This window comes from Caretta caretta, chromosome 16 (assembly GCF_965140235.1).
Source record: "Caretta caretta isolate rCarCar2 chromosome 16, rCarCar1.hap1, whole genome shotgun sequence".
Taxonomy (NCBI): domain Eukaryota; kingdom Metazoa; phylum Chordata; order Testudines; family Cheloniidae; genus Caretta; species Caretta caretta.
In genome coordinates this window covers 23525383-24033729 of record NC_134221.1, presented here as the reverse complement: position 1 = coordinate 24033729, position 508347 = coordinate 23525383, and the positions used below count along the sequence as shown (strand labels likewise).

At 47.1% G+C, this 508347-nt stretch overlaps 6 protein-coding genes and 1 long non-coding RNA gene across 19 annotated transcripts; 4 read left to right on the top strand and 3 right to left on the bottom strand.

The window, feature by feature from the left end:
• Window positions 1–5955: 5955 nt before the first annotated feature.
• Window positions 5956–8678, top strand: RPL35 (ribosomal protein L35). The gene is made up of 4 exons (XM_048823053.2): window positions 5956–6110; window positions 6767–6903; window positions 7533–7614; window positions 8457–8678. Exons 1-4 carry the CDS (start codon window positions 6108–6110, stop codon window positions 8604–8606), a joined length of 372 nt encoding a protein of 123 aa, XP_048679010.1. The 5' UTR covers window positions 5956–6107; the 3' UTR covers window positions 8607–8678.
• Window positions 8679–33482: 24804 nt separating this feature from the next.
• On the top strand, window positions 33483–57375 carry LOC142069443 (uncharacterized). Its single transcript, XR_012665265.1, has 3 exons — window positions 33483–33846; window positions 44975–46705; window positions 55664–57375. It is a non-coding gene; the product is annotated as an uncharacterized LOC142069443 (long non-coding RNA).
• Window positions 57376–68698: 11323 nt separating this feature from the next.
• OLFML2A (olfactomedin like 2A) lies at window positions 68699–102871 on the bottom strand. Of its 2 annotated transcripts, none has more exons than XM_048823114.2 (8): window positions 102742–102871; window positions 82073–82336; window positions 80330–80437; window positions 79266–79451; window positions 78453–78717; window positions 76851–77090; window positions 76144–76332; window positions 68699–73138 (listed from the first exon to the last, which is right to left on the bottom strand). In XM_048823114.2, exons 1-8 carry the CDS (start codon window positions 102808–102810, stop codon window positions 72537–72539), a joined length of 1923 nt encoding a protein of 640 aa, XP_048679071.1. In that variant the 5' UTR covers window positions 102811–102871; the 3' UTR covers window positions 68699–72536. The 2 variants fall into 2 exon arrangements, with proteins under 2 accessions (XP_048679071.1, XP_048679072.1); XM_048823115.2 differs by having other exon boundaries at window positions 76144–76329; window positions 102742–102845.
• An 18157-nt stretch (window positions 102872–121028) lies between these two features.
• Window positions 121029–314837, top strand: NR6A1 (nuclear receptor subfamily 6 group A member 1). 4 transcript variants are annotated; one of them, XM_048822984.2, is made up of 11 exons: window positions 121029–121205; window positions 157817–157858; window positions 165893–165952; window positions 274871–275101; window positions 284583–284638; window positions 290621–290778; window positions 291753–291977; window positions 292691–292945; window positions 299867–299988; window positions 302835–302987; window positions 304066–314837. In XM_048822984.2, the coding sequence occupies exons 1-11, from the start codon at window positions 121133–121135 to the stop codon at window positions 304152–304154; spliced, it is 1464 nt and encodes a 487-aa protein (XP_048678941.1). In that variant the 5' UTR covers window positions 121029–121132; the 3' UTR covers window positions 304155–314837. The 4 variants fall into 4 exon arrangements, with proteins under 4 accessions (XP_048678941.1, XP_048678939.1, XP_048678942.1 ...); XM_048822982.2 differs by having other exon boundaries at window positions 291750–291977; XM_048822985.2 differs by lacking the exon at window positions 165893–165952 and having other exon boundaries at window positions 291750–291977.
• Window positions 314838–336602: 21765 nt separating this feature from the next.
• Window positions 336603–402195, top strand: NR5A1 (nuclear receptor subfamily 5 group A member 1). Its single transcript, XM_075120403.1, has 7 exons — window positions 336603–336785; window positions 344916–345034; window positions 348589–348730; window positions 356752–357396; window positions 381506–381621; window positions 384053–384200; window positions 398217–402195. The coding sequence occupies exons 2-7, from the start codon at window positions 344933–344935 to the stop codon at window positions 398462–398464; spliced, it is 1401 nt and encodes a 466-aa protein (XP_074976504.1). The 5' UTR covers window positions 336603–336785; window positions 344916–344932; the 3' UTR covers window positions 398465–402195.
• A 2090-nt stretch (window positions 402196–404285) lies between these two features.
• ADGRD2 (adhesion G protein-coupled receptor D2) lies at window positions 404286–472732 on the bottom strand. 9 transcript variants are annotated; one of them, XR_012665230.1, is made up of 28 exons: window positions 472644–472732; window positions 471527–471652; window positions 462928–463005; window positions 462257–462320; window positions 461107–461343; window positions 459462–460115; window positions 458225–458323; window positions 457494–457579; window positions 456623–456901; window positions 454612–454723; window positions 452587–452721; window positions 451172–451286; window positions 449768–449873; window positions 449381–449436; window positions 447214–447340; window positions 446823–446926; window positions 445956–446058; window positions 444842–444995; window positions 443896–444029; window positions 442995–443110; window positions 439837–439957; window positions 424901–424942; window positions 424625–424678; window positions 423517–423661; window positions 421241–421299; window positions 417560–417590; window positions 406421–406698; window positions 404286–404473 (listed from the first exon to the last, which is right to left on the bottom strand). XR_012665230.1 is itself a non-coding variant. In XM_048823171.2 (27 exons), the coding sequence occupies exons 2-27, from the start codon at window positions 471593–471595 to the stop codon at window positions 406691–406693; spliced, it is 3288 nt and encodes a 1095-aa protein (XP_048679128.1). In that variant the 5' UTR covers window positions 471596–471652; window positions 472644–472732; the 3' UTR covers window positions 404286–406690. The 9 variants fall into 9 exon arrangements, 8 of the variants coding, with proteins under 8 accessions (XP_048679128.1, XP_048679127.1, XP_074976483.1 ...); XM_048823171.2 differs by having other exon boundaries at window positions 404286–406698; XM_048823170.2 differs by lacking the exons at window positions 404286–404473; window positions 406421–406698 and adding an exon at window positions 413339–416712.
• Window positions 472650–508082, bottom strand: LOC125623653 (kinesin-like protein KIF14). The gene is given in 24 exon segments (XM_075120596.1): window positions 472650–472778; window positions 473859–474034; window positions 476160–476202; window positions 481304–481441; window positions 482417–482500; window positions 483091–483238; window positions 486415–486575; window positions 488103–488205; window positions 489129–489160; window positions 489218–489370; window positions 490087–490168; window positions 492021–492118; window positions 492970–493140; window positions 493313–493322; window positions 493888–494006; window positions 496294–496409; window positions 496701–496788; window positions 501066–501096; window positions 503917–503969; window positions 505978–506115; window positions 506687–506774; window positions 507284–507346; window positions 507348–507525; window positions 508031–508082. Coding segments are annotated over 24 exon segments (2454 nt in total).
• Between the last annotated feature and the right edge of the window lie 265 nt (window positions 508083–508347).

Below are 508347 nucleotides of genomic sequence, written 5' to 3'. Positions count from 1 at the left end.
GGCAGAACTGCACCTGGAGTCCGCCTGCACCAGGGGACTGCCTGATCCCCACTGCACCTGGAGTCTGCCTGCACCAGGGGACTGCCTGATCCCCACTGCACCTGGAGTCTGCCTGCACTAGGGGACTGCCTGATCCCCCTGCACCAGGGGACTGCCTGATCCCCACTGCACCAGGGGACTGCCTGATCCCCACTGCACCTGGAATCTGCCTGCACCAGGGGACTGCCTGATCCCCACTGCACCAAGGGGCTGCGGACACCAGGGGACTGCCTGATCCCCACTGCACCTGGAGTCTGCCTGCACCAGGGGACTGCCTGATCCCCACTGCACCTGGAGTCTGCCTGCACTAGGGGACTGCCTGATCCCCCTGCACCAGGGGACTGCCTGATCCCCACTGCACCAGGGGACTGCCTGATCCCCACTGCACCTGGAATCTGCCTGCACCAGGGGACTGCCTGATCCCCACTGCACCAAGGGGCTGCGGACACCAGGGGACTGCCTGATCCCCACTGCACCTGGAGTCTGCCTGCACCAGGGGACTGCCTGATCCCCACTGCACCAGGGGACAGCCTGATCCCCACTGCACCTGGAGTCTGCCTGCACCAGGGGACTGCCTGATCCCCACTGCACCAATGGGCTGCGGACACCAGGGGACTGCCTGATCCCCACTGCACCTGGAGTCTGCCTGCACTAGGGGACTGCCTGATCCCCACTGCACCAGGGGACTGCCTGATCCCCACTGCACCTGGAGTCTGCCTGCACCAGGGGACTGCCTGATCCCCACTGCACCAGGGGACAGCCTGATCCCCACTGCACCTGGAATCTGCCTGCACCAGGGGACTGCCTGATCCCCACTGCACCAAGGGGCTGCGGACACCAGGGGACTGCCTGATCCCCACTGCACCTGGAGTCTGCCTGCACCAGGGGACTGCCTGATCCCCACTGCACCAGGGGACAGCCTGATCCCCACTGCACCTGGAATCTGCCTGCACCAGGGGACTGCCTGATCCCCACTGCACCAAGGGGCTGCGGACACCAGGGGACTGCCTGATCCCCACTGCACCTGGAGTCTGCCTGCACCAGGGGACTGCCTGATCCCCACTGCACCAGGGGACAGCCTGATCCCCACTGCACCTGGAGTCTGCCTGCACCAGGGGACTGCCTGATCCCCACTGCACCAAGGGGCTGCGGACACCAGGGGACTGCCTGATCCCCACTGCACCTGGAGTCTGCCTGCACCAGGGGACTGCCTGATCCCCACTGCACCAGGGGACAGCCTGATCCCCACTGCACCTGGAGTCTGCCTGCACCAGGGGACTGCCTGATCCCCACTGCACCAAGGGGCTGCGGACACCAGGGGACTGCCTGATCCCCACTGTATCTGGAGTCTGCCTGCACCAGGGGACTGCCTGATCCCCACTGCACCAGGGGACTGCCTGATCCCCACTGCACCTGGAGTCTGCCTGCACCAGGGGACTGCCTGATCCCCACTGCACCAGGGGACAGCCTGATCCCCACTGCACCTGGAGTCTGCCTGCACCAGGGGACTGCCTGATCCCCACTGCACCTGGAGTCTGCCTGCACCAGGGGACTGCCTGATCCCCACTGCACCAGGGGACAGCCTGATCCCCACTGCACCTGGAGTCTGCCTGCACCAGGGGACTGCCTGATCCCCACTGCACCAGGGGACTGCCTGATCCCCACTGCACCTGGAGTCTGCCTGCACCAGGGGACTGCCTGATCCCCACTGCACCAGGGGACTGCCTGCACCAGGGGACTGCCTGATCCCTGCTGCACAAGAAAGACTCACACAAACAGCTGGAGAATTTTATTTAGCATGTGCATAGTCGTCTAGCTAAGTGATGGCATCTTCAGTGGCGTGATGCAGTTCTTCTGGGCCAGGGGTGGCCAACCTGTGGCTCTGGAGCAACATGCGGCTCCTTGTATAGGCACTGACTCTGGGGCTGGAGCTACAGGCACCAACTTTCCCAAATGCCAGGGGGTGCTCACTGCTCAACTCCTGGCTCTGCCATGCGCCCTGCCCCCCACTCCACCCCTTCCCCTGAGCCTGCCATGCCCTTGCTCCTCCCCCATCCCCCCCAGCCTCCTGCACATCATTAAACAGCTGATCAGGAGGTGTGGGGAGGGAGGGGGAGGCGCTGATCAGCAGGGCTGCCGGTGGGCGGGCGGGAGGCACAGGACGGGGGAGGGGAGCTGATGGGGAGCTCATGATGTATTACTGTGGCTCTTTGGCAATGTACATTGGTAAATTCTGGCTCCTTCTCAGGCTCAGGTTGGCCACCCCTGTTCTAGGCCAATGCTGAACCTAGTCTGCAGGCATTCATCGACAATGTGTGTCATCATCTGTGTTGCACCGCAGCTGCACAAGGGCTGTCATGAAGGCCCCAGCAATACTGGCTGGCTGCACAAAGACCTTGTCCAATCCAGAACCTGTTCAACAGAGACCATTGGCAACGGGGCATGTCAAAACCAGGCGGGCAGATAGGGACTGGTTGGGGTCTGAGGGGTGGTAAGCTCGGGAGAGGGGTGGGCCGGACTGGGCCTGGGAAAGGCTTGGTGGGGACAAGGCCTGGGTTTGAGGGGGCAGCCAGCTTGGGTCTAAGGGCTGGGCTCAGGGGAGGCTCTGGGAGGTGCTTAATTATAACAGATGTTCATTCCTCTTGCCAGAGTGTTTCCACCCTAACATGCTGGCGTTGTGGATGAGACCATAATGGGCGACGTGACAGCAAACATGCAGCTGGTGGTTTTAAAAGGTCATTGAGCAGGGGCAGGCTTGGGTTGGTGCATATTTTCTCTAGTAACTTGCCAGAGACAACCTCTCGTCTAATATGAGGAGGAGCAATATTGCTCAGAACTGGAAGTCATGGGAGTGGAGTCGGATGCAGGGTGCCAGAGATGATATGTATGGCAGCATGTAACTGCGTATCCACCAGTTTGGTGTGTGATTATCTACTCCAAACTGGTGCGCAGTACTCCACCACTGAATACGAGGTTCCAAGAGCTGACGTCCACAAAGTTGGAGCACGAGCACCCCATGACTAACCTGCCAATTTGCTAAGAAGATTGTTTTGCGTCTTAACTTTAGCTGCTGTTTTCTTCAGGTGGGCATGGTAAGTCAGTGTGTGGTCTAAGGTCACACCTAGATAGACCGGTTCTACTTCATGCTTCATCTTCTGACCATTCAGATAATTTTAAACATTCAGTTCTCGGGTTGCTCTGGCGTGATGAAGATGGAACAAACTGGAGACTGTTTTTATGATGCTTGGCTGGAGACGCCAAGTCTTACAGTAGTCAGCTAACTTTATCATGTCCTGGTTTAAGATGGCATCAAGCTTGTGGAATGACTGGGCCTGGGTACCGCAGCAGATGTCTTCTGCATAAATGAACTTTCGTGACTCTGTTGTTGGCAAGTCACTGATGTAAAGGTTGAACACAGTTGGAGAAAGCACAGAGCCCTGGAGTAACCCACTGCTCTGTCATCTCCTCCAAGCACTCGTCTGCTCCCCCATATGGATGCTGAACTGCGTATCGTGGAGCTGGAGAAAGGACCAATTAAGGCCCCAAGCCTACATTGGGATCTGTGTTCACTGACCCTGCATTCCTACAAAGGCCTGTTAAAATCAAAGGGGTTAAAGTCAGAGTGGTCCCTGCTTGTGTGGTTTGGAGCCCTATTTAGGGAAAACAGTGACATTGTCAAATGCACAAATACAACCTGAGAAAATAGATTTTTCTCTGATCTCTGTTACATCAACCTAAAGTTCCAAACTTGCAATTGGATCCTTGCAGGTAGATCCTGTACCCATGAGGAGACCCTTGGTCTACCCATCTGGAAACAACTGCAGGTTCAGGGCCTCAGGTGTCCCATTAATATTAGCAGGAACACCATTTTCAGACAGAAGCATGATTTTCAAGTTGACACTACCCAGTTAAGATGGAGCAGCATTACCACAGCAATGACATTCATGGATTTTAGCACTTTAATTGTCTTTGCAGCGGGTCAAGTCAGTGCCTTGCACAGTATCCTCAGACAGCATTAACCTCTTACTTTCTAAGGCCGCAGTGATCAGGTCTGATTATCAGCCAGCCGTTATAAGATGGAATGTTACAGAGCAGTAGTTATGGTACATGTTATCATTCTGTATCTTGACAGCTACTGTTACCTGTTACATTAGATTCTCACAGATAAATCCGAGTATAAGGGCTGGTCTACACTACGGGGGGAGATCGATCTAAGTTACGCAACTTCAGCCATGTGAATAATGTAGCTTAAGTCGACGTACTTAGATCTACTTACCATCTGGTCTTCACTGCGCTGTGTCGACGGGAGACGCTCTCCCATCGATTCCCCTTGCGCTTCCCATTGAAGTGGAGTCCACGCTAGAGTGATCACTGGTCCATTTATCGTGTCTAGACTAGACACGATAAATTGACCCTCGCTGGATTGACCACTGCCCATTGCTCCGGCAGCTAGTGTAGACATGCCCTAAGAGACACAGGACCTGATCATGCAAGGGATCAATACAGAGCCTCATGAAAGCCCTGGGCATGCCCATATGCAGAGGCATGGCAGAATTCCGGCCTCATGCAATATAATTACTTGCAGTGGTGAACTGGAGCCAGTTTGCATCAGGTCGCTAGAACCGGTTGTTAAATTTAGAAGCCCTTTTAGAACCGGTTGTTCCGCGAGGGACAACCGGTTCTAAAAGGACTTCTAAATTTAACTGGCCAAAAGTGGTGCCTTAGGTGCCGACTCCATGGGTGCTCCAGCCCTGGAGCACCCAAGGAGAAAATTTGGTGGGTGCAGAGCACCCACCGGCAGCTCCCCACCCACCTGCAGCCCCAGCTCACCTCCACTCTGCCTCCACCTCCTCCCCTGAACGCGTCGCCCCGCTCTGCTTCTCCGCCCCCCCCCAGGCTTCCCGCGAATCAGCTGTTCACGCGGGAAGCCTGGACGGGCTGAGAAGCAGGCGGTGGCTTTGCACTCAGGCCCAGGGAGGTGGAGGTGAGCTGGGGCGGGGGGGGCGCGAGCAGGGCCACCCGCACCGCACCAGGTAACCCGTGGGGGGCTCGCAGGGGAACCGCTCCCTGCCCCAGCTCACCTCCGCCACCCTGGGCCTGAGCGGGAAGCCACCACCTGCTTCTCAGCCCTCCCAGGCTTCCCGCCAAACAGCTGATTCGTGGTAAGCCGGGAGGGGGGGGGTGGAGAAGCAGAGCAGGGCAGTGCGTTCAGGGGTGGAGACGGAGGTGAGATGAGCTGGGGTCAGGCGCGGGGAGCTGCCGGTGGGTGCTCTGCACCCACCAAATATTCCCCATGGGTGCTCCAGCCCCAGAGCACCCATGGAGTCGGCGCCTAAGGGGCCACTTTTGATGTGATCAGTGGAGGGAGCGCCTGCTCCCCCCCAGCTATGCTCCCCCGCCCCTAGGAGCCAGAGGGACCTGCTTGATGTTTTCTGGGAGCTGCCCCAGGTAAGCACCGCAGGGACTCCCCACCTTGCCCCCCGGTAGGTCCCTCTGGCTCTTAGGGGTGGGATGGGCACCTACTATGGTGGCCCACGAGACCCTCCTGCCCAGTTCTGGGGGCAGTCAGGGGACAGGGGAGGATGGGGCAGGGGTCCTGGGGGGGCGTCAAGGAACGCGGGGGGTTGGATGGGGCAGGAGTCCCGGGGGGTGGGCAGCGACCCCCTCGTGGGGTGAGGAGGGAACCCGTTAAGATTTTGGCAGCTTATCACTGATTACTTGCAATAGTTACTGTCGTTATTGTAGGGGTTGATTTTATCAGAAGGGCAGCAATTGCTATACATTAGCACCAGTGCACAGAGCAGCAAGTTCAACCGACTCTGGACCCCCAGAGCCAGCAGCCCCAGGACACCTGGCCCCGCCCCTCTCAGTCGGGGAGGCGGGGCTCTCTGTGGGCGGGCTGTACCATTGCGCTGCGAGTCTGCGGGGGGCGAGTTGCGGTGAGCCGGCTCCTCCCATCACCCCTGCACTGTGAGACCGGATTGGTTGATCCCGCCCAGCCAGGCTCTTTCGCGTTCTAACATCTGGCCTCGTTCGGCTTCCGTCCTTTCGCTCGAGCCGCTGGCGACATGGTGAGTGGATTCTGTGGCCGGGGCCCCTCGCAGCTCTAATCCGGAGCCATCCGCGGGGAGAGGCGGCCCCGGCGGCCCGGCCGCTCCCCCCGAAGCACCGCTGTTCCCTCGCGCGGGCCGGGAACGGGGGCGCCGAGACTCCGCGGGGCCGACGCCGGGGCTAGGCCGCGCCGGGTCCTCGGGTCCCCGCTGGGTCCGGGCTCTGAGGGGCGGTAAGCGCGGGAGAGGGGCGGGCTGGACTGGGCCTCGGGGGAGGCGGGACCGGCTTTGAGGGGGCAGCCGGCTGGGCCCGGGGAAAGGTGCGGGGGACGGGCCCGGGCCTGGCTTTGAGGGGGCAGCCGGCTGGGCCCGGGGAAAGGTGCCGGGGACGGGCCCGGGCCTGGCTTTGAGGGGGCAGCCGGCTGGGCCCGGGGAAAGGTGCCGGGGACGGGCCCGGGCCTGGCTTTGAGGGGGCAGCCGGCTGGGCCCGGGGAAAGGTGCCGGGGACGGGCCCGGGCCCGGGCCTGGCTTTGAGGGGGCAGCCGGCTGGGCCCGGGGAAAGGTGCGGGGGACGGGCCCGGGCCTGGCTTTGAGGGGGCAGCCGGCTGGGCCCGGGGGGAGCTCTGGGAGGCGGTCCGGCCGGGGTCTGAGCGGGGCGCTCTCGCTCTCCTTGGCAGGCTAAGATCAAGGCCCGTGACCTGCGAGGGAAGAAGAAGGAGGAGCTGCTGAAGCAACTGGATGACCTAAAGGTGGAGCTGTCCCAGCTGCGGGTGGCCAAGGTGACGGGCGGAGCCGCCTCCAAGCTGTCCAAGATGTAAGTCCGAGCTCTGCCTCCCGCTTAGGGGCCTGGCCGTGAGCCTCTGGGGGGCAGTGGGGGCTGTGAAGCTGCAGTCCTGTAACTGCATTGCGCCTATCGGATCTCACAGTGCTGTGCTTCAAGGTGGGGAATCTCCAGGGCCCCTGGCCCAGGGTTACATTAGGCTACAGGTGCTTCAGCCCTCATCCAACCCTAGCCATAGGCTATGCTGTGTGGGCACACGCTAGCCTGTTGCAGGGCGAAGGGAGCATTACTTCTTTCAACTGATATTGCTGTAGCAGTTTCTTCACCTAACAGGCTGCTTCTCGGTGATGTGGCACATTTGAGATATATGATGTAGCAATACCATCCTTGTCCTGAGAGTAGGTAGCATTGAAGAGGAGGAAACAAATGTGGACTAGACAGGAGAAGGGGAGTTAAGTGTTTGGGTAGAGGGGAAGCTCCAGGGTAGTAAGATTCTAATTGTTAAAAAAGAGTAAAATAATTACTGTGCCTTGAATATAGTAAGAAATAATTCTCAAGTAGTGCCTCCATTATCCAGATTCTATAGTTCCTCTTACATATTTTGCAAAGTACTTGCTAGTTTTAAGCCTGTGTTTTGAGACCCGTTTCTTTACTCTCTGCAGCCGGGTTGTCCGCAAATCCATTGCCAGAGTGCTGACTGTCATCAACCAGACCCAGAAAGAGAACCTGAGGAAATTTTACAAAGTAAGTCTGAACTTTGTACTTCGTTAGGCCCTACCCTACATTCCTTTCTGGCCATTTTCAGATACGTGGATAGAGTTGTGAGGCAAGAGACCCAACTAGCTGCAAGAATAATTCTTCAAATGAGATCTTGGGAAAAGTGTAACATTAATCTCTTGTTATAATGGTCCCTTCTCAAAATACTGTTTATTGCAAGACTAACACCCAGCACTGCTCTAAATTGAGTAGATGCAGTGTGAATCTGTTCTTGCTAAAGGATTCTTCTACTGGACAGCATGTAACTCAGTTATCTGGCTTTGTGTGCTTTCCAGTAGGCACAGGTGTAAGTGCTTTGTTGGAAAATACATTCGTAAAGATTGGCAGTCTTGAGGGATCAAGTCAGTGAGAACATTGGAATGCTTTTTCCCCTCAGGCAGGGTGTTATTTCTCATGGGCCACATTCTTTGCTGTACAGCAGGATTATCTAGAGCAGGTGACCAAGTGAATACTTCCAGAGGTCCTGGCAGACTCCTGGGATTAATAAAATCAGGAATCACCCAACTTTAGGCTGCAGTCCTGTCTGGTAAAATGGCTGGTAGTGACTGATGGTTGGTACCCTCACAGGTGTTGAGTAGCGTAAAGCCATTTCCTAGTGGACAAAGTATATGTCCTACACATGAACAGCATAGGGAAATTTTAGGTACTGCTCGGAAAGCAGGAGCAACAGGCAGGACAGCTTTATGTACTTGTACACACCCAGATCCTTTGCAGATTACCCTTGCCACTGCATCCACACTGCTCAGTAAAGTCTGCTTAAAAAAAACACAACTGCTTTTGAAGTTCATTTATTATTTTTCTGCAAATAGGGCAAAAAGTACAAGCCTCTTGACCTACGGCCGAAGAAGACTCGTGCCATGCGCCGCAGATTAAATAAGTACGAAGAAAGTTTGAAGACCAAAAAACAGCAGCGAAAAGAGCGCCTGTACCCTGTCCGGAAGTTTGCTGTTAAGGCATAACCCTTTGCATACTATGGATCTGTCAATTTATATTGGCTAGTTTTTCTCATTAAACATCAAGTTGTTTGGAAACTGACAGGCCTAGATACTTGTTTCATAGTATGGATTTGGTTCAGAACTCACGATAACACTTTATGGAGAGAAATGATTCTGTTAGAGATCATGGGAGCCTTATGCTAGTGTAGCTTGGAAGATGCTAAAGTTAATTTCTGTCACCATTTGCATTATAAAACTGTTTAGTTTTCTGTAGTGTCCTCTTTAAAGAACATGCTAATGTTTTAGGCAAACATGAGTCTTTGCAAATATCTGAATCCACTAAGCTTTTAAGTTTTGGGGCAGAAGTATTTAACTTCTGACTTCTCAAAGTGAATTAGTGTGTGTCTACTTGTTCGAGAAGCTTTTTCTATTTTAAGCTTTTCTCGAGTGTCAGTCACTGCAGGATCTGATCACTGTACAGGTAAATTAGCATAGTGAGGTTCCTTCTCTCTGCCTCTTTTTGAGCAGTGACTCTACAGCTGGAACTCCTGACTGTTGTTGCTCAGATGAACCCCAGTATATCCAGTAAAAATGTCTATACAGCCATTGATGGTGTTATGTCATTCTAAACCATCTGGTATACAATTCATGCTTAAAAATTACTAGCATTGATAGTAATGCTTAGGCTATTATGTGGAGATTCACCTCACTTTCAACAGGTGTTCAAGTGTGGCTTGAAAGCTCATTGCAATCTTAATCTTGATTTCAGAGGATTGGCCTCCTTCTGAATAGTAGTCATGACTGAACTACAGGTATTGAAGGGTATGTGCCGTTTAGGAAAGACAACTGTAAAGGTTGGGGAGTAGCATTGTATATCAATGAGGTGGTAGAACGTAAAGAAATAAGAAGCGATGGAATGGATAAGACCGAGTCCATCTGGGCAGAAATCACGTTGGGGAAGAAAACTACTAGAGCCTTTCCTGTGATAGTGCTTGGGGTTGCTATAGACCTCCGGGATCTAATTTGGATATGGATAGAGGCCTCTTTAATGTTTTTAATGAAGTAAATACTAATGGAAACTGCATGATCATGAGAGACTTTAACTTCCCGGATATAGGCTGGAGGACAAGTGCTAGTAATAACAATAGGGCTCAGATTTTCCTAGATGCAATAGCTGAATCAAGTAGTTGCTGAACCGACAAGAGGGAATGCCATTTTAGATTTGGTTTTGGTGAGTAGTGAGGACCTCATAGAAGAAATGGTTGTAGGGGACAACCTTGATTCAAGTGATCATGAGCTAATTCAGTTCAAACTGAACGGAAGGATAAACAAAAAGAAATCTGCGACTAGGGTTTTTGATTTCAAAAGGGCTGACTTTCAAAAATTAAGGAAATTAGTTAGGGAAGTGGATTGGACTGAAGAATTTATGGATCTAAAGGCAGAGGAGGCCTGGGATTACTTTAAATCAAAGCTGCAGAAGCTGTCGGAAGCCTGCATCCCAAGAAAGGGGAAAAAATTCATAGGCAGGAGTCGTAGACCAAGCTGGATGAGCAAGCATCTCGGAGAGGTGATTAAGAAAAAGCAGACAGCATACAGGGAGTGGAAGAAGGGAGGGATCAGCAAGGAAAGCTACCTTATTGAGGTCAGAACATGTAGGGATAAAGTGAGACAGGCTAAAAGTCAAGTAGAGTTGGACCTTGCAAAGGGAATTCAAACCAATAGTAAAAGGTTCTATAGCCATATAAATAAGAAGAAAACAAAGAAAGAAGAGGGACCACTAAACACTGAGGATGGAGTGGAGGTTAAGGATAATCTAGGCATGGCCCAATATCTAAACAAATACTTTGCCTCAGTCTTTAATGAGGATCTTAGGGATAATGGTAGCATGATGGATGGGAATGAGGCTATGGAGGTAGATATTACCATATCCGAAGTAGAAGCAAAACTCAAACAGCTTAATGAAACTAAATCAGGGGGCCCGGATAATCTTCATCCAACAATTGGCACACACAATTGCAAGCCCATTAGCAAGAATTTTTAATGAATCTGTAAACTCAGGGGTTGTACCATATAACTGGAGAATTGTTAACATAGTTCCTATTTTTAAGAAAGGAAAAAAGGTGATCCGGGTCAAACTAACAGGGCTGTAGTTACATCTGTAGTATGCAAGGTCTTGGAAAAGAATTTGAAGGAGAAAGTAGTTAAGGACATTGAGGTCAGTGGTAAATGGGACAAAATACAACATGGTTTTAAAAAAGGTAGATCGTGCCAAACTCCTTCTTTGAGACAGTAACAGATTTTTTAGACAAAGGAAACGCAGTGGATCTAAATTACCTAGATTTCAGTAAGGCATTTGATACAGTGCCACATGGGGAATTATTAGTTAAATTGGAAAAGATGGGGGAATCAATATGAAAATTGAAAGGTGGATAAGGAATTGGTTAACAGGGAGACTACAGCGGATCCCACTGAAAGGTGACCTGTCAGGCTGGAGGGAGGTTACCAGTGGAGTTCCTCAGGGATCAGTTTTGGGACCAGTCTTATTTAAACTTTTTATTTCTGAGCTCGGTACAAAAAGCGGGAGTGTGCTAATAAAGTTTGAGGATGACACGAAGCTGGGAGGTATTGCCAATTCAGAGAAGGCCCGGGATATCATAGAGGAGGATCTAGATGACCTTGTAAACTGGAGTAATCAGATGAAATTTAATAGTGAGAAGTGTAAGGTCATGCATGTAGGGATTAATAACAGGAATTTTAGTTATAAGCTGGGGAAGCATCAATTAGAAGTAACGGAGGAGGAGAAAGACCTTGGAGTATTGGTTGACCACAGGATGACTATGAGCCGCCAATGTGATATGGCCGTGAAAAAAGCTAATGCGGCCTTGGGATGCATCAGGTGAGGTATTTCCAGTAGAGATAAGGAGGAGTTAGTACCGTTCTACAAGGCACCGGTGAGATCTCATCTGGAATACTGTCTGCAGTTCTCGTCTCCCATGTTTAAGAAGGATGAATTCTAACTGGAACAGGTACAGAGAAGGGCTACTAGGATGATCCGAGGAATGGAAAACATGTCTTATGAAAGGGGACTTAAGGAGTTTGGCTTGTTTAGCCTAACCAAAAGAAGGTTGAGGGGAGACATGATTGCTCTCTCTAAATATATCAGAGGGATAAATACCAGAGAGGGAGAGGAATTACGTAAGCTCAGTACCAATGTGGATACAAGAACAAATGGATATAAACTGGCCATCAGGAAGTTTAGACTTGAAATTAGACGAAGGTTTCTAACCATCAGAGGAGTGAAGTTCTGGAACAGTGGGGGCAAAAGACCTATCTGGCTTCAGGATTAAACTAGATAAGTTTATGGAGGAGATGGTATGATGGGATAACATGATTTTGGCAATTAATTGATCTTTTAACTATTCATGGTAAATAGGACCAATGTTAGATGGGGGGGATCTGAGTTACTACAGAGAATTCTTTCCTGGGTATCTGGCTGGTGAGTCTTGCCCACATGCTCAGGGTTCAGCTGATCTTCTCCTGGGGTCGGGAAGGAATTTTCCCCCAGGGCAGATTGGAAGAGGCCCTGGGGTTTTTTTTGTCTTCCTCTGCAGCATGGGGCATGGGTCACTTGCTGGAGGAATCTCTGCACCTTGAAGTCTTTAAACCATGATTCGAGGACTTCAATAGCTCAGAGAGAAGTGAGAGGTTCATTGCAGGAGTGGTGGGTGAGATTCTGTGGCCTGCATTGTGCAGGAGGTCAGACTAGATGATCATAATGGTCCCTTCTGACCTTAATGTTTATGAGATCTCACCTCTGAGATCTTGGGCTTCTTTAGCCATCCTTTTCCTCTCCCTTTCCGTATGCTGCTTAACCCTCTCCAGATGATAAAAGCTGAATTCCCTTGTTAACTGGCTAAGCACCCAGTCCTTAATCAACTAAGTCCCAGTTTAGCCCATGGGGGAAGTTTACAGAGCGGTGGGTCAGCCTTATGCTACTCCCACTCTGTCATAAGGGCTGATCCACCTCCTACTGAATTCAGGGAGAAGATTCTCCTTAATGCATGCTGCTCTCACTAGTTCTGAAGGATTCATAGGCCGAAATAAATTTTAACGAGGGTAAAGGCTTGTCTAGGGTGTGCTAAAATCCATGCCAAAGTTACTACACTGTCCCCCAGCACTGCATTATGGTATCACCCTGTTAGGTGGATCCAGCTGCTCTATTGTTTAATATGGGAAGGAGACCTGCCATAATAGCTGCTAATCTCATATCTGAGCAGGGAGATGGGGGGGTGGGGTTCATTTTGCCTTATTGTACTGTGCCTGGGCCAGGGTACTTGTTTTATAAAGCATCCTGCATGTGCACAATAAAATGTTAATGATAAACCATAACAGCAAAGTAATCTAGAGAGGAGTCTAGTAGCTCTTACCAGCATTACCTGTGTTTGCTTTGCTGTACCAGGAATGTTGCCCTGATGCCCTACTAGGGGTTTGTCTTGATGTGTGTAGGCAAATTCCAGACTAATTGTATAATCCCTGGAACCAATTGCCTATCAATAAAAGAAAATATCACAAGTTCATGCTGGTATTGCAAATGAAAATCTAAACATTTCTGAATGCAGTGCAAGCCTCAGAATGGTGCACTTTTGGCAAAATGGCTTGGACATGAAGGTTGTCAGATCCTCTAGCAATGAGCACAGCATAAAGGCCTACCTGGATAGAATCTTCTATTTGAAGAGTCTCATCATGTTATAAATCACTAGCATATCATTCACATATCAGTAGCTAGAAGATGATGACAGGAAATTGAGGTCTAGTTACCAGATACTGAGCATTCAGCGAAAAGTCACAACTTTGGATATCATGCCCCGCGAAGAGCCTCGGGCCTAACTGGAGGGAAAAAAAGTGAACAGCAGTAGGCTAGCTTCCCCTCCCCTGGGGGTTTTCTGGTCCTCGCAAATTCCTGCAGCTTTACAAGGAGTTAAATAGCACCTCATGCTACACTTTCAAAGATGTTCCTTATGCCTCTGGGAAACTGACATCAGAACAGATCAGAGGATGTTCAGCAGGGCCTCTAGTGGGTCTTCTAGTCCAACCTTATACTGTGAGGGGATTTTGTTGCTGTGCAGGGGACTTACATTAGCTTTCAGTGCATTAAGCAGCCATTTAAATTAGCAGAAGAAACAATATTAATGCTCTGAATTGAAGGGGCAGGAAGATGCTGTTTCCTTCCTTGGGCACAGGAAAAAGTACTCACCACTACTTTAACACCATCTGCAAAAAATGAAACATCTTCCCTGGCTTTTGGGTGTTTTAAACATGCAAGAGTCAGCAGGAGTGCCTGCTTCACCTGAGTGTCCCACAGGATAGCCATGTGGTCCCAGGCCCTGACAGAACCTGCTTGGAATCAAGGCTGAAGCATACAGTCTCCACCCTTGCAGTGACCCGGAAAATACCAAGTGGGTAACAGAGTGTGAAATGTTTCAGAGTAACAGCCGTGTTAGTCTGTATTCGCAAAAAGAAAAGGAGTACTTGTGGCACCTTAGAGACTAACCAATTTATTTGAGCATGAGCTTTCGTGAGCTACAGCTCACTTCATCGGATGCATACTGTGGAAACTGCAGCAGACATTATATACACACAGAGATCATGAAACAATACCTCCTCCCGCCCCACTGTCCTGCTGGTAATAGCTTATCTAAAGTGATCATCAAGTTGGGCCATTTCCAGCACAAATCCAGGTTTTCTCACCCTCCACCCCCCCACACACAAACTCACTCTCCTGCTGGTAATAGCCCATCCAAAGTGACAACTCTCTTCACAATGTGCATGATAATCAAGGTGGGCCATTTCCTGCACAAATCCAGGTTCCCTCACCCCCCTCCAAAAACCACACACACAAACTCGCTCTCCTGCTGGTAATAGCTCATCCAAAGTGACCACTCTCTTCACAATGTGCATGATAATCAAGGTGGGCCATTTCCAGCACAAATCCAGGCTTTCTCACCCCCCCACCCCCATACATACCAGCAGGAGAGTGAGTTTGTGTAATAGCTCATCCAAAGTGACCACTCTCCCTACAATGTGCATGGTAATCAAGGTGGGCCATGTCCAGCACAAATCCAGGCTCTCACTCCCCCCCCCCCCTTTTTCCCCGGGGACACACACACATACACAAACTCACTCTCCTGCTGGCAATAGCTCATCCAAACTGACCAATCTCCAAGTTTAAATCCACTCTCTAAGTTTAAATCCAAGTTTAACCAGAACGTCGGGGGGTAGGAAAAAACAAGGGGAAATAGGCTACCTTGCATAATAACTTAGCCACTCCCAGTCTCTATTTAAGCCTAAATTAATAGTATCCAATTTGCAAATGAATTCCAATTCAGCAGTTTCTCGCTGGAGTCTGGATTTGAAGTTTTTTTGCTTTAAGATAGCGACCTTCATCTCTGTGATTGCGTGACCAGAGAGATTGAAGTGTTCTCCGACTGGTTTATGAATGTTATAATTCTTGACATCAGATTTGTGTCCATTTATTCTTTTACGTAGAGACTGTCCAGTTTGACCAATGTAAATGGCAGAGGGGCATTGCTGGCACATGATGGCATATATCACATTGGTGGATGTGCAGGTGAACGAGCCTCTGATAGTGTGGCTGATGTTATTAGGCCCTGTGATGGTGTCCCCTGAATAGATATGTGGGCACAGTTGGCAACGGGCTTTGTTGCAAGGATAAGTTTCTGGGTTAGTGGTTCTGTTGTGTGGTATGTGGTTGTTGGTGAGTATTTGCTTCAGGTTGCGGGGCTGTCTGTAGGCAAGGACTGGCCTGTCTCCCAAAATTTGTGAGAGTGTTGGGTCATCCTTTAGGATAGGTTGTAGATCCTTAATAATGCGTTGGAGGGGTTTTAGTTGGGGGCTGAAGGTGACAGCTAGTGGTGTTCTGTTATTTTCTTTGTTAGGCCTGTCCTGTAGTAGGTGACTTCTGGGAACTCTTCTGGCTCTATCAATCTGTTTCTTCACTTCCGCAGGTGGGTATTGTAGTTGTAAGAAAGCTTGACAGAGATCTTGTAGGTGTTTGTCTCTGTCTGAGGGGTTGGAGCAAATGCGGTTGTATTGCAGAGCTTGGCTGTCGACGATGGATCGTGTGGTGTGGTCAGGGTGAAAGCTGGAGGCATGTAGGTAGGAATAGCGGTCAGTAGGTTTCCGGTATAGGGTGGTGTTTATGTGACCATTGTTTATTAGCACTGTAGTGTCCAGGAAGTGGATCTCTTGTGTGGACTGGACCAGGCTGAGGTTGATGGTGGGATGGAAGTTGTTGAAATCATGGTGGAATTCCTCAAGGGCTTCTTTTCCATGGGTCCAGATGATGACGATGTCATCAATATAGCACAAGTAGAGTAGGGGCATTAGGGGACGAGAGCTGAGGAAGTGTTGTTCTAAATCAGCCATAAAAATGTTGGCATACTGTGGGGCCATGCAGGGTACCCATAGCAGTGCCGCTGATCTGAAGGTATACATTGTCCCCAAATGTAAAATAGTTATGGGTAAGCACAAAGTCCAGCCACCAGGTTAGCCGTGACATTATCGGGGATAGTGTTCTTGACGGCTTGTAGTCCATCTTTGTGTGGAATGTTGGTGTAGAGGGCTTCTACATCCATAGTGGCCAGGATGGTGTTATCAGGAAGACCACTCCAGCTGCCCTAGGGCTTTGCTTTCCAGATCTCTGTCCTGACAAACGTGTATGTTCACATGGATGGAAGGATTCCCCTGCCTGTCTGCTGCAACACTCCCCCCTTTCTTGGCTCTGCTAAGCCATCCCTAGCAGGGCTGGCATTCGTTCCTGGCTCAGAGGGAACGCTAAAGAACATCCTCACATTTTGTCTTTGCCTTTGAAAGTGTTTTCAAAACAGGTTTGAAGGGAGAAGCCCTCTTCCCATCTCCCTAGAAGAACTTTCCCCCTTCTTTGAATGCTTTGCTTCCCACACTCCCCAACCTACATCCATCACTGCAAAACATTCTGAGAGATTCCCCCACATCTTAGCCTGGGCTGGCAGGGCTGGCTGGTTTGGTGGGAGAGCCAATTTTGCTCAGCTGTCAGTCTTTGCTGTCCCCACAGCCTGCTCCCTGTGTTGGGGTGGGGCTCGCTGCTGTTTCTCAGCATACGCAGTAGCCTCTTTCAGGAGGCCCAGAGCTGATCTGGGGCAGCTCATGTTTGGAAATGGTTCTTGTTGCTGTGTACAGAGGCAGCCTGGCTGTCTCCGTAGTTACAGGGGAGCGAGTTTGCATTCCTCTACAAACTGGCTGGTAGATTAGCAACTCCAGGTTGCCTTCCCCTTTCATTTTAGAAAAACACCTTCAGGGTTTTGATTCCCAGGGAAAGCTACCAGTTAGAGAATGTCATACAGACAACTCCTGGTTGCACATTAGTCTGCACAAAACATAAATAGGTCTTCATTCTTGGAGCAGTTCTAACAGCTGTTTCCAGGATCGGGTGAACGTACATATTCAGAACCTCCATACGTCTGAGAGTGAATCAGTTCGATCACATTAATCCTTTGCAGTAGCGAATGGATGAAAGTCTGGCCCTGCTGAAGTTGATGGCAGAATTCCCATTACACCTACTGCTTGTAAAGCACTCAGATCCCTGGTTTGAAGGTGCATGGTTTGGTGGATTAAGTACAGCACCAGGAGACTGGCTTCACCAGGGACTTAGTGTGTAGCTGTGGGCAGGTAATTTTGCCTCACTGCTCCTCAACTTCCCTATGTGTAGGATGAGGCTAATGCTGGCTGCAGCAGGGAGCCATCTCTGGGCACCCCCTCATCGCCCTGCAGGCACCCTGCCCCCAGTTTTCTCAGGGCCTGGGAAAAAATTCACCTCCGGGCCAGAGCACTTTAAACCAAGCTTCCCCCTTCCCTGTACTTTTATGGGGTATAATTTATTCATGTTACAGCAAATCAATTTTCTCCTTTGCCTCTCAAGTCCAGCTCCCTGTTCACAGGGGTTCAGGGATCCTATAGCCCTCTTTCTAGAGTCTATGGAAAAGAATTCCCAGGGGCTTCTACCCCTTAGGCCAGGAGCCCCACAGCCCTCCTTGGGGGGTCTCTGCTTAAAATTCAGGTCAGCTGCAACCCTCACTCAGCTTCTCCAGGTTGTCCCCTTTCAACCCAAAGAACTGCTCAGTGTAAGCTCAAAAGTGCCTCTCACCCACCAAAGCTGGTCAAATAAAAGATGTGACCACCTCCTCCTCCTCGACTCTCTGTACAGCTAGGACCAATATGATAGCACTGCACCCATCCCTTTCCACTCTGTTCTCTTCCCCCTTTTGGGGGGGCCTCCTTCTCTTTTATCTCCATGTTTGGATTGGTTTAACAACATGACCCCTCTGTCATGTGGCTATGCCAATTTTCCTCACCTGGGAGGAGGCCTGAACGAGTCACAGGTGGGGCTGGAGCCATTATCTCTTAAAAGGCCAGTCAGTAGGCAGCTGGGTTTGTTAGTATGTAGTGCTTTGGTAAGATCATACTGCATGGGAATGCAGGGCTGTTATTCTGTTGCTTTTCAGACAAATAAGTATGCAGCAAAGCTGTCCGCTAGGGAGGGCCATAGGAAGATAGTGTCTGGTTAGGTAGTGATCTTGGAAGTTAAAGGGATTTGAAATGGTACAGCTGACAGAGAGACACGGGCAGTTCATTCTAGGTATTTTGGGTTTTCTTCCCCTGATATCCTCCTGGGATCTCCATCCATCCTCAGATCCTTCCTTCTGTGATGGGCTGTGAGTGACCATGTAGTAAATCTCCTGGTCCTCCAAATAGCTCTGTAGAGAATTGCATCAGGAGCCTAATTAACTGCAGTTTAAGGAGAAGACACTAGAGAGCATTACAGCCTCAAATATTCTGTAACCTGCAACTGAAGCTAACTTGAGTTTTCCCCTTCTGGCTAGATCCAGCTCTGAATCTGGAGGTGTTAAGGGATGGATCTCTACCTGGCTTCAGGTGAGATGTACAACACATCATTCCAAAAGCCTGTTTTTTCTTCCAAAAGCACTGCCTGGGAAAGGAATTTAGATTCTAGGAAGTGGATTTTCTTTTCTCAGAATTTCAGTTACTAACCACAGGAACTTTGCTGAGAACCAAGGTCAAAACTCACGCACACAGTGTTTGAGCTGGTATTTTAGCAATATACTAACCATGTCAAGCTGTGCCGAGCATGTTACCTCTTCAACAGGAGGATCTCAAAATGCTTTACAAGTAGCACTGAATTCCCAATCCCACAGTACTTGTCCTACTACACTGATAGGGAGTGTGACTTGTCAGGCAAAGCAGCAGGTCTCCAGGAAAGCAGGGGACAGAACCCAGGAGTCCTGACTCTGAGTTACAGGAGCGGCTCTAGGCACCAGCAAAGCAAGCATGTGCTTGGGACGGCGCAATTCCAGGGGCGGCATTCTGGCCTTTTTTTTTCTTGGCTTGGGCAGTTGCACTCTCAGAGGTTGGGGCGGCAAAAAGTCTAGAGCCGGCCCTGCCTAGTTAGGTGCTGAGAGCATCTTTCTCCCTCCTAACAATGTTCACACTAGTCTGTAAGCTCTGAAGCCATGGAGTGATTGAGGACACACTGAGTATCTTTGTAGCCTGGGGTATTCTCACAAAAGTGATCAAGGATTGAGCCCTTGACCTGGGCAACCCAGAGTGTTTTACCAGCACCGCTCTAAGCATGAAACAGAGTTGTGCCATATCCTGGCTCCCACTTCCCCAGGGAGTCACCTAGCAGATTTCACTGCTGGGAAACTGCCAGAAACTCATCCTATGTTTGTCCTTTCCTCATTTTCTTCCCATTGCTCCTAGTGACCTTTTACTAGAGCACCCTGAATGTCCCCCCTTCCCCTTGGTGCCTACATGCTTCAGACACTTACAGATGACTGACGTACCCAAATAACCATCTTACTAAAGATAAATAAATGGGGAGCTAACAGAAGCCTTTTCCCGCACAGGGTGAGTCTCTCTGTTCCAGATGGGCAGATATTCAGAGATCTTCCTGATGTTGTTCACATGAGCAAATTGCTGATGGGACCCAGGATTTGCACGAAGGTTTTCCAAGCATGAAGCTGGTTATTTTATCGCTGTAACTGAAGACATTCCATAGCATTAAAGCAGATTTCCTGGGGAATCACAACTTCAATAAATAAGCTATTTCCAGGGTGATCCGATTAGGAATCCAAAGAGAGGCGGGCTGACTGCCCCAGCTAGAGGCTGTCTGTGACTGTCACCACAATAGGGCTAAAAGAAAAGGAGTACTTGTGGCACCTTAGAGACTAACCAATTTATTTGAGCATGAGCTTTCGTGAGCCACAGCTCACTTGTGATCGTAAGCCTTGCAATTGACTCTCTGCAAATGCAGGTTCTCCTCTGCACCCGCACACACCCAGGAATGAACCTGTGCAGGAATGAACCTGTCTTCATTACAGCTTCTGCTTTACTTCTGCTCCACGCAGGGGAGTTTGCACTTGTTAAACCAATGAACAGCAGCTCTTTGAACGTTTCCCACACTGTTATCCTTCGGGATTCCCTTGTTCTGGGCGTTTGCCTCAGAGCAGGCTGGGTGTCTTCTCAGAATTTGATTTCTTCAGATCAAGAATAGCTCAGCTGAAGTCCCACCATATGAAATTGCCCTTCCTGACCCTGTGCAGGACCCAGTGGGTCCACACTTTCTAGGAGCGGGTGTGGTGTAGATTTGTCCCCATAAGCTTCACCCAGGGCCCCTCGGTGTCTCAGCATTAGCACTGAAGCTGGGGAAGGAAGTTAGAGAACAATGGGCCTCCACTCTCTCCTAGGAGAGAGGCCCTTTAATCTGGTATGGACTCTCCTGGCCTGTCCCCATCCTCAGTTCGTCAGTTGAGCTCTTTTCCAGACAGTCCCAGGGGCTAGGCCTGCTCTGACCCACACCCTGCAGCTAGTCTGGGTGTAGAAGGGTGTCAGGCCCAGTGCACTGGCCATCGCGAGGGAGAAGTGCAATGCGTGTGGGGAAGCTGGGTGCCAACCAGCACTGGGGGTGTGAGGATTAACTCCTTCCTGTGTGCACAGGACTGTTAGCAGGTGCAGTAGAAATAGCAAAAGCATTATTCCTAGTAACAAGTGGACATAAGCTGGAGCAGCAAGCTGTAAGCTGTGTTCTCCATGGTGAGTTCCGACCACACTGTGTCTGCAGACAGTCGTGTTCAGAACATTGCAACATGATGTTTGCTAATATTATCCCATTTTCTGTCAAAAAACAAAAAGTCTAAGGGTGCTTCCCTGCATGGGAGAGGCTGGAGACACCCAGCCTGGCCGCCTGACCCCCAGCTGCATCTCTAAAGAGTAGTCAAATCCTCTGCGAGAGGCCAGATGGAAGCTCTTTCCTCCCACATATTTACAGGTCACCCTGAGAGGCTCCCACTGCTCTGCTGACGGCCTCGCTCTCCCCTCCACCCTGTGGGTTTCCCCATGGCCAGGCTGCCTGAGCCTGCCTTGCAGTGCTGATTGATGACATATCTAGCAGCTTGGTGAAGGAAGAGCTTGAGTCCCACTGCTGCCTCCCTGTGCTCTCTGATGTCTGCTGGCACTTGGGCTGAATGCCCCAACAAGTAACAATGGAGTCTGGGGAAACACAACCTAAAACCACCTACCACCCCATTTTCACTCCACACGGGGGCAGGAAGTTCTGGAGCAATGGTCCTCCAGCGTCTCCCAGGAGAGAGGCCCTTTAATCTGGTCTGTTACCCTCCTACCCATCTTGCACATAATGTAGGATTCACTGTACTCAGTTCCCCACCTCAGTGGTCTTCTAGCTGGCCTGATAATGCAGGAACCCAAGTGAGAAATCAGATCACTGCTATGTGTGAGTTACTCTCAGCCCTTATTGTTGACTGCACAAAATGTGGGCAAGGGAGAAAGCGTCAGCATCTGAACGCATATAACTAGCATCTAATTTGCCTCCCAGAGCAGCGTAGCTGACAACCAATCACTGTGTTGTTAATGTACACAGTGCTGCGAAGGGTAAATGTCACGTCTTGCTTGCCATGCAGCCATTGAGTCACAGGTCTGCCAAGGGCAGCAGTCCGGTCACTTTCCTGAATGGCTCATTTTGTTCAAAGGGCTTGTCAAGCAGATTGTTGGGGGAGGATTTGTCCCATGCACCATTTGAGTCCTGCTGGTGCCATGAATACAATCCGTGTTCTGCCACTACCTTACTGCTCAGCCTGTGCTGTGGCTCCCGCCATCTATGCAGAGCACAGGCCTTCGGCTCCCCTTACACAAAGGCTGCTGAGTGATTTAGTTAATTCCCTGTCAGACTAGGAAGTGCTTAATGAAAAGCTGCACATCCAAGATGCTATGAAAAATCCTCTTTTTTAGGGCCCGGGGGTGAGTGTGGGGTCTAATGGTTAGAATGGGGGTGGGGAAGGAAGGGGCTGGAAGCATTCCCTCCCTGCCTTTGGCTTGTTATGAAACCCTCGGCAAGTCACTTAACTTTCCTCTGGCTCAGCTGCAGTAGGGATAACGCTATAGGTGTTCCGTGGGGCTGGATGAATGTCTGCAAGACACTTTGAGATCCTTGGGTAAAGGCAAGGGTGAAGTTATCTGAGGCCCTGATTTTTGCCTTTACTCTTCCAGTCTACAGAGCCCTCTGTGGGAACCACCCCACGGATGTTGGAAAGCAGTGCGCGTGTGCACACACACCTTCTCTCTACCTATCCAGTTATATGAACAGCTGCCCCAGAGCTTCATATAGACCCACCATCTCCTGCTGCTAGCAAGTGAATCTCACTGGTGAAACCAGCTTCTCCAGTCTGCGGCTCCCCTGCGCGGCTGCATTGTTAAGCGCGAGCGGCATGTGTGCTCTGTCTGGACTCAGGCTCTGACCCAGAGAGGCAAACCAGACACTAAACGCTCTGGAGATAGAAGATGGAGTTAGCCGAGGGCCGTGCAGGCTTATTTCTTTCTAAATCCGGGTACAGAGTCACTGCTTAGGCTGGTGGCTTGATGTTACTGGCTCCATGGAGGCAGCAGTGTCTGGTACGGAAGGATTCAGGGCTCCGGCGGGGCGCAGGGCAGGAGTGAGAGGGCCAAGGAGTGACAGAACAGGACCACGTGTGTGGGCTGCCACCCTGCATCGCTCTGCCCAGCCTTCGAAAAAGTACCAGTGCTGTAGGCAGTGACCTGGCTCAAGGAAGGACTAGTCAGGGCCTGTAGTGCCCCAAAATGGCGGCAAGTCCTGCTGTGTCCATCCCGTGCCAGGCAATGCAACAGGCACTCTGTAGGAAGGAAGTTTGTGAGCAGCCCCCAGCAGCTTACCTAGTGCAGCTGCCCCTGGTTGGCTTGTGCCTGCTCCCTGCCACATTGATTTGAATGAGCAGTTTCTAGTCAGCTCAGGGCTTGGTGCTCAGCCCTCAGAATGCTTCTTGGCTGCAGACACTGTCAGCGCTCCAGCTGCCAGGGAGTCATGGGGAAGCCAGCCCAAGGAATCACATGGATAATAGTAAAATCACAGCCTTCCTGCATGGATCCAGGGTCTCAATAGCACAGGGTGCCTGTTTGATGAATTAGGAGGAAAACAAGCCTGGAGTTCCTGGAAGCCAATGTAGCAGCTCCTGGCAGCGGTGATGATCTTGGGCTGTGGAACCCTTCCTACAGGCCCATGGAATGGATTCAGTGACGCGAGGGCAGCATCCGTCAACACTATGTGTTGCTAGCTGGGGCCGAGCCCAGAGGTCCCTCAGAGCGGGAAGGTTCCAAATTTGGGTGGGTTTATTATTTACCAGTGTCACGGAGTCCCTGGGCGATGCTCTGGAACTGCTCCCCATGAAGCCAGTCAGGACTCTGGGGCAGTCGCCTTTCTGTGAGCAGCCTGTCTTCAGGACACACAGCTCACACAGCTTCCACCTTCCTGGGTCTGACCTCGGAGCATTCAGCATCCTCTGCCCCTCCGTGCGCTTCCCACAGCGAGTCCGCTCAGGCGGGGCTCCTGGGGAAGCCAGAGGGTCCTGCACCCCAACTTCGCAGTCAGACGTGACTCTCAGCCAGCCAGTAAAACAGAAGGTTTATTAGACGACAGGAACATGGTCTAACACAGAGCTTGCAGGTGCAGAGAACGGGACCCCTCAGCTGGGTCCATTTTGGGGGGTAGTGAGCCAGACAACCACGTCTGCACTTCACTCCATGTCCCAGCCAGCCCCAAACTGAAACTCCCTCCAGCCCCTCCTCCTCTGGGCTTTGTTCCTTTCCCGGGCCAGGTGGTCACCTGATTCCTTTGTTCTCCAACCCTTCAGCTCTCACCTTGCAGGGGGGGAAGGGCCCAGGCCATCAGTTGCCAGGAAACAGGGTGTCGGCCATTCTCTGTGTCCAGACTCCTGCACACACATGCCCTCTAGGGCTCTGCAATGATCATACACCCTTACTCCACCCCCTAGATACTTAAGAACTGCCTGGGGGAAACTGAGGCACCCCCACACTATTCAGAGGAAACATTAAGAACAGTCCCACTTCGTCACATCTCTCCCCCCTTCGAGATCGAACTGAGCGGGGTCACTTTAGCCGGTGACCTGGGGAAGTTCGAAGCCACCAACATTCCCATGGATGCCCCAGCATCTCTCCCATTCCTTGGTAGGAGTTACACCAGGCCCTTCCAGTTTCACGCCCTCCCTTAGGTCAGGGGTGGTCGATAGCACTTGCAGGCCGCATGTGGGAAGGTTTATGCAGCCCATGCCCTTTGGCCACCCCAAGAATGTCTCCCCATTGACCATCACCTTCTGCTCCCACTGGAGGTCCGGGGGGCCTGGCCCCAGGAAACTCCACACAGACATATAGGTTGGGGTCAGGAGTGGGAGCCTGTCCACATCCCCAACCATCTGGCTGACGGAGTCTAAGGCCTTGGGACCCAGCAAGGGAGCTAGACACCGGGGCTTTTCCGCAGGGTCCCCTTGGTTCAAATCGCCAGCCTGCTCAAAGGCAGTGAGGTGGGCATCCAAACCCCCCCCCTTAACCAGGGGCAGCAATTTAGTCTCGAGGTTCCCTGCGGAACTGGCCCCCCGGGGTCTATCCCCACTCACCCCTGAGGGGTCCCCTAGGCCTCTCCGCTCCCCCACCGCCAGTTCATGCTGCTGCTGCTTCTGCAGCTCTTTCTCGGGCTCTCGCTGTCTCTCACAGTCCTCTTGCTCTCTCAGACTCAGCTCCAATCCCGTCCGTCTCGATCCCCCGATGGGGAACCCGATCGTGAAGACCCTCGTCTGGTCGGGGACAGGAGTCTTGGCGATGCCTGGCTCCCGCTTCAGCTGCTCCCAGATCCTGCTATAGCCCCAGTTGGGGTCAGGAATCTGTTCCTTAGAGCGGTCATCCTCCTCCAGCTGCACGATTAACTCTGCTTTGGTGCACTTTCCAACGCTCAACCCTCTCTTTTTGCACAGGGTTACAATGTCCTTCTTAAGGAGACGGTGACAGGCCATCACTCCGCTCCTCCCAAGTTGTTGTGGACTCACAGGCCCGTGTGTTCTCAGCTCCCCACGGTTTCCAGGGAGAACCCCTAGTGTGCCAGCCCTTCTCGAGGTCACCACCTCTTTGCCAGGGTCGAGCTGCAGACTCCTCCGCCCCTTGGACTGCTTGCTGCAATCCCCAGGGGAACCCTGCTACTGCACAGTCCTTCTCGCTGGTCACACACTCCCAGGGGTTAACCGCCCCCCGAAACCGCTCCTCTCTGAGCCTTCAGCAGGCCTAGTCCTCGGCAATCCCCCTTCGTGTTACTGCTCCCCAGTCACTTACTGCAGGAAGCGCCATCCACGGGGTGCAGTACATCCCACCGCTGCCACCAGTTGTCACGGAGTCCCTGGGCGATGCTCTGGAACTGCTCCCCATGAAGCCAGTCAGGACTCTGGGGCAGTCGCCTTTCTGTGAGCAGCCTGTCTTCAGGACACACAGCTCACACAGCTTCCACCTTCCTGGGTCTGACCTCGGAGCATTCAGCATCCTCTGCCCCTCCGTGCGCTTCCCACAGCGAGTCCGCTCAGGCGGGGCTCCTGGGGAAGCCAGAGGGTCCTGCACCCCAACTTCGCAGTCAGACGTGACTCTCAGCCAGCCAGTAAAACAGAAGGTTTATTAGACGACAGGAACATGGTCTAACACAGAGCTTGCAGGTGCAGAGAACGGGACCCCTCAGCTGGGTCCATTTTGGGGGGTAGTGAGCCAGACAACCACGTCTGCACTTCACTCCATGTCCCAGCCAGCCCCAAACTGAAACTCCCTCCAGCCCCTCCTCCTCTGGGCTTTGTTCCTTTCCCGGGCCAGGTGGTCACCTGATTCCTTTGTTCTCCAACCCTTCAGCTCTCACCTTGCAGGGGGGGAAGGGCCCAGGCCATCAGTTGCCAGGAAACAGGGTGTCGGCCATTCTCTGTGTCCAGACTCCTGCACACACATGCCCTCTAGGGCTCTGCAATGATCATACACCCTTACTCCACCCCCTAGATACTTAAGAACTGCCTGGGGGAAACTGAGGCACCCCCACACTATTCAGAGGAAACATTAAGAACAGTCCCACTTCGTCACAACCAGCTAACCTCAAAACCCCAGGCCCCTCTTAGCCCTTCTCTTCCAAGGAGTTTCCTTGCTAATGGATTTCTGGAAAACACCAGGCTTGGAAAAGGCAACCAAGTCCCAGGGGGAGAGAACCAAACTGCAGAGTGACTGCAGCCCTGCAAGCTGCAGGCAGCCTAGGCAGATCCTGTACCAGCAAACATACCACATCCAGGGAGAGGAAACTGGAAGCACAGAGACAACCTGAGGAACCTACCTGAGCAGCCACGCCCATCCCCTCCTTAGTACTTTTCATAATGCAAAACTTTCGTGCCACGAAACTGTGGTGTTGCTCCAGGGAATGGATTGACCTTGACAAGCATGAATGAGAGCTGCAAGCTACTCACCTTAGAAGGAAAGACTTGCTGAAGCAGGGCATTTGTCTGCACCAAGAGCACTGCACAATGGCTCTGCTTAGGAGGGGAACGGACAGCTGCGTTCTCCAGCGGCAATGACATGGGTACTTTGGCTGGCCAGGAAGCGGTGGGTTAGACTAGAATTTGGCCTGGACACCACGGACAGTACCCCATTAAATGGCCATAGTCTCTGTTTTATGAGTCATCTGAAAGACAGCTCCTCCATCAGCATTCCACCGGGGCATCCCCGATCCCACTGCTAACCAGGCCTAAGTTTGTTCAGCTGAGAAGAGCTAATGAGCTCACAGCCAGAAGGGGCTTTAGATCCAAGGGGCCCGAGTGAATAAGCTTGCAGCTCCTCCACTTACTAAGGAACCCACGTGTACTACCAAACCCTGCCCAGTCTTTTCCGGGCCAGAGGATGACGCTTTCCCCTGTCGCCCCCTCCTCGGTGTGCCGTGATCCAGTCCGCTCCAGCGTAGCCAGGCTCTGAGTCATGTCCTTTCACAATGTAGAAACCAAACATTTTCAGTTTCTGTTTGGTGTCATGAATTGAAAAGTCCCCATGGCTTCTTTGCTGGCCCCTACCCCTGCCTGTGGCAATCCCAGCCCATCACAATTAGTACGGTCACGTTTCAATGAGCAGAGCAGACAAAGCTCCCCCAGCCCTGCAGATGCACCCGACATTCCAAGTGACGTGAGTTTGCTGGTCTCCCCCAGTCATTTGTGGTGACTGGTTTTGCTTTGGCTTTGACGCCCCCTGCCTGGATTCCATCAGTGGGTCACTTTCCCAAGTATTCCGTTCACAGAACAGGAAACAACGTGGCCTGCTGGGTGCGGCGCTCTGTCCCCATGCTAGCGTCGGGTAGGGCACATACAGAGGTTGCTGAGTCGTCTGAAGCCCTGGCTAACAGCTCAAGCCGGAGGAAGTTGTTTCTGAAATCAGCTGTCCCAGGTCCAATCCCTGCTGCCACCAACCTGTGCAGTGTAGCACGAACAAGCCTCGGGTACTTGTCTCCACCTCATTATCCTCCCTGGCAGTGGGTGAGGCTGGATTCAGGGTGTCTGGTGCACCATGCTCCCTCAGGAGCAAGTCCCAACAGCTGGAAAAGTTTTGCGTCCCGTGGTGTTTTTTTAATTCTGGCCGATTTGTGTTTGAATTCCCTTGGCTGCGTAATGCAGGACAGAAGCTGCCCTGTTGGGGGAAAGAGACACTTGTTGAGTTGTCACCATCGCTGCGAGGATCCTGCTGCCTGGGCAGCACCCTGGCAAGGGAGTGAATGAGTGCCTCTCTCGGGCCAGGGTTTGAAAGAGGAGAGGGTCACCTGGCCTTTGAAAGTGCAGAGTATGGCCACCGTGTGGCATTCGCAGCCCCAGCTGCCTAACGCACTGACCAGGAACCCACCGCACAGCTCTTCTTGCTGAGGCTGCTAATCAAATCTCAGCTCGTGTTTCAAGGCGAGCCCCTGCCAGGACCAGGAGGGCTCCTCCCAATGCTCATTGCTATGCACAGTGGCAGGCAGTTGGCCAGGTGGATTCACCTTCCTCTGAAACCTCAGATAATGGCTTCTACCCTCCCTGTGCCTCTGAGCCAGGGACAGGCTTGGCCTAGACCAGGGAGCATTACCTGGTCTGTTAATGGGTGAAGGGGTCTGGACAGCACAGACCAGGACAAACAGTCCTCAGCATTGTCTTAGCGAAGGCAATCGCTAATGGTTGTGCTCAGGCACCGCAGAACTGCAGAGTAAAGCAGGCCTAGCTGAAAGGATCCTGCAAAGGAGCAGTACCAGGCTGCGGACAGAGAGATCCTGGGCGAGCAGCATCCTTCAGGAGTCCCTCTGTTTACATCGCTCCAGGAAAATAATGCATCCTCATTCGCTCTCTGGAGACTCTCCTCAGACACCGTTAACCAGCGATGCGCTTTGTCATAGGTGTGGAGGAGGCAGAAGCTGAGCCAGTCCCCTGAGAAAGATCCTTCCTTTCCATGGGGCGTGGATGGGCTTAGGACACACTCCAGATCCCTTGGCATGGCCTCTTCCTCAGCTGGGCACTGTCTGGCTGGGCCCAGCCCTCCCCAGCGAGCCCGGAGAGAGAGGGCGCCTCTGTGTTCAGAGCAGAAAAGGGATGTTTCCCACAGGTGGGGTCACAGCAGCCCTGCACGGAGTGGGGGCTTGGCTGGCCATTGCCCGGCACGTACCTGGCTGTTCCCACCGGCGTGTGGGGAAATGGTAGTAGCAGCTGTTAACAGTTGGAGGCAGGAGAGATGCTGAGCACTTCATGTTTCTGACTGGCCTGGGTTAATGCCATTTGTTAGCTCAGCTGCAACCTCCATGGTTAATCCGAGGGCAACTTTCTTCCCTTCCTGGAGCCCTGCTATTCCCTCCCCTTTGCCCACCCCATGCCAGGCCAGCTGCCGCTCCCTCCAGCCTGGAACCCACCAGGGCTGCCCTGAAGCTGGGCAGCGTGGTCATTGCAGGCCACCACCAGGTACCTCTCTCTTTAATGTTTTGCAATGCTCCTGCCAATCTTAGACAGGGGCTCCTTGGGGCAGTGGCCACATCTAGCTTTGTGTGCAAAGCACCCGGCCCCCTGTGTAGTGCAGACTGCATCAGGGGCTACTGTGGGGAATGCCTGAGTGCTAGCTGCCACTCCGCCAGGTCAGCGGCATGCTCTGTGACCATGGGCAAGCCCCTCTGTGCCTCCCTTCCGCCACCTGTATATGGATGATAAAACCCTCAGCTAGCTCCCAGGAGCTGAGAGGCTTGGGGAGACAGGGCTCCTTCAAGTGCTTTAAGCAGGAGCCCCATGACTGCTGTGCTGTGCATGAGAACATAGGCAGATCAAGAGCTGGAAAGGAGCCTCCCACTCCAAGGCAGCTGCTATATTCACAGCTCAGAGTGCCCGGGCTGCTTTGCTGATGGCAAAGGGGGGCAGAGCTGGCTGGGAAGATGCTCCTGCCAACAAGGAAAATGGTGGGCTCAGCTGTTTTATCCATAACATGGTCCTACTTGGTGCACGGCTCCCACTGCCCTTCCCAATAGAGGCAGGTGCCAAGGGACAGGCTGGACAGTACTTGGTACCTTGATTCCCAGAGAGACAAGCCTGGGGGCAGCAGGGGAGTTAGCACTGGCAAAGCTACATCCCCTTTCCTTCTCTGCTGCACTATGTAGATCTGGACTCTCCCCTGTTCGCGGTGGGAGGGGTGTCGGAGGGGAGGTTACGGCTTATACGCTCTTCCTGGCAATAGTCCACTGTACAAGAGAGCTGGCCGTGCTGAGGAGCTGGTGCTGGGGCCCAGGAACAGGACAGAGCTGATCACTGGCTCAGCTGTGTGAGCTGGGTTGGCAGAGACCATTTGTTGCCATCTGGTGCTACTTCTAGCCAGCATGAAATGGCTTTGCTGGGGCTCCATCCAGGAATCACTGGCTGCCCCTTCACTGGCAGGCTCAGCTGCAGCCCAGGCTTGCATGGCCGTTGGTGCCCCCATGGGGTGGGGTCCCTGGCCAGGCAGTGTGGGAGGTGGGTGCTGTTTGAGCACAGAGGGTTTGCGACTCCATGGCCGGCAAGCTGGCCGCTTTCCCCAGCACTACACTGGGTGCTGGGGCACATGTCTGACAAGGAGCAGAGATGTCCTTGGGGGAGGCTCTTAATAACAATTGCAGCTGTACCCCTGGGGAGCACTTTGCTGCTCTCTCAGACAGCCTACTCCCCTCCGTTTTGCATTACATGTCTCACACAGGCTGAGGTTTGCAGAAACCCTCATTAGCTCTCCCCCCCCCCCCCCCCCGTTAAACTGGTAACAAGAACAGAATATGGAGGGTCCGATATTTTCCAGATCCGCTTTCAGCCATACTCAGAAGCAAAAAGTCAGGCAAGAGTTTGCATTCCTTGCTGTGCTCTGAGCACTAAGTTAATCTTCCTGGGAAGATGGTTGCATGCGGGAGTCTCAGCAGCAGCCTCTTCATTTGCAGCCTGGTCTCTTCCTGCACAGTCAGAGAATGCAGGATCCCTGCTGTACCCTTCCTAGCACTCAAGTCCTATGGCTGGAGCCAGAGCAGATCTACCTTTGCTCTGAGTCTTGTCATAAGCAGCTCAGGGCAGAGACCAACATGGGGGGGGAGCACCTTTTGTCGCTATCCCATCCCTTCCTGTATGTTGTTGAGATGGCCAATGTGATCTAAAATATTGTCTGGGGAAGTGGGGAACAGCTGGCTGTCTCCAGCAGACATGGGGACTCAGCCCACAGCACCCCCCACTCCTAGCACTGACTGGCTTTGCTTTTCCAAGGGAGGATCTGTTTCAAAGTGTGGGAAAGCGGCCGTGAAGCGCCGGCTCTCCAGTCGGCAGTGCGGATGGCCTCTCAGCATGGCAGGCCCCTCCAAAAGGAAAACATTTAAGCAGGTGCTTTCCTGGGCTCCCTGCCCAACCTGGCACAGCAGGCTCCAGAGTCAGAGCCAAGCTGTCACTCACACAGGGAACAAATGCTAATAACAGCTTCAGCTTGATCCTGGTTGTCATCTGAGTTGGGCTTCCAGAAACGAGGTTTGGGGACTGGCCCACTGGTGGCTTTCTGGGCCATGGGCCTGGATTGCAACAGCTATAAAACAGGGTACAACAAGCCCTGAGGGACTCATCCAGTCGAACCCCTCCTGCTTTTCTCAGGGACCTCAGCTCACATGACATGACAGCACCAAGGCGTTTGGATTAACCCTTGGGGCACAGGCTGCAGTCACTGGGGGCTTGTGTGCATGGTTTGGCTGCAGCTTCCCAAAGGGTGAGGCCAGCACTGTCCTTGACTCACCGGATGGTGGGAGCCCTGGCCCTGCAGCTACATCCCTCAGACTGAGAGCAGTGCATGGGGATAGAGCTCACCGAAGTGGGTTCCTCTTGCTGTCTGGAAACAAGAGGGGCCTCTCTGCCGGCTAGTGGAGTGGGGTTGGAGCAGCCAGTGCAGGGCTCTTGCAGGGCTAAATCCTCCACACGCAGGGCATTGGCCCAGCAGTACTGCCGCTTCATGGCCATCAGTGGCAGTGACGGACTCTGCCCTGGCATACACCTCAGCTAATCAGGAAACAGGTTAATGGGGCTGCTGGAAGCCACTGAGCTCCATTTGTCTTTCAAAACGGGCTTAAAACTGAGCTCCTGACCCCTGTGCTCATTGCAGATCCTGAGGCATTTTCACAGGAAAGAGGCCACAAGCCCTACTGCAGGTAGCTCCATTCTGCCTCCTGAGAGGTCCCTGCCTTGGGGCGTGGCTCCGAGTGGAATTCCTGGAACAGAACCAGATTAATACACCACTCAGGCATTAAGTATGAGCCCAATCCTGCCTTTTACTGGGCCCCTCCTGGGTCCTGTCAAGCATCTCAGGTCCTGTTGATGCCGGTGGAAGATGTGGGCACTTGGCGCTGTGCAGGTTGGGACCCGATAGCACCAAGCCAGGAAGAGATTTCTGACCCCGCTTCTGAATGGAATCATCTGAGGCACAGCCAGGGCCTGGCTGCTTCCAGACATTTGCCTTCAGCCACTCACAATCCCACGTCCAGCTCCTCACACACCCATTTCCTTTGCATAGTCCGCCTCTCTGGGACTGACTGTCTCTGGGAAGTTAGGGCCCAGCCTTCACCTCAGTGGAGAGCAGGAATGACCGATAGTAACAAATCCCCGTGCAATATTCCCAGAGTGACATGTGCGTGGATCGGGATGAGTTCTCAGTCCTCTGTAACACAGCATCCTGCCAGCCACGTCCAGTAAGGGTGTTGGCTCCACACTCCAGGGAGAGAGGATGGCGATTCTCTGTGGAAATCTGCAGTTGTGCGTCTTATGTCTGCCTCCCTTAGTTCTCTGGGGATGGCGACAGGCACCATCCCCTCCCGGCTCCCCCCAGAAAAATCCCAGCAAACAAGGCTGACAAAGTCACCAGGACCTGAGACAGATTCGGAGGAAGGCCAAGTGCCCTGTTCTCTGGGACTCGGGACCTCGAGGCTTTGTCTGAGGGCTGGGGATGCCCCAGCTTCAGGCCACCGCTGGCAGCTCACTTTTGCTCGGCTGCCTTGAAGCACGTCACCTGGGCAGGGCCAGGTGCAGACACGTGAGTAGTTCCAGCAATTAGCAAGCTGGACAATGACTTGGTGCCCTCCCAGTCTCTCAGCTGGAACCCCCCCAAATCCTCCTCCGCAGCCTAGCCAGCAGAGACCCAGGTGCGTTGCACAGAAGCTACTGACGAGCAGTGAGCAGGCTTCCAAAGGGTGTCCCTGGGTCAACCCCGGAGAGGCCCCCAGGGGAACGGTACGTCCAGCTCACAGGTCTTGGTCCCTGCTGACCCCCTGTGCCGGGCCCAGGGTGGCCTATGTAACACGAGCACAGTGATGGCTGCACTGATCAAACGTTTGCAACGTTTCCAAGGTCCTCAGGAGAAACTCAGACCAGCTGGCAGCAGCCCACCGACCCCAGTGCTACCAGTCAGCCGTCCTGAGACCGGGCCTGGGCCCGCCAGGCAGAGGCGCATGTGGTTTGCCAAGTTGTATTTTTCTGGAGTCAGCCAGCATTCATTTCCCGAAAGATGCCTCAGCCGCTGATCCCAAGCGAAGGTCGCCCAGTTCCTGCCGGACCCCACGGGGGTGGGGATTAACTCTCGTTTAAGTATAATGTTTGGGCAGAGAACAATGGTGCCCTGTGTGTGACAGAGACAACAAGAAACCCCATCAGAGGGAGGTGTGGTGGCTGTGGCAGGCAAGAGAAACCCCAGGGAGGGAGCAGGGCTTCCAGCACATGGCAGAGTACAGCAATGTCCTGGGGCTCCCAGGCAAGGCTCGGCAGGGAGGGGAGGAGGAACAGCCTTTGTCCTGCAATACTGAGATCAGGCACGTCCTTCGGCCCTTCGTTGCCCTGTGTGTGCTGCATGCCTCGTGGAGGTGGTGCTGGCTCTCTGGCTAACACAGAGGGCAATGAAAGCCTTCACACAGCAGCTTCCTTCACTTGGATTTGCAGGAGCCCCTTTCCTTGCCTGCCTTGCTTCTGCCGGGCTGGGGGGAGATGGCACTGGCCGGGAGGAGGGGCTTGGGCCCCTCCCGCATGGGGAAAAGGCAGATGGTGCCGGAGAACTGGCCACAGGCTGGGCTTAGAGGAGACAGGACTGGAAGCCTGGATGGCAGCCCCAGGGCAGCAGCAGCAAGAGGCGTATCCTGAGCCTGGTGAGGGATGCAGGCCCGGGGGGACTTTCGAAAACTCCAGCCTAAAACAATTGTCTGAGGTATTTTGGGTTGAAGAACAGAGAGCCATGAGGGGCGTTGGCTTCATTCGGTGCCACGGCAGCCACATGTCAGGTAAGCTGTGGCAGAGATACGGTGAGGCCTGACGGGGTGACTGGCTGGGATGGCAGGCCAGGGAGGGGGCAGGGCTGTCACAGACTGGGCAGAGGCACTGTGGGGACGGCCAGCTGTGCTGTGCACAGGAGGAGCGTGGGGAGAGATATTCCGGCCAGGACTCCTGCTGGAGAGAGCCGGGAAAGTGCTGCTCTGGGGCATGAGGACACTTGCCCTTGTTTATTCACAGCCACGGACGAGCCCAGCACGTTATAGCCACACACGCCATGGTCCTTGCCCTGAGGGACTTGCAGGCTGAGGGACGGTTTCTGTAGGACATTGAGCTGAGCCCATGAATAGTGCAGACATTGGGCAACATCTGTTCCCTGCCTCTCCCTGCAGCTTGCCAGGCTCCCCCGGCCTGTGACCCCATGGCTTGGGATACGGGAGGACGATTACCCTGTGCTCTGCTTGGCTGAGGTTGCTTTAGCTCCACTCAGGCATTTGTGGTTCGCCTCTAATCATGGGAGTAAATATAATTCTTCCTCCCTTACTTTTCACGGTGGGTCCCGGAATAAGAGGCTCCTAAGAAGGGTTATGCTGGTGCAGCAGATGGGGAGGAACAGCAGCAATAAGTAGGAAGGGCTGCTACTGAAACTATCCATGACAACAGCCAGCCTGGGAGGCACCCTAGGGTTTGAGGTGCCACCGTCCGAGATGACTCAGAGAGTGCCCGGCTCGTAAATGGCCTTGTGAACAGCCAAACCTCTCAAGGCAGATGGCCCAGTGATGGCAGCGGATGACGCTGAGCCTGGCTGTAAGGCAAGTTCTTCCCTTGAAAGCGCAAGGCACCGTCCACGCCGCAGCCCGAGGCTGCCAACCTCCCCGCGCCTTGTCACTAGCTGGTTGTTTCGCAGCAGGCCCCTGAACCGAAGGAAACTCTGCGAATGGAGGGCTGGGAATGAGCGAGTCGCTCTCGCTGCCCTGCTGGCTGCACAACCGTAAGCCATTCCAGACGCTGGGACCCTTTGTGCACCGCAGTTGGATTCCATTGCAATGATCCTTTCCGTCCCTTTATCACTGGGACTTGCCAAGCCATCCTGGGTGGGGGGCGGGGGGAGCGCCCAACCCTGGGGATATCACCTCTTCCCTGTACCTGTGCTCTGGGGAAGCCACCCCTGCCTGCTGGGTATGTGGTGCTAGCAAATGCCGAGGTTCAGGGCTGCAGCGGGAGGTGTCCTAGCAGCCCCAGTCACCACCTGCACTCGGTCAGCCAATGACCCAAGAACAGCACCAGTGGTTTCCTCCCTCTGGGCCCTGTGGCAAGGGGACCTATGTGGAGACAGCATCAGAGCTGGGGAACAAAAGAGCAAGGAGTCTGGTGGCTTCGCCCACACCTCAGAGCAGGTCACTCTCACACTGCGGAAGATGCACATAGAAGATAACAGCCTACTACTGAGGCAGCTGCTGTTACTGGCCACACCTTTCTAAGTAAGGGTACATTCATAAATAGTTTAACAGGGTTAATAAATGATTATTCGATGTTCAGTCAATTGTTATAGAATCCAACAGATGAAGAAATTGCTCCTAACCCATCAATAACCCCTTCCACTGAGGGACTTACAGCCATCTAGCATGCACACCCTTTGTATCTGTAGCATGGTAATCATCTAGTAACCTTTATCAACTATGAATACATGTCCCCTTAATACAAAGCGTGGCCATGTTACCCCTTTAGCTCTGTGCCTTCGTGCTGACGGTCCCAGATCCACCCTTGCTGATAGCTCCACAGTGACACATCCTCAGTGCAATAGAGCCACCCACCTGCAGAGGTGTTCACTCTAGGACTGTGCCTAAGGCCCCCAAACCTCAGAGGGCCCTTGGAAAGCAGACTCTCCCATGGCCACCCGATGGGCGATTGACCGACGGTTTGGCACCCCGGGGAAGTGGGTGCTGATGTCTTCAGAGTCCCAAAGCTGAGGAGCTAAAGAAATGCTTTTGTAGGTAGGAGGAAGAGCCTGGCCTTAGGCCGTGGCCAGCGCTTCCCCCTGCCCAGAACTTACCAGTCTCTTGTGTTCAGCACCCTGAATCCTAACTCAGAACCTCTGGGAAGAGGAGCAGAGCTTAGCAATGCAGAGAGGCTGAACGCGCTTGAAGTTCATGTCCCAGACTCTAATGAAGCCACTGCCTTCTTGGCAGGACATTTCTAATTAGTGAGGATTTGGTATGCGGTGCAGGGAAAGAGAGTGCCCGGCCCCTGGGGCTGGGGCTTTCCTCCTTGAACTTGCTCTTTGGGCTCTATCTGCCTTGAATATTTGATACCATTCCAGAGGCAGAGTGTGCTTGCTTTGGAATTTACCCCTTGCAGGCTGATACCACAAGTCAAGGCTAATCTCAACCTCCCGCTGAAACCCTCGCCTCTCTGTAAGCCATTAAAACACAGAGCAGCGCCACTCCCACTGAGTCCGACAGATGGTGAGCAGCAAACCCTGGACAGGATAGGATTGTCCCGTTTGCTCTTTTCGTCACTCTCTCCCTAACCTTCTCCAAATCTTTTTCATATTTGTCCAAATTCAGAACACCCAGCCTGTCCAGTTAAGAGAGGATTCTCCCAACAGAGGAGAGGGCAAAGATATGTGTCTGTCAACCCCTTTGCATAGCCGGAGTTAGTGCTAAGCTGCTTGGGACCTCAGTAAATACTTCTCCTCATTGGGACACTGCCCCCCAGCCCCATGATCTGCTGCTATCAAATGCGCCAATATTAATTATTATTATTATTTATTCTTTGTATTGTGATAGCATCTCAGAACTCCAGTTATGGGCCAGGACCCCACTGTGCTAGGGGCTGTGTGCTGCTTGTCATAGATCTCCTGCGGGCTGTGGATAATCTGCTTGTCAGATCACTCAGTGATGCCACCAAGAAAGAAAACACTGCCAGTGTTTGTTACGGTGGGGAGGGCTGGACTTATGGTTTGTGCAGCATCTTCAGAAGCTTCCTCACCCTCCAGGAACGATACTTACTCTAGGTGCATGTTGTATCCTTTGAGATGAACACAGAGCTGGTGAAAGACATCGCACTACCAACCCTGGAGACTAAAACCTTCTGCTTAGCCCCAGAAGGGGTGCAGCATGGGAAGAAGCAAGGCCAGCACCCTCCACACCAGGGGTCTCACCCTTTTTCTTTCTGAGCCTCCCTCGCAACATGCTATAAAAACTCCACAGACCAGCTGGGCCACAGCAACTGGTTTTCTGCATATAAAAGCCAGGGCCGGCATTAGGGGGAAGCAAGCCGGGCAATTGCTCGGGGCCCCACACCACCGAGGGCACCGCAAAGCTATGTTGCTCGAGCTTTGGCTTCAGCCCCAGGCGGCCGGGCTCAAGGCAGCATGGGCTTTCTGCCCTGAGCCCAATGAGTCTAATTCCAGCCCTGCTTGGTGGACCCCCTGAAACCTGCTTACGGCCCCCCAGGGGGTCTTGGACCCCTAGTTGAAAACTACTGCTCCACACCACACCCTTCCTGTGTGCCCCTGTCCTGTCCCGGAAGGAAGACCTCTGGCAGGGGAGGCGGGGGATGGACAGTCCCGTCTCCATGGCCCATTCAGTCTTTGGCCTCTCTGCTTAGACTTCCAACAGGGTAGGACTTGGTCCTTATCTCCAAGGTACTCGCCAGCCCGCGCCCAGGTTACCTACAAGATCAACTAAAGCTCCCAGATGAAGATGGTTCAGCTCAGCTCCTCAGGCCCAGTGGAGCTCTCTACACTAAGGGTAAAGCTTGTCTGTGCAGGAGGCAGGGCTATCTCTGGGGCCGGGCCCAGGCTGTGGGGTGGACTCCCCTGGGACTAAGTGATAAGGTCAGAGGAAGGCTGGGTCAGAGCAGGGGGGCTGAACCCAGGTTTCCAGTTCTCAGGGTCCAGACCACTGGTCCTCTCTCCTCTCGCATGTGCCTTTGCTATCTTCATAGATAGCTTTGGGGATGAGGCTTGTGACACTGGCAGGCCAGGTGCCAGCTCATACCAAGGTCCCCAAGTGCCAACTGGACACTGATAGATACATACCTGGAATCTCTCTGCCTTTGGCCCCCCCACTGGCTGCCTTGGGCCCTCCAGCCACCTGTGCTGAGGGGACCCCGGCCCCACTCTTGGGAGGCCAGTGGCTGTTGGCATCTGGAGCTGTGGTGGGCACAGAGGAGGGAGCAGCCAGGCACTTCCTGCACATTCCCCTCGCTGCCGCGTTTCATGGGCTGCCAGGGCTGAGCCTGTTAGTCAGTTTCAATCCGCTCGGGGGGAGTTGGCTGCCTCATGCAAATCTGGGGCCTGACCACAGGAACCTGTTCAAGGTCAGCAGATGAAAGAGGCCCCGAGACGGCCTGCAGCACTGGGCCCCCTTGGAAACAGGCTCACGTACATAAGCAGATGACGAGGGGCTGCCGCTTCCCCGACGCCTTTCCTCCCCAGGTAGAGGGACACCTCCCACCATCGCCTGGTGGGAAAACCTCCCCTAATCCCGGGAGAGCTTGGCCTGGGCGAGGGCTGCACAGCAGCACCCAATCCCCCTCTGTGGGGCAATGGTTGCTCTCCTATGCCAGCATTTCGATCACTCCAGACAGGGAGCTCAGAGCAGCTGCAGGGCCCTGGGGGCCATGGAACCACGTCCCACATTTGGCCTCCCCCGCCTCTGGCCATTAGCCGCGGCCTTGCGTGATCCTGCCTGCAGAGACAAGGCACCGGCTGCTCGTCTCTGTCGCCATGGCTCCGGGAGCGCGAAGGGTCCCTTGGCTGCCTCGCTGGCTGCCCGGACAGCGGGACACACACTGAGCAGGAAGTGCCGGCTGCTCTCCTCTACCAGCAAGTGGTTTTGTTGGTCAGTTTTCGCATCCTGAGCCTCGCCCTGGGTTTTCAGTTGCTGCTTAATCAGCATTACAAAGAAATGTCTGCACTGCCAAAGAAAAACCTTGGCCCAGGTTTGCTGTCTCAGCACCTGAGAGCACCAGCGGGTGGGCGCAAGGAGCTGGGGGCAGGAATCGGCAGGCAGGCCTTTGTCATCTCTTTGAACCCAGCTCAGAGAGGCAGTGTCTGGGAGTCATTTCCTGTCCCCCCCACCCATGCGAGAGCGCCCAGGGCCCCCGGCTGTGCAGTGAGTCCAGGGAGGCGCAGGCCAGGTCTTAGTGAGCACGAGCTCACATTGAAAAAGCCATTGGCAGTTGCTGCAGAGAGGCCAGGGGTGGAATGAGTCCTGGACATGGGCCTCTCCCTGGGGAAGATACATCCAGGTCAGAGCACAGGGATTCTTCCCGGGGCTGCGTGTATGTAGCTGGCATTCACACGGCCTGGGATGTACTGAACCCACCCCGTGAACAAAAGGGTCAGCCCCAGAGAGCCCATCTCCGATCAGTGCTGCTGCCATTGGCGGCATGGCTAGTGGGAGGGGCACAGCTAGGTGGCAGCTGTACCAGGAACAAGCAAAAGCAACACAATAACCCAGAACAGTCCTGCCAAGGGACCCAGTTGCTTCTCAGGGTTATAATTCCAAGGGTAACTCACAACTGCAGTAAACGTTTCCTGAGCAGCGCTGCTCAAAGGCCGTGCTGCCGAGGACTCTTCGTTTGCTGATACTTACTTGCTTTTCAAAGAGCTTCGCCATGTTTGTCAAACCCACCAGCTGGCAGGAGCTTAATTAAAGTTAGTAGAGATTGGGAGAGTGCAAAGTAATGGAGCACAAAACTCAGAGATCCATGGAGCTTGTGGAAAGCTGCCCAGGTGTAAATCCAGCCCTGGGGCATAGGTGGGCTCTGCTATGGGGAAAGCTGTGCCACACGGCAATTGCAGTGTAGGCACAAGACCAGCAGTGTCTGCATCAGGCCTGAGCTAAGATGCTCCCTTGGCATGTTAGAGTTGGGCAGGCTTGTGGGGGTTGGAGCATTTTCTCTCACCAACAATAGAAAGAGAGAAGCTGTCACAAAATCTCCTGGCTGGAGAAGTTTCCCCAGCCAGCTGTGTGAACATCCCTAAGAGCTGCAGGTAAATCTCACCTTGCCCCAGCCAGTATCTTGCACTGTTGACTTTAGACAGTCCAGACTCCAGCTACTGGCAATTGCACAAAGACAAGGGAGTGGCTGGTTATACTCCCTGGAGCTGCCCCCAAGGGACAGGCTGAGGCTGATCCAGCATTTCTCTGCTTAGAAGAAGGGACCAATTGTCTTGCTGGGAACAGGGAACATCGGATGGACTTTGCTTCTAGCAGCTTGTGCGCTGCATAGGGATTTACCAAACCTACTCCCAGTGGCAGCTGTTACATATTGGGACGGGGGGAAGGAGTCCCAGCAAGTCTACTGCTGACCTCCAGACTTGGCACAGAGGGCGTGGGGCATAGATTCAAGTGGTGCCAACAAATGAAGGTCCAGGCAACCCATGTTCCGAATAGCTTGTGAATCACATGGATCAGGGCAGACCTGCACATGCTCCATGATGACTAGCCTATACCCCTTCTAAGAGCCCTCTGTTAAGGCTTTGCATGGCTCTGATAGACTATTGTCCTCAGGACACCAACTGACACGCTAGCCATTCTCAAAATGTTGGCCTCAATTCTGGGAAGCGAGATAGGCCAGCCAGGAACTTGAGTAGTAACAACTGCTGTCAACGTGAGCGGCTGGCAGGCCGAGTTTAGCCAGAAGGGAGCTGGCAGAGTAGATGGTGTGAGTCCTGCATATTTCAGGAGGCATCAGTACAGGCCCCCAAGAGAGGAGTAAATAAGGGACAAGAGAGAGAGAAAAATAGATCAACGTGACGGCTGATGCTGCAGGCTCTGACTTGGAAACATGTTCCCAGCACGGGTGAAATACCTGGTGCCCTGCCTGTTCCAGCAGGACACACAGACTGAGGGAACTTTTCCCATTCCCCCCTTCTCCAGGTGGGGAGACCAAATCCACAGCTTTGGCTACAAGCTAAGAGAGTGTCTGAGGCCCCAGTTAGTGACACAGTAACAAAGCAGAGCTTCCCCCTGGCTCCCAAATGACCCACTGTCTCACCCAGTTTCTTGTAGGCATGTTTGTTCTCCAAACTTAGCTCCAAACAGTGAAAACACAGGTCCACAACTCACCCAGGGACAGCTCCCAGGGTTCCCCCCCTTTAGTTCTCAGTTGCCTTTTGCCTCCCATCCCAGCAGGGGACCCAGATAGTCCTAGCTCTCCAGGGGGGCTCCCTATGCCCAGGGAGCAGGCTCTGAACGCCCCATAGCCATGTTCTCGGCCCTTTCCCATACCGGCTGTCAGCCTGACTCACCCAAACAGCTCCTCGCTGGGTCTCTCTTTGTCCCATTAATGCCCCAGGTGCAGCCCCACCCCTTTCGTTAGCCCCACTGGGAGTGCCTGTTGTGGCACAGGGGAGCTGGACCTACCCCAGTCACAGGGGCAGGCAGAGGGGCTCCCCCACCACCCTGGGGAGGCTGTTCCATCCCTGGCGGCCAAAGGTTCTCCCCTGATATTTAGTCCCCATTTCCCTTTTCTCTTTCCGGCCCGGGATCCCTCGTTAGACCGCCTTGTATAAGCCAAAGCAATTGCTGGCTCTCTCCTTGCTGCTGACCCTGTCAGGTCTCTGTCAGCTGGGAGCCTGCCCGTCACGGCAAGGCTACAGGTGCCCAGATGGTTGTGTGCTGGTTTCAGAGGACTGACTCGCTCTCCCCACACCCACATTTCCCATGAAAAGCTGGGACATCGGCTCCAGCTGTGCACAGAGACATGCTGGCAGTGAGCAGGCCCAGTGCTGGATGCCTGGTTCCCTGCCGTGTCAAAGGGGCTTCATCTGGCCCCCTCCCACCTCTCCCTGAATCCGGCTGGGGATCTTGCCTTTGATCTGAGCCCCGGCTGCGCTGCCAGACTTGTGCAAATGAGCCCTGGCTGCACAGTCAGCGCAGCCGGTGTCCTGCTGGCACGAGACCCTCCCTGCCGCTCTCCTGGGAGATCTTCTCTATCTGGAGGAGGGAGGGCAGGAAAAGCCTGTCGCTGTCACGGCCTAGTCTGGCTTCATCCCGTAACCTGGGAGGTGCTCACTAGCACTGCACGCCCTGCCCTCAGCACAGATCCTGCCTCTCACCAGCTCTCCTCAGGCCAGGCCCACTCGGATCAGAACTGAGCCTGGCATGCTGGGACGGTAGCCTGGGTCTGCCATGCTGAAGGTGAGGGCAGACGCAGGCATTGAGCCCAAACTCTGGCCTCACTCCGATCTGGATCCAAACACCCCCTTTACGAGAGATTCGACCCCTCACTGCAAGGCCAGGCTTGGCAAGTGCCTTTCGGCTGCACCCTCGCTACCAAGAGGATGTGAGAGTTTGTCTTGGCAGCTGCACCCCCTCTGTTGAGGAAAGCCAGGGCTGTGTTCATCAGGCAGGATGCGGCTAATCTCCTGTACAGCCTTTGCAGCTCTAGACACTTCTCAGTGTCCCAGAGCTGACAAGCCCTTCCCCCGAGAGCCAGCGCTCCCAGACCTGGCCACGCTGGCTGAGCTGTGTTGGGCCTGGAGAGAGGCTTTTGCAAAACGTTCACAAGCAGCCGCTCATCTTGGGTGCTTCCATTTTCAGGGGGGCCATATTTAAACCCTGGGGATGAGATCCTCAGCCCTTCACTGGCCCTTTCATGCTGGGTAAAAGAGCTGCAGTGGCATAAAGGGGCCCTAAAATACCAGCTCTGTTGAGGGAGCATTTCCCTGGATCAGGGGCTGCAGAAGAAGGCAGCTGTAGGATGGCATTACAAGGACGCCCTTGCAAGCCCTGGTGTAGGGGCTGTGCTAGGAGTAGGAGGGCTGTGCTGGGGTGGGGGCACAGACCAGCCCTATGGAGATTCCTGGCAATGATGAAGTCCACAGGCATCTGTGTTACTCCAGGGGCCTAAGTTGGAGCAACTCAGGGTCAGCTGGGCACAATGATGGCTTAAAGCCATGGTAGCCTCCTGCAGCACCTCTAATGCATTCGCATCAGCAAAGATATCCTGTTGCTCTGGGACCAGTACTGAGATTCTTAGCACTGGGAGAGTAGCCAGTAGCTTCCACGCCCTCTGCTTACCAGGTGGTCTGTTTCTGTTTCCATGTCTCTAAGTGCTTTGTGAGGTATGTGAGGCTCAGGAACTCTTTTCGTGATCTTTTCCCTTTGGAGCCCAAGAGTGGGAGTAGCAAAAAGAGAAGGGAGGCGTTCTAACAAAGCCATTGCAGAGCAGCCATTGCAGAGCAGCAACCAGGAATTCTCAGCAGGCACAGTTCTTCCCTTGCAAACTCAGTAACAAACCGCAGAACTCAGACTCCGCACCCTTCATCCGCAGAAGGGCTCTGGCTCCAATTTCACCCTCCTCCTGGCACAGGATCAGATGGCTTTGCTCTGTAGCTCATGACATGGAGGTCCTTCCTCCAGAGTCTGTACTGGTGATAAGCACAGAGCAGGTTGCAGCAAATGGGATTCTGTGTCATGAGAGACAATAGAGTCATTATAGCGCTGAGCCCATGTAAAGAGCTTTTTCATCTTCAAAGCGCACAGTGTTCACTAATTAATCCTCATAAGATAGGCAGAAGTTATTACTAACTCCATGTTATAGATGGGGAAACTGAGGCAAAAGTCACCTGCTTAAGTTTATACTGCAAGTCAGTGCTGGGGCTAAAAGCCAGGGGTTCCTGACTCCCAGCCCTCTGCTCAGACCACACCTCTCTGAACTGCAGCTCCCTGCAAACATAGGGGGAGATCAAAGGCCTCTGATGAGCAACTCTGCACTAGCCAAGCCTCATCCTGATACCCCTTCAGCTAGTAACAGAGCTGATGCTGGGAATTGGGATAGCATCCGTGGCAGAGCAGTGTTTGACACTAATGGCCCATCAATGGTTAAAGCAACCAGACTTTAGATCCAAATAAGTTGTGGAGCAAGAAACCAGATTGTGATGATTGGGAGAATGGGCTGACAGCAATGGAGTGTGCCTTGCACCTGGTAAAGAATGTGAACCAATCACTCCTTGATCTGCACAAGTTGGCAACTGACAAGAACGACCCTCATTTGTGTGACTTCATTGAGCCCCACTCCCTGCAGGGTCCGCACAGAGCTGCTGTTTCAATCCGTCAGCTCAGCGACCTGCAAACATTCTGCCCTCGTTAGCACGGAGCTGCACACGGGCTGGGGGCAGTACAGAGGATTTCAGAGTCACACCGCTCCGTCGCGGCAGCCAAACCACAGCAGGCCTCTGCCATCCCTGGAGCATCCTGCTGAGCTGGGCGGAGGGGCTGGGAGCTGTGTGCGTACCACCAGTATCCAGTGGCTGCTCTGCTGCTCAGCACGGCAGGCCCAGGAGCCCGGCTTTTGTTCACATAATGGGACTGGACAAGACGCTTGAGCCCACCCCAGATCTCAGTGTAGCCCTTCGTTTTGGCAGGTTTAAGCAGTAACTCAGCAGCTGCAGAAGTCTCACCCCGGACGCTGCCAGTGAGTGCACGAGGGGGCTCCATCCCAGTCCCAGCCCATGTAACATGCCCATCCCCTGCACACGCCCTGTCACCCAGCACACTGACTAGATCCACATTCTCTGCCTGATGGGTTCAAAGACCCCGTACGTCCCGCTCGCTGTGTTCGGGCTGCCCAGCACTTACCCATCCAGCTCTGCCTCACAATGTCTGCTGTCTCTCCCCAGGTACCTCCACACACTGCACTGCACGCTGGGGCGGGGCTGCACCTGACCCCGCTGCCTCAGTGGGGCCCTGTGAAAAACTCCCTTAGGATTTAATAGAGAACAAGATCTCCACTATCACACCCTTATGTTTCTACAGGGCACAGCTCAATTCCTGTCTGTCAGAGTGAAAGCAGCCCCCTGTGGCTGGTTGTGCAGTGGGGAGACTCGGGGAGCCACTAACCCATGGATTAGCTGCCCTGGGATGCTGGGAAGCATGGCTCGCTGCGACCCTTGGACGGGTTATTTGGGAGCGGGAAGAGGCTATGTAATTAGAGACCACAGAGTTGCACAGGACTGGGAGCTGGTGGCTGGGCATCCTGCTCCTTGTTTGTTTGCTGTCAGGCTTGGCCCAAGTCCTGGGTTCTCCTCTTGCTGCTAATTAGAATTAAGAGTCAAATATGATTCCTCAGTAATGAGAAAAAGAAAAGGAAACAATTAACCTTCTGCTTCTCCCCAAGGCCGGTCTTCCCAAGGAGGCTTTTCCAGAGCATGGACTAAAACCGCTGCAAACAGATGTAAGGCCAAGGACCGGCTTCCTGGGAGCTGTGTGTCTGGCAATTCCACCACACGGATCACTGTCAGAAAGGACCTCAGCTAAGGATTGACGTTTCACCTCCAGCTTGAATTGCCCAGGCTCTCAGCAGCAGCTTTTGGGCTTCACCACCATGTTCTGACACTATCTATAGCTCTCTCTGCATCCCAGTATCACTCGACTTGGGAGGCCATTCTTGTCTGTGTGCAATGAGTTCTCTGGGTCACCGTCCAGTTCCCAGCGGCAGGCAGCCCACATCAGAAAACCCACCACACAGCTGCTCCTCATCTAGGAGGCAACAGATTGAACGGGCCACGGAGCTCAACACAGGGGTGGGGCTCGGCTTAGGTTGCAGCTTGCCCTGCGGCTGCCAGAGCTGTCCCCACCTATGGATGAACAGAGGATACGCACACTCCAGGCCTGTCACTCCGGCACCTTTCACAGATGCTGAACTTCCAGTGACAAAAGCCTATTCCCCGGCTCTGGACTTGGGGATTCCTGGTGGAGTAGCCAGGGTGCTGGGGGCACATCGCGTCTCTGCTGACATCACAGCAAGCACAGGCAGGTGGAGTACTCCAGTTCTGTCTCCATGCCCGTGACTTGCTCTTTATGTCTGAGACATTTGATGGGGAGAAGCAGGCTCGCTGATTGGGCCTGCCAGCTGAGAGCGGGGCAGGGGTCTGCTAGGCTAATTGCTGGTCTGGGATTCCATGGCAGGGCTCCTGGCTCCTGCAGAAAGCCTGTGTTATCGCCCCATTACTCTCCCCGGGGCGGACGTCTCTTGTCTGGCCACGGAGGGCTGCATTGTTTGTACCAGGCAATTGGGGTCACGAGAGAGGTGCCCCTCCTCCTTAGGGGCTGCTGCAGAGCAGTGGGAGGTGCTTCCCCGCGGCGGAGAACCCATCTCTCTAAGGCCCCCAAATGCTCCAGCAGACTTCGCTGCCCGGAGCTGGAGAGGCTGCAGCTGGGGAATGCCTGGCTTTTCTGAAGGAGCAGCTGCTCCTAAAATGACCTTTTAATTCTAACGCTTGATCCAGACCAGAGCATCGTCTGTGGTGCAGGGACAGGGCCCAGGCAGGGATCATGCTGCCAATGATGGCACCTCCCACAGCATCCAGCCACCACCACACAGCCAGGGGAGACAAGGGCACACTGTCCGAACCTGCCGGACCAGCCTCGCAGCTCCCAGCCCAGCGAGATAACCACAGACAAATGCCACGGCCACAGGCAGTTGAGAGAAGCATATGGGGGAGGAGGAGACTGAAGTCTGGCAGCCCTGCCAGCTTTACTGCCTCACTGACAGACTAGCCTGGCCTGAAGCCAATGGGCCTGGGATCGGTCTCGTTTCTCCCCTTTGTCAAAATGAGCGGAGGTTCCTTGCTGTGTGTGCTCTTCTCCCATGGCTCTCGGGGAAGAGCGCGCCAGGGAGGCCCAGCCCCACTGGCCGGCGGAACCTGCCTGGGCAGAAGGGAGGGTAGGACAATCCCCGAAGGGAGCCGGCAGGGGCAGGGACCCTGTCAGGGAGGCCTGGCCCACAGGGGAGAGCCTGCCGCAGCGGGACTCCTGGAGTGGGACAGCCGGGAGTGAGAGGAGCCTGCAGGGGTGGAGTGGCCCTTCTGGGCCCCTGTGATGGCCTGGTTCCAGTTTGGCTTTTCCTGTGAGTGCAGGGAGTGCTCAGCTCCCACGTGGAAGTGGCCATTTGTGTCAGGCGGGAGGTGCTGGGCTGACAGCCCAGGAAAGGGCAACTTTCCTCTGACTGGCCACAGGAGAGGCTCTGCAGCCCTCCTGCAACCCTCAGCTGGAGGGAGTGGGCTCGATCCCCAGCCTCTCTGCTGGGGGGCAGCGGTGCTAGCTGGGGGGTGCTTTTGTGACAGGGACCCTTCTCCCATTGGACTGAGACCAAACACTCCCCACTGGCCACTGGATGCTCGCCAGGCAGTCTGTGTGAAGCAGCTGTCTCAGCGGGGTGTTGCGTTCCCCTCCCCACCCCACCTGCCTCCTCACAGTTGGGGAACTAGAGAGGTTTCCATTGTGACCAGAAGCCAGCAAACCTGGCCCGCAGGGGGAGCGAATTTGAGCCACGGGCCCCTTGCTGAGATGCCCTGCCCCACTCCCCATCTGCTCCCATCTAGAGACAGCTCAAGTGTCCCAACTGCCGGCAGCTGGCAGCTCAGAGCAGGAGGGGAGAGGCGTCTGTCCGAGCCAGGAGGGGTCTCTCCTCCTCCCCAGTGAGGGCGAGGGATACCTGGCTTCTCTTCCTTCTGGGGCAAGAGGCAGGGCATGCTCCGGTGGGGGTAGCGGGGGCTGCAGAGTGAGCAGAGCTTGGTGAACACCCAGCAGCCTGGGCTCGGGGCTGGCTCCGTTTGTTGCAGATTCACAGACCTTAGTGCTCTTTGCCTGTCAGAGCCAGCGTGGGGGGAGGTGGGGTCATACTAGCCCTCAGAGGGCCCAGGGCACTGGAGAGTGGTGGTGGGAGCTGGGACAGCTTCACAGCCCTGGAGCTGTCCCCCAAACCCACCCGCCACGGCCGAGGGCAGCTCCCTGAAAGCCTCCCACATCCCCACCATGGCCCCTTGTGCATCTGGCCACAGGAACAGCTCATGCACCCCGCTTCTCTGCTCCCATGGAGCTCCACTCAGCCAGCAAGAGCCCAGGTGTCCCAGCCTCAGCCAGCCACGACATCATCCCTGCCCCAGGCATCATGCAGCCTCCTGGTGATGGGGGACCTGGGCTGAGGGGAGCAAAGCAACCATGGGAAACACAAAGAGAAAGGGAAAAATAAAAGGAAAAGAAGAACAGGAGGGAAGGGAGGTGTGACGAAGTGGGACTGTTCTTAATGTTTCCTCTGAATAGTGTGGGGGTACCTCAGTTTCCCCCAGGCAGTTCTTAAGTATCTAGGGGGTGGAGTAAGGGTGTATGATCATTGCAGAGCCCTAGAGGGCAGGTGTGTGCAGGAGTCTGGACACCGAGAATGGCCGACACCCTGTTTCCTGGCAACTGATGGCCTGGGCCCTTCCCCCCTGCAAGGTGAGAGCTAAAGGGTTGGAGAACAAAGGAATCAGGTGACCTCCTGGCCCGGGAAAGGAACAAAGCCCAGAGGAGGAGGGGCTGGAGGGGGTTTTCAGTTTGGGGCTGGCTGGGACATGGAGTGAAGTGCAGACGTGGTTGTCTGGCTCACTGCCCCCCAAAATGGACCCAGCTGAGGGGTCCCGTTCTCTGCACCTGCAAGCTCTGTTTTAGACCATGTTCCTGTCGTCTAATAAACCTCCTGTTTTACTGGCTGGCTGAGAGTCACGTCTGACTGCGAAGTTGGGGTGCAGGACCCTCTGGCTTCCCCAGGAGCCCCGCCTGAGCGGACTCGCTGGGGGAAGCGCACGGAGGGGCAGAGGATGCTGAATGCTCCGAGGTCAGACCCAGGAAGGTGGAAGCTGTGTGAGCTGTGTGTCCTGAAGACAGGCTGCTCACAGAAAGGCGACTGCCCCAGAGTCCTGACTGGCTTCATGGGGAGCAGTTCCAGAGCATCGCCCAGGGACTCCGTGACAGGAGGTAACAGAGGGAGAAAGGGGAGATGGTAGCAACTGACGTGGCCAGGAATGAGTGTGGGGGGCAGGCAGTCACCCTTCTCAAGGCACTGCAGGGTGTCTGTGGGACACACGAGCAGGGCAGGGGCAGGGGCAGGGCTGCTCTGACACAGCCTGTGGCCCCTGGCCGGCTGTGCTAGGACATGCCTGAGAACATGCCACAGAAGGAGGCATGAAAAGAGCGTTTGGGCGCCACAGCCCCCGGTGGGAGGAGAGGGTGCAGACTCCAAAGGAGCCTCGCGTAATTGTCAGAGCTGCTACCTCAGTCCTCAGGCAGCGTCCCGTCCTACATAGCTGTTTAACGCCTGGCGAGTCAGGCCAGGCCGCCCAGCACGGCCTACCACAGGAGCAGGGTCCACAGGGCAAGCTCAGAGTTAACTGCAGGGGAGCTCACACCCTGTCCAGCTGCTGTTCTGCTTCCCTCCAGGTTTTATGTTCCCGCTGCCCAGATTCGTCAGGACTGTGGCATCTGGTGTCTGTCAGTCCTGCAGACAACAGACCCGTGTCTCTGAATGCGGCGAATGACCACACGGAGAGTAACACTGCAGCAGGAGTTCCCACCCCACAGCTCTGGAGAAACCGAAACAAAAGGGAATGAGGGGGCAGAGGCAGCTCAGAGTCGGACCCCAGGGACTGCAAGTCGGATCCAGGTCCGTGGGTGGGGCGCATCAGAGCAGCCTTTTAAAGGCACTTCCCTGGATCCAATCGGTGGGGTGTAATTCCCTGACATATAATAGTGAAGAAAGGGGATCAGGATGACTTTAGGTTGGGAAAAAGCCCTGAAGTGGTGGGGGGTCTTGGAAGCTCAGAGGGCCCTACACAATAACCCAACTGGGAAACAAAAGCCCCTTTGTTTTTGGTTGCTGGTGGTGTTTTGTCAATCAGGAGCCAAAATAACTGCTGCTGCTGGGCATTCAGTGGTGTCTTAGTAGGCAAAAGAGAGGCAGCTAGTGAATAGGGCTGGTTTTACAATTCCCCACACCCTAAAGAAACCCTCTGCTGCTGCTGCTTTTTATTGTGGTCTCAGCAACCCGGCCCTGTCCCTGCAGAGACACCTCCGATAAAATGCAAGCTGCAGACAGCCTTGCACCCTAACCCCTGTGCAAAGTCAGCTCCATCCCACCCCCGGGCACACAGCACCCAGTTACTGGGACAGCCTCCTACACACAACACAGAGAGGAGGCAACAAGATCCCCACGTGGGCAGGCTCCCAAAAGGACAGCGCTGTGCCTCCCTGAGCTGAGTTAAGGGGGCAGCTCAGGTATGGGAGGGAAAAATCCGACATTAGCAGGCCCATCCCCATCACTGGCCCATGGCCACAGACAGGGCAGGTCCTTTCACGGGGCAGTGACTTTCCTCGGTACACCAGTGGGCCACTGGTCCCTAGCATATGAGATCACTGGAGTAGTAGCAGGGGTGAATTTATCCCAGTTTATGTGTCCTCCCTGTGTTAAATTCTTAAGAGTAGGACCTCCCTTCTTGTTCAAACACGAGGCTCCTGCCTCCCGTGATCGGAGCTATGCACTGTTTGTAGTATGCAATGTCCATCAGGGCAGGCACAGGGCCTTGTTTAGTGTGTTGTTGTCAAATGACATCTTGGAGGATCACTGTGTTTAAGTGAAAAGCATTTTGATGTGTGCAAGAGCATCCGAATGTGGGACTCAGGACGGGAGAGTGTAATGCTGAATGTCAGAGCTTCAGGTTTCATAGGCTCAGTAACATTTACACCTGGAAGGGATGCTGTCTCCTCTTCACCTCGCCAGCGCAGGAATGTTCCCTATGGGACATTCTCCCGGGTCTGTCGCCAGACTCCAGGATGAGTTTCTACCACTTAGAAATGTTCAAACATAAACAAGCTCTTGAATTTATCCTTGTAGACCAGCTTTGCTTGCCCAGGTTCCCAGGACGCAGTTCACTGGTACTCTGATTCCTTATGGAGCAAACCATCCCTGAACTGCTGGTGGGGGTACTGATGAAAACGCTATAGAAGAGCTGGTATTGTTACTGTCACTACTATTGTGTAATTGATCGCACTGTCAGGAAGTGTCTCCTGCTTCCCTTTCTTGATCTCAGCTCGCTGCTCCCCTGTGAGAAAGTCTGGGGTGGATCTGAGTTCAGGGAAGTGCAGTAGGGAGTGGAGGAGCAGGTGATGGGAGAGAGGAAATGTAAAGTCAGAGAGGAAAGGTGTCTCTGTTTGAAAGCCAGGCAGAATGAGGAATGAGACGAGATGGCTAGCAAATGCATTCTCTGTACCACAAGAGAGCCATCAGCAGCTGTCACTGGTTGTAGTTTCCCAGTAATGCCGTGAGGAATGCTGAGTTTGATCTGAAAGAACCCCAAGAGGCAGGCACACAAAGCAATTGTTTAGGCTATTTGTGGTTTTAATTGCACGTAGATTAACATGGAAAAAGCAGAAGATGGAAATAGATGTGGGAAGGGTCAGAGTTTGTTTGTTATGAGATGTCTGGGACTGGAGTTTGGATCCAGCAGGTCTGCAGCTACTGTGCAGTGTTTTGCCTGCGGTTTGTGTTACACACAGTTTACGTATGAGGCTTGGTGGACATGATGCTGGATTAGCTCCCTCTAAATGGACCCGCAGCGCTGGGGAAATCCCAAACAGTTCTCAGCTCAAATCTGCTAAAATAGTTCATGTGACTAATTTCAGAGTAACAGCCATGTTAGTCTGTATTCGCAAAAACAAAAGGAGGACTTGTGGCACCTGAGAGACTAACCAATTTATTTGAGCATAAGCTTTTGATGAAGTGAGCTGTAGCTCACGAAAGCTTATGCTCAAATAAATTGGTTAGTCTCTAAGGTGCCACAAGTCCTCCTTTTCTTCATGTGACTAAGTAGCTCCTCATGAAGGGTTCGCGTCCCCTCTGGCTCTGTCCACGGAGCCCTGGCTGTGTTAATGGTAGCCATGCTGTCCCACAGGAGGCTGTTCCACAGTCATAGTTAGGAGTTATTGCGTTATAGCCCTGTGCAACTTTTCTTTAATTCGTGTAATCCCATGACTCCCAGCTATGCTCCTTTCCTCCCCCGAAGTGGTTCCTTTCCCTCATTGGACTTCATGCTCTTCCAGAGGCTAGATATTCTAGAGGAAGCACAGGCAGGAATGTCTGTGAGGGGAGGGCTCCTGCCTCATACTGAGAATGAGGGGCGATCAGCAGGTTATCTCAAGTGCTTATATACGAATGCACAAAGCCTTGGAAACAAGCAGGGAGAACTGGAGGTCCTGGTGATGTCAAGGAATTATGACGTGATTGGAATAACAGAGACTTGGTGGGATAACTCACATGACTGGAGTACTGTCATGGATGGTTATAAACTGTTCAGGAAGGACAGGCAGGGCAGAAAATGTGGGGAAGTAGCACTGTATGTAAGGGAGCAGTATGACTGCTCAGAGCTCTGGTACGATACTGCAGAAAAACCTGAGTGTCTCTGGATTAAGTTTAGAAGTGTGAGCAACAGGAGTGATGTAGTGGTGGGAGTCTGCTATAGACCACCGGACCAGGGGGATGAGGTGGATGAGGCTTTCTTCCGGCAGCTCGCGGAAGCTACTAGATCGCATGCCCTGGTTCTCATGGGTGACTTTAATTTTCCTGATATCTGCTGGGAGAGCAGTACAGCGGTGCAAAGACAATCCAGGAAGTTTTTGGAAAGCGTAGGGGACAATTTCCTGGTGCAAGTGCTAGAGGAGCCAACTAGGGGGGGAGCTTTTCTTGACCTGCTGCTCACAAACCGGGAAGAATTAGTAGGGGAAGCAAAAGTGGATGGGAATCTGGGAGGCAGTGACCATGAGTTGGTTGAGTTCAGGATCCTGACACAGGGAAGAAAGGTAAGCAGCAGGATACAGACCCTGGACTTCAGGAAAGCAGACTTCAACTCCCTCAGGGAACAGATGGGTAGGATCCCCTGGGGGACTAACATGAAGGGGAAAGGAGTCCAGGAGAGCTGGCTGTATTTCAAGGAATCCCTGTTGAGGTTACAGGGACAAACCATCCCGATGTGTCTAAAGAATAGTAAGTATGGCAGGCGACCAGCTTGGCTTAATGGTGAAATCCTAGCAGATCTTAAGCATAAAAAAGAAGCTTACAAGAAGTGGAAGGTTGGACATATGACCAGGGAAGAGTATAAAAATATTGCTCGGGCATGTAGGAATGAAATTAGGAGGGCCAAATCGCACCTGGAGCTGCAGCTAGCGAGAGATGTTAAGAGTAACAAGAAGGGTTTCTTCAGGTATGTTGGCAACAAGAAGAAAGCCAAGGAAAGTGTGGGCCCCTTAATGAATGAGGGAGGCAACCTAGTGACAGAGGATGTAGAAAAAGCTAATGTACTCAATGCTTTTTTTGCCTCTGTCTTCACGAACAAAGTCAGCTCCCAGACTGCTGCACTGGGCATCACAACATGGGGAATAGATGGCCAGCCCTCTGTGGAGAAAGAGGTGGTTAGGGACTATTTAGAAAAACTGGACGTGCACAAGTCCATGGGGCCGGATGAGTTGCATCCGAGAGTGCTAAAGGAACTGGCGGCTGTGATTGCAGAGCCATTGGCCATTATCTTTGAAAACGCGTGGCGAACGGGGGAAATCCCGGATGACTGGAAAAAGGCTAATGTAGTGCCAATCTTTAAAAAAGGGAAGAAGGAGGATCCTGGGAACTACAGGCCAGTAAGCCTCACTTCAGTCCCCGGAAAAATCATGGAGCAGGTCCTCAAAGAATCAATCCTGAAGCACTTACATGAGAGGAAAGTGATCAGGAACAGTCAGCATGGATTCACCAAGGGAAGGTCATGCCTGACTAATCTAATCGCCTTCTATGATGAGATTACTGGTTCTGTGGATGAAGGGAAAGCAGTGGATGTATTGTATCTTGACTTTAGCAAAGCTTTTGACACGGTCTCCCACAGTATTCTTGTCAGCAAGTTAAAGAAGTACGGGCTGGATGAATGCACTATAAGGTGGGTAGAAAGCTGGCTAGATTATCGGGCTCAACGGGTAGTGATCGATGGCTCCATGTCTAGTTGGCAGCCGGTGTCAAGTGGAGTGCCCCAGGGGTCAGTCCTGGGGCCGGTTTTGTTCAATATCTTCATAAATGATCTGGAGGATGGTGTGGATTGCACCCTCAGCAAATTTGCGGATGATACTAAACTGGGAGGAGTGGTAGATACGCTGGAGGGCAGGGATAGGATACAGAGGGACCTAGACAAATTGGAGGATTGGGCCAAAAGAAATCTGATGAGGTTCAATAAGGATAAGTGCAGGGTCCTGCACTTAGGACGGAAGAACCCAATGCACAGCTACAGACTAGGGACCGAATGGCTAGGCAGCAGTTCTGTGGAAAAGGACCTAGGGGTGACAGTGGACGAGAAGCTGGATATGAGCCAGCAGTGTGCCCTTGTTGCCAAGAAGACCAATGGCATTTTGGGATGTATAAGTAGGGGCATAGCGAGCAGATCGAGGGACGTGATCGTCCCCCTCTATTCAACATTGGTGAGGCGTCATCTGGAGTACTGTGTCCAGTTTTGGGCCCCACACTACAAGAAGGATGTGGATAAATTGGAGAGAGTCCAGCGAAGGGCAACAAAAATGATTAGGGGTCTGGAACACATGAGTTATGAGGAGAGACTGAGGGAACTGGGATTGTTTAGTCTGCAGAAGAGAAGAATGAGGGGGGATTTGATAGCTGCTTTCAACTACCTGAGAGGTAGTTCCAGAGAGGATGGTTCTAGACTATTCTCAGTGGTGGAAGAGGACAGGACAAGGAGTAATGGTCTCAAGTTGCAGTGGGGGAGGTTTAGGTTGGATATTAGGAAAAACTTTTTCACTAGGAGGGTGGTGAAACACTGGAATGCGTTGCCTAGGGAGGTGGTGGAATCTCCTTCCTTAGAAGTTTTTAAGGTCAGGCTTGACAAAGCCCTGGCTGGGATGATTTAATTGGGTATGGGTCCTGCTTTTGAGCAGGGGGTTGGACTAGATGACCTCCTGAGGTCCCTTCCAACCCTGATATTCTATGATTCTATGATTTAGAGATGAAGAAACATCTTTTGTGAAAGTTTTAAAAAGAAAAACGTGCCAGGTGCTTGGATCCATCCTCCAAAGCCCGGATGAGACTTGAGAGCGGAGAGAATCTTCTCCCTTTCCTTCTCAGTCCGTTGCGTACTTGGGGAGGATGTGATTGTTCAGTTCCCAGTATATGCCCAAGTTCCCAGCTGCCCGGCTATGTCCCCAGGGATGCTGAATTGGAAGTTTGCTCTTAGCTTTGCTAATAACAGTCTGTCTCAGAGATGGAAAATGATTTCATTTCAATTACACTCGCCTTTTATTTATTTTCTTTTCCTTTTCTCTCCCTCCTGGCCTGGAGCACTGGTTTTCATTTCCTCCATTTATTCTGAAATGGGATGTAATACCCAGACTTGCTGCTGGGCCGGGAACAAGGCTTGAGCTTTCCAGAGGGTGCTAAGATTTCCCATGGAGAATGTTGTGTGAGCGGCTCCTCCCGTGGCCTCCCTCCCGCACCAGCGTGAAGGAGATGTGCACGCTGACATCTTACACTGTAGTAAGCCCCACCAGACAAGTAAAGTGGCACTTAACTGGGGAGCTGCATAAAGAAGGTTGAGATCCACAGGTGATGTTGGCACTCAGTTCCCAAATGCAGGACACAAAGACTCTCCTGGTATCGCGGATCTGGCTATATCATGAGGCCACTAGCAAAGAGGAGGAAAATCGCTGGTTGTGCGATTCATAGGCACTTCAAGAAGATTTTATGTCTGATAACTAGAGATGGGTCAGTTGTCCCAGTTCCCTACTCTGAACACCCCTGGACCTCTGGCTCTCTGTGCCCTTTCTAGGAGCAATGATAAGGGTCAGGTTGGTGGAGACAATGCAAAGCTCCAGCCAAGGAATTTTCTCATGGCCTTTTGTGAATTCCCTACACAGTTTGCCCAGACCCTGCCCACGCAAGCACAAAGATTTTCCTTTTCATTTATACCCAGAGTTTACAGTTTTCAATTTTTTTTCCCACTCTGCTCCCCAGATCCCGTGACTGAGTCGTGAATCAACAGATCTGAGAGTAGAAGAATGGAATAATTATAAGCATGTCATGACTCTAACCTGCTGAAGGGAAATAAAATTCAACTGAAAACAAACTAGATGCTTCATTGGTTCTGCTTTCATCTCTAATTCCCCCAGTGCTTGATGGTAATGTGGTACCGTGCATTCAGGGCCTGCTGAAGTGGTTATGGCATTAATCCTGGCTGAGCGGTTCCCTGAGTTAAGGCTCAGGAAGGCTTTGAGTCCCTGGGTGGCTGGAATTCGTCACAGATCCTGCGTTGCTTAGAACGGAAGCATTCTCTGTGGGTAATGACTGGAGCCATCTCCCTTTTTCCAGCATGTTCCACAATTTACATGTGATTGTTTGAAGGGAAAGGAAGTGACTTTCCAGTTGTTTAGTCATTAAAAATGTTCTCAAATTATCAAGCAAGAGAAACAAAATCATCAGAGAAAAATGCTAGCTCCTGAGAAGCGCTGTGTGTGAAGCTTCTGTAGCAGAACCAGATGCCGGGCATAATTCACCAGGTTCTGGTGCAAATCACAAGCTTGTGACCAGGTCATAGAGCTCAGCAGAGTTCCCGGAGAAAGGCCAAGGACCAAGCCGCCCTGGGAGACTGAACTCCTCTCTTCCCCAGTTGCAAGACTGAGACACCTAGGTGGGGCAGCTGGTGGGAGAGTGGGATGAGACGCGCCACCAGTGTCTTGTCCGGTCAGCCTGACACCACCCAGCGGCACTGAATTTACACAGCAACCACAAGACAGGAAAGGACCAAACAACTGTGACAGTCATTTCCTGTGCTGCTGCCGAGGGCCACATGTACAGGGAGCTAGTATAATTCCAAATCACCGGAGACCTGATGTGATGAGCAGCTCTCAGGTTATGTCTTACCTCCCCTCTAGGGCTCCTGGCTTTCACACGTTGTTCATCTTTGGACTGTCTGGCAATTAGCTTCAAAGCTTTCCTGGCCCAGCATTTTCTATGAGGTAAAGACAAATCAGAGAAATGGCCCAAGTAGAGGCCTGGTCAATCTGCGCTCGTGGGCAAGCTGCACAGACTCAGCTCAGATGACCGCTGCCTGGGCACATTTATTTGTTCACAGCTCAATGGCCCAAGTGTGTTTGGGGTTTAAATCCTGGTTCTTGGCCTCGCTCAGTAGTGGGAGTCTCCCTGGAGGTGACAAATATCCTGTCTAAAGCATGGAAAAGCCAAACAACGCCAGACCCGAAAGCCCACATGGGTACCCCTTTCCCAGGCATACGATCGTTTGCAACGGGAAAGCTGAAAAGCATTTCCAGGGAGGCTGTTGCCCTTAACATCATGGTAGTGGAGCTGCTCTATGGATGGGGAAGTCATGAAAAGAAAGCACATCATCATTGCTGCGGAATCAGCCTGCCACCCTATCCAAGAGCTTCTGGGGAAGAGACAACACTTGACCCAGCTGTTGCTCTGTGCCATGCCCTGGAGACAGCCACACTTGCTTGTGAAAAACCTGGAATCACCACAGCAAACTCCAGCCATGTCTGATATTAAGGGGAAGGCACATGCCTGTTACTGGCTCCTTGGGGCAGGGACTGTCTTTGATCTGTGTCTGTACAGCACCTCTGGCCGTGGGTCCTGGGCCCTGACTGGGACTCCTGGGCGTTACTGAAATACAGATAATAAATAATAATGTTCCTGCTTTGTCTCTTGCTCCACCCCAGCCTTGTTTCCCTCTTTCCATCCCTCCCTCCATTGTCACTGGGAGCTGAGTCATTCTGGGCTCCCCTGAGTCCTTGAAACAGGTCGTGCAGCTGGAAGCCCCAGCGTCACTGGGACAGAAGAGTGACAGGGAAGCCAGGAGAGAGCAGCAGGGCACAGCTGGGCTCCCGGAGACAGCTTTAATGTGGTCACGGTGCAGCGGCAGCAGCAGAATGCAGGTGGTTTTTTTCTCTCTGTGTGAAATGACCAAGTGCAGGGGCCCGGGAGCTGAGCAGGGCTGGGGCATGCTGGAGATTTCAGTCTGAGACAGACACCGAACATGTCTCTGGCTCAGGCTAGAGAAGGCTGAAGGTGAGCAGTGCTCATGACAACTGAGGGCAGGGGGCCCTAGAGAGGGCAGGTCCTGAGTCCAGACCCAGTTCCGGATTGTTCCCTGGAGTATGTTTTACCCAGTGTAATTGTAAATGTCTTCTCTTCACGAGGCCTCTCTTTATGGGGTGTGGGGCTTTTAAACACTGGTTCTGTGTTCGGACAGCGCCGAGCGCAATGGGGTCCTGGCCCTGACTGGGGATCCCAAATGCTATTGCAATGCAAACACATAAATAAGAATCAATAAGTGGCCCAGCATCAGTGTGCATGTTGGGGTAACCCCAGGCTGAGCTGGGGGCATGTTTCACTAAGAGAGTCCTTTTCTCCCACCCTTTCGGGATGTCACCCTTCTCTGTTAATCAGCAGGCAGCGTTTGATAGTCCGTGACCGGATTACCCACGAACACCTGTCTGAAGCAATCAGCACAGAGCAGAAGGAAGGGTGGGAGTTGTATGAGATCAGTGCTGATTCTGAGCACATTAAATGGAAGCTCAGCCGAACCAGTGATGGGCCTGTTTGGGAGGCCAACTAATTTACACAGCTACAGAACATTTACAGAAACTTGTACCAAGCCAGCCCCTGCACGGTTCCTCACCAATCACTGAGAGAGTGCATTTCTGGGGGAGTAGGTCTCCTGCCTCGGGAAAGCAAAGGGAATGGCCCATGAATACACACCATTCACTAGGAAAGGCCCAGTCCCCTGTCACATCTTTTCCATTGCATGGCCCGTACTCCCAGACAGTAACTGCTTTTATATAGATTGCTCTGTAGCTCTGGGGCTTTCTACAGACAAGTGGCTTGTTGCTTTTGATTCACTCCCAGTGAAATCAGGGACCCATTAGCCCCTGGCACTAGAAACCCCCTGTTTTCAGGGGCATATAATTGAGCCATTGAATAATAATCTGCAGGAACCCATTCTCTGAGCTGTCAACATGTCATTGTGGAGCTCAACTCCTCATGCTATCTGAAGTCCACTCATTGCTTCCGGGGTGTGAAGTCATTTGTTGAAGGGATCCTGTCACACAGCTCAGGGTCCAAAATGATTTTTCAGCAGCTAACACTGAAACTGTGTCTTGATCATTTTAAAAGCATTTCCATAAAAATGTTTCATTTAATCTTTCACCGTGCAGTGTGGGAAGCCCAGGCCAAGGAGCCTGTGCTGGGGCGTGAGAACCAGAGCAGGAAAGGGACTGCAAACTGACCAGTCCCCTTTCACTGCTCTAGTGAGCAAATGGTGCAAAGCGCAGCCCTCCCGGTGAGACCTTCTGTCGTGTCCGGGGATTACTAGGCACTCTAGGAAGGAAGGTGCTTTATAAATATCTGCATTTGGAACGGTGGCAGCACCTCTTGAAGCATTAATTGTTCTATTAACAGACTTTGGAATGAACCCCAGCCCCGTGTGGGTTTATGGGAAAGTTGCTGCACCCCTCCTTTCCTCTCTGATTTGATTCCCACTCCTCCCAGTGGTCAGGGAAGGGCATGGAGCTAAGAGCCTGGGAACTGCTGACATAGCAGCAGCTCAGGGCCGGTAGGCGAAGAAATGGATTCGGTGGGATTACCTGGACAGGTGCTATTCACAGAGGTTATATGTGAACCGGTGGCTGTGCTGGAAAGCAGGCTAATTACTGATGCTGAAGGAGACTGCCTCAGCTACAGCCCAGTCTGTCGGAAGTTTACAATGTGAGAGCTGAGGAGGTTGGCCTGATAGACCAGTCGGAACCGCGCGGGGGCTGTGTGACGAAGTGGGACTGTTCTTAATGTTTCCTCTGAATAGTGTGGGGGTGCCTCAGTTTCCCCTAGGCAGTTCTTAAGTATCTAGGGGGTGGAGTAAGGGTGTATGATCATTGCAGAGCCCTAGAGGGCAGGTGTATGCAGGAGTCTGGACACAGAGAATGGCCGACACCCTGTTTCCTGGCAACTGATGGCCTGGGCCCTTCCCCCCCTGCAAGGTGAGAGCTGAAGGGTTGGAGAACAAAGGAATCAGGTGACCACCTGGCCCGGGAAAGGAACAAAGCCCAGAGGAGGAGGGGCTGGAGGAGGTTTTCAGTTTGGGGCTGGCTGGGACATGGAGTGAAGTGCAGACGTGGTTGTCTGGCTCACTGCCCCCCAAAATGGACCCAGCTGAGGGGTCCCGTTCTCTGCACCTGCAAGCTCTGTTTTAGACCATGTTCCTGTCGTCTAATAAACCTTCTGTTTTACTGGCTGGCTGAGAGTCACGTCTGACTGCGAAGTTGGGGTGCAGGACCCTCTGGCTTCCCCAGGAGCCCCGCCTGAGCGGACTCGCTGTGGGAAGCGCACGGAGGGGCAGAGGATGCTGAATGCTCCGAGGTCAGACCCAGGAAGGTGGAAGCTGTGTGAGCTGTGTGTCCTGAAGACAGGCTGCTCACAGAAAGGCGACTGCCCCAGAGTCCTGACTGGCTTCATGGGGAGCAGTTCCAGAGCATCGCCCAGGGACTCCGTGACAGGCTGTAACTTTGGAAATCACGTCCATTTAGAAATCACAATTTCTGGAGTCACCTAGAGAGCACACCAAAAATACTGCCCTTCTCCATCCCCTTCCAGCTCTGTTCCAAAGTGCTGGCACCTTTCATTCATTAATCTTACCACCACCCCTGCGATGTAAATCAGGGTTTTATTCCTAGATGAGGAAACTGAGGCACGGAGAGAACAAGCAATTTAACCAACATCATCTTGAATGAGCAACAGAGCAGTGCATAGAAGCCTGAGCCTGTCTTCTAGACCACGGTCTTGAGGTTTTTTGGAGATAAGCCCTTGCTTGTCCCAGTCCCCTCTGTTCTGCAAATGTCAGCAGAGCGGAGGCTCTTGTAAAATGTGTCATATTCCCCAGTTGTGACCTCAGGAACTCGGTACACATGGGCTTTTTGGATGTTTCTGGCTTTGAACGTTGACTCTGCTGTTCCGACTCCGAAGGGTGTCATCCCTTCGGGGCTTGCCCTGTGCTCAGGCTGCATACGCTGGGAATGCATTAGTAATTTAATATGTCCGTGAGATTTATTTGGCAGGGCTGCTTCCAAACGAATATACTGTGAGCAAACAAATGCTGGCTAGAGAGCTGGAGCCTGCAGAGCGGTGCGTGGGGGAAGTTTGGAGAGCATTACGCACCACGCTCCCGGAGAGCCAGTGAGCTGGAAAAGCGCTCTGAGCGACGGTTCTTTGGTGTGGGCGAGGTGAAGCCGTCTGCCTTCAGCCCGGGGGTCTCCAGTTGCCGGGGGATTTGCAGATCCCCTAGATGGTACCCGGATTCAGTCTTTACAAGCCATGTGTCTGCCTGCCTCCCGAGGAATGGGGAGCAGCCCCTGGGAGTTCTGCTGCACACTTTCCTCAGCCCCAGGCAATCGAACCTCTGACTGAGGGCCTCTGTGACCCTGTGCGTGCAATGCTGCATTGCGCACATGCAGACTCTGCAGCGGGCACCTGGCGAGACTCGCGGAGGTGGCAGGAGAATAGTGCCTCCAAGAAGCGAGAACATTGGGGCTGCTTGTTTCACCTTTCACTGCGGGTGCGAGTGGAGGGGCGGGGGCAGAGGCCTCTCAGGATCTGGGCACACTGGCTAAGCCAGCTGGAGCAAAGGCCCTGCCGGCACGGTGCTGCAGTTGGCTGCCCTCCCCCTGTCTGAGTGGCGCCGCACCCCGCAGTGGGAAGGCAGCGCTGTCCCAGCTGTGCTGCTCGCTCCTGGAGCTCAGGCATGGTAGAATCTCCTTCCTTAGAGGTTTTTAAGGTCAGGCTTGACAAAGCCCTGGCTGGGATGATTTAACTGGGAATTGGTCCTGCTTCGAGCAGGGGGTTGGACTAGATGACCTTCTGGGGTCCCTTCCAACCCTTATATTCTATGATTCTATGATTCTATGGGCTGTGTGCTCAGCAGGGCACAGGGCAATGAGGAGAGATGGGGCCTGGCCTCACAGATCTCCCAGTCCGAGGTGAGAAACCCAGCCATGCACACAGGGCCCAATTCCCAGTTCACAGTGGAGTCCGGTTCACTGGGACATCTCCACTGAGCCTAACCTACCCGAGTGTGAAGGGGAAGTGAGTCAGGCCCCTGGTGAGGGCTGACACGTCTCTCCCAAGAGGCCAGGTGTACAGGCATCAGGGACAGAGAGCGTGTCAAGGGATGATCTTCATTCACAGCTGTTTCTGTGGGATCACAGGAGAGAGATGCCCCATCCTCTCCCAGGAGCCAGTGGCAGCCTCCGGGCTGGTGAGAAGGGATTCCCGGACAGGGCTCTCTAAGGGATTATTGTGTCCATGAGGCGCGGCAGGGTATGTTGCTGCAAATGGTTTTCTTTTGAATGGTGCCATTCCCCCCGAGAGTGCTGTGTGCCATGCCACTGCACGACACTCAGGCAGTGGGCTGGACCAGCTCATTTGCACCGCTCAGCATTTCCTCCCCTCGCCAGGCTGGTCCGGCTAGTCCCTCTGGAGGCTAATGGTGGCTCCTTCAGCCAGAGCTGGCCGTCTGGCTATGTGTTTTGCTGGGCGGGCTGCACAGGACCCCACCATGGCAGGGCCTGGGGAATGCAAATAGAGACAGCAGGAGCTCAGCCGGGGCCTTACTTCATTTCCGATGTTTTTCTTTCCGAGAGAGGACTGAAGAATGTTCCTAACCCTAATTCTATGCCTGGATTCATCCCAGCAAGGCAGCGCAAAGCAAAACGCCAGCCCCTGCTGAAGAACAACAAAGCCCTGGAATTAGAGATGTGCTGGGAGTTTGTTTTAGTGCAAAAAAAAAAGTCAGAAATATGTATTGTTTAAACAGGGATTTGTTGGGGATATTTAGATAAAATCCTGGCACAGTCCCAGCCTGGGGAGAAACAAAGCAGCCCCCTTTCTTCTCCTGAAGGACCTGTGATAGGAGTCAAAGCTACAATTTTGCCTTAAAAAACAGGGAGAGGAAAGCGGATGGAGACAGTGGCAACGGTCTGTTTCTTGTGCCCATCACAAGTGTCGAAGCATCAGTGACCAGGACGCTGAGTATTCTTCCCTGCATGGGGCCTCGTTGGGCAAGTCCCTGCAGTGCTTTGTCCCTCACTGTCCTCATCCGACCTGCCTCCCAGGGCTGCCCTGAGGGGTACCTAGCGAATGCTTGTGAAGGGTCTGAACTGCTGAGACGGAGGGTGCCATAGGGCACTGTGATGGTGCAACGCATGGCGGTTTAGCACCTGTCACACGCTGCTTGCTAGGGAGTCACTTCCAGGGTCAAGGGAAGAGAGGCTTTCATGGAAGGTTTAGAAAGGGAAAACGTCTCCGCATTTTTCAGTCGTGTCAGCAGCTGCCATCTCCCCAGTGAGCTGACAGCATTTCTGCGTTAAGTCTGGTGCAGATGTGGAACAGCTCCAACAGGAAGTGATATTTCAAACCACACGTAAAGTCGGCTCTGCCTACCTGGCTTTGGCGAGGCGATTCTCCGTCGTGGGGATATAGGCTTAATTAAGCCTTCAGCCGTCTGGTGCTGATGAGCATCGACTAATAGAATGAATGTGGATATCAAACATATTTGCAAAACCGTATCGTTGGCGGTGCAGGGCTGATCGGCCGAGCAGTCTGCAGAGCAGCAGCCGCCAGCCTGAGCGGTATTGTTTAGCCTGGGTGTGCAGCTCTGGCCAGGGACCTCGGCAGCTTACCCACAAAGCAGCACAACGCACACGAAACGGCAATTTCTATTTTACGCTGGCTGCCAGTCCTCCAGTACGCCGGGTCTGGTATGTACATGGACACCAGCCTAGCGGTCAAGGCCTTTTCTGCAGAGACCCAGGCTCTCACGCTGGAGCTACAAGAGAACGTGCCTTGAAGATGTCATTTGTACCCGGGCTGAGCGTCGCCTCCCACCCACCCAATGGTGAAGACGCCTGGCATGCTGTCCGGCAGGAGCGGGGCGAGCACAGGGCCACCCAGGCACCAGGCTGATACATGAATCCAGAGCGGGGGGGATAAGGGCGTCTGTCTTTCTGTGAGCGCTGCTTATTGTGCTGAAAACCAAATTGCTGGAGAAAGACTTTAAGCGCCCTCTGGATGTCCTGTCCTGCTGGAGAATACAGGCCACTTCCTCCCCCAAGGACCAGTGCTTGGCGCCTGCCCACATGGCAGTGTTGGTGCCATTTTAGTCACGTTTCTAGCACTCAGGGTCACCTGCTGTGAGGAGAGCTTGGTAACGGGCTGGAACTAGGGGTGCAGGGGGAGGTGCCGCGGGCCGCACTCCCTGGCTTGACGTGGTTTCCATCATACACAGGGTTTACAGTTTGGTTCAATGGCTCTCAGCCCCCACACTGTACAAATTGTTCCAGCCCCCCTGCTTGGTCATAACCCAGCTCTCCTGACCTGGCCATTCCTGCCCAGAAGTTTGTGCTGATTGGGCAGCTCCTTCCCTTTGCTTATTATTGTTCCCCTTGTTTCACACACTTGTAATTCTGCTTCCACTGCCTCCCGAGCTGAAGCAGGTTGCTAAAGCACGCACGCACACACACAGAGAGACATACGTGCATGCGTGCACATACATACATGTAGGAGGGGGTCAGCCAGGACTCTGGTTTCTTCTCTTTTTCCAGATTAAAGGGAGATTAGATTTCCCCAGAAACGACGTTTCGGATCCCAGCTGTTACTCGTCATGTTGCAAATCAGATCTGGAAACGGCAAAACCCTTTTTTTCAGGAACTCTGACAGAGGCGGCATGAATCCTGACTCCACAGAACCTCTGGCACCAGAGAAGTCATCTGCCTTATGGATTTTCCTGTACTATGGAGCATTTAGGAGATGTCAGGCCAGGACTGCAAACCACTTTTCAGCCTTTCCAAATCGCCAGCTGCTGGCTGCTGAGCCTTGCGTGAATGTATCAGGCAGGCTGAGGAGAAGGAGGCTGCTTACAATCTGAGTGGGCATTCCAGTTGAAACTGTTGAATTCAGTTGAATTCCAGTTGGCAACTGGCGACTAGAGACCCAAGGAACAGGTTTGTTTGGCTTGGTGGATTCCCCAAATGAGGCCAGCAGAGTCCAGTTGATGGATTTAATGGAATCTGCTGTAGACAGGGACAAAGCTGCTGCCTACACACCAGTCCCTGGCAATCAGCACCAAGGCCACACACGTTCAGTGTTCACCTATCTGGGTCCCACCTTTGTGCATGCTGAGCATTGTCCGGCTCACCGCGTTGGCTCAGTGTTTACTGTGCGAAGGCTAGGCCAGTCCCTCATTCGCACACCTACACTAACCCCCCCGGAGGAACAGGGCTCTTTACACACGCTGCCAGAGCTGGCATCCCTCCCATGCTGCAGCGAGCTGCTGCCTCGTCTCCCAGCAGGCAGTTACATTCCCCAGAGTACAGACCCTCTCCGATGGGGCGACAGCCGCATCTGTTGGGTCTTGTCTCATTTAGAAGGTTTGATTGTGCAGTGCACAAAGGAGACTCCCCCAGGCACCACGTGCTCTCCAGCAAAACCTTGCCTGTCTTCAGGCAAAACAACAATGGCTTTGCTGTGCACAACCACCCCAGAGTGTTACCACCATGGAACGGTTACACAACCCCTCTCTGTCTCTGAGTCTCGCCCTCTCTTTTCACTTCTCCCGCTAGTCGCACTGAGGCGCTGAGGTTTCTTTCATAAGATGATCTGGTGAAGCAATGAGGTCATGCGTGTCCGTGTTTCCTCTCAGTTTATGAGACCACGGCTTGAAAAGAAGTCCTCTGCACTGAGCTGCAGGCGGGCCCTGCTCTCAGTAGGTTGTAACTAGAACGGGGCTCAGGCACCAGGTTTGGATCTGGAGCCAAAGCTCCCCAGAGTTCAGGGTTGGGGCCAGGCAATGGACAAACGCTGCACATCCCACCAGGAGTGTGCTGGCCACAGTGTCCAAAATGCTCCGAGGGCAAACTAGCTCCGGGGCCCCAGAGAGAATCTGTTGGTGTAACTTTCCCTTTCCCTGGGCAGGACAGAGTTTGACCCTCAGGGTGCCATGAGCAGGGAATGGCTTGTCCTGCCTCAAGGAGAGGTCAGCCGTGTCATTTCCGCATGCGCAGCCTGACCAAAGCATTTGAGCGTCTGAGCTGTCCGAACCTGGCCTGAATGGAAAGTGGATGTGACAGGACCTTTGCACTCACCAGGCCAAATACATGTGGCTACAAAGACCCGATCCTGCAAGGTGCTGAGTGCCTCCTCAGCCACACTGATGCCAGGGAGAGAGGAGGGTGTTCCACACCTCAGCACCTGACAGGATGAGGTCCGAAGGGAGGAAATGAGGGTGCTGCTGTCTCCTGGCCCAGTAGCCTCCTGGCCTTAGCTTGGGTGCTGAAATGGCTCCCGGCTGGCCCTGTGGTGGGGTCACTAGCCTGGAAACCCTGCTACAGACTGGGCACAGGAAGGAAATGCCAGGGGGAGAGGAGCTGGACTAGCTAAGCTGTCTCACAGAGGTGTCAGGGAAGGGAGGCCTCTGCTCCTCGCAGGGCCAGCAGAGAGGGCCGGGAGCATGGGGGTGATTGTAAAGAGCCAGGGACTGTGAGGGTGCTGGTGGCGGGAACTCAAACAAATGGCACAATGGACACATGACCAGCAGAGTCTGAGCCATTCTGGGGGGCAAAGAGGCAGGCATGGTGCACGCACAGTTAACTTCCACTTCCAGCCATTGTTTGACCTTTTGCTGCTAAACTGAGGGCCCCAGTATTAAATATCTGTAGCCCGTGTAGGTCCTTCTAAACTGTGATCGTGTCACCCCTTCACCTTCTCTTTGTTACGCTAAATAGACTGAGCTCCTCGACTCTACCCCTGTAAGGCAGGTTTTCTAATCCGTCAGTCGCTCTCCTGGCTCCTGTCGGAACCCACCGTCCTGCCAGCACTGGACACAGGATTCCAGCAGAGGTTGCACCAGTGCCAAATACAGAGTAAAAGAATCTCTCGACGCCTCCTCGAGATTCCCCTGTTGAGGCATCTGCGGATCACGTTAGCCCTTCTGGCCATGGTGCTGCACTGGGAAGGCATGGTCAGCTGTTCACCCACCACGGCCTCCAGGTCTTTCTCCGAGTCACTGCATCCCAGGACAGTGGGACCCGTCCTGTAAGTATGGCCGGCATTCTTTTCTCCTGGACATGTACATTTACATTTAACTGTATTAAAAAACATGTAGTTTGCTTGCCCCAAGCTTACCAAGGGTCTAGATCGCTCTGCACCAGTGACCTCTCTTCCTCGGTATTTATCACTCCCCCAAGTATTGTGTCATTTGCAAACTTTGTCAGCAACAATATTGTTTCCTTCCAGGTCATTGATAAGTATGTTAAATAGTGTAGGGACAAGGTTGGATCCCCACTGGAAACAGACCCACTCAGTGACAATTCCCCATTTACTGTTACCTTTTGAGCCCTATCAGTCAGCCAGCTTTTAACCCACCGAATGTGTGCCAGGTTCATTTTATATCATTCTCATTTTTTAATCAAAATGTCGTGTGGTACCAAGTCAGGCGCCTTACAGCAATCCAAGCGTATTATGTCATCACTATTACCATTAAAAGAAAAGGAGGACTTGTGGCACCTTAGAGACTAACCAATTTATTTGAGCATAAGCTTTCGTGAGCTACAGCTCACTTCATCGGATGCATACTGTGGAAAGTATCCATGTATGCATCCGATGTATGCATCCGATGAAGTGAGCTGTAGCTCACGAAAGCTCATGCTCAAATAAATTGGTTAGTCTCTAAGGTGCCACAAGTACTCCTTTTCTTTTTGCGAATACAGACTAACACGGCTGCTCCTCTGAAACTATTACCATTATCACCCAAACGTGCAGCCGCAGCAAAAACAGGTGTCAAGGGCTCTAGCTTCCTGTAGGACTCTGGGGAGGGCGTCTTAGAGACACGCTCCCCCCTGGTGAAGTGCAGGGGTAGCCGGCCCCTCCCATTGCAAGGTGAGAACGGGCACGTGCTGGGGAAGGCGGGGCTGGGGCCAGTGCAGAGATTTGTGTTCCATGCTTGCGGCCGAGGGAATATATTTGTTTAGAATGATTTTACAATTCAATCAGCAGAGGGGGGATGCCCTGGGCATGGAGGGATTGTTTAAGATCCATGTGTTCTTTGGGAGGAGGTCCCAGTGGCAGGTGGGAATATGTCCTTGGGATCCAGTTCTCATGCGTTCACACCACAAGTCTTTACTGTGTGTCTCCACGAGATGCTCAGCCAAACCATTACCCTCGCCCTGGGCTCAAGCATTGTGCTGCTCATAATAGACAGCCTGCAGCACATGGATGGCTCTGTAGTCCCTCTCTTCTTCCATTGAGAGAACAGCCTGCATTCACGGCCGCCTACTATGGACAGGCCCCCGGGAGCAGGCAGCGCGAGCCCCTCTCCGTCGGAAAACAATATGGCAAAGCGCTTGCTGCTCGCCTGCAGCTGGAGCGTTCCCTGATTTATTAGGGTCAAGTTTCCCGGTAACCACAGTGACTGGGCTGTGGCTGCACAGTGACCCCCTCCGCACCAAATGGGGAATGAATCAGGAAGATTGGGTGGGTCACACAGGAATGCCCTGTAAAGACCGTGTGTCCTAGTGGCAGCAGGATCTGGAGATTCACCCCAAGGGCTGATGGCCCAGTCTAGGAATGAGCACAAGGCGTATGAGCTAATTAGAAACCCAAAGACAGGTGAATGTGTCTCTTTGGCTGCTGTGTTAAGCTGTGGGCGCTGCCTGGCGGGGAGGGCCATGTCTGTAGACATAGGACTGCACAACTCTCCAGGGGCAGAATGTAGCTGGGCCCCAGGAGCACAGGGCTCCCCAGTGGATCAGAGTCTGTGCTCCAAGAACCCATGCCGCTGCAGGGAGCTCTTATCAACAGAATTTGACTCCCGTTCTTCAGCTGCAGAGCTTGTCTTTGGCAAGGCCAGGCCAGGCCAGCACTGACCAGGACATGCCAGTAGTGTGGTGGGTCCCCAGACCAGTGCTCCTGGTGAAATGACAGACAAAAATTGGGTTTTTCATCCTGTTATTTTTTTATTATGGTTCACTTCTAAGAATGACTGGAAATCAAGCCAAGCACTCCCTGCTTCTAGCCACAGACCCCTCCCTCAACGGCTGGGAGCCTGTGAACGCAGCAAACGCCATCTGAACAACATACACGGCTTGCCATTTGCAGCCTTATTCCTTTTCCAGGCATCATTAATCTAAGTGGAGTTCACACCCAGCACAGCCAGCAATGGAGAGCCTTCATTTGCCAGGTGAGAGGGTTCTGGGTTGCTGCCCTGAGTGCATGTCAGTGGTAAGCTAAGGAGCTGCAGAAAGCAGAGATGGCTTCATCACATTTTCTAAACTAGCAGTTGATGGTTGCTGCTTATGCCGGGACTAAGTAACCCAAATAAACCCCTCTTGCCAGAGCGCTCTCAAACCCCTGCCCTTGGGGCATTAGGGTAAGGCCGATTTGCGGCACCTGTAAGTGGCACACTAAGGCATTTGTACGCCTGGGCAGCTACAACATTCAAGGAAATGCATTTTGACGGTGGTCCCAATGGGGTTGCCATGGGACTCCAGGAGCAGCCTGGCTGGAAGAGCTGCTGGAAAAACTCTTCCCATTGAGAGGTGCAAGGGGGTATTGGAAGGGGTGCTGCACTCCCCAGAATTGTGGAGGTCACCTGCCTCTAGTGCTCAGCACAGGAGAGCTTAGGTGTGATTGCAGCCCTGAGCAGCCTCCCTATTCAACCAGCACCCCTGACACCCCTCTTCCTCCTCACGGCCTTCCCCAGCACTGCGGTGTGTGAGGCAAGAGCTGCTCTCCCCAGCCTCCACCTTCCTGGGGACAGAGCTGCTCAGGGACATCGGGGCGGGAAAGCTTGTGGCTGACAAGAGCTGCCCGAGGCTCTGCTGTTGACTGACTCCAGCAGTGGGACCAGGAGACCTGGCAGCATCTGCCCCACCCAGATGTCCTGGGGACGCCCAGAATGGGGGAGAGTTTAGCAGGGCTCGGGCAAAACTCTCAGAGATTGTCCGAGTGCCTGGTGATGCTCCCACTCCGCTCAGCTGGAGTATCAGGCATAGGCTGTGAACTCAGGCTGTGCCAGGGAGAGCAGAGAGATTACAAACCACACTCCGCTCTTTGCAATGGCGAGCAAAGGAAAACAGCCCGTGCTCCATGCTGGGAAGCGCAGTGAACCTTCCCCTCGGGAAAGGCGTTGCTGTGCAAACCTCTGTGTTAGTAATGGGCCAGCCCCAGGCAAGATCAAAGCCATCTGTGTCACAGGCTAATAGTGCTTTAGGAGCTGGGAGTCAGTGCCAATGTCTGCCCTTCTTGCCTCAGCCAGCTTTGGCTTGATAACCTTCCTCTGAGCTAGAAAAAAAAATGTAGCACCCGACTCAGAATTCGAACGTCTGTCTGGACCCTGCTGGTGAGCCTGGGCCTGGGTGTGGGAAATACCTGATGGTCCTGGAGCCCGGGCTGTGCTGGCCCCCTGGGCTTAGGGCACAGAGTGGACCAGCCTCTCGTGCTTGCAAATTGCTATCGAACACAGTAGCAGTGTCTGCTTACTGCACTTTGTTGTGGGGAAGGCCACACTGGCACCAAGCTTATCCCATGGACACCCAGCCATCGGGGATCACACAGATGGCCCAAAGCACACAGCGCTTGCTGGGGCCGTGGGGGACTGGCTGGGTATATGGTGCTGCTCCCTCCTTCTTGCTGAGTTATGTTACAAGGCAGATACACAGACCTAAAAATATTCTCTCGACCACTGTCCCTGGGGAGTGCATGGTGGTGCTGGTTAGGGGCACTCGGCGTGGGCTCCGGCAGAGGGGCAGGGAGCAGTGCTGTATGCACTACCCACGAAAGGCCAGTTTGGCAAAGCCAGCTCTTACACACCCTTAGCAAAGTGTTCTGCCCTGGGCCAGTGACAGTGAGTTCTGAGGAGGGAATGCTGCCAGGAAGCTAAATTGGTTGTGGGCGCTGCCAGTCTGCTTGCTGGGTGAAGTGCTGGGACAGCTGGTTTGAGCTAGTCTCTCGCTTTGAGAGATTCTTCTGCTCCTGTAGCTGAATTCATCTAGTTGGCTGCTGTGTCTTTCATTCCCCTTTGGATCTCTACTGCAGGCAGCCATGTCACCAGGGGCTGACCACCAGCTGTTGGTGGGCTCTGGAGTAGACCATGTATCTAGCCATTCTCAGACAGGATTGAGGGAAGGCAACCAAGACTTAGAACCTGTAAGGGGAAGGGAAACAGTGGGACCGCAGGGGATGTTCTGCTACGAAGAATGCTGATGTTGCAAATTTTATGCACATGAAATACCTTGAAGGTAGCAGACAGGCTCTGGGCAGAGTGGGCACTGTGTGGGCTCCATGGCAAGTTCTCTGGGCCTGGGGCATGATGCCCGTGTCACCAAGTCACTCTGAGACCCGGTGCCTGCATTTCTGCTTGGTGGGCTGTAGCAGGTGCTGGTCACCCTGTGAACGTAACAAAGTGACTGGCAGCAGAAAGGGGAATAAAGGAAAAGGATCCTAATTCCTGCTAGCAACCTAAGATGGTCAAACCCCTGGGGTGACAATTGCAGTGCAGAGCCAGAGGAAACCCCTCCCTCCCGCAGGGCGCTCAGAAATAGCTCAGTCCCTTCCACATTTACATGCAGTGAGAGCTCTGCTCACCCCACACTGGCTTGGGCAGTGGACAGATGTGGAGAAGGGAGCAACAACACTCAAAAACCTGGCACTTGGCACCATAAGCTACAGCTTTGTACAGGAATACATAGGGGGGTCGCTATTTACAGGAGACAATGCAGAGTACAGATCAGCGGCCGGATGGCTGATACTTTAAATAAGACCTTGCCTTATGTGGACCAGCCTGGAAATTCATGGGCACCCAGTTCCCAGCAAAGTTCCTAGTCCCTGATGTCAGCACCAGGGCTTACAGAAAGAGGTCTCCTAGCCATTTAGGTTTGGTTGCATGAGACAAGCCATTTCAGCAAATGCCAAGATGGCTTTCAGGAATGAATCTAGGAGGCTGAAACACGCTGACCACTGAATGAAAAGGGCTTAAAGCCATGGATTGGTGATGGAGGAGAATGGGTCCAATGCTTTGTGGGGACTGAGTGAATTAATACCACCAATGACTGTGCTTCTGGTGGATGGTGTACGGGAAATTCTTCCCCCTGCCTCCAAGCTAGGGCTGGAACGTAGAGAAATGACGTCCCTGTTACCTCTACCCACCATGTAAAATCTGCATGCACAATACTTTAGCACTGGACTTAGACAAGAAGGGTGGAAAGCTGAGCCCAAGATGCTGAGCAAATGGCTGGTGTTAGAAACCTAGGGAGAGATCCCATTTGCACCTTCCCCCAGCTACCACTTGGCTCTGGAGGATCCAGGGAGAGGGGCTAAGGCTGATCTTAGGAGGGGAATGGGATTTGGCTGGTTGGAGATAGGGTGACCAGACAGCAAGTATGAAAAATCAGGACAGAGTGTTGGGGGTAATAGGTACCCATATAAGAAAAAGGCCCGAAAATCGGGACTGTCCCTATAAAATCAGGACATCTGGTCACCCTAGTTAGAGAGCTCTTTGGATTGGGTGCTGGGGCAGCACAGAGGTCTTCTCCTGCAAGGCACTGATCCTGGCCAAGGCCTGGCTGCACCAGGCCAGTTTGCCTGTTTTCCGGCAACGACTGACTCACAAAAGCAGTTAGAGGTCCGTGGCAGGGGGTGCGCAAGTGTGTGGATTTGTTTGCAGCCCAAGTGCAGAAGTGGTGTAAGGCACATGGAGGCGCCTTGCCCCTGGACACACAGCTAAAAGTGCTTGATGTTGTAGGACCAACCTACGCCGAGACACAGGGCCCGCTGCTCAGACCACAAAGTGCAGTCTGTAGGTCACCTGGTGGCCGTTGTCCCAGGCATAGAGGACCTTCTCCTTGGGGTTGTAGTCAATCTGCGTGGTGAAGGAGTACTTGTTGAGGAAGGGCAGCTTGAGGTTGGCCTCAGTGCCCGTGTGGGTGTCGTAGGCATAGGAGATCTGCCCATCCTTCTGGCTGTACACATCCACGGCATACAGGATGCCACAGACGATGAAGCAGTTCCCATAGGAGTTGCGCTTGAGGCCTGTCTTCCAGGTGGTCTCCCTCTTCACGGAGAGGTCACTGGGGTCCAGCTTGCTCAGGACGATCACCTCCAGCTGGGAGTAGTCATAGTCCACTGCAGGGTAAATGACCCACAGCCCGCTCTCGTCGACTGCAAAGTCGATGTCTGAGTGGCCCCTCCACTTCCAGGGCGTGGTGTCCTCGTACATCACGTTGGGCAGCAGGGCCCAGGCAGCCACGAAGCGCTGCTTCAGGTCGTACTTGATGATGTTCTTGGTGAAGGCGCGGTTGTAGTAAAACGCTCCCTGGTAGACCACATGGCCGGTCCCGATCCAGTTGTAAGGGAGCTTGTACAGGTTGCTCCAACGACCTGTGGTGAAAGTGAAAGTTCTTTAAGGAACAAAGACTAGGCACCTGAGCCAGGAATGGATCCTTACCTCCCACTGGCCATGTTTCCTCCCCCACATCCCCCTTCTGCACACTCATCTTCTGCACTGCCAGCTGACTGCTCCTACCAGAGGGGCCTGAGGTGCCAAGCTGCACTCACGTGTCTACATGCTTCTGTGAGCACCAGTCCTGCCTGGGTAGAGCCGGGAGGCAGAAATGGAAGCTGGGGCTGAGGACATGACTAGCTACTGTTGCTGAGCAGAAGGTGACTAGAAGAGGATTCTAGGAAGAGCAAACTACTCTCACCGAGGCAGTTCCCGACCCAGAGTATTCTATAAACCAAAGCCCATAAACCCGCCGGCCAAGTTCCAGCATGCCTATGTGACGAAGTGGGACTGTTCTTAATGTTTCCTCTGAATAGTGGGGGGGTGCCTCAGTTTCCCCATGGCAGTTCTTAAGTCTCTAGGGGGTGGAGTAAGGGTGTATGATCATTGCAGAGCCCTAGAGGGCAGGTGTGTGCAGGAGTCTGGACACAGAGAATGGCCGACACCCTGTTTCCTGGCAACTGATGGCCTGGGCCCTTCCCCCCTGCAAGGTGAGAGCTGAAGGGTTGGAGAACAAAGGAATCAGGTGACCACCTGGCCCGGGAAAGGAACAAAGCCCAGAGGAGGAGGGGCTGGAGGGGGTTTTCAGTTTGGGGCTGGCTGGGACATGGAGTGAAGGGCAGACGTGGTTGTCTGGCTCACTGCCCCCAGAATGGACCCAGCTGAGGGGTCCCGTTCTCTGCACCTGCAAGCTCTGTTTTAGACCATGTTCCTGTCGTCTAATAAACCTTCTGTTTTACTGGCTGGCTGAGAGTCACGTCTGACTGCGAAGTTGGGGGGCAGGACCCTCTGGCTTCCCCAGGAGCCCCACCTGTGCGGACTCGCTGGGGGAAAGCGCACGGAGGGGCAGAGGATGCTGAATGCTCCGAGGTCAGACCCAGGAAGGTGGAAGCTGTGTGAGCTGTGTGTCCTGAAGACAGGCTGCTCACAGAAAGGCGACTGCCCCAGAGTCCTGACTGACTTCATGGGGAGCAGTTCCAGAGCATCGCCCAGGGACTCCGTGACAGCCTAATAGGCACTAACCTTGGGAAGGGAATAAACCAGCTTCTGTTCAAGCCGGAAGAACCTCATGTTCAGGGTTGTGAGCCGTGCAGCATTGATACGGGCGGTAAGTCCTGCTACAGGCAGACTCATCACTCGCTGCCTGGCGCGAAGGAGATACCTCCTGGGCAGATGGCCCAGGTGGCCCCTGCTCTGACCCAGGATGGCGATTCCCATGGTCCTAATGGGAGAGATTCCCTCTGGCTACTGACTCCGGCCCTGGGCAGGGTCGGAAAAGAGTCTGGGTCTGTTGGTGTTTCTCATCCTGGGCCACATCTGTGCTGGATGAACATGGACAGGTCTGGAGGCTGGGCTCAGAGAAGCCCCAGGATAGGTGGGGGATGGATAACAGGGACGGAAGGTGGGGTTTCCTTAGGGGTCACAAGGTGAGCTAAAGAGCCACAACCGTGAGTCTCTCCCTGAGTTGACCTGGGCTGATGAAAGCTCCAGGTTCAGTTTGGGGCAGATGTGGGGCTCAGACTGAGTCCCATTTGTACGGCTCCTACTGCAGCCCTGCAATGGGATGGGAGCTGCTTCTCACTTTCCAGCCCTGGGAAATCAGCCCCATTTCTCTGCATGCCTGCAGCATCCAGGCCTCATTCCTGGGACGTTCTCCCCAGCCAAGTGAACTTGTGTAACCCAACGTGCAGGTGCCAGGGCCTGCCTGATCACCCAGGCGCTGCTCCAGTCTCACAGGCGCTGTCCAAGCCCCGAACTTTTGAAAGCACCAGTCTCTCTTTTATCTTGTTTCAACATGTAGACCGTGTGTACGGCTCCCGGCCGCTCTGACCTTCCTATGCCGCTAACAGCGCGGTTGTGCTGAACAGTCACCCTGCTCAGCTTCTCTAAGCTGGTTTCATCTGCTGTATGGGAAAAACATTTCGGTGTCTGCCTTGACATGCAAATGCAGCTCTGGGGACGCGGGGTCTGTCGAGTGGCAGCAATCCAGACGCCATCAGTGGGAAGAGGAATCCGATACGCTGGGCACAATTAATGTTTCCAGATGCGCTCTCTGCTGCGTGAGTCTTATTGCTGAGCCCGACCACAGACCATTTGCAGTTTGGGAACAGCCAGGGTAAGTGAGGATAGCTCCCCTCTGCCCAGCAATGCCTGGCTCCCAGCTCACCCCCGACTTTCCCAGCCAACTCCTGCCCCTCCCGAGCAGGGGGTGAGGGAAGAGTGTCAGCCATTCTCCGATGGTCATTAGAGGTGCTCCATGAATTCACTGCAACCCAGCCTTGCCCCATTGTGTGTGCTCCCTGCAGCTGCCCTCACATGGGAGCTTTCAGGGGACTCCACATGCAAAGTCACCAGCCACCAGTCTCATGCCATTAGTAGTTATACTCATCCAGTCAGGAGACAGAAACAGCACCATGTGACCTGTTGAGCAGCTGTGTCGAGTGGCTGGGGCATGGGTCTGGGAGCCAGGAGCTCTAGCCCCAGCCCTGTCCCTGGCTTGCTGGATGACCTCGTGCAAGTCCTTTCTCCTCTCTGTAGCTCTGCCCACCCTCACTCCCTTGTCTGTGAGGCTGTGAGCTCTTTGGGGCGGGGTCAGCCTCTCACTCTGGTTTGTGCAGCACCTAACGCAGCGGGGCCCTGAACTCAGCTGGGGCCTCTGGGCGCTACCAGAATAAAACTGGAGTGACCGCCGGGCTCTAAGAACCAAGTGGGAATCCCGTAATCACAGCCTACCTCCAGAGGATATCCCCCACCCCCACAAAACAAACCCATCCCCAACTTGCTGAATAACTGGGGCAGCCAGGCTACCTGGGCACGTCATTCCCTGTGACTCTGGGGCGGAGTGTGGGGGAGCCCACGGCCGGCGCCCCCCAGAGCATCTCACCTTGCTTAAAGTTGTCGAGGCTCCTGAACTCCACCAGGTTGTTGCCATAGTAATAATTGGTGACGTAGATCCTGTCGTCTCTGGCCGCGGGGTCCTTCATCCACGCCCCCTCGTTACGCCCGTAGCTGTGGTGTTCCACGGGGGGCTCCACAGACTTGATGGTGCCCTCACACTGCACCTCTTTCACTGCTGAGCCAACAAGAGGCGCTAACTGCCAGTCTCCGCGGGAGCAGGTCGTGCCCTGCTCCCCCAGCCCGCGCCCAGAGCAGCCAATCAGGCCCACCCCGCAAAAAGGCCTTTCCCTACCCTGGGAGGGGCTCCCCCACTTTTATCCTGCCTGCCGCCTTGTTTCAAAGGCCCAAACAGAGTTTCAAAACATCTGCTTCTAGGAGCGCCCCCGCCCCCGCAAGTCCAGAGATGCTGCCTTCTCCTCACCTTGTGCCTGGATTTCGTGCCGTCCGGCTGCCCCAGGGACCGAGCCCCTCTAGCCACAGGGCAGGTACAGCACGGGTGGCTTCCCTGCCCACCCCCTGCCTTCCCAGGGCCCCTCAGCCCCACCTCAGAGGGACCACAGCTCCAGCAGGCTCACCAGGGCCCACTCAGCTGCTCGCCAGTTGTGACATGTCCACAGAGCAAGTCCCCCAGCTGCAGTTTGGGCCTGGCCCTACGTACCCACCTGAGGGACTTGTGCGGTGCCCCCAACCCACCTTGGTTAGGCGCTTCCAGCCTCTCGGTGCCTTCAGCATTGTCCCCCATGGAGAGGACGGTGACTGGTGGGCTCTGGGTAGTGGTGCTGGGGGCCCGGGTGGTGCTGGGGGCCCGGGTGGAGTGGGCAGAGGTGGTCTCCACCTGCTCGCCGACTCTCCCCTGGGCCTCTGCAGCAGCGTAAGACTCGGGGTTTCTCTCCTCCGGCCGGTCCATCCAAGGGCTCCCCTTCCCGGGGCTTTCTGAGGAAAGAAGCAGAGCCCTTCCTGCCGTTCCTTTCCTGCCATTCCCTTCCCTTGGCTTGGCACTGTCTGGCAAGGAGTGCCAGGAGGGTGAGCCGGGAGCTGTGCTGAGGAACAGGCCAGGACTGCGGGGAGTCTGTCTCCCCCCTCCTCCACCCCACCCCCAGTCCCTACTCTTCTTCCTGTGCTGAGCATCTGACTCCCTCCCTTGCCCACCCCATCCCGCCCCCTCCGAGGGAGCCCATGTCCCACCCCGCTGGGGAGCTGAGCGGAGGGAGTCCTGCCTCTCCCCTACATCTGCAGGATGGCTGTTCCCGCCTGAGGCCCCCGCTGCCTTGCTTCCACAGCACACTGGGGAGTGGGGGTGCCGAGGCAAGGCAGGAGGGCAGGGGAACCCAGATGCAGGGCCTGGGCTCCCCAGGTTGGATTTCTGCAGCATTTAACCAAATGCTCCCTCTTTTCTACCTTCTTTGTGAAACTAAACCAACTGCCCCAGCTCCAGGAAAACACTGTGGGGCTCAGACAAGAGCTGGGCCCGCCCCGGGAGCTGTGTAAAAATGGGGGCAGCTGCCCTCTGAAATTCCTCACTCGCGCCACTGAGTGTGCAAACACGGTGTTTGAGAGAGGAGCAGGGAATGTAGCGCAGTCGGGGACAGGATCAGTGCCCAGGGAACAGATTTACCCAGAGGCTGGAGGCCAGGAAACTTCCCAGCAGCTGAATGTGGGATTCGCTTTTCAACCTTTTATGCCACTAAATGTAGGGTCGCTCCCCACAGCTTTTCAGATGCATTTTGGTCTTGTTCTGCTGCCCCTGTTATGCCAACCCTGGGCTCCTCACACACGCACACACTGAGCTCTGCTGTTGCCCCTCAGTACAGACCTGCAGCCCCTGTTATCCCATCCCTGGGCCCCCCTTGAGAAGACCCTGTGCCAGTCTTGGTCACTGAGGTGGTTTTGTGATGTGCCCAAATGCTGCAGCTCACGTTCTCCTGTGCCCTAAGACCAGGCCTTTAAGCCAAGTCCCAAGAGATAAACGCTGAGCGCCTGGCCCCCTGCACTTCCCTGCCCCACAGGAGAGAGCTGGGAGCAGTATGCAGCCCAGGCCCAGCAGGGATGTGCGGGTGGGGGGCAGACGGGGCCGGGTGCTCACGGGAGTGGGGGACCATGCAGGTGGCTCTGAAGGGGGGGTAACCTGGCGGAATGTTGGGGAAGGGTCTGAGGCTCCTCAAGGATGGGCTGCCAGGGTGTCCCAGGAACACCCTCTGGCTTCCCCGGCCAGCGGACAGTCCTGTCCTCTCAACCACATGCCATGCTGGGCCTGTCGTGGTGCTTGTGCCCACTCCAAGGGGCCTGGGCACTTACCTCGGTTGCTGACCAGGCCCTCGGCCTCCTCCTGCTTGGCAGCCTTGTAGTAGGTGATGCCCCGGATCACCGTTTGCTGGTGACCGGAGGGCCTGGGCTTGGGGGTGGGCTGCGATGCGCCCGGTCTGACCCTCAGGCTCTCCTTCTTGGGCTTCTCCGTTTTTGGCAGCTTTGCCTTGGGGACTCTCACAGCTGCCTTGTCCCCCAGGCTCTTGCGGGCGCTGGGGTACTTGCTCGCCTCCTTGCCTTTGCCCCCGGCCGTGTCCTAGGAGACAGAGCCAGGTTCAGAGGCACCTCTGTGGGCAGCAGTGATGCTGTGTCTGGCCAGCTCTTGCACCGAGTGGAGAGTGGAGGATCCCGATGGCTTGGGATCACAAAGCTCCTGCTGCAGAGAGAGGGGCTCCAGGCAGCGCAGCCAGCAGGAGCCCCGCTCTGGACACTCTGTGCACCATGCTCAGAAACCATGGTGATGGGCACGGAATGAACTCTGAACAGAACAGAGGACACCTGCAAGATGGCAGCGCCAGGGCAGCTAAGACCGGATGGAAAGGAGACCAGAGTATGTAACAGGCCTACTGCACGCTGGGCTTGGCCCATATCCAGGCTTGGCGGGCCCTGACTGACTCTATCAATGGGCCAAAGGGAGTTAATCATTTAGCACAGGTTCCCGCTGTGGGCAGCCAGGCTGTCACTGCACGGCAACGCAGCACCTCCTCCCGGCCTGCACTCCGCCCAGCCTGCAGCCCCCTCAGCGCCGAGGGGACCAGGCTGGTGCCTGAGAGTGTGTGTGTGGTGAGGGGGGCAGGAAGGTACCTGGGCCTTGCTCTCAGGGACAGCGGCAGCGTCCTTCTGCAGCAGCTGGTAGCCCAGGTTGGAGATCTCTTTCTTGATGCTGATCATGATGTCAGAATAGTTCTCATAGCGCTTCATCTGGTTGGTCAGGTGAACGACGCTCTCCTTCATGAAGTCATTCTCCCTGCTCAGGTTGGTCTTGATGGTCTGAGCAAGAGGCGGGAAGGAAACAGGGCATGAGTAGCTGAGACCTGATAGGGCCTCCATCGTCCTTCGGTTCAGGCAAAAGGCTTCATGTTTCTCTACAAAGCAAGGGCATGAAGGAAGGAGGAAACCTATCCCGCTTCCAGGGGATGACAACATTGTCTACTGGCTGGGGCAGGTGGGGCTGGGAGCTACGACTCCTGGGTTGTATTCCCAGCTCTGGAAGGGGGCTGGGAACGGGCTGGACAGGGAAGTACTGTCCTGCTCAAGTCCCAGCGCCCAGAGCCCAACGCAAACAGCCTCTCAGCTGGGAGAGGGATCCAGCGCAGCTAACTCTCTCAGCGATGCGTGGCAGTGACTTGGGAAGCATCACTTCTGCAGGCAGCTGAAGGATCTCTACCTAGGAGATTCCTTTCTCCTACTCCCTGCTCATAGTCACTCCTGCCCGACACCCATAATAGCCCCCAGCCTGTGCAATTGACCAGGCAGAGCACAACCTCCACCTGGATCCTTACCCTAGTGCCTATCCCTTCCCCCGCCCTTGGCTATGTTTGTGTCAGTTTCACTGTGAGCTCTGGGGCAGGACCCACATTTCCCCCTCTGTTTGTGCAGTGCCCCCCCATGGGCCATGGTAGTGGGGGGGAGGTAAGGAACTGGCCCGAGGAGTAGTTCTCATGGCCTCAGTGAATGTTTCCATCCCCAGCCAGAAGACAGGAGGAAGGCAGTTATCAGAGCTCATTTCCTGCTAGCTTGCAGTCTCTGTATTCCATGGTAGAGTGGCGGCTGGGCAGCAGAAGCAGGTGCTGGCTTTTGTGTTTGCTCATCTGGCTGCTTTGCTCTGGGATGGCTCAGAAACTGCAGTGCAAGGGGGCCACTCTTACCTCCTCCAGAGTATTCATTTGGGAGACCACCTTGTTGATGTATGAATGGACCTTCATCAAATCCATGCTGTACAGTGTTCCCTCCAGCAGGTCAACCATGGACTGGAGCTGTGAAGGAAAAACCTTGAAGCTGAATTCCGAGAGCAGCAGGGGACAATGGGGGCTGCAGTAAACAGGGACCCCAGAATGAAGGAAAATTCAGTGTGGCTTCCTGCAGACCAAAATCACACGAGTGGGCAGAGCAACCCGAACGACATAATGCAACAGGACTCAGTGTTGGGAGCACCATGGGACTGCTACGGTCTCAGCACACAATGCCACAGATGCAAAATAGATAGGCAGCAGCTTTGTGGGGCTGAGATGCAGTGTAGAATGTGAACCTGGTGCAGGAACCCATGCAGAGAGAATGATGCCCAGCTACAATATCCTCTGGGATTTCTCACTACCAATAATCCCAACCTGATTTTAATTTCATGCCACTTTTCTGTCTCTCCCTGTGCCCCCACCCTGCCCACATACACACACTTCCAGGGAAAGGGCCCCAGATTGTTACAGAACCGAGGCTTAAGGACTTAAGGGGAAACGTGGGCTGAGGAATGATAGAGGGAGGGGACACCACGGGCACTGCTCCTAAGAGGTCTTTGCTGTCTCTAACTCCGATGAGTCTATAGTACCTCGGCCTGCTGGGAGCTGAGATCAGTCGTGTGCCCTGCAGTGCAGTTGAATAGGAGCTGGAAGCGTTAAAGGTGAAATGTATCCTTGGGTGGCGGTGAGCCCAGGCCTGGAAACTGCCCAGGGTGACTCATACCCTCATTGAGTGATCCTCTTGTCACTGCTGGCAACAGATGCCTATGGCCTGGACCCACTTTGGCCTTGGTCTGTCAGACCTTGCCCATGGGGTGCAGAGCAGCCCATGCTCCTCCCCGGCCGCCCCTTCCCCAGCTCTGAGGGCCGACCCCTTCGACGTGGAGCCCGGCGCGCCGAGCCGGCAGCCTGCACAGCTGCGTGGAGGGAGTGAGCAGGGCACACACTGCCTATTGTTAGCTGGTGACATTTAGCCACCAGAAGCTCTCGACCCTGCTCCGTCTCTCACGCACAAGGGTCACTAGAGCAGCGGCCTCCCGGGGAAGCCTGCAGGCCCCAGCACAGATCTGCTCTTGTCAGGGAGTCAGCGCTGCTGGGAGAACCTGCTGTCTCGTCTCTGGGGAGCAGAGATTCCTGTGCCGTGGAGTCACTGCCAGCTGCCGGCGCTCCCTCCCTCACCCCAGACCTCACGGATGCCACAATGCCCAGCCCTTCCTGTCTGACATTTGCCCCAGTGGGGCTGGGCTGTGAAGGGCCCTTTGTGCCGTGCTGCGGATGCGATCAGCCCATGATGGGTCTGTCTGGGATCGGGAGTCGGTCTCTTTTCTTTCCAGCCCCCAGGATTTGGCCCTCTTAAGAAATGTCCGTTTCCCACCAGGGCACTGCATGAGCCTCAAGAGCAGGAGCCCTGGAACCAGACTCTGGTGCTGGGGTCCCGAGGGTGAAACGCCTGGTGCAAGGGAGGGGGTGCAGCTCATGTGTCGCTGGGGGTTCCATGCACCCAGGGCCGACCATAGCGTTCAGGGACCCAGGCCAGCGCGTGGGAGCGACCCGTGCTCCTCCTGCTGCCAGGGAGGTGGCAGGGGCGGAGGCCAGCCTGGCCGCTGGCAGCGGCTCCAGGCAGAGGCTGATGTGCAAGACCTGCCTACGCCCACGTACCTTGAAGAGATCTGGAGCCTGCTTCTTCAGCTTCTCCATCCTCCACTCGTTCTCGCAGGGGCTGAGCGAGGAGGGTGGGGCCGTGCAGGAGCACTTGCAGTCTGTCCCCGAGCTCACCGTCTCCACCGTGTAGAAATCCTCCGCCCGCAGGCTGCCATCCTTGATGCGGCTGCAGGCATCCTTGCTGAGAGGCCGCAGGATGCACTTGCAGCGGCAGTCAGAGCCCTCGGACGTCATCCGCACTTGGTCCATGTCACCAAACACCTGGGGAAGGGCAAGAAGCAGGCGCGTAAGGACAGGTGGGACTTGGCCTGTCCTGAGTCACATCTTAGGCTCTGGGGTGCATGTGGGACACTGGGGGAGGGGTCAGGAAGGAATTCCTGCCGGCATCCCAAGCTCTTTGGGGTTCACCTTCCACCAAAGAGCCACTTGCCAGCCAGGTGCCCTGCACATCCCTTGTGACCCCTGCTGGGACTCCCCCAGGAAAGTCTCTGCTCACTGGTGCACCAACGTGGAGTCCTAAAGACCCCAACCACAAGCACAAACAAAGGGCCAAAGCCCCTGCTGGAATAGTTGCCATAACCACCCTCTCGGCCACCGCCGGGGATGGACCCTGGCTCATCTAGAGCTCAGGTATGATCTCTACAGCCTGAGCTAACGGACTGGCCACCCCATGGGTCCATTCCAGGGCCCAGGTTAGCCCTGGGGTAGCCAGCCTCCTTTCCCAGGTGGCTTCTCTGGGAGGCGGGTTTCATGGGAATGCTTACTCTGTTGCAGCATGTTCCCGGGGGTCAGGGAGCCTGTTCATTACTCTCGCCGGCTCAGCTCAACCCCTTTCCTTGTATTTGTTAAACGCCGATAGGTTGGGGGGCAGGGGAGCACAAAGGAGCTTGCACCTCTCCTTCCCCTGCTGACACCGTCCTGGGCCTTCCTCCTCTGACTGATACCAGGGCACCTGGCTGGGCATGAGGAACAGGGATTTTCAAAGTGGCCTAACTCCCAGTCTGGGCACAGCAGTCCCTTAGGCTCCAACAGAACCCCAGCCTTAGCCCTGAATGTTCCCTAGCCCTGGGCCTAGGGAGGTGGCCGATGCCCGGTCAGTCAGCAACAGCCGCCTTGGGCAGGGCGGAGAGGACTCGTTCCTAGGCAGCTGCTCAGAGCTAAGGAGCGAGCTGGCATTATTCACTATTGCTGCTGAGCTCTGTGCAAGACACAAAGACCGAGTCCCTGCCTGGAGGCTCCAGCCTAGGAGACTGGCAAATAAGCCGCTGAGAGGCTCTGAGCAAGGAGTCAATGGTTACTTCCCCTCCCCCATCTCCTCTGCTGGGGGTGTTTCGAATGCCCCAAGCAGTGCCCGGACAACTGCTGGGCGAGCTCAGAAAGCTGGAAGAGGAGAGGAAGGCGCGTAAGGACAGAAGGGTCCCCAGCGGATCGTCTCATCTGCCCTCCTGCCCAGCACAGGTCACCCTCCGCTCACGGCCGCCATTGGCAGCTGCTTGGTTTAATTTACGAGGGACTAATAGCAGCAGCAATTAATGTGTTTACAAAGCATCCCCTGCAAAAGCACGTGGGCTGCTGCCCAGCACCCCTAACCCAACCCCCAGGGAGGAACCCACACGCAGCGGAAGCAGCTCATTTATACTGCTCAGAAAAGCCACCGAGAGGGTCACCGGGCCAGGACACTTGAGAAGCACTGCTCTAGGGCACGAAGGTCTTGTCATCTCCCAGGAAGGAGCCCCTTGTGCACCAGGCCAGCAGGAATGGGGGGCTCAGACTGGCACCCCGAGGGCTTCCCAGCAGTTCAAGTGCTGTACCTATTGGCATATAAATGTACGTCTCCTTCTGAATCAGAGGCCAACGCCCTCTCCCCAGAGCCTGCCTGTGTCTCTCAGCCATGGCTGAGCTGCGCTGCACAGCGGTGAACTCCTGCCTTTGGCAGCTTGTCCTTACCCTACAACCACAGCCGGTGGGTGGCCCTTGGCTGCACGTAGGGCTCTGAAGGCCTTGCTTTGGCCAACTCTGCTTCGCTAGCTGGGGGATGGGGCAAGGCTGCGGCCATGTTCCCCTCTCGTTTGTACGCCAGTGGACGTCATGTCTCACAGCGTAATCCCGGGCACGTGTGCAGCTGTGGTAGAGACGATTCCCACACACCGTGATCTAAAGCAAGGACCTTTAATCTCCTTTGATGCCCTGGATCTCACAAGATGTGGCCCTCTGTCTGCCTAGCCTGGCTGACAACATGGCACATCATCTCTGACCCGGAGAGGGAAATCCACCTGCCCCCGTGTCCCAGTTCCATGGGTCACAGGCGTTAAAACCACACAGCACCACCCCTTGTGGCTATGTGTGCGGTTTATGGTTAGCGTTTATTTGACCTACTTCTGTGAAGCTTTTGCTAGCCTACTCTAGGATTTAGCTAACTGGGCAGCATGTGCAGAAAGAGTCTGAATTCCCATACATAAGGATACTGATTTTCCGCTTCTATCGCACCTTTCATATCGAATGATTCCAAAGCCCTTGACAAACTTAAACCAATATAAACTATACACAGGAAACGGTTTATTTGCCACTAAAATGCAACCACCACTGGGATGGAAATCAGCTCCTGTTTGAGAGCAAACAGCTTCATGCTACCGTTTAAGGCAGGAAGTCAAAGATCATACTGCTTCCAGCCAAGGTCCTGACTGATTCTGTTCAGTGAAGATCTCAGAGTACTTTTTGGCCAGATTTCCAATTTGAGTAACACACTGTCTCTCTGATTTCCCCCTGCTATTTCAATTGGAAACAATATTCCTCATCACTTCCTCTCCTAAACTATAGTGTCGTACTGTGCGCTGCTGAACAGCTGCTATGCTTCACCCCAGAAGTGGCTGCATTTCAGTGGTGGGTGAAGTGATTCCAGTTTGCAGTCTGCCATTCTATATGATTTGTAAAGCACTCGGGAGGTTTGGGAGTTAGCAGGTGCTTTAGAGACATTAGGGGATATTACTGCCCTTGGAGAGATCCGGTCAGACTCTCATTACTCCCAGGTTTCAGAGGAACAGCCGTGTTAGTCTGTATTCGCAAAAAGAAAAGGAGTACTTGTGGCACCTTAGAGACTAACCAATTTATTTGAGCATGAGCTTTCGTGAGCTACAGCTCACTTCATCAGATGTACATCTGATGAAGTGAGCTGTAGCTCACGAAAGCTCATGCTCAAATAAATTGGTTAGTCTCTAAGGTGCCACAAGTACTCCTTTTCTCATTACTCCCAGTTCCCTGTCTGTAATTTGCTTTAGGAAATGGACGTTCAGTATTTGTCACCTGTTAATTATTAGCACTAAGCTGTGTGTCCTCCACATTCCTCACCCCCTTGCCACTTACATGGGAATGCAGACTCCAAAGGTTTCCAATGTGGCACCTCTCTGAGGAGCATGCGGGGCCAACAGACCCTGTCAGATCCCTCTGCCCTTCCTCGGTCCCAGCCTTGCCTCCCTGGCTGAAAACCTGAGCTGGCTGCCAGTAATTGAGAGCAATGTGGGAAGGAGGAGGATCCTGGGAACTACAGGCCAGTCAGCCTCACCTCAGTCCCTGGAAAAATCATGGAGCAGGTCCTCAAAGAATCAATCCTGAAGCACTTGCATGAGAGGAAAGTGATCAGGAACAGCCAGCATGGATTCACCAAGGGAAGGTCATGCCTGACTAATCTAATCGCCTTTTATGATGAGATTACTGGTTCTGTGGATGAAGGGAAAGCAGTGGATGTATTGTATCTTGACTTTAGCAAAGCTTTTGACACGGTCTCCCACAGTATTCTTGTCAGCAAGTTAAGGAAGTATGGGCTAGATGAATGCACTATAAGGTGGGTAGAAAGCTGGCTAGATTGTCGGGCTCAACGGGTAGTGATCAATGGCTCCATGTCTAGTTGGCAGCCGGTGTCAAGTGGAGTGCCCCAGGGGTCGGTCCTGGGGCCGGTTTTGTTCAATATCTTCATAAATGATCTGGAGGATGGTGTGGATTGCACTCTCAGCAAATTTGCGGATGATACTAAACTGGGAGGAGTGGTAGATATGCTGGAGGGGAGGGATAGGATACAGAAGGACCTAGACAAATTGGAGGATTGGGCCAAAAGAAATCTGATGAGGTTCAATAAGGATAAGTGCAGGGTCCTGCACTTAGGACGGAAGAATCCAATGCACCGCTACAGACTAGGGGCCGAATGGCTAGGCAGCAGTTCTGCGGAAAAGGACCTAGGGGTGACAGTGGATGAGAAGCTGGATATGAGTCAGCAGTGTGCCCTTGTTGCCAAGAAGGCCAATGGCATTTTGGGATGTATAAGTAGGGGCATAGCGAGCAGATCGAGGGACGTGATCGTCCCCCTCTATTCGACATTGGTGAGGCCTCATCTGGAGTACTGTGTCCAGTTTTGGGCCCCACACTACAAGAAGGATGTGGAGAAATTGGAGAGAGTCCAGCGAAGGGCAACAAAAATGATTAGGGGTCTAGAACACATGAGTTATGAGGAGAGGCTGAGGGAGCTGGGATTGTTTAGCCTGCAGAAGAGAAGAATGAGGGGGGATTTGATAGCTGCTTTCAACTACCTGAAAGGGGGTTCCAAAGAGGATGGCTCTAGACTGTTCTCAATGGTAGCAGATGACAGAACGAGGAGTAATGGTCTCAAGTTGCAGTGGGGGAGGTTTAGATTGGATATTAGGAAAAACTTTTTCACTAAGAGGGTGGTGAAACACTGGAATGCGTTACCTAGGGAGGTGGTAGAATCTCCTTCCTTAGAGGTTTTTAAGGTCAGGCTTGACAAAGCCCTGGCTGGGATGATTTAACTGGGAATTGGTTCTGCTTCGAGCAGGGGGTTGGACTAGATGACCTTCTGGGGTCCCTTCCAACCCTGATATTCTATGATTCTATGTGTGCGCACACACGAAGCACACAGGGCTTGGGGTTTGCGACCTAATCAGCCACATTCAAGCTTCTTCCAATTACTGGCCTGGAAAAGCTCCTCACATGATCTGTAGGAGGCGGAACAAACTGCTGCCCTCGCTGGCTAGCTGTGACACTGGAAGAGGATGTAGAGCGGGCGGTTTAGCTTGAAAGCATTCAGTGCAACAGGACCATGTTTAAAGTCTGGTTCTGCTCAAGCCAGTGATCCAGAAAACATGGCATGTCAGTGCCCCAGGTTTATCCCCCATCAGCGGCCCCTCAGCTTCTGACAGGTATTCCCAGCTGCTGGCTCAGCCCAAGTGGTGGAGCCTCGACTGACCTAACCCCTCTGCTGCACACCCTGGGCCCAGCCGTACGGGTTCAGGAGGCAGGAGGGAGCCGGCACACCCGAGGCAGGCAGAATCCAAGTGTCTCTTCCATGGCGAGGCCTGCAGGGCCGGCAGGAACAAAAACTATTGGCCATATTTTCAAAAGAGCTCAGCACCCAGCAGATCCCACTGGGGACCCTGGAGAACGCCTCCACCTCCAAACTGAGAACAATGGGAGTTGCTGGGGGCTGAGCGCTTGTGCACTGGAGAAAAGTCAGACCTGGCGCATTGGAATCAATGGAGCTGCACTTGCCCCTACCCATTCATGCAGGGGCTCATTTTTCAGTGGTAACCCCATTGCAGGCCCATGGCATTTCCGGCTCCAGCACTGTAGGGAGCAGGTATGATTGATAAAGGCCCGTTTTCAGACTGCTGCGTAACTCTCAAAGCCAGCTAGGCAGCCAGCCATGCCCAGCAAAGGGCACTGCACCTTTGAAAGGTTTTGCTAGTCTCAGGAGATGCCAGGGTCCCAGGAGCAGAAGCGGGTGTGGAGGCTGCTGACGCATATTGCATTCATTCCCGCGGCACAAGGCTGCCCTGCAGACGGCTGTTTATAGAGAATACTGTTCAGCGGCAAGAGATACTAGAGCGAAGGCTGCTAGAGAAACCTCACGGACCAGCGCAGGGGCAGGAGGGAGTCGGAATCTTTCTGCATTCCTCAACAGCATCTCAATTCACACACAGCTCTGGGTTGGCACCCAGGTAATTTTCACAACGGTGAATGAATAAATCCCAGCCAAGGACAGAGACCAGCCTCTTCACGTTGTGTTCTCGTGGCCTGGAGGGTCTCCCCAGCCATAAGCAGGTTCTCAGCTGGGGTGGGTGCAGCTCCAAGGAAGTCAATGGAGCTGGGCCCACTGTGCAGCAGAGAATCTGGCCATATAGAATATCAGAGTTGGAAGGGACCTCAGAAGGTCATCTAGCCCAACCCCCTGCTCAAAGCAGGGCCAATCTCCAATTTTTGCCCCAGATCTCCCTAAATGGCCCCCTCAGGGATTGAACTCACAACCCTGGGTTTAGCAAGCCAATGCTCAAACCACTGAGCTAATATGTTTGAGGGGAGAGGAGTTAATGGGGTGTAAAAGTTTCCATGCCCTCAACCTTCATTACTTTTCTTATCGCAATTATGGCCTAGTTACAAAAGGGTGCGTGACAGACTATTTCCCCGAGGGGAGCAGGGGTGTGTGCGTATATGCACATGCGTGTGCGTGCGTGTGTGCACGTGTGTGTTTTGTGGGGGTGAGGATTGGAATTCCTTTCCCTGTCAGTTTTGAAACTGCTGTGGGAACGCGGCACAAGAGCCGCTCCTCTGAATAAGGGATCTGGGTCCATTACAGCTGCTCTTCCTGCAAACAGTCCATGCACAGTCAGAGAGTGTTTTCCCCAAATCCTTGTTAGGTTTCCCCAAGCCACACCTCGTGCTACATAAAACTTGACATTTTTCATGAGTTATGTATGTAACAAGCCGCTTGACTCGTGCTGTAATCAACAGCAAAATCGTGCAGCAGCCAGAATGAGATCCATCCCTTTAAAATAATAAAGAAGCGAGGCTCAGTAATTGGTAGGGTTGCTTACTGACCTTTGAAGAGCTCACTGGAACTTCCACCTCTTAATCCCCAAGTGACCTGCATTTCCCAAGACTCAGGCCTCACAGGGCCTTTAAACAATGCTGCGTTTCCTGACACTTCCCCACCCCACTGAAGCTAACTGGCCAGACCTAAAAGGTGCAAGTCTCCAGGAGTGCTGAGCTACAATGCTGAAATTATTCCACACAGCGGGCTTCACTGCTGATGTGCTTCAGCAGAGTAGCACTCCCAGGGGGTTGGAAACAGATGTGCACATCTTCTCTCCACAGTCATGGGAAAACCCAGGCCTGTCCAGAGACTGGAATTGCCTGGTGGACAGCAGGAACAGCAGTGACTGAGCTGCCCGAAGGGAATATCCCGAAAAGTGCCAAGAGACCACATGGAAAACAGGACTAGCCATGTGGGACAGGCGAGTCTCCAAAGAGCGTCACTCAGAGTGACCCAGTGTAAGCCACTCCAGAGGAGAAAACGCAGACTTAGTAACCTGTAGCTCTATCCAGCACTTCCGGTGAAGGATCATGTGGAATGGGGGGACAGTGGGAAAAAGCCACAGGCAAATAATTCTTAAGCATTCAACGCCCAGCTCCGACTGGATGGCATTCGTGACCCTTTTGTATCTGCTTCCCACAAAGGAAGACTAAGGAGCTTGGCTTGTTTAGCCTAACTAAAAGAAGGCTGAAGGGAGATATGATTGCTCTCTATGAATATATCAGACGGATAAATACCGGAGAGGGAGAGGAATTATTTAAGCTCAGTACCAATGTGGACACAAGAACAAATGGATATAAACTGGTCATTGGGAAGTTTAGACTTGAAATTAGATGAAGGTTTCTAACCATCAGAGGAGTGAAGTTTTGGAATAGCCTTCCAAGGGAAGCAGTGGGGGGCAAAAGATCTATCTGACTTTAAGATTAAACTTGATAAGTTTATGGAGGAGATGGTATGATGGGATAACATGATTTTGGTAATTAATTGATCTTTAAATATTCATGGTAAATAGGCCTAATGGCCTGTGATGGGATGTTAGATGGGGTGGGATCTGAGTTACCCAGGAAAGAATTTTCTGTAGTATCTGGCTGGTGAATCTTGCCCACATGCTCAGGGTTCAGCTGATCACCATATCTGGGGTCGGGAAGGAATTTTCCTCCAGGGCAGATTAGAAGAGGCCCTGGGGGGTTTTCGCCTTCCTCTGTAGCATGGGGCACGGGTCACTTGCTGGAGGATTCTCTGCTCCTTGAAGTCTTTAAACCACGATTTGAGGACTTCAATAGCTCAGACATAGGTGAGGTTTTTCGCAGGAGTGGGTGGGTGAGATTCTGTGGCCTGCGTCATGCAGGAGGTCAGACTAGATGATCATAATGGTCCCTTCTGACCTTAGTATCTATGAATTTATGAAACAGAGGGGCTGTCAGGCACTGGAGCACAAAGGCTAAGGCTTAGATCAACTGCTCGGATATTCATGAAGGCTGCCTTGAGCCAGCACAAGATCTAGGGACTACCTATGTCCCACTACATCCCAAAGTGCCTAGGCCTGGTGGGATTTTAGCAGCGTTCCGGCTGTGATCTGTCCCCCGACCCAGCGGTGAATTCCACTCAAATTCTGAACTGCAGATTTGACTGTGACATTAGACCACTGACATTCGAGCTGCCCAGGTTAGCTGCACCACGTCCAACATCCAAGTTCAAACTCCAAACACTGCCTCCAGCCCATTGGGGAGGGGGAGCGAGTCCCCAAACCATGAAGAGAATTTTCCTATCAGGTCATGGACGAAGGAAAAAGGAGGCGAATATTTTGCTCATCTCTGTCCTCCCAACTCCTGAGCAAGGCTAGTGCCAGAGCTGGGCTTGGGCTCAGCATTCCCTGGCTCCCTCAACAAACACAGGACAGAATTTAAAGGCTGCTGCCAGCTGCAGCTTCCTCTGCGACAGATGTCTTTATACCTGCGGCTCCTTGCATGTCCTTTGCCTGAGAGGTCACTCTCACTGGGCCAGGTTCAGCCACAGATCTCAGCGGTATTATGGCAGCTTGCAGCGGGGCTGGATAGAGCCCTCTGCCTTCATATCATACATCAAGCAGCCTGTGAAGTGCAAGATGAAATTCAATGAAGAAAAGTACAAAGCACTTCGCTTTGGAAGGAAAATCAAATGTACAAGTACAAGATGGGGACTAACTGGCTAGGTGACAGTACTGTGGAAAGAGTCTGGGGGTTAGAGTGGATCCCAAACGGAATAGGAGTCAGCAATGTCATGTGGTTGTGAAAAAGGCTAACTTCATTCTAGGGTGCAGTAACAGGAATGTCGTATGCACGACTCGGGCGGTAACTGTTCTGTTCTGCTCAGTGCTGGTGAGGTCTCAGCTGGAGCACTGTGTCCAAGCCTGGGCGCTGCACTTTAAGAAAGATGTGGACAAACTGGAGAGAGTCTAGAGGAGAGCAACAAAAATGATCAAAAGTTGAGAAAACCTGACCCATGAGGAAAGGTTAAAAAACTGGACATGCTTAGTCTTGAGGAAAAAAAACCTGAAAGGGGACCTGAAAACAGTCTTCAACTATGTTAAGGGCTGCAATAAAGAGGACCGTGGTCAGTTGTTCTCCATGTCCACTGAAGTTAGGACAAGAAGCAATGGGCTTAACCTGCAGCAAGGGAGAGAGAGGTTCGATATTAGGAAAAACTCTCTAACTCTAGAGGTAGTTCAGCTCTGGAACCGGCTTCCAAAGGTGGTTGTGGAATCCCCGTCATTGGAGGTTTTTAAGACCAGGCTGGACAAACTCCTGTCAGGGATCGTCTAGGTTTCCTTGGTCCTGCCACAGCACAGGGGGCTGGACTAGATGACTTCTCAAGGCTCCTTCCAGTTGGACATTTCCATGACTGTGAGGACTCTGTCCTGGCTCACTCTGGCTCATCCCAGAGCAACATCTCTGGTTTGGTTAACCTTAGGGGAGAATCTCTCTCAGCTGACAGCAGGAACAGAGCTTAGAGCCTCCCACCAGGGGTGAGCAAGACTTGTATAAATGTCCCCTCCTTGGCCAAAGCATCCGAGTGCCCAGGCCTGGAGCGCTAGCTGTCCCCAGCACAGCCCAGGTGGCAGCATCAGGCGCGTGCTGAGCTGTGGTAGATGGGAGAGGGAGGTCCCAGCTTCTAAATGGGCGCCAGGGTGAGGCCTGGCTCTGGATCTGAGGAGCTGTGGCTGCCCCGAGCAGCAGATCTACAATGAGCATCAGCATGATCAGTGCTGAGTAGAGATGGACCCGAACTTCCGGGGAATTTTGGTTCAGATTCAAATGTCACAGCTGGCCCAAGCCCACGGCCCTTTCTAGCAGAGATTAAGCACAGCAGAGTATTAAATGAGGAGCCACTTCCTGCCAAGTCTCGCAAACTAACTTTAAGTCTTGTCCTCAGAAGAGAGATAAAACCCCCAGTAAACAGCTGGAATCTGCATGTAGCCCACTTGTCATCCAGGCTGATCATCATCCGCTGGACAAAGCTTGCTGACGTGGTGCCGTAGCAACAGCCCTTATGAACGGCGCTGCTCAGCATAAAGGAAACGCCCTGACCTTTCATCTCAGGCTGCGGCACGTCGATCCCAAACCCGCCTTGGCCAGGAACAGACCAGTCTCCTAGCAGCTGTTGGGATTTTCATGCCCTTGCCATTCCACTGAATGTTACGGCGGAGGATCTTTAAGAACGATGTCAGAGTGTTTCAGGGAGGAGGATAAACATTCCTCAGCTTTTAAAATGTATTTAATTTTTACAAAAGAGAATGTGGAGAATTGATGGCATGTGTGGTGTGTGTGCATATGTGTGTGTGTATTTCAGCGTGGGGAGGTTAATGTTGGTGTCTGAGTGAGGCCCTGTGTCTGTGGAGGCCTCAATCAGCAAGTACTTGTGTGTGTAGCTGAGAGTGTGTGCAGAACTGTGTACGTAGCTGGGAGTGTCTGTAGGGCAGTGTGTTGGAGGGGGGATGTGTGTGCTCTGGAGGGAGGTTGATGCAGATGTGCATGTGCAAACATGTTTTAAAGGCAGGATTCACGGAAAGGGGCTGAGCTGAGCTTGGCTGCGCAGACCCAACAGCCGGGGCCTTTCAAATCGACAGCATCTGTGCACTGGGCTGCAGTGCAGGGCACTCACCAGTGAGATGGGAGCCAACTTTGGAAAGGCAGAAATGCATCTGCTTGAAAATCTTACAAAGAGACTGGAGCCAAAGCAGTGCTCAGAAGAGCAAACAAGGGGCGTCTCATGCAGAAGAGTCTGAGACCTGGGAAGGCAGGGATGGTGCCCAGGCTGGGGAAGTAATACTCTTTAAAACGTGGACATGAGAAGTGGACTGGCCTCCCAAATGCTGTAAGCGGGTAACATCACCTGGGATGAGGAGGGAAGGGGACTTTGGGCTGGGAGACTGAGATAACGCAGCTAGGGAGACTGGGACTGGGATGAGGATCTGAGGCTGCTTGACTTTGAAACCTTTTAATGTAGTTTTTTGCACGCAATATATAATAACTTTACAAATAACCACATGGTAACCAATAAAGCTATCCCTATTGGGGCCAATCCATCCCCAGAGTAACTGCACAGAAGCCAGTGGAGTTAATCCAATGGCAAATCTAGCCGTACTCCACCTTCTTTGGTACCTGGCCATGGCTTTTTGGCCCCTTCTCCTCTGCTACATGCCATTGACAGCCATCCCGCTACCTGTTCTACTGAATTAAAAGAGCCAACCCACCCTTGTTTGGCTAGTGCACGGAGCGCCCAGTCCTGCATCCACGCCTGGCTGAGCACCCCAGGGCAGTGCTCTGGCAGTGGGATGATGGCTGGTGCAGGCTCCTGAGGGCAGCAGAGCAAAGCCGCAGTGTTCCACTGCTACCCTTGAAATGAATGTACATTGTGCCCAGTGTCCGGCTCGTTCTGCTCCTCTTGCCACTGGGCACCGGGTGTCAGGTGACTGAAGTGATGTCTCCCTCGCTGGGCAGCACCCAAAGGCAAACAACGGCAGGATCATGGAGTGCCTGGGTGCTGAGCAAAGACACCTACCTGCACCTTCTCACCACGTGCGTGTGGCAGGAGCCAACCGCCACCGGGATCGGTGCTGGAGCAGATTGCCTGCCTCTGCCATTGTTTCTTTACCAGGGGACAGCCCAGCGAGGGTTTGCCACTGTTTCACACACCAGTCCCGGAGGCATCACATCCGCCAGACAGCGCCAACGGGCTGCTTCCCTGTAATCTCACGTTATGTGAAACTGCTCTAGGGTGTGACTCCAAGCACGCTGTCTGCTTAAATGATTTAAGCTGCTGAGGCAGTAAAGCCAGGACATAGTGCTGGAAACAACACTGCGACAACAGGGTCACCATCTAATGCGGCTCCATTGTCCCTCATTACATGTGACTAAAACCTACCGACATTGTGTATCCAGCTTCCACCAGTGCCACGAGCCCTGACTATGGGAGAGAACATTTACAGGAACACTCGCATTAGGTCAGTGAGTGCATCGGGGACCAAACGACCCCAAACGGCGTGAGCTTTGTTAGGGGCTTTGCTCAGAAAGCCGCCTGACCTGAATCCTATGTAGCACAGACGGCAGTGCTGGCTGTTTAACCAGGGCCTGGCTCCTTAGGGGAGCAAAATCACAATGCACCTATCTGGAGTTCTCTAATGCCTGGCTGAGAAAACAGTGAAAGCCTGTACATCCGGCTGCTCTCACAGGGGCCGAGCAAAGTGAGGGTAGCTCACACTGGTAATAAGAACTGAACTCACCTGGGGGACAGGAGTTCTAAGGGGTGTGTGACTATAAGGTAATAAGAGCCCTTTCCAAGACACTGATTATCACTGGGGGAGTAGCCCCTAGAGGCCTCAGCCAAGCTCAGGGCCCCATTGTGTAAGGTATTGTACAGACACACAGGCCCTGCTCTGAAGAGCTGACAGTCTGCAGAGACTAGTGAGACAACGGGTGGGGGGGAAAGGTGCATTATTATCCCCATGCTACTGATGGGAAACTGAGGCACAGAGCGATTAAATGACTTGCCCAGGGTCTCACAGGGAGTCTGCAGCAAAGCTGGGAACAGACCTGGGGTCTTAAGTCCCAGTACAAGCCCTTCACCCCAAGATCCCCTTCCATCAGACCCCTCCCTCCCTTGTGAACGTCTGCAGACCAGGCGGGCAGGAGGTAGGTGTTTGGAAGTTCTCCAGATTTCTGGGCCCACCCGTAGCAGGTGATGTGACGTTGACAAAGGCAGATCCATGAACAACACACAAACCTCAGACTCACTGGAACTCTTTCAGCCTATCTCCAGGCAGGACTCGTTAAAACAGCCAGAGCAGGGCTCAGATCCTAAGTAGCAGTGACCTTATTGCTATGACTCATATGTAAAGCCCTTCCCTATTTCCATGCCAATCTCACCATGTTTACGCTATCACTGAGATCATCATGGCCAAGAAATTGTAACCCAGGGATTACTTTACCCTGCGTGGTTGGGTCTTCCAGTCCAGCACAGAAAACGTCTGCAAGATTCCCACAATCTCTAGTAAACAAACTGCAGTGCCAGGAGCTTTCATTCATTAAACAGAGACAAAATGTTTCCTGTATTTTGCATTTCAAACAAGCCTCCCCCTTTTCATCTGGAAACCCCAGAAAAGAGGAGGACAGTGGGGGACATGTCACTGGATAAAATGAAACCATCGGGTTGACGGGACAACTGTAAATTTTAACAAGATCTAATAAGCCCCTTGCCAGGAGTGTAGCAGGAGGAGGACAATGGCAGGGGGGGAGAGATGGGATAACGCAGCTGGTCAATGGGATTTTTTTACACAAACACAACTTCTCAAGGTTCCAATATTTTCCTTGTGCGTGGACCTCTGCCCTCCCCATGGCAATGGGGACTGTTTATACAAACAGCCATGACGATTCATAATCCCGCAGAGGGCTGTTTCATTCTTCCTGGCACAAACGGCCAGTGCTCCTTCCACTCTCTCAGAGGTTATTTATTTTTGCTTTAATCAGCGTTGTCCATCATCTCACATGGGGGCTTGACTGATGTGGATCAGTTTGCATGTGCGATCCCACCGGAGGCCAGCTTCCCTTCCAGCGCTGCACACTCAGTGCCAATGCGGTACGCTGGGAACTCCCGTTTTTCCTGCTTAGAGCCCATTTCCAACACCAAACAGAGCTGAAACTAAGGAATACCCCTGGAACATCTGGATCGGATCCCGCCCCTCGTCAGGATGGATGTGGTGCCTCAATTAACACCTCCAGAGAGGAACGACTCCAGCTTCCTGTACTAAACCCACCCACTCTCAGTGGAGGAATGGAGCAGCAGCTCTTGGCTCTCACTGCTGGGCTGGGCTGCCCTTGTTTGCTACTAGATCTCCTTGGCAGCTTTGTCTTTCTAGGGTGAAATTCATCCCCGAACGGAGAGCCAAACCAGCCAACACTCTTCAGTGGGCCCTAAGTGAGGCACAGGCCTCCTGCTGGCCCCCCAGCCCAGGAGCAAGGTTAGTGAGTTATTACTTGCATTACAAGAGCACCAGAGGACCCAGCTGAGATCAGGGCCCCACCGTGCTAGAGACACTATGTAAGGGACGGCCCTGCCCAACAGAGCATTGCCAGCAGATGTCTGTAGTGTACAGCTGGCCACAGCCATCACCCCTAATGCTTTTTAACCTGTATTTTAGCAAATTGCTCCCTGGATTGGGGCCCCCAAGCTCTCTCCAGCTGAGAGACACAAGGGCCACTTGCCAGGTGCCCAAGGGCTGCACCAAATTTGCAGCAGCCCTTCCTACCATACCTCAGCACAGACAATGGACAACACTGTTCAGCTCACGTCAAGATGGAGTTCGGCAGACTGGGCCCTGTAGCTTCCGCTGGCCGCACCTCTGGCAAAGAGGAGGGGGACTGCAAGCGATGCCAAGGACCCTCATAGGCTGCCTCTGGCTGTGCTTTGGCCCCCTCTACTTTTGCTGTGTAAACTGCTTCTGGGTAGGGAACTGGGCATTCTGCTTTCCTTTACATAGGAACCAAGGCTTTGCCTTTTAAACAGCTTCCTTCAACAGGAACCATGTGTTCTATTTATACAACAAGGCCTCCCTATAAACAAGGAAGCCTTAAAAAAACCCAACTCTCTGAAGTTTATTCCGCAAAGGTCACTCAGCTGCAGTGCATTGCACCCACCCGGGAATCCATCTCTGAGCACAGCCCCCTCCTGGTCACATCGCCCGCTCAGAGGTGTCTGGAAGGCTGCAGTGGGCACTTGCAGAGGGGCTGAGCTCAGCTGATATCACTATAAACCCGAACCCTGTGTTCAGATGGTTGTTTTAAAGGCCCCCCTCTCCCCGATAACATGCAGATAGGTCGTTAAACCATAAGGGCCCTAACATAAACAGATGCCATTTCTGCTGAAGCTAGTGGGAGCCAAACCCAATTGCACAAATGAAAAATTTGACCTAACTTTTTTCAACAACGAATGTTTGGGGAGTAAGCAGTGTCGCTGTTGGGCCCAAACCATTCCTTCTGAGAGCCAGCCGCAGACCGCTTATTTCCTATACAACCAGCACATATGACTGAAAAGAACTGAGCCAGACAGCAAGTCTGGGAAGCCACAGATATGTGGAGTAGGATACTCTCCCATGCCACTTACTCCGAACGACTTGGGTGGTTAATGGGAAAAACTAAGGTGTCCTGCACGGGTGCAGGTGTTTTTAGCCAGCTGTCATCCCTGGTGGCAAGGGAATCCCAGGCTGGATTTATGTGCCCAGGAACAGAAAAAAAATGATACTCAGATTCACATTGAAACAGAAGGAGGGAGAGAGTGTGCCCTGGGCAGGGTTCCCTTGATGGGAAGGTTGAGCACTTGCAAAGTCAAGCTGTTCAAACTGACAGTGAAGAAAGAGAAGCAACTCAGGCTCTGTCCCTTACATGTTGCTCGCGTGGCTACTTGTATTATTTGCTGAGGAAAAGCCAGCAGACAATGTAGCTGTGTTGAAAGAAACCCTTCTGCAACGCCTCTCACGGCAAAGCCACAGAGAATGGGCAGTCGGAAAGGCCTCCTGGGTGTACAAGGGATCTATACACAGGACAGCGTCCAACTAATTTTAGTAAGAAGAAGTTCTCATCCTTTTTGATCCCTGCAATTCACTATCGCACCATTCCCCTCCCCGCCCCATCTTTGTGGCTTGCTTATTCCTGAATAGAGATGCTCCAGCAGTAACCGTGGTATCACATGAGACTTGGGTAAGAGCAATGCTTTGCCCTGTGTCCTCTAGACATGAGAATTTGGGGGCTTTCTGGTGGGTTTTTGTTACGTGGGATGTAAATTCTCCATCCTGTGTAAATGTCAGAGCAACGCAGCTGGAAGTGGATCCAACTAATTGGTGCCCCCTCTTTACTGTGTGCCACTCATTGCTGCAGATACCTACAATGTTGCCTTCTTCAGCAGAAGACCAGACGCCCCTCACTCTGGAGAAGTTACAGGTGGGGAGCTCCACTGTATTTAGGGTTCTCCCCTTTCTACTGCAGGGCTGATTCACTGGAGTCCTCCAGCCAGCTGAGTGGTGTTTAGGTTCTGCAGCCTTTTAGCATCAGTCCTCAGTACGGACATTTAAGAGACGCCATTACTTTGAGAGGCACCCTTAGCAATGAAATCTCCCCCAGCTTCTTTTATTCCACAGGCAGGGACTGCCTGAAAGGAACAAACACTGTGTTGACACTTCTGTAGCATAAAGACAAGCAGTTATACTCCCATCCTGTGCATCTGTGGGCTGCTGGAAGGATGTTCTCATGTGGCGGGAACCATGTCATTCTCCTCTTTCACTTCCACCTCCAACCCAGCATTCACACACAGGCTTGGCACAAACCTTCAACGCCATGTCGTCATGGCCACCAGGGACTCGGGGAGAGACTAAGTGCGACAGAGGCATGCTCAATGACACCAGAAGAGGCAGCAGCACCGCCCTAGTTTGCATGGCGTCCTCTGGCCGTTCCCCAGGGCTGCAGAGCGCAGGGAAAGCTCAGGCCTTTTCTCACCAGTCCATGTGGGGCAAGACCCTCCAGACTCACTCCATCTGCCTACCTTGCAGAAGAATCCTTCTTTTGTGCTGGGCATAAGGAAGCCGAGTGTTACAGAGAAAGAGAATCTGCTAAGTGCAGCCAACTTCGAGTGCCTGGATTCCTTAAAGAGGAATCTGGAAAACTTCCCTGTTTATACACCTGCCATCTTTTGACTTATGCTTCAGAGGATGAGGTACCCAGGAAGGCAGCTTGGACAACTACGTTTATTCCTGAAGCCTGGACTAAATCCTGGCTATCTGTGACACGTCTGTAAGTGACACATCTGGTTACCAGCTGGATAGCCGGAAAAATAGGGCACAAGCTGAAACACCTGAGTGCAAGACAGGCTACCCATCCGTGTGCAAAGCCTGCCACAGGCTAACACGCTCCTTGCATGAGGGGGGCATGCTGTTTCTTCTGAGATGCTGCAGGCCCTTGAGGAAGGACAATATTTAAATCCGAACCCATCTCCCATGTGGATGGCCAATGACTGACTCCTATTAAAATCACATGAGAAGAATATTCTTATGGCTGCAGTTTTCAGCTTAATTAACTTCATATGAAAAGCAACTGAAGTCCTTAATAAACAGCAGGATGGGATCTTCAAAGGCACCTCTGGCAGCTAGGTGCACACTTCACCAGCGTGTGGGCGGACTCTTGAAAAGCTCTTCCAAAGTCCCTGTTCCCTCTGAAACAAGCCCCGCAAGCCCATGTTAGCAATGTTCCAGTCACTTCAGCAAGAACAGACACCAGCACTAGCCGTGTTTTAGCTTGATGACGATCATTGTCCTGGGAAGGTCTTTGGCTATTGTGATTCTCCTCAGCAGTGCTGGGATTTCTGTAAGGACTCTGCCGCGTCGCACAGCTTCTTGTGGCGTAGTTGTTATGTCCTGGGCCGTGGATTGGAGCAGTGTCTGTGTATAACAGCAGCTCCTTAAGAGTGACAGGCAGTGGGAAAGCCAGAGAACAGCGTGCCTGGTATTCACGTCTGGCTCCTCTCCACACAGACCTTTCCCATCTCCAGTACTCTCCCCGTCCCCCAAGAGGAAGTGTCTCAGGATGCAGGCCATTCTGTTTTGACATTAAAAGGGTCTAATAACAGAGCTTACAACTGCAGACCCCAACTATAAGGCAGTGGTTCTCATTGCACCATGACCCCCTTCTGACAACAAAAATTACTACATGACCCCAGGGACCAAAGCCTGAGCCCACCCAAGGTGGGTGGCCTGGGTGGAGGGGCCAAAGCCTTACCCCACCACCGGGGGGCTCAAAGCTGAAGCCAAAGGGCTTCAGCCCCAGGCAGGGGGCCTGTAACCTGAACCCCGCCACCCAGGGCTGAAGCCCTAAGCTTGGGCTTTAGCCCGGGGGTGGAGCTCAGTCTTTGGCCCCAGCAAGTCTAAGCCAGGCCTGGCGACCCCATTAAGACAGGGGTCCCGACCCACAGTTTGAGAACCGCTGTACTAAGGGATCCGGGTACTTTCCAACCCAACCAACGTCCCCATCTTAACATCTAACGACCAGCTTCTCACTCTTTTTTTACATCTGTGGACATGCAAACTGGGTAGCCGCCATCTCCAGATAGACAAATACACACTTGGCAGACAAGCAGCCACTATGCTGATTCTAACTTTGTTTGGAATTTGGTCTCACACCAAACATTCAACTCCACACTCTGTCCTCTGTGGATGTCGGGATGTGCACACACTCCTTTCATTCAAGCTTGTGCTGGTGGCAGTAAGATTAAATGTTTGCTAGGGCCAAATCACTGCAACAAAGAGTTCACCTCACAATTCTGCACAACCAGCAGCAGGCATGTTTTGATAGTGGGATTATTTTCTTGGAGTTCAATTCCAGGCACAGTTTGTTTAAGCAGCTTCCAACATTTCTCTTCCCCCCCACCCCCCATAAGAAAACCTTGTGTGAGCAGGGGGTTTGTTTCACAATCAAAGAAAGCTCATTCCACACTGCCTGGGCTTGCTGTGTAGGGGACTTGTGAGCTCGTCATACAGCCCCGGGATTTCATTTAAACTGAAGAAGGTGGTCTAGCCTCCACAATGTTATTTTTTCAGAGGAAGATGGGGGTTCTAGAGGCCAAGGTCAGGGATCAGGGATGCACTGTATTTCTTCGTGAATGACCTTGTGTGGGGCTTACGCTTCCAAGGACAGCTAGACAGCTTCAGAACTTCTATTGGTCACTCATGAGCCACAAAGAGGTCCCAAGATGTGATACAAGGTTTTCCTTCCCCACAAGGGGCTGAGCCTACCAGTTTTCCTTCAGAGCACAAATAAGGTCATCAAGCTAAAGCACAGCCAAGATTTGCTTCTGTTCTTTTTGAAGTGACTGGAACATCCTTACTCAGGGTTTCCCACATGTATTTAGGAGCCAACAGACCATGTGTGTGCAAATAGCTGCCTGCCCTGGGCTTAATCTGGACTCTCTTACTCTGGGCAGCCAGAAACCTGTACCCTGCACTCCCTGAGTGACTCCATACCACCCCTTACGTGTCTGATCATCATCCCTCCAGCACCACAGCTGCTCTCTGAGCCGGGGCAGCAGGAGCTGCTGTGCAGATATAAAGGAAGAAGGTCTGCTGGGCTGGTGTGGGTCTCAGCACAACCCAGGACAGAACGAATACAGAATAGCTCACAGCGCAGCTTTGGCCAGTCACCCGAGCCCGATGCAATGCCATTCAGACAAGACAGCGTCGAATGAATCCAGCCAAAGGCAGAATCCGATTCCCAGTGATAGGGCATGGGGCAAGTCATGCTTCACGTGAACATGCTCTCGTGTTGGTGCCCAAGGTGGGATGAAAAGCAGTGGAATTGCCCTGATTCAGCTGCTTGGGAGAAGGCCGCATAGGGGCATTTTATGCCAGGGCTCAGGCTTTCCTGCAGCTCTTTCTGGGACAGCACAGGGAGTGCTGAGAGTGGGAACGCTGGGGCTACAAACTATGTGGCGCCATTAACCCAAACCACAGCCTCTTTCTCAAGCTTTGTGGGTGGGTGAGAAGCGTTTGGCTCACAGCTGTCTTTGGCAAGGCACCTACTAAATCCCACTGGAATTCACTGGCCCCAAATCTGCACTTCGGTGATTCAGTCTGAACAGACTGAGAACTGAAAAGTGAAAATGGCCTGGCATGAACACCGGGGCAGGCGGGGGCTCTCACGCAGCCAATGAAGGGGCTCTGGGGGTGAAGCTGGCCCTGGGTATATAAAGGACGTGATAACGTCACAGATTGTTCATTAGGGTCTCAGCTCATCTGGTTTAACCTGGGAAGCAGAAAATACCCAGCCCCGAGGGATGAGAGAAGTAAGGTCAGAGCTGCCATGGGACAGCAAGAAGAGCCTTTCTGGCACCTTCCTGTGAATTATAAACACATTTGTCTGTAAAGCACAGACACCCCGTGTGGACTGAGGGATTCCTGGGTGGTTTCCCCCTCTCTGTCGGGGCGTTTGCACCGGCCTGTCCCTTGACCCGTCCTCCACCCACCCCGCCGGGCTCGTCCCGCCCTGCGTCCATCCCCCAGGCCGCTCGCTCCCAAGAGCAGCCCGGGACCCAGTTCTCAGGCACCGCGGCTGCCCGCGGGCCCGTCCCGGCCCTGGGAGAACCCGCCCCGCGCCCGAGGCTGGAAGGCTGCAGCCGGGACACGCCCGGGTCCCTCCCTCGCCCGGGCCGAGCCCCCTGCGGACCCGCGCCCGCCCCGGCCCGCCCCGCGCGGAGGGGAAGGAGCCCGCGGCCCCGGTACCTGGCTGGCGGCCCGCGCCGCGGCGGCGAGCAGCGAGAGGCGCAGCGCGGCCAGCCCGAGCGCCCCCATGGCCCGGCGGGGCCCCAGCGCGGCGGCCGCGGGAGCTGCGGGGCCGGCCCGGCGGCGCAGCCCGTCGCTCTCGGCCGCCTCGTGGGCTCTGCCCGGCCGCTTCCCGGCGCCTCCGTCGGGGCAGCGGGAGGCGGAGCCGCGAGTGACAGCCCAGGGCCCGGCCCCGCCCGCCGCCCCGCCGCGCTCCGAGCCCGGCCTCTGCCCGGCCCCCCCGTGTCCCCCCTTGTGCCCCCTCCGTCCCCCCCCCTGTCCCCCCCGTGCCCCTCCGTCCCCCCTGTGCCCCCCTGTCTCCCCCGTGCCCCCCGTGCCCCTCCGTCCCCCCCGTGCCCCCTCCGTCCCCCCCGTGTCCCCCCTGTCCCCTCCCTACCCCCGTGTCCCCCCCGTGCCCCCTCCGTCCCCCCGTGCCCCCTCCGTCCCCCCCGTGTCCCCCCCGTGCCCCCCTGTCCCCCCCGTGCCCCTCCGTCCCCCCCCGTGCCCCCCTGTCCCCCTGTCCCCTCCCTACCCCCGTGTCCCCCCCGTGCCCCCCTGTCCCCTGTCCTCCGTCCCCCCCGTGTCCCCCCCGTGTCCCCCCGTACCCCCTTCCCCCCTGTGCCCCCGTGTCCCCCCCGTGTGCCCCCCGTGCCCCTCCCTACCCCCCGCCCCCTGTGCCCCTCCCTACCCCCTGTACCCCGTGTCCCCCCGTGCCTCCTGTGCCCCCGTGTCCCCCCGTGCCCCCTCCGTCCCCCCCGCCCCCTCCCTACCCCCTGTCCCCCCGTGTCCTCTGTGCCCCCGTGTCCCCCCGTGCCTCCTGTGCCCCCCTGTCCCCCCGTGCCCCCTCCGTCCCTCCATACCCCCTGTCCCCTCCCTACCCCCTGTCCCCCCGTGCCCCCTCCGTCCCCCCGTGCCCCCTGTGCCCCTCCGTACCCCTGTCCCCTCCCTACCCCCTGTCCCCCCGTACCCCCTCCGTCCCCCTGTGTCCCCTCCGTGTCCCCCCCGTGCCCCCTGTGCCCCCGTGTCCCCTGTGCCCCCTCCGTCCCCCCTGCCCCCCTTCCCCTCCCTACCCCCTGTCCCCCTGTCCCCCTGTGCTCCCTCCATGTCCCCTCCATCCCCCCGTGCCCCCTCCGTCCCCTGTCCCCCCGTGCCCCCTCCGTCCCCTCCCTACCCCCTGTCCCCTCCGTGCCCCCTGTTCCCCCTGTGCCCCTCGTCCCTCTGTGTCCCCTCCGTCCCCCCATGCCCCCTGTGCCCCCCGGTGCCCCCTCCGTCCCCTCCTGCCCCCTGTCCCCTCCCTACCCCCTGTCCCCCCGTGCCCGCTCTCCCAATGTGCCCCCCGTCCCCTGTCCTCCGTCCCCCCCGTGTCCCCTCCGTCCCCCCGTGTCCCTTGTGCCCCCCGTGCCCCCCTGTCCCCCATGTCCTCTGTGCCCCCCGTGTTCCCTGTGCCCCCGTGCCCTCTGTCCTCCGTCCCCCCGTCCCCCCTCTGTGTCCCCTCCGTCCCCCCATGCCCCCTGTGCCCCCCGTGCCCCCTGTGCCCCTCGTCCCTCCGTGTCCCCTCCGTCCCCCCGTGTCCCCTGTGCCCCCTCCGTCCCCCCCTGTCCCCTCCCTACCCCCTGTCCCCCTGTGCCCCCTCCGTCCCCTCGTGTCCCCTCCGTGTCCCCTCTGTCCCCCCGTGCCCCCCCTGTCCTCCGTCCCCTGTCCCCCCGTGCCCCCTCCGTCCCCTCCCTACCCCCTGTCCCCTCCGTCCCCCCGTGCCCCCTGTGCCCCTCGTCCCTCCGTGTCCCCTCCGTCCCCCTGTGCCCCCGTGCCCCCTGTCCCCCTCGTCCCTCCGTGTCCCCTCTGTCCCCCCGTACCCCACCTGTCCTCTGTCCCCTGTCCCCCCGTGCCCCCTCCGTCCCCCCGTGCCTCTCTGTCCCCTCCCTACCCCCTGTCCCCCCATGTCCCCTCCGTCCCCCCGTGTCCCCTCCATGTCCCCTCCGTGCCCCCTGTCCCCTCCCTACCCCCTGTCCCCCGTGCCACCCTGTCCCCCGTGTTCCCTGTGCCCCCCCGTGCCCCCTTGTCTTCCGTCCCCCTGTTCCCTCCGTACCCCCGTCCCCCGTGTCCTCTGTGCCCCCGTCTTCCCTGTGCCCCCTGTCCCCTCCATACCCCCGTTCCCTCCGTACCCCCTGTGACCTCCGTGTCCCCTGTCCTCCGTCCCCCTGTGTCCCCTGTCCCCTCCCTACCCCCTGTCCCCCCATGTCCTCCGTGTCCTCTGTGCCCCCCTCGTGGCCCCCCATGGCCCCCTGTCCTCTGTCCCCTCCCTACCCCCGTCCCCCGTGTCCTCTGTGCCCCCCGTGTCCCCTGTGCCCTCCGTCCCCCCCGTCCTCCGTCCCCCCGTGTCCCCTGTGCCCCCCGTGCCCCCTCCGTCCCCCCTGCCCCCTGTCCCCTCCCTACACCCTGTCCCCCCATGCCCCTCGTCCCCTGTCCCCCCGTGCCCCCCTGTCCCCTCCCTACCACCTGTCCCCCCGTGCCCCCTCCGTCCCCCCGTACCCCCCTGTCCCCTCCCTACCCCCTGTCCTCCGTCCCCCCCATGCTCCCCTGTCCCCCCCGTGTTCCCTATGCCCCCCATGCCCCCCTGTCCTCCGTCCCCCCGTGCCCCCTGTCCCCCCACCCCCTGTCCCCCCATGTCCCCTGTGCCCCCGTGTCCCCTCCGTAACCCCTGTCCCCCTGTCCCCTCCATACCCCCTGTCCCCCGTGTCCTCTGTGCCCCCCGTGTTCCCCGTGCCCCCATCCTCTGTCCCCCCGTGTCCCCTCCGTACCCCCTGTCCCCCATGTCCTCTGTGCCCCCCTGTTCCCTGTGCCCCCCGTGCCCCCTGTCCTCCATCCCCCCGTGTCCCCTGTGCCCTCCGTGTCCTCTGTACCCCCTCTCCCCTGTGCCCCCCACACCCTCTGTGCCCCCCGTGTCCCCCTGTCCTCTGTCCCCCTGTCCCCTCCGTACTCCCTGTCCCCGGTGTCCTCTGTGCCCCCAGTGTTCCCTGTGCCCCCCCGTGTCCCCTGTCCCCTCCCTACCCCCTGTTCCCCCGTCCCCTGTGCCCCCGTGTCCTCCGTACCCCCTGTCCCCTGTGCCCCTGTGTCCTCCGTACCCCCTGTCCCCTGTGCCCCTGTGTCCTCCATACCCTCTGTTCCCTGTGCCCCCCCGTCCTCCATGTCCCCTTTGCCCCCCGTGCCCCCCTGTCCTCCATACCCCTGTCCCCCGTGTCCTCTGTGCCCCCCGTGTTCCCTGTGCCCCCATCCCCTCCGTACCACCTGTCCCCTCCATACCCCCTGTGCCCCCCCTGTCCCCTGTCCTCCATCCCCCCGTGTCCCCTGCCCCTCCCTACCCCCTGTCCCCCGTGCCCCCCATGTCCTCTGTACCCCCTCTCCCTTGTGCCCCCCGTATCCTGCATCCCTCCATACCCCCGTCCCCTCCGTACCCCCTGTCCTCCCATGTCCCCTGTGCCCCCAGCGCCTTGTGCCCCCGTGTCCTCCATCCCCCCATCCCCTCCATACCCCTTGTCCCCTGTGCCCCCGTCCCTCCGTCCCCCTGTGTCCTCCATACCCCGTCTCCTGTGCCCCCTGTGCCCCCGTGTCCTCCGTACCCCCTGTCCCCTGTGCCCCCGTCCCTCCGTCCCCCCGTGTCCTCCATACCCCCTGTCTCCTGTGCCCCCTGTCCCCCCATGTCCCCCGTACCCCCGTGTCCTCCGTACCCCCTGTTCCCTGTGCCCCCAGCGCCTTGTGCCCCCGTGTCCTCCATCCCCCCATCCCCTCCATACCCCTTGTCCCCTGTGCCCCCGTCCCTCCGTCCCCCTGTGTCCTCCATACCCCGTCTCCTGTGCCCCCCGTACCCCCGTGTCCCCCGTACCCCCGTGTCCTCCGTACCCCCTGTTCCCTGTGCCCCCTGCGCCTTGTGCCCCCGTGTCCTCTGTACCCCCTGTCTCCTGTGCCCCCAGTACCCCCTGCACCCTGTGTCCTCTGTCCCGTGTCCTCTGTGCCTTGTGCCCCCTGTGTCCTCTGTACCCTTGTCCCCAGTACTCCCTGCACCTTGTGCCCCCTGCACCCTGTGTCCTCTGTGCCCCCTGTGTCCTCTGTGCCCCCTGGTGCCCTGTGTCCTCTGTACCCATGTCCCCAGTGCTCTCTGCAACTAGTGCCTCCTGTGTCCCCTGCACCCAGTGTGCCCCAAACCCAGGCCCCCTATGCCCCACGTCCCCTGCGCCCAGTGTCCAGCCAAGCGCTCTGGGAACGGGCAGCTCTGGGCTTTGGACCACACGCACACACAGGGAGGCAGGCCCTACAGCTGATTGAGTGGGGGTGTCACCTCACCAACAGGACAGTACAGGATCGCCCCCAGGTCCAGCAGCTGTACCCAGGCTGGACTCCTTTCTGCTGCTTCTCTCAACCAGAGAAGCCCCCACCTCCATGGGGCCAATGCTGATATCACTTTTGATTCCAGGAATAAGAGCTGAGACTCTCACTCCAGTCCCCACGGCAGTGGGTGGTTCTATACCTGCTACATTGGCTGCCTGTGTGTCTGTTGGACTAAGGGACCAGGCTTTTGACCACCCAAGCCAGAGGGATAATTTGTGAGGGCGCAGGCTCATAATAGGATGGCTTCCCAACACTGGCTGCAATTTGCCTGCCCCAAACTCTGATGTCATTAAAATGCTCTTTGCTCTCTATGGAGCGTACTAGCTAGGGGGGAGGGATAGCTCAGTGGTTTGAGCATTGGCCTTCTAAACCCACGGTTGTGAGTTCAATCCTTGAGGGAGCCATTTAGGGATCAGGGCAAAAATTGGGGATTGGTCCTGCTTTGAGCAGGGGGTTGGACTAGATGACCTCCTGAGGTCCCTTCCAACCCTGATATTCTATGATTCTGCGGGAAGGAGCCTCTCTCCTGGGGAGCTTGTAAACTCTGCAGGAGCAAGAACCTCTGGGTGGAAAAGTTCTTGCTAGGAAAGTTTTCTGCATTGAACCTTTCCTGTATAGCTCCAATAGAAATGTAGTGCCCCAGGGACAGTCCTAGTGGGAAGGGCTTTGGGTTTGGTACCCCAGGTAAACCAAATACATGAGCTTCACCCCATTATTGGCTTGATTGTTAGTGTATATATTAGGGTTAGAGGCTAACCAAGTCTTTTGCCAACAGGGGATGTGGCTGGAGATGCAGAGGATAAGTCTCAATTTTTCATCAGTTGGGGAAAGCTGTTCTGTTGACTCTCCCTTGGTCCCCCACATGTCCCTGTCCCCATCCCTGGTGCCAAGCAGGGAGAGGGATGCATTGCTGTGGTGTTCCCATCGTCCCCTAATAGATGTTGCATTTCAAGCCAGATGTTATTACTCACATGCAGTGGAGAAAATGACGTTTGTAGCAACTGTATCCGGAAAGCCACAGAACATCAGCTAGGAGGTGGGAGACCAACCCGAGCATGGGGGAGAGGCAGCAGGGCACCAGTCTTATAAAAAGAATCTCTGGCAACGGTCACTGATGTAAATATAACTTCACTTCTATGGAGCAAGGGTTAAGAGGAGCCATCTGTAACTAGCTAGATGCTGATGGAGCCAGAGGCGGTTGGGACAAACTCATCAGGCCAGAGCAACTTGATTACAGAATTATGAAATCAGCGGTTCATGGGAATGTGGTGGATAGTGTCTCTCAGGTGTAAAAAGGCAGTGATACAATCTTGTCTGAGAACTGCATGCAGTGGTTCGGCAGTGACCCAGCTGAGCACTGTCACATGGAAGGAAAACTGACTCAAGGACCAGAAACAAAGGGTGACTGAAGCCCAACCTTGAATCTGGACCCATGGTTTCAGTGCAACTTTCGCAGATTCTTGCACGACCAGAGCCATAGGCTGTATGTCACAGCCATGTAGCAATAGGCTTTTTCACACCAGCTGGGCTATTTCTGAACAAGGCTCTGCCAGGAATGGTCACAAATGTGGTTTTTTGCAAGTCCAGGTATTTTAAAAAATAGTTTATGTCCCTGATTCAGTCGGGTACTTAACGCAGGTGCCTAACTTCAAACCTGACTACACATACGCTCTAAGTTAGACACCTGTTTAAGTACCATGCTGAACTGGGGCCTGAAACTATCAATTGACTGGTACTGGATGATTTTAGGCAATTTTATTTTGTTTCATGACAAACAACTTACTATTTATTGCACTATATTGTGCCATGCTTCTTTGTTTAGCTGACTTTGGGACTTTTGCATTTTTGCCATGATGCCTCAAACATTTCCCTTTTTTCTCACTGCAGACAACCAGCCTTGATAGTGCTAAACAGCAATGTATAGAAGAAGAATAGACTAATAATACTTTGCATGTATCTACCGCTTCATCCACACGGGTGCTGTAATGATTGGCAGTAGGTCTAGTTTTATTAACATGCTCATTAATGACATGGTAGAGGGGGCAAATGGCACTTTAATTAATTTATAGTCAATGTTGCTCATGACAAGTAACTTGTGGTTTTAGGTGAAATCAGGAAATGAATATTCTAAAAGATTTAGACTGCCATCTAGTGACTCCTTCACTTATTTGTACTTTGTCATTGTAATTTTTTGCTCTGGCCAACAATTTTTGATATTTTTTGGAGAGTAGGGGTCAGAAAACTGACCATTTTTCAAAACTGGAATTTTTGGGGGAGGGGAATTAAAAATGTTCTGGTTTTCAATGAAACCCCAAAATGAAAAATATTTTAATTTTTAATTTTTTCCTCTATCCTCCCATTATCCTATCTCCCTTCTTCAGGGGCAAAATAGAAAATGAAAAGAAGGGAAGAAGGGGAAAATGGAAAAACAAAAAGCCATTTTTGAAACTGCAAATTTTCAATACGCATTTTGAATGAATGACAAAGCGCTCCTTTTTGAAACCTGCAAGATTTAAAAAAAAACCCTATTTATTTTGCAAAAACTCCCGTTTTTTGACCAGCTCCAGAAATGTTGCACATACATTTCTCCTTTTCCAGAATGTTTTGTGGGTCTCACTAAGAACCCACTGGTTCTGCCTTTTGGAATGTGCGGAGTTCAGGAATTGGGGGGTTAGAGATATGATGGTGAAACTCAGGCTTAAATTAAAATGAGGCTTCCGTATGCATTTTGCTGCGCCTTCCTCTAGTCTGACCTCCAGAGATGACATTGATGTTGCATTATGAACCAAACATTTTAACTGAGTGCAGCCAACCCATCTGCTTCCCAGAATAGGAAGGGGCGCATTTGCCACACATGCTTCACTTGGCAATTAGAAGTATGCATTTTACTATTAAAAATGTGTGCGGCTAAAATGTAAAAGAGAGAAGTCATTGATTTTTTAACTCTAAAAATGCCATTTGAGGCCTTCACATGCAATGCTAATGCAAAGTCATTTGATTTTATTGTATGTTAAGTGGCTTGCTTTGGGAAGTAGCTATTTAGGAAGTATCTCACTAAAATCACCAGTTGGCCCTGTTCTAATTTAACTATTTATTGTCTGGGTTCTTGGAGGCTGGCTGCAGCTGGCCCTGTTCATTTCAGCCTGCTTTACATTTTAGCCAAGAAAATACCATCAGAGAATGAGTTCTCCATGTATTTGTTGTAAAAGCAAAAGCAGAATTTCCACCAGATTTTATAGCACAATAGAATATGAAGTGCTGAGTGCAAGAAACAACCCCCTCCTGCTTTTTACAATCAAGTGCATTTGGGGAGGATTTTTTTTTCACATTATTCTGTAGAAAAATAAAAGTCATGTCAGACATCAGGGCTTCCCAGGGATCCTTCCCCTTCTTCCCTGCAGAGGGGTTTATCGCCTCGTAACGTTGCTTTGCAACTTTTGAAAACAGATGTAGTGTTCCACACCAGAGATGGATGCATTTCAATAGTGGGTGAAGTGATTCCTGCCTTATGTAGCATGTGAAATCCTTTGGGATGAAAAGTGCTTTACAAATGTAAGATTTGTTTATGTATTTATTTAGGAGACCTCCTTAAGGAATGGGATGAGCAATCCCCTTCTCAGAAAAGTAAAGGACACCTGATCAGCAATGGGGGCACCTGGTAATCTAATACCCAGAGGAGGTAACATCCAAGCGACATTGTGAACGCCACAAGTATAACTGGGCTCAAAAAGGAATTAGATAAATTCCTGGAAACTAGGTCCATCAATGGCTATTAGCCAAGCTGGTCAGGGACGTAAGACCATGCTCTGGGTGTCCCTAAACCTTTGACTGGCAGGAGCTGGGACTGGCTGACAGGGAATGGATCACTAGAAATTGCCCTGTTCTGCTCATTCCCTCTGAAATGTCTGGCGCTGGCCACTTTCAGAAGACAAGAGCTGTCATACTGGATCAGTATCCTGTGTTCTTTAGTGGAAGAACTGCAAGTGACAGTGGACTATGGAGGATCTTGTGCCTAAGGAAGGGAGTGCTTCATCCAGTTACAGCTCTTTATTTGCTTCTCTAGTCCTACCAGAGTTTACAGTGTTTTGGGACTTGACAATACCAGATCGGTTCTGTTCCAACTGGGAGTGTGCCATCTAGTGGCTTTTGTGCAGAACAGTCAAAGAACAGAAAAATCAAATGACAGAACCACAGAAATAAGGAATAAAAGGACACTAAGGTCATCTAGCTAATCCCCTTCAACCACTGCAGGATTGTTCCCTACTGTATGTTATTCAGTCCAGTATTTAATCACTGAGCAGTGGGGCATCCACTACTCCCTTTGGAAAACCACTCCACAGCCTAATAAATCTTGCTGTTAAGAAATGGGTCCTGGTATTTAGCGGACGGTGTTCTGTAGTTATTTGCCACTCCAGCCCCACCTTATTCACTGTTTGCAAAGTTATACATATTTGTTCCTTTTAATTTTTCCTTATCAGTCACTCCCTCGCTCCTTGAATCATTTGTTCTCCTTTTTCTGAATTCTGTCCAATTTCTGGTATTAAAGTGCCCAGCAGTGAATGACTTATTTACCTTCAGCCTCACTCAGGGCCGGCCCTAGACCACATGGCGCCCCATGTGAGGAGCGTCTTTGGCGCCCTCCCATTTGTGAAATGTCTGACTACCTTACTTTTTATTACATTTGTAGCCCATTCCACAACTTTGATGCACAATTTCCATGTATGATTTATCCCTGCCATCAGGGATTCCCCCTCCCCAGTTTTGTGAACTAGTTACATGCAGTGTTGCCTGTTCAGTGACTGTTTGGAAATTTGAATTGAAATTGAAACATTAATACACACTTTAAAAGCATATACAGAGTATGATAAAATGTGTATCTGAAAAAGTATCATAGATTTGAAAAGTATAAACATAGATAGCTTCCTTATACAGCTGTTGTTTTTTATGACCATGTCAGTGCATTCATTTTGGTGATGTTGGCCAACCTAATAATTTCAAATGATGATTTGTAAGCAAAGTCAAAATGAGCTCTCCTGGACAGCTAGTGATGAGCTGGGGGCTGAGGGTAAAGGCTTCAGGACCAGATTGTATTTACATTCACACCTAATCTACCTAGGTATCCAGCAAACAGAGCTGCCTTGCCCAAGTGATAGATTTTGGCTGGGGTTGGGTTACAAATCACTTGAATGTGCACGGGGAGGGTGGTGGTGGGGGTGGTGGTTAATGAAATGTTGTTGTTCTTATTGTAGGACTAAAGGGCAGTAGAACTGTACTTAGCCTCTGCTGATTGAGGGATTCAAGAGAGAGGGTGGGGACAGGTGTTTTGCTTGTTGGTCTGCCTGACTCACAAGTACTATTTGACCTGCCCCTCTCCACTGTTTAAAGACAGAGCTGATTAGGCATCATAGAGAGTCTTTTGTTTTGTTAAGTGACCACTACTGCTGAAATCAGGTCTAAGTGCTTAGACCTGCTGTGGGACAGTGTTTCTGTGGAAGAGACGGCCCAGTCTGCACCAGCAGTGAGGTTCCCCCACTGAGAGCTCAGCTGAAATCACTGAGAGCTGGTGGGAACCTCAAGAGACCAATTCGCAGAGGTCACAGTGGCAGGTGGCAGCAGAAGGTGACAGTGTGGGGCCATTGGCAACAGAGCGATGGAGTGAATGGTGGCACAACGAACAACAGTGGCCAGAGCGAACAGTGAGCAGCTGGAGGAACGAGCAAGGTGCCTTCTTGCCCCCCACCTGGGAGGTGAACTCATGTGAAAGCACCTCTGAACTCTGAGTCTCCACTGACCAAGGACAACACCGGTGAGTGTTAATGAGGCTGTTAAGAATGCTGGAGACACAACACAGTTCATGCGAATAAACATGGCCGTGGCATCCTACTTTCTATTTAAGCAAGAGATACCACACACTGCAGACTGGAGGCCAATGTTAAGTGCATTGACACTTTTTCATCCTGAAGTTGGACACTGGTTCCGAACAAGACCAGCAAATGCTCACTGTCTTTCTGCAAGAAACCAACTGACTGGCTAGAAGCATGCGGTGCAACAGTGAAAGACTCAACAGTTGAAAAAGTGAAGAACTCTCTCACCACAAAAAAAATTTGCATACATGGCTGATGAATGCACCAGTGCAAATGGGCATCAAGTATTAAGTCATTGTGTATGTTATCTTGATGTCAGGGGTAGGCCAGTAGATGCATTTCTAGATGTTCAAGTTATAGAAGACACATCAGTTGCATCTGTGACAACCCACATCTTAGAAGAGTTAAATGCTTGTCAATTGGACCCCAAACAGATGTCTGCTTGTGCATTTGATGGAGCTGCAAACTTCTCAAGAAGACATGGTGGAGTACAAGCTTTGCTCAGAGAAACGTGTAACCCTAATCTCTCCTATACACACTGCAGAGGCCATCTATTCCAACTAGCTCTAGGACGAACTGCAGGCTCTTCAAAAGACATTTTAAAAGCTATCATTTAATGTCTTAATTATATTCTTTTTTCAGCAAAGTCCAAAAAGACTGAATATCTTGGAAAATATAGAAGATACACTGCGACTGAAGTTCAAATTCGTCCAGCCTGGGAAAACCCTCTGGCTTTCTCATGAGCGATCCTTGGCTGTTGTCTTAAAATTACTCCAGCCATTATTACTGGCTTTGGAAAGTATCTACCAAGATGGGATGGATCTAGGTAGTGAGGCTGGTGGATTACTTTTGCTACTACATTCAGAGAAGACTATTGCTATTCTCTCCCTTGTAAGTCTACTGTTGAAACCCATTAAACAATGCCATCCAGGCATCTGCTACCACAGTAGTAGATCTTTGTCCAGCAATAGAAGCTACATTTGGATCAATCAGAGAGCTAACCATTGAAAAAGTACTGAAAGAAGCAAAGACTTCAGCCCAGAAGTTGAGTAATGAAGGCATTTATATTGAATCCTTAAGTGAAGAGGACAAGAAGTGTTTGTTAAGACAACTAAAAAAGTACACAGACTTGATTCTTAAAAATCTACAACAGCAACTTATAGATTCTACTCAACTTCTACGTAGCTTTTACAGATCCCTGTCCTATAAAACACTGACAGTTGAGTGGAGGGAGGCACGACCAGCAACGGGGCTGCCATGTGCTCAGGACAGAATAGACAATTTGAACACAGAGTGGAATATCATACAATGAATGAATGAAGATTTGACTTCAACTTCTTTTTTATCATCACTAGTGGCTTGACCCAATCTTTGTGCTCTGTTTCCTGGGATGAAAGAAGTCGGAATTCATCTCTTGCTACTCCCAGTCACAACAGCTGCAGTTGAGCGTTCTTTTGCCTCATTGAATAGAATTTTGTGTTCTGAAAGAAGTCGCCTTCTGCCTGATCATGTGAATGATCTAATGACCATGTCAATTGAAGGAATGGAAGTACTGGACACACGAGAAGCCACCGAAGATGAACACATTGCATTCAAGAAGTTCATTAACAGAGTTGTGCAAAATTATAAGAAGAAACCAAGAAGGATGAAGATGTAGTGCTTCATAGAAGGCTTGAGTTGCCAACTTTAATTTTTGTGATGATTTTAAAACATGAGTTAAATCTAATTAAATGGTCATGAAACATTTTTCAGTTTTTACTATGATGCCATAGAGCCACCTTCACCCTCATCGGACCTGCTGGCCCCCTCCCCCTCCCCGTAAATTCGAACACCCCCCCCTAATTTCAATTCCTGGGGAAAACACTGCCTGTCATATAAGACTATAAATTTGCCTGCTAGGAACTGTAAATCTGTATTTATTCATGTCATATATAAGCAAATAAAAATTGTTTCCTCTAAGCTTATAGAAGCTTTTTAATTTTAAGAGTAACTGAAATGTATTAACATTGTGAAATTGGCCAGTATTAATAGTGCTTCCTATACTGAGCCCTTGAAGGCTTCTTTGGGGGCATCTTTTATTTTCTATGGGGGAAAACAGACAGTATTAGGGAGAGCAAAATCTATGTTCCGCAGTCTTAGAAAGTCATCAAACATTATGTGTTAATCATGGCAAAAGAAGTAACAGAATTTCTTTTATATTGTTTGGGGTTTGATAGATATCTATGGCATCTCATTAAATATGTCCTTTATTAGTCGCTAGTTACACTCTTCATGTCTTAAAACACAAGTACACTTTCACAATTACACAATAAAACAAGGTACACAATATCGCAGCTGGGCTCTCACTTCACTTCAGTTTGTCTTTATATCTCACTGACTGGCTGGTGACGCCCCGAGCCTTGTATACCCATAAGACATGGTATATAACATGGCATGGCTGACAACATTCTAGAAGGTTTGAGGAAAAGGTAGTTCTCAGAAAGTCTGGAAGGTTCCACGAGATTCTACAAAGATCCAGAACAAAACCTAATACCATGGTGATAGGTGTTATGTAAAAATCTAAAATAGATTGTGAGATGTACTCGGTTTCAGCTAATTTTGAGTCCATGTGACAGTCTTCTGTCTCCTTTACCACCCCCCCCCCGCAAAAAAAACTGCCATGAATTCTTCGTCTGACTGTGATTTCTCATGTTTAGACATGTAGCAAGACAGCAATCTATACCCATCAGCACACACGCCCTAATGGATCGCTTTACACATACAGTTAGTTACCAGCGGAAGTTACCAATAGGAATAGTAGAGGGGTTCTGCTTCCTCAATGAAAGCTTCAGCAAAGAGGTAACAGAGCAGATTAATCTGAGTTTATCCTTGAGCTGCCGTGCTGAGAATATGTGAACTGCAATGTAAAAGGCTCTGCCTCTTTCTATTTTCAGATCCCATTGCAGAATGCTGTAGTTTGGTATAGCAGCTTTAATACAAGAATGTCCTAGACATCTCGCAGCCTATTACAGTCTAACTAAAATGAAAAGGCAACTAAGGTATAATGGAGAATGACTCTATTTGCAGAGTATCAGAGGGGTAGCCGTGTTAGTCTGGATCTGTAAAAGTGGCAAAGAGTCCTGTGGCACCTTATAGACTAACAGACGTATTGGAGCATAAGCTTTTGTGGGTGAACACCCACTTCATCAGATGCATGTAGTGGAAATTTCCAGAGGCAGGTATAAATATGTCCATTTGGTATGATGTCCATCCGTTTGCATTTGGAAAGGAAGATGATATCTGTCTGACAATCTGTGTAGATTAGGGTGAAGGTGAAATGGGTTATGATGGCCAAGTTTCAAGATGAATGATTAATCACAGGAACAAGGCTTGATCATTTTATTAGAGAAGGTGGAACCAAGCACAAGGAGAAATAAGAAGATCTGTCAAGAGTCAGTGAGATAAGGATGCTAGACCAGGTAATGGGTGCAGGATGGAAGAAGGATCATGGACTGTATGGGTGGCACAAAATGAAAGAAAGAGGTCCCACAGTTGGACTGCAGCATGCATCATTCTGCCCTATAACTGCACTAGCTTCATAGTCCCATAATCCATGGAATCCCAGCCCTTTGACCAGGCCAATGTGCTGGGACAGGGAGGCAACTGGGAGCAGCTAAAGCTGAGGGATAGATAGATTATACTGATGTATATGTTTGGTTGTTATTGGCATTACTACTAAATCCCAGATCCCAGGGATGTGTAAATGTAGATTGTACAAAGAGGCCCTGATTCTGGCCTGTCCCGTGGAGCCTGTACACTGGTTCTGTGGGTGCAAAGGTATCATTTCTTGTGACAGGGTCCGTTTTTCTTTATTATGGGTACAATGACTAGCACGGTGGGGCCATTAGCTATGACTGCTATAACAATAATAAAAACCAATATTCAATAAATAATAATACGTGAGCTAAAAGATTAAGGTCTGTTCTACACTAGAAAATTAAATTGGATTAACTACATCACTCAGGGGTATGAAAAATCCCCTGGTGCAGACAGTGCTAGAAAGAATTCTTCCATTGACCTAACTGCCCTCTCTCAAGGAGATGGATTACCTATACTGATTGGAGAACCCCTTCCGCCAGCATAGGCAGCATCTACGCTGAAGCACTGTAGTAATGCAGATGCAGCGGTGAGGCTGTAGCATTTCAAGTGTAGACGAGCTCTTATTCTCTTCACTGGCAGAGACAAGGACTTTGATTCTCCGATGTGGATCAGCCACTAGAGGGAGGACAATGCTCCGTATTCTAGCGTGGGTTAAAGAAAATGTCTTGCACGCATATTATCTCTATGGGAGTGAGATCTGTTATTTTCAAAGCTAGCTCCCAATGATCCTTTTGACCCGAATCAGGCCCTTCTCATGTAAAAACATGAATGACACGGGGACTGAGTCTGCAACAATCACGCACCAGAACTCCAGGACCATCTTGCTATGTGCCATTTCTGTGAGATGGGCCTGTGTTCATACCTCCTGGCTGTTCATACCTCTGTGGCCTAGACCCCACCGGAGCGGGGCAGTGTCCTGGGTTGTGGGTTGGGAAGGCTGACCAAATTGTGCTATAGTATTGTTCAAGGTTAGTTATTGACGTTAAAACCATCAATCCCCACACTCTTTGCTTGTGCAAAGTTCCACTGAAATCAATGGAAGCCTTGCCTCGATAAAGTATGCAGGATTGGGCCCATTAATTGAAAGGTCAGTTTTAAAATCCTATAGTGTGAATAATGAAACTTCTTTCACTCATGTTACTTAGTAATAACACCTTCGATCTTCAGAGGTAATAACTTCAAAACAGCCACTTCCCTTGTAGTTGTTATGCTGTTTGTTTACCTTTGTCACTACTCAAGTTATGAAAATGTAACATCAACTAAGTACGTTTCAGTTTTGTTTTATAATCCATTTCACTTTCAAGGTCTCTGCTGCACTATCTGTGTTTAAACAATGCAGAAGCATGTTCATTTGTTTACAAGCAACTGTTTTCAGAATCTTAAACAAGTATGGAAACACTTCTATTGCCCTACATCTTATAAAACAAAAAATTTGCTATCCCACATTAACCTATGGGCCAAGCTGTAGTTAATTTAACTATTCAAATTTGCCTGTTTGTGGGGAAGGTCCCTTCTCTTTGGGATGTGCCATGATGATGATGCAGTTAATTGTCTAATATACATGTTTATATTATTATTTAAAACTGACTGCAAGGCAAGCATGCAAAGAAAAAGTGCAATAAGGGTCAGCAATACTGCCTTTGTGGTAAATAAACACGTTCATCCATATTAGATTAATGAATTAATTTAGCTAATTAATATGGCTTCATGCCAGGAAGGTTGATAATAGATGCACTGAGGCAGCTAGTGGACAAATTTAGAGAAAAAAGGAAAAAATATTCACATGGTGTTCATTGATCTGTAAAAGGCCCTGACTGAGTTCCAACAGAAGTCACCTGGTGGTGTATGGGGGAGAAAATGGTACCAGAGGTTTGTGTGTGGCTCGTTCAAGCCATGTACATAGGTGCAATGTCAATAGTCAGAACTTCTAGTGGTGAAACAGAAACTGTCAGTAGAGGTAGGAGTGTATCAGAGATCAGTACTGAGCCCTTTCTTGTATATCTTCATCCTGGATACCCTCACAAAGAAGATACAGAAGGAGGCACCTTGGACATGCTGTTTGCAGACGATACCATTCCATGCACTGGGGAGAAAGATAGTCTAGAAGATCTTGATAAGGGGAGAGATATGCTGCAGGGACATGGGTTCAAAATGAGCAGAGGAAGAACAATGTTTATGGTATGCAACTTCAATAATGCAAAATTCAATAATGAATCTAGATGGGCTGACAATACCAACAATACAAAGTTTAAAGGTTCTGAGTTCCAGAATCCAGGAAAATGGGGAAATGGAGAACAAAATTAGAGTAGGATAAATACTTGGCTCAAATGGTGAGAGATAAGTGGTGTAGTATGTGACAGGAAGATTACCAGGAAAAGGCTATAAAATAGTGGTCTATCCAGTTTTAATGTGTGGCACTGTACGTTAGTGGCAACAAAGAAGAAACATGAACAAATGATCTATTTCACAGAAATGAGAATGTCGAGATGGATTAGTGGTATAAGCAAGAAAGAACACAGAAGGGATAAGCACATGAGAGATATGCTCAAAGTAATACCTATAACAAGAAAATGAGGGAGTGCAGGCTCAGATGGTTTGGTCACATAAAATGCAGTCCTGACAACTGTGTGGGTCAGAGAGTTCAACAAATTAAGAGTGAAGGAAAAAGACAGAGAGCGAGCCAAGAAGAAGTGGTGGGATGTCATAAAGGAAGACATTAGCATGTGGTGTAAAGAGGGATACGGCATTGAACAGAGGAGTCCTTTGGAGGGAGAGGTCTCATAGAGGGGATCCCATTCCATGGGATTAACACAAAGACGAAGAATTTATTTAGGTAATTCACAAAATTCCGTCTGGCAACTCTCAGGAGGATGATGGGAGATAGTTCCTGGCCTCTGACTTCTCGCGCCCACCTCCCACCAAAACTGACACAGTGTCATAGAATCATAGAACTGTAGGACTGGAAGGTATCTCAGTAGGTTTTCTAGTCTAGTCTCCTGCACTCTTGGCAAGACTAAGTATTATGGAGACCATCCCTGACAGGTATTTGTCTAACCTGCTCTTAAAAATTTCCAATGATGGAATTCCACAACCTCCCAAGGCAATTTATTCCAGTTCTTAACCAGCCTGACAGTTAGGAAGTATTTCCTAATGTCCAACCTAAACTGCCCTTGCTGTAATTTAAGCCCTCCTGTCCCATTCTCAGAGGTTAGAGAGAACAACTTTTCTCCTTCCTCCTTGTAACTTCCTCTTATGTATGGTCCGATACTGGATCAATGCAGCAATAAAATACGCTGTAGACATGCTAAATGCCCAGTGAAGATGACTCTGGGCATCAGCCCCATTGCACAGTTACCAGCTGGCTGTGCATATTCATAAACTCTGTTGCATATTTATGAGCCACTAGCTGTGTCTATAAAAAGAAAAGGAGGACTTGTGGCACCTTAGAGACTAACCAATTTATTTGAGCATGAGCTTTCGTGAGCTACAGCTCACTTCATTGGATGCATACCGTGGAAACTGCAGCAGACTTTATATACACACAGAGAATATGAAACAATACCTCCTCCCCCCCCACTGTCCTGCTGGTAATAGCTTATCTAAAGTGATCATCAGGTTGGGCCATTTCCAGCACAAATCCAGGTTTTCTCACCCTCCACCCCCCCCAAATTCACTCTCCTGCTGGTGATAGCCCATCCAAAGTGACAACTCTTTACACAATGTGCATGATAATCAAGTTGGGCCATTTCCTGCACAAATCCAGGTTCTCTCACCCCCTCACCCCCCTCCCAAAAACCACACACACAAACTCACTCTCCTGCTGCTAATAGCTCATCCAAAGTGATCACTCTCCCTACAATGTGCATGATAATCAAGGTAGGCCATTTCCAGCACAAATCCAGGTTTTCTCACACGCCCCCCACCCCCATACACACACAAACTCACTCTCCTGCTGGTTATAGCTCATCCAAACTGACCACTCTGTGTCTATAGGCACCTGGGTCCCCAGGTTCTGCCCTTGAGGCAGGGCATCCTGGAACAGTCCATTGCGCTCCAAGCGTGGGGGGTGTCCCTGAGGCTCAGAATCACAAAAGAGGCTTTTTGGTGTCTCTCATGGGGTGACCCTGCGGCCCTTTGGGATAAAGGGTGCCTCTTGAGTCCCATCATGGCCCATGCTTGGCTGGCGCATAAGCAGGGTTTGGGGGCGGGGGTGGCTGGTCTTTCTCTTCCCCCTGTCCCCAGATCCCAGGTGGTGCCTCCCGGCAGGCCTGGGGACTACATGTCCCGGCATGCCGCGGGGCAGTGGGGCTGTGCGTGCTGGGGGCGGGGCTCCGCCGCCGGGCTCCCCAGTCAGCGCTGCCTGCGGCTGCCGGGCTGGCTGACAGGAGCGCCCCGGAGGGAGCGATGGGGGAGCGCGGCCGCCGGGGCCCCTGAGACCCCGCCGCGCCCCAGCCCCGGCCTCCGCCATGGAGCTGGAGCAGCCCGGGGAGCACCCGGAGCCGCGCGCCGCCGCCGGGGGCAAGCGGTCGCCCCGCAACGGTGGGTGTCGCCGAGCCCCCCTGCCGGGGTCCCGGGGCTGCCGCTCCGCGGGCCCGGCCAGGGGCGGGTGGGCCGGGCAGGCTGCGAGCGGGGCCCCCAGCCCGGGGGGGCGGGCAAGGGCGGGGCCCGCGGGGCGAGCTCGGGCCGGGGCGCGCGGGGGGGGAGGTTCTGGCTCCGGCTCCGCGGCCTTTGTTGGGGGGGGCGGGGGTTGAACTTTTGAACTTGACGGGGGGGGGGCGCTGGGGCGGGACAGAGCCCCCCCGCCCCCCCAGCCTCTGCCTGGGAGCAGTAGCGGGGGCGAGGCGCGCGCGGGGGGGGGGGGGGGTTGCCTGGCCGGGGGGGTCCCCGGCCGGGGGGGTCCCCGGTGACTTTCCCAGGTGTTCAGGGGAGCGGGGCTCCGGCGCCGCCCCGCAGAGCCGGGCTTGTTATGTCAGTTACACTCGCTTTCCTCTGCCTTTGTAGCCGTCATTCAGCGCTGGGTTTTAAAGAGCACTAATCATGGTGATTTTGACTCCGGACCACATTCCCAGTTCTCTTTTGAATGCTTCCTTCTGCTACTTCCTCCCCTGGCCAGAACCAGCTTGAGATGTCAGTGATCAATCTCATGTGTAAATAGTATTTGAATATTTTATAACTGTAGAGTTCAGTGGTGTTCCCTCTTGCTCAACCGTGAATCAATAAACTCTATACAAATGCAACCTTATATTGTTATGTGAAACCTGACAAAGGAACCTGTAGTAACAAATGCGAAAATCATGGGCTCTTTCTGCACGTGTACTCAATTCTTGCATGGCAAAATTCCTTGTGGCTTATTTTGCAACAAATTTCCTTTTATAGGAGGTCTGTTATCGCTGTCAAGTTGTAATACAACTCAAACTGCAGTTTAACAAGAGATACTAATCTTGGTGACCTTTTTTAAAGATAATTCGGTGAGGTAACTCAAATCAGTAAAGTTCATGGAATATAGTAAGTGCTTGAGGTAAAGAGAGTGTGACTCTTAGAAATGTGGGTGAAGTTTACTGACTTTCTTCTCTGATGAAGAAGAATGTCTAAATATTAATTCCCTCCAAAAATAAATCAGTTGGTTTTATGTAGCTGTTTCTAAACCATACTGAAGGGGTAGGAGTGTAATGTATATTAACTAAAAATGCAAAAGAGGAAATAATTTTATAAATGCTGGAATGTTTCACAATTTCACTTTGGGCAAAGCTCTCTGATTGTTTTTATCCCTCTTGAAGTATTTTTTTTTGTTTTTGTTAACCTTATCTTCCACTGTACCTCTGTATATCCTGTAGCTGGCCTGGTACAAAATTTTCTCTGATGACATTTCTGAATTTCTAGGCTGCACCGAATTGTTCTTTTTATCATGTTGGATGCCTTTTCTTCCTGGCTGTGCTGTTCACCTTTTGACTTTCAAAGGCACAGTTTTGGACATTGTTCAATTTCCAACATTCATTTTTTGAGGAAAGACTTGTTAAAAATATTCTTTCTACATCAACTTTAAATCTGTTCAGTTTAAAAAACAGTTAAAAGTAGCAGTTACCAAACCTGCATCTGAATTCCCCTACCAATTTTTGTGGTTTGCAATCAAATACTTTTTTTTTCTTTTTTTTAAAGTATATCTTCCCTGTGTCTGTGAAGGATCCACACAAATAAGAGAAGCTGACTATACAGAGGAAACAGTTGATACTAACCAGACACAGAATGCAGTAAAACGCATAAAGAAAATAATTTAAAAGAAGAGTTTTCTCTTATTTTTGTAATAGTAATGTAGGTGTTATTCATAACAGTAAGTTTTTAAAACAGTGCAGTGGGATTTTAAATAGAGTACCCCTTCTTAAAGCTGCTAAAAACAAATCTTCCTCTTAAGGAAATACTGGATTGTGTCAAATATACATTACACCTTTAATATTTTCCCTTTTCTCCAAATTAGCGTTAACTTTGTGATTCTGTTTTGGGAAATGTCTATTGCTGTATGTGTGCATCCTCAGTAGCACAACAGTGTTCAAAATGTTTTTCCCATGAACAAATTTTTGCCATTAAGCAATGCACATTTTGAATAACTTGGTTTATTACAGACCACTAAAATAGTTTAATTGTTTTATTTAAGGATCAGAATTGCTTATTTAAGTGTAGTAGTCTTCTTAATTGCAGCTACAGCTAGTGAGCTTACCATATTAGAAGTGTTTTGAATGGATGATATAACAATCTATTACATTTTTTTCTTGCAATAAAATGTGAAATGCTGGCATAGTATTGAGACATTGCTTGACCTTCAGTCTTTCTAAATCCCACAGCAGGAGTGGGAGGAGGAGGAGATTGACTTGTCACTTTGTAAACTGAAAAATATCAGTAAACAATATTGAAAATGTTGAGAATCTGAATATTTTATTTCCTAATAAAGATTGATATCACTTAGCTTGATTAATTCCTTGAGGTACAATATTTTTATTGTTTTCATTGCATTTTCTACAAAAACAGAATAAGGAAAGTGACAATTGTTTTTGAATATTTCATATTGGGTGAAATACTAAGAATATTTAAATAGGATTGCATTATTGGTGGCTTTGGCATGTTTAGAGAAATAAGCTCTTTATGTAGTTTGTTACTGTGGTAACCTATAAAAACGTGCATCATTTAATTAACATTTTTCATGAGTAAAGCCTTGTTAGCATATGGATGTGCAATTGTATAACTTGAGTTAAGCAATTAAAGTTACAACTCTTTTAAAGAGTATTTTGCATATTTCAAAACTTAAGACAGATGGTGAGTTTTTTTTCTTACCATTTAGAGAACATGTTCTTGGCATTGTCAAACTGAGTGGAGAAACATAGGTAAAATTCACTTATCTTCGCAACTTGTTTAAGTGCCAGAACATGAACTGTATAAAAGAACTTAACAGCCATACAGGGCTTTGACCAGTACCTTTATGGTTACAATTGATTATTTTAGAAAATTGGTTTAAGACGTCATATTGTGGCATGCATTCCTTCTGAATTAATTAAAAAAAGGCTGTTGAAAAACCATTTCTAAAAAACATTTTTAAAAGATTACTTCAGCTTAGCATTGTTTGCCCCTCAGTGAAGACCGTGTATAATATAGTTAAACCAGTTTGTGACAACCATTATGTCCTGCCTGTACTAATGACAAAATGTGCTAGCTGAAATTGATTTTAAAACTGTTTGTTTTTTAACTGGGTTCTGAACGTTATTAGTTGTAGTGTGGATAAGATCTTGAAAGACCTTTACTTCTTGTTTATAGTTCTAAAACAGATGTATTTATATATTAGAAAACTGTCACATTTTGAATAAAACAAATTCAAGGAATTTGTTGACAAACAGATAAATAAACTTCTTATTTGAATGAAGCTTAGAGTGGGGAGAAAGGAGACGAGTGAATATGTTTGCAGGATTGTCAATGACAATTTATTTTTTAGTTCCATAGCTTTCCTGGAAACTTCATTACATATACACCAAGACATTCTTTCTGCAAATTCTCAGCTATTGACTATTCTGCATCTGAGAGAAAGCACTCTATAAACAAAGACAAATTTGTTGAGATGTAAAGATCTTAATTTACTTGCTCTACAACTTTTCTTTGAAGTTTTAAAAAAAATGAAGCTGGTGAGTTGTACAGTGGCAATGCTATCTTCAATGTCTGAATAAACAAAAGTTACTATGTTTTAAACAGATCAGATTTTCTTTTTGAATGTGGGTGGCTCTCTTTTGAGAAAGCATACCCAATAACAAAACACTGGAGTGAAAGCTGGGAATGGTATGAGAAACATATAAGTTATTACTAGTCATTAGAAAATATTTAACGCTCATATAATTTGATTTGAGGTTATAAAAATGGACAGTATTTCTCTGAGCAATTAAGTTGAACTTCCTGATTTTTTTTTGTTTAATACAGTATTCAAGAAAATGATTATTAGGTGTCTTCTATGAATGAATATACCAATAAATGAAGGCAGCAGTGTACATTCAGCCGAGGTACAATGTCAGCAATAGCTGAAATTGAAACTGTATAGTTTGAAAAACCTTGTATTGCTGATATCCTATGAAGTGCTCCAGAGTTGCAAGGTGATGAAAAAATGAGGGAAAACTTTCAGTTATAATGCTTCCTTAATGATAGGGAAGTAACTTAATCTTCAAAATGCATTTATGGATTGTCTTACAATATTTTGTGTGGATGCACAATGTAAATTTCTGAATTGTTGTTAAATGCCTTAACCACATGAGTGTGTTTGTCATCATGATGTAAACCAGAAACTCCTTTATAACAGCATTCCCCAAGAATGTGAACAGAGTTTATTCTGTTGATAAACTGATTATTTAAATAAAGCCTTTAGCAGTGTAATCTGGTAATTCTAATTAACGGGCATTTACATAAAAGCCTGGCTCAGGGTTTCATCAGATGGTTGCTGGTGAGCCAAAATGCATTCTTTTCCTCCAGCTGTATTAAACTAGCCTTTTGATCCTTCTTTTGAGCCCTTAAGCTATAGTGGTTATCACTTTGGAAAGTTAATTGAGGAGAGAAATTAGTTGGGCCGGGGGGCGGGGGCTGGGGTCGACCCTGTCAGGTTGGTCTTCAGTCTTAATATTTTCAGTTATCCAAATGGAAGAGTTTCAGAGGGTTCTGATGAAGAAATGACTGCCAGCGATGCCTTTACAAGAAACGTGTGCTGCTGACTGGTTAGGTAGAATCAAGAGCTTTGATTCCCCCACTCTGTAAATAACTACCATGCCTTGCTTGATATGAGAACAATATTTGGTTGACATTAGAACTGTCTTGGAAATAAGCCTAAATTTCAGAATCTCCAAAAAGTTAGTCTGGGATTTGAAGAAGTGGAATGCCAGAGTTCTGTTGCAATTCAATGGAAGCTAAACACCTAAGTCCCTTAGACACCTTTGAAAATCAACTATTTATTTCTATAGAAATGGTGAACTGATAGTTGCTTAAGTGATACGTTTCTAGTTAATGCTTTGTATCAATATTCATTTTGTAGAGCGATGGGCACCTTAGGTTGACTATTTAGACCCTTTTCCTCATTAAGCATGCTGAAAAACAGGTCAATTTTCTTATGTCAGATTGAGGATGAGTTGCTGTGGTGCCCTCTTCTTGGTAAGCTTATCTTGTAGAGTGTACATGGAGTAGTTTAAAATATCTTGTAACTATATTCTGGAATTGCCCAGCCCTTGGGACCTAATCACAACCAACTCTCCTGTTATGTTGAATCACCGAAGCTGTTCAAGCAGAAACCGCAGATGGCAGTAGTAGTATATATTTCTGTCTTAGAGACTGAGATTGTATTCAGTTTAGTGTGAGGCATTCCTTATGCACTGTTGATCAGCTGGCAGGTGCAATATCTCCAAAATTGAAAAAATGCTCAGCATCGTGGTTTTATTTTTTTAATTGTGGACGTTTTTGCTAAGTCCCATTGAGTTTACATTTAGTGTTTCAAGTGACAGTGGTTCCTGAGTTCACAACTTTATTGTAATTCTTCTGATAATTGTGGTTATTATTTTTTTTTAAAGCTGCCACTCCTGGAGCTAAGTGATTATATGAGGCTCTAAACTTTAAAAAGAAATCATGATTTTTAAAAATATTTTGCGTTGGCAGTGCTGAGTAACAGTCTTACTAATTTTGTTGTCCAAAATTGCATCTTCACATTTGAATTAGTTGGTTGACTTGAATAATATTGCAGAAAGTTAAAAGTAGTTAAAAGCATTAAATGCATAGACTAATTCTCTGAAATGCACGAGTTAGAGCTTCCAAGTAGGGACTCATTTTGTCCATGGGTAGCTTTATTTGATGTTGTATCGAATGACTTCTACAAAAAGTAATGCAGTATCCTTGATTTAATTTTATCTGTAAGAAGTGTAGTGATCTAACTCCAGTTTTTGTGCATTACTGATTTGCAACAGAACATTTTGTGTGCTGAAAATTATAAGGATATTTTTTCATTTACAGGGCTAAGGAATTAGGTGCAAACGTAGACTGAGAATAACCCTCCTTTGGTTCCTGAATCCTTAATTTCCTGCTAGGGCTTGATCTTGCAAACTCACTTCTTATTATACCTTATTCAGCTGGTATTGCTGCAGACTGAATTGGGGCTACTTGTATAGCTAAGTTTGCAGGCTCTGTACATGGATGATTACATAAATTAAAACTAGGGCTGTCGATTAATCGCAGTTAACTCTCACAATTAACTCAAAAAAATTGTGATTAATCACACTGTTAAACAATAGAATACCAGTTTAAGTTTATTAAATATTTTGGATGTTTTTTTACATTTTCATATACATTGTATTCTGTGTTTGTAGTTGAAATCAAAGTATATATTTTTTATTACAAATATTTGCACTGTAAAAATGATAAGAAATAGTATTTTTCAATTCACCTCACACAAGTACTGTAGTTCAATCTCTGTTGTGAAAGTGCAATTTACAAATGTGGATTTATTTTTGTTACATAACTGCACTCAAAAACAAAACAATGTAAAACTTCAGAGCCTACAAATCCACTTAGTCCTACTTCTTGTTCAGCCAATCGCTCAGACAAATAAGCTTGCTTACATTTACAGGAGATAATGTTGCCCTTTTCTTATTTATAGTGTCACCAGAAAGTGAGACCAGGCATTTGCATGGCACTTTTGTAGCCAGCATTGCAAGGTATTTACATGCCAGTTATGCTAAGCATTCCTATGCCCCTTCATGCTTTGGCCACCATTCCAGAGGACATGCTTCCATGCGGATGACGCTTGTTCAAAAAATAATGCGTTGATTAAATTTGTGACTGAACTCCTTGGGAGAGAGTTGTATGTCTCCTGCTCTGTTTTACCCACATTCTGCCATATATTTCATGTTATAGCATTCTTGGATGATGACCCAACACATGTTGTTCATTTTAAGAATACTTTCACTGCATATTTCACAAACACAAAGAAGGTACCAATGTGAGATTTCTAAAGATAGCTACTGCATTTGACCGAAGGTTTAAGAATCTGAAATGCCTTCCAAAATCTGAGTGGGATGAGGTATGGAGGAGCATTCTTTCAGAAGTCTTAGAAGAGCAACACTCTGATGCACAAACTACAGAACCCGAACCACCAAAAAAGAAAATCAACCTTCAGCTGGTGGCATCTGATTCAGATAATGAAAATGAGTCAGTCCGCACTGCTTTGGATTGTTATCGAGCAGAACCCATAATCAGCATGGGTGCCTGTCCCTTGGAATGGTGGTTGAAGCATGGAGGGACATATGAATCTTTAGCGCATCTGGCATGTAAATATCTTGCAACTCTGGCTACAACAGTGCCATGAGAATACCTCTTCTCAGTTCCAGGTGATCTTGTGAACAAGAAGTGGGCAGCATTATCTCCTGTAAATGTAAACAAACTTGTTTATCTGAGCAATTGGCTGGACAAGAAGTAGGACTGACTAGACTTGCATTTATAAGGTCAACTTTCATGATAAGAGATTGCACTACAGTACTTGTATTAGGTGAACTGAAAAATACTGTTTTGTTTTTTTACAGTGCAAGTACTTGTAATCAAAAATAAATATAAAGTGAGCATTGTGCACTTTGTATTCTGTTGTAATTGAAATCAATAAATTTGGAAATGTAGAAAACATCCTGTTTAACAGTGTGATTAATCTCTCAATTGAGACTAATTTTTTAATCACTTGAGAGCCCTAATTGAAACACATGAATTTTTATTTTAAAACAAGCCTTCTATTATCAAAATATATTTTATCTAATTCAGTCATTATATGAACCCTTATTTCCCCCTTGAAATATTAAACCAAGCCCCCAATCATTTGCAGCTCTTAGAAATACAGTGGTGACTTCCAGGAATGTGGAAGTGCTAACTCCAGGGTCGAGGTTGATTTCAATTTGAGTAATAGGATTCTGTCTCCCTGAATTGTTGAATCGGTTGGATAATACACTCTTCAGTAGTTATCTTAAGAAATTATGTAGTATTGCTTTCAGATGTTCCAAGGGCTTTTGTGTTGCACTCCAGAAGCCATTGTATTATTGAGATTTTGTAAATCTGTAAAAATGCTAAAATATTAAGTTTTAGAATGTTTCCCCTCTTACAACTTACCCATATTTATCGATAGTTTTAGCTTTTAATTATATTTGCTAAAAAATCAGGCAGGTTGTACTAAAGGTAATTATTTCCTTTACTAGATTAATCTTGATTTACTGGCTGACCCCTTGGCCATCCTGCTTCCCTTTCATAAGTTAAAATTGGAAGGGACTCTCAAGTGGTGTGAATGGCAATTCTCAGGCCTAAGATTGTTAGCAAAGATAAAAAGAGATGCGTTAGCTAGCAGAAGCTATACTCCAAGTTACCTTCTGTACTCTTTTTGTCATGTCATTTAAATACCAGAAGCAGTTTTGTCTTTGCAGTAGAAAGGGTGGTTGCACAGGTTTGGGCTGGAGAAATTTGACTTTTGAGTAATGAAATAACTGCAAGAAAGATGCTTATGACCTGTTCCTCATTTTTAACTGCATATTTGGGTGAGAACAGTTGAATCTGTGTTTTTGTTGTTGCAGAGGTTTTCTGAGAACAAATTTAAATGTGCAACACTTCTTAATTACATATTCCTCTGCCCCAGTGTTGAACAGTGTTAAACATCATAGATGCCCTTTAACCCAGAATTAACCCAGGGCATCTATGATGGTTAACACTGTTCAATTCCCTGTCACAGAAAACCTCATTATGTACTTCAAATGTGATAATTCTCAGTTGTAACAACACCTGTTCACATAAAGGATAGAGTTACAATTGGGGAAGAATCAGTCTTTGAAAATCAAGCAAACTTTCTGTATTAAATATAAATTTTTTTCATTCTAACTTTAGGAGAAAATGTTAGCTTTTGTTACATTAGGTAGTGAATATATTTCCATCCTGTCTTTCTTTCTCTCGTAGCGGATGTACCTTAATTTTCAGAGATATATCATAGATTAGTATTTTTAATAACTCAGTTATTTTAAAATGTAACTCCTCATTATGACTTTAGTTATAAAATATTCATATTTTCCAGTGAAAGTAATATAAAGCTTGCAGACTGCACTGAAAATACATTAGTTTACCATTTCTGAGAAAAAATTTTTGTAGTGAGAATAAGGTGTTAAGTACAAGTCAATTACTCTGCTGTTAAGGAGTTAGTTTGTTCTGTACAATAGTTGCTAGGTAGAAGTCCATTCCACAGTAAAGTAGCTAACTGATCTAATATCACCTAATCTAAATAACAATGAACAGTTACAAGATCAGTCTAAGACTCTGGTATGTGGTGAAAAGGCAACAGTTCCTTAACAAAGTTTGCTTATAGAGTCCCTGGCATCAGTATTAACGTTTGAGTTCCTTTTATAGATCATCAAAATAGTACCTTTTTGTGTATATACTTTCTGAGAATAGGCTAATTACCAAAAACCACCTGGATCTTTGGTGTTCAGATTCTCTTTCAGGTATAAAAAGAGAAGAACCAAGTTTATTTTTGCTTGTTACCATTTTTTCTTTTCCTTTTTTCTGGGGTAAGAGGAGGGCCCTTTTTTTCTTCTGTACATCATCACTAGGTCATAAAGCTTGAATTTTCCCTTAACACACCTGTCTCTGACAGGACAGGTAGCACTGATGGAAAACCTTAGTATCCTAATGCTGGGGTTCTTAACCTTTTTCTTTCTGAGGCATGTCCCCCACATGCTATAAAAACTCCATGGTCCACCTGTGCCACAATAACTGATTTTTTGCATATAAAAAACAGGGCCATTGTTAGGGGGTGGGACACAGGACAGTTACCTGACGACCCCCCCCCATACCATAGGGGCCCACTCGAGGCTACATTGCTCAGGCTTTGGCTTCAGCCCCCGGTGGCAGGGCTCAGGGCCATGGGCTTCAGTCCCATGCAGTGGGGCCTCATCTTTCTACACTGGGCCCCAGTGAGTCTCTGGTGGGTCCATCAAGCAGGACCAGCATTAAACATGCTCGCAGCCCCCCAAGGGGTCCTGGACTCTTAGTTGAGAACCACTGACCTAAGGTGTAAATATAATATATTTAATAAATAATAAGGTGTAAATATAATAATGCTTTAGGCTTCTTTACACAGACAGCAACTAAGACCTAGAAACAGTGATGAACAATTCTTCCCTGTCTTGAGGATGAACTAGTTAACCTAGGTATCAGATGGTAGAGACCTATGATTGTTTCTATAAATAATGCACCCATTTATTGAAAGACCTAATTTTGCCTATTTTCCTAAAGTCAGTTTTTCTGCCTTTGGACAAAAAGTGGTTGAAACTTTTCTGGGATCCCTTGAAAGTTAATATTATGTGATAAAAAGGAGTACTTGTGGCACCTTAGAGACTAGCAACTTTATTTGAGCGTAAGCTTTTGTGAGAAGCTTATGCTCAGATAAATTTGTTAGTCTCTAAGGTACCACAAGTACTCCTTTTTCTTTTTGCGGATACAGACTAACACGGCTGCTACTCTGAAACCTGTTATGTGATAGCAGCATAATACTTAAAGGCTCTGAGATTCATTTAAACAGGGACCTTTCCATGAAAGAGTTTGGGGAGTGAGTGAGCTGATGTCTGTAGCAAATTCACAAAACTCTTTGACAGGCCTATGCTGATGACACTGATTCTGTATATAAACAAGGAAGTCATCTCACAGAGGCACAGTATAGTAACTCCTTTGCCCTTAGGAACGCAGAACTAATTCAGTGCTTATCAAATGGAAAATAACCTCAGCAACAAAGGGAATGTTACTCTGGAGTCTACTTCACAATAAATGTTCAATGTGTGTGTAATTTAAATAGTCCTATAAAACGCCAGTGGCCAACATCATGATAGTGTTTCATAGAGTTGGGGGAAAAAATCCAGGGCGGTAAATTAGGAGACTTCTATTTGGCAAAACTGGAATATTGTAAAACTTAGGTGAACTATTGGGAAGCTAGTAAACAGAATCAGCATAAAGTCTCTTGTGTTGTCTTTTTTCTTTTTTTATAAAGAACATGCATTTTTCATAAAATGAGATGTTTTGAAATTAAGTACAAATGTTAAATTGCAATCTGGGGTTGAAATTATTGGACTTTGCCTTGCAGTTATAGTTTGAGCACTGAATGTAATCTCAGCCCTGTATCTGTACACATGGAGATGTGACTGCTGCCTTAAGGATCTTTGTAATCACACTTTGTACCTCACTGTTGCTTGATGACTTATGAAGTTTTAAGTCCATTTTCATCTTCTTGCTTATCTGGTATCTACCGTATTAGTTTGTCACCATCTTTGGCTTGGTTTTAGGATTCTCTGCTCATTTTGATTTGTGCAGAGGCTTTATACGTTTAGCTTTCCATATCCTAAGGAGATGATAACCTTTAAGATTTCAAATGCACAGCTTGTAAAGTCAAAACTCTGCATGTATTAAAGAAAACTGCTTAACAGAAAAAACCTTCAGGTCTGTTTGCTGGCAAGTAAAGGGGAAAACCCAGCAGGAAGAGGGGGCCCACATCTTGAAATATTCATCAATCATTTTCCTGGCACCAGGAAACGAATCAGCCTTTTAGTGGGTAGAACATGATCAATCACATAATGTGGGAAATTACAGTAATTTGCCCTACCCAAAATGATGTCGTCATGCTGATAGTGAGTCAGAAAGGTAGCTGTCTTGGTGCTTATTGAGAACTAAAGACTTGCATATAGCTCTTGGTGTAAAGGATTTTTAATGAATACAATTATTTAGCATTCCATATATAAAACTTGCGTTAAGTTAAGAACTTTGACCTCTTTAGAACAGGTTTTAGTCTGATCCAGAATTTATTCTCCCTGTAGCTTTCTGTTGCGGATATGTGATATATTTGCATTTTCCTGCAATATAAAATGTTTGGATTTTTTTGGTTTTGTTTTTCTCCCTTGTTGTGTGTGTGGTCTTCCCCTTCCCCCCCCAAACTTTCAATATACATGTGCCTTTTTGGCATAAGAAAATGGAGGATTCTACTCCTGTTCCAACACCATGCAGTGGGGGTTCTTACGATTTATGAATAATTATTTATAGCTCATATATTGGTAACAATAGGGCTGAATTGTACCCCCTGACACTTGTTTATAGCTAGAATATAGTCTATAAAATCTTTTTTTTTTTTTTTTTAAGTTTTGTATCTAGAATGCACAATTAGAACTAGTCAGTCACTGTCCGTATGTGCAGTATGTTATATTGTGGAAGATAGTGCTATGAGCAAATAAGAGGTTATTGGAAAAGAGTTCAGATAAGATGCTGCAAGTTTTAATGAGTGGGTGGGTTATGATTTTGTCCTCCTACACAAATGTCTACAATAAAAACTGACAGGAATGTGACACTGGTATTTACTACTAGAAATAACTGCCTAGTCAATTACTGGAATTCATTGGTTGGAAAAATGAGTTCCTGGGGTCTCTGCATGGAGTGGTGTTCAGTGAGGTTTGTTTGCAAAGAAACTTTGAGGCTACTGGGCCTAATTCAGACATGTTTATGGAGTTACAGCTGTTCATGCTGGGTCTAAATTTGGCCTAGTGCGTTTAAACGATGACAGAGAGAAGGGCTTCAGTTGATCGTTTGCTTGTAGAGAAGAGGGTTTTCTTGGTGTTTAGCCTATAGTAAGGATTCAGTGGTGGTCTCTGCTTGCAGGTGTATTTAGTTTGAATATTGGTACTACACTAAGTGAACAGTTTGGCTACTCAGTTAGAATGATGGTACCCTTTATTAAAACTCGTTTTCCTCCCACTACGTCACTCTCGAGTACTTTCTTTAAAAAAAAATAAAAAATAAAAATAGTAGCTACTTTGAAAGAACCTCTGCCCAGGACTGGGCACTAAATGGTCAGGAAAATGACAGATTTTTCATCTGCTGGTGGGCAGCCTGGTGAGGAGAACAAAATAGTCTAAGACTACATATGTAGGTGCCTTTTGTTCCTCTTCCCCCCCTCCTCCTCCCCACCACTCCCACACTTGCGATAGTGGCCAGAAGAGCCTTACTTCCAGCTGGGAACACATGGGCTGCTCGGAGGTTGCTCTTTCTCTCTCTGTGTAGTGTCAAATGGATGGTAAGGACAAGAGTGTGTTTTGTTTTGTTTTTTGTCTGGCAGCCTGGAGAACAGAAGACCTCAAGCTTCTTTATTGGCAGATAGCAGCTGCTGCTGCTGCTGAGCTTGCAAAAAACCACTGTGCAGTTTTCGTATAAAAGATGAGCATAGTTTTCCTTTTTTGGCAACTGAAGTTGGACATTAAATGCATTAAATACAATATGCTGGGTTCACTTCTGTTCACTACTTTAAAACACCCAAGGGCATAATCATAGTAGAAAATACTCCATATTAGTTGGGGAGGAATGTATTTTTGTAATAAAGACATATTAGAAGCTCTCACAGGGTATTTTCTAAACAGAACTTTATTAAAAAGTTAGCAATGCACAATTGTAAGAGGAAAGCTTAATTAAAAAAAAAAAACACAGGATGTTAATAGACTACATTCCAGAACTCTGGCAGATCTTCAGACCGCAGTCTAAGACAAAGTTTTACACATGTAGATGTGTCTAATCAATAATCCTAAACTACAGTGTGTCTCACATGTAATTGACAATATTTTAGTCAAATATGTAAAAAGGAACAAGTTAAAAGCTGTAACTTTTGTTTCCTATTAAAAATGACTGTCCTTGGATGTTGCCAGTGCAGATGTTAAACATATTTAAGTGAGCAAGCCAGCTGTTTTTTCTTTCAAAATACTGAGAGCAAGATCCCAAATCCTAGTTAGTAATTAGAAGCCTTGAAATGACCTTGAATCCAACCAAACTACAAAAGCTGTCTTGAAGTAAATTTTTGGTTTTTGTTCATTGCAGAAGAAGTTAGGTAAAATGATGTACAACATTGTTTGCTAAAATATTAAGTGATAGCCTTGGGTCAACACTGAAGATGAGAAATAATTAATAAGAAATGCCATTAAAGCACAAAAGAGCAGCACAGAATGATTGCAAGCCATTTCTTCTAAAATGACTGGAAAAGTGGAATAGTTTGTGTGGAATTCAGAACCCAAGGTTGTAAAATTGCTTGTTCCAGTCTTACCTGACGGGAAGTAAATTCCCTTTTAAAAACTTACTATTTCTCATTTTTAAATGTAAGTTTGCATTCATGGAGGGACCAATCAGTTTTAATAGCTCTCTATTTTAAAAAGTCTAACTCCATTTTTTTTTCTAGGCAACAAAAGTACTGTGATAGTTATGAATATTTCAATAGCATTTGTATGTATAAAAACTGCAAGGGCTTGTCTAAGCTTGAAATGCTATAGTGTCACAGTTGCATTGCTTCAGTGTAAATGCTACCTGTGCTGAAGGGAGGGGTTCTCCTGTCACCTCCTTGAGAGGCAGTAGCTAGGTCTTCCATCAACCTAGTGCTGTCTTTGCTGTGGGTTAGGTCGGCTTAACTACACCACTCAAGGGTCTGAATTTTTCACACCCTTGAGTGACGTAGATAAGACGACTTAATTTTCTAGCATAGACAGTGTTCCTAGACCTGATCTGTTACTCTGAAAATAAACTCTCCCAGTTCCGTGGCTTTCTTCTATACTTTGGAATGTTCATTTGCCGAAACTGTTCTGTCCCCCCCACCCCCGGTTTAAAATCACTTTTGTTTCATCCTAAAGGAAGCAAATAGGTAAAGAGCATTACTCCTGTTAATGTTCATATTGGATTGCACACTTCATTGTTCAGGTTGAGCCTTGAACTATTATCTTATTGATGATTAGGAATCTTGAAATTGTCTCTGTAAGAACTAGGCTTGTCTGTCAATAGAGGAGATAACCCTTGTCCCACAGCATCATAAAGATGATGAATTGCTGAAGGATGAGCTAGAAAGCACATAGTGTAATACGTGTATATGTTAAATACATATATGGCTAGATTAGCTGTTAAAATGGATTTTAAGATACAGAATACGAATATTCTTGGCATATGTGCACATACAGGAACACTAGTTCTAACTGCATTCTCATGACACATTACTCAATTATGAAAGGATGGACAGGACCTAGACAATTGAACTTGTATTTCAAGATTGATTAACTGTGGAAATGAATCTTCTTGAAAACAAAAATAATTGGCAGGGCATTACCTAGTGTCCTGGCTAGCATTTCCCTTCAATAAAACTAGGGAAGATTTTCAAAACTGCCTAAGGGATTTTGGAGCACAAGTCCCTTAATTAAGTGGGATTTGTGCTTGGAAATCCCTTAGGTATGTATTGCAAATCTTTCCTCTAATATATATATGTTAGTGGTTGAGTGTGCATTTTTTTCTTGCTTTTTACCTGCATTCCATATGTAGTTAGCAAACTCTTGCTTTATTAAGTATTGGGGACAATTTGAGACAGTAGGGAGCAATATGTCAAACTCCTTTCTCTTCCATCAACCTAATGCCATGTTAATACTCAGTCTAAAAAAAAAAGTACTATTTTTTTCTCCTGATCTTTATTTTTGCAATTTGAGCATATAATTGGTCATAGCAAAGGCCACCAAGTAAGCAGCAGTCTGGCTAACTTTTTTGCTGTTTCCTATATTGCAGAATGATATATTTAGGTTAAGTAACTTGAGTGTTCTATGTTTCAAAGGTTCCAATTTTTAGAGTTACTAGCTTTAAAATAGGGGAGACTCCATTTTTGATGGTGCTGTGAAGAGTCAAGCGTCTTAGGCCTTGTCTATGCTACGAATTTACTTTGGTATAGCTACACCACTGGCAACCATAGCTATACTGACCTACCCCCGCTGTAAATTCTTCTGTCCACCGAGCTGCCACCTCTTGAGGAGGTGCGTTGCCGACGCCGATGGGAGAAGCCCACCCATGGGCAGAGATGGTGTCTACCCTGAAGCGCTACAGTGGCACCGCTTTTAAGTGCAGACCTATCCTAACTCCTGTAATCATGAGCTGTCCATTTTGTCCAAAGACTGAGTTATTTTCTCTGCTTGGTAAGCTATGCTTCGTGTCCTATGTGACTTTTGCCACAAGATGTGGTTTCCGGTCAGGGCTGTCCCCACCCATACGCAAAGTATGCAGCTGTGTAGGGCACCAGGAAATTAAGGGGAACCGACTTTCCTGGTGCCTAACGCATCTGTGTGCTGCCCCAGTCCCTGCTCTGCCCCAGCCCTGCCTCTTCCAGCCCCTGTCCCACCCCACCCCTGCCCCCACTCCATCCCCGTCCCCACAACCGTGAGGACCGCAGCAGGGGTCGGGCCTGCACTCACTGATGGCGGGAAGTGCAGTGACCTGGCCCCAGCCACACCACTGGTGAGTGCTGGGGTGTGGTTCCTCCTGCTCCCCAAGCCAGCTCCCCCCGCAGGGGCCTGGGGCCTCACACACTCCCTCCCGCAGGGGCCCTGCTTAGGGCCCCAGAATGGCTAGCGACGGCCCTGTTTCCAGTGAAGAGAAATTCAGTTCATTTCCAACTGTCGTGTTTCAGCTAGTAGACCTGATGCCTACAACTGAGTTCTAGTTGCAGAGAACAGCCTAACTGGTTAAGTCCATGCTAGCAAAGGACTACAGGTTGTTAAATACACCACAACATGCCATGCAAAGGTGAGTTTGAAGGGATTGTTTCTTTTTATGCTGGCTTTCTTGGTTTTGTTTCAGAGTGTATTGGACTTAATTCCTCGTGGTCAGTTTGTGAAGTAGCAGCAGGTCTGAAGGATGCTACTTGCCTGGTTCTTCTGTCCACAAAGCAAGTAATCAAGCTGGCTGAATAAATTGGCTCAGAAGAGAAAGCAGGAAGGTAGAGGAACTGTCCTTACTGTTGAGGCATTCTCTGTGTGTGAAATGTAGAACTGGCCCTGGATGATTAGAGGGTGGAAAAATTAATTAAATCTAAAATATATGAATAAAGAGCTGAGGAAAATAATGGGGTTTTAACTGCATGAAATTGATGGGCTTACTTTGCTACATGGTACTTTGCATTGGTGAAGTGCTTCATAAACATTAAGGTTAAATTTTTCAATCTTGGCCGCTAGGTTTGGGAGCCCAACTTGGGACACCATTGGCCTGATGAGTGGAAGTAGAGAGCACCCACAATTCTAGTTGAATAGGCACTGAGAGTGGGTGACAGTGCTGAAACTCAAGCCTAAAATGTCTCAGATGGCGCCTCTTATAAATGAAGGCATCCATGATAAAACAGTCACTTCTGAAAACTTGACTGAAATACACAGATGGAGATCTTGGTTTTAAAAAAAGGAAAGTGAAGTTCTGAGACTAATTTATCTAGGGTATAAATCTGTGGGTCAGCTGGGAATAAAATGGGGAGTCTTGACTCCCAGTTTGTAGCTCTACCACTATGCAAATATTTTAAAGCATTATGTTACAGATATGGTCTCAGCCAGGTAAAACATGCAGCAGAAAGATTAGTCTTGCCATTGAACACTAGGAAGTCATTGGGCCTGTAAATACTTTGCAGAAGTTATTACTTGAGCAGATTATTAAATCTTGGCTCTTTCTGCTTCGTTACTTAATAAAACACACCTAGTATGAGGGTTAGAGCAATGGAAGCTGATATTTGATTTTTGTTTCTGGCTTTATCGTACTCTGTGATCTTGACTAAACCACTTAATCTCTGTGGCTCAATTTACCCAACTGTAGAATGGTAGTGATCTTCCCCTCTGAAACTGTTGAAACTCAATTCGTTTTTTATAAACTGACTTCCCTCTATTAAGGATAAAGTTCAAGCCCTGCACCCCTATTTTCAGTGCCCTGAAGAGCTCTGCTGTCACTTCACCTTCTTGTTTTGCTTCTTCCTATGTATCTTCTCTAACTGCTACTTTGGTTTTCTCCCACTTTACACCACCTTTCATGCACTACCTATACTGAGAAGTTTCCCATTTCCAGGAATCAAGTTCCTTCTTTTGTTTCCTGCAAATTACTTCCCCACTTCCTTTATGAAGTTCTAAATGCATCTGAATATTTTCTGTATTCTGTTGGTCTGTTAGTGTAAACTCCTCTGGACCAAAGACGTAATCTTTTCTACATGTTTAGTAAGGTGCTGTGTACACTAAAAAAATCTATATCAAGTGATTTCAGTAATTGGATGGAAGGTTCTTTTTATGCAATCCAGTGCGTGGTGGACTTGTTACATGTACATCCTGTTTGTAAATTTTTGTTGTTAAACAGTGTAAAAGGCACTTTTAAATTTAAGTGAGTTGGAATAGTATAGTATTGTATGCCTCTAAATAATAATAATAATATAATAATAATAGTATAGTATGCCTCTAAATCCCTCATCTCCATATTACCTGGAGATAATATTTGTGCAGTTGAATCTTGATGAGGATTAGCAGATGTTAGCAGTGTGGTGGCTACGTGGGGCAGCCCATCGTTAATGAATACTAGTGACTTGCTCCTTGTACCGAACATTCTCTGGTGTTATCCTTTTACTCTTTAATAGTAATTGCCTCTAACTCCCTATGATATTGTGGCATTTGTTTTGTATTCTCCCATCCCACCCCCAAGAGGTAGGGGTGTGTGTATTGATTTAATGCATCAGTTGTTTTGTCTATGGCTTTTTCAGTGTTTTGACTTCTGTAGTCAGTTTGTAGAATTTCAGGACAACTAATTTAGTTTTTTTTTTCTAGTCTTGCAGAAGTTCCTCAATCTAAGCTTTGAATTAATGTGTATTAGAGCTGAATATTAACTTGCCAATTAACATAGCTTCTGTTTGCAACACATAATAGCTGTGTATATGTAGGAAGAATATGTTGTCATATGACCGAGATTGACTTTAAGGTGCAGAGCTACACTTTGCTGGGAGTCTTGAGTTAGGCTCATTGACTGATAGATTATAAATTTTGATCTAATCCCTGGAATCATTTTCAATTTAATAAATTGGTTAGTCTCTAAGGTGCCACAAGTACTCCTTTTCTTTTTGTGAATACAGACTAACACGGCTGTTACTCTGAAACCTTTCTAGCAATAGTTTCACTTGCTGATCATCTCCTGTAATTTGAAACTATCTCATCCCAATCTGCTCAACTTTTTTTCTTTTAAGATGCTGTTTAAGATGCGTGGACTTCGATGTATCTAATTTTTCTTCATTTTTGTGAGAAAAGGAGATTCAAGGAAAAAACAGGAATAAAAATTCTTCAGAGATCAGGATTGTCTAAAATAGATAAACAAACCCCATTTTTAATCTAAAGCTAGTTAGTTCTAAATATCTTGTCTACTCTGCCACTGAGTCAGAATGTAGCCTGGGGTGTCAAAACGGCAAGATAGTACCCTTTGTCTATTATTGACATGTATCCATCAAGGTTATCTCACAGTAATACTGCTCCTTACTGTATAGAAAGGAAAGGTATGAGGTAGTATTTGATTCATACTGCCTTAATCTTTCTAGTCTCCCCTTCTGTCCAAAAACTGAACCATGCCATCCTGCTTCCTTTCTCTTTAACTGGGACAATTTTTAACCTAATGTAATAGCCACTTTGAGTCCTTATGAGTCTTTTCACACGGAAGACTACCATAATGTTGAAATTATACAGTTAATTTTTCTTGCAATGGGCCAATTTCAAAAATAATATATTATATTGTTAGGTTTCAGAGTAACAGCCGTGTTAGTCTGTATTTGCAAAAAGAAAAGGAGTACTTGTGGCACCTTAGACTAACCAATTTATTTGAGCATAAGCTTTCGTGAGCTACAGCTCACTTCATCGGATGCATACTGTGGAAAGTGTAGAAGATCTTTTTATACACACAAAGCATGAAAAAATGGGTGTTTACCACTACAAAAGGTTTTCTCTCCTCCCACTCCACTCTCCTGCTGGTAATAGCTTATCTAAAGTGATCACTCTCCTTACAATGTGTATGATAATCAAGGTGGGCAATTTCCAGCACAAATCCAGGGTTTAACAAGAACATCGGGGGGGGGGGGAGAGGGGGAGGGAAAAACAAGGGGAAATAGGTTACCTTGCATAATGACTTAGCCATTCCCAGTCTCTATTCAAGCCTAAGTTAATTGTATCCAATTTGCAAATGAATTCCAATTCAACAGTCTCTCCTGGAAATCCTGGGCGCCCCATCATCTCAGTCATTGGCACCCTGACAGCAGGATTGTCTGGCTATGTAGACTCGCTCCTCAGGCCCTACGCTACCAGCACTCCTAGCTACCTTCGAGACACCACTGACTTCCTGAGGAAACTACAATCCATCGGTGATCTTCCTGATAACACCATCCTGGCCTCTATGGATGTAGACGCCCTCTACACCAACTTTCCACACAAAGATGGACTACAAGCCGTCAAGAACACTATCCCCGATAATGTCACGGCTAACCTGGTGGCTGAACTTTATGACTTTGTCCTTACCCATAACTATTTTACATTTGGGGACAATGTATACCTTCAAATCAGCAGCACTGCTATGGGTACCCGCATGGTCCCACAGTATGCCAACATTTTTATGGCTGACTTAGAACAACGCTTCCTCAGCTCTCGTCCCCTAACGCCCCTAACTCTACTTGCGCTATATTGACTTTTTATTTATTTATTTAAAAGTACTCCTTTTCTTTTTATATTATATTGTAACTATCTTAATTGTTCTTGTTTTTATCAGTAAATTTACTAGAAAAAGGCTACCAGGTAGGCTAACGCACAAATGGTAGATTAACTTTTGTATGTACTTTACAAGAACCACAACGCTTCAAAGTTAAATGATACAAATCAGTGGTCAGTACAGAGTGTAAATTAAACAGTGATGTAAAGACACATACGTTGTGCCTGAATCTTCTAATATAGAAGATGAGAAATGAGGATAGATACTTATAAAAGAGATCCCCTTAAGATTTAAAATTATTTCATGTACTGCAAGGAAAGCCCCTTTTAAAGAGTTGAATTGAGACTGCCTTCTGTGCTAATGTCCTTTGCGAGAGGCCTTTTTGTTTTAGAAATGTAGGTGAGAAGAAAAAAGCCTTGAAAAATACCTTTTGGCAAAAGTCTGTTTTTTCTTTCCTTCTCTGGCTTAGAACCTGTGCAAGCCACATGGAGTTGTAAATTGCAAGGAAATAACTTGTTAGCCCTGCATTGCTGAGCCTTGGCAATAGAAATGTCAGTCTCTTTCAAGGAAGAGCACTGTGAAGCTCGCAAGTTTCTACCTTCTACCTGCAGAAGTTGGCCCAATCCAATATATTACTTGTATTCCCCTCCCCATAGTCTCTTTTAATGACTTTCTCTGAAGCGTTCTTGTGTACCAGTTTACGTTTTATGTTGATTGCTAAAAAGGGGTTTTGGCCTGTCTCATTGATTTGAGATTAGTTGGATGGTGAATTTTGAATGAACTAACATTCGGTCAAAAAACTGCATCAGAGATTCTTCTGCAAAGACAGTTCATGGTAATATGATAACATATCAAACCTACAAGTAAAGCAAAACTGTTAGATATCCTGAAGCTTGCTTTGTAACAAATTCATTGCGGCTACGTAGTAGTAATGCCATCATGCAGGAGCTCATTCCTAAAATACTTACCTTGATGCAGCAAACTTCACATGTTGGTCTCTACTGTATTACACTGTAGAGAGGAAACTTGTATGCAGTCCTCAGTCTGAGTAGGTAAATGATCAGCTTTCTGACTGCTCTGCTCTAGCCTAAGGAAGGAGCAGTCAATCTATCGCAGTGGGGTGTTCCTTCTAGAGTGCAAGAGCTATGTAACCATGCTAAGGTGAGCAACATATGAGTCTGTATGGTGGGACAAGATGCATACTGTAGCACTGTGAAAAGGGTAAAGTAGTGAATTGGAGTTGTGGGGTCTTCAGAGTGGGTCAGACTTTGTCTAACTTGCACATATTTTTATTAAAGATTGGTTTTATAAAATTCTTATGTCTGTGTGCTGATTCTGTAGGGTTATCTACAAAAGTTTAGCAAACAAAATTCATCTGCCAAAATTAGCACTCATTGAGAGAGAGGCAGAAGATGTGTGTGGTGGTGGGGTTAAGTCTCACACACAAATTGATTAAAACTGTGTGCCAGCTACACTTCACCTCCTGTTTTTGTTAGCTCTTGTGTGATGATTGTGAAATTGCAGACTCCCACAGGATACATGATTGACAACTAACTTGGTTTCCAAAATAAACATAACTTAAATGCTACAGCTGCTAAAAGATGAGTGGTATGTGAAAACAGGAGATGTTGTTTGGGGGGACACTGGAAGAGGTATTAGTGAAAAAACAAAGTGAAAAGAAAATTACATTAATACTGATAGTAGATGAGTGAAAGTATAAACTCCTCGTTTCGTCTTTTAGGCAATTTTGATCTGAGTTGGAAAACTAAGGGCAAAGCCACCATCTTGGCAGAGGGATAAGTTTTTGATTTAATATTTGAATCAGTTTTTGAAGACATTGAGTTGTAAAATGAGTGGCTTTTTAAAAAGAGGCATGATTACTTGACTGTAAAGAGCATTGTGTTTTGAGAGAACATTACAGGAAGCTTTGTCACAACTGAAGGCTAAGTCAATCTAATGATGACAATGTCAATATCAACCATTTCACTACTGATCATTTTAGCAGAAGCCTCAGGCTAATATGCTTATCCACTGTTGGATATAGATGTAAATAGATATCAACCAACATTGCTTCCATCTTGCTCAAATTGAGCCAACTGCTTTCCATCCCTATCCAACTTGTACATGCTTCTGCATTAGATCAGAAGTCACAGTGCTGGGTGTCAGTGGTATGCTGATAGGTTCTTATCTTCTTTAATGGACTCATGTTTAACAAAAGGTGACCAGAAATTGGAATGAAACCATCGATTCACTTCATGTAGACGGCTGAACAGCCATCAGTTGCTGCTGACCTGTGGCTGGGATGGAGGCAACCTATTTTGAGAGAGAGGACTCCCATTTCCAATTCCTTAAAGCATTCAGTCCCTTGGCTAAAAGCATGTTAAACTTGAATCGACTCTTGTTGAGAAGGAACTTCTTGCTGTTCCTGGTTTTACAAAAAGGGGTAGATGCAGTGTTTGTTTAATGTTACCAGAAGGATTTGAGTACAGAATAACAGATGGAGGACCAGCAGTAATGGAAAGAGCAAGACCACACCCAGTAAAAGCGTTCTAGGCCATGGAATAGAAAAACCCTTTCATTCTGTTTATGTAGGTTACTTAGGCCTAGCCACACAAACAATTGTACCAGTCTGACCAATGTTGTAAAATGGAACAACTGTGTGTGGACTGTGATACTGGATTAGCTTGCACTGGTAAACTTAGAGACACAAGGCAAATCCAATAAGACTCATGTTAATGAGAGTTCACGCATGTGCGTGCACACACATTATACCTGTTTAGTTATTCACTTTTGTTAACTGGTGCAAAGTCTGTGTGTAAACAAGCTCTTGGATCAGAACCATCTTTTTGTCACATGTATGTACAGTGCCTAGCACAATGAGGCCCTGGTCCATGCTTGAAGTCCCTATGTGCAATTACAGTGCACATAATGAAGTATTTTGAATGAACCTATCACTATAGTTAGTATCTAATGGAAGAATAGTAGTGGAGGGAATATAAATTCCATAAAATATTGTAATGGAGCCAGCCTCCTACCAAAAGCACTGAGCCAAGTGACAGCAGGAGGCTTGAACAGACAGTGGGGCAGAATGTGCCCTTTGTGTTGCATTCAGCACTACTTGTGGAGACGAGTATGAGGCGGGCACAACAGGATAATTGCTATTGTCATTATGTGAGTTCACATTTTGAAGGTTCTTTGCTGCCAGAAGCATTCTATGTTTAAATTTTGTATTCTGCAAAATCTGAATGTCATGGGGTGCCAGGTTTAGCCCATGGGCCGTGAGTTGGATAGCACCTTTACTTTAAATTTTAAAAGACATAAATATCACTTCCTGTCAACAATAAGGAGATTTGTTTGTCTCAAAAGCAGTCATATTTTTCAGGATTCTGTGTTGAGGATCCAGATCAAAACAGTATCTTGGATATGAAGGCAAACAAATATATGTTCTTTTTCAAAGTTTTTTTTTCTCAACCAGCAGGCAGTTAAGTTTAAAACACTGTCTAGACTTAATGGTACTGTAACATACTAGATGGGGACATACGTTAAATGTACATCTCTAATGTTACTATTGAGCACCTTACTACACTGTAGACATCGTATAATTGACTCAAACTAAGAACAGCCTGTCATATTATCCATATAATAGGTACAGAAACATTAAATATCCAGCAAGCACATCCTCACTTTACAGCTGTCCTTCAAAGTAGATGGTCCTAATGTATATTTTTTTCCATGTTGCTTTCTAAAAATTGTCAAATTACCCCTCATAAATCTATAACTATTCCCAGATAAAAACGACATTAAATAGTAGTTTAAAGTTGAGTATGGATCAGTAACTTAAGGATAAAAACATTTACATGGATGTTTTATGTCTTAACAAGCCTTACAAACACAGGAAATTCAGATTTAAGATTAAAGACATAGTCAAAGTATGGAAATACAGTTAAGAGACCTCAACATTAAACTTCACTCTGTAGTGATGTCATGCAATAACTTGTACAACGCTGATTCGTGCATAAGTGTTTAACCCCATCTTAGATTAAAATAACTTTTGAGGAGTCCGGTGGCACCTTAAAGACTAACAGATTTATTTGGGCATAAGCTTTCGTGGGTAAAAAACCCACTTCAGATGCATAGAGTGAAAATTACAGATACAGGTATCTGAAGTGGGTTTTTTACCCAGGTATCTGTAATTTTCACTCCATGTATCTGAAGAAGTGGGTTTTTACCAACAAAAGCTTATGCCCAAATCTTTTAGTCTTTAAGGTGCCACCGGACTCCTCATTGTTTTTGTTGATACAGACTAACATTGCTACCCCTCTGATACTAAAATAATTTTGAGACACATGAGATTTTTCATTTCTCCACCCCCACCCCACAGTGGTATCGCATGACTGCATCTTCCCTAAGTGGGTTTTGGCTTCACCCTTATTGCGAGTAATGAAAAGTGGTGGCTTGTTTGAAAGAGGGAATCCTGCATTTGTAACATCAATTCTATTGAGAATGAGAGAAAATGGCAGCCATTTTGAAAGAAGGCAGTTGCTTATGAAGAAAATTTATGAAGACTAGCAACCAAAAGATGACCATTGATCCTTAAACAAAAAAGTCTCAACTTCAGATATAGCCAATGCATGATATTTCGGTGAGTTTTATATATAATGAGTTTTACTTGTAAATTCCCAGAAAAGTCATTTTGTATTCTTAGAGCTGTAATTTTGGGGAGGGTACTCTGTAGTCTTCATACATAGAATCATAGAAATCTGGGCCAAAAGAAATCTGATGAGGTTCAATAAGGATAAGTGCAGGGTCCTGCACTTAGGACGGAAGAACCCAATGCACAGCTACAGACTAGGGACCGAATGGCTAGGCAGCAGTTCTGCGGAAAAGGACCTAGGGGTGACAATGGACGAGAAGCTGGATATGAGTCAGCAGTGTGCCCTTGTTGCCAAGAAGGCCAATGGCATTTTGGGATGTATAAGTAGGGGCATAGCGAGCAGATCGAGGGACGTGATCGTCCCCCTCTATTCGACATTGGTGAGGCCTCATCTGGAGTACTGTGTCCAGTTTTGGGCCCCACACTACAAGAAGGATGTGGATAAATTGGAGAGTGTCCAGCGAAGGGCAACAAAAACGATTAGGGGTCTGGAACACATGAGTTATGAGGAGAGGCTGAGGGAACTAGGATTGTTTAGTCTGCAGAAGAGAAGAATGGGGGGGGATTTGATAGCTGCTTTCAACTACCTGAGAGGTGGTTCCAGAGAGGATGGTTCTAGACTATTCTCAGTGGTGGAAGAGGACAGGACAAGGAGTAATGGTCTCAAGTTGCAGTGGGGGAGGTTTAGGTTGGATATTAGGAAAAACTTTTTCACTAGGAGGGTGGTGAAACACTGGAATGCGTTGCCTAGGGAGGTGGTGGAATCTCCTTCCTTAGAGGTTTTTAAGGTCAGGCTTGACAAAGCCCTGGCTGGGATGATTTAATTGGGGATGGGTCCTGCTTTTGAGCAGGGGGTTGGACTAGATGACCTCCTGAGGTCCCTTCCAACCCTGATATTCTATGATAGCTCCTAGGTTGCCCTGCTGAAACAAAGATCTAACGAGTTCAGGTTTTGTACTTAAATTTTAACATTCTCCTGCCTTAATGTAGCAGTTTTCAGATGAGCTTTGTTTTAAGAAATCCCAGCAAGGTTGTTTCTTCTTTGGTTCCCAGCACTTATTAAAATGCTTTAAATCATGTGTCCAATGTGCTGAATAGGGTTGCTGCATATACCTACCCATACAGCCTTTCTGTTAGAATAATTATAAGTGCATCATAAACCTTCCTGTGGCTCTTGATTAGATTATATTGTAAATGTTAGATTGTCTTCCTGCTTGAGTAACTTCTGAAACCGATGTTACCTTGAGTGTAAAGTCAATTTGATTTTTTTTATTATCCTTGATTCATTTTTTAGTCACTAAGAGATTAAATTAGTATTCTATGCTATTGTATTGTATTCACTACTGTTAAGGGACAATGGAAATGTATATTGATACAACACAAAATGTGGATGGTTATTTAAAGAGGAATATTTCCACCGACATTTTCCATGTGAAAGGCTTACCAGCCTAAGTTTAGATTTCAGTTTATATTGCATTTACTGTTTTTGATGGATCTTAAAACGCTTTCTCAGCTCTCGTCCCCTAAAGCCCCTACTCTACTTGTGCTATATTGATGACATCTTCATCATCTGGACCCATGGAAAAGAAGCCCTTGAGGAATTCCACCATGATTTCAACAATTTCCATCCCACCACCAACCTCAGCCTGGTCCAGTCCACACAAGAGATCCACTTCCTGGACACTACAGTGCTAATAAACAATGGCCACATAAACACCACCCTATGCCGGAAACCTACTGACCGCTATTCCTACCTGCATGCCTCCAGCTTTCACCCTGACCACACCACACGATCCATCGTCTACAGCCAAGCTCTGCGATACAACCGCATTTGCTCCAACCCCTCAGACAGAGACAAACACCTACAAGATCTCTGTCAAGCTTTCTTACAACTACAATACCCACCTGCAGAAGTAAAGAAACAGATTGATAGAGCCAGAAGAGTTCCCAGAAGTTACCTACTACAGGACAGGCCTAACAAAGAAAATAACAGAACGCCACTAGCGGTCACCTTCAGCCCCCAACTAAAACCCCTCCAACGCATTATTAAGGATCTACAACCTATCCTAAAGGATGACCCAACACTCTCACAAGTCTTGGGAGACAGGCCAGTCCTTGCCTACAGACAGCCCCGCAACCTGAAGCAAATACTCACCAACAACCACATACCACACAACAGAACCACTAACCCAGGAACTTATCCTTGCAACAAAGCCCGTTGCCAATTGTGCCCACATATCTATTCAGGGGACACCATCACAGGGCCTAATAACATCAGCCACACTATCAGAGGCTCGTTCACCTGCACATCCACCAATGTGATATATGCCATCATGTGCCAGCAATGCCCCTCTGCCATGTACATTGGTCAAACTGGACAGTCTCTACGTAAAAGAATAAATGGACACAAATCAGATGTCAAGAATTAGAACATTCATAAACCAGTCGGAGAACACTTCAATCTCTCTGGTCACGCAATCACAGACATGAAGGTCGCTATCTTAAAACAAAAAAACTTCAAATCCAGACTCCAGCGAGAAACTGCTGAATTGGAATTCATTTGCAAATTGGATACTATTAATTTAGGCTTAAATAGAGACTGGGAGTGGCTAAGTCATTATGCAAGGTAGCCTGTTTCCTCTTGTTTTTTCCTACCCCCCCCCCCCCCCAGATGTTCTGGTTTAACTTGGATTTAAACTTGGAGAGTGGTCAGTTTAGATGAGCTATTACCAGCAGGAGAGTGAGTTTGTGTGTGTATGGGGGTGGAGGGGATGTGAGAAAACCTTGATCTATGCAGGAAATAGCCCGACTTGATTATGTAAAGAGTTGTCACTTTGGATGGGCTAGCACCAGCAGGAGAGTGAATTTGTGTGGGGGGGTGGAGGGTGAGAAAACCTGGATTTGTGCTGGAAATGGCCCACCTGTTGATCATTTTAGATAAGCTATTACCAGCAGGACAGTGGGGTGGGAGGAGGTATTGTTTCATATTCTCTGTGTGTATATAAAGTCTGCTGCAGTTTCCACGGTAAACATCTGATGAAGTGAGCTGTAGCTCACGAAAGCTCATGCTCAAATAAATTGGTTAGTCTCTAAGGTGCCACAAGTACTCCTTTTCTTTTTTCTTAAAAGTAAAGTACCTCCAACAATTCATTAGAATCAACAGCAAGGAAAAAAATCTGGCAAGCTTTTGAATAACACAAATGGTTAGATTTAAAACTGATTGTGTAGTCAGTTATGAGATGTTACCATCCAGCATCGATAGCCTTCTAACAGAAAATGTTTTTGTCTTCTGGGATAGAGCCCAAGTGTGTGCATACATTCCGAAAGATGGCAAATTTTAAAACTCTCACTTGGGAGTTGGAGCTTTTTTTCCTGTAGCTTCTTTCTGGGATATACTGAATAGTAAAGAGCAACAGTTGCTCCTTGGAGTTTGGAGTTTAGCTCTTCATAATAAATATTTAAAGTGAATAAGAATGTGAGTGTTTCGCTACAAAGTTACTATTCTGACTTTTACTAGCTAGAACGTCTGGCTAGCAATGTTTTTACGTAGGTCATATCTTTCTACATAAAGGCATATATATAGATGGTATTTTGGACTATAAATGTTAAGAACTTTTCCATACTCAGTACTATGGAATAAGGCGTGAGAGGAATATATTAAACCTGTTGGTTTTGCAAAAGAACTGATTTATCTGTTCTTACAGGGCCACCCTTCTCTTCAAAAGGGTTGTAGTTGTCTTCTCCTTTATATAGAACGGTGGCCTTTGCAACATTACATATTAACCTGCTTTCCTACTCCCCATCATGGGATTGGTCAGAAGATGGTCTAGAACTTGATGGGCTGTTTCTTCACACACTGTACTTTGTTCTCTGTCTTGAGTAACTCCAATTCTAGATCCTGCCCTTAGATGATTCGAGGAGTAAAATTACAGTGAATGAAACCAGTTGTGCAATGTGAGTCTAGGGCTTGAATTGATGGACTTGAGGACCAGATATGGCTGACTTGCTCTGTTAGAGGAGAATTATGTTGGATACATATTTTGACTAGGTGGGGGAATAGACTGACCAAATGGAAGGCGTGTTCCTTTGTGAAATGTTTACAAAGTAAAGTTCATAAAAACTATAAGCTAAACATAAGTAAAATATAACCCAGGCTAATCCACCTGCATTTCATTTTGAATCAGTTATGACTGAAGTTGTCTCATAGCCAAGCGTCATTTAAATAATGGCATGTATGTTTCAAAAGACTGTCTTTGTTCTTTTGTCTCTTAATACTTTCTCATTTTTCTGTTAAGGCTCATTCTTTGACATTGCCCACCTCTTTCATAGCACAAAGTTAGTTTTTCCTTACTCAGGCCAATAAATGAGAAATCACAGCAGGATTAACTGTATGTGGTGGGTTTTTTTTTTTGTAAGTGAAGAAAGATGTTAAGTTTGGACACGATTTGTGGTCAGAGCAGTCCCTCAGAGGAGGGGCAGTTGGGCCCATGGTCAGATGACAAGCCTTGGAACTACATTGTTGGCCAAGCGGAACGCAGGCCATCTGTGAAATGTGACAGTGATGAAGAATGAAGGAGTGAGTGGTTCAGTGGGAAGAAAGTCTTCTCATTTTGTTCTTATAGAGTGATTAATCTGACTCCTCTTAAGGAACAAATTAGGACAGGAAATTGCATGTGAGCGTGTGATTCCATCCTTGAATTGTAAGGTAAAAGGCTCCGAAGCATTTGAGTAGATTATCAGGGGAAAAAATCAGAACAAATGTGGACTGTGGAATAACCCTCTCCCTCTCCTCCTACAATGCTGAGTGCAGAGAATAAACACAAAGACAAGATTACCCATTGTTGTTCCATAGCATTTTACAAGATAAAGTAAACAAAACGATTGAAAAAACCACTGCTTGAAACTGACTAAGATCTCTTGACATTATCCATCGCTTTTGGGTTATGAAGCCAGTTTTGGCCTTTCAGATATGACAAATGTACGGACTTGATCCAAAGTCATTGACTTCAGTGGGAGTGTTTCCACTGACTGTAATTGGCTAAGCTAAGAGTGCTTCATTCCTAAGCAGAAGTGTAATATTTGAATGTGTATTCTGGGTATAAGTAGCAGTTAATGAACATGCCTATGTCCATTTACTTCGATTGCTGGCTGGTTTGAAGACTGAAAGATTGACCTTTAGGTCAGTTTTCAAATGAATGCTACAGCTTCATAAAGAGGAAATATCTTAATGGTAGTACTGAGTGATGACTAGATAAGGGTTTCTGCACCGTGTGTGTGCAGGAAGTGTAAAGGGAACAATCAAAGCAGCAGCAATAGCAGCTCAAGATATTTCCATTAGTAAGAATTAAAATATATATAAAACTTACAAGGAAGGATTTATTGAGTTAGAAATGACAGCATTAGTAGTTACTTTAAATTCTTGCCACATGCACAAATAATATATATATATATATATATAGTGTGTGTGTGTTTTTAAAAATAGAACCTTAAGTATTTGAGACTCAGTACACACTGGGATCCCAATATTTGAAAGAGTCCTTAAAATTAAAATCATGTCTGTGTTCCATGATGGAGTATAAAATTATATGAAATTTGAGTGAGATTTCTTTTCCAGTTGTCAAGACCATCATTGCTCTGGGCTTAGTTATTAATGTAAGGGTTTGTTCTGTGTACCTAGGGAAAGGATTTTGCATTTGCTTTTGGAGTCTAGTTCCTCTTTTTTTTTTTTTTTTTCTTCCCAAATGGGAGGGAAGATTGTCTTGTGAGTATAGCACATGAGTGGTAATCAGAAGATGTGGGCTCTGTTTCAAGTTCTGTTAGACTGGCTGTGTGACCATAGATGAATCTCCATGCCTCAGTTTCTCTTTAAAATGGGGATAATTTACCCTACTGTGGTGTTTGGGCCTTAATTCATTCATGTGATAAAGTGCTTTGAGATCACGTAGTGGAAGTTTCTATATTCAGTAAATACAAAATATTTCATAGATGACTCTATATTTCGCATTTAGATCCGCACTCCTTTTTCAGGTGAAGAGCAATGCTGTCTGAGAAGTCTATAATGTACCCTCAGGATGTTGACCTACAAACAGACTGGCTTCTATTTACCAGCAGAGGCAAATTTGCTGCTGCTATTTACTTCTGATATGAACATATATAGTTTGTGATTTTCAGGATAAATAAAAGCTGAAATATAACAGATCATTTTTTTTAAATTAACTTTAAGTGTGTTTGGTTGCTGCCCTAGTACTACTTGCCAGATTTTTATAATCTTTAAAACAAAACAACAAAAATCTCCCCTGGGATTATTTCATATGTATGATTAAGTTATTCAGTTTCTGACTTGAAAGCCTTTGGGGTGAAAGGTTAAAGATGTGGTATGTCTTTGTTGTCATACAATGCACTTCCTTAGCCTGAAACAAGGAGATGGGTACAGTGCTGTAGGCATTAATGACTAACCAGGAAATTGGAAGGATTAGTGTGCATACATTTATTTCTAATAACCCAATTAATCCAGCGAGCATCTTGCGTTCAAAATGGTTGCAGCTGAAGTATAAATTTATTTGATTTAAAAAAACAAAATTACAGGGTTTTCAGTTCATACTTCAACATCTGTTTGTTCTATGTTTAGGCACTGCATGTAAAAACTAAGTAAGTAGCTGTTCAGGGTGGCTATGTGAGGGTTAACCCATTGATACTTAGAGGGGAGCCCATTGATAAGGTATGAGAACAGCAGGAGGAGAGAAACTGATCCCATTGTCTTGTTTCTCTGCTAATGAGTTTCCAAAGCGCTGGGGCTCCTCTTCTACAGCAATCTGTTTGAGGTAATAGTGAGTAGTGGCTCTTGATCAATTACGGGTGGAGAAGTTCTTTCTTTGTCTTTGAATGAAAATTTGTCACTAGATCTGTAAGCATCTCTCTAACTTCTCCTAGCTACAGAGTAGCTTGTGATATTACACAGGGTGATAGTACTGTACCTGGTGCTGAGGGGTGTAACAGGCAGTTGTTGAAGGTAGTCTCTCTGGTGCTCAGTGCCCTCTATCAAAAGGGGCTTTTACGTTCATAAATTTTTTTTTTTTTTTTAAATCTGGGAAGGTCATGTGATCGGAGCAGTTATGTTCTGCTGCATTCTTCAGATGGGAGCAAGGGAATCTGTAATGCCCACAAAGTGCAAGCTGTGCCACTTGCAGTGTGTCAGGAGTATGATTCAGGGGTGGTTCAGTCCTATAACTGAATCCCTTTATAACTTATTAGGCCTGGTTACTTGCGAGTTGCTCCAGTTTTGCTTAGTAGTTAGGTGCTTGGCTCAGTCAGGATGTTCCTGCATTGCAGGTGGGAGCAAGCGTCGCAGCACAGGTAGACAGACTTGCAGTAGCAGGGCTTGAGCTAGTGTGCTAAAAAGAGCGTAGCTGTGGCTCAGGTGGCAGCTTGGGCTCTCAAGCTTGCTGACCAACTGTGTGTGCCTGAGCGTCGATGGCTAAACCCGGCTCGCAGCCAGAGTCTCAACATCCACGCTACTATTTTTAGCGCACTAGCTTGAGCCCTGCTAGAGTCTCACGGGGCAGGGGGTTGCTCCCATCTGAAGTGTAGACATACCCTCAGTTCTCTCTGGTATCTCCAGGTCCAGTAAGGGCTGAACGGGGTCAAGACTCCTTCCATACAGAGACCTGGAGGTGCACCAGAGTTCTTTGTTTAGTGCATGCTGGAGGTCATTTTTATTTTAGCTAGATTACTTCTGACCACTTTATCTAGGGGGAGGAGGGAGGATTTTTTTCTTTAGTTTACATCTTATTCTTTTTTTTTTTTTATTCTTGGTACCAGTGAGAGTGTGACCATTTGTTGATGGGTGGCTCTGCTGGATTAGTTTGAAATTGTCTGTGTATTTAGACTGGTTGGCTCTTTATTTTTAATCAGATGTTGTATAGTTTTGTGCAGCATTTAGATGCTTTGCAAACAAGCATCTTACAGACTTAATTGCTGGAAGCTTTGAATATATCCCTGAATGATAAGATACTTTTTTTTTCCTCTTACCATATGCCCAGGTATTATGCCAGTCTCAATTGCCCACCATGAATAATACAAATAAATATTCCCTGCCTCTTGTTAAACTGCCTCCTTTTCTTTTTGAGTACATTGCCATTCTGTAATACCTCTTGTTTCAAGCTATCAGTAGGACTTAGCTTCTCAGGATACTTGGGCCATCTCCCATCACAAACAGTAAATAAAAAAAAGTCTAGGCTTAATGACCATCCATTTTTATGTGGGCCTTTGTCCAAGAGTGTCCTCGGATTCTGGCTATTCACAGACTTCCCTTTATAAGCATATGTTCTTGTTCACTGGTGTGTAATGGTTGAATGGTAGCTGTTGTTTGGCGTGTGCTGGGTCAGAAGTGCTCCAGATGTCAGGGTGGAGTTCGGGGAGATGGTTGGGGCATCAGTGCTCAACTCCATGAATAACGGTTAAATTGAATTTGCCAGAATATAAAGGTGTAGGAGCTCCCAAGGCAGACTTAGAGAATTATAGTATGGTCAGTGCAGAACTAATAGGGCCCCTTTTAACCTTTGGAGTTCACTGGATTCTATGGATGTCTTTCACAAGAAATAAGTGACAGAATGTTATGTAAGCATCTTTTCTGTCAGTGTTGATGGAAAAATGTATTGTAAACGTGGGGTTCATATTGTGATTTTTCTTTAGTCATATGTTTCAGTTCATTACTCAAAGTAAATGTCTCTTGAAATGGACTGTACCCATGTCATACTATAGCAGTGTACAAAAGGGGGTCTATTTTCATTGGTGCACTTAATCCTCTTTTACACTTGTGGGAGCTAGGCAAGTATACAGACATAAGCCTCTTGGACTGCCTTTCATCTGTTGTGATGCATCCGTCAAGCTACAATATGCAAGAATTGAATTTTTAGTCTGTTTCTCTAAAAACATGTTTAAAAGTCAGCTTTTCTATATGTATTCAAACATCTTCATGTCTTCCTTATAGGTAATTCAGCTACAGTGAGATGAATTATGGAAAGATTTATTTTAGCAACACTTGATGTAACAATCACTTCAGTATTATAAAATTTAATTTTTTTTTTAAAAAACAAACCCAAGCTTGAAAACTAAGTTAGAAAAAATCTTTTTAAACTTGCTGTCTGAATTTGATAAAGAAATCACTGAGGAAAAGCATAGATCACTATACTATTTTTTAAATAAAGTCATGGTTCTGAATAGAACTGCAGTTACAATAACAGATTTTTCTCTATTTGGAGCAGCAGAGTGTATTAAATTTACCATGAAGTTCTTTTCCCAAGATTTTTAAAGTGGAGGTTTAAAAAAAAAAAGTATTTGGAAATTTAGATTCAATTAGTGTGGGGGGAAAAATGATTAACAGGTACAACTGGAAAAGTTACTTTAAAACATGATGCTTTTACTTCTGCTTTGAATGATTTCAAGTGTTTTGTCATCAAAAGATGGTTTTTAGAATGGTGTCACCATATCTAAAATGAAAGCTAATGACAGAGATGGCATCCTACAAACATGAGATAATAGCAGAAGGCAGATGTGGCTGGAATGAGCCACAAAGATAAAGTGCTTGTGGAATTGCACACGGCAGGAGCTAATACCATTTGTAAACATGGTGGGAAGTAGGCAGGGAGGTAGGTGGTCACAACAATTGGATTTCCCTTGACACTTCTCCTTGTCTATCACACAATCCCCATACCAGGGTAGCTGAACTCCTTAATGTAAGCTTCTCCCTTTAACAATAGAAGCCTGAAAGACTTGTGTTGGGAAGACCAACAATAAAGTAGGAAGGGTTCCAGTGATACTGGAAAGCTGTAGAAGACTCTGTATATAAGGCTTGCCTCAGGGAGTCCATTTAACAGATAATTGTGTCACTGATTTGCAATAAACTAGTTAGGTAGCTGTGTTGATGCTGGGAATGTTTTAGCACCATTGAGATATTTTGGTTGCAGAATATTGAATTTTTATCCCAGTTTTAGTGTTTTTCAGTGGAGCATGGCTTTTAGCACTTTCTGACGGGCTTGTTTGAAACTTTGTAAAGTACTAGAATTTTTGAAAAAGCAAACAATATTAACATCTAAATGCCACTATGAAAGAACTAGGTCTAGCTACATGTTAGAACACAATTTAGTCTTCACTCTATCTTATTGTAAGCTTTTCATTGTGGAGTATGTGCCTTGTTATATTTAAAAAATAAAGTAGTGGTTTTGGATAGGAGATTAAAAAATGGATTATGGAAATTGCATGAGATCCTTACGACTTCCCACATGATTTAAACAAGACTTAGCAGCACTGCTCTTTTTCTTTTTGACATGTTGTTGTTGCTTGAGGACACTAGTGTTTAAGTTTTAGGGCATGAGTTAGGAGGTGGTTAAGATGAGATCTACAAAAAATAGCCTGCATTACATTATTTAATAATGTATGGAGAAAATTCACAGAAGAAAAAACATGTTTGTAATCATGTAGAGTTCTACTCTTCAAAACTTCCTCCTCCCCCTTCCCCCCAATTATTATATTTATTGACTGACTGGGAGTGGAGATAAATAGTAACTTTGAATTTATAAATTATTCCCCATCTGCCTTTCAAGATGTGGCAATTTAATCAAAGAAGAAATTTCATGGGGAGATGTATCTTAGTAGGTGGAAATGTTTTGGATTCCATATTTGGCAATATATATATGGTGTGAAATACAATATTTCAATGCAGTAGCATCCATCTCACTCCTTATCTTTCTGAAAAATAATTGAGAAGAGTTGCGTAATCCCTGATGTGTACTCTTGTGGGACTACAGACATGCAGGCTTTAACAGGCCTGTGTTTGGATATATAACAGCAGTTCTTACAAGATGTGTAGTTCTCTATGTGCCAGACACACAATCTGAGCTTCCCAGTGCCCGGCACTGGACTATGACTATGGGAAACAGATTAAATTGTCACGTACTCACTTGTATCAGCAGAGGAAACCTTGTGGCCCCCTCAGTTATGATGCATCAGTGCAAGTTTACAAGATATATATATATTCCCAATAAATAGTATTTCACTGTGTTTAATATGAAGAATGGCTGTGTCTAAATGGATAACTGATATGTAGCCTAAATATGGTGTAATAAGTTCTCTAAGCATCACTATTTGATACTTGATGTTATTTCAGCAGCTGGATCTTAATGTATAAAGTTGAGTTACAGCAGCATTGTCTATCTGGATTCTAGAAGATGTAATGCTTCTGCAACTATTACTTAAATCTGGTTTAATGTTGTATATGCAAAATTGTTCAAACTGTTAAAAACTGAGGTGAATTGCTCAGCCTTTTCATGGTGGCAGTAAGTAAGATGTAACAATTTAAAAAGACAAAAACAAAACATTCGGTGCTGATACTTATTTTTTCCCTTTGTAGGATTTTGTCGAGAGTCTTCCACAGAACATGATCCACCTCCTAGTAAGTACGAGATGTAAATGTTCTTGTTCCTTTCCAGAAAAGGATTAGTGCAGGAGCAGTACTCTAGTGGGTGTCAATGGGATATAGATTATATTAGAAGCCTTAAACTTTGTGAAATGTCTGCTCTCTCTCCTTTGACAGTAGATGCCTTTTGCTTGATTATTTTGGGATCAGGAGAGGAAGGTCTTCCAGAGCTCCTTGCATGGCTAATTGCTTCCTTTCCCCTGCTTGATGATGTCTCCTACCATAGCTTGTCACTGCCATTTCATACAGTGGCTTTAGGGTGCTGTTGAATCAGAGGGGCACTTGATACCCACAGAGGTGGAGTGTGCTAGCTCCATTAATGCTCCTAAGGGCTGGATATGCTCTTTATTGTGCTTGCTGGATCTTGCTTTATTATGCTTAGTCTTGCTGTCCTGTCATAGAATCATAGAATTGTAGGACTAGAAGAGACCTCGAGGTCTTCTAGTCCAGTCCCCTGCCTTCAAGGCAGGTGGGAATGCTGGGCTTACTTGTGATCTGAACTACTTGTATGTTCTGCATGGCATCATGTTGTACTATTGCTAGATTACCAAAGTGGCCTTAGCTTGGATTTGCACACATTTCTTGAATAGCTAACTGTGACTGATACCCTAATGTTGGCTTATGCTCTTTGTGAAAAGCCTGTTTAGTGTGGTGATAGAAGTAGGTGTTCTACAAACGAGTATTTTTGTAATGGTTGCAAAGCTAATTGCTTTCCAAGATTTTATGGTATTTTCCCAAATCTTTTAAAGCCAGTGTTCCCAATGTGGGGTGTTTGAAACTACCCTCCCTTTCACTATAGTTAGAAGGGAGTGGCTGGAAGTTAAAGCCACACAAAATCAGATTAGAAACAAGGCACAATTTAACAGTGAGGTTGATTAACCATTGGAACAAACTACAAAGAGAAGCAGTGGTTTCTCCATTGTGCCAAACACAAATTATTGAGATCACTAGAAGGGTAACTGGGTGAAATTGAATAGCCTGTGACGTATAGGAGGTAAGACCAGATCTAATGGTACTTTTTTGCCTTAAATTCTATGAATGTATGAAGAGACTGAAGCCTACATCTATATTTCTTGGCATGTGACACTTCACTATATTTAAGTCCACATGTGCATGATCAATGGATACAAAAATCAAACTGTTGAAGCATTTCCTTGCCATGACATATTTAAGTAACTGACTTCTACAGGAAGTCATCTGGTAAGACTTGCTATTAAGATAACATAATAGTAGTAATCACTTAGTGGGCCATGAATACAAATATTTCTGAGAAATCTGGGGAAGTGCTTTACATTTCTGAATATTACCTGCCATAAGCAACATCATTTAGTGATTTCTGAGGAAGATGAGTGGTATTGCCTCCCATTTATAGAGGAAGAAAATTAGTGGGTGTTTTTGCTAAAATGATCAGCAGTGAAATATTTAACTATTTAGATTTGAATTATCCTCATTGGGTTTCAGAGATCTCATTTCATATAGCTGAATGCCCAGGGCACATCTCAGAGTGACTATTTCACATTGTCTGTGGTGATAAATGACTGAATTTGCATTGATTTACACTGAGGTTACAGTTGAAAGTTCTTGTGGCAACCAGGGGCTAGTGGCTTAATTTTTTAAATGAAAGCTTTTGATTCTAGAAAACAAATGTAGCACGTTCTGTAGAATTGTGGACTACAAAAGTCCCTAAATAGAGGGCACTTGGATATAGTATTACTAATTTAACTCAAACCCATAGCAGCTCTGTTTTTGCTTTGCTATATCAAGTGATGACTGACTCATAACACAGAGTATTTGCACGTGTGGGCCAGACTTTCAAAAGAACTCACTTCCCAGCTACTCCCACTTAAGTAGCAAAGCGGTCACAACATCAAAAGTGCTGAGGGCCCAAAATGTTCTCAGTGACATACTGCACGCTTCAGAAAGTCTGATCCACAGCTTCTGTACTCGGCTCCGGGAAAGCCAGCAGCACTGCAGCTTTTATCTCCTTTGCATTCCAGTGCAACACATCATTTCAAGAACCAAGTGTAGATATGTACTTCTGCACCCATTGTGGGTGTGTCAAACTGTTATGGATCTTTCTTCAAAGTAGCCGCCGTGTTGGTCTGTATCCGCAAAAAGAAAAGGAGGACTTGTGGCGCCTTAGAGACTAACCAGTTTATTTGAGCATGAGCTTTCGTGAGCTACAGCTCACTTCATTGGAATCCATTGTGTTCATAAATGGAAAGTAAGCCTGGCTCTGAGAGATCCTGTACTGGTGAAAGGTAATGCAAAAAGCTTATGTAGTGAAAAATAACTCGAATGATCACTTGTCTTTATATTCATCAGGTGAGACTAGATGTCCCACCATGGTGTAGGGGGTGTGTGTGTGCGCGTGTACCCCTCAACTTCAGCTCTTGAGATATCCTTGGGCTGCTACACTGTTGCATATTTCCACTTCAGCAGTGTATAAGGTTGGAATGTTTCTATTTAAACGTTTGTTTACGTTCTATATTCCAGAAGGGTTGGCATCTTAACTGCCTTCCTGCTGCTATCAATACTTAAGATTCCTGTGTTGCTTCCTGGTGTGTGGGAGTCTCTTTGCCAAGCCACAGATGCTTAATACAGATGTAGGTGTGAGATCCTTGTAAATTTTCAATGTTCTTGGCAACTGTTTGTGAGAGAGGTACAGTGTAACTTGCATGCTGTTCTGCCTGCTGATGTAGAAATAACCAACATCTGCTCAGAGTGCCATGTCCTAACTACTATAGCCTCTCTACACTTAGAAAGATGACGACCTTATGTAGCATTACTCAGACACTCAGAGCTGAGATCTTCAAAGTCCAATGCTATGTCACAGGTTCAGGCTAAGTTCATTTCTATGAGTAGCCTCCATATATCCCTTCGATTAGCATAAGTGGGGACAAGGGCAATCAAAGGTCAAGAGAAGTTCAAAACAGCATAACTTTTTCTTGTTGGCCCTAATCCTGCAATGCTCACCAAGCTTTTCTTCATCATCGTGTTTACTATACAGCTGTAAAACTTGAAGAACAAGGCCTGGCCTAATACAAGGGAAGCTGGAAATCTAACAGTTTAAGAATAGATGGTATTGCTGCTTAAAACAGGAGAAATAATTGATTTATGTTATGGTACCCAATTAGGCTGTAAAATGAGAAACACTTAAAGCAACCCTGTGGCTTAAAGGCAGCTCTTCGCTCTGATTTCTGCTCAGTAAATAGGAGGCACCGTAATAAAGGTCATCAGCTCCATGAGCTAAATTATTAATTCCTTTCATGCCACTTGGGCTTGTAAACAGTATAGAATACAACAAAACAATCGGCACTGTTCGCTTATTGGCTAGAGAAAAGGTCATGGGGTAAGTAGTTGGACTGGCAACAGCTGTTCTTCTTAATCAAGCACATATTTTGTCCTTTTCATCATCTTTTAGAACAAACCGGTTTCCAAAATTTTAACTGTCTATAAATCCATATTTTCTCCACTTCACCCCCTCTTAGCTAAGCCGTTCTTAAAAGTTAAACATGTTGTATGTAATGAATTACAGGAGTACAAAGGTGGGGAGGAAGAACCAGCAATCTTGTATATTTAGGAGCTTTCTGTTGAAAATGGAGTTTTGTGGGTTTTTTGTTAGCTTAGTATAAATGATACATGCTTAAAATCCAACACTCCTTGAGAAAGTGGAGTAAAATTTGTGCTTGTAAGCAGCAGAGGAGAGTAAAACATTATTGAAATTAAAACTTTAAAGTGCATAGTTTATTATGATTTAAAAGCAATATCAGGAATTTGTTTTGCTCTGAACATCACTATGCTAATGGTACAAGAATAGAAATTTTGCTCTAAATGTTAAACATTTTAACTTTTGATATGTTGTACAGAAAATCTGCAGATTTTCTGTGTATATAAGTTTGGCATGTAGTCCACTGGCTGAGCAGGACTAATTTTTTCACTGTTTATTGTACTACTATTTGTAAAATATCTGCAGCAATAATGTGATTGCTGCACATCTTTAAACTTGTTAAATGGAACAAAAGTGCACAACAGTACCTTAGTGTTCAAGGAAATCTACCACAAACCATAATTATCGTAACAAACTATTTAATGTTCTATTTGAAGGTTATGAGAGCAATGTCATTGTGGCATTAAGCTGAATAACCTGTAAAACTTGTTGACTTGAAAATCTAAAACCAAGATCCTTAAAGAAATGCATACCTCACTGCATTTGTCTTGTAAGAGGGGTAGTTTTAATCAAGTAAGCTTTCATATTGTAGAATGAAACTCTGTAAATTATTACAGATGTTTGCAGGTGTAGCTTACTGCTTTAAGTGAGGCAGTTATTCAGATGTCATTTCCCTTATGTTGCTGACCACTTCTAGCTGAGCCTGTTCTCTGCCATCTGACTGACTCAGAAGGCAGCTGACCCCTCCTCCTGCAAACAGCAGCAGGTAACTTACAGATGGCCATCTGTTGACCCATTACTTTAGCCTTTTTGAAAGCTAAAGGAGTTGTCCCCATGCCAATTTAAATATTAGTGTGCACTTACCCCTCCAACATCTTCAGCCAATTGTCACTTTTATACTTGTGCTTAGGTTTTCATGTTACAATTCAGCAGTATATGAAGATGGTCTTAGATGAAACTCTTCCCAGTCATCTAACATAAACTAATTTAATACATATTGATTTATAGCTAACAAGAAGGTAAAGGTATGGTTAGTGCACTTTCAAAGGGCCAACACTTCAGTCACTGAGAGGAGATGGGGACACACAAGGTAGAAAAAACCATAAGAGTAATATAAACTATCTAGAAAACTTGGAAAACTGTTGCATAACATGAGCATGTGATCATTGAAACTGAAAGTGCAGTATCACCAAGCAGTGTTCCAAAAGATTGGTGTCAGAAATGCCAGGAAGAATAAACTCAGATATAAATGAATACTCAGCAGATCTGGGCAGTAAAATGTCTCTCCTGTCCCCCACTGGAGTGTAGCAGGACGCCTTTGAGAACCCTAAGCTCCCACTAATAGTCTTCATCTTAACATTCTTTTGTCCATGACTGCTGCTTCATATAGTATGTTATCACTATTCTCATTCCATGTACTAAGACAAAGTAGGGGTAGAAGCCAAACATTCTTGAGAAGTGAAGCTAGAGTTAAGTAGGGAATGATGGGCAGTGTAACTACAGTGCTCTGCCCACAGTGCACATCTGCTGTTTCCTACAAGAATGGTCTGTTGTAAACGCTTAAACATTTGTAGCTGTAGTGTACCTCATTACTGTAGCATTTGGACACATTTCACATTACAAACAGATGTATAAACACCCACCAGGAGCAGCAATACTGTCTGTCTTCAATCGTTTATTAGTCCACCAGCGAATAAATTGGAAAAATAGGAAGATAAAATGCAGGAAAGACTTGGCCAAATACAGACCCTTGTATTGTGTTATGAAGGTATGCTGCCAGGAGTGAGTTCTAATGGTTTAGGAATGGAGTGTTGTATATTGCTGCATTGCGTTTGGTTTTACGGATAGATATGGGACATAATCTACCAGCAAGAAAACTGATAATCTTGAGATTCTCCTGCTTGCTGGCCTTAGGAGATCATGGGGATGTGAAGAAGAGACAAATTCAAATAACTCTATAAAAGCAGAGTCACAAACCTGTATATCCAGACCATAATGAAAAGGTAAAATATAGGAAGTATTACTGGGGGGCAGGAAGAAATATGATACAATGCCTGGGAATCCTGGACTTGCTTTTCAAAAACAAATCCCTGTTGACAGTGATTTCTAAAGTGAGACTAGAAGGCTTTATCTGATCTATGATCACAACTGAACCTATTTCTGGTAGATGGGTCCTTCCCAGATGTAAACTTCTCCAAAGTTAGGGCTCCTGTCTGGAGTCAAACCCATCTCTAACCTTGGCGCCTCTTTCCTAGCATAGGGTAAGAAATGAGTCTAGCTTCCTCTCCCAGCTGTATGATATTCTTCTATATCTGATACAAGCTCAGGGCTTCCTTGTACTGGAGGGAAACTACTTTTGGTTAAGCTGCTGATCAAATGTTGGGAGAGGGCCCCTGCATTATGCAGTGTTTTGAAGGGGATCTCCTTTCTGATAAGAATCCTTTTGAAGGGGCTCCAGATCTTGTTTGGATCTCATTTTCTTGACCCTTTCTGCCATTTCTAGTACTGACCCATTTCAGAGGTTAATATGTAGAATTTAAAGCTGATGGAGCCTAGAGTTTAGGAATTCTTTGAAAACTGATGAAAACATAGTTGTTTTTCAGAGACAGTTACAAATGCCTGTTATCTGATTAGAGAAATGAATGCTTTAACAAGCAGGTCTGGAAACAATAGCACATGTGGGTATGGAAGATAGAAATCTCTTAAAGGGGATGGAAGGTAAAATAATATTGCTTAAATAAAAAATCCTAACTGGAGTGCTAGTTTCTTTTGGTACATTGGTGAGATATTAATAAAATGACATGAAGAAATACAGTAAAGGTAACTTTCTGCTGTAGAATAAACATTTAAAAATACATGACATTGACAAACTAAATATAAGGTGTATTTGTGCTTGTATGTTTATTATCGGGAGAGTGGCATTGGCTGCTACAGCACTTTCAGTTGCGTAACTGTTTTCACCCAACCTGTTTCCAGAGGCTTATGACTTGCTGAAATTTTCCAGTCTTGGTCTCGGCTCAAAGGCAGGGTTGGTGGTGTGGTGTGTAATTTTTGTTTTTGGTCTTTTTGTGTGTGCAAACTTGGAGTAAAACTGGTTCAGTTGTTTAAGTTATTAGTAAAGAGAGTGAAATACTTTCTCCATGTGAAAGAATTGTTGAGCTTCCTTTGACTACTTTTAGCCCAGCACTTTCTACTGCAGAAAGTTAAACTTGCATTGAAATAGCCACAATTGATTTTTCTGGAAACATTTGGTTTGCATAAGATAAAGCTATGACCCTCTCACAGGATGTGTAGTAAGTCCATTTTGATACTTTTAGTAAGGTCAAAGAGTATAGTTAAGACTGTGCATGCATGTGTGGCATACTGATGGGGTGAAATGGTTAGGGTGGGCTGCTACATTTTGTAAGGTTTAAGATGGCTTTGTACAACTCAAGTTTTCAGAAGGACAAACTTAACTCCTAAGGCGTTCCACAGTTTTGACATTTCTCAGATTTTTGTGCAAGTCTTGTAATACTTACTGTTTTTTATTCAAACCCCAGTGCCTGAAGTCATGTGATGCTCCCTTTTCAAATGAAAATGACTAAATTTCTAGTATTTAAATAGAGAAGCTTGAAAACATGAATCAGGCACAACTGAGCATTGCAGTGATGTCTGCTTGAATCTGTATTCTGGGGTTAGGGTAAGTGCAGTCTTCCTTCCAGCTACTTTAGTGGCTTCCCTCCAAAGTCTCTCAAAACCAGGCATATAAAAATCCCACAAATACATTATTTTTAATATAATTTTTAGGCCAATGTCATGACTTTTGGGGTGTGCGCTTTCACTGGTGGTAAACTATATATAGTTGAGATTATGGAATTTAGCTGCTTGTTGTAAATTGGCAACATTGCAGAGTAAAGGTACTTTTCATATCTTTATTTATTTTTTTTAAAAAACTGACAATCTAGAAAATTCCATCCAAAAAGCTACATTTACAAGAATGTTCAGGTTGCATAAATAAGCATTCAAGTGTCGAAATACCAAAGTTAATGTTAAAATAATTTAAATATTTTATGCCCAGGCAAACATATACAACATGGCAGCGTACATGTGTGTAATGTCTCAGTTTGGAGATCTGTCAATTTTAGGGGGATTTAGGGAGGAAAAAATTAATACTCAAATTTGTTTTCTCAGATATAACAATTTAAATTAGCCTTTATATGCAACTGTCTAATACGATGAAAATGGGGGATGGAGAGATGGACATATGAGTGTAAACATACATTTATTTAACTTTCAAAATTAAATATGGCAATTTCTATTTTAAAGAGATGCAAGTGCCTAAACAATTTTTTTCTTATTAGCTACAGATGTCGAACAGATGAGTTTCTCCTCACCTGTGCTTCCCATGAACTCTGTGGGCAGTAAGTACCTTTCTTTCTCACATGACCAGGTTGCATTTCTTTTTCATTGACTGACAGCTTTGTTTGTTTTGAGGTTGCCAGTGAATTGAAATAGTACTTCAGTGTAGAAGTTTTGAAGAGCAATGCAGTAAAAAAAAATGTTCACTTAAGGAGCATGGCATTCCACTTTCAGGAAGAATTCTCCCCCTACCCCGACAACAGTGCCCTCGACCTGGTCTGTACTGTGTGTTGCCATCATAGCTATGTCAGCTATGTGCATGGATTTTTTTTTTACACCTGATATAGCTATGCTGGAAAAACCCTTAGTGTAGATTCACTTGATCTGGTACGACACTTCTATACCAATATAACTGCGTCCACCCTATAGAGTTTGCTGGCTTAACTAGCAGTACTCTTCCCATGGAGATGTGGTCTTATCTGCAGACGTTCTCCTAGTCATGCAGACCAGGATTTTCAAAGGAGATGAAGGGAGCTGGTGCCTGGCTTAAGTGATAGTGGATTTGGGGCATTTTTAAGAATCTTAGCTTCAGGACTTTCAGAATCCAGTTACTTCACTAGTAATGGCTTATTTTTCATCTCCATCTAGTGGTAATTAGTGTATCTGAGGACTAAATGTAAGTAATCCACTAGGTGGCAATAAGTCCTTATCAGAGACCAGAGTTTATAGGTGTAAATTCTAAATATCTAATTCTAAACAGAGGCAGCAATTCAGTGCAGATTTCTCCTCCTTAAAGACAATGTATTTAATTTGTTGGAAACTCCCCGGGGCATTCTCAAAATAGGTAAACAATTAACTGGCAGTTCATTTAGATGATAATGTTCAAATAAGTTTCAGGGGCAACCACCTAAACCCAGGGGTTCAAAGTCCAGAGATGCTTTGTCTCCTTGACCTCATTGTGCTGGGGGATTGTACCTGCTTGCACCCTAGAAACCATTTAAATCTTTGAAGAAGCTTTCACATAGTGATGTAGTTTTTGGAGAGTATTTTAGCTATAATTATTTTTGGTGGTTTGAGCATTTAACATATGCTCCTACGCCCTGAATTTCAAAAGCATATGTGCAATTTCTTGCTTACTTGGTCTATATAATTAGTGATTGCCTGGACAAATCAGATTTTTTTGTGCAAGTGGTAAGGTCTGCATCTTGATTATTGTTTGCAAATACAAATTGACAGTTCTACACATGTAGTTGTAGTAACTGCATGTGCAAATTAGGTGCACAAACTGAATGTGCATATTTTTGAAAATCAGCTATGATTATTTTAACAAAATAGTTTAACATTAAATCTTTGTTGCCCAGCATTACTTAGATTTATAGGTGTCACATCTCCTTAAGGCACAAAGTGTATTAAGGTAAATGTTATTTTGTATAATGTCCTAGCATCTGGATATATTTGCTGAATGCTCAAGGTAAGGCTGCCTAATAGCAAGAATTGAACTATGGCTTTCACATTTTTTTGCATCGTGGTATTATGGTGATGTGCTTGTCAACACTGGATAGTCATCTGTTTTTCTTAGTTGATGAAATGGAGAAGGCTTCCTACTTTGCTGCTTCTTTATGAAATCCTTTCAGGACTTTCAGAATTACATGAATGCAGAGGAAAACTCCAAGTTCCCAGATACTTGTTTATGTATCAAAAACTTTTATTTAAGGTCTGCAGAGCACGCACCTTATCCTTGGCTTTTTGCAGCTTATTGTGCCAGTGGACCATCATTTTGCTGTGCCTCTCCTGGCTTATTAGGCATTTGCTTCAGATTTTTGTTTTACTCAGTATCACTGACTAAATTATTTTTACTAATGCATCTTTGCAGCTGAGATGAACATGCTTTGTGTTGTGTTGGGATTGCATCTCTTCTGCTCTACCTCAACGGGCATACAGAACTGTCACTGTACACTGACCATAATTTCCTTATGGAAAGCACTAGTGTGTGTGCTGCCTTCATTTCATTGTAGGTCAACATTGTTCACAACATCACTGACAATGTCTAAAGGGAACAGCTGTATTTTGAATGAAGATCCTCCAAATTTTCTACAGAAAGCTGTTCAAAATTGCACAAGGGCAAAAACTGTATCGAAAACCAGGAATCTTCTGTTTGTTTTGACCTTCTTGAATTTTTAAATATGTGAAAACATGCCTACTCTCCAGCTGAGACCTTGCAGGCTGCTTTTTGTAAAATCATGCTGAAGTATTTATACCACTATAAATCCTTGAAAATAGGGTGTTTCACGGGAGCTGTACTGAGGTGGTTGTGCCAAAATGGAGGTGGTTACATTAAGTGAGCAAGGCCTTTCAGTGTCTGAGGCTTGGGGAAAGAAGATCCTTTAAAATCCCAATTCTGCAGAATTCCATCTGTGCTTATCTTTACACCTGAGCAGTCCCGTTGGGCTCAATGAGGATATTCATGTGTGTAAAATTAATTACGTGCATTAGCTCTGACCCTGCAAAGAATTAAGATTCCAAATACTGTTAAAAGCATTTGAAAACAATTTGTGAAAACAATCCAGCAGTACTTTCTAGTTTCCTGTACCCTTGGGACGTATTTTGCTTCAGAGAAATTCCAGCCAAAGGGAAATACAGTCTGTGCCTTTAAAAAGAGCAGTGCCTTCCATTCTGCTGCCGGAGAAACAGGCCCTTTCAAGGATCTTAAAGCTTTAAAAGAAAACAGTGTGTGGTTTTTTGCGGGTGTGGTAGAGGAGTGTGTTTTGACTCATCTTTGAGATATGAAAAGACAAAATGGTCAGAATTCTTTTGTGGGGTGCGGAGGGGATTGTGAAAGTCTGCTCATCTGTGTTTAGATAAATGATTCTATAAGATTGCAGGACCTTCAGGTTCAGGCAATTTAACAGATCACAGATAAGACAAGTGCTGTGTCCTTTACTAATGTGTTACCAGGTGACTAGATTTCACCTAGTTCTAAGTAAACTAGCTATCCTTGATATAAAATTCTAGAAAAGTAAGCACAACAGGAACTCCAGTCTGTTTCAGGATGGTCATTCATGTTCTAGGAAATGAAATGGTAATATGAACAACTACAAAGTATTATGCTCTGTTTTCACTGGCTAGTTGGTAAAGCCTTTGGCCATGTGTTACTTCCCCAGAAAAGCCAGGCTGGGAGTGGCCACACCTGTGAACACCTCGCCATATCAGTCTGTCACCAGCAGCTGCAAGAAGGTTTGAGACCTGCTGCTCAGATCAACAAGAAAACAATACAAATAATCCCCTTTTGGTTTTAATATTTGGCTGATTGGATTCTAAGAGTTACTGGGCTGTTACTTAGCCTTAGGAGCTCTGTGGCAAGCTTCTTGTAGACATCCCTTCTAATAAGGTAGCTGGCTCCAGCTTTCTGGGCAGGTTTCTCTGCTTGGAGCACCTCAGAAACAACCAGAGGAGTAGAGAAGCAGGCAGAAGGGTGCAAAAATGCCTAGGCTATCTGGGGGTCAGCTGTGTCCCTCCGTTTTATTGCTTTCTTCTGAACAGCCAGCTCTGGAGGGACAAAAGGGAGAGCCTTTCAGACAGTTAGTAGGTGGTAAGGGTCTTTTGGTCTATTATTTCTGAATGCTTTCCCACTCTTCCTTAAGGTTTGAATCAGCCCTTATGTGACTGTCTTGTTGACTGTGGTCATGTGGTTGCATATGTAACATTGCTTTGCTCATTATGGTATTCAGTGGAACAACAGGTATGCTCCACGTGAAGGCTTCCCTTATCTTTCCCTTGAGCAGGGGCTTAGGAAACCTCTATAAAGTTCAAGGAGCTCACTTAAAGATCATCTCAAGAGTGAACCTTTCAAATATTACTTATTTCTATAGCATAGCAGCTTGTGTGTGTTTCCCTTCAGATTTCTCTTCAGTGATATCTCAGGACACAGAAGCCATTCTCCTTCTGTCTTATGCAGAAGGGGGAGGGAACCCTGTAAGGGCAGGGTACACACAGTGTTGAAGGCCTGAGATTTAACAACCTTTATTAGCACAGAACCACTACCCCTTGAAATTCCAGCCCATGCAGGGAACCATTTCATTCAGGTGTACTGGAAGAACAGACCTCCAACACAGGATCAACTGATCATGGTCAGAGTGCTATCAGTTATGTCCTAAGAGCTAACTTCATCCCTGATAAGCCAAGATGTACCTGTGAAAGTGTTGCAAGATATCAGTGGCCTTGATCAACAAGAAAAGGTACCAGATCCTCAAGTACGCAGCTATCATCAAGTACGCAGAGTCTACTGAGGACAGTTGCATCAGGCAGAATTACCATGCTTGGTGGTGTCACTCCAGGCATTGTGTAATGAAGTGCCCAGATCTGGTTCAATCTTGTGAATTCACAAATCTCTGGGGCAGCCCCGTGGGTGGTGCCAGGTGGGGTCAGGGCATCCACCCCTTTGCTCCTTGATGGAGAGCTTGAGAGCACAGTGTGCTCAGATATTTTTGTCCATTCTGGAGACAGGGCTGAAGCACACAATGCTGTTTCTAAATGTCATGAGCAACTGAAAGAAGACCAGATCTCTGTGAGATTGACTTTTCTCATAGTCAAGCCACTTCATCCTCAGGATCTGGTGCTGACCGCACATATGGAATGCCTCTAGCCACTCCAAGTCTGACTGACTGTAAGAGGTTTTAGGTTTCTGACCCATATAGCAATACAAGTACTGTAGTATGCAGGGTTGATAGACCCTGAACTTTGTCTCAGCACAAACATGTTTTTGCATCCATTGGCAAGCCTTGGACTTCATGTAGAAGGTGGCAAACCCTATTTGTTGAATATCCAGTTTGCTGCAACTGTTGAACTCTGCTTCATCAACACTCTCCATGGTACATGACCCCCCGTCAATTCTGGTGGCCCAGCTCCAAAGGTTCTGGAGCTTGGTCTTCTGCCATGAGATGTTCAACCCCATGGTATAGGCAATGTCTTGGGGGTGGGCCTTAAATTCTGTGAAACCATACTCTGGGTGTCTAATATTCTCTTTTCCTGGACGAAGGATAGAAGGGAAGGGAGAATTTTCTGTATTGTCAAGCATAAAAAATAAGTAGGTAATAAGCTTTGTAGCAGGTGGCTAAGCAGGCAAAGGATAGTGGAGTGTATATCCCAAGTTCTTCAAGTGGAGGTTCAGGCTCTGTCTTGTTCATCTGTCATCACTCCCTCCCAGAGGAGGACCTGTTTTCAGCAAGTCTTTTCCCAAATGGAGATTAATAGGCGGTAGCTACAACCTGTTCTCCCATGGCCAAAAGAATGACTGTTTTTTTTCTGTTCATAATGTTCTCCAGGACAATTTAAATAAAAAGTAAATGGCAGAAATGAGCTGGAGTGTCCCTGCATTGTCCAGAGATCCTGGTTCTCTTGTATCCAATTCAGGAGGCAACCACCACTAAGTTCTACCTAGCCCACAAGAAGGCTCTGTTCTCTGGGTTTGCATGGGGAATTTGACCCCTGAGTAATTAATCTAGCTACAGGATATTTGAGAGGTATCAATTTAAATAGGATATTCAGCTGTTTTTATCATCTTCATTCCTGAGAAAGTATTCTATAAACAGAGCATCTTCAAGGGCCAGGTCTGTAAATGAGGAATAGTGCTAAGTCATTAGTATGGATGAATCTAATCAAGACAGGGAACATGTCTTGTTTGGAGTTCTTATAATAAAGTCTTAGTATGGGCCAAAACCTCAGATGTTCTAAAATCAAAGTGGTAGACATTTCTAGCTCGCTAGAGATGGCAGGAGTGTCTTCTTAACCAGACACACTATTTCCTAGAGCTCCCTTGCTTTTCAATGCTACACCAATGAGATCTTCCTCTTGGGACCTAAATCTTGTATTAAATGCCCTGTCTAAAGCATCCTTTGCATTTCTTGTCAAAAATGCACTTAGATTTTTTTTATCTTTAAATGTTGTCGTCCTAGTTTCAATATCTTTGGCAGAGTGTTTTTGGAGGGTAAGATCTTATTGTGAAACAGCAGTCCCACAACTCTCATGATAGCAAAGTTGTGCTAGGATTTGACAGTCTTGATTCCCCAAACAAACCTAATTAAAAGAAATTTTGTCTTCCATACTTTTCTGCCCACATGCGAAAGACCATTAAAATAAATTAAATCCTAATCAGTGGAACAAAAATAAAAAACTGCCCCACCTATGGCATACTCTTGCTGTCAAGAGAGCTCCAAAAATCAACATTTTCTGAATTGGGTACTTAGCATTAAAAATCTCTAGCTCTGTTGGCCTGCAATATCTATCATAAATAAATGGGGGGGGAGAGAAGCTGCCAAGTGGCACACTTCAGAAGCATTCAAAGGTAGAAACTGCATTCCCCTTGAACATTTGGGCTCATTCATTCAGAGCCATGGAAGCCTCCTGGCCTGAATGATCATTTAAAACATAGAGATGTGTGGGGTGGCCAAATGGTCATGTTTACATACCTTCAGGAAGTTTTAAAAATTAAGGGTATAGTCCCTGCTGTTGGAGGGAGGGCTCTGCATCCTATGCTTACTCAGTACATCGATACATGTTTTTAAAAAGTCTAGCCCATTCATCCTTTGTTTCTCGCCCTGGTGACATGCTGCTGTTCGACATCCCATTGTGATGGATCTGTAAAATAGGGAAATTTAACTGAAAATTTCCTTTCTTCTGAAAGGAAGTCTGCTGATCCAACATACCTGGCACAAAGATTATAGTTCTGAGGAAGGCTTAAACTGTCAGTCTCCTCAATCTACTGTACAGGCTCTAATCTATGTATATAAATACAATCTCTTTCACTGGGATGAAATTTGAACTTCCTCTGCAGTTGGAAGTGATTGAGTTTTTGTTCGTTACCAGGCCGACAGCTCTGTTAGGTGACAATTGGGGGAGTATCTTGCTGTGAAGAGCCCTTAGCTGCTGGAGTTCACAGTACATTCACTAGCAATTCCATGGAGTCTCGTTGGGATGGAGAAAGTGTTACTGCAACTCAGTTTATGGGAGGGAAAATACATTTTTGGGGGGTGGTGCTACAAAACATTTGTGTGACTACAAGCAGCCACCTGTATTCTTGTCTGGAACCCTAATATCGTTTTTGTAGGGCTTTTATAAATGGTTTTAATTATTAAAAATCAAAACTGTTGGATTTTCTCATTACTGCATCTCCTAAAAAAACCCAAAAACCTGTTGCTGTTCACTTGCCGTGAAGTGGAGTCTTGTCTTGAGTCTGTCTGGCATTCTTTCTTGGTGCAGTAGATGAAAACCTCTCAACACTTCTTTAGATGTGAGATTCATAGGTAACATTTCAAAACTAGTTGTGATGTTTGGAAAAATATTCTAGTGTGGCATTTAACACTAAAAAGTTAATCAATTTATCATTCTTACACTTCACTTTTCTGTCAATATGCTTTACACAGGTCTCATTTCTCTTCAAAAACACCTTTCTTAATGCACAGGAGCATACATATAGTGCAAGATGTACAGTACTTTAATGCTGTGTGTCAGTGAGAAATCCAGACCTATACAGACCTGTATGAGCAACAGTTTATTTTGGTCATATCCCATACTTTGTGTTTCATATGTATGGTGTGGGGTATTCCCCTCATACTTCTCTTGAAGCAGCATGTTGCTTGAAGATAGCTGATTGGGAGAACTGCTTCAGTTCAGTCTACTTGTGAAAAGGATCCTGAGAGAAGTGTCTGCCTTTGTGTGCAGGCTGAAGTCTGGAATCTGGCATGTTGAGGGCTGAAGGATTCTATTTACACTGCATCAAAAAGTATGAAAGGAGCCTCTTGCTTTCAGTGTTACATGAGAATTTGTGTCTGAAGGGTTTTAAACAAAATAGTTCATACTTTCAAATAAACATACCTACGTTCAGTTATGGGGTCTGCTCTCTGCAAGGGTTACAATGGCTCCTTTCATCGAAAAATTGCCGTTGTTTATAAACATTAAACCTTACAACCTCCTTGGCAGCTAGTTGGTAAATTTCATGCAGAGAGACAGATGGAGCTTAAGTGACTTACCTTGATGTTCCTCAGTGAGCCAGTGGCAGAACTGGGAGTCCTGATCCATCCTGTGCTGTTACCACTAGACACAGCTCTACAGTAATCCAAACTGTAGCCCTTATTGAACAGAAAATATGAGCCATCTTTTCTTTTTTTTGAACACTTGCATGCATTTGCAGTCTCTTTGATATCTGGTCCGCAGTTTGCATTCATTGATCAGTGAGTTGATACAAACTAAAACCCACCGACAGCAATGAATGTTGATTGCAGCCATTAGATGCTTAAGCTGTGCAGTAGTATTTCTTCAGATACAGTCCAGTCCCCCCTCCATTTTTGCATGGAGTAATTCATAAAACATCAACACTGTCCCAACTTGTATTTAGCTCAGACACTGGTTACCATCCCAAGACCTGAAGAGGAGCTCTGTGAAGCTTGAAAGCTTGTCCCTTCCACCAAAAGATATTGGTCCAATAAAAGATATAACTTCACTTACCTTGTCTCTTAAGTCTTCCAGGACACACCAATATTATTTCAATAAAGGTCTTATTACCTTGGTACAGTGTGTAAAGTACACATAGATGGAGAAAATAGAAGGACAATTAACTAGTTCTAAAGTTTATGCAAAATGGAGTAATTTACCCTTGTGTGGATAATTAAAAAAAAAAATTTTGCACAACCGTTTTATTTTTGTGCCACAGATCGTTCAGGCATCTACTTACCTGCATTGTCTGAATTCTCTTAAGGCTTGAAAATTAGATAAATTCTCTTAATGTTTGCTCTGTTGCATTTAAGAACATAGGGTGGCACTTTCAAATACACCTGAATAATTCAGGTGCCTAAATCCCGTTGACTTTAAATGAGATGTGTGCTCATAAGGAATTTAAAGGGTTTTTTGTTTAAATCCCACCCATTGTGTCTCCACTTTTTGGCTACTAAAAAATCTTGGATGATCGCAGCTGCATTTATATATGCCAACTACTCTCTCTATGTTCAGTTTATCCGTTCAGACTAGCCATTTCAGAAGGCCAGAGTCTGGCCTGGTAAAGATTCTTATAGGACTGACCTGTACTAGAAATGCTTGCTAGTATAGCTATTCTGCAAACTGTCCTGATGCAGATACACCTTATCCTGGCAAAAGTGTTTCTGTTGGTTATTCCAGTTCCCCAGAGCTATAATAGCAAAAGCACTTCTTTTGCTGATATAACTGTCTACACTAGGGCTTTTGCAAATGTAGAAATATAAAAAAAATCACACCCCATCTGACACTAATACACTGGCAAAAGCTTTGTGTGTAGATCTGGCCTTAATTGACAGCTGTAGGTCAGTTGACCCCTTTTTTTAAAACAAAATAAAGGGGAATGGCTAATATGCTTTTGGAAAAGGGTCTGACAATGATGCTTAACTTAATCATGGAAGTATTGTGATGCATACTTGGGAAAGGCACACACTGCTTTTGATGAAAAATTTGCTCTTCTGTTGTCTTTACTAGAAGTTTGGAGTAAAACACATTTTTCTGAGACTTCATACCTTAAAGGTATAAAGAATATGGAAGTCTTATCACCATGATAGCCTAAAACTCCTTTGGTGCCAAGAATAAGTGTTCGGTTTTTTGTAAGGATGCTGCATAGCCGCAAAGACAAACAGCCTCCAGAATTTGCTCCATAATTCCTAGCCTGTTTCAGTTTTAAAACAGTTTTTCTTTAAAAAGGGGGGAAGGGCAGTAAAAGATTTAGTTTAATTTTTGTTGGATCTTCAGTTGCAAAGTTCTGTAAGGCACAGCCTGCAATGCTAGACAGAGTGCATTAATGTTAAGATTGTTAGGTTAAAAACTAGATTTATACCAAAGTAATCTCTTTATTGGCTTCCATAATTCTTGCAAAAATAACCCTTTCCCAGCCACCCACTCTCTCTGTCTCTCTTATTTTAAAGCATTTTGTGGGTACAGTGCTATATATGACATTCCAAGCCGGGTGGACAGGGTTCCCTGTGTCTGGTTATGTTTGCTGAGATGATTTTACGTTTAACTATCCCATGAAAGGAGCTGAACTTTCTTCCCTAGACAGTTGTCCTGCCACAGGACAAGATGGAGGGACAGCTGGGTTTAGTAATATGGAATTCAGTATTCTTGGTTAATACTTCCGGTGAGCAGTTGGTGAGGATTAGGGGAAGCAGGTTCACAAGAGCAAATTAAATGACATTCCAAAGCTTTTCCAGCGAAGCTCAAATTGCCAGCCCAAATGGGAAGTAGGTTTCTATTCTGAACTAGCTTGCATCACATTTCTTTTAGCACAACATTCTCAAATTTCGTTTCCAAATTTTACTGTTCAGTTGTAGACGTGTTATTGCTTCTGTATAGCTGTGTGCAAAGCTTCCCATTACTTTTACTCAGACTTTCTTTTGTTGAAATCCTGCTTAATGTGTTTAAAAAAACAAAACAAAACAAAAATGTAACAGTTGAATGTTTAAAACCGAAGACATCTTTTTAAAAAATACATAAATACTTGTAAGGGTGGCAGAGGGTTAAGGGATCTCAACTAGTCTTTGTTCACAATGTAAAATGTATAAATCATGGCCTGTTAATAGCAACCAAATGTGATATATGAACATTCAAGTTTTCCATTTAGCAATGTGTCTGTGATAAACCTCAAGGTACAGTCAACGGTCGATGGTTTTTTCTAATTCTCAAACTCACCGACAGCGTTGAATGTTCACTGAAGCTATCTGAAGGCTGCTACGTGCGTACATACACTCTACATAGTTTCCATGCATCTGTTTTCCCTGGACCAGCAATGGAAACACTGCTGAGGGCTCTGCATTCTTTATTGCAAGGTCTTAAAATACTTATAGCAGTATTTTAATTATGAAAGGGAACTGTGTAGCTGAGGGCTAATGAATTGCAGGCATGTAAGACTGTAGTTCTTTATACAAAGATGACTTGGGCTACTGCTTAGAATGGCTCTGGATGTTCCAATTTGTCACTGTACAGTAAACAAATGTCCTTTCTTATGCAATTAAGAAGTCTAAATATTTAAATAGGAAAGTACTTAATGCATTTTGGGCTTCTTTTTAAAGTTCATTTATATTTTTAAAAAAATAATCTATAAACTAAACTCAGGATGGGGAAAAAACCCAGCTCTTTTCTTTCCTTTCATTGAAAGATACATACACATCTGCCTCAGTTATTTGGCGAACTTTTTCTTCTGTTCCTTTTAAAACACATTCGATCTTTAGTGGCTGTGGAGGACTGAATTGAGAGCTCTTCAGCACACATCAATATCAATTTGTCTACGTGCTCTACTACAAATAACATGAAATGGGGGAGGGAAGGGAGAAGCTGATCACTGCCTCAACAGTTGCTTAATGGTGAGAAGCAGAATTTTACCCTGAAATAGTTCCTATTGGCTCCAGTTAAAGGAACACTGTCAACTAGAATTTCTTACATTGTTTAAAAATGTGTACTACTGCTCCCCTGTTGATGTTTGGAAATGTCTTTTGGGCACATGTGAGATCAACACCACAAAACATTGCTAGCCCATCCCTCCCTTCTTCTCTGTGTTTGCTTGATATCTCTTGGGTTTCAGTTTTGTTGGTTCTGTTACTGATTAAATACCTTCTTGTAGGACCTGAGGAAGTGGGCAGGTGAACTTCTAGACTCCACATGAGTGTTGTAGCCATGCTAGCATGAGAGAGGAAAAGCAACTAGCCATTAATGAAACAGTGAGATTGACTTACACAGGGTGGGATTTCCAAAAATGCACCATATTGGACTTTGACTTCAATGAAAGCAAGAATTAATGGATGTCTTACCATTGACTCCAGTGGGAGCAGAGTTAGGCCAATACTGAAAGCTTTTGGAAACCCCAACCAAAGTGAACAACCTGAAAAGAAGAAAAATTTAAGGTCTTGGGTATTGCTGGTTAAAAAACAAAAAAACCCAACAAAACTTTCAGAGGGAAGTGTGATTTTTTTTCCCCCCCTCTCTGCTCCCTCTCCAACTTGTTGGTATCCCTTGAAGTTTTAGGTTTAACATGTGAAAACTTCTGCCTAGAAAGTTCATGATTTAGATTAATTTAATTACATACTTTTTTTATTCAGCTTTTAGCTGCAAAAGGATTTGTTTAAATTCTCCCTAAATTGCCACATTCCTCCATCTGTCTAATTATCCGAACTCTTTCAAACTATGCAACCCAGCTGGAAGTGATCTCTGCCACTTGCTTAAATTGTTGTATGCAGTGTTGTAGCTGTGCTGGTCCCAGGATTTTAGAGAGACGGGGGGTTTGGGTTCGAAAGAAATCAGTTGCTTTACCTGCACGCACTGTGGTGCAACTAGAAAGTGTGTGCGTGCACTCACGCACGCACACACCATAATAGTTAAATAAGGATATTAAATTTAAAACTTTTTGTGCTTTTATTTTTAGTGGAGCACATTTACTGTAGCCCCGATGACTTTGTTTTTAAAAAATTTTTTATCTGAATAACCAGTGAACGTAGGCATAATCTGGAAAGTTAGATTTACTTAATGAGTATTTTGGCTAACAAGATATTTTAAGCCTTTTCATTTTCCTGTGTACATGGTGATTGAATAAGGTCTGCCTTTCGAAACTGTAATGAGGGCATTATTTCCAGAGTGCTGTTTGGAGTATTCTGGAATTACACACTGTAAGTTTCAGCATTTTGCAGGCAACATTTACACCAGATTTCAGCTGAGATACAGAAATGGTCTGAAAATGTGACACTAAACAATTCTCATTGTTCAGGGCACATTTGTAGCTGTCGTCTGGAATGAGGACTCTGGTGGAAAGAGCAAACAATTTGGGTTAATAGCAACCAACACAAGAAATTTGAAGTGTTAATGAAGCTGGTGCTACAGAACCAGTTATGTGGAGCCCTTAACCATTTGCTGTATATGATAGGTGCTATGGGCAGCATGAACTAGGGGAGCAAAGCTCAAATAAGAAACTCAACATGCAATTTCAACCGTAATGTGCAATTTTTGATTGGTTAAACTATATTTTTAAGTTAACTCTTCTCCTTTGTCCCATCTCCTGTATGGCAGCTCTTCTAGGTGATGCCATCTGCTTCTGGTCACTGTCACAACTGCCCACCTCTCTTCCTGTAAGTTTGATGGTCTGAATTCCAGTGGTACTTACTGTACACTTTAACAACCTACATTTCGTTCCTTTGCTCTGGACACTGCGCTGGCTCCATGTCTCTCATAGGATAAAATTCAGAGTCCTCTCTGAGCTGGACTTAAGTTTTGACAAATATAGTTGCAGATCAAAATCCATCACAAAAACTTCACTCATTGGAAACAATGGGACTGTCAGTGACAAAGATAAGGTTCATAGTAATCGTCAACTGTCCTATGGTTGTGGATCTTTATTCAGAACAAAATGTAAAATCTTTCTTTTTCCCAGACCCCCACATTTAGAAAAAGCCAGAAACAACCAAAATCCTGTTAAATTTTTGGGGGTGGAGTGGGATGGGGAGGAGAACATGAAGCTGCTGTGCTGCTTTATCTAATCTCTAGGGGGTACTTGGATGCTACTGAGATGAGCATGTTATAAATCTCTAGATAGAATTCCTTTATCCTGTGTTGTCTTTGACACCCTTTTCCTCTTCCTGTTCTGACAGTGGCTCCCAAACTCTTTAGTACTCTTAACTTCATATTGTTTCACACCAATGCCTTAGCAGATATGTCCTCTTTTCCATCTGTTTTCTTTTTTTATCTCTTCTTTCTTGTCTCCCTTTTGTTCTGTTCCCCCTCCCCCTTTCTGCTTTGTATTCCATTCATGGCTTGCCTTCCCTATATTCCTTGGACAGGACAACTGCTGCCTGAGCCTTCTATGTGAGCATCTTTGGCCATCAGCATTAGTAGCCAGCACAGGAGAATGGAGGAAAGTGAAGGTTAGATGGTAACAGTGGGTGGTAGTGGAGGACTGGATCCAGGGTTGTATAACTTCATAGATTAGGGACACCCTCTATGGTTGGGAGATATTGTCTGCATTGAACTCTGAGGGTGCATAGTTCACTTGCTTCCCTTGTATCCTGTTACAGAATCTCTCCTATTTAAAGCATTAAAACCAGCCTATGCTGGCAATCTGCTGGCTCAGTTGATGCATAACTGGATACATTTTTGTGTGGCCTTTACTGCTTGCATTTAGTAAACATTTATTTCCATTTTTTCCCCTAACTTTTTTGAAAGGTAATACAATATAATAGGAAGGAAGATGAAAGGTAATTATTAAGGGAATACTGTTGAAGCAGAACCCTTATCTAACTTAAGGCACAGTGGGAATTTTGGCAGGGTGGTGTCTCAATGCAATAGCATCTACAGAGAGGTGGGGTTAATTAAAAATATACTCCCTTCCCAAAATACATACACATGCCTGGGAAACATTGGTTGGTCATTCAAGACAGAGAATGTGGAACTCTGGGTAAAAGGAGAAGAAAAGGGAAATGTAAGACCTTTTTATCCATTTTATGCGCATTTCTAATAGTATATAATGGAGCCATTCATGTTTGTTTTTTGCTCTGATTCAGTTATCCTGGTACCTTTTCTCACAACAAGCACCCCCTTATTTATACTAGAAGAACAATCCTGATGAGGGTGCATTAATGTGTCAATTCAGAATAATCAAGTGATAGTCGGGCAGTTCTGTTCCTACTTTAAGAAAGTCAGAAACTACTTGTGTGACTAAAATGTATTCTATATAGACTCTGAGAAAATATTGCTTGTCTACAAGTGGAGTATTCTCTTACTGGTACCATTCTGGATAAACTGCTCTCTAGCTCAGAACAGATTTGTGTGGTTCAACCAATCAGCAAGTTACTTTCCTTCTTTTACAGCTGCATCCATCAGCAAAATGACTTAAACATACTCTATACTCTATATCAGACATTGTCTAATAAAAATAGCCATCACAATAAAACAGAGTTATCGCTAGCTTTGAAAATTGTTTTCCTCTGGCAGCAGGTTATCCTGTGACCTTACCTGCATACAGTGTAAGATGCTAAGCTATTCCTGATTGCAGAAGCTTACATTGCAAGGTGTTACATCTATTTATAGACACTAGCTATCAGGCAGCGACTCTGTGCTATTAGTTATTGATTCTGAATGGTCATTGCAGGTGAAGATATTTTATGAAATTCTAATTTTACTGTATTTGGCAGTCAGATTTCTTGCATGTCTGCCAAGGCAACTTGCTTTTTTTGGCTATGTGCCTAGCACAAAGGCAACCGATGCCTGATACTTTTATTTCTATTTGGTAACTAAATGCCTCCCTAAAACAGAATTTTATATAAATAAAAATTAAGCTTACCAAAAAGTAAGCTTACTGTAGGAAAAAGCATGCATCAAGGAAATAGCTTAGTTTCATGTTGGATTTTAAATGCATCTTCCATGCATCTTGAGTGAATTTTTTTATATAAAGTTGAGAGCACTAGAAGTTGCAGATCACATTTATATATAAAAATTTAGTTAGTGACTATCTTCAAACTTAACCATTTGCTATCTGGGAACTGTTTTTAAGAAATGAAACTTTTTTGGGGGGGGGCGGGGGAGGAATACACTAATTTCAATGTGAAGAGCATCTTTAAAAATGTTTTCCAAGCTGTACTAAAGATAACATATTTGAAATCATATTTGTAGCTTCTAGGAACGTTGAGCAGCTCACTTCCCTCATCACTTGCACAATGGTTTTCAGGAGTCTAAGCATTGTCTTTTTGGAGTTCATTTGTGAGTCCAAGTGAAACACAGTATATATTACATTCTGTATCTCCTTGAAGCAAATGGACCTAAGCCACCCAGGCAGGTGGTGGTTTTTTATTAATCTGAGCTCTTCAACAGCTAAGGTTTTTGGACTAATCTGTTTATACTTTTAAATTACTATTTAATGTGTTCTCATCTATGTGTATATGATCTTTACAGTAAGCAACTATAGAGGAACACAGCTTTTAAGATTCCATTGTATTAATAAGCTTCCATTTTTAAATAAAAATTGATTCCTGGAAAATCATGTAATCTCTGGGACTGTAGACTTTTCTAAAGTGTGTAAGCTTAGATTGTGTTAAACTTAATTACATTGTTTTAAGATTAATAAATTTCATCTTTGCTTTTGTAGGATTAGAATTGGCCAGTGTGTATTGTAGCACTGTGACACAGTTATGGTTCAGAAGACGTGCATTGTAAGTCATTCTTTTCAGGCAATGAGTAGAAAAAATGCCCCGTTAGACAAGTTTATTTTGCTCATTCTCAACCTGAAGATGAATATTTTTTGTGGTGTTTGATTCAAAAATAGCCAAAGGGAATTGTGTCATCAGCAGTAAAAAAACAAACATTTTTTGTTTGGTTTTCCAATCGGTTAATTTTTTTTTTAAGCTGTAAAATTCTTTGGGATTTTTTTAAAGGTTGAATAACAAGTTTGCTTTTCTATGCCTCTGACAAGTCTGAAGAAATTAAGTGTAAAAAATTAACATTGCAAAAAAGTACATGCTATACTTCTTTGTTTCCCACTAATCTTTTGTAATGCACAGAAGTTCCATATACAATTTGTATGGGCATTAGTAAACTTTGGCATATACTTACTTACTTTGAAAGAAGTGTCTCAGCTATAAGGCAAATAGGTAAAAATATATATATACACTAGGTGCTACAAGTATGCTAAAAGTAACATCAACATGTTTAAAGACATTTATTGGCACTAAATGAATTTGTCTTGTAAAGCTAGATCCAATTACAGGATCACACCTATTGTGTGAGGCACATTCACTTGCTACCTGGGATTGTTTTGCTCTATAACTGTTAAAATGACTGAAATTTTTTATGCAGATTAAGCAATACACATCAGATATACACCCTTTCTTAGAGATCAAGAGGAAGATACCAGTAGCTGTTGGATTTGTGAATGCTTCTTACAGTGCAATAAGAATTCAGGAGACTTCTCTGCAGGTGAGATGTACAGCATAACAGAGAATTTTCAAAACCTGAAAGCCCAGCTTACACTTGAAACAATTATTGTCAAAACTGTGCTTTCCTAGTGATTTTCTGCCGATGTGCCAAATCTTAGAGAAGTTGCCACTTTTTAAATATTCTGTTCCTTCACCATCTGAAGCTGGCCCAGTGATTGTAACAGACCTTACCCTCCACACATGCCTTGCCATTTCTGGCTGCTTCAAAAAGTAGTGTCTTGAATCATTTTTCCCCCCTCATTCTCGTCCCGCTCCTTCCCATTGAAGTTACTCTGATAAAAACTAGGCCATTTATTTACTAAGCATGAAGCTACCTATGCAAACTTGCTGGATAGCCAAAGCGCATTGCTATTCAGCAGGATGCTTATTAAAAGACTGACTGTGCCAGAGCCTAGTGGTTACGCTTCTGCTTTAGTGATACCGGCATAATTCCATGAAAGTGTAAGATATGTTTGAGAAAATGTTCTGCTTACTTAGGTACCAAAAAGTGTTTGTCAAAACACTTAACTTCTGAACAGCTTTCTTTAAAGTACATTGGACTAAAACTTCATGCTAAGCAGATGGTTTGCTGGAAGAATGTTATAGGATGGCAGTTGACTTGGGACCTACTAATCTTCCTAGTTAAGATGTATGGTCAGGAGAAGTATGAGGATTTCTCTGGAAAGTGTGTGCGCGCGTAGGGGGGAGGGGCAGGTTGTTGTTGTTTTTTTGTTTTTTTTGGACATGCATGAATAACCTGGCCTTAGCCTTTTTCTGTGGAGTAATATAACTAGGCCCATTTATCACCATCCCAGAATGTAGCCAAAGCATTAACAGACTTACTACTACCCTGCTATTCAGATGAGCATAAACTTTTTTTGTTTGGTTTCCAGTCTGTCTATATATTTAAAAAAAAAAAATTCCAAAAAACACAGTAGGCACAAAGTTTGTGATTTGCCACAATGTCACCCAGTGAATCAATGTTAAAAGAAAACATGAATTTCCTGATTCCCAGTTCTGAGCTTTAAACACAGTCATTATGTTTATCCTTTCGGTGAGGTGGGGAGTGTAAGGGGAGGCTATCCTTTTAGCCATACAAGAGAGACTAATTTGTCTGAAATTCCAGGTCTCTTCTCAACTGCTGATCTCATAAAACAAAGGAAATGGTGGGTCCACTTTCTGGGTACTTTCCTTCATTATGAAAATGAGACACCAATGCACAGGTCCTCAAACATATTTAAGCACCTATCTCCCAATAATTTCAATATTAGGCACCTAAATACCATTGAGCATCTGGGCCTCTCTGATTGCTCTGTGGAGTCTCTTATGAAAAGTGGCTATTTTAAGACTATATGGTACATTGATGGGTTTTATGCATAGAAGACGGCCTGGCAGGAAGGCTGAAAAGTGTGGGTTAGACAAGTACTTGTGAAAATTGTCAGTCTATGTATTTTGCTTGTGGTCTGTGGAGCAAAAACACAACTTGCACCTGTCTGCAGAAAAAGGCTCACTGAGTGTGTCTTTAATGGGTGTGAGCAAGCAGCAAGTAATGTGACAGGAGTGGAGATTACATGAAGGGAGTTTGAAGTTATTCAGAAACTGACAGGTGGTAGAAATGAACATACTAACAAGGGCATAAGTAATCAGTTGTATTTTTCTTAAATGAGTATAGGCGAGTTAGAAATATATTCAAATTGACAAGCTTCATGCCTAATTCAAGGAACAGTTGTGTATTTTCCCTTTAATTTAAGACTAAAATGAATTCCCATTTCCTTTCCTCTTCCTTTTGTAAAGGCAGCCTGTATCTTCTGCTTCTTTGCATTTGAGAGATGTATAATCCAAACGTATGGAAATCAGCTCGGAGACTAGTGTGTGCATCTCGTAGGATCCAAGTTTATCTGTTATGGAAATACCATATGAAAGTGAATGTTTATCCTGTTTGAGACTTTGACCTACAAATAACTTTAATTGTGCTAGTCTATAAAGATGTCTTTTCTGTGCCAACTATAATGAACAAAGTGTTTATCCTAGGCATTGCACATGCATGTACATGTAGTGCATCAATAAATACTTCTGGTTTTATTTTTGGCAAAACAAGATGTCATATTATATGATCCACTCCAAAAGTAACTCAGGAGGATATTAAACAGCAGCTACTAATGTTAAGATATGTCTGTACTGCAGTCTTGGTGTGCTTGCAGTTTGCATAGATACACCTGAGCTAGCTTTAATCTAGCTCGGGTACTGGAGTAGTAGATCTATGGCAGCGTGCACTTTGGCATGGGCTGTACAAACCCATCCCGAACTCAGCGTAATTACTCACGGGGCTAGCCTACACTGAAGCACACACTGCTGAGACCCAAGCTCGCTTATACAGATAAATTGCATCCGAGAGTTTTAAAAGAGCTGGTTGAGGAGTTCTCTGGACTATTAATTCTGATCGATTCTGATCAGTCTTGGAACACTGGGAAAGTTTCAAAGGGATCTAAGAAAGCTAATGTGCCAATATTTTAAAAAGGTAAATTAGATGACCTAGGGTAATCATAAGCCTGTTGGTCTGACATCAATACAGGGCAAAATAATGCAGTGACTAATATGGGACTTTATTAGTAAAGAATTAAGAGGGTAATTAATGCTAATCAACATGGGTTCATGGAAAATAAATTACAAATTTGTTTGATAAAAATAATAGTGTTGATGTAATGTGCTTAGATTTCTGTAATGCATTTGACTTGGAAATTCAAAACGTCTTAAGAAAATAGAACAATACAAAAACAATGTGGTACACATTCAATGGATTTAAAAACTGGCTAACTGATAATTCTCAATGTAACTGTAAATGGAGAATCATTGAGTGTGTGTTTCTACTGGGGTTGTTTCCTGACCCTTTTGCAATTTAACACTTTTATCAATTACCTGGAAGATAATTTAAAATTATTACTGATGAAGTTGGCTGACCCAAAGACTTGGAGAGCAGTAAATAAAGAGGAGGACTGGGCACAGATTCAGAACAATCTGTATCACTTGGTAAACTGGATGCAAGTAGACAATGTTTCAAAGTGGCCAAACTGTTCTAAATCTAAGAACAAAGAATGAAGATGATGCTTACAGGCTGGGAAACTCCATCCTGGGAAGCAGTGTCTCTGAAGACTTGGGGAGCAATGGTAGATAAATTAACTGAACATAAGCTCCCAGAGGAATTTTGGGACCAAAAGGGCTAATCAGATCCTTGTGTATATATAAATGAGAATATGGAGTGGGAGTAAAGATATTTGCACTCGTGCAACCACTATTAAAATATTGTATTCAATTCTAATGTCTACAAGTCCAGAAGGATGTTGAAAAATTGGGGAGGGTTCAGAGAAGAGCCACCAGAATGACTGTGGTTTGGAAAACATGCCTTATGTTGAAAGATTCAATGAGTCCAATGTATTTAGCTTAACAAAGAGAAGATTAAAGGGTGGCTTGATCCATCTGTAAGTACCAATAAGGGGAAAGATTATCAGGTAGATTAGTCCTCTAACAAAAAAGACATAAGACAATCCAATGACTGGACGATGAAGCTAAACAAATGGAAATTATTCACAGTGAGTGTAATTAACCACTGGAACAAGTTACTAAGGATTGTAGTGGATTTTCCAACACTAGAAATTTTAGGATCAAGACTGGATTTTTTCCTAAAAGATAAGTTCTGATTCAAACAAATTACTGGTAATTCAGGGATGTCCTCATAGAATCATACAATATAAGGGTTGGAAGGGACCCCAGAAGGTCATCTAGTCCAACCCCCTGCTCGAAGCAGGACCAAATCCCAGTTAAATCATCCCAGCCAGGGCTTTGTCAAGCCTGACCTTAAAAACCTCTAAAGAAGGAGATTCTACCACCTCCCTGGGTAACGCATTCCAGTGTTTCACCACCCTCTTAGTGAAAAAGTTTTTCCTAATATCCAATCTAAACCTCCCCCACTGCAACTTGAGACCATTACTCCTCGTTCTGTCATCTGCTACCATTGAGAACAGTCTAGAGCCATCCTCTTTGGAACCCCCTTTCAGGTAGTTGAAAGCAGCTATCAAATCCCCCCTCATTCTTCTCTTCTGCAGGCTAAACAATCCCAGCTCCCTCAGCCTCTCCTCATAAGTCATGTGTTCCAGACCCCTAATCATTTTTGTTGCCCTTCGCTGGACTCTCTCCAATTTATCCACATCCTTCTTGAAGTGTGGGGCCCAAAACTGGACACAGTACTCCAGATGAGGCCTCACCAATGTCGAATAGAGGGGAACGATCACGTCCCTCGATCTGCTCGCTGTGCCCCTGCTTATACATCCCAAAATGCCATTGGCCTTCTTGGCAACAAGGGCACACTGCTGACTCATATCCAGCTTCTCGTCCACTGTCACCCCTAGGTCCTTTTCCGCAGAACTGCTGCCTAGCCATTCGGTCCCTAGTCTGTAGCTGTGCATTGGGTTCTTCCGTCCTAAGTGCAGGACCCTGCACTTATCCTTATTGAACCTCATCAGATTTCTTTTGGCCCAATCCTCCAATTTGTCTAGGTCCTTCTATATCCTATCCCTCCCCTCCAGCGTATCTACCACTCCTCCCAGTTTAGTATCATCTGCAAATTTGCTGAGAGTGCAATCCACACCATCCTCCAGATCATTTATGAAGATATTGAACAAAACCGGCCTCAGGACCGACCCTTGGGGCACTCCACTTGATACCGGCTGCCAACTAGACATGGAGCCATTGATCACTACCCGTTGAGCCTGACAATCTAGCCAGCTTTCTACCCACCTTATAGTGCATTCATCCAGCCCATACTTCCTTAACTTGCTGACAAGAATACTGTGGGAGACCGTGTCAAAAGCTTTGCTAAAGTCAAGAAACAATACATCCACTGCTTTCCCTTCATCCACAGAACCAGTAATCTCATCATAAAAGGCGATTAGATTAGTCAGGCATGACCTTCCCTTGGTGAATCCATGCTGGCTGTTCCTGATCACTTTCCTCTCATGGAAGTGCTTCAGGATTGATTCTTTGAGGACCTGCTCCATGATTTTTCCAGGGACTGAGGTGAGGCTGACTGGCCTGTAGTTTCCAGGATCCTCCTTCTTCCCTTTTTTAAAGATTGGCACTACATTAGCCTTTTTCCAGTCATCCGGGACTTCCCCGGTTCGCCACGAGTTTTCAAAGATAATGGCCTGTTAAGGTCCTATGGCCTGTTAAGCAGGAAGTCAGACTAGATGATCACACTGGTCCCTTCTGGCCTTATAACCTATGAATCTGGATTCCATGCATCTCCTAAGAGGAGAAATACATTCACAAGAATGTGGCAAAAAATACACGCATTTGAAACTGGTACTGTACTTTTGTTATTTGACAAGAGAAAGGTAAATAGTCCTTCAACTGCTTTGCAATTGACTTTTTTATATTTTTTAAAAAACCAAAACCAATTCCCAAGCCCTAAAATCACAAATGGATAACAGAGTGCATATGTGAAGTCTTCAGGATTACAAGCAAATATATTTTGAAATCAAATAGCTAAGATCAGTTCTTCTATTCACTTAAAACTTTTGACTCTTAGCAGCTTTTCCCGCTCTTAATTGGTGACCTTGCTAAAGTGCTGTAAAGAATACAGCACTTCTGTCTTGCCGTTAATGTCATTCACTCCTGCTGCAGAAACAAACCTTGAACTTGGGTCTTGGCAGGTAAAATGTTTTGATTCACCACCAACTAACTTTAATATGTAAAGGTTTGTTCCAGCAGCATGAGGAAAATGTGAAGTTTATCTGAATACAGGCAGATGACAACCTAATCAGACGCTAAAACTATTCATATAGTTTGTATATAGCAGCATTGCTTAGTTTTGGTAGCAACTGTACACTTGAATTATACTGATGTATATCCTATCAAGTGTCAAATTATTAATGTTCCTTCGTGGGAATGAGGCTAAGTGGATTTTCAGCCTTCAGTTTTCAAAGTTATCCATTAAGCAAACCGTATACATATTGTGCCATAAATATTGCTTTTTTTCTCTAAAGGACAATATTTTTCAAAAAAGCATACTTAATCTTTCAAGGAATTCTTAGACTTTGCAGAATAGGCCTTTTAAACTTTTCATAGTGTTAATTTAAGGTTAATAAATGGGAGTCTGATATACTTTTTGTGCAAAATGGGAAGTGGAATGAGCAGCAGTCCTTATTTCCCCACTCCATGGAGTGAGACTGCTTTCTAAGGTGACCAGAAAACAAGAAAATCCCTAACCACGCCATACAGGCCACATGCCAACTCTGTACAGGGTTCCCACCAGAGTAATGATGTGAGAACTTGTAAGAGTGCATAGTGCAGCTGCCAAGGTTCCACAGTGTTTAATTTCAGCACCATCTGTCTGCCAGAGCCTACGGTTTAACATTTTCCCTCCTTTAAGTACCATATTACAATTGCATATTTTTATGCAGTTGGGTTGGGGCCTGGGAGAAATAAAAAGATTATTGTAAGAATAATTTATTTTAATTAAATCTGAAATGGAATGACTTGCTTGTGCACACTTATAAGCTCGGTAATGGTTTATTTTCCCTAGTGATGTGTATTAGACAACTGGTCATCAGCTGAAGGACACATTTGATAGTCATAAAGGACAGTACTGCTGAGGCTGAACATGGGCATGGGCAGCTCCGGTCACATACACAGGGCTTGTTCCTTGAGCTACCTCACATCTTTTGAGACGAGTTATTCACAGGAAAGATGCATTGAATCCTAGATTTATTTTATAGTTCTGAGAAGACCTGTAGACCCTTGACCTCTTGGTAACAATACAGTCGTATGATTAATAGTGCCTTAGCATGCTATGACATCCCAAGGAACTATTAATGGCAAAACCCGCATCTAGAGAAGTGGTTTCAGGAGACATAGGGAGCCTTATTAGCCTGCAAGATTTTCCCATCAATAGGTCTCCAGTTCTAATCCCTCAATCTCTACGCTCCAAAAACTGATTTTCTACAAGCTGGAGAAGACATAACTAGTGTTCCTATTCTAAATCTCTGCATTGTTCCTGTTCTAAGTCTCTGCTGCAAGAGGAATCAATGTAATTAGTGGCATTGGTTGTACCTTTTCTTACAAAAAAACCCCAAAACACACTTTGGCAACTGTATCATAACAATTGAGGGAAGAAGATATACGAAGTTTACTTTTCAATTCAGCCTCTTTCCAGTTGCCCACCAATAAGTTTTAAGGCCTTCTAAAAGATTTAATGGGTGCTCTTTTCTACATCAATGTAAGTAAAACTAAACCTATGCTTTAGGAGGAGGAGCACACTGCAGTCTGGTATTTTTACTACTCATGAAATTTTAAATTTTTATGCTGGGAGCTGTGTATTCTTCTATAGTGTGTCAAGCATGCTGGTAGCATGTGGTCAATTAAAGCAACGATCCATCCTTTTTTATTTTTATTTATTTATTTTGAGTAAGTGAACACAATACAAATCAGAAATTAACAATGGTATACCTGAGATAAATGCTTCCTAGGAGTGCAGTTCTTATGCCTATATGGCCACGCTGGAGTTCTTGTCTTGACTTCAGTACAGACATCACCTGTGGCCTTACGTGAATCACTTTTATCTTTTGTGCCTCAGTTTCTCTATTTATGGAAGTGGGGAGATGATCATGTCTACCTGCCTCTGATTGTTGTGAAGACTAAATTATTTTCCTCCACCTTAGTGTTTTGAAGTTTGATATATGCCAAGCAACCTGGTTAATCTAGGAGGCCTCTACTTGGAAATGGTAGTTCTCACATTGTGCAAACCTGGCAGAAAAGAATGATCAGTTTTAGACTACAGTGTCCCCCTGAGAAGGAAGGAATCTTCCCTCTATTCTCATGCTCCAATCCAATAGCTGGATCGACTGGAATCACTTTCCATCAGTCCCAAGGTTTGAACTCAGGGCTTTTATAGGGGAGGAGGGGAAGAGACCTGAGCAGGTAGCCCCCAATCTCTGGAATTCACTTCTCTATTGTTGACCTCTAGGGTATGTTTCAAACCCTTTTTATTTAGGCTTTTCCTGAATAAGATGCCTGCCTTAGGCTGCACTTTTTATGGAGTGGAGTTTGATTTGTGTTTTTTTAGTTACTGTAAATATATACCTAGAAACTCCATAAATTTAGAAAACAGAAAGGAGGACTTGTGGCACCTTTAGAGACTAACAAATTTGAGCATACGCTTTCGTGAGCTACAGCTCATATCATCGGATGCATTCAGTGGTATTTTCCACTGAATGCATCCGATGAAGTGAGCTGTAGCTCATGAAAGCTTATGCTCAAATAAATTTGTTAGTCTCTAAGGTGCCAGAAGTCCTTTTCTTTTTGTGGATACAGACTAACACGGCTGCTACTCTGAAACCTGTCATAAATGTAGAGAAATTATTTGCAAAGCAATCAAATATTTAGCATTTCTCATGTGTTTTGGTTCTGAAATACAATTCCAAACAAGTTATACCAGCTAGAGAAGGAAGCTTAGCTGTCTTATAAAAGAACTATTTTTCTTGTTACAGGGTATCTCAGCAGGGTTGGGCTTACGGGTGTGTGTTTAGTTTACTCACTGTTGCAGTACATTTGTATCCTTGTCTGAATACTCTAGGGTAACACTATTGGACTGGCAGATTATCACACCCTAGCTGGGATTTTCAAAAGTGCCTGTCTCTTTTGAAAATCCCAATCACTAGCACCAGAGAAGTAAACCTAAGAGCGTTCATCATACATTCCCTGTGAAGCCTCATCTGACCAGCTCTCATTAACTTGAGATATCCGTGGTCCCAGCTGATATGACTCAGATTAAATTTTGCTTCCTTGGTGACATAAGAATGTTCACTGAGAGACTACTTTAAGGATTCGCTCCTGATAGTCTTGATAGTGACTCCTGTGATTTTGTCATAAGGTTTATTCTCTGAAGATAATGGAACTTCAGTATTCTTGAACCACAGTCTTGTAACCATAATTTCATAGATTTCCAAATTTTAAAACCTCAGTTCTCCTGACTAGGAATACATCTAAACTTGGACTTGTAGATCACAGAGGGAGGATTCAAGTACACCAGGAGAATAACACATCAGGTGTATTACCATCGAATAGGATTCTATTTCAGGATGTAGTTAAATACAATAAAGACCTGCCCTCCAATAGATCATTCAGGCAAAAAATCAAACTACAGTTTAACCCCAACAAGCTGAAAGAAGAAAGGGAAAACCCCCTTTTCAGGCAGCTATGAAGATTTTTGCAATTTGGCAGTGTCCAGCTGGAATTCCCAGGCTCAGCTGAATTATCTTGCTAGGACAGACTTCTCCTTCATTGACCCTGACACTCTTGGCTGTATTCTGTGAAGTTTTCCCCTCTGGAAATGGGGAGGGGGGAAGCTAATACTCCTTGAGTGGAGGAAGTGGGGTATCCACAATGGATACCTTTGTTAAAGTTTGTGGTAAAGATAAATGGCTTTTCTGAATAGAAGAGGGGAAAGCACATTGGGAAACCACCCTGTCTTATATGACTGTTCTCTTTTTGGTAGCTTTAGGTTAGTGCCAACAGATCTGTAGTTGCAGTGTGCAGTTTTCCATATGCTTGCAAATATAATTACTTGCCCCATGACTGGGTCTCCCAGTGTGACAACCCTCCCCTCTGCATTTCACTGTGTTCCTTCCTTGTTTCCACATAAGATTTATCTAGGCCAGTTCTTGTATTCGCTGAAGCAACTCATTTGGGGGACATCACTTCTTAATTTCCCATATTAACTTTATTTCTAATAATTTGCTTAACCTTTTTATCGTTAGGCATTTTCTTTGCACTAGACACACTTTAACACTAGAGGTGATTAAAAGCTTGTATTATGAGTGGTGGTTCACCTGAGAGACCAGCTCATCCTCTCTTCATGCAGTTGGTGTAGGATGTGTCTGATTCTGGAACATAGCTGTGCTTACACCAGTCAGTTAATGTTTCATAGGTCTGGTATATCTATTTTTAATAGTGCTTTAAAGAAATCTTTCTAAAGTATGGCTAAAATAAATGTATGTAGTCTATGCTGTCCCTTCTGTGGTAAGATTTTTCTTAAAGAATAAATACAAAATTCAACAATCAGAATGGTTTTGCACGAATATGAGAGAAATATGGAGGGAACCTTCTAGTTTAATAGTCTCCTCTAGTCAGGGGTCATAGAGGAATACATTATTTTAAAAAAATCAGAATTACACAAGGTCTTTGGGGAGAGTATTTCTGGATACACACTGATCTTCTCCCACACAGCTGATTTACTCTAATGCTTCACTTAGCACCTAGGTTGAAAATAAACTTGATGGTCAGTTAATGGGTGTACTGTAGTATTCATATCCTCAAGGCATGTACAGTACCTGGTTAATGGTTTTTAATCAAGAAACAGAATCTTAGTTAAGAGTTTTGTATAGTTCCCCTGATGCCATGTGCTAGAAGCCTTGCAACCAGAAGTGCTTGCATGGATAACATGACCTTTAGAGAACTTTTTCTAGTATACGTGATGGCCTATTCTATAGGCAGATTCCTCTACTGTTAAAATGGTGTTTGACTATTGTAAAATGTCTCTGATATCAGTGCATTTTTCATGTAAAAATGTCAGTAGAGCATGAAGTAGTCTTGGGAAGATAAGAAAAACCAAGATGACACTCAGTATTCATGCACTGCTCCCAATTACCTAATGGGGCATTAATGTGTATATTGTAGTAAAAGTCTACATTCTCTGCACTGAAACTGCAATATCATGTTTAATTTTAGAGCACTCTTTCATTACAAGATCTATCTGCATAGATCAGAACATGCATGGATGCTGAAATAAAAAGTAGGGGAAGGAAATTAAGTGCAAAATGCTCAAAAGAAAAAATTTAATTTGTCCTATTACCAATGGATAGAAAAACAAGAGTAAAGGATCAAGATACAAAATCAATTGCATGTTCTTATCAAATTTAAAGATAAGCTTTAAAATTTTTGTAACACTTCTCTGAGGCAGAGAACATTATTTTCTGGGAGGTGTGTATGTGTAAAATAATGGTTACTTATTATAGCAGGTGAGAGCTGCTAAATTCTTCTATCCTATTTATGAAACCAAAGTGTTTAAACAAAGTGGGTATGGGAGGCTGGGGGAGAAATTCTGGCTAAGTTAGAAGCAACCTTTGTAGTATTTAAAATGCTAGGGAAAACTTTAATTCTCTAGGAGCAGCTATTGGATGTGCTATACTGATTGGATGGATTATTTGTAGATTCATGTCTTCATTTAGGGAAAACAGTTTGCTTGAGCCATATTTTAATTGAATGTGTTGTATTTACAATAAAATGCGACAAAGGAAGAAAAGTAAAATCTCTATTGTATCTTCATATGAAGCCTCCGAATATTGTTTCAATGAACAATGCTAGATGATGCAGATTCTGGTATCCTGATTCTTGGTCACTAACAAATCATTGGTCATATAAACTACAGTATTTCTTCTCAATTAATATAGTACAGTCTCTCATGAAGTTACTAAGAGGTAAATGCATAACTGGTTGAAAGACTGTTCTCAGAGTAGTTATGAATGGCTTGCTGTTAAACTGGGCAGGCATATCAAGTGGGGTTTCACAGGGGTCAGTCCTGTGTCTGGTACTAGTCAATATTTTCATTAATGACTTGGATAATGGAGTGGAGAGTGCTTATAAAATTTGGAGCTAAAATCAAGCTGGGAAGTATTGCAAGTATTTTAGGAGACAAGATTAGAATTCAAAATGACCTTGACAAGTTGAAGAATTGGTCTGAATTCAACAAGATGAAATTCAATGAAGATAAGCGCAAAGTACTACACTTAGAATGGAAAAGTCAAATGTACAACTATAAAATGAGGAATAACTGGGCAGGAGGTAGTAATGCTGAAAAGGATCTAGGGTCACAGTAGCAACAATATGATGCAGCTGCAAAAAAAGGCTAATATAATTCTGGGGCATAGTAATAGGAATGTCGTATATAAGACACAGGAGGTAACTGTCCCACAGTACTCAGCACTGGTGAGGTCTCAGCTGGACTACTGTGGCCAGTTTTAGGCACCACATTTTAGGAAAGATGGGGACAAACAGGAGAAATTCCAGAGGAGAGCAACAAAAATGATCGGTTTAGACCAGGGGTTCTCAAACTGTGGGTCGGGACCCCTCGGGGGTTGCGAGGTTATTACGTGGGGGATTGCAAGCTGTCAGCCTCCACCCCAAACCCTGCTTTTCCTCCAGCATTTATAATAGTGTTAAATATATAAAAAAGTGTTTAATTTATAAGGGGGGTCGCACTCAGAGGTTTGCTATGTGAAAGCGGCAAAGAGTCCTGCCGCTTTACAGATCCAGACTAACACGGCTACCCCTCTGATATGTGAAAGGGGTCACCAGTACAAAAGTTTGAGAACCAGTGATTTAGACAGCCTGACCTATTAGGAAAGGTTAAAACCTGGATGTGTTTAGTTTTGTGAAAAGAAAACTAAGGAAGGATGAGACAAGAGTCTTCAAATATGTTAAGGGCTGTCACAAAGAGGATGTGGATCCCTTGTTCTCCATGTCCACTGAAGATATTACAGGAAATAATGGGGCTTAATCTGCAGCAAGGGAGGTTTAGGTTAGATATTAGGAAAAACTTAACTGTTAAGATAGTTAAGCTCTGGATAGGATTCCAAGGGAGGTTGTGGCATCTCCATCATTGGAGGTTTTTAAGAACAGGTTGGACTTGTCAGGGATGGTCTAGGTTTGCTTGGTCCCACCTTAGCTCAGGGGGCTGGACTTGATGTCGTCTTGAGATCCTGTACGTTTCTATGATTTTCAGCTATCAAGCTGTGGTAATATCCCTTTTGGGGAAAAGAGTTTAGTAGAAGGCCTTTGTGAGAGATGTATTCCTTATTATAAACTTCTTGTATGCGAAGATTTTAGACCAGATGAAATCTGCTGAACAAAAGAATGGGAAGGAAGCTGGGGAAAGAATTAACTTTAAACCACTTTTGCACTTTAATGTTCTCAGCCCTGCTGAGGCTTGTCCAGCCCCAACACAATTTAATCATCAGAACTAGTCTTAAGCACCATTAACTGCAACAGCCTCCAAGAGGCAGTTTTTACAGTCAAGAATATCCAGAATGCAGTAGCACTTTGACCACGTCCCCAGGGATGTCCACTACAATGAGAGTTGTAAAGGGGGCTGATGTAGATGCTTTGTCAGCTCTTTGCTGTCTGCCACCTTGTGCTGGATGCATTCCCTGGTGACTGATTCTGTCTCTGGAGTAGCATAAAGGGGTGGCAGTGTTACAAAACTGGGGTCTCTTTCTTTAAAGAGTCTGTAAATACAAGGCTGTAACAGGTGTTACATGGTTTTCAATCATTGCTAATACTTATGGTACCAAGTGTACAGCATTTCAGAGTATTCAAAATTATTTGGATTCCCAGATATCTGGCTTCCCTATTAACAATAAAGATATATTATGCAAAATTATAGAAGAAAAATTAAGATAAAAAAAAAGTGTAATTGTGAAGTGAATCATTTATGCTGTCTAAATATTTAGATTGCCAGAAAATACCTTTGGTGAATTTTGTCTAGCAGATAGTCTTGCAGTCTAAAATACATTTGGTTTTTTTTTGTCTTCAGGTTTTTCATGATTCTTGCATCATTTATGCAGAATATATATTCTGAGTCAGGAGATCCTTTTTTATCATACATAAGTGAACATGTTTTTTATTTATGCACTCCAAGGTATCTGCAGTTCCAAACATACAGGGGGAAAAGAGGAGGAAAGAAAGTGTATATATGACAGCATTACCAGAGCTGCAGTAGCAAATACATCACTTAGGCCTTACATATGCTGTTATGTGGTGTTTTATGTATAGACATCGGCAGGCAGATGTTACTGTGGCATTTCTGACTAAATACATTGAAAATGTGGTATTTCTGTGGTAATTTTTTTCCACATGACTCAAACACCACTTAGCTACTAAACATCTGTACTTCTGTGATTATTTCTGTGCTGTTAAAATTTTTGTGAAGGAAAAACTTCTTCAAAACATCTTGTTGCCATTAAACAAGATTTTGAGAAAATAAAGCAGTACAAATTACATCTGGTGGCAATGGGATTATCAGCAGTTATTCTGTGAGAAGTAAGAGGTGTTCGCTTGTAAATATTTGATTTCCACTTGTAAGTGTGTGCTTATGTAAATATTGGCTGCATATTGGTATGAAGCCCATGTAAGCAGAATGCTTTTCTCTGCTGAACTATACATTAAGGTAGGTAAGCATGGTATAGGTTAGCATGGCAAGAAAAGATACACACATGGTGAGTGTGTGTGTGTGTGTGTGTATATATATATATGTATATAATATATATAAAGGTCTTGAGTCCAGCTATTTTATCCAAATACTTCTGGTTTTCTGTTTTGCTTTCCTTGCAGTTATGAAATAATGTTGATGGACTAACAACTGCACAGAAAGGTTTGCAAATGAAAGTAGCATAAAATTCACATAATTTGAATGAATAAATTTTAGAATTTTATAAGAATTGGGAATGGTTCATTAAACTTCAGATTACTGATCAGTCTTTGTTTTTTTAAACAGTAACATACAGGGGATATTAACAAGGGAATCCTCTTTTGGCATTATTTTATTTCACAGCTCAGTGGTTCGTTCTGCAATAGTATGACTCTCTTGCTTTTACGTACCTTCATGTTCTGCTGTATGGTCAGCATGGTCAAAGCAGAACTATTTTAGATGCATTTTGAGCCCTGGTTATCCCACCACAATGTACTTTCTCTACAGCAATTGCAGATAGTAATTTTTATACTGGGTTCTAAAATATGTTTTAAATAGTAAGTGAGCATGTTGCTGCTGCTAATTCTGAAGTGATTCAACACCTTTTCCTCCTCCATGCAGAGTTACTCAGTTGATTTAGTATTTTATTGAAAAAGATTGGCTTTGTTAGAAAACCTTTCTACATATTTAGTCACTTTTTTTTCTGAAATACTTGTGGCACGGACTTTTGAGTATATAGGGTCTATATGGAATTGCCTGCTGTGAACTGCCTGCAAATTCAGTAATTTTCCAGTTAAAAAAGGGGAATCTTACTTCTCATTAAACTCTTCCAAATTCTTATGTGGCTCCAAAATGGCAGCCCACTAAACACAGGTGAATATGCTGCTTTATCTGCATCAAGATGCATAGAGCAAAAAATTTCGCAAGTCAGACAAGGCCATCTGTCTTAATTTGTAATAAAATTGAAACATAACGGAACAGGACTGATGGCCAGTGTTCTTTTCAGCAGATCTGTACTGTTCTCTGGTCAAGCTCTCCCCTCAGCATGTCTGCTGGGATGTTTGATGGTTCCCGCAAAATGATGCACATGTAAGACTGGAAGCTAGACTTTTTTTCTTAAATTTCTTCCAACCATTTTGTTTGCTAAGTACAGTTGCAAATATAATGTGTCCATTCATTGGATTCACCAGAAATGTATTAAACTGGGAAAATAAAGCATCTGTAAAGCTATTATGTATTTCAGGGTGTATTGCTCTTGGCATACGGAGCAAATTTTTTTACATTATAATGCATAAATCTTTGGAACCTAAAGTTATTTTAAAATTAAATGAATGACAAGCACAAGACTGTGTACCTGAACCTGGTTTATATGTTTTTAAGAAGTAAGTGTGGTCTTTAAATAACCAAACAAAGCCATGTTTTCTTAATAGAATGGGAGAAGTTTGCTAAGGGAAACTGAACTGAGTACAGTATTTTCAATAATACAAATTGAACAGATTCTACAGAAATCTAGGTCACAGTAACAGATGACTTATACATGTTCCTAATTTTTGATGCAACTGTCTAATCTGCTCTGAGAGTACTTGACAGACATCATTCCTAATTGACCTTGATATCCAGTGAACAGAAAAAGCTAAAGCCACATGGTAGATTCTTTTTTCTGGTAAAAAGTCAACTATGGAAAACTCTGATGTATCAGATTCTGTAACTAGAATCTAGATTTCTCTGGGATGAATCTTGCCTACAAATCTATTAATCTAGCTGCCATATTAAAGATCTGTATTTCAGACTCCTTTCAAAGAGCCATAAATCTGAAACTTTGGGTTAAACAGAAAATAGCTTGTCAAAAACTCACCTGCTGTAACTACCCATTATTATACATACATACACGTGCACACTGTAATTGCGTCATGAGGTATTGATATGTCAGACTCTAAACAGAAATGCCTTGCATGGAAAAAGTAGAATTTTTCTGTCAAGTTAGGCAAGATTTCAGTTCAGCCTGGCTGACCAGAGACTGAATGCTTCTGCAGAGCCAGAGGCGTAGGGTAGGTCTACCCTGTACACAAGCCCGGGCACTGACTCATGTTTGAGCACAAGCTCTTCCTTCCACCCAGACACACACATCAGTCTGACTTGGGTCAGCAAGCTATTTGGGACCCTGGTGGGGGCTGGGTCAGAGCCTGAACCCTGCTGTGACTCAGGTCAAGACACAGATGTGAGTCGGAAGGTCTACACAGTGCAGTATGGACACGTTAGCATGGATGTTTGACCCAGGTCCAGCAATTGTAAACACAGGTTTACAAAGTAGTGTGGATGCTCAAGCATGGGCTTGGAAACACCAGGTATGTCTATGCTGCATTTTAAAACACACAGCAGCAAGTAAATGTGTGGCTTGTCTTCACTGAAGCTAGAAGAAATTAAATAATGTGGGAAAATGTGGCAAGATACCTGTTCTGAGGAATCTTAGATTTGTTGGTTCCAACTTTACAGTATCAAGAATTGGTGGGCGGTGAAAAGGAAAACTTCAGATTGTAATCCATTGGGGTTTTTAGCTGACATACGGTACCTCACTCACTCTGCCTTAATGTCTTTACAAAATGAACAAGCTAGTCATTTTTGATGTTCATCATGGTTGAGAGTTGTAATCAAAGGACATAGCTGATGTCTTGCAGTTTATAACAACTAGTCATTGAGCCATGATGTGGAGGAGCCTGTCATATGTAGGCTCTGTAATAGCAAATAAGGGGGCATGTTAGTGCAGTGTGTGCAGCTCCATGCCCATTCTTCTAATCACACCACCTACTGAACACTGTTATCCTTAATCATGTTTTGGCATCTTATCTCAAAGATGGTGTGGAGTTTGTGTGTAAAATTGTGGTTAACCATAGATCTGAACAATGTGGTGTTGCAAAACCAAATTGTACACAATTTTAACACACCCAGTTTTCTTAATGGCAGGTCACCTTAACTGCCAACTCATTAAGATTTTGTAACTAATTATATTTCTATTCTCAGAACAAGTTTAGCATAATACTAAGCATGTAACTTATATTTTTGGGTGTGAAGATGGTACAGTTAACTGTTTCCCAGAGGAAAGGTATAGGGCATCTTTCTCTTAACACTAAGACACAACAGTTCCAGTTCACTCAAAGCTTGCACTTTTTACAGTTATTCATGATTATTGAACAGAAACGTATTACATTTATCTGTTGTATTTGTTTAAGGTCCAGGACAGCTGCTGATAGTAAGCCAGCACATTAGACAGGAAGACCAGCCAAAATTTGCTTCAAAACTTTCTATCAAATCCATACGTCAGTACTGCATCATAGGGCAGAACATGCCATTATGTTCTTTTTAGTAGACCAATAGCTGATTGCTATTTTGGAAACTGTTCTTACTGTTTGAAACACTTGAATTATATAATAGCCAATATTCTTAATGTGTGTTTGGAAGGTTTATACATCAGTTGATTGCTGCTGAGATAAATAAGTCTTAAGTAAAAGTCACACTTATATTTTGATCATTTAAAAAAATGACTGTATCAAATACAAAACCATCAAACAGCATTCTGTATTTCAAAGAAACAGATCTTGCCCTTTTGATATTATGCAGCTGCTTCATTTTCAAAGTCTAATAACTACTGATAGTTTTCTTGTTATGTTCTTTTGTGGCTCTGGATGCCTTTATATACTTTATCCTAGAACAGACATTATTTGACTTAGTTTTTTTTTGTTCAGCTCTGACTTTTTTTTAAATTATCTAGAAGAAATTTCTATATGTATTACATTTTTTTTAAAAAGCTGCCTTACGCATGCTTTCCCCATGTGCATCGTACATAGGGTTGTTTTCAGCTCCAGGATGAGTACACCAATATCTTCACAGAAGGGAAAATCTTGCCGGGACAGTCCTTTTATGGCTTTTTAGTCTATAAGGAAGGAGAACTGCCTTTTGCTAGCCTGCAGGAGTCTGTCTTCTAGTCAGTTGCTTGCTTAACTTGTATTCCAGTTTATTGAAATATGAATTAGTGGCACAGGCAAAGAAAGTAAAGATTTACTTCCCAGAATACACTTTTTTAAAAAAAAGTAGTGATTGACATTAAAGCCAGTCTCTTAGGAGTACTAAAAATTGGTACCAACCACAGATGATGGTAGAGGCTGTTGCTGTCTAAGAATCTCGTTGCATCTAGTATTCTGACGATCTTCAGGGATAGGGTAGCAGGGAGAAACCATCAAATTTTTTTTGTTTTGTTTAAAAATTAAGTCTAATCGTGCCACATATGGCTGAGTTTTTATATCCTTTTGGTTTTGTGCTTAAAAAACCAACTTTCTATATGAACCTCAGCAAAATATAAATAAAAAATCAGTCGGCTGTAATCCAATTTATATAGCCTTAAATTTACTGATAAGTAATGCACACAATCCATTGTGCCATATTATTAATACAACTTTTTAAAATCTCTCCTTTTTGTAGGATTCAACATACGTGTGTGTGTGTGTGTGTAAAAAGTATTTGTTCATATATCTGATGCATTAAAATAGCAGCTGTAATGGACATGATCTATACCTCACCTTTAGGAATGTTTTGCTCTAAAACCTAGCAATACCACTTTAAAAATTAGTGATTTACTTTCTGTATTAAAGATAATTTTGTGTGGCGCTTTTTTTGTCATCCATTCGCAGTGGAGCTCTGGAAATAAGTACAGTGTTCACTTGGCATGTAGGTGCCATGCATGCCCACACAAATATCCAGGAGATGATTTTGATGATGAGGAGGAGGATGTTGAGGATGATGATTCTAATTTTTTGGGAGAGCAGTCAAATGGGCCTAGTGTGCCCAATTTTAAATTTGCTCCCTGATATTGGTGGTCACTACAGTATGTAGATTGATAAATGTGAGAGACTCTCTAGTGTTGTATGTTAAAAATAGTAATACTCCATGTCTTCAATACAATTCATGACTACAGTGTAAGTTTCACTTCCACAGCATACTATAGTTCATGAGTGCTTTAAATAGTTGTTCTCTTGATCTGGATATGTTAACTGCTTTCCATGCTGTATTTGAAGGGATAGGCTTTTCTACACATGTTCATGTGTGTAAACAACCTTATCTGTGCTGTACCAGCATGCCAGTTAATATACTCTTTTTGACTTTTTTATATTCAAGTTGAGGATTAATTCCATCTAATGTCAAGTGGCTGAAACAGTTAAAGTGACTTTTTCAGAGGGGTTGGATTAGAAAGTCATAAACATTTTCTGTTCCACTTCAGACCCTCCAACCTTCCTTTGTCATAGAGGTAAAGATTGGAATTGCTTCTGGTGCTCAGCTGATGTGACAGTAGCTGGGGGCAGGCTTTTAATATAATAAGGCCTGCTCGTCTTTATACTCCGTTCATTGGTTCAGACTTCAGAGTTGTTCACCCTTCCTTTGGGGAGCTGCTTCTAAAGGGTTTGGGGGTAGGGGACAGTAGGACCTGATGAACCCTTTCCCAAGTCTAAGGTTTGGCTTTTGGCTTGTTTATTTTGGTAATCACCAAGCTGAAATAACTCATAAATGTTCCTTTAAATGTAATAAATTCTTCTGTGTCAATTTTTTATTGTCTCTAACTTTGTGAAAGCTTAACTGCCTAGTCACTTCAGATACTGATGAAATCAGATCTGTTGTAACAAGAGCCTTCTAAGAAAACTGTTCCTAGTAGACACCAGTGGAGAATTCATGATGGTATAAATGCTTTTTAGTTTGTGTGTCTTTTAAAATCTCTCTAACCTCTTTTGGGGTTAATTAAAATCCCCAGCTGTATCTTGCTTTTCCAGTTGTTCTCCACTTGTCCACTGGGAAGTTTTCATAGTTGGAAAGTGACCATATGGACTTCATGATTTTACGTACTGTGACTATAAAGCTTTTATGATATTCTAGTGGTTAAAAATGGCAGCAGTAGCTCTTAAACATGGCATAGTTATTTTGCTTTTTTGTAACAGCAGACCTGCCTATAGTGCATCAAAAGCAGTAATTTCCTGTTCACTGAAGCCCCCTATCTCTCTGCTGCTTTAAGCTTTGTGTCCTATAGCTTGTGCCTGTGTGCTAACAAATCTCTATTGTCCAGTGGGTCGAATAGTGGCTGGAACTAAAGAATTGCTGTCTGGTTTCTATTCAAATCCAGGTAGTCAGATATATGAATGGACTTTCTCGAACAGCCATGTGAATAACCTCTGCTCGGCATGAAGGCTACAAACCAGGCTATGAAAGCTTAACTAACTCGCAGGTTCACAGCTGCAGTCTTTAGATGCAGAAGGTGGAAATGTTTTTAAGTACGCTTTTAGTACTCCTCTTGACCTTTTAAGCATGTTGATCATTTTTAATATGTAGTTTTAGATTTCTGGCCAGAAGAAGGGGATGAAATCCTATTTCTTAAATTGGTTAAAATAATACTAGTTAAATAAACAAACAAATAAACCCTGATTTCAGTCTTTAAGAGACTGATATGAAAATGTTGAGAAAACAGTGAGTTCACAGAACAAATTAAATGTACAGATACCTTAATTGAGAATTTTCTAATACAAGTAATCAATTAAAAAGTCATAATTAAAAATTGCAGTTACTTGCACAAGTATACTAAAAATAAGCTAAAGACCATTTCAGCAAACATTTCATGATCTAGTGAAAACTGCAAGCAGAGCTCCACTTGATGTGTTCACCTTACAGTAATAGTAATGTGTATAGTGGTTTCTACGAGTATTACAAAAAACAATAGAAGTAACTCAATTAATCTGAGCAGTTTAACCAAAACAAAACCCCCCTACAAATAAATGAATGGTTATATGAGCATAGTCAAACAGTGACCGAAATCTTGTAAGGTGCCTCTTGCATTTTTGCCGCTTGTTCAGAAAAATATTTCCGAAATAAAATTCAGAACAACTGTTGCTAAGAGATTATTGAACACTTATCTTTTCTGCAAGCAAAAGGGAAAGTCTGGAGGTTAGTACCCATTAGAGTGACTGCGCTGTGTATGACCCTGCTGTATCACAGGTAGTATGAAAGAGGGCTCTTTTTTATGTTTCTTTTTGTCTTAAACTCAGACAGCTTTGTAAGCAGTAGTGTGGGGATTACGAGAGTTAGACAAAAGCAGGCGCGACTGGAAAGGGGGGGAAGGCTTGGGGCATTTCCTGTCACTCAACACATTCCATCTCACTAAAATTCTCCACACCCTTTCCCCCCTGTTTTTCTAATTGCTGTTGTTTAAAATTCATTTTGCTCTGGCGGAGGGTTGGTTTTTAGTGTTGCATTCCTTCAGATTGCACAAAGCACAGCTGGGGAAAATGGCTGGCATTTTGAGAAGCAAGTCACGATTGCACGCATGAGCACCTCACACATCCATTTTTTTCTGCACAGCAGCTGGCTGACCTGTCTCGTCCACTGCTGGCCTATTGAGCGACCTGGACTGTCTGGTTTTGGCTCATGCCTTTGTCCATGTCTGGCTCAGTTCCTCTCTGTCTATATTTGCCTCCACTAACCCTCCAGGCTACAGAAGTCTTTGGTTACATAAAACTAAAGATTTAAGCAGAATAAAAACTTTCAACTTTACAGAATTCTTTAAGTTTCTTCTTTTTTGAATTTCCCCCTTGCAGTTTTTTTTAAAGCAGAGCGTGTCAGGAAAACCTTTGTGTGTTCATCGTGCACTCACTGGTTTCATAACTATCTCGAGCTGTGTTATATTATGAGATGAATATAAAAAGCTTCTGTTCCGAGAACAAAGGAACACGTGCAGAAACGAGACTGGAAAAAATTCACTTGACTATTTCAATACACAAGCTATTCACGAGTTCTCCGCAATATCTCTAACAGGTATAGTCTAAAAGAATATTTAAACAATTTAAAAATCTTACCTAGTGAAAGAAACTGAGTAGTCCCAAACTGTTAGGTTAAAGACTTTTTGTAGTTGGATCTTTGTCCAAAAAAAAGTTGTATCTGGTGCAGGCAGGAGAGCAAGTTCTCTCTAGCTCAAATACATTTTTAGTGTAGAAATAGCGCTCCCAGCCAGCATCGCATTCTGTTCTGAGAAAGAAATGTAGCCATGAGTTTGTCACTAAATATGAGAGGCACAAAAGCAGGCTAGACGAGGTATTGAACTGCTCCAGATTTCCTTGCAGCCCTGTCTGTTCTACTTGAATTGAACTATATATGACCCAGATGATGGACAGAAGCAAATTTAGTCATGTGCAGGGCTGGGACACAGCCTATTTGCTGATCCCTGGCAGTGCAGTGGTTTGTCTCCTGATTGGGCCGTACCCTGATCATTGAAATGTGAAGCCCCTACCATTCAAAGGCTGCAATTCAGGAATGGCTGTTTGGGTGTCTAGTTGCCTTCACTTATAGTGAAGTGCTTTAAAGTTGTCTGTTCTATTTGGTATTGCCTCTCGTATCTGAGACCAAACACCTGTCTTCCTCCCACACTGTATGTAGAGTTCTGTTGCAATGACATTAACTAGTAGCCTTATAAGAATACTAAACTGTTTGTCGTCTATGCGTTTGTCCAAGATGCTCCTTTGAAACCAAATGAATTAAAGTAACAGTTACCACAGGGATATATTCTTGTATTTTCATCATGGTGTAAAAGTGTGAGTAAAATCCTGAATTTCCTCTTGGCATGAGAAAACACATTGTAGCATTTTAACATGTTGATTCAGTGAAAATGAATTTGATGATTATCTGACAGCATCTTCATTTATGCTCAGCATTTTTTTAAAGTCTTGAAACCCCTGTTTTGTTTTTTTTTCCTTTTGTGGGGTTGTCCCCCTTATTTTGGTATGAAGTCACATAGAGCAATGCCACAAGGGTGCCTTGGAAAGCTCAGTCCCCAGTGAGCTGTGACAGCCTTTAATCATGCAAGACAGTCGGGGTTTGCTCTCATCATCTTGTCTAAACTAGTGGACCCAGGATTTATTTCAAGTGTTTCTGGGCCACTGGGAAACTAGGTCATGATACGGCAGTGTCGGTTGTGACATTTTTGTTTAACGCATTAAAGTAGCCTCATTTATTTAACGAGTTGATTTCATATTTATATTTAACGTCATAAGAGTTCCAACACATAAATAAATCTTTCTCCAGACTGCTGAAAAATCAGGGATTGTGTCCATTTTTTGTTGGAGTAATCCCACTCTATTGTTTCAATAAAATGTTTCTTGGAAGGATATTCAGTTTCCAGGCAACTTTTCCATTTCCTTCCTTAAGAGTCCCTGTTAGAAATGCCACCTGTATCAGAATACAAGAAGGGGAGATGAATGCCTTTCTTACAAATCAGAGATAAAGTGCTTCTAAGCATGGTTTCAAATGAGCCCACCCAATGGATGGGTAAATTCCAGTAATAAATTATTCCCAATCCATGTCCCTTCAGATTAATAAAACTGAAAGCTGCTGCCACCTCAATTTTCTCCAAACTCTATCTTGTCTGTCATCTGAATGTTTGTTTGTTTCTTGGGATAGGAGAACTGAAGATCCTATTCTATGCTGTGTGCAGTGTATCACTGCAGAATGAGGACTTCCCAAACCAGATCTGAATTTTTCCAGTGTGAATGCAAGACTCGAGGGCTAGCAGGGAGGGAAGACTGTGACTTGGTGAATTGTTCCCCTTTTTCCATTCTTTCCTTTGGTAAAGAGGTGAGGAACGTGAACATGCAAATATTGCAGCCTGACCACTTATTCCCTTCTCTCTCTCGTGCGCCCCCCCCCCCCAAAAAAAAGGCAATAAAACAACCCCACACAATTAGGTCAGTCTCCCTTGGGCACAAATGCTATGCCTTCAAGACCTTTAAGTCAGAGAAGTCATTCCTTCTCTGAAAAGGAATTGAGTGGTACTCAATCTGTTGATTTTGAAGGAAACAAGCAGATGTTTACATGGCTCCAGGTGGAGGATCGTGGGGAAACCAGTCTCGTTTAACCTCTTTCTGGTCTACTAGCCATTTTTCATTTTGATAGTATTTTACTGAAGTGGTTTTAAAACGTCACCTACAATAGCAACAATGACACTAACAGGAGCACTGATTTTCAAGATGGCTGTAAAAGGTTTTATCCTGGTTCCTCCAGGTCTCGTCTTCAATCTCACCTTTCCATGAATTTTCTGGTAAAAGGTGACCCTCTGAGCATCTCATGTTACTTGTATTCCATATTTCAAGCCAGAGAGTGAATCACGTTTCAAAATGGTTGGTTGGATGGTACTGGCTCCCCATTTTCCAGTTTGGGTATTGAATAGAAATTTAGGCACTGCACTCGCATACCAGCTCCCGACATATAAAGCCAATATGAGCCTCATGAAAAATGTGCACCAGCTTTTTATGAACCTATACTATGTTTAAAATTCAACCCCTTAAAGTTCCTGTTCTTGCTGCTTAGAACTAGTGCTTTCTTTACTATCCTGTGCAGTGATATTTTTGGCAAGCTGTATGAATTGACATTAGTGCCAAGTATCCTACAATAATAATTTGTTTATATACCTGTTCATCTGTGGATCTCAAAGCACATTATGAACATTACTTTACCTCCAGGTGACTCAGTTTACTTATCTATAAACTAGGATAAATCTGGTCTTTCTGATAGAGGCTGAGAGTTTTAAGTGACTTTTATCTGTGCCATTAACTTTGTGTGAACTTAGAAATCCTTGGTCCCAGTCTTGTGCTTTAACCAATAAATGAAGAACAAGTCTGTGCTCTTCCTGTTTTTAATATCTAGGTCAGCTGCCTTCAGTGATGATGACATGTCGGGATCTAGCAGTGAAAAACTGAGTGTTGGGAGGCTGTATTGTCTTCAAACTGTGGTTGAAACCTATTTCTCTCTCTGAGCCATTTGCACAGTTCTCTGTATAGATGGCAACAGGATGAGGACAAGCTTGTTGTGACTTGATCTAAGAGAGACTGAAAGGTTGCTTATCTGGAGGAAGCAGCTGAAATAGCAGTGTTTTTTATCTGCCCTCTTGACGAAGTGGGAATGCCCAGTATTTGCTACTGTGGGTCACAACTTGGGAGCTGTTGGATTCCCTGTTGCATCTGCTAATCCTTTTATATTACAATGTCTGTAATGTCTCTTAATGGTGTACCTGCTGGGGTATTGAAGTCTTTCCTGTTTCAAGCTTGGGTTATTCCAGTGCACTGTACCTGGTGCTACACCTAACGAAAATTTGGAAATTGAAGCTGTTGCAGTGTTGCTGTTTGCTTTAAGCAGTTTCATTTCTGCTCTGGAATCTGCATTACCTGCTGCTTGATGTCAACATGGAGGCTCATGGGTTTTGTTAACCTATAAAGCCATATGTGATTTGGGTCCATCTCTCCTGTTACGTGGTTCTGCTGTCGTCAGCTGAGACAACAGACTTAGAGCCCTCTGGTTTAAATGATGGGGATGGTGGCAGTGAGGAGGCCTTTGATTCTGGATCCCATTCTTTCTTTTCTGCAGACCACTCTTTATTTTTAGTTTAGGAGAATTTGGATTTGTTGGTCTTCAGGACATATGGCAAAACTTGTTTTCCTAGGCTTTTCTGGGGAATGGAGTTCATTTTAGTGACTGGGGAAATCCTTTATCATTTCGATTTGATGAATGTAAGTAGAATTATTCTGCCCTTACTGCACAGGATATTCATTTTTATATATACAAATGAATAACCACTAAACTTTCACCAGAAGCAGAGAGATCTGAACTACTCATTTAACCTTTGTTCATATAGTGATCCATACCTGTATCAAATAGTCACACAGCTGTTGTTGATGTGGATGAAAGATGGTCCCTTTCATTTTCACAGGAGTAAAGGTGGCACTCACTTTTGCATAGCCCCTAATCACCCAGTGTCCTAAGATGTTCAGATTTTGCTCACAATAAGTACACTGCTTATACCTTCTCCCCACTCTAAGTCTTGCTCCATCTCCTATTTTGCATATAATCTCAGGGATTCAGTTGCCTGACAATCACGTTCTAAACACAGCTAGCCAATATGTAGATCTAGAAAGCGACTCTGCTGCATCTTGCGATGGATTCATTCTGGTCCCGGAACTTGCTGGTACGCGGTACACGCGAGATGTGCTGACTAGGTAATGTGTTTGGCTGCTGTCCATCACACTCCTTGGTCAGAGTCGTCATATCTGTATTCAAAGAGCTATTCTGGCTTTGTAACGGAAAAATTAGTTGTCTGCGGGCTGTCTAGCTCTGTCGGAACAATTCCTCAATGACTTGCGGGTCTTAATTTCTGCAAAATTCTATAGTAGGCCTTATAGATCCACTGTACTTTTCCACACGTTGTATATACTTTCCACGCAATGAAGTCTCTTAATGAAAAGTACCCCTTGCCAATTTCATTCGTGCTTTCTTCTTGTGACTTGTATTGAAAATAGGGAAATAGGGTCAATTTAATTGAAAACCCTAGTGTTGAGGAAAAGTTCCTGCTACTTGCTGCATAAATTCTATAGACTTCATAGTACCAAACATTGGACCAGAATTCAGCTGCTACAGTTCGGCATCTCTGAGATTTTGTACAACAGAAAGCCCACGTTAGCGTCCTGCCTCAAACAATTTTTGTTCTGCTAAACAATCTGACATTTTAATCTTTTGGAACACAAAGTCCTCTGGGGACTTCACAACTGAACCAACTTTCAGATTTGGAGAAAGGAAAAAAACCAGCCCTTGGACAACTAGAATCAGGATCCAGAAAAGACATTCTCACCCCCCTCCCCCCTCGTATTTATACTGCCCCCATGGCCATACCATCAGAGCATCTTCAGTTTTAAGACGCATTTAAAGGTATTAAGTAAATTTATTGCTCTAGATTAGTAATAAAAGCCAGACTAAATTGGGGAACACTTCACTGCTCTCTGATGTGAGCTAAACTTCAGCTATGACGGAATGGTCAGACAGTGAGTTCCATAGGCAAAGTCCCCTAAGTTGAAAATCTTCTGCTTCTGGAAAGTTCATCTGTGGGAATCAATATCTTGGGCCGTAGAGGATCTTAAAACTAGTGATGGGGTATTGGGGGTGGGGGGAGGTTTTTCTCGGACAGCCAGGTCCAGGTCCTCAACCTTCCAGCCACTGTTAAAGATCCTACACTTTGTACTGTAATCCCATCCCTGTCATCTTCCTGCACAGACTATGGAAAAAGATTACCCCGGATCAAAAAGACAGCTAAATGATTGGTGTGGCCTTGGTGGGTTACCCAGAGGGAAGGCCTTCTATCTTCTCAAGACAGAAGACACTGTCACTGCTTCCAGTCCTGATGAGCTGTAGAAGATGTAAAGGGGCGGAGAGTATTTCAGTAAGTTTTTGGTGCAGGTCATGTGTAAGTAGCAGAGATGGACCCACGTGACTGACGGATGTCTGAATCACCAAAGCTCAGCAGGTAGAGTGGGATTTAGATAAAATTCTTACTTGTCTACTTATTGTGAAGGCTTTGCTTAGTGTAACATTTAGCTACAGAGATGCAAAGAGATCTTACTGACAATGTTAATCAGAACAGGACATACTCATGTCAACATAGGAACCGCTTTCATTCTTGTACATACCTTAGTTTACCGGCTGCTTGGCTGACAAACTTCTGCTGCCCTCTGGTGATTCTTGAATGTCAGCAGAAAAGGGGCAAGACAAGCTCTGGTATTCAAGCAGCTTGGCATTAGCATTACTGATGGGTGAAATGTGCATGAGGAACTCTATTGTATCTAGGATTTGTGTGAATATAAAAAGGGCCTCATACTTGGGACACAGCATCATACCTAATATTGACAATAGTGACTTAAAAGGGTGATGTACTGATATAGGTGCTCTCGGAGAAGGCCCCACATGACATCCCAATGTACAGCCTGCCAGGTATCATTCAGACCACATGAAACTCTTTCTTTAAAAAGAATAAACTGCAGTGTTCAGGCCAACATTTCCTCATCTAAAATGTTTTCTGATATGAGGCTATCCCTTGCATGAATACAGAATGGAAGCTTTTCTCTCTCCAGACTGTGATGCTGGTATTTGGCCATTCTGATCCCTGACCTGTGTTTCTGAAGAGCGAGGATTAGGACCTATAAAGGAGGCAATACGGTGAAATGGCTAGGGCACTGAACTGGAAGTCTGGAGATGTAGGTTGTATTCCCAGCTCTGCCACTGACTTGCTGTGTGACCTTTGACTAGTCATGGTGTCTGTTTCCATTCCCACTCTGTCTACATACTCTGGAGCTGTCTCCTATTTGTGTGTACAGTGCCAAGCATAACGGGGTTTTGCTGGGGCCCTCTAGGCACTGTCTCAGTACCAATAACCATGAAAAGAAAGTTCGTCATGGAAGGAGTTATTCTGGAGCAAACAGGAGTAACAGCTATTTAATAGCTTTTGGGGAAGCTGGTTGCCCTGACACTTGTGCCTGCTAGAAAGTGTGTCAAAGAAAACATGAAGGTAAATCTATACAAGAACTCTCCTTTACTAGGTGACATCCACAATCTTAAGTGACCTTCCCAAATGTATTTAGTACAATTCTTCAGAAGATGCACCTTGGTTAAGCAATTGATTTATCAGTCCTTTATATTTATTTACATAGTGGCTTACAATTTTTAAATGCTGTGTGAACATTAATCTGTACCATACTGTGAGGAAGGTAAATGAGTTCCATTTGACAGAGGTGTGATGAAATAGTCAGAGAAGTTCATTGACTTGGCCAGTGGCATGCTAAAGGCCATGCTGTAAGTAAGTGACTGAATGAGACTAAATTTTGGAGTTCTTGGTGCTCAGTCCAGTGAACTATGTTGTCTGCCTTCCCCACTCTTGTGACCTAATTTAAAGAGAGAACTTTGTATTGCTTTGGGATACATTAGAAAGGAGCTAATTCATTTCTCTTCACATAGGCCACCAGAAACTGAGTGAGTTATAAATTGGGTGATATACCACAACCCCAAAATCCCGGCACCTTTAAAATAAAGAACAATAAATGGCATACTCCCCAGCAACCTGCATGCATAGCTCCCCTCTTGGCTAATTGCAGTAGCACATATGTATTTGGGAGGAAATGGAACCATGAGTGTTTTTAAGTTAAACTTTCATTGGAAAGTTTTTGACTCCAGGATTTTTGAGTTAACTGTGGAGTTTGCATGTAGTGATGAGTAACACACATTGGTGGATCATTCTTGCTTTGCTTTCTGAACGTGTTTTACAGTCTTCTGTGAACCCTCAGTCTTTACAAGTGGAATTACATTGACTCCTGAGTCTTCCAAGTTATTTCTTAAATACAGAACTAGTGATGATAAAAATTTATATAGTGTTTTATATGTTCAAAATACTGCATGGACGTTAATGGTGGGTTAGTTTTTTTAACCTGTTACAGATAAGAAAACCTAAGACACAATGGAGTAACTTGCCCCAAGGCCACATAGCATGTCAGTGGAAAAGCAATGAATTGGAAGTCAGAACTTCCTGATCCAAGCCCTGTACTCATTCCTCTAGACTATCCTGCCTTTATTAGTAGCAATGAATTGGCTCCCTTTCCACAGTTCAGCTGTGGAAGACTCTTGTCCATGTTTCTGTAATCAGGAAAAAATTTCTGCCCCAAAGGGAGGAAAACTGCAGTTTAGCACTCTGCTGATTTCACACGGATTGTCTTTGTTTCAGTGGCTGTCATCTTCTGTAGTCATCAGGTGGATAAAGAATCCTAATGTTTCAAGAGTGAAGCACAGTCTTAAAGGGCATAAAATCTGGGCTCTGAAGTACACATTTTAACATTGCTTATAGTGTTAAACATTACCAAAATTAAAATTTAATTTGGTTAACTGTTTTCCATTTCTGCTATTGGTCTCCTTATTACAGAACCAAAAGAGGGAAGACACACTTAGTTCGTACATATTTTTGCTCTGTCCTGATTATTTCTAAGTGATTGGAATTGCAGAGACTAAAATGAACATATTATAAAGAGCTGCCGATTCTTTGCTTGCAGACAACATTCTAAAACCTTCCATTTCGAGATCATTCTCATATCTTGGTGCTTTTTTCCTTTATTTTTTTACTACTAAGGAAATTTGCATGAAAATAGAATAATTGTTTCTGAAGAGTTCCATCTGCTCCCGCTGATTATTCTTCAGCTGTGATTATAATCCTCTGTTTGTGAAATTTCCCACTGAAGAGATTTTCAGCCTTTTTTATAGTTTCAGCACAAAATTTCAGAAAGTGGAAAAGTAGATGTTTCACCAAAACTATTACTTTAGGCAATATCAGAACTACCCTACAAATCCACAGTTGTCATTGTCCCTCTACAGGAACAGAATGAATAGCAAATAGACAGTAAACATGCACTAGATTTTAAGTGGGAAGGCACAGGTTCGTCCACATGAAATGCCTGTAGCTTCAGAACTGATTGATAAAGGAATAATAATTTATGGACAAATTGAATGAAACTCTTTACATAGGTACCAGATAGATTAAATATTTATTGGGTGCATTAGAAATGCCCAAGATAGATGGGGAAAGAGAGAATCAAAATTCCTTAAAGGAGCCTTAACCAGAAATAAACTCCCAGATTTTTCTCAGTAGTTACTAAGGATTCATAGCATGCATCATTTAGTAGCTTTCAAAGCACTCTAACTAAATCATGAGTGTACCCTACAAATGACAGTAAGAAAATAAATCCTGCAATTCCTTATATTCTTGGGATTTGAGAATCTCTCATATTCAATCTGCATATATTGTGTGGGGGGCTAAATATGTTACACTCCTACTTCCAGTTGAGCCAGAAGGAAATGGAAAACCCTGTGTGCTGCGAAGTTATATTTGTATTTCTGCATAGTGACAGAGGTCCTAGTAGGACAATGCAAAAGTGGGTCACAGAACTAAGCACTGCTTCCTGAGCAACCAAGCCAGTGCAAATTTAACTTAAAGGGAAACATCCCTGAAAACGTGATTAGAATGGAAGGTCACAAGGCCCTACACATGTATGATAAGCCTTCTTTTTCAAATATAATTCTAAGGGAATTAAAGACCCCAATTTACATCCTACTTTAAGAGATTGCTCTCTGCATCATCTGAGGAATTTATTAAACTACATGTACAGATCAGGTTGAGTCTCTAAGTAACACATAGTTCTTATTAAGAAGAAACAAAATTTCCCCCGTGACCGCAGAGTGTCTTTTTCTTGATTCGTTTTAATTGCAGTAAAAATATATTAAAAAGTGCATGTGCTCAGGAATCTGTCTTCAGCACTTCCATGTCTTTTCTTACCCAAAGGATTTATGCTTTTGATCCTCTCCATCATGGGCTGCATTCTCACCATATTTCCACCTCTTTTTCTGAGCTGTACCTGGCACCCTCACCATTCCATCTCCCTAATGAACCATTTGTTTTTGAAAGTTACGTGATGCCTCAAATGAAAGTAACATTAGCCCCTTTGACTGGATTGTAAGTAAGAAAATGATTTAAGGCCTTTTAAATACTCTTTTTTAAGGTTTGCTTTGTTTGGGCTCCCTCTGCATAGTGCTTGAAGAAAGGTGCATATCTGAGGTCTCCCTGATGGCAGGTATGCTGATGTTTCTATGCATAAAGAAATGAGCTAAGCATTGCTTTACAGGTAGCTGAACCACTTCTCCAGTTGTCCTTAGAACTGGATTTGAGAACTGGCATAAATTTGTTTCATCTGTTAGAATCGCACATTGTATGTGATTTGAAAGGAAGGTGTTATGGTGACTGTTTGCATGTAATGTCCCCAGATTTATTTTTCTTAAAAATAAATAAATTAGAATTCAATCTCCGTATCTGGGGTATGCTTTTTGTATGAGCAAAGCCACGATAAGGCATCAGAGGTACAAATTCAGCACTCTGCGGTTTAGTTACAAAGGAGACCAAAAATTACATGCAGCTTTCTGATTTAATTTTCTGTGACATATTGAGTCTATGTTTTAGCCTACAGAACTCCACAGCTGTGCCCTAATTCTTTTTCTTGTGATCTCAACATCACTGCCTTTTAAGGCATCACTATTCTTGGATCTCAGCAGGACACCATGTTAGACTGTCACTGTATACTCCATGGCATTGCCATTGTGAAAAGCAGCAGCTCATTGGTCTTTGAAATAATATATGCAAGAAAAAGTTCCTGGCAATTTAGTAAGTAGATAACAATGCTATATATGCAAAGTACTCTGAGCTATATTTTATCTGGTGGTACATATTAAAGTGTAGGGAAAGGGAAAACTGCTCTTTCCTGTTAGAGCAGAAGGAAAGCTTGACTTCTATGATAGTGATGTGTAATATGTATAGGCAAGATTTATACCTGAGGTGACAGTTCAAGCACAAGGATGTGTCCTTCTTTTAGTCGGATAATTAAGGTCACTGCCCCAAGGATCTTTATAATTTGTTTCATAAAGTGAGATGTACACTCTCAATACTATATAAATAATCTGACTTTTGCTGTAACACAATTCTGTATATGTAGATGCGTTTTAATGCTGGTGCTACCTTTTATCTAGTGGCTCCATTGCAATGCAGAATTGTTTGAGGTTCGATTTATTCATCTGAGTGTAGGGCAAGCATAATTTAGTGAAGCTGGAGTAGAACTGGAAGCGTTGCTAATGGCTAACATTCTATCGTGGCATTTTCCCCTTCTCACACCCCTACTTAGCAGAGCTGAGTGGATCTAAAGATTTAGAAAATCTGTGCATAATACAATATTCATTGGGGGGAAATGTTGCTGTTGATTTACTGTAATCTGCATGCTGTAAAATCACCAGAGCATTGCATAAATGGAATCCAAATGAAGTTACGGAGAAATCTACTTTCTGCTGACGGGGCATACTTTCTCATATACGGCTCTCTTATTTGTTTTGTTTTTCAAGATGTGTAATAGTAAACTATTAGTGCAAGACTGCAAGATTTTGACTGATGACATAATACAAGTTTATTAATTAAAAAAGTTACCAACATTGAAAATCTGGGCACATATGTAGTTGGCATTTCACAATTTAACTCTGAAATCCCAAGGAGTTGGGACTTGATCACTTTTGTTTCAAATCTAATTCTTACATTTCTTTTTTTAAGATCTTACATTTTCTTTAGCATCTCTCATTCTGAAGGATCCTTCAGGGTAAGCCATAGCACATTGCACTGAAGGATTGCCCATGGAAGGGTACTTCGGTACATTTGCTGTGCTCAAGCTGAGACAGTACAAACCATCATGTTTCACCCTGTGAGGTTCATCAGTGTTGTGCAGCTGTGCCTCAGATACCCCCTTGGCCTCCAGAGAAAAACTGGCAGAGCTGTTTATTCCAGACAACAAGCTGCCATTTTCACATACCCAACAAAACTAGAACTAATCAAACAAGAATTGTAGCAGCGTGTCTGCTTTAATGGATTTGATGAATTTTTAATGTAGCTATTGATTTGGCAGTGTGGACAAAAGGAAGTGCAGTAATTCTTACAGGATGCAATTTAGGACAAGTTTAATGGTTAGGATAGGGGATCAAAAGTCAGAATTCCTGGGTTCTCAGTATAGCTCTACCACTGATTCTTCTTGGGTCTGCCTACCTTTCTGCCCTAGGTGGGGATGATACTTGCCTGTCTCTCAGTGGTTATATGAATATTTTGGCTGGGTATTGCAATACTTGGACATCTGTGTTTAAACAGTTTCCCATCTTGGAACTTGAAAATCAATTCTCATCTTCTCTTGAGCTGCTTCAGACCAACATGCACGTCTTTGCTTTAACCAAAATATTTTGTTAGGGCACTTGCAAAGGTGCAGTCCCACAGCTTGGATGGAACACCAAAATAATGGCTCTTTTGCCTCTTACCTGTTTTTCTCCTATTGCCATAGGGCATGGGTACACTGCATCTGGCAGTGTGCCTCTCAGCCTGGGTAGACAGACTAACATTAGTTCTGCTCGAGCTAGCCTGCTAAGAGGAGTAGTGTGGCCATAGCAGTAGGGCAGCAGCTCCAGCTAGCTGCCCAGATCCAAGCCTGGAAAACTCCCGGGTTTGAGTTTGGGTGGCTAGTCCAAGCTGCTGCCTGTGCCACAACTTCCACACTGTAGTGTTTAGTGCGCTAGCTGGAGCGAAGCTAGCGCAAGTCTGTGTACCTTGGTTGGGTGGTACGATCCTAATTCCAGCACAGATCTACCCATGATGTCTGAACACCACCCATTTCAATTACAATGGCAAAGCAAGGCCTCTAGTAACTGAAGTTTCTTACTATTTGCCCCTTATGCCACCCCTCCCCCTCACTTTCCTTAACTAATGAAAATAAGACAAGTAAAAAACAATATTGCAGATCTGCCAGCCCTTTTTTGTAAAGGAAACCCTGTTGTACCATATAGGCAGCTTCCTGGTGAGACTCTGCCTCATTAATGACAGGTTTCAGAGTAACAGCCGTGTTAGTCTGTATTCGCAAAAAGAAAAGGAGTACTTGTGGCACCTTAGAGACTAACCAATTTATTTGAGCATGAGCTTTCGTGAGCTACAGCTCACTTCATCAGATGCATACTGTGGAAACTGCAGCAGACTTTATATACACACAGAGAATATGAAACAATACCTCCTCCCACCCCACTGTCCTGCTGGTAATAGCTTATCTAAAGTGATCATCAGGTGGGCCATTTCCAGCACAAATCCAGGTTTTCTCACCCTCCACCCCCCCCACAAATTCACTCTCCTGCTGGTGCTAGCCCATCCAAAGTGACAACTCTTTACATAATCAAGTCGGGCTATTTCCTGCATAAATCCAGGTTTCCACGGTATGCATCTGATGAAGTGAGCTGTAGCTCACGAAAGCTCATGCTCAAATAAATTGGTTAGTCTCTAAGGTGCCACAAGTACTCCTTTTCTTTCTGCCTCATTAGAGCCTTGTCAGAGATTTGCATTACAGTTCTGAACGTCAGTGATGTACAGAAGCAGAAAAGGGAAGCCATTGGGAAATGTATTAAATATTGTAAATAGGCTGGCTTTGTATTAGTGAAAGAGACAAAATTGATCCTACCTTGTTTACCTTTAGGCTGAATATTTGGAATCTCTGCCGAGTTAGTTGTGCATTCCTCCCGTTGCCTTATAGTTTTTCACCCTAAAAGTGTGCCTGGTATCTTTCCCATCCATTTTATTTGGGATATCTGAGATAATGTGCTGTATATTTTATCTAGGATTAGATAAAGTGTAATCAAAATGCACCCAGTTCAGTGCTTGGGGCACCTTGACATAGCCACAACAGAAATAACTGGAGTTAATTGAACCCACACACAATTCCTGGAGTCCCACAAACAGCCTTAAACAACATTCCTGCTGATAAAGTGTGGCTTTTGAATCTCTGGCTGGCTGGGTAGGAAGGGAAAGTTGCTTGGAAAGGTTTCGCTTCCTGCAGACTGTGCTGCTGCTGCTTGGGAGCATGCTGGGGCCATGGAGTTCAGATGGTTCCTTGTCTCGGGCGTCAGCATGTGCCATCTTACAGGTGTACAAAAAATGTAGATAAGTATTACTTAGCTCTCGGGAGCTTTTGTAACCCCCAGTGGATGGGCCCCCTACCTCCATTTTTAACTGCTAATTCTGTGGATCTTTTTACCCAAACTGTTTTGCCCTGACATTGAGTTTGTTTCTGGCTATAACCTCAGTTAGAGGATATGGGAGAGACTAGGGTTAATTTGGTCCATGTATCCATGAAATAGCTCTCTGAAATGCTGATTTCCATAGGTCTGTTGTCTTACACAAATATTGGTAAATTTTCCTGAGTTGTTGAGGCCAGAGAGATTTAAAATTAGAATACGAAAAGATGCATAACAAAAAAAATTGGTCTAAATAGCGCATAGTGTATCCTACAACCAGCATGATCTTGTGGCTAGGACACTATATAGTGTTTCCAGCTCTGTCACTGACCTGCTGTGTGACCCCAGGCAGGTCACTTCATGTCTCTGGGCCTTTGGTTCTTCCCACCTTTTCTCTGTCTTGTCTCTTAGGATGTAAGCTGTTTGGGCCAGGGGTTCGCTTACTGTGCAGTGTAAGAAGTTCTGGAAATACCTTGAAGTCCCCTTACTGTATGAAATTTGCAGAGGAAAGTTAGAACAAGTAATTTTTTCTTGTGTAAAGCATCTCACCCTGACTGGGGCAGTTGGAGCATTTCATACAGTTCAATTTGAAGGTACTTATTGAGTGCCTATCAAACCTTTATGGTTTCGTCACTGTTAGCTATGGACAGATTGTTCTTTTGAGAAAGCAGCTTAATTTCTCTCATCAGTGCTGTTCTACAAGATAATAGTTGCAATTTATGCTAATCACTGCTGTTCTTTGAAACACACCTGGCTTAATGTCCATGTGTTGCCCCCTTGTCCACTATTTATACTGTAGCTATTTATGCATTTTCAGGCAGGGATTTAGTTTTCTGTGTTTTTTCATGTGCATACTTTAACTACTCTAAGGTTTGTGTAGTGTTAGGGTACTACATAAATCACAACAGAAAGCCCATAAGTAGCTTGCAATGTCATAAAACTCATCTTTATCTTTTTTTAAACTTAGTTGCTTTATTACAGAGCAGACCTTAGGCTTATAAAAATGGTTAGCTTTCTGTTGTCATAAGTCAAATTACTTCAGTCTTGGAGTACGTAATCACCTACACTACAGTTATGTTCTGGGAACGTTGTCCAAAACGCTTGGTAACTTAAGTTGCTGACTAACTTTTTAGTTTCTTTCATCTAGCATGTGTTTAATGCATATCTCCATCATTATAATTGTGTAATCTCTAAAATGAGGTCAACCAATTTATTTGAGCATGAGCTTTCGTGAGCTACAGCTCACTTCATCAGATGCCTACCGTGGAAACTGGAGCAGACTTTATATATACAGAGAATATGAAACAATACCTCCTCCCACCCCACTGTCCTGCTGGTAATAGCTTATCTAAAGTGATCAACAGGTGGGCCATTTCCAGCACAAATCCAGGTTTTCTCACCCTCCACCCCCCCACACAAATTCACTCTCCTGCTGGTGCTAGCCCATCCAAAGTGACAACTCTTTACATAATCAAGTCGGGCTATTTCCTGCACAAATCCAGGTTTTCTCACATCCCCCCCACCCCCATACACACACAAACTCACTCTCCTGCTGGTAATAGCTCATCTAAACTGACCACTCTCCAAGTTTAAATCCAAGTTAAACCAGAACATCTGGGGGGGTGCTATTACCAGCAGGACAGTGGGGTGGGAGGAGGTATTGTTTCATATTCTCTGTATATATAAAGTCTGCTACAGTTTCCATGGTATGCATCTGATGAAGTGAGCTGTAGCTCACGAAAGCTCATGCTCAAATAAATTGGTTAGTCTCTAAGGTGCCACAAGTACTCCTTTTCTTTTTGCGAATACAGACTAACACGGCTGTTACTCTAAAATGAGGTCATCACAGATTGAGAAACAAGTTATTGTCCGTAGGCCTGCATTTAGGTTTTTAAAGAGTAAATTAAAAGGTTATGGAATGGCTATTTGATTCTAAAGGGGTTATAATGCAGTAAGTTTATAAGGTATTAATGAGTAACATGGTGGGCAACCTTGTTGGGTGGACAGCTGGTTTCATTAATGGTGCTTACTTTTATTATGAAGCTTCAAGAGTGATAAGTTCCCTGAATATAAATTGAAAAAAATACAAATAAACTGAAGTTAACTAGTAATTGGAGCCAATGAAAAGCAAGTGTCCAGACTTCATGACTTGAGGCATATGTCTTGTTTGCTAGCATTTTTATCTCTAAGGTTCAGCACACAAGATCAAGAATTTGGATCATCTTGTAAAATCTTGAATCTACTGGCTATGAAGAAATTACTGTCACTGAAGCACCTCATTCAAAATCTCTGAATATATATGCATTGTGAAGACTTTCGTAGCTTTCAGGAATTTTATCATTGGAACATGTTTATTGGAGAGTTTACCTTTTTTCTAGGGGAATTACTATTATGAGGGACCAAGGATTTTGGCACCATATTACTGTGTTTGCTAACTGGTGACTTGGAAAGCCCTGCTTGTTATCAGGTGTAAAAGAAAGCAGCTATGATTAGCTGTAATAATAAACGGCATGCCATGTTGACACTATTTTTCTGGACCATAGGGACTCTACTTATAGCACCACTTCCAATGCCCACTTCAGTATGTATTGAAGAACACTCCCCTTTTCCTTCCTAGCCATTGGTGAAAGTGATTATCCTCCCCCCCTCCCCTTCACTTTGATAAACCAGTCCAGGATTAGGATTCTCTTGTGATCCTTTGAAGTCCTGTATTGCTGATTTATGATGACATGCAGCTGTTAAACCTTGGGCTGTATTCCACTCAGATTTCACCATAAACTAGGCAGTGTCAGGATGGCTCAGGAGGGGCGACTTCAAAGGAACCTTCTGGTGCAGCATAAAGTGGTGTTGGTCATTCAGTAGGTGGCACTCTTCGCTCTGGTTCAGCTCTGAATAGGTGCCTCAGCCTGGTTTCATGGCCCACTATGCTGCTGCTTGGTGCCATCTTTTAGGTTGAAAACGACAACCAATGTCCTGATTCTTTGTGGTGGTTAACATTTCTTAGCACTTCCTGTAAGAATAAGAGTGGCAAGCCTGATGACCTGGCTAAAATTCCAGATTGTAACAAATTACCTCTGCCTTAATCATAGCTCACTGAAAACGCAGACATGGGATTCTTTTTCAATTCCTATGCTAAATTGTTGAGCAGTATCGCTGTGCCCTATGGAACAGTCTTGTTCCATCACCAGAAGGAGGCTGCTTTTTCAGTGGCGGATGGTGTGACCCCCGTGTATCTCTTTACCTAACACGGGTGTTATGAGGCTTAATAAGTGTGTTTTAAACTATTTAAAATGAAAGACAGATGAAAGACACTATTGATAAGTGTATTGAAATAAGGAAGAATTTATTACATTCTGACTTCTTGCTAAAGGATTGGTGCACGTACACATTTGCAACTCAATAATTACACTATAAAATCAGAATGCGAATGACTTCAGATGAGCTGTCCATGTCTTGGCTAATATTTTCAGTGTGACATTACTGAGTTCTGCATCTGTGTTGCTGAGGCCCATGGTAGGGAAAGCGGTGCTAAAATATGCAATTACTCATTATATTACATTGTTTGGTCTCATTAATCGAAAATTATTAAATCAAAATGTCTGTAGGAATATTTAAATGGAGCTGCCTTGAGAGAGACATGAACATCTAAAGTCCTTTGTTCTGTGAATTTTTTGAGTTTCACGTTAGGTAAGTTGACTTGATCCCCTGTATGGTTTCCAATATTCAGGCTGATGTTGGGCTGATGGAATTACCATCTGTTGCCAGAGTTGGAGATTGACTTCACGGAAGCGTACGTTAGCAACTGAGGTAGCAATGGTATAAGTGGAATAATGTGGAGAATCAGAGCAGAACTGAAGTTGGCACTAGCCATAGCTTAAACAGGTGTGGAAGGATCATAATAGTCAGAGATGAGGACCTATTGGATTAGAGAAAACAAACCCTCCCACTTGAAAGGCCTGGGTTGAGTCCCTTGCTAAAGGATGCATTTTATGTTGTATGGATGTTCATATGTTCCTATCTAAGAAGAAAGTCTATTAAGACAGGGTAGCGATAGGAAAAGTGATAATTCCTGTGGAGACAAACTTAATGGTGAATCTTACATTATTGCCTCTCCATTATCAGTCCTGGATGTGTTCTTTTTCATTCTAATCACATGTGCTAATTTGATAAATGCAATATGTATGGAAAAATGTATATCTACAATGTAGACATTCTTTGCAGCACTTACTAAAAACAAAGTTGCATGACATTTTACATGCACATGGATTTTTGGTGTGAGCTAAAATGCATTTTGAATTTATCCTTTATATCTGATTAACTTTTTAAACCCACTATGTAAACTTCTTGGGGCAGAGTCTGTCTCTCAGATTTTTTTCTGTGAAGTGTAAATGGGGTCCTAAAAAAACAACACTTGCCATTTGTCATTGCCATTAAATTCACATTAGGTACAATTTTACATTATATACTTTGCTAGTGCATCTGTGCCCTGTGCCAAACTTTCATTTTTAACCATGATTTACTAGAACTGAATTTGCTTTTCTGCAGACTGTAAACTCTGATAAGCACCATATAGGGAGAGAATGGGGTTTATCAACAATTTGCATACAGTGTAAATTGCTATCAGTCCAGGAATGGAAATCCACATTATTGCTCACTATGTTCACATTAATAGGCAGCCAGTAAGTACTGCAAAGCAGGGATCTGGGCTGCGATAGAGCAGAGGGAGAACATGAAAAGTTGACTGTGCCTCAGACTGGATAAGGCACAAGTGCTGCTTGTTGACAGGAGAAAGCACTTGGAGGAATGGCTGGAGGTAATTTCTCCACCTTCAGTTGATCGTGCATACCTGCCTTTTGTCACAATTATTCAGGGCCTTGGAGTCCTTTTGGATCTGGTGCTGCTCCTGAATTCTCAGCAGTGCTAGCCTAAAGCAGTGGTTCTCAATCCTTTGTACTGACCCCTTTCACAGAGCAAGCTTCTGAGTGCAACCCACCCCTTATAAATTAAAAACACTTCTTAATATAGTTAATGCCATTATAAATGCTGGGGGCATTTGGGGTGGAGGCTGACTACTCACGTGCCCTACCCCCACGTAATAACCTCGTGACCCCCTGAGGGGTCACAACCCCCAGTTTGAGAACCCCTGGCTTAAAGTGTCTATCACCAGGAAGAATCTGCACACCCCTTTGGAATATGGACATGGTAAACCTCACCCCCACCTTCTTCCTGTAGATTAGACCACCTGAATTTTGCCCCAAAAGGCAGCTAGTATAGAGCACAGCTACCTGTCTGATCATATCACATATCTGAATCTTTGCCTTCTCTTCCTGTTCGCTTCCATATGCAATTCAAGGTGCTGATTAGGTTCCATACCATTAAATGTTTTAAAACTAGTTATTTGAGGGCCTGCCTCACTCTGTGATCTGCTCTTTTTTAAGTTAATAGGAAAACTCCCATTAGCTTCAGCAGAATAAAATCTGCAACCCACTGCCTTTTTGTGGAGATTTCAGCCGGAGGTTCTTGTTTTGGTTCATGGAGTTTAGCACTCCAAGACTGGTTGCAAGAGTTTCACAGATGAGGACTACTGACTCTAGAATTTTACACTTGGTGATCTGTCAGATCTGGCTCCACTGAGATTCAGGTACCAATGGAAGTCATTTATCTGGTTCAACTTAAAATACACTGATCTGATCTGGAATGCCACAGCTCTCCTGCATGACATGCTCAAGACCCACCTCTGCTATGATGCCTATAAGAAATCTGCTTATTAATGATGGCTAGGTTAAGTAGCATTTGCAAGATAATGGTCTGTAATTAAACAAATATTTGTGTATAAAAATTGTATATTCTCCCCCATATTTGAAATCTCAAATTGTAAGCTCCTTGGGAGAGCTGATTATCTCAACTATGGGTTTGTGCAACATCTAACATGAAAGCATCCTGATGAAGGCCTGTGGGCATGACTGAAATACAAATGTTAAATAAAAATGGTTATCACCACTTCTGGGGATGAACTTTAAAACTTTTTAAAGTTAAACAGGAAGTGCAGAACACTACAGTAGTGGGGAGTTCAGGAAAGCAGGATGCAATATATAAAATACGTTTAGGAGGACTTTCTGAACTACTTTATGCTGACCCTGCATTCACGGTGCTCCTAAAACAGCTGTGGTGGTTTTGCAAGGAAATTTACAGGCCAAGAGGATCCCAACTCATGGTGACAAGCCCTGTAAACACCAAACCATTTGGTTTTATTTACTGCCAGCACTGAACTTCAGAACAGGATCAATGATGGATCTTATGGAGATTGCAAAAGATTAGTGTATAGATGTACTTTTAGCCATGACGATTATTTTATGCTTAAATTACAGCTGGGGTAAAAAGTAATTAATACAATAAACTGTTTTCCCTATAAAAATTATTAAATGGGTCAATTCTATTAATTGCAGATGACTTCTGTCTAAAGAATCAGCATTGGAAGAATGCTTTGACAATGGAGGTGTTGTCATTTCAATGAGGTATAAAATTGAAGTCTGACTACCTTATGGATATCAAAGAGCAGTACTCTTTTTGTAAGAGTGGGTGCTAATCCTGTTTCTTCAGCAAATTCAGGTGTGGATAATTGTCATCCCAGAGCCTCTAAAAATTCAGGTTTATAATGAAAAGTCAATAAAAATATTTGCCCTCCTTCTGTGATTTTTATATATAGGACAAGCAATACATAATTTTACAGTCCAAATAGTGATTTCAGCAAAGGATAAATTTCGGAATCTAGCAAAGGTAGTGCATTTATCGTTACTGGTCTCCTGGAGTAAATCCACCCTCTTCCTCTCCCCCACCATCACATCATTATCTGGTACATAAAACCCCAGCTGTCCATTCTGCTCCACTCAGCATCTTACTGTCAATTCAGCTGCATTTTAAACTGAGCTACAAACAAGGATTCAAGAGCTTTTGGAAGGTGTACTTTAAAAGTAAATCAGTTGCAGATGGGTTTGTTCTCCTGCTGCCTGCACAAAGGTGCATTCTGGCTTCAGATATCATTGCAAGTCTGAGTCTCTCATGTCTGGTGGAGTGGAGCAGCAGGACTGCTGTGATCCCAAAAGATGGGGGAGGGTAAAAATCTGCTTTGGTGGTGAAATATGTAGAGGCTAGGAGGTTGGGAACAGGAGGTCACTTCTAGAATATTGATGGTTAGGGGCCTACCAAATTCACGGCAGTGAAAAACACTTCACTGAGCGTGAAATCTGGTCTTTTGTATATACCCTATGCTATACAGATTTCATGGGGGAGACTACTGTTTTTCAAATGGGGGGGGGAGGGAGGGGATTCCTGACCCTAAAGGTGGCTGTGGGGGGTGTCGCAGGGTTATTGTAGGGAGATCACGGTATTGCCACCCTTACTTCTGCACTGCCTTCAGAGCTGGGTGATCAGAGAGCAGTAGCTGCTAGCCAAGGGCCCAGCTCTGAAGGCAGCAGAACAGAAGTAAGGGTGGCAATACTATGACCCCTCCCTACAATAACCTTGCGACCCCCACCCCCACAGCCCCCTTTTGGGTAAGGACCCCTTTAGTTACAACACCATGAAATTTACAGTTTTTAAAATCCTACGATTGTGAAATTGACCAAAATGGACCAAGAATTTCGTAAGGCCCTATTGATATAAGTTCATTAAGATTTTCCTGAGACAGAACAAATTAAAAACATCCAAAAGAAAAACTCTTGGAAGGCTGTGAACTAAAGTCATAGCTATGTTAAATTTAGGGTTGCTCTTCGTGTATTTTAATTGACTTTGTTTTTGTCCCCCTCAGTTTTACAGTGCTTTCATTGAAAAGTAAAGTAAAATATGGAACCATTCTTTTCAAAGAGAGAAGCAAGGGGTGTGCTCTTAGAATTGTGCATATACCTGTTGAAACTATAAAACCTATATTTCTGTGCACAGATGGGGTAATTGTCCCTGAAAATAGGGCGGTTTAAGAGTACAAATGTAGGATTTACAGATATTCCCATTGTGTCTTTTGATAATGTGAGGGCCTATTTTGGTAATCTCAAGCACTTGTGTAATTCTGTACCAAAAAACAAAGCTACCTGGAGGAAATACAAAAGCTGCCCTAATGGGGAAAAAGGTCAGGAAATGCTCAAGTTAAGGCTGTTTTCACATCTTGAACTCAACTCTCCCCTTTCTGAGTATGCACTGAAATACAGTCTTCAGTTACATGATCATATGTCCCACAAGATCCCTTGCCTCATTCAGTGCACAAGTTAGGTAGTTTTCAGTAAATAAGACAGCTACTTCGTATTTATTTTATATTTATTGTGGGGATGGCTGGTACAATACTGAATGAAGCCTGGGGTCTATGATATCCCAGCCTTGTTCACTACATAATTATTGGTTTCAGAGTAACAGCCATGTTAGTCTGTATTCGCAAAAAGAAAAGGAGTACTTGTGGCACCTTAGAGACTAACCAATTTTTTTGAGCATAAGCTTTCGTGAGCTACAGCTCACTTCATCGGATGCATCCGATGAAGTGAGCTGTAGCTCACGAAAGCTTATGCTGAAATAAATTGGTTAGTCTCTAAGGTGCCACAAGTACTCCTTTTCTTTTTACATAATTATTATTACTCCTGGGGAAATTCTGTACTTGTGCATAATTGTGCTGTGCATATTTTTATTTTTTTGCACAGAAAGCTTCTGCTGAAATGTTGCTGCAATTCTACCTTTTCCCCACCAGAGGGTACTGTGGCAATAGAATACAGCAGCCACTCCCAGCCAGCTAGGGAAGACAGAGAGCCTGCCTTCTCCGCAGCACCTGTCAGGCCAGGTCAGGAGACGGGCTATGGAGAGATACAGCATGGGGTACTTGGGGGGTCAGACAGGTGCTCATAAGGGCTAGTGGGGGAGGACAGACTGGGGCAAGGGCTGAATGGGAGTGGAGGCACAGGGCCACCAGGGGGAGGGAGGTGGAGGGCCACATGGTGATGGGGAAAGGCGCGCAGAGCTACATAGGGACAGAGGGTGGCTGGGTGCGGGCACAGAGACATGGGGACAGGCTGAGGGGGGAGCACAAACACATGGGGGTGGGGGAGTGCAGGGACATATAGGGATGGGGTGGCTGAATGGGGGCACAGGCACATGGGGTAATGGGTAGAGGGACACGTGGATGGGGGTGCAAGGACACATGGGGATGGGGTAGATATGCCTGACTGAATGGGAGAGGCTAGGGGTCAGCCAGGGTCTGTATGGGGGAAGCCCCTCAAAAAACCTGTTCCATATTTTTCCCACCCAACCCAACAACCCTCCAAGTTAACACCCAGGCTCCTTCCCAGCAATTTACTTCCCTCTCCCTCACTGCTTCTGAGGGGTGCAGGATATATGCTTCTGTATTGTAGTTTAAATGAATTATTACTCAGTTCTGTATTAACGTGCTTAGTAAGGAATCTATTTGTCAAACATTTCCTGAATCTTTTTTGTCTGTATTGTTAGACATACTTGCTGACAGGTATTTTGAAATAAATGACCAAAAATAATTGAAAGTGTTGTGATTATATTGCATTATTTTCACAAATAAAATATGCAGAATTTTAAAATATGTGCAGAATTTTTTACTTTTTGGTGCGGAATTCCCCCAGAGTATAAGTCTTTTCCAATCAGTATCCAATTTACTTGCTTAATGAGGCAAAGACCCTGTTGAAAAAATGGTAGGTTAACATGTAGATTGTATCATAATGCATACAAACAAGAAAGCAGAATTAAGATTGCTTGGGTGACCAGTCTTTTCCATATGCGTGAGTTCTCATAATGTTTTTGTGTAGTTTTTATATGTAATTTACTAACCTAAAAAAAAATGAAAAAACAAATGGTCATGTGTAACTATTTGCTAGACAGCAGTAATATGTTCTGTATAATACTGGATTTGTGCTGGAAATGGCCCACCTTGATTATCATACACATTGTAAAGAGTGGTCACTTTGGATGGGCTATTACCAGCAGGAGAGTGACTTGGTGTCGGGGGTGTGTGTGAGAGAGAACCTGGATTTGTGCTGGAAATGGCCCAACTTGATTATCAGACACATTGTAAGGAGAGTGATCACTTTAGATAAGCTATTACCAGCAGGAGAGTGGGGTGGGAGGAGGTATTGTTTCATGGTCTCTGTGTGTATATAATGTCTTCTGCAGTTTCCACAGTATGCATCCGATGAAGTGAGCTGTAGCTCACGAAAGCTCATGCTCAAATAAATTGGTTAGTCTCTAAGGTGCCACAAGTCCTCCTTTTCTTTTTGCGAATACAGACTAACACGGCTGTTACTCTGAAACCTGTATAATACTATGTGTATCTGAGTAGAACCCCGCCTCTTTCCATACGCACCATCATGGATTATATTTTACATGCTCTTGCATATTAAATGAAACTGCACTGACTTTTCATGTGCACGTATGGACAAATCCAAGAGAATCCCTATTCAATGGAAACGTCCATTCTGTGTGTGTATGCATGCAAGTGCGGTGCCAGTAGAACAAAGTACTGATATGCCATTATCATGTCACACACAAGCCCCTTCGTTTTCAGTTAAAACTCGTTTTTACCGAAAAGTTCCCAGGTTCTACAAAAAGTATTCGTTTTTTTCTGATTTTAGCCCTACTTTTGTATCATTCAAATGTATAAAAAATAACATGTTAGGAAAATACAATACATTGCATGAGATGTATTACAATAATATGTTGTCTGTATATGCAAAGCTGAATGCTGAAGTAAGGCTAGGTATTAGTCTAGAAGATACACACAATAAATAAAGGCATGCGCGCAAGCTCTGAACTGTGCACATCTGAATGTACTGATGAATCTCATGTCCACATATACATTTCAAGCTGCTAGCAATAAAAGTTTAAAGATTTGATGCGCTAAAATGGGAAGAAAATGAAAATCTGTATCAGAATACTTCCCAGAATACAAGGAAGCATTCGAAAGTTTAAAAAAAAACTGTGCAAATGGTTTGGCCCAATTATTAAATGTAAATATTATAGGCTAATAGTTCTAAGCCTACAACAGTAAACTGTTCAAATGAAAAGTTTTATTTTGGGATTTGAGATATATTGTTTTCTTAAACTCGGAGGTGGCAGTACGTGTTAAGTTTTGTTTTAGTTCTGCAGCAAACCTCATTGAACGGAATTGAAACCATTAATCTACAGCAGGGGTCAGTAACCTTTCAGAAGTGGTGTGCCGAGTCTTCATTTATTCACTCTAATTTAATGTTTCACGTGCCAGTAATACATTCTAACGTTTTTAGAAGGTCTCTTCTATAAGTCTATAACGTAAAACTAAACTGTTGTTGTATGTAAAGTAAGTAAGGTTTTTAAAATGTTTAAGAAGTTTCATTTAAAATTAAATTAAAACGGAGAGCTGCCCACTCCCCCCCCCCCCCCGACCGGTGGCCAGGACCTGGGCAGTGTGAGTGCCACTGAAAATCCACACATGTGCCATAGGTTGCCTACCCCGATCTACAGAATACTTCCCCCCGTCTTTCAATCCACCAAAAAATCAGATATTTATCCAGAAAACAACTGATTTTCATCTGCTTTTTTTGTTGTGGTAATAAATACTGATATTTCTGGGAAGAATTAAATAAAATAAAAACTGAAAATGAAGGGCCCTACACATAAGGTACAATTAAAAGGTCATACATTGTGGAACAAAAAAAGTTGGTCACATTTATAAGTTTCCTGAACATGTTTATAAGTGTGTTAAGTATCACAATGCCTCATTGATTTAGGAGCCTAAATCTCATTTGGAAAATGGATCTAGGCATTTGAGTGTAAATGCGATCACTTGTTGATAGTATTAAGACTTAAGGGCCTAGATCCCTTTTGACAATGGGATTTAGGCTCCTAAATCAGTAAGGCAGTACACACATTAATGCCTAAATAATTTATAAATCTGCGTCTTAGACTCCCTGTGCCTCAGTTTCCCATCTATAAAATTGGGATAATAGCACTTTCCTACCTCACAGTGGTGGTGTGAGGATAAATACATTAAAAGATGGAGATGTTGGACGTTATGTTAATGGGAGCTGTATAATATATTAAATAAAAGCTTGACCCCTTCTTCCCATTAAGAGATCCTGTTTTCAGGTCTTTACGTGTTGCCAAACTTTAATCATTTGGGCTGAGATCCTTTCTCCCCCTTCCCCCCACCCAGGTGCTAGGGTTGTCAAGGGACCAGTCAAAAAGGGACCCTGGCAGCTCTGGTAAAAGTCTGGTTGGCAGTGCTGCAGGGCTAAGGCAGGCTCCTTGCGGCTTTCGGAAGCAGCAGCATATACCCTCTCTGGCTCCTACGTGTAGGGGCAGTCGGGGCTACATACCCTGCCCCGGTGTGGCTCTGCAGCTCCCATTGGCCAGGAACCGCAGCCAATGGGAGCTGCAGGGGAGGTGCCTGTGGACAGGGAAGCATGCAGAGCTGCCTGGCTCCGCCTCCATGTAGGAGCTGGAGGGGAGACATGCTGCTGCTGCTGCTTCCAGGAGCTGCCTGAGGTAAGCACTGCCTGGAGCCTGCATACCTGGCCCCCACATGCACCCCAATCCCCTGCCCCAGCCCTGATCTCCCCCCGAACCCCTTGTTCCCAGCCTGGAGTACCCTCTTACACCCTAAACTCCTCATCCCCAGCCCTACCCTAGAGCCTGCTCCCACACCCTGAACCCCTCAATCCCAGCCAGGGGCTCCCTCCTGCACCCATAGCCAGAGCCCCCAACCCCCTGCCCCAGCCCTGATCCACCTCCTGCCCTCTGAACCCCTTGATCCCAGCCCAGAGCCCCCTCCTGCACCCCACATCCCTCATCTCTGGCCCCACATCAGAGCCCACACCCCCACCCCATGTCCTCCAACCCCCTGCCCCAGCCTGGTGAAAATGAGCGAGTGAGTGAGGGTGGGGTGAGCGAGTGACATAAGGAGGGGAGAAGGGGTGGGGCACCGGAGAAGGGGTGGGGCGGGGATGGGGCCTTGGAGGAGGGGTGGGGCGGCGGTGTTCGGTTTTGTCCAAGTTGAAAGTTGGCAACCCTAACACACACTGGCTCCCTCTCTGGGCTCCTCATCCAAGTCTTCCCCAGATGCTCCTTGTCCAGCCAGTCACAGTTGTGGCTGCTTTATCCCACCCCACCGTAGACTCCTTGTCCCAGTCTGTTACCACCATCCTCCCCTTCCTCTAGGTCCAGCTTTTGTTGCCTGTGCACTAGAATCAGGAAGCGTCCTCCATACTGCTTGAGTTACCCACATAAGAAGCATTGGTAGCCTAGGAAAGATCTTCTCTCTTCTTTTGTTCTTGGTGCCCCGCAGCTGAAAGCAGTAACGATGGGGAAGGTCCTGTTCAGGCCCTGCAGCCTTGGGCTGGTGCACACTCAGGACAGATTTCAGAGGAACAGCCGTGTTAGTCTGTATTCGCAAAAAGAAAAGGAGTACTTGTGGCACCTTAGAGACTAACCAATTTATTTGAGCATGAGCTTTTGTGAGCTACAGCTCACTTGGACAGACTGAATCTTCAGAAAATCTAGCTGCCAAACTCTTAAAAGTCTCAACTGAGCATGTACAAACCTTGATTTTTCAGAAACTCATAACTTGGTCAGATTTGGGTGGATTTTCATGACCACCTGTTGGCAGCCAGGACTTGAATTTTGATGAAGCACAGATGTCCTCGAGCTTCTTCATGAAATGTCTGTAAGGCTTGTTAACAGGGGCAAAGCAGGGGGTTCCTGTAATCTCCTACTCAGAAACAACTCAACTGCTGAAATTTTCAATAAAAGGTCCGGCTGGGACACACATCTGGCATGAAAACTTCAGACCGAATGGGTAAGGCTTGGTGGTGACAGAAGCACCTGAAAATATGACCTTAATCTGGGAAGTGTTGAGCAGCATGAAGTGCAGGTGACTCTGCCAGTTCCATCTATACCAGGGGTGGGCGAACTCTTTTTTTGGCCCAAAGGCCACATCAGAATTGCAAAACTGTATGGAGGGTAGGGTTGGGAAGGCTGTGTCTCCCTAAACAGCCTGGCCCCTGCCCCCTATCCACCCCTTGACTGCCCCACTCAGAACTCCCGACCCATCCAACCCCCCTGCTCCTTGTCCCCTGACCATCCCCTCCTGGGACCTTCTGCCCCTAACTGCCTGCCCGGGACTCCAACCCCTATCCACACCCCCACCCCCTGACAGCCCCCCTGGGACTCCCACGCCTGTCCAACCCCCTTGCTCCCTGCCCCCTGACCGCCCCCCTCCAAAACCTCTGCCGCATCCAACTGTCCCCTGATTGCCCCTGCCCCTTATCCAACCCCCCTTCCCCCTTACCATGCTGCTCAAAGCAGCAGGCGCTCGCAGCCTGCCAGAGCCAGCTATGCTGCCCGGGAGGAGCGGTGGGGGAGGGGCTGGGGGCTAGCCTCCCCAGCCAGGAGCTCAGGGCCCGGGCAGGATGGTCCCGCGGGCTGTAGGTTGCCCACTTCTGATCTATACTAACCAACTAAGCCTTTCACAGTCGGGAACAGCTCTGGGAGACTTCACTTTCTCTTCATGTAAGAATCAAGTGTATGCTTGGTCTCAGTTCATTTCACCAATGGACAGATGTGTCCACAGCTCAAAAGTTTCATTTTAATTGGTGCCCTGGTTAACAGTCTCAAGGATTAAGGCACTGAGATTGAACAGCTCCTGCATCCCCTTGGTGTCTGTGGGGTGGGTGAAGCCTGAGAGAGAGAAGAATTAGTCTCGCTAAGGAAAAGTTCCTAAGTCTTAACATTTTCTTGGGTAATGCAAAGAGTGTTAATATGACTAGTGACAAAAAACATTGCAACCCCAATCCAGAGAGCTTGATCACTATTTAAACAGTCTCAAGCAATTGACTGCACAAATTCTTTAAGGGGTCTCTGCACTGCCTGCAGTTGTATGTGGAGAGTGTATCTGGCCATTTTGAGACTGTACCAAGAGCATACAGTTTTGAAGTTGGGTTGCCTGAATTGGGAGTAGGATGGATACATGGTAACACCCATCTTTATCGGTGCTGAAACTTGGTGATAGCTCTTTGGGTTTGGCCACATTGACTGTGGAATTGTTAAACATTGCCATTTTTAGACAAGGTTATATAAAACCATTTTATAGCCTGGTGTGACCTGGCCCTCCTGACTATGTTAATCATATGCAGACCAAATGGGATGTGTACACCATTTTTGCTGCAACCATGCTTAAAGACAGCTGTAAATACAGTTCCTCAGTCAGTGGGGACCAGGCCTGTGCCTGAGCATGCAGATTGGCATGGTGAGGAAAAGCAGTGGACCCGTTTCTCTCAAATTGTTAGCTAGCTGGCTATCTTTAATTACAAAGACATGGTGGCTAATTTAAACCTTCTTTTTGGATCTGTCTTGCTATTCTGCTAGAGGAATGTAATATTTTTAAATCATTCACAACCGGTGCAATCTCACTGTTTTTGCATTTAGGTGATTATACCAGTGATATTTTAAATAACGTGCTGTCACACTTTCTGTTCTGGGATAATTCTCCTGTCATAATTCAGCTAATTCTGTTTGTTTGGCATGCTTTGTTGTAGTTACAAATAGAATTTCAGTGACCTAATAATAAACAATTCTTGTTACAATTACTTGTTTCGTTCTGCTGTTTTCTTCCATTTTTGATCCATGGATACATTCAGTAATGGGAAGCCCTGAAGTGGGTTAATTTTGTTCTCCTCAGAAGTGTGTGTGTCTGAAGAATGTGAAAGACTAAATGGTATTTTAACATTTTTGTGTAGGTTCAACTTCAAAATAAACAAAGCAAGAGGATTCTGAGCTGAGGGAATCCACTTTTTAAATCTTCTCACTTAACCCCCGTGGCACCTGTGTGCTGCAACCCATAAGGGGTTTTATGCTGCTTTGCAAAATGGAATAACTAATCTACATTTTCTTTAACAAATACCCCAAGACGGAACAGAAGATACAATCCATATACCAATTCGGTGCCGGCAAAAATTCTTTGTTTTCCTGTAAAAATGCATTTTTTTCCTTTCTCCCCCAAATTGATTGGTATTTTCTCTAAGAGCCAGTAAGTATACGCTGATATTAAGAGGAAATTCTCAAGCAATGCACACAAGAATCCAGTTTCCCTTTAGCTACCGAGCTTTGGATAATAAGTTTACGGTTTGGGAATGAAACCCTGAACCTCTATTTGGTCTTGAGAGAGCCTACATTGAAGGACAGTGAATTATAACCACTATGAATATGTGGTAGCTTTCCCTCATAGGTAATATCCCATTAACATAGAAATAAATATTTGATCTCCAAAATGCTAGTGACTTCTGCATCAATGGCATCATAAACAACATAGATATTAGGATTTAAAGATTGATTTAAATGTCTTTAATATATACAGAGGTCAGTAAAGGCAACATAACAGAAAAAGAGGCTATGTCAAAAAGTAATTAGAGCAGGACAAATGGATTGTGCAGGCACGTCAAAGGCTGTTATTTCTGTAGGCAATGAGTAGGAAAGGTGTTAATGTAATGTGACAGATCTGGAGCAAAAATGAGGGTGCAGAGAAAACAAATAGGAGCTGACCAATGGCATGATTTTAATTATGAGGTTTGATTTAATATAATTTGATTACTCCTGAAAGAAATGTTTGTGTAGTTTCTTTGAAAAAATGAATTGTCTTAAAGAATGTATATTTATGATTTCAGTTTTTTCATCAAAAGGAAAATGTCCCTATTTCAGTGGTGATCTTGCTGTGTATTAATATGAATTTGAACCATTTTCCCTGTATAATTCTCCAAAAGAAACAAGAATAAATGTATTTCACTAAAATTGTTCTGGTAAAATTACCTCTATTTTATTTGCACTGAGGTATCTCTCAATTTGGGGCTTCATGCTGTCTGAAAAGGGAGACAGCTGGATAGGGATAGATGTTGTTGCCACCATTTTCAGATGCAGACTTTGGGAAAACTGAGAAAATCCTTTATTTGGTTGAAGGGAGTGACTAGTGCCAAATTTGATGGAAGGGGAGAGAAGAGTTATTGTTTAAGTCCTAGATTCTTGTGGTATCCAAAGTGTGCACAGTTTATCTTGGAAGGGGGGAGCAGGGGAGAGGAAGGTGCAAAAGTGACTTAAGCCACCTTCCCACTCTCCCAATCCCGTGACAAATGTGCTCAGTTCCAGTCCCGTGGCATAAGTTAAAGTAACATGAAAAATCCCAGGATTTATCAGCAATACTTGTTTCTAAATGCAAATTTTCATTGTTTCTATTTCTTTGTTCTTCAGTTCCAAAGATTTCTGTGGGAAAACAGGATCTCTCTTACGCCTACTCTCCAGCTGCATTCCTCTACCTTCTCTGGTATTGTCATCCTCTATGACATCACACTGTTTACGACAAGCGGTTGTGGTATCACAAGCAAAGATTTATAACTTCATATGAAGGACAAGCTACAGTTTTTAGGCTAGTGAGTGCTGTAGGAGAGAGATGGGGTAGACGGGGGCATCTCTCAGAGGGAACGAGATCTAAAGCTATAAAACCAGATGGTCATACCTTTATATTCAAGATCTTTTGCTTCTCTTTTAAAAGTCATGTTCACAAACAGGGTTGGCAGCGACTTCTCAGATTTGTCTTGTCCAATATCCTCCCTCCCTCCTTGGTTCTTCCACTGCTGTAATCTCAGCAGACACCTGTCTAAACTATTTCAGAATGTCTCTAATGATGGAGATATTATTGCACTAGGCAGCTTATTGTCTGATAGCTCCCTTTCTTCCTGTCTAATCTCACTTTCTCCATTATTAATTATGCTCTTCATTTCTAAAGAAACCTTTTCTCCATGGACCCCAGAGCATGTTACCACTGCAATTCAGCTCCACAACAACCTGAAGTAGAATTATTCATAGTTTACAGAAAGATAAACTGAAGCATGATGAGGTGGTCACTTGCCAGTGTCAAACTGCAGGCATCTGGTAGATATATAGGGCAAGTGTATGCCCTCCTTTGGGGGGGGGGGAAAGCCCCCAGGAAGGAAGTCTCCCTCCCACAGGAAATATTCTCTCAAGAAATCTTGCCCATATGTATGTCTGCATTTGCTGAGCTGATGTGTTGATGGGGGAAAATTGCCTCAATGCTGAATGATCATCAGGTAGGTCTCCAGCTCCAAGGATTGCTGAAGATCCATGAATAAATCCTATGCATCTTTAAGTTGCCATAAAGCGTCTTATGATTTATGATCTGGGCCATAAAGTAACCTTGTTAGAATACTTCACCATATAGATTAATAGATTCCAAGGCCAGAAGGGACCACTGTGATCATGTAGTCTGACCTCCTGTGTGACACAGGTCAGAGAGTTTATCCAAAATAATTTGTGCAGCACATCTTTTGCAGAGAGAGAGAGATATTCCACTGAGTGCATACACATCAACCAATTCTTTTGGTTAGCAGTGTTCATTGGGGCCACATGGGTGCATTCAGTAGCCTCCTGCCTCCAAAAAGAGTGGGACCACCCCTTTGCCTCTCAGTTCCTCTTCACCAGCCACAAATCGGAACTTGAAGGGTCTGCCTCTTCGCTTAGACATTTTGCACTTTGTACAGCCTTTCTTTTCATGAATAAATAGTTCTTAAATAAGTATTTAGATAGGATTAGGTTGGCATCAGGTTTTGTTATCCCTTTTTGAGGGAAGTTTTTATTTACCTGGGAGGCACTCTCAATACCAGGTTTACCAATATGGCTGAACATAAATTTCCAGGTTTCAAGACCTGTCCTTCATGCAAAGCTGTAGTGCTTTTAAATAATGGGCATTCAAGGTGCTTATTGTGTCGGGAATAAGGTCACATCACTGACAGGTCTGCCATCTGGAAATCATTCTCTAAAAGAACCCAAGGAACACTGGAATCTACACTAAAAATGTTTCTATTGGTGAGACCAGTGTATCTCTCTTTTTATTCTGGGTTGCCCGGGACAGAAATGTCTGAGCCCTCTTCATCAAGAAGTGCTTCTGCTGTTCTTAGACTTATATCTCTGTCTCACTGGTGAAAAACTCACCTGGTAAAACGGCAGGTGAAGGGGGCGGGGGAAAGAGCACAGAGCTCATAAGGAGAAAAGGAGGTCTCCGTTAGGCCCTTCAAATTCTAAGGCCCATAAATCCTCCTAAGCCTCAGATTGATGGCTTGAGATCCAAAAAGGGTTTTTCTAGCACCTCTTCAGGTCTTGGAGCCCATGCCTTAGATTATTCTCTAGTTCTCCAGAGATCACCTGGTACCCACACCTTGGTACCAAAGCTCCTGGGATCGATTTGTCTAGTACTGTCTACTCTGATACCGATGCCAGTGGCTCAAGTAAGACCAGGGCTGTTGTACTCAGTACGGAAGACTTACCTGGCAGCTAAAGACCCCTCAGTCTTCTCCGTACCAGACTCCCCCTGTTAGCGTTGGTGAAGTTACTTGCACTCATACTGATGGTGATACCAACTCTGGTACCTAATACGTCCTCAATGACAGCTAAAAGAAAAGGAGGACTTGTGGCACCTTAGAGACTAACCAATTTATGTGAGCATAAGCTTCCGTGAGGTACAGCTCACTTCATCGGATGCATACGGAAGCTCATGCTCACATAAATTGGTTAGTCTCTAAGGTGCCACAAGTCCTCCTTTTCTTTTTGTGAATACAGACTAACACGGCTGTTACTCTGAAATGACAGCTAAAACTCATTGGCTCAGTGCCCCAAGCATACCAACTGGTACTTCCTCTCCTCTACGGGAGGACTTTTTAGTCTTGGTCTCTTAGGGTAGTAGAGAGGCTTCACCAACTCAGTTGATGGGTTGAGGTACCTGCTTACCTCACCATGGATTTTGGGGCTGACTCCTACGATCAGGCACAGGAGCTTAGATAGGGATGCCAACCCCCGACACACTCCTGCTTTATACTTTTTCACTGCTTACTCATTATTACTTTTAAATAAGTCACTCCATTTCAGCTTTGTAGCACGCTGGCAGGAGGCAGAGAAAAGTTTTCCAACTGCTGCCAGGAATGAGACTGTTATAAGGATTATCAGCCTGGCATCTTTCACTGCAACAAAATGTACTTAAAAATAACAAATCAGCTACATATATGGAAATTGTAAGTATCAGGGAACTTTTACTGGGCTAGTCATTGGAACGGAGGACTGGAAGTCAGGAGATCTTGTTTCTATTACTGGTTGTGCCACAGACTGAGTGAACTTGGACAAGTCATTCACCTTTTGAGTCTTTGTCCATCTGTTCAACATGGATAAGAATAGTTTCTTACCCTTGGCATTGCTAAGGTTTAATTCATTATTTGTATTTCGTATTCATCATCCTCTGACTGATGCAAATAAGTGCGAACTATTTCTGACTGGAGGTGTTAACACTATCCCTTGTTGTCTGATATTTCATTGTTTTGATCACTTTTTTAAGTTAATTATTGTTAAGACTGCATTCTGCAGGATATACAACTGCCTTCAGTGTTTTGCTTCTTTACATTAGGCATCCCTGTGGGCCCATGGGGTGACAACCTTTTTCACTGTCATCCATTCTTCCTGTGTGGTTTTAGTGGTGGTCCCTGTCTGTCTGTAGGATGCTGCCCTCTACTGTTTAATCATCAGAATCTGAATGGTGAAAGCTTAGTATGTTCAGGAATCCAGTGAAACCTAATAACTTAGCCAAGATTAGCACCAAAATGACTCAAGATGTTCTGATAGGAAATATAAAATATTTAATGTACCAGATTCAGAATGAGTTCAAATCCCAATTACCCAAGAAATTCACTATCTTATAGTAATACATCTCTCATTTCAATGAGCCCTGTAAGAGAAGTAGCTGTTCCTCCTCCCTCTCCCACATATGCATTTGTTCATCATATGCAATGTTTCCTGGCTAGCAGGTTGTTTTTATTTCAGATGTCTCTTCCTCCTGACTCTGGAAAGGCCCAGTGCCATAGATCAGGCCAGGTTAGGGTGCTCCTCACAGTAGATGTCACCTTTTTAATTAAATGTAAATCTTGAAGACTACAAGCCTCAGTCATACTTTTTTTTTTCAATACAATATGCAGATTTATCTCATGAGCATGAGCTGTATGGTAGGGACTGCTGATCTGTTCCAATGAATTTTCCCCTTCAGGTCACATTCCTTCACCTCATCCCTTCTGTTCGATCCTTGCACACAGGTCATGCCCTTAGAGGGCTCAATTCCCAGTTAGCTCACAAGTGGGAAGTTGTGACATGTGCAGTGCCCTGCCCGTGCCCACATTCAGACACCCAGTGCTCTGGATCAGTTACTATACTGCTGCCCAGCAAAGAAGCTGGGATTCAATCACTGCTGCTGCCTGTATTTTGGGTGAGGAAAGGACTGGTAGGCAGAACTTGCACTACAAATGTTCTGTTTGTGAACACCCCAGTATTTCAGCAGAAAAATAGAACAATCTAAATACACTTCTGTTCTCTAGAAACACATGGTCTGCTCTGTAGCCTAAGAACAAGTGCAGAGTGGACTAAATAACATTGTCAACCACCCAAAAATACTTGGAAACTTTTTAATTGTAATTAATTCTCACAACATCCTGAGCACAGGGAAGAGGTTATTTGACTAAATCCACACAGTGAGTGGAAAATTTGGCAGTTTCTAGGTCTTGCTCCACTGGAGACAACTGCCTCTGAAGGAACCCTGTGCCTTGGACTGAGCTGTGGCATCAGTCTTATGGCAAACTCTGCTTTTTTTGTTCCTAGGTACTGTATCCCTCTGTTGTTGTGTTTTCCCCTTTTTCTCCTTGGTCCCGCAAGAAGCTGATATCTCTGCCCTGCCCCCACTTCCCAATAGCATGTTAAAGATTCAGAGGAGACACTTCTCTCTCTGTTCTGCTTCCTCCTTGTCTACTGGTAATGAAGCTGAGCTAGCTGGTCTGTTTTTTAGGTAGTTTGGATGTGTATTAATTACACATTTCAGAGGAACAGCCGTGTTAGTCTGTATTTGCAAAAAGAAAAGGAGTACTTGTGGCACCTTAGAGACTAACCAATTTATTTGAGCATGAGCTTTCGTGAGCTACAGCTCACTTCATCGGATGCATCCGATGAAGTGAGCTGTAGCTCACGAAAGCTCATGCTCAAATAAATTGGTTAGTCTCTAAGGTGCCACAAGTACTCCTTTTCTTTTTATTAATTACACAGTTGGTTTCTGAAGAAAGTGTTTAAATGTGTTGCTCCTTCATGTGCCCGAGGGGCCTGCTCCCCTCCTTCAGTCCAGCTCCTGGCTGGGTATTCTCACTCCACAGGCAGTCTTGATTCCCGCTGCCCTGGGGAGCTGAGACACCACGACTAGTAAAATAATCCAGAGCAGAGAGCCTGTTGGTCTGTTACTCTGGTTGTCATTTAAGCTCTGAAATGAGGTTTTTTTATTTTGCTCTCTGCTGCCGACTCCCTTCCTGTAATAAGGGTTATAGTCTGTGAAAGCTCTGACTGTAACCAGCTGGATTAATGGATATTCCATATAACTTTTTATATCTGTTTCAGATCTGTTGCTAGGAAGAGGTATAAAACCTCAATTTTCTTCTACAGGATTTCCCTCTGAGTGGTTTGTGCAAATATCTGGAGAACATAGTTGGGAGGGAAAACAAACAAGTAAATTTTTGGTCATGAGCTTGCACCAGTGAAAGCAATGAACTTTTGCCGGGATTGGGTCCTATTTATTGGTGTTTCCAAGAGATTTATTCCTCGGATGAAACTACTGTCCCACTGCCTAAGTGGATTTCCTTGTTGTTCCAGATGGCTCTAATTGCTGTTTCCTTCCCCTCCCCCACAAGCTATGTGCTTTTTCATAAGGAGTGTCATTTCAGTGGGCATCTCTCCCATGCCTTTTTTTATCTCAAGCAGCTGAGTGGTGACAGAACATCCCTAGTTGGTGCCATTACAGGATTTGCCTTTTTACTTGTTGAAGGTCTCATCTCTCAGTGCAGCAGCCTTTGTCTCTCTTGGTTGGATTTTTGACTGAAGTTTGAAGGCAAGGGCAGCTCTTGAAGGTGATGTAATTGCTGCTCTGCTATAGATGCTAATCAATGCTTGTTTTACTTACGCAGCTCGCTATTTGGGAGAAATTCTCAAGGGCTATGTTAATAAAATAATAATAATAGACAGACCAACAGTAAAAATACCAGCAACAGCAGCAAGCCAAGTATAATTAACATGGTTGTGCTCAGGTAAGTTAGTTACACAATAGACCCCAAGTAACTCTGCCCTTTTTCTGTTTAGCAATTTAAAAAAATGGAAATTAACAAAGTTCCCCGAGCAGCATCAAATACAAAAGATTTTTTTTTTTTGCATCCTGGCTAGCTCATCTGCACTATTACATGATTCTCATGTTTCACCCAAGAATGGCTGCATTTCAGTTCTGGATGAAGTGATTTCTGTGTGTGTTTCTATATCAGTTTATACTTGTCATATGCTCCTTCAGGATAGAATATTCTGTAGCAAAGCATTATTCACGCATTGTTAATTCCATAAGAGTTTGTTCATTTAGCTACTCCAGTTAGGCCATGTTATGAAAACTAAATGCTTAAATTAATATCTGAGGAATGTACAATTCAAATTCAATCTTGGCTGTTTAGTGTCTTAGCTTAGATGGAAAAATGGAGCACACTGCATGCATGTGCAAGCACAGAATATATGCTTTTTTTTTAAAATCAGAGATGAGGATCTGCCTCAAAGACTTCAGAATGTCCTTTAGAATGACCTGAACCTACCCTACCAGTTTTCTATTACTTCCTCTAATTACCAAGCATAGAGAGACAGAATCCTATATTTCAGTAATAAGTCTCTAAAAACTTTGGTTTTGACGGAAGTCATGACCTCCAAATAAAGCCCTTTTTATTAAGACCCAGAAAGGAACTGGATCACCTGTTGATAGCAATGTAATCCTTGCAGATCTCTTTTCTTGTACTTACTCCCTGAGGCAGTAAAACCATATACATCTCACTCCTAAAATTCCATTTTTCTTCTTCCTTTCCTATAAGGGTAACCTCTCTAAACGGTGCTTAACCTCACCTCTGCATTCTTCCTTTCTATGGAGATAGCTTCTGCTACATGTCCCTGATCAGACCAATAGCACTGAAATACTTATCGCACCACGTTAAATTGATTAGGCTAAAGAATTCAGTTCCCACACAAATATGAAAAGTGGATATGGCGTAAAAATATAACTTTTGCACAATTATCTATCGGACTAGTAAGAAGGAAGAGTCTTTACTTCATGTACACCAGATGAGTGTTTTTGCCATGTTAATTCATTCTCAATGCATTAAATAATGAAGAGAGGATTAGTTACCAAGCTCGTGTTTTAGTTAACGTTCTTTATAGATCTTTCCAAGTTTTTGTAAACCAGTTTTTCAAATGTAAACAATAATCTCTTCTTTATCCATGATTAAAACAAAGGAATGTGTACCAAAGAATAGGGGACAAGGGAGTTGTATATGGAAAATGGACATGGTATATTTTATTGTAACTGAACTGTTTTCCATTGCATCAAATGAAAGCTGTAACTTCCCCAGTAATGTAGATGTGACCCTGTCAGAATCAGTGTAGCTGAAACATGTTATCTGTGGATTTACAAACTCTTGTCTGACAGAATTGCAAATACTTTAGTATAATAAAGCACTCGTGCAAGTTGTAGATTAGGTTATAACTCCTCACTCTAACTCTACTGGAAATACCAGATGGATGGATACTGGACAAGATCCTTTGAAAAGGAACTGGCATGTGATGTGCTCACCAGGTTAGCATTCTTTTTATGTTTGAAAACAACTTGCTCTCCTTCAGGCCAACAAAAGCTGCCATAGTCTGATCCAAATAAGAGCAGTTTGTAATGCTCCACTGGCATGTCGCTATGATCATATCCAGACAAGAATGGCTAGGGTTGTGGATTGGAGACTGGAATGAATTATGGCCTTTGCCTTGAAGGGTACATGCCCCACACTTGCTTTTTTGTAATGTAAGCTAATGGCTTACTGCTCTTCTCCATATTTTTGTCATTCTACAATTACCAAACTGTTGCATTAATTTTGGTTACAGAAGTTGCTATTTATATTGTTTTTAATTGATATTTGAGGTTTTTACGACACATTTTAGAGCAGTGGCTCGCAAACTTTTGTACTGGTGACCCCTTTCACATAGCAAGCCTCTGAGTGCAACCGCCCCTTATAAATTAAAAACACTTTTTTATATATTTAACACCATTATAAATGCTGGAGGCAAAGCGGGGTTTGGGTGGAGGCTGACAGCTCGCGACCCTGCATGTAATAACCTTGCAACCCCCTGAGGGTACTGACCCCCAGTTTGAGAACCCCTGTTTTAGAGGATTAATTGGCAGTCTGTAACCCTACATTTTTCAAACTCAGACCTTTCCATACAAATTCCCAGTACTTTGGCAGGTAAGATTCAGTTAAAATAACTCAACACCAGGAAGCAATGCCTAGATTCTGCATTGCCACTTACCAGGCCTAAAACACCAACGGTAGTCAAACAGGTAAATCCCTGCATACCGCATCCCAGAGTGCCCCATTGTACGTTCGTCTTTACATACTTATCAGATTTTTAGGCCAAATTTTTTCTTTGCCTGTGTAGCATTCAGTAGCTGTTGCATTCTGTTTGTGTTTGGAAGGTGCCATGGACATTTCTGAACCTCTGATTCTTGCCTTTATGTATCCATTGTTTGTGGACGTATCTGCATTGGTAAAGAGATATAAAAGCAAAATCAAGAACCTGACATTTCTTTATATATAGTTTCATACTGTAAACAAAAGCATTTCAGTGTTTGGTTTGGCCCTGGCCATACTTTCCCCCTGTTTTTTACAAAGCAAGTTGAAGTGTGTGGAACCAATTCACATTTTAAGTTGCTATAAACATTCAAATGTCCTCAATATTGTAATCCACAACCTCGACTCCATTCATTCCGCAGAGGTGTTTGTGCCTCAGAAAGTGGTTGCATGGCAGTGTGTCCCATTGTTATGAAAATGAGCAACGCTTCATTAGCGCTGTGAAGGATTATGAAATGATTGGGGTGGGAGGAATTAGAGACCTGTTCAGTGGAGCTACCATGATCCTAAAATAGGGGAGCTGTTTTGTTTTTAAATGACGTTTTGACTATTGGGGTGTACTGGAGACTGTGATTAAAAAAATCAATTGAGTTTAAAAACTGGATATTGCACATGGCCTTTCTTACCCATTTTAATGGGTATAACTATTTTGTAGTTGCTTGAGTGTGGATTATTGAACATCCGACACAAACAGCTAACCATTTTAACTACACTTTTACATGAGAGACAGGGACAGATCTCAAAGCTGTTGCACACACTTCTTGAGAACTGTCTAACTCTGAAATTGCACATGTTGGTAGGCTTTTGTGTTTGGCACTATCTGTATCGAATCAATTTGCATTCAGTTCAATGTTTTCTTTTTAATCTTGATTGATTTTTTTTTTATTTTTATTTTTTACAATCCAAGCCGCTAAAACTTCATCCAAACAGTATTGGATGTTGAAAACCTACCAACACCAGGAAATTAAACTCCACATAACTTTTCAAATCTTCTTTGTTGAATGTACCAGTGCATTTTTTGGTGCTAAACAATTAGTCATAATGTATCTTAATCTGACTTTTTAAATCTTATCTCTGAATTGAGAAGTGTGTGTTGGTGAAAGTCAAACTGCACTGCCATGTGAACAGTCCTTAAAATTAACACTCTTCTGACACCAAAGGACTGATAGTGGGCAAACACACTAACAGTAGTCAAATGAATTTTTTCAGTGTGTTAGCATATGTACTATGTCTCTGAAGCTTTGTTCAGAATACCTTGCTTTTTGGTATGGGAGCAGTGTTCAAAAGGATTCGGAAAGCTAAAAACCCTCTATATTTCGTAAGTAGCCCCCTGTGTGATGTTAACAGCATGCTCGCTGCACCGTACCCATTTTTTGGTACTAATTCGATGCAGAATGAAGTCCTCATGTCAAGTGAAAAAAGATAGTGATCTAAAAACAATGAAGTTCCAACTCTTGAATATAGCAAGGAAGCTTCCTGGCTCTTGCTGACCTATAGGCCAGGCTGAATTAGTAGGTTACACTTGTAGACATGAGAAGCCTCCGTAGCCAAAACAGTAAAATTGCCTATTTTGATAGGTCATGTTGTTCACTTGAGCGGAGTCCGGTGAGGTAGTGAAATGCCCCATAATCCTTCCACCGTCTCTGAAAAGAATGGAGGGGCCTGTTGGATATGCAGCATGCCTGTATGTGCAGCACACTCCAGGTTCCTTCACTGTGAGAGAGAGCGAGAGAAATACCTAGTCCTGTCTCAGCCCAGAGGACTGGACTAGATGACCTATGAGGTCCCTTCCCATCCTACATTTCTTTAATTCTATGATATGAAAATCTACATGTTCTCCAGAGCTCTGCTTGCCTCTCTTCCATCAGACTGTCAGCCTTTTCCAGAGCAGGCAGGCAGATGGTTTGAGCTGGGATTACACTGATAGTCTGTGTGGTCTAGTTTTCAATGTTACTAACACGTTTGATATTAATGTGTGTCAGGATTTGGGGCCAGTTTTGAGGGAATTGGGACTCTCGGTAGAAAACACGAGCAGTTTAGGAATTTTGCCTGAGTTGTTTGCAGGCCACTTTGGCCACTAAACTGTTGGGCCACTGGTGCTGCAGATGCCTACGATAGCAGCTGCCAGGCCATGTGTGCGAAGAGCTAGAGACCCGGGACAGGTATGATGCGGCGGAGGCAGATGGCCGGAGCTCAACAATAACTGTCTCACTGCAGCACAGGAAACGGGAGTTAACAGAGGTAGGAGTCCAGGGGAAGCTCTGTGTCCTGCAGGCTGGAGACTAGAAGTCTGCTTGGGCCCTATTTTAAAGCCCAACCCAAACGGTACGACACCACAGCAAGTCTGACCCTGACCTGAGCCTGAGAGTACACAGTGATTTTCACACCTGCCCTGACCCCAGTATTTATGCAGGTTGGGTTGCAAAGGTCTAGCGGAGGTTGGGGGGCCAACGTGGCAACCAAGTTTATGCTGTGGCATGTCCCCCACGCCTGCAGAAGGTCACTGGGGAAGGCTGGGCCAGGACTCCTAGTCACTGCATTGTCCATGCTGCCTTCTCTCTGCACCAGCTGGGCATAACTGCGACAGCCTGGGCAGGCCAGCCCCGGATCCCTGCCCTGGGATAGGCTGGCTGGTGCCATTTGGTTCGCCTTCCTAGCCATTACTGAAACACACCCTGGGCCTGCTGCACACTACCCGCCCTGGAATAAGACTGGCCTGGTCTCCTGTCCCCTCATCCCCTACCCCTGCCATGGGACCATCTTGCTAATCCCCTGCAAACAGTTGTGGTTGAAGTGGGGGTGGCGGTGGGTCTCACTGATGACTTAGGATATGAACCACATGGCACTGGCCAGCCCAATCCAGGCCTGGAACGGGGGCCTAGCTTTCTCCGTGCTCAGGTCCAAACCAGGCAGCTGCTTCCTGGCCACTCAATGGGGAAAGGGGACGGTTATTATAATGTGGCTGTTAAGAGCCCTCGTCCGACACACAGTGGCATCTGAAGACCCAGGAAAGACGCAACAGCATAAAATCAGCTGCCAAGTTGTCCTTCCTCAGAACTAGACCCTTGCACTCCAACCTGTGCCCAAGAATGTAGAGTTCTTTTCATACTTGACTTGAATCCCCTACTTGTAGTCAGGTCCTGCCAGGCTCAGCTCATGTTTCAAGGCTCTGCTGGAGATAGGAGCAGCTGCTGGAGTGGGGTTGGGGCAGGAGAGTATCCAGAGCCTTGCTAGGGTACAGTGCGGGCCTGGGAAGACTCTTGGCATGAGATGGTGGAAAGGGGGAGTGGATGGTTTAGGGGAGTGGGTGCTGAGATCTGCATTGGTGCATGTGCGCATTTTGTATTTGTTTAAAGGTAAATTATAAACATTTGTAACTGTTGTACATGCAACAGAGAATAGGTGGAGGTGTTACAAAGCTAGAAGATAGATCCTTAAATATTCCTAAGATTGCCCCGAAAATCTTTTTTTTTTTTTTTAAATGGTCATGGGGTGTAGGTACTTACTCATTATTTTGGAGTTCTTCTCAGCTCCAAATTAAAGAGGCAGGAGCCTTGAATCTTTACCAGTTTAAAAATATAAAGAGCTTTAAACAATCCGAATAAAGATAACTTCCCCTCGATCAATCAGTTTTATTTGAATGGTCATAAATCTGCTAGTTCTCCAGTCATCCTTAGAGATTTCTTCCAAGAAAAATGGGGCAGGTAAGAAACATCTATATTCTGTATTGTAAAAACCAAATAGGAAAAACCCTCAAAACACACCATCACCGCATCTTTCAGGCCTACTTCACGATGTGCAAAGAAATGAAAAAAGGAACAAATGCACTCATTTTTTGCAGACTATCTTTTAATGCTCTGCACAACTCCGTCTCCACTTTAGTTTCCTCCTCCAACTCTCATGTCCTGTGATCTGCCCAATCATCTCTTCTAACTTGTCCAGATGGTGTCGTCTTCCAGTAGACTTAAGCTGGAAGGAAAATGCTGGGCCATCAGTATGAGGACAGTCCTTGCCGACAGTATTGCCAGAAGCCTGACTTCACCAGCTCAGCTGGCTTTCCCCTTTATCGTTTGGTGATGGTGTAAAGTTTTAATGATATTCTAATATTGAGGATGGGGGGTACATTTTCCCTTCCTGGTAGACTCATACTACTCTATTGCTATGCTCATGCCAAAGTCAGCCTGTATTGGGAGTGTATCCTACTGGTAAGGTGAGGGAGAAGCCTGGTGAAAGTGGGGTGGGCTGCCTGAAGAAATCTTCTACCTACTGTCGTCTTAGAGCCCTTGCCAACCTTACCTAAATACTCATATAACTCTGTTTTCTCCTGCCCTTCCCCTTGCCTGCAGGTTATAGATGTGCTGTCAGGACAATGAATCAATTGCTTGCAGATAGGATTGTACCCAGGCCAGTTTTTAACTAGCACATCAGGCTTTTGCTGTTATGAGCTGGTGTTGCTTTAAAACGTACACCATCAGTTATAATAGTATTGGGATTTTTGGTTTGAATTGGATTTGATGACAATTTAGAAACCAGCCAGAACTTTTGCCCATTCACTAGCCCTGTTCTAAAGTTGTTTGGTTCAGTCAATTGAACGAACTTCCCCTTCCTGTCTTATTCTCCTGTACACTGTCCATCTACCTTCCGGCCTCATCTTTTACAGAACAATTAGAGTCCTTCAATTTTTACGTGTTCTGAGGGTTCAGTGTTGCCCAATGTGAGAGACATGCTGTTAGCAAACTAGATCATGCACAGACGAAGTGGGTTTTGAGTAATTTGGAAGGGTTTATTGGCTGCTTCTTGGGCTATTTACCCTTCTCTAGCCTTAGCTTGGCAGTTAGGTAGGTAGTTAAACTTGCTAAACTACCTTGAGAGGGATAGGTAAGTAAGTGCAGTGTTCCACTTTTCCTGATCAAAGAAATATAGAAATTAGACAGAAGGGAAAAAGACCTCTTGGTCCCCCATTTTTCTGTTGCAGGATTGTTCACTCCAGGACTATGTCCAGTATAGTTCTAAATCCATTCCAGCTATGGTGTTTCCATGACTTCCTTTGGGAGACACTATTCCATTAGTTAGGTTCATCATAGAGCTTTGTGGTGTGGTGTATGTGTTTTAAGTCCTGGGATTGCTTTCCTGTCTATCTTTGACCTCTTGTCTTGCATGTGTCTAGCACCACCTAACCATATTACCCTTCATGTATTTGTTGCTTGCTCATGATACAAACTGCTTGATTTTTGGCTGCTGCCTGATTTGGATAGCATGAATTCAGAGATTTATAGTGGGGGCCTCACCTACATGCCTGTGAAGTTTGGTCAAACTCAGAAATATCTGTTTTTTGTAAGAATTTTTTACATTTCAAATTTTCTCATTCTGATTCAGAACAGAAACACATTTTCTTCATTTCTCATAAAACAGAATTTCCAAAATTGAGACTTTACAAATTTGTTGCTGAAATTCCCAAATTTTAGTTTTTAAAAATTTTAAAATACAATATTTCAATTATGTCAGTAGAAGTCATGCATAATATAATTTACATGACTACTACTGCAATGTTAAGAAATAATGTAAACACAGAAAATAGTAAAAATAATCATGAAAAAAGATAATTTCTGAAACTACATTTCTGAATTTTGAAGAATTCTAAAACTTCATTTCACAACAAAATTTTGGAAATCACTTTCATGGTGGATTTTTATTGAAATACTTATTTTTAAAAAAGGTTTTGATTTGGAATTTTTGGTCTGTTTCAAGGAAAACTTCTGTCCAGCATTACTCATTCGCAAAATAATTAAGGGCCAGTTTAATCCCACTTCCAGGTGTGACTGCAACAGCTTCCCTAATACTGGAGACACAGGTATAAACTTCTTACACAACCTGGTCTACTATTGCTGCTTTTTACATAAAGTTTTTTTTCTTTTCATATTTCTATTGAAATGCTGCTGTGACTTATTCAAAATTCCCACTCAGAATGTGCATCTGAACAGAAGAAAGAAAAGCACACACCTTTATTCTTGGGTTCAGTTTCCGTCTGCCATTTCTTGCTGTTCTTTTCCTTTCTGCAGAGTTCCAAAACCTATTTATTTTTTCATAGGTTTCAGAATAGCAGCCGTGTTAGTCTGTATTCGCAAAAAGAAAAGGAGGACTTATGGCACCATAGAGACTAACGAATTTATTTGAGCACAAGCTTTCGTGAGCTACAGCTCGCTTCATCGGATGCATTCAGTGGGAAAAAAAACCTGAATGCATCAGATGAAGTGAGCTGTAGCTCACGAAAGCTTATGCTCAAATAAATTTGTTAGTCTCTAAGGTGCCACAAGTCCTCCTTTTCTTTTTTCATGTTACTCTAGGTGCAAAGCTTCAGATCAGCTCTTGTGTGGTCGCTGGTAAACAAACAGACTTATGTTAAAATGCTGAAGTCCTTATGTTAAATCCAAATCCCAATTTGTTAAATAGCCTGAAGACAGAAAATTGGTTAATTTAAATTTCAGTAATACATGATCTAACTCTGACAGTAGAGAAACCGTTTTATAATGTACTCTTGAAAATGATTAACTGCTATAAGTATAGAGCATTCTTATTGGCCCCGGATGGTTTCAGTGTTTATGAAATGAAGGGAAGTGCAGGTTTTGTGCAGCTCAGACAACAGCTCTTCTAAGGCACTTCAGTTGAAAATATTTTAATTCAGTTACGTACATCGATTAAAAAACTTTAACTTGATTGTGATTGATTTAATCAATATGGCTACATCAGAGAGATGTTATTTTGATTCAAAGAGTGTGAGTTCTGAAATATTTATAAGGGAATGAGATCAGTGACCTTCAGGCTACTTTCCTTCGCACAGTATCAGTGGTGAAGGTCCCTTTCAAGGCAGGAACTGGAAGTCTTGTGAGCGCTAGTTACTAACATCTTCCTATTAAATATGAAATTGGGGATTTCCTGCCTCTCTTGGCTGCTCTTCAATCTTAATGTTAGCAAGCAGAATGTAAGAGGGGCTGAGTCCATGTGTTTTAGCACACAGTGCTGTGTAGAACTGATCATTTCTACAGAATGTAGGCAGAGCCTTTGTCCATATGACTGTCAGTTTCTTACAGGCTTGGGGCTGCAAGTAACAGCAGAGGGACATCAGTGTGCAACTATGGTCAAAAGAATCAGACAAAATATTAGTATGCATATGGAATGGGACAGTGAAAAATAGAGAACAGTCATTATATAAATCATAGTTTGCACTCATCTGGAATACTGCTCTCAGTCCTGGCCACACCTCCTCAAAAAGGCTATGGCAGAATTAGAGAAGTTCCGAAACAGGCAACGAGAATGATTAGGCACCTGGAAAAACTTATGTGAAAAGAGATTGAAAAGACTGGGATTTTTTTACCTTGGAAAAGAGACAAATAAGAGGGGACATGATAAAATGTATATAAAATAATGAATGGTGAAGAGAAGGAAAGCAGAAAATTCAAAAGTGATAAAAGGAAATGCATTTCCACACAGTGCACAACTAGACTGTGGAACTCATAGCCTCAATAATATCCTGTGACAAAGGCCAACAGCTCAGCAAGATTTAAAGAGGAGCTGGACTTTTCTATGAATTAAAATACCTAGAGTCACAATTGTTCATGCTAGAATAGTTTGGTAAGGATCTAAGACATGCTGTAGGGTTTAAACCTGTTTCTATCTGAGGAATTAGGATTCGACTCTCATGAGGGGCAGGTGATCCCATATCTGCCTAGTGCATGGTTTCTTGCACCTTCCTTTGAAACATCTGATACCTCTATTGTTGGAGGCAGGAGGCTGGACTAGATGGATGCCACGTATCTGTTCCAGTCTGGGAACTCCTGTATTTTTTTTATAAGAATATAAATGCACTGTGCTCCTGAGTTTTGGAGGAGATGGTTTGGTGGGTTAAGCATTAAGTTTGGAATAGCCAGACTCTGGAATCACAGGCTTAAATCTTGACATGATCTATTCATGCCTCTTCAACTTCTGAGGTGTGTAACGAGCGTTCCACAACGTTTTCTGTGTTGTGGTTCATTCAGAAGACATTAAACCACTAGAGGGGTGTGTTCCTTGGGCACGTCAGTATTCAGCCTAGGGTCCTTAACCAAAACTTCCCCTCCGAATTTTGTACAGCATGCTGTTCTCTGGTTAACTACTTTGCTCCACCGCAGAGGTAGCTGTATTTCAGTATTGTAAACACAAAGGTGTCTTTTAAAGGTAGCCGGAACAGATTAAGAATAACATTTGCTAATACTAGAATGGAAAGTATGTTAAAAATGATAAAATAAAAAATAAAAAAACAAGATCACAATTATATAATCTGTTTCAAGTTAAGGAAAGTTTTCACAAGAATTACCAGTCTCTCCTGCTGGTAATGAATACATAAAGACAATTTCCTAGGTATACCAATAATTCTCAGTGCAGGAAAAGGTTGTTTAGAGCTGTCCTTAAGCTTTGAAATCCTGAAAGTTCTTTCATTACTGTCTCAAAGGTACATTCTGACAGCTCACAAAATCCATATTTCATAGAGACTTCACAAAGAATAATACATGAGGAAAATAGCTTTTGTGAATGGATATTAAGTTTTGATAACTTGCCTGGGTCCCAGTGAAAGGAGCAGATCGATAAATTTTCAGGTTCTTTTGCTTTTACATTTTTTGCACTTCTAATATTTTTCCCCATTCAGCCTGTGATCATTGTAATAACATTTACAAAATCTTAATTCAGACTCCAGTTCATCGATGAATTCAGTGCACTAACTAGCTGTTTTTGGAGAAGTTACTTGTGGCTATATTGCAGCCTTTCCTTCCATGCTCTGTTTGCTGTTTTCTATCTGAGCTGCGGAGCCCCATCCTGTAAAATGATCTGGAGCTGGAGCTCCTGGCCCCATTGGTCAGGGAAAGTCACCAGTGATGAGGCTTAGCAAATATTTGCCATCCAATCACATGGCCACCTTGTGATAAATCACTGTCCCACCCTTTAATGAGGGTCCTGCTCGTGTGGAATGTTTCAGGAGGTGCCATGTTTTGGCTTATGCAGAAAGAAGGCTAGGCTCTTGGGAGGGAGAAGGAGAAGGGGCTCTCTAACCTGAAGATGATCTGAATTGGATCCTCCAGCTCCTGACGTGTTGTTGGGCTTTCAGAAACTGTTTTGTCTTGAATGCATTTTTATTTCAAGTTCTTGTTAACTGAATGTTGAAAGGCTTTTATCTGTGACATCACAGCTCATTAGCATAAAGATCCTAGCTGCCTGGCTTTCTCCAGTGCAATGTCAGGGAGATGGGCTGCTCTCTGTTGCATTGTTGACATGGCTCCCTAATCTGGAAGGCAGTAGCATGATGCTTTTCTAAAAGCTGCAGGACTGTGGGGTGGGGTGGGGGAGCGAAGGAAGCAAGATTCATACTTTATGGAAGGTAATGTATGCTAAGATTGTGCTTTTCAGTGGATTGAGGTTTCTAACATATTTTAATAATTGACTTTTGCACATCATCTTTTGTTTGGAGTAGTTTTGTGGAGGCCTGGTTATTTTATCCTGGTTCTGTGGAGCTTTTAAGGACTGATCAGTGCAGAGGGCCTTTTTAGGTCATAATGAAATAGCCTTCAGGCCAGCAACAACGTATTTTTTTCATTTTTCTCTTAGAAAGGCTTACTATTGTCATCACAAATACAGATGTAACGATTTCAGGAGAGTTTCTTTTCGTGATAAGTGCAACTCCTGTGACGCTTTTAAGCTTGGATCAGTCAGGTTTTATGTAATAAAATAGAATGCTTCTGTAAAGATGAGAAATGCTTCGGAATTATCACATCACTTAATGATGGCTTTTTAATTAGATATCATCAGTTCACATATTACATCTGTGAGATGTCAGGGCAAAGGGATGTTTTGAGCTAATGTTACCCTACTAGTTTTCAGAGATGTGTGAGGCAGCATTGTTAACTGAAGAAAATAAGGCTATCAGTTCCACTTAGATAACCTTTGGTAATAAACGGAGTCCATGCAAGTTGTGACCTTAGGGCTTGAACTTTCTAATCACATGACCAGCTTGTAAACTGACCTGTGAGGATGACTGTTGTATCCAAAGCTTAGAGAGAAATTGGCAATAAGGATTGTGAGGTTTCACCATCAGGCTGGTGGCTGTTTTGTAATACATTTCTTCATGGCTGCTACAGAACTCCCCAGCAAACTCGGAGAAGCATGAAATGGATACATGGGAAGGTAAAGGAGTTGGTTCATAACTTTGGGAGAACTATCTCAGTGTTAGGGAAATATTATGAAGGTTTATAGCAAACAGTAGCCTCAAGGGGAGGAGAGTTAGCAAGAGCACGCAACTGGTTTTTGTGTGCAGTTTGAAGACTGCCACTAAGGTTTGTTGCAGAGAGTTGTTTTCATTATTTAAAACTCCCCATACTTTTTAAAAGTGTAGATTGAATGCTTTTATGTTTTACACACAAATCTTAAATGCTTAATTGAACTTCAGATTATTTAATTTTTTTTAAAATGTATTCTATTTGTTCTGTGACTTAATTTGTTTATATTTTAAATTCCCTAATCCGTTTGACCATCTGGAAAAGCTCTATTTAGTATTGTTAATTATTGATAGTATCAGGGTTATGTGGACTCTTGATAAGTTTCATCTCTCCTGGGACTAATTTTAGTTCACAGATATTTATTTTACAGTTTTTTTCTATGCTTAAAAACATTGGCAGTGTCTCCACTGATGAGTCTCTTTAAATAGATTTAGTCTTTTTTAAAAAAAGTACTTTTGTATTAGAATAGTGTATTTGTTTTTTTAAATCATTGTGGCTGAAGTTCCTCTGGGTTTTTAATCATTGCACCTTTTAATTCTTTCACTCTTGAAAATTACACCTTTAGGTAACAGACTGCATCCATGAGAAATGTTTCCCATGGGCCTTTGCTAGTTTTTTGTTTCACTGTTTCAGAATTTCTACGCCTAAAGAAACATAATCTGACCAATTTTAGCCAAAATATAACCTTCTACTGAATTGCCGCTGAGTGCTCATGAAAAAAGTTTCATGACTTTATCAGGACAGAGAAATTGCTCAGTTAGTAAATCTGATGAAAAGAGTAAACAGTGTAAAACATCTACTCATGGAAAATGTTACTTTGAATCTTGTGGGTATTATAACATCTGCAAAATACAGCTCCACAGTCAAAAGGTGAAGCACATGGCTGTATCATTTTGGCAAACTACACAAAAATTCAAGGGGCTAGCATTTGTTCAAAGCTCTTTGTAAAACATTTGGCTCTGATCAGTGTTATAATTTTATTTATATAAAATTAAATGTTAAATGTCTTTTAATTTAAGATAAATGTGTTATGAGTCACTGAAGATCCTGTAGAATTCTTATGGATTACGTTTTGGAGCAGTGTGCTCTTTCCTGCTCTGAATGTTCTTTTTGCTTTGCAGGTGAATTGTGTACAGTTGTTTTAGAACTTGCACTGTTTGCCAATAATATTTGGTGCATATATTTACTTGATATATTTGAGAAGTCTGATCCAATGAAACTGCAGGATAAATGATTTCCTCACTTGTGTGTGCAACAGCTGTGTGAGAGGGTAAGGCAGCTAATGAGAGCCAGCACTCAACAAATTGCATTTTGTAGATTAGTTTTTGATCATCTGATGGTGAAGAAACATTAGGTTTTGGAAGAGAAAGTTGTGTTTTTATATCAAATACGCTGTCTGCACTTTATAAAAAAAAAAAAAAGGTCAGCAGAGATTCCTTTGTCTGTCCTCTTTATTTTTTGATACCATATGATCAGACGATATAATTTTGCCTCTGAAGAAACAAAGGCAATGTGATATGGCATCATTTTTGGTTTGAGTGGTTTCTAATAACTGGAGAAAATGAACAAAAACTATTATGTATTTGCAGTGGCAGAGAAATGGTATTTTCCTTTTATGTTTTTCTTTAAATATTCTAACCGATGCCTCTGAAATTAAGGCTAAAGTCTGTATTTTTGTAAAAATAATGCTTTTTACATTGAAGAGTATTAGATTGTAAATGGTCTTTTTTAAGACTTTAGGGGCCATGTCCATTTAAATTAACCTCTATCACAGCTGGGCATACAAATGTTTTTGTTTTAGTTCACAGAGGGTTAATTCTATTCAGGCTTTCACTATGGCAGGCCTGATCCATAGAGCAACACAATCTGGTCTTTCAGCCCTGTCAGTCGCTAGGCAGGAAGTCTTATTTCTTAAGCTATCCTTCAGAATGGGGGGTTGGGAATCTCCAGCATCTGTAAAGATCAATAACAGGGTATGGGAGACAGACCTTGGTCCATTGTGCACCCTTTTAAGATAGATGCATTCTTCACATACTGAGCCTTTCTCGGGAAGAGCGCAAAAAATGATTTAAGCAAAAAAAGCCATGTGTTTATAGATTTTCATTTTAAATAAAGCCCCCTTAAGCAAATTTATCTATTTTGGGGTGTAATTAAAGCTTTGTAATCTTATTTGACCAATGCAACAATCCAGTTATGGGAAGGGAATTATTCTAATCCTAGAAATTTTGAGTTTACTAAGAATTTCTTTTCCTTAATACTAATGTTTGACTACAAAATGTAATTGTTTTGAGCCCAAATAAGGCATTTGTGAAGACAAGCAAAAGAAGGGGGGAAAAAATCTTTCCTTGATGCCTTGTTGGTGTTTGAGACATCGCTGATGGTGTGAAGGGAGCAAGATTTTGTTAAGATTTAAGTAACACATGTGTGAGATCTCTCCCCCAAACAGCTGTTATTGGCTCTTGAAATTTAAACATGGCTAAACAAATACTTGAGGGTGCGCTATTTTGAGATGAGTTTAAACCAGAAGTAGAGAAAATAATGCATAATTAAAAATGTGCTAATCTATTTATAAATTGTGATTTTAAGGTGCGTCATGTCTGTAATCTTTATAGATACAAGTCTCTATAATTAGAAAATTGCATTCCCAGTAAACAAGATGTCTTGAAACTGGTCACTTTGTATATTTTCCCTCTTTCATTCCAGTAAAATGCTTCATTTAATCACTTTCTGGTTTGGGTACTTAGGGACGAGGGTCAATTCTTTCCTTGCTCTCAGAGATCAGGTTTTTGTGCCTGCCATACTGTGAAGCACTAATTGTCACTGATAATATAAGTTAATTGTGTAGACTCTAGTTTTTATTTCCAAGCTAAATCCTTTGTAGTGAGTTGAGAGGTTTTTGTAACCAAACTACAAAAACAGAAGTAAATATCTAAAGAATACTCTTTAGATAAAAATAAAAAATTAGATGATACTTTTCAACAGCAAATAAGGAAATTATGCTTAGACAATAACAGCATCCAGATTTTTCTCCTGGAATGCTGTGGTACTGACATGTTGGAAAAACAAAAACAAGCCATCCATATTCTTTGTAGCCCGTATGCAACTTTTATTCATGTTGTGAATAGTACAGGTCACAAGTAAAATAAAACAAGGTGCACTTGCTTATAGATCAACATGTGACTTACTAAAAAAAATCACATTTTGTATCTTTATAATATTGTTCACATGTATGATTTCCTTACATACACATACATCTGAGTTACTCTTTATGCTTATGTACATGTATCAGCTTAAACTCGTATGCATTTTCTTTTGGCCGTTCTTAGATCAACTTCATTTAAAAATCATCCACAGTGCTATCTGATCTTACTAGGAAAAACTGTTAAGAAATGTAATTACAATTATCTTGAAAGATACTGATTCTATTGGTTCTACAGTTTGCATTATAAAAGGCTAAGCAAGTTGAGGTTCCTTCTGCTTTCTCACACTGTCTTATATGACACCTATGTAAAACATTATAATATTCTTGTAGAATTTTTATTGTATTAAAATTTAGTATGAAACCTACCATGACCTTTGAAAACAATGAGTCCTTTAATGTGGTTTAGGGGGAGGATTTAGTGAGGGAGTAGCCATAAAAATCTTCAGGGTTCAAGATGAGGTTGAGATTTTTGTGAGTGCTTTTGTTGTAGCAGCAACTGTTTGACTTAGGGGCTGCAACAATAGCCTGGGAGAACAAAGCTAGAGCATCCCCTGTGAGTTCTTTAAGCATAAGACACTTTAAGAACAGAAAAATGCTTCCTAATTTCTCCCCTCTGCCCCAGATGAAAATGTACAGCGACGATTGGCGTTTGTCTTTTAATCAATGCTATATCGCACACGGCTCTATAAAACTGAAAGACTCTTAATGTGTGTAAGCAGTAACAGAATCAAGAGAAGAGCCTTGTATTTCCTCTAAAAGTTATGATAACCATTTATGTGTTCTGAAATTCTCTGTTCAAATTTCAAGGTTGAGGGACCGTATGAAGCAGTCCCAATGTTTTACACAATTGAAAAGTATGGGTAAATTTAAAGGTCATTGCTAATTCTACCATGGTCATTCTGATGTTCACTTATACAAGAATCTTGCATTAATTAAGGTGAAAAATAGCTAAGGTCAGGAATCAGCAAACCTGTGGGCCTCAGTGGATTGTCTAGTGGCCAGTCAGAATTCCTGCAAGATTTTTTAAAACCATCAAAATATTGCTGGGTTTTGGAGGTATTTAACTGGCTTTTAAACGATCAATTCGGTTTCAGAGTAATAGTTCAGTGTAAACAGTTGGTGGTCACTTGGGCCTTCCTAGGTTCCTGCAGACTGGATTTCTTGGGGAGCCATGGCCTGCACTGTGCGTACAGTGGGTTTTATTCTGGAAATGTAACCAATTACTTAACACTGAATGCTCTCAGGTGTGTGCCTACTGAGGTTATTGTGGCAACGGGATCATTCATACTACTTCACTGCTATCCATTTCCACCCTAGAAGGAAAGGAGTACTTGTTATTCCTAGGGAAGGATCCTGATTCTTGGTTGCTTTAATCATCCATACTTCCTTCACTCACTAGGTCACAGCCCCATTCTTTCAATGGCAGCAACAAAAAAGATGAGACTGGAAATGAGCCCTAATTTAAATCTTTAGTCATTTGTTTGCAGCCTGGGTGATGAGAGAGCCTAATGAGAGTCTACTGTAATCTTTTATGAAAATGCTACAAATTGTGGCACCATATATTGGTGTTCTAGTTTGCCAGAGTGGTGTTAATTTGTGGCTCCTGCTTCTCACAATGTGCACTAACCCATGGTTTTATAGATCCTTGATTGCGTCCTCAGCCTGCCTCTGTAGCAGCACTGCATGCCTAGTGGCATTCTCATTATGGAAAGGTCTGCAGAATGTAGCTATTCACTGTAACCATGGGATCTCTCCATTAGCCAAGGATTTATGGTGGTGGTGATGGGGGTGGGGTGGAGTTAGGCAAAGGTTGAGCTAAACCCCACAGATAGAGGACCCTTTTCTATCCAATGTTAATCCCCTTCCCTGTTTATCAGATAACTAAAGTAGAGATTATGCAATTCATGACTACAAAGTCATGTTTAGTAGCTTCTCTTTAGCAAGATGCTCAACTAGATTAGGAGTGTTGTCTGTGATCTGCACCAGCATTCCTTCAGCCGTCATCTTTAAGAACATGTCTAAAGTTGTCTGTCGTGTAAAAATGGGAATGTCTTGTTGGGGTGATAAGACCCATGAGTGCTGCTGCAGTTAAAGGTGTCAGAGGTTCCATTAGCCACCCCTTTGTTTTTAGAGATTGGTAACAATGGCAGTAAAATCACAGCAATGGAGACACGCATAGAGGGCAGCAGTGACTTTAAAAAAAAAGAAATGCGAAAGAAATCAAAGGCTACTTACCATGAGATCTAGAACTGTGAACAGAGTATCCAGAAATAAGTTCAGTTTGCTTAAGTTTTTCACTCTTCCGGTGTAACTGAAAACTGATTTTACTTCTGATCCTAATATTTTTCATGATGTGCTCTAGTTTCTCTTGGTATTGACAAAAGTTGCTGTGATTTCAATTTGTTAGCTAGTCCTGTTAAGCTCATGTCCCCTTTCCACTTCTGAATTTGTCTGTTTGCAGGCACAGCAAATAACTTTCACAAGGATTCTGTGTTGCATGTTATGGGATGGGATATGAGACACTGCTCTTGTTTTACATGGACTCACAGAATCTACTTCAGCAACTCTTGGGGAGATCTAGAGTTTGCTTTGTGTGAAATCAAAAAGTATGAGCCTACCTACTGAACTCCAGGTTTGCTGTCTTAGCCTTTTATAAGGTCTTCTGACAACTCCTGAGGCCTAAGTTGGTCACATTCTCCACAACCCCTGTCCTCCCTCCCCAAAATCAAAAAGTGTGTGCATATACATTATTTGACTTCAGTGTGCCCATAAACAGCATTGAGACTGACCAAACATAAGTACCTTAAATTGAGAAGGGCTGAAGCTCCATCCTGATCCCACGGCATTAGCCTCAGGGACTGCATCTCATGTGGGATGTTATGAAATTTGGTGAGAATTGCATGCCATGTTTTGAGAATTGCATGCCATGTCCTAGTGTTTTGCTGGATCACATTCATGTAGTTGCCACTGGAATTGTGTATATCGTGTCACCTCTTTCCCCCTGGGATACAATTATTTCCAATGATCCCATCTGTTCGGTGGTAGTAACAGGCGAAGTATTGTTTTACCTGTGTATTTCGGTAGTTATCAGGATTGAACCGGAGTCCATTGTGACACTTGCCTCCAGCTGCTCCAAAAATCTGCCACTTCAGACACCGTCATGCCACCAGAAGACCCTGTACCAGCATCCAACTGAGAACAACAGGACTCCGGTTGTCTTGCTGCTGCTTGTTTGCTACACCTCATCTTCAGCAATCCATACCACCTGAGGGCCAGATCCTGCAAGGTCTTGGTCATTCCTTGTGGCTGGAGGAAGGGGGACCAGGCAAGAAACCTCTGCACCACTCTGATTCGGGTGTGAGTGTTGAGCCATAAAAGTGGCTGAAAAGCAGCCTAGTGTAAACTAGAGTAGTCCTCAAAATGTCTTGACATGGTGCAGGGGGAGTGGCCCTGCACAGAGTAGCAGCAGGATCAGAGGACTGCAAAGGTGTTTTTTTTAAGCAGCTGTGCACACTGACCCTGACCTGTGCTCTGTGCAGTTAACCTGCACCCCAGCATCTGGCCCCAAGTGTTTCAGGAAACACTGGAATGTCCATATCCAGTAACCCATCATCATCGCTGCTCTTCTGTAGCTTACAGAATAAAATGAACCTTTTGAAAGAATGGTAACAACCAAAAAGCCCTCTGCCTATACACTCCCTTGTTCCAAGCATAATATATCTGGAAATCAGGGTGACGTATTCTGGGTTGTTTAATTATGCTGTCAGCATTCAGTTTTTAAAAATGCAGTTACGGTCCAGGTAGCATTTTAAAAAAGCTAATCAAACAAGCAGCTTTTAAGTTATGTCTGTGATACCATAGCCCTGTTTGTTCAGAATAAAAATAATCAAATTCCAAGGCTGAGGGCATGGTTTGCAAATCCTCTTGACAAGATGTAGTCTGCACATGTGGAACAGATAAAAGCCGTTTGGATACCAAAAGACAAGAGTGAGCTGGTCTGGTCTGGTTTAATCTGTGAGTAAATTTTACTGACTGAGAGAAACTCTGAAAGTGGGGCTTTAATGGAAAAACTGGGTAAATTACAAAAAGCCACCAAAGCAGAACATGTTGTTGTTGGTAGACATGTAATACAAGCAGTTCAGGTGGGCCTCGTTCTAATATAGCCAAAGAGTCCCAAGTCCCTATGTTACAAATGACAGCCTAGTAGATGTGGTCAATTTTGCTGTTTACTGCAAATAAAAACCAAGAACTCCCTTTTAAATTTCTTATGGTAGCTGCCTGTTTCCTTGATAGAAAATATAGATTTATTTTAGTTTTCCAGGAGTGGGATTTGTTCCTTTTTTATTGTAGCTGTGCAATATATTTTTACTTACTTCATGATAAAGTAATGCAGTGATTCTCAAATGCGGCCACCGTGGCCAAATGCAGCCACCAGGGGCTTTTCTTGCGGCTGCAGCCTCCTGGGCAGTGACTGGGGGAACAAGGGGGGAAAGCCGTGGCTCCTCCCCCAGCCCCCACCCCCCACCCCAAAGCCACAAACATCAGAGAAGCAGGGAGCCAGTGAGTTCTCCACCTTCCTAGGTGCGGTGTGGCTCTGGCTTCGGACTTCAGCCCTGGAGTGGCAGGCAGCAGGTTCCAGTCGTGGAGCTTCAGGCTCCAGCCCTGGTCCCTGGCTGTGGATGCCAGCCCTTGGCTCACCTCCCATCTCCCATATTATCCCTGGCCCCCTCTGTCTCCCTACCCGCCTCACCATTCAGGGCTTAATTTGTCTCCTGGCTTGCCAGGGCTGAGTAGGTCTGCTGTGAAAATTCATATTTGTATTTGTTCAGTATAACTTTTCACAGCCTCCCAGCTAAGTCTGCTGTGAAAAGTGACATTAAGAAACATACAAATGTTGCTTTTTGCAGCAGCAGACTTACTGTGTAGCAAGTTCTTTTTTTTAAAAAAAAGCAACCAAAAAGCAAAACCAAAAACAACACCAACAACAAGACAAGAATGTACAAAGCACCTTTATTTGTTTTTCTATTCGGTTTAGGTCCAGTAAAGAATAGAAACAACTGTACATTATTATCATCACTGAGGCTGCAAAAAAACCCAACCCTGTACATAAATAAATTACAATGATTTGGACATGTATATGTGCATATTTATCTGTTTTTTCTAAAGTTAATTAAGTATTTTAGGAAAAATTGTCAGAGCAGCCACCAGCAAGAGTTGGTGGCCACACTCTGAGGCCAGCAAAAAAAAATGGTTTGAGAACCCCTGAATAATGGCTGTCCTAGCAACCAATGCCTGCCTCTGTCTTTTGGGCAGGTTTAGTTATGTGTTCTTTCTAAAAATTGAACTATTCCAAATAAAAAAAAACTGCTAAAGAAACAGCTATTTTTAAAGCAATGTCTTAGATGATATCATTCTTATCTATACTTTAATAGCATTCCAAAGTTCTGTTTTGTGCCTCCCCCCTCTTATTATTGAAGTCTTAGAGCACGGCCATACACTCCCTGTCCTTAGCTTCCAGCCCTATGAAGCACTTTCTCACAATTCTGTTGTATCTTAAGAAAAGCTGTTGGTTTAGGAATGGTCAAGCAACTGAATTAGCATATTGTGCTCATCCCTCAGTCTTCACCTCTTTCAATGTGAATTCAGTGCGTTCTCTGACTTGGACAGTTTTTCCTGTTTGTAATCTTGCTAAGATTGCGGCACTCTGTGCTAAAAACTTTCGAAATCCTCTGTATTCTAAGAGTCAAGAGTGTTGTAAAATAAAGTTAGGTAGGTGGTCTGATGAGGTACTGTCTTACAGTATTATACTGTGGTCTTGGTGACCAGGGTTCAGTACTGATCTATCGCCTTGTGCCTGGGGCCAGAAGAAGATGGGGATGTAGAGTCAGGACCTCATGGAGAAGGGTGGTTGGTGCACTTTCTATGTCTGCCTTAGGCAGGGCTTGAAAAACTTATTCAATAACAACTCGTCCAAGGACCAAAACCACTAGCGGAGAAGAAAAATCCCTGTGATTAGCATGCCCTCAAAACCACATCTTTGCAATTTAAAGGAATGAAAGTTTCTGTGTGGCTCATTGCCAGTACTACAGATACATAAAGTACAGTTACGCATTTACAAGGTCATCTCCCATTTGTTGTGTCTTGTCTGCCCTTCCTGCCTTTGCTATGCTTTCTTTCTGAGCATGCATCGTGTTGGATTGTTTCTCTGCATTGTTTTGAGTGCATGCCATTCTCTCCTTTCCTTCTCCTGCTCTCTTCATCCCTTTACAGCCTTTCTTCACCACGCTTTTGTTCTCTGCCTCTTTCCCTATATTTTTACTGTCCTTTATTCTCACTTCTCTGCTCCGCCTCTAACCCTTCCCCCACTTTTAGTTTATTCCTCACTCACTTTCTGCCATTGATCCTCATCCACTGTCTTACCCAGCCATCTGCATGAGCCCACCAGCACATGCACTCCTATTCACCCACTTCCCGGGCCATGCTGGCTCTCCCTACTTTTTCTTCAGTAAAGTACCGGTTCCAGCTGCTCTGCTCCCATCTTGAAAGCAGCAATGGCTCCTGGGCGCCTCTGGTCCTGCTGAAATAGAATCATGCTACCTAGGCCACATTGCTTCTGCTTCCCCCTCCCTCTTGACATACCTTAAAGGAGCAACAGCCCTCAAGTTACTCCCTTTCCAGGCTTGCTGTCTTCTCTCAGAGGAAAGGGGCAGTAGCCTCAGCAGCTCTGCTCCCTGGCTTCACCTTCCAACTTGACCAGGGGAGGCGGGAAGGTGGCATCAAGGCCATTCTGTTTCCCCTTCCCCTCCTGAGAAAAACCGTAACAAGACCTTGGCTGTCCTAGGATGTTGGTTCCCATTACTGTTATCTATCTCTACTTAAACTGTAAGCTCTTTGGGGCAGGCACTGCCTCTTTGTTCTGTGTTTGTCCAGCACCTAGCCCAGTGGGGTCCTAGTTCATGACTAGGGCTGTTAGGTGCTACCACAATATAAATAAATACTGCTCAATACCTTAACCTGATTTTAAATAAATATGTATATAGTACATTTAAAAAAAAACTACATTAAAAGAATGTTAAAGTTGCAAAGTTATGCACTGAAATTAGGAAATGCCAGAAATAAGGTTGCTCCTGCAACTTTGATTAGCACCTTTGTGCATATGTGGTATGATCTTCCCCACGGTTACCTAGGAAATATGGGGCAGAGCCAGGAATGGAATTCTGGACCCAAGGTCCAAATCCAGTGTTTTTGAAGAGAAGAGAATGTCCTTCTGCACCTGAGGTCCTCTGCCTCACTCACTGTCTGTCTCCTAGAACAAGTCATGTGATCACCTTAATAAAGACTATATCATAAATAGGCTTGGCAGAATTGGGCTTTATTTTTTTATAATTTCAATGGATAATATTGATTTTTATTTAAGTTTTCATACTTGTGAAGAACTAAGAGAGAGTGTGAAACAATAACTGGTTAATGACCGTAGATGTTGGGATTCAAAAAGTTAAAGCAGAAATTCTCAAAATTACATGTCAAAATATCCTGAAATCAAACTCTTCAGTTCTGAAGCAGTATTTTCCTTACCTTGCCCACACTTAAATTTCAGTTATTGTCAATGGAAATATTTTTCCTCAGTTTGTGTGTGTAGTGAAATCAATGTTTACCGATATTTAGTGATAAAAATCAAATCCTTCCAAGCTAAACTATAGTGCGTACGCACCAGGGGGCTAAGGATGTAAATATTAAACGGTTAACCGGTAAGCATTAGTCTTACTGGTTAACCTACCTTAACCATTAACCCCCAGCTCTGGGGATGGCTGGAGTAGGCGGCCTCATCCCTGCACCGGCTGATGCGACCGCAGCTCCTCTCCCTTTAACCGGTTAACCAATTAAATGATATAATTTTAATAGTTTAAACGGTTAACTTTTTAAATGATGATTACATCCCTAAAGGGGGCTAAATTAAGGCTGCATGAATAACCTTTGTTGTGCTACTTCCTAACCTGAATGCTTGATTGGCACTCAGCCCAGCCACTGTCCCCTGTGCAAAGGGGCCTAACTGTAGCTGCTGCTAATGCTTTTGCTGGTCTTCTCCATCTAGAGCAGAGATTCTCAATCTTTTTCTTTCTGAGGCCCCCACAACATGCTGTGAGAACTCCACAGCCCCCCTGTGCTACAATAACTGGTTTTCTGCGTATAAAAGCCAGGGCTGGTGTTAGGGGTAGCAAACAGGGCAGTTGCCTGGGGCCCCATGCCACAGGATCCCACATGATGCTACATGGTTCAGGCTTTGGCATCAGTCCCGGGTGGTAGGGATCAGGACCCCAAGCTTCAGACCCATATGGCAGGACTTCGGCTTTCTGCCCTGGGCTCCAGTGAGTCTAATGCTGGCCCTTCTTGATGGACTCCCTGAAACCTCAAGGCCCCCTAGGGGGCACCGGGCCCCTGGTTGAGAACCACTGATCTAAAGTTCTAGTTCCATGCCTCAGAGTGGGCTCAGTACCTTTGTCATGTCAGAGAACTCCACGGAGTGAGACAGGAGCCTGCTTAGTTAGGGCATAAGTTAAAACCCATGAAAGCTTATGCCCCTATACATTTGTTAGACTCTAAGGTGCCACAAGGACTCCTTGTTGTTTTTGCTGATACAGACTAACATGGCTACCACTCCAAAACCTGCTTAGTTAGGGGTGACTGTAGGTCCCGTTTTGGTCAGGTCAGTCCCTTTTTTAGGCCCTGTCCTGGTCATGCTGACTTTTTTGGCAAAACTGCATTTGTGCTGTTTGGTCTTGACAACTGATCATCAGAAGAGTGGGGTGTGATCCCTAGTGGGGTGGGAAACTGCTACACCAGGGCTGAGCTGGAGGGAAGGCTAGGGAGAGCAGCTCGGGCCAGCCAGCCCCAGGTGTGAGCGGGTGGCAGGGGGCCTAGATCCAGCCCCGCATGTGGGTGGAGGGGAGGCCGCTGCGGGGAGGGGGACTGGGAGGATGGCAGGGGGTCTCGAGCTTGCCCTGTGCGCTGGAGGGGGGCGGGGGGACCTTGGGCCAGCCGTGGGCAGGAGGGCTAGGGCTGGCCCTGTGTGCAGGTGAGAGAAGAGGGGCTCGGGCTGGCCCCGCGCTGGCGGGGGTGGGAAGACCTCAGGCTGGCACAAGTGGGAGGCCGTGAGGACTCAGTCTGGTCCCACACAGGAGTGCAGGGGGTCTTGGGCTGACCCACGTCATGTCCCATATTCCCTCTCGGAGAATATGGTCATCCTAGTTAATGGAATGTTCACAGGCGTTGGCAGAGAGTCTCTAACCAAATCTGCTGATCATCTGCAAATAGCAGTTTTCAGAGGCTTATATCTTGGTCAAAATTGGGTGGATTTTCCTGGGGAGAACAAAAGGCATTTCTCTAACTCAAGGACCATCCTCCCAACAAATGTAAAGTTCTTCTTTCAAACATTGGGGGAGATAGAGCTCTTCAAAGAAACCATCGGAAAAAACTATAGCTCTGCAAAACAACCTATTTTTTTACTAGCATTGTACTCGGAAACAGCGGAGCCATTTTGGTCGAAATAAAAAACAATCAGCTTAAGGCAGAGATCAAGCATGGAAAATCTCAGCCCGAACAGTTAGTTTGGTTAAATGAATAAGCAACTGAGAACTGGCTGATAGAGTTTTAGGCATCACAACTATCTCTGCTAATAGTTTGTGGCTATTCGTCTAACCTTTTCAGTGTGGCGGACTCCTGTTTGTCCACCAATGCCCAAGCCACCAGCCCCCTCTCAGCTGTCTCACCAGTTGGAGTTGAGGTCCCCAGTCCCTCCCGAAATACTCCCAATTTCCAGCTATTCTCCAGGTGGAAATTATTCTGAATACCATGTTCTGGATCTCAATCTCACTGTATACATTAACTATTAATTATTCTACTAGTAACACTTCAAAAGGTGTCAAGGAGTGACTTGATTAGTCTGTAAGTGTCTACAGGGGGAACAGATATATAATAATGGGCTCTTCAACTTAGCAGAGAAAGGTATAACACAATCCAATGTCTGGAATCCGAAGCTAGACAAATTCAGACAGAAAATAAGGCATAAATCTTGAACCGTGAAAGTAATTAACCATTGTAACAATTTACCCAGGGCAATGGTGGATTCTCCGTCACTGACAATTTTTAAAGCAAGATTGAATCTTTTTCTTAAAGAGATACCATGGGAATTATTTTGGGGATGTTCTCTGGCCTGTTATACAGGAGGTCAGACTAGATGATCACAGTGGTACCTTCTGGTCTTGGAATCTGTGGTGGAATAGAAGTCAAATCAAACCAGCAGCTTTTAACTTGATCCTTCAGATATGACCGTGATATTGTAGCGCTGTATATTTTGAATAAAAAGAATCAAATTCCACAGCTGAGGAGCATGGGATATAGTCAGTACATGTGGAACACACCAAGGCCATTTGAAGATGGAAGGAGAGGAGTGAGCTAATGCCAATGAAATGAGAAGGGATGGAATCTTGCAAAGATCAAACTCATGAACTAACCTGAGCCAGTTGCACTCACAAGTGTGTGCTGAAAAGCCCAGCTGCTGAATTCTGTGCCTATTGGAGATGCTGAATTACAACAGCTGGAAGCTGCACTGAAGAAGGATTTACAGGAGCAAAATTGGGATAGATCGCAAATGATTTTCCCCCTCTTCTCCGCACATAGCATACTCAGGACTGGCTGTGACAAATACAGCTTCAGCAATTGGCTTGAAAATCATTCGTTTCTATGGGGTTAGACCAGTAGTTCTCAAACTTTTTGTACTGGTGACCCCTTTCACGTGCAAGCCTCTGAGTGCAACCCCCCCTTATAAATTAAAAACACTTTTGAATTAACAACATTATAAATGCTGGATGCAAAGCCGGGTTTGGGGTGGAGACCCCCCATGTAATAACCTCGCAGCCCCCTGAGGGGTCCCAACCCCCAGTTTGAGAACCCTTGGGTTAGACTGTGGGAGCAGTGGTTAGAGTCCAGCAATGTTTAATGGTCATTTACCACGCTTTTTTCTCCCATGATTTCAGCAAAGGGGCCATCAAACAGTCTCAGTTGGACACCCAGAAATGTAAGTAGTTCAAAAAACAGGACAAAAATCCATCTTACTTTTCCATTCACTTATTAAAATAAAGTGAGGGGGTTTACAGGGCAAAGATCCTCTTGTCATATGTAAACACCTAAAGGAAAGCAGAAAGACTTCGGGACTGAAAGAATTTATTTGAACAAAGTAGCAGCAAGAGAACGAGTAGTCACTGCTGGGACTTTTTAAAAAAAAAAAAAAAAATTACATGCATGTATGGCCTTTGTTCCTTAGTGATCAACATTTGGCTCAGGAAGTACTGGCAGAATCCACCTTATGAGGATCCAGAATATAATGGGCAATTGGTTTGGATGCTGATAGAATCTGTGTATAAGTGAATTTAGATGCTTGGTCTCCTATGCACAGTGTTAAGCTGGTTATCAAGAAGAAATTGAAGGAACTAAACCCAGGTTGAGTTACAGTATGTTCCTGGTGGGAAATATTTTTAAATGCACCTAGTCATGACAGGACATTCCTGATTCAGAAAGTGTGTGTGTGTGACCTGTTGCCTTTCATTTTTGGAGCTGCTCTTCCTGAACTGGAAGTGTGGTCACAAAACATGCTTGTTTGCTTTTATGTACAATGAAATGGCAAATCATATTTCTTTATTCACTCTAAACACTATTTAGAAAACAAATGTCACTTGCACCTGTTTCCAATTCCAGGTGAGCCACCCCCATTTCAGTCTTTAATTTCAGGGTCTTAGCAACACAATAGAAGAGATGGGGACTTTTTATGTGAAAAGGCTCCTATTTACAGGAGACTATTATTTCTCTAATTCAGTTAAAAAAGGTGGTTTCTCTGAATATTTTACACTTGCTCAAACTCAAGGTTGATGTGATTAAATTATAATTTGAAGACAGTAACCGTTTAAACATACTCCATTTCAGCTCTGTACTTCCTCTCTGAACACACTTGAATAACATCTATTTTTTACATTCAGTTTTGTGTATAACAAGAAAAAATTGTAATGGTTAAAAATATGTTGTGTACGTGATTTGCATGGGATGACAAGAGTTAAAGCATGTTTGGCCCTGGTAAGGACCTTCTGCAGAAAAAGGCTTTACATACAAGTTGATAGAATTATTTTAAGTACAACCGACTTCTAATGTGAAGCAAGATTTAGGTCTAACCGTGTAGATATGAGATAATGAGAATACATCTAGGTTAAAGTCAGTTGCTTTAGCCATCATTTACTTTATTTTCCTTTCAGTTTGACATCTCTGTCTATGAAAATTACTACGTGCCCACTGCAATCCTTCCTGAGCCATGCATCAGCCCTATTCTGTCTCAGTGGGAATATTACCGTCTTAAGATACCAAATTTAATATGACAGCTCCTATTGTTGGGAGTAGTACAATTTACATTTTTTCATCCAAAAGCCTCTCATTAAGATTTGTAAAGGGAATAGGAAAATATCCAGTCATTGTGTCTTAACCTTATCATTTGTATAATAATGTTCATTTGGATTCTTGTGTGTCAGTTGCACAGCAAAGCTTTTGCTGATACTCCTGGGGTAAAACAGAGAGACAGCCACGTCTTTCTGGTGTCTCATTCCTGCTTGAACAAAACACAAGCTGTACCCATTCGTGTTTATATAGCAGAGAGATCAGTGTGTATCTGTTGGCCAAATTTTCTCTGCTTTCGCTCTCTGATCATGTCAGTTGACTTAGAGCAAAGCTTTCCATGTGAAAGTCCAATTTGGCTTCTGCCAGCCACCTCCAACTCACTCATGCTGATTTATTTCTGCCATATGGAAACCTGAGCACCGAAACAAGGCTTTCATGCTTGCCAAGCTACTCGCTCCACCCGAGGCAGGGTTCTGCATACACTGGTTGCCCTGTGCACAGGAGTGCTGCTGTTTGCACTCTCTCTGTGCTGTATCGCGTTTCCTCTCTGCCCCCCAGTGCTATTCTCTCCTGTTACACTAATGTTGAACTAGGGAGGTAGTGCTATTTGTTCCCCTCTCTGAGGTACTCTGCTATCTGTAGGATAAGTAAAAAAGCAGCATAGTATTTAAACTGATGTGCTCATGCTCCCCAGTGTCGTGCCTTGAGTCTGCATGAGAATCTGAAATCCATCATTGCCAGAATTAATCTCTTACAAACTTGTGTTTTCCTCTGAGCTTTGGACAGGTATTTGCATTTTCCTAATATGTAGCACACATTTACGGTTAATATCTGATATGGAGCAGAATGTTTAAATGAAAACTAAGATTAAATTGGAAATAAAATATGGATCTTGGAGGTAATACAAATCCATGGACCCCATTAGTAAGGAAATATGTCACTCAAGCCTTTGATCTCAGCTCTATTCTTTATTAACTACAGTTAAAAGAAACATATGAAATGGGATCATGGGAAGCCATGAAGTCTCTCATTTTGACACTGAAGTATGGTGGTTTAAATTCTGCTGTAATGTTGCATGTGGAATAAAGAAAAATTGCATTTTTGTGACATGATTAGGGTATTATAATGGACAGTTATTGCAACGTAAAATCATCACTTTCCAGAACCCAAACCACAATTTATTTGACTAGCCCTTGTGTAAGCGAGGGAATTGTCCCGCTATTGTGGGGAACTTTCCTGGCTTATATGTTACCCTGGTGGAACTGGCTAGCAAAAGGATCTGAGTCCTCACTCCCACTCCCTTTACCCAGAGGCCTGCCTGACCTCGGAGTCTCCCCTTCCACTCTCCTGTGTGGCAGTGTCCTTTTAATCCTGACAAGGCTGGGCCCAGGATTCCTGGGGGGGCTCAACACCGAATGTTGTTGTGGTCACTTAGGACAGGGGCCAGGATTACTCTTCCCCACTCTAGACGCTTCCCTGACCCACTGATCATTGCATATAGTTCAAAGGCAATACAATTTATTAAACAGGAATCGATTAAAAAAGTAAGGAAAAAAGGGTAAGGTTAAAGGAAACCAGTAATCCCACTCTGTGGGAATGGGGAAACCAAAACCAGACATGTCTGGAGCATAGGGGAAGTTCAGTCTGTTCCTTACTTGTGCTGCAGGCAGGACCGTCCCTAGGGGGGTGCGGGGCCTGGGACATTAGAAATTTGGCACCTATCTGCTGGGGGGGGGGGTGCCCCCCCTAGTTCTGCCCTGCCTAGTTCTGCCCTCACTCCACCCCTTCCCCCAAAGCCCCATCTCACCCTGTCTCTTCCCTGCCCAGGTCCACCCCTGAGCGAGCTGCGCCCTGGCTCCTTGCCCCCAGCACCTCCTGACTCCGCGTAACAGCTGATCCGTGGTAGGCGCTGGGAGGGAGGGAGAGGTGCTGATTGGTGGGACCTGCTGGGGGAGTGGGAGGTTCTGGTAGGGGGCCTCCTTGCCTCCCTGCCCGCATGCCATTAGCCTCCCTACCCCGCTTGCCCTCCTGCCTTGCCTCCCCGCCCGTGGGGTCTGGGGCGGTCGCCCTGATTTGCTGTACCCAAGGGACAGCTCTGGCTTCAGGCATGCCGCAGGTCAGACGCTTGCTCTGGCAGTGGCCACACACCCTCAGCCTCTAGGTGGCAGTGCCCTTCCCCCCAGCGTCGGCTCCTCTGTCGGGGTTATGAATAAGGCCCTACCAAATTCACAGCCATGAAAACCACATCACAGACTGTGAAATCTGGCTTCCCCCCCATGAAATCTGGTCTTTTGTGTGCTTTTCCCTATACAATACAGATTTTGTGGGGGGAGACCAGTATTTCTCCATTTGGGGATCCTGACCAAAAAGGGAGTTGCAGGGGGAATCAAGAGGTTATTTTAGGGGGCTCGTGGTATTGCCACCCTTACTTCTGCGCTGCCTTCAGAGCTGGGTGGCTGGAGAGCGGCGGCTGTTGGCTGGGTGCCCAGCTCTGAAGGCAGCCCCCCGCCAGCAGCAGCGCAGAAGTAAGGGTAGCAGTACCACAACCCCCCACCCGCACCCCCACCCGGTAACCTTGCAGTCTCTCCACAGCTCCTTTTTGGGTCAGGACCTCTACAATTACAACACTTACATTTCAGGTTTAAATAGCTGAGATCATGAAATTTACCATTTTAAAAATCCTATGACCGTGAAATTGACCAAAATGGATTGTGAATTTGGTAGGGCCCTAGTTATGATCCCTCTCCAAGTCCAGCCTGCAAGACCCCTCGGCTGGCAGCTTCTCCCTGCACTGGGCCCTCTGCTAGCGTCCCTCTTGTGCTTCCCAGCTGCTCGCTGCATCTGGCTCTGGACTGCTCCAGCTCCACTGTGCTTCAGTGCTGCTGTTGCTCCGCTCCCTGGACTGCTGCTGGGGCTCTCGCTCTGCGCTCTCCTTAGCTCAGCCCTTCTGGCCAGGCAGCTCCAGCTCAGGTGGAGTACGGGACCCCGTGCTCCAGACTCCCTCATTGGCCTGCCTGTCTTGTCAGTCAGGCTGCTGGCCTGAGTGTTGGCCTCTCCCCATTGGCCCTGGGGACTGTCAGACTCAGGGTCTTGATATCTCATTGGCCCTTCCCCTTTCTTTTGGTACTGGGAGAGGGCCAACCAAAAAAACACGTAAGTTTCCGTGAGGGGCCAACAATCCCCTTACATTTGTATAATTTTTTTGTTAAATTAACTTATTGGGTGAATGGGGCACTTTTGTGGGGTTTTTTTTTGTTTTGTTTGTTTTTAAGGCATCTTAGACTTTCCTCTGTATGATTTCTTCCTTCCCACCACCAGATCATATTAGAATTCTTGGTCTTGATCTCATCTGAAATAATCTAAATCAGTGGTTCTCAAACTTTTGTACTGGTGACCCCTTTCACACAGCAAGCGTCTGAGTGTGATTTCCCCCCCCCCCTTATGAATTAAAAACACTTTTTAATATATTTAGCACCATTATAAATGCTGGAGGCAATGTGGGGTCTGGGGTGGAGGCTGACAGCTTCCCCCCCCCCCCGCCCCCCCGTATAATAACCTCGTGATCCCATGACAGGTCCCGAACCCCAGTTTGAGAACCCCTGATGTAAATTGAAATGAAATGCTTTATTTGTTTATTATGGTTGCAAATGGGACTCCTGGAAAGTGTAGATTTAACATGTTACCGAAGATTTCAGGCCTGGGAGTGGAAGGAGAAACCTCAGTATTAGCTGATAATGAATCACTGCTCATAATCTGTTGTTCTGTTGCCCCTTGGAGACTGAAACTGATGAGAAGCCTAGCACTTGAATTCTTGTAGTCTGGGTGGGGACAATATAAGTGCAGTTAAGAAACCTTCACTACTGATCTCAACTCTTCTCTTTGCGTTACTTGGGAAGGAGACAAGCATCTTTCTGCTATGGTGTTGTTATGGTATTGGATTCTGATGTTGTAAATGTGATGCAATCTCTCTCTTGGCCACTTCTTCGGTCATTTATTTATTAGTGGGTAGCAGATGGTCGGGTTAGGGGAAATATCCAAGTGTCTGTAAGTGGTACATGGAAGGGGGAGTGTGAAAGAGCAGGCAGTGTGTCTCTTTGCCCTATTTCTCTCTTGTAGTGTGGTTTTGTTTGTTTTGTTTGATTTGATTTGATTTTTTTCAAGAAGCAGGTTTGGCACTCCCCTCTCAGATCCTTGTGTGATGCTTAAGTCCACAGTGGAACACTGTCAGTTCCTTACAGGAGACACCATGTTTTATATATCTAATCTAGCCACACCTTCCTTAAGGGCGATAATGCTGTGGCTACCCAAGGACATTCTGCTGCTTGGATTTCAACCATTAGATGCTCATCCTTTCTTGTTAAAGGTCTTCAGTGTCAACACACTTCTCCTAAAATCTTCTTGAGTATTTAATTTGAAATTAGGCCATTTCTGAGATTGAGCTGGGATGTCTTTCCCATGCACACAGACCTATTCTGTAGGATCTCACTGGTGCTAAGGGTTCCCTTCGGGCTGTCAGTAGTATGCTGTGTGTGTATGCCAGGAGCTTCACAAGGTTCTACTTTGTGGGTGTACGGTGATCTAATTTTCATTGTTGTAGACATGGGGTGCGAGGGTGGAGGCATGTATATCTCACTGAATAAGGAAGGTTTCAGATCATTTATTTTTTCAGGCATGCCATTTTCTAACTACAAAGTGTTGTTTTTCTTCCAGATGACCGGGTTGATCAGCGAACCTGCCTTATCTGTGGAGACAGAGCTACAGGTCTGCACTATGGTATCATCTCCTGTGAAGGCTGCAAAGGGTTTTTCAAAAGGAGCATTTGCAACAAGCGGGTTTACAGATGCAGTCGAGACAAGAACTGTGTCATGTCACGCAAACAGCGAAACAGATGCCAGTATTGCAGGCTGCTCAAGTGCCTCCAGATGGGGATGAATCGGAAAGGTAAAGAGAATTAAGCTTCTTTAATTGTTTAGTGTGCACACACAGGGCAGGACATTGCAGCAAGTTCCTCTGTGTGACAGAAGCCACCTCTTTCTGTGAGAGGGTAGAAAGATTTCTTCTTTGGTTTGAGTTTTCAATACCTTCAAAACATAACATTTTGGTTTTCTTTAAGCAGTCAGTTAAAAACTAACAAGAATAACTCTCTCTGCTCCCACAGGGGACTGGGTATCCCCTTCACTTATAATTTTGGTTTGGTGCGAAAGACAGTATTGATTCAGTTTAGTAACAGTGTTTGCTGTGCTCTGGGAATCTGTGCTGGATGTGGACAGTACCTGTCAAACTATTCTACTGACCTGCTTTGACACTACTGTATCATATTGTCCTTTCTAGTGACACTACACACTGGTGTCTGATTGAGGAGGCATTTTCATTTTTACTCCCGGTTTTCAGGGGTTTATCATGTTCCCCAAACTACTTTTCTGGGGTGAAAGTTTTCAAACCTTCTCATTTTAGAGGTAAGCCTTTTGAGAGACTGTTATCTTATTTGACCACTCGAAGGGTGAGAAATTTGTGATTTGCCTATTAACAGAAAAGGCAAATATAGGCATGCTTTTGTGTTATGCAGGTAGGGAAGATTAATCCAACTCAAGCAATTAATTTCCTCCCTACTTAAATGTAGAGCTCTGCTCAGGATCTACACCCGATTCACATCCTCCAAGATCAACTGCGATCCGGTATGCAATCTGCTAGCTGTCTTTTACCTGTGTCTGCATCTGCAGCAGCAAGCCATCTTATAGGGGCTGGGGGTGGGGACAAGTCAGTGCAATGGTAGGGACTGGGGGTAAGGGGCAGAATCTCGAGAAGACAGCGCGGTGGGGGCAGAGGGATAGGGGCATCGCATCGCATGCTGCTCCCGGGGACTCACAAGCGATGGCACACGGCAGCAGCACTGTGTGTTCCATCACAGAGGGGCAGAGGGATGGAGATGGGGCCCTGCCCTCTCCAATCCGCATGGCTGGGGGCGGGCCCTGCTGCCCAGGAGCCGGCAGGCCGGACCCGGGACTGGGAGCGCAGCCAGTGCTGCCGGGCCGGGTTATGGTGGGGATGCTGGCACTGCCTGAAGGGCCCGAGCTGCTGGACAAGAAGCCGCACAGCGAGCGGGTGCCGCCCAGCCCTGGCTGCTGGCCCTGAGTGCAATATGCCCCCTGGCTGCCCGAGCTGGACATCACAGGCCAGGGGCCCTTTGCTGTTGTATCTGCATCCGATCTACTATCTGCAAGAATGGTCTGCGGATATCCGCAGATTTGCAGGGCTCTACTTAAATGTCTTTTGTGCGTTCTGTGGGAATTCAGTTCTCATCTCCTGCCTTAAATTTTAGGGAAGAGAGGCTAGTGTAGACCAGGCCTGTGTGTGCTTGCTCCAAACCAGTTCTGTCAAAAAACCTATGGAGTTGCAACGGCGGGGGGGGGGGGGGGGGGATTGAGAGCTGACACCATTTTAAAAATGGGAATTAAAATTGTTTACCATGATCAGCTACTCAGTGAGGGTAACAGTGCAGCACCCTCTTTGCATGTTGTCTTTCACTTTTGAATCTGTGCCAGCTCGTTTATGCCGTGCAAAGGAAACCTGAGTTTGTGCCTCCATTACTAGAATTGGAAAACTGACTTGTGCCAAGATTGATTTTTAAAACGTAACCAAACATGACGTCCTAGCAAGGACAAATGTTTTTGGAAAGGGTAGGGGAAGGGACTTTTACTACAGCTACCATTTGCTGGAGTACTCCTCCTTGAAACAGCTTTAAATAGCCCTTTAAAAAATCCTTGGAGACCACAGAAAGGCCTTGAAAGCTAGGGACAGGAAAAGATTTCACGGACATCAGGAATGCCTGACTTTTAATCACAGGCCATAGTTGGACCCTTCCTCAATCATCCCCCAAAGAATGTGTCCTCTCACACTTGGAACTTTCTTCATGAGGTGGCTCTTATAATAGTTCATTAATAGTCTACCACTTTTCTGCCAGGTACAGTTTCACCAAGCAGGGTGATGCAAAGTAGGAGCTCTGCACTTTTAATTTGGGGAGCTCTGTCATATAATCTCCTTAGGTAGATCAAGTTTGGAACCCACTGATCAGTTTGAAAACCTGTTGTATTAGCTTCTTCTTTAGTCAGATGTGATTGCCTCTCTACTACTGAGGAGAAAATCCATTTGTTTTAGTTCGTGTGGTGGCTTACTGCCTTTGTATCATATAGCTATTAAACTAGTTGTGGAATGGCCACAGAAATGATGGTCCAAAAACTGACCTAGTCAGTGAAGGGAGAGGAGTTACGGGTGACAGTTTTATAATGGAATATTCAGTTTAGACATTGTCTGTGAAAAGACCTAAAGTAAATCTTTGTTATATTTCCTTTCATCTGAACACTGACAGAAGCAATGGGTCTAAAATGCAATGCAGCATCAGATAATATGGTTGTCATTTTGATCAGGGGATGACTGGTGTGTGGTTAAATGGGCCATGCAGGGTTTTTGTAATCTAGGGTGCGCACATGATGCGGGCTTTTAATTTAAATAGAAAAGTGCTCTTGTAAAGAAGTTTTAATGTGGTTAATTAGCCCATCAACTCCCTGTTTTAACTTGACAAGGATTGTTTTTACTCTTTGGAATGAAAAACTGATTTTTAAAAACTAACCTTCCTAGTTTGATTTTGGTATGCATTTGTGTTCACTGGCGCACCAACATTTTGACCATTTAAATCCTTGGCAATGTGGCCTCCTAAACTTTTTAAAAGCAGATTTTTTTTAGCTTAGCAACAACAAACAGGAAATTTGAGTAGAAGGAGGTGAAGCTGTAATACAGTGATTGTTCAGGCTTGCTCCTTTGATATGCATAGAGGGTATTAGGCCTCAGAAGGCAAATGAGTAGTCCTTGTGGGAAAAGCTGTTTCCTGGATTCAGAAGCAGAAATGTCGTTTCTTTTAAACCCAACTATTAATTCTCCTAAGACTTTGTTATCACGAATGTGAAAGCCATCACCAAATTCATTCTTAGATGTTCTTACAGAATATGTTATACAGTCACTAAACCCAGAGCTCCACAAATACTGTTTTATAGTGAAACTTCATTACAGTAAATGGTGTTTGAGATGAGATGAAAAAAATGATGCCCTGACCATTTGTGCTCATAAAAGATCCAAGGGCATTTTGCTCAGTGGGAACAAGGGTTAGGCCTGGCTAAATTTAAACTTGGAGAATTGTGTTCTGAATGATCAAAACTCCCCAGGGTTGGAGAAATGGTCGCTTTACTTTTCCTGGTTGGTGTGCTTTGCCTCCTACCTTCTTGTAGATGTTATGATAATGCCGAGTCTATTGGTGAGAGGCCCTTGCCACACCAGAAATGCACCACCTTCCCCTAGCAGTTGTCAGAGACATTATCAAAACCGTACAGTAATCTATTCTTTAAATATCGACCCACAAAAGTTTAAATCTCCATTGCTCCTTGAGTGGCCAATGGGGGATTACTGTGAAGTGATGCAGGCCTCATTCCTGCTAGCTCCCCTTTCCCTGGACTGACTACATTCCAAGTCTCTGCTCTGCAATGAAAGCTGGAGTCCCAGTTTTCAGTGGGCTCCGGTAAATTCCGGGAATTCTTTAATCTGCCATTGTACATAGGGAGTACATAGGGGAGGCTTTAGCTGCTGCTCGTTCAGAAGGAAACAGCGACATCTCCTGGCCACTGCTCAGGCATACCACAGTGAAAAAGAATCATAGAATCATAGAATATCAGGGCTGGAAGGGACCTCAGCAGGTCATCTAGTCCAACCCCCTGCTCAAAGCAGGACCGATCCCCAATTTTTGCCCCAGATCCCTGAATGGCCCCCTCAAGGATTGAACTCACAACCCTGGGTTTAGCAGGCCAATGCTCAAACCACTGAGCTATCCCTCCATAGTTTTCCTTTCTTTCCTTCCTTAGAATCATAGAATATCAGGGTTGGAAGGGACCCCAGAAGGTCATCTAGTCCAACCCCCTGCTCAAAGCAGGACCAATTCCCAGTTAAATCATCCCAGCCAGGGCTCTGTCAAGCCTGACCTTAAAAACCTCTAAGGAAGGAGATTCTACCACCTCCCTAGGTAACGCATTCCAGTGTTTCACCACCCTCTTAGTGAAAAAGTTTTTCCTAATATCCAATCTAAACCTCCCCCACTGCAACTTGAGACCATTACTCCTCGTTCTGTCATCTGCTACAATTGAGAACAGTCTAGAGCCATCCTCTTTGGAACCCCCTTTCAGGTAGTTGAAAGCAGCTATCAAATCCCCCCTCATTCTTCTCTTCTGCAGGCTAAACAATCCCAGCTCCCTCAGCCTCTCCTCATAACTCATGTGTTCCAGTCCCCTAATCATTTTTGTTGCCCTTCGCTGGACTCTCTCCAATTTATCCACATCCTTCTTGAAGTGTGGGGCCCAAAACTGGACACAGTACTCCAGATGAGGCCTCACCAATGTCGAATAGAGGGGAACGATCACGTCCCTCGATCTGCTCGCTATGCCCCTACTTATACATCCCAAAATGCCATTGGCCTTCTTGGCAACAAGGGCACACTGCTGACTCATATCCAGCTTCTCGTCCACTGTCACCCCTAGGTCCTTTTCCGCAGAACTGCTGCCTAGCCATTCGGTCCCTTCTCCTGGGAAACTCCATTAATTAATCTCACTGAAGAGCAAAGTCAAATAGCTAGGGCTTTTTCTGTAGATGAAAACCCAGATGTTCTTTTAGAATGGTAAAAAAAAAAAAAAAAAAAGGGTGACTGGTGGTAACATTATTTATAGCTGTTCACAATGCTCCAGGCTGGATGGCTTTTCAGTTGTGTGTATAAAAAAATAAATGAATTTTAAACTGGGGGGGTTTCCAAACAAGACCTGTGTAACTTATCAACTCACCATCTTCAAAGATCTTTGTGGCTCAGATGTGTTGTTATATGGCTATTGGGTGGACAGGAAAGTTGCTCATTTTTTTTACCCCAGTAGGTACCAAGTTTCAAGCATAATTTCACAGTGGTTTATTTTCTGTCCTCATTGGCCAGAAAAAAAGTTATAGCATGATTGGTCCAAAATATATTTCACAACCATGTTTAAACGTATCTTTTTGTAGGGTCGACAGGCCCCTTAGCATTCAGCTTACAAGGAGTCCAACTTGCCATTTCTCTCCTGAAGAGCCTTTGACAGGGCCTGGTAACCAAGACAGGTAGTGCAGGAATGCTTGGAGAGCAGCCTGTTCTAGCATCAAGCATTTTCTAGCATGTAAGTCATGAAAGAAATGTTACACAGGTTAACAGAACTGTCCCCAACATGTGACCCATCACCAAACATCACGTCTACAGGCATTACAGAACTGGGAGCACTTCACAAGGGGTAACAAAAATCTCTCAAAAATCCCACTTGAAAACATACTAAATAAATGACGTTTCTAAGCATGATTAAAAAAAAAAAACCTTGAGGCAGGCAAAGCACCTTGTAATTACTATTGCGTAAAGAAAGGGGGAGTCCAAAATAGGGGTGCTGAACAGCAAAAAGGACTGCTGCTGCCAGGTGTGCAGCATCTCTGCAGATGTCTGCATAAAGTAGTATCGGTGAGTACAAAGTATAGGGCTTGCATCAGCTAGAGCCCTGATCTGGATTACACCTTTGCTATGAAAATCAGATAAGCAAACAAAATGAAGAGGAAGATCCCGTTCAGTGACTGAGTGTTCAGGGTAAGCATTACAATTCAGTGCTGCGGGTGGACAGAATAGGCCCAAGAGTACAGGAGGTTGTAGGAGGTGTTCGCTCATTTGGAGACTGTAGTTGCTCTTCTGGTTGCACATGCCTATTTTGAAGGATGGCTGGCAGCTTGTCAAATCAGTTCAGCAGGGAGGTGGGCAGTGCTGGAGTGACAGGGCATGCTGTAAAACACAGACCCCATGTGTGTGATGCTAGCTCCTAGGCATCCTTCAGGCATTCTGTATTTCATTAACGCAGTCTGGTTTTACGGGGCTGTGGATGGAATCTTCTCCCTCCTGAGGCTAATGAAGAATGCTGCTGCTGCCTCCTCGCCTGAGTGCCAGTCCGCAGGCTGCCCAGCCAGAGGTGATGCCCTTTTATCTGTACAGCTTCGGCTGTGGTAGCTTCTCCCTTGCCTTGTGGTTCAGGCTGCAGATCTTCCTCTCAAGCCTTGGAAGTCAGGTAGGCTTGACAGCTCGAGCTGGATCCTGAGCCTCAACGTCCACACTATTGTTCTTAGCTCTCTAGCTCAAGCCCCGCAAGTGTGAGTCTCTCTGCCCTGGTTGCGAGGCCTGCTCCGAGCTGCAGGGTGAACATACCTTGAAGTCATCTCACCGATGAAGTGCACTGAAGAATGAAAACGTTGGAGAACCCCTGTTGAAACAGTGACTTGCTACTGGGAGTCACTAGGCTTCCCTGGGATTATTCGTACTGGGGCTGAAGTTTATCCTTGGATTTTTTTATATATATATTTTTTATTTTTTTACTCCTGCCCCCTTACTGTGCACTGCTGCATGAGTCATTCATCAGCTCCTGCAGAGGGAGGGTGAGGGTACCCCACAGCAGTCAGAGGCTGCTTTGCGCCTGGGATGAGTCGTCTTCCACGTTGAGCTGTGTCTACGGTGGGTGGCCAGGAAAGGGATTGTGACCTATGTGTCGATTCTCAGGATACTCGGGACTAAGAGTCATCTTGTTTCACCCCCTCCCTCCAGCCTGAGGGAGTCTTGCTTATGCCTAACGGGCTGTCAGTTCCATGACAGCACCACCTGTCAGTCACTCAAGCACACTCCTCTGGGCTATGCCAGCTCTTACCTTGCCTTACAATATGTGCACTCCAGTCCTTGAGTCCCTTTGAAGCATTTCCCTGTAGTGGTCAGCGACTCATCCGCTGAACACTCACAGAAATACCAGATCTGCAGCCCCAAAGAACAGTGTACACCATAGGTGCAGTTTGACTTATATATTTGGAGGGGGGGAAGCACCAGTCAGGCCAACAGGGCTGCTCATGTGGGAGCAAATTTCACGCCTGCCTGAGGCTTGCAGTTTGGGGGACAATGCCCCACCCCCACCCCCCCAAACTACACCCATGGTGTATGCACCCTTTTGTATGATTTGACTCCGGATAAGCAGCTTGATCACAGCACTGAGATATGTTTCTGGTGAAAACAAGAATGTTTGTTGTCAAAAAGTCAGGATTCAAGCGATAGTAAGTATGAATAGTGGAAACAAATGGTGATTACATATAAAACAAAATTGTAGCATGCTTTCTAGGGACTAAAGTTAACTAACAGTCTAACCTCCTGGCTAAAAAGATTTATCTCATCCCCAAAGTGCCTTGCAGTGTTTCAATCAAGACTGGATGAGATTTCATTTTCAATTATGTAAACACGCTGTCCATTTGCTTCCTACATGCAGGATATGGGGATGCCCCTTTTTGCCTTCTACTTGAATTCCCCAATGTTCATTGTCTGTCCTCAGAGACAGGATAACCACCTGTGGTTTTTTCCTCTGCGCTGCTTCCCTGTTGATTTTCACATCTCTCCATTGACTTTGTATATAAATGAGTGTTAGCTCGCAGTGCTTAATTTGCATCCTAACAGAGAGACAGGTAAATAAACACCTCTTGTCTAGTTTTCGCCTCTGCTGGAGACTCAGACCTTTGTATGGGCTCTAGGAGCCTGTTTTTTGTCTATATATGTAATTTCATACAATGTCAGTACGTACATTTCAGTGTGATACTAACGACCAGCATTACTGATCTTTCACTAAAGACCTCACGTGACATTCTGTGGTAAACCAGAATGTACCTACCAGAATCAGGGCATTCCTGGAACCTCCTTGCCAGCATAAAGGGGTTATTGAGTCACAATTTCACAAACTTAAGAGGGGCTTCAGCTGGAAGAATAAGCAGCAGGAACAGCTGAAATCCTTTGGCACAATGGTCCTTTTCCCATGCAGGATTTCCCTGGTAATAGAAGAAAGTGGGGTTGTGGGAGAATAGAGAAAACACCAAATAGAGGTGAAACTAGCTCTAAATTGAATACAATTGAGACTTTCTATAAATGGTTTGTGAGCCTTTAAGAAATGAAGCCTCACTATTTAGAAGCCTTTCAAAGGGCTTCCTCCTTTTGGAATAAAACTCCTTACCTAGTCGAACAGCTAGGATTTCAAGTTACTGGTTCACATACAGGCAACTTGTAAAGTGTGTCCTTTCCATGCTCTGTGGTGTCTTGAGGAGACCTTACCCTGTGCAATAGCAGGGATGGAAGCCTCTTGTCTTTTGTGCTGTCTGCAGCCTCAACACTAGAGGGAATCAGTTAACACTCTGAAAGGACCCTGGTTTAATCCAGAGAGGTGTTTGCTATTGGTTTTGTGCACAGTGCATAGGCCAGAGGTGGGCAAACTATGGTCTGTGGGACCGTCCTGCCCGGCCCCTGAGCTCCTGGCCCGGGAGGCTCGCGCCCAGCCCCTCCCCTGTTGTCTGCCCTCCCACACAGCTACGCCGGCAGCGCTCTGGGTGGCGGGGCTGCACGCTCATGCAGGACAGTATGGCAGCGTGTCTGGCTCCGGCCTGGTGGTGCGGCGGCCAGACATGCTGCTCTGAGCGGCATGATAAGGGGGCTGGGGGGGTTGTTAAGGGGCAGGGGGTCCTGGGGGGCAGTCAGGGGGAGGTTGGATGGGGCGGAGGTTTGGGGGGGGCGGTCGGGGAGCGGGGGGGGTTAGATAGGGGGTTGGGTCCTGGGGGGGGGCAGTTAGGGGCAGGGGTTCCGGGAGGGGGTGTTCAGGGGACAAGGAGTAGGGGGGTTGGATGGGTTGGGGGTTTTCAGGGGGACAGGCAGGGGGCGGGAAGTGGGAGGAGGCGGATAGGGGGCCGTGGCCAGCCTGTTTTGGGAGGCACAGCCTTCCCTACCCGGCCCTCCATACTGTTTCGCACCTGGATGTGGCCATCGGGCCAGAAAGTTTGCCCACCACTGGCATAGGCGTATACATCCCAGTACTAGTGAAGGGGGGACACACCCTGCTGTGGAGAACATTGCTACTTCAACCAGTTCTCATTAGTGGTACAGTGGGGTGCTTTCCCTTTATCATCTCTTGAATTTTCAGGCAGTTGGTGGTGATATGGTACTTTTTCATTTCTACATCACCTTTCACTTGAGGATCTGCAGTGGCTATATAAATATTACTTAAATCTCTGATTGCCCTTGTCAGCCAAGTAAATATTTTTGTGGTTCACATTGCAAGTGGGAATCTCAATACATACTACACAGCCTCTCCTTTCCCCCGGGGGGAAATACACGTGAGCTGCCTTAATTAACAAAATAAAACTCCAATTCAATGTCTCTCTAGACAACAGGCGATTTCCTGCAGGCCAGGTGTTCTCTGTGTAATAGCATTCCAGAATGCGAAAGAACAGTGGTGTTCCTAACCAGCGTTTGGCTCTTTCCTTTCAGCAATCAGAGAAGATGGCATGCCAGGAGGCAGGAACAAAAGTATTGGACCTGTCCAGGTAAGCGTATTTTCACTTTCCCTAGTGCAGTGCTCTTCAGTTTCTGTACTGTTTGTTAGCCTTTAATCACATGACACCAGAGCACATTTGTACAAAGACACCATCATGCTACTTCAGGAAACGGGGAAGGTGACCGAGTCGTTAAGGCTTTGAAGGGGAGAAAACATTGCTATCCTGCCGGGAGGCTGCATATGCTCAGAGCGTCCCTTGACATCATTTCTGCTGCCTCTAACTGCCGCATGAGGCACAGTCGTGGACAACACACCCTAGGAGAAGGGGTTGAGTTGGAGTTGGGGGGTATGTAGGTGTTTCAGGACTGCCTTGAATGTGCTGGATATTTCTCTTTAGGATCTGTGTTGGCTGCTGCACCGCAGAACCCAGGACGGTTACGTAGCATCTCAAGGCTCTATGCCATGGAAGCAACCAGGCCCAAGATTTAGGCCTGAATTAATTTGGTGACAATCTTCCAGCCAGCCCCGTGTCATTAAGGATGCATTCCATTTAGGCAGCAGATTTGTAAATAAAGCCCTGATCTTGCCTGGCCCTAGAGACATAACCTGTAACCCACTGGGGCCATGTCATCAGCTGGCTACATGAATAAAATGACAATCTCTAAACTACTTGATCAGACTGTAGGAAACCTTCTGTCCTTCGTAAGTCAGGACAAGCACTTCAATCCCTGCAAAGCTCCCAGTAAATCTTGCAGTGTCCATACCACAATTTCTTAAGTTGTTGCAAGTGGGGTACCCAATAAATGTCTTCCTGATTGATGGGGCAGCATGTCTGGAGATGTCTTATAAAATGCTAGGTAATTTGGCACAATAGCTTCTCCTGAACAAGTGAGAAATGATTTGCCATTTTCCAGCCTGCAGCAAGAAACACTATTTTAAAAATACTATTTATTTTAATAATATAGAAAGAGCCTTACATGACACTGTCCATGGCTGTGCATCTATGAAAATCTCTACTCACTACAGCACAGAACTGGAGTGGACGGGAAGGAAAGGAAATATGGTCTGTATACCAAAAAAAAAGGAGAGAAATATCTGAATAATACTGATCCCAGCCCAGCTGCTGCTTCTGGAATATTAATTCCAAATTTCGCAGTTCACCTCTCCAGACACATGCAGTTAAATCATAGGGAAATGCTGTGGGCTGTAAGGAAGCAAAATGGTCCAGATCTAGTAATTGCTCTTCCAGTGCTAATATGATGTGCATCTCACTGTGTGTATGCTGTGGGTATGCCTGAAGCTGAAGAATCTTGAAAGCAGTGTCGATTGGTCCACACATGTACCTTGGCTCACCTTGTGCCTGCGACTGAGGACATAAATGTTAGGGCAGATTGACTGCCTCTCTGGTTCCTTCTCACCACTTCCTGATCCGGGTTGGACACTCCTGTTTCGAATGCTTCAGCTTTTTTCTTTAGCTGTGAAAGTGTATTTAGATATCTCTAAATAGTTTTAGTATTCAAGAGTTTCGAAGTTTTTATCTGCCAGTTTTAGTGTTTTATAGTTAGCCAGTCTCTCTTCCCCAGACTTCCTTTGGGTACTGGACTGTGCCCAGGAGCACCACCTCTTCCCCAGACTTCCTTTGGGTACTGGACTGTGCCCAGGACTATGGGCTTCAAAATTTGTGCTTCCTGCCTGTGATCCTCCTCCGTCAGTGAAAACCACCAATGCTGCTTGTACTGTCTCAGGGAAGCCCACATTGCAGCAAGGTGCGGTATCTGTTTGTTCTCTAGCCATACCCTGAAAGGGTGGAATTTCCCCTTAGGAAGCACCTAATGGAAAGGGCCATGAGGCCACTATCAGACTGTGGCTGAGGGACCCTTCCCCCCCTACCCCCCCATTTTGGCCTGACTCAGCAACAAGAACGAAGGAGTCTACCCTCACAGATCCCTCAGTAGAGTCTTGTTGGGAGAGCAGGGAGCATTCTCATAAGCAAGAGGATAAGTCTTCCTCCAAATCCACTTAAGTCATATGTAGCCCTGCGTAAACTGAGCACTAACCCAGCCCAAGGGAACTTAGTACATACTAAGTCTGAGGCATGATAAGGGAGCCCACAAGTATAGGGCTTCATTGGCACCATGTCATGATTGGGTGGACCAGTACCTCCTGAGCACAAGCCCTGACTTCCCCTGGCACCAATGAAGACCGGTAGCTGAGAGCATTGGTCACATGCAGTTCCATCGGACTTCAACAGCTTTGGCACGCTGTCTCTAGTGTGGCTCTGGTAAGAGACGAGACCTATGCTGCTTCTAACGACACCTCAGGAGGTATAGTCCAACCCCCTGCTCAAAGCAGGACCAATCCCCAATTTTTGCCCCAGGTCCCTCAATGGCCCCCTTGAGGATTGAACTCACAGCCTTGGGTTTAGCAGGCCAGTGCTCAAACCACTGAGCTATCCCTCCCCCATCTCCCACCAGGGGAGCTGGCCTTTTGAAGGAGTTTGTCTCCCTATCCATCTTTGGGCTGTGATTTCCCTACAGTGGCAACCGTGTTGGAACTAAAATAACTTTTTCCTCATTAGGAGATGGATCATTATGTCCTCCTCCAAAACACCTTCCAGGAACAGCTTGGGACCAACCTCTGCCTCGTCATGCCTTAGGGACAACAGCAACCCCCATCTGACCCGTTCTTTTGGCCACGCTGGGGGCCATGGGACCAGTACCATCTCAGTGGTTTGCTGGAGAGTCACCCCTTCCCTCCCCTTTGAGGGGACAACTGGAGCTGCCCCCAGATTTTATTGAGGAATAGAAGTACACACTGGATCAAGCAGTTCTACAAGATCAGACGAGATTGCCGTCTTCATCGCCAAATGAGGTAGTGATTTCAGTGTCTCCAGCCTCCTCCAATGACTCTAAGCACTTCAAGGAACAGATTTGTAAAATTGGAGGGGAGCTGCAGATTCCTCTTGAGGAGGTTCAGGAGCCTCAACACAAGCTCCTGGACAACCTTCAGCCCTCCGCCTCCAGTAGAATAGTGCTTTTGGTTAATAAAACTATCCTGGAGCCAGCTAGGGTGGTCTGGCAATCCCCAGCTACCTGCATCTCCATGCCCAAGAGGGCAGAGAAATGGGACTCTGTCCCAGCCAAGGTGATGGAATTTCTGTTTTTTCACTCTACTCCTAATTTTTGGTGGTCCAAATGGCTGTAGAGAGTTCTGGGCAGAAACACCCGCAATCTACCCTGACTGATAAAGAGGGCAAGCATCTCAACTTATTGGGAAGGAGAAAGTATTTTCTTCTTCTAGCCTCCAGTTCAGAATAGCCAGCTACCAAGCACTATTGGCTAAGTATGACTTCCTAAACTATTCAAAATTCACAGACTCCGTTGACAGTCTCCCCCAGCAGGACAGAGCTTATTTCCAGGCTGTCATAGATGAAGGGAAAATGGTTGCCAATACTGGTCCTCAATAAGCAGTAGCCTGTGCACCAGACAGGACAGTAATTATCAATGCATCACTGCTGGGTTGGAGAGTCCACGTGGACAACCATACAGAGCAAGTAATCTGGACATCTTGAGAGTCCAGATGCACATCAATGTTCTAGAGTTACAAGCAGTTCAAAGAGCTTGCAAAACCTTTCTCCCATTTGTTCAAGGTCACCATGCGCTCTGTGTCAGACAACATCACAGCTGTCTTTTACAACAACAAACAAGGAGTGAGCCCCACCTGCCCCCTCCCCTTTGCCATGTGCAGAAGTGGTCAGCCTGCGGAACTGGTGCATTGGCAATCAGATTACCCTGTCAGTGTCTACCCCTGAGGAAACCAGAATGTGCTAGTGGACTCTCTCAGCAGACACTTTGCATTTGATCACAAGTGGGAGCTTCATGACTCTGTGGTAAACAATATTTTTGCTCCACAGGGGACACCACCAGGGACTTGTTCCTCTCCAACAAATTAGAAAGTGCAACATATACTGTTCTAGAGGAGCCCTGAGTTGTCACTCACAGGGCAACACTACTTCCATAGTCAGATCATCTGAACTATGCCTTCCCTCTACCACCACTCCTCTGCCTCGAGTTTTGCACAAGATTTGGCAGGAAAGGGCATGAGTTAATCTCATTGCCCCCAACTGGCCCAGATGGTTTTGGTTCCTTCCCATGGCATTTTGGGCACCGATCACATTCCTACATTTTCCTATCTCCTGACTCAAGGGCATGGCACTATCAGGCATTCCAGCCAACGGCTGCTTCATCTCAGAGCCTAGTTTTTGGATGGGCGTCATCCTTAGAGCAGTCATGTTCTGAAGCTGTGCAGAATGTCTTTCCTCATAGGAAGGATTCCACTAGGAAATGTTACCTAGTCAAGGGGAAGCATTTATCTGGGCCTATTTCTTCAGGCCTATTTCTCCAGAAGCAACAGGTATTCCATTCATTCTGGACTATATTTTTTCCTTGAAGACAGCAGGTTTGCCTGTCAATTCGTTATGGATCCGCTTGGCAGCAATCAGTGCATACCATCTGCCTTCACAGAGCTACTTGATCTTTGCACACCCTCTAGGCCTTTCCAGAATCTGCTAGTCAATCAGAACCTTTCTGCCTATTTAAAAAAAAAAAAAAAAGAGCCTCGTGCTCAATGGGGCTTGAACCTTGTTCTCTAAACTAATCCTCCTTTTGAACCATTAGCTTCTTGCTCCATGTCTGTCTTATTCCTGAAAGTTGCATTCCTCGTAGCCATCACCTCATCCAGGAGGGTTGATGAGCTTGGGGTATTGATGGTAGGTCTTCCTTATTCTGTATTTCATAAGGACAGGGTTTCATTATGTCTACACCCTAAATTAATTCCCAGAGTAGTCTCTGCGTTTCACCTGAACCAGTGTATCCACTGACCTGTGTTCTTCTCAAAACCTCACACATCCTCAGAAGAAAGGCAGCATTCCCTTCACATTCAGCGAGTCTTAGCCTTTTACCTGCAAAGAAGGGAAACAATCAAGAAATCCCATAGCAGAAAGGGTAGGAGGTCAGGATATATCCTCTCAAAGAATCTCAAAATGGGTCTCTGGGTGTATTTTGCTCTGTCAGCTGTCTGATCTTCCCCTCATGGGGAAGAGCGCAAGCAACATCTATGGTGTCACTTCAAGAGGTGCCTCCATTTCATATTTGTAAGGGAGCTACATGGAGCTCAGTCCATACATTTGCTTGACACAGTCTCTTGGTGCAGAACTCCTCTGCTGATTGCATCTCTTGGAACATCAGTCCTTCATTTGGCTCTGCCATCTATGACCTAACACACTCCTCTTATTCGAGTACTGCTTGTCAGTCACCCACAATGGAATGCACAAAGGGACCAGCTATCGAAGAAAAGAAAGTTACTTACCTTATAGTAACTGGAGCTTCTTCGAGATGTGTGGTCTCTATCTGTATTCCACTTCCACTACCTGCCCTCCTTCCCCTCTGCTTCGGAACTTCTCTGATTTGCAGTGGAGAAGACAGAGGTGGTCAGTCTGCCCCGTGCTTTATCTCCTCTGTCGGAGGCATGAAGTGAGCCGGGGCACATGTGTGGACCAATGGATGCTGCTTTCTAAATTCTCCAGTTCCTGGTACGTGGAGCACATGTGTACTCAGTGGAACACAGATAGGGACCACGCATCTCAAAGAACCTCCAGTTTCTATAAGGTCAGTAACTTTCTCTTTCTGCCTTACACTCTCATTCTGGCCTCATTTATACGAACTTCCTCCCCTAAGTAGAACCACATTGACTTCACTTGGCTTGTACTGTTATGACTGGGCAGTCATATAATTCTGTAATCCTTATTTAAAAACAAATCTCTCATTAGTAAAAAATAGGAAAACAATAAGAAAAGCATGGAAGATTTTAAGTGTGTTTGAACGTTCCTCTCATATAAAAGATCCCTCTCAAGAATTCTAGGCTTTAGTAATTTTTCCACACTAAAGCAGCAGTACGTGCAGCTCAGAGCCTCGCTTAACTCTGTGCTTGGCTGGAATAAGCCTCACTAACTGTCGTCATTTTTACCCAAAAGATATCCGAGGAGGAGATAGAACGAATTATGTCTGGACAAGAATTTGAGGGGGAGGCAAACATCTCTTGGAGTAACAATGGAGACAGTGACCATAGTTCTCCCGGGAATGGAGTTTCTGAGAGCAACCAGCCATCACCTGTTTCTACTCCGTCTTCAAGGTGGGAGTTTCCATTGGAAGAATTTCAGATGAATGTAACTCTGCCTGTATTTCCCTGAGGGCTGCATTTTGGGCCAAAAGTGAAAATGAGCATTTTGATGTGTAAATCAAACACATCTTGCGAATGCTGACCTCTTTGTAAACATATTTTAGCTAGAGACATATACACTGTGTTAGATCAATCCAGTGTGATCTGAGAGTAAAAGTCTCATGAAAGATTGACAAAGAAACGTTGTGTTAAAGGTCTTACATTTAAAGCAAATATTTTAATCTGTTTTAATACCACTTCAGATTATGAAAATCTGAAAATTTTATACACATAATTTACCTTTCAGTATTAATGCTGTCTGTTTACTTTCTTCCGTTTCATTTCGTTTGTATGTTGAAAATGAGCTAGTCAGCTTATTTGATTTTCTAATTACTTTATAGTTTGTGTTACTCTCAGATTCGCATCCCCTAGCACATTGTTTCAGTACTTGGGTTGCAAACACGGGAAAGAATGTTTAAATGCCAAACCAACCCCCCTCCCAGCCCTCTTTCCGTCCCCCCACACATACATACTCTTCCATTATCAGTTTTAAAAATGTAAATGAAAATATTTTTATTCATAGGTTTTGTAAACCTTTTTATTCACAAACCTAAATTCTGGGCCTTTCAGTAAGTAGAGATGGAAATGCTTAGCACAAACCTTGGCTATGTGATTTAATCTAAGAATGCTTTCTAAGCGGCAGAGTTTTTAGAAAATCACAGTAAATGGAACTAGCATGGAGGTCAGGCTGGACATGATGCAAGTATGAAGCAGCTTGTCTGCATGCTCTTGATTGCTTTCACCACAGAATTTAACCAGAAGGGATTTTTCATCCCTTTTCTTTTCTATGAAGCGTTATTTCCATCTGTCCCTGAGCTGGATGAGAGATTGTAATGAATTAGATGGAGTTTGTCCAGTCTATTAAATAGATCTTCCCTTTTCAGTAGGTCTGTGGAGCTGAATGGATTCACTGCACTCAGGGATCAATATATTGGGACTCCAGTGTCCACGCACTATCAGTACCTACCGCACCTTTTTAACTATTCTGCTCACTCAGCTCTGATGCCCCCACAGACCCGAAGCCTAGATCCCCAGTCACATAGTCTTATCAATCAGTTAGTGTCAGCTGAGGACCTGGAACCACTTGGCACTCCAATGCTTATTGAAGATGGGTAAGTGCACATGATTTGGTGGAGTGAGGCTGCCCTGAGCCGCTCCATTGTAAAGCCGGTACTGTCTCTGTATGCACAGCACATGGAACGTGCATAAATTGTTATTGGGGGAACACCTTTTGAGTATTTAAATTCATAACGTATTTACAGATCTCTTAATTTTGCATGTGTATAGATAATTAAATAAACTATGCCTGATTCTGAAACCAGTAGCCAAAGAATGTCATCCAAGGGCTAGAGCTGAGACTGTGATGCTAATGTCTGTAGGCTGAGAGGATCTATTTCACAAGTGAAATCACTTTTCTGTTCTTTGCATAATAATTTGCACATCTTTGGAGTACAGCGTCCGCTTCCCTTGTAAATGGGAAGCAGCAGCAGCTTGTTAATCTGTCTGGTATCCAGGACTGCAGGAGGCTTCCTGAGAGCAGAGCTGCTGGTAGAATGAGAAGATTGCTAGTTAGGTTCAGTCAGCATCTGCAGGGATGGCATTCTTCTCTGGGGAAAAACACAGGTGCAGGGATGGTACCTTTCATCACCTGCTATCTGTGGGCTCAGGAGCAGAAAAGCCAGCAGTCAGTTTCTGTTCTCACCACTGGGTGACACTGTGGTCACCAGGAATTAAGACACACGCAGATGTTATCTTGTTGTCCTGGTGCCTTGTGTTCCAATGTTTTTAATCCGTTTTTATGTTTTCCTATTAACTGTTACTGCAGGTATAAAGTGACTCAGGCAGAGCTGTTTGCATTGCTGTGTCGTCTGGCAGATGAGTTGCTTTTCAGGCAGATTGCTTGGATTAAGAAGCTGCCATTCTTCTGTGAACTCTCAATCAAGGACTATACTTGCCTGCTAAGTTCCACATGGCAGGAGCTGATTCTGCTGTCCTCACTAACCGTTTACAGTAAACAGATCTTTGGTGACCTTGCTGATGTAACCTCCAAGTACTCTCCCTCTGATGATGAGCTGCACAGGTGAGGTGGTGGGTTAAATCTTCTGGGGCTGTAGCAGTATCTAGTCATTTGGGTTGCGGGGAGCTGATGGGGGGAAGAGGGTCTGTTCCTGGCTCTGTCACTGACTCACTGTTTATCCTTGGACAAGTCTCTCAGCTGGCATCTCACTTTCCATCTTGGTATGAAGGGATTATAGTCCCCACCCTTGTAAATCACTCTGAAATCTTTTATATGTACGTGTAGGGATCATTGCTTAAGAGAAGAAATTTTTGGTGGGGAGCATGTGGGCAAAGGAGGGGTACCTTCCCTTTCTACCCATCTCAAAATCCCTGCATGGGGTTGGTTGTGCGGAATGCCCTCTGGATCTTGTCAATCAGCTGCCGAAGGGTTGCCTAGGGAGTGATGCCTGCCACTCCCCAGGAGTAGGGTGCATTCCCTTTGTTCTGCCTGTAGCCCTAATCCCAATGTTGTCCTTAGGCCTCTCTGTCTCCTGAAAGCCATTTAGATATTTGAAAATTAAAGTCTATTTGTGGAGGTGGGCAATTACTCAAAACTGTAATAGAAAGAATCGACTTTCTCCGGAAAACCTTGTCAGAGAATCATAGAATATCAGGGTTGGAAGGGACCTCAGGAGGTCATCTAGTCCAACCCCCTGCTCAAAGCAGGACCGATCCCCAATTAAATCATCCCAGCCAGGGCTTTGTCAAGCCTGACCTTAAAAACTTCTAAGGAAGAAGATTCCAACACCTCCCTAGGTAACGCATTCCAGTGTTTTACCACCCTCCTAGTGAAAAAGTTTTTCCTAATATCCAACCTAAATCTCCCCCACTGCAACTTGAGACCATTAGTCCTTGTTCTGTCATCCGCTACCACTGAGAACAGTCTAGATCCATCCTCTTTGGAACCCCCTTTCAGGTAGTTGAAAGCAGCTATCAAATCCCCCCTCATTTTTCTTTTCGTAGACTAAACATCCCCAGTTCCCTCAGCTTCTCCTCAAAATTCATGTGTTCCAGTCCCCTAATCATTTTTGTTGCCCTCCGCTGGACTCTTTCTGTGCACAGGTTGGCCTCCTTTCAGTGTGCTCCATTCAAGTTAGCTTGCTGAGGAATGTCATTTCAGCTCTGCTCTCAAGGGTGACAGGCATAAATGGGAGAAAGTCAAAAGTCTGTTACATTGCAACATTTAAATCCTACAAAGCCTTAGCTGGTGTGAAGAATTATGAATGGGGATATAGCTCTTGTATTAAAGGACCCTTTTGAGATTCATAGCATTGGCTTGGTTTTCAGAGGTGCTGAGCCCCCACAGTTCATTGATTTCAACTGGAGATATGGAGACTCAACACTTCGGAAAATCAGACCCTAAATATGTGAAATATGCCTTATCTGCATTCCTAGCACACATGATGTTCTTACAACTTACCAGCGCCACTTCTGTTGTTTGTTTACACTTCATTTCACTTGGGACTGTGAAATTAAACGAGTCCATTTCGCTTTCAGTTTTGAGTGCCCAAATTTTGAGTTTTAAGGAAAAACGTCTAGTCTAGTGACTTGTGATTTCACAATCACAACTCAAAATTTCAATCAGCTTTGCCATCACTTTTGAAAATCATGGCCCTTGCTCTTGCCACGTGGTTGTGATGTTTGGATTTCCCTGTACGCAGGGAAATGTTCAAAAATCTCTTAGTTTAAAAAAATACCGTTCTTTTTAAATGAGGATTTCTCTCTCGCAAGCTTCCAATTTTTATTTGTATAAAACATAAATGTCGGGTTTCAACTTATGTCTCCTTTAAGACGACTCATCTAGAACTAGTCTACGCAGAGTTTCTGTGCTAATTTAACATCAGGGCTCAAACTGTAGACGAGGCCTTAAATAATTCTCAATTTGAAATATCCTTTTGAAACCCGAGATAGGAAAAAGGGCAGGTCCTGTGAGATCAGAGGGAGAGATCCCATGACTTCAGTTTACTTTTGTCATTGAAATGGCTGGTTTCATTTTCTTCACATCCGTCTGAGCGTATATAGTTCACAGAAGTTTGCCCCAACTATTCTGATGGAATATGGCAGATTTCTTAAGCATTCTTCTGAAACTCTCTAAGATGCTTCAGTGCATTATTTCAGATTGCTTTTTATTAATTGTTTCCTCAGGGTTGATATTAAGACCTGATGAAATTAAAGTGCAGTGAACTTTAAACAAAAATTTGGGGTAAAATGATTCATTTCTAGATGTTTTAACCCAATCAACCAGCAAAAGCTTGCTCCTGGGGCCTTGCCTGACACACTGTAGTACTCGCAGTACTTATGCTGTGAGGGTAAGGAAGAGGGGCACAAATTGGGAGTAATCCCTGCACGTAGTACAAAAAAGAATATGGCACAACACTGAGCAGCTGTACCCTATAGTTCTAGTTTCATCAGTGTAGTTCCTTTTAACTACTGAAGATCCCCCTCGGACAATACAGATTTTTCCCAGCGTTCTGAAGAAAAGCAGAGAGTGATAACCTAGTGTCAAGGCCAGTTTTCCCATAGAAATTCTTCCTTTCTTCACCCTAGGATTGAGAGGAGAGCCCCTTTATGTGAGGAATTACTCAGGCTCAAAGAAATACTATATAAATATTGTAAATAACCACGAGATACAAAATGACAAACTTGTTCGCAAAGCTTCCCAGTTAGAAGGAGAATGAAGAACTGATCACACAGCTAGTGACCTTGTTTCCACAATATTATGTTATTAATTGCTATTTCATTGTTTTTGATTACATAAATTTAATGATGTTGCAACTTAGCTGACACTGCAGAGGAAACAGTGCTATCTGATGCTCCAAGTGATGACCTGCCTTTAATTCATCATCTTGGTCAGTTTTCTTTCTTCTGTAGTCCGAGTCCCAGACGATTCTTGTTTGGATAGCAGAGAGACTGACAGCATTGTGACAGAACATTTGCAGGATTTACTTAACTGGCTGCCCAGCCTCCCTGTTAATATTTGACCTTCTGTGGCTCTGCCCTTGCTGGAGCTGGTCGTTGTGCCATGGTAATTATAGGATGGTAAATCTTGAGTGTCATTTTATAAATAATCCGTGATCTAATAGACATTCAAAGTGCAACGAGTGCAGCTTCAATGAGGAATCTCACAGCGAGAGCCAAGCACTTACTCCTGTGTGCAGGTTTGCTTATGCTCAAGCTCTCCCTCTCAAGGCCCCAAAAGTTGACGTGTATAAAATATGAGGCAGACCCAAAATGAAAGAGAGATAATAAAGGAGTCGTCTTAACCCTTCCGACTCTGCCAATTTCTAACCTGCCAGCCTCAGGGATGCTTTAGAGAAGATCTGTGTATTTATCCAAGGGGTTAAAATAATAGATCTGTTCTGACAGTGGAATGGTTCCTTTAACTTCAGTTACTGATTCAGCATTTAAACTATCACTACTTGACGTTCGCAAAAAAGTGGAGACGCAGCTTTACCAGGCCATTTGGGAGGAAGGAGGAGTGTTGTGTGAGGTGCACAGCTGAGGGGCCTACATGTGCAAGTGCCCACTCAGTCATGCAGTTTCTCTCCCCCAAAACTACGCCTTGCCTTTTCTTTTTTATCTTTAATTACTAAATCAGTGTGTGGTGTTTCTTCCTCCTGGTCAGCCTCTTACTGGATTCTGGGATTTCACAAGTCTGACAGAGAGCTAGGTTGCTGCACCAGCCACTGGCCAGCTCAGCGCTGCCCTAATGAGCATGTGCTGCTCAAAGTGCCTTTTACACTCCGAGTTACTCTTGGCTTTGTAAAAAGAAAAGGAGTACTTGTGGCACCTTAGAGACTTGGCTTTGTAACCGTCGTTTCTATCAGCCAGCTGTCCCTCTGGGGAACAAAAGCAGTGTTTTTTACTTGCGTCTCCAGCAAGTAACACCAGAGGCCATCTCTTCTGAAGCAGTCACTGACTCTTCATTGAAACATAGGTCTGCATGATCCTCTCATATAAACCAGTGTAACCCCAGTGAGTTCACTGGGGTTACCTGGGTGTAACAGAGGGTTTTATTTGGCTCTCTTTTCATGGTAGAGCGGCTCACCGTAATGATTCTCCAATATTCATGAATGACTGCTGTTGTCTGAGATTCATGTTGTCTGTTAGCCAATTTAAAAACAATATGCTGATCTAAGATGCCCTGGCACTTAGAAGGTTGTAGTTTATTTCTGTACCTGGCTATAACCGTGACTGCCAGTATATAAGTAGATGAAAAATGAATGAATATCATCAACTTTTTCATGTTTTAATTCTGATTTAAACTGCTGGCAAAATGGTGTTTGTTTTCTAGATCTAATGTTTAAATCTCTGGAGTCTAGTAAAAATGCAAATAAAATGCAGAGCAGCTTAAACTTTTTACTGTCACTCCTGCTCATACATAGCTAGGAATTAGACTGGTGTAAAAGCTGTGAGGCAGACAGTGTGTGGAGGAGTCAGTGCTCCAGAAGGAATAGGGCTGTGCAAAACAGAACAGCTTTGTTTGAAAAGGGGAGGAATGTATGCACGGAAAACCAAGACTGTTCTTCTGCAAGCATGAGAGAAGAGCTCTCCTGGATTTATGGAAGTGACGAGTGGTCGGTAAAAATGTGCATGTTCAAAAAACAATTAGACCCAGCAGAGGATTGTGAGTGGTCTTTGTGCTCATTAACTTCTTGAGCTTTGCAATCTTGCACCTGCAGGATTTTTAATGTCAAGTTGAGAGCAAGAAAATTGTACAACTTTAGATTAGCCGACAAGGCTTTCATCACTTACAATATTACTTCCCTGAAGAACTGACCTAAAGTTCAGACAGCTTGTTTTCTCTTCTCTGAGGTCAAACTCCACCATGCATTTTACAAATAACTTTGAAGTAAACAAATACACGTGCCAAAATCAGATGATATTCAGTGAAGGGTGGGGGGTTTATTTTTCTTCTGTTTTTGTTCAGAGATGGCTTTCTGGCTGTGCTCTGGTTGTGCACTGTATAATGCCAGAACACACAGCTGAAGCTTTCCTGAACTCTTCTGTCTCACTGCTAAAGATTTATGCCACATGCTATTTCTTCCAAACTAGCCTTTATTGCTTTAAACCACATGTAGCAGGAATGGCTACTGGCCATTTGCACAAATAGAACACTGAAATATGCGATCTGTACTTTCAGCTCCTCATGAATGTCACTTATGCCATCTTTTTGTCTACTGTCCTGTGATCCAGTCACCTGCAAGCAGGGGTCCTCTCAGACTCCTCCTGCAGAAATCTAGGACTCCCTATGGGACTAGGACTCTTCACTACAGAGTTTCTATTGAGGTCATTCCCATAGCTCTTCAGAGACTGCACTCACTGGACTGTTGTGAGCCCTTCCCAACCTACTGTATTACACGTCCCTCCCCGTTAGCAAGTTCTTTGGGCAAGTGTCCTAGCTCAGAGAGAGAGTTGCAGCTTGTTGTAAGCAAGCTACACGTACCTTGTGTGTTTTCTTTTCTTGGAAAGAGTTCAGCACCTCCTCCTAACTCTAAAATTGCTTGGACGTTTTCTCTCTCATGCATCAGACTCCCACGTTTGCATGTAATCTCCTGCTCACCTGCTAGTTTAGAGCTCACATCTGAAGCTTTGCACATCAGCACATATCCATGTGCCCTCCATGTGCAGTTTCATTCTGACATGGCGGGGTACAGCCATGCTGTTGGAAATGGGGGAGGAAACCTGTGTCCAAATGGGACAAACAGATCACGTTTATATCACCTGTAGTCATGACATGACTACATTGTGTGACCGGTGAACATCTCACCTGAGATGTTCTAACATCCTATTCCTACAGCCTGCATGGCTAGGAGAAAAGTTCAAGCTGGGGAGGCTGAAGGCAGCTAAAAGAGGGCTGGAGCTGAGAGAGAGAACTGGGGAAGTGCTGGGAAGGTGAGTGGAGGAGGATGGCGTGATATTTTTTTTTTTTCTGTATAAAGCCTTAAGAACAAGTGGCTGTGTTGAAGCAGGCAGAGTGCTGTGTAATGTGATAAATGAGTGCCCTGGATCCAGCATGAAGGCCTAGGGTGTCCAGGACCAACCATCAGATACTTAGCACATACTGAACCTGGCAAGGCAAGCCTGATTTTGCTGAGTCTGTTCCAAGATGAGTAGCAGGAACAGGAGGGACAGTCTATTCTTTCCAAATTTCTAGACTAATTTCTAAATAAGAGCTTCTGAAAAATATCATCTGAAGAAAACCACTAAAGCTTTTGAGGTTTTCCTGTCCCTGTTCTCAACCCTTCCTTTGTCCTGCAGCCCGTATTTTATGATGGATACCTTGTAATAGTGAATAACTATAATTTAGCTGGAAGTCGTATAAATTTCACCAAACTTCCTAGATGGACCTGCACAGTTGATGGGTCATAAAATACAGTATAACTATTACTGAGTGTATAATAATAATACTTTGCACAACCCCAGAGCTTTCTGTCTAAGGATCATCCATTACACAAACTAGTGAATTAAGCCTCACAACGAGCCTGTGAGGTGGGGAAATATCTTCATTTAAATATGGGGAAATTGAAACAACAGGATTAGTAACTTGTCCAGGGCCATGCAATAAATCATTGGCAGAGCCAGGAACTTCTAATACTTGTTTCTCCCAGTCATAGCAACCTAATACCATGACCAGGCATCACATATCCACAAGCAGCTATGCCAATATACACCAATGTGCACCCACAAAATCCCCATTTTCCTTAAAGGTCTGATGTAACTGGCAAATATGTTGTTCTGAATCACCTTGTAACCAGTTTTGCTTCTCATGAAGAGTGTCAACAGACCTGAAGCTTCTGGGTCTCTGATTTATAATGCAAGGTATTAAAGTATTTTAAGCGCCGTAGAGTTTTAGTAAGTCACTAAGCTCCCTACTTTTAATTGCAAAGAACCTCTCCTCTTTGAGTACCCTCTTGTGTACATCAGTCTCCCTTTCCTTCAGATTCAGTGAAGAGGGAATGGAGGTGATGGAACGGCTGATCTACCTCTACCGCAAATTTAACCAGTTGAAGGTCAGCAATGAGGAGTATGCATGTATGAAAGCCATTAACTTCCTAAATCAAGGTGAGTGGTGGAAGAAAGGGATTAGTCCCACTGGAGTAAATGACTAGTCAATAAGCTAGTCAATCTTTGCTTCCTTTGGATGATGGGGAGAGAAAGGGGGGGTCCTAAATCCAAACTGAAATGGACTCCTGAGCATTAAAAGGTTTTTGTTTTTGCGATTGCACAGTTAAAGCCATATTAAGTGTGTGCTGTTTCAGACACCTAAATGAAGCAATTATAGAGGAAGTGAAAAGGATTCACTTTGCTTGATCAATTTTTAATGCCTTTAATCGTAGACGCCAAGGACAGTATGTGCGTCACTTTAAATACGTACCTACTTTACCAGCAGCAGAATAAGAACAGAGCAGAGTGACTGATGAAACCTTTCTAGATAAGGCCTGAATGACTGATTACCTACCAGCTGTTGTGGCAAACTTCTCATCATGCACAAGGTGCATGTCATCTGAAAATTTTGCTGCTCATGGCGGAAGGGTCTGGGCCAGTGACACTCAGACCTCAGTGGCTCAGGAGCCAAATTAACGATTAGTATTACCCAAAAGAGCCACAGTTGTGTGAATTCACTCTGTGTGTTAAAAGAAAAGGAGTGACTTGTGGCACCTTAGAGACTAACCAATTTATTTGAGCATAAGCTTTAGTGAGGTACAGATCATTTCATCGGATGCATCCAGTGGAGTAATTTAATTTTATTCTCCCAGCAAAATTACTGACCAAGTATCATTTTATAAATTACAATTGGCTAATAACATAGTAAAAGCATCCTGATTCGTTAATAACTTAGATGGGTTAATAATTAAATCACACAGTGTTTTAATAGCATGTGCTGCAAAGAGCCTCAGGAGATGCATTGAAGAGCCACTTGTGGCTTGCGAGCCTCAGTCAGAGTATCACTGGTCTAGGCATTTTCTGACAGGCAGCAATCAAGACAACCAATTTGCATCACTTTTTTCCAATTTAAGCTATTAGCTTTGAAAAATCTTTGTGCGCTAAATGTTGGATAACCTCACTGGCATGGTTTTCTGGATTCTTCATCACTGTGTTTCCCTTCACCTAATACTTTTGTCTGACATTTTTTTTAAGAAAGTGAAAATATGCATTTTGTCCTTTAATATGGTGCCTAATGCAGTAATATTTGCAGGTAATGAATGCTGCCTAATACAGGACTGACTCCATGTTTGTGGTCAAACACAGCATTTCAGAGCTGTCCATCAATTCTGTTATGAAACTCCTAACACTTCAAAATTCATGAAGTCAGCATAGAAATAACATGCAAATGGATTCTGCAGTGGCAGGGCCGGCTTGGGGTGGCAGTCAGAAAGGGGCGGCAGAGTTTCCGCCATGGTGGCAATTCGGCGGCAGCTTCTCTCTCCCCTGCTGTCCGTGGCGGCAATTGCTTGGGGCGGCAAAACCGGTTGAGCCGGCCCTGTGCAATGGTAGTCCAGGGTGGGAAGTTACTGGTCTTTTCTCTGAAACTCTGCCATGCTGAAATTATTTGGAAGGTTCAATTTCTTCAGTAACACTTGGTATGGGTCACTCCAGTCTGACATCGTGGTGTGGTTCCCATGTCAGTACTCGTGTGTGTATGATGTTACTGCTCATGTATGAAGCATGTTACCACAGGTCTGTGTGTTGCCTGTGCATAAATGAAAAGCTATTCAATGGCACTAGCCTCATAGGTGAGTTTCAAAAGCAGTTCAAGAAATAAGAACCACTGGGAATTTTCCGTACCACAAGGAAGTGTTCTACTTTGCAAGGATATGCTGAAATCCCCCTCCTCCCCCTAGTTATACCAAGTGTTTTGTGCTGACACTTCAGTGTGTGCCCCGGCACAGATTCCGGTTTGCTTCCCTGGACAGTTTCCTGACACTGGATGATAGACTTCTTTAGCTGTCTCCATTGTTTTCCAAAATGTATTTTCATTAACTTCCTGTCTTCTTTTATTTTTAGTTGGAGTTTGCAAATTTTTTATGTGGAATACCTGAAAATTATTTTTAAAGGTCAGCTTTTGGACAGCAAATAAATGCTCCTTCCCTTGTACAGTATTTCTGAAGAACAATACTGAGCCTCAGAGGAGTTTCATATTTTGCCTATTCTTAATTTATTGGATCCCTTCCCATGACATCAAGTAGTATATAAATGTCATTGATCATGCTGAAATACATTCAGAGGGATTTTCTCAAATTATTTTGCTAGCATTGAAATGTCTACTTTGAGGAAATTGCTTGACATTTGGAAATGCTAAATTTTAAAATAAAAGCTTGGCAAGTTTATAAAGCTCACGTGGTGAAATTCCTAAACAGACGACACCCTCAATTACTGATCTGAACACTTCCCATAGAGATGAGACCATGTAACTAGAATCAACATGCTGCTTTCTGTGGAAAATCTTATGTTGCACCCTCTGCTAGGACTGAAAGCCTTGACATATAGCTACTTTATAAAAAGGAAGTAGAGATTTAAGGTTGCTAGAGCTGTTATCTTCTGAAAGGTTCATGATCTCTGAGCCTGAGCAACTTAGGACATTATATGTTCTCATCCGTGTCCCTTATGAAAGGAAGATCTTGTACCCTCACATCTAATCTGAAGTGTGTACATGTAGGAGATACTCATTACAGTATGTCCTGGAGGAGGAGGGTGAAATTTTAATCCTGTGGTGACTATAAACGTGAAATCTCTGCTCAATAGCATTGTATAATTTAGGTAGATTTTGTTAGACTGAGTTTTATAAATGGATTTGTCCTTCCATTTTACAGTTGCTGACTCGAATAGTGATGAGGAAGAATCTGAATCTGGTTTTGTTCTAGTGTTACAGCTGTTCCCAGTCACTTAATTCTTATGTTTTCACTCAGACATTAGGGGCCTGACGAATACATCCCAACTGGAGCAGTTGAATAAACGGTATTGGTACGTGTGCCAGGATTTTACGGAATACAAGTACCCACATCAGCCAAACCGTTTTCCAGATCTAATGATGTGTTTGCCAGAGATACGATACATTGCAGGTAACTTTTTGATCTCTTCTCCCAGCTGGCCCCTGTGTGAATCGTTAAATCTCTTTTAAAGGAGACTTTCTTCTTTTTATAATTAAACTCCTAGCTACTTGGCTGGACAGCAGTGCCAGTGTGGGACCTTTTCTATGTGAGCCTTTCTCTACCAGGCTAAACCCAGTGTAACAACTGGGTCTGGTTATAAATATCTCCAGTGCCATCTGTGTTTACAAAGAGTGATAAACTCCAGTTCCTAGGTTAGGGAGTAAGAAGGCATATTCTTTTCTCACAAATAACGAGCTCTCCTTAGTATCTTGATCGAAACCTCCTTAGGGTCTTAATTTCAGGCTCAACTCTGAAGTATCTTCTCTGCTGCAGAAATAACCCTGATCTGTCGATGGCACAGGCCTCGTGGGGAGGAGCTCGCTCTGAATCTAGGGATGGCACTTGCATACCTTAGTGAATATCACAATATAAAAGCCTAGATAGGCTTGAATGAAGTCCCCAAATCTGAATTTCCCTGGCATTTGGGTTACTGAAATCTGCATGTGAATTTTCCATCTCAATGCATCATTAATTGGCTCTAGAGGAATTATTCCAGGATCTTCATGAGAACATCAGACATTTGTACCTAAATGTTAAGATAATGAACACAGATTATTTGCGATTGGGAAGAAATGTTCTTCCCTGGGGCACGTTGATCAGGATCTGCGTGTTTCACCTTCCTCTGTCATACCAAGCAGGATTGTCCACTGGCACCAGGTGGACACATCACACACACAATCTATTCATTGTGATTGACAGGGGAGGTTGACAGGTGGGATGTGTTCTTTCCCATCTTCCATAAATATGCTTCCATTATGGGGAAATCATTTTTATCTGACTTCGCCAACGCACTTAGCTTCTGTTCCACTCTTTAACACATCCTGTTGTTTCCAAAAGAATATCAAATGTCTAATGTAGGAATTGGGTGATTTACTGTTTCTCTAAAGGTTCAAGGTGAAACTGTCTCCAATGTCACCAGCTTGTTGGAGATGAGCGTTTTTTAAATCTGGCTCAGGAATGGCAGCTAATTCTGATTCTTTCTTAACAGGAAAAATGGTGAATGTCCCTCTGGAGCAGCTGCCCCTCCTTTTTAAAGCCGTTCTGCATTCCTGCAAGACAAGCGTGAGCAAAGAGTGAGCCTTCATTGCCCCGAACCCATGCCTTGCTCTAGTGCTTCAGGTGGGGAACTGGCTCACATGTGAAGAGAGAGGGGGGGAAAAAAACCATGATCAAGGCAGTAGAGAGCTGCTGAGACAAGGTGGCAGGTAGCCCTGTCACTGTAGCAAGAATCTTTTGTTTTTGTTTTTTAAACTCTTTTCCTATATATTTATTTCACGACAGAGTTGAATGTATGATCTTCAACACAGTGCACATGGTTCTGTATGAATGCAGCAGCTGCATTCTCTTGCAGTTTACAGAATGTAAAGATGTTTAATGTTACAGTGTTTGTTAGGGTTAGTTCTTTTGTATTTGGGGGGCTGGGGGCCAATATGACTAAGACTACCTCAATGAGAAGATGCTGTTCATGTACTGATCATTTCATTATTCATATCCAAAGTGTTTGCCTAGAGAGCAAACTGCCTCACTCCACTGGGAGAACTATTAGCATCCCAAATGCTGGAGAATATTGGAGGAGTGTGGGCATCAGAGAAGTGCCAAGCTTCAAAAAAGATAAGTGGGGGCAAAGGTGTTACCCCAAAACCAGAATTTGGGTACCCCCAGAATAGCCAACCTGTTCTCATTAAGTGTGGGTCTCCAGGGTGGCTAAGGGAATACTTGGAGGACACAGATACAGCCGTGGATAAATGATTGACACAAGCAGTGTTCCAAAACAAGGCACCTTTTGTTGAACAATTTCTTGACACAGTAACAATCTAAACACAAATCCCTCATAACAAGTTAAAGAGCTCAAACCACATTGCCTTATAGCTTGAAATGATACTGAGCGGATGCTCCCTGCTTCAGATGGTCAGTCTGTCGCAGGTAGCTGACAGCCATTTTTAGATGTCCATTAGCTTTTACACGTATAAACCCCTTTCACAGTCCACACACACATGCATACATCTGTATTAACCCCCCCGCACACGCAAACACTAGACTATGTTATAACTATACCGGTTACTCTGTCTGACCGTACTCAGCTGACGGCACAGTATATTTCCCTGTTTTCTTTCTCTCTCCACTCCTCTGCTGCGTCCTTCTCTTCTCCCACTGCTTACTGCTGCTTCTCCTTCGTCTCACCCTCACCTCTTTCACGCCTCCCTCTGCCTTCTCAGCTCTCTGCTCAGCTGCCTTCTCAACTGTCAGCTGCTGCTGACTTTTATACCCTACTTTGCTAACGGTCACACATCCGCCATTCCAGTTGGCCGTTACTTACCTCAGTGTTGTGATCTGTCATTTGTTGTTTACCACTTCCTAGTGCTACATGACCTGCAGCTGTCAGCCAGTGGTGGAGTGACTCTTGCTTATTTAAAATGGAAGCCAGGAATCTAGGGATTTCAAAATGGAGTTTCTCTGGAATCAGAGGGAGAAATTAAGACTTTTTTTGGTCAACTAGCTAAACTTCATCAGTTTTCAAATGCAGCTCTCATGATGTAAATTGGGTCCCCCTGAAATTCTGTCACGAGAATTGCAGCATTCCAAGGCTGAGAAAGACCCCTAACCCACATTCCCCTTCCCAGGGCAATGCAGAATTGTTCTCTCTCTCTCTCTCCAACTGATGCATGATTATTCCCTCACGACTCTCCTACCAAACTGGAATTGTGTCGTAATTAATAACAGGCTTTGAACAAGGAGGCAGAAATAAACCAGGCAGACTGCAAATAATTTAATTATTGGCTAAATGCTATCTCTTAGAATCACAAACTGGAAAAGCATTCTAAGAAGCCTGGGCAATATACGTTCTCCATGGCTAGATCTGGCCTAGTTTTTAAATTACTCCAGTGAAGAGTTTCAGAGTAACAGCCGTGTTAGTCTGTATTCGCAAAAAGAAAAGGAGTACTTGTGGCACCTTAGAGACTAACCAATTTATTTGAGCATGAGCTGTAGCTCACGAAAGCTCATGCTTAAATAAATTGGTTAGTCTCTAAGGTGCCACAAGTACTCCTTTTCTTTTTCCAGTGAAGAGGATTTCCTACTGCAGTAGTTACAAGTAATTGACATCAGCGAACACTTCAAACCTCGCAGCTTCTATCCCTCCTATGGATAAAATAAATGACTTCTGATAAGAGATTTCAGTATCCTCTGCTATTGGGTGTCTGTTGACCCTTGGAGAACATATGGGTATTAACCAAGTGCTGCATGTACCATTTTATTGCTTGGAGGGGAGAGTAGTAGGAAAACCTGGCTCTTAGTACAATTCATGTATATTACTTGGTTCTAATTCTCCCAGAATTTAGATGTTCCACCCAGTAACTTCAGTCACTTGCATTACATCAAAAATGCTTTACTTGCTGCTGTTCAGCTGTTTAACAACACATATTACTGTCCATTAAGCCTCAGTGTCCTCCATGGCTTCCTGTAGCCACACAATTGCTAGCTGGGGAAGATTTCTTTCCCTGTTTCCATCATTCATATATTTATGAAATCCCACTCATTCTAATAGGCAGCCATGTTGCCTTTGCTGAATTTTCTGCTGGGACCCTTAGTTGTAAATCTGTTCTGAGTGGTTACATTAGGCTGAGACATTTTTGAATGTTAAAGAACCTGCTATTTTTAAACTACCTTGAGTTCTTCAGAAAACAACTTCTGCTCTTCTGGGACGGGAGAAACCATTCTTCTATTCTTGCCATCCTCTATCCAGTCATGACACATCAGAGTGTATGGCACAAATTAAATATGTGGTCAGGAGAAGCAGTGTTTTCTTCTGAACAAGCCCCTGCTCTCCACTGAAGTACTGTACCTGCTAGTGGGTAGAAAAGAACTGGGTGAACAGCAGAAGCATATCATTAAGTCAACCCCAAATGCTACCTACAGACTAGTGGAATAGCAACCCAACAGTCATTGGAACTTGCTAGCTTGGCACATCTCTAGGTCAGTCAACAGTTATTCTGTACGATAAGTGCAAATGGGTCCTGCCTCCAAGAGATGAAGACTACTCCATCCAAAACCATCTCAGCAGAGACAAGCTGTTGACTAACCATGTAGACCAAAGGCAGTGTTGCTCTCTTTAGTTCTGTTTTGTGGATCTTCCCACTTGATTGTTTCCCTTGCTTTAGGTAGTCCACTAGCTGCTGATATACGCTTTCGTAAAATAAGATGTTACGGGTAACAGCTGCTGGGATCAGCAGAAGTCCACTTTTATATCACTTGACAAATCCAAAGTTAGTTTCAAGAATCTCATTTGCTTTCTGTTTATAAAATGAGACAAGCACATATTTCTCAGGAAAGCCTTCTGCATTCAGTATATACCTCAAGTATACATGGGAAGATTTTAGTGTATCTGTTTATTTCTAAGTTAGGAAATATTGACAGCTTTAACTTTCATTTTCAAATAATTCCACATGATACTTGTATTACGGGTTATTTTCTGGCTTGCTTACACATTTCAGGAATAGTTTAACTGCACAGAAGTAATCTTATTCCACAGTTATTAGATTATTAATTATTGATGAATAAGGGTTTGTTTTAATTAGAAGATCTCTATGCTAACATTAGAAAACTTGTTTTTGCCAAATACCTGACAAAAACATCTAGTTTGTACTCTGTCCAAAATTAATTGACTCCCCAAGAAAATGCTGCACAAGCAAAGATTTAATAAACTTGATGGGGATGGAGGGGGGGGATGTGCTACTACTTGCAACTGTGTAAACCATTTTGATAAATGTTGATTGGCAGCAGTATCTGTTAACAAACCCCCATGTATCGCAGTGAGCATAAAAGCTGTGCTAAATTCACAAGCTAGAACGAGACTAACATACCGAACCAGAACCTAACTCACTGGACAGTCGTTAATGTTTTCTGCACCAAGTCCTCTAATGACTTGTGTTTTTTAAACAGGGTAAAGTGAATGTGTTGCATTGCAAACTCAGGTATTATGATGAGAAGATAGGAATGTAGCTAGAAATGTAGTGACATTAGGTCAGTCACTAGATGTATTTGTGAATTTGGTTTGAAGGACATCCTACAAAAGTCGGAATTGTTTGTCCCAATCTTCACATAACATTCGGTTTACAGGGAACCATATTTTATTTGTGCTTAATGCTAGTTAGGTGGGGATGTTCATTATCTTTGGTATCTGCTGTTGCTTATCTGGACTTCTATGACAGAAGACTCAAACGATAATAATCATTTTTGGCAGAATTTTCTGCCAAGACAAGTCAATATTTATCTCTGGTTTGAAAGATAACTCAATCGACCCCATCCTTTCCTTCATAGTATTTGTGCAAATGTAAATCTGAAGAGTTTTTTTAGTCCAAACAGATTTTGGGATATAAATTTGAAGTGCATATGCTCACATATTCAGAGGGGGACTCAGTCTGGGAATCGCAAATGAACAAGTTTAAAGTTCTTGTAATCTGCTCCAGGAAACACTCCAGGTTCTAAGTATCATCTCTCGCCAATCACTGCATTGCCAAGAAGCTGCTGCTACCAGCGAATGGTGTGCTACTCCATTAGCTCAAGTGGCAAGGTCCCTGCTTTCAGTTCTGAAGGTGCTGGACTTATGTGCTAATGACCTGGCACCGCAGGCCATGATTAAAAGCCCGCTGAAGTCAGTTGGAATCTTTCCACTGGCCCTCAGTGTTGTGAATAAGGCCATAGAAACACAACTTGAGCTGAAAGAGTAAATTTTTACTCCATTAGCTTTAGCAGTAGTAGGCTTTTATCCTCTGTGGGGACCAGCAACTAGAAGGGGACATAACTCACAAGCCAAGTGTGTCATGCCAGCAAGAGATCAAAGCCAGTTATAACTATAAATTGTTAGTTTCATAAACACCATGAACGTTGGGTTCTCACCAAGGGGGAGGGGCCTATCAGGTTTATACTCAGCAGCACCAATACAAGGAGGCAAACTTACAACCAGAGATGACCCTATGGCTGCCAATAGTGGGGGGCAGAGTGAGGGCAGAAGCTTCAGCAGTGTTACTGAGCATGCTCAGTCCATGTGAGCATGCTCAGTACAAGCCAATCAGCAAATTGGGGGGGGGAGGGGGCAGCATGTGACCCTGCATGACCCTCCCACCGTGTCACCTATGCTTACAACCATGTGTAACACATTGTTGTCTGTCTGTGTGACGCTAAACATTCCTTTAGCACCACTGGCATCTAGAACGGTCTGTGCATCAAAAAGTCTAGTTTCTCAGGTTGGGGCATCAGCAACAAAGAACCGCATTGTTCTGCTCTCATTTCCTGCTGCTTGTCAGGTTTGTGGGGAAGACAAGAACCTTCCAAAACATAATGCATGCAGGGAAGCTACCAGTGCAGCCCCAACAGTGCACACACTGTGTGAAGAGATGAAATGCCTTTTCCTAAGCTGTGCCCAACGCCTGAATGTGTGAAATATGAACACCTCAATAGGTACCATGTGGTGGGAAGAAGCTGAACTCTTCATTGCAAATATTAATTTCACATGCACACTTACCACTCTTTGAATGTTAATATCTTGGCCACTTTAACCCTTTCCAGCTCACTCCTAAAGCCTTTAGACAATACTATAGAGTAACACTTGCTTTTCAGTGGTTCGTGTAGCTGTCCACTTTTCCATGTCTTCAGGTACTGAACTTTCTTATCCACAGTTGCACAGGCATAAAGACCAAAGAGCAGACCACATGTTTTGAAAACTTAACGATTAAAAATGCAGCTCTTGTGGATTAAATGTTCAGTGTTGCTGTGTATATATGCCAGTTTAGAAGCTGAGTATTGAATACCCTCATCACTGAAATGAAAATGGCCCTACTGTGTCAGGTTTGTCAGTTCAGATATTTATTGATCCCCTTGAATATGCAAAATTGGGCTGGACCTCTGTCAAAAGCAGATGTTCTAAGATTCACTTCCTGCTTCCAGCCAGCTCAGTGTCCCAGGGGAGCCTTTTCCCAATGCTATGGTGCTTTTGCTTCTTGTCAGAGCCCAAAAGTGCAAACACAGCTGCAGAGTTGAGGTATAGGAGGTTGGAGATAACACCTCAGAGAGGTTCAGTTCAAGAAGTGGGCAAAGAGCTGGGGGGCTAACTCTGCCTGATCTGTTCCTATGTCCCTTCTGAATATGTGTGCCTGAGCACTAGGAGGGACTCTGCTATGCACAGGGCTGACACGGAGAACCTGCTAACATAAATGAGAAGGTTCACAACAAACGGGATTTTCCCCTCTCCTGAGTAGGAAGACTGGAGACTGCTTTGAGTCTTGCTTGTTGTCTGCCCTGTATGTCCCATACTCCGTTATGTTGCTGCATTACAGGATCTGTGTGCTGGTATGAACAAACTCTTCAGACTTCGGCACAAAGCAGTGATGGTCATTTCTGCTTATTGGTTTTAAAAGTCCAGTCCTTCAAACCAATCTTTTTTTAAAAAACTTGAATTTCTTTTATCTTTAATACTTTTTAAAAGGAAAACAACAACAAAAATCCCTCCTGTGAATGTGCTATCACCGTTGGTTCATTTCTTCTGCTTCGTCCTTGGTTTTGATTTGAAGCTATGAAGCTCGGTGTCTGTGATGATGATATTTCTGTATTTCTCAGGATAAGAAGCGGCAATCATCCCTGCCACATAAAAGGCAGGAGAAGGGGGGAACTTGGGGAAGTAGTTTAAGTATGAAGCCAATTTGTAAGTTTTAGATGATGTATAAATCAAAGATGACACTACATAAGATGTCAGCGTCAAGCTGTGGCGTTTCTTTGGGTTCTCAGTGCGTTGCTTGCAACGCGCACAGAAGCTCAGGGATATGTATTTAAATGTGACCCACTGAAACCCTCATCTTGATGTTGCAACAGTAGCTTCTTTCATGGCCTGTTTGGAAGCCCATTATAATCTCAGTAAGCATCTCCACATCTGGATTTTGGGAAGAAAAATCTGGCTTTATTTGTGCGGAGTTCTTACATCAGTGGCTTGTGTACAGTCAGTAACAACAAATAACAATTTCCTTCGGATGTACGTTGCCTGTTCTGAGCTATTGCAAATCTGTAAGAAGACACCCTGAGTTACATCAGGTCAGATGCTGTGACTGCATGGATTATAATCATTAGCGATGTCAGTCTGTCAGGGCAAACTGGTGAGAGAATACTGATGTGCTGACAGGAGAAAATGTCCAAGATGGTTGCAAACTGCAGGGGAAATCTTGGGATGGCCTGGAGGTGTCCTGTAATAACCCCTCCCCCCATTAAGGCTTCACTAAACTTATCAAAAATAATAAAACATAGAAATGCCCTCCCTCAGCCCAATGTACCCAGCAGTGCCCTCTGCTGATCTTGATGGGCATCTTTAATGCAACACCTAGGGCTGTCAAGTAATTAAAAAAATTAATTGCGATTAATCACACAGTTAATAATAGGATAACATTTAAATATTTTTGGATGTTTTCTACATTTTCAAATATATTGATTTCATTTACAACACCAGAATACAAAGTGTACAGTGCTTGCTTTATATTTTGTTTTTTATTACAAATATTTGCACTGTAAAAAACAAAAGAAATAGTATTTTTCAGTTCACCTAATACAAGTACTGTAGTGCAATCTCTTTATCATGAAAGTTGTACTTACAAATGTAGAATTATGTACAAAAAAACTGCATTCAAAAATAAAACAATATAAAACTCTAGAGCCTGCAAGTCCACTCAGTCCCCTGAAATGGTGGATGAAGCATGAAAGGATATATGAATCTTTAGCGCATCTGGCACATAAATATCTTGGGACGCCAGCTACAACAGTGCCATGTGGATGCCTGTTCTCACTGTCAGGTGACATGGTAAACAGGAAGTGGGCAGCATTATCTCCTGTGAATGTAAACAAACTTGTTTGTCGAAGCGATTGGCTGAACAAGAAGTAGGACTGAGTGGATTTGTAGGATATGAAATTGTACATTGTTTGTTTTTGAATGCAGTTATGTAACCAAAAAAATCTACATTTGTAAGTTGCATTTTCACGACACAGATTGACCTACAGTACTTGTATGAGACGAATTGAAAAATACTGTTTTTTTTGTCATTTTTACAGTGCAAATACTTGTAATCGAAAATAATGTACACTTTGATTTCAATTACAACACAGAATACAATATATATGAAAAAGTAGAAAAACATCCAAAATATGTAATACATTTCAATTCGGTTTCTATTGTTTAATAGTGTGATTTTAAAATTGTAATTGTGATTAATTTTTTTAATTGCGTTTAATTTTTTTGAGTTAATCACATGAGTTAACTGCAATTAATCGAGAGCCCTAGTGACAACATAATCACGCTCTGAGAAAACGCCCCCTGGTGCTCGGAGAGCTCCTGGCAGGCCGTACTGGAGAACACAGAGGTCCCAGAGCTGTAGTAACACTGGGCACTTCTGCATTTCCCTCTTCCAAGCACTTTACAAATGGCTTGTGCTTTCTCCTTCAAAAACCTCATTTTAAAAACGTAATAAATACGGAAGAGACTAAAAATCATGGTGCTCATGGCCACGCCTTAAAATGCCAGGCTCCATGATGGCACCCGTGAGGACTCTGCAGTCATCCTCTTTTTGTAGAGTACAGCTTTCTCACTGCAGACCTCCTAGGGATTTAGGTGCATTCAAACTGCTTGAGAATTGTACTGAGAGAATATCCAAACCAGCCCTATTCCATGATATAATCACCACAGGTCGTTGTCTCAGGGCTTGTCAATATGGATGCTTCGTATAAATCCACAGCACAGCAGCCTGCTGTGCGCTCACTAGCCCTTCCTGCTCCCTGAAAGGTCCCTCGTGCACTTTCCCTACTGATGGTTGAAACAGTGGTAGGTCAAAGTACACTAGGGAACTTTTAGTGCACAGCAGCATGATCTATACACAAACTGTGTGTGCAGCAGGCTTGTGCACTGTGGATTTTACACCCTGGCTTGCTGTGCAGTGAGTGTCCATATAGATGAGCCCTCAGACAGTGGCAGAATGACCGAATCTGACAATGGTCAGCAGCCATCCCCAGGGCTAGCGGGTTGTTTGTCTCATCAGCCTGGTGTGCCAGTATCTGGAAGCCTGAGCTTGGACTGTCCGTGCTCAGAGATGTTCGCTTACTATAGGTATTATTTTTTCACTGTGGGAGAAAAAAAGCCTGACTGTGCACTGACCTCTAACAAGTGTATGAAAGAAGCAATCAAAGGCAGAAATGCCACCAAAGGCAGAAATAAACAAACAAACCAAACCACATGCCGATCAGCCTCAGCAAAGCCTTTTGTGATTCATTGTTTTCTTTCATTTTATAAAATGTCTTGTAATAGTTGATAACATTATTGACTCAATTTCCATAACAAAACTACCTCTTGTGTGACATCCTGTTTATCATCTCAAAGGGATTGTGTGAAAAACAAAATACTGCTCCTCTTTCTGTTTACATGTTTCTGATGAAAAATGTGGAGTGAAAATGTCTCGGGTTTTGTGGCCATTTTGATTTAGTTGTCGTTGGGATATTAGTCCTTTAACAATTGTTGCAGCAGCATTTGAATGTTCGGGTGACATTTTGTGATTCTGTTGATCAGAACTGGAACTCCAAGCACCACCATGGTGGAGACACCTGCCGAGGCTGCTCAGGTTTTGCTGGAACTTTAGTGAGTTTCACTTAGGCCATGGCCACCTTCAGGATTTCCCATGGTGTCAGTCAGCCACGTCACGGTACCAGTGCAAACTTCTAGCAAGCAGGCACCCTCACTCTGAGCCCCAGTTTGTACCAGCAGAGCTGCACTGCTGCAAATCCCCACGTGTCCCCAGTCAGCAAGAGACCAAGAAAACCAAAGCTCTGCACTTTCCTCCAGAGGGTGCCCAGGCCTCTCCAGGTTGGTTGCTATGCTTTGCAAGGGCTGGCTGCAGCCCTTGCCCAATGTCTCCCTCTGGTTTGGTTTAACACACCAAGCATGAGCCTGTTGTTGCAAAATGCAGCTTTCACCAACTAAATTGAATTTCCTCTATGTCACAGGCATCTCGAAAGCCATAGAACAGAGCCACACAATGGGCACTGAACAGATGCATGATATGTATGCGTTACATTGGTAGCCAGGGATTTCCTCAGCGTCCTTGTGCATGTGTTCTATGTTACAGACGTTTACAGCTTAAGAAGAAAATGAGTCCAGAAACCCTCCCAATTGCATTGGCCCTTAGTCTCACCTGTTCCGTGTGGCATATCTGTAGTCAATGTGCCTTCTCCTTGCATTGGGACTGGGCCCTGTCAATAGATGTGCTATAGGGAATGTGTTTTCATTCAATCAAGCACAGCAAAACAATTCATTTTTCCCATGATCCCTTGCATAAATCAGGGAAGCAGGATGTCACCTCAACATAACTAATAGTGAGCGTTTAGCTGTTATGTTTAACATGCTCAGAGCTGGAGTATAGACAGGTTAGCATGGCTGGCCCCTGCCTTCTTCCCCCAGGGATCCCAGCTGCACCTCGGGGGGGCTGGTCACACTTCCCATCTCAGGAGCTGTTTCTTGTCACTACACTATGACCAAATGAATGTTTCTCCTGATGTGTCCTGCTTGTGCCGTGGGGCCCGCCCTTCACCCACTGGTGGGCCAACGTGCAGGCTGCTCATGTCTGACCTGTCTCTGCTCTGCTCTGTGACTTGACTACCTGTGGAAATGTGACCAATAAGTGTTAAACGCATGTTTAGCAAGTGTTAGCTGTTTGAACTAATAAATGTGAATTGTTCTGCGCAGGTTGGGAGTCTGGTGTTTCCTTTCACTGACCTCCTCCAGCCTGTTCTTTCTCGTCATTTGCCGGTAAAGGGACTCTGTCAGCGTAACAAGGTCAAATGCTGGACTTAGGCACATTTTACTTTGCAAATATGTGATGCTGAGCCTCTGCCCTGCCTCTCTCATTCCTACTTGTGATGAGGCCAGTAGTTGAAATGTCCATAGTTCACGGCAACTGCATCTGAATTCCCGCTTCGTGGGCCACCAAGGGCACCTGCTCTCAGTTCCTGGCTCCCCATCTGTCACCTCTCAGGCAGAGACCCACATCCCTCTCTTTCCCAGCCGAGGTTTTCCAGTCCACACAGTTCCTTGCCTGTACTTTGATATGCCTGCAAACCAGACTGCCTAAGCAGGCCAGCATCTGCATTTTGCTTTATCTCCAGAAGCTATAACAGCAGAATTTGCCTGCAGTTACAAGTTACCACATAGCTCTTTATAAGCAAGCACATTTATTCTTAAGGTGAAAGCATTACAGAGAAAATATTAAAACCAATAAAAGAACCTACTCTTATGCTAAAGAGCTTACCAGAGCTTACTTACCAACTCTAGCCTTGGGCTCTAGTATGTGGCAGTCCTACAAAACCCACAACTGGGTTTTCCCCATGGTTACAAGTTCATGACTGTCCCAAATTCAGAACCAGAACAACCATGAATATTTCTCTTTTCCTTTATATAGCTTGGGCCTTTGATCTTGACCTCATGTAACAGGTGATCAGCAGACAATGGCCCACCTCTTAGGGTGTAGCTTCCAAAGCCTGGGCTTTTGCATAACCAGAGGTGGGGAATTTGTATTCACCTCCCCCTAGAGATTCCCCAGGAAAACGACTTACCACGTTTTGTTCCAAAAGTCTATTCTTGCCTTGCACATTTCAGTATAGTCCTTTGAACCCCGGGTCTCTAATCTGTCACATTTCCCTCAAGAGGTTACATACAATCCCAGCCCACAGTAAGTCATGACCCTTCATTTAATACAATAGATCCCAAAGATACTTCATCTAATAAGGTCCCAAAGGATAATGCAGGAAATTGCCATCTCTGTGGCTCATGGGTCTGGGAAAAGCATCTCTCCTCCTTGTCTGTGGAATCCCAAGTGACTCGGTTCCCCTGCCCTGATGCACTTACAATCTAAATAGCCCCACTGCACTGCCAGCCCCTGAGGAGGGGCCAGTCTGAGACTGAATGCTGTCTGTTGGAACAGGAGAGTGACAGTAGCTTTACTGCTGTGGGATTTGTGGAAGCCATGGAGAGGGTGGGTGACTGGGATGGGGGGGGGGGGGAGCATGAGAGGTGTGACTAAGAGAGGGCAAATACTAGTGGCCTCTCTGGGATTCTGCCAAGTAATGAATGCAGAAGGCCATGTTGTCTTCACAAATGCACTTTCTCCTGCTGAGCCGGCTGTAGAAAGCAACTTTCCCTCTTAAATCAGATCTTCTGCATTATAATTATTGCAGCTTGTTATGAATTCCTTTGTCATCTCTGCACTGGCTCTCCGATGACAGATTTGTGTGTGTTTTCATTGCGAGGTGTTCAGAACATGTGACTGTTTAAATAGGCAATTGTCCCCATTGTTGGGTACAATGAAAAGAGATTCTTAAAACCAGCAAGGAGGAGATTTTTGCCTTAATAGCTGCTGCAAAGCAAGAAATAAAATCCCAATAAACACAACAAAAAACCTTGACCAGTGTGCTTTGCCGAGAAACTGCAGAAATCAATTGAAGATCTTTCGTGTCACTGAGACAGACAAGTGCTAAAAGACTCAGAGGTGTTTTGTATGTTTGTCTATAAATACTGGCATGTGTGCGTTAGGGTCCATTCAGTTGTAAACCATGGAAAGGCAGCAATGCTCCCCAAATGAGCAGCTGCTCCCCCGCACTCAGGGTCCATTCAGTGGTAAACCATGGAAAGGCAGCAATGCTCCCCAAATGAGCAGCTGCTCCCCCGCACTCAGGTGCTGCTTTCTCTTCTTTTGTTGCCTGTAAATCACCAGCTTGATAAAAATGGCAGTTGGTTGCCTAGTTGTACCGGAGACTTCGTTCTTAACACATTTCATTTATAGGGAGATTGTCCCTTCAATGTGATATTTTTCATAATGGCCAGTCCACACCACTGGAGAGTAGTGCCCCCCAAAGTCCCTGTCCCAAGAGCTTAATCTGGAGGCAGCTGCTGTTTTGGCAAAGAATAAATTGACTTGTGTTACATGTTGTGTGCAGCAGGAGCTGTGTTCCAGTGGCCTGAGCACGAGGCTAGGGGTTGGGAGGCCTGAATTCTAGCCCCAGGCCTCCTGCCGCAGACTCTGTTTCGGCCTTGGTGAGTCACTTCACCTTACTTGGACTGGTTCTCCATCTCTAAAGTGGAGAGGGGGAGTCACTCTGCTTTGAAAAAGTGCTCCAGGATCTGCTGGCCCAAGCAGCTCTGAGTTGTGGGTATGATATTAGTACATTACTTTATCTCCATTTGAACCCTATGTAGCAATGAGAGCTATTGGACTTGGTTGGGAAACGTAGCCCTCAAAGGCAACCTCAAAATTCTCTCCAGGTCTGTCCCAAGACTTTGGTGACCCAGCTGTTCAGGATTTTAAAATTCATCTCTTGCAGCAGGCGCTGCCATGTTCCTCTCTGTCTCTCTGCCGTTCCTTCTCTTGGCTTCATAGCTGCTGCAAAGTAGGAAAGGAAAGCCCCAAAAAATCCTCAGGCAACATGCTTTGGAGAGAAATGGAAGAGTTAGTCTCCTGGTAAGAAGAGGCACTTTTAATTCATTGCAATCAGATCCCGGCAGCAGGGGAGGGTCTTGGAGCGTGGGCTCCACCCCAAGTGGGAATGTCTACACTGCTAGTTTTAGCCCTCTTATGAGAGCCTCACTCAGCCGAGCTGGGCTTTGAGACTCCTCGCTGCCATGGGGCTGTGTGTTTTGCAGTGTGGATGTACCCTTGGTGACTCCTGTCCCTGCACCCTTCATCCTGGGGGCGCTAGCTCCTGCCAGGTTCTTTCCCGTTTGTATCCTCCACTGGGGGAATCCTTGATTCAGGAGGCTCCTGCTCCCGCCTGATGCCATGGATTAGATTTGGGGGGGTGGAGGGAGGGGAGAGCATGTCACAAAACTTGGGCTGAGCCAAAGGACCGAAGTGCAGTGTGCCAAGGAGTAAGAGCCTGGGCCTGCTCTACTCTGGGCCCTGGGCGGGACTTCACAGCAGGCCACAGTGGTAATTCCTGCACAGCACCGGAACCCTTGGTTTTCGGTTCGCCCTCTCGGCAGCAGCAATCAACACGCCAGAGTATCCGTTAGGACGGGAAGCTCAGCTCCACCTGCAGACTTGTTTCAATGGTGCGCCGGGCCCGCTGGGTTGTTGGAATGAGCTTCTGTGTCTTGGCTCCCACTGGGTGTTGTTCGCAACCCCAATCCAGTATCTGCCAGTCCAGGGCTTGGCTTGACTTTGTCTTCTGAGATGATTGTGAATGCAGGCAGGGTAGGGAAGGAAAGGATCCAGTCCAGGGGAGTCAAATATTTTCAACTTCCTGATCTGGATGTTCCTGAGAGAGCTACTGGTGAGATTCCCTAGCACTTGTTCTAACCACCTCTGCTTCTGGATCTGCATGCACTCTGGGTAGAACCACACAGAAACCCTAGGGGCTCTGCCTTGTCCCTGGGATGTTGCAGGTGCACTCTGGGCTGCTTTCACTTCCATCTGAGCAGCCCAGTGTTTTGCAGCTGATGATTCAGCCCATGCAGTGCATCGGTGTTACTAGCCCCAGTGTCAGACGGAACTGAGAGGTGATGGGACTTGCTAAATCACAAAGTGAATCAGTCGCGAGCCAGGACGAGGGCCCTTGAGTCCCGACTCCCTGCCCTGTGCTTCAGCCACTCCCCACCTGCCCTCTGGTGGATCTCTCTGGCTTGTAGGGAGGGCTTTCCCACACTCTCCCTTCAGCAGACCGTTGGGGATTCTGAGGGTTTTCCTTTGTGCTCCATCCCTGCCCTACTGCCCACTGGGATATTATACGGGCTACCGCGCCAAGCCCTCCCCCTGGTTTGGTCCAGAGTTCCACCATCCCGTGTCAGCCCATGTGTCCCACTCGCAGGCGCTGTGTTCTGGCTTGTTCCCTGCCTGGCTGGGGCTCCCTCTGTAATGCCGGGTTTGACTCGTTCCCGTCTGACGCAGGAGCCTGCTCTTGACACCGAGAACAGGAATCCAAGGGAGCCCGATGTGGCTGGTGGTGTCACAGAAACCGTTCCCTGGGCAACAGGAGCCACATGAAATGCTTTGCTGTAGCAACAGCCCCTCCTATCTCCCCCTTTTCTGTTTCTCCTGGTCCCCAGCATGACCAGCTAGTTTCCCCCAAGCAGGGGGCTGGCCCCAAATCAGAACATCCAAGTGCCCTTGTGGGTCTCTCAGCAGAGCGCGGCTGCCAGCAGAGTCACTTAGAGCTTGACAGACCCCGGCACATCCCCAGCCAGCCCGTCTCATCGCTGAGCGCCAGGGCGTAGGCCTGGACCGATGCTGTTCGAATGCTCAGTGGCTGGTGCCGTCAGCCCAGCCACATGTGCAGTAGCTGAGTGCGCGGGGGATGCAGCGTTCGCTGTTGTGGGCTGATCACTGGTGTGTTGGCAGCTACGGCCGCAGCATTGCCCTTGGCCCCACAGTCCCTGAGCCCCTGCGGGAGCTGCTGGCTGGGGAGAGCTGAGCCTGAGGGGCAGGTGCCTCATGTCCACGTGGTCCCTTCTCTGGTGCAGGAAATTCTGCTAGAGCGGCTGGTCTGACCAAGGTGGCTCCTTCAGAGCTTGGCCCCTGCTGTAGGGGAAGCTGTGAGGGAGAGGGGGGAGCGTCCTTGTCTCTAGCCTCATCCCACTAGGCTGAAGGGCTCCCGTCCAGCCTCCCTGTTGACCCCTATGGGAACCGCAGTGGAATGGGGAAAATCCCGGCAAGCAAGAGCATGATGCTAGGGGGCGGCACCCAGGCCTGATTCGCCCGGCTCACCCCATTCCTTAGCCAGGCCCTGGCTGAGACCCAGCACAGGGGTGATCTCCAAACACCGCAAGTCAGCAGCGACCTGCTGTTCGAGCTCAGGGCCTGGCACGTATGCTGGGCGCTGCTGGGGAGCTGGGCCTTGTCTCTCCGACCTGCCCGGCACATGGGGCATGTTCCTTAAGCAGTGTGGGAGGGAGCCCCACGGGAAGAGGGATCGGCCTTGAGAAAGGGGACACTAGGAAAAACTCCCTGGCATGAAGAGTCGGGCTGGGAATTGCCCCCCAGTTACTTCAGGCAAGGGTCTGGCCTGGCTGATGGATCGAGCTTTCCTTCTGCGATGGCCATGAGCCAATCTCAGGGACCCTGGTTCATGGCAGCCAGTGCTCCTGTCCCCTGCTCGAGCCAGGCTGCAGGCAGGAAAGGCTTCTCACTCTGGCCAGTGTTGTCTCACTCAGGGGCGTGTGGAAAGAACAGCAATTTTTAAGGGCAGAAACCCGCCTTGTGGCCTGAGAAAGGAGCTGAGAGGCTTGGCTGTTTCCCTGGTGCAGCTCTACCATCAACCTGACAATCATCCTTCAGGCTTCCCTACGGCCTGTCCTCAGTACATACAGCGCACCACACAGTCTCTGCTGGATCAGCAGGGGCCTGTACCCTGCTGTCCTGGCCCCTTTGGTAACTGTCGCAGGGGAGCTGAGCCAGGATCTAGCTATGGTAGGTATGTGGTCCTAGCCCATAGTATCCGAGTGCCTCTCCGTGTTTACTTCATTACCCCTCAGACGGCCCATGAGTCAGGGCAGGGCTGTTCTCCCATTGTACAGGTGGGGACTGAGCCACGGAGGGGCTAACTGACTTGCCCAGGGTCACATGGGAGGTTTGTGGACAAGCAGGAAGTTGAGCCCAGGTCTCTCACATCTTAGGTTAGTGCTCTAACCACTGGGGATCCTGCCTCCCTGGTGTGTGATGCCATTTCTCTCTGAGTGCCACCCCATGCTGGCAATGGGAGACTCTCCAGTATCCCTGGCACTAGCCTGCCTCAAGCGGAGATCTTTTCAGCTAAGCGGGGCCAAGCCGGACCTGCACTTGGCTGAGAGGCCTTTTAAGTGTGTCTCATTTAATGGAGAAGGCCAGAGTCCATCGGTAAATGGGGTCTGTGGTACAAAGTCTCTCTCCCACTGCCAGCAGTGTGAGATTTGCACAAAGATTGAAGCTGCTCATAGCTAGGTTGAAGCCTTTCCATAGTAGCTAAACTTTGATCTCCTCCTTCGTTCGTTCAGCCCAGTCCTGCTGTGTTCAGCATCACTCGATGGGAGAACCCACTCCCTTTTGAGGCCAATGCTGTTTCTGTTCTTTGTGTTTCTGTCTTCCCCAACCTCCTTTCTCTTTGCTGCCTTTGCAAGCCTCCTCTCTCCTTCCCTGCTTGGCAGGAGCTCTCAGCCCTTCCCAGACCCTTTGAGTGGACACCCAGTGAGATTAATAGGGGCCACAGGAGCCCACCACTGTGGGTTGTGGGCTCAGGCTCTCTGCAGACTCAGGCAGACCCACTGCAAAACAGACCTCAAAGCTGAGACTCTGCAGAACATGAGCATCTCCAGGGGCCGGGTAAATACCTAAAGTGGGGCAGCTTCAGCCAGGAGGCTGGGGTTTTGAGCCCCCTGTTCTAGGGAAACCAAGGTGCTGCAGGTTGGGATGACTCAGTGGCTGGTCCTCTTGCTGCTTGGCCAGGGCTCCAGGGTCTAGCTAGAGGATGGTGGCTGCCTCCAGGCTATGCTGGTGGGTTGTGGGGATTACAGACCAGATTGCACATCCCCAGCAGGGTTTGTGCTTAGGAGGATTCCTGCAGTGGTTTGAGTGGCTCATCTGGGCGGAATTCCCTCCCCCACTGGGGAGCCTGCAGCTGGAGCGAAGCAATGGCAGGGGGCTTAGAGACCAGGAGATGCTGTAAGCCCTCAGGGCAGGGACATGGTAGACATGTGAGCAGCTCATGCCAGCGCAGGCCGACTCAGAGAATGGGGCGCTATGGTTCACTGCAGGTGGAGGAGGGAGTGACTGTCAGTGAGTGGGGGTTGGGGTCTTTACCACCCTGGAATGCTGCCCGAGACGGCCCCAGGCTGTCGGGGGACTGTGGGTAAGTTGAAAGGCTGGGGAGCTCTGTGCTCGGGGATGGGGGCGGTGGGACTGGGGTCTGGGGGCCAATGTGTTTTTCTTTTCTTAGGATGGACTGTAAGTTACTAGCTCCAGTGTGACCAGGGCTTCAAAGAAACCACACCCCGCCTCTCTGAGTTCAGGGTGTTCCTCAGGGGTGCGCTGCACCAGCCCAGGCTTCCACTCCAAACTTCTCCAGACGTGTCTGCACCTAGAACGGCAGCATGTCTGGGTTTCCAGGCCCTGGAGCTGCAGGAACATGGCAGCTCCCCAGCACCCTGCATGGAACGCAGCCCAGGGCCTTTGGGATTCCAGGCAGTTCAAATCTCTCCCTCTCTTTGCTTGCCATTGAAAGGTTCATTTTCTTTCAACCCAAACAGTGAAAGAATCTGCATCTTTGCTTTTGTCCTTAGTAGACTCCTTTTCCCTGCTGTTTCTACTGTGTTAATTCTTCCAAGCTCTACAGCATTTCTCCTCCTTCAACACAGCTCAACTTGTTTGACAACATGCCACCCTTGTGGATTTATTCCCTCCAGTGGGGTGCTGAGGGTCAGTGTTGGGGGGGGTATCCGACATTCGGGAGTGGATAACGACACTTTATTCATCGAGAAGGGTGGGTTTGTCCCTACCTTAAAATGAAGGTAGAGAGTGTGCTGAGAGCCTGGCCACGGGCTTGGGCTGGTGATGGCTGCGCTGTGTTAGTCACACAAAGGGCGATTTGAAAACCAGAATCGGAGGAGGGAAAAGTACCAGCACATTTTAATTTTCAGTTCAGCCTCTCCGGACCACTGTGTTTTGATTAGAACTCCGCTGGCCTTTCATCTCTTCGCTCGGGCTGGTGACAGCGGCCATTGCATTGTGTGTGGAGCAATAGTTTATCACCGAAGGCCAGCTGTTCTATGAATTCAGAGACAGCGCTGCACAAATCATGCTGTCACTAACGTCAGCCGTGTTAACCTGATCTTTGGTGGATCACCAGTGTCAACATTGCCCAGAACATACATTATGAGGCCCAAGGCCTCGGCGCTGTGGTTGTCAGGCTGTTCTATCATAGTCGTACTCTTTGACCTTCAGGGAGTAACTTCCAAGGATAGGCTGCCTTCCTTTCTTAAAAAAAAGCCCCTCTCGGAGGGTGTGCACCAGCCCATCCCCGCCACTCAAGAGTGCCGGGGAGCCAGCAGCCTCCTAGTCAGCGAACTGAGGCTGGATTCCCCGAGTCATGGCCCATGGTAAAATGGCGTGTCCTGGCTGCCCTGGGACCAGGGCCAGCTCTAGGATTTTTGCTGCCCCAAGCTCTGAGAGTGCAACTGCCCAAGCAAAAACAAAACAGGATGGTCGGACGCCGGCCCTGGAATTGCGCCGCCCCAAGCTCGTGCTTGCTTGGCTGGTGCCTAGAGCTGGTCCTGCCTGGGACACGCTTGTGTCCGAGGCAGGTCTGTGGCTGGTCAGCCTGCCTCATTCAAACATGGCTCAGCTGCATGCAATTCGTTCTCTGTGTGGAGCCTTCCAGCAGAGGGCCGATGACTGGCTGGAGAGTTCTGTCTGGGTATTGCTGTGTGAAATTCCCTGGGGAGCTGATTCTGAGCCTGGGGAGATGTTCTTCCCCAGTGCTTGTGGGGGTGTTGTCCAGGCATCCCTTTGGAAGTCCCTGAGTGGTCGTTTTGATGTTTGACACCTAGACCACTTAGTGGCTGGATGGGCCATGTCCATTTCCCACCCCAGAGACTTGAATGTGCTCACGCACCACGCCGAGGGTTGCAGAACACAGCAGGGTGTAACACCAGGACTCAATACAATCTGATGTTTGTAACGGCCAGGAGCCTCATTCCCACCCATCCAGTGGCAGGCTCAGCTCGTGCGCCCCATTCACTCTGGGTCTCTGTTGAGGCTCTCAAACAGGTGAGGCCCTAAGGAACTGGGCTGATTCTGCACAGGCCACTACACAGCCAGCTGGTTCACTCCCAACCCGGGCTTGGTGTGACCTAGCGACTCGGAGGCGAATGGCTCCTGATCCTCTTGCCATCCGGTTCCCTGAACTAACTGTCGTCTAGAACCTGGCGCGGTTGGATTAATCATGGGAGCTGGACCCTGCTCATTTGTTACGTCCTTTGCATTGTGTTAAAGTACGCTAGTTGCTCATGCAAATGGGTTCCCAGCCTTCTCCTTGGAGTGAACTGGTGGGAGATGAACCTGTCTCCCCTTCGCCGTGTCAGCAGAAAATCAGGCCGGTCACTAACTGGGTCCCTAGTCTCAGTAGTTAGTGAGCTGGGGCCTCCCCAGGAAGGCTGGTGGGGCTGGCAGGACATTGCTATTCAGTGCGCTTTCCCGAGGAATGGTCAGCTCTCAGACAGCCCAGCGACAATAAACCTCTCAGGAGAACCATTGTAAGGCCGGACTGTCCAGGGCCATTTGCACTAGAGCCAAGCAGCCTTTGCTCTTAGCCTGCCCTGTTCAGCCAGGGATTCACAAGCACCCCCCAAACATGAACGAAGCCGAATGACTCCCAGGTGATGGGCCAGGGCTGCCACCCCTTCATTGACAGGTTTCAGAGGAACAGCCGTGTTAGTCTGTATTCGCAAAAAGAAAAGGAGTACTTGTGGCACCTTAGAGACTAACCAATTTATTTGAGCATGAGCTTTCGTGAGCTACAGCTCACTTCATCAGATGCATACCGTGGAAACTGCAGCAGACTTTATATACACACAGAGAATATGAAACAATACCTCCTCCCACCCCACTGTCCTGCTGGTAATAGCTTATCTAAAGTGATCAACAGGTGGGCCATTTCCAGCACAAATCCAGGTTTTCTCACCCTCCACCCCCCCACACAAATTCACTCTCCTCCTGGTGCTAGCCCATCCAAAGTGAATTTGTGTGGGGGGGTGGAGGGTGAGAGAGCCTGGATTTGTGCTGGAAATGGCCCACCTGTTGATCACTTTAGATAAGCTATTACCAGTAGGACAGTGGGGTGGGAGGAGGTATTGTTTCATATTCTCTGTGTGTATATAAAGTCTGCTGCAGTTTCCACAGTATGCATCCGATGAAGTGAGCTGCAGCTCACGAAAGCTCATGCTCAAATAAATTGGTTAGTCGCTAAGGTGCCACAAGTACTCCTTTTCTTTTCACCCCTTCATTGTGAGAGAGCCAGTCGCGCAGCCGGTTGGTGACCAGCAGGAAGCCCCCAGCAAACTAGTGATCGGTTCAGGAACAGAACCCAGGAGTCTTGGCTCCCAATGCCTGTCTCTAACTAGATTGCTCTCCCTCTCCTCCTTCATCTTCCTTGCTGGGCTCGGGGCTGGGTGTGTCTCTGAGACAGGTGATGTTTTATAGCAGTTGGATCTAGTGCAGTAATTCAGGGCTTGGCCTAACTTGGTTTCCCAATCATTGTACCAAGATCTTACTGCACCCTCCCAATCACAGATGGGATCCATTGGTGGGACCCTGCAGCCATGCTGTACGAAGTGCTGGTCGCTGTCCAAATCCTCCTCGCATGGTGACGGTCCAGGGGAAGGCTGCTTAGAAGTGTGTTTCCGTGGCAGAGAAGAATGATGTCACTTGTGCTAGGTCCTAGGACAGGATGCTGGTTCGATGATTTATAGATTTACACCCAAACATGCTGGCAAATCCCCGTGGTGAGAACGGACATTCTGGGGGTTCAGCAGCATCTTGCAGCAGTTAGCAGGAGTCTTGGGGGTGCCAAGTTAGAGGGTGGGACTCGAAGGCCATTACGTGGATTCCCATTCATAGCCCTGCTTCTAATGGAAACAAAGGTAAATCCAGCGGCGTGCACCCTCAGGAGCCACCCGGCTGACCGGCAAGGTCCAGGCAGATCTCAGGGGGCTGCAAAGACTCGCAAGCAGCTGCCATGTCTCCTGCCTGGGCGAAGCTCCCTGGGAACTGAGGGATGTGTCTGAAGGAAGTAGGACAGGGAGCCGCGGGCTGAGCAGGGCCTTTTGCTCGGGGAAGTCTTTTTGGGGGCTTTTAGGAAATAGTAGTGAGCAGAAAGGTCAGACCCCCATGGGCAGTGGCTATGACTCAAAGGGAACCTACAAATGAGAGATGACAAAAGCTCTGCATTGACATGCCCAGACTTTACCCAGCATAGGGACCTGCTGACAATGGCAGATGATGTTGGCTCTTCATTAAATATAGTCTGTTAAAGCCCCCTTTCTTTATAGAGGTTACAGATCCCAGCATGCATTGCTTCTTTTTATATGAAAGAACCTCTGGAGCAAGACACGTAAGTGCATGTTGGGAACTGTAGTTCTCACATGCTGCACCTCCCAAGTAAGGGTGCAGGTGGCTGCCGGCTGTGTTGTGGAACTCCATGGGCTGCATTTGGCTGGGGGGGTCACAATTTACCCCCCTCTAAGCCCCAGTCCCTCCCCAGCTGGCCAGTGCATTCTAACCTGTGATGAAGCAGGACTGTTCTTAATGTTTCCTCTGAATAGTGTGGGGGTGCCTCAGTTTCCCCATGCAGTTCTTAAGTATCTAGGTGGTGGGACAAGGGTGTATGATCATTGCAGAGCCCTAGAGGGCATGTGTGTGCAGGGGTCTGGACACAGAGAATGGCCAACACCCTGTTTCCTGGCAACTGATGGCCTGGACCTTCCCCCCTGCAAGGTGAGAGCTAAAGGGTTGGAGAACAAAGGGATCAGGTGAGCTCCTGGCCCAGGAAAGGGACAAAGCCCAGAGGAGGAGGGGCTGGAGGGAGTTTCAGTTTGGGGCTGGCTGGGGACATGGAGTGAAGTGCAGACGGGGTTGTCTGGCTAACTGCCCCCCAAAATGGACCCAGCTGAGGGGTCCTGTTCTCTGCACCCACAAGCTCTGTGTTAGACCATGTTCCTGTCATCTAATAAACCTGTTTTGCTGGCTGGCTGAGTCGCACGTCTGACTGCGGAGTTGGGGTGCAGGACCTTCTGGCTTCCCCAGGACCCCGCCTTGGTGGACTCGCTGTAGGAAGCACACGGAGGGGAAGAGGATGCTGAATGCTCCGAGGTCAGACCCAGGAAGGTGGAAGCTGTGTGAGCTGTGTGTCCTGCAGACAGGCTGCTCACAGAAAGGTGACTGCCCCAGAGTCCTGACTGGCTTCGTAGGGAGCAGTTCCAGAGCATCGCCCAGGGACTCTGTGACATAACCTGAGAGAGTACAGGAGTAAACCTGAGCTAAAGATCAAACATCTCCTTCCCAGCACCCACAGGAGCAGAGGACCTGTGCCGTCCTCCTCCGTCCCGGGGTCGGTTTGTCCCAGGTGAATCGGCCCAACCTGCCCGGGTCAGGCTGCTGCTAGCGTTTGTGAGATTGGAAGGGTGCTATCCTGCCCCTTGTGGATGGCTGGGACTGCCCAAGGAGCTGCAGGGCAACAGGTGCACACGTCTTTTTGCATCTGGGCCCCCACCTCCCTTTGGCTCCTTTAAAAATGCCACTCAGCACGTCTAGCATGTCCCCAGGGCGGGGTGGTCAGTACACGAGGGGCAGGTTTTGGCCAGTCGGATCCATTCCCGGGCTGATCTCACTGATTAGCGGCTGGTGCCTTCATAATGCCATGGGTCTGTAAAGAGGCACGTCCAATTGGGGCAGAGCACCATGCTTCCTGGCCCCCTCATTTCTAATGTCCCTTACCTTGTCTTTCTTTATCACATTGAACAACCACCTCCCCGGGGTTCGGTCTCCGGGGTGCACAGTACACATTTAATTCTGTTAATGATTTCGAACCGTGCCTTCCTTCCAAACCCCTCCATCGGCCTTGTGGCTCTTCCCTGCACTGCCGGCTGGGGGGGTCTGCTCTGCAGAGAGCCTCTGGCTCTAGGGCAGGGATATTGGAGGAGGGAAGAGAATACACTTAAAGGGCCAGTGCTCTTCCCTTGCTCATCACTTACTAGTGTCAGCAGTGTTCTGTGGCATCATTGCTCAGTCCCCTGTCTTGAGCTGACGCTACCTTGGACAGTAGCTCCTGCTGTCTTAGGGGTTTGGCACCCAGGGTTGGCAGGTTGTTCTGGGGGTTGCTCTCAGAAACTGCCCCTCAGGGATGTCCTAGGGTCAAACATGACCATCTGAAAGGTGCCTATTCCCTCCTGCTTGGGGAGCTCAGAGCTGATCCACAGCAGATTTATTTGGCAGGTGATTTAGCTGAGATTCTGCAGCAATGGGCCAGATTGATACTTGGAGAGAGACAAACTAAAGCAATTTCTGTCCACTAGGGCAATGAGCAAACACTAAAGATTCTGATCTATTCCTAAGCAAGAGTCACATCAGTGCAAACACTTGTTTGCTCCTGGTTTATACCAGGGCATGTGGGAAGCCGATCACAATTGCTGTGCCTCCTATCCGTCCTGCAGAACGAGCTCGGGTCTGGGAGAGTGAGCTGGGTGCCGCTCTGTCTTGAGCAGCGACAGAATCCTCACGGCAAGCTCTTTATTGCTGTCACTGATGTAGGAGGCAGAAAAAGCTCCCTGGATCTTGCAGGCCCAGGGCACATCTGCAGCACAAGAAATTAGAGAACAGTCTTCAGGCCGATTGTGGGCTGAGACCAGTTTGCTGAGACGATACCCATGGAGCCACGCTGGCAGCCGCTTCTCTGGCTTCAGGCCAATTGCAGTCTGATGAAACCAGCCAGCTGTGTATGGCAAATCTGGGAGCACTTCGGGGGAAGTCTGTAGCTCTGACTCAAAGCCAGCATGGTGGTGGTGAAGCCTTGCACTGCACTGATGGGGTCAGCTCCCTCCTGGGCCGCTTTCCTTCCAGGCTGTGCCCCTTTCCACTACCCCTTGGTTACGGTTAGTTTATAAGCTCCATGGGGCAGGGACTCTGACTCCGGAAGGTGAGCCATGGAGCCACCCCTGGCAGTGAGCAGTGACATTGAATATCCTGTCCAGTTACCCAAAGGTAACCAGCTCATGTGCGGAGGGGTCCTGCCTGTCACGGGCGCACATCCCAGCGCTGCTCCTGTTTGCTGGGCAGATGCGGGACTCTGTGCCATTCTGTGTGGAGCCTGCCTGGTGTGGCAGGTGTCACGCTGAACTGGGACAGCTACTGCTCATGACTCCTGCTATTCCCCGACCAGAGTCTGAATTGCAACGCGCCATCCGGTCGCTGTGTATTCCGACCCAGCTACTCAGCTGTGAAAGAGGAACAGAATGCTGGAGAGAAACCTTTTCCTCGCCAACCTCATCACAATAAAGATTCCTATAAAAAGCTTTTATCCTTGAAGAAAACGAGGCACATAAGCAGGAGTAGTAAACAAAAGGCTGTCAGTTTAACCTAGGAGTGCTTCATGTTGTTGGCAACTGCCAAGAGGACACACAAAGTGAGGCTGCATCCAAGTCCCAATTATCCAGAACTATGTGACTGATATGTCAGAGCCCCTCCAGGGAGCAGACCACCAGCAGTTCTGAGTGCTGGGGGAGCACCATCTGCAAGCGAGGAGATGCGGAGGGCCCTGTCTGCAGCCACAGAGCGGAAGGCTTGCGTGGCATTGGAAGAATGTAAGGAACAAGGTTATGTCATCTGGAGTGCTATCAGCGAAGTTATTGCAGCACATGTATTATCAGCAGAGGGCCATGGAGTCAGGGACTTTGGGGTCTGACAGTAGAGGCAGAGATAACTGGCAAACAGTAGTGTCGGCCACACCTGCTGCAGGCACGCTCCAGGAACGTGGCAGAGGCAAGAGGCCTGGCCCTGCTGGAGAATAACTAGTGGATGGAGATAAAGTCCGAGAAGGAGATATGCTTTGCTTAGCGTCAAGGCTACGCACCAGCAAGGAGACCATGTTCCAGCAGGCCTGTCCTGCCGTTGACTGCTCAGAAACACCAGCACTGTCCCCCAGCCTTCCATGGAGAGGTGGATGCATGTTCTCCCACCAGGGTCCCCAGCCCAGCAGGAAGGAAGCTGGCAGGGCGGACCCTTTCCATTGGAAGCTCCACCGAGTGTTGGGATCAAAGGGAAAAGTTACATCTGGTTTTGAGGCTATTTGCAGCAGGGCCACAGACTGTTCACAGCCCAGAGGAGGAGAGAGGCCAGGACAGGCACTGCCAGAACCAAGGGCCAGGTGTTTGGGCACCTAAAGACGCGTATTGGGTGCCTGAGGCATGCGTGTTTGGAGCCTGTCTCTGCAGGTTCTCGGGCAGGAGGACAGAGGCAGTAGCTAGCTAAGGTTCTTCTCCGGCCCCTTTCAGCATGGCGTGTGAGCTCCTCGAGGTGGTTACTGTGTTTATCTGCACACCTACTGCGTGGCAGGGCAGGGCGGTGACCCTCATGGCCCAGACGGGGAGTGCAGGCAGAGAGAGACTAAAGGACCCTAACCCTGCCCCAGCCTGGCTCTCTAGCACCCCCCTTCCCTCTGGCAAACAGCATGGAGCTCATAGGGCTGCCACTGAGAGAAAACCAAGCAGCCTCCACCCCATCCCGTCCTTTTCCAGAGGGCTGGGGTGAAACTGAGGCCAACTGCTGGCGTGTTGAGCCTGGTAATACACTCAGCTCCCCTCTGGGTAGAGAGAGGTCAGTTGCCAGACACTCTGCCCCCAAAACCTCCCACTGCCAGTGCTTGGCCTCCTTGTTCCCCCTGCCCTTGACTCCCCCACCCTCTGTCTCCTGCTACCCCTGCCCACGCAGGGCCAGTGTTAAAGGGACCTGGCCCATCCTTGCCTTTCCTGGGCTTCAGTCTGATAACTGCAAACTCTCTCCCGGCCTGCGTGGAGGCAGAGCGCGAAGCTGGTGCAGGGGCTGCAGGCTGCATTGCCAGAGGACTCCAAATGCAGACGACTCGTCCTCCAGGGTGCAGCAGCTCCTCTGAGCTCTCGGGGGGAGTTCTTTAGGGTCTCCTAATGGGGACGGTGGGCCCTGGGCTGCTCTAGCCTGCAGGGGGCAAATGGCCAAGCGCTAGTAGCCAGCGCCGGCTCTGGGTCTGGCAGCCAGGCCGGAGAGGTGAGTGGCCCAGAGTTTGTGGGAGGAGGGTTGAACTCAGGCTCTGGAGGTGATGCTGTGGCTCAGGCCCTCTGTGGCTGTGAGGAGCTCCCAGGGGTCTGTGTTTGCACTGGGAGTCATGAGCTGCATAACTCCCAGTCCTCAGCAGCTGAAAACAGCCCGGGGGCGGGAACCTAGAGCCATCGCCCTCTGTTCTGGGTGCCCAGCCCCTGGAGCTGTTTGTTTCTGGGGTCGGGGGCCGTGTGCTGCTCTTAGTCCATATCCCCAGTGCACAGGGATGCCCGTCCAAGCAGCACATGTGAGCCTAGGTCTGTATTAGCCCCTCACAGGTGAAGGGTCCTGGCACTCCCCTCTCTGTCCGGCCGTCCCCAGGCTGGGGCACCGGTTCTCTAAGAGCTGCCCATGCCAAAGGAGGGCACCCCCTGCTGTGCCCAAGACCACTGGCAGCTGTCGGCTCTCTGCTTCCAGTGCCACGGGCGGCGACATGCTGGGCCCTTTCGGCAGGTCTCCCAGTCCCATGCCAGCCCCACCTTGCTCAGCAGGGGAGACCTGCTGAGATGGCAGCCCGGCGTGGGGTGGCTGCAATGCCATGAACTCAAAATGATCCCGGGGTACTTGCTAATTCTAGAAGCCAGGCTAAGTCCTTGGCACGAGCCTGTTCCAAGGCAAATGCCCAAGGCCAGCGAGGACGTATTTACCCCTGAAAACACCTAGCTGCAAAAATAGCAAGTGAGCAGTGTGTGGTCGGGGCATCCCGGGGGAACAATGCCCGGCGGGAGGAAGTGGACACTCTGTGAAGAAGCCTTCCCTGCCTGTGTTTTGTGTTGAGCAGCTGAGTCGCTGTATACCCAGCCCGGCCAAGACCTTGAACCTGCCAAAGATTTATTTTCCATGACATTGGCATCGCATCGGAACATCTGGCATTCGGCTGATAATTGCTTGGGATCGTGGCGGAAGCTGCCTTTCCAGAGCCTGGCTCTTCTTCCAGAGTTGTGTTTTCATTTGCTTTCTCTTCGCTTCAGCTGCACAGCAAGGAAAAAACAACCAGGCCTGCAGAGCCAGGGGCTTGTCCTTGCAGCCTCTCTCGGCTTTCTGTTGCGCCCGGGGCTGGGGTCTCTCTATCTAGGCAGGACTCCTCTTGCTGGCTGAGCTCCAGCGGCCTGCCCCGTGGTGCTAGCAGTCTAAGGTGACAAGCCCAGAGCCCTGGGTTGCAGGGCAGTGGTTGCAGTTGGCTATTTGCTGAACCGTAGCCCCTTGTGGGGGTCGTTGTCAGCACCAGACCGAGTGGACTAGGGGCCAATGTCTCACAAAGCAGAAATGATGGGGAACCCCTCCCCCCACTCCATCTGCCTGCCCTAAGCTAGACAAAGGGTCACATGGCTGGAGCTGCAGAAGGGCTCAGTGGACACAAGGAAGGAGCTCAGTAGCTGGACTCCCTGACCTGAGCCAGCTCTGGAAGGAGTCCAGGAAAGGAGCAAGGTCTCTCTCAGCTGGAGGGAGGGTAAGATCTAAGCAGTCCACAAGTATTCAGGACCTGAATTATTAAGGGTCTTATCCCACAGGGCTGGAAGGTTCTAGCTTCTTGTCTCCCAGAGCTGAGGAAGGCTGTTTTCTTTGTTTCCTAGACATGGAGGCTGCTTTTCCAGGCCTTGCTTGGTGTTTACAAACACTAACTAACTAACCCTCCATCCCTTTGTGAAGTGCCAGGATCCCACTGTCATTGTCTTCATTTTTCAGCAGCTCTGACTCAGTTTCCCCACCTGTAAAATGGGGGTTATGATACCAACCCCCCTGGGTAAAGAGCTTGGAGATCTTAAGAGGAAAAACACTGGATAAGAGCTGAGCTTTTATCAATCCCCATTAAAGTTAGCCATGGCCCAAACAGCGCCCAGCCGACCTGGCTTCCAAGGCAGAGCACTCCTGGTTCCAGCCCTCTCCACGCAGCCCCTAACTGCACAGCTATCTTCCTCCCCATCTCTGACCAGACGGAGCCATTGTCCACTCTCCCAGCTGCCCCTGGGTATCCATAGCACCAGTCCCAAACATTTGCAATTCATGAGTCAATTGATCAATTCAAAAATCATGAGCTTTTATAAAAAAAAAACAATTGTAGGTTTTCATTTGCCTTCTGGTTTCTCAGCTGTTGGGCACCTTTGGGTCATGTTTTCGAGCTTTTCTCCACTAACAGGAGGAATTAGAAACACTGTAAAAATGAAAGGTTTCAGAGTGACAGCCGTGTTAGTCTGTATTCGCAAAAAGAAAAGGAGGACTTGTGGCACCTTAGAGACTAACCAATTGATTTGAGCATGAGCTTTCGTGAGCTACAGCTCACTTTATCAGATGCCACAGTATGCATCCAATGAAGTGAGCTGTAGCTCACGAAAGCTCATGCTCAAATAAATTGGTTAGTCTCTAAGGTGCCACAAGTACTCCTTTTCTTTTTGTAAAAATGAAAACTGAGAGTCTGATACAATCACTTGACTCCAGGAGCTGGGGCTTTATCGTAAACCCCCCAGTACTGAGAGACATGGGATAAGGTACCTAGCGATGCTGGCGCTCAGCTCAGCTCTGCGCTGCATACACAATGGCCACTGCCATTTGCTCACCAGCATACATGCCTGTCCTCTCATTCTCACCATGTAACTGCTTCTGCTGGCTTATTTCCCCTCCGGGTGAGCAAGCAGCATCCTTTGCAACCGAGGGCAATATTAGTAGCAGGACAAATCTTATTTTTAATGCTGCTGAGACCAAACTGATGTTTAACTGCTAACACGAGCAGTCCTTCCCCCCCTTTAATTCCTCATAGATATTAATTATAGCTAATCCACCTCTGCTACATTGGCTCCTCTGAAGCTCAAACCCTGACCCTTGTCCTGTCTTCCTAGCAGCAGTATGAAATCATCTCTCCTTCTGCTCATTTCTTTTGATACGGCTGATGGAGACACCTGAACGGTGGGGTTTTTTAGAGAGGGCAGATCCTGCAGGCTTTTCTTGTCTTGAGGCTGAGACAGACCCCAGGCTGGGGGTTAGAACCCAGGTAGTAAGCAGGTGGGACTAGAGCAGACCTCCACGGAAGCTTTCTGTGGTGCCTGATTCTGGTTGGCACCGTATGCTCTGCCCTGGTCTATGCTCCATGGGGCACTTCCGCTGGGCGTTTGCTGTTGGGTCTGTGGGCTGTGAACGACTCTCTCACTTCGATGCTTTCCTGCAAAGGCTATGTTAAAATGCCTGGTCAAATCCAAGCCCTGGGTGATCTGGTGTCACTGCAGAATGCGTCTGTCCTGGAAGAGGGAAGCCGGGGCAATGCCACCGCAGGGGAATGGCTGTTGTTAGCATACCTTTGTTAGCGCTTATCTCCCCCACCCCCCCTCCAATGAGCAGGCCTCCACAGCCCTTTTGAATTCAGTGGGGCTTTTTGTGTGGGTGACTGCTCACACATGGAGCCCTGCCTGAGTCTCTCTGATGTACTTGCTAGAGAGAGAGACGGCATCCAGCTATTTGCTCTTTTTGTCTCCTAGTCCTGAGCCCTGCACTGAACCCACTGACTTCAGTGTAGGTGGGTAAAGATCTCCATCTCCGGGATTCTCTGCAGGACTGGGGCCAGTCCTCACTCTTATGTCCAATCTGCCAAAGGGGTTGGTGTGTTTAGCCAGGCCCTTGGGTGCTGGTCTATTTAGGGTGACCCGCTGTCCTGAATTGATAGCAACAGTCCCACTATGCAGGGCTTTGTTTTGTATAGATGCCTATTACCCCCCACCCCCGGCCCAATATTTCACATTCACTATCTGGTCACTCTAGGCCCGTTACAAGGAGACTTCGTGGTCCCACAACAAACCTTTGTACGTGTCCCTTAGGCCACTTAAGGTTAGTTTTCTTGCAGTGTGCTTGTTTTAGCATTTGTCTGTGATATGGGGTAGACCAAGGGGTCCTAAAGGATCTCCATGCTGAACAAAGGATTTTAGTTTCCAGTCAGTGCCTTCTGAGTATTACTTTCTCTAACATGTTTTTTTTCTTCATCAAATGGCTTTTTCCCACCTCAAACTTCCATGACTGGAGAATGAAAATATCCCAGTCAGGTTCACTTTCTGGCTTTTATGCACAAGCAAAATGCTGCAATGTTTGAACTGGAATCATCGCAAGGTTATATTTCAATCTAAATTTTAAAAAAACGATTTCCATTAAAATATGCTTTACACAAAGTATTTTAACTGCTATATATGTTCTTTGCACTAGGTTTTAGCAACTGGGGGCTCAGTACCTGAGTCTATTTCACACTGGTTAATTAGACACCAGGTCCCTATGTTATAATAAAATCTCCCCAGGGGCTCTGTGGGGGGAGGAAATAATGTGACAACGAATGTTCTAGCTTGCCCCTGTGTCTGACTTAGAAGGAACACTGTTCAGCTGAGGTGTGACCGCTACAGAGCAGAAAGAGGCGCAGCCTGGAAACTGGTTATGGTGCTGCTCCGAGTTCTCGCTCTCCCCTCGGGAACTTTGTGCATAATAATAAAAGGGGAAGATTTTGTTTCTGTAAATCCAAGGAGCTGTCTGCCCTGGACTTCTCCAGTTCTCTACACAAACATGTCTATTAATAGCTTTCTGTGGCCGCAGGGAAAAGACTGGGGCTGTTCATTTTAGAAAAGAGACGACTAAGGGGGGATATGCTAGAGGTCCCTAAAATCACGAATGGTGCCTTGAAAGTGAATAGGGAAGTGTTATTTACCCCTTCACAAGAACCAGTGGGTCAACCAATGAAATGAATAGGTAGTAGGTTTAAAACAAACATAAGGAAGTATTTCTTCACACAATGCACAGTCAACCTGTGGAACTCCTTGCCAGGGGCTGTTTTGAAGGCCAGAAGTATAACTGGGTTCAAAAAAGTAGTAGATAAGTTCATGCAGGGTAGGTCCATCAATGGGACACAACCCCAAGCTCTGGATGTCCCTAGCCTCTGTTTGCCAGTATTTGGGACTGGATGACAGGGGATGGATCACTCGATAATTGTTCTGTTCTGTTCATTCCTCTGAGGCATCTGGCACCGGCCACTGTCGGGAGACAGGATCCTGGGCTGGATGGACCCCTATGGCTGTTCTTATGAGCTTGGATGATGAGCTGTGAAGTGTTTCGTTAAGTTCTGGAGCCCTTGAGTCCCCCAAGCCAGACTGGTTTGGACCCTAGTGGCACAAGTCCGTGAACCCTAGGTTTCCAATCCCAGGAATGGCACTGCCTGATGGAAAGGAGGGAGTCTCTTCCCAGGGGCCCCGAGTTGTGCTTGGCCTGTATGGGAAGGGTGGGTGCACAATCCCCCATTCTTTTATATCTCAGGGCAGGAGAGGGGACCAAATAGCCCCACCCCGTGCTTGAGCGGGGCTGTAAATCCGCCTGGTTCCATTCCCCTCCCTTGTGTTTTAATGAACTCCTTCTCCCCTCCCTGGCTCGTTTGTGTCCATCCCATCCCTCCCTTTGCATGTTTCTTCTCCCTCTTGCTTTATCTATGGCAAAGGTCCCACTTATCTCCACTCCGTCACTTTCTAATGCTAGTTTATGAGCAGGGTTTTGTATCTTAATTATTTTTTAGCGCAGTCACGTGGCCACAGAAGCCAATGAGGCAACTAGTTTGGCCCCGTCTTCCCCAAGCCTAGCCCCCAGCGGGGAGGAGATTGGCTGGGCCTCCAGCACAAGACGGTGTGTGCGTGTGCATGTTTAAATACCCACGCAAGAGACAGAGGGCCTGCAAATCAGCCCCGTCCCCGGCCGTGTGGGACAGTCCATCTGAACCATTAAGGCCAAGGCTCGTTGGTCTGGAGTTTCGCTTTGGAGGTACTAACGAGATCGCCGACTCGCCCGCCTGCCCCAGCCTGCCAAGCAGAGAGCTGCCTTCTGAGTGAGTATTTCACGGCAGAGATAATCAAGGTCATTTCAATCATTGCACTTTTAAAATCCTCCAGCGCTGTCTTGGCTCCTGTCTGGGGGTGAAACAGGCTGAGCCACTTGCACTCGGGGCTGGCCAGGACTCTGCAGTGTCTGGCGTGCAATGCCGCACCAGCGCAGCCCTCTGCTTGGGCGTTGGTCCCTGTCTAACTCTGGGCGTTTGCTGTCTGGGCTGAGAGGGAGGCTCCGGTGGTGCCTTGGGAAGGGAGGTTGAAGCTGCATCTCCCCTTTTCAGTTTCCGGTTATTGGAATAAAAACTTTGGAATCAGTTGCTATTGTGAATTCCCACCAACACTTGGCCCAGGCCCCGCAGTGTGAAGCTGGGACAGCTTGTGCCATTGTACGGCACACACCTTGCTGCTTCCCAAAGTGCTGAACCCCACCCCTGCCCCTCCAGGTGCTTCACTTGTTTAAGGATTGGTGCTGCCTTAGTCCCAGGGAACTTGGGGTAATGGGCCCAGGAGAGCTGCCGGTCTCCACACCTGGTCCAAGCCACCTCCAGGGAATGCTGAGGCTTGAGCCACTTTTTCACTTTAATACAAATTGTTTCCCAAACTTTCCTCACAACCAACACACAAGGGGGTGGGGGGGCGGCTTTGTACTGCTGCTTTGTACTGCTCCAGGGAGCTCTGAACTCCTGCTCTCCAGCTGGGCACCCAACATGAGAGAGTCCTCATGAAACAGGATCTAAATACCCAACAATTACTTCCGGGGAGATCCCTCATGAGGGCCGTTCTCATTATTACCACTATCCTAGTTTAAGCCCAGAGGATGTGCTAGGATGAGGTGTATTTTTCCTCCCACAGACAGACACACTGGCGTGGAAATTCACCGTCTGGGGTACAGCTTATTGTTAATGTACGTGGCACCTTAGCCCACGGAAAAGTTTCCCTACAGCCATGCTGGCTCTGTAGCAGTTTGGCAGCAGGAAGATGGGTTAATTGGTGAGGGGCAAGGCTGCAGGATGTGTGTCATGCAGGCAAATGTGTCTACCCCCTGGGAACAGGTGCAGAGAAGAGCTACTCGGCTGATCAGGGGTTGGAGGAGAGGAGACTGGAACAGCGCGGCTTGTTTAGTCTCGCCAAAAGACAGCCCCGAGGGGAGCTGACTGCGCTCGATAAATACGTGAGGGGTAAACACCAGGGAGGGTGAAGAGCCATTGAAGCTAAAGGACAGGCTTGGCACAAGAACAAATGCAGCTAAACTGGCCATGAATTCAGGCTGGAAACTAACAGGCAGTTTCTAATCCTCATAGGGGTGAGGTTCTGGAACAGCCTCCCAGCGGGAGCCAGGGGGTAAAGCACTGAATTAATTTTGAGAGAGAGCTGGACACATCTGGGTGTGATTGGATGTTGGGGTTGCTTGTGAGGTAGGGGAGCAAATGTCCTTCCTGCTGCCTCTTCAGTGGTGTCATCTCTAGGTTTGGGGAGAGTGAAAGGTACAAACAGAGCCTGCAAAAGCCTCCGAGGCTGGGGAAGAGGTTAAAGAGTTAGTCGTTTAAAACTCCTTAGTGCTGAGAGCAACTGACCCAGGGAAGATTCCTCAGGCCAAGCCGTCCAGAGGACTAGTACATCCGGGCAATGGCAGAACACGCTTGCCAGATGTGGTCTTCAAGGACTCGGTGCTTAAGGAGCACAGAAGAGATCTGCTTTATTTGGTGTCTGGGTCCAGCTGGCTGTGCATAACAAGAGCTTCCCAGCACCCTGCCCAGGCTCTCTGTCTGGGAAGCTCAGCCCTTAAAGTCACAGTCCCCATTACCACACATGGCTCTGCTCTGCCAGCGTGCTTCAAGGGGTTACAGGTGTGGGTGGGAGACCGTCCCTGGACTTCCCAGCTCAGACTGCCACCAACTTAGCAGCAGGTGTGCATTTGCAAAGAGCCATCAGCTGATTCCAGCTTTTATTCCCCAGGCTGACGTAAGGCCAGAGTACTAGAGCAGAGGGGCCGATGGCCCCATTACCAATCAGCTGACTGCGTAGCATACAGAAATCCTTCCCTTCAGTAATATACTGTCTAATTTCCCCTCGGGCTCTTGGTTAGGGTGCAATACATGCAGGAGACAGCAATAGTCTTTGGCTCCCAGTTGCTTTCAGTCCTTGCCATTTTGGATCGTTTCCCCCACCAAACTTGAGGCTGTGATTGCCTCTTCTATTCTTTGTGAGACAACGATTCTTTGGTACAGCTCCACCCCCTGCCCTGCTCTTCAGGCACCCAGCTACTTCCCTGAGATCCTTGGGAGGAACATGATAGTGAATGACGGGGCTGCTGAGCTTTTAAGGGGAGTTTTCCTTCCTCTAACAATAGCCAAAGCACTGCTGTTCTGCACCGAGGGCTGATTTGCAGCTATTATTAGAGACGAGGCTCTTGTAATGGTGTGTTTGAATGAAGTGATCCTACCCTGCTGGAGTCTATTTCCTGTTCGCTGCACAACCCACTGGGAGTGCAGCTTCCACCCCCATGCGAAAGCTCAGCGAGCTGGAGCCCTCTGCTTGGGCAGCGTGTGCGGAAGGAGGAGACCGCCGTGCGTCAGAGGGGCAGAGCCCCAAACAAGCTGGGCCCCGCAGAACTTTGTGAGGAGCGACAGGAGTTTTGCTTGCAGGGGGCTGGCTAGTGGCTTTTGTTCCCATGAGATTCGCACCCCTGGAATTTCACTGTGGGCTCCAGAACTCAGAACCAGCCCAGAACCCCCTTCCGGGAGCTATGGGCGGGGAAGAGGTGCACCTAAAATGGAGCACAAACCTCAGGCTGCGAGCTCTGCAAACTTTCCCAGGCCCTTGAGGCCAAAGCCAGCCCTTGTGCACATCCATGCAACTCCATTGGCTTCCACAGGCTGCGAGCATCATGTTCCCAGCAACTTGGAGGGAGCAGAACTGGGCCCTTGCAGGGGTGACTGGGAGTTGTAACAAGTTCTGCCTTGTTTGGGGGTTCCTGAATGCTTTGCACCGCTGGAGTCGTGTCATGCTGCCGGTGTGTTTAGATCTGCTCCTCGCCTTAGTTAGAGTCAGTTTGATGTCAGGGCCAGGTATCAACCCCTCTCACGGAAATGCTCCCCAACGCAGTCGTTTTTCCCGTTCAGGTGCTAGGCGGCAGGGCCCTGCACTGCACTCGAGGGGTGAATTTCTGGAGCAATGGTAGCAGATCAGTTGCTTTTGCAATGGGCCCGTGTCTCTCTCACATGCTTTGCAACCTTGTTGATATGGAGGGTTTCCTGAGGAGTGTGAGTCAGGACTGGATTTGGCCCCAGGGCACAAGTTAATGCTCTGCACACTGAAGATGAAGTGTCTGTCACAGCCCAGATAGTGCATACCCAGGGGAAGTAAAGCACCAAGCTACAGGTGGGAAGATAAAATAAGTAGCTCCCCTAGGCTGCACCAGTCATGGGAGCAAGACAGAACGCTGGGCGTGCACTGGGATTTTGTGAAGGGAATTGCAGTTTGCTCAGGCCCATGCCTTGTGTGCAGACACTCCTATAACCCTGTGATGTGCTTCTCTTTGTTACATCAGTGCTGGCCACTGCCCAGTGAGGCTGCTACAGAGGGGTTTAGCTGTGACATTATTTATTAGGCCTCTTGTGTATACGTGAGGGGAGTGTGTGAGTGAGTGAGTGAGGGTGGTAGGATAGTGTGTGTGGGGATTGTGTGTGAGAGTTGGGGTGGGATAGTGTGTGTGTGAGTGAGGGAGGGTGGTGCAATAGTTGGTTGTGGGGGAATTGTGCGGAGGGTGTGGGGGGGTGACGGAGGTTGGATAGTGTGTGTGGGGTGGAATAGTCTTTCTGGGTGTTAGTGAGGGCAGTGGGCTGTGGCGGGAGCCTCGATTTCTGTTCTCAGATGGAACATGACAGGTGCCTGTGTGCGGGGTTCATACCTGCCTGCAAGCAGCAAACTTCCATTAACAGAAGAAAACCCCCTTGATCAGTAGAAAATGTACGGTGCACATTAGTGTGTTCCCAGTAAGCTGTGCTTTGATGTCGCTGCCATGAAATGTTTCATTAGGTGTCTCTAAACTAAGTGAAGCAATGAATTAAATCCCAGCATTGAGTAACTGCCCTCAGCTGAGGGGTCAGGTCACCATTTGCATTAGTTACTGCACGCAGGGCATGGGCCGTGCTCCTAGAGTTGTGTCTATCGGTATCGACGTTATTAGTTTTCCCTAGCGAAGGCTGCAAATGTCCAAATGTACACAGCACTCCAGCAGCACCTTTCACCTGAGGATCTCAAAGCACTGGCCAGCCCGGCTTTCCCTACGGACGGATTAATGGCAGTTCCCCGGTGAAGTCAGGGGCTGATGGGTGAAATTGCCTGCCCAAGGTCCCCGGGCAAGGTGGGCAGCAGGGTAGAACAGAGCTTAGGAGTCTGCCCTCAGCCTGCACCTCACCTTCAGTGGTGCTGGAGCTGTCGGGGGAAGATGGAGATTGAATCATCGGGTTGTGGATTTCAGTAACTAGAACTGGGTTCTGGGGCTGGGTCCCAGCAAGCATAAAACCAGCACCAAAAGGCCCCTCTCTTGGGAAGGAGGCGAAGATTCCTACCATCAAGTCAATAGCGACCGTTAAAAGGATTTCTATAGCCCTGCAGGGAATGAGAAGCCAGTCACTACACTGAGAACAGGCCCAGCTGCTTTTGAAGAGACGGATGAATTGGGGTCATCTCTGGGCCTGCTCCAGCTTCAGGGATTGGACTACAGCTCATGCTAGCGGCATGGTCTGTCCCGGATCTCCTAGGCCTGGGTTGTGCATGATGTCTGCTCCCCTGGGCATCTGCAGGTTCATCCCACATCCCCTTTTCCCGTGTTTACGGCACCTTGGAAGAGACTTGGAAACAGTAGCACCTCCCTTCTTTCTGTGATGTGTTAAACCTATGCTCCGCTTGAAGGTAGCCGCAGGCAAACTGGGCGAAGCCTTCTTTCCCGTAGCTGTTACCAGGGCTGAGGCTGGCAGGGCCTGCTGGCCTGCTGGACGGAGGAGGGTGGCTAAATACAAACCTCTGAGAACCAGGAGGGCCAAAGCTGAGGAAATGACTACCAGCCCCTACCTTAACTCTGCCCCTGTACCATACGCCAGTCCTCTGCTAGGACTCCCCAGGCCAGTGCAGTGGAGAAGCCTCAGGGCCGCTGCAGAGTCTGAGCAGGCTGCGGCAGTGTTTGACTTCCCCTTCCCCAGGCTCCTGGGCAGACCAGGGCCAGCTTCCCCATGTGGCAGCCTCCTGGCAGATCTCAGAGGACAGCTGTTTTTACGGCTCTTTTATACCTTCCTGGAGCGCAGTGCATCAGGGCCCATGTAATAATTCCCTCTGCTCCCAGGCTTCCTCCAGGCAACTTTCAAACCCAGGTTCTTAGCTCATTCGCTAAGGGGCTCCAACTGCTCTGGGGCCCTTTGATGGTGGGGGGGTATTGGCCTGTAGAGCAGTGTTTCTCAAGGACGGGTCTGCGGACCAGCGCCGGTCCCTGGGATCCCCTGGCGCAGTGCGGGGGGCACAAGCCGGTCCCTGATCTGGATAAGGTTTGGGAAGCTGCTGCTGGGGAGAGTGAAGGTCAAATGTAGAATCAGGTCTCAGTGCGTGAGGGGGGGGAGGTGGCCAGCACGGTCCCCTTGGCTAAATGGGGGGGTGGGGAGGGCAGGGGTGGGGCTAGCCCATTAGGGGCCCTGATATTTTCCCCCCTTCCCCCACACACAATAAAAAGCGAAGGGGCTCCCCTTGAGCAGCTCCGGGCCCAGGCGATTAGCTGCTTATGCCCAGGGCCGGCTCTTTCGGGGTCCAAGCGGAGCCCTGACCCCAGTGAGCAAAGGCAGGGTCTGGTCTGCTGTCAGTGCGCGGGGCTGGGCGGGGGGAAGGTGGGGGGGAGCTGAATTACCCCCACTGGCCAATGGGCACCCAACCCCTTGCAGGGCAGCTCTTGGAGCAAAGCGGGGGGCCACGTCCGGGGGTGCCCCCAATGAGCCTGCCAGGAGCCGAGCTCTTCCGGGGAGGTGCTGAGCTCCCCCGCATCCCCAGGGCCTTGAGCGGCGGGTCAGGGCGCTGGGGGGGTTTCCACGGTCCCTGTGTGGTTCTGCTCCTGGGCTTTGCCCTGGCGGGGAGCTGAGGAGCCCCGCTCCCGGGAAGCTGGACTCCTACGTGGGTCCCTGCGGCGCCCCGAAGCCGGTGCCAACAGAGACACCCCCGGGGTCCCTAGGAGTCCCGCAGCCGGTGCCAGAGCGGGGCTGGGCTGCGGAGCTGGGGCAGGGAAACCCCAGTGCCCCGCAGGGGCCGGGGAGCAGCCACTGCCTCGGCCGGGGGTTTCCGGGGGTGCCTGCGATGCAGCCCCCTGGCCCGTGCGCTCCCGGGCTCGGCCTCGGCCGGGGTTGCCAGGACCCGCCCGTTGCAAGGCTCCTGCCCCGGGAGAGTCAATGAACCCGGAGGACCCAGCCCGGCCGGCTCCCGCCCAGCCAGCTCGGGACCCCCGCGGTGCGGGCGAGTCCCAGGCCGACCCGGGGAGAACGGGCCGGGCCGGGCCGGCTCTCGGAGCGCAGCAGCGCGGGCGGCCCCTGCGCGGCACCAGGGCGAGCGGGACCTTTGCTGGCGCTGCTCCCTGGTCCCGGTTACGAACGGGCTGGGGCGGGCGGGGGCGGTTGCTCTGAGCCCGCGGAGCTGAGCGCCGAGATCTGGGCACCTGGAGACGGGACCCACCTCCCCTCGGTGCTCAAAGGCCGGCGGTGGCTGAGCCACGGTCTAGTGTGGGGCACGCTGGGGCCCGGGCCGTTCCGATCCGTGCCGGGTTAGAGCCGGGGGTAGCGCAGGAGCTCTGGGCGGGGCCGGGCTGCGCTCGCCGGATGATTGCGGGGCTAAGGGACGCTCTAGTGGTCGCCGAGGAGCTGCGACGGGCCGGGTCCCGGGAGGGCACTGCCCCGGGCACGGGTCAGAGCCTGCAGCGACCGATGAGCCGGCCCGGGCGGGGCGCTGGCCCGCTGCGCCCCCGTCTCGGGGCAAGCCCCTGGTGGCTGCAGGGGCCAAGGGGCGGCCCTGCCCTGCACTGCCAGGCCACTGCAGAGGGCAGCCAAGGGTCCGAGTCACCCGGGAGAGGCCATCGCGCCGGTGGCCGTGTGTGCGCCCCTGTGCCCTTCCCCGCCGCTCCGGGACAGCTCCAGGCTCCCCAGAGAGCCGGACAGGGCCTCGGGCTGGCGGGCTCAGAGGCCCTGGGCCCCCTGGGGCAGGGATGGAGAGGGGGTGGCGCTGGGACCCCTGCAGGGCCCGGGGCCCGCTCTGCGCCATGGCCCGGTACTGGGGGTGCCGTCGGTGCAGGGAGCTGAGCTCCCGCCGGCTCTTGGGGCAAAGTGGAGCCGCCGAGGTGGGGCCGGGCTCGGGCTGCCCAGCGGCAGCTCCCGCGGGCGGGCTCGGTGGTGACAGAAGCCCGGAGGTGCCCGCGGTTCGCCCTGCAGCCGAGGCGCGTCCCGGCCCGGGGGGAAGCCAGCGGCGGGGAGCAGGGACAGACCGAGCCATGACCTGTCCCCTGCCCTCACTCGCCTCGGCTCTAGGATTGTCCCGGACGGCTGCAGGGACTCGCGCGGAGCCCCTGAGTGCGCCCGGCCAGCGGGACCCCGAGCCCGGAGCTGGGGACGGGCGGTTTCCCTCTCAGCCCCGGGCCTGTCCCCGGCCGGGAGTTCCTCGGGGCAGGGCGCAGCCAGAGCCAAGACCCCTCGGAATCCCGGCCCCCTCCCGGGCACAGCGCCCGGCCCCGGCTCCCCGGGGGCAGCCCCCGGCCCCTGGCACCCCAGCCCCGCGCCGAGAGCGGGAAACCGAGGGTGGCACCGCTCTCCGGCCCTGCCCTCCAGGCCCCTTCCCCCGCCCCCGCCCTGTTCCCAACCCCCCGCGGCTGGCTGCGGCCCCCCCACAGGCGGGCTTGCCGCCCCTCGGGGGTGGTCACTTCCCCGCACCAGCCTGGATCTGCAGCCTCAGGCGCTATAAAGGGTCCACCCGCAGCACCCACCACCTGCCTGTCACGCTCCGCAGCGCCCCGCGCTCCGCTCCGCGCCACCCCGCCGGGCCGGCCCAGGGGCTGCCGGGCTTCTCCCCACGGCTCCTCCCGCGCTGACCCGGTTTCGTTCCCGCAGGCGGGCCGCTGGAGGTGATGGACTATACCTATGATGAGGACCTGGATGAGCTGTGTCCTGTCTGCGGGGACAAGGTCTCCGGATACCACTACGGGCTGCTCACCTGTGAAAGCTGCAAGGTAGGAAACCGCCCAGCCGGGGGCCGGGCACGAGGCCCTGTTGCTATCGATAAGGGGCCAGGAGGAATTGTCCCGGTCGCCCCTTCCAGGCGGGCTTGGCTCCAGTCCCCTCGCTCCGCCGCGAGCTGGGGAGGCTCGCCCTGAAAGGGGCCCCTAGCAGCCGGCTCCAGCCAAACGCGGGCGGGGGCACGGCGGGCACCCCGGCCGCTCCAGGGTTTCGTTGGCAGGAGTTAGGGATTGATCAGCAAGGCCAGGAAATCGTTGTGCTCTAATTCCACGCGCTGCAGCGCTCGCCAGGGCCGTCTGGTTGGGGGTTTTAACACGCAAAATGTGCCTGGCGAATAAATTAGGGGGGGGGTTCATTTGCCTGGGGAAGCCCCGATTCCCCCCCTGCCGGTGCCCAAGCTCGATTTTAGCCGGGAGCGCGGAATTTAACAAATATCGTTTCCCATAAAATCCTGGACGAAGCGCTCGGCGGTTTTTGCGCGTGTAAAGGCTGAAGCTGCAAGTGAATTTCAGCGAAGGGGCTGCCCCTCTCTTGGAGCGACTCCGCAGAGACAGGCATGGGGGTACTTCCGAAACGGCGCTTGCATTTTCATCATAATAAATGCAAAGCCCGCAGTCCAGCACCCGCCAGGGACAGGCTGCTTTTGGAAACTCGGCCGGGGTTGACGCGGCAAATCGGGGAAATGTGGCCGCGCACATAACCATAAAGGATAATTAAGGAACTAAAATAATTTCTGTTCTTGGAGTAGAAATGAACGGGGTTAGTCTACAGAGCAAACCCAGACTGCCCGCGGGGAAGTATTTCAATAATGACGCTTTGCCTCAGAGCGTCGGAGAGCTGCCGGCTTCTGTTCCCCGATTTATTTAGCGTTTCTGTTACTGGCCCCGGTTAAAGTGCCGGGGGGAGTTAGGGGGGCGTAAGGGGAGTTTATTCAACAAAATCCGAGCCCCGCGCCCGTATTCGAAGATACCCGAAGTCCAAAGTAATCTGATTGTTGTTTGCGTATAAGACAAGGTCCGGGACAGGTTTCGCTGCCTGCCATTTAATTTGTTAAAACGAAACTGCAGCCGCCGCTGGTCCCCTGGGTGACCTGCTGCCTTCCCAGAATATTTTCGGACATTCAGGGCCGGCGTGTAGCTCCGGAGCAGCTAGAGTCATTTCCCTCCCTGTTTAGACCCCCGCATTTCCCCACGTAATTTAAAAGTTCGTTGAGTTGAAACGGCGCAAGCTCGAGAGCTTGTTGTGTCTGTCTTTTATTTTCCGTTTGACTCTTCGGCTCATCAGAACAAAACAAAATAGACTTTTAGGCTCTTTAGGGTTTTTTTAATAGCTCTTTAGAAGAAATATTAATTTTATATCAACCGAAATAAATTCAGTCAAATGGTTCAGGGATTTTTTTTTTTTTTTTAGTTTAAAAATGCTAACCCTACCGTTAGCCCTCTCGGGGCTGCGGGTGAGTTTATTTCGCAGTCAGGAGGGTGCACCTCGCTTGCACCACGGATCCGCACCGCGGAATACACCGGGCCCGGTAACGTGGCTCGCTGTAAAATGGAATGGAAGTGGCGGCGGCCCTGCGCCCTGCCAGGGGCACCGCTCCGTGCTGGCGGCGGCGGGGAACGGGGCGCACCGCGGCGGGCGGGCTGCATGGGGAGATACCGCCGGCGCCTGGGGGGCATCTAGTGAGAGCGGAGCGCGCTGTGTTTCTGGCGCATCCTGTTCAAATTCCCGCGCAATCGAGCTGCAGCGCAGGTGACCGGCGCTTTAGAAGTGCCGGAGACAGAGAGAAAATCGCGGAACCAAATCCCCAAGTGATTAGAAAGCAAAGCGAAGAGAAGCCGACTCGTAAAGAGTTTTGTGGTTACCGCAGGGCTGATGCTGGGTGCGGAGGGGCAGTACCCGGGGCGCTGACCGCTGGTCCAGGCCCCTCTGGAAGGAAAGCGGCTCCCCTGACCTAGGGAGGCGTTTTCCTTCCCCCTTTAATTCCCATCAGCTGCGTGTATATGCCCGGCCTGAAGGTGCAATCAGGTGAAATGGGAGGGTCTCCCAGGCAATGGGACATTTATCTTTTGCAGATTGGAGACTGGCCGCTACCTGTAGCTCTGGTTTAAGGGGTCGGCGGGGGACAGGGAGAGAGGGGTCGGGTCTTTCCCATAGCACAACCTGCCTGGGCTGGGAGGGATGGCAGAAGCTGGAAAGATCCTCTTTTAAATGCCGCGGATCAGCCAGCCCTTGGCTGTGTTTTATTTTCAGAGGCTTTGGACTGAGGGCAAAATCCGGCTCCTTAAAATCAGAGGTGGGGGGGAAGGGGGGAGCTCTCAAATTGCTTCTGAAGAATGTAAAACAGTCTCCTTGCTCTCAGCGGGGAGCATCGCCCCCCAGGCCCTATGCAGACAGCCTGGCCCTGCCTTTCATTCTGCCTGAGCCCCGGGCCCCCTCTGGGGCAAGCCAGCCGCACCGGAGCGGAGGCCCTGGGGGCGAGCTGCGCTGCGCAGGGCTCCGGCCTGGCCTGCTGGCATCCTGCGCGGTGGGCTCTTCACCTGGGTCTTTCTGGGGCCTTTCTACGGGGCCCCCTGAAGTGTCCCGGCATCCTCACTGCTCCCGCTGACCGGGGGGGTTTGGGGCAATGGTTGCCCAGGCCTTTGAAGACATAAATCACGCCGTAGACACAGATTTGTATTCAAAGAGCAGGCCCCTTTCTAACCTCGGCTGTTAATGAAGATTGAGAGGCAGGCTGACTTGTGGATTCATCTTCTCCACAATTGCCCAAATGTGTTTAAAAAAGAAATCTACAAAAGGAAAGCAAGGGCCTCGTGGGCTTCCCCACTGGAGCCCGGGCATTTCCTAAGCGTTCAGCACGAGCTGCTGTCAATAGGTGTAATGAGCCTTGAGTACTTCGCTCCTTTACACCAGCTGAGCATCTGGCCCATCCTATTTCTGCAGAGTCCTAAGCAGATGAAAAACATCAAATGTTTCCCGTGGTCTTTCAGTCAGATTCCTGGAGTTCAGAGCATGTCTGACTGAGAAGAGACACCTTCCCAGGGCAGGGGAGTTCAGACACTGGGGAGAGAAGCCAAGCCTGCAGCCTTTTGTCTTTTAAAAACTTGAACGAAAATACATGATTTCTGGCTCTGCAGCTCCTGTCCGTGGCTGTTCGCTTTTCTAGCAGTGGGCTTCCCCCCTGGCGCTGCTCGCTGCCCTTAAATCCAGCTCCGCGAATTTGTTCTTGCCGTTTTTTAAGTAATTTCCCCCAACTAGAAGATAGGGGCAAAGAAAATAAAAGCCACCAGAGATGATGCACTGTTGGGCAACAGCAGAGCTGTCCGCTAAGGTGCTATTGTAACGGGTGTGTAGTGTCCCGCTCTCCCGAAGCCACTTGGTGCCCTGCGCCGAGGACGGTGGGGCTGCAAAGAAATGCTCCAGGCATCTATGTTAAACAGCAGCCCAGGGCAGGAGCCTCCCTTCCCCGGGACGCCTGCTTCGCCCTGCTCATACTGCAAATGCTGGCGTGGTAAGGCCCCGCATTTCTGCCTTCTCTCCTTATCATCAGGGCTTTTTCAAGCGGACCGTGCAGAATAACAAGCACTACACCTGCACCGAAAGCCAGAACTGCAAAATCGACAAAACCCAGAGGAAGAGATGTCCCTACTGTCGCTTTCAGAAGTGCTTGACGGTGGGAATGAGACTAGAAGGTAAGAGCCCCGGTCCGCCACCTCGTGCACCTTAGCTCTGCGTGCCCCAGGGGAAGAAGGGAGGGTCGTCAGCGGTAGGGCTGTGGTGTGAACTGGGCCAGATCCTGTGACATGTGGAGCACTGTCTTCTCCCATTGATATCACTGGGACTTGAGGGCAGCCCGTACGCAGGATCAGGCCCAAAGCCAGCTACGACAGCTGCTGCTAGCAAAAGAAATTATTTCTTCAGTGTGTTGGAATTGTGGTTCCTTCATTTCTTTTTATTTAAACATGATTTGGGTTGGGTCAGTGGATCTGTATCTTCCTGGGCAATATTTTAGGTTATGAGACCATCTGGCACAGCTGTGCCTGGGAATTAAGCAATGACCTCAGAATTAAAAACAGCCCTTGGTTCTCACTGTAGTATCATCATTCCAAGTAAACTCTCTGCTCAGGGCTAGATAGTTTTTTTTTTTTTCTTCACCAGCCTCCAGGATACAGCATAGCCAGCCCCTAGCATTCAAAAAACATGAGTCAGCCCCCCCAAAATCATGAGATTTTAAAAAAATAATAAATGTCGGGTTCTTTTGATTTGCCTTTTGGTTTTTCAGAATTTAGGGTTCACACTTTCAAGGCTTTCTTTGCGAGCTAAAGGGCTTGAAAATGTTCTGGGTTTTGGGGTTTTTTTTGGTTTATTTTAAATGAAAGCCAAGATTCCCCTATTTTTGCATAATTCCCAGAGGCGAGGCTTTAAGGAGAACACTGAGTATCGTGAGAATCAGGATAAAATGGCAGGATGCCATAGTGAGAATACAATTTTTCTTTTGCCACGTTCACTGTAACAGGAATTTCTCCTTATACAAGGGGACCCATAGTAGCACAGGGGGTCTCTCACCAGATTGACATTGGGGTCAGTCTAATGATGTCAGTCTTGATTTATGCTGGTGTGGCTGATAGCAGAATCAGGCCATGTTGTTTTCTGTGTTATGATGTGTTTGACGTGGCACTTACCCACTGATGTTGCAGAACTTCACACTGCACACAGGGCACAGGGCCAGGGGAAACCATTAGAAACGCCGGGTAACAAAAATGGGAAAAAAGGGACTAAATTTTACACCAAATCGAAAGGTCTGGGCAGACAGTGCTGACGCTAGTGGAGCACTTCTCACCTGTTCAAGGCTGCGGGACTCAGTGCTCCATTCACATGGGCACTAAGGGCAAAGTGGGGGTTGAACATAAAGTACTGCTAATACCTGAATAGAAACTGAAATCATTTCCCAAGCAGGAAGGAGGCAGAAGGCTTTGGAGGCTGAACAGTTAAGAGCAGGACACATCGTTTAATTGCAAAGGCAGCCAATGCAAACTCCCACTACACTACATGGCATCAGCACTGAGTGTCATTTCAAAAGCAGATCAGAGCCTTAGGCCTGGCTGAGACTGGAATATTAGTTACAAACAGGTCCTGAGCCAACTGTCCGGCTTACCCAGGGGCAGGGCTCAATTTGTGCTAAGGCTTGCAAGGGCTGAGCCCTGGCACCTCTGGGCTTGGCAGTTCAGAGCTTTGGCATCTCTGGGCTTGCTGCATCAATCATGAAAATAAAAAAATTGCTTGAGCCCTGGTACCTCTTTCATTACAAATTAAGCACTGCTCAGGGGCTTTGCTAAATCGCAGGGTCTGACACTTTGTACCAGCACTCTGTCTTGTAACTGAGAACAGTTGGGCAATGGAACAAGGCACAGGTAGGGCACGGTCGCCTTCGCTGGCAATCAGAACTCATACTCTGCTCCTGTGTGTGGTGAATGGGTGAGGGACACTGAAATCAGAGCCCCGAGTTCCCTGTTGGCAACAGAGTTGCACCCGCCTGACTTCGAGGCGCTTCCCAGGCTTACAGCAGAGTTGAGTGTGGTCCTGTGTGTTTGTGGGCCTCAGAGGCAAAGCCGGGATATTTGCTGCCTATCTGTTCAAAGCACCCTTTTCCCTGCCCTCTGAGCTGCTTGATGAAACTCTGCAGTAGCTTATCCACCAGGGATCACCTAGAGGGAAAATGACATCCCAGCTTGACTGTCTGTCTTTTGTAGTGAAAATTGGAGCTTACGTTTCCTTAGTTATTAGTATTTGCTGGGCAGAAAATCTGAACTGACACTTCTAAAGAGATCCGTCAACTCAATAGGACAAAAGCAAGTCTGAAATTATTGATTTTGGGGGCAAGTATGATGTTGACATAGGCTCTCTTGATGCTCAAGAAAGGAAACGACCGAGAAGTCTGGACTGTGTGAAGAACACAATCTCAGCACATCCCAGACAAATCAGAATCCTCACCCGAGTGCTCCGCAATAGAGCGACAAGAGAGTCTCTGAAGCTGCTCAGCATTCACAGAGTACCGTGTGTTTTGCGCTGGTCACAGTTCAGCTTCTGATAATAACAGGTGTCACATACAGGCTTTCCCTCTAGAGTGACAGCACAACACGGTCCATGCAAATCCCCCCGGTGAGCATGTTTCAAAGAATTACACGTGCAGCAGAGGGGCAGAAACACTGCGTGGTGCAGGCCAGGGGCAAGAGAGATGCAAAGATCCAGTGGAGAAGGCTCTTGCACCGATTGTGGTGTGATTACGTGAAGGGATGGCGAGGAGGCCTGTGCTAGGCCTGAGGGGGCAGAGAGGGCCTGTGATATGCGCTGGAACAAATCCAGGGAGAGTTTTAAAAAGAGGAAGAACAATTTCAAAGCAGATCCTGAAATGCATGGTGGGCGCGTGAGGGGAGGAGCTTCAGTGAGAAGGTGGGTGGTAACCTTGATCTGTCAGGAACATTCTCCACAGAGTACGGAATTAGTAACCAGGTCCCGGTAGAGCTGGCTCTTTCTGCACTAACTCTGGAGAATAAAAGAGTAGCTGAGGCCACACTGAAGATGTGTCCACCTAGAATGGAGATGGGTGAATTCACTTTGCCTAATTCTGACCCTTCTCCATGAGTTGGGAGGTTTACATGCTACTGCCCTACTTAATAGAGTGAAAAATATCATGGCACATAGGGCATCTCCTTATAGCAGCCTAGCTTTGATCCCTCGATCCTTCGCTCACGGCAAAGAGTCGAAGCTAATGCTGATTGTTTTAAGTTGCCATGTGTATGTGAAAGAGAGTGAGAGCAGGTGAGTGTGTGTTAAACTACAGCCAAAAAGATTCATAAGCTCAGATTGTGCTGAGAATCCAAGAAACAGTCTAAGTAGCTGCGAAAATCTCAGCCTCCATCATTTTTGTCTGTCCTTAGTTTGGAGACATCTGTACTTCCTGTTTCATTCTGTTCCTGGAGACATTTGAATGAATACAGGATCCTTGCTTTTCTAACCAGTCCATCTGCCCTGCCCTCGGTTTCCCACCTGAGATCAGAATCTTGTGTTTGTGGCAGCCCAATAACACAGTTGGGATGCAGCAAGCAGCGAGGTGTTTATGATCCCAGGTGATGTATGAATAGTTGGCACAGGGGAACGCATGAGAATCAAAGCACGTCTTCTCTCTTAAGGTGCTTGTTTTTAAAGAAAAAAGGGTGCGTTCATTTCCCGCTTGTGAAAGATGCCACACCAAGTGCCCTGGGGCCTGCCCGCCTCTATTTATTTGACAGTTCAGGTACAGCCCAGGTAGGAGCTGTGCAAACTTCCTCTGCAAACCCCACTGTGCCACAAGCCTGGGTGGCAGGAGTCATTTCTAAGGGTGTCGTCACGAGCCATTCTCTCCCAGTGGTACAGTGGCACCGGAGGTAGCAGTGACGTCACAGCTGACGAAGAGAGGGCTCCGGTGGGCATGAAAACCTGCTCTGAGCAGAGAGAAGCACCTGAACGCTCTCTGTGTATGGGGGCTTTTATGCCGTGTTAAGCTCTGGAAATGGGAACAAACCATTGTAGTGCAGACAAAGGATAAGTGTGGAAGGGGAGTTCGGTCTCTCTGGCTCATTCAGTGCTTGGCCTTTCTGTGGAGGCTGCCACCAAAGGCGCAGGTTAGTGCTGACCGTGGAGGTGGTTTTCACGTGCTCTCTGTGAGGAACTGGCCTAAGGCAGCCATATAACCTATGGCCCAGCCACTGGAGGGTAAATCAGGTGGGATCTCAAACAATGACGGAGAGGTGAAGTGTTCTGTATTCCACAGGCATTGTTGCCCTTAGCCAGCCAGCCCCCCAGAGAGGCTGTTTCCATGCAAATATCCCTAGGTATGAAGGAATGAAGGGACCGCTAAAAACTGAGGATGGAGTGGAGGTCAAGGATAATCTAGGCATGGCCCAATATCTAAACAAATACTTTGCCTCAGTCTTTAATAAGACTAAAGAGGATCTTAGGGATAATGGTAGCATGATAAATGGGAATGAGGATATGGAGGTAGACATCACCATATCTGAGGTAGAAGCGAAACTCAAACAGCTTAATGGGACTAAATCGGGGGGCCCAGATAATCTTCATCCAAGAATATTAAAAGAATTGGCACAAGAAATTGCAAGCCCATTAGCAAGAATTTTTAATGAATCTGTAAACTCAGGGGTTGTACCGTATGATTGGAGAATTGCTAACATAGTTCCTATTTTTAAGAAAGGGAAAAAAAGTGATCCAAGTAATTATAGGCCTGTTAGTTTGACATCTGTAGTATGCAAGGTCTTGGAAAAAATTTTGAAGGAGAAGGTAGTTAAGGACATTGAAGTCAATGGTAAATGGGACAAATTACAACATGGTTTTACAAAAGGTAGATCGTGCCAAACCAACCTGATCTCCTTCTTTGAGAGAGTAACAGATTTTTTAGATAAAGGAAACGCAGTGGATCTAATTTACTTAGATTTTAGTAAGGCGTTTGATACTGTGCCACATGGGGAATTATTAGTTAAATTGGATAAGATGGGCATCAATAGGAAAATTGAAAGGTGGATAGGGAATTGGTTAAAGGGGAGACTACAACGGGTCCTACTGAAAGGTGAACTGTCAAGTTGGAGGGAGGTTACCAGTGGAGTTCCTCAAGGATCGGTTTTGGGACCAATCTTATTTAATCTTTTTATTACTGACCTGGGCACAAAAAGTGGGAATGTGCTAATAAAGTTTGCAGATGATACAAAGCTGGGAGGTATTGCTAATTTAGAGAAGGACAGGGATACCCTACAGGAGGATCTGGATGACCTTGTAAACTGGAGTAATAGGAATAGGATGAAATTTAATAGTGAGAAGTGTAAGGTCATGCATTTAGGGATTAATAACAAGAATTTTAGTTATAAGCTAGGGACGCATCAACTAGAAGTAACGGAGGAGGAAAAGGACCTTGGAGTATTGGTTGATCATAGGATGACTATGAGCTGCCAATGTGATATGGCTGTGAAAAAAGCTAATGTCATCTTGGGATGCATCAGGAGAGGTATTTCCAGTAGGGATAAGGAGGTTTTAGTACCATTATATAAGGCACTGGTGAGACCTCACCTGGAATACTGTGTGCAGTTCTGGTCTCCCATGTTTAAGAAGGATGAATTCAAACTGGAACAGGTACAGAGAAGGGCTACTAGGATGATCCGAGGAATGGAAAACTTGTCTTATGAAAGGAGACTCAGGGAGCTTGGCTTGTTTAGCCTAACTAAAAGAAGGTTGAGGGGAGATATGATTGCTCTCTATAAATATATCAGAGGGATAAATACCAGAGAGGGAGAGGAATTATTTAAACTCAGTACCAATGTGGACACAAGAACAAATGGATATAAACTGGCCACTAGGAAATTTAGATTAGAAATTAGACGAAGGTTTCTAACCATCAGAGGAGTGAAGTTTTGGAATAGCCTTCCGAGGGAAGTAGTGGGGACAAAAGATCTATCTTGCTTTAAGATTAAACTCGATAAGTTTATGGAGGAGATGGTATGATGGGATAACATGGTTTTGGTAATTAAATATTCATGGTAAATAGGCCCAATGGCCTGTGATGGGTTTTTAGATGGGGTAAGATCCAAGTTACCCGGGAAGGAATTTTCTGTAGTATCTGGCTGATGAATCTTGCCCATATGCTCAGGGTTTAGCTGATCGCCATATTTGGGGTCGGGAAGGAATTTTCCTCCAGGGCAGATTGGAAGGCCCTGGAGGTTTTTCGCCTTCCTCTGTAGCATGGGGCACGGGTCACTTGCTGGAGGATTCTCTGCTCCTTGAGGTCTTCAAACTACAATTTGGGGACTTCAATAGCACAGATATAGATGTGAGGTCTTTTTTAGGAGTGGTGGGTGAAATTCTGTGGCCTGCATTGTGCAGGAGGTCAGACTAGATGATCATAATGGTCCCTTCTGGCCTAAATATCTATATCTATGAATGAGGGAGGAAAAATGGGAAGAAACTGGATTCTCTCTGGAGAGAGCATTCTCCATGGAGTGCGAGTGCCGCTTCAAGGAAAGTCTCTGCAAACATCTCCTGCCTCCTGGCTGGCTTTCAGTCCCTAATCAATGCTCCCCTGTTCCCAGCTAGTCTCTGAGAAACTCAGCCAGCACTGTGGTTCTGTTGTGCAGTGAAGGTTGCTAAAGGGGTTTCCGAGGCTGCAGTGAAAGGAAAGGTTAGTCAGAGGCCTTTTGCAGAAATAACGGCTGATGCACAAACACTTGATCTCTCCACTCAGAGTGGGGTGGCAAAGCTAGTTGCTTTCCCTGTTTGAACACATTTTCCATGGCTTCCCAAGCCCTGGGTTCACCAGCTGCCCAGCCTTCCTCACATCCGTCCGCGCAGATCTCCAACGCGGAGCTTTCAACTATTTGAGGCTCTTCCAAGAGTGTTTTTTTAAGGCAAAAACACTCTTGGGAACGGCTGCCGAGGAAAGTGAATGATCTTGTGAAGCAAAGAAGCACCTGTTTCCTAGAGCAGTGGCACATTCTTGTGTTTCTTTTGGGGTCCAGAGAGAACGTCTGTTTCTTGGAAAGGGGAGAGGTTCTAACGGGGGTGAGCAGCTTGTTGCAAAACTCCTTGGGCAAAGTTTTAAGCCAATTTTAATCACGCGCACACCAGGCCAGACTCACGGCTGGTGCAAATCAATACAGTCTGGTTGAAGTCAATGGAACTAGGCTGGTCTACACCAACTGTAGATCAGGCCAATATATTTTGGAGAGCTCTCCTGACCATTTGTCTTGCGTGTAATGGTGGCGTTGGAAGGGACTGACAGGAAGGAGTGCCCAACTGGATCCAATTCAACAAAATCTCAGAGAAACTATTGTAACTCCCAGTCATTCCAAAGTCACGAGTCAAGATCCAGCAAATTGTGAGGTTATGTTTAAAAATCTTGAGATTTTAAAAAACAATAACTTGGGGTTGTTTTTATTTGCCTCCTGACTTCACATTTTCAAGCTTTTGTCTGCAAGAACGAGCACTAGAAACTTAATTTGTTTTCCCCTTTTTTTTAAATGAAAGATGAGATTCTCACATATTCACCTGACTCCAGGAGCTTGGGCTTTAAGAAAAGCACCAATATTGCAAGACTTGTGATAAAATAGTGAGACTGGGCAATGCTGCTGAGATATAGTTTTCTGCAAATTGAAACTCTTTGATTTGATGGCTAGTGAGTTGCAGTGCAGGGAGTGGCTGAAGATGGCCTTACTGCTGGGGCTATGCCTGCTGGGGGGCAGGTCTGCGACACTGATCTAGACCCCAGGAGAGAAGCAGCTCTGTCATGGAGGACGGGGCCTCAGGAAGTGTTCTCAACCTGATGCTCTTAGTATTCCAGGGCCAGTGGGGTTATACTGCCTCACTAGGACAGCACCCCCTACTCGCTGCTCAGAAGCAGCATAACTGCCCCAGGACAGACTCTGCACCAGGAGCCCTGTGTCCCGATGCAGCCGTCCATCACTCCAGTGATGGAACGGCTGCAGGACAAGATGCATTGTTTCACCAAGAGGGTGTTTGGGTACTACCCGGCCTTTTCCCCTCCTCCTCCCCACCCTCTTCCCCCCAGTCTATCTGGACAGAGCCCTCAGGGTTATTTGCCATGATCTTTTGGGGTGATAAGGCTCCCCTAGGCTAAGCTGAATTCCAAAGGCCCTTCTTTCTCTCTGCCCCACAGCTGTGCGTGCGGACCGGATGCGAGGAGGCAGAAATAAATTCGGCCCCATGTACAAGCGAGATCGTGCCTTAAAACAGCAGAAGAAAGCTCTGATACGCGCCAATGGCTTTAAGCTGGAGACTGTGCCTCAGATCGTGTCCCCAGTGCAAACTGACTACAACCTGTCCTCCACCATCCATGGCATCCATTCGGTGTCCAAGAGCCTGCCTCCCAACCCGGCCACTATGACGCCAGTCGACTACGACAGAAGTCCATATGGGACGCCATCCTTGGGAATGACTGTGCCAAGCCACGGGGCACTGTCCAGCTACCATTACCCATCCTTTCCCAACCGCACCATCAAGTCAGAGTACCCTGACCACTACACAAATTCCCATGAGTCCATGGCCAGCTACATGTATCCAGATGCCTATCCCAACAGCGCCCCACCCGACATCCCAGAGGTCATTCTCAAGCTGCTGCAGCTGGAGCCTGATGAGCCCCAGGTCAAGGCGCGGATACTGGCTTGTCTGCAACAGGAGCAGGGCAAAGGCCGGCATGAGAAACTCAGCACCTTTGGCCTCATGTGCAAGATGGCAGACCAGACCCTCTTCTCCATTGTGGAGTGGGCACGGAGCTGCATCTTCTTTAAGGAGCTGGAGGTAGGTGGTTTGCTTGGCTGGTCACTCAAGGGTGGGGCCTGCAGGTACGTTCCAAGAGGCAACCCTTGGGAATGAAATAGACAGTGGGGCTTAAATTTGCCCAGCAGAGAGGGACCCTGCAGGCCCCTCACACCACTAAAGCCCTTAATAAGGGGCCAAACTAAAGGGTGTAACTGGTGCAGGGGGCCTGGTGTGACCCCCTGGGCTGGGAGGAATCCATCCTGTGGCATCTGGCTTCCACCAGTCTGTGCACAGAGCAGGATACCGAGTCACTGGCCTGAGGCAGGTCCCCCCCCCCTTCCCGCACACTCCCGGGGGCACAAGGATGCTCAGACCTGGAGCTGGGCACAGGGAAGGCAAGAGAGGGGGAGACCCCAGCGTGAGAACCACAAAACTGCCCCAATTTAACTGTTAAGTGTCTGGACGAGGAGCCTGCAGGCTCAGCTCTAATTCTCCTTAGAAGCCTCTTCCCAGGGGACAGGGCAGCTCAGAGCCCGGGCACTGGGAGACAGGAACTCCCAGCTCCCCAGTTCAGATCCCCCCCAGCCACCTCTCCTGGTGGCTGTGTGCTGGCCTGGCTGAAATGGGTTTAATGGGTCTCAGCCCAGTCCCTAACGGAGAGCTGCCTGCACCCCAGTGACACTAACTGGTGCCCTCACCGGCAGCCTTGGCCTCCAGACTGGGGGAATTTCCTGCCGTAGCAGGGGTGGGGGGACATCACCTGGGCTTTGACCAGCTGCCCACACTGCTGTGCTTGCACAGACCAGAGTCTGGCATGGGTCTGCCCAGCTGCCTCTCGGCAGTGCAGTTGCTGTCACGTGACCCCAGCCGGGGGTGGGTACCTCCCTGCATGAATCCCCAGCTGCTGCTGCCCCAGATGTGGTACCTACAGGCTCTAGATCAGTGACACTCCTCAGGGTTTCAGGAGCCAAGTTAGCAATCAAAATTACCAGAAAGAGCCACAGATGGAGCTGCAACCAGCTTGCTCTTCAGCAGGTTGCTCCAACTCTAGTTCTCTGAAGTGGGAAGTGGACAGGATCTCTGCTGACCCCCAGAACCCTCCCACCCTGTCCCCCCTTCCATCCCACACACATTGCAGAGTCTGGGAGAGAGTCTGGTCTTCATGCAAATTACTGCTTTTTTCTTTAAAATAGCTGTCCTGCCTCTTCCTCTGGGCCAAACGTAAACCAAGCAGTTTATGTGCATCCCCTGGCATTACTGCATGTGGCCACAGATTTGTTTATGTAGGACCTACAGGAAGTATCACACTCAATTCCTTAAAAATTATTTAGTGCAGAAGGATTTCCCCCCTCCCCATAATGACTTGTTTGGAGTTCAGGGGTGAGGGGAAGTGGGGGTGTCATCCCCAGAGGACTGTACTGGATTTGAGTCAAATTCATCCCTGGTATGAATCTGCTGAAGTCAGTAAGGTTACAACAGGAATTAATTTGGCCCTTGAACAGCTGGATCTGTCTGGGGAGCCATGCTGATTCCCCTGTTTCACAGGAATTGAGGGTCATGGGGTCTAGTGATTTTTTTAAATTTTATTTAATTTTTTACAGCAGCAAGGAGTGAATAGGTTGTTTTCTGACGCTTCCCCAGGCAGCAGGTGCTGCTCCCAGCCCAAGGGGGCAGGCCTAAGGCAAATCTGTGAGCTGGATCTGATTAACCTCTAGCAAAGCTCTGGGGATATTTGGGGGTGGGATTCTGGGGTGCATGTCGGTTCGGGGGTGTGGCTTTTGCTCTGAACCTGTTTGCCCAATGCCTCAGAGAAGCATTCAGCGGCCTGAGCACAGGGAACCACGGACTCCTGCTGGGAGTGTTCTAAAGACCGAACAGGGGCCGTTTTGGGAGGAGTCCCAGGACATTTGGACTCTAGGCAAAGTGAGGCAGTCGGCAGAGTGAGATGCTGTAATGGGCAGTGAAACTGGAGATCTGCCCTTAGCTCCCAGTCAGCGCCTGTCACCAAACCCCTGCAAAGCTCCGGCGCTGGGCCCTGTCCCGGAGCTGCAAATGAAAAGGAAAGGTGGCAACCTCCAGAGTAGCTCCCTCAACAGTGTCCCAACGTCATTATGAGCTTCCATGGCGACCGAGCTGCTTCGCTGGGGACAGCCAGCCCCAGAGTGGCTGTGGCCCACGGTTCTGCTCCTCTCCAGACCATCTCAGAAGCTGGGGTCTTTCGCGCTCTGGCCCCCTCCTTGGGCCTCCAGAGCATGGCAGTGTGCTTCCCTGCTCAGAATAACCTCTCCCTGCCCAGAACAGTGCCAGGAAGTTGCATTGTGGAAGCATTTTTTGTTCATTTCAATCATATCAGTGTTCTGCTTGGATTCTGGGAACGGGGAATTGTTGTTTTGCAGGAGATATTGTAAACAGTGGCTTCAGCTTGCTGCTGCCTTGCTGGGTAGCCTTGTAATTCCATTGTCCGTGCGGTTACACCATTCAGGCATGGCTTTGCTCCATGTGAATACAAATCCATCAGCCCCTCTTCCCCCCAGAGTGACACGTGCTGTACAATAGCAATGCCAGGGCTTCACCTAGTCAGGACTCCGCCCGTGTGCCGGCCTGGTAAACAAGTGTCACACTGTGTAACAATGCAGCTAGAGGACGCAGTCCCTGGAAACTGGACTCCACAGATCTCCGGGTCTCCTAGTGCCAGGAACGCTAGGAGATGGGTTTTGGTGGGCAGAGATTTAAACACAGATCAGTAGCTACCTGCTTTGGATAGGTTAGAGCGGGGCTGCGGTCCAGCAGTGCCGTTGGTAAGTGATTCAATCCTGTGGCCTGCGTAGTGCTTGGGAGAGCACAGGCCCCGCCCAACCCCAGATGTTCGAGCAGGGCAAGCCTTGGGGCGGATTTTCTATCCTTTCAACATGAGCTGTAGGAACTTGGAGACTCCTGTTTTCCTTTGGCTGCGTTTCCTTCCTCTGCTCGAGGCTGAGCATGTGGTACTGGCAGCAGAAGCTGCTGTCAGCCCCCATCACTCCCTGGTAAAACCATCTGCAATCTGATGCTGCGCATCCTGCGTGGTTAGTGCCGCCTTGACCTTATTTTGCTGATTTCAAGAATGCTGCAGGGCAGATTTCTTCTTTGCTGGGGCAAAGCTGTCACCACACTGGGGCCAGAGACTTCTTCACCCACTCTGGCTTGGGATAATTTAATGGCAGCAATAGGTTTGTGTGGCTAAGAAAAGAACATTAGTGAATGGATTGAGCAGGCAGTTCTCCTGGGGCCATTTACAGTCTATGGTCATGACTGCTATTGGGCACAGGACCAGCAGGTGGAAGCAATATATAGAGACCGCAGCACTCACGAAAGAAATACAGCCACCTCTGGGGTGGAACATGGCAGCCCTTCAGCAATGCAGAGCAACACTATACGACATTTTAGGTAGGAAAGGATGAATGTTGCTTCCTATGGAAGTTGCAAGGGGGAGTGTAAGAAAGTGGGGCTGTTTCTGGCCCTAACCCCTATGTGCTTTACTGGCAACACCTAAAGGCTGCAAAGAAGACGGAGCAGGGAGATTTCTATTCCCCTGGGGCAGGAGCTGTGCAGGGTTGACGTGAGTAACTCTGTCTGCCCCTGTCCCCCTGATCCCTGCATGGGGGCAGTCGGGGGCGGAGGGTGCCCTGGGGGTACCACAGCCCTTAGGCAGCAGTAGGGAGGTGGCTGTTGCATGTGCCAGGGGCTGAAGTGGCCTTTGCAGAAAACCAGATGACCTAAAGCTGTCTCCTCCCCCTGGGCTGGGCTGTCTGCGTCCTGTGCCCAAGCACTGATCTGCCTTCCAGAGCAGAACCGCCCAGGACGCTGGGGCTAGGATTATTGCTTGTTTGTGTTGCAGCAGTTCTAGGGGCCCTGTCAGGACCCAGAGCCCTGCTGGGCTACGGGCTCCATAAACCCAGGACAAAGCTCCAGCCCTGCCCTGAAGAGCTTCCTGTGCGGAAAGTGCCCTGGGCCACAAGCGATGGTGAGCTTCTTGGACAGGCTGGGTGTTAAGGGGCGCTTTGTTCTCTGGGGCAAAGGGGGTGTCCAGTCTCAGCTGCTGCAGATCTGTGTTTCCACTGCGGCTCACCCGGCCTGCGCGCTCTTCCCGGGGAGCCGGGGCTAGGCCCAGGCCTTGGGGGTTTCTTTCACAGCAGTGCTCAGCCGGTGGTTCTCTGCCTGCTTTTCGCTGTGGCAGCAGGATGGTGCAGCAGCCCCAAGGATGCCCTTCTCCCTGCTCCCCACATCTGCCCAATGAAAGCCAATGGGTCGCCAAGGCGGTAGATGAACTCCTGCCAGCACAGACTTCAGAGCGTTACACTAAGGCCACGAGCAGGGCTAAAAACACAGCCAGAGCAGTGCATGAATGGAGCTGGGGCATTTAGGGACTCTCAGAATGGGGGATGCGGGCTGCCTTGGCCATCACAAAGGCAAGTACTTTCTCAGGCATGTTCCCAGCCAGTTTCTGTATTCCCGCGGAGGCATTTGCTGTCAGCTGCCGATGTCGCCCCATTGACACGGGGTTCATGAGACGGTTCCTTCCCCTGCAGCGTGGTGTCACCCCTCCCCTGCAGCCTCCAGTGCTCTGGGCTCCCCGTTGCCTTTCCGTGGGCAAGTTTCAAGGCCAAGCTGCTGTCGTGTCCCCTGCTACTTCTGAGAAGCCCAGGGAAGGGGTGCGGGGTGTGCCGACACTGCCCCAAAGGAATGGGGCTAGGAAGGCTGCCAGCCTCCCAAAGCACCCCTGGTAGGCTGGTGCCCCAGATATGGGGGAAGCCAAGAGTGGAGCCTTTTAAAGCTTCTGCTGCTGCTCCTTTGTGTGGGGGCTTGAGGAGCGAGCAGGGAGCCTCCCAGCAAAAGAACTTAGATGGTCCCTGTCTCTGTAGCATCTGAGCACCTCTCAGCCTTCGAATGGCTTTATCTTCAGAGCCCCCATGAGGCAGGGCAGGGCTGTTCTCCCCATTGTACAGGTGGGGAACTGAGGCATGGTGAGGCTAAGTGACTTGCCTAAGGTCACACTGGAAGCCTGTGGCAGAGCAGGGAATGGCCCCCAGACCTCCAATGGCTAGTGCCCCACACCTTTTGGCTGCCAGGCAGCTGCTGTTCTCTGCACCCTCCTTACCCAGGAGAGCACACATGGCTGTGGGCTCCCAGCATCGAGCAGGAGCCATGCAGGGCGAGTGCCCCTGGGCAGTGTCTGGGAGCGGGTGCTAAGCAGTCAGTTTATTTTCCGGGTGGCGCATCATTCTCTTTGCCGTCCACTCTACGGCCCCCGGGCCCTAAAGCCAGGCACCAGGCACCTGTGATAAGAGAAGCAAATTCTAGGGAGTGTCAGGGCCTCTCGCACATGCTGTTCCCATGGGCCTGGTGTGTGTGCAGCGGGGAGCGGAGCATGCTTCTCAGATCTTTTCCACAGGCCACTTTGGGCATGGGCTGGACAGGAGGCTGCTCGGGCCAGTGCTGTGACCTGCAGGAGACAAACCCCGCCCCTCCGAAACAGGCCAGCATGTACAAGGCATTCTGCAGGGAAAAGCCAGCCAGACCTCCCTGCTCTAGGACTCCCTCCTGGGAGCATTGGGAACTGCAGGAAGTGGGCTGGAGAGAAGTCAGCTCACTGTTGAGGAGTCCAGAGAGAACGGGGAATGGGATGGCTCGGGGATGGAGGGAGCCAAAGGGGGAAAGGAGCAGGTGTGTGGAGTGGAGCAGGGGCAGGGCAATGCTGATATTGCTCCTAAGGCAGCAGGGGTTTGGGGGTTGGGATGGCTTTGTGTGTGAAGGCTGAGGGGCTGTGTTGCCTCAGGGTAGGGGGACCATTCTAGGCTGTTTCTAGGCTTCTGTGGCACAGCAAGTGGCAGAAAACCTGGAAGTGGGGGTGCAAGCTAGAGAACCGAGCCTCTGTTGCTAGCGCCGACCGTCCCTCGTGCCCTGCCTGGCGTTGCAGATGCGGCCGGGCTCTCGCCCTCCTGCCAGGCTGAGCCCTGTTGCCTGCAGTCACACGCTACTTGCGCACTCCTGTGGGGGCAGCTCTCTGTCCAGAGCCCTCCCCGCACAGAGGGTAAGGCCCATCTCCTGGCCTGGCTGCAAGGCGGGCTCGCTCAGGGGCCTGGCTTCCTGGGCTACTGTCTGTTGAGCTTTCCCAGCTGGCGGCAGTCTGGCGGGCCTGGCCCAGCTGTGCTGGGATCTCAGCGGGGGATGGCTGGTTCAGAGCAGGGAGCCGCAGCCTAAGCGCGTCTGCGCGTCTCTGACCCAAAGGAGGAAGACGATTCTGGGGCAAAGGGTCCCAGGGGCTGTCACCAGGCTCAGGGAAGAGCTGCTATTTAACAAACCGTTGACTTCATTTTGTTTTTCACTAGTAGTTCAAAGATAACTCCCAGAATGAGCGCACCACTGAGAAAGCAGGGGGTGAGGCCTAGCTGCCCGGGGTAGGGACACATACGGGTCTGCTCGTCATCGACTCAAGGGGCCGTCTCTTTGTGACACCATCACAGCCATGGGAACTCCCAGCACTGGCTGGGATAGAGCTCAGGTCTCTGAGCTCCAGGGGAATCTCTGCTAGCCATTGAGGTGGTCTCCACGGCTCTCCCGTTCACCTCTGCCTGCCCCGCCCCTCTGAGGTCTCGGAAGAGGATGGGAGATGCCTGTCCCTCCCGACCCAGCTGTATTAGCCTTTCATTAGCGGTGTGGGGCACGAGCCATTGGAGGCCTGGGTTCCATTCCCTGCTCTGTGACAGACTCTCTGTGTGACCCTGGGCAAGTCACTTAGCCAGTAGTCACTTTTGCGTGAAGCCAGGTGCCTCTCACCTGCTTTGTGAGGGACAACAGACCGTCCCTGTTCAAGCGAACTGCCTTCTGGTTCCAGTACAGTTCTTTGTGCCAGTACAAAAGCTGGACTTTCAGGGCTGTTAATGGGGCTTCTGGAACAGTGCGTTGCCGCTGCAGGGAAAGGGGGCGCAGAGCTGAGGTCAGAGAGGAGTCTGCCCCCCCAGCTGTCAGTCCAGCACCTGATGCCAGCGCTGCATTTACTTGGAAAATAATTTTCAGAGGGGAGGCACGTCTGCCTCCCCATCTATTACCAGCCCTGAATGCTGGTGATTTGGAGGGTTTGTTTCCAGAGACCAGGGGCTTGTTTCCCAAGTAAATACACAGCAGGCTGCAGTTCCCAACCCAAGGTGGCTGGTGAGCAGCACGTTAACCCCAGCACTCCCCGGGAGAGAGGGTCAGAGAGTGCAGCTCCTGTCTACACACCAGCCCTTTCTTCCTTTTAGATCAGTCCCACAGTGGCTGCTAGTCATAAAGGGGAACCCTCTGTCTGTCTGTCTGTCTGTCTCCCTTTCTCCCAGACCGGCTCCCTTTCTATTTGGGTCAATCAAATTGTAACTGCTCTGTTGACCCTGACAGATTTTAGGAAGCCCTGAGACACTTTGCTCCAGAAAGCTCTAGAAGTCACAGGGGAGTCAGCCAGTGCTGGGACAGGACAAAGCGCAGGAAAACCAACTCAGCCTATCGCAGAGCTGCTTGGCCAGAGGGTGGTGCTGGGCATGGCCTGAGCTCTGAGCTCTACGCCTTTTTCTTCCTGGCTCAGGTGTTTGTATAAAGAAGTGCGGTGGTGAGCAGCGTGCAGGGCTTTCATAGACTCATAGACTTTAAGGTCAGAAGGGACCATTATGATCGTCTAGTCTGACCTCCTGCACAACGCAGGCCATGGACTCTCACCCACCCACTCCTGTAACAAACCCCTAACTTATGTCTGAGCTATTGAAGTTCTCAAATCGTGGTTTAAAGACTTCAAGGTGCAGAGAATCCTCCAGCAAGTGACCCGTGCCCCACGCTGCAGAGGAAGGCAAAAAACCCCCAGGGCCTCTTCCAATCTGCCCTGGGGGAAAATTTCCTCCTGACCTCAAATATGGCGATCAGCTAAACTATCAGCATTGCTTACTGACAAGCCCGTGCACAGAGCGGAGGGTCTGCACAGCAATAACGCTCTGTCTGCCTGGGACCACTCCATTGTAAGGAACATAAAAACCTAAGTCGGCCACACTCGGTCAGACCAAAGGTCCATCTAGCCCAGTATCCTGTCTGCCAACAGTGGCCAGTGCCAGGTGCCCCAGAGGGAATGAACAGAACAGGGAATCATCAAGTGATCCATCCCCTGTCACCCATTCCCAGCTTCTAGCAAACAGAGGCTAGTGACACCATCCCTGCCCAGCCTGGCTGATAGCCATTGATGATGAACTTATCTAGTTCTTTTTGAACCCAGTTATAGTCTTGGCCTTCGCAACATCCTCTAGCAAGGAGTTCCACAGGTTGACTGTGTGTTGTGTGCAGGGCAGTTGGTCCTGCTGCAGAACCCTTTGTGGGGCTGTTATGGGGCTGCTGTCTGGGGGAAGATGCAGACTGTGTCCTTGTTGCCTCTTGCCCAAGTGGGCGTTGGTGCTACTAGCCCAGGGCACGCAGGGAGCAGTGCTTGGGCACGGGAACAGGTTGTGGAGCGGCTGTGGTGCAGCAGCTGGCCTGAATGCACACACTCTTTGTGGGCAGCTTGGGGCTGAGCTTCTGGCAGGCCTGGGCTGGCTGACATTTCAGACTGGAGCCAGGCAAGGCCTCTTTGTTTGACCCAAACTCAGATTGTTTGGCCTTGAGTTTCCGGTTCAAGGCCCGAGCTCAGCTCAGTCTCGGGGTGGGATAGGCCAACACACCCAAAATGGGAGCTGGCACCTACCTCTCTGAGCTCTGCCCCCTCTTCCTCCAATGTCTGCCTGGGATGTAGGGGGGCGGGGTTGTAGGGAACCCCATGGTCTGCTGGGCTGGAGAGCCTGCCCCCTGTCGTGTATGGAAGGGCAGCTTGTAAACCCCCAAGTAGATGCTCCTCCGTTCACTCCCTCCCTGTGGCGTGAAGTGGGGTAACTCCATGGCAGGCAGGGGCACTCTCCTGGGAAAGGAGGGTCAGGCCCAATTTGCTTTTGAGACTTGTCTCCTTGGTGTAGGCTCTTGTTACACTGGGCAGACTAATGCGGGGGTGGTGGTGGTGAGGGGGGCTTTGGGCCGCTATGGGCCTGCGAAGTGTTGGTGGGGGAGGTATTTTCTCTACAGGTGGTGATGGTTCTATCTAATTATTTCCCCCTCAGGAGCCTCAGCAGGCCCTGGCTCAGCGCAGTGTGGCCGCGGGGCGGAGGAGGGCCTTGGAAACACTCCCCAGGGGCTGTAGTTGTGTTATTGTGAAGGCTGTGGGAGGGGGAGCTGGGCTAATGGCCTCTGGACATCAGTTCACACGCCACGTCCACCTGGAGGTGTGGGGCAGTCAGAATGAAAACAGATTTAACGTCCCAGATATATCGTTTCATTTAAGGGCTAGTAATTCTGTCAGTCTGCCACTGACAAATGAGGGCCGGCCTGCCAATCTGCTGGGGAGAGTGATGCTGCCGTGTTCATCTTGTGTCATCAGACAGAGAATTACGGACTACACTGGCCTTCGGATGCAAGACTAATAATACCGCTCGACAAAGGGGGATTTGGGGGCCTGCTTGTTTATAGAGGGTCGGTGAGGGAGCCGGGGTGGAAGAGGTCAGAGCTGACACCCATAAATACAAACTTTAACTGAGGCTAGATGAGATGTGTCAAGATTCAAGAGAAGATTTGCAACATCTACTCGTTAGAAGAAAAATATGGGAAGGGAGGTGAAATACATTTTGCCGGGTCATGAGGCTCAGGCAACTTTGTCCTTTCAGATGTAATTTTTAATATATCTATGTATCTATAATGGAAGTCCAGGCAGCAGGGCAAAGTGACCTTTAGCTTAAGGTGAGAGGCCTGGAAGGTTAAACAAATTGCATTTGGTTCGGCAGAACCCCCAAGCCCTACCTGAAATGTGCTGTCGGGGGAGCCTGGTTGCAGCCAGGAGGGGGCAGACACCCTGAGGACAGGGAGATGCAGCTCCTGAGGAAGGTTTTGGTTTGACGCTAATCACAGCCGTGACTGGTTCCTTAGTCTCTGGGCAGACAGGCTGGTCCCACACTGCAGAGCCAGGTCTAGGTCCAGATCCGACCTTCTCCAAAGCGCTGTGCCATGCGGTGGCTGGGTCCAAGCCTGTGCAGACCCTAAGCTCCCTGTTGCACTGTGTTAGGGAGGGTGCCTCTGAGAACAAGCAGCTCTGGCTGTGCAGATCGCTTGGCTCTGCCCTGCCTGAGGAGAGAACTCAGTTTGACTCCCTGTTTTTGCGGAAAGGGAAAAGGAGCAAGGGGGCGATGGGGAAAGGGGAAGGGAGGAGCGTGGCAGCAGCATCCTGGAGGAGGAGAGGAGACCATCTCTCCATTGGCTGCTCTGCTACTTGCTGAGGTTTTATAAAACAATGTGGCCTGTTTGAGAGACAGACTCAGGGCTCTGCTCCCCTCCCGGGTCCCTTGCGTTTGCTGGGCAGGCTGGGAGGTGAACTTGCATTTTGTATAGGGTGCAGAGATTCTGGCACAGCCACAGTGAAGCTGGACTCTCTGGGGACTCTGCCAAGGCTAGGCTGGGGCAGGTGACAGGGGATGCCTGGAGCTTGCATGGGCAGGTTCTTCAACTAGACACTGTTCTGGATTCAGAAGGATAATTCCCCCAGTTTAGTGCTTTCAGGGCCCTCTGCTAATGCTGCCCTTGAATAATCTCCTTGGGCTTTGGCTCCCGGCCCTGGGGTTCAGCTGGGCCCAGATTCTGGGATGCTCCTGAGGGTCTGATTCACAGGACAATGGCAGGTCTTTGACACTAAGCACTAGCATGTTACTACATGGGTCCTCTCTTCGTATGGCTTGCTGGGCTGCTTTCCTAGTGCCGCGAGGCTGTGGGCTCCTGTGGTGAGCAGCGCTGCAGAAATAGCCAGATCGCTGGTGTCCCTGGGAAACGCCACTAGGGGAGGGAATGTTTCCTTGGGCTGGAGCCCACCCCCACTCCATGTAACTCTTCTAACTTCCAGGGCTCTCCTGGGATGGGCGGCAGAGCTCTGTTCATTGATGCAGCAAGAAGGCGGTATCTGGTGCCATTGAATCCATTGCCCCAAACTCGACTCCCTGGGGACATGGAGGGAGACTCGAGGAGCTGGGTTCCATGTGGGGGGAAGGATTCTGAGCCCCCTCCTGCTGCTCTCCTCCGGAGTGGAACTGTGCTGGTTGCCAGGGGAAGGGGGTAGTTATTTCCTCCCAGGATGGGTCACGGAGCAGCGGAAAATCCCGAGGGCATCTCCGTTCCCGAGGGTGCAGGGATGGCCATGGGCCACGCTCGTCATGTCTGCCTTTTGGACAGGTTTCCTTTTTCATGCTTGTGAGCTATTTGTAGCTGGTTACTGCTTTGGCTTTAACATACATGGGTCATCTTGACCCCCATCTCCTGACTATCGGCCAAAGCATTTCTGGCTTATCGAAAATCTCCTTCTCCTCATGGTGCTCTAGCAACGGCTAGCGTCATACGCACTGGGGTTCAATCCAATTCCTTGTGACGGTCGCTGTCTGGTCGCCAGCCAGTCTCTCCCCCCACGGCCCCATCTCTCTCTAATGACAGCATGCTAGTAGGAGCAAATAGAAATACCAAGGGGCCATGACGTGTCTCTTTTTCCCAGTGGGGAGATGAAGTCTCTGCCTGCTGAGTTGTGTTAGATATCGCAGTCACTAAAGCCTTGGAGATGTGGCTACCAGTCTCCTTTGGGGAGAGCCCCCATAGTGAGGGGAGGGGCGTTGGGAGCTGTGGGCACGGTGCGTGGTTAGAGCACCTTTGAGGACGTGGCCACTGTGAGGCAGAGCTCCGCAGGCTTGTCAGGTGGTAGCCGTTGCACATGGTGTTGGTGGGAGACTGGCCCCAAACTGGAGCAGGATGGACTGGTCCTGTTCACTTTGCTAACTCAGAGCGCCGTTGTTCTGATCCAGGTAAAGTTATTGCAGGTGATTAAAAGGGCACGTTTGGCTGCTTGCATTAGGAAACAGCCATTCAACTCGATGTTTTAGTGTACGGTGCCTGTCCCTGTGGTATCTGACCGGGGGGGCAGGGGACAGGGACCTGCATCTGACCATTAACACCTTCCGCTAGTGCAGAGCTTGGATTGTCAGTTATTGGCAGAACAGGAGCCCACTTTCTCACCTCTCAGTTGGCAAGGTGACACTTCCTACCTGCACCCAATAATTGACCCTTGTAATTGTTACCTCAATCTCCGCCTCCCCAGCTGATTCTGTCTGAGTGGCCAAATCTGGGGAACAGTTCTGGGCACGTCCACCCTTGCTTGACCCTCTGTAGGATCAGGGACCTTTCCCGTAGGCTGCCTAGGCAGGGAGAGGTACTCACCGGAACGAAAACTGAGATTCATGGCCAGAATTTATGTAACAAAGGCTGTGCATTAATCCTGGGTTTGTCCCACGAGTGCCACTACCCTCCTGAGAAATAATTACAGCTGGAAATATTTTAGTTCAAAACCATTTTTTTATAAAAACTGGCCTTTTTTTCCTAAACAAAAGTGTGCAAAGACCATTTTAGTTTCATGTTTTCCAGTTTTTTGATGAAAAACAAACAAAAATTATATTCAAAAATATTTTTTCAGTTTTTCATTTTTTTCTCCCTTTCTTCCTTCCCTCCCTCCCCCCCCCATTTTGCTACTTGAAAAGATGGGGAAAGGGAGCAAAAAAGGGCAAATAAATGAAAAGCTAATTTTTTTTGCATAAAATTTGCAAAAACACCACCACCCTAAACAAACAAAAAAGCTGACACAAAACCCATATTTTGACCAGCTCTAATAATAATGACACTTTGCTCTTCCATAGCACCACCCTCAATAGCTGTGCAAATGCTTTCCCAGCACAAATGAAGTCTAACTCCCTGCCAAAGCAGAGTTATATTATTTCTCAGGTGACACTGATGAGAACAGTCGAGGGCCAAAACAGGTTCAGTGTGTTGGAATTAGGATGCCTGGGTTCCATCCCTGGCTCTGCCCCTCTCCAGCTGTGTGACCACTTCTCCTTTCTGTGCCTCAATTTTCCCAGCTGTAAAATGGAAATAATAATTCTTACCTCACAGGCGTGGTGTAAACCTTTTATCTGCATGTTAGAAAGGGCTTTGTCAGCCATGGAAGTGCTACAGGTGTGCAAAACAGGATGAGAATGATTATTTGTTTTATCTGGCGCCAGCATTATTTCTGCCAGTCATATGACGTTTCGAACGTGCAGGGAAAGTTAAAGGCAGCCAACTTTTACAAAACTAATAAAGTCACTCTTGCTTTATACCAAATAGATCTGAAGGTGTTGGTTAGAACATTTAGGTGGTAGAGCACTTGGCAAAAATACCTTGAATTCATCAGCTCTTAAGTGAGAGATGGTTGTCAGCCATTTACGGTACACTTTCCAAAGAAGCCAGCTCCATGTACAGTGATTTGATGCAGCGGGTCAGAATTCTCTCTGTTACAATGAAGTTTTCCTCCAGTGTCGCCACAGAAATGTAACTTAACCATCTACATCCTTTGTTTGATGAAAGGATCTGAAGTGCCCGAGTCCCTGGGGGAAGGAGGGAAAAATAACTCAGCAATCGGACTTTTAAAAATCATAAATTTCATCCCAGAGAGGAACTTCCTGGCACCTTGCTCTGCACTGGGGCTTGGCAGGGCAAAGCGGTGCTTCTGGTTTTAGAAGTTCTGGTCTTGTCCTTTGAAGGGGGGTTGCTGAAAGCTTCCCTGGGTGGGCACGTGAGCACTCTGGCAAAGCACCTACCGCTTCGGCACCACCCCCACACTGCTGGGAAGAGCGAGCTTGGTCAGCGCTCACAGCACAAGCTGAGCAGGCCATTGTCTCCTCTGCTTTTTGTGCCAGCTGCAAAGCTTTTCATGGAGACCTTGAGCTCCAGTGAGAAATCTGAAGAGGTGTCACAGGGCAGCAGGATGCTGGTGCTGGAGACTTGTGTGGATCTGAAGTGTAACGCTGGCAGAGGTCGCTCTGAGACCCGCCGGCGGTTCTAATGTTGCCGCACCTCCTCCAGCAGAACCTGCCTGTTCCGTATGCAAGAGCGCAGCCAGCCCCCGAGACCTGCCCACTCCCCGCTGCAGAGGGGGCAGCGCTTGCCCCTGAAGGAACTGCGGCTGTTCCCTGCAGGACAAGGACTCGGCCGCATGTATTCCTTGTGCAGCCACTTTTCTGGCTCCTGATTTACGGCTGGGCTGAGCCCCGCTTTAACAGGACCCTCTTCTCTTTTGCTTGAACCTCTGCAATGTTAAAAAAGTGAAAGAGTCTGCTCTGAAAAACCAGGTGGGTTCCAAGGATCGGGAGACAAGAACTGTGAAAAGGGGGATGCTGCTGCTGAAGGCTCTGAAGACAGTGAGACCTTGACTCAGCCTTGTCCTCTGCTAAATGTCACTTGGTTTGTATTATGCTTCTGGAGGGAACCTGACCTGTCTGAGGTACTTCTCTGGCTCCCATCACCACAGTATCTGAGAGCCTCATGCTCTTTGCTGCGTTGATCCTGTGGGGCAGGTCAATGCTGTTGGACAGAGGGGGAACTGAGGCACCAGGAGATTTGCCCAGTGTCACACACAGGGAGTCTTTGGCAAAGTGGGGAATTGAACCCAGGTCTCCCCAGGCCTATGCCAGTGCCTGGAGCACCGGAGCTTTCTTGAACCTTGTCCTCCTGCTCTGTACGTTGCCCAACCTGCTTCTGGTGCTAAAGACATAGTCATGGGGCCGGGCTGGGACTCAGCCATTTCTGAGTGCAGCTCTGCTGAGGTCAGCCGTACTTCAAGGGAGGAGCACGGGCAGGTCCAGTCTTGGGAAGGGATGGGGTTCGCAAAATCTTTTGAAATCTCTCCCTGATCTACAGGCCTTCAACAGCCAATTGTGGGTCAGCTAGTCCCTTTTTCCCCCTGCATCAAGCAGGAGAGGGGCACATGCTGTACTCTCCACTCCGTGGACTTGGTTAATTTTGCCTTGAACTCTCTAAACTCGAAACTTTGCCTCGCGCCCACCTTCCTGCGGTCCTGCCTCACTTGTGCATCTGCAGAGATCCACGTTCCGGGGCTTCCTTGCACTCAGAGCGATTTAGAAAGATCAGCCCTAGCAAGGCAGACAGCCAGACCTGGGACCAGGTAGGGCCAAGAGGAAGGGAGGTGGAATTCACAGGGTGGGAGGCATGTTCGGGAGAGAGAGGCCTGTCCGAGCCAGAGCAGGATTAGGAGGAAAGGAGAAAAGCCAGGCTGGGCTGGAAACGAGAAAGATGGAATGTGGAGTAGGGCAAAGGAAAGCCAATGAGCTTTGGGGCTTATCTCATGGCATGGGTGAAAGAAGCTGTAACCCAGCCACTGCATATTGGATGCTGCACATCTCCCCTGAAAAGCAGGAACGTGTGGCTAACGCCCATGGAAATGTTGGGCATGGCTTTCTGAAGCCGTACCTGGGGCGGGGCGCTGGCATGTAATTTTTGCTGTGTGACCGCAGAGCCTTAGGTACGTGCTGAAAATGTGAGCCTGTGTCACTGAGCCATGTACGAGCTTCACTGCCCAGACCTTTTCAATGATTGTTAGACAGCCCAGGATGGGGAAACCAGCACCAGTGTCTAGCGCTGTGAGGCAATGTGTCTATAATGCATCTTCCATCTTCATGTCATGTTCATGCAGAGGCATGCAGCTTCCTTGCAACTTAATGCTAAGGAATATGTAGAATGCTGATCTAGGCACTTCGTCGACAATTCCATGTCAGATTCATATATGGGTTTAAAGGAAAACGATTAATTGTTAGACACACTAGTTAAAGTCCCTTCAGATAACTCATGAAGCTGAATATTTTTCAAGGCTTTGAAATTTCATGTTGTTCTCAGGAAGTATGAAGAACTGCTAGGGAATTTTTATTGTTCACTATATAAGCTTTAGTAGCTTGACCCCAGACTTTTAGTAGTGACAAGTTACTGTATTAGGTGACCATGTTGCCTAGACCTTTAAACAATTTGTGCCTCTTAATAGCAACACCAGGTCTCTGGTAATTTGTTATGTTGTATGTTTTGAAATAGCTTCTGCCCTGTCTCTCCAGCCCTCTCTATTCTAAAGACCATTTATCACAGGTAAATGGATTTTTATGTAGAGCTCCGATCATGCCAAAAGAAAACCTTATTTAATCATAAAGGAATTTTCTTGTGGATGCTGCAGCTGGGATGATCGCCAGGTCTTGGAATGTCCGTTACTGGGTTTTGTGAACAAGTTAGATGCTTTCTTTTAAAATGAAGAATGTGTTCTCTAAAGATAGTGTGTGTTAGGTCCTTGATAAAGTACTTGATTAAAAAGCATTGACATTAAATAGGAAAACTCTTTGCTTAGCTTTTAGAAGAGTATGTGTGTGCATGTCATCTCCGCAAGAAATGATTGACGGATTCTGTTTTATGAATGGCCATCCATTAAGAGTCCTCTTCTTGTTAGAGGACATTGATAAGTCACAGGTTTTATGGAGATGATCTCTCTGTGGAGCTCTACCCTTTGTATCTTTAATGGAGACATACCAAAGCAAAGCCCCAAAACTGAGATTCATGGAGCTGATGGTCCAAAGTCAATGGGCATGTTTCAATGGCAAGGGGGAAAGCCAAGGGAAGGAGCCTTTACACACTGATGCTGGGAGTTCAGAGTTTGAATTGTGATTTTTGTCCCTGCTGCCCTATCCCATTAGAACCTGGTAGTGCATGACATGGGTAGGATGCAGTTTGATCTTACAGAATAGATGGGATTTAAACTTCTTTTAACCATGTCTGAACTGTGCTATTGCCTTGCAGAGTTCAAGGCTGTTGAGAGATGCCGGGACCCAGTTCAAACACATTTCAATCCCACTTACATGGCAAATCCGAAGCAGGTTTTAATGGTGTGGTGATTCCATAACCACACTGCAATGCAGACACGCCTCCTCGGGGTCAATCAGCCATGCCTGCAACGCTGCTAGTTCCACCCTCCCTCTGCCCTGCCCCAAAGGAAGGGCAGGCACCAGGTTACACTCTGCAGCACTAGAGTGCTTAAGGGCAGTGGGTACCTCCCAGCACTAGCGCACATGTGATGGGGCAGTCAGATACCCACTGATTTTTCACAATGTATTTAATAGGGATGGACAGCTTTTATTGACTGAATCCTGGAGTTTGGTAGCCCCACTTCCAAGCCCTCTGGGTCCATGTACAGTCACAACAAAGGTTTGCACAATTTGCTGTGCATTCCGGGGACACCAGCAGAGCTGGAATAAAACAAGGGGCTGCAGAGCAAGTCTGAGCTGCATAGACAGAAGGGCCTGGGGGTCAATGGCTGGAATAGCTGAGGGGCCAGAGCAGGAGGATCCAGCTGCACTGGCAGAGCTGAGTGTGGAGGAAGCGCCAGGAAAGGCTTCCTGCACTTTGTCTGTCTGTACCCAGCACTGTCCGTCCCTCTCTCCTGAACTCTAACTTCACCCAAAGCATATCAAAAAGAAACCCAGGTAATTCGCAAAGGCTGCTGGGCACAGAAACCATAACGCTCTTTCTTGTCTGATGTCTATTCCCTTTGCAATCTACAGGCGCTAGTTTATTGCAGCCCTTTCAGCAGAATGACAATATTATTATCCAGTTCCATGACACTGCATTTGTCTTCCCTCTATTAAAAGCAGCAAACGCAATGGCATTGCAAGGCCCTTCCAATAGACCTGAATTCATTCTTTGTGGAGGTATTCCTCATATTCATGATACACTTTCCTCTCTCTTATCGCACACCAAAGTGCTCAGCAGCACTTGGTAGACCACAGCATACAGTAACATGTGGTTCTTTCCCTCCTGATGGATAAGATGAGGGTGGCTTCTCTATAGGGATTGAAAGCCACTCACAAAATCATTTAGAACCAGGATCCTTTATGCTACCAGATGGATCAGCCTATAGAAAAAGGGAGGGGGAAACTCATTTTGGCTTGTTAGATTTGGACCCACTGAAACCCCACAAGTTCTAGGTTCAGTACAAAACTTGGAACTCCTGAGGTTCATGCATCCTCTGCTAATTCTCCCATTCCTCCTTCCCCTGACAACAGCATATTGTCTCACAAGGCCAGATGTTCACGAGAGCTCAGAGCCAGCGGTTCAGGGGTTCAGCACTCGCAACTGGGGCTCGGATTTAAGAAGAGCTCAGGACTCATCTAGGCACCAAGACAAGGGTCCAGATTTTCAATAGTGTTTTCAATAGCAGCTCTCACCGTGACACTTCTGGCCAGGTTTTCCAAAGGGCTCTGCCCTCAACATGCACCCAGCTGGGAACACTCCAGCCTTCGTGACTCATACCTGCTTCCCAGAGAGCAGGAGGCAGGGCTGATGACCTGGAGCAGGACGCAGGTGCCTTACTGCTGTTATCCTGACGGGTCGAAACAGGATCCAGCTCTGCTATTTCGTCCTCTCTCCTCACTGCCCAAATCCTGGTGATTTGCTAACCCAGGCCCTGGCAGCTGGGCTGACGATGGAGAAAAGTGTGGTAAGATGTCGGCAGAATTCCTTCCCCTCCTGCACGTCAAAACAAAGCAACATTTCTTCAGTGTCCTTCACCCCTCTGAAAGTAGGGGTGCCCAGGGAGAGAGACGCAGAATAGCAGTTAACCCTGCAGCCTCTGGCTGCTCCCCAGTGGTGGTTGCTGTGGGCCTGGTTCTCCATTGCCTAGCACCTTGTGCAGCTCTCTGCACCTGCCCGAGACTGGCCAGACCTGACGGCGCGTGTTTGAACTCCCTGCGCACAAAGTGCTGGCCAGCGCAGATCCAGGCCCTAGGGCTGCAGCCCCAGGGGAGGAGAGTGTGTGGCCAGTAGGAGGCAGGGCAGACTGGTACCCTGGGGAAGCCCACCCCAGCTGTCTCAGCCCCCGCACCAGAATGATCCACCTCACTTTGCTGCTGATTCCTGACTTCTCCCAGGAGCCAGCAGGGAGAGCTGGGATGGGCCACACCTGGGCTGGGAGCAGTGAGGAATTGGCTCTGCGTGGGCAGCATGAGGAGCTGGGGCCAGCTGGAGCAAGGAAGCCGCAGTGTGAGGCTGGGGACTGCTGGGATGGGAGAGGAGCATGTTTGGAGGCTTGGCAGGGGGCTGGGGAGGTGGTGGGGGGGGCAGGGATGGGGGGAGGAGGGTGTGGACAGGAGGGGCTGGAGAAGGGAAAAGCGCCAGGAGCCGGGGAACTTCTCCTGCCCAAAGCTGCTTGTTTTGCATCAGGGGCAGCACAGTGGCTGGTGAGTGTGACAGGCAGCGAGCTATGGCCAGTGTGTGTGGGGAGGGACGCTGCTGCTGCTCCATGGCCTTGCCTTGGCCTCTGTGCTCGAGTGGCCAGATTTTCAAAAGAGCCCAGCATCTCCCACAGAGAAGTGTGTGTGTGTGTGTGTGTGTGTGTGTGTGTGTGTGTGTGTGTGGCGGTGTCCTCTTTGTTCTCTATAGTGTCTGAAAGTCTCAGTTTTGCCAACCCCAATCATGCAATAATCCTGAGCCAGGCCCCCCAAAATCATGAGGTTGGCTTAAAATTGAGGAGATTTTTAAACAAGAAATGTGGGGGTCTTTTTATTTGCCTTCTGTTTTTTTTGTCAGCAAAGCCCCCATTTCTAGGCTTTTCTCCATGAGGGCTAGAACCTTCTACTTCGTTTTTAAATGAAAGCCGAGATTCTCATTTCTCCCCTGGCTCTTGAAGATTCCTGAAAAACACCAAAGATCACAACAGAGTGGATAAAAAATTGCAAGAGTTGGCAACACTCGTGGTGCCTAGATGGGAGCAGAATTTGTGAGAAAATCTGGCCTCAGATTTCCTAGAATTAAAGGGTGTCTGTGCAGCAATCTCATCTCCTGAGCACGTCACCTCACGTCATCACGATGAAAGAATTAACACCCCCCCCCCGACTTTGCATTTTATTTCGGATGTTGTTTATTTTTTCTCTTTGCCTGGCCAGCAGTGTCTGGGCTTCAAATCCAGGGTGGAGTGGAGGGGATACATTAAAATGCAAACTAATAACTGTTCCAGTTGTTATTTATTTTTTAAATCATGAAAACATTTGTATTAGTTTTTGAAATTTTTTAAATACAAAAGCTGTATTTTGTGCCTGCTGCACTGGACATTTATTTTCATTTGAACCTGAAAAGGGGACTAGTTATTACAGTTATTCTGATCCCTTAGAAGGATCCTTGTCTGTGGCATGTGGCTGGTTGGATACATTCCCGTCTAATGCCATATATATCAGAAAATACATATGGTTCTAAACATAATAACGTGGTATCTGTTCTCAGTAGGTGGCATCTGGTCGCTCGATACCTGATTTCTGCAACCCGGGCTGCTCTGTCCCATGCTGGCTGAGAGAATGGGGGGTCTGTGGGCGGGGCGTAGAACTGGATCACAGTTAGCAGTGGGCCTAAATCACAAAGTCCAGCTTCAGAGGTGGGACCTAATTGTGGACTGTTGGGAATTGTTGGGAGCTGCAGCTTTGGGACCAGATGCCCAGTTACACCCATTCACATCAGCTAAGCATCTGGCCCTCGGGTTTAGCTCTCCTCTCTCCTCTGTTAAAGGAGTGAGTGAGGAGCCCCTCTCTGTTCAGCAGCTGTGAGCAGATGCTCCTGTCCCTGTTGATCTGCCCAGAGACAGCCTCATTACTGCTTCCTGTCTCTCGACATTGTGTAAAATCGTGACCAGGAATAGGGGGCAAACCAGTCCCAAAGGAGCCAGAGGTGCCCCCATGCCGAAAACGGGGTCCCTCACAGCATCGGCGCTACCTGGCTTTTATTGTGGAAGCTGGCTGCTGTGGTTTGCAGTCTGCTCATGTTATGGCAGCAGCTGGGAAGAATGCCTCGAGCCAGGAAAAGAGACTCTGAAGAGGCAGAGGCCACTTGGAAAGAAATCAGGTCACTTCAGTTTGCAAGTCCTGGAGCCGGAAATATGGTTTGCCTGCCCTGAAGGTGCGGATTGCATTTCCTCCCTGAGCTCGGGGCACCCCCCAGGCCTGCCTGCAGAATGCACTCCAGCCTGGAGTCAGTGAATTAAAATACGTTTCAGGACTGACACTCCCCAAAACGGGCCGTCTCCACCCCACATTCCTGGGCAAGGGAAGGATGGACACTGTATTCTTTCATTTAAAAAGTAGCCAAAGCTCCATCCCGGGAGACACAAAGCCTTTGTGTAAAATAACAACATTGCATTCTCTCGCTCCGGGCAGCTTTGGGCGAAGGGCTGCGTCCAAGAGTCATTTTGTTAAAGATTTGTGCACAGGTTGTGTTAGATTCTTGCCTTATGGAGGCAAACCAGTGCTGATAAGAGTGCGAATGAAACAAGCTTACTTGTCTCGAAGCGGTGTGGGGGTGGCCGTAATACAGCTTGGTGCTTGCTTTGCACAGTGGCTGGCTCCTTCCCTCTCCTGTACCGTGTGGGTCTCTGTTTCCTTGGTGCAATGCAACTTGCCATGTCCTCCGTGCCTTTGCACCTTGTAGCGCCTTTCGTCTGAGGAGCTCCCAGGACTGTATCCTGAGTGTTCACTGAGCACTGATAGCACGCTTGGTCAGACACAGTACAGAAGAGACACACCTCTGCAGACTGCAGGTAGAATGCAGCCGCTGGGTATTCTTATTGAGCCTGTCTATCTTGGAGGCCTTATCAGCATTGCTATCAATGGTAGTTAAGTCTTGCAGCCCCCTTGTGAGGGAGAGAAGGAAGAGCAGTATTCTTACATACTATGTATGGTACAGGTGGGGAAACTGAGGCACATAGCACATAAGTGACTTATCACCTTCCATGTGGCTTGTGAAGTTACCCCACCAGTGTTGGGAACACAGCACAGGTGCCTTAGCTGGAGTGGAATGAGCTGTTTGCAGTTAACATTTCTCTTATCAGCTTTAGCTCTTTCCTGTTTGGTGACTGCCTACAAGCAGATCACAACTTCCACACATGTATCGGCAGGTTGGAAAATACCCCCTGGGTGGTTCAGCTGAACATGCTTCAGTCAACAGGCAGGCTGGACAGCTGCGAAAAGTTCAGTAGTCCCTGCTTGAAACTGGAGCTCTTTTGACAGGCTGTACAAGTTATATAAGTGTCTGTTCCCTGACTGGGTGAGCAAAAGGCAGAGGTGAATTCTGGCGATTACGCATTCTAAATTCGCTTGGTGCAAGTATCTTGCTGTGTCCCCGCAGCGTCACTGCCTGTCCTGCCAGCACTCACTGTGAACAGAGGGTGAAATTCACCCCTGTGCAGACAGCTGACACAGTCTTGGCCCCCCTGAGCACTCAAAGGGGTTCTTGTGGGATTTAGGGGGCACGCAGGCCCAGAAGAGCGAACGCAAAATGGGGGCACTAGATGGACCCGGGGTCTAATCCAGCCTGTTTTATGTGTGCCTATGTAGTGATAACAGACATGTCTATAGCGACGTGCCACCAGGCATGCTGGGATAGACTGCACACACCAAATGAGAGAGCCCCTGCCGAAAATGACCAGGGGCTTTCCTGTCTGCATCAAACTCCAGAGCTCGGGGGTATTTCTGCCTCTCCCCTGACTCTGTCAATCTCCATGCGGAGACATAAAAGATGGGTTTTTTTAATTAATTGGCACCGATTGTGTTCCATGGAAACGCTGTTCAGGAGAGGCAGGAGTACCAAGAAGCCATGGGGACCAAGCTGGCTAAATGCTGCTTCTCTCCACATACGCTCTCAGAAAACAAGGTACAAATCTCGCACCTGACCTGTTTTAACCCAGCGTAACACTGGTCAAATGTTTCATTAGATAATTGCTGAACAGAAATTATTCCCAGCAAAACTTTGCCCTGCCATCACAGAGTGCTTCAGTTTATCAAGTGTCCAACTAATCCAACTGTGCATAATGTAGTGAGGGCACTGAACAGCGCATCCTGCTGGCAGATGGCCTCTTGCCATACTGTGCTGCATGAGGTGGAGTTGGGTTAGATTCCAGGGTGCAGCTAGCTGATGTATTTCTTTAAAGGGAGGCCATGCCAAACTAACTCCTTATGCTAAGATGTTGCTGTGTCTCTTTCAGTGACAAGACCACTCTTGTTTCCCCAACTCTGCTGTGCTGAACACCTGCCCTTTACTCTTTGCTGTTTGCACTCTGGGGCAGCTTCTAATTCCTTGAAGAAGTAACTCATCTGACTGAACCAGAACCACCCAGCTTGAAATGGTCCAAAGCCCTGACGGCTGGACCAGCCTGCCTTTCTGTGCTGGTAACATGCTGTCTGACTTTTGAGAACTGCATTTCGCTTCTCCATTCAAATTGCTCTACATTCCCCTCTTCCAGCTGGTAAATGTAAAATGCTTTCTGGTCCAGCAGTTTGTTTTCCATCTTGGCACTGCAGAACAGCCCACAAACACACATGCAGACCCATATCTCTCCAGCGCACTGGCTGTAGAGTGTGGACCATGACCCAACATAGCTGGAAAACTCAAAACCATATATAAATATATGTGTGTAGTGATAGGTGAGTCTGCATAGATGGAGCTAAGGTGTGCATTTCTATCTATCGGTGTACGTACAGGCATGCACCTTGGCTCCAGCTATGCTCTTTCACCCAATGCTACTGCGCGGGGCGGGGGAATTCTCTGTTAACAGCCTTGTACATTTTGTGTACAGTCCAATCAATACAGTATTTAAGGGAAATTGACCGACTGCTCGGCTTTGCTGGGGATCACGGCACATGAGGAAAGCCCTTTTGGGAGCTGCCTCTGCTGCTGAACTGCCTTATTCTGCTCCAACACATGCTTCTTGTGCATTGTTGCGGGAGCATGGTGAGATGTGGGAAGCTCACTGAGGCCCTCACCAAATCTGACATTGATTCATACATGGGCTTTTGCAGCTGACAATGTGAATTCAACCTGTCACCGATTACAGGAGCCAGGAGTGCGCTTGATCACACTACTGTCACAATGCATTAATGGGCCATGGACTGGCATTGACAGGAAGGGCTTGAGGAATGAGCCGGGGGAAAGGGGGTATGTCAGAGAGCAGAGGGAACTCTGATGCCGGCTTCTCCTCAGAGACACCGGACAGGGTGGGGGGAGCTCATTCATTTCAAAAGCATCCAAGACCTCATCCATTGACAACTTTGCATCCAAGTCCAACCTTCCTTCTGCATTGTGTGTTGCCAGGTCCCTAGCCTGTGAGCAGATCTGAGAGGTTTTAATGGCTGTGTTTTCAACTGTGTTTCAGGTAGGCGATCAGATGAAACTGCTGCAGAACTGCTGGAGCGAGCTGCTGGTATTTGACCATATCTACAGGCAGGTGCAACATGGGAAGGAGCACAGTATGCTGCTTGTGACAGGCCAGGAGGTAATGTCCTCTCCTTTGATGGGAAAAGCCTTCCAGTGTTTCAGCAGACTGTACCTTTCCCCTGCAATTCCTGCATTGCTAAGTCGAACAATGGCATGAAAGGGTCGGGACAGCACAGCTAATAGTGAGCCTGCATTATTGTTGCAGATGGATTGATGGACACAAAGAGTGAAGCATCAGAGGGGAGCAGGCCCTGTGCCTTTGTCCATGTGTTGGGATACTAACCGGAGCTGGGCGATATGGGGGCCAGTTCCTTCCCGATTTGTAACTGTGCTGCTGCCCCAGTCTGTCCTTCTGTTCACTTCAGGATCTGCAAATCTGCCATATTTCTGCAAAGGAAAATCTTCCCTCTCTCACCATTTATTCCCAAATGGGACTGATGAAAAGTCACTTTTCTTTGCCATTTTTGTTTTCACCCAGTTGAAATCAGAAATTCCACTGCTTCCTCGCTGGGTCAGAACCAATGCTTTTAATCCAAAAGGAAAGCACATGAAAGGCACCATGTGCCTGCTGTTGTTATTAAGTGTGTTTCATTGCCCTAGTTGTGGTTCTGGTGGCATCTCTCTAGGATCAGAATTTTGGGTGAGCCTTGGGCCAGTTCAGGGGGCTGCGGGGCAACATTTAAAGTGGGGGAGCCATTGACTCCTCCCCTGCTCTGAAATTCCCCCTCCCCCAAGCAATCTAACCCCCCGGCCCATCAGCCCATGCAGTCACCCCCTCCAAATTTTAGTGAGTGGACTTGTGAAATGGTGCACAGGGTCACACTCAGGTTTGGCCTGGCCAAAAAGTAGTCGGGCCGTGGCCCGCCTGGCTCTGCAGTCTATGGGCTAACTGGTTTTGTATGGCAGCCATTGGAAACTCAGCGACTTTGCAGGGCTGTAGTGTGAAGTCAGGCCAGCCTGGGCAGTTTTGGTTGCTTAGCTTTAAATGTTGGGGCTGGTGTGAACTTCAGACTCCAGGAAGGGAGCCCATGGGAACCAAAATCCATCTCCGTAGTTTCAGACAATCTCAGCTACACGGAGCCCAAACTGGGAAGAAAAAATGGGTGACTTTTGTCTTACTTCTTTCCCTCTAATGAAGGCCCTCCTGTCTTGTCCCTCCTCCTGCGTGAACTGAGGCTGACCCAAGCAGATGCCTGGTGTTTTGTTTTTGCTGGGTTCCGGAATTGTTTTTGCACAAGGGGAGAAATAATGATCTGTAGATAGACCCAAGCCATCCCCGGAGCGCAGGCGGCCGGCATGTACTGCCTTCCAGCCAGGGGAGAATTCTTGGGTTTGGAGCAAAATGTTTCTCATAAGAAAAATCAACAGTCATGTCTGTATTTACAGAAATTGGTGTGAGAACAGACCAGCTCTGTTTGAATAGTAGATTTTGCAGGGAACATGGGAACAAAGTCTCCCCAGAATTGCAGCCTGATCTTCCAGCTATTCCCAGGACAGCATTGCTGTTGTGCAGTGAGAGCTTCCTCTTTAAACACAAATTAGAACAAATAATAACCCAGAAGATTGCTATTTTCTCTTGTGTGTCTCCAAGTTACCCCTGTTTATTCTCTGAAGTGAGATTCACCCTGTCCAGAGGACCTGTGCAGCACCATTTGTGATGCCGTGGGACTTAGGTAGTCTCTTGGGTTTATACTGGCTACCCAGGGATGAATTTCACCCTGACTCCACAGTTTTGCTGCCTCTGTCCTGTAATGCTTTAGCCACAAGCCAGAACTGGCTGCTGCTCCCTGCCCTCCTGGGAATCAGGGACATCCATCCCCTGAGAGCCATTGAACCAAACTGTAAACCCTGTATGTGATGAAAACCGCTCCAAGCCAGTGGGTGGGGCAGCTCCCCCCGCACCCCTAGTTCCAGCACCTACGGTCTGTGCATGCAGCCAAGCTGCCCTGTAGCTATAGGTTGGCTAGCTGAAAACCCTGCCAAGGAGTAGTTTGTTCCCTTCCCTCCACTGCCATTTCCTTGTGATAATCCAGCCAGAGAGCTGGAATAATTCTAAATCCCACTCAGCCAGTCTTACGGCGGTGGGGGACACTGTGAGGACACCTGTCCTGCCAGTACCATTATTGTTTCAGTCACTTCGGGTGTATTCACCCTTAGGGTGTAGAGGGCTAGTACAAGACCTAGGCACTACCAAAGTCCTACCTTGTGCTGGCTCCTCCGCTGGGGGGTGAATCTCACGAGAGGAGTCTTTTCAAGTCCACCTCCAGACCCACTGCGGTGTTGGCTATTTGCTGTCCCTAGGGCAAGGAGCGTGGCGGGGGGTTTAAAACGAGCAGCTCGTGCCCTCTCCACAGGCAGGGCGTAGCTAAGAGACACGGTGGGGTCTCGACCCTGCTCAGTGCCTTGCAGTGTGGTTCGCACCGCTCCTCAGGCCCTTGCAGGGTGTGATGCTCCAGGCTGCTGAGCCCAGCTTCCTTCTTTGCTTTCAGGTGGAGATGGCGACAATCGCGGCTCAAGCGGGATCCAACCTGAATAACCTGGTCTTGAGGGCACAAGAACTGGTCCTACACTTGCATGCGCTCCAGGTGGATAGACAAGAGTTTGTGTGTTTGAAGTTCCTGATACTCTTCAGTCTCGGTAAGTGCCCAGAAGGGACTGAGTTCTGCAGCGTGCCGCTGGGGAGACGCTGGAACGCAAAGCTAGCAAAGGGAAAGGCGGAGCAGCTGCTCTCTCGCATTGTGCCCAGTTGGTGGAAGCATGGAGAGCTGTTATTAGTGACAGGTTTCAGAGTAGCAGCCGTGTTAGTCTGTATCCGCAAAAAGAAAAGGAGGACTTGCGGCACCTTAGAGACTAACCCATTTATTTGAGCATGAGCTTTCGTGAGCTACGGCTCACTTCATCGGATGCATACTGTGGAAAGTTGTACTGAAGTGAGCCGTAGCTCACGAAAGCTCATGCTCAAATAAATGGGTTAGTCTCTAAGGTGCCGCAAGTCCTCCTTTTCTTTTTGTTATTAGTGACTGTTCTTATTTACTTGTGGCCCAGGAGCACCGAGAGACCCCTGCCATGACCGAGGGCGCATGGTGCCAAGCACTCTGTGAAGAGATAGTAAAAGCCAGTCCCCTGCCCCAAAGAGACAATGAAGAGGGGGAGAAAGGGAGTATGGTTCTCTCCATTTCACAGGGGGAGTGAGGCACAAAGAGGCTGCATGACTAGTATCCTGTAGCTTGTATCCAGACAGAATGTGACTTGTTTTTAAGTTCGCTGCACCTCCTCACGGTGTGTCCCGTGGAAGCCTTTCATCCTCCTGGTAACCCCTCCAGAGATAAGGAGTTTGCACCACAGACACATTGGTGCCTCCTTGTTGAAAATCCTCCCTGAACACCTCTCTGCTGTCTGATGGCCAGCGATCTCTCACTGTGGTGAGAAGGGGGTCAAGCTGCAAATCACCAGGTGCTAAGTAACAGTTCTCTGCAGTGCGAAGGGGTAGCAGAGATTCGGGGGAGTGACAGAGAGATGCACACAGGAGCAAGGCAGTCAGCAGGATATGGGATCTAATCTTCCCCTGGCAGAGGATCTCAGCTTGGCGAAACACAGCCTCCAGGGTATGTCCGCCCAGCACTGGGAGCATGTGTCTCAGTACAGGGAGACAGACATGGGCTAGCTGTCTTTGTTAAAAATCATAGCACAGTGGCACGGGCACTGGCGTGGGCTAGCTGACTGACTACAAGCCCGCCGATCCCCTGCATACATAATTGGGTGGCCAGCCCAAGCCACTGCCCTTGCCACCTTGACCACACTCGCGCCCCTCTGTCACCCTGCACTGGGAAGCACCCTCCCAGCTGCTGTGGGGATGCCTTGGTGGGCTAGAGGGTCCCTACGCTGCTCATGGGGCAGAGGAATGCTCAGGCACCATGAGCCAGGAGAAACATACAGACAGGGCCTGCTGCTCCTGTCAGGGCAGAATAGCTAGAGATCAGAAGCCTGGTTTCTAGAGACATGAGGCCCCTCTGCTCCTGCTGATGTGTGTCCTGGGATTCAGAGCTGCTTTGGGGTGAGCTGCTCTGAGCAATCCCCTGGCTCCTGCTCGCTTCTGCCTGCTCAGTGCAAGGCGCTGTTCAGAAATGTTTAAGTCCTGCTGGCTGGCTGAGACCAGCTCTCCCCTGCGTCGCCCCACGAGGGCTAAGATCTGCCAGGGTCTCCGCTGGGAGTTCCTGGAACAGCAGGTGCTGGAGCATTTTGGACAGAGGGCACTTGGCCTGTGTGGCCTGCCAGAGCCAGGGCTGTGCTGCCTTCAGGGCACTGTATAAAGTGTCACTCAGGGTGTTAACCGACCACCACTGTGGCAGGGCAAGAGGCACTCAGAGGTGGATAAGTGTGCGGCAGCCGGAGGTGATGGGCTTTGGGCACTGAAGACATGGATTGAAATGAGCACATGGGTGAAGCAGAGTTTGCATCGAGGGAGGGGGGTGCCATGCTGGAAATCAAGAGAAGAGCCTTTATTTGAGGGGATCCTTAATAGCAGCCAGAGGTTTGCAGTGGATGGGCCTTCCCTGGGGTGCTGTATACCATGAGGGCTTCTGCTCATGGCTCTAGCTTTCTCTGCGCAAAGAGCCACTGGCTTTCCCGGGGGCCTGGGCCCCAGAGGGGAGGCATAGGGCCAAAGGGTTCCAGAGGGCCAATGCTTCTTCCTGTTCAGTACTGCAGGCTGCTCCGTAGATGATGGCTTTCTGGGGCGGTAAAGACCAGAGGTAGCAGCACAGATGAGAGGTCTTGGCGTGTCCCCCTGCCCCTAAGTTTTGCTAGATGTCTAGGAACCTGCCGGGCGCAGCTGGACAGTGGGCACGTCCCCGCTGCGTTCTCTGAGTCGCCGAGCCCAATTCAAAGCTTCTCTGATGTGGTGGAAACTAAAGGGAAGCTCTCACCAGCCCTGGTCAGAGCCGCACACAAAAATCACTGTAACCTGTCATTATCTGTAAGTCTGTGGGAGGGGAGTGTGGTGATTACAATGTAGAGTCTAAAGGGAGCGCCAGAGACAAACATGCTGAAAATAAACCTGCTGAGCCCGCAACAGCCAAAGCGCTAAAAGTTAATTAGGCAAAAACCTTTGTAAAATAGCTTGTAATTTTATCAAGAACAAGGAGGGACACAAATCAAATGACGACTCCTCGCCTTTGCCCCCCAAATCCCTCTCTGGGGATGCAGCACCTCTGCCTGAGACCCCGGGCTGTTTGCAACCGCGCGAGTTCCCAGAGGCTCGTCCCACTGTGGTATTTTCCAGGGGCTAGTGTTGTAGCAGGGCATCACGCTCCCAGGGGAGGAGTGGCCACGCACAGCCTGGGCTGAACAGCGGCTGGTTAGATTGCTGCAGCAGCAAGCAATTGCACAGGCTCGGGGGCTGTAATGTGAGCGTATTAGGGCTTCGGGACAGTCTCTGGCCAGTGCTCTGTGCCCCTCTCAGCACCTGGCATCCCTCCTCATTCTGTGCGTATTTATTTGTGTTGCGGTAGCGTCTCGACACCCAGCCAGGGCTCAGGCCTCCATCCTGCTAGGAGCTGTATACAGGCATATAATACAAAGATGGCCCTGGCCGTATAAAATGAAAGACAGCAGGTGGATGCAGCTTAGCAGTGAAGGCAGGCACCCGGTGACAGCCCGCTGGGTCTGAGCTGTGTGACGAGCAGCAGTCACCATGCACCAGCTGCTGAGCGAGTGTTGGGATCGCAGCAGAGGTGAGCTGCGAGGAGAGAACTGAATGAGGACAATGAGAGCTGGCTTTGCAGGCTGAAGTTATTCACAGCTCTCCCGCCCCGTCGGGGACCTCATCCTGAGAACGTGTAGGCATGAGACTAACTTTGCTCATGGACACAATCCCATAGATATCTGTGGGGCTATTCACAGGAGAAACGAATATTCACCAGCAGAAATGTTTGCAGGATTGGATCCATGTACAGCAAAGCCGCTGCATAAATGACACTGGGCCATGCGACAGCTACAGTTGGTTATTTTTAATGTGGCAGGTGGTACGAATACATTCCATGGGGCGAACCCTTCAGAGAGCGCTTGGGTGAGAAGGGGGAGCATTAGACAATGTTATTTCAATAGGGCCTGTCGTGGTTCAGAGCCCCATCATGGGAGGCGCTGGACAGACACGTAACAGAAAGCTTAACAGTCTAGATGACCAGATAATATACTGACATCCCTCTGCCTCCCTTGGCTTGCAGCTCAACAGAGAAATTTTTAAAGCAAAAATATTTTTATTTTCATCAGAGTGTTTCCCAGAACGTCCTTTTCTCCCCCTGAGCCCCAGAAAACAGTCGTCCTGGCGAAAGGAAAGTGGTGGGTAAGATCCCACCTTGGTCAGCATGCAGGGGCCAGTGCAGGCTCGTTCCCCATCCGGCATTAAATAGGGCCTGTTTTGGGCAGTGAAACAAACGGGCTGATAGGGCCTTTACAAAACAGCCGTGTTGACAGAGCCTGGCGCAGGGACTGGCCCTATCTCGCTGGATTGGCGTCAGAGGAATGCAGGGCAGGGAAGTGCAGACTTCTCATGATAGAGCCACCGTCTCAGAGTCTGTGGTAAAAGTAACTCAGGCTGATTCACATAGTTACTTCTCACCTAGACACAATATCCCCAGCAGCCACTGGCTGGGAGAGCTGGCCCTCCTGCTTGGCCCCGCACATTTCTGGGGGCCTTGCCACAGCCTTTGCCAGCCCCTTTCGCTTGTGCATTGGCCTCCCGTCTCGAAACCCCACCCCTTGCCACAGTTACCATAGCAACACGCAGCTACAGGACCGAGAGCCTGCTGCAGGTGCAGGCTGCTACTGACCCCGCAGGCGTCTAATGCTCGCCTGGCTATGGTCCCGTGCCCAGGCAGAGCGCCTGCCGGGGCTGCCTTGCCCCCCTGGCATGTGCACGGCAGGGGCCAGCGGCGTTTCTCTGTCACTCGCCTTGGTGAGTGAGAGGGGTGGGTGGGCGGCTCTGGGGACTGACAGCCTCTGTTCAGCCACAGAACAGGGACAGCCTGGGCATCCACAGGGCACGCGTCCTCCAGTGTGCCCACCCTGGCCTGGAGACCCTGCCTGGGGGAAGTGCCCGGGGCACTGCCAAGCCTTCACACAGCTCTGTCAGAGCCAGAATCACCCCTGTGGGTTTGAGGCATCTCATCAGCACCTTTCCCTCCTCCCCAGGCCTTACCCCCATGGCCTCCATCCCTGTGGTCTCCTCCTCTCCCACTTCCCTCTCTCCTCCCTGCCCTTCCTGGTGACAAACAAAAGTCCCAAGGAAATTAAGTCCTGTTTGCAAAGGTGGGTGCTGCACTTGCTGTGGGGTTGAGCTGGCTTTATCTGACCATGGCCCACCTGGCTGACTGTTTGCCTGCCTATAATTGTCACTCTGTTCCTAGGGTAGGTGCGGATAATAAGGGATGTCTCCTCTGGCTAGTTTAGCACGTTGCACCCTCACCAAAGGATGCCAACGTTCCTTAGCTCTGAGTAACACCTTCCATTCTCACCCGGCCTGCGGGAAGGCAGATAAGTATCCTTACCCCCGTGTTATGGACAGAGGAAGTGACTTGTTCAGGCTTACAGTTGGCTGCAGAGCTCTCAGATCTCACCTCAGCCCAGTAGATCACGTTCCCTCTTGTCCTATAAACACGGATCTTGTTGTTATTCATTGGTGTGCCAAGGGCCTTTAGAGAGAGATTTAAAAAAAACAATGGGCCTAAATTTTCAAAAGATGCGTGATTCTGGGGGGCCCCAGTCTGAGGCACCTTCAGAGGATCCTGTTTTTCAGAGGGCAAGTGTTCAGCACTTCCTGAGAATCAGGCCCATTTAAGGTGTCCCAGATTGTCAGTCCAAAATTGAGACACTGCTCACTTTGGCAAACTGAGCTAGTCTCTCCTGCCCACTTCCCTGTGAGGAGTTACAGGTGGAAGTGGGGAATAACAAGCTGTGTGGTGTAGTAAAGTTGTGTGCCTTATATTACACAGGCAGTGAGCTCAAATGCTGTGAAGTTATTGCTCTTAGAAATGGGTCACACCTTTGATTCCCTCATTGCCAAATGGATCACTAACTTCTCCGTACTTTGTGAGCTTTAATGAGCTCAATTGAATATTCTCCATTGAATGAAAATATTTACATGTTTGTTGCTCCGGGAACAAACCAAGAGGTAGATACAGTCCAAGGGGTATATTCTGTGCACATTTAATGCATAGAACCAGCGTTGCCAACTCTCCTGTTTTTAACACAAGTCTCACAATATTGGGTGTTTTCTTAAAACTCCAGCTCAGGGAGTCAAGTGATTGATTATGTGAGCATCTCAGCTTGTAGCCCTCAGAGTTGTGGAGAGGAACTTGAAATCATGACCTTTGCGCACCTTAAAAGCTCTATAAGCTAGAAAGTAAATAAGAAGAATCCCACATTTATTATTTTAAAAAATCATGATTTTGAAGCTAATCTCATGACTTTGAGAGGCCCAGTCATGATTTTTGCACACTTAGGATTGGTAATAGTGGAACATCTCATGGCAGAAGGCGTGCGTTGGTTATCATGACACCATTGAATGCTGCATTGGTCTATTATGGAGTTAGGCTCCCACCGCCAATGTTGTTTCCTAACTGTCTCTCAGGCCCTTTTGGAAATCACAACCAGAGCTTTCATTGTCCATGTTTTGCTGTTGACCAAGAGTACTTGGTTATGCTCCTGGCACATTCAGGGCTTAATACCATAAGAATTTCTCCAGCTGTGAATTTTACACTAGCAAATTCCCATGTCTGAAAAGTACCCAATGTGCAGCTCTATGGCACACAATGACTGAGGACTGATCCAGTTAGGGACTCGACCTGTGCTATTTAAAAGGTCTATTCACCCTTCCCATCAGCTAATTCTGCTGAGAGAGAGACGGGATAGAGTATGATCCACAATATTTCACAAAGCCACGTTTCATCTGCATTCAGAGTCCATGGGTTTAATTTTGCCCTGGGCAATGTCGCAGTTGGGAAGCTGGCTTGGATGTAGCTGATGGCAAAATTTGCCCTAATAGCTCTGGCAGGAGAAAAGAAACTTTAGAGATCAGTGAGTGGAGTAAACAGTTACATTAGCATGATACAAGTAGAGTTAATTTGTACCACTCCTAAGTTCTGGCCTGGTACATGGGGGTTTATGAACCCTAATAGCAATTAGGTATTATATAGGATTATTTTTTAACAGATGTGCTCTAGGATATATCTCATTTAACTGGGCTGCTCAGTAGGTCACCCCTGTTCAAATCTGGCTGGTTTATACTGATTTCTGTAGCTCCCATCTCTGTGCGACTGGGCTCTCCTTGGGAAATGCTGGTGAGCAGACACATATTCAGTCCTTGATCCTGCAATGGGGTCCAGGCATGAAGCAGCTTCCCTGCCTTCAGAGTGGCTGTGTGTGATCAAGACTTAGCCCAGAGCTGATGAGAAGGAGCCACTCCCGGCGCCCGAGAGCACATTTATAACCTTCCATCTCACTTGTTTCCTTTCGAAAAAGCTGTTTTAAAGTACAAGAAAATTAAATACGATAATTTGCTGTTTAAACAGTGATAAGGCTGTGACATAAACAGAACCCAGACTAGAAAATAAAAGGGCTGGAGGCTTGGGATGGCAGAGCCGATCTGAGGAGGGATGGGAGTCTGGGGGAGACCCTAGCCCCTTCCCCACTCCCCCAGTGGGAGCAGATGTTGTGGTGGAGTATCCTGGGCTCCTGCTCTCCACTCTGGCTGTGCCCATAATAAAAATCCTACAGTAGTATCCTCACACATTGTAGGAGGGTAGCAGTACCTTGCAGGGCTGGAGCGTTTTATTAGGATGGGGGGCTTTGCCAGCCCAACCCCGTTTGAACAAACCAATCTGTGTCAGGATCCTCAGAGGAAACATTCCCAGTCTGATGCCACTGCTCCTTGTTTGGGACATGGGAGGCACTGGAGCAGCAGCCTCAGCTTGGCTTATTCCTTTCCTCTGTGGGCATTTCTGTTGAATTCCCATTGCCTTTCCTGTGGATGAAATGTCAGTGGTGGCTCCGAGGGTGATAAGCCCCAGCTTCAGGGTGGCCATGGTTTAAAATCCTGTCTCCATTGCATGCGTAGAGCAGGCAGTAAAGAAACCTTTCCAGAAGTTAAGTGAACATGCCTGTATTGCTGTGCATTGTGCTAAGTATATTACATTTCTTCCTCTTTTTTCTTTCTCTGTGGCTTTCCGGGAAGGATGTGCAACAATACGCTGTATTTTCCTATGTCTCATTTTGCCCCAAATCCAACTTTTTCTCTCCATAATGCAAAGCTCACTTGGAGCAATAAGAACATAAAAATGGCCATACTGGGTCAGACTGATGGTCCATCCAGCCCAGTGTCCTGTCCCTGACAGTGGACAGTGCCAGTTGCTTCAGAAGGAATGAACAAAACAGGGCAATTATTAAATGATCTCCCTTGTCGTCCAATCTTAGCTTCTGGCAGTCAGAGGTCTAGGGACACCCAGAGTCTGGGGTTGGATCCCTGACCATCTTAGCTAATAGCCTTTGATGGATCTATCCTCCAGGAACTTATCTAGGTCTTTTTTGAACCTAGTTATAGTTTTGGCCTTCACAACAAGTTCCACAGGTTCACTGTGCATTGTGTGAAGAAGTGTTTCCTTCTGTCTTTTTTAAACCTGCTGCCTATTCATGTCATTGGGTGACCCCTAGTTCTTGTGTCATGGGAAGGGGTAAACAACACTTCCCTATTCACTTTCTCCTCACCATTCATGAGTTTATAGACCTCTATCATATCCCCTTTTAGTCATCTCTTTTCTAAAGTGAACAGTCCCACTCTTTTTAATCTCTTCTCATACGGAAGCTGTTCCATACCCCTAATCATTTTTGTTGCCCTTCTCTGTGCCTTTTCCAATTCCAATAGATCTCTTTTGAGATGGGGTGATCAGAACTGCACACAGTATTCAAGGTGTGGGCGTACCAGGGATGTATACAGTGGCATTATGGTATTTTCTTGTTTATTATCTGTCCCTTTCCTAATGATTCCCAACATTTGGTTCGCTTTTTTGACTGTTGCTGCATATTGAGCCAATGTTTTCAGAGAACTGTGCACGATGACTCCAAGATCTCTTTCTGGAGTGGTAACAGCTAATTTAGACCCCATCATTTTGTGTGTATAATTTGCCCGTCGCAGGCTCAGCTGTGGAGAACAGGATTGCATATTACGTGTAGGATGTAATTGCCTTTAACAAGAGAATTTCCACATTTACCACTCTGCCACAGCACAATCAAAGCCAACGCCACAGACACAAGAGGCTGCCATTTGAGTTCTAAATAGATTTCTCTCCTGAGCAGGTAAAGAGGTTTAATTAAAATTAGGGCTTCTCAAAATAGCAATATTTATGAGGACAGCACAGGTTAGCTTTGTTCTACAGAAGGGCTTAATAGAGCCTTAATGGATTGACCTATCATTCGATTTCATGACTTATATTCATGAAGCAGCTCTTCTTGGGGAGGGGAGTAAGAGAGGCTTTTATAGCCCACATTCCCTTAAGCGTTTGCAATTTATCAGCAGCTTCTCCCAAACAAAAGGAGCTGTGAATAGGAAGAACACTTGAGGGCATAGAAATAATCCCAGGCATATCTGTATGTGTGATTGGCTGCTTTGTCACAGGACAGAGTCTTTGCAACTGCTGCAGTGTCTCTAAATGAAGTGAGTCAATGTTATTTGGACAACATTCTTTATTCATTGCAGGAATGAAAAGATTATTCAAATATTCAATTAACCAGTGAATAGGGTCTTTCTGAGAACCAGGTGAGTTCATCAAGTAGAACTAGCTATTGTTGAGCCAACTCAGGGTATAGATTTGACATTTATCAATATAACTTCTGTTTTTTTAAATGACACTCATAATAACCTTATGCAGATAAAGAGATTTCATAACAACATGCTGTAATATAACAGAGACAGGCGCGTTAAGAACAAATGTGCCACAGGAGTGACAAGGGAATTCTGATCTGATAAAGTGTATGTTATACAGAACCTCAGATACTTTGTGACTATGCTACACAGTACAAAGCAACAGTGAGATGGGAACTGCCCATTAGATCATCGCCGTGTCCAGCCCTCAGCCAGTTCAGGATTGTTCCCTATGGCATATTCTTGGGGGCTTTATTCATCTGACTGGAGCAATGAGGCTTCCGCCACTTCCCTTATGAGACTGCTCCACTGTCTGATAGGCCTCTGTGATAGATATTTACCGAAAAAGGTTGCAACTCCTTTCAGTTTAGGCCCCAGTTCAACAAAGCACTTAAACACCTGCTCACCTTAAAGCCTAATGGCACTTAAGCACGTGCTTGGCTGCTTTGATGAACTGGGGCCAAATTTCAGTTATGCGCTGATTCTGAGTTCCCCTTTTCCAGACCATGTAGAGGTATTTATTAAAATTAAAACATTTGGAAAGGGCAGTGGGCACGTAGCCATTGTGAGGCAGAGCAGATTGTGTCATGGCTCTTTGTTAGGGCTTTTCAGCCCGTTTTCATTCCAGGTAACTGCTCATATCAAAACCAGCTGGAAACATTTGTGCAGTAATAATGTGTGAGACTCTGTATCAAGCGCTTGCTACAGTCTAGCTACATTGTATCTGCTGCATTCCTTTCCATCATGGAGGGGCCACTTCTGTAGACCCTCACTCAAATAAACATTTACAGAAGTAGTACCATTGGTCTGCTAAGCCTGATTCTCCATCACTTCCAGTAATGGTATCCAATGACTGAGTTCATTCTCCAAAAGCCTTGGGGTGCTTATCCTACTGGCCTGCTGATCTGTATATATTTAACTTTTCCAAGTACTCTATGACCTGCCTCTTATCATCCTGTCTCCATTGTCTATTCCAGACTTTGTTTTATTTTGCTTGTTGGAGACAGATTCCAGGAAGAAGTTCAGTAGCTCATCCATCTCAGAAGCACATACTTGATGATTGTGTTTCTCTCCACACATACCAAGAGACTTCCTTTGCCATCACTGCTTCTCATCTGTCTAATATACTTTTTAAAGTCTTTAATCCATTTGGGTAGAACATTAACTCATTCTACTTTTCTGCAGTTCTAAAGCCAAATTCAGTCTTGGTGTAAAACCCTACAGCAGTCAATAGAATTACCCCAGGAATTTGTACCCTAATCTTTTCCCTGTAAGTCACTGTGTATTCTTGCTCAGTCCTTTCCCTGGGCAATTTCTGTTACAGATTCCTTTGTATTACAGACGTTTGAGGCAGTCTCGCGTGAAGGCATTTCCAGGGAACTGCTGAGTCTTTATTACACTAAGATCTAATAGTGTCTATAATGGGTAGAAGGAAACCTCTGGGCCCAAACACTCCAAACTGCCATGCTCCAAATCTGGACCCAATTCTGACTCTTCACAATATTCAGCTTCAAGACGTTTGAGCTGCCGTCTCTCATCTGAACTTGAACCTAAAAGGGCTGGTTGCCGAGGCCCATCTCTCCACTGGATACGTGCACACAGACGTAACAGATTTGCTATCAGACATAATGGCACTTGTGGCTGCAGCTCCACCAAGTACAGGCAATCCTGTTAACTCCATCGGCCCAAATGTTTTCAGAGCGGATGTTTATAGCACGGTCTCATGTAAGTCGGGGCTCAGGTATGATCATTGTGTACTTCTGTAGTAGCCTAATAACATGGAGTATGTTTAGTACCATTTTACCAAAGCCTTTGTTAAATACACACATCACCCAGATTTCAACATGTTAGATTTAAAAAATGAAATTAATTAGCCGAACAAAAATGGAAAACTCAAGTCTTCTGTATTGTCAAGTGCCAGAATAGCATCCTGCCACCTGCTGGGAAGAGTTGTCATAAAACTCCTTAAAGGACCTGGAGTGGCCAGAAAGACTAAAGCCATGCCTATGCTACCACTTATGTTGGCAACACTTATGTCCCTCAGGGGGTGCGGGGAAAAAAGTGGTGGTGTGCCCAACACTGCCAGTGAGAGAGCTTCTCCCGCCAGCAGAGCTCCCGCCGCTGGTGGAGGTGGTCTTATGTCGGCGGCGGAGGCTCTCTCCCATCGGCCTAGAGCGGCTACACGAGCAGCCTTGCAGCGGCGCAGCTGCATCGGGGCAGCCGTGCCACTGTAAGCTCGCGAGTGCAGACATGGCCTTGGTGTCAGAGAGAGCAAACAGGAGAAATGAACTGCACATTCGATTAGCCCAGTGAAGCCAAACCCTTCCCTTGGGATCTGACTAGAGTACAATTAAGTGCTGACATTTGGATAACTCACTCTGATTTTTGTCAAATTACCACTTAATACTGATTGGTGGCCAGGTTCTGGGTCCATCTCACCTGAACGGTGGTACCTCCATCAGAATGCAGCCCACTGGAGCACTGGGCTCAGCATTGTCCTGGAGGAAGAGGTTCCTCCTCGCCGTGGGCAGGATCAACCCTGCTTGGCTTATGAGGTCACAGTCCAAGATAGCAGAGCCGCAGATCGTGGACGTGAGATTGGGCTCTATGGCTGCCGGGAAGTACCTGACTGAAGAGTGGCTTGATATGGAAAATAGGATTACAGTCAGGCATTAGCCCCACTAGGGACAGACGAAAGCCAGGGTGTGGGTTTGTGTTTTCTTCTCTCACAAACAGCAGCAAGTGCTTTTAAGTGATTTTTTTATCATGATCTTTTACCAGGGCGGCATCCTGGTCTTACTGATTTGAAACCCACAGCAAGGTGTGCAGATTATAAGGATAATCTGGGGGTGCTCATGTAGGGCTCAATGTGCTAGGAGCTGTGTCTCTCAGTAGCTAGGTGGTGGCTCCGCACCGGAGAGCTTTCTGCCTTGCATTTCAGTAAGGCCAGTTCCAGGCAACAACAGTGTTACCGGAGAATTGTTTAGACACTTGCGAGGCATAAAGGCTCAGGGTTACTATGTTTACTGAGCTCTGTTGCCACATTGAAAACACCAGGTTTATCAGGGAATTAAGCCAGTCTTTTCATAGACATTCAGAAATGGATGAGCTCTAAGGCTAATGGCCTATAAGATTTTCTTTGATTGTGTGAGATGGAAGTGGGCACAGCAGCCATTAAAAATTCATCAGCTCTAGAAGCTGCGAACTTGCTGACCTGGCAGCTGTTTAGCTGCCTGGATTCTGGCTGTACCCCGCTGGCTCTGCAGTATCCTCCATGGTTCTGCTCATACAAATGAGGGATGAAAAGGTCCCTAAGGTCCTCTAGTAGTTCATCTGTCTTCTGCTACTCTGTTTTATAACAAGGGGCAGGGTTCCTGCGTAGGTTTTTCCCGTCCCTTATACGGTATAAGAACAATTCCATTTTCTAGCTAGGCCACTTCTCTCTCTCCCACCCTTTTCTGTGGATCGCAGAACACCCCCCCCCCCCCCCGCATGTGTATATACACACACACACTCTCTCTCCCGCCTCTCCTGTTAAGCTGAACGTTTTCACCTCTAGTCGTTCCTCTTCCCAGTGCTTTGTACTCGGCTGCATAGCCTTGCTGTGACTTGCCCACTTTCATGGTTTGGTGCCCTCATCCCCTTGCGGCAGACTCTCTTTACTCTCGGGGGCTGACTGATTAAGTGAACACCAAAACCCACCCCGAGGCTGGTCCTGTGTGGCCTTGCTAGTCCCCTCCCTCCAGCCCAGAGTGCTTTCCTCTCACAAACACCCTCTTTCCTCAAGCTCCAAGCCAGTTCCTCGTGCATTCATGACTCAAGCAGGTCAAAGAACAGGTGAAAAAGCATAACAAGTTTTTTTCACATTTTTTCATAGAGAAAACTCTTTGATGAACATTTGCTGCCCAGCTCTCTTCCTGAGAGTGTCGCCGAGATGCTTCACCACCTTACTAGGGCCTGTGGGACGGTCCACAAGAAACTCTCCCCAAAACTCCTTCCCCTTCCCCACCCCGGTACCTGCAGGATTTGATGGGAACTTGGCAATGGAGCAGGGTTTTATTTCCCACTTGCTGGGAGATCAGGGTTTGGAATTCTCTGTCTCAAAAGTGCTAGCAGATTCAATCAGGTGCAACGATTGTTTGGACAGCAATGGCCTCTCAGTAGAGTACTCGCACACGTAAGAACTGGCTCACATGCTCAGCATTAAACTCATTGCTGAATGTGGGGGGCAGAGTGTCGGGATTTCCTCCCTCCCTGTGGCACACTGGATGGATTTAATCTTTCTTTAGAGCACCCAGCAGAGATCAGAGGAGGGTGTGTCTCACAGTCAGTGTCCTACCATTGCAGTGGTGGTGATACAGATGGAAGCAGAAGGGTGTAAGCACTTCTGTCCTTCAGTCTTTCCTGTCTCCTCCCAGGTTCCTGTTGTCCCTTAATGCTATGCTTTTCCATACAAAAAGAGCAGCCTCTTGTAGACTTAATCCCTTTTACCTGAGAGTCAGAAAAACAACAATAATAGGAACGTCCCCGCAGAAGAGCACCAGGTGTGGGCATCTCCCCTGGAATGTGTGCGGCCGCCCTGGGACTGGAGGAAGTGCTGTCTGGAGCAGCACTGCAGCGTTCTTAGAGACCAGTGTCTAGGTGCATTGTGGGTCCATAATGGGGTCTGATGTAAATGTGACACAGGGCTGCGCTTTGAGCCATTTCATGAGACGCTGCCTTTTGTTTTCCTGTTGCAGATGTGAAATATTTGGAAAACCACAGCCTGTCGAAGGATGCTCAGGAGAAAGCCAACGCAGCTCTGCTGGAGTACACCATCTGCCACTACCCTCACTCCGCAGACAAGTTCCGTCAGCTCCTTCTGCGGCTGGCTGAGATCCGCTCCCTCAGCATGCAGGCCGAGGAGTACCTCTACCACAAGCACCTGAGCGGGGAGGTGCCTTGCAACAACCTGCTCATTGAAATGCTGCATGCCAAGCGGACTTGAGTGTGGCTCGTCCCGACAAGAGACTCGCAACGGAGCTCCTCAGAGACATTCCCTGCTGGGAGCATGCAGGAGAGGCAGAAGGAAGCTGGGGGGGCGGGCCTAGCAGCACTGCCTGTCCATCGCCGCCTCGCCCGGTGATTATATTTAACCAGTACTATTGGAAAGTTTCAGATGATTTATTTTAATATACAGTAACTATGGTTTAACAGCTCTAAGACGAATATGTTCCACTCTGTGCGGACTGCCCTTCTGGGACCATTGCCTGTCCTACATTTGGCTTTCCCTGACTACATAGCATCGATTTGGCTTAACACAAATTCCAGGGTGTGGAGGATTAAATCTTAGAAATGGCTTTTCTCTTATTTATGTTCATTTTGACTGATTTTTCCTCAGCAGCTGTCTGCCCTAACCCTGCCCCCTCACCTTCTGCCCACAAACATATCTCAGGACCCCACTTGCAAAGGGGGGAGAGAGAGGTAAAAAGATACCTTGCTGGTTTTAGCCTTCCGACAGCCCAGGGCTTCTCCAAATGATGCTCTGTGGTTGTCGCCACCTCCCTGGGGGTGAAACACTTTGTGGAGCAAGCAATGGGCCTGCAGGGGTTGAGCAGGGAGACTGCCTTGTGGAATAGTTTGCAGAACGGAGATGCTAGAGCCCCCTGGAATGGACATAGACTGGGACAGGGTACTGGGGAAAATGCAACCACCTACATGTACCTGGATCCAGCCATTAAATCCAGGGAAGAGAAATGATCATATCACCATCCTGCTCCTGCCCTGTGTCCCAGGCGGGCCTGGGATTTTGAGCCCCAGAGCTCAGGAAAGCCATTTTGGGTCAGGAGATAGTGCTTGAGATAGGGTCACCGTGTCACCACAGCCAGTGCACAGCTGCAGCAATAGGCCGGCTGACCAGCGTCAGGGGCCTTAGCAGACTTTTGGTCACATTCTGACTGGGGAATCGCCTTGTTCTCTGAGGTCAATATTATAGCACAGCCCCATAGTATCCAAGTGCTGAGAAATCGCAGCTCCTCTGTTCAGTCATTCATCTCTGCATCTCCTAGCCTGTGTCCTGCACCCCCCTGGGCTGGAAGCTGCTTGCGGGCTGGCCAGGCAAGTGTGCCCCTAGGACGGGCTGATGGACTCCTGCAGTTACATGAATCAGGAGACTGTTACAGGAAGGAACGGGGAACTGGACAGTGGAGAGCCATCCTTTTCCCCACGAGCTGCCCCATTCCCCGTGGGGTGAAGAGCAGGTGCAGACTCGGACTGAGGGATGCAGGCGCAGTGGAACGTACCATTCCTCGTTCCAAGCAGGGTGGAGAGCAGGGTTGCTGGGACAAATTCCTCCCTGGTGTAACTGCACCGGGCTGTTGCTGAGCTGAATGTGGCCGGTTGTGTGTGCAGGGGTGGGCGGCAAAGGCTCCCTTTCTGAATAAGCAGCTTCCTGACTGGCTACAGTGCTGTTTATTCAAGTTTTGTGGCTGGCTAACAGGGAGGGCCAGCACTCACCCCACCCCCAGTCCGGCACAGCAGCGATTACAAGTTCTGCCTCATCCTGCTAATGAGTGTCCAGGGGGCTGCCTGCAGCGGGTGGGCAGCAGGGCACCAGGGACGGGGGGTGTCATCCTGGAGTTTCAAACTGTGCTTTATGGCTTCAGTGCTCAGCCCTTAGCCTCAGGTTGGCCCCTGCACACTGACCTGCAACACCCAGGCATGCCAGGGACGATCCAGAGCGGCTCCATTCCAACTGCTTCAGTGACCCCGGTCACACCATGGAGCAGAGTCTGGCCCTGATGCTGACATTTCAGCAGGGACGCTCGCAACTCCATTGAGCTCTGGCCCCAGCTCTTAGCTCAGCCTCCATCTCCGGGAAGGTTTTCTCCCGCCTCCAGTCCCATCTCACTCTCTTTGGAAGGTTTCCAGCTGCAGCTTCCCTTGCTTTTCTGCACCACAACATTCCCCGTTCCCACTCAGGTGCTTTCTTGGCCACCAGCTGTGTTCTTGTAATCTAGGGACCAGAGCAACTGGGGTGCAGCTCCCCCAGTCGGAGAGTCAATCAAGAAGCACAGTCTCCTGAACCCACCTATTGGATTTCTCCACATAATGCCTGGTATGTGTGCAGTGGCAGAATTAGCAGGAATGAACAGGGCTGAGATGCGCCACAGGAAATAGACTAGGGGTAAGAGGTAACCATCAAAGGACCTTTTTTTCTCACCATATCTAATGACAACTCTGACTGTGACATCTCACCAGCTGCTCCGTGTGTGCTCTAGGGAATGCTTCCCATGGGCTGGATCCGGGGGAACCTTTGGCAGTAGCCTAGCACCAAATACAATCAATCACCTGAGCACTATCTTAGTGGAGTCAAAGTCCCTTTTGACCATTTTCTCTGTTTATTCTACTCAGGGTCCTGTACACTGTGCCCAGCTGCACCATACTGTACCCTTTCCACTCTGCCTCTCCTGGCTCACTCATGTTGTATTTTCCTCCACGTTTTTATTTAGTGTCCCCTCCATTTTTGGACACTGAAGTCAAAGCGAAGCACTTGACCCTGCTGGAGGACTATAGGACCAGGTGGCACAAAGTCCCGGCCCAGGGGTTCTGCAGCTGGGTAATGAACTGGCCACAGCCCTTCTGAGCCTCATGCTATTCAAGCCAGTGCAGGATACAGAGCCTCCAGAGAGAATATGAGAAGAAAGGGATTTCTTTCTGCTCTCTGGGTCTTCTGTGTGTGCATCTGAATTAGCGGCCATAGTACAAATGTGTCGGCCATGTGCATAAAGGCTGCCCTGGGTTCCTGAGCTGGTTAGTAGGGTTTCTACTCCACTCCCCATTTGCCTGCTTCCTCTGGCTGGGAGTAATTAGACCATAACCTACAGCCCAATGGTGAGACGTCCGAGCATCACCCTGGCCCCCCAGCAGTGTATTGCTTCAAGCCCTGGTTAGCAGCGTCTGTCCATTGGCAGCATGTTCATGTGTGTCAGTTAATAGAGCTTTCCCACCCAGGGAGGTGAGAACAGCTGAAGATACAAGAGCGCCCCTTTGACCGTGGATGCATCCCCCTCCCGCTTTAGTTAGCAGGGCAAGGTAAAACCAGAAGGTGCTTGATTCTGGCTGCCACGTTGGTTTACTTCAGCTCAACTGTCCTTTACTATTCCCCGAGCACGGGACCTTTCCCAGGCTCCAGCACAGGCCAGGCTTAAACGACATTGCTGTGTGCTCCCTGTTCTGAAGCTCCCTGTCAACACAGGTCATATTCTTGGTGAATAATGGCCCTTTGTAAGGGGTGGGGTCCGATATATTTTCCATTCCAGGTGCTTGTTTAGAGTGGACTTTTGTACCCAGAGAAACGCGGTTTCTCCTGAAGTTTGGCGCTTTGCAGGCCTTGTGCACGGCTGCCGCCTACCTTCTTGGCAGAGTTTTGTGACTATAAGCAGCTCATTTTCTGGAAGCTTATTAGATGCAGATGAGCATGTTTGTTTCTGCATTTCGACATGTTCATGCATTTGCCTCTCCACGGCCGTGGTTCAGTTTCACTTTGTATTTCGTGGATTTAAGGAGCTGGGGAATACGGTTTGGGATTTAAAATATGTTTTATTTTCAGAAAATGCAAAGTGTCCTTAAGTGTCTCTCTCCCCTCTGCCCTCTCCATTCCCTCTCTGGCAGGAGGTTGTTAGCAATGTTCTTGTCAGGATCAAACCACTGTAATAAATTTTGCAATTCACTTAAAAATACAGGTTCTGCCTTTTTTTTTAATGTATTTCTAACTCCTGTTTGCTGGGTGGCTATTGCTGTCACATCTCGTTCCATTGCTGCTTTCTGCAGCAGAGCAAAGAACTTTCCTGGGTTTCAACACCGTGCAAACTGAAGGGCAGATGATGACGTTAAACAGTGCTCAACCCTGAGGATACTTGCCTGGGGTTCCTCTTCTTTGTAACTTAGCTGGTATCCTTAGGAAGAATAAATTAGAGACGAGGGTTGAATTGGTTCCAAGGAGCCACCCAGGACCCGGCTCTCAGTTTGCCTGAACCTTGGGGATATTGTGTGGGAGTCGCACCTTCAAGCCCGTTGCTCTGCCGCAGCTCATGCCGGACCTCGGGGGCAATAGGCATTGCACACCTGAGCCCTCTTCATGAGCAGGCAGGCAGGACCGTGACACTCGCACTCATGGAGAATATGGCTCACATCTATGCACAGGCACGTCTGTGGCTCTTCTCTCCATAGGATCAGAGTGGCTTTGCCAAGTGACCCTAACAAGTGATCTTGAGAGCAGCAGGGTTTAGGGGAGATAGTTAACTTAGGCACTAACCACTTGACATGGCTCTTAGTTATAATTATCAGGCTGTGCTAGGCATACCAAGCCAGCAAAATCCCTTCTCATACAACTGTAAGAGCTTTTTACACCACACATCCCTAGGGAGAAAACTCACAGCTAGGCGACAGCAAAGCCCAAATAACGGCCTGCATGTGCTGTGACTCAGTGTGCACCTACCTGTATTTGTACACACAAACCCTGCAGCTGTGCCTGTGGGTCAACAACATACGCACACAAACAACTGGCTGGGCAATTGCTGACACTGTCCAATAATGGTAACTATGTATAAAAACCTTGCCACAGGGTCTTCAGTCACCTGGTTTGAAAATTTGGGCTCAAAGGTCATGCAGTGGAGTGTAATTAACCAGGAGGGTTTCAAGGCCCTGAGCCAAAACCCAACTGAAATCAGTAGACACACTCCCATTATCTCCAGTGGGAGCTGGATCAGACTGCAAGAGGGGAGACAGCATGAAGAGAACAGCCTCCATGCTGCACTAAACCAACACTTGCCTCAAAGCTAACAGAAGTCACACATGCAAGGTGCAGTGTTGCTGGAGTTCTTACAAGCAACTGCCAAGTTCTGGCCCCAGAAAACTAGCAGACGAAGTGATTCCTGATGATATTTGGAAAGTGCTGCAGGAAGAACGCTGCTTCAGGAGTATACTCAGCTCCTGACGGGCCACACGACAGCAGAACCAGGTAGTTTCTATTATTACTTTAGCGCTACCATGGGGAACACGGATGACGCTGGCAGGAAGTGCCCACAGTGTCTTCACTCAGCACTGGGATTGTCCGGGTACCAGCTGAACAAATTAGGTAATAATGCCTCTATTGGCCTATGGGCCTGATTCAGGAACACAACTAAACACATGCTTAAAGCCCTGCTTTGCTGAGTTGGGGTGGGCCAAAGACCATGCTTAACGTGCTTTGCTGAATCAGGGCTATAAAAGACAGTGTAGTTACCTCTCTGTTCCATAGTCTGCTGGGAAGGAGGTGGCCATTAGCTGGAAAGGCCTGCATCCTACACAAAGCGCTCATTAACTCTCAGCATAACCGCTGCGTGGGTTACTTTGAAAGGGTTCTGAAAAGCAGGGCCCATGGCTCGGCTGGCCTTTGAGACGGAATATTCGTCCCACTCCAGTGCTGACTCTATGGACTCATTCCAGCTCCAGTCCGTGCTTGGCAGTGTCTAAACTATGTTACTGAGCAGAGAGTAAATAGCTTCAGTGAACAACCGTTCAGCTGGGGGCTAGTGTATCACATGAGCCAGCATGTAACAGCCACTACGGGGGCTGGATGGGAACAGTGTCACATCTTGCTGGCCTTTGGACATGCAAAATGGACCAGGTCCACAGGAGTCAGCCACAGCATGAAGGCAGCTTTTCCTTGGAGGTAAAGCTAGAGTAGGCTGAATGCCTGCCTTGCCTGTCATTAAACCAGGACATATTAACATGCAGTAACGTGACTCTTCATGAGGCTAAACAATGACAAATCACAGAGCCCGGTGTCTTTAAAATCAGCATTTACTCAGCTATAATATGCAGCAAACCTGATACTGAGCGCACGTGTGCTCTGTGCCGAGGAACATAGGAGCAGAAATCGGCTGCTGCAAAGACCAGCGAGAGCAGGCTAACACACCCTCTGCCTCTGCGCAGCACTCCACTAGACAGCTGGTAATGAGTGTAGTTCATCCATCTAGCATACAGGGAGATTAAAATTAGCTGGTTTAAAAATGAAAAACAAAACAAAACCCAGCTACCGTCTGTCTCAGAGTGCCTGTTTCCAAGCACCCCGCGTCTAACCCCGGCAGGAGGTGTGATGGGAACACTACAGGTGCCTCGCACTGCACCAGTCCCCTTTGCTGAGGGCAGTAGTGGGCATCCAAACGGTCCTTTACAATGCAGCACTTTGGCTGGTCCTGCTGTTCACACACCTTGCTTTCCCTCTGCACTTCATGGCCTGCAGGTCATGTTATTGCTGGCCATTTGTGGACACCAGCGGTGCAAGGAGACAAAGCACGTGCAGGTTTGGTTTGTTGTTGTTCATCTACAAGGCCCTGGCTTTTAACCTGGAAGAGCAGGAAAGGACCCTGCTAGTCTCCAACAGCCTACTAACCTCTGCGGCCAGGCGCGAGGGTGTCTTGCTGAACACATTCACCAGGTCTCCACTAATCTTCTCTCACTAACACAGGCTAAGGGGAGCAGGGGGACTTAGGCCTTTGCTCCCACACACCTGGTGGTACCCTCTCGGGCTGTTAGCGCATGGCAGGAGCGGTTTATCTGCTGAGGGGGCAAAGCACACTGTCATGTAGCAATGTTAGAAAGGGGAAGGAAGAGGAGGCTGGGGGGCACATGAAGCCCCTTGCGATTAGAGTGAAATAGGGGCTGTCTCAGGGAGACCCCCACAAGGCTTCAATGCTGCTGTTTGTTTGGGCTGCGCATCGGTGAGCTAAGTGAGTCCAGCTAAGTGGCATCCGTCTAGAGCTGGGCTGGCCTAGCAAGGCAACCTGGGGAATCTACAGTAATTCAGAAACACGCTATTAAAGCCCACTGATTGCAGTACACCCTTTACTGCGCTCCTGAAATCATGATCTGGAGAAACAATGCTGAGCTGATGGGCTGACGCGGCCCTCAGAGGTGTGGTCAATACCGTTCCTTCATAGCCGTTAAGGCCAGCGGGGCTCATGGCGAGCAGTCTGTTTGACCTTCTGCAAGGCACAGGCCAGAGACTCTCACCACGTGATTCCTGCACCAAGCCCAGCACATCTGGGTGAGCAGCAGCAACACGAATGGAAAGCCGGCTGACGCGAGACTACGTACAAGCATTGCGGGTGAGGGGAGGGAAAGTTTTATTGTGCGGACAGAACAGGAGGGGGCTCGGCCGGTGCCAGGGCTACCTCGTGTGCTGCCTTTTAACGTGACGTGCTCAGGCATTAGATGAGTGAGTGGTAAGGAGAGCGCGTTACCTTTTCCTTCACTTTGCCTCCAGCCCAGTTAGTGCCTGAAGGACAGAGCTAACATTAAAGGACTGGTTCTTGCCCTGGCTAGTGAGCCAGAAACGACACTCTTCTAGCTAGACACACCTAGTTCTGCCCCCATGTTACACCCACCGTTTCACAAAGTGCCATGCCCCACTGACTGACTGGCTCATGTTGAGCCTTCAGCCGCCCCAGAGCCCTGCATGGTATTTTCATGGAACGAGTCATTTCGGTTTTTGCCCCGGTATGGAAAGCCTGTGAGCTTTAACTGTTCTAACAGGCAAGAGACGGGGGCAGGGAAAGCTGGCGGAGCCATCAGCTGGCTGGGAAGTGCGACAGGATCACAGCTAGGTTGTGTAGTCCTGCTTCAGTGCGGGGGGCTGGACTTCGTGGCTTTTCAAGGCTCCTTCCAGCCCTACATTTCTCTGATTACTCAGCAGGCATGCACCCAGTGAGGAAATGGGGCTGCAATCCCCACCTCTCCTCGGGGGACACTAACCAGCCTGGGGGCTGGAGGGTAGCTTTGCTTACTAGCCCCACCGAACCAATGAGGTTCCAATCCCATTTGGGAAAACAGCTTTCGAGTGGGTGTTTTAGCTGAGCCTTTCAAAGTTTGTCCCTCCCCGTTTCATGGCAGACTAGCAAAGCAGAATGGTGCTACCTACCCAAGGCCCAGAGAGGAACAGCAGCCAGGTGCAAAGGAAATAGGTCACGTGTGAATGGCCAGTGAGGAGAAGGGCAGGGAAGCCTCCTGCCTGGCAGGATCCCCAGGCCTGCCTTGGTTTTCGCTGCACAAGTTCAGCAGTTTTGTGTGGGAGGCTGTGGTTCTCCAGGAGGAAATCAAGATGGCCGTTGCGCCTGGCTTCCATGGACCTGCCTTCTGTTTGGAGAGCCCAGGAGGAGGGGGGACTGGGCGTCACCTGGAAAAGCTCCTCTCAGAACCCTAAATCCAAGGAGAGAGTGCGTTAGTCAGCGTGCAGAGAGCCTCTGTATCCCATCCAGGACGTGCCTTGCTTGGCCCTCTGCTAGAGACGGGGCTTGGGCTACTCACAGAAAAGGGGAGTGGGGCCTTAAGTGTTGCAACAGCAGGGGCATTTAGCCTTTATTTGGTGTGCAAATGTGGCCCTGAAAACCCAAAGCTTCCAGATTATGGATCCAGGAGCCTAGACTCACACTGCACAGCCAGTTCCCCTGGCTTGGTCTCTCTCCCCTCCACCCCCCCGCCCCGCCCCTGCCTCCCACCCTCACCTCCATCCCAGGTAGACTCCGTGGCTAAGGAGAAGGGCTTCATAACAGACTAGAGGTCACTAAAATAACAGTTTAGAGAAAAACAGTTCGGAGCTATTGTTATTTACTTTTTTGCATAACAATGAAGTTAAAAGTCAAGAATTTTTAACTGATAGAAAGGATGATTAGAAAAACCACCACGGCAAATAACCTGTGGAACTCAATGCCAAGAGGTATCACAGAGGCCAAGTGTTTGGTAGGATTTGCAGAAAGAGCCTTACACAGTTATACGAATGAGAACAGCCACAATTACATTGGCCATGATGTCGCTTTACGACGGCTATAAACCCTTCTGCCTTGGGCCATGAAGCAACCTCTGAATGACTGGGTGGGAAGAACTTTCTCTTGTGGCAGGCTAGTCCTTAGCTGGCCAGCAAGGGCCTCCTTGCACCCCAGTCTAAAGCATCTGGTGCCAGGCACTGTGAGCAGCAGGCTACCAGGCTGGATGGACCCTGTGGCAGTTCTGATGGCTGTATTTGTCAGTATTTATTCCCACTGGTTGTTTCCCTGACCAGCTAAGAAGCAGTCAGATGTCCAGTCAGCTTTTGATACCTCAGATTAATAGGTTATGATTTTTTTTTTTAAAAGAGACTATTTAATGAGACGTGATTTGTTAGCGCTGCTTAATATTGATCACAGAAGGATTGGGTCATGGAGACAAGCAGACACTTGTTGCTATGTGTGGCTTAGCAACCTACACAATGTATTCAAAGGAAATAATGAAATTATCATGGGGAAACAATGAAGCCATCACTTGACGAGATGGAGGATGTGGAGCTCTTGTTTGCCAAGACAAGAAAGACACTACCTATTGTTTGCACAAATCTGTGAACTGCCTGGCCCACACCCCCTACGTAATGGGGTGTCATGAATCGCTGTGGGCTATTCCGTTTAATGTGCAGCTTTGTACAGCGGGGCAGAGCTCGCTACCGGGAGAAACGTGTGGCCTCTCAGCATGAACTGCGTTCTTAGCAGGGGAATAGCTCATTGTGAGGCATCTTAATATCAGGTGGAGGTGTGGGGGAGGGAGTGGGGCAGGACAAGAGAATGTCTAGGGGGACTGGAGATCTGTAGCTGACAGCTGGCTCCCACTCTAAATTAAGAGAATTTGCGATAATCTTGCTTTAAATATTTTTTTAAAACTTGGCCACAATATTTCCATTTGAATTGTCTTACTCTTACCTGGTGATCTAGCTTTGCTTAGAAACTGTACCCGCCACTAACACTTTTATAGAGCTAATTTAATTGATTTTCCTAGCAAAATAGGTGGCTACTAAAAGATCATGGTTATGAGTCCTGAGTGGCTTTGAATATGATACCAAAGAGAAGCGACCACTAGGACAGGGCTTTGAGGGGAAGACTGTCTTTGTGGTTAAAGTCCTGGCCCACTGCTTGGAAGAGCTGGTTACGGTCCCTGGTATTGATTTCCGGTGTGAGTTTAGGCCAGGGAATAATTGTTTTGGGCCTCAGGTCCCACTCTGCAAAAGAAGCTGGTGGCACTGCCTTTCTCGGCCCTTTTGTCACGTTAGCTTGTGGGCATTATGGGCAGACCTTGGCTCTCACTATGTGGTTCAGTGTGGGCCTGGAGGTGCTACCATCAGATTGCTAATAATCATTACAGCTGGTTGAAATTTCCAAAGTAAACTAACAGCCCCTTTTCATCATGAACATATTCTGCACAGAAGCTGTTTGGCAACGTTTGTGTTGAAACTGTATCATTTATCATTTTAAAAGTAAGAAAATGCCAAAAATGTTTTTTTCGAAATAAATGTGGGAGCGAGACTAAACTGACCAAAAAAATTCATTTTAAAATCTCTTATTTCAGCCATGAAGACAAACACAAACATTCAAATACAAATTTCAAAAAATTAAACATATTATTTAAAATTTTTGTGTGATGTTTTGCTTTTTGTTGTTTTGACCATTGCTAATAGATTTCTAAAATTGTTAGCCTCCTGGGTTGTCGTCAGTATCATTTATGACAAGCTTTAGGTCTGGCTGGAGCAGGAGTCGGAGCTGGGGAGAATCTGTTGCAGCCCCCCTGGGGGCCAGGGTAGGATTGTTGCCCCTTGGACACTCACCAGCACCAGGCCAAGTCTAGGCTGAAATGTAGCGGCTGCCGTCACTAGAGCTGGCTTTACGCAATGCCTAACGAGTTGCATTCACTATAGCCTCTTGCCTCACTTGGCCTTGATTTGCTCCCACTGATGTCAGCCAGCCCCTAGAAGTTATGTACAGCTGAACATTACCCTTCGCTGATCAGGCCATGTACCCAGGAGCTGTGCTGTGTCAGAGCTGCCCTGGGGGCAGCCAGGCAGTGTAGAGCTGGAGAATTATCGTATGTCAGCTCACTTCATGGAAAGCTCATGCTCAAATAAATTGGTTAGTCTCTAAGGTGCCACAAGTCCTCCTTTTCTTTTTACGGATACAGACTAACACGGCTGCTACTCTGAAACCTGTCATGTATGTCTTGCGTGGCGGAAGGCACTTGACTTTGTGCCCAGTGCTTCATAGCACCGCTGCCACCCTGACAGTCCAGCTGCAGTGGGCTGCCCATTGGGCCGGATGTGGTTATGGGGGCGTGGAAGAGGGCTTGTCAGGCTGGAAGGGGGCTCCTCAGTCACGCTCAGCCTCGGAGAATTGCAAAGCTGAGTCCCGCAGGCACCTGGAGAATGCTACAGGAACTGCTCTTGGCACCAGAGGTGCTGCTACATAAATCTTAGCAGTGCACAGAAGGTGCTGGGCTGTGGATTTTAGGGGACAACTTGGGACGGGCATGCATGTGTGTAAGCACGCGCATTTCTACTAGCTTTAAAGCACTCCAGAGTTCTAATCCCAGCGTTGCCCCAGGCTTTCTAGATAAGTCAGGTAACCTGCCTATAAAATACAACTAATTCCTCCCTTTCCAGTGGGTGTGACCCCCACCCAGCCTCTGAAACACCTGCAGCACCTCGAGGAGCTTGACCCAAGGTCGTTCTCCCTCACTCAAGCCTGGATAATGCAGCCAGCATTGTGGGCCCTGGTGACAGACAGTTGCATTGGCCCAGATCATCCCTTACTGGTGTAACGCTTGGAGGGAAGAAATCTCCAACAGGACTTGCTGTGCACACTAACGGGTGATGCATCACATCACCCTGTGCATAGCAGGTGTTCTCACCCTTAACCTGGCACACCACACTGGATCTATGGGAGCCTAGGCCATCAGAGTAGAGGCCAGGGCCCCTGACCAGCTCCAAGCATTGCAAGTTCCCCAGACTTGTCTCTGGTGCAGCTGCCTCTGGGGCCCTTTTGTCAGGGGCTCCATGGAAAAGCTAACAGAGCGCCTCTGAAGCAGATCAAGCATCAGTGCATTGTTGAGGGGACGGAGACCCAGAGAGGCTTCGTGAGTTTCCCCAGAGGCAGAGTCAGGACTAGAACTCAGATGCCCAGGCTGCCGCCTGCAGCCCAACCCAACTAGCTGAGCAGCAGAAGGGGGCACGAGGACAAGCAGCCATTCTGCTCCTGCTCCGCCAGGTCCAGGTCTCTAAACCCCTGGGAAAGCAGCAGTGACTACAGCCGGGCTGTGCTGGGACACCGGTTCTGGACATTGCACAAGCCCTGAGCAGGGCAGGCCATTCTCAGCGTGACTGGGTAGCGAATCCTGAGCCATGTATCTCTACTGACACTACCATGAGAAGGGCCCAGTCCAGCCCTTCGTGACAGCAGCAGGAGCTGAGGGGACTCAGAGCCATGCCAGACTGAGCTGTTAAAGCAGAGCATGGAAATCAATGGTGCTCAGATACTGGGGGGCTGGGCGCTGGGCACATACCTAGATAGGCTGGGAAAAAGCTATCAAGCCATGTGAGGAGGAGCCCCGGCAGTCTGCTGTTTTCCACACTGCCAGCCAAATGGAGGCATCAGGCCGTGGGAGCATCGATATGCACAGGCTGTAAAGGGCTAACTTCATAAAAGAGACAGGCTCTCGCCCACCTCCCGACACTGGCCCCGAGACACGGAGCAGCTCCCAAGTCTGTAGAGAACTCACTGTCTGGGCTCCAGCGCTGTAAGAGGACTCGTGGGGGGGGGGGGGGGGGAACCGAAAAGGTGGCTAAGTGGCTTTTGTAGCAGAGAGGCACAATTCTCAGAGAGCTCGGTGCCTCGTGCATGTCAGACTGGTGCAGGTGGATGTGCAAAGCTTCCCAGCTGACGAGGTGTTTCTAAGCAATTCAAGGGGCAATGCCCATTTTAAGGAGCTGTTTGGTTTCACTCACTTGCTCCTCACTGGGGTCAAGCAATGCCTCTTACAGGTGCAGCCTGCAGGCCTGACAAGAGTGAGTTTTGTTTGCACCATGGCAGCGGAGGCGGCATCAGGGGTTCCCCTCAGAAAAAATACTGCACCTGCCTAGTGGGTTCGTTTGACTGTTAATCTGCAGGTTAGTCTGAAAGTGTGTGAGCGAGTGCGAGCACACATATTATAGATCTGCTGCAGGTGCTTCTGTGACCCGAACGCTTACATTTCCTTCCTCCAGGGGATTTAGTGAGCGGGTCCACAGAGCGCAAGATGCCCCTGACTGCCCTCACTGCACTGGGGAGCACTGTCCCTGGAAATGCTGCACTGGACCAGAGACTCACTTACCCAGAACTGCACAGAGGCACCCGAGAAGGTTCAGGCAAATTAACAAGTGTGAAGCCAATGCACATAAACGAAAGCATATCAAACCCCGTCTGGATGTGCTAAGACAGGAGTAAAATTGCCTTAGTTCACTGGTATATTAGAAAGTTTTTCTGGCATAGCTATGTTGGGTAGGAGAGTGAAAAAAAATTATACACCTCCAGTCAGCACAGCTATGCTGGAAAAAGCCCCAGCGTAGCCTTTGGCTGGCATGGCTTAGCCTATTTGGGGCCCTAGCAATCCCAGCAAAGCTCTCTTTTGCCGATTAAGCTGCATCTCCCTTAGGAGGTTTCCCTATATAGCTCAACTGATCTAGCTATACCAGAAAAACAATTTTCAGTGTAAACAAGGTTTTCGGTCACTTTACTTGGGGTTTAACCAGATTTAATTTATGCACATGGACTTCACCCCTTTAACTGATTTGCCTCAGTATTCCGGAGCGTCGCCAGGCGGACGTGGCCTTACATTCGAGCCAGGAGGAGAAGCACTGGGATTAGATGGGGAGGGAGTCAGAGCAGCTACAACTGGCCCACAGGAAAGCATTTGAGCAGCAGGTGCCCTGTGCCTCACTATCCTGCTCTATTCTGACACACTTTAAAGTTTATGTTTTACTACCTAACATGCTTCTTCAGGTTAACGATTTGATGTGCCCCGTGGTTGATTATTTCTGCCCCGAGATGTGGGGAAATTGTGACATTTCCAGGTGACACCTTTTTTACAATAAACGTTCAACGCACCCTGCACAACTTCTTCCCCATGGAGAGAAAACGTCATCCGGAGACCAACAGCTGCTGGAGTCCCGCCAATGCAAGGTGTGCCCCAGGCCAACTTTTACAGCCATCTACGTAACCACATCCCAGAAAAGCTTCATCGGATTTAACAGTACAAAAACAACATCCATCTATCCATCCATCCCACCCATGTCTACAGTCCCAATCCCCGTAGTAGCGGTGATAGGTGCCAATACCCTGAATCTAGTCTAAAGAGTTCTCAGAAGAACCAGGCAAAGAAGCCATAAAAAAATTAAATCTGAGCTAATCAGTAGTGCTGGAACATTTTAAATAGTGGGGGTGCTGAAAGCCAGTCCCCTGACCCCTGTCCGTCCCCTCCCCCTGAGCTGGGACCAGGAGCAGGGTCATGTCTCGGGGGGACCAAGGCTGGGGCCACAGCTGGGGGCGGGAGCAGGGCTGGCAGCCGGGACCCCTCAGCCACGTGCGGGGCCAGAAGTGGAGGCAGAGGGCCTGCACCCCCACATGCAGGGCCAGAAATAAAGGCGCAGGGTGGTAGCCGGGACCCCTGGGTGCGGGGCCTGAAGCGGAGGTGCGGGGCCGGGACCCAGCACGCAGGGCTGGGAGTGGAGTTCCGCATAAAAGTTGGGGGTGCTTAGTTCCTGAGCCTATGGAGTTAATGTATGCAGATGGACCTTGGTGAAGGCACTGTGCCTTTCATTAACACAGTCTCTGTCAGTTTCCCCTTTTAATAGTCTTTAAGAGGAATAAAACCAGCACTGCACAAAACAATCCCCACTGGACAATATCTTCCTGGAGGAACTGTCATCAGGGCGCTTGAGAACTGAATCATGTTTGACTGTGAGATAGAAAGGGACACAAATTATCTTAGGACACACAGTACATTGTGCAGAGGCTTTTGTGTTCACTGAATATTTAAACCAGAAAGGAAATATTTATTTTACTCTGATACATTTTGTCTCCCTCAATGACAGAGGCATCACAAAGCCCTCCTTTTGTCTAACTGCTGGCTTCAGAAGTCCTCAAACACATCTGGACAGTCGGAGGTGTGCATTAGTGGGGCTTGCTAATGCACCGGGGGGAAAGAATTCTCTCACACGCTGAGCTGACCAGGACGCCTTGGCCAAACTGCAAGCCCAGGAAGACAAGGATCAGTCTCACCGAAGGCTCAGGTAAGTAATATTCACAGACTGGACTCTGCCCCAGCTCCATTGATTACCACTGAAGTTAGGAGCCTAAACATGCGCAAGGCTCTGGGCTTCTGCCATCAGTGGTGAAGAAATGTCAGCATTACCTGCGTGCAGCCGTGTTCTCTACCTACCGGCCTGGCAAAAGCCCAGCTCTGGCACTAACTGATTGTGTTATCTTGGGTAAGTCATTTACCTAGTGAGGGTAATTACCCACTGGAACAATTTACCCAGGGGCATGGTAGATTCTCCTTCACGGACCACTTTTAAATCAAGATGGGATGTTGTCTAAATGATCTGCTCTAGGAAGGATTCTGGGGCAGCTCTCTGGCCTGTGTCATACAGCAGGTCAGACCAGATGACCACAGTGGCCCCTTCTGGCCTTGGGATCTATGAAAAGTCTTGGTCCATTTGCCCAGCTGTAAAATAGAGGGAACAGCCCTGACTTACCTCCCTGGGGCGCTGTGAGCCTTAACTCCTGCAGTGGTGTAACGTGCTTTAAAATTCTTCTCCTAGAAGGTAGTGCCAGGCACCCCAGCCAGGCAGTGTTACTAATTAATAACCATTAGTGATTATAAAGACAAAGAAGCCATGCTTTATGCTTCTTTGATTCTATGCTAGCCAACCCAATGCAACAGCCACAGTTCTAAGGGTGATTACCATTTTCTGCTGCAGAACAGCAATTCAATCAGCAGCCTCACAGGCATCTTTAGCTTCTTAAGGGACTTTGGCATACTGGCCATTTTAGGAACTGCCCTATGCTTTTCTACCCAACCTTTTGCAATTTCCAGTTTACCATTCCTCTGGGGCTTGCGGAGAAGCCCCCAGGTCCTAAGACCCCTGCCTCTCCAACACAGTAGTTCTGTTGTCTGCAATCTACGTCTCATCAGTTCTCGTCTCCTTGGCTGGCTGAATAGTCATCTCCGCATAATACGGGGCACGTGTCAGCCGTTTGTCACCCAAAGCTCTCATAGGCCATTATCAAGAGAGGTAAATGTCATCACCTGCACACTGACATGGGGCTGGGAAGAGACTGAGGCATGATTGGGTCACAGGGTGAATCACCGGCAGCGTCTGGGCTAGAAGTCAAGTCTCCTGCTTCGACCACTGCACCTCACTTCCGCTCCCTGGGAAAAGAATCTTTCCTCAGACCCCTTCAGTTTGGGAGGTACCCCCTAGCTTTACCTGCACATTAGGGCTGATCTGGATGGGGCATTCAGTGCTTTGCTGCCATCTTTGCCCTTGGGCAATCCTGCATCTGGCTTTGGGAACTCAAAAAACACAGGTTCTCTATAGCTCAGGGCAGGAATTTTGATCCTACCAGCATCAGCTGGTGACAGATTTTCCTTTCACAAAGCTAACAAAGGGCTCTGGCACCAATAGCCAGTTCAAAAATGCACTCAGGAGGCAGAGAGGGGTTTGCATTGCCTGGATGCATGGGCTGGGTCCCTGAACTCAGCCCAGCGAGCAAACCTGCTCTCTCTGTCAGCTGAGCACAATAGTGGGAGACTGGTGAAGATAATGGAAGAATCCAGTCAAAGTCTCTTGCCTTACTTATGACAAGGCAGAGAGTTGGCTGCCTGGGAACCGATGGGGGCCAGCTTCTGGGCACAGCAGTGGGAATTTCTAAGCATGGCATCTGCCTTCAACAGCTGTCCAGCAAAGTGCTCCCCGCCCCGTACCAGGCAGAAGCCTCACCTCCTTGGAGCTGTGACCTTGAGCAGATTCCTTTGGTTGTGCCCAGGAAACTCCTGCAAATCTGAAGTGAGTGGTGGGCTGAGCTAGCCAGGGGAAGTTGGAACTGGCCCAGCTAGGGACAAAGGACAGGAGCAGAGCTCTGCTCTCAGGTGAAACCCCTCCCTTGGCAGCAGGAGGGAGCACCGGCCTCTGGAGAGGGGAGAATTCACTCTCTGTCTATTGATGCTACTTACAGAGCCCCCCCACTCCACTATCTGAGCACCCTCCTCTTTACCGTATTTATCTTCACAACATGCCTGGGGGGTAGGGTAGTGCTATTTTACAGCTGGGGAAACCGAGGCAGGGAGCGACACCCAGGTAGCACAGAAGGATTAGCCCATCTTTCCTTCTGGGCTCCCAAGAGTGAGGAGGCAAAGCTTAGGGGCAGAGTCAGTTTCTAATTCTGCTGATTTCTAGTCCGGCCTTGGTCTTTCCTTCTCATGAAGTGTTTCCACACCGCAGGGGCCAAGATCTGCCCCACCAGGCTAGGCAAGGCATTTCAGAAGAGAAGGACATTATGCAATTGCATTTACCTTTGGAAATCCGGCCTTTCCAACCCACACCCTCCCTGGCTTCACCTGCCGGCCACAGCACTTTCTCTCCCAGTCACCCAGCTTCAGTCACAGCCCTATCTCCCTGGGGGGTGGGAGGCGGGGAGGCGGCTTTAGCATTCCCCAAGTCAGCAAGTCTCTGCAAAGAGCGCAATGTGCCTCTGCCCAGCCCTCCCAGCAAAGCGATCAATGATCCCGCCGCACCTGGCACTGCCCCCCCGAAGGAAAGCCAGATGGCGTTGTGCTTCGACGGGAAGAGCTCCATGCACTGGGTGCAGGCGCAATGCGGGTGCTTTCAAATATCTGGCCCATCTGGCACACGAAGCTGTTCTAAGCAGCCACAGGCGGTGACAGTGCTCCTTCCAAAGCACGTGGCACAAGGGGTTGGTGACTGGCAAAGTGCAGCATAGAGAGGGGTAGTGGAGATAGCAAGAAAGGTGTGCATACAGGAGCGCAGGGGTTCTCAACACGGAGAGGCGGGCTGGCCATTGCAAGATGTGGCATGGGCACACAAGACGGCTCTCAGCAAGGCATGGCTCTGGGTGTCTCGAGCACAGCCGGTACGTGCAGGGCTTGGTGGGGTTTGCAGAGCAGTGAAACAGGATGCAAGGAACACAAGATGGCGAGCTGCTGGGAGATATGGTGCTGTGCATGCAAGGAGGCCCAGGACAGGGCAAGGGTAGCTAACATCGCTTCCTTGGCACTAGCCCTGCCTGTGCAGCAAGGGAGTCTCCTAGCTGAGAGCCAGGTCAGTCTGAAATGTGGCATTTCATTGCGGCTGGGCCATACAGTGCTCTGTGGACATAAGAACATAAGAGCGGTCATACTAGGTCAGACCAAAGGTCCATTTAGCCCGGTATCCTGTCTTCTGACAGTGGCCAGTGCCAGATGCCCCAGAGGGAATGAACAGAACAGGGAGACATCAAGTGACCCATCCCGTCGCCCATTCCCAGCTTCTGGCAAACAGAGGCTAGGGATACCACCCCTTCCCATCCTGGCTAATAGCCATTGATGGACCTATCCTCCATGAACTTATCTAGTTCTTTTTTGAACCCTGTTATGGTCTTGGCCTTCACAACATCCTCTGGCAAGGAGTTCCACAGGTTGACTGTGTTTTGTGTGAAGAAATACTTCCTTTTGTTTTAAACCTGTTGCCTATTAATTTCATTTGGTGACCCGTAGTTCTTGTGTTATGAGAAGGACTAAATAACATTTCCTTATTTACTGTCTCCCCACCAGTCATGATTTTATAGACCTCTATCATATCCCCCTTTACTCGTCTCTTTTCCAAGCTGCAAAGTCCCAGTCTTATTAATCTCTTCTCATACAGAAGCTGTTCCATACCCCTAATGATTTTTGTTGCCCTTTTCAGAACCTCTTCCAGTTCTAATATGCCCCCCCCAAAATTTCAAGAAACATTTGAGTTGAGATTGTTTGAATGTTGCAGTCTCGACAAAACTCCATATTTTGTAATTAAAAACAGAATGAGGAGAACATTTCTGCCTGTGTGCATGGATCCCCCCTTTCTGCAGCCAGCCCTCCTCAGTGCAGAAACAGGTAGTGCAAGATGATTTTTAATACACTCAGCAAGACATTTATCCCAAGCACAAAGAGAAGAGGAAATGACGGAGGGAGAAGTTACCTGAGGATTTGAACGCTGTCAGCTCTACAGCCTGAAAGAGGGGAGAATGCTCATTAATTGAGATTTGTTCAAGGAGGGAGTTTCCAAGCCCCCAGGAGCCCAGATCTGTTCACAGCCACATTCCCCAGGTCAGAGTGGGGCTTTTTCCCTGCCACCAGTGCAGCCAAAAGGGGCTTTGCTGCATGCGCTCTCCTTTCCCATCACGCCCTGCAGCTCCACTGCTTCACAGCCAGGGGAACAACCCTGCCCCTCATGTTCACGGAGCTTTGGTGAACTCCCCCACTGGTGCCTCCTGGGCGTTCTCCCCAGTGCCCAGCACGCGTGCTTAGGGAGAGCGCCCCAAAAGTGGGCCTGTGGCATGAGAGACCTGCACTGGCAGCAAGCTCTGCTGAAAGTGGGGCTCCTGTCCTTGCTTGGGGCAATGCAGTGGACTGGGCACAGTGCTAGGACATACAGAACAATCCAACGCAAGAGAGGACCAGACCGGCTGACCTAAGCCAGCTTCTCCATCTCTGACTGCACTGGATGGAGCATAGGGCCCCCCAGAGCCGGCTGTGGGACCTAGCCAGGCCCTAGTAAAGACCACCTGCACCATAAGGCACCCTGGGGCCACCTCCTCCACCCTCTCTTCCACAAAATATTTACTAATTTAAGGCCTAATCCTGGCAATGGCTTCCCAGCATCGCCAGCCCCATGCATTCACAAATCAGGCAGGCTCCGAACAACCACAAGATTGGCTTAAAAATCACAAGGTTTGTTTAAATGATAAACTTTAGACAGGAATGGCAGAGCTGTTTCTGTCCCCTAAGCGCTGTTGACAAGGGTGGGAAGGATTCACATTCAGATATTTTGATACAAAACAGGAGGCCAACCTGATCTCTTCTTAAGGAAAACAGTATTGGCCGGCTGCAGCCTCTAGGTTCTACTATTCTTAATCTTATCATCATCAGTTTTACTTCCAGTGGGGACCTGTCCTGGCTGCCCTGTTCAGCCAGATGACAGTGAATGGTGATGACCGCTGTTCAGCTGAAATGTTTGCACAGTCCACCCAAGGGGCACAATGAAGCACCATGAGGCTAGAGGGGGTTTAAACACATTGGAGGTGCCAAAACCCCAAAACCTTTCACCAAAAAATTTGTCAAATAAAACGTGGATGAAATGCAGTGAAAACACTCTGATGTTTGCTCCTAAGGGAGCACAGCATTTTGTCATTGTAAGTGTTTTCAGATTTATTGTAAAAAATGGCTTCTTAATCAGAACGAGACTACATTCAAAGATACCATTCTGAATTCACAGCTCATGCCCGTCAATTACATAAGGGATTCAGTCAGGGAGCTGAAACAATACATGTGACTTATGTAACTAACCTGCACCGCAGGCTAGTCAATTGCATGGTGCATTAACACACACAGAGCACAAGCTGCAACAATGCACAAATCTTACATTCAAAAATATTTACAATATATCAGCTTCAAAATTCACGTTTCCTGAGCAGTCACTTGTGGAGCTCAAACGTTCATGAAGAGAGAACATGAAAGAGTTGCAAAAAGTCACTTGTGAAGACAAACGAATATTTAAACAAACAAACTGGCTCAGCTTTGCTTCCTCCCACACTGGCTCCTTGGATACTAGGGAATTTTGTATTTTGATTGTTGTTGAATTTGTATTGTTTAGAAAAGGAAAATAAAACATTTTAAATAAAAATATTTAAGTAACAAACAAAAAGAGAAGCTCTGGATGACCCCAGCATGGAATCAAGCTAATTCTATCTTTGCCCCTAGTCTACCAGCTAGGAAGTGCTGTGGCCTTGGCATTTAGGAAATCTACAGGCTCCTCTATTAATGCCCTGTGCATTAGAAAACTCAAGCCTCCTGGTTAATCTCTTTAGCTCATGTCTCATATTTTGTGCCAAGTAGCTTAGCAATGGTTCTAATTTACAGAGCCAGCAGCTGCCTGGGTCAGAAAAGCACCTATTGGAAAACCTGCCAGGTATTTATCACCCGGAAGAATAGCAACATTAAACAAAAATAAACCATGAGAGACAATAAATACTGATTTTACTAAGTTGCCTTGAAATAGAACAGAATGTTATCTGTAAGATAAAGAAGACAGCACTTCAAAAGCAATAAAGGAGACAGAGAGAGAGAGAAATTTTGGTGTATATCTAGACCCTTTGGTAAATTCCACACATGAAAATAGCATTATGTTTTTTTCTGAAGAAACTATAGTTAACTTCTATGTCAAGTGCACAGAACAGTGCATAATCATTTCAGTGGTGGGAATGGAAGTGGTATCAGAATAGTCACATTTAAATTATTCTCCACTTTACAGCATGCCTTGTTGAACTTGGTAGAAGATTAGTTGCTGGGAAATGAAATGGGCCAACTGAACAATATCCCATTTGCACAGAACATAACTTGGGTGCTGAAACACACCACAAGCCCTTTTCTAACTTGCTTCATTTTGGGGAGGCTTGTAGCCATGACCTCATTTCTGTCTTTTCATTCTGATTGCTCAGTTCCATTTGTGCTTTTATGGATGCCCCTGTTATAAACAGACCTGGGAGTTGATTCCCTCTGATACAGAATGGCGAAGAGAGACCACAAATGTTACCAACAAAACTAGGAATCAACATGCAGCAGAGAGACTCCCCCACCGCTCATGTGTCAAACCAACCCGCATCTCTCCCTCCCCTCTGCAGTCCAGGAGTCAGCACAAATGGGTCTAACAGGACAAGGGCCCTTTATATCCAGGAGCTGGGCATCCCCCAAACACACAGACAGTTGATTCTCTTTCTACTATTTGTCTTCCAAGGGCAGGGATAGACAGACGCCTCCTTACTCGTTCGCACGGGTGGCAGGTGCGCTGATTGCTTTCGAGCAAGCCCAGTACGATGGGGTAGAGCATGAAGGATGGCAATGTCTATAAAGGGGCTACATGGGCCACTTTACACCAGAGAGCGAGATTTCCCCCCCCCCCCATGTCTGAGTCCATAGCTCACCCTCACCTGAGGAGCCCTCCTGGGGTGTCCGAGAACCCTAGACATGAAGACATTAGGCTGTTTGCTGTGACTCCCAGTAGATAGTGCAGGGCTGTTCCATTCTGTATGTTTGTAGGGCCTTTTGTCTAGTCTAGTTCGCGGTGCCCTGAGCCACGGGGTTTCCACCCCTTTCCCTTGGCCAACTTCCTGGCAAGAAACTGTTCCGTCTAAGAGGCTGCACTTTCTTATCATAATTTCACCCCATTATTGTTTGTCACATCTGCTGCACCACCCTCCATAGGCCAGTGATTTGCAGCCTTCAGATACTTCATTACAGGGTCCTTTTACTGGGGTAAATTCCTTCAGCTTCCCAACCCAATCAATGCTTAGCAGGAGGCGCATACCTACAGTGCTACCAACATGGCTCACAAAGTCTGCTACCACCACTGATGGACCTTCACAACTCCCCCAGGGAGGAGGTAACTGATATGAACCCCATCTTAGCAAAGGGGCAGCTGAGCCACAGACAATTACGTGATTTACCCAGGATAAGACAAGACATCTGTGACAGAGCTGAGAATAGAACCCAGGAGTCCTGAGTCCTAGCCCTTTGCTATAAACACTAGACAACACTCCCGCACTCCTGTCGACGTATCTATTCTGCATATGAAAGGTGGAAAATAATTCAAGACATTACGTACCGGTCTCTCTGGTGACATCATTGAGGAAATCCCCATAGGAATTTTAGCACCAAAGTTTCCTAAAGTGTGAAGTGAGACAATGAATGTGGATACACCTGGAGAATGGAAATGTGCATTCCTTTCAAAGGGCTCTATCATTTATTCCCCCAAAGTATCTCCCAAGGAAGTAAAGGGCCCAGCCGGGCTGACTGAAGAATTACAAGCTAGTTTTCAGAGCTGCCAATCGGTTTGAGCCTGTGAACTTTTCTTTCTCTAGTTTAATCTAGTTTCTCGATTTCCGGCTCTCTCCCCCCCATATAAATCAATGTTAAAGTACCAACATGCTTCTCTGACTAGAAGGAAGGCCATGCTGTTCAGGGCCAGCTGCAGGGGCAGAAGCCTTAGGCACCAACTTACAGGAGCACCATGCTGCTGTGCCCCTCAACTTCCCTCCCACCTCCAAGGCACTGGGGGTGGAGACACTGAAAACATTTTCTGCCCTAGCTGGCAAAATGGCTCAGGTCACTCCTGGTGCTGTGTCTTATGGATTGAGGATTCCCCACATCCGCTCGCCTTGAATGCATGGATGACCCATATACACAATAGGGACTGATCCCATTGAAGTCAATTGGCCTTCTACCACTGTCTTCTTCGGGAGCCAGACAGCCCCTCAGTGCTGTATTTATATTTTCATCAAAGTTTCTCTCTCACTCCAAGGAACACAAACCTAACAACATTCATGTTCACTATGATGCTGGCAGACCTGGTGCCAGCTGATGCTCAGGTGCCCATGTCTCTCAATGGACACTGACAGATGCCGTCATTATTGACAGATGAGGTATTAGAATGATAAGAAAAAGTGTTTAGAGTCTGTTGAATGCTTGTGAGATGCTCCCTGAATTAATCTCACTTCTGATATCTGTGCTCCATATTGTAAGGTAACAATTGAGCTTCTGTGACTGTATGAATGGCCATAGAGGAGAGGGATGTTAATCAGTGCAAAGAGCAGGAATTGTTATGCCCCTGCCCCCTAAAGAGGAGACGGGCTCTGGGTGGAAACCAGAGTTTCTACAAGTGGAAACCCCCTACGTCAGGATCGAGAAAATGTCAACAAAAGGGGTAAAGACTCTTAGGCCTGGTCTACAGTGGGAAAGGAGGTTGGTATAACAACGTCACTCAGTAGTGTGAAAATCCACACCCTTGAGCTATGCAGTTACACCAACCTAACCCCCAGTGTAGAAAGTGCTATGTTTATCGGGGCTATGTTGATCGGAGAATTCTCCTGCCAACCTAGCTACTGTGTCTCAAGGAGATGGAGTATCAACACGAGTGGGAGATCCCCTCCCATCAGCGTAGTCGTGTCTTCACTGAAGCCCCGCAGTGGTGCCACGGGAACAGTTTATGTGTGGACACACCCTTGTTGTTTATCTGTGAAGATGAGTCATGCAAGTGAACTCCTCCCATCAGCTGAGTTTGCAGCTCAGAGCACATGGCAGGAGGGAGATAAAAACCTTAAACAAAAGGAGTTAGGGATCTCTCTGCTGCTTGGGGGAGCAAGGTGTTTCTAGACATAAGCAAGAGATCCCCAGCTGCTTAGCCCTAGAGGTCAAATAGAGCTTGCTGATTACAGAAGCCTAGATTACCTTTTGAAACCTAAGGCTGTAACTCATTCATGGTCTATATTCACTTGTTTTAACCTTATAAATAACTCTCTATTTTCCTTTTCCTAGTTAATAAATCTTCATATTGTTTGCTATAGGATCGCCTACAAGCGCTGTCTTTGGTGTGAGCCCTAAAGTACAATTGACCTGGGGTAAGCGACTGGTCCTTTGGGATTGGGAGTGACCTGAATATTGCTGTTATCCTTGGTGTATGGGGCCGTCAATACCAGAGAGACACTCACCTGGATGGAAAGACAGACTGGAGTACCCCAGGGGACTGGCTGTGACTCCATGTTCAGGCTGTTAAAGTGCCTGGGGGGTTTGCATATGGTGCAGTTGGTTGGTGAAATCTAAGTCTAGACCTCACAGCCCATCAGGGTATGTGTCCTGGTTTGGAACAGCCTGCCCTGACATTGGCACTCATACTCTAGAGTCACCATTGGGAACTTCATAACCATGTCAAACTTTCCAACTCTGTGGTGTTTTAGAGGGATCAAAACAATAATGCAAGGGATGAAATTGCATGAAAACTGGACCCTCTGGAAAGGTCAGCCTACCTTCCCCCGTGCTCTGAATCTGTGCCAGCAGCACTGGCAACCTGAAAACAAAGCTGAGGTCCCAGAAGGGGCTCTTTACCTTTGTTGGTAATGTTCTTCAGGGGGGGATCTTTCTGCACAGGGCTGGACAAGGCGCTCTCGGGCGCGGAGGGACTCAGCTTCCCAGTCTCCCAGGAAGCTGTATTTCTTGGACTTGACAGATAATTGATCGGATGAGAACAGTTCTGCAAAATGACAGAGAAGCACGACAACCCTCAGGAATCTGAGACACATCCGCCTTTAAAGGATTTTGATACCATGCATCATTTAAAAAATCTGCTGCAGCTGTTTTCTTAACTCTCACCTCCTTGCCGATAAGGCCACTCTTCGGTCCGTGTGGATTCTCCAGGGAGGTCTGCAGCAACCGCCCAAACTGCAGAACCAGTGGCACGTTCTCCTCCACCCTCCCCAGTACTGTTCAGGAGGAAAATGATGTCCCCCGACTCCAGGTTTCTGAATATGCCAGGTCCATTCAAAAGACATTCCCAGGGCCAAGTTTTGTCATACAATGCATGCCCTGAGGGTTCCCAGGGCCAAGTTGTGTCCTACAATGCATGCCCTGAGGGAATCAGGGAGAGCCCAAATGTACCCCGGAGAGCAGACTTTGGCTACAAACCTGGATTTAAAGGGGTACTGTGGAATGTGATAACTCCATGTTTTAAAGATCAAAGTCTCACATCAACCAGAGCAAGGGGAGAGGCCTTTTGCCTGGCCTTGGAGTCAGTCACTCCTACAAACCTGTGATGTGATAACTCAAGCCGCCCTGTTTTGTGGATCAAAAATGTGTCCACGCCCAACTCACACACACAACAATCCACAGATGAGGCATGATGGGAAATTTCAGCGTTTGAGCCTTTCTTTAGAGTTTAGTCTGAAATCCCTGGAGAGACTGTGGAGGGCTGAGAAGGTTTGGCCAGCTGCGAAGAAGAAATCAGCACGCCCTATAGGCTACATGGCTACCAGAGGGGGTTGATAATCCCAATTGGTAGTGAGGGATGCCCACTAGATTCTATGCTTTAGATTTGGGGGAGGGGACACAAACTGGGTTTCCTAGAAATCCACCATTGTGAAAAATGAAAAAAAAAACCATCCTCTGAAACCAGCTTGTGTTTAATGAAACCGAAGCAGCATCTCTGCCTCACACTTACTGTGAATGAGAGCGCTTTCTTCTTCTCCTTCATCCTCTGTATGGCGTTCCTCACCTGAAAGTTGAGCAGGGTCATGAGACAGGGCCCGTGCTGTTCCGATAAAACAACAACATCCTCCGGACAAGTCAAGGGGGCAAAAGCAATAGCTGTTGCAGGAGCAAAGGGCCAGGACAGAATATTAACCTTTGCATTTGATAAGATTCTGGTTACCAGTTTCATTTCTAATATAGGACTGTTCCGAATATGGATCAAAACCGAGTGAGAGCTTCCCCTTACCTCACTGTTATAGATTGCATAGACCAGGAAGATGTACAAGCCCTAAAAACAAGAGAAAATACAAAATATTACGGGCTTGCAATAAACTGACCATTTTGAAACAGGGGAAGTAAGACACTGCTACTGTGTGCCCGGACGGCGCCTAGCGCAGGGGTAGCTCCTATTATTGTTCCTTGTGATGCCACCGGAACATACATGCTTCAGAAATCTCAGCACTCAGACCTGCTAGGGTTCATCTCCAAGCCAGTACTGTGCTCTGCTCACAGCCGGCTGGATCTCCAAACTGATTCCACCCCAAACCTCAAACTCTACTTCTCAATACTTGTTCCACTCCCTGCTCTGATTGTGAAACAGACGACCCCCGTCAGGTTTGTCTCTGCAATCTCCGTCTTCTAACACGTCCCCTTCAAGAAGTGGAAGAGAACTATGGGAATGGACTCTCAATACGGAATGATCCCTATACGCACTGGCTGCTACTGTGAGTGTGGACAGATCCTAGCACAAGGGGGGCCCTGTGCTTGGTGGGTCCCCAGCACTACGTTAATAAATGTGATCCATGGCAATAATAGACAGAACTCAGATGACTTCATTCAAGAGCAGTTAAAAGGAGAAAGAGTCTTTTCATTCCTCCCCACCCCTTCCTTCTGCTACCATTGCAGCATCCACACACACACTCGGTTTTGCAGGGATGTAGGCACAGCCCCTGGCAGGCAGGCAAATAAGCACCTAGCGCCTTCCGTGCCCAGGGGCTGCTCTATTGCTCTGTGATGGAGCTGGATGGAGCTGAAGAGCAATTGCAGCTGTCAACCCACTGACTCCATCAGGCCTCCCTACCACTCCCAAGCCCAGGGTTCCCCGCTTCATTCAGTGGTGAACGGGAAAATCCCTCCAGAAATTACTAGGTGGAGCTCCCCTCCCACCCTCAAAAACATAAACGTGGGGAGACAACCCCTCATAGACTCAGACTATCAGAGTTGGAAGGGACCTCAGGAGATCATCTTGTCCAACCCCCTGCTCAAAGCAGTCACAATCCCCAATTTTTTTTGCCCCAGATCCCTAAATGGCCCCCTCAAGGACTGAACTCACAACCCTGGGTTTAGCAGGCCAATGCTCAAACCACTGAGCTATCCCTCCCCCCGATACTGCAGACATGGGCCAGTCTGGCTAGGGCAACAGAACCCTGAAGAGCTGGTCTGTATAGAAGATTAACATGGAAAGAGCCACTGAATCATCCCCCTGCTCCCTTTTGGACCACCTCACCCTTCAGCAAGACCTAGGTGGCTCCATGATTCAACCTGTGGTTCCAATTACATAACAGAATGTCTGCAATTGAAACAGGTACGTGTATTTAAAACTGTGCCCGTGTTATCACCGGACAGCTACTGTTTACAGAGGGAAATGGTAATTATGAGCCTGATTATGCAACCTTTACTCACACGAGTAGTCCCATTGAGAGGGCTACAACTACTCCTGTACATACTGCCCAGTAAGAGTCACACAATTTAACCCTAAATGACTGAAAGCAACATGAATAAATCTTATCCCTGCATTTTCAAATTAGTAATCTGGGTTGTGTGGGAACGAGTGAAATTCAGGAACTAGACATCCCTTCCTGACAACTGAAGTAGCCACAGAGTGAGCCCAGATGGATGCAGCCTTTGCGTGGGCAGGGCAGAGCAGAGCAAGGTGATGGGGCCTTTTCCTTTTCAGTGTGATAGTCTATTGGTGACAGACCATGGCAGCTGAGTGGTCGCCAGATAAGCCAGGGGCTGCTTGGGTGGGGGGTCCTCTGTTCTCCTCTAGCAGCGGCCAGACTATCAAGAGTGAGGAGTGCACAGCCAAGGCTAACACAGCTCTGTCTTTTAGCTCACGCAGCAGTGGCTCATGCATTAAGGGTAAGAGGTGCTGGACTTGATCCCCACTGAGCCATGTCAGTATTACAGCCCGTGCTAGGGAGATTCAAGGTAAAATGCGAGGCAGATCCAAACCTTCCTACCAAGGCAGTATTGTGAAACCCAAACCCACCACGCTTGTCCTCCCTCCCCACTCAGAGAGGGCTAGAGATTGGAGTATGGACCTCATGCTGTCAACTCCACAGAAGCTCAGCCACCACCAGTGACTCCAAAATACGGAGCACCAGTCAGAACCTCATCCCCAGCCTGCTGTCCAGTAGAGAAACAGCTGTAACAAGACACAGGCCTAGAAAGAGCACCACCTAGGGGTCAAAACTGGGCTAAGCACCAGGGACTAATTACAGCTTTACACAAAAGAGTTTGTCCATAAAGGCAGTCCGATCTGGCCCACCAGATTTATGTTACATCTGCCGAGTGTTTGTTATCGCAGCTAGATAAATCAGCAGCAGTAAGAAAAGTCATTCATCTCGTCTTCAATGAGCCTTGCTCTGCATCTGAAAACTCCTGGCAAGCACAGTGGTAGCAATACCCTGGCGTGGTGCCATGACCTGTCCTTCAAACAGCAGAGTTGGTCACTCCTACAGACCAGATTTCTGGTGCGGCTGCCAAGACAGGTCTTCCTTGAAATAATCCTTTTGTACAGAACTGGGAGGAGAGGTGGTGATGTCGGCTGGGAGGGGAGCCCGGGAGAAAGAAGGCCCAGCTGCAGAGAGACTGAATGTGGATAAAATATGGAAGAGTGTTAAACTGGCACAAAATAAATCACAAATCCAGTCCCAGAATTTGCAATTTTCAAATTTGCAGAATTTGCAGATTCTCAAAGCACTTTGCAAACATAGTTGTCTTTTCATGATAGGTGTGTGCAGCGCCTTGCACAATGCGGCCCTGACTCCTGACTGGCACAACCACAACAGAAATACTCAATAGTGAGAAGACAATCTCTAAAGCCTCAAACTTCAATGGTGAGCAGGTCACAATGGTCTAGGGTAGGACAGTGAGAGTTAGGAGAGCTGGACTCTATTCCCAGTACTGTCACCGACCTGCTGTGGGACCTTGGCCTTCACCACTCAATGCCTCAGTTTCCCCATCTGTAAAAATGGGGATAGTGACGCTTACCCATCTTTGCAGAACATTTGGGGTGAAATCCTGGCTCAACCGAAGTCACTGGCAATGGCTGTAACGGAGCCAGGATTTCACCCAAAACTCTGCAGATGACATGTGTCCTATAGGTGGGATTTTTAAAAGCACTCTTCACTTGTCTAACTATGCTGCCACCGAGCACTGGTGGAACAAGGTGAGCACTTCTGAAAAGCCCCCTGCAAGTGCTAGGAAGTGAGGGGATAAGGTCACACCCTGTGCGCTATTCTACCCAGAGAACTATTATGAGAACAAACACTCCCTGCTGCAGAATGAGTGTTAGTAATTGTTTGTTAGGCCTGGCGATGTGCCTGGCGCTATCCAGGACATGACAGCCACAGAGAGCACACAATCTAATTCCAGAAACCCAAAGATCTATTGGTTAAAAAGTCAGGCTCTTTAAAATGTGAAGTGTAAAAAATAACTCGATAGGACGGCCTACCACACAGAGTTCAGTGAAAATAAATCTGTGCAGCATGAAATTTAAGTGGATCCGCACACAAGCTGTGGGAAACGTGATGAAGTGGACATCCCAGCAGTGATGAGTCTCGCGCCCAATACATCTCTTGGCTCGACAGCCTGGCCAGGTGGCCAAAGTGGCAAAACCCAAAACCAGACAGTGTGGGTCTTGGCCCAGAGGAGCCAGCATCACCCGTTACCCAGCCGAGCGGGACCAGACTGCCCGATTCCTCCATCTGCACCTGCTGCTGAGACGCAGCCTGCGGGCCATCTCCCGGGGGCAGGAACAATCGCTCCCAGATTCTTTACAAATGGGATCAGTTTGGTCACTCGGTCCTAACGTTTTGCATGTCTTAGTCACACCCTGCACGGCCACCCCGGGCTCCCAGCAGGATTGCCCACATTATTGAGGAAGCTGCCGTTATACGGTGAGGGCACAGGACTGACAATTGGGAGGTCTGTGTTCTACTCTTCCTGCTGCCACTGCCTTGGGCAAGTCCCTTCACTTTGTCTTGACGTCCCTGTCTGTAAAATGGGGGTAGCACTTAAACCAAGTACAGTTAGTCACCAGATGTCAAAGGAGATTTTGGCCTTCTGTAGCAGCTGCCGTACGCAGATTTCAAGCACAGCTCAACACTCCCAATGCTGTTGGCAGGAAGGTCCCTACTTTAGAGACGTGGAGACTGACATGCAGAGGGGTAAGTGACGTGGTCAGAGCACAGAGCGAGCGAGTCAGGAATAGAACCCAGGAGTGCTGACGTCCTGTTTGCTGTCCCAGCCACCAGACGACTCTCCCCTCCCCTCGCTCAGCCATATGCCACGTGAACTCATGCAAAGCGAGAGCCACTGGGCATGCATTATGGCACATGGCACACAACTGGTTTCAGAGACTCTCTCCTCCCATCTCCTCCGCAACACAGCACAGAGAGAGGAATCAAGTATCAGCACATCACCCCAGGACCATAGCAAGTCAAGCTCAAACCCAGATTTCATAACGTATTTGGCTGGCTGTGATAGGAGGGGGAGGCAAAGGAGTGAGTCTTGGGTGATAAATTCTGCAGGATGCCATTTGGGCGGGGAGCTGGGAAGAGAAGAGTGGGCTGTTCTGAAAGTGCCCCATGATTTTTAAGAGGCCAGAGACCCTGCACATCTTTGCCTAGACGCACTGTTAAAAAAAAGACCCCCTGGTTAGGAGGTTGAGGTAGACCACTTGCTAGAGGCGTTTTCAGTTTGGTAGCTGGACCAAAACATTTTTAAAAATTTCCCTCAGGTCGACCCAAACCAATTTTTTTTTTAAATTTTTCGGCAGAATGAAAGTTAAAAATAAAAAGTTAATTTCAGTCTGAAACACATATTTTGTTTAGTTTTTGAGGTTTTTTAAATTTTTTAAAAGTATTAAATAAAACTTAGTGAAATTCCAAAATTAAACATCTTTCCAAAACTAAAAGGTGAAACATTTTGTTTTGGAAATGCCAAAATGAACCGTTCCCACATTTCGGACTTTGTGTTTGGTTCTTTGACCAAAACAGTTCGCTGATGTTGATCCAAATTTGTAAATGGTTTCGGCCAATCTGAACCTGCATTTATCAGTGAAAAAATGATTTGTATAAAATGTTTTGCCCAGCTCTAGTTTTAACCCCTAAACCTGCCAGAAGCTCCTACCCCAGCTCCCCGCTACAAGGCAGAGGTCCCCCTGCAAGTCTGGTAGGTGGAGAATGGAGGGACGGGGGGGGGGGGAGGGGGCAGTGTGAGCCGCACTTTAACGGTAGAAGAGCTGCATGTGGCTTGTGAGCCACAGTTTGGCCACCCCGGTTTTACACTGTAGTCAAGTCACCTTTTGACCTTCTCTTTGTTAAGCTAAATAGATAATGCTCACGTTTCCTAATCCTTTAATCATTCTCATGGCTCTTCTCTGAACCCTCTCCAATGGATCACCATCCTGCTTGAATTGTGGACACCAGAACTGGACAAAGGATTCTATCACATCAGTGCCAAATACAGAGGTAATATAACCTCCTTATTCCTACTTGAGATTCCCCTGTTTGTACATCCAAGGATTGAATTAGTCCTTTTGTTCACTGAGTCACACTGGGAGCTCACATTCAGCTGATTATTCACCATAACCCCAAAGTCTTTTTCAGAGTCACTGCTTCCCGGCTAGAGTCACCCATCTTGTAAGTCTGGCCTGCATTCTTTGTTCCTGGTTGTATAACTTTATATTGGCTTTATTAAAACACACAGTAAGGCCCAGCTTGACAAAGCCCTGGCTGGGATGATTTAGTTGGCATTGGTCTTGCTTTGAGCAGGGGGTTGGACTAGATGATCACTTGAGGTCTCTTCCAACCCTAATCTTCTATGGTTCTATGATTGTTTGCTTGTGACCAGCTTAACAAGCGATCCAGACCTGTCCTCTTCATTATTTTCCACTCCCCTTTTTTATGTCACCTGCTAACTTTATTGGTGATGATTTTATGTTTTCTTCCAGGGCCTTGATAAAAATGTTAAATAGCACAGGACCAAGAGCCTGTGGGACCCGACTAGAAACACACCCAAACAATGATGATTTACAATTACATTTTGAGAGCTATTAGTTAGCCAGTTTTTAAATCCATTTAATGTGTGCCATGTCAATTTCATATCATTCTAGTTTTTTAATTAAAGTGTCAGCATGGTACCAAGTCAAATGCCGTATAGAAGTCTAAAAATATTTCATCAGCACTCTTACCATTATCAGCCAAACTTGTAATCTCATCAAAAAAAGATATCAAGTTAATTTGACAAGATCTATTTTCCATTAAGCCATTAATTATATACCTCTTTTAATTCTTTATTAATTGACCCACATATCAGCCACTCCACTACCTTGCCTGGGATCAATGTCAGACTGACAGGACTGTAAATACCCAGGTCATCCTGTTTATCCTTTTTAAAAATTAGTACAACATTCGCTTTCTTCAGGTCTTGTGGAACTTCCCCAGTGTTCCAAAACTTACTGAAAAATCAGCATTAACAGTCCAGGGACTGCCTTAGCCAGCTCTTTTAAAACTCTTAGATCCAAGTAATCCAGACATACGGATTTTACAATGTCTAACTTCAGTCATGGCTGTTTAACATCCTCCTCAGATACTACTGGAATGGAAACAGTGTTATCATATGATGTGACTACATCATTTGTTTTTTCCCCAAATAAAGAACAGAAATATTTATTGAACACTTCTGCCTTTTTTGCATTATTATAGATAATTCTATCTTTTCCATCTAGTAATGGACTAATACCATTGTTAGGATTCTTTTTTTCCTAAGATACTTTAAAAATTCCTTATTCGCTTTAACTCTGCTGGTCATAGAGTTCTCCTTGTGTCCCTTTGCTTCCCTTATCAGTTTTCTATAATTCCTAGCTTCTGATTTATATTAAAAATGGTCATCTGCCCTTTTCTTTCATTCATTATATATTATGTTTCTATTTTTATAGCTGCTTTCACCTCCCCTCTAATTTAGGTCTTTTTTAAATCCATACAGCCTTCTTCCTCAATTATGGGGGATTGTGGCTTTTTGGGCATCTAGTAAAGTGTTCTTAAACAATTCCCAATTATTATTAATATTTTTCTGATTAAATTCTTCCTTGGAGCTGATTTAGCTCATAATTGCTTTTAGCTTTGTGAAATTGGCCTTTTTAAAGCACCAAGTATATCTGTCACCGGTCTGGACTTTATTCTGTTTGCACATTATAAATGTGATCAAGTCATGATCACTGGTACCTAAGTGACTATTAATTTTTAGTTCTATGATCAGTTCCTCTTCATCTGTCAAGATGAGGTCTAACACGGACCTCCCCTGTGTTGGATGTAGCACTTTTTGAGTTAGGAAATTATCATCTCTATTATTTAGAAATTCCAAGGGTGTTTTAGTACTGGCAGCATGAGACAATTGTTTTACATTCAGGGATGCCTCTGTGTGTGCACCACTACTAGAACGTTTACAGACTGTCACTGTAATAATATATGTTGTCCAGTCAAGCGTCTCAAAGTGTTCAACCTCAGTGAATTTAGCCTCAATCCCCCCACCCCACCGAAGTATTATTGTTACTAACCCTATTTTATGGATGGGGAAACTGAGGCATAGAAAGGTATAGAGACTATTCAGCACCACAAAAGGAGTCTGGGATAGTAATGTCAATGGAAGCCACGGCTCATGACTCCCAGGCCTGGACCAACCACAGGACTATCCTTCCTGGCTCCTAGGTCAATAAAGACAAAGGCTGCTATTTGGTGTTATATAAAACACTCCCCCATAAGGCAGTCACCTTTACCCACCGTTCTGGCATTTACCATCTCTGACCATATTTGAAACCATGAGTGAGCATGGAAGCCATTGTCGGTGGCCAGCCAGTCTTCTAAGTAACACGCCAAGGGCAGCAGTTAACACAGCATGGCAGCCTGTAACACTGCTCGTCAGTGGCTTGTTTTCTTCCTCCACTGACTGGTTAGGAGAATGATTAGGTGGATTTGGCATTGACATGTGAACTAACCTTGAAGACAGATCTGAATTTCCACAGACAAACAGAACACAAGTCAACAACAACAAAAAGTTGTCTGCTACCACATTGCTACATGAATAAACAAATGCACTTTAAACGCAAGTCAAAGGTGATCTGCTGAAGAAATCTTTTTGAATAGGCCAAGCAGCAGAGAGATTGAAAAGTGATGTTATCTCTGCTTTCCCTTTACTCTGTAGCCTTCTGGTCAGGATCCCAACTCCTCCTCCTGGGTAATCTTCTAATTAGAATGACCTTACTTGGCATAGGGGAGAAGGCAAACAAAGACAATATATTCATGAGCTAAACTCTCCGGGCCCCACTGTTTGACTGTACTGCAAGCAAGGGCGCCTCTGCTGTGATTTATGACAAAGTGATTACAAAGATGTTTTTTTAAGAAGACGACAAAGAAAGAAAGGGGAAAAAATAAGCAGCAGCTTGAATGGAGACTGGAGAGAAAAAAGTAGCTCTGAACTAATATGAATCTTGCCCCTTCAAACACCATTCAGTGCAGCACTCAGCTTCCATCTCACTTCAGCAGTGGAGTTTAATGTGATTCATGATAGATGAACTCTCAAGAAATTTGTCATCCTGAGGATGGCATTTAAAAATGTAGGGATCATCCCCTTCATCCCTGAACTCTCTGCCGTCACTTGAAAATTGTGACCTAACTGTGGCTCACAACAATGGACTACAGCACAGTGGCTAGTGTGAAATGAGGATGGAGGATGGCAGACCAGTTCCCGGTGTGCATGACACAACAGCCACGGCTAGGCAACCCTGTTTCTGGTGTAAACAGAGAAGCCAAAGGCTGAATAGGCCACGGAAAGCAAACTCCCCTGGCACCAGCGGGGTGACCCCTTCCAGCCAGGGATGAGGCACATTAGCAGTGCACAATGAGGAAGCGGGTGCTGCAAGTCCTGGGGATAAACAGAGGAGGGCAGCCCCGAGGGCTGTCAGATCTGGCCACGTCCATGAGAGCTAAATGAATACAAGAGCGGAACCCTCACCCCCTGTGCCCGCAGAGACACAACAAGGAACTTGGGGGAGGAGCAGGGGAAATGCTATCCACAGAACAAGGCTGGGGGGAGGCAGGCAGGACAAAGTGAGATTCCCCACCAAGCCCAGGTTCTCCACACTAGCATTCAGGAATGAACAGAAAATTACCACAAGCTCTTCCATAGTGCAGGCCCAGGACAGGGTGTTGGAAGAGGTTAAAATGCACACAGCTGGGAAGGACAGCAGGACTCTGGGGCTCAGCATGGGACCAGAAGCGGGACTCCATGTTTTAATCTGCTTCCCTCCATTTACTTACACAGAGACCATACTCTTTAATTCTGACCGTTCTGAAGGGTTTTGTCCCAGCTGGGAAATAGGTTTGTTTTAATCTTACATCTAATGTGGATTTAAAGAGTGCTGGTGCTGTTCTCTGCCCACCTCTGAGCTACACCTTTACAGGAGTGAGGTTGGAAGGAGACAAGAAGCATTGACACTATATTTAATTACAGCCGACAGGCCTCCTGTCAACCTCCCGACATCCTTAATAGCAGAAACATGGAGAGGTGGCCTTTGGCTGGCCTTGGGCCTTCACCATCTGACAGCAAACGGATGTGCGTTAGCAGCACCTCACAGCTGGACAAGCTCCAGCAACAGGCAGAAAATTCATCTTGCGCACGTGGCAACAATGGCTTCATTTCTGCTACTGGAAACTTGGAGTCATTATTGAAGTGAAACCTGCCAAATATGCCAGAGTTAGGGGCCACAGGCCTCTCCCACCCCACATCACAAAGATGCCATCAGGACCATTTTCTATTTTACAGCAGGAAAAAATTAAATAGACATTGAAAGCCTTTGAATCTCAGTCATCCAAATTTTGGATTCACGATACAGGAGTCAGCCAGGCTGCTCTCTTGGTTTCCAGTGCCTCTGATTTTGGAGTCATCACAGAGCATTCGTGAAGGAGTTTGTCAAGTGCATACATGAATGTGAAGCGCAGAAGGATGGGAACTGCCATCTGGGGCCATTTCATTGTTATTATTAGAGCTGGGTGACATTATTCATCAAAACCTGCTTGGGCAAAAAATGCAGATTCTGTGAAATCAAAACATTTCACTAATTTATGTCGATTTTGCCAAATTCTTTCAGTAAAAAAACCCATAAGAATTCTTTTAAACAAATCAAAACGTTGTGTTTGGACACCTTCTCAATGAAATGTTTTGATTTTTCCATTCAAATTGACTTTTCATTTAGAAATTTTCTTTTATTATATTTTTTTAATTTCAACATTAAAAACTACTCAGAATTGAAACAAAATGTTTAATTTCAGATCATTCAACCTGAAAGGTGGAGGTTTATTCTGATTTTTGATTCACCAAAGCAAAACTGTTTTCAATTCAACCTTAAACTATTTTAAATATTATTCTCCCCACCCTCATGCACATTATAGAGCTGATCCAATACCCACTGAAGTCGATGGGAAGCTTTTTACCAATTTCAATAGGCTCTGTGTCCGCCCCTTCATCCAATTTAATTTAGGCCCAGATTCAGGTAAGTATCACTATTTGGCACAGCACTGTGTGTTTAAAATTAGGAACATGCTCAAATATCTTCCAGAACTGGAGGTCTTAGGGCCTGAAGAAAGCCCATTAAAATCAGCGGGAATCTTTCCATTGACCTCAGTGAGGTTTGTGTTACGTCTTTGGTTTGCAAGCTCCCCAGGCTAGAGATCCTGTCTTCTCTCCGTTGGGGAAGGGCCTCTCATCTAATAACAATTAACAGTTGCTGTCTCTTAATAAAGAATTCCTCCCTTTATCCATCCATAATTATTTCTCTGGCCAGCGTCAGGACCAACTGTGCTTCTGTGCTTCTCTAGCTCCATCTACAGCTTCTTTCTTTCCAGGTTTAGTAAGCCTTTCGCACACCATGTGGCTGACGCTTTGAGACACATTGTGGACCTGCTGTGTATTCTGTGACTTTACTCTGCTCATGATCTGGGGATCTGCTTTGACGCCAGGGTCATATGAATGGCTATTTCCCCGCTGCACTGAGTCCAGGATTGCAGAGAGCTGCTGGCTGTTACATTTCTAACAGGACTTGGTACCATTCTCTTTCCCAAATTGGGGCTAGGAATGGCCTTAAATTCCCTTAAGGAAACCAACAAACTTGTGACCCCAAGAAACAAAATTAAATATGGTTTTCAAATAAAGTTCGTGGTGTGGTTCCATTCTCTCTTGGGGGACTATTATTATTATTATTAGTTATTTGTACTGCAGAAGTGTTTGGGACTCCTGGTCCGGGACCAGAACCCCGTTGTCCATGGTGCTGTACAAACACAGCAAAGAGTCAGTCCCTGTGGCCTGCAGACCAAGTCTGATCTGTGGCATCCCACAGCCAATGCCCTAGACACTACAGTGCCCGCACACGGTGCTCCACTCTGAGCACAGTGGAGGCTGCCATTTCCACAGGCTGCACTTCCAGACTCAAGACGATGGCAACTGCAATCTATTTGGGGTACAGGTTTCAGAGTAGCAGCTGTGTTAGTCTGTATTCGTAACAAGAAAAGGAGGACTTGTGGCACCTTAGAGACTGACAAATTTATTTGAGCATAAGCTTTTGTGAGCTACAGCTCACTTCATCGGATGCATACCGTGGAACCTCAGAGGTGCCAATGAAGATCTGGGCCCATTGCACACAGGCACTGTGCAAACCCATCTTGAGACACGGGCGCTGCCCTGCAGAGCCTACAGACAGCACGAGAGGGGAAGCAGCAGCAGGGGCAGGCAACATGACATACCCAAGGTCACACAGCAAGTGAACGGCGGAGTCAGGAATAGAATCCAAGGTCTCCTGACTCCCAGCCCAGTACCGCAGCCACTAGACCGCAATGTCTCAGTTACTCCATGTTATGCAAATCAGACCCATCCCTTGTGTTCCTAATGCAGCCCTACTTGGACAAAGTGTGGGCATCTTTGGGATCAGCTGCAGGACCCTTCATGATAAGGTTTTTAAGGATGAAGTGTTTTAGTTCAGAAATGTACTTAATTCCTAATAATCCAGAATGCGAGACATCCAGGAATAATGTCTGTTTAGCCACAGTTAGACACCAGGGAGAGAAGTGATGGGCCAGACATCTCAGAGGGTTGTATGTGGACCATCCCTGATGAGCACTATTCTTGATGTCAGTGCTGGAGTTCATAGTGTGTGTAGGAGTTAGGCTTGTTTCACTGATGCAAGCTGCAATTAGAATGTCTGCCTCGGAGCTTCATTAAAATGAAACGTTACACAGTAGTAAATTCTCCGGTAAATGACCAAAACAAAGCTCAGATGAGATATTTTATGAGGATATAAATTTAGAAGAGTCATTCCAAAGCCATGATTTAATGTCAGGAAATCTAATTATGAGAAACAAGATTTAAACGGCAAAACCGTAACACCAGTCAGCCAACCCAGAGATTCAGGGAGTGGGCTGCAGGGAGCGTTAAATAAACACTCCACACAGGGCTGCATTTCACACCTCGTTATTATTTACTTAGATTCCTCAGATGCTGAAGGAGAGCTTGGAAAAGCCCATCGGTTCTCCAGAGGTGACAAATGCCTCTGGACATTAGAACAGAGATGGGACTTAACTACCCAAGGTACATATCCCACTGCACTTATCCTGAAAACACCTCCCATTCTGGAGGAAACAGCTAGCTTGTCTAGTCTGAAGAATTCCCTGTGTACTGACAGGTTTCAGAGGAACAGCCGTGTTAGTCTGTATTCGCAAAAAGAAAAGGAGTACTTGTGGCACCTTAGAGACTAACCAATTTATTTGAGCATGAGCTTTCGTGAGCTACAGCTCACTTCATCAGATGCATACCGTGGAAACTGCAGCAGACTTTATATATACACAGAGAATATGAAACAATACCTCCTCCCACCCCACTGTCCTGCTGGTAATAGCTTAAGATAAGACGCTAGTAACCTTAAGATAAGCTATTACCAGCAGGACAGTGGGGTGGGAGGAGGTATTGTTTCATATTCTCTGTGTATATATAAAGTCTGCTGCAGTTTCCACGGTATGCATTTGATGAAGTGAGCTGTAGCTCACGAAAGCTCATGCTCAAATAAATTGGTTAGTCTCTAAGGTGCCACAAGTACTCCTTTTCCCTGTGTACTGTCTCTCTAGCACGGTAACCCTACCAGTATGACAGAGTGAGACCTGGGCTGGAACAGTTGGTGCCTAGCACCAGCTGGCTGGGCACAGTCTTCCTGTGTGATCACAAGTCTCTCTGTGTTTTAGTTTCTCACCCGTACAATGGGAATCACAGCACTTACCTATTTCATGGGGTTAGAGGCTCAGATTCCATGGCAATGGAAACCATATAACTACCAAGATAAAGGACTTGAAATAATTTCATTTCACTAAAGCTGTATTTTGCCAGGACTTTAAAACAAACACAAGGCAGTACTACTGCACCCAACGCACTGTCCAGAAGCTGGGATTGGATGACAAGGGACGGATCACTCAATAATTGCCCTGCTCTGTTCTTTCCTTCTGAAGCATTTGGCATTGGCCACTGTCAGAAGACAGGGGACTGGGCTAGATGGACCATTGGTCTGACCCTGTATGGCTGCTCTTATGTTCTTAAACTGATGATCTATTATATGGATGATGAGAAACCATCACAGTAGTCTAAAAGCTGCCCATAAAATGTCAGATCTCCAAACCTGGCTTCCATTTTTTACAGGTGTAATTTTGCAAGTGCAACAGATTTTAAGGAAAAGCACAAATAAATTATGGATGAAAAAGTGTGCTCCCAAATCCACATGCCTGGTTTGAAAATTAGGCCTTAATAATGACTTAGTCCTCCTTCTGCAGGTTTTCTGATGACTGTGGTTCAAATGCATAGAACAGGTCAATGGAGATGGGTACTCTAATTGTAATTTAATGCACCATACGGCAAAGGCACTGAGAGCCATGGATCGGCCCCTTTTTAGTTAAATTGTGTGAGTCACACCAGGTAAATAAATAGGTAAAGCTGTTGGTTTGGAATAATACAATTAAGTGCAGCAAGGAATATAAAACTTTGTTCAACTCCAGTTCAAGATTTTATCAAAATGCAATTAACCACCAGGCTTTTGTGTGTTTTACCAGAACTCGAATACTCTGGTGATAAGCATGGAGTAAGAACCTGGAGAGAACAGAACTGAAACAGCCCGAAACAAAAGAACTCTATGTGGGGTGGGTGAGATATTAGGAAGCAAAAGGCATTGCACCAGCCAGCGTGCGGGTGGGTTTCTGCCTTCTGCAAGAAATCTGCTGCTCACTGCATCGACTGAGTCCCCGTGCCCCCGGTAACAGGGCAATGGCCTCGGTTCCCAGCTGTCTGTTTAGAACTGCTTCATGCTGCAGCAATGTGCTCTGGGGGTATGCACACACCTCCCAGCTGCAAGCCCCATTCATGTATTTCTAGTGTCAAGACACTGCAGAAGAATCATCAGCTGGAAATTTATGCCACTAACCACATTTCATTTTAACCCCCACCCGCTGAGCCCAGGACCCTCAGGACATTGGGGTGTCTGTCTCCACTCAGAAAGGGAGATTCCTTTGCTCTCTGATGGTGTCCTTACCTACACTGTGCTGAGACAGAACCCTGAGGAGACCTACTGAGAGTTTTAATCTTGCTTACCAAGGGACTAAGTTCCTTAGGCTTTTTCTTGCTGGAGAGTGTCCATTCCCCATGGTGCCTTCTCATGCCCCCTCACCCACAGCATGCCAGTTCTTAGACGGGACTGGAGAAGCCGGGTCGTTCATTCAGTGCCTGACAGACGCTAGTAACCTCAGCCAGGGGGCTCTGACTCTGAAAACCCTTGGTGCTCCAAGCTTCCCAGTCACCCGGGCGGGGCCTTACCTGGAGGGAGTTCAGCACAATGAAGACATGAGCCCAGATGATGCTGAGGTGAACCAGGACCCCACACACCCACGTCAGGCCCAGGACTGGTAGCAGCACCAAGATGGGCTTGGCCATGGCCCTGTTAGAAAAAGAAACTCAAAGTGACTTGAGCTCATGGCAAATCTCCCTCATTTGGGAACGGGGGAAACATAGGAGAGCAGGTGAAGCAGAGGCTCTGCCAGTCCCGTCCCTGCCCTGCCTCTTAGCATCCATCTACCACTTCTCTGGCTGCATCTCCATCCTGCTCTGCAGGCATCCTTGGGTCACAGTACTCCCTGCTATTTTCTCCGGCAGGCTGCAGCTCCCACCAGGGACCTGGGAGCAAAGCCCTCCCCAGCATCCAGCCTTGCTCTCTCCCTGGCTTCACCTCGGGGCATGACTAGAGGGTTTTGCCCTTGTCCTGCAAAATAAAACAGCTTTTTGCTTTGATCTTATTGCTGGGCCTTTCTGAGGTTAAAGGCAATGTGAGAGACAACAGCTCTGGAAAGACACCTTAGTTTGAGGGGACATTGGCTGATGCTCTGATGTTTAGATTCTCCCATTTCGCTGCTGTGGGGACACCCTGTGCACTACAGAGATCTCCTCCCCTGGAGCATTAGGCTGTCCTCCGGGGCAGGGGCAGGGAATTGCCTTCTGCAAGGCAGCACAAATGGCTCCCCCCAGTAGCTAAGCTGTGTGCAGCGATCTGACATGGCAAGAGGGAGGGGCCAGGAGAAGAGGTTGTGAAATGCTTTGAAAACATAATGTAGCCACCCCAGAAAGCCAGAGGAAAAATGCCGCATGCTTTATCTCCCAACCCCCGATCAGCAACCCCTGTTCTGTATTTATAATTACAAGTGAGCTATAAGGGAACTCTTTGACATCATTAGACACAAGAAAGCAGCCAATCTCCCCCTGCTCGCCATTGCCAAGAGGGCTTCTGTATTTGTTTTATTAGTATGTGTGTGTCATCCTGCCCTCCAACACCACCCTATCTCTGTGCTTCTGTAAATTTAGTAAAAATTATTTAGGCAACTAGAGGAACAATGTGTGTCTAGCAATGGTGACTGGCGCCGGCAAACAACAATAAAGATTCATAAGGAGTGATAAAGTAACAGCTTGAACAGCAGTTTTTAAAATCTCTTTGAATTAACTGATTACTGGAATCCATGTTCCATATCCTTCCCCATGCATGTCACCAAAACCAAAGCCAACTCTCCAGACAGGCACTTATATGGACTTAGTGCTATAGTATTCGAGAGCCTCCCAAGTCCTTAGGGATTTATCTTAACAATTCCCCTGTATTATCCCTATTTAACATATGGGGAAACTGAGGCACAGAGCAAGAAAGTGACGTGCCCAAACTCACTCAGGAGGACTGTGGAGGAGCTAAACAGAAACCAGATCTCCCAAATCTCAGTCCAGTTTTTTTAACCACAGTACCTTCTTCCCTGCCAGTCCAAGTTTCTGGTGTTCCATAGGGTTTATGCAGTGCACACAACTCATGAACAGAACAGCCGTGGCTGCTGACTGTGCCCATATAAATTTTGTGCTCCTGAGGACTGACAGATTACAGGGCACCCAGGAGAAACCAGGAGGAGTTTGCAAGAGCAAAGGCAGGCCAGTTTCACTCCTGCCCCAGTCTGATTTCCCTTCCTAATTTTTGGGTACCAAACTGAACCTCAAAGCTTTCAAGTTTCATCCATCAGCAAAATAAGATATCACATAAATCTCACTGAAATCCATTAAGACCCAAATGGCTGGAAGGAACTTTGTTTCTGTGGTAAATATCTGCAGAATAACAGTGAATTCAAATGCTGAATGATGGATGTGACTGAAACACATGACTTCAGGACTTCAAACTGAACCTACCATCAAAGTGCTAGAATCTGGTGGGGAATCTTCTTCATCTGCTAATCTTCAGGGGTGAGAAATGTTTAAAACCCAAAGAAAAAGATATGCTGGGAGAGTCAAAGATGCTCGAGGAAGATGCCCAAATCCCATAAAATTGGATGTCTAATGCCCTTAGACTCCTTGGGCATCCCAGACAGAGCCACCATGACTGCCTGGATTAAGGTTCGATAAGGTGTTTATGTTCCAGCAGCTGAACCAGTCTGGCAGCACTGGTAGAAGAACTTGCTTAAGGAACACGGGGCTCAGTTCTGCTGGCACTGGCGTCAATTAGAATTTAACCCTGTTGAAGTCAACAACTTACAATCCAACCCGTTGTTCCCAGGATGCATCTCTGATGCTAGCAGCCAGGCAGGCATACCATAAAGTACAATAAAATGAATGGTGTGGAGAAAATGAATCAGGAAGTGTTATTTACACCTTCACATAACATAAGAACCAGGGGTTACCCAATAAAATTAAGACAGCAAGTTTAAAACAAACATAAGGAAGTACTTCTTCACCCAATACACAGTCAACTTGTGGAACTCATTGCCAGGGGATATTATGAAGGCCAAAAGTACAAGTGGGTTCAAAAACAATTAGACAAATTCAGAGGTCCGTCAATGGCTATTAGGCAAGACAGTCAGGGATTCAACCCCCATGCTGTGTGTGTCCCTAAACATCTGACTGCCAGAAGCTGGGACTGGACAACAGGCGATGGATCACTTGAGAATTGCCCTGTTCTGTTCATTCCCTCTGAAGCATCTGGCACTAGCCACTGTTGGAAGGCAAGATACTGGGCTAGATGGACCATTGTCGTGACCCGGTATGACCACTCTTATGTTCTTACCCTTTGATTTCAATGGGAACTGCGGGTGCTCCCCACCTGAGTCACTTTGATTTTGGAGCCTAAATGTGGATTTAAGAGCCTAAGTGTAGGCACCCAGGTATGACAGTGTTGGTCCTACTTCCTGGTGTCCCATTCATCAGAGCATAGATTGCTGACCATAGATTGTTGTACTGCTTCTGAAATACTATACAGATGAAATGCATAATTACTCTGGAGGAGAAAAATCTGGATAGCGTTCCTGCCTTTAGAAGCTGCTGTTACTCACAGCATGTGGCCATACGCCAGATCCTTCAGGGACAGAACTCTATCCAAGCCCAATAAAGACTTCACAATGATATCCAAGCACAACTCAATGCAACCATCGGCATGGAAGTCAACTGCTCCCCTGACTCACCATATCTGGATTCCAATCTGTTTCTCCACGCCGCTGCTGGGGGTCAGCATCTTTGACCTCCTCCGTGCACTGGACACTGTGACCATCACCACCCGGAACAGCACGAAGGTATTTACCTTCAAGTCAGAAAAGAGCCACTAGCTTTGTGCACCAGAACAGGCTTTTGAATTTTTAAATGAGCTCTAATGGGGCAGGTGTCTCTGCTGGGGCTTGCATGCAGTTAAGTTTGCATCTTGTAGAATGATCAGCTTGTGGGATTCTTGAGGCCAGTAAACAGCTCAGAGCTCGATTTGCACAAGCGTAATATTTGCAAAGATCTCTGTACAGACCCCAGTCCAACAGGTTCATTATTAGATGTCTACTGGCTCTGTTACCTTTGAACATTTCACCTTCCTCTAGCATTGCTTTGTTGTACTATGATGGTGGAGTCATTAAAAGGACACAAATTTTACCATGCTGAATTGGCCCTTTGGACTATCGAGTCCAGCATCCTGGCAGACGGTGGCCAATACTCTATCTACTTATCCATCTTTGTAATGTAACCTCAGCATAGTAACTAGTATCTTCTGCAGAGGTATTAGATGATAGGACTCCCTCCAAATACAATAATACACCTGCCTATCTAACTGTACAGTGCTTCATGCACAACTGCAAACATTGCTTTAGTCATTTAAAGAGCACTTGGCAGGAATTCACCCCATGTACAGAGGGAGATGTTTGGACCAGAATGGGAATAAATCTCAGACACTATAAACGCCACCATCTTCCTAGATTAGAAAAGATCTTTGTGTAAGATCGTTGATCCCTTTGGCTCTGGCTGACAAAGCTCAGTGCTGCTTTCCTAAAATGAAAAGTAGAAATTGCTTCTATCTGGAATTATACAAAAGGATTTGACGCTTACCGTCAGAACAAAGAGAACTGGCCCAACAAACGCCCAGATGATATCGGTCTGAACGTTCAGCCAGCAATGATGGTCTGCCACGTACTTGTTAAATGAAGTTGCCAGAGTCACACCAACAATAACAACTGGCAGGCCTGAAAAAACAGGAAAACTGAGGACAGCAAATGCCAAATCTGCCATTAGCTGGTTAGTTGTTTTAAACATATAGGGCCATATCTCCAGCTGGCCTAAATCAGTGTAACCACATTGACCCCAACAGAGCTGCACTGATTTACACTAGCTGGGAATCTGGCCCATGCTGTGTAACAAGACTACATTTTATATCCTATAATACATTTTATATTCTCTCATTCATAAAACATTCCAAAGCTGTGTCACAACACATGAGCAACTTACTCCTAACAAGCAGTACAATCAAAGACAAACAATGCCAACTATTTTGCCAAGTTGCCTCGTATCCTACCCACTATCTGAATTTGGCGTCTGTCTCTCAGCATAGTCACACAAACACCAGACACTCTTACCTGAACCCCAGTATAGTCACATAAATCGCACGGCCCTCATCCATTTATTCCAATAAATGCATCTCTTTCCAGCCAGAACTATTTTCAGGTTTCTAGAACCACCTGCCCTGTTCAGTGACGCTCTCTGATAGCAGTGAATCAGCAGAGTCTTCCTCTGCAAATACTTTGTGTTAATAAAACAAAAGGTTACAAAATAAACGAGACACTTGGCTAAAATTCCAGCATCTGCTAGTTGATATTTAAAGGTGGGAGAGAATCGGTGAGTGAGGCTGGTCCCCAATAAACCCCCAGGTGAATGCAAGCTCGTCAGACTTGTGACTCGATATCAGTTACACTGAAATCTTTTCTATGAGGACTTTTAGTTTGAGAGAAATTGATGCACTATGTTCCTGAGAGTAAGACACAGATGGGTTTCCATTTACCCCAGCCAGTCACATAGTAAAACTTCATTCTCCTGTCTTCACTCATGTTGACGGCAACCACTTTGCTCCACAGGAGAAGCCCTTCTACCAGCATCCAAGAAAAGGCTGCCATGAAGAAGAGGTGGAGGAAAGCTGTGACAGCAAAGCACAGTACCTGGGGAAAGAGAAATTTCAGACAGTTCAGTGAGGTGGAGGCAGGAATCTTCTGCCAAACTCTGCATAGTGCAGTGTGAGGAATGACTCCTGAACATGCTGCAGAATATTTGCCCATTCAGTCATTTAAACACAAATGATACCAGGACGATTTCATATAACTATAAAACAAGGACATCCAGACTGTGCTTTGCCCACCTGAGAGCTACAGAGCACCTTGCACCCAAAGTGCCTGACAAACTGATTTACCAAAAACACCCACAAGGATCACTTCACCCACCATGGAAACGTAACCAGCTCTTAGGTCAAAGGCAGGCCTTGAACACTCACAACAATGCTGTGTACCAGAAGGGAAGGAGAACACTGTCGCTCACTGACAGTACTGGGACAATTTAAGCAGAGAGGATGAGCCAAACTCATCCCTGGTGTAATTGCCCAGGTCACTAAGTTCAAGAAGCCAGCTGAAGTAAAAGATACTGAGGTAGCTTAGAATGAGCCCAGCACCTCTAGCAGCCCCATGCTCCCCAGTGCTAGGACACTGGTCCAGTGCATTCCTGGGGAGGAAAGCACCACTTCCTACAGCATCCGGATTTTCCTTGGAAGTCTCTCCTGCAAATACTGATCAGTACAGTCCCTGCTTAACCTATGAGGTCACAGCAGGTGGTGTGATCACAGGCTGGCATTTTATGACACTTTACATGGCAGACTCTTCCTGCAGGATTCTCTGGGTTAAAAATAAATATAGTTCCAGGAGTGGGGAATGGACTGTTCCTACATATGGTGCAAAGCATATTCCTAAGGGCAGTGTGATCCTGATTATTCCTCAACACAGATTACAGGCAGTCGTTAATAAACGAGACTAGTCTTTTGTCTTAGGGGCTGTAGCCACAATGTCATAGCAAACAAGAAGTCTGGCAGCATCTGTTACCGGGTGAGATGAGATGCCTCCTAGCCTTCTTACCTGGTTGGTTTTGGCCAATTCACTAAACATGAGCAGACCTTCAGCTGCAGCTAAAGCAAAGATCAGATTCTTGTGCACGGTTGTTCTTTCGCTCTTAGGAACGCTGAGGAAGGGGAAATGGAAAACCTTGGTCATTAAAAAGCATGGCTGGATTTGGTGGCAGCTGTGTGCGATTTTCTTACTCGCCACTCGTCAGACCATATGGATTCCACCGTGTGGCCTTTGCCCTCTCTGCTGCTCATCACAGAGGTGCAATTCCCAAGAGAGTGGAAAGCATGGGTGAAAAGAGGAAAAATACTTGATGCTCTTGGCAGCGCAGTTACTCTGCCACTCAGGGCTTATTCGGTGTCCACTGGCCCTGGTCAGTGGCACTGTCAGGGCCCCCAAGGCACTGGGGGTTTTATTCCTTATAAACCTTCTCAGTGATCTGTCTCCCCGATGGTTTGTGGAAATGGTTTTTCCTTTCACAGCAGTTGCAGCAGTGATCTTTCTACAGTCATATTTTAAACAATGAATTCCAGCAGCCTTGCATTCATGAGCACCTGTACACTGACAGTGTGTGCAGCCTCCGCTCACAGTGACACCCACGACAAGCAGTCGGTGTGTGCACCCAGCCCCTGGGAACAACCCTGTGTGTATAGCTCTGTGCTTCTGGACTACCCCATTAAAAAAACAAAAACAAACCCAGCACTGGTGAGCAAGCCTGCAACAACAAACCCGCTCCCCCTACACTCAGCTTTTGAACAGACACAGCCCGCTGGAACAAAATGGCTACAGCTGCATAACAGTACCTAATATGCATTAAATACCACACACACACACACACCAATCTATAATGAATGCTACAAATGTCTAGGTTCTTCTTACCCGACTACCAGGAATAAAATGAATGTAACAATCAGGGCACAGAAAGAAACTCCACATCCAATAAACGTCAGGGTCTTCAGAGTCAGCTCCTCTTCTGAGCTCCTCTGTTCCAAAACAGATAGAAACACGTACTGTTTGCAGCAGGTTTCAGAGTAACAGCCATGTTAGTCTGTATTCGCAAAAAGGAGGACTTGTGGCACCTTAGAGACTAACCAATTTATTTGAGCATAAGCTTTCGTGAGCTACGAAAGCTTATGCTCAAATAAATTGGTTAGTCTCTAAGGTGCCACAAGTATTCCTTTTCTGTTTGCAGCAGTGTGCCCATCACCATGGTCAGACACTCATGCCTGCAGAGTGTGCCCAACCATTTCATGAGATTTTGCTTATTTACCTGCACTTCATACACCTGCAACAGCACTGCAAAGTTGGTGGTGTGGTTGCAGAAGCAGGCTGTGGATCCCAGGTGAGACATTATGATGGAGCAGCCTACAGTGGACCACATTCCCCCGGTGTCTGGGCTAATGTGGAGACAGAGGAAAAAGTACATGGAAATTATCAGTCATCCCAAGGGAAAGTCAAAGCTCCCAGGAGAAATTCACATTCCCAGAGGAAGCAGAATTGTGTTGAGGAATGATGGGGTACTGAGGACATAGCTCAAGAAGCGGATTTCACACAATACAAACACCCTGCTGGCCAGGATACCTCAGAGATTCAGCAGGAACGGAGACAAGCTGTGTCTAGATGAGGAAAAATAGGCTGTTTGAATACGTGTTAACTCATATGGTTTTAAGCAGGATTTTGCATCTCATGTGCACTGTGCAAGTGGTGTTTAGAAACATGTTTGTTGAGCAGGGTATTGCTGAGGGGAGATGAGGACACCCACAACCAGCTAACATATTTATAACCATGACTTGCCCTGTCTACCCCAGGCACAAATTCTGCTTCAAACTATATAAACGAACCCATATTAATTACAATTTTTCCAAACACATCCTACATTCCTGCTCCAGACAGGGCCCAAGCCACCCAGCTCTCCCGCATGTCCATGTACTTAGTGGATCCACAAATGTGTGTGCTGTGTTCACAGTTTGCCAGGAAAGGTAAAACTCCCATCGATGTCCACCGAATCAGTTCTGTGCATCAGCTGCAACACACTGAGCCTGTGACATGAACATGGCTTGGGGAAGCAGGGTTCTGCATTCAGATGATTTAATTACAGATCCATAAAACTTCACTGTCCCACTGCCATCACCCCAGTGATGTATAGTAAAATACACACCCCGGTGCCAGGCAGTATTTATGAAGTGTTTGCACCCTGCATTCCTGCAGTGCTATAACTCTCAGCCCAGCCCGTCTTTGTCACAGGCAGGAACCGTAATTAACCAGAGCTTTATGTTTTAGTCTCTCATACGCCATGAAAGGTCACTTGCTTGTGAGTAACTTTTCCAAAGGAAATCATCCCAGGAGAGAACTTAACTGCAGCAGGTCTGGATGTCAGAGCACAGAGAGACCTGGGATTTCTAATGCAGCAGAGGACAGAAACCAATTTAGCTAAAGGCTTGCTTCACCAACAGGTTGGGTTGTCAACCATTTTGCTTCAAGGGGCCAGTGCTCTCAGCGTCACGTCTCTATCCTCGCTGGATCCCTGGTCACAAAGGCAATGGGGGCTTGGAGAACTCTGTTTGTGCCAGGCCACTCCCCCGGTGAGCATGTTCTGTACAGCATAAGCTGTGCGAGAAACGCACGAGAGCAGACTGAGCTCACAAACTGGGCACCACACAGGCTAATGGGGTTTACTGAGTAATTCACACACCTCCTGGATCTGCCCTGGATTTAGAGCATCGAGGGGGCTGGGCGTGCTGATTCTTGGCTGTCTGAGGTGTGAAGTTAGTCAGAAAAGCCAGTGCCCCTGTTTTTTGATGACTGTAGGCATGTGTTTCAGTCTTGCTTAGGACCTGACCATCCTGAACTCTTACCCCAAAGATGCCAATCCCCAGCACGCCTTCACTGACCCGACAAGCAGTGTACACTCCTGACCCGCAAGTGGGATGGGGAGAGGGGAACTCCCAGTTCCAGCGATGTCACTTGCGGGGTTGATGGCTTTGCCCAAATCAGTCAGACTCTGGGCCTCAGTTTCTCCATTTTTAAATTGGTCATAACAACAGTTCATTACTTCCCAACAGCAGCAGTGGGGAAAAGCTGTGCGGGTTCATTGCTGAGCGTTTAGGAAACAAATCAGACGAACGTGACCCAGGAGGCTTCCAGTCCCACCCCCTTGAGAAGAGTGGGAGGACTACGAGTTTGGCCAATGTATTCCCATTGAGACACCTTTAAATGTAGAGGGAGCTCAAACAGGCTTTGACTAAGCAGTAAGGAACCACTGAGCTGTCCACAGTAATGTTAGCACTGTGCCCGCATATCTTCTTTGCAAGACAGGTCTGTTTTTGCCCCATCTCTGCAGGGAGAAGTGAACTCACCCACCGGGTTATTTTATTGGGGGGGGGAGGGAGGGGAAGAGGGCAGCTCAGAAATTGTGAGTTTTAATTGGAAAAAGGCACCTGACGCTGAAGTTCCAGAAAGCGCAGATCGGTTCCACAAGCTTGTCAGGCGGGTCCTGCAGGCAGAGACGGAGAAGAGGCGATCAGACACTCTAGGGCACGCTGCAACTTGACCAATGCGCTAACCCAGGCCTGGTCCCCACATTTGGTTTCTAGTCTCACACCTCCCCTTGGAAGCTGTCTTGGGTCTGAGATGAGTCAGGGGCAAACTTTGGAAATTTTAAATTCAAAGGGAATTTGAGTCCTAGGAGACAGCTCGGCTCAGCCTCCCACTGTCTGCCCAGCTTGCAATGCAGTCCCTGTCTCTGGGCTATGACTCTGCAATGCAGTCTTTGTTTGCTCTTGCTTTCTTCCATCATGGACAGGAGGAGCATTGCCCCAGGGTACCTGGGTGCGGTGCTGCAGGCGATAGCGTACCGATGTGCTGATCTCCTGGTAGTCGCTGCGTAGAACGGATGAAATAATGGCGGAGCCCACCTGTGTGCTCAGATACCTGGGGACAGAGAGAACCTTCACAGCAAGCAGGAGAGCTGAGCAGTGGGGTCATTTCTTAAACTGATGAATAAAATCTTTGGGAAGATCACTGACAAGGAAACAATTATCCCAGGGCGGGGGCCCCACTGCTGAAACAAAGGCAGCCAATGGCTTATCTAGCCTAGTATCCTGTCACCAATGCAAAAGCTTCCAAGAAGGCATTGCCTCTCCATAATGGACCCATAATGGACTCCCCCATAATGGACTTCTGCCCCGGCTGATGATGATGTGTTGATGTACCTTAGCTAATGTACCTGTAGATGGTTTTCTTGCTCATATTAATATCAGATCCTCTTCTAAACCCTAACTCCAGGCTACCTCCCAGGGGCATGTGCCATAGATCAGTTATATCCAGGTGATGTGAGACACAGCTGGGCTGGCAGCCCGGGCAAGGGGAGCTCAGGGTCTCTGTCTATCAAGCAGTGACCATTCCGGCTGACACCTGGGACTGGAGTGATCAGAGCCACCTGCCCTTTGCTTCAGGGCGAGCTGTTCAGACATAGGCACAGAGATCTTTAGGACAGAACATATTGGGGGTTAGCAGGCAAACGAAAACCAGGCAGCCCCTCCCCCATGGCTAATGTAAATGAGGCTTCAGGTTAAATCATCCCAAGCCAAGGAGCAGCATAAGTAAAACTGCAAAAGGCAGGAAACTAGCGAACAGCTTGCCTGTTGGAGGTGACAGGCTGCTTCCCCACCTAGTGCTCAGAGAGCTCCCAGGAAAACAGCCAGGCACACGGCCGGCGAGTGCTTTGCTCAAGCCACTTTCCAGCCTGGTGCCCCTCCAGTGTCTGCGCTGCCCCAGCCCCAGGAACCTCTGCTTCAAATTCAGCCACCGAACTGAGGTGGAGACCGGGCCAGTTCTTCTGGATGCTGTTAACTCATCCCAGTGAGAGGAGTTCTCCGCAGGCTCGTCCATGTCCTTCTGCAGCGGGCGTACTGCTCAGGTAACCCTGCCCAGGAGAGGACCACCTCTGGGTCCCTCAGCAGAGCCTTAGCTACCAGCCACCGTAGAATGGACTAGCCTTCTCCCCTCTCTAGTGCAAGCCCCTGTGCCCTGGGACCAGAGTCTGTCCCTGGCTTTGGGAGACATTTGCTGTGCAGAACTAGTGGCTGCATGTGGCTGCGGCAGCGGGAGGACCCCCAAAGCACTGATGCTGCCATGGACTCCCGGGGCCTGGCCAGGTCTGACTGGCACATCCCTGTTTATCAGGGGCAGGGGGAAGCAGTGCAACGACCAGGCGAACGCGCCCTCACCTCCGTCCTCCGTCAGACGCGGCCCCATCCTGGAACACGGTGCGGCTCCCCGCGAGGAAGCACTGGAGGGAGGAGTAGCCGTACCACGTGTTGATCACAGTGACTCTGTGGAGACCTGAACAGGAGACAATGGAGTGGGAGAAGCGAAAAAGCCTCTGCTCGGTACTCCTGACAACGCCGCTCGGCTTGCTGTAGGCGCCAACGCTCTCCTTTGGAGTGGGCCAGCCCGGGGGCACGGGCAGAGCTGACAGAAACTCACCCAGGTCAATGCACAGGGGGCCTTGGCTGACAAACAGCCATGTCCAGGGTTACACCCTCTGGGTTCACCCCCTTGCAACTCCGTTTGAGGTTTAGTTTCAAACAAGCCCAAAACTTCGAGACAATGGCAGAGTCTCACCTCTGTGATGGTCCCTAGTTCCATCCCGTGCAATGGGAATCACAGAACACCCCTCCCCCATAGGGCTGTGGCAAGGACAAAGTCACTAACGACTGGGCACAGCTCAGACGCTCTGGTGATGGGAGCCAGCCACGGACCTATGAGAGACAGGCCACGTCTCAGCTGGCCTTACGATGCCAGAGAAATCCTCGTGCATAACATCTCTATCACCGCTTCCATTTCCCCTCCAGCAACTGCCTCACGAGAGACGACTGTGCCTGGGGCGAAGGACGGTCCGTCTCTGGTGCTTGCTGCAGAGTTCGTATCCAGGGAACTGGCTGGCTTAGGAGATGGGCAATGAGGCCAGTGCTACCAGCCAGGGCTGTACCCTAACGGGGCGCGGGGCAGAAGGGATGAATCAGTCACGTCTGGGACCAACCCGTCACTTCCAGGACCGACCGCGCTGGCCAATTGCGCCGACCCGTGGGGTCCCCCAAAGCATGGGGCCCGGAGTGGTCTCCCCGATCCACTGTACCCTAGGGATGGCTCTGCCACCAGCTTTGACCCAACCCCAAGTTGTGACTGAAAGTCATTCACCCGGATGTGGCTGTTGGGTGAGTTGTGTGCCAGAAGCGGGTCGGTCTCAGCTCCGAGCAGTCACACTCCCTATCACACAGCCATGCCTGACAATGGTGAGCCCCCAGGCTGTCCACCACAGCAGTGAGAAGCTAGGCAGTAAAAGGGCCAGGAGTCAAGCCCCGTCTCTCCAGGTCCGGGTGGAGGCACCCGGGTGGCGTGCGCACACAGACTGCTGCAGTCTCTGAAGTACCTGTGCATGGAGAGCTCCGAGACCCAGACCCATTTCCCTTTCACTGAGAACAGCTTCCATACAGCTGCTTTCCACACAGAATTTGAGCAGAATATGTTAACTCAGGTACTACCTCCAGCCCCTGTTACGAAGCTGCTGCACAAAGCTTCCCTCCTCCAAGTGGAGCCAGGGAGGGCCCCTCCAGGATGCAGGACATGGCCCTCACCCTACCTTTGGCTTTAAGTCTTTCTACTTCTTCAGGGGGAACTTCTATGAGGTCAGGCCCGCCTGTCTCCTGGCTTTGGATCAGATACACGTCACTGCTGGGCTCCTGCTGGCTGAGCTCCATCTTCCTGACTTCAACCCCTGTGGAAATAACCCCAGTCAGTATTTCCTCCAAAGCCACTACACAAAATGCCATGGCCTGGGGACCTGAGCAGAATATTCAGGATAGACATCGGATTCCTCTGGAAATCAGCTAGTCACATTCAGGCTTAGTTCACTCCCCACCTTAACCCCAGCTGAGCAGCGTAATATTTGCCCTTGGGGGTTGTCATGTAATAATGTTTAGCTACACAGAGGGAACAGGCTGAACTAGAGGATGGCATATCTATGGCATGGGGCTTAACAACACACACACACCCTTTCCAATAAGGGCAAAGCAGACACACATCAGCACAGTTTCAACCAGTGTCCTATCAGATCCACGTATTGAACACAACAGAGCCGGGTGTTCTCAAACCCTGGAGAATCTCGCCTGAGGCCCTTCCAGCCAATTGGAGCACAGCAGCCCCATAAGTACCCGTAGGACCAAGGAGAGAACAAAGCAATAGAACCCGTGGGGGAGGTTCCCCTCATACCCAGCCTCCTGGTGAGCCCTTCAGATGGTGACATCACTGGCCAAAGGAAATGGTGGGAACTCAGAGATCTGAAAACTGAGCGAAGTCCAGGAGAACAGACGGCTGGACGCACCCCTGCTTTGTGTGGGTGTGAGAGTCGGGGGAGGGATGGGACAAACTGACCTACTGGGGGTGCCCCGAGTCTAGGATTCGGTGGGGTGTCTGCATGATCCCTTCCCCACACTACCCCCACCTCCCCAGACACCCCAGCCCTCACTTCAGACCCGTGATACCACCCACGCCCTTGAAGTGTTTTACGGAACAAGGCCCAGCCCAGCCCACCCGTTTGCTCAGACAAAGACGCTGCCTAGACCCTCAGCTTCTCCTGCCAGGGCCTGAACTCAAGTTTGTGGAAAGCCCTTGTTAAAATAGTGTGAGATCTGAGCTTGCATGTGTACCTAGCTGTGAGGTGCCATGTGTGGGGGAACATCACCCTCTTGTGGAGACCTTGGGGAAAGTCATGCTGACTGGAGCATTCCTCAGTGCTACTGCATGGAAAGGATTTCTTGTAATTACGCTTCCTGGTTTGCAGTTTAAAATGAAACTATAGTGTGATGTTAAGTGATCAGGAAGGAAGGAAATATAGCCACAGCCTCACCTCAAGCATCCCCTCCCACCCTTAAAATAGCAAGTTTACTCTCTGCAGCCAGATTTCCAAATGAGGCCTCCCAGTGTGCAGTGTCAGACAGCCGGGGCCTGATTTACCAGAAAGAATCAGCGGGAGCTATCGGCTCTCCACATCTCCGACAAGCAGGCCCACCTCCAGGTGCGTGCCCACAAACCAGGGCGTCTCAAATCAGCAGACGTAGCTGAAATCGTTGGCCATAATGCTTAGCCCTTGTATACCCAGTGTTATGTGACCTCGGGGGAGTTAGCCGAGGCATGCCTGTTCCCCCAATAATGACACAGGCATGGGATAAGTGAACAGAACCACCTCCGTTTCTCCCCACAGAAGGGTACAGCGCAGTTTCCCTCCTGCTGCCGGAGCTGCTGATACCAGTTTCCCTTTCTCCCGGAGACAGGACAGGCACACGCTGCCAAGAATTTCCTCCCAAGATTACTTCCTGAGACGGGATCCCCCTGGGAGCAGCCACGTTCTTTCTGGGCTGCATGTGGGTGTGCAGAAAAACCCCACTCCCCGAGCCAGGACAGTAACCTTGTTAGACCACTTTCACCTTCAAAGTGCTGGGCTAGGAACTTGCTGGGTAACAGCTCCCAGCTGGAGACACACCCCCTGCCCCACCACCATCCCAGCCCAAACTAACACTGTCATAAAGGCTGCTCATTCTTGCCCCTTTCAAGTGCAAGATGGCTCAAGCTTTCACGGCTGCCCAGAGCCCGGCTAGTTCATACTCACTGATGTTCCTGTGCTGGATCGCTATCTTTGTCCTTTCTGCAGTCAGAAGTTGGTCTAGGTTTGAGGCCATTCTGTCCATGTTCTCTACAACAGTCATAGGCCCTCTGATAATCTAAGAAACACACAGTCATTTGTGAGATTTCCTTATATCAAGTGGTGCAGCTTAGAACCAGTGTTGCCAACTCTCATGTCTCATGATATTTGTTTTTTTTCAAAGCCTCAGCTACAGGAGTCAGGTGATGACATGAAAATCTCAGTTTTCTGTTTTCTTTTCCCTTTGTTTTAAATAAGTCTCTTGCCCCACTGACAGCAGAGAAAAGCTTGCAAATTCGCTCAAAAAAACAACAAGCAAAGAAACAAGACTCAACTTGATTATTAAACCTCATGCTTTTGGGGGCCTGACTCCTGATTTTTGAACACTTGGGGTTGGCTGTGCTGTAGAACACACCCATGTCCCCTGAAACCGACTCACAAGGGAAAGAGCTGCCCACAAGAAACTGAGCCATTACTTGAAGAGCTACAAACTCACGGCCTGATCCCAAGAGGTGCTGAGCACATGGACCATCCTGCGTATCACAAGTGTGATCGTGCTGCATAACGAGGGCACTCGAAACCTCATGGCAACAGAGCTCACACCCTCCAGCTCCCCCTGCAGAGGTCGCTACCGCCCGAGCTAAAGGGGAATCCCTGGGAGTAGTAGTGGGTTTATGATGCAGCTGAGAAGTTCTCCAGGAGAAGGCTGTGCCGTGCACTTAACCCCTGGCCACTGCATGTACCGCAGCCAGCGAGCTTGACTTTTGAACTCAAGCTGAAAGACTCATGCCGTGATCTCTGGAGGTCCCTGGTTCAATCCCCAGTGAATTGGCCATGACGGTAGGTGTTGCACATACACCCAGGAGGGGCCAGGTCATACAGAAAGGGCCGACATGAGAGGACAAGATAAAAGCAATCCCAGCATCTAATGGAGAAGGCCCCCGCTGAGGGGGACATGATGAATGTTTCTCACACAAGGCTCTACAGTGTTTTGAACAGTTTGGAGTCTGGAAACAGATGCTGTCTTGGCATCCCATCTGCAAACATTACAACAATGCAATTTTAAAAAGCTAGCACACCATCCCTGCCAGGCACAGCGGGGCGGGGGGGTGGAGGGGGAGGCACGGGTTCAGTGATCTGCCATGGAGTGCGTTAACCCCATAGGGAACAGGCCCCTGAAAGGCAAGTGTCATGGCGTTAGGCAAGCTGGCTTGAACAGGACAGAAGCCGAGGGGGGCTCCCAAGGGAGCTTGCAAGGAGGGGGGCAGCCTGGAGAATTAGCATTGGACTGCAGCAAATGAGAGAGCACGCAATCACTGGAGCAAGCAAAAAGACTGCTGTAGGAGGATGTTTGATGGGCTGCCCGATGCTGCTTGACAGCATCGAACTAGGAGTCTAGGGTTTGCACCTTCAAACACAGCAATTCCTGGTACTGGTGCTACTCTAGGGCAGGGCGAGACAGTTCAGAAATCATAGAATCATAGAATAATCAGGGTTGGAAGGGACCTGACCCTCTCGCTGTCCCTCAAAATATTCATGCAGCTCTGAAGCCAAACTGGATCACTGCAAAGGTTCAGAACGCCTGGTTAATTCCTCCATAGATTCCTCCACCCCTGCCCCCTAATAACCTCATTTTCATGCTGTCTGTGCAATCCCAGGCTCCAGCCAGGAGCTGGACTGCAAGTGCCATGACGTTGCCAGGAAGGCTGTTTGCATGAGACCCAGCGCACCAACAATCTCTAGAGAGAGCCTCCTCTTCCCGTTCCAGCCAGCTCCAAACTCTGACCTTTGGAGGTTTGCCCCACACTAGGTCCACCCACAGGATTAGTCATCAGATCATTGTGATCCAGTGAATCAAGGAATTGCAGACCCCAGCAGTACGGGCAGATGTGACATAACCCTAGTCTGCAGTGTCTACAGACTCTGCTGAGGCGAGGCAGGTAGTTGGGTTCATGCATACATCACAAGCCTATTTCACCTGGCTGATTTCTGACCACTTGTCAGTATTTTGCTCCTCCAGGATCAGTCCAGTCACTTCCACGTAATACTGGCTCAGCTGTTCCAGGATCTCCAGCTGTTCCTGCTCCTGGACTTCAACGTCTGAAACTTGCTTTAGAAACTGGACCACGCCCAGCAGGTCAGCTGGCTTCACCGGGATCTCCTCCTCCCTCAGGACGATCGTCAGAGCATGGAGAACATTGACAGCTGCTGAGATGTTCATGTCTCTAACATCGCCCAAGAAAATATTCTCAGGAATCTGCCAAGGAAAAGCCTTTTACCCCAGAGCAGACCCCACCTCTGTCCAAAGACATCAAATGATGTGGAGTTTATTAAGGGCTATGGGTGATGCTCTGTGCCCACCCTCCAATACACAAGGAGGCTGCCCTGCCAGCCACCCATAAGCTATTGACCTGCAAGCTGGTGACTAGTGCAAAATGCACCATGTGCAGGGGAAGGGAGATCTGTCCCGCTCTGCCACATGGGAGTATATGGGTGTTTGCTGAACTCAGTGTGCAAACGAGGCCTGGAATCACTACTGTATACAGGGCTCCCCTGCTCACAGTAATGAGTCCCCCACATCAGGCCCCAGTGCTCTGAAATGGTTTGTCAAAATGATACAAAGGTAAATATTTAAAAAGCCAGAAAAAGAGGTGGTGCGTCTATTCGTGAGGTTCCTCCCACTCCTGGAGTGCAGCACTAGAGGGGCCAAGGGTACACAGCTTAAGGCTGGGAGGAAAAGAAACGCACAAGAATGAACAATGGCACAGCAAGTCGGCTCTGGCCTATTCTAAGCTTTGGGAACTCCCAGCAACAAAAGGTCCCGAAGGCCTGGGTTCTCACACACTCACCACGGTAGCATTTGCGAGGATATTAACCCTACTGATCAGTGGCGGGCTGGATTCTGATTGGGTTTTCTTCAAGAGTAAATACACATCTGAGAATAACACAAAGACATAAGAGTTGCAGCGATCCCCAGAAATGTCCCATTTTCAAGTGCCTGGGCAGTAGCTCCTTGGGACTCACTGATGTGCTGGGAGGACAATCAGGACAAGCTGCCGACACTTGCGGAGGTAATTTGTGCCTTTTACCTTCAGTGCAAAGACATCCACTGGAGGACACCAAGAGCTGACATTTCAGCAGCTCGGCCAAACTTTTGATCTCTGTGACCTCCCCTCCCTCAGCCCATCTCCCCACGCAACAGGACCAGAGATGCTTGGAGTTGATCTTACCCTACAGTGCTGTCACTGTAAGGGAGACAATACCCAGGAGTCCTGCAACGTGCAGTATGGATAACAGAAAACTGAATAAACTGAAGATAAAGTTAAAATCTGTAAGAGCAGCAAGCAGGAGCCTGTCTGCTTTGCATTCAGCCAGGACACACTTGTCCTGAGGTTGTGACTACAGCACATTTTGACATTTATTTAATTCAGGAAGTTGAAAATGTTAGAAATTATAGATTAGACTGTAAACTCTTCAGGGCAGGGACTGTGTCTTCCTGGGTGTCTGTATAGGGCCTGATCCTGGCCAGGACCCCTGAGTGCTACCATAACAGAAATAGTAAATACATCACTGGCTGTACCCTTCTTGTAGTGGCAGACGAAAGGCAAGGAACGCGAACAAGAAGTGTCACGAACTCCACCACTGCCAACGTCAAGAACTCTGCATTGCTCCACAGGCCCTGGAGAGATACACAAATGAGGCCCAGAATGCTGAGACACGCACTGTTTCCCCTCCCACCCCCCCCGGGGCAGGACATTTCACAGATGAGCCACAAACTTTGTTTTAAGGCTGAAAATCACCAGTTGCTCCTTAAATAGCCCCACTGTTCTCCCATGCACGGCCTGGCGCATGGATTCCTTGCGCTGCTCCGTAACGTAGCTTCTCAGACAGCCTGCACAGTTAGATGCCTACCCCAGATACATCACAAGGAGACAGAAATGCCAGGGCTTGAGTTCTGGGTTTGATTAGGAATTGTCAAGCCAGCTGGGATAAACTACGGTGCTAAACAGCGCTTTTTGCTCAGGAGGACCCTGAAGCACTAGGAAGAGGATATAAAGGGTCCAACAACAGAAATTGACAGATAACAGGGGAGCAAGCGTAGACTGAGGCTGTTTCCACGCTCTGCCAGTGCAGCCGTGCTGCTAAAAGGCGCGCAGCGGAGCGGCTGTTGGTCAGTGGGAGCGAGCTCTCCCGCCAACAAAAAACGTCCACCCCCAACGAGCGGCGTTAGTGTTGTTGGCAGAGCACTCTCCTGACGACAACCTGCTGTTCACACAAGCACTTGTCATTGACAAAACTTTTGTCTTTCAGTGTGCGTGTGTGTGTGTGTTTTTAACATCTCTCTGAACGACAAACGTTTTGTCTTTCACTTGCCAGTGGAGACGAAGCCTAACTTCTCCAACTGAAACTAGAGGGGAAACATGATGGAGGAAGAGTATAATTAGCCCAGTGCAAATTTTCCCAGGACACTGGAGTTCATGACAGAAAGTGCCATGGAATCTTTAATGACAACAAATGAACAGGACCTTGGTCTCAGGTCTTACCTGGATGGCAACCACCCCCCTTCCCCCAGTGTTCAAACCGACCTTCCTTTCCCTCCCCAAAAGATACACCATCCTCCAAACATTCCCCAGCTATCCATCCTCCCGGTGCAAACCTCTCTTCCTATGGGTGATGCTTACACCCGCATGGAGGCCTATTGTCTTCGGTACAGCTGTACCTGGCAGAAAGCTGCTGCCTTTTGCTGATCTGCAGCTCAGAACCTAAGCCTGGAAAGCCAAGTATGTCGAGGCCCTGACGCTGCGAATGAGTCTTACCTGGGCACAGGAACTGTGCTGTCACTTCTTGTACAGCGGGCTCGATCTCCAGAGTGTAACTGCCCCACCTGAAGATAAGCTCATGTTCTATCAGGCAGCATGACCGGACTCTCTCTATCTGCTCTTTGCTAAGGACTCTCCGCCACATGTTCAGGTCAGTGATGTTCCCACTGAAGGACTCTTTCTCCTTGAAGGTGCCCCCTAGTGAATCTTGGTCTTGTCCAATAATAAAAGTTCCATGAGCGTAAATAGCCTGGCTGGCCGGTGGCCCTGCGGCACACAGTCCAGCAGCAGAGGCCTTCTTCTTCCCGTCGGCGTAGATGGCCCATGTCCCATTCCGCTGTTGCCAGGTGACACAGAAGTGATGCCACAGCCCGTCGCTGCGGAACACGGGCAGGTACGGGGAGTGGTGTCCGTGGACGATGATGGCAAATCGTACAAACCCTTCCTCATCAACAAAGCCGCGCAGCTGGAACTCGTTAATGAAAGCAGGGACAGCATAGGAGAAGACGGTGGAAATCTCCTGGGTCTTGTTGTCCCACTGGATGTGGGCACAGGCGGTGACAGCAGGCATCACGGGGAATTTGGCCAGAACCTTCACGTACTTAGTGTCTGTTTTGTTTCTGAACACCAGGATTGGTGCTGTGTGAATTCCTGGAAGAGGAACATTCAAAACTTCAGCCAAGACAGGGCAGGAACCTGGACCAAATCCTGCTCCCTCTCTCTGGTAAACAACCATTTCTTTTATTTCATCCCCACAAATTCTAACGACCCTTGACCCCAGCACACCACAATACCATAAATACATGCTTGAGGGGTCTCAGCTACTTTTAAAGGGGATGATGCTGGCTAGATTGATGCCTGGAGAGGGAAGGGGAGTTTAATGCTAGAGCATTTCTGCAACTGCCACTTTTGAAAGTGACGCTTCCAGCAACCAGGATGGTAAATAATGAATTTGGGATTAACTGCTCATCGCCAATGGCCCGTCTTCTGCAGGCAGAGCCTAGAGAAGACCTCCCAGATCACCCGACTATGCTCAGCACAGTAGTGATATGTGACTACCCAGTGCTGGATTGCTGCAACCTATGCCCCCAGTCATATTACTTATAGAATTACTTCTGCAGCTATGTTCCAGGGGACACATCCAGCAAAACAATCCTTGCCTTGATGCTGAGGTGGAGCATGGAGAATTAGTCCATGACACCCCAGGGCATGAGATCCCTCCTTAAAACTCTCCTTTACCAGGATACCTACAAATAACTGGATACTGGTGAGACATCTGATGTACCACTGTCTGGCCTGCTGACCAATACTCTCTCATTGTTTCCTTGTACTCCCCCTTCTCTCTGTGTCCATCTGTTGTCTCTTGTCCTATACTTAGACTGTAAGCTCCCTGGGACAGGTTCTGTCCTTTTGGCTTGTGTCTGTACAGCACCTCGTGCAATGCGGTCCTGGTCCATGCTTGGGCTCCTAGGCCCTACAACAATACAAATCACAAGAATAATTCTTCCAGACTAATAACTTCCCCTCACAATATCCAGACACATCTGTTTTGTAAAAGATGTATCTGACCTCTGGGCCTTCATGGGTTTCTTTGTTCCTGGCTAGGCCAAGCTAGTTGCCCCAATGCCCATCTTATACTCACGTCTCTGTTTGTGTTTGTGCAGGAATGCCTCCCTCTCGTCTAACCAGACAGAGCTTTGCACTTGGTGGGAGCGCAGCAGTTTGCTGACTGAAGCCAGCTCGCTGTCCCTGATCTCAAAGAGCAGCTGTGCAAAGCGTTGTTCACAGTGTCTGTTCGCATGCCACCAGTCCAAGGGGACGTCCACATATTCATAAACATCTCCCGAGGTTGCAATGGTGGCAGCCGCAGCACCAAAATCTGAAAGGCAGATGCGCAAGCTGGGCCACATGCTACACCATGCAGCACAGGAGCCAGGAGGACACATGTCAGTTTGGAGAAAGCACCAGAGCGGTTTCCTCCTTCCCAGCCCATTTGCCCCTGGACGCCTGAGGCCTTCATTTCAACAGCTTCATTAATAATTTTATTAAGATACTAACTACGTGCCACACACCCACTCATGCCACCTGGGGTCAGCCTCACGCAGGAGATCAGCCATGCACTTGCAAACATGGGCTTTGCGCAGCCCTTGAAAAGTCAGAAGCAGAATCTCGCACCAGAACGCAGCACAAAGGGACGTCGGCGAACAGGGACAGACTTTAGCCGATTGCCTCAGGCCTAAGATGAGGGAGATCTGAGAGCCTGGAAGTGTTGGCTTTCCCCACTCCCAGCCCTCAGATCTGATGCATCCATATGAAACACCCAAAATAGTGGCAATGTCAGGACAAAACAAAACACACTGCCGTTCACCTGAGGGACACACTTTAAGACATCTTAGTGAGACTCACTCAGGGACTGAAGGACAGAGCTTAGGCCCCGTTTTTCAGCTCCCCTCGGTTCCATATTTGCAAGTGGCAATTTGCACTCACAAAATTGCTCCCATATTGTTTGCACTCACAAATGAGTCACAGGCACAAATATCAGCAGTTGGACAGCACTTACCTGATTTTCACCTGCTAACCTGGTAATTAGCTGTACAAATACTAATATTTACACCTGCAATGAAATTTGGGTCCAACAAATGTTGGTTGCAATTTACAACCATATAAAAAAGGGTGTGGGAGGGGGGCAGGGGGTAAACGTTAGCTCTTACAGACCCAAACATATTTTCATAGATTCTCTGTGCTGAATATTGTTCACACAAAAAGACTCAAGTGCTGATTAGGACACTAACCTTTTGAAGTGTGATTATCAGCAAGGGCAGTAAAGTCTAAGACTTCTCTGGACAGGCTAGCAATCTGCAAGAAACAACACCGCATGGTGGGAGCAAGGTTTAGGCGATAAACAAAGAGGGTACGTTTACTGCTGAGTTCCCTGTTTAAGCCCATGCAGTCTGGTGTCTCTGCTCACACTGCACTGTTCTAGCAAGTTTTCCTTGTTATATACATGGCTATAAAGAACCTCTGAAAATAAACGTTTCATAGTGAAATACTATCCTCCACACAGTTACATGGGATAATCAGGAAATTAGAAATATAACAATATCCATTGCTGAGGCTCTAACAACAAAGTGCTATTATTAAAGTACCTGAATCTGCCAAGTGAAATCCACCTCTTGCTGAAACCCACCAGAGTATGACCAGTCGCAACCATCTCCTTTGGATTGTACCATCAATAACAAACCAATGACTAAATACATCGAACTATCAGAAAAGGTATAGAAGGGTTTATTCATTTTATTTTAGGAGATTAATTCCAGTGTCACTCAGAATGACCTCACCGAGGACTCAGGCCCCGTGTTTCAACATCCTGACTGTTAGGGAAATGTCTTTGGAAAATTCCTAGCTGTTTTAAGAATTCAAATTATCCAGCTACTAAAAGCAATTAAGTCCTTGTAAAACTTACCAGAAAGCTGAGGAACCAGTATTCAGGTCTCGAGTGTTGCCGGACCATGTCGATTGGTTGGAAATCTTTCCCTCTCTGCTGGAATGGACAAAGCAATGATAGATAAAGATGTACTGCAGCCGTATAGCTAATTCTTGCATACAGAAATGGGGGGAAAGAAAATATCCAACCTACGTAGTCTGCGAGGCCCACTCTGTGCCTGTTGCAGATGAGATACCAAAAGCCGATAACTCTGCAGAAGCTGTATCACCAGTTCATAAGTCGGACGGTTAGTGAACCTGCCTTACCTGCTTTTAACCAAATCAAGTCAGATGCATAAATTACATTTCTGAGCAGTGTCAAACGAGATCTTTGACAATGGTTCCAAGTAGGTGAGCTGGCCAGACAATGGGATCTTGTAAAGGTTTTGATAAGATGTAGCATAGGGACTAACCATCACAAATTGATACAACCCTTATTCCTTACATGTGGGTAAACTGAGGCGCAGAGAGGCTAAGTGACTTGCTCACAGCCACACAACAAATCAGCATTACAGTTAAGAGGAGAGAAACCAGGAGCACTCCCAATCCCCTGCTCTTAACCACTAACCCTCTGGTGCTTCTGCACATACAAAATCTATTTCTCAATAGCCAATCCTTGGCACCTAGAGTCCTATGAAAATGATACCACATGGAGATTTCGAAAGCTATCTTTTCAAAAAGCAAGTAGGGGGGTGACATTGCCCAAAGAGGAAGTGCTGATCCACTTGGCAGTCAGAATTTAAAATAAAAGCATTTGGAGACCACGTGAAAGTGACTCTGGTTCTAACAGAGCAGCCTGTAGGTCTGGAGGAAACAGACATTGCTAGCTGGCCACGGGTGGAACACCCTCCTCACCCTCCCTCCCCCCAAAAAGAAGAAAAAAGCACATTGACTGAGATGCTAAATGCTGGGAAGACAAACAAAAGAACGCATTCAACGTGACTAGATGGGAGGGGCCAAAGACCAAGAGTCAAGGGACTCTCATGGGACTGCACAGAAGAGAAAACTAGAGAAGATGACCATGTAGCAATGGGATGACTGACTATAATGAGCATTATGTCCACACGCCTTGCAAATATCACCAGTCTCCTGTGGCAAAGGCAATTAATACAATGGAAAGCTAAGGGATGTTGATTGCACTTTAGGACAATGACACTTTGCTTTAGTTTTATATTAACTTGTATCAGAGACAAAGAGATCTGAACATTTAAAAATCTGATTGAAAAACAAGCTTCTTGTCCATTGGAAGGGAAAGTACACGAATATTATTTTACCTTCTCTAGTGCCTTTCACCCCAGCTTCACAAGGCCCTTTATCAGCAATGGATTGAACCTCCCAGCACATCCCTTAGGTAGGTGTTGGTTTCTCCAGGGGTAAACTAGGAGGTGATGAGTCAGAACCCACGGCAGATCACGCCACACTTACTTCTAAGATCGTTTTCAACCTATGAACCACAGGGAGAGCTGTGCTTCTCTGGGACTGTGCAAATCCCAAAGCCCAGGACACAGCGTGTGAGAGCTGGGGACAAAGTGTTCTTGGTTAAGGGGATCCAGCGGTGGAATAATCTTCCAGAGGAAACCAGGCCAATCCAGAGTCTGGTCATCTTTAGGAAACATTCCAAAGCCTTCCTCCTTGAGAAAGCCTTTCCAGCATAAGGAATGAACACTCCTCCTATTCCTGAACCCCACCTGCCCCCCAAAACAAACAAATATCCTAATCCAGAGACTCCATTTAGTCTGCTAGTGACCCTCCTGTTTCTACTAAATTTATGTGGCAGACACCTAGATGCTACAGCAATGGGTGGCATGGATAATAAACCCGCTAGGTAGACAGTAGGGGCAGAGCCAGGAATGAAACCCAGACTTTCTGTTGACTAGCTCTGTGCTTTAGCCTCCAGACCAAACTCCCACCCTATAATAAAATATGTCTGCTAAAGGAAGACTTCATACTCCAAACCCAAACCAGCAGGATACCTGGTATTTCCCACCATCAACCCTTCAGGGGCCTAGAGGTTTAAAGATTCTATTGTTCCCCCAACACTGTAACTAAGAACCAATTATTCTATCCCCTTCATGCAATATTAATTCCTTCATACCTGAACCGCACTGGACACCAGTCACACACTTACTCTTCTTGCTCCAGGATTTCTTCACTTCACCATAAATTATGTACAATCCATACCTGTCTGGTGGGTGAGTCTGGCTCTGAGAGCGGTCTGGGGGCAGAATGGTTCTGGGGTGCAAGGTGGGGGGAAGGTAATTGCTTCCACAGGAGGGGTGTTGTGTGCAGGTTCAGCAGCTGGAAGGCTGATATTGTATATAAACACAATATCTGAGACCCGCAGGATGAATCTGTTAATTCTCACCCCACAGCGATGACCCAGGGAGAACTTTAATAACCTCCTCTCCCCACAAGGAGCCAGCCATGTACACAAGCCACACAAAGCAAGAGACAAAGCACTGAGCAGCTGTACTGTCAGCTGGTTGTTATGCTGAGACCACCTAACTCCCTGCAGGTCTCTGATGGGACTGGAGCCAATACTTACCTGAGAATGAAGGCGATGGGCTGAAAGACTTAGTTATAAAAGTTGTGGGATTTCTTATTCTTGGGGGAGGTTTTGCCTGCACAGACTTCCTCTCTCACAGCCCATCTGGATATTGCACATCCACTTGCAAAGTTTTAAAAATCATTTACTTAAAATCAAACTCGTCTTGTTTTGAGAGAACCTAGCTAATACTGAATAGATATTAATCTGTTGAAACTGGACTTCGCACCAGATGCAAAAATAAGCAGGAAAGCGCTTAAAAGGGCTTGATTTTAAAATCCAGCACTGGTCCTTTGTGGCAGGAAGCTGACAGATAATCTTCCCCGGGTGCTACTTGGTATTGTGTTATTCTGAACAGTTTAATCATTTAATGTTGTATTCGAGTGGGTAAAACCCACAACTGTTGTGACTATTTTTGTAAATCCACCTTCTCCCCCCCTCATCAACAAATCTTCGGAGACTGACAGACACAGGGCAACCCGCTCCTCAGCTGCACCAAATAACCAGCCAGGCATCTCCAGGGGAAAATACCCCACTCCCCCAAGACAGTGGCTCTCCACCTTTCCAGACTACTGTACCCCTTTCATGGGTCTGATCTGTATTGTGTGCCCTCAAGTTTCACCTCCCTTATAACTTGCTTACAGGATCAGACATAAACAGGCAAATGGGTCACACTGTTACTGAAAGTTTGCTTTCTCATTTTACCAAGTAATTCTAAAATAAATCAAGTGGCACATAAATACTGCACTTACCTTTCAGTGCGTAGTACATAGAGCAGTACAAACAAGTCATGGTCTGAACGTGTAGTTTGTCCTGACTTCGCTAGTGCTCTGTAGGTAGCCTGTTGTGAAACTAGGCAAATCACCCTGGCAGATCTCTGCGTACCCCGCGCTGGGAACCACCCCCCCAGGGGACTGCCCGGGCCGACAGCGGGGCTTTCCGCTCCGCAAACGCGGCTCTGACCCGGGAGCGGTTCCCGCGCGGAGCGTCCCTGCGGAAAGCGCCCGCGGCCAGACCCGCTGGAGGAACGCGCCGGTCCCCGGAAAGCTGCAGCGGCTCCGAAGGGCTCCCCGGGCCCGGGCCCGGACCCCGCCTCCCCTGACGCCGCCCCAGCCCGAGCCCCAGCCCCGCCAGGCTCCAGAGAGGCGAGTCCAAGCGCAGCCGCCCCGGGCAGCCGCCCCCCGCCCCGGCTCCTACCGTCCGACGGCTCCGGGCTCACGCCGGCCCCGGGGCGCGGGGCGCTGCTGCCCGCATGGCCTCCCCGCTCCGCGGCGCCCGGCTGGAGGGGACTCGCCCCTGCCCGGCCCCGACGCTCCCTGCCCCGCCACTCACATGCACATCGCAGCCTGGGGCGTAACCGCGGCCGCCTCCCCTCTCTGGGAGCCGCCCGGCGGCCCCTTGCCCCGCGGCCCCCGCCGTCGGGGGAGGGCAGCCGGCTCCTGCTCCAGCCCAGCCGCCGGAGTAACGCTGACAGCTCCACCGGCTGCACTGGGGGCTCCCGGCAGCCAGGCCCAGCTCGGCGCCCCTCCTCCGGCTGGGCACCTGCTCCCCTACCCCGTTGGAGCCTGTCTAGAGCCCAGCTGCTGGCGAAAGGAGCAACAGCAGGATCAAGCACAGGGGCTGGCCCTAGCCCACTCCTGCCGGCAGCAAGGAGCCCCAAGGACAGCTGGTTAGAAGGGGGGCAGCTTGCCTGCCACCCCAGCCCAGGGGCTAGCTGCTAGGGGAGGCTCCTGGTAAGAGAGAGGGTTGGTGTTTCTTGAGGACCAGTCCCTAGACCAGCACCAGATCATCAGCTCTCCCTGAGAATTTAGGAAGGCACCAAGCCAGGCTCTGGTATCAAAAAGGTTGAGAAACAGCGATAAATACTTCTGAAAAACTAGCTTTGAGAGCCATGTATCTCCCCTGAGGCTGGGCCTGATAGACATGTGGGTGCCACATAGTGGGATGCCCTAACTGGCTTTGCCCTTCTACATCCTACTAAAGACCTCCAGGCCTCCAGTGTTTTCACCTAGCACCACACAGGCAAACTAAAAGCAGCCTTCACAGCCCAGGGGAGTTTCTCCAAATCCATTTATTTTACATTAGAGCAGAATGACAAAACATTGGCTTTTTAGTATGAAAAATTTGGAAAGCATGGACACGTCAACATGAAACCTTTTGGACAACAAGAGTGGAGGGACATGATTTGGCCAAAGCAGGTCAGAGAGCCCTTTTGACAAGAGATGCTCTAACAAAACTAGTTGAATTCTTTTTAACAAGAAACAAAAAGGTGAGAGAGATGGAGGTTGTGTTGCTAATGTACATCAACATATTCAGGGGTCTCTACTTAATACCTTACAAGCAGTTTGTGCCACTAAAGACTCCCATGAAAGAGGTGAGATCATTAAGGTAATTATTACATGCCTGAATTTACACACTTTTTTTTGTTAAAGCTGGGTTGCTCCCACAATAAATAAGTGTTATTTAACTTCAGTTACAAAATATTTGCTTTTCACCACTCCATAATCAAAGGAGTAAAACTGACATTAAATGCCTACTGCCTTACAGATTAGAACAAGGTTTATAAAGGTTCCCAGGTCAGACAACGTGTGAAGTGTTGTTGTGATTTTCAAAGCCACATTCCCACCACGGTCCCTGTAGCAGAGAGCCTGAAGGCAGGATTTTAAGACTAGAGTATTTGGGCCACCTCCACAGTGCCCCAGCATTCTTAGCCTCTCAAGGGAGAGGCTCTCTTTTGATTAATGCTCGATTCAGCTTTGCTACAGCAACACTCACATAGTTCCCACTCCTCCCCCGTAAGTGAATGCTTGAGTCAGGCCCTGGATTCATGGGCAACTGCCTTTTGTTCTTTGGGGCCTCCATCCCGGAACGAAGGCAATTATCACAGCCCAGTGTCTCTGCTAGTTGCAATAAATCTCTAGCAGAAGAATGGACCTGGGAGGCAGCTGCTTCGGTCTGCTTAGTCACCGTTGCCAGTTGGTAAACTGACTGATGAGGAGATTCAGCATGAGCAGCACTGCACAAAGCATTAAAAGTCTTGACTTGCTTCAGCTTTGCTAGGTCTGGGTCCTGGTCTGTTGTGAGGAGCAGGGGAAGTGGTCAGAGCCAAAACCAAAAAAAGTTCAGATTGCATCTTTCATCAAGTATTTAACTAAGTGCTTTCCTGCTTACAGGGAGGCCATTAGGACTTCCACAGCACTTAACTAGCTAGAGAACTTTGCAAAACCATTAAATAGTTCTAACACTCCAACTCAGGAGGTAAGTATTCCCCATATGCCCAGGTGTAAAATAAGGTTAAACAAGTTTTCCTAAAGCAGAGTGCTGTCACTGGTACACCCAAAATGGAGATGCAGGTGTCCTGACTTTGTGCTTGCCTAGGCTGTGCTGCTTTCATCCCCCTCCTGAGATATGGCTATAGTACCTGCCTTTTACAGATGGGGAAAGGGTGGGGGAGGACAGGAGAGAAGCAGTCCTTGCTGAGTACTGTCCCCCACCCATTCTCCACTCACTTACATGAATTTACAGTGGTGCAGTTTCATTGACGTACTGCAGATTTAAAGAACCAAAACAAAGATGTGTAACAGACCACTACCCAATGTTTCCTGAAGACAGTTTAGCTGTGGAATCAGTTAACTCTTGGGCTGAAAATCTTCCAGAGTTGTGTGCCAACATGTTTCAGTCTAAATATTTTAAACAGTAGCTGGTCCTAGTGAGGGTCAAAGAAAGAGCCAATTAATTATGTTCAGAAGCTGCATTTGCTTGAAGCATATTCTCAATATTCCTTGTAACTAGAAGGAAATCTGCAGCATGTAGTTGCACCTGCAAGCAAGACCACGCAGCAATTTGAAGACCATCTCCAAATAGACCAGACAAGAGTAAAATGAGTAACTATGAAAAAGCATTACTTTTCAGACACCGCAAAGCAATTGTAGAGGCCCGTTTCCAAGCCACCTGGAGAGCATTCAAGTCACAACTTAAAGTTTTATAAACAGGAAACATGCTCTTGAAAACTCAGATTTGGAGGTTTTTCTGACTTCTGTTGTTTGAGGGATTCAAATTCCCTCTATTAAAAAAAAAAGACTTATTAGCTAGACTAGAAACCTGTTCTCACCTCTTCTCTGCTATTTAGCAATTTTCCCTAAATTCTGGCCTATTGTTTATATTCCAAGAGGCATCTCTGCAGAGGCTGGGGAGGAGCAATCACTTGGAGTGTAAATTAGTGAAGCAGGCATATGTCTTCCCATGAGGCAGGCTCCTCAACAAAGCAGCAACTCCACAGTGTGCCTTGGACACAAAAGAGGTACTTTAGAAAGCACTTTGATGAATGTCTGTATGGCAAGCTAGACAAGTGTCAATGCCACACGAGTTCTCACCCAGAGAAGTTACCATGTGACTTCAGTGAACAACCCGTCTTTTACCATGCCCAACCAATGAAGATTATTCCGAGAACAACTGCACAGCCCCTGCCCTTTCCACATACACATGCACTCACCCAGAATATTTTGCATTTCTCCATAAAACACTGCAGAGGGCTGCCAACAGAGAGGAAGTGTCTTCTGACTTTCTCTGCCAGCTAAAAGGGAGAAAGAAGTGAAGCAAGCAGAGAAAGTGAGTCTTGGGGCACCAAGCAGCAGGTATCATTGTGAGTGAGAGCCTGCACAGCTGTATGGGAGATGGTGGGCACTGGCTCAGAGTCAAGGTCTTAGTCTGGTAAACTGGACGCCCTGCTGTTGAGGCAGCACCACTGGTGAAGAGAACATTGGGAAGCAATATCAGGGCAGGCTGTAGGATTTAAGGCCTTTGTCTCCTCACTTCATGGGGGCAGGGGGAGGAGAGAGAAAGAATAAATGTGAGCAGATTCTCTCCATCCCCAGATAACCAAGAACAAAGTCAGCAAGAGGAGACTGCACTGATTGGTGCATCCTGTAGGTTTTGCCTTAGACTACACTTAGCCTAGGTGAGCCCCAGTCAGACTCACTGCCACAGTAAGCATAGGATGGTCCCAGAAGTATGCCCTTATCCACCACCCTGTAAGCCAACTCTGCACGTGAATTCCCCTCTCCCCAGTGAAAATGGAACACTCCAGTCCATTTCCCATGCACGGAGCAGCAGAATCCCTGCCAGCCATTCAAGGGACACCTGAGAAGAGGGACGAGTGTCTACACAAATAATTACTCTAAGTGTAAACAGTAGTCAAGCCATCAGTACATTGTCTCTCATGAGGCCGTTATAAGTACAGGAGGCATTCTAAGGCACCCACTGTCTGTGTAAGTAGGAATAAGGCCATCGGGAGAGTCGGTTGTGATACAAACACAGCCTGCTTACTCAAAATGTTGTGAGACACCTGAAGGTTTCCAGTTAGTGGTGGAATGACGGAGCAAGCTGTGCTGTTGACTCTGGGGAGTAACTAACCTTGGGTTTGCTTCTATTTAAGTATTTTCAAGCCAGTTAAATATCTGATTACATGGGATCGATTTAAAAAAACAATATTAGTTTTAGACGGAATTATACCATATTAGCAAGAGTTCTTGATCGCACATCACCACCACAGCTTGCAAATCTTTCACACAGCTTCAGAGAGGAGCTTCTCATTTACAGGGCAGTGATATCTGTATACTCAAACAGACTCAGCAAATATCTGCCAAATCAAGTAGGAACCAGTGTTTGTAAATGAGATGCAGAGGTGCAACAAAGCAAGGGAGCATGTTCATTAGGTCACTTTGCAGCTCATGGGCCCCTACAGTTAAAGTTTCCCCCAACCCAGTAGGGCGTGTGAGTCCACTGCAGCGTGTGCTTTTGCCACTCCTCCTACTGCGCAAGGCTGGCCTCCATTGAGTTTCCCCTCAAGTTTTGTTTGAAAGGTTTGCACAGGTAGCGAGAACGTCCGCCAAGTCTTCCCCGAGAGGGCATTCGCAATTATTGCGGTTAAAACAGCAACACCTCCGACACACCCCAGTGACAGAGCACTTTGCTCGCCAGCTTTATTGCTGCAGCAGCTATTCTACAAGAGCCTCCACACGGAAAGTTACCGTACCTGCTTCTCTGAAGACAAGTTCTGGCGCTGCAGGTCCAGGGGTTCCTCTGTGTTCTTCTGAATCTGCATATCAATATAGCTTTCTGCCCCTCCGGTGACTGCCTCCGTCACATTGTTTGGGAGGAACTGAAACCACAAACATTCCATCTTAGTGAAGTGTCATCGGATTATCAGCATTGCCTATTTCACAAAGCATTCTGGGAGGGACAACTCAAAGCTGGTCTTATTCACTACTGAGGAATCCACTGATGAATACTGGGGCAGGGGCTGTTGGGATGGCTAGTTGCCAGGATGCAAGAGTAGGAATTGAAGCCTACATTTCCCTCAAGCTCAGTCACTTCCCTCCCATCCCCATTGCAAGCTACAAGAGGAGACAGATCAGCTCCTCAGGACCAAAATTCTCAGCCATTCCTGCCCCCAACCCCCATGACCCCACTCTCAGCAGTCAAAGCCTCCAGAGCTGCCATCAACACAACTCTTACAATGCAGATATACATTGGCAATCTGCCAATTAGTCTCCAGCACACTGAACATTGAGAATTTGGGTACAGTATAAGCTGGATTTTAGATCTTGCTATGAGCAGGAATACTGGGCTACTCATAGTATTGTTAACCTGAGCATTTAATTCCATTAAAAAAAGCCTATCACCTTCACTTGGGAGATCAATCCATCACAGAGATTCCACTTTGCCACAGAAACAGGAGAGATTACTGCAGAGTTTAGCTCCAGCCAGTTAGAAGGTATACCAGGCCTGGTTTCTATCCCAGCTGAACCCCCAGGTCTGAGTAGGAATGTGTGGCAGAGAAACTTTCCAAGATGAAAGTTGATCAGTATTCAAAGAGTGTTTGGCAAATATTTGGACTTGGATGGCTTTTTTTTTTTGGTAGTGTAGCGAGCTGTTTGTCAAGCAGTACAATGCCCAGCTCCCAAGGAGGTTCCCACAATCCCAGGGAGCAATTAGAGAGCATAGGAGGCTATGAACTATCACCCATGGAAGGGGCTCTCATCAACTGGCCTCTCACAGACAAGGAGCAGCGTCAGCATCCGTGGAAGCAGCATTTTGATTGACAACTGGACAATCATCCCCACCTCCCCCAGGCAAAGGTTCAGCCTTACCTCAGCTCATTCAAGATTGGCTTCCAGCCCCAAAGCAACCATTAGCTGGCCGAGCCAGCTAGCAACAGCGACCACTGACTGCTCAATTTGCTCCTTGGATTCCAGGATCATAGATGTAATTTCACATTCACAGCCCTGCAGAAGGGAGGCAAGAAGGCCGGCGGCACATGTTCAAGTTGACTTTCTTTAGATTTCATTACAAGCATCATCTTTGCAGTGCACACTTAGCACAGCAAGGCTTTTACAGACAGACACTAGCTCATTAGAGCCCCAGGTTTACACACATTTTCTAGGCAGAGCCATTCTTGCAGGCTGCTTATTGCCAGATAGAGTGGGGAACATTTCCGCTATTCTCTCCCCTCCCCCATTACAGTGCTCATTAGACAGATTATTCCTTAGCAGCACAATCACAATGCACACATAGGCGATGCCTCACTGCTGCAAGGATTAGTTTGAGGCGCATTATAGCCTTAAGTAACATGCCTGAAAAAGGACTAAATCAGCAGATCAGCAACTCTGAGTCAGGGCCACCCCTGTGCTCTGCAGAGGTCCAGGATTCTGTGGACCTGGTTCCAGTCAAATCAGGCAGCACTATGGAGGCTGTGTGCTTTGACTCAACTCGTAGCAAGGAGGAGGGGGAATTAGAGAGAGACACCCCTCTGGTCAGATCAGGAGCAGCATTAAGGGCTCCCAGAAGGGAGGCTGGACTGAGTAGGTTTGAAGTTGTCAGGTGTCTTGTCACCTCTCCAGCCTTTCCCCGTACAGTCCTCAGGCTGAAAATTCAGAGTGCAGAAGTTCAGGACATTCTGCCTGGTTCTCTGCACCATGGTACAGGCTCTGTCACAGGCTCCTGCCTCCAATGGATGGCAAGAGCTAGGGAGGTGAACAGGTCTAGCAGAGATGTACAGCATCCAGGATCACCACCACCTAAGTCTATCCTCCCATGGGAGCCAAGCTAAAAGGGTAGGACAAAGTCATTAAGCTAGTAGTGGTGGCAGCATTAAGAGTTTCTGCAGCCACCTTGCTGGTATTTGAGGCCCCACATCCTGTGAAGCAAATGGTTCCGTCTTAAACATAATGCAAGATGACTTCTCATGCAACAGCCGCTGCCCGTTCACCAGCTTCTCCTCCTCATTACAGGGTTAGGAGAGTCCATCGCCATGGTCAGGCAATGGAATGGCCTTTCCCAGGAGCTCTAAGGGGACAGTGACTTACATTCAGCAAGAGGGCAACATTCCCACCAAGGTTCTTCACTTCAGCCTCTAGATGGTCCTTCAGAGCACCAGATCCAGGAGCACAGGTCTCCAAAAGCCTGACACAGACTGCTAGCTGATCTATTGAGGAGGAAACCTTGATGATGAGGTAGGCCTGGATGCTTCTATCATCAGACACTGGGAAGGGTGGAGAGGAAAGAAGGGGGACCCCTATGTTAAAGGGTGAGAAAAGCCTAGGATGGGTTCCAGGGTCTGGAACGACCAGGCAGACTCCATCCAGCTGCTGGTGTAAACATGACCCAGCCAGCACGAACCCATAGCAGTGCTGTAGACACACTGTTCGCAGGCTTGAGCAGTGGCTGCACTGGACGCCAGTGCTGCTTTCAGGCCAGCAGTATCTTTAAGAGGTGGCTGCCAGATTCTTCCTCTTTTCCAAGAGCCTCCATTGCTGAATCGATCAGCAGCTTGCAGACAGCAGCACAGCTGCCATTTGGAACAGGAGCATCCAGAGGCCCTGGGGCGTTAGGCAAAAGGGGGGGGGGGAACTCAACGTGCTGTTTTGTACGTGCACTAGGTAGCTGGACGAAACCTGGAGAGCAGTCGAACAGACATGTTCTACGTTGAGAAGGACTGAAAAGGAGGGGGGGGAAAAAGTCACCCCAAGGAGAGAACTGAAGGGTCTGAACCTCCCCGACCCCAAATAAGCAATTGAATCAACTGATTGTCAACATTATTGTGTATAAAAGTATCTCAAGTCAAGTCTTCTATGAAGAAGGCCTTTAATGTCCTGAACTTTGTCCTTGGAGATATGGACACGGGTTATGGCGATGAATGTGTGAACGCGTACATGTGTAGAAAATTGTAATTGAACTATAGTGCAACTGCAGCAACACCTCACAGCCGCGTACAGAGGCAGTTGGGCAGGTGTCCCTGGCCAGATGTTTTGTATGAAACCCACTACAAGCTCCTAGCATTGTCCAGCCAGGAAGAGAGAATGGTTGATAAAAAGTTCAGTTGTTCCAATATTTTCCCATTAAAAGAAAACCCCAGTCTGGGAAACCCCCCTGCTCTGTGTACCCATAAATTACCAGAGTTAAGGAAAAGCCCACTGCAAGCCCTGTAAAAGGGAAGGAATTTAAGTGACGGCTACCCAGAAATGGAGGGCCAGCATCTAAGCTAGGGGTTGTCTGATGTGCTGGATCTCTGTAGGGCAGAGGGCATGCTGGGAAGCTGTTTGCAGTAGGAAATGGAATTTAGCCAATAAAAGAGTTCAAACTCAGGCGTTATGCCTTTATATTCATTTTCTGTGTAATCTGTGTTTACTTTCCCTCACTATTTCATCTTTGAAACTATGATTTTTCTATGAAATACACTCTTTTTACCTCAAGCAGGTCTGTTGTACAAACTGTGTGCACCAAAGTGAACTGAAAATTGAGGGCAGGTTTCACACCTTTGGGGTGACAAACCAGAGGGGAAGTCTGAGTGGTATCTAAGAACCTGAGGAGACAGATTCGGGGGGCCCTCATGACCAGAAGGGATTTTGAGGTCACCCTAAAAGTCATAACTAGGCTAATGGAAACCAGAGTGGGACCTTATGTCAGCTGGCTCCTGGCGTCAGAGCACTGAACTGTAGCATTAAGATACCCGATGAAGTGAGCTGTAGCTCACGAAAGCTCATGCTCAAATAAATTGTTTAGTCTCTAAGGTGCCACAAGTACTCCTTTTCTTTTTGCGAATACAGACTAACACGGCTGTTACTCTGAAACCAAAGTTACCAGGCAGGCAGTGACAGAACCCGCATTGGTCTGGGCGCTCCCAGAAACATATAGGAACTATAGCTGGCATTTTTTAAATTTAGTATCCTAACTTCAGAATGACGCAGTCTGGGGTAGGGAGGAGGGGTGAGAGGAAATACAGCAGTGCTCCTCACCTGGCCAAGCCCAATGTCTGAAAATAATCACCTTCCCCCCTCCCCCGCCCCCCACTTCAGACTCCAGAGTGGGTGACAGGCTCCATGTGTAGCCAGTGGGCAGCATGGGTTACTTGTGTGGTTACTGCCTAGTGCCATTTTCATTAATGGGAACCAAATTTTTTCCTTCTGTTGGAGAAGGAATTAAGGAGCACTTTGATCTCCTGATTGCCCTAGTTTTATTACCTTTTTTTTTAAGCCCTATTTTGATATGCGCAAAAAACAGAACCAGACCCTGCTAGTTCATCATTACGTCTAATACTGTTGCATTATTGATTTTAAGCAGCATTAGCACAGAAGAGGTATTCAATGGTGTATAACAAGCCTACTTACCTTTCCCCAGTACCTTTCCTGATGTCTGAGAGGACTCCTGCCCCTGACAGAAAACAAGGAGTTTGAGATTAGCTGGCCAAGCTGCCTGCATCCTTGTGGGTTTGTTTCCCCCCGCCTTAAGAAAAGGATCCAATCCACTCCACAAGAGTTAAAGCATAGATGGGATGCTAGTGCTTCCCTTCGATGTAATGGGATTACACCCAGTGGCTCAGGGAGTCATCTCCTGGGCTATGGGGCTTTAAGCAGCATGAAGAAAGATTCACATCTGCTTCTCCCCAGCCCTTCCTTACCGTTTCGTTTCCTAGGAGAGCCATTAGGAGCTATTCTGTACCACTTGCAGAAAGATGGGAAGCTGGACTTGGCTCCAAAGAATTTAAGCCCCATTCTTTGACAGCACAAAGAGCAGAGAAAAGGTTCTTAGATTTCTTACCTGGAGAACTTCAGGCTTGTGACTTAAACCCAGAAGGTACCTGGGCCCAGTTCCAGGTACGGTTAGCTTGAGCCTACAAAGTCTTAAAATGGTTTGAGTTACCAAGTACCTCAGAGACCCTCCTTTATGCTGTCTGGTGTAAGGCCATGGCATTGGAGCTCAGCCAGGCCACTCAAGCTAACTGCTCCCCACTTTGGAGGTCAGGAAGGCTGTGTTAGTGGGACACCTGGGGAAGTTGCCCCCCCCCCACCATTTGGTTTACCAGGGAGAGACATGTGTTAACTTTCAAGTCATGCTGTGAGCTCTATTTGTTCTGTGTAGTTCTTACTAGGAGTCAGGGTGAGTTGAGTGCCCAGAACCGGGTCACGGGAAATTCGGTGCTTTCAGGGGTGGAGGAGGGGGGGGCGGTTGGAGTGCAGGAGGGTTTATGTGCTGGTTCACTTTGAAGTTCATCCATCTATTTCGAGCACTGGGGCAGCACATTTTAAACAGAGAATTGTGCAAATGCTAATTCCATGTGCTATCTGCATAGTGTGTCTAGTACCCAGACCTTCACATTAGTAAATGTGTTGTGTTTTGTAACTAAACTCCCACAGAGACTTTAAATGCTGAGTAGTCACCCCTTGATGTTTTCAGGGCACCGTAGAAAGATTTCATATATTTAAGTCTTGATGCAGGTTGCATTTAGACACTACTTGAGGGCAGTAGTTGGAGGAACTGTAGCCAAAATTGGATTTGTATCAAATCCTATTTGATGTATATTTTGGATGGGCCACATTGCACCCAGCTGACTGCTCTGGTACTGCTCAGGTGAGGAGAAGACAGTCCTTCCTTTCCCAGGCTCAGACTCAGTGTTGCTGGTTCTATTCCGACGCCAGCCTTCGTCCTAGGCTCATTTGAAGAGTCAACTTTGACCATTTTTTTTTTGAATGCCTAAAACAAACCTCGCTGAGGCGGTTTAACAAGCTCCTGTAGACATGCCAGGCTTAATCTTGCTTTTCCAGACCCTTCGTATTGTCCAGACTGAAAGCTCAACACAGAGCCTTTTCCATTAATTGCCAGTTTTATGTTTTCCAGTGACAGGCATATTGTCTGCAGGAACAGACTCAATTGTGTCCCCACGCAGCAGGACACCAGCTGCTGATATTTCAGAGCCTTTCGAGGGAGGCTGGGCAAAGCTCCTATTTAGAGCTATCATCTATAACAAAGCAGAGTAACCTAGGAACTTTTAGTGGAAAAAATAGGAGCTGTAGCCATTATTCTTCTTATTCAGTTACTCTCACGCCACTGACTATTCCTGTCTGCCATCCACCCAGCACTAGACAGGCCATTCGGTTCTATTCCCAGACACCCCTCCTCCCTACACCTTCACTCCATGCAGACAAGCCCCTCCACCCCTTCTCTCCTCCCCCACCCCCATCAGTTTCTCCTAAAAGGATTTGGCTGGCTTAGCTAGTCACCCACATCACATCCAGACTGGCTGTTGAACAGAGTTGGGAAGCCTGTTTAAAGCTGGATTTCAACAGGGTTCTCACTAAGCCCATTTCTGGTCCTGGGCTAGCCAGGCCTCGAAAGCCCAAAGCTGAACACTCCCTGCACTTCAACAGGATTTCAAGCCTCTGCCCCGTTTTATAGCTCAGGCCCCTTTAAGCTGTATTCTGAAAGCACACAGTGTCCACTAGCCTCAAGGTAGTTGTCCGAGGGTCATTGTGGTAACTGAGGACTGGTCAGCACAGATCTTAGCCATGTCCTTCAGTTGTTGGTTTTCACAATAATGCTTCTAACAGAGTTTGACCCAGGCAATGCCATGCTAAAAGCTGATTTAGCTGCAGCAGAGTTTACATACAGTCCTTGCTTCCAGCCCACATGGATGGGGCCACATTTGCTAGATCTTCCTTACTACCCCAGCAGCAGTGGGCTCTGCAGACCATTCCTTCTGACCTGTAAGGATGTACAACAGAGGCTGACCAGGTTCCCAACAGCAGGCAGCTCTCCAGATTATCGAGACAGTCAGAGTTCCCTCTGATGCATGGGATCACACATAGGGGTAGGGTAGAAATCCCTCCCACATAGAAAGGTTCAGAAAATCCCATCTCTCCCCCTCACCCATCTCTTCCATTTGCCTCTGCTATAAAATTCTAGCTTTTGTCCTAAGCACCACACTATGAAGTGCTATCACAGCCGTTTGTCTTGACTAAAGCACTAATGCTGTTGGACTCCTCCGGTCTGCCTGCACCTGTTCGGTGATGGAGATTTCACAACTGCTTCCCAGGTACCAGTCAGATCATAAAAGAGGCCATCTCCATTGCCAGCACAGGGTCCCTGAGGAAAAGATGGGAAGCATTTAATATAACGTTTGAAATCTCAATAAACTACACCTAAAATTGGAGAGAAAAAACTGTGAATGAACAAAGCATACTGGAAGGTGTGCCCTCTGTTCTGAAGGGTAAGCACTTGCCAATAGGTAGCATTTTCCTCTGCAAAAGTCACATTAGGAAATAAAGGGGGAAACTGAGGCCAGACCTGTTGCAGTACTAGACACGAACATGGGGAGACCAGTGGTGCTTCAGCCTTTGGTCAGCACGCGGGGAGAACGTGAGCAGGGTAGATCTGCTGAGTATAGCAGGGTGTACCAAGGCATGAATGTAGTTTGAACTCTTGGTTTTCCTCATGTCAGTATTAGCCAGAGGAGTAATTTTGCCTTATTTATTGGTATCAGAACATACATTATTTTCCCCTTAACCTCACATTCTGGTGGCTTTTAGCAGATTTCCTGGGCTTGGACTGGCTATTGCAGGAGGCACTGCTAAGGAAGAACATTTGGCTTTGACAGCCATTTTTAGAGGAGGGGATTCTTGTTAATCTGTGTCTGGTCTTTCAATCTCCACAAAACTGCTCTCCTTCTATTGCATCCCCAGCAGCACATAAGGTAAAAGTGCTGTGTCTGGCACATCTAGATCTCCTAGGACCTTCAGGAGTGCCTACAAGAGCCAGGATTGGAGGTTGAAGAGCTCACTAACAACCTACACAGGTGCGACAATCGCGTGAAATGTCTGCACCAACTTTTAGTGACAAAGTTTAAACAATAACTGTAGGGAAACATTGAAAGTTCTCTTCTCCCTGCCCTTTTCCCCCTTTTATTCAGGCAGTCACAGTATCCACTGAGATTCCTCACAGGGCATGGGCGGAGCTCCAAAACAGTAGCATTAGTAATTTAACAGGCGTTCCCTCATTAACAAAACAAAGTAGTCCAGGTAAAATTTAACTTGGTCTCAATGCTGAGGCTTTGATTTGCCAGTCCCGGAGAAGGGATAGTTACTAATGATGTCTCCACGAACAGCACGACCCCTCCTAAGGGACAGACTAGCAGTAGTACTGAAGAGCAGGAAGGATGCAGACCCAGAAGAGCTGCAGCAGACTCAGTTTCAACACTAAATCTCAGGCTGGCCATGTAGAAACATTTTGCAGTCTCCACTGCCCTTGGTAGGATGGCTGCACACCAAGAGAGCACAAAGCCAAATTTCCCCACGCTTGCTTGTGCCATGGCACAAGAGAGTCTGGAGTTGGAGTGAGTTTTTTTCAGAATCACAAGTTACCTGGCTTCTTTCAATTTCTTACCCTGCCCACGTATCACTGAAGTAGCAGCTAAAGCATGAGACTGTACCTGATGCTTGTCTCAATGAGAGAAATGTTTCTCCTCAAATATTTCTAGATTCCACAGAGTGTAGATCCCAGTTTTGTGTTGGTGACTTGGATGCACACAGTTGCGGGTTCTCCATTCATAGCTGGTAGGTCATACCTAGAAAACCATGCACGGTTCTATCATTTGGAAGTGTGACTATCGGTCTACTGTTAATCTAAGCCCAGTAGCCCCAGCAGTGACTGCAGTTAGCAGACGGATGAAGAAGAGATTTCATGTGTTAACATTTCTCCCCCATGAACAAGCTGAACTTTCCACCACATGCCATGGTAACTGGATGCATTCTTAAATTCACAAGAAAGCTGACAGCAAGTACACACAAGCTCTTGTTAAAGATACACCTCTCAAATACATTCACCAGCCATCCAGAATCATGCAGGAGAGGCCCTGCTGGAACGTGAAGCCTGCCCCAAACTGTTACTACTCCGTTACTACTCTGTTATCTTCTTCTAAAACAGCTTTAGTGATGTTCTCTCTGAGCCACCCACTTTCCCAGTATCCAAGTTTGCTCCCACTTAAGCCATTACAAAATCACAGTGGAAGTTTCATGCCAATTCTCATCATTCTGGTTCAGACATTTGTCCACAGTTACCACACCCCTTTTTCCATTTTGTGCCACACAAGACTGGTGTGTGAAGGGTACTGGGTTCCATCCACACCGGTGGTGTTCCTTAAGGAAGCACATTCAAGTTGCACTCTACATTGGACTATGTAGCTGCAGAACCAATATCTAACAGAATTCAGAACAGCCAGCTTCATTTTAAGAGGTTTAGACCTCTCTGCCTTTTATAAATTTCTTGAGCGGGGTTGAGACCTAACTCCAGCAAACAGGGCTACCTGCTGAAGATCGTGTGCTTGTTTAAGTTCTTGCTAATGACATTGACTTCTTGCAGCATTATAGAAAGCTGGAGGGCTGTCCACTGAGCTTGGTCTAGAAATGGAAACAATTCCAGTAAGTTTACCCAGACAAGAAAAGCCTGAAGTTTAGTTTGCGGAGGATATGAAAAACCTTACTCTCCGTGGACACAATCTTCCTTTCCTGCTCTTTGGTGGCATGCGTCGCTGTAGCAGCTCCATCTCCTGCGCTAGCTTCTCTTTTTCCTGCTCAAGGAGCTCCAGGAACATGCTGCATTTTTGCTGGGTATCCTGAGCCTTCAAGAGACATGAGCCACAATTCTTTCAGCACACCACTACAGTACCAGTTAAGAACACCAGGGCTCTCCATCCCCAGACTCTTCCCTGAGGCCATCACTCCTTGAAACACTAAATCCCCAGCTCTTGTGACTGACCAGCCATTCCATCTTAATGCTTGTAGTCACAAGTTAACCATTTAAAGAACATGACTCTTATTCATCAGGTGCAGAAGCGTGCTAGACTCCTCACAGACAAGTCTAAGCCCAAAGAGTTGATAATCTAAATGATGCACTAGATGGGATAGCATCCCAGGGAGGGGAAATCCAAGGACAAATGTAGTTAGAGACAGAATTATGTAGTTGCCCACATTTAGCATCTAGTACATTACTGGTGGCACACACAATTTTAGGGTGGGCTATTCAGAAGTGCTCAGCATTGACCAGACTGTATTCCCAATGAAATCAGATTACCGCTGAGTTCAGCAGGAGTAGACTTAAGCCAATACTGAATGCATTGAAAGCCATTTAATTACAAACCTTTATTTTCTAGCAGTGCTGCACAAAAGAAGTTTTAGGAATAGGTCTTGATGCTCTGAACTAAGGGATAGTTTGAACGGTGTAGAGGGATCTGTGAGAGAGACAAAAGGGGTATCCAGGCAGGAATCACTGCTAATGGAGAGGACGAGGCAGGAGAATGCTAAAAGGAGGGGGCGGGGGGAAGGTAGGATGACGTGTTATGTAATTTTATCTCAATGTAATTACAACGTCAGCAGGTGCTATGGAAAGAAAAGTCAAGTCTGCCACCAGTCATGTATGGGAAAGGACGCACTAGCCACGTTTGGTTCATAGGTTTTGTTTAAAGCAAAGCTGTTGGCACTGCAGTAGCAGAATCTGTGACTCCTCCAAGGACAGTCACACGCTGACAAACACATTCTTTCTTCTATAAACTACTTCAGAGCTTGGTCTTCTGCACCACAGCCTTCTACTTACTGACCTGAGTGAGGGCCGGCAGCTGCACAAGTAGCTCTTCAGCAGCCTTCCTTGTACTCAGAAATTTCTTGTTCATTTCTTCTTCTCCCTGAGGCAGGCAGAAGTGTGAATTAAGGCCATTCTTCCCCACCCCCGACAGTTACCAGCTCCCACTGAAATATCTGCCAGGGCCTCAATAGTGAGCACGCCAACCTGGAAGCTTGAAAGCAAAGCCTCAGGAATGGGCATTTCCTCTCCAACACATGGGCTATTGCGGGGCTGCTCATGCAGGTGTGTGGGCCATACCGTGTACATCCTGCAAGGCTGCTTTTGAATGACTGCCTTGCTTCCTTCCCAAATCCACTGGAGAACAGAAGGTTGGAATTTTAACTTCCTGCTATAAGGTGAGGGTGGAAAGGAATCGCTTGTTACATGGATTTCAGGTGGGTCAGAAATCTGAAGCCAGATTTTCCTAGAGTTCAGAGGTGCTTAGACCAGGCACATTTAATTCAGAGCCTCCCACCCACCCTTTGACAAATGTAGGCTGTGGTAAATGCTATTCTTGAGACCCGCTAGCTTCAAGCATGACCATTAACATAATCGGCTGTTTCTCATTGATGCAGTTTGAATGGCTGAAGAGTGGAGGGTGGATTTCTTGCTGTTGCTTTGAAATGGGGGGAGGCACTCTAAGAAACTTACCAGCTGTTCTTCCAGCTGTTTGATGTTATTCTCATAAAGCCTCCTTTGAGCCCATAGCTCCTGCTGAGCCAGCTCCTTGGCCATCTGAAGCTCTTCCATCATTTCCTTCTGTGCCTGCAGTCTGGCTTCCTCCACCTCTATTTCAATTCTGGAAGTAGAAGAAGAGCAAAAGCAGAAGTGGCCACAGCCTGGGCCTACCTTACTGTTTCCTCAGGTTATGGAATGGGACTTTCAATGAACTGTTACTGATGGCCCCAAACTCTGCCCATGAGCAGACTACTGCACTGGGCAGCACAGCATGGGGAGGAGGTGACCAGCCCTCTGTGGAGAAAGAAGCGGTTCGGGACTATTTAGAAAAGCTGGACAAACACAAGTCCATGGGGCCAGATGCGCTGCATCCGAGAGTGCTAAAGGAGTTGGAGGATGTGATTGCAGAGCCAATGGCTATTATGTTTGAAAACTCATGGCGATCGGGGGAAGTCCTGGACGACTGGAAAAAGGCTAGTGTAGTGCCCATCTTTAAAAAAGGGAAGGAGGATGATCCTGGGAACTACAGGCCAGTCAGCCTCACCTCAGTCCCTGGAAAAATCATGGAGCAGGTCCTCAAGGAATCAATTCTGAAGCACTTAGAGGAGAGGAAAGTGATCGGGAACAGTCAGCATGGATTCACCAAGGGCAAGTCATGCCTGACAAATCTAATTACCTTCTATGACGAGATAACTGGCTCTGTGGCTAAGGGGAAAGCGGTGGACGTGTTGTTCCTTGACTTTAGCAAAGCTTTTGACACTGTCTCCCACAGTATTCTTGCCAGCAAGTTAAAGAAGTATGGGCTGGATGAATGGACTATAAGGTGGATAGAAAGTTGGCTAGATTGTCGGGCTCAATGGGTAGTGATCAATGGCTCCATGTCTAGTTGGCAGCCGGTATCAAGTGGAGTGCCCCAAGAGTCGGTCCTCGGGCCGGTTTTGTTCAATATCTTCATAAATGATCTGGAGGATGGTGTGGATTGCACCCTCAGCAAGTTTGCAGATGACACTAAACTGGGAGGAGTGGTAGATATGCTGGAGGGTAGGGGTAGGATACAGAGGGACCTAGACAAATTAGAGGATTGGCCAAAAGAAATCTGATGAGGTTCAACAAGGACAAGTGCAGAGTTCTGCACTTAGGACGGAAGAATCCCATGCACCGCTACAGACTAGGGGCCGAATGGCTCGGCAGCATTTCTGCAGAAAAGGACCTAGGGGTTACAGTGGACGAGAAGCTGGATATGAGTCAACAGTGTGCTCTTGTTGCCAAGAAGGCCAATGGCATTTTGGGATGTATACGTAGGAGCATTGCCAGCAGATCGAGGGACGTGATCGTTCCCCTCTATTCGACATTGGTGAGGCCTCATCTGGAGTACTGTGTCCAGTTTTGGGCTCCGCACTACAAGAAGGATGTGGAAAAATTGGAAAGAGTCCAACGGAGGGCAGCAAAAATGATTAGGGGACTGGAACACATGACTTATGAGGAGAGGCTGAGGGAACTGGGATTGTTTAGTCTGCGCAAGAGAAGAATGAGGGGGGATTTGATAGCTGCTTTCAACTACCTGAAAGGGTGTTCCAAAGAGGATGGATCTAGACTGTTCTCAGTGGTAGCGGATGACAGAACAAGGAGTAATGATCTCAAGTTGCAGTGGGGGAGGTTTAGGTTGGATATTAGGAAAAACTTTTTCACTAGGAGGGTGGTGAAACACTGGAATGCGTTATCTAGGGAGGTGGTGGAATCTCCTTCCTTAGAAGTTTTTAAGGTCAGGCTTGACAAAGCCCTGGCTGGGATGATTTAGTTGGGGATTGGTCCTGCTTTGAGCAGGGGGTTGGACTAGATGACCTCGTGAGGTCCCTTCCAACCCTGATATTCTATGATTCTACATGCAAAGGGAACCCAGAAAGACATCAGTTTTGCAGAGAGATCAGCAGGTCTGCTTCAGAACACCAAGGACATGGAAGTCCATTCTCCTAGGATCTAGTCAAATCCAGTGAAAATAAGAGGGGGAAAAGTTATCCTACAACATCCACCATGTAATGGGATTTGGTGCATCATCACTTGGCATGAACATGCTCTGAAATGCATGCTCTTATGTTTCCTCTACCGGCTCCTTCTGCATTACTGTTAAGTATTTCACACTGATACAATATTAGAAGGTTGAAATGATTTTATGGGTGTTTATGTCTAAAAACTGGAAGTATTTTGAAACTGAAGAGCATCTAATGGAAAACTCAAAGTTAGCAATTTCAGTATGAGTTGTTCAACAATTAAATTAGAAGAGATGCAGGGTGAAAAGACCTGTTGAGTCCTAGCCCATTCCTGCCCAGTGTGGGTAGTATACCTCCAGGCTCACCAACATTCTCGCCACTCATTTCAGAAGGATCAAAACCAGTTTATTACGATTGAGGGTGCGACAGAGAGTCAGGGCTCCTGTCTACTCCCTGGAATCCGATAGTTACTGGTTCAATAAAGATAGAATTTGAGAGAGGTACTTGACAGCATGATGGCCCAGTCAGCTTTGCTCCCTTTGAGATCAGAATCTCTTCTAAGTCTCACATTCATTCAAGTTTCCATGTCCTCTGTCTGACACGGGCAGGCATGCCACATTTACCCTAATCCTGCTCTAGAGGAAGAGGAAGTGCAAGCAGACAAGCAGAGTTTCTAATTGAGACTTATGCAACATTGCCATGTTGAAATATTGATTTCGCCATCCACACGTAGCTATGTTGCCCTCCACACGTAGCACTGTCTGGGGCAGTCTAGGAGCTACAGTCAAGGCAGAACCAGCCCTAACGAACACTCGTTATTTCAAGATGTATTTTTGAAGCAAGTCTATAGTGCTTGTGAAAGATGCCAGATTCGAGTAGCGCAGTCATTTAGCTATTTTATACTACCCCCCCCCCCGCCATACCCACACCCACCACCAACTGCAGGAAGTTTCCCTTATTCCCCCTACCCACACTAACATGCAAGCATAATTAGCAGAGTCCATTGGAAAACGACATGATCATTCTCATGTACGTGCAGTGTTCTACGAAGCCCAGCATTATCCCTTCATTATACAGCAAACAGAGCATCCTCAGCACATAATGCTGTTAAGACAGAACTGGAAGTGCTCAAATTGCTCGCAAAATGCTTTAACCCTAGAACACATGGGGCATTTTCCAAGGCTGCCAGACAAGTTAATACACAGAACAAACTGCCTCTGTCTGCAGTTTCCAGAGTTCCTAAGACTGCAGATCAAATACTTTTGCTCAAAGCAGATATTAGGGAAGGTCACAGAATACATCCAGTTACCTCTGCTTCTGAGCTTCAACTAGCTCATTTTTAGCAAATTCAAAGTCCCTCAGCCCATCAGCTCCCCCTGCTGGCATCAAAGAGGCACGGCGCCCATTCTTGACCTCCATTGGGTGATTGAATCTGAAGTAATGGTTCCCACCAAGAATCACTCTGTCCCCCTAACAAGGATAAATAGGAGAGTCACAAGGTATCAAAGCAGTGATCTGAAAGAGGAGCACCATCCCCTCCCACAAAAAGCCAGCATATCCAGTAAGTGAGTTATTAACTTCACACACTGAAGTTATGCCTTAAATATCACAACACAAGGTATCCTCACATCTTAAAGTTAACATTACAGGAGACATTCCCAGGCCCAGCCCACAAGAAGCTTGTTTAAGGGAACCACTCCTCTAACAGGGTAGCTTCCTATTGTAATTTAGCCTCAAATGTGCCAGAGTTCACTATTAACCAGTTATTGATTTTAAGAGTGTTTTTCCCTGTTCAATAAGATTGCCCTTGAAAAGGGCTTGAGTGAACCTCAGGGTCACGGATTTGGTATTACAATAGGGATTCACACACAGCAAGGTAGTCACTGGCAAAGTGGGTTTGCCTCACACACAACCCCCTTTAGATACCAAGAACTCTCTCTTTTCAAGGCTTGTAAAGATCAGGAATAAGGGACAAGAACAGCAGCTATAGCTTTAATGGTTTAAGAGTCTTTCTGCAGTTTAGTTCCCCATCTGTCCCATACACACTTTACACAAAATCATGGGGAACGGCATGTTAGCTACTGACTGTACATAGGCACACAAGAATGGCCATACTGGGTCAGACCAACGGTCCATCTAGCCCAGTATCTTGTCTCTGACAGTGGCTGGTACCAGATGCTTCAGAGAGAACAAGCAGAACAGATCAATTTTAAGTGATCCATCCTGTTGTCCAGTCTTAGCTTTGGCAATTGGGGGTTTGGAGACATCAGGAGCATGGGGTTGCATCACTGACCATCTTGCCATTGATGGACCCATCTTGTGTGAACTTGTCTAATTCTTTTTGAAGCCAGTTATACTTTTGGCCTTCACAACATCCCGTGGCAATAAATTCCACATGTTGACTGTGCATTGTGTGAAGAAATAAACACTTTGTTTTAAGCCTGCTGCCTATTAATTTCATCAGGCGAACCCTGATTCTTGTGTTATGTGAAGAGGTAACACACTTCCCCATTCACTTTCTCCCCACCATTCATGACTTTAATAGACCTCTAGCATCTCCCCCCCTTAGCTGTCTCTTTTCTAAATTGACCAGTCCCAGTCTTTTTAATCTCTCTTTATATGGCAGCTGTTCCATACCCCTCATCATTTTCACTGCCCCTCTCTTCTGCACCTTTTTGAATTCTAATATATGTTTTTCAATATGAGGCAACCAGAACTGCACACAATATTCAAGGTGTGGGTGTACCATGAATGTACACAGTAGAATTATATATTCTGCTTTATTATCGATCCCTTTCCTTACGGTTCCTATCATTGTTAGCTTTTTTTGACTGCCACTGCACATTGAACAAATGTTTTCAGAGAACTGTGCACGATGACTTCAAGTGTTAACAGCTAATTTAGACCCCACCATTTCGTATGTATACTTGGGATTATGTTTTCCAACATGCATTACTTTGCATTTATCAACACTGAGCAGTAGACTAGGATCCCTACATGGTGTAGGGTGACTGCCTCAACTAGGAGGTTTCCATTCACAAGTGTCCTGGCATCCGGGATAGGACTTAAGATGACCACTCCTTGCTCATTGGTGATGGGAGCAAAGAAGAGAAAAATCAGCTGTTAGGCCTAACTTCCACTAGACACAGAGTGCAGCTTTTTGCAGAGTAAGATCATGAGTCCTTCAGAGATACACAACAGATAAGCTTGTGAGAAATTGCACTAGTCTTCAAGAGGATACAGTAAGTATCTGCTAGTGTTATGGTTCTTATTTCAAAGCTAACCCCAAGGCAGAAGTGGACATATTTTGGATCCCACAAGGTGAAGTGCAGCTCTATTCTGAAAAGAGACTGCAAATAGCACCATGGCATTCCTGGATCATGGTCTCAGTCCCTCCATCAAATGTTTACAAGTAAAGACATTTTTCTACATGTCAGCCCTTCGAACTCAGCCTGGGACCACAGTATCAAGCAGTCATCTTTCATCCTCAGTAATAAAGGTTCTGCCGGGCTAAACTCAGCCATTAGGGTTTTACAGCTATCACCCCATCTACTTCAAATTGTGCTCTGAGGCAGTGGATGGCTATAACTGGAGTGCCACAGGCCATTCTGATGCCCAGGTCAGAGAATCCATCTCTTTCACAGCTGTGATGGCTCTGCCAGGCCAGCCAGAGAATAAAGCAATAGTAACCAACTTCACCAGCTAGGTCTGACTACCCACAGGTAGCAGGACCTGTTGAGTAAGAAGCAGTTTGAAAAGTGACACTTTTTTTTTTTTTTGGGGGGGGACTAGAACCCAGCTATAGTCTGGTATGTACATCTGCCACCAGCATGGACAGCTCCCCTAGCTCAAGCAGAGCGGCACACGACTGAGAAGCTAGCAACCTTTGGGAAGAAAGTCCACGTTCAGGAGTTCAGTGGGGAAATTCAGCAGTTTAGACTCTGGCTAGAAGGCCTGCTTGGAGCTCAGGGAGATCTCCCCTATAGGTGGTTTTAAAATGGTGTCAACTTTAAGAGGACTTACCAGTGGTCCTCTGAAATGAGTGCACCTGTCAGCTGGATAAAGAAAAGGAGTACTTGTGGCACCTTAGAGACTAACCAATTTATTTGAGCATGGATGTCATGCTCAGAGTCTGGATGAAGACTCCCCACTGAGGTTTCTCCCTCTTTGATGATATAGAGAAGCATCTCTGACAGTGGTGGATCTTCGTTTAGATTTACTAGGTTTGGTAGATGGTTGTCAACTTTAAAGCACACTCCAGCTTTCTATGAGGAGGCAGCAGATAGAACAGGGTTTTAGTCATGAGCGGCTAGTGGGTTATGGCTAACAGATGAGAACCTAGCCCTCCCTTCTCACAGTTAGGGGATTTCGTATTTAAAAGGAGGCCTCAGAAACAGAACTCCTTCTAACCTTCAGACAGTCCCTACTACCAGGCAGTAACTTCAACTGACAGATGTCAAAGCTGGATTGGCCACTAGAGGGCACCAGTGTTCTCAAATACAATAGAAGTACACTGAAAATTTAAAGCTGTATATTGTTCTGTGGTACATACAGATACCCAATGGAATAGCAGCCTCTGTTGTAAGCTGGAAAGAGTGTTATGGCAACAAGTTGTCTCACCTATTTTTGTGCAATCAGTTTCTCCAGTTAGAGCTCTTACTGCAATAGGATTTTGTATGAGACAAGTTCTGTCACAGAACCCGCCTTCCCATTCAGACAGTTTGATCCTGTACAGAGGATAGCAAGTTTAATATTCCACCTCCACCCCATCTTGCTGGTAGTTTTTCAGGACTGATGGGGATTGCTTTGATTCCCATAAAGTGAGTTACACATTAGGATCTTTTCCTGCTTCTGCAAGCTGACTCTGACCTCACCTGTATCAGTCTTATCCACACATTTAGAGAGAGGTCACCAGCCTCTGCTGGTTAGGAGAGCCTCCCCTCACTCTGACTACGTAGGATATATGCTTCACTCTCCATACCTGCAGTTCTTGCTCCTCTTCCGTCTTGTGGTGTTCCGCTAAAGCCAGCTTCTCCTGCCAGGACCTAGAACAAGTCTTCAGCCTTACCATTATATCAATTCTACAGTTTCATCACTAACATTACACACACATTAGTATACAAAAGTGTGATTGGCAACATTAGTGAACAGGAACCCAAAAATCCAGGCCTTAGTCCTAGATGAGCGACATGTGAAGGACCACAGCACAATGATATAAGCATTGCAATACTAGAAAGTGGTGTGTAAGTAGTAGAAGATCAGAACAGTAAGCTCTGAAATATTTGCTTCTAGCATAGTAGAACATTTAACTGAGAAGACCCACATGGCCCATCAAAACCTCATTCCCTAAATGGAGGGGGAGAGATTTCTTACTTCTGTGATTCTTCCAGTTCTCTTTCCCGTTCAGCAAGCTGTTCTTTCAGACACTTTTCAGAGTAACAGCCGTGTTAGTCTGTATTCGCAAAAAGAAAAGGAATACTTGTGGCACCTTAGAGACTAACCAATTTATTTGAGCATAAGCTTTCGTGAGCTACAGCTCACTTCATCGGATGCATACTGTGGAAACTGCAGAAGACATTATGTACACAGAGACCATGAACCAATACCTCCTCCCACCCAACTCTCCTGCTGGTAATAGCTCATCCAAAGTGACCACTCTCCTTACAATGTGTATGATAATCAAGGTGGGCCATTTCCAGCATAAATCCAAGTTTAACCAGAACGTCTGGGGGGGGGGGGGGGGGAGGGGGAGGAAAAAACAAAGGGAAATAGACTACCTTGCATAATGACTTAGCCACTCCCCGTCTCTATTTAAGCCTAAATTAAATTGAATTCCAATTCAAGTCTGGACTCCAGCGAGAAACTGCTGAATTGGAATTCATTTGCAAATTGGATACTATTAATTTAGGCTTAAATAGAGACTGGGAGTGGCTAAGTCATTATGCAAGGTAGCCTATTTCCCCTTGTTTTTTCCTACCCCCCCCCCCCCCCCCCCCCAGACGTTCTGGTTAAACTTGGATTTATGCTGGAAATGGCCCACCTTGATTTTCATACACATTATAAGGAGAGTGGTCACTTTGGATAAGCTATTACCAGCAGGAGAGTGAGTTTGTGTGTGTGGTTTTTGGAAAGGGGGGGCAGGGGGGGGCTGAGAAAACCTGGATTTGTGCTGGAAATGGCCCACCTTGATTATCATACACATTGTAAGGAGAGTGGTCAGTTTGGATGAGCTATTAGCAGCAGGAGAGTGAGTTTGTGGGGGGGGTGTGTGTGTGTGAGAAGACCTGGATTTGTGCTGGAAATGGCCCACCTTGATTTTCATACACATTGTAAGGAGAGTGGTCACTTTGGATAAGCTATTACCAGCAGGAGAGTGAGTTTGTGTGTGTGGTTTTTGGAAAGGGGGTGGCTGAGAAAACCTGGATTTGTGCTGGAAATGGCCCACCTTGATTATCATACACATTGTAAGGAGAGTGGTCAGTTTGGATGAGCTATTAGCAGCAGGAGAGTGAGTTTGTGGGGGGGGTGTGTGTGTGTGAGAAGACCTGGATTTGTGCTGGAAATGGCCCACCTTGATTTTCATACACATTGTAAGGAGAGTGGTCACTTTGGATAAGCTATTACCAGCAGGAGAGTGAGTTTGTGTGTGTGGTTTTTGGAAAGGGGGTGGCTGAGAAAACCTGGATTTGTGCTGGAAATGGCCCACCTTGATTATCATACACATTGTAAGGAGAGTGATCACTTTAGATAAGCTATTACCAGCAGGAGAGTGGTGTGGGAGGAGGTATTGGTTCATGGTCTCTGTGTATATAATGTCTTCTGCAGTTTCCACAGTATGCATCCGATGAAGTGAGCTGTAGCTCACGAAAGCTTATGCTCAAATAAATTGGTTAGTCTCTAAGGTGCCACAAGTACTCCTTTTCTTCTTTCAGACACTGGATTTCTTGGAGACTGACTTCATATTTCAGCACATCAATCCCTTGACCGCACTGCTGGGCAGCTCTCAATCTCAGCTTTCAGTTCTTAAGAAGAAGGAAAACACCTCTTTAAAGTTTGTCAACTCTACTAGTTACATTGGATTCAAACAACTCAAGCCTTCCCCTTTCAGAAGTGACAGCTTTGGCAGTATGGGGCTCCATGGGAAACATCCCTAGGAAAGAAGAAGTTCTCAGTCTGGGAAAACGTATTTAAGTTTTTGCTTCGACTTGTTCTTGACTGTATCCATCTGTGGACATCTAGATCTGATAGTGACAGAATTATTTGAATAATTCTGATAAAAGGTTTTTTGCCTGCAGCTTGTTAGCAGTTCATTGGGAACGTGAGAGGTTTGAAAGTAGAGCAGTTTTGGATACAAGAGAATCACATAGTACTTTTATTCCACTATTCGGAGGATCTCTCTGCCTGCTTCCAGTCCCAGTACAAATTCACTGTGGGACATTCTACAGTAGTTCCTGGCTAGCTACAGGAGTATTCGGCTCGTGAATGTGTTCGCTGGAGTCGTCAGAGTACATAGGTACCCTGGGGTACAGGAACAATTGCAGTAAACACTGGTTTTGGACAGAGCGCGTCACTTTTGGCCACCTCTAGTAAAAACCCCTGGTGCACTTGGTCAATGTGTACAATACCCTAGTGTAGGAGATTTCTCAGGCAAATATTAAATATAGGAAAAGAAAGCAGCTAGTCACAGTATTAGTCTTGGCTCCATACAGCAGAGGCACAAGATAGCTACTCTCGGCTTCAGGAAATATTTCCTTTGGGTCCCTCTAACTTACTGCCCTGTCATGTCAAGGTATCAGCATAATTTGCCTCCCTTCATTTTGTACCATTGTAGGCATCAACCCCAGACCACAGGCTGATAAGAGACGCTTCTCAGCACCATACCTCTGATCAGCACTGCACTGGAATCCTCATTGACCTTGGCCACATTAATGATGCTGCAAGCTTGACTGGTGTAGGGCAGCATGCTCAGAGTTTCCTTGACGTGTGCAGTGGTTGGGCTGATGATGGCTATCTTAGAGTTACCACCAAGGCTCTCCTACTAAATCTGCTTTGAGGCTTTTGAAGACAAATTACCAGTGACCACGAGTCACTGGGGAAATGGCAGCAAGATCCAGTTTCCAAATCCACCCATCCTCTATCCCACCCTTGATTAAAGGGACAGTGCCATGTGGAATACTAGTTCCTGCAATAGCCTCTAGGATTAAGGCTCTAAGAAGCCTAGAAGTTTAGCATTAACTTTTGTACCTCACTTATGTTGATCAGAAAAGCTCACATGGGAGCCAGAAGCAAAAGTGAAAATGTAACGGGGAGGTACAAGAGTCACTAGTTAGAGAAGACACTTTTGCTAGTTTATAAAGACTTTGTTAAACCAGAACTATGCAAAAATATCCCTTTAAAATTAGGCCCAATAATCTACAAGGTTGTTAGGCACTCAGATACTACAGTATTGGGCAAATTATAAAATGCCCATGGTATTTTAGTATCTTGCTTCATTCTATTTTATTAAAGGTCAGGTGTCTAATACAGACTTAGGCACAGATTCAGTTAGCATGCAAAGCTTTAAGGAGCAATATCAAGAGACCAGCTGGACTAAGGCTTTGGTGAAGAATCCCTTACTATTTTTTTCAAAATCTGAATTTGCAGTCCAGCTTTAAAAGCTCCATCAGTCATCCTGTAGGACAGCTCCGTTTCAGTTACAAACCCATGATGTTTAACAAGCATGCCCAGAATGGGATTTTAATGGGAAAGCCATGTGAGGGTGCCAGGAGTTTCCTTGCCATACCAGGTTAAGACCAAGTCTCTGTAAGGGATGAAGCACTTTCTCTTGAATAGGGACATTTCAGATAGTGCAGAGATCACCTTCCCGAGGGTAAGCAGGGACTTGTTGATACTAGCACCTTCCTGGAAAGATGCAGTTACTTTTGTAAATTTGGTAATGTAACAGCCAGAAGGGGATTTTGATACAGAAGCTAACTGAATTAACTTAGTTTCTGCCTTTCAGATCCCAGCTATGGCATTCCATCATTATATGTAAATGAGAACTGGATCCCAAGACTTGTTTTCTCCCAATAGCTTCCAGATCCAGTTTGCAAATCAGAAGCAAATTTTACATGCTGCTAGAGGTGCGGCTACCAGTTGGATTCTCACATCAGCCCTAGTCAAATTCAGCAACTGGAACCAAGCTGCCAGCTAAATTCACAATGCGTGTGGCAGCACAGAATCCAGCTCAGTTGTCCAAAACTGCATTAGTTCTGCTGGATTACCTGTAGCAGGAGACTTCATCTGTCAGTAGAGTAAGCAGATATGGCACAGAGGAAACATACAATACATGGAGTAAGGTGTGCCAGTTTTATACTGTTACTTTTCTCAACATGGTATCCCACAGAGATCCAGATATTTCAAAGGGTATCCATGTTCTCAGAGTTAAAATAATCCATCTTGCTTAAGTGTGGGGTTTTCCTTGGAGGCTCACATTTTGGGATTAGTTGACCATCATGCTTTAGAGACACCTACTTGGCTGAGAAAAGTCAGTGAAAAGTCTAATCAATAGCAGGATGTCAGGACTGGGGATTTTCAGATAGAGGTAACAAGGAGAGACTAACATCAATACTTTGCAAAAAGAAAAGGAGTACGTGTGGCACCTGAGAGACTAACCAATTTATTTGAGCATAAGCTTTCGTGAGCTACAGCTCACTTCATCAGATGCATACTGTGGAAACTGCAGAAGACATTATATACACAGAGACCATGAAACAATACCTCCTCCCACCCCACTCTCCTGCTGGTAATAGCTTATTCAAAGTGATCACTCTCCCCACAATGTGCATGATAATCAAGTTGGGCCATTTCCAGCACAAATCCAGGTTCTCTCACCCTCCGCCCCGCCCCACACAAACTCACTCTCCTGCTGGTAATAGCCCATCCAAAGTGACCCCAACCTGAAGCAAATACTCACCAACAACCACATACCACAAAACAGAACCACTAACCCAGGAACCTATCCTTCCAACAAAGCCCGTTGCCAACTGTGCCCACATATCTATTCAGGGGACACCATCACAGGGCCTAATAACATCAGCTACACTATCAGAGGCTCGTTCACCTGCACATCCACCAATGTGATATATGCCATCATGTGCCAGCAATGCCCCTCTGCCATGTACATTGGTCAAACTGGACAGTCTCTACATAAAAGAATTATAACATTCATAAACCAGTCGGAGAACACTTCAATCTCTCTGGTCACGCAATTACAGACATGAAGGTCGCTATCTTAAAACAAAAAAACTTCAAATCCAGACTCCAGTGAGAAACTGCTGAATTGGAATTCATTTGCAAATTGGATACTATTAATTTAGGCTTAAATAGAGACTGGGAGTGGCTAAGTCATTATGCAAGGTAGCCTATTTCCCCTTGTTTTTTCCTACCCCTTCCCCCCCCCCCCCAGACGTTCTGGTTAAACTTGGATTTATGCTGGAAATGGCCCACCTTGATTATCATACACATTGTAAGGAGAGTGGTCAGTTTGGATGAGCTATTACCAGCAGGAGAGAGAGTTTGTGTGTGTGTGTGTGGGGGGGGGGGCGGGGGGAGAGGAGATGAGAAAACCTGGATTTGTGCTGGAAATGGCCCACCTTGATTATCATGTACATTGTAGGGAGAGTGGTCACTTTGGATGGGCCATTACCAGCAGGAGAGTGGGGTGGGAGGAGGTATTGGTTCATGGTCTCTGTGTATATAATGTCTTCTGCAGTTTCCACAGTATGCATCCGATGAAGTGAGCTGTAGCTCACGAAAGCTTATGCTCAAATAAATTGGTTAGTCTCTAAGGTGCCACAAGTACTCCTTTTCTTTTTGCGAATACAGACTAACATGGCTGTTACTCTGAAACCTATCAATACTTTGCACTTCTACAACACTTTCCAGCCAAGAATCTGTTATCCAAGCACTACGAGGTAGGTATCAGATAGGGACTCTGATAAGTAGAGGATCAGGGTCACACTTAATTGGCTTTCCTCTTGGAGACACAGAACCAGATCTCCCAGTTCTAGGTCTAATGGTTCCTCCAAGGTTGCTACTGCTCCCTTGGAGTTTCATAGACATCATGCCAACTCAGTGGAAGATATTGCATTTGGATTTAGACAGTTTCCCATCCTCTCCCACCCCAAAGAAAGAAGCATCACCCAACCTTTGTTCTCAGCCCACTGGTTTGTGCTAAATTGTAACGCTCACTTCCTGAGAGGTCCACCAAATTCACGTGGCTCACCACCACGTGAGCACGTGCTTCTCCTCCAGGTGTTATCTCTGCAAGACCACACAAGGGATTAGATTTTGTTGCCACCAAAGATAGCATATGAACATTCAGTATCTTTCCTGCCTCCAGCCTTCAAATCATAGTGGACAGGGCTACATCATCACATGGCTAGGCAGCAGTCTGCACGCTAGTCCAGTTAGTTTAATAGCTCCAAATCTTACTGCACAGGCATGAAAGCCAGTATGGGAAGACTCCAGGGGCCAGTTGAGAACAATCCCAGACCTATCCCGAGTCACTAGACTGGAGGGAATGGGATCGCTTGCCTTACTCTGAGCCACTACCAGTTTGAACACAGTGAGAGGGGGAGCATCTCTCATTCATGCTAGTGGCTGCTGTGGCTCGCTGCTTGTTTCCAAGTTCCAGCCAGGTCTAGAATAGAAGCAAAAATTAGTTTCCACACTGATCCTGCTCACAGTCCCTCAATGGCTACTCTCCACCACACGCAATGGCCTGGGCCCGGTCTGAGGGTCGCGGCTGACACTTTGCTCCACAGACACAGTGGAGTGGGAATGCAGGAGACAGCTTTTCCAGGAGCCAGTCCCATAGTGTGAAATGAACTCCCCCAGAAGCTAAGGGTCATTACTAACCCCCTAGTCTGCTTTCAACAGCAGGGTGCACTTGTGTCCAACCTTCTCCAATGGAGAGAGACAGACATTAAAACAAGTCCCCACACGGCACACAGTCCTGCCATTAGGGAGAAGAGAAAGAATGAGCCACGAGACAGAGGTTAATCACTTTGCACGCTATGGGAAGGCGATCAGACACTGCAGCAAGGAGGGAGATACAAGCACCCGTACAGAACAGAACATCAGCTCCAAGGAATGAGACTGCATTCCAAGCTATTGTGTGACGCTTTGCTGTTTAAGACTTGCCTGGACATAGCAGCTTACCAAGAGACTGCAGGTGTTGCTGATACAGGTTTGTGTCAGGACACATTAACTGTTAGTTCTGAAGTGCCCCCCCAGGATACTGGGTTTGCTGCCCCTTTTAGTCTAGGAAGCGGTTCAAGATATCACCTCAATTGCTCTGGCGGGTAAGGGGAGCCACTTATTTCTCTGCCTTATCAAATACCCATTACAAACTCCAGGCTACCACATGTTAGCAGCAAATCTGGAGAGCAGCTGCAGCAGACAAGGACAATCAGTCCCTAAGCTGGTTCTCTCTCTGCTCACCTGTGATTTTCCCCTCCTCCCCTTCCCGAATTCTGGATTCAGTCAGCTCCTAATGTGCCCTGCAAATCGGAACGGTTTTGCATGGCAGTGCCATATGCAGTTTTGAAGAGAAGGGCTCAGACTTCAAAAAAAAAAAAAATCTGCTTTCTGTTGATTTTGATCAGCTTGACTATTCCTAGAAGCAGCATTCTCCCCCTCCACCCCTACCCCCCCAACATTCTCAGCCTGACTGGAGAAAGGAGCAATTTTGTTCCATTTAGCAGAGGATGTCAGTCTCAGCATGGAGCAGGTTAATTGATTTCCATGGTCAGTTAAGAGAATTAACCAGATGAACTGTGGAAACAGCCAAGGAGAGGGGAAACAATAGATGCATGGCTTAGACATTTTTTGTCTTAAAGGCTTTGAAGATAGTTGACCTGGAAACACAATTCATTAGTGAATCTCGTTCTTCCAAAAAAGAAGTCTCAAAGCTTATTTGCAAGCACCGTTGATGGGATAAATGGACAGTGAATCTATGGCATTGCTTACACTGCAGTACACTGATGCTGCCTTGACAGAATATTCGATAGTCTATTTAGCCAGCAGCTTAGCTAGTAGGGCTCTCTCTCTCTCTCTGATGATAGATAGGATCAACTGGAGGACCTCAGTTCTTTGGGCCAACATAACAAATGCCTATCTCCAGCGCACAGGAGAGAGCTTGGTGGACATTAGAACTAAGCACTGAGATTGGAAGGAGAGACAAGTGTTGACCAGACAGTTCAAAAATCAAGAGCAGAAGTAGAGACAGATGAGATCAAGCATGCCTATTTCATTAGGCCTTGAGTATACCATAAAAATTTCAGGTTTCAGAGTAACAGCCATGTTAGTCTGTATTCGCAAAAAGAAAAGGAGTACTTGTGGCACCTTAGAGACTAACCAATTTATTTGAGCATGAGCTTTCGTGAGCTACAGCTCACTTCATCTGATGCATACCGTGGAAAATACAGAAGATGTTTTAAACATCTTCTACACTTTCCACAGTATGCATCCGATGAAGTGAGCTGTAGCTCACGAAAGCTTATGCTCAAATAAATTGGTTAGTCTCTAAGGTGCCACAAGTACTCCTTTTCTTTTTTCATAAAAATTCAGTTTAGGAGAGATAATATCTTTTACTGGACCAACTTGGATAATATCCTGGGCCCAACTTAGCTACAACACTGCATACAGATTAGGAGAGCAAGCTAGAGAGACAGAAACCCTCTGCATTTTCAGAGGAGAATGTTATGTGCATTGCTATAAGATTTAATGGGGGAGGTTCATCCATCAAACAACTGCACTGAAATTGCTGGAAGAGGGCATAAGTTACTGTTATGGAAAGAAAGAACCAGAAAGGCATGCCACATGAAATGGTCCAGAAGCCCTGGAAGAGAGACCAGACAAAGCTGCAAAACATGACAGCTAATGGCATCATCCATAGGAGACCCAGGAGAAGAGGTTCACTCCTTAGGGACTGTAGAGAGAGAGGAAAAAAAAAAGTATGCCTCAAACCAAAGGAGATGAACAAGAACATTAAATGGGAACATTTCCACTTGCCCACAGGGAATGGACAGTTTGCTAAAATGGCAGGAGCACAAAATTATTCAGCGAGTTAGATATGTCAGCAGGCATTTGGCAGATTCTCCAGGACAAAGCAAGTGCCAAGATTTGTACTTTCAGTACCCTGTTTGATAAATACTACCAGCTCCTGGAATGCATTCAGCACCCAGAGTACCTCACCACGCAGCGCCCCACACATGAGAAGGGATTGCAGGAGTGAGTGGACACTGACGACAGAGTCACCACACATCTTGCAGGATACTGTGCAAGATCCACCAAGCCCCGAGAGCCCAAACACAGCCAGGCTAGATCACAGCAACAGCACTACTGCAGCTAATTCCCAAATTATCATTTGTTGTTCCCCTAAGACCTGCCCCACAGTCATCCCTGAAAGTTAAGCAACAACTAAAAGATTAAATATTGATGCTACCCAGGATTCACGTACAGTACATTCTTCAGTAAGTTAATGCCACTGATATGCTCCACAGCCTTTTAAACTGTCAGGGGGGCAGACAGGTTGAGCCATAGTTTCAATTTTACTGAAATCCCCTTTTGCATACAGATCTTCACCTTTGGGAAAGGGCTTGTGCAGGTGAACTGAATGACTGAGCAACAGAACATCAGAGCATTTTTACATTTAGTAGCCTGGTACCTTAACTATTCATTTTACTTGGCACTCTTTCCCCAGAGGCAGCTATGGGTGTTGGCACGGTCACCAGGTTACCAGAGAAAACACAGCAATACAATAGACAAACAGACGGCCTAAATGTTGTTTTTACACACACACACTCTCTCTCTCCCTCTATCTCTTTCTAGAGTGAGCAAGTCACTGGCAAGAGATCTGACTTATTTCCATGAGACAGAGCCACTCAGGTACCCAGTGCTTCAGACCCAGAAGCTGTCCCTCTTTACCTAATTCATCCTCATTGCAAAGCAGAGAGCATTGTGGGAAAGCAGCTGAGTTTTGTTGTACATGGACATCTGTTCACACTGTACTGAAGGACCAAGCTCAATCTCACATCCCAAGTCAATACTGGTATACCATTTGGCAGTATAAAGTACAATTTCTAGCCATTCCAGTCTGTGATTAGACTTATTCATTGGTCTTAGGAAGTACTGCATGACCACAACCTCCTTTTGAGAGGTGCAACCCCAAAGTTTTGCCTACATATGCTGATCTGCCCCCTCCTGCCCACCCCCTGCACACACGGAGGAAAAAATTGTTCCCATACCACTCAGAGGTAGCATGGTCCAGTGGACAGGACACTAGACAGTTTGGAGATGTAGGTTCTATTCTCAAGCCTGCCATACAGCTGGTCCATGGCCTTGAGCCAATCAGTTCACTTTGTGCCTCGGTTGTCTCTCCTCCCCCACTCCCCCCCCCCAAATCACTTGAGCTGCTTTGTAGTAGTTCCGTTGTAAGCTCTTCAAGGCAAGCACTGTCTTGTGTCTGTACAGCACCTACTATAAAGGGGATTTGATCTTGGGTATTGCCATTAGGCAAATAATGCCCATCCCCCACAAATTTCCCCAACCTGAAAAATATCTAAGCTCTTACTATTTTGCATTTCCATAAAGGTGCTATACAGCACGGTGGGATCTCCAACAGGACACAGCATCATACAAGTAAAAGGCAGCTGGTACCGAGTCCACTGCACAATAATGGGCGGAGGAAAAGATGGCTTGGCTAAGGACAGCAGGCAAGCTCCTGGCATATTTAATGTCCATTTCACAACAGGATGGACACTTATTTCCATCCATAAAGGTGATTGGAGAGAAGCAGAAATAGCTAGTTTAGATTCCAGTTAGCCACTATCAGGAATAAAGATGCAGGGAAGACGACAGCAGTAGATGGAGCTAGTGATGCATTAACAGAGCTTTGAACTAAGGCAGATTTACCTGAACATCTGTAAAAGAGCCAACCACATACCTGGGAGGATAGGAAAGAGGCACTATATTACTAGAAGGTAAAATAATAATTGTAGGACATCTGCTTCGTTGTCAAGGACATGAGGGAAATAAAGATGTTGTCCCCTCTAGCTAAAGCCTGCTGTTTCTTTTTCCCCAGACTCCCAACCACCAACTGCTCCACGGTTTGGATGCCAATCCAATTTTGATGCCTCTAATTCACTCCAGAGACTGTTTATTTTAACTTTATCAAGAGAAGAGAAAAACTGTGTTAGACTAAAAAGAGCATCTGGCAGCACGATGGTCTCCTTTCGCTACCAGGTACCAGCATGGTCCGGGAAATTAGCTGAATGAGTCGAGAGAGCAATACACCCCACATATTGAAGTACAGGCTTATGGAGTCCCACAACGTGGTCACCCTGATCTGGAAACACAGAGGCATAGCCTGTAGTGAGCACAGCTCCCAGTAGGCAGCCCTCCATCTTGAGCCAGACAGCTGGGCCACATGAGGGACCTGCAATATTTTCTGTGTTAGAAAAGGAGGCCAAAATGAGGTCTAGCCTGCCAGATTTGACCAGCTGACTAACGCAGCCCTTAGCTGTGCAAACACTGAGTGCCCAGGACTGCAGGGTCTTGTTTGGAAGTTAATGTTAACTACAGGAACAGTTAAGAGATGCAGCCACAGTGGTTAGGTTGTTCCAGTGTTTCCAAATCTCAGGCTTCCTTTCCCCATTCCCCCATAAGAGTCATGCTGCCTTGCAAAAATGGCAGCATATTCCTCAGAGTCCAGCTGATGAGACGCTACCATCCAGAACTAGCAACACTTAGGAGTTCTCGTTTTCCACCCCCTAAAGCAAGCCACTCCTTTCACATCTTTGAGAGACAAGTACAGGAGCTTCATTTTGATTTTAAGAAGCCAGTTCTAGGCTGTCTGGATACAGTCAGTCTGAACACTGCACAACTTGTGTGCCATGAGGTTGCATTCTCTGTTTTGTGCGAGTCACATACTCCTGCAACAGCAGGATCTGCAATAGTTCTGAAGAGACTTCTTGCAGTATGAGAAACAATTGTTTACTGATTAAGCCAGGGAATGTGAGTCCAGACCTCTTGAGTTCTAGTCTCAAAAGGTACCACCAATTTGTCGCAGGGTCTTGGTCAAATCACACCACCCATATGCCTCAGTTTTGCTATCTTGTAGGGATAATTCTTAACTATATTCACACAGTGTTTTGAAGATAAAGCACAATGTAAGTGCTATGTATTTATCTGTTTTACTTGGAAATAATCTTTCCAGTTAATTCTACAATGAGAACCGTAACAGCAGAATCAATGAGATAGCTTCATGTTGATCAGAGTGCAATGCAGCTACATAGCACGCACAGTGCTGAGCTGAGCTAACCCTGTTTTTCATCTGGGGCTGGAGAGATTAGAATACTGTTAATACTAGTCCCTTGAAATTAATGCAGCCTCTGCTTAAACCTTGGAGAGTTGTCAAGTGCGATGCTTCCTGTTTTAATAGATCAGTATCAAGGAGTTTGGTCTCATGTGCAGATACTTGTCTGGAGTCCCTATAATTAGGCCCATCTTTGTGTCCAGAGCTCTAAGCCTTTGGGCTAAGAGCTATAATTCAGTGGATAGCCTGCTGTTAATAGCAAGTGTCAGCTTTCCAGGATGGCTTAGCTGAAAGGAACTTGTTAAGCCATTATATACATTGCTTTTTGATTGGAACAATTAAGCTTCTCTCCACCAGGACACTCCACTAGTGGTAACACTATGCAGGATACCTGGTGCCCTGATGGCTTTAGAAGCTTGAGCCTACTATCTAAAAAGCTCTTTGGTGAGGCTTCTCTCCTGTACACCCCAGAGTTATCCCAGGTTATAGGAGCATCTCCTCATGCACCCCAACTCTATCGATTTCCCAGTGGGAAAGTGAGGCACCCTTCTATATCCTACAGGACACAACTGAACTGCTCACTGGTCTGACCATGAAGGGGAAGAGCAACATCCTGAGATCTAGAGAAAAGTTTTGGAGTCTGTTTAGAGCTGGATTAGACTGAGGCTACTGCTCAAATAAGGCCTCATCAGGATAAGGGGTCATCTGCACTTCTGCTCAGACTTCAGCTCTGAGTAGCAGCAGTCGCGGAAGCTCAGATCCTGTCAGATCCAACACCAGTTCCAGGCTGTAATCAAGACTGTGGGGGCAGGTCTGCCTCCAAGTTTCTAGATGCCCTCCCATCTCCAAGAGGAAAGCCTGAAGGAGTTTAGATTTGGGAAGATTCTCATTTTAGACAGTTTAAAGGAAAGTTAAACAGTAAGGGACAAACTGTTGTTATACCTGCGAGCCACCCATTGACTTCAGTGCAGAAATCTCTGGGTATGTCAGTACTGGAAAAAACCCACACACCCCACCTCCCCTGCACACAAACGACAACAAGTCTCACAGCCTGGCTAACTGACTCAGGATAGTAGTGTAGATGTTCCTGCTCTGGCCAGAGCCTGGGCTCAGAAACCAAGCAAGAGGGACAGGTCTCAGAGCTTGGGCTCCAGCCTGAGCAGGAATGTTAACATGGATATTTTTAGCTCTATAGCGTGAGCCTAAGTCTTAACTGGACACCAAGACTCACTGCCGTGGGGCCATTTTTGTAGTGTAGATGTAGAGTCAGTCTTCATTTTTACAACTGAGCATGCAGTAAACTTGGAGTTTGTTGCCCAAACAGAAGTGTATCTTTAAAAGTAGGACAATTGTACTAGATACAGTGTGGAGGCAGGAGGATGGTAACTGATGCAGGAGTTTGTGAAACTGTACTACCTTAAAAAAAAAAAATTAACAGACTATACTTACATAGACAGGCCGGTTACATAAGGACCAAGGATTGGATATTCTCGTACTTTCAGCTAAATCGGGGTGTGTGTGAGAAGATTAATTACATTAGGGTTACTTCTTTAACACAAGCAATAGCAAGGCATGAAAGGTGGACACCTTGGGAATTTAGACACATCATGATAGAAAACGCCAAGCAAAGATTGAAGGAGAGATCTTAATAGTCTTGCATTCTCCCACACTGGATTCTCCCTCCAGCAGCGAAGCCTGTAGTCTCTGCTCTGACTACAATGGACTCCTCCAGCTTCTTACCCCATCCCCATATTAACAGTCCCAGATGTGGCCTCTGCTTCAGCATGCAGTAGTAAGACCACCATCAGGATCCAGGGAGTGATTCTCCCATGCAGGTGCTTGAGTACCACCACTCAGAACCCTCTGAACTCCCAAGCATGTTCTTCCCCTCCATTAAGGGCCACACTGACTGACTAACTTCTGCTGCAATAAGACTAATGCCAGGCATTTGGCAAGAAGTGACACTGGTCCCAAGCTGAATTTTAGTGATTGCTCAGATAGGTGAGCCCCAGAAGGGTCTTCCTCCTGGACTCTGACTAGTCTGACTAGTCTAGTGCAGAGTCCTGCACTTAGGACGGAAGAACCCAATGCACAGCTACAGACTAGGGACCGAATGGCTAGGCAGCAGTTCTGCGGAAAAGGACCTAGGGGTGACAGTGGACGAGAAGCTGGATATGAGTCAGCAGTGTGCCCTTGTTGCCAAGAAGGCCAATGGCATTTTGGGATGTATAAGTAGGGGCATAGCGAGCAGATCGAGGGACGTGATCGTTCCCCTCTATTGGACATTGGTGAGGCCTCATCTGGAGTACTGTGTCCAGTTTTGGGCCCCACACTACAAGAAGGATGTGGATAAATTGGAAAGAGTCCAGCAAAAGGCAACAAAAATGATTAGGGGTCTGGAACACATGACTTACGAGGAGAGGCTGAGGGAACTGGGATTGTTTAGTCTGCAGAAGAGAAAAATGAGGGGGGATTTGATAGCTGCTTTCAACTACCTGAGAGGTGGTTCCAGAGAGGATGGTTCTAGACTATTCTCAGTGGTGGAAGAGGACAGGACAAGGAGTAATGGTCTCAAGTTGCAGTGGGGGAGGTTTAGGTTGGATATTAGGAAAAACTTTTTCACTAGGAGGGTGGTGAAACACTGGAATGCGTTGCCTAGGGAGGTGGTGGAATCTCCTTCCTTAGAAGTTTTTAAGGTCAGGCTTGACAAAGCCCTGGCTGGGATGATTTAATTGGGGATGGGTCCTGCTTTTGAGCAGGGGGTTGGACTAGATGACCTCCTGAGGTCCCTTCCAACCCTGATATTCTATGAAACTGGAACAACTGAGACAGGTGGAACCAAAAGCTACAGGCATGGTCTCTGGCAGGCTCTTGCCAAATGGCTCACAGTTACTATCAGCTCATCAAAACATGGATACCCTCAACTAGCAGGAAAGTGTGACTGGTTTAATGGCACAGGCTTGTTGTTTGGGACCATTGCCTCTACCACCACATTTGCACAGTTAAGGGTGGGACTCTGGGACACCTTCAGGAGGCATAGGGCAGGGGGAAGAGGATAAAGGTTTAAGCCACCTTGTGCCCTCAGGATTCTGGAAGATTGATGGCTGAAATAGCCCCTAGTGTAATTTAGGGAGCACAGAATGTAATTGTATGCCATGCAGCTCTACCTCATGCTGCGCCTGCCACAACTGGGTCCTGTCCCAGATTCTCCATAGTACAGAGAACTATGGCTCCACCTCACACTGTCAATGTTGAGCTTTGAGGGGACCTGTGTAGGACAGCCTATGGCTGCCTGATGCAGGCTCACACCAGGGGGATTCTCCCTTGGCTAGCTAAAGGGACCATAATAGAAGGGAGAATTCCTCCCTAGAGCTCTAGGGAAAATCTGGCCCAATATGGCCCAGGTCACATACAATCAATCAGGAAAGAATCAAGCCCCCATTTCGTCGCAAGGAAGGGCATTACAGCTGGGGTTCAGTATTGCAGGTAAATATGTAACATTTTCCAAACTCGAGCTTTCTTCTTGGCATTAACATCTTCGGATGATGTTAAGAGATCATGTATCCGCTCACTGTATACCTCAGAGTAACTCAACTCAATGTGATGTTTCACTTGTTGGAATAAGGGAGAAGAATGCATTTGCAAATACTGGGGTGGACGGGGGGAAGAGAAGGGATTCAAAAATCCATTTTAGCGTTCAAACACAGGGCATTCTGAATGGAGCAGCTCATTTTATGTAGTTGGCCATCTCAAAAAGTTACATTATATGCGATGCCAGGCCCTAATACCATATAGCCCTGTGCACATTTGGTGTTACGTAAGCTTTAAGCTTATCATTGTCACTAGTGCAGATGCAAATGCTATCTTCAATTCAGCTAATAGGAAGAACTATTATAGATAATCCTTTACGATAGTATTTGTATAGACCTACCTACAATATATCTGAAACATGGCTTATTAGAAACAGTCTTTTTTTTAAATGGAAGGATTAAAACTAGCATAAGGCACAAAACTCTTTTCTGATATATTTTGTCTTTATCCAAGCCTCAGCAGGGAGAAGCTGATACTAAAAATAGAACAGTTTTATAGGGGTGATAGCTTTTCATCCAGATTAATGGAGGGAGAGACAACCCCATAAGGTGCCCTGGCCAATTTTTGGACAGCTCTAATGGAGAGACTGGAGACTTTATTACTAGAAAATATTAAGCAAAAATGTTACCTCCTCTTGTTGAGTCAGATTTACTTTCCAGAATATTTCCTTGCAAAATCGTGGAATTATGCCCACCTCATCAGCATAGCCTGTCATTGTGTTGAAGACGAGACCCATGGTTAGTTGTGCTGAAAACCCTAGTCAGAAAAGGGCACTCAATTTTGCTCGGTCCTTAATATGGCAAAATGATTTCCATCTGGCCAAGTCACAAGTACACCCCACAGATAAGAGAAAGCCATCACATGTTTCACTTTGGGACAGGAAACAGATGCACCATGCTTATTAAATTCCATTCTGAGCATCCTCACTATTCTATAGGCTAAACAGTTGTTACACAAGCTAGTTTAGAAAGAGGTTATTTATGACAGTTGCCATCTTTGTCTTTACAAGAGATTAATTTATGATTTTGCTTCATTCTAAAACAGTTTTTGATTCTTTGGTTGAGTTATAGGAGTTTCACCACCTAAGGTTTTGAAAATTAAACTTTTCTAGAGAAGGATTACTTAGTGGCAGATTCTGATCAAGTGGCTGGATTTAGTTTGTTGCCTCAAATAAGCCTCAGATGGCTGGAGAGAGCAGTTATAAAGTTAATAGTAGAGGTCTTATGTGTAAGATTTCCCAGATCCAGTTTGTCCATAAGCAAATAAGCAAGTATTGTAACCTTCAAAGACCGTCTAGAAGTGGCTGGGCCAACAAACCGTACACTACTTCTTGACGGGCATATCCCTTATCCTCTGGATTCTGAGACCCAAAACAACAGTCATAGGAGAAAAGCAGCTGCCTGTTTGTGTAAGGATGATGGATCAGTATTTCCTTTCCAGAAAGGGACACAACACATTTTATACCAACTTACTGTTCTCTGTGAAGTCAGAAAAATGTTATTGTAGAGACAATTAGGCCTGGTCTACACTGGGGGTGGGGATCGATCTAAGATATGCAACTACAGCTACGAGAATAGCGTAGCTGAAGTCGATGTATCTTAGATCGACTTAGAATCACTTACTTCGCGTCCTCGCGGCGTGGGATCAATGGCCACTGCTCCCCCATTGACTCCGCTTCCGCCTCTTGCGGTGGTGGAGTTCCGGAGTCGACGGCAGAGCGATCGGGGATCGATTTATTGTGTCTACACTAGACTAGATAAATCGATCCCCAATAGCTCGATCACTACCTGCCGATCAGTCGTGTAGAGTAGACGTGGCCTTAGTTTGAGTTGCCACAGTTGGAACCCAACTGCTGTCTGGAGTCTGCTGTATTTTTAAATGTAATAGTCAATGCTAAACTCTACATCTCCTATCAGTGCAATGAATTGTGCTTGGTCAGGTGACATGCCTGCTCCTAGCACAGCATGCCTACATTGGATATGGTTCCAGTGTACCACCATCTCAGGCTTTGCCTTTTCTGACATGTGAGAATTAATATTCTGAACCCAAACTTTATCTTGGGCTTGGCTGTACCTTGGCTACAACTCTGCTCCTGCCCCCAGCTCTCACTGCCTCAGTGGAACACTCAAACAGTTTTACACTCTTGAGTTGGAGGTAGTAGGACCCACTTAGTCTGGTATCAAGTTGAGCCAGACAGCTGTAGGTAGGTTTCAGAGTAGCAGCTGTGTTAGTCTGTATCCACAAAAAGAACAGGAGTACTTGTGGCACCTTAGAGACTAACAAATTGAT

Coding starts and splice junctions, on each gene's coding strand:
- RPL35 (XM_048823053.2), top strand. Junction 6,904..7,532: donor GCCTCCAAGCTGTCCAAGAT/GTAAGTCCGAGC, acceptor TACTCTCTGCAG/CCGGGTTGTCCGCAAATCCA. Junction 7,615..8,456: donor ACCTGAGGAAATTTTACAAA/GTAAGTCTGAAC, acceptor TTCTGCAAATAG/GGCAAAAAGTACAAGCCTCT.
- OLFML2A (XM_048823114.2), bottom strand. CDS start 102,810: ATGGGGGCGCTCGGGCTGGCCGCGCTGCGCCTCTCGCTGCTCGCCGCC. Junction 82,337..102,741: donor CGGCGCGGGCCGCCAGCCAG/GTACCGGGGCCG, acceptor GCCCTTCCCCAG/GTGTTTGGTGACATGGACCA. Junction 73,139..76,143: donor CCTCGACAACTTTAAGCAAG/GTGAGATGCTCT, acceptor CTTTCACCACAG/GTCGTTGGAGCAACCTGTAC.
- NR6A1 (XM_048822982.2), top strand. CDS start 121,133: ATGGAGCTGGAGCAGCCCGGGGAGCACCCGGAGCCGCGCGCCGCCGCC. Junction 157,859..165,892: donor AGAACATGATCCACCTCCTA/GTAAGTACGAGA, acceptor TTTTCTTATTAG/CTACAGATGTCGAACAGATG. Junction 291,978..292,690: donor CCAATGCTTATTGAAGATGG/GTAAGTGCACAT, acceptor CTGTTACTGCAG/GTATAAAGTGACTCAGGCAG.
- NR5A1 (XM_075120403.1), top strand. CDS start 344,933: ATGGACTATACCTATGATGAGGACCTGGATGAGCTGTGTCCTGTCTGC. Junction 348,731..356,751: donor GGTGGGAATGAGACTAGAAG/GTAAGAGCCCCG, acceptor TCTGCCCCACAG/CTGTGCGTGCGGACCGGATG. Junction 381,622..384,052: donor TGCTTGTGACAGGCCAGGAG/GTAATGTCCTCT, acceptor CTTTGCTTTCAG/GTGGAGATGGCGACAATCGC.
- ADGRD2 (XM_048823170.2), bottom strand. CDS start 471,595: ATGCAGATTCAGAAGAACACAGAGGAACCCCTGGACCTGCAGCGCCAG. Junction 461,344..462,256: donor TGATAATCACACTTCAAAAG/GTTAGTGTCCTA, acceptor TCTGCCTTTCAG/ATTTTGGTGCTGCGGCTGCC. Junction 456,902..457,493: donor TCCTCGCAAATGCTACCGTG/GTGAGTGTGTGA, acceptor TTTCCTTGGCAG/ATTCCTGAGAATATTTTCTT.